Source organism: Jaculus jaculus, chromosome 5, assembly GCF_020740685.1.
Source record: "Jaculus jaculus isolate mJacJac1 chromosome 5, mJacJac1.mat.Y.cur, whole genome shotgun sequence".
Lineage (NCBI taxonomy): Eukaryota > Metazoa > Chordata > Mammalia > Rodentia > Dipodidae > Jaculus > Jaculus jaculus.
In genome coordinates, this window is record NC_059106.1 from 11,287,312 (window position 1) to 11,864,027 (window position 576,716).

The 576,716-nt window shown below is 47.9% G+C and overlaps 4 protein-coding genes, 1 non-coding gene and 2 pseudogenes across 9 annotated transcripts; 3 read left to right on the plus strand and 4 right to left on the minus strand.

The window, feature by feature from the left end:
* The first annotated feature begins 6,240 nt into the window (after positions 1-6,240).
* Positions 6,241-263,082, plus strand: Slc35f3 (solute carrier family 35 member F3). Of its 2 annotated transcripts, XM_004659702.2 has the most exons (8): positions 6,241-6,366; positions 6,736-6,965; positions 188,702-189,026; positions 249,200-249,419; positions 256,854-256,979; positions 260,513-260,705; positions 261,387-261,476; positions 262,360-263,082. In XM_004659702.2, exons 1-8 carry the CDS (start codon positions 6,314-6,316, stop codon positions 262,593-262,595), a joined length of 1,473 nt encoding a protein of 490 aa, XP_004659759.2. In that variant the 5' UTR covers positions 6,241-6,313; the 3' UTR covers positions 262,596-263,082. The 2 variants fall into 2 exon arrangements, with proteins under 2 accessions (XP_004659759.2, XP_045006158.1); XM_045150223.1 differs by lacking the exons at positions 6,241-6,366; positions 6,736-6,965 and adding an exon at positions 168,352-168,427.
* Positions 29,727-109,049, minus strand: LOC105944086 (annotated as a pseudogene).
* LOC123461177 lies at positions 205,922-206,026 on the plus strand. Its single transcript, XR_006637489.1, has one exon. It is a non-coding gene; the product is annotated as a U6 spliceosomal RNA (small nuclear RNA).
* A 43,093-nt stretch (positions 263,083-306,175) lies between the features above and the next one.
* On the plus strand, positions 306,176-307,587 carry LOC101613723 (cytochrome c oxidase assembly factor 6 homolog). The gene is made up of 2 exons (XM_004659703.2): positions 306,176-306,444; positions 307,290-307,587. The coding sequence occupies exons 1-2, from the start codon at positions 306,301-306,303 to the stop codon at positions 307,383-307,385; spliced, it is 240 nt and encodes a 79-aa protein (XP_004659760.1). The 5' UTR covers positions 306,176-306,300; the 3' UTR covers positions 307,386-307,587.
* A 2,876-nt stretch (positions 307,588-310,463) lies between these two features.
* On the minus strand, positions 310,464-372,555 carry Tarbp1 (TAR (HIV-1) RNA binding protein 1). Of its 3 annotated transcripts, XM_045150373.1 has the most exons (30): positions 371,697-372,555; positions 366,368-366,465; positions 365,024-365,093; positions 361,822-361,970; positions 360,613-360,665; positions 356,949-357,046; positions 354,147-354,282; positions 352,424-352,520; positions 348,197-348,286; positions 344,540-344,678; positions 343,704-343,800; positions 342,495-342,667; positions 338,370-338,467; positions 335,951-336,112; positions 333,263-333,477; positions 331,721-331,982; positions 331,448-331,636; positions 328,660-328,850; positions 328,428-328,499; positions 327,157-327,277; positions 325,125-325,235; positions 323,153-323,302; positions 321,814-321,900; positions 318,604-318,800; positions 317,635-317,716; positions 314,818-314,989; positions 313,562-313,753; positions 313,355-313,479; positions 312,146-312,282; positions 310,464-310,809 (listed from the first exon to the last, which is right to left on the minus strand). In XM_045150373.1, exons 1-30 carry the CDS (start codon positions 372,553-372,555, stop codon positions 310,641-310,643), a joined length of 4,791 nt encoding a protein of 1,596 aa, XP_045006308.1. In that variant the 3' UTR covers positions 310,464-310,640. The 3 variants fall into 3 exon arrangements, 1 of the variants encoding a protein (XP_045006308.1); XR_006637215.1 differs by lacking the exons at positions 310,464-310,809; positions 312,146-312,282; positions 313,355-313,479; positions 313,562-313,753 and adding an exon at positions 317,340-317,468 and having other exon boundaries at positions 314,855-314,989; XR_006637214.1 differs by lacking the exons at positions 310,464-310,809; positions 312,146-312,282; positions 313,355-313,479; positions 313,562-313,753 and adding an exon at positions 317,340-317,498 and having other exon boundaries at positions 314,855-314,989.
* A 129,919-nt stretch (positions 372,556-502,474) lies between these two features.
* Irf2bp2 (interferon regulatory factor 2 binding protein 2) lies at positions 502,475-507,705 on the minus strand. 2 transcript variants are annotated; one of them, XM_045149643.1, is made up of 2 exons: positions 506,693-507,705; positions 502,475-506,066 (listed from the first exon to the last, which is right to left on the minus strand). In XM_045149643.1, the coding sequence occupies exons 1-2, from the start codon at positions 507,699-507,701 to the stop codon at positions 505,351-505,353; spliced, it is 1,725 nt and encodes a 574-aa protein (XP_045005578.1). In that variant the 5' UTR covers positions 507,702-507,705; the 3' UTR covers positions 502,475-505,350. The 2 variants fall into 2 exon arrangements, with proteins under 2 accessions (XP_045005578.1, XP_012804468.2); XM_012949014.2 differs by having other exon boundaries at positions 506,645-507,705.
* Positions 507,706-520,682: 12,977 nt separating this feature from the next.
* Positions 520,683-522,457, minus strand: LOC123460748 (annotated as a pseudogene).
* Between the last annotated feature and the right edge of the window lie 54,259 nt (positions 522,458-576,716).

Genomic DNA, 576,716 nt, shown 5'->3' on the forward strand with positions numbered 1-576,716 from the left:
TTTTTTTTGCTTTGGAACAAATCTGAGAGCAATGTGAAGATTGAGAATGGCCCTGGTGCCAGACCTGGTGCTCAGATCTGTAATCCCAGCTGCTGGGGAAGTTGAGACAGGAGGATCACAGGTTCAAGGCCTGTCTGGGTTACAGAGTGAGGCCAAGGCCAGCCTGGGAAACTTAGTGACACCCTATTTCAAAATAAAAGTCAAAGGAGAGATGGATGTGTAGCTCAGTGGGAGAGTATTTTCCCAGCATGTGTGAGGCTCTGGGTTTAACGTCTAATACTGCCAATAAAAGGAGAGAAAGGGAGAGAGAGGGAAAAAAAAAAAAGTAAAAACAAGCAGAGCTGGAGAACACAATTGTAAACTAGGAGTACCTAAAGTGTCTCCCCACAGTGTTCTGAGGAGCTCTGGGGTGTGGGGATGGCTGGGGAGCCAGGGTAGAGCTTCCAGAGGCCGAGGCAGTGATGGAGCACAGTCCCACACAAGGGTCGGCCTGAAGCACACCAACACAAGCTCTCAAGTCACATGGCAGTTCTTGAGGCTGTGAGGGCAGGAAGGTGAAGGAGGCTGGGCCATCTCTGCCAAGCCTGGGAGGACCAACTGTGCTGGTAGAGGCCAAATCCAGGAGCTGTAAAGTTTAATTCATTCGTGTGAGACCAGGGTCTCTTCCTGATGGAAAATCATGCCAGATGCATCCACCACCTTGGGTCTGGCTTTAAGTGGGTGCTGGAGAAGTAAACTGGTTAGCAGGCTTTGCAAACAAGCACTTATAACCACTCAACCAGCCCCCCAGCCCCACCAGATACAGTCAAAATCATACAGTACATAGCTTTGTAACCTTGTTTCTTTCACTTAGCAATACACATTTGAATTTCCTCCATGTTGTTTCGCAGATTGACTGTGAATTTTTTTTTTAATTTTTATTTATTTATTTGTTTATTTGAGAGCGACAGACACACAGAGAAAGACAGATAGAGGGAGAGAGAGAGAATGGGCGCGCCAGGGCTTCCAGCCTCTGCAAATGAACTGTAGACGCGTGCGCCCCTTGTGCATCTGGCTAACGTGGGACCTGGGGAACCGAGCCTTGAACCGGGGTCCTTAGGCTTCACAGGCAAGCGCTTAACTGCTAAGCCATCTCTCCAGCCCTGTGGATTTATTTCTGAATTTAATTCAATTTTATATTGTATAATTATATATAATTAATTAAATACATAATATATTTTATGTATTTAAATAATATAATATTTATAAATATCAAACAAGTTAAAATTATGTAATATATATATTATAATATATATAATTATATATTGTGACAGGTTATCCATTCCTACCCACTCTGTGGCTCTTACAATCTTTCCATCCTTTCCACCTCTTCTTCTGCAATGTTCACTGAGCCATGGCAGGCCTGTTGGCAGTCTGATTTAGTGCTGAGCTCACTGCAGCCTCTGAATTTCTACTTTGATGGGTTTTTATTGACCACAGTGTCTGTCACCATCACTCTGGAGGTGGTTGTCAGGCTAGCACTAACAGCAGTATTGATGTCACCACTTCCTATGCAATTTCTCCTAGGCCCCTGCAGATATTGTAGAGGTGGCTAGTCTCATGGTGGGCAGTCAGCTATCTTCTTGTCTTATCAATTGACCTTGTTTCTCCTCTGTTTACTCTGTCTTCTGTAAAACAAAACAGATTCCTCAACCAAGAGTGATAGCAGCTTGGGTTAAAGGGGATATCCAAAGTTATTTGAAAGACTGCTTTGGTGTGCAAGCCCACTCTTGTTCTCCAGAGAGAAGCAGGGGCTTCTCTATGAAGCTTATGAGTTTCCTGACCTTGAGATTCTGACTTGGTTTCCAGTACCAAGTATGAATATGAGTTCTTTCCCATTGAGCTGGCTTCATGTCCAGTCAGAGCACAGTTGGTTAGCCACAGAGGCTGTGTTCCATTGTTGCATGGGTATATACTTCTTGTTGGGCTGGTTGATTTTGTAGTCTGCAGAGTCTCCTGCCTATTCATGCTGTTGGTGACTGTTGTCCTCCAGTGGCTCCCATTGGTTTTCCAGCACTATGACGGCTAGCTATGTGGAAGCTAGTTTCATTTTTGGTTCCAGCATAATAGTCCAATGTCCTGTGACTGAAACATGTGGTGTCTTCAGCAAGAGGGTCATATCTTTTAACTCTATTAGGTAATCAAATATTTTGGCAATGGCCTACATTGTTTTGAGGACCTCATGGGTCTCCCTGCCCAACAGCTCATTGTGGGGCACATCCCCGTTCTGGGCCTGGGATTTACTGGACAGAGGCCATGATTTTAAGGTTAAGCTTTTGTCACCTTCTGTCTAAACTGTGTCCTCTCCTGCTTTATGGGTTGGTTATATCTTGTAGAATGCTAGTTATAATGAGGGTTTCTGTGAAACTGATTCCTGCTGTCTTAATTTTGTGTAATTCCCTGCACACCTTCCCAATCCCAAGACCCCAAGCCCCTCCCACCTGAGAGATTCTGTGCCTCCCCTAACGTGCCTAGAAACTCTAAGGAGCAGGAGTGCTGGGTCTCTGAATGAGAGAGTGGTTCACCGCATCAGCTGTGCTCTTCCACAGTATGGGTGCCAGTCTGCATCCCATCAGCAGTGAGCGAGTGAGAGCGTCCATTGCTCACCTTCTGTTAGGACCTGGCTTCAGAGTTTATCCATTCTCAGAGGTTCATAATGACATGCTTTGGTTTTAATTTGTAATTACCCAGCAGCATGTTTCCCTATGCTTACTTGCCATCTGCAGTGATGACACTGTCAGTGACAGGTGTGTGCAGGTCGCCTTCAGTGACAGGAGTGGGCAGGTCGCCCTCAGTGACAGGAGTGGGCAGGTCGCCCTCAGTGGCAGGTGTGGGCAGGTCGCCCTCAGTGGCAGGAGTGGGCAGGTCGCCCTCAGTGGCAGGAGTGGGCAGGTCGCCCTCAGTGGCAGGAGTGGGCAGGTCGCCCTCAGTGGCAGGAGTGGGCAGGTCGCCCTCAGTGGCAGGAGTGGGCAGGTCGCCCTCAGTGGCAGGAGTGGGCAGGTCGCCCTCAGTGGCAGGAGTGGGCAGGTCGCCCTCAGTGGCAGGAGTGGGCAGGTCGCCCTCAGTGGCAGGAGTGGGCAGGTCGCCCTCAGTGGCAGGAGTGGGCAGGTCGCCCTCACTGGCAGGAGTGGGCAGGTCGCCCTCAGTGGCAGGAGTGGGCAGGTCGCCCTCAGTGGCAGGAGTGGGCAGGTCACCCTCAGTGGCAGGAGTGGGCAGGCCGCCTTCAGTGACAGGCGTGTGTAGATCATTTACAACTTTTTAATTTGAGTTGTTCATTTTCTCATCATTGAGTTGGATGTTTCGTATCTTGGGTAACAGTCCTCTATCAGATATGTTTTTGCAGACATTTTCTGTCAGCTTCTACTTTTTCTTATTTTCTTGCCAATGTCTTTTGTAGGGAATGATTTTTAGTAAAGTTTAATTGTCAGCCCTCTCTTCATGGATCATGCCTTTGATTCTTTTTTTTTTTAATTTTTATTAGCATTGCCTTTGATTCTTAGCTAAAGTGTCATGATGGGTTGAAGGTGTCTAGATTCCTCCCGTTTATTTCTAAGAGTTTCATATTTCACATTTAGGCCTGGCTAACTAGTGGTAAAGCTGCAAGGCTCCACTGCTGATTAAGGCCATTGATGATGTTTCTCCCCCAACAGGCTGCACAGCTCTTTACAGCATTCTGACAGCTCATCAACAGGGAGGAGGCTTCCAGCTCAGCTCAAATTTGATGTCTCAGTGACTTGCAGCCTAAATATGTCAAGTTTTCAGCAATAAGATCATAGAATTTAAGTCCGGTGGACAACTAAGAGCATTGAAAATAACATATTATGTTTTGGGGGCATCAGGAGCCTCTGTGGCCAACAACTTGCTGGAAGGTGTCCCATCCCAGGCACTGAAATTTTTCTAGTAACAATCTATGGCTTCTGGGCACAACATTATCCACCTCCACAGAATAACTCGGTCCAATTTCTGTCTTTTTAAAAACATATTATTAGCTAGCAAAGAAGGTCTCCATATAGCTTAGTCATAAATTTTAAATTTTGAGTAACCCTCCTTCTACTCCTATCCCCTCACCGAAGACCACCCTCTGCCCCCTGCTTCTGCTTACATATCAACTCTCCTCCCCTAAAGCACTCCCTGACCTTCCCTCCCCAGCTTCCTGGTCTCTGCTACTGACTTTTATCTCAACTCACACACAGATCTAAATATTTGAATCTAGGATCCACTTAAGAGAGAACATGTGGCATTTGACTTTCTGAGATAATTGTGTTTATGTCTCTTAATTTTATTTATTTGCAAGGAGAGAGAGAGAAAGAAAAGGGGGGGCAGAGAATGGGTGCTCCAGTGCCTCCAACCACTGAAAATTTACTCCAGACACAAATATGCCATTTTGTGCATCTGGCTTTATTTAGGTACTGGAGAATCAAACCCAGGTTGCTAATCACTGAACTATCTTTCTTGCCCCATTGTAGGTTTTTTTTTAATGAGGGAGAATTGGTGCATGGGGACCTCCAGCCACTGCAGTTGAACCCCAGATGCATGTGCCATCTTGTGTGCTTGTGTGTCTGGCTTACGTGGGACCTGGGAATTTGAACATTGGCTCCTGGGCTTCCCAGGCAAGCGCCTTAACTGCTAAGGCATCTCTCCAGCTTCCCCATTGTGTTTTTAATTTCAAGTTCTAATAATTCGAATTGCCTATGGCTGACTTGAAGGAAAACAATTGATTTTGTCCATTAACCTTGATTCCTTCAACTTTGTTTATAAATTAGAGAAGATTTTAGTTAATTTTTTTTCTATATAAGCAATGATGCCATCTGCTAGCAAAGATGAATTTTATTCCATTTCTTCCTAAGTGGTACACAGTTTATCTCTTTCTTTTGTCTATTTTCCCTGGCTAGGGCTCGCAGTGTGCTGTCAGATAGAAACACTGAGAGCCCATCTTGCATCGCTCCTCATCTTAGCAGTAAAAAACCTGTAGTTTCTCACAACAGCATGATGTTAGACATAAGCTTCTGCAAACCCTTTTTGTCAAGTTGGAGACATCCTCTTATATCTAGGTTTACAGAGAAACAATATACTTTAAGTATATATTTTTATTTATTTATTAGCGAGGAGAGAGAGAATGAATGAATGAGTGTGCCAGGACCTCTTGCCACTGCAGATGAATTCCAAGTGTGTGCATCACTTTGTGCATCTGGCTTTACCTGGGTACTGGGGAATTGAACCTGAGTTAGCATGCTTTGCAAGCGAGTGCATTTAACCGCTGAGCCTTCTCCTCAGTCTACAATACATGTTAACATAAACACGCAGTGCATAAGGTACTGTGTGCAAATTGATTCTGACTGCACAGAGAATGGGTTTTGCATTCAAAAACAGCCCGGGATGGAGTACAGTTATAATTCAAAGTAATAATTTGGGAGCTGGATAAAGATACTTTACCCCCACCCATTTTTCCGTCCTCTCGATCCATCCTTAAAGAATAGTATGAAAGGACATTGAGTGGTCTGGAGAAAATGACTCTGGAGCCAGACACAAACCCGATTCGGAGTTGAATGGAACAGGAGTCTCTGAAGAAAGCAGTGTCCCAAGTTGAGTACCAGGTCTGAAGGAGTCACCCGCACTTCCTCACACCAGGGAACCTGGCGGTGGGGGGGGGGGGTCACCACTAGAAGCCAGGTATTCCTTTGCCATTCTGAGCTAGGGTGGCTTGGTTTTTCTTTTCTTTTTTTCTTTTTGTCTTCCTTCCTGAGAAGAGGGGATGCTCTGTGGTGGTATGAATGTGTTGGGGCGTGTTTGGAGGCGAGGGTGAAATCGAAGTGTAGATCCAGGCGAGGCAGGATTGTGAGCAGTCTGGAGCGAGCGGAGGAGCGCGCTTCCGCCTCGAGGCTGCGGGGCGCACACGGGGCGCAGCGCCCCCGCCTGGGCCGTGCGCTGGGCTCGGGCAGCCGCCTCCCCGCCCGCCAGGTGCCTCGGAGTGCTCCGCGGGGCGCGCTCTCCCGGCTCTGGGCTAGGGGCGCGGGGCGCGGCGCTGCTGCTCCGCGGGCTCGTGCAGCGGGCGCGGGGGACTGGTCTGGGGTCACCGAGCTGAGCCACCCGCCGGCCGGCCGCGCGCCGCCGAAGCGCTGGAGGACCGACCCCGGGCGCGCACGGGCGGCCGCAGCTGGGGACCCTGGGCGGGAGCCGCGTTCCCGCGCGTCCCGGCTAGCGTCTGCGGACAGCTCGGGCCCGCGGCCCCTCCGCCTCAAGTCTGGGAGCTCCGGGCCCCGCTCTGCCGCTGCCTATGGGGATCCGAGAGTTTCCCGGCGGCGCACCCAGGGGCAAGAGCATCGCCATGTGAGCGCGGAGCGGGCGCGGCGGGCGGCGGGAGTCCGGGGCGGCGGGCAGAGGGATGGAGCGGGCGCGGTGGCCCCGTGCCGGGCTCTGGGACTGGGGCTGCCGGGCTCCGGGAGGGGCGGCGCGCGGCCGACGTGCTGGGCAAGTTTAGGGCACCCTCTCCTGGCCGCTCACCCCGGCTCCCACGGCCCGGGTGCCGGGGAGGGCGCGGGAGATGGGACCCGATGCCCGGGCTCTGGAGAGAGGGGTGTGTGTCCTTGACCCCACGGCTGCGTCCTCGCTCCACCCTCACAGAATCCCCTTCTCTCTGCCCTTGACCCGTCCCCGCCCGCCGACCTGCCCGCCGTGCCCGCCCGCCCGCGGCCTCAGTGGCATGAGGAGGTCACCGGACGTCAGCCCCCGGAGACTGTCGGACATCAGCCCCCAGCTCCGGCAGCTCAAGTACTTGGTGGTGGACGAGGCTATCAAGGAGGACCTGAAATGGTCGCGCTCCGTGGAGGACCTCACCAGCGGGCCGGTGGGGCTCACGTCCATCGAAGAGCGGATCTTACGCATCACGGGCTACTACGGCTACCAGCCCTGGGCAACGAGCTACAAAAGTAAGACCCCCCCACCGGTCCCCCAACACCCCCAAGCACTTTCCCTGCCCAACCGCCTTCCGTCTCGCGGCCACTGTCTTTGCGCCTGGGGAGCGATGGTCCAGCGCTCGCTGCTTAAGAGCTGAGCGACAACTTTGATGCATTTGGCCTGAAAACGTTTTTCCAGTCCCAGGGGTGGGGGGCCAGACGGGAGGGGTTACTTTCTAATCGTTGGCCCCGTGTTTCCTGCTCCCACGCAGCCCCCCTCTGCATCGTTATGACCCACTTCCCGAGGGCTTCCGTGCGTGGCAGCCCTTAGGAAATGCTTCAGGGAATCCCTGTGTCCTGAACTGTGTCGCCTTCCTCTGTCCTGGGTGCAGCGAGCACAGGGCCAGCCTTTGGTGGTCTGGATTTTTAACTTGTGTGTCTCTTAAGTCCCTCGGTGGGCGGAGCACAATTCTTTATATATCTTGGTCCCTGTCTTTGTCCCAGGCTTGTGTGGGTTCCTAGTGAAAGGTTCCGAGTACCGTTCTAGATAGATGCCTGTGTGAGTGCTTGGTGCTTGGTGCTTGGTGCTAGGTGGAGTGTTTCAGCCGGTGACCTCGGCACTGGTGTGGTGAATCGCATGGACATCACCTGTGGGGCATGATGAACTTGTGGACATTTCTTTTCTTTACTTTGGAAGTTATCTCTTTCTAGAGCTCTCACCAGATATCTTATCTCGTAACTGGACACAGAAAAACGGTTGTAGCTTACCACTTCAGTGGGTGTAAGGAGTAAGCATGAGTCATTCATTTGTAATAAAAGTCTAGACCAGCAGTCTAGATTTTGAATAATTTTTTAACCTTTTATTACTTGGCATTGCAATATAACTTATTGGTCCTTAGGGGGAAACACCACTGGGCTTTGCTAGCTTAATCATATTCATCAGTAATAGTATGTCTATCTTTAGATTATTTTTAAAACCTCCAGGACCAAGCAAAGGTTAGCTGTATGGTATTAATGAACTCGTTGGTTTCATGTTATTTGCAAAAAAAGACATAGGGTTTGAGTTGCTTAGTTTACATGGCCGATTTGTCTTTAAAGGACTGTAGCTGTTGTCTTTAACTCAAGGCAGACCTTTAAGAGTACACACATGTCCCGTCTTTGACCTTGCTGCTAAGATGGTCACATTGGTTTTCGATTGCAGCTGGGACAACGTACTCTTTCTTACTGAACAACAGCGAGCACAGGTTAACAAGAACTCAAGCCCACCACAGATCAGGTTTCTTACGGCTGTGTAGAGGATCCTTAATTTTACATCTACTGTTTAAATGTCTGTTAGAAGAGTAGAAATTCTCTGCTTTGCATTTCTATTCTCGGCTCTCTTCATAACTAAAGACAATGTGACAAATGACAGGCTTGGTGGAGTCATTTATTTGCCCCTGAAGTCACAATGAGGTTTATCTTGGTAATTCTATTGTGTCTGGCTCAGTGTGCTTTGTGGAAATGATCACTGACTTTGTGACTTCGGGGGCTGGTGCGCAGCTTTCGGGGTAACGATTGTGACTGGGTTTGGTACAAACATTCTTTATCATTAAGACCTGGGAAAGGGCATATGGAAGCCAAGTCAGTTGTGCCATCTGCCGTATTAAATGTCCTCTGTCTGGCCTCTCTGAAGGAGGACACACCAGCAGCCGCCACCTTCCCCTGTGAGGTGCAACCCGAATCCCCTCACTGCACTCCCTCTCTTCCTGGGAGGACTCCTCTTTCTTCCAAGGTATTTCCTTGCTGCTGAAATGCTCTAGGTGACAACTGACATTTTGATGAATTAATTGGGTTTTAGGTTTAAATTTAGAGGATATGATGTTTTATTCATGCCGCAGAAGAGGTTTTAGGGCAGTGCTTCTGCTGTTTGCTATGTCTACCCAGCTCCAAAAATAATAACACAGAGACCCATCCATCTGTGAGCACCCGCTCATCCCTTTGCTTCCTGCTAAATAATTGAACTCCAACAAAATGGAAGAGACAGAAACTGAAACTTTCCTCTCATGGTCTCCAGAGGGGACCTCACAGGAGGCCTCAGACCCCATCCTTCACTTTCCATCACCTTTCAGTCATCTTTCAAAGCAACTTGCGGACACCTGGCTGAGGAGCTGTGCCTCCCGGTCTAGCCTCCACACCGTTGGAGCGTTGTCAGCTGCCTGTGAAGTAGTGGAGACAATCGGAATGACCTAGCGTATTCATGCACATCTTCTGGATTTTGTCTCAGGGGTTAAGACACGTGAGGCAATAGCAAATATTAAAGAAATTATCTTGGCTCACTATTTTTTCATGTGTATGTGTGGTGTGTGTGCATGTACGTATTCGTGGTTGTATGCGTGTGGGTGCACATGTGAGCATGGGCGTGTCTTCCTTGACCGCTGCCCACCTTACTCACTGAGACATCAGAGCTTGCTGGTTGGGCTGGTCTGGCCGGCCAGCTTGTTCCCTGGATCCCCTGTCTCTGCTTCCGGGGCTTGGGGTTACCTGTGGGCTGCCATGTCCTCCAGGCATTGACGTGGGTACCGCATATCTGAACTCAGGTCCTCACACTCTCCCAGCAAGTACTTTACTCACTGAGCCATCTCCCCAGATCTGCTCACTACTCTTTTTTAAAATGTATATATTGGTGTGTGAGAGTGTGTGTATACGTGTGTATGTGGAGGTGAGAGTACAACTTCCTCATCAGTCCTTGCTTTCCTCTTGGTTTTAAGCCAGGGCCACTCATTGCTGTTTGCTTCTCTATTTGGTGAAGTTCTCCCGCCTCCTTCCTCCTCCTCCTCCAAAGAGCGCTGGGATTGCAGGAGCCCACCACAGCTTTGGCTTTTACGGAAGGCCTGGGGATCCCAGCACCGGGCCTCATGCCTGAGCAGCTAGCGTGTTACCCACTGAGCTGTCTTCTCAGCCCAAGAATTCTTCTTTTATTTATAATTATTTTACGCTTCACATGTGCATATAAGTATTTTGATCCTATTCACCCCTCAATTTGCTTTCTTGGCCCCTCCCACTCATGCCGAGCTCTTTCCCAACTCGTTCCTATTTGACTTTCTTGTCTTTTTTAGAACAGAATTCTTTCTTTGGGGGAGGGTGCTATGTGTGTGTGGGGGGGGTGTATGTGAGTGTGATCAGTCATGTGCCATGGTGCACAAGTGGAGGACAGCTTTGGGAAGCTGACCCTTGCCCCTCATCTTGTTTGAGGCGTGTTCTCTCTTGCTTTGTCGCTGCACGCACCGCGCCTGCCCTGCCCCCTAGTTGCCACAGGTGCGTTGGGATTATGTTCACATGTGCCACGTGCATCCGGTTTTGTGTGGGTGCGTTGGGATTATGTTCAATGTGCCACGTGCATCCGGTTTTGTGTGGGTGTTGGGGATCTGAACTCCAGCAGTCAGGCTTTTAATCACTGAGCAACCCAGCTTGTAGGCTAGAATTCTTTTTTTTTTGGAGGTGGGGGTTGAGGTAGGGTCTCACTCTAGCCCAGGCTGACCTGGAACTCGCTATCTAGTCTCAGGGTGGCCTTGAACTCTCAGCAATCCTCCTTCCTACCTCTTCCACCACGCCTGGCTCAGGCCGGAATTCTTTTTATTTGAGAGTGACAGACACAGAGAGAAAGACAGATAGAGGAAGAGAGAGAGAATGGGCGCGCCAGGGCTTCCAGCCTCTGCAAACGAACTCCAGACGCGTGCGCCCCCTTGTGCATCTGGCTAACGTGGGACCTGGGGAACCGAGCCTCGAACCAGGGTCCTTAGGCTTCACAGGCAAGCGCTTAACCGCTAAGCCATCTCTCCAGCCCTTAGGCCAGAATTCTTGATTGGAAGCTTCGCTTTGGCCCAGGGCCTTTGAACCTCAGCAATGCTGATATCTTCTAGCAGATGCATCTCTGTGTGGGGGCTGCCCTATGCAATGTAGGTGTTTGGCAACGTCCCTGGCCTCTGCCTATTGGATGCCAGGGACATGTAATTCCCCCTGCCTAGGATGTGAAAGCCAGAATATCTCCACTTGTTGTGAGACATCCTTTGGGGTGGGGATGCCTGTGGTTGGGAAGTGCTTGCTAGCCTAAACCACAACTGACTGTTCCAATTGCACTTTCCTCTGCTGAGCAGCAGGGCCGGAGGGTCAGGCCCACCTTTTGAAATTTGGCTTTCTCCTCCTCGCCCCTTCCTCATGGGCCACTCCTTGAGTCTTTGTGAGGGTCTGACCAGCATCAACATCACTCTAAGGACTCAATGGGGCGGCTGACTAAGCTGCTGGTGAGTGTCTTCATACTCTCCGTACATGACGGTACCTCATAGCAAGCACAGTAGCCTGAACAGCCATCTGAGTAGCTTCTCTTAAGGCCTTCCCTTCCCTCCTCACCTTGGACCAAGGGCGGGGTAAAGAAGATGATTTTTCTGGTCTCTGGGCCATTTCAGCTGGATGACACACAGGACTGCAGGGGGTGGGGGTTGCTCCCCAGATGTAGCAGTGAGTGGCATGCGGTGTGGTTCTCCCCTTATACAATTTCTGTGTGACCTGCACAATCAGGTCAGCAACTCAGAAATGATGCTCTCTGAGAGATGGCTTCTCAATGTTTATTCAAGAATGGGACTTAGCATATAAAAGAGCGGGAAGATGGTAAGTTTTGAGATCAATAGAAAATAACATTTTCTAATATGTCAGAGAGTGGGTTTGGTTTCTGAGTATGAATGCGTGCTGACACTTCAGGAAATAGTTTTGTGAGGCCTGACAATTAAAACGCAGACTGTGATTGTAGCCATGGAGTCACAAGCACTTTCCATCTGGTGAGGGGATCACTCGCCTCTAAGGAAATGGCATTTTCCAGGCTTTTCCACTGCAAAGTGATATTCAGTTGAGAAGTGTCTCCCAGGTCTCCTTATAATTATTTGGGTCTGAAACAGTACAGCAGGTGTGTTGGGCCTTTCCTTATGTGATTGGAAGCCTGAATCTGGAGACTGGGAGATGGCTCATCCAGGAAGAGCACGTGCTGGGCAAGCGTAGGAACCTGGATTGAATCCCCAGCAAGCCACTGAGTTTGCTGAGCAGATCTCTTGCTAAGCATTGTTGAGGACGACCTCTTGAGTGACGGCTTTGCTTCACTTGTGCGGCTTCTCTTATGCAGCTCAAGGTGGCTTTAATTTATGACATTTAAGGTTGTCGAGAGTGAAGTGCCCCACTCAGGTGATTTGTAGCCCGGAACGCTGCAGGGGTTTTTGGATCCTGAGGCATGGAGCAATTCAGTGTGCCTCCTCAGAGAGTTGTCTAGATTGTACAAATGTTTTTCTATGGCACGCAGCTGTTCCTGGTCAGTCTTCTATGAACCCACCGAGGGCTCTCAACTAGATCTGAATCTGTTAGCAAATTATTAGTATCACCCTTGTCCATCTACTTGTAATAAGGCAGTTTCATAAAAATTTGGGTATGTCCTCAAAGTTTTATTCAAAGGGGTTGTAAGAAAGCTGCTTCCTAGGCTGGAGAGATGGCTCCGAGGGTAAGAGCACTTGCTGCCCATGCATGAAGCCCCAGTGCCGTCCTTAGGACCCACACCAGGAGCTGGTGTGGCCAGCACGCCTTTGACCCCAGACCTGCGGGGAGCGAGAGAAGTGTGAATAGCTGGGGCTCACTGGTCAGCCAGGATAGGAATGGTGGCCACTCCAGTCTGCCAGTGAGAGACTCTGTCTCAAGAAAACAGGGCCAGAAAGATTGCTTAGTGGTTAAGACACTTGCCTGCAAAGCCAACCCGATCCAGGTTTGATTCCCCAAGACCCACACAATTCAGATACACAGGGTGGTGCCTGTGTCTGGAGTTCATTTGCAGTGGGTCTGGAGGCCTTGGCATGCCCATTCTCACTCTCTCTTTCTCTCTCAAGAAATAAACAAAAATAAAATAAAATATTGAAAAAAGAAAAAGAAAACAGTCTGACGTTCTCTGGCCTCCACCCATGTGAGTACAGGGTGACAGCAGGTGCACACACATGCACACACTGTACATGTTATTTATCCACACGCACACACATGCACAGAAAGAACAGTGTTTCCTGAAATGACAACTTTTCTTTCATATTTTTCTTTTAAGAAATAAAGTCAATCCATTTTCAATAAATATGTAAAATGTCTTCTTTCAAAAAGAGGACATAATTATGATCGTAGGTAAGAACTTGTTGGGTTAGGACAGCATTCTGTTTATCCCGTGAATGTGTGGGAGTTTAATAAACATTTTTCATAGTTCAGTACATCATATTGACAGATGATACATTCATAGTCAAGTACATGGCATTGACACATGATTCATTCATATTTAAGTACATTGTATTGCATATGATTCATTCATAGTCAGGTACATTGGATTGACATATGATACAAGGGGGGTTCTGGAAGTACCATCCTCTATTTTTTTCTTTAAAACTGGGCTGAAGAAATACCATGTAAATACTATAAACCAGAATAACAATTTCCAATAGCTTACCATTCCCTTTTACTTTGTGAACATTATTTTTAAAGATTGGGCATAAAAGTCTTATATGGCTTTACCTGATTTTATGCAGTAGGTATGTTTCAAAGTCAGGCACAAATAAAATGCAAACCATTAGAATTTATTTTAACACACAAGGAAACATGGTAAACGGGGATGTATAAATGTTTACACATACTCTGTGTATAACCACCATTTTTTTCAGAAATGTAAACTAGTTTTTATTTGCCCGCACACGTGTGAATGCTCGTGTGCATATGCATTCTTGGGCCCCAGTCACGACAGACAGGACATCAGACGCATGCACCACCTTTGGCACCCAGCTTTATTGGGCTGGTGAAGAACTGGACTTTGGCAGGCCGACTTTGAGGTAAGCTCCTGCAACGGAGGAGCCGTCTTCCGACTCCTGTAGTTAACATCTTGTCTACGGATTCTCTGAAAATCCATCAAGGAGTTTCTGTGCTGTGACAGGAAGGTGGAAACGGGGAACAATTTCTGTGGTGCTGTGAGTCTAAAGGGTCCCCCGAAGGCTCATGGGCTTGGGCGTGTCTGGTGGGACGGTCCAATAGCCTGGTAGGAAGTGTTTGATCCTGAAGATATTTGATCAATGGATTATCCATTCATGAATTTATAATTTGGTAGTATTGCGAAGAGACCATGGAAGCAGAAAATAGACATGATGAGGGAAGTGCATCAAGTGGGAGTTACCACTGAAAGGGATAATTTGTACCAAGATCCTTTGTCTTCTCTGCTTCCTGACCCACAAGTGGTTAGCAGCTTCCTGTCACCGTGCCCTCTTAGTATGATGCTTCTGCCTTGCCAAGAGCCTGAGAAGAAAGGTGCCAACCCACCATGGATTGAAGAATAACTTTCCTCCCTTAAAGTGATTCTCTTGAGCATTTGTCCCCGTGACAGAAAGCTGACATACGCACTCCCTACCTGGGCTCCCCATTACCATTTCCCCTGTGAGAAGCCCATGAACCAGGCAGAAACTCCAGAAAAATCACTGTGTAGAATTCCAGACTGTTCTGGTGGAGGGGTTCATTTGTGAGTCATACCCAAGCACATGAAGCACATGCTGTGAACCCATATTCATTCAGTCAGTCATCTGTCCACCAGCCATTCATCATTCATTCATTATCTGTCCACTATCTGTCATCATTCATTCAGTCAGTCATCAAAAAGCCTGCTGCTTCTAAAAGTCAGCAAATTCATTGACCCCTGTGGTAAACATGTACAACATGTGGTATCACTGCTGTTTCCTAGAAAATTACATAGCAGGGAGCCCAGACCCACTCACATCAACCCATATACCTCATGGGCTCCCGTCCCATTCCTGGTCATTGTGGAGCCATTGCACAAGTGTACTGTGTGTCTGGTTTTGGTCCTTCTCTAAATGTCTTGGAGTATTTTGGAACAACATTGAGCAGCCCTACTTATAGATAATAGTGAGAGATTTTTATTTTTTATTGTAGGGACCATCACAGCTAGCTAGGCCCAGGAGAAGGTATCAAGCCTCAGAGAAGTCCTTTGTCAGTCCCCTTGTGGAAATGTCACTTTTTCACTGCTCGAGTCAGAGTTCTTATTTGTTCGCTGATGCTGCCTGGAAGCTGAAGCATGTTTTCCTCTCACGAAATCCTGCAGAACAAAGCTGCTTGACTGGGTTCACGAGATGAAGCCCCCGTGTCAGCACATTCCCTCCACATGCTTTATGCTGCCGGCATTCTGGTTCTTTCCAGATCCGAAGAAAGACAGCCTGACACAACTCGTTTCTCTAAGAGGGGCCGGGCAGGAGTACCATGGGCCCGTTTCACAGCACCCTCTCCCCTCACCTGTCCTCACTCAGGTTAATGCACACTGTGCATGTACTTTCTCTAATTCCTTCAGGTGAAGACCTCCAGGTTCATAGGTGTGAGCTTCCAAATCTGTTCTCTTACTGTCCCGCCTGTGAGTCACAACATCGCGCAACGTGCGGAGTGTCATTTCGTCAGTGTGTACGTGTTCACAGAAACCTGACATCCTGCTACCTCCGCCACACTGGCAGTGCAGAGGTCTGGAGTTTTGCTCAGCAAATCCTTGCTTTGTTACCTCCTGAGTCACTTCCTACGTGTCAGACAACTGAGATCCAAGGGTGCAGGTGACTGGCACTGCAGCTGAGGATGGGCACAGGAGACCATGGTCTCACAGGTCCTCCTCCACCTCCCCACTTCTCTCCATGCGTTCTCGGGCGCCATCTCTGCCTTGTGCTGAGCACAGCACACGGAAGTCTGAGCAGAGGGAGGACCGTGCACAGGGAATTCCGCTCCTCACTGGCAGTGAGTGGTCTGGGGCCATTTGAATCAGATCCCAGGGTCATGCTCTAGATTCCCCCTGACTTCCAGGCTGACAAGGCTCCTTGATGTAGGGAGAGGTGGCTTGGCCGACATGGTCCCTTGAGCCTGATGAGGAGGTAGGAAGTGATAATAAAGTGGCCATCTTGTACAATCTTGGATCTCTGGTCCACAGGCCTCTGGAGTCCAAGAGCCTGTTCAGTTTCTAGGGGGAGGTGTTTGAGTTGCTTTAGGGGAGCCATAGCTACAAACAAGAAGAAAGGGAGCTGAGCCCCAGCATCTGTCTGTCGCTGCCTCAACTGTGAATACAATAGGACCAGCTGTTTCACTCCTACCGCCATGATTTCCCCACCACGATGGACTGCTTTGAACTGTGAGCCAAAGTAAGCCCGCCCTCCTTAATTTGTACTGCCTTTGCCAGGAATTTTGTCACAGCAACAAGAAAAGTACAGTGGTCCTGCCTACGTGTGACAGGAAACCAGCAACAGTGCTGGCTGGGGGAGGAGGGCTGTCACTGTTCACACACGTCTCCCAGCTTTCTGGCTAAGTGTGGATGTAATAAGCAGACAGTGTGTTTCCCACTCAATCCAGGGTTAGGGTATATCACTGGCTGGAATGGTCTCCAAGAAGTTTTCTCTTGTTGCTGAGCCCTGAAGAAGACAGACTGGTGGTAAGAAAGAAGTCACAAGGGGCTTCCTGCAGTCAGTCCTGCTCGGTGCCCCTACCAGAGTCCATTCAGAATTTCCAGTTTCCCTTTCCAGCCCCAAACCGTCAGTAGTACTTACCTGGTGGTGAGCTGTGTGGAGAAATATGTTTGCTGTTTGTGGGCAGAGAAACAAAGGCGTAGATAGTGAGGACACCATGCCGGGATTCAACTAGAGACAATATTTTGGTCTCAGAGTGGATTGATCAGTTACTGGTTCCCTTTGTTTAAAAGGGTAAGATTCTCAGGGCTGGAGAGATGGCATAATGGCTAAGGGCACTTGTCTGTGAATCCTAAGGACCTAGGTTCAATTCTCCAGATCCCATGCAAGCCAGATGCATGTGGTGGCACATGCCTCTGGAGTTCATTTGCAGTAGCTAGAGATCCTGGTGTGCCCATCTGTCTCTCTCCCTCTATGATAAACAAATAAATTTTTTTGTAGGTTCTTGGGGGCTGATGAGATAGTTAAGTGGGTGAAATACTTGCCATGCAAGCATGAAGACCTAGATTCAACTCCTGGAACACATGTAAGAAGTCAGATATGAGGATCTTGCTCACAATCCCAGCGCTGGGAGGTGGAGACAGGAGCATTCCTGCTGTCTGCTGGCCAGCCAGTCTACTCTAGCTGGAGAATTCCAAGCCAAGGAAAATGGGCATCATCTAAGGATGGCAGGAATGTTGCTCCTCATCCTCCATGTGCACACACAAACACATATGGATGTGCAAGCACACACACAACACATGCCTGCACACACTTGAACACACACATACACCAGAGATACCCCATCTGTTAATGCTCACCCAATGTGATGAAAAGTGGGACTTTTCTTGTGAACAACAAGACATTTGTTGTTTATTTTAGCCTTGGAGTGCTCCCTGGGAATCATGTAACATTTTGAAAGAACAAGTTTGAGATTCTCTCAGGAAGGTAAAGAAGAATCTTTGAAGAGTTTGGAGAGGGGAAATGATGCTCTTGAGTTTTCACTGGAAAATCCACTCTGAAGCAAAGCATTGCCCAGCTCATGTTATAATGTAGGTGAAGAAAATGAATCTTACAGCTAAGGCTGGGCTGGGAAGCAGAAGGTAGGAGATGAAGATGGTGAGGGTGAGGCAAGGGACCCAGAGATGATGGCATGTGGCTAGTGCAGGAGGTGAGAGATCGAGGTAGCTGTATTCACTGACCAGTTTGAAATGGTTTTCAGAATTCAGAAGAGACATCTGATTGACCACAGATATCAAATTATAGGGCACAGGAGGCAGGTGCAGCAAGTCAATGACATTGTGTTGTTGTTGAGTTGAGGCCTTTGATGGCAAGTAACAGACACTCAACCTGCCAATCTTAAGCACACACACACACACACACACACACACACACACACACACAGAGAGAGAGACAGAGAGAGAGAGAGAGAGAGAGAGAGAGAGAGAGAGAAATTTCTAGAAGAACACTAAAGGCTCACAGGAACAATGGGAGACAGACCATGGCTTGGTGCTGGGCCACAGGCACTGGGAGGCCGAGAACACAGGAAAGTTCCTACCACTGAAGAGGGCTGGGACTGACCTGCCTCTACTCAGATTGGTCCCTTTGTCTTCCCACTCCTCGCTCCACATTTGAAAAGATCCTATTGGCTGAATCGGGGTCACGTGAGCATTCTCATTCCAGGAGGTGGAGGGTAGAGGAGCCTTGTGCCCTTGGCACAGGTGGTTGGAAGCTATGCTGAGAGTCAAATCCAACAGTATCCACTGCTGAGCTGTCGAGAGGCAGCACAGTGGGAGTTTCAGGGCTGGAAAACGGGCAGAGCCGTCGTTCCCGAGGCAAGTGTGGTCATTGGCCAGAAACAGAAAGGCTCTGAAGATGAGGGCCTGAGTGTGGATCCGCAGCACCCATGAAAATCGCTGGGTGTGGTGACAGGAGCCTGTGATTCCAGCTCTGTGAAGGCAGAGATGACGGGCTCCTTAGGGCTTGCTGACTAGCTAGTCTAGCCCAGTCAGTGAGAGATCCTGTCTCATAAAGAAATAATAATAAGGTGGAGAGTAACTAAGGAAGATACTTGACATCAATATCTGGCTTCCACACACATGCATGTGCTCACACATGTGCCACTGCACATAAATGAACATGAATACGCACATGCATGCACACCACATGCGTGCAAAAGGCAAAAAAAATGAAAAGGTGGCTGCATCAACACAAATAAGTTCATCTAGGAAAATGAGGGAAAGTGTAATAAAACAGGAAAATTAAATTAAATAATAAAAGTTAAAAATAGGAAAAATTTAAAAAACATTTTATTGATTTATTTGAGAGAGAGAAAGAGGCATGTGTGTGGGGGAATGGGCACGCCAGGGCCTCCAGCCACTGCAAATGAACTCCAGGTGCGTGTGTCCTCTTGTGCATCTGGCTCACGTGGGTCCTGGAGAATCAAACCGGGATCTTTTGGCTTTGCAGGCAAGCATCTTAACCACTAAGCCATCTCTCCAGCCCCCAAGTAGGATTTTATTTTTCTTTCTGTCTTTTTTTTTCTCAATTTTTATTAACATTTTCCATGATTATAAAAGTATCCCATGGTAATACCCTCCCTCCCCTCCCCCCCCCCCACTTTCCCCTTTGAAATTCCATTCTCCAGCATATCCCCTCCCCATCTCAATCAGTCTCTCTTTTATTTTCATGTCATGGTCTTTTCCTCCTCTTATGATGGTCTTGTGTAGGTAGTGTCAGGCACTATGAGGTCATGGATATCCAGGCCATTTTATGTCTGGAGGGAGCACATTGTACAGAGTCCTACCCTTCCTTTGGCTCTTACATTCTTCCCGCCACCTCTTCTGCATTAGACCCTGAGCCTTGGAAGGTGTGATTGAGATGTTACTCAGTACTCCAGCCACTTCTTTCCAGCACTATGATACCTTCTGAGTCATCTCAAGGTCACTGCCATCTGAAAAGAGAAGATTCTCTACCCAAAGTGAGAGTAGCATTAATATAAGGATATAAATATTAAGAGAAGTCCTTACTGGGCAGTTTGATAAGCATACTATATACATTTTTCCAGACATCAGCAAATGTTACACCCCTAGGGCTCATGACTGCCCCTGTTTTAAGTTTTCAGTATCAGGGATGTGTTTCCCCCCATGGAGCGGGCCTCCAGTCCAATTGGAGGGCAGTTGGTTTCCACCATGACAGATGTGCCACTGTTGCACCCATTGGCTCATTTGGCCTGGCTGGCCAATTATAAGGCTTGTAGTGTCCACTGTTGTGTAGCTTCACTGGTACTATTCCTTTCTCCCATTGAACTACATGTAGAATGGCTTCTTTTAGCTTTCTGTCAGCTGGTCTACATGGAGGAGGTTATAAGTTCAGTTCCAGCAGGATTTCTCAGTGACCTTGCAGCCCAAGTATGTGAAGTCTTCAGCAATAGGGTCTTACCATCTATTCCTGGTGGGAAACCAAGGGCCTCGACAATGGCCTATAATGTTTTGGGGGCATCAGGGACCTCCCTGGCCAACGACTCACTGGAGGTATCCAATCCCTGGCACTGAAAATTTTCCAACAATGATGTATGGCTCCTGAGTGTTCCATTGTCCAAAACCAGAGGATTCCATATGATTTATTTGCATACTCTTAGATTTTGATTAGCCCTCCCTCCACCTTTCCTTTACTCAATCTCTTCCCCTGATTTCACTTAACCACTAAGCCATCTCTCCAGCCCCCAAATAGGAAAAATTTCTAAAAGGAAAAGTAAAAGAGACCATGTTGCAGATGAGAGGAACGAAGAGAAACAAGAAAGCAGGATGGGTGACCTCCCAGTGCTGACACTGCCCACCCATGACCCTCATAAGAGGAGGAAAAGATCGTGACGTCAAAATAAAAGAATGACTGATTGAGAGGGGAAGGGGATATGATGGAGAGTGGACTTTCAAAGGGGAAAGTGGGGAGGAGGGAGGACATTACCACAGGATATTGTTTACAGCTATGGACATTATCAATAAACAAATAAAAAGAAAGAAAGAAAGCAGTCTGGGCTGGCACCGTTGAACTCAGACAGCTGCAGAAGGTGAGGGCTGTCAGGCTGCTTGGGATGACTGTCAGGTGGATTGCTGGATGTGAGAGTACCCACTCTCCATTATCCTGAGCAAGTCCACCCTTCTGATCTTTATACTCTTCCAGATTTTCTGGATTCTAGGACTTGCAAGTGATAGTTAGTTCTCAGATCATGAAATTGAGTGAACAGCACTTCATGTCCAAGTAACACAGAACCTGTGTCATTGAATTGAATTCACGCCAGCAGGCTTTGCTAACAAGTGCCTTGAGCCGCTGAGCCATCTCTCCAGCCCCTTTTCTTGGCATTTCTGTGTAGCCCACACTGGCCTAAAACTCAAAATCTTCCTGAGGCTTTTTTAAATGACTTCATTGAGACATAGCATATGCTTAACGTTTACAAGTTGATGAGTTTGGACAGATGCGTGCATCTGTGGAAGGGTCGCCACAATGAGGAAATGGCCATGCTCACAGTCTCCAATAATTTCCTTGTGTCTCTTGTTTTATTGTTCTTGGGTTTTCCATGGTAAAGACTTCAAAATTTTTACATTTTATTTATTTATTTCCAAGGAAAGAAAGAAAGAAAAAGAGAGAGAGAAAGAGAAAGATAAAATGTGCCAGGACCTCTAGTTGTTGCAAATGATCTCCAGATGCATGGGCCACTTTCTGCATTTGACTTTACGTGGGTACTGGGAAATCAAATCTGGGTCATTAGGCTTTTCAGGCAAGCGCCTTAGCCCCTCAACCATCTCTCCAGCCATGTAAAGGCTTTTAATATGAGAACTATCCTCTATGAGTTTTTTTTTTACCCCAGCCTGGCCCTCAACTCATGACAAACCTCCTGCCTCAGACTTCTAAGTGCTGGAATTATAGGTGTCAGTCACCATATCTGGATCCCCCCTTTCCGTATCCCCCCTATTTTTAAAGTCAAATGCAGTATTTTCTCTCATAGGCACCACACTGAACCACAGCTCTGTAGACCAGTCCATCCCATCCCGCATGACTGAAGCCATCTCCCCCCCCCCAGAAAAACCTCTCCCATGTCTCCCTCCTCCAGCCCCAGCCACCAGCGTCTCCTTGCTTCTTCTGTGAGCCCGTCTATTTTTGATGTTCACTTAAGTGGCAGCGGGTTTCTGTGGACTTTTCTGAGCATTATCTGTACTAAGTTTGCATTTCTAACTGTTTCTAACATGAGGTTACATCCCTGATACACAGTGTGGATGCGTAAGGATGTCTGAGTCACCAAAGTGTCTAAAGCAAGGACAGAGAGTGATTGCATCAGTGCTGCATTGAGGACATGTGTGTTGCTGTAGAGACGGTGGAGGGCTCTGGAGCAAGGAAGCCATGGGTCTGCTTGGACTGACTCACAGGTCTCAGCCAGTGTGACAACTGTGAATGAGGAGACGGAAGTGCAGATGAACCTTGAAGAAGTGGTAAAAATTGAATTTGAGGTGACAACTAATTCCTTTACCTCTAGACACAAGTATATTGTGATGAAATTGTATCACATATTGAAGTTTTCAGCCAGGCTTGGTGGCTCATGCCTGTAACATCAGCACTTAAGAGGCTGAGGCAGGACTTTTGCCACAAGTTTGAGGCAAAAAGTTTTAGTCCAGCCCAGACTACAGAATTAGACTTTTCCCAAAAATAAAATCAGGGGATGGAGAGATGGCTCAGTGGTTAAAGGGGCTTACTTGTAAAGCCTGATGGCCTGAGTTCAATTTCCCAGTACACACAAAATGCCAGATACACAAAGTGGTGCATGCATCTAGAATTCATTTGCAGTGGCAGGAGGCCCTGGTGCATCAATACTCACTCTCTGTCTTTCTGTCGGCCTGTTTCTGTCTGTCTCTATTTCTAAAATAAATAAATAAAACTATTTGTAAAAATAAAATAAAATCATTGAAGTTTTGTTAAAATAAAGCTTCAATTTTAATGTTCCCATTCTTTTTTTTTTTTTCTTTAGTGTTTCCTCCACAATCTTTTTTTCCCCCCATGTACTCGAGTTGAATACTTGCTTTATCTATTTCTAAGCTTTACTGGGTTTTATATGGAAGGAAAGCTCTTGGCATCAGCTTAGTTCACTCCAGGCTTTGATGCATGTGACCTGGAACAATGTTCTTAGCTCACACTGTGTGTGTGTGTGTGTGTGTGTGTGTGTGTGTGTGTGTGTGTACGTGCCAGAGTCTCTTGCCACTGCAAACGAATGCCCATCCAGCTTTATGTGGGTTGCTGGGGAATTGAAACCAGGTTGGCAGGCTTTACAAGCCAGCACCTTTAACTGCTGAGCCATCTCCTCAGCCCCGTGGTTTATCTTGACATAATACTGAAGAGTCAGGCACACCCCTGGCTCTGAGGTCAGCATGCAAAGCCCGTGTGTGGCTTGCTGGAAAGCAAAGCTGTGTGGGAAGAGCCCGGGAGCTGCTCAGGGGCGACCCTTTCTATTTCTACCTGGCCAACCTGGAAAGTGGTGTGAGTTTCACAGCGAAGTCTCTCCTAGCCACTGCTACAGGGACTGACAGCCTTGGGTGCACAGACTGCCTGCTGCACGCTCCCCATCTCTACACAGACGTCTTCCCACGTGCTCGCTGTCTGTGGGGATCAATGGAGTCCATTCTGTGTGCTCCTTCTGGGTAGAGACCCCTCCCATGTGCTCCCTGTTCACACACAGTCCTCCCCATGGGGCCCCCATCAAGATGCTCCCTTCTGCGGCATCGGGAGGGCCGCCCTCTGCCAGAGTGAAGAAAGCACTCGCATATTATGGTCTGGGATGTGCCCATGTGCTCTACTCTGCTGCCCCCCCCACCAACCACCCCTTCTCAAGGGCACCATGTTCATTTAGCATTGGTTGTTTGGACTCTCCAATTGTTTGTTTGGTAATTGAACTTTTTAACTCTTTATGTTTCACCAAAAATGGAGTTTCTCTTCTTTGTTTTGCTTTTGGATGGCTTCCAAGAAGATAAGGGAGCTAGGCATGGTGGCACACACCTTTAATCCCAGCACTTGGGAGGCAGAGGTAGGAGGATCCCTGTGAGTTCGAGGCCACCCTGAGACTCCATAGTGAATTCCAGGTCAGCCTGAACTAGAATGAGACCCTACTTTGAAAAACCAAAAAAAAAAAAAAAAAAAAAAAAAAAGAAGATAAGGGAAGAATATTGGCTTTCTGTCACCATCTTTCAAATTGGAGGCTTAGATCCGAATGGATGACTTTGACCTCAGCCTGTGAATGATGGATCACCATGAAGCTGCTTTGACCACTGAAGCAATGTGAAGAAAGAAACTGGAAGTGAATATGGTGATTGTTTGGGGGAAAAAATGAGATCAAAAGCAGGAAATTATCAGAGCCTATGAGATAAGCTGAAAGCCTACAATGATATCCAGATGTGAAAATGACCATAATGGCCTAAAATAAGGTAATGGTGATAGGCCTCAAAGGGAAGACAAGGCATAAGAACTGTAAGAAGCCATGGGGTCGGAGAGGGGGCGCAATCAGCAGAGCGCATCCTAGGAAGTGTGAAGACCTGAGTTTCCATTTTCAACACCCATGCAATAGCAGGCAGCGGTGATGGCCCACTTGCAATCCCACCCACTCAGGAGGCAGAGGCAGGGGGTCACGGGGGCAAGCTGACTATCTAGACTCACCAGATCAGTTAGCTCTGGGTTCAAGCAAGAGGCTGTCTCAATCAAGAAGGTGGGGAGAGACTAAGGAAGACCCCTGATTTCAGTCTCTGGCTTTCACATGCATGGGCAATACACAAGCATGTTCGCCCATGTGCATGCACATGCACACATTGGGGACACACACACACACAACCATGAAAATGAAAGCATCAACACTATTCCAGGTTGTATCAGGTGTGCAAGGGAGGCACCCGATTGGCAGGTAGGCTCAGGAGGCTGTCTCAGAAGGTGCCAGCCCACAGCTACTGAGCCCAAGAAAGGTTGAGGAAGAACCTGGAAGCTGGTGCAGGAGCTGTTGCTGGCGGCCATCTTGGATGAGACTGAATCCGATGGGAGTTCTAGTCCTGCCAGGGAAGGCAGGGTGGCACCCATGTTTCTGTGGGTCAGGCGCTAGCTGACTACTGACCCGAAGAGGCTACCTTGCTCCTATTCTGTGTCGCTAGTCTGGACCCAGCGTGAGATCACCTTGTGATACTCTAGAGGAGAGCTAAAGGTTAGCCCCAAGTCACAAAGTACAAAATAAGAAAAATACAAGCAAATTCCTTCCACTCTGCTCAAGTTGTACTTGACCTTTGAATCCTAAAAAATCATGTGAGCTGCTGCCCCAAACTTACCCTTTTTCCATGGAAGAAAATAGAAAAACATTTCAATCAACTGTTTATATTATTTCCTTTTCTTCTTGAGCTGTGGATATGATTGGGTACCATAGGAAAGAGCAGAATAGTGAGCCAAGCCTTTGATTGCCCAAGGGGAATGATTAACTTTCCACTTGCCTGTTGTCCCCAGAGGCCATCATGAAACAGGACACGTTCTGGTAGCTGACTGAGTGCGTCCTGACGGCATCCCCACGCGTGACTGCCTGTACAGCACGTTCTCATTTTCTCGTCACAGAACTCATCCTTGCGCTGTGCAGTAGGACTGTGTCGTCGGAACTGCTCCCTGGCGCTGGGGAGACGGCCCCAGTGGTACAGCGCCTGCCGCACACATGTGAAGGCCGGAGTTCGGATTCCAGCAGCCATGTAAATGGTGGGTGGGTGTGGCCGCCTCCCACCTCACTTTGCTGGGGAGACAAAGACAGGGAACCCCCAGAGTAAGCTGACGACTAACTAGACTAGCTGAATCAGCAAGCTGAGGGCTCCAGTGAGAAGCCCTGTGAATAAAGTGGAGAGAGACTGATAGAGACATCTGATGTCAGCCTCTGACCTGCACACACACACACACACACACACACACACACACACACACACAAAGAAGTCACCAAGCACTGATTTCTCTCTCTCTCTCTCTGTGTGTGTGTGTGTATATGTGTGTGTGTGTGTGTGTGTTTTAAGAAGGCAGCTTAGTCTTATCTGCAGCTCCAGGAATGAATACTTTGACAGCCAGATATTTCAAAATACTTAATGACTTTTTGCCTTTAACCACAGCTACCACAGAAAGGGAAACAATAAGTATGCAGAATGAAAATCTCTCCCCAGTGGCCTTTTCATTTCCTCCAAGCCCAGGGGAAGAAGGAATAGGGAGGGTTAGCCACCCAGCAATATTAAAGAAGGAAAAAAAAATTTAAATAAGAAGGCACAATGGGAAACAAATGGAATTCTATGATTTGATCCTGGTTGAGTCTTGTGAACATCAGTCAGGTTTTAAGACTGCAAGGGTAGAAGTGGGGACAAGCCTCAGGAGTTTCACTGAGAAATAGAACATTTGTTGCTGCAGGAGATCTTGGACTGAGTCTTTCTCATGTTCAGAGTTGCAGCTGGTTCCCAGAGAGGGTAAAGGACCTCCCCAAGATCGCTTGGTTGATGGAAGCACTGAGGCTTGCACCATGGTACTTAACTCTGGATGCACCTTGACACCACCAGGGAGTTTCAAAATTACCAGTGCCAGTCTCCCTCTAAATATTCTGATTTTAATTGCTGAGATGAGACCTGCATTGAAAAACTCCCATTTCTATGTGTACCTTGTCATGTGTGTTGGTAACATCTTGTCAGAGACAAGATAGAGTCTGTTTCTCTTCAGGGCCTGTGCTTTTCCAGTTTTTTGCCTCCTCAAGTGTCATCACTAGGACTGGGGTCTCAACAGAATTATCAAAATCTAGATCACAGGGCTGGAGAGATGGCTTAGTGGTTAAGGCGCTTCCCTGTGAAGCTTATGGACTCATGTTCGACTCTCCACGTCCCACGTAAGCCAGATGCACAGTAATACAAGTGTGCAAGGTCACAAATGTGCAAAAGGGAGCACTTGCATCTGGAGTTTGATTGCAGTGGCTAGAGGCCCTGGCATGCCAATTCTCTCTCTCTCTCTTTCTCTCTTTCTCTCTCTCTCTCTCTCTCTCACACACACACACACACACACACACACATAAAAAATAAATCTGTTGGGTTTGCCTCAAAAATAATTTAGATCACAATCATGAGCCCCTATGTCTCTGAGTTGCATTTTTGTCTGTGTGACAATTCACCAGGTAGACAGACCTCTCACTGTGCCCTCAGCCCTCTTTCCTTCCACAAAGATGACCTGTCCTTCCATCTTGCAGGAGTATGAGCCCTCTTCAGTCCTTCACCGTGCCAGGAGGTGAGAAAGTGAGAGACTCTCTTTGGCTTTCAACTGAGGCAAATAAATAACCATCTCTATTGTCTGTATTTTCCAGGACAAAGCAGGGCTCCCCGCTCCTAGGCAGATAACTCCCCTGTCACTTAAAAACACAGATTTTGTATTTGAAAAAGACCTCACAGATCATTTGGCCTTAAGCCTGTTAGACAGAAATTCTTCTTCTGATACCCAACAGCTCGTTGATAATGGAGTACACCCCATCCCGCTGCAGCATGTTCAGCTGTCAGGAGATGTCAGCCCTCAGCCTTCTATCTTGGACTAGATCACTTCTTTTATTCACTACTGGGTCTCCTTTATTATAAGTCCCACCCCTGTGTCCTAATTGTTTTTTTTTTTTTTTTTGTATTTTTATGGAAGATAGATTTATAGGAATGCCAAATGTCTTGTTAAGTCGTGTGCTGGAACACCTGGTCTCCAGCTGGCAGTGCTGTTTTGGGAGAACCTTCAGGAGGCAACTGTCCAGCTGAGGAATCAGCCTTCAGACTTACAGCCCCGCCCACTTCCTGTCCCCTCAGGTTGCTGATCCACAGGAGTGTGAACGAGCAGCCTCATCCTTCTGCTGTCATTGTCGGGAGCCACTCTCACCACCATGCTGTTGTGTGGCTTCCTGGGAAGACTAGAACAGACATCTTTTCATCCCAGATAGTACACCCACAACACTCAAAGAAATTATTCTATTCAAGACAAGCTTGGTGAGCTGATGAGTTTACTGAGGTTACTTACAGGAATATGGGCGACTTAAAGGTAGCTGCATTACTGAAAAGTCCATCCCAGTGCAGGTGATAGCTCATGACAGCTGCATCCTTGGCACTGTCTGCACAGCTCATCTGAGTAGAGCCTCCTCCTCTCCCCAGTGTGGTGTACTGCTTAGTTAACCTTGGAGTGGGGCCTTGTGAATCTTGTAACTTTCTGAGCCTCTCTCTCTCTCTCTCTCTCTCTCTCTCTCTCTCTCTCTCTCTCTCTCTCTCTGTCTCTCTCTGTCTCTCCTGGTGGGAGGGGGACTGTTTCCAAGTGATGACTACAGGAGACATGCTTTCCAGGCCGTGATGAACTCCCTTCCTTTATTAGTTACTGAGACAAAATACCTGAAGAAAAAGCAAGATAAGTAACAAAGGGTTTGTTTTGGCTTGCAGTTCCAGAGAGGACAGTCCATCATGGCGAGAAAGACACACTGAAATGACAGGAGCAGAAGGTGCCTGGTCACTTTCAGTCCTCAGCCAGGAAGCAGACAGGGCTGAGTCCTCGGGCTGGGCTCACGTTCTCCTGCGTGTCCAGCCCCGGAACTCAGCCCATGGAGTGCTGCCTTCCACGTGAGGGTGGGTCTTCCCACCTCAGTGAGCCAAGTCTAGAGGCTCACTCACCGGCATGCCCACAGCTTTGTTTCCATCGTGATTCTCAATGCTGTCAAGTTGACAACGAAATTAGCCATGGCACTCCCTTAAACTGCTTCTTGTCATGAATGCGGTCACAGCAAAGAGGAACATAAATAACATAAATCAGTATAGAGCCCCTTTCCCAGTGTTCCCTGGGAGTTGCCAGTGTAAGACACATATGGAAATGGGTTTCACCATGACCTCTAAGCATCACTTGCTTCCTGGCAAGGGTCCCTTGACTGGAGATAATTGGGAGTCTGTGCGCTACCGCGCAGCTGAGGTCTGGCCGAGCCCAGACAGCTTCAAGCAGTGAGCATGCTTTCTCAGGATGGAGTGCATCTGGCAGGTGGCTCAGAAACACGACTGCCTGGATATGGGTTCCCCAGGGCTACTTGTGAGACAAGGATGCTGCCTCAAGACTTCCTTCAGACACCCTGGGACTGTCTGCAGGATGTCTGGTTCTGTCTCAGCCATGGAGGAGGGTACAAAAGGAGGACACAGACTGCCTACAGGGACCCTTCCAACGCCTGCACAGGTGTGGGTCCTGAGAACAGTGAGGAAAAGAGCTTGGCTTGTAAATCCCCTTCCTTCCTTCCTTCTCCACTTTCCAGTTCAGTATTGCTGTCTCTGATGCCACTGTCCTTCCTCAAGCACTTCACACCACCCCAAGGGTCTCCTGTCTTCTCCTCACTCTCCCCAAGATCCAACACCCCACATGCTAGAAAGGCAAAAGCGTGGGGCCCACCCAGGTCTCCCCCACTGGAGGCCCCATTCTAAGGGACTCCTAAGGGGTCAGGCGGGCCTCGCTCTGTAGGTGCGCCACAGTGACTGCCCCGTGACCTCCACTTCTGGCCGGCCGGTCCCCCTCTCAGCGTGTGTGGAGACCCGCTTGGTGTACATGTGTGCAAGCGTCGCTTTCCCGGGACTCTCGGGTGTGCTTGTCTGGATGGAGAAGGCAGTGTCTTCTCTCAGAACAAGGGGGTAAACGGCGGTGACCGGGGGAGGGGTGTTTGGAATGGACTCTGGCAGGTTTCAGTCAAGATGCACAAGGACGAGCCTCAGTAAGTGCACAGATGGGTTAGTTATAAGATTCTCCAGGACCATTCTTTAGCTCATTTGTTCATTCATTCTCTCATTATAAGAGAGGTGATCATTGTAGCAACTTTGTTCAATATAGAAATGAATATGTGAAAATGTTAAAATCATCTATATTTCCACCATACAGAAAGCTGCTGTTATCATTTGATTTTCATGCATTTCCTTACAGTCTTTTTGATATAGCCTATAATTGATATAGTATGGGATCGTACGTTTGCTTAATTTTAACATGATATAAGCAATCTCTGTCCTTAACTCCTTTTCACAAATGTGTATGTGCGTGAGGTATGTGTGCATGTCGGTTTGTATGTATATTGGTGCATGTATGTGAGAGATGTGTATGCACCTGTGTGAACATGCTTATGAGGCCAGGGGTCAGTGACAGGAATCTTCCTAAGTCACCCCCCACCTTACTTGCTTCTTACTTATTTAAAACTGTGACAGTGTTTTATTTCAAATTCTGGTCCTCACCCCATGATTAGAGAAAGGATGAAGCCAGTTTGCTTCCACAGCTTTTGTGCTTCTTTGTAGTTCTCCCATGCTTTCAGCTGGGGGCCAGGAATCATCGCCGTCTTCAGGATGGGCTGCTTAGGGGGTCCCCAGGAGGGCATGATCTTGCCATGCAGTCTCCAGTCCCCATATGGGCTTGTCAGGTGTTTTACAACCACAACATACTCCAGGACACCCTTGGGTATGTCTTCCTGTCCGTACATCAACCAGCCAAAGTGATCATAACTGGCCAAGTCTGAATCAGCTGCGTGTGCAGGCGGACAGAGATCTGGCCATACAGGTTGCCCTGGTTTACAAGACTTGAGCAGCGAACCCGAACCCCGTGGGCAGGCTCTAGAGAGTCTGTGAAGCTCCAGCAGACAGTCTTCTATTTGAGACCCCAGGCCATGTCCGGAAAACAATGTTCAGTTACCAAGGTATGAAGCCGGCCATGATCCGAGTTGTTTAGACAAATGTGAGCTTCAATATCCTTAGCTTCTTCAGGGAAGTCTTATTTTAAAATTAGTGTCACATTCTTTCATCTTTCTAATTGATAACTGCGATGCTACATTCCTCATTAATCACTCAGTTCTCTGGGCCAGTCCTTCCTTTGAAAGGGATGACATTCCAGCATCACTTTCAGGAGGAACATGGGCATCAAATGTGCCAGCTGTACAGGCCAGATGTATGGAGCATTCCACACGTTTCTGAGGAACAACCAACTCAGCTTCCCAGGCATATGCCATAAACTCCTTCCATGTTCTGTGTTTGGGTTCATGAGAAGGGATGTGAAACTTTTTTTTTTTTTTTTTTTTTTTTTTGGTTGTTACTGCAAATATTGCTGTGGGCTGAGTCACCGAGACTGGCTGCAAAGACCACCATCCTGAAGCCCTGGGTCAGCAAGACAACCCTGAGACATGGGGGCTGCCTTTTTGTCCCCGCAAAGGCTGTTAGGAGTGCACCTAGAACTCACAGTTTTAGCTGGATGAGCCTGACTGGCCAAGGATCCTTTGTCTCCATTTCCCCAGCACTAAGGTTACAGGTACATGTTGCCGCTCCTGGCTGGCGTGAGTGCTGGGGATCTGAACCCCGACTCCTCTGCTTGCCCAGCAAGCACGTTAGTCATTGTCATATTGCCAGTCCCCAATACGGTTTTAGATGTTTGACTTATAGATGCTTGTACCGCAGTAAACTGATCTATGCCCTTATTGCTGGAAATGTAGTGGTTTTATTTCCAGTTGTTCTCCTGTAAATAATGTTGCAATAAACATTGGTTTTCTGGAACTTCTGTGTACAGAGTTAACATTAACTGGACTTTTCTGTGCCTTGTGCTAGTTTGCTACACCTGCAAAATGCAGTCCAGTGGGACCTTTGTTGTTGTTGTTGTTGATTTTTGAGAGGTTCCAGTGCAGTCAGCTCTTTGTGAAATGGATCCGGCTTTTGGGTGGGCCTTCGCAGAAGGCCAGATAGCGAGCTAGTGTTTTGCCCTACGCATTTTTTTCTGTGTGTGTTCTGCCTGGAGGCATGGCTTCATCCAGCATGTATAGCTGACATACTTCTCAGTTGCTAAGGTGATGATACAGATGATAATCACTGAGCTGGGGGGATTTTCCAAGGTAGCATGTGTGTTTTTGAGGTGAGCCTGGCCCTGCCCTGTGCACCATCCGTAGACATGAGCCTTGCCCTAAGAAAGGCCAGCCCAGGAATGTTGTATCTGGGGCTCCGTGGTGATGAATTCATGCCAGCATCCTGTGCAGACCTGGAAATGAGGCACATGCAGTTGTGATGTCCACAGCAAATGGCTTGGTGTTTTGGAAGAGCCACAGTGGATTGTGTGCCGGGCTGCACTCTCTCCAACTGTGATGTGACATGGTCCATGACCCTGAGCCCCAGAGTCCTGTCAGAGCTGGGAGGGCAAAGCCCATGATAAGGCTCCTTCTAGCCAGAGCAACATTTTACTGTTACCCACTGGGACTTCTTCCTCTGTGTGTATGTGTGTGTGTGTGTTGTGTGTTTATTTACAGGTGTGTAGGTGCGTGTGCCCCACGATCACATGTATAGAGACCAGAGGAAGGTATCAGGTATCCTCTTCTATCAAGACACTTTATTCCCCTGGTGTAGTCTCCCACTGGACCTGAAGCAATCTTTTCTTTTAGTTAGACTGGCTCACCAGGTACCTCCAGCAATCCTCATGTCTCCACCCTTCTGACATTCATGGCTATGCCTGGCTTTTTTTGCATGGGTACTGGGGATCAAACTAAGATTCTCAGGCTTGCATAGCAGACACTCTTAGCTGCTGAGCCATCTTCCCAGTTCCTATTTTTTGGTGTCTTAAGTGGTGGGCCACTCCTCAGTGCCCTGCTGCTGCCCACGCATACACGAATCCCGTCCCAGGGTCTCTCCACTGTGGGGAGCTTCATGGAGGGCAGGGGCTGCTGATTAGTTCCTATGAGGGGCCACATAAGAACATAGACAATGTTCCAGAGGCAAATACAGGAGATTGGGAGTTAACTCAAATTACCACCAAGCTTGGGCAGCTGAAGGTCACAGTTCCCCTCATGCTAGAGAGTAGCCAAAACTGGCACTGGACCGGGCTCAAGCCTGTTTCTGCCTGCAGAGGTAAAAGCCTTCCCCAGGAGGTCCTTGGCAGCTCGGAAGACCAGTTCTAGGGCATGGGGAGCAGCAAGAGAATGAACAGGGAAAGAGAACTGAGGAAAGAACAGAGGACAGGGAGGGAGAGGTTTTTAGTAAGAAGAGACAGATCTTGGCAAGTTGCCTTATGACCCGATAGGGACAGGGGACAGCTTTGTACTGCCTCTTCCTGGCCTACTCACCTCAAGAATGCTCACTCCTAGAATTTCTTCCTGTGTATGCATGTGTGCATGCATGCTCATATGTACATGTATGCACAAACATTTGCCAGTGTATGAGCAACCGTGCACGTGTGCATGTGAAGGCCAGAGGGTGAAAGCAGGTGTATTCCTCTCCTTCCCTCTCTCTCTCTCTCTCTCTTTCTCTCTCTCTCTCTCTATCTGTCAGTTATGGGGTTCTAAACTCTGGTCGTTGGGTTTGTACAGCAATCACTTTTAATAACTGGGATGTCTCCCCAACCCTCTCACCCGAGCATTTTTGTTGTTCTGAGACAGTCTCATGTAACCAAGGCTGCCCTCAAATTCCCTATGTAGCCAAGGCTGGCTTCCAATTTCTGATCTTCCTTCCTGCACCCCTCAAGATCTGGGCTCACAGGCTTGTGTTGCTGTGACTAGTATGACCTTGCTTTTCAAGAAGCACCACAACAATTCAGCAAACAGCAATCCAGACATTGGGTATATCTGCACTTTAGATCAACAACAGATAATCTCTTAGTATAATGATGTGTCAGACATGGCATGGGTCACACTTATTTTAGAAAGATTTTAACTGGGATTGGAGAGAGAGTGTCCTGTGCAAGCCTGAGAGCCTATGGGGGACTGAGGTGCCTGAGTTTTCTTCTCCAGAGCCCAAGTCAATAGGTGAGCATGGCAATGCAGTCTGTAGCCCTGTCCTATAGGGAGCAGAGCCCAGGGAATCACTGGGACCTGTGAACTGGAATCAGCAAGAGACTCCTCAAGGAAACATGCAGATGAGCAATGAGGAGGAACACCTGAGGTTCTCCTGTGACCTCTGCTTGTAGGAAACATGCAGATGAGCAATGAGGAGGAACACCTGAGGTTCTCCTGTGACTTCTGCTTGTAGGAAACATGCAGATGAGCAATGAGGAGGAACACCTGAGGTTCTCCTGTGACCTCTGCTTGTACGTGCATAGGTGCAAACATCTGCATGCAAACACACACACACCACATACTACACATACAACACAACACACATAATGCACAATATTTAATGTTGATTTCATTACAAATCCTGTATTTTTAAAAAATTTTGTTTAGTTTTATTTATTTATTTATTTGACAGGGACAGACAGAGAGAGAAACAGGCAGAGAGAGAGAGAGAGAGAGAGAAAATGGGCACACCAGGGCCTCGGCCACTGAAAATGAACTCCAGACGCGTGCACCACCTTGTGCACCTGGTTTACGTGGGTCTTGAGGAATTGAACCTCGAACCAGGGTCCTTAGGCTTCACAGGAAAGCGCTTAACTGCTAAACCATCTCTCCAGCCCCACGAATCCTGTATTTTTTATCACACAGCTCCATTATAGAGATATCTCAATTGAAAACTTGAGGCTGTACCTCAGGGGAGTGTTTTAAGCTTTTTAAGGAAATTGTTCTACTTTAACAGCTATAAAGAAGACAACTGGGCTGAGTATATAGCTCAGTGGGTTGAGTACCTTCCTCAGTTCAATCCCCAGTACCAAATAAACAAGGCACGGTGACACACACCTGTCATCCCAGTACTCAGGAGATGGAAGCAGGAGGATCAAAAGTTCCAGGTCAGGCTGGAAAGATGGCTTAGCGGTTAAGGCACTTGTGTCTGTGAAGCCTAAGAACTCATGTTCATATCTGCAGGTCCCACATAAGCCAGACGCACAGTGACATAAGCATGCAATGTTGTGCCTGTACACAAGGGGGTGCAAACCTCTAGAGTCCATTTGCAGCAGCTGAAGGCCCTGGTGCATCCATCCTCCCTCCCTCCCTCCTTCCCTCCTTCCCTCTCTCAAATAAAAAAGTTCCAGGTCATCCTCAGCTACATAGCAAAATGAAGGCCAGCCTGGGCTACATTTACATCTCAAAAATTTTTAAAAAGAAAATTAGAGATCAATGGTAAAGAATCTTTTGCTTCCATTTGTAGTTTTAATTTTATCGTGTTATATTAAAACTATTTGTCGAGATTTTACCTCCTCCTGCCTTCTCATTGGCAGGAGCTCTTCATACTACTGCCTCTTTCCTTCTCTCTATCTAGCAAAGGCTCTCTAAACTTTATCCTCTGGCCCGTGGATTTCAGTTATTTGAATTTGTACGACAAGAATCTGGGGACACCCCAAAATTCTTGGTATTGCATTGAAGTGTTGGAGCATATTGGTGCGTTGACAGAGGAACACCAATTTCCACATTACATTGGTGGTTTTGGTGAGGAACCTAAAAATTCCAGATTCAGGTGCATTCCAGGCTGGCGAGGGGCACAGCATCTTTGGGGCATGTGAGCTCCAGGAAACAGCAAGAACGGAGTCAGAACAACCAAAATGACAATAAGAGATAGCTGATTCCCTGGCAGGAGAATAACCACCCTTAGCACAGCAGCTAAGGCCCACGTGAAACCACAGAGGAGCTGGCCAGATGAGCAAGAGCGCTGCTTCCATGGCGAGCGTGACCACCTGAGCCAGGGGGAAGGAGCCGGACACAGGACACTCAAAATGCACCAGAGCGTAAACCCAGAAGCTGCTGAGAGCTCAACACTAAAGTGGACTCAAAGCACACACACCATGGCTCAGGGAAATTTGTGGAAGAGGGGTGAAAAGATTGAAAGAGCCACAGGGTGGAAGGAAAAATCCAAGCCATTATTCCCCCACAATGACGGACTGCTGCTGTCATAACTCATAATCCACAACCCCATGGTGAATACCAGCAATTACCCCGAGGGGGCCCTCAGTGCAGTGGGGGCAGGGAGGAGGGAAATGATGGTACCACCACGTGATGTATGCTTGCAAAGTTTCTACTTGATAAATAATAATACTAAGTTCTGGTTTCATCTTGGTGCCTTGGATGGGGTAACAGGAAGTAAGGGCTCCTCACATCTGCACTACTCCCAATTCTCTGTCTTCTCTTCAACTTCCTTCTGCTTGGGAACTGGGAACATTTAAAACCTGGTACAGGGGGCTGGAGAGATGGCTTGGTGGTTAAGGCGTCTGCCTGCAAAACCAAAGGATCCCAGTTTGATTCTCCAAGACCCATGTAAGCCAGATGCACAAGGAGTCACATGCATCTGGAGTTTGTTTGCAGTGGCTGGAGCCCCTAGTGTGTCCATTCTCCCCCCCCCCCCCAATGCCCCTTTCTCTCTCTCTCTCTCAAATAAATAAATAAAATATATTTTAAAAAAAACTTGGTGGAAGGTAAGTGGTAGATTTGGGAAACTATTTTTGAGAGGCATGTATTAAAACTTTCTGGGGCTGGAGGGATGGCTTAATGGTTAAGGCATTTGCCTGCAAAACCATAACTCCCTAGGACCCATATTAGCCAGATTCACAAGGGGACACACATGTCTGGAGTTCATTTGCAGTAGCTGGAGGCCCTGGCATGCCCATTCTCTCTCTCTCTCCTTCTTTCTTTGTGAAATAAATAAATAAGTAAATAAAAATTTAAAAAAGAAACTTTCTGTTTTCTCTTTCTTCCTGCTTACAAAGCCAATAGCAAAATATAAATGCTGGGTGTAGAACGTTGGCTGAGTTTTTTTCAGGATGTAAAACTATTTGTAGATGGATCAAAGAAATACAATAAAGGTACAGTTGGGTCTCATACCTGTGTAATGAAGTAGAAATGTGTATTGTTTGACATTAAACTTCATTGTATGCAATGCTGTTCACACAGTTACTTAGTATGGTGACCTTGGTATATAGACTTTGCTTATGGAATCCAGTTAATACAATGGTATTTTATGGGTTGAGACCAATAGAGAAGCCACAAAGCAGACACTTTATATCAGAAACTACAAGTGAGCTGACTTGTCATTGAAAGAATCTTAATCAGTAGATTTAATTTAGTCTGGGAAATAGCAGTTCATGTTTCAGTAAGCTTTTCCAGTCTTCAGTGTAGAAAGGCATATATTTATCTGGAGTCTTAAGACAGGTTTAATTGCTTTTGAAAAAGAAATACATTCGTTCATGTTTTCATTATAAACTGTCCTTTTTATAATCCTAAAAGGAAGCAATACCTCTGAAATGAAACTACAGATTTACCACTGAGTAGAAAGTTTTAGGAATATAAGGTGTATTATTTTTTCTGAGGCTGCTATAAACCGAATGACATAAATAGGGTGTATTGGAATAAAATGTTCTGTACATATGGAAGCTAGAGGGATAAACCTACTTCCTTCTGAGACTGAGAGAGTGTGAAGCTTTGAATCTGAGATGGTCCCCCCTTCCCCAGGTCATATTTTGAGCACTTGTTCTCCAGCTAGGCGATAGTTTCAGAGACTGTGGAGACTCTAAGAAGTGGGGCCTGGCTGCTGGGAATGGGTCACTAGAAATGGAAATTAGAAGGTTGTAGCAGGTTTCTTACCAATGCTGGGACCAAACACCCATCCAAAAGCATCCTACAAAGGAAAGAATTTTTCAGTTTTTTTTTTTTTTTTTTTTTTTTGGTTTTTCGAGGTAGGGTCTCACTCTGGTTCAGGCTGACCTGGAATTCACTATGTAGTCTCAGGGTGGCCTCGAACTCTCGGCGATCCTCCTACCTCTGCCTCCCAAGTGCTGGGATTAAAGGAAGAATTTTTCAGTTTTGAAGGGTTGTTTCATCATGGTGAAGGGATGAATCTGGGCATTGCTCCTGCCACTGCAGCTAGGAGGTAGCAGCAAGCATGAGCTAGCTGTCACTGGCAAGTTGTTCTAATAAGCCTCAAGGTTCATTCCAGCGACACACCTCATCCAGCAAGGCTCCCTCTTCCATCCTGCCGCCACAAATCACATGTACATGAGTCTATGGGGGAACATCTCACATTCAAACTATTGTGTTCCACCTCTGGCCCCCATAGACTCACGGCCATCTTGTAAGGCAAAATGCATTTGGTCCAACTTTAAAAGTCCATGGTGTCTACCAAACACTGTTCACAAGCTCAAAGTCTATCTGAGACCCAAAACAGCCTCTCTACTGTGAGCCCTGTAAGATTAAGACACAGTTAGATCATTAAATGCTTCCAACACACAACGGCATGGAGTAAACATCCCTTTGCAAAAAGAAGGCATAACAAGCAGAGACCAGACCAATGCAAGATTGAGGACAAGCCTCAAATTCTGCAGCTCCATGTTGAGCATCTGGGAAGAACAACAAAATCTGTGGGCTCCAAATTCCACCCCTCCAGCTTGGCTGCTTGCACTCAGGGTGGATCCACCGGAGTCGGAGCATCTCTAGTGTGCAGGGGAAATTTCGTCAAGGCAGGGAAAGACCAGATGGCACAAGCCTGAGCTGCTCGCATTGTCTAGACAGAAGTAGTCTAAGTGCCAGGCTAATAGCCCTCGTGGTCCAGAGACATACCTCCTCCAACAAAGCTCTGCCTCCCAAAGGCCCTTCCACGTGGGGTTGAGTCAGAGGCCATCTCGAACGCATGAGGCCAGGGGGAAACTTTACATGAGAACCACCACAGCTCAAAATATTAATATACATGGTTTTAAATAAGCCTGAACGTAATTTCAAGAATGTTTCTGTTATAGAAGTAAGATTTGTACATGTGTATGCATACATGTGCATGCACACAGTTTGTTTTTTTCAATTTTTACTTATTTGCAATCAGAGAGAGAGAGAGCAGAGAGAGACAGAAAGAGAGGGAGGGGGGAGAGCAAGAAAAAAAGTGGGTGTTCCAGGGCCTCTAGCGACTATAAACAGACTCCAGATGCATGCACAACTCCATGCATCTGGCTTTACATTGGGTACTGGGAAATTGAACCTGGGTCATTAGGCTTTGTAGGCAAGTGCCTTAGCCACTGAATAATCTCTCCAACCCCACACAAAGTTTTAATAAAAATAGCCACCGGATAGCTTCCAGTGAGTTCTCTGTCAAGTGCCACAATTCAGGCTATTGCCACTGGTCATGGCTGCCCACCAGAACCAGATGCCGAAGACACGCATGCTTCATTGGAAGGACACTGAGAAATCAAGCTGGAACTGAGCTGGAAGCTTCTTCCCCTCTTGCTAGGTTTCATAGTGCTGGAAAGTTCTATTCATGCTACTGGAACGGAAAAGTCACCGACATCCAGGTGTGGTGGTGCACGCCTTTGATCCCAGCACTTGGGAGGCAGAAATAGGAGGACCATTGTGAGTTTGAGGTCACCCTGAGACTACATCATCAGCCTGGGCTACAGTAAAACCCTACCTCAAAAAAAAAGAAAAGAAAAGAAGAGAAAAGAGAAAGTCACCGATAGTCTTACCCAGAGGTGGACTCTGCATGGCACATAACCAACCATCTAGGTAGTACGTGCCCACTGGTGCAGTAGGGGCATGATGTTATGAGGTCAGCCAAATGTTGAGTGGACTTGAGGCCCATTCCTTAACTCACCAACATTTATCTAGCTTCATTCTACTAAAAGCTGTCTTTTGTCCTCCTTCAGTCTTTGGGAAGTTTCTCTAGAGGAGGAACACTAACTGGATGCCACCTTGCCTGAGAATGGACGTACTTTCCATGTCTCCCATAGCAGATGCTCAACACCATGAATCACTAAGAGATGCAGTTTAAATCCGAAGAGACTTAATTTGCCTGAGGTTAAAATTTTGATGAGTTCAGTTAGAATGTGAGTGGTGTGATCTTCCATTTCCTATCCATGAGATTTGGCCGCAGTCAGATAGAAAACTGAGAAGTGGGCTGGAGAGATGGCTTAGCGGTTAAGCGCTTGCCTGTGAAGCCTAAGGACCCCGGTTCGAGGCTCGGTTCCTCAGGTCCCACGTTAGCCAGATGCACAAGGGGGCGCACGCATCTAGAGTTCGTTTGCAGAGGCTGGAAGCCCTGGCGCGCCCATTCTCTCTCTCTCTCCCTCTGTCTGCCTTTCTCTCTGTGTCTGTCACTCTCAAATAAAAAAAATAAGTAAATAAAAATAAAAAAATTAAAAAAAAAAAAAAGAAAACTGAGAAGTACCTTGGGTGACGTGAAGAAACTAACTGGTCATATTTTGCTGGGAAAAAAAATAAAATTGGATACTTTTGATACAGTGTACCAGTTTTATAGACTGCTACCTATAAACAGGCAGCATGGAGTGTAGAAGAGTGATGTGCAGTCCTCTAACAGCTCGTGGTACTGCTTGCATAGACCAGACCTTTGCTGCGTGTTCATCTCATTATAGATTTTATGAATACTCCTATGTTAGAGGGCTTAGCGGTGAATGGTGAATTAACTTAATAGCAATTTATAAGGTGTCATACTGAACCGGTTGTAAATACTGCCACCAGCTTTCTGCTCATGCTATGTGCCTCCTACTGTGGAGTCAGCACTTGAGCTTCCTGGGAGCAGAGAGGCCAGGGCCAGCTTAGAGATGGCGGTGGAAGGAATTGGCCCGAGAAGTCCCATGTGCATGATGATGGCACTGTTTGCCTCCATACCATTACCAGAGGAACATTGCGTGTCAACCCCCAAGCTGAGGTTTCTTCCTTCCGCTTACCTCGCCATTCTTGGAAAACTTAGCCATCTTTATGAAAATCACCATGGTTTATACATCTTCAATAGAATGAAGCCCTCTGGATTCTGACCACCACTCTGTTCAACGTGACAGTGGGGTGAGGGTGCACAGTCTTATGCCCAGGGTCGTCAGAGAGCTCTCCACATTGTCGCATGTCACTCATCTTTGTACCCTGGGAGAGGACTACTGCCCTCCTTCACACACAAGGGCTTGCGGCTGCAGTGGGACTCATGGGCCACATGTGCTGCGTCCCTACGAGGGCCATTGGCCACGTATACGGCAGCGTCCTCCCACTGTCTGGATTCCTTAAACCCCTCTTGGCATTTGCCACTTCTCTCTCAAGCCAGGGCCCTTCCTCACCCTTTTTACACTGAAATATTTCTGAAACTTTAAGCCAAAGTAAGCCTTTCCTCCATTAAGTTGGTTCTGTCAGGTATTTTGTCATGGTGAGAAGTAACTAACATGTGAGGGATCTGTTCTAGGCCATTTGCGTGGCTTTTGCTGGTGGCCAGCCGCCCTCAGTATCTTTTGCTTGCAGATTCATTGCTCCAAGCTTGGCCAAGGTCTTTACACCTTCCCACTGCACTCCCTGGGTCTATCCCGATTGTCTCCTCATGGGATCAGTCATTCAGGCTGGAGAGATCGCTTAGTGGTTAAAGCATTTGCCTGAAAGGCCAAAGGGCCTCTGTTCAAATCCCCAGGACCCACATAAGCACACAGGGTGCTGCATGCATCTGGAGTTCGTTTGCAGTGGCTAGAGGCCCTGGTGTGCCCATTCTCTCTCTGTCTCTGTCTCTCTCTCTCTGCCTCTCTGTCTCTCTGTGTGTCTTCTCTACAGTGACCACTTCCAAAGGTCACACTGATGGTACTGGGGGTTAGGACTTCAGTATATTCTGGGTGGGGAGCATAATTCACCCTGAAACCTAAGGTATGCACATTGCAGCTAAGCAGAACTTACAAAAGGTGGTCTAAATTTCCTCTTTGCCCTGTGTGTGGTTGTACCGGGCCTGCTTTGGTGTGTTTCTCACAGAATGCTAACCCTCCTGTGAAAGCTACCGTAGGGATGGTTGTTCAGCGGGTCCCTCCTTGCTACCCTGGGGCAGAGCATTAAACATAGTGGCCACTGTGCCCTCATCATGGTGCCGTCCCTAGAGCAGTGGTATTACCCCCGGGCTGCGGCACCGGAGCCTCTGAACCATTCTGACGATGCCGTGGCCTTCTGCTTCCCTTCCTGCTCCTCGGAGGGAGCCCTGCCCGCCTGCCTGTGGCCACCTCCTGCCTCTCGCCCGGTGCCCCGCACCTGATTTAACAGCAAGAGGAAGAGTCGCTGTGTGAAGTCTTCCTCCTCTGCAGCTCCCCGGCCTCTTCAAAGAGAAGTAGTCACAAAAATGCCACCAATAATTAAGTGGCGAAGCTAGAATGCTGCGTGGGGTTGGGGCCTCCTGCTAGGAAGGATGGGTCTCCTTAATGACTCTGCCAGCACAGGCATGGAATAGAAATCACATAGACGGACCGCAAGAGTCTGTTTCTATCTCACTTAAGGGGACGTCTTGCCATGCACCCTTGAGGGTAGTCATGTGCCTCTGTGCTTCTGGAATCTGGGTGTGTCCGTCCTCCAGATAGGAGGCATGAGCTGGGGAGGGAAGTACTCTCCCATCCCTGAAGTGGACTGTGGAGACTGTGGTGGGGAGCCCTGCCCAGTGACTTCTGTTCTACGCTTGACTGAACAAGCGTAGCTTGGAAACTTGGAAACCGCCCTTGCAGTACCATTTGCTACCTGTCAGCAGCACAGTGGGCCTGTCAGCCAAGAAATAGGATGGCAGGCAGACACTGGTGACCTATGCCTCAGTCCTGCTTAGCCTTGCGGAGACACCTTGGCCAGCTGGGGCACTGCCTCTCCTGTGACCCCTGCTAGTAATGTAAACCATTGGCAGCCAGTCGCTCTCCAGGAGTCTAAGGGAGGACAGTATTTGGAAAGTCTAGCTTGCTCTGTGGAGGCAGAATGAGACTTCTACCACACTCGTGTCTGAAGCATACAGCTTGTGCATGAGATTGGCCATGGACTTGATGTAGTGAGGACTTACAGTGAGATGAGTATACATACATACTATATGTATATATGGAGAGAGAGACAGAGAAAGCAAAGAAATGTACTACAGCTCTCCAAATTCATATGTCAAAGTTCTAATACCCCACACCTTTGAATGTGACTGAATTTGGTGACAAGGATTTTAAAGAAGTAATTAAGGCGAAGGAGCTCAGAGTGAGCCAGCGGAACCTGGCTGTGGTCAGATGAGAGGAGGAGATGCGGTTAAGTGCTTGCCCCACAAGTGAGAACCTGAGTTCCGATCCCAAGAACCCACCTAAACACCAGGTGTGGAGGTGTATGCCTGTAATCCCAGCACTGGGGAGGCGGAGACAGGCAGACCCAGGGGCTCACTGAATAGCTCGCTTAGCTGACTCAGTAAGCTCTGAGTTAGGGAGAGACTCCATCTCATCTCAAAGAATAAAGTGAGGAGAATGATTGAGGAAGACATCTGAAGTAGGTGGCCTCCTCACACAGCCTAACACATGTGCACACATCCACACACACAAGTGACCCAGACACACGTAGAGGCAAAAATGTTGGAATGGAGACTGCGACACAGAGCAGAGGGAAGACCAGGAAGGGCATAGGGAGGAGGCAGCCATACAGCTGCAGGAGGGTCTCCAGGGAGACCAATGAGCCACTGCCGGGCCTCAGACTCTAGTCTCCAGGACACTAAGAAAGACAATTCGTCTGCTGGAGTCACTTGGCCTGTGGTGGTTTGTTATGACAGCTCAAACAGACCATTAAAGACATGGATACTATTAAGTGTCCAAGCCCACAGGTTCATCCTACCTGGGCTTTCTCGACAGCTTTGCCAAGGAGAGAGCTTCTGCTTGTATCCTTTTGATTGTGTGTGTGTTTGCAGTTTATGCATGTGTGTATATTGGCAGGTATGTGGGAGTGTTGTGTGTATGTGTGCATGTGTATATGTGTGTTTGTATGCTCCCTGAGATGGAAGGGTCCTGGCAGCTAGCCACTGTCACTGCAGGGCTGGCCCTGGCTTCTCTGGGACGTTGTTTGGCAGTAGCTGCTGACTCAGGAAGTGGAGGTGGTGCAGTGATAAGCCAGTGACCTTTGGTGCTATCTTTCTGGACTTTCAATCCTACCTCAGTTTCCCTGGGTCAATATCTGCATCAAAGACTCATCCGCTCATTAAGCAGCGCTGTGGCTCGGTGTGTGCTCCTGGGAGCTGTGGCGTTATCCACGCTCTGCAAATGAGAGCGCGTCCACATGTGAGAGTGCCTCCCGTTTCCAAGGTGAAAGGAGAAAGTGAAGGTTAACCACCCCTACCCCCCAGTCTGCAGCTTTGAGATCCAATCCATGCCTCAGTTTCCTCACGTTATCTTCCTTAAAGATGTAGATAGAGCTGATGACCACCTCGTACAATCACTTTGAGGAGTAAGTAGGTCAAACCAGACACAGCATTTAGGACAGAGCCTGGCACATGTGGCCCAACAACAACAAAAAAAAGGTGACCATCATCATTACAATTATTACAGCATGCTCAGGGCCAGGGTCAGCATGGACAATGGAGGCGTTGGTTTCCTGTTTCTCGATTAAGGCACATTACTTGAGCGAGCAGGTAATAGAACGAGGCTGCATAGTGAATACATGCATTATGTAATCGTGTTACAATCAAGTCTGATGGCTGGCTGTTAGTGCCTCGTTTTAGAGATGCAGAAAGTAGGATTCAGGCAATGGGGCTATTTAGCCATTTTCTAAGTGGCAGAATTGAACATTGCCTAAAGAAAGCCCTAACTCAGCCACCCGCTCCCCCTTGCCACCCACCCCACTGTGCCTGTGCTCTGTGCCCTCATCCTGCTACCTTCCTTGCATGTGGCAATGACTTCTCTTTAAGACAAGGAAACATTGTCACTTACATGTTACATTTGTCATCAGGTACAAGTGGCTCACTCTCCTGTCCCCTGCACAGTACAGAATAATAATATGACTTGATGGTGCTGTTTACAGTCTGTGAGACTCATGGCCTGGGACTTGACTTCTCCCTGGCTGGCAGAAGGTGCCATGGAGAATTGAGCCGCTCTGAGGAGAGGTGGTAGGGACCCAGGAAACCAGGTTTGTGCGTGAGAGGTGGCCCAGTAAGCCTGAAATCGTGGGCATGGCTGCATCAAACCTGACACATCAGCAGAGTGTCACCCAACAGTGACCTTGGAGGCAGAGCAGCTTTCAGACACGCCCAGGCACTCGCCTGTCCACCGCACCCGACTGGGGGCGTCAGGGTTACCCCGTCTTGCAATGTGTGGTTCTTGCTGTCAGGAACCTTGTGGAGCGGAAAGGAGACCTACAGCTGCCAACGGGGTTTGGCACAGACGGGGTGCTGGAGCATACGTGCGTAGCCGGTGAATGGGGTCAAGGTCGGCACTGCTCCTCACTGACGTGGGGTGGATGGTGCAGCTGGACAGTGGGGAAAGTTTCGTCTTTTTTCTGTTGTATTTTGCACCAGTGTGCACCGCCCTTTTATTGCATGACTGGCCCGGAACGCTTCAGAATCTGGCTGCAGACTTGCCTGGACCATCGACAGTGGAGGGATAGTTTCACAGATTTAACACTTCGTCCTGGTTTTCCACGTGTCTGTTCAAGACTCTGGCTCTATGGAGGTGCTTTGTGGCGTGTCTTCTTGGCTTTCCTCACTGCTGTGTTCCTTTTCTCTGAATCTATTCTCTTTCCAGGAACAAGCCAACCTTTCTCATGGGCAGGTGGCAGTAACTTTGCAAAGCAGGTTTCTGTTGGGTCTCTAGTAGCCGGCTTAACTCTCTTAGTTACTTTCTCATAGTCAGGACAAAACGCCTGACCAGAAGAAGCTTGGAGAAGGAAAGTGTTCATTTCAATTTACAGTTCCAGAGGGTGGAGGAGTTCATCATGGCCGGGTCAGAAAGCCAGTGTCACATCATCACAGCAACAGGGAGGAAGGAAAGAGACACAGAGAACAAACAAGTGGGGCTGGACTCTAAAACCTCAAGGGTGGGCTGGAGAGATGGCTTAGCGGTTAAGCGCTTGCCTGTGAAGCCTAAGGACCCCGGTTCGAGGCTCAGTTCCCCAGGTCCCACGTTAGCCAGATGCACAAGGGGGCGCACGCGTCTGGAGTTCGTTTGCAGAGGCTGGAAGCCCTGGCACGCACATTCTCTCTCTCTCCCTCTATCTGTCTTTCTCTCTGTGTCTGTCGCTCTCAAATAAATAAATAAAAAATTAAAAAAAAAAACTTCAAGGGACACACTTCCTCCAGCAGGCTTCTCTTAGCATGTTGACTTTCTAGCCATCAACAAGCTAGCCCCACTCATGGGCAGGTAGCTGTGATTTTCCATAGCAGATTTCTGTTTGGTTCCAAGTGAAGCCAACTCGAGTGCTTGTCCTATGAACCAAGTTGGATTTTCCTTGAACAAAATCAAGGTGCATCTCTTTTCATTATAATTTGCTTTCTATTTTCACTCACTTTAACCCCATAGGAGTGCACGCAGTAGTGTTAGCTGTGTAACTTCATATATGTGTGTGCAGCAGTACTAGCTGTCTAATCCCACGTGTCTAATCACATATGTGTGCATGCAACAGTGTTACATGTCTAATCTCATACATGTGCACACTGCAGAGTTAGCTGTGTAATCCCATATGTGTGCATCAGCACTGTGAGCTGTGTAATTCCATACGTGAGCACACAGCAGTACTAGCTGCCTAATCCCACATGTGTGCACGCATCAGTGTTACGTGTCTAATCTCATACATGTGCACGCAACAGCGTTAGCTGTTGAATCTCATAGGTGTGCATCAGCAGTGTCAGCTGTGTATTCTCATATGTGTGCACACAGCAGCTGTCTAATCTCATACGTGTGCATGCAGCAGTGTTAGCTGTCTAATCCCATACGTGTGCATGCAGCATTGTTAGCTGTGTATTCTCACATGTGGGTGGATTTTAGGGTCCAGCCCAGAGCTGTGGGAGTGGATTGGACTTCTAAAGACATGCAAGTTCAGAAGCTTTGCTTGGAGTCTATAAAGTGCACTTACTAACTTGTGGTGGCTTGTGGCTTCCTGCTCTCTGCTTGAGCCTGTGAAAGTGGGCCAGCTTCTTCTGCCATCATAGAACTTGCCCTCCATTGTCAATACATCCCTTCCTCCATAACTGTGCCTGGTCTGGAAGTTCATCCCAGCAACATGGGGCTGGCTACGACAGGAAGGGATGGAGGGAGGGAGAAGAGAGGCAGAGAGAGAGGTAGAAAGGGAGAATGGGCACACCAGGGCTTCCTGCCACTACAAATGAACTCCAGATGCATGCGCCACTTTGTGCATATCTGGCTTTACCTGGGAACTGGGTAATTGAACCCTTTGCAAGCAAGTGCCTTTAACCACTGAGCAATCCCTCCACCCCAAGTATGTATTTTGGTGTGTGTATGCGTGCAGGTGCATCCCACAGTGCTCCTGTACCACTCTGCATAGCTCCCTTCACCAGGCTCGCTTGCCTGAGGACGTCTAGGTTTCCCCTGACCCCGGCTCCCTGCTCGCCATAGGCGCCCTGGGTTTAGACACCTGCTGCACTGTCTGGCTTTGCATGGGTGTTGGGGATCTAAACCGAGGTGTTCACACATGTGGGTCAAGCGCCTTACCCCAGCCCCACGTTGCTGCTTTATGCAGATTCAGCAATGAGAAGAGGCAGCAAGCAACCCTGAGGTCTCTCTCTGTGCCTTGCCATTGGCTGTCCTTAAGGGTGTCCGTATGTTTAGTGTAGGGTGAGCTGCACTCTGGGGAAGTTGATTGTGGTGGCTAGGATGAACAGGACAATGGTCTGATGTAGGAAGGAAGGGGAAGAGGAGAAGGGAGTAGGACGGAGCAGAGGGCGTGGGCTCCCATGGGTCAGTAGCGCAAGTTTCCAGCATGCCCAAATGCTATTGGTCTGCCTGCTTCCTGTCCTGCAGAGGTTGCTGGAGACGCTGACTTTGTGGCATCAGTACAGCTGCACTGGTTTCGAATTCTGCGAGGAGACCTTCATACAGACACGTGATGTGGCAGCTTTCAGGGGCAGCTTATGCAGAGACTGCACATCAGATAGATGTGCCTCTCGGGTTGTTTCCTAAAGCTGTCCCTGACTCTGAGGCTAGAGCATGGACGACGGCCCTGCCAACAACCGGGTTCCCTTCACCAAACCTCCACGATGCTCGGCCGCAGCCGGGCCCCTGCCTGTGAGCGGGTCTCCTGCACGTGTGCATTGCGCCTGTGAGTGATTGTTGATGGTGTTCGCTGGCAGTCACCTCTGTTTACTCCATCCAGGAAGCAGGGGAAAGAAAACTGACCTGTTTTGTGTGGTTATAGAGAAATAAATGCAGTGGATGGTGCCATTCAGGGCAGAGGCCACACAGAAAGTGGTAGATGGAGAGCTGGGTCAGTCCCTTTGTTTCTGGAAGATTCCCAGCCTCTTGGCTTTAGTTTCTTCTCTTGTAAAGGGAAGAATTGGTTCTGTATGGTTTCCTTTCACGTTTTCAGGATTTAACTGGTGTGGGTGTCCATGTGTAAGTGCCGGCGTGTGCGTGCATTGTGCGGCACGTTGTGGAGGTCACAGGGAAATAGCTGGTGTCTGTCTTTTTTCCACTTTGGAGCAGGGGCTCTGGCTCACCACTGTGTATGCCAGGCCATCTGACCTTCACGCTCTGGGATTACAGACAGATCTAGGTTTATGTCAGTTCTGGGGATCCAAAGTCAGGTCCTCATGCTTGGGTGGCAAGCCCTTGATCCATTGAGCCATCTCCTCAGACCCCTCCACTTGGAGATCTTTCACTCCCTTGCCCTGACGATCAGAAGCACAATCTGAGTTTCAAAGCCCACAGGAATAACAAAAGCAAGCAGATGGCAAATCGTTGAGGCCACACAGAAACAAGCCATTGGACAGCATATGAGTTAAAGAGAAAGGACGCCTCGTCCTTATGGCTGGCAGAGCCTTTGTCTCCTGGTTTGACAGATAGCAGCAGGCTCATTCATCTCGCAGGGACCTCCCCCAGTGGACCGATGTTAAATAGACTGTGCTCTGTGGCTGGGTATCTCATCTCACCTTCAGGCAAGCCAGGTGAAGGGACAACAGGTGGAAAAGCCCGCAGCTCTCTCTGCTGGAGGGATGGCACTCTGGATCCGCGGCTGTGGAAGGCAGTAGTCACGGGTCTTACAATCTACCGTGCAGAGCCCCGCTGGGAGCATGGAGACCCTCCCGCAGAGCGCTGGCTCATTGTTCTACCATGTGTCAGGTGAGGGAGCTGGTGGCATCGTTCATCACTATCAACTGCAGGAGACTTGGCGAGGATGGGGTGGGTTGGGGGACCTGAGAGAAGACAAAGCTATCCCCTCCCCACCTGGCACTCCCCAGGTGTCCCGTTTTCCAAAGTTACTAAGCTTCCTGGCTGACGGGGTGGGGGAAGGAGGCCAGTGTGTTTGCATTCCTGACACACGGCAGCTCTGTCTTGTCACTCATTTCCCTGACTCAGTAGCTGTGCACCTCTGTGATAGTTGGGAGCAATGTGGGGTGCTGTGTTGCTTTTCCTAGGGCGTCATTAGCAAATGTCTACTCACCCCAGGCAGCTCACGGTCAGCAGACCAGGTAAATCGTTCCACCCAGGTCTACCTTGGTTGGACCCATAAGCTAATTGGGGTTACCTTCAGCAACATGAGTGAGGGGTGACTTAAAGAAGGTAGGTGACTCACTGAAAACCCCATGGATGATGACCATATAAGTGAAGACCCTCCCCCCCCCCCACGAGAACATTTCCCCTCCTTTACTCCAGCACCTCTTGGAACCAGTGCAGCTGGGCAAACTACGTGCAGCTGGGGAGGAGGCTGGAGGTGGCCAGAGGCTTCATCTCATGTGAGGGTGTGCCCATCCCCCACTCCCACCCCGCCACCTCTTAGAAGGGATGTTAATCCTGTGAGGTTCTTACAAGTACAGGGAATCCCAGTCGCTCTGGTTTCATAATGGCAGTGCCCATGGCATGCACAGAGGAGAGGTCCACAGCAGGGGGAGTGCAGTTCCCCCATCCAGCAGATGTGTTTTGGCTCTTGATAGTTGGCAGATGCTGAGATGGCATCTGCACTTCCACAGGGAAGAGCCTGGCTCTCACATCCTCCTGGGACAATGGGGACAAAGGCTGCCAGGACTGAACCCAGGGCCACGGGGCCTCGGCCCTGCTGTGTCTTCACCACATCCCTCCATCCACAGTTCCCATCGTCGAGGCCTGCAGTTCCCTCACCCTCACTGCTTGTGGGCTCTTGGTGTGCTGGGATTTCCTGTTCCCCAGAAGCCCAAAGTGCCAGAACTGGTTCTCCTTTCGTTCCTCCCAGGTGAAGGTGAGACACGGAACTGAAGGCTGAGGACATGCAAGCACTCTCAGCTTGAATTGAGCTGGGTGTCGTGGCTCACATCTATAGTCTTAGGGTGCAGGGATCTGAGGCAGGAGCATTGCTGTGAGTTCTAGGCCAGCCTGGGCTACAGAGTGAGACCTTATCTCAAAAACCAAAACAGGCCGAGGAGATATCTCAGCCAATAAAGTGTTTGCCTCACAAGCATGAGGACCCGAGCTCAGTTCCCACACCCGCATGGAAGCTGGGCCCAGCAGCACACACTGTAATCCCGGGGCTGGTGAGGTGGAAACAGGAAGAGCCCGAGGGCTTTCTGGACCGCTAGTCTAGCTAAATCAGTGAGCTCGGGTACATAAAAAGACCCTTTCTCAAAAAAATCAAGTGCAGGGTAACTGAGATAGACCCCTAACATGAACCTCTGACCTTCATACATGTGTATGAGCATCTGCACACACATGCCCACACACATATAAACATGCAATCACACACACACCATATACACAGGCAAAAAAGCCAAGAGTTTCCAAATGGAGTAAGTTGTGTTTACATCTTCACATTTATGTGAAATCAGATTTTGTTTATGGCTGTGATTTATGTAATAGACTGAAACAAGTGGGAGAGCCAAGCTCATTTCACATTGTGCTGTTGACAGTAACAATGGCCATGGTGGTTATTGTAATGAAATGACAGTAGGCCATATTCTTTGGACACTTGGTTTGGACCAAGCATTTTCTTACCATTTATGAAGAATTATCAAATTTAATCCTTATGACAAATCTACTAAATAATACCTTTCCTTTCCTCATATTGAAAGAGAGGAAACTAAAACATGGATTAGATTACATTTCCCTTCCTTACTTCCATAGCTGGAAAATGTTAGGTCTGAACACAGTGAGTTTACTGAGACCAGCTGTGTAGCCTTTTGCTAATCAACATCCTTTTAGATCTGGCAGGAGACAAATTCAAGAATGTCTCACCTCACTCACTTACTGAAAACAACAAAAGTAAGTCAAGGAAAATATTCATGCACAGGTGATATCCTAAAATAAAAATATTTTTTATTCACATTTTAAAGCATGCCCCTTAAAACAATGCAAAATTGCTAATTCTCTTTTTGTTGGAAAGGACTTTAATTCAGAGTTTATGTTTTTTGGTTTTTTGAGGTAGGGTCTCACTCTAACTCAGGCTGACCTGGAATTCAGTCTGTAGTCTCAGGGCGGCCTCAATCTAACAGCGATCCTTCTCCCTCTGCCTCCTGAGTGCTGGGATTAAAGGCTTGTACCACCATGGCCAGCAGAGTTTATGTTTTTCCTTTCGTGCATTTTTTTTTTGGAGTTAATGTTTCTCCTTTTATCAATAGTAGTCACTGTGGGGAGTCACCTGCTCTACCTGCACCTCATGGCAGTTAGAAGGAAAGATCAAGGAGACCTGGGTTCAGATTTCCGCTTCAAAGACACGCCACTAATGACCTAATTTCCTTCCACGGGGCCACAGCTACTAAAAGTTCCACCACCTCCCCATACACCACTGGCTGGTGACCACCCCTTCGACACATTAGTCATAGTGGGTGAATTTTCTATCCAAACGTTGACGGGAGGGGAGAGCTTGACAGTGGCCTATACTGTCCATGGGTTTAGCTATGTGAAGAGAGCCATAAGGGAGAGCTTGCGGTGGCATGAGAGCAGACAGGAACAAGAAGACTGGATCTGGCTGGGGATGCTGGGAATCCTGGAGCTGAGCCATGATCTAGAACAGGAGATGACCTGGAACAGGCATGTGGGCAGGGACTTCAGGGCATGCTGTACCGTCCAGCACTTGCTGTGTGCTCATATGCAGAGCCTGGTGAGGAAATGTACAGAAAGCAGCAACAGCCCCCTTGTGAACTCTTCTCTCGGATCAAATACCAGCAACGACAGCCCTCAGAACTGCGTGAACACTTCTCTGAGATCAAATGCCAGCACTCCCTGTGTTGCTCAACAATCCAAAAATACACTGTAAATTTTTTGCAGGAGCTGGAGACATGGTTTGGTGGGCAAAGCACTTGCTTCCACCTGCCGTACCCACATGAAGTGGGGGGAGTGTGAGCCTGTGGTCCCAGCACTGGGGAGGCTGAGACAGCAAGGTCCTTGAGCATGCTGGCTAGCCAGTTGTAGTCAGGTACTCATTGCTGGCAGAAATCACCCGACCAAGAGCAGCTTTTAGGAAAAAAAAAGGGGGGGGTTATTTTGGCTTATATGCTTGAGGAGAAGCTCCATGATGGCAGGGAAATAATGGCACGAGCAGAAGGTGGACATCACTCCCTGGCCAACATAAGGTGGACAACAGCAACAGGAGAGTGTGCTAAACACTGATTTGGGAAACTGGCTATAACACCCATAAGGTCATCCCCAACAATACACTGCCTCCTGAAGACTAATTTCCACTTGCCATTCAGAAGACCTAATTTTATGAGGGACACTTGGATCAAACCACCACATTCTGCCCCTGGCCCCCATAAACTGGTAACCATACATGATTTAAAATGCAATGCATTCATCCAACTTTAAAAGTCACCATAGTTTTTATCAATCACTATGATGTTCAAACATCCCCATAGTCCAAGATCTTTAAACTGAGCCATAATACCAAAAAATCCCCCCAAATCCCATAATGGCACAGAATAAACATTCATACTACAAAAGATGCTGTTGGGCATAGCAAAGAAATATTCAACCAATACAAGGTTTAAAACAACCAGGGCAAACATCAAACTCTGTAGCTTCAAGTCCAACAACTCTAGCCAGTGACAAATTTCCAAGTCCAATAATTCTAACTAACAACATCTCTGGAGTCCCAATTCCACCCCTCCAACTAGGCTACTCACAGTCCTGGAAAACTATCTGGGGCCAGAAGCTTTCCTTAGCAGCCATCTTGTGGTCCCATTATCTCCACTGGGTCTCAACGGCAATCCACAGTCCACCCTCACAGCTCCACTGGGTCTCCATGCAGGCAATCCTGCTTCACACTGTCCATGGCCATTTACAAACCACAAAACCATGTTGAAAACTCAATGAACCTCTCTTTCTTGTATTTCTCCCCCCCCACCCTGTATTTCTTCTACACTGTAATACAAGGTAGCATGCCAGTCTGTTACTCCAGGAGGGAATAAAGCAGACTTTGAAGAACAGGACACTTCTTCAGCATTCAGCCCCCTTCAAAAGAGTCTGCATTCTTTCTTTTTTCCCAATGCAGGTCAGCTGGCCCAGTCTGAAGGGTTGTAATCTCTCAATTGCAGTGAACAAGCAGCAGTTTTGGCCTAAAGATTTCTTTCTGTGCCATAACCCTCTGCTCATCATGCATTTCTACACAATGCAACCCTGCACAAGTTCTCGGGAAATGGGCACAACAGCAGGCCTCTCACACAAACTGTTTCTAACCCAGTCCAGTCACAGCTTTTTTCATGTTCACAAGCCAAACCTCACAGTCCATAGTTCTTACTGCATTCAGGTCTTTCAGCTCTGACCAGAACAGTCCATCAAGCTGTACTTACAGCACTGCAAGGCATCTATTAGGCCAAGGTTTAAAATCCTTCCACATTCCTCTTGTAAATCTACTCCAAAAGGCCAAAGCAACACAGTCAGGTGTCTATCAGCAACCCCACTCTCAGTACCAACTTTACTGTTGCAGTCAGGTTCGCATTGCTGGTAGAAATCACCTAACCAAGAGCAGCTTTGGGGAAAAAAAATGGTTTATTTTGGCTTATAGGCTTGAGAGGAAGCTCCACGATGGCAGGGGGAAATGATAGCATGATCAGAGGGTGAACATCACCCCCTGGCCAACATAAGGTAGACAATAGCAACAGGAGAGTGTGCCAAACATTGGCATGGGGAAAGTGGCTATATCACCCATAAGCCTGCCCTCAACAACACACTGCCTCCAGGGGCCTTTAATTTCCAATTGCTGTCAGCTGGGGAGACTAGCATTAAGAAGACCTAAGTTTATGAAGGGACACCTGAATCAAACCACCACTCCAGTATAGCCCAGTTGGTGACTTCCAGATCAACTAGTGATCAAAGTGGGAATGATGCCCAAAGCTGTTCTCTGGCCTTTACACACATGAGCACCTGTGCACGTGCATTTTTACACACACACATGTGCCCACATATATACAACCATGCATACAAACATGTACAAACATGCACAAGAAAACTTTTTGCAATCATGAAACCTGTTACATGATGATGTAGAAAAAAGCTTAACAAAAGTCAGAGCAAACAGAGTGTGCCCGTTCTTCCTTTGCATAGCCCTTGATTGATCTGGCACTAGAACAAGCATGCCATTATGGAGGAAAGCAGGACTTCATTTAGAACAGAATTGGATTCATAAATAATACCCTTCATACAAACCTAATTTTGAAAACACAGAGTAATTTCACAAAACATCTATAACTGTTGCATTTGTTCAATATTTCTATGGAAACTTAGCCAGCCTCAGGGCTACGAACTTGAGAAGCCATGTCTACAACCTACTCTCCCTTAACTTTGATCCTTCCTCTTACTGACAGAGTAGAGTTGCTCCAAGAATTCCTCCCTCATCTAACTCTGAACTTCCATGAGAAGTTCAAGGTCACTTTGCTAGCATCTATGCCCTTACCACCCTGAACTTGTCTCATCTTAGGAGCTAAGCTGGGTAGAGTCTGGTTAATACTCGATGGGAGAAGTTCAAGGTCACTGACCTCCTGTCTCTAGCAATCATTGCCACCTGGATTTTTTAGTGACCACTTCATCCAGACAGTAAGAGGGCCAGTGTTCAACATTCCTCCAAGTTAAAACAAAACTCCGCAGTTTCCCTCACTTTAAAAGCTATGCAGAACCCCCAGTTCTCTCGGCTGAATTATAGAAGGAAATAAAAGGCTCCACCCACGAGCCTGAACCACAGCCTGTGAGATTTTCTTCTAACCCTGGTAACAACATGCCGTGAACAGTAGGAATGACACGTGTTCTGTCACCAAGATCTTTTATTATAATTGAGACTATGCAGAAAGTTCTGGGAATGCAATTTCCACCTCCAGGGTACTGACTTGCCACTCTCTGTGACCCCAAAAGCTTCCTGCTTGTCCCCTCCTCTCTGACTTCCTCAGGCTCGTTGCCCCTCTTCCCCCAGTGCTATCACCCTAAGAACTGAGTTGAAACTTTAATCTATAGGGGTGTGATGCAGGCTTGACAAGCTGCGTGGCCCTCCCGCGTTCTCCCAAGCTCATGGCATCGTGAGCAGTCCTACCTGAGCTGCTATCCTGAAAGAGGAGCATGCATTATGAGAGAGCGACATGTCACATAGAAGACTGTTACTAAGGCCAGGTGATCCTTTGGGAATCCCATTCAATCACACAAAGAAATAGGTTTCATTATGGCAGTTTTGTACATATGCGCCATTATGCTTTGTTCTTATACACCCCTCTACTGCCCTTCCTAGTCCCCTCTGCCCTTCTGGTTCCCTTTGGGCCCCACTCTGCTTTCATGTCAAATTATTCCATCACCACCTCGTTTTCCCCTTAAGGTGTCTTCCTCCCTTTGGCTTTTTCTTTCTTTGCATATGTGTGTGGGCATGTGCGCACACACACGTGCATGTGTGTGTATGGTGTGTGTGGGTGTGGTGTCCCACATACTCTCCTTCAGAGCAAGGGGGTAGGCTCCCTTGTAGTGGCCAGAGCGGAAGGAACCTTAGGTGTCCTGCTCCATTGCTCTTCTGCCCTGTCTTGTTTTAAGCCAGAGTCTGTTTACTGATTCCAGGGCGTGTGGGACTCTGAGGTCTGGAGTCTTTGCTCTCGTGCAGGACTGCGGTTACAGGTGAACATGGCCAAACCCACTGCTTATGTGGGTCGCGGAGCTTCCAACTGTGGCAGCCTCAGGCCCCAGAGCCCTCATGCTTGCACAGAGGGTGCACTTAACCCTGAGCCATCTCACTAGTCCTCAGGGTCTGCTTTCTATTTCCACGACACACACACATACACACGTAAATACAGATTCTCAGGATAGAAAGCATGCAGTATTGACCTCATAGCTTCAGACTTCATGCAAATCCCCCTCTGAGAAGACGGTATTTTCACTCAACAGCTCACAGCAGTTCAAGGAGAACCCACACGGCAGGAGTCTTTCATGTGTCTCTTATTTTCTCTCCAGGTGGATCCTCTTGTAATCTGAGTTAAATATACTTAAATTATGCAGCCAGCGCTTCTTCTCTCTTATCATGTTTTCTTTGACTTTGTATCAACTGATTCCACATTTAGAGACTGGGAAGATGGAATTAAATCTTTATTTTCTTAAATCCAGTGTAGGTGTGTGGTCTATTTAAAATGATAGCAAATACCACTCTGGGGCTGGGGCAGTGGCTCAGTCAGTAAAGTGCTTGCATCATAAGCATGAGGTCCTGAGTTCAGTACTCAGCACCCATGTAAATGCCTGGCATGGTGGCATGTGCCTAAAACACAACAGGGGGGTTGGAGTCAGGAGGATCCCTGTGGCTCGCTAGCCAGCAAGTCCAGCCTCAGTGGTGAGCTTCCAGCCAGTGACAGGCCCCATCTCATAAAGGGGCTGTCCTCTGGCTTCTGCATGTTCATGTGTACGAGCATGTGCACACTCATGAATGTGTATGTGTACACACACACACACATACACATACACACATTAAAAAATGATCCCAAGCCAATGAAATGAACAGCTGACAAAAGAAGAGGCACAAATGGCCAACAAACATTTTTGGAAAGCGTTCAACAGCCTTAGTCATCAGGGAAATGCAAATTAAAAGTACTTTCAGTTTTCATCTCACCACAGTCACAATGGCTACCAGCAAGAGAAAACTAATGACAACAAATGCTGGCAAGGGTGTGGGGAGAGGGAACCCTTATTTGCTCTTGAGTGGGAGTGTAAACTGACACAGCCACTATGGAAATCAGTGTGGAGGTTTCTCAGAAAACTAAAAATAGATCTATATGACCCAGATATGGCACTCCTGGGCATATACCCGAAGGACTCTGTACTTTACTGTAGCGATACTTGCATATCCATGTTTATTGCTGCTCTATTCACAACAACTAGGAAAGGGAAGCAGCTTAGATGTCCACCACCTTATTAATAAATAGTGAAGATACAGTACATATCCACAATGGACTTTTACTCAGCTATAAAGAAAAACAAATCTTGAAATTGGCAGAAAGATGAATGGAATTGACCAAGATTATTCTAAGTTAGGTAACCCAGGCCCAGAAGGATAAAAATCTCATATGCGGAACCTAACTTTTTTAAAGCTTGTATCGAAGGGGATGTGAGAATAAGCTCAGAGGAGGACTCAGGAGAGCAGGAGGTGGAGAAGATGACGAGAAGGGTGGAGGAAGAGGGAGAGACAGCATGAACATGGACAGGAGGCTGAGTGGGAGAAGCCCAAGAGGGCAGGGAAGAGATGAAGCACAACATTTGTCTGAAATACAACCATAATGAAATCTAATTCTTTGCATGATAATAAAAATAAATTAATTTTTAAAAAATCTCACTTTGATTTGGGGACACCCCTGAGCCCATGTGTTTCTTTCTCGTCCCAGTTCTAATTACCTCACTGGTACAGTCAGCTAGTTAGAGCGCGTTTTCAGCACTGCCTGTCAGCAAGCTGCTGTTGTTTAGGCATAGTGGGGTGCATTGTGGAAACGTTTTAATGGCCATGTCGGATAATTCTTTCCGCTAAGATAATGCATAGACACGTAAGGCAGAGAGCCCTGGGACTGAGCTGCCTGCCCTCTATGTGGGGCTCAGCCTCAGAGCAGCTCCAGGGAGGCTGTGCCTGCAGGAACTCTCACCAAGGAATGTTTTAGGATTTGTGTAAATGGTTTCCTTTTAAGAACAGCAGAGATGTTGAAGTAGTGCTTTAGACCTCTGTTGCTGCTGCTTCCAGCTGTGCCACCTTGGGCAGCTTACTTAGGTCTCTAAGGCTTTAGAAAGTCTAAAAAACAGGCATTATAGTAATGGCAGCCACTTCCCAAGATTATTAGAACAGAAAATGAGTTAATGCATGTAAAGTGGACCAAATAATGTTAGCTATTATTCTTTCAACCTGCCCTTAATGCTCCTTTTCTTTTCATCTTTATTTTTATCACAATAATGTTTGTTTCTTAAAAAAAAAAATAAAACCTCATAGTTCGTTAAGGTTCTTGCTGTTTAACCCACGATCTTTCACCTCTGGGTTGCTCTTCATGAAAGCCTGCCGCACTGATCTCCTTCTGTCTCTCTACTTCATTTTCCTTCTCCCTGTCTCCCTCCCCCTCTCCTCCTTTCTCCCTCCCTCATCCCTCTCCTTTCATGAAAGCTTAATCTGAATATCTTCCAGTGTTGCAGATGATGGTTTAGTTCCCAAATATGACTAATACGATGAGCTTCATGTCTCCATATCACCTTGATAGTAAATCACTTTCTAGATGTTTATTAGCTTGGCTCCATAAAAGACTCTTATAGCAAGCTTAAAAATATGAGCCTGTGTAAATCATTTGTTTTCATATTATGTGTGTATTTCTTTTTATATTATAAGTGAATTTCTTTTCTGTTTATGGCACCTGACATTCTGAATGAGATGATTTTCAACATTTGCTTATTTTTCAAACGCATATTGAATCTAGCCTACACCCCCAACAGATGAGATGCAAATCTTCCCCAGATATACCACCTGAGGGAGTCCCTGCCATGGGCTCTGCTCCAGTTTGAATTATCTCTCTCCAGACCTGGACCAGAGCTTCATTCATCTCTGGAGAACCCTTTAGCTCTCTTTTCTAATGGCTTCTCTGTTTCCTGATCTCATTTCTCTTTCTCTCTCTCTCTTTTCTTTTCTTCTTCATCTTGTTGAACTTCATCCCTCAGTAGTTACCTGGGAAATGATACAAGATCAGGATGGTAATTGCAAAACAGTGCTAACCTGTTCGCAACAGGAGACTTACTAGAGTACAGCATAGAGCTCTGTGGAGAAAACCACCTTCTCTCCAGCTTTGGAAGGCACACCTGCCCGCGCTAAGTAAGACCATACTATTTCCATGGAGAAGACAGAGGGAAGCTTTCTGAACTCCCTATCTTGTGTAGTTTAAAAAATATATCATTTATTTATTTGAGAAAGAGAAAGGCACGTAAGAAAGAGAGAGAGAGAGAGAGAGAGAGAGAGAGAGAGAGAGAGAGAGAGAAAGAGAGAGAGAGAGAGAGAGGGAGAGAATGGGCACACTATGATCACCAGCCACTGCAAATGAACTCCAGATGCATGCACCACCTTGTGCAACTGGCGTACGTGGGTCCTAGGGAATTGAACTTGGGTCCTTTTGCTTTGCAGGCAAGTGCCTTAACTGCTTAGCCATCTCTCTAGCCCATGGTTTTTATTTTTGACTATTAATTTAGTATGCTTAAAGTATACTGATCTCTGATAATTTACAACAATATCACTTGAATTTGTAATTCTTTTTTAAGGTTAATTTTACTGGGTATAGGTGGATCATTATCTATACACTCATTTCATTCAGATAATAAATATATTGTTACTATGTTTTTGATAATTTCTCCCCTCCCCAATGTTTACCTCTTTTCTTCTTTTGGCCCACCTATTACTCAGACCTCCTGGAATAATCTGCAGATGAACTCCAAATGGATGTGCCACTGGCTTTACATGGATACTGGGGAATAGAACCTGGGCTGTCAGGCTTTGTAAGCAAGTGCCTTTAACTGCTGAGCCACCTCCCCAGCCATCAAACTTATTTTGTAACCCTTCTGAATTGGTGACATTTTTGGTTCTGTGACAAAATACCTGACAGAAACAACTTAAGGGAGAAAAGATTTATTTTGATCTCATGATGTTACAGATTTGAGTCCATGATCCTTGGCTCTGTGGTCTAGGGCAAGAGGTAAAGTAAAATGTGGTGGCTACTTACTTCATAGCCAGACAAGAAACAGAGAAAGAGAGACTCCAGGAAGGAGCTAGGTTAAGGTATGGCCCCAAGGACACATCCCCAGTAAGTTATTTCCTCTCGTGAGGTCCCACTGTCTGGGGTGTCCAGTCAGCTGGGAAACAAGCGCTGAACACACGACCTTCTGGGCCTGTATGGTCACACCATGGCTCCTCCCACTCATTGCTCTCCTGACATAATGTTTAATTCCGAAGAGCTCTTTTATGTTGTGGTGGTGGTTTTTATCATCTTCACAGTCCCAAAGTTTATAAATTATAGGAATTCTGACTTTTTAAGGCTTTCTTCTGCTGCACATTGGTGATTGGATCATTCTTTGATTTGCTCTCTTACATGTGAGAACACGTCTTCTAAGGTCTGGTGAGGGTGATGTCCATCCCCACTGCAGACGGGCACAGGGAGCCTGGGCACGGGCCTCCAGACGCTGCCCGTGTCAATGGACTTGGGCTCTTCAGGGACAAACATCCCCCCTGAAAGATCCCCAGCAGCACCTGACACCCTTTCTTCTTGGTTGGCTCATGTCTCCTCCCCAGAATAATCGTTGACTTCTGGCCTGACAGGTCTTAGAAATTTAGCTCAAAGGACTTCTCACGGGGCTCTCCCCTCTGAAGCTCTCATTTCACAAATAAGGAAGTTATGGAGACCAGGGCCACTCAGGGACAGGTCAAAGGAGTCAGGACTAGAGCTGCCCCTTGAAGTTCAGTGACATCTTTGTCCTCAGTCCCAAAGGGGCCTCTAAGAGCTTCAGAGTCTGCATCTATGCCCAACTCAGCTGATACCTGGGGAACAATTGCCACAGCCTCTAATTGTGCCTTTCAGGAAGTACAGATGACTCAGCTGTCCGACCTGCCACACGCTGACATGAATCAGAGTGAGGCATTAGGAGTGTGTTCATTGCTATGGAAAGGCTGTCAGTTGCCTAGTTACCAAAGTGAGAAAAAAAACCCAAAACATAAAGTTATTGCGCTTCTGAATGGCCACAGAGGAGGAGGACCTAATTGTCCCTCACAAAATCTGAGAAGTGGATTCAAAGGCCAAGTTCTTGAAAGATGTGAAACATCTGTAATTTTCAGTGGGTTTGTCTTAGTGCCTGTTCATGCCATGTGGATGGGTGTCTTCTCCAGTAGCAATGAGATTAATAAGATAAATGAACTTCCATGAGCCTTTGCTGTTCGGTGTGTGGTCTTTGAATCTCTACTGGAACCGTTTGGGGTGCCATTTTATAGATGAAGATGCTGAGACTGATACAGTATATCCAAGATGGCAGACCTCACAGGGGAGCCCAGGAGATTTTATACTCAGTCCATAGAATAATGGAGTGTGGGCTGTTGATACAATGCTACCCAGGTCCCCTGAAGGTAATGTGGATGTGGTTTCTACCAATCCATGCTCATGTGCAAATGCTGGTCCATGTTCCAAAGCAGCAGGGCGCTGGGTATGTGCTGATCAGCATACGGACGCTCAGGACCTCTGCGTCAAGATTCCACGAAGCCCTGATGATTCATAAGGTTTCTTCACACTTCCCCTTTCACGGAGTGTCAAATACTATGTCTAGAGAGGGTGGTACAAACCATTCTTATTTGGGGCGGAACGTCTTTTGGGGGGAAGTTTTTTGAGTCAAGTTGTTATATATCCCATGCTGATCTCAAACTCACTGTGCTGCCCAAGTTAGCATTGAACCCTGATCCCTCTGGTCCACCTCCAGAGTCCAGGGATTTCAGGGGTGCATCCGTGTGGCACCAGGCTGGTGCAAGTAAAAAGTGTTTAAGGGAAAGTAAGCAGTTGGGTTGGATCTGAGGCGCACTATACTCCCAGGTGACTGGAATCGGTGATTCTGTGGCCTTGGTTTCCTTTCCTCAGAAGCAGAAGATTTAGGGGGACTTAGTTTTGCTGATAGTCATGTTTTGGTGGTGGTGGGGCCCTTTGTGCTGTCTTGCACACACTAGGCAGGTGCCTTACCACTGAGCCTAAATACCCCCAGACTAAAGTGGGAGATATTTTTTCTTTTCCTTTTTTAAAAATTTTTATTAGCATTTTCCATGATTATAAAAAAAATCCCATGTTAATTCCCTCCCTCCTCCCGCACACTTTCCCCTTTGAAATTCCATTCTCCATCTTATTACCTTGGGAGATATTTTTTAACTGCTTGTATATGTGTGTGTACCTTCATGTGTCTGCAAGTGTGCGTGCGCGCGCGTGTGTGTGTTATACATGTGTATGTGGCACCCCATGCACTCACCTGTGGCAGAGTGTACTCACTTGGAGTTGCCAGAGTGGAACCTGGTTGGGTGTTCCCCCACCATCTTCTTCGGCTCATTTTGACCTGAGCTGGAGTCTCCTACTGATCCCAGAGATTGCTGCTTTTGCCTGAGCCCCAGGGTTCTCCAGACTCGGCTCCCACAGGACTGGGGCTAAAGATGAGTGTGGACATTCTCAGCTGTCTATGTGGGCGCTGGAGGCTGAACTAGAGGGGTTTGGTCTCCGGCTTCTGGTGCCCTCATGATTGCACAGGAAGTGCTCTTCGCTGCTGAGCCATCTTTCCAGCCCCTTTCCCAGCTTTCTTTCTTTCTTAGCCTTTAGCTTTGTTTAAGAGAGAGAGAATGGGCAGGCTAGAGCTCACTGCCTCTGTAACTGAACTCCAGATACACTCGTCTCTTTGTGTGCCTGGCTCTACATGGCTACTGGGGAACCAAACCCAGGCTGTTAAGCTGTGCGAGCAAGTGTCTTTATCCATTGAGCCATCGCTTCAGCCCCTTTCCCAGCTTTTCCACATGGGTCCTGGGAGTCAAACTTTGATCCTCAGGCTTGTGAGGCAAACACTTTATAAATTTACTGACTGAGCTATCTCCTCAGCCTAACTGCTTTACTTTTAAATGGATGTATGTTAATTGTACCCAGTATTGGGTTTCATAAGGTCATTTTATGTAAGTATATAATGTATTTTGACCACATTTCCCCCACTCCCTTTTCCTTCTCTTTCCCTCCCCTCCCAGATATTTGAATATGTCATTCCTTGCTCTGAAAAATACCATGCCCCCCAAACTTCAATATTACAATTGCATTCTAGCCTAGCAGGAAGACCGTAGGTTCTGGAGGCAATCTGCCTTGGTTTGGATCCTGCACGTTCACTTCCCGTGTAGATTTCATTAAGTTAATCTCCATAAGCCTCAGATTTCACAAGTGTGAAAATAGCAGGATCTGCCTCATGGAGTTCTTGGGAGGATTAAACAAGCTAGTGTGCGTGCAGATGTCATCCACAGGCGAACGCCATGCGTGATAGCTACCATTGATAATGAGAGACATGGATGAAAAGGCTCTAAAACAGTGTTAATAAACCTAAAAATACTCATAATCAAAAATATTTGTATATGCATTGTTCCATGGGACAGGTTTGCTCAGAGGTCTGGAGTTACTGGGGGATTAGCTTTTGTACTTCTAGGTGAGAGGGAGAACGGTTGTGGGGAAGAGACAGATAGCAAGAAGCAGCCTGGTGGTGGGGATAGGAGGTGACTCCCCTCCCTGCTGGAGAGCCCCGGCCTGGCTAGAGTCTGCCGTGCTGGTTTCCAATGATGTCCTGAACTCTGTTTGATAAACTGATTTCTGATCTTTGAGGGGGAGACTGGAGTCCACCAGGCAGTCATCATCAAAATTGCCTTTAAATACTTTTTTGCATGTACGTGTATGTTGTGTGTATATTGGTGCGTGTGTACAGGTAGACCAGAGGACAACCTTGGTGTCATTCCTCAAGAATATTGTCCTTCTTTTAAAAGACAGTGTCTCTCACTGGTCTGAAACTCCCCTTCCTAGGCTGGACTGACTGGCCAGAGATCACCCTCGTCAGTTCTAGGACTCTAGGTGTGCTCCACCATGCTCATCAGTTTTTGACGTCGGTTCTAGAAATTGGACTCCAGCCCTTTAGTTTGCACGGCAAGCATTTTACCAGCTTAGCTATCTCCCCCATTCCCCTTTAAATACTTGCTGATGTCCTGAGAATGGGGGCTTTGCTGGAACAAGTCCCTGTGCCAATAACTAAAGAGAATAGGAATGTCAGTGTCCGTGCTTATTCATGGTAAACTGCTAACAAGTCAGCAGCCTGGAAAAATCCATAAGTGGCAACTCCCACCCCCACCCTTGCAACAAGGCAGCGGGCGGTAGCAAGGTCTTCTGAGTGCTGGCAGCCCCTTGTTGTATCATCATTCCAACACATTTCTCTAGCATTCTTCCCAGGGACCTTGGGGAAAGAAAGGAAAAAAAAGAAATTTAGTTTGTCTTATCTGTACTCAATTCTGAATGGCAAATGGAGGTATCAATTAAACTAAGATGAATTTCCCTGACTTGTGGGCAGGCTTTGGGTATCTTTGAGCAGATGAGCTTTGTATCACATGGTGTTTGTATAGGTATATATACATGTGCATATATATGTGTATGTGTGTGTGTCTATGTATAGATACATATTCATGTATATACCTACATCTACAGAGACATGGGAGGTAGAGGACATCGATGTATCTGGGAGAAGAAGGCTGAAGGCCACTGCACAGCTTGCACTCTCTTTTTTGTCCAGTCTAGGATCCCCATGGCATGGTGCCACCCATCATTAAGGCTTGTTTCCTAGGTGATTCTTGGACCAGTTACATTGGCAATCAACATAAGCCAGCCCACTACCCCTTAATAGTGCGTGTCACTTTCTGTCACTACACAGTACATGTCTTGTACCATCAACGCTGTCCCACAATTTACTTTTTCCCTTGGGATCTCAATTTTGCTTCTTTCCCACACAGTTCCACATTGACTGTGTAAATGTCTCCGGTTAGTAAAGCTGCTCCTCTGGTTTTCTGTCTCACGAATACACTGCCACCTAAACCTGCTGCATGGATGGGTCCCCTTGCCTTGTGTGTCTGGAACAATGGACAGATAGGATGTTGTCTAATTGTAGCTCCTGAATTTCTTCTTGCCTGCTAGGCTGTGAAGTCCCCTGGAAGGTGGATCATACCGGCCTTTATCCTGGAGTCCAAGGCCTCAGGGGTTTCACAGATGATGTTGCTCACATACATGTCAACCATTTGTCAAGATGTGATGTGGCTGGGGAGGAATATGGCTGACCCTTTAGAGAAAACTGCCTCATGTGGCCAGTAATTCTGCACTTAGGAGAAATCAGGAAATCAGGTTGGATTCTAATACGGCCCTGTCAGAGGACTTTGTGCAGCAATGGACACCTCCTCAGCCTGCCCCTCTCAGCTCAGCAGACGTGGCTGCTCATTGCTTAATCATGGTTGGCTTTATGGAGAAGCTGAATCTCACCTTTTATTTCATTTCTAGCTAATTTAAAAAGCCACATGTGGCCTGTAGCTGCTATGACGGTTACAGAGGCAAGGTTTAAAGAAACAACCAATATCTTCTGATGGTAGAAAATGGTGATATGACTCTTTTTGTATGAAAAACATACTCACTGTACAACTGATGGATTTCATGATGACATTTTCTATGTGTATCAGGTACCCCACTTCTATTCATCCTGCTTCCCTCGCTTGACCCCTCCTCCCATAGGTCCCCTTCTTCTTCCAAATAGTGCAAACTGTACTGTCTCCCCAGTTCCGGAACCATCTCCCCAGCATTCAGTAACTTCCAAATGTCCATTCATGGCAGTGATTCTAAGCTTTCTTTAAAAAAATACTTATTTTCACGTGTCTGTGGAGTGAGTGTGCACATTTGTGTGTGTGCACACACACATTATGCCTCCTGCCACTGAAAATGAACACCAGATGTCTGCATCACTTTTTGCATCTTGGGTGAGTGGCTTGGAAATCTAGTGTGGGCCTGCAGGCTTTGCAAGCTAAGCCAGCTTCCTGGTCCTGGAGCCTGTCAGACTCCATTACTCCTTCTTGGTTTTCTTTTGCAAGGATTTCAGGATCTGTTGCCCTCATCCGGTCTCTCAACTGCCTCCAGCAACTCAGGAGGTCCCAAGAACAGTTTCCTCACAGCTCAACTAGGGTCACATTGCTTTCCAATGCTGCCATCAGAGAGTGCTTTCTTTCTTAGAGCTCAAAGCCTTCTTCCCTGTCGTCCCGTTCTTCTCTAACGCTGTGTCAAGCTTTGTCTCTGCTGTCCCTTCAGGTGTCCTGGCTCGGCAGCACACCGCAGCTCTCCTGTGTGAGGTCCTCTGTTCTGCTTCCCGTTTGCAGTGTCTCCAACTCACTCCTTCCACCCTGCTCTGCCAGTCTCCTCCCTCAGCTGTCCTGTCCTCAGGGCCCTATCCACATCTGTCACCACAGGCTGCTCTGCCTCGCCGGTGCCTATTTGTACCTGCAGTAGTTTCTTTTTTAAATAAAATATTTTATTTTTATTTATTTGACAGAGAAAGAGGGAGAGAGACAGAGAGAGAGGAAGGATAGGTGCACCAGGGCCTCTAGCCACTGCAAACAAACTCCAGACATGTGCGCCCCCTTGTGCATCTGGCCAATGTGGGTCCTGGGGAATTGAACCTGGGTCCTTTAGCTTTGCAGGCAAATGCCTTAACCTCTAAGCCATCCCTCCAGCCCTGCAGTAGTTTCTTTACAAGTAAGTGCCTTTAGCCATGGAACCATCTCCCAAGGCCCTATATAAGTTTCCTTGCTGGTCACTATGGCAAAACATCTGACAGAAACAACTTAATAGGCGGAGGGTTCATTTTGGCTCTGAGTTCAGGGAATACAGTGCATCATGGTGGGAAGGGGGTCATGGGACTGGAAGGTGGCTGGGAAGTATAGCAATGCTTCTCACTGGGTGACTGAAAGCAGGGCTGGGCTGTGACCCCCAGCTAGGCCCCCTTCTCCTACGGGTTCCTCAAGTGCCACCAGCTGGAGACAAAATGTTCCAACATATCCCATTCAAACCACAGTGCTGTGTCTGTTTGTATGGCCTCTTGAGAGGTTTGTCACAGGCATTTCCAGTGTAGGCTCTAAAATCCATGGAGTGAAGCATGGTGTCCCCATCTCAGTATCTCTCACAGAATCACCAAGCCAAACACAATGGACATGAAGGAAAGACTTGTTTAAACAAGAGAAGAAATGTTCCCGAGCCCTCAGCATGTGGGACCTGAGCCCCTTTCAGAGCAGACAGTGATCCCTAACCCCAGGCTCAGTCATGTCCTAGCGGAGCCTTTTGTCTCTGACATCACAATGTAGCCAGTGGCTTACAGAGAGCAGCGTTTTAATTCGGCACAGACTCCATGTTTATTTAAGGCTGGAAGACTGGCCGCTTCTCACGTCATCCGTGGAAAGCAGCTTCCTGGTCCTGTAAGCACAGAGCGGCAGCTGAGGGTGAACTTAGACATCTCACCTTTCTCTTGGATTTTGCTTCAGATGTAGGTTTGTGTTGACATATGAAGATAACCAGCTTTTGTGTGCAAGTGTGTGTGCACATGTGTATGGGTGTATACGTGCACACACATATGTGCATGGGAGCATGCGTATGCACACGTGTAGGGGTGCATACGTGCATGCACTTATGTGTATGGGTGCATGTGTAAGCCAGAGGACATCCTCAGATGTCATCCTCAAGCACCCTGTCCAACAACTCTGAGACAGAGTCTCTTAGCTGTTCAGCCACGAGGCTGGTAGACAGGCTGACAGAGTCTCGGGGTTCACCTATCTCCACCTCCCCAGCTCCGGGACTACAGGTGAATGCCATCACATCCAGCACTGTTACATGGATCTGAGGGAAGTAAACACTCTATCAGCTGAGCTTGCTCCCCCATACCCCCTATTTTGATGTAGCATTTCATTCTAGCCCAGCTGACCTGGAACTCACTGTGTAACCCAGCCTGGCCTAGAACTCATGATGTTACTCCCTTAGCCTCCCAAACGTAAGGGTTAAGTGCATGAATCCTGGTTTTGTGTGTACGTGTGTATGTGTGTGTGTGAGAGAGAGAGAGAGAGAGAGAGAGATGGGGTCTTGTTATATATTCCTACATGGACCTGGGACTCACTGTAGCCTAGTCTAACTAATCTTGAATTTATAGTGAGGCCCTGTCTCAGCGTCCCATGTGCTGGGCTTGCAGGCATATCGTCTGATTTTAGCAATGGTAGGGGTTAGATTGCATATGTTGCCAGGGGTGATCCAGCCCTAGGTGCCAGAGGATTATTAGGAAAGACATGCTGACATTCCTCGCATCAGAGCAGTGGCTGTATAAGCCGAGCTGTGTACAAGGAACGCTATTGATTTCTGGATCAAACCACAAAAGCAATTGCTGAGGGCCCCTGTGTGACCAAAAATGGTAACGGAGCAGAAGCCAGGCAAGGAAGGTCTTAGTGCATTGTGATGGAAATGTTAGATCCAGCTGTTTCTCAGTTCTGTAGTAGAAATGTGAATTATCACATTATCAAGCTTATGAGTAAGACTGTGTGGTTTGGTCTTTGTCAAGAGCTCGCGGGGGACAGGCCAGAGTGGGTGTGGAGTTGTTGGCAAGGCTGATTTCTTATTCACGTGGAGCTCGGCTGCCTTTGGCTATTTTTGCTGAGGTGGGCATTAAGGGACTATGACTGCAACTGCTTGACCAGGGCCATGACAGTCCCCCGGGACTCATGCTTTAATTTATGAAGACAAGGAGAAGGAACATGTCTTCGGTTAGGCGGTAGGAGTCGAAAGAGAACTCAAGGCCTGTAGACATTTGAGTCTTAAAAAGTGTTGTGAGGTTTTTCAGGCAAATGCTTTAATTGCTAAGCCATCCAAAGCCAAAAGACCCAGGTTCTATTCCCCAAGATCTACGTTAGCCAGATGCACAAGGGGGCACACACATCTGGAGTGCGTTTGCAGTAGCTGGAGGCCCTGGCATGCCCATTCCCTCCCTCTCTCCCTCCCTTCCCCCCCTCCTTCTTTCTCTGTCAAATAAATAAATAAAAATTTTAAGATGGGTGTGGTGGCTCACGCCTTTAATCCTAGCACTCAGGGGGTAGAGGTAGGAGGATAACCATGAGCTTGAGGCCACCCTGAGACTACATAGTGAATTCTGGGTCAGCCTGGACTAGAATGAGACCCTACCTAGAAAAAAATTTTTTTTTAAGTGTTGTGGAGGCTGGGGAAATAACTCACTGGATAAAGTGTATGCTGGGCCTGAGTTTGGAAGCATAGAAGCTATGTAAAGACAGACATGGGTGAAGGTTCCCTGACATTATGAGCCAAAATAAACCTTTCCTTCATTATAGTATTTATCTCAAGTGTTTTTTAACATTTTTGAAAAGTATTTTTTAATACTTTGATTTATTTATGAGAGAAAGAAAGAGAAGGAGAGAGAATGGACACACCAGGGCCTCTAGGGACTGCAAATGAACTCCAGATGCATGTGCCACGCTGTGCATCTGGCTTACATGGGTACTGGGGAGTTGTACCTTGGTCCTTAGGCTTCACAGGCAAGTGCCTTAACCACTATGCCATCTCTCCAGCCCATATCTCCAGTATTTTGTCATCACACTAACAGAAAGTAGCTAACAGAAAGAAAGATAGGTTGGACCAGAGAGTTGGATCATGGTTTCTATGACCACATGACATGCCCACGGTAAACTCTTTTTTTCTGGGGGATGGTGGCTAGAATTGGCCACTGGGCCAAGATGAGGTACAAGGAAATGGTTAGCATGCCGCCAAGCGCTTGCCCACTCTCTTTTATCATGTCTTGTGACCTTCAATCAGCATGTGGACAAAGTCCACACGTGTCACTTGGCAAACGAGCAATATTTACTGAATCCTGGAAAGTGTGAATGAGGCTATAAGTACCCGTGGTTCATCTCTTCATGTGACAAATGCTGCAAATTGGATTTCCAATACTGCATGAATGGCCATTGTCACCCTTGCTGCAGGTCTTGCTGATGGATGTTTTCGTTTATATTGGGTTTTATAAGACTCCAGGTATTTTGCCTAAATTTCCCTTGGAACTTCATAATAACCCTGGCAGGTAGACGGAGGAAGGGTCACTCTCATTTTACACTGGAGAAAAGTGAGACTCAGAAATTCTCAAGGATGTGAGCCCTGTGTTGGAGAAATCCTTAGTAGGAGCAAATTCCTTCTAGGTCCCAATGCCTAGGAACACTCCCCCCACCCCCACCTTAGTGCAAAAGGAAAGAGCTTAGCAAGAAAAGTGGTAGGTCTGAGGGTCAGTTGTACGGCTATGTCCATTTCTAATTTCCTGAGAGGCTCTCCAGTCCCTCCATCTTCGGTGCAGTGGCTTTAGTGATTGATTTCCCATGTCACTATATCCATCCTCTCGGCTGACTGTCATTGCTCACTGTCCTAAGATTTGGAAAGCTTGGTGACAGCACTGAAAGAGTTCCCGGCTTACGCAACCGTGTTTTCCCCAGTTGTTGGAAAGCACTCACCGGCTCTCCATCTGCCTGGGGCGACCTGTGCTCCTGGCCTGTGGGACTTGAGCCCAGTGCTCTGTGATTGTTGGCACGAAGAGAGAGTTGCATCTCTCTGTTTCCTGATATGCATGTTTTGTTTTTTACAGGTCTTTTTGTTTGTTTGTTTTTGTTTTTCATGGTAGGGTCTCGCTCTGGCCCAGGCTGACCTGGAATTCACTATGCAGTCTCAGGGTGGCCTTGAACTCAGAGCAATCCTCCTACCTCTCCCTCCCAAGTTCTGGGATTAAAGGTGTGTGCCACCATAACTGGCTTTTTTACAGGACTTTTGACTTACAGGTATTTTTGTGAAAATATGAGCTTTCTGGTCCAATATCTAATATATCTATATCTAATATATGGTTCCCCTATTACTAATCTCATAAGTAACATATGGTCTATTTATCACCACTGATGAGTCAGATTTGAAACAGTGCTCACAGAAGTCCACACTTCCCTCGAGGGTCTGAGTTGTTGCTTAAAGTCCTTGTGTGCCCCAGGGTCTTACCCAGAACCTCACTGCATCCAGCTCCACCCGAGTTCTCATACTTCTCTGAGTCATGACAATTTCTCAGCAGCATGATCTGGACAGTTTTAGGGTGCTGGCCAGGCACTTTGTAGACTGTCCCTTGACTTGGTTGTATCTGATTTTTTTTCCTTATGATTAGGCTTGTGTGAGGGTTTGGGGATAAAGATTATAAAGATTGTTTTAATGATGTCATGTCTCAGGTTACAGGCTATCCACATGACTTGTGCTGTTGATGTTAACGGACCTTGGTCATGTGGCCCGAATTGGAGTTTAAAGAAAAAAATTCTAGATAGGTTTAAATTTAATTGAGTTTGAGCAAAATCCACATGGTTCGGGCCTCCCTGGGAACCAGAAGAGGTTCTGAGAGGTGCAGTCAATAACATGTCAAGCATGTTTGTACAGGACAGAAGTAAGGTACAGAGACAACTTAGATAGTGGATTTACAGGTGACAAGAGTCGCCCATGACTAACGAAGCTTGACCTGCACGCTAGTTTGGTCTTTCACACCTAGCACACGGCTGCAGTGTGGTCAGAGTCTGCGCGCAGCTTTCATTCCCCCTCCTTCCGTACCAACACGTGGCGAGGATGTGGCTCTGTCCTTCTACCCTCAAGGAGCCGCGAGCTAACCCCACCACTGTGGATATGGAATGCCTTTATAAAATATTCAGATTTCTTCCAGAAGGGAGAATGACTTCTCATACCTACTCATTCATTTATGCCAGAGGGGGATAGAACACATTTTGGTGTCCTCTGCTTGCGGCCCAGCACCGCTGCTGGTCTTGCTCCGGTGTCCCGGCTCTGCCCACCGGAGCTCTGGGCGGGCTGCTGAGCTCCTTCGCGCATCCATCACTGCGTGCACCTTGCTCCCGAGGACTCCCTTACTCAGAGCACTGCGGAGCACTCTGAGCACGTGGTGTGTTTCTATCCTAATCCCAGGAGCATCCGCTTCTCCCAGGAGACTGGCTTACTTTTATTGGAGAAAGGGACAGAAAACAAGACCTGGTTAAATCTTTCCATTGTTGACAATGAAATGCTTCCAGAGAGTGGAAAAGAAACAGGTGAAATGTGGGACATTTTTCTTTAAATGTGTTTAGACTTTCAGGGACCATGGAGAGTAGTTATGTCCAGTGGCTCTGTTTTAGAGCCTCGGCGTGGAGAAGTCACGCAAGTGCTACAAAGACAGTAAGAAAGGAGGTGGATGGCGTTGGTTTCTGTTACCAGATAAAGCAATTACTTGGGAAGCTGAGACAGGTGAATAGCAGGTTCAAGCAGTATCTGGACAACAGAAGTTCAAGGCCAGCCCAAGAAGCTTAAGGTGATTCTATTTTAAAATTTAAAAAAGGAGCTGGAGAGATGAATCAGTGGTTAAGGCACTTGCCTGCAAAGCCTAACGACCTGGGTTGGATTCCTCAGTACCCATGTAAAGCCAGATGCAGAAAGTAAAGCATGCATGTGGAGTTTGTTTGCAGTAGCTAGAGGCCCTGGCATGCCCCCCCACACCAGCTTGCAAATTAATTAATTAATTAATTAAAATGAAACAAAGAAAAGGGGTGGAGCTATGGCTCAGTGGTAGGGCAATTGTCTACATGGGTGAAGCCATGGGTTCAATTCACAGTAGTTTTTTAAAAAAATTGATCAGCTCACCTAATGGGTGAGTCTTCATATAGCCCTTAATAGACACAACACACACACACACACAGAAATATTGTTTAATAAATATAATAACATCAAGATTTTAAACTTCTATAAGACAAAAGACGACATGAGACCAAGCCAAGGCTAGAAGCATCTCTATTTATCCCAGACAATAATAAAAAGCAAATCCAAGGATGGAAAAGGGAGACATGACATGCTCAGAAGGAAAGCCCAGCCTAGACAGTCAAGGAAAAGCTCCCACCTCACCAGTAAGCAGAGGCCTGCACGTGGTCTCACCCCAATCAGCCTGCCACCCGCCAGATCATGTAGTAGCTGACCTTGTGCAGCGATCCAAGCCTAAGGAGAGCAGTGATCCCCCATGGCTGGGGACTAAGAGGACAAGGTCATGGGAACTTCGGGATGGCACCTAATGACACTATGACCATGTTGGCTCCATGAACTAGGGACTTAGCTTGCAAATATCTCTTCCCTGAGACACACAGTCATCTGGTGGCTTGAGTGTAAATGCCCCCCACAGCCTCAGGTATTTGTGATTAAGCCTCCTACTTGGCTCTCAGCTGGTGGAGCCTGAACCTTCTGGGGGAGATGTGTTGCTGGGAGTGGACTTGGGGTCCAAGCTGCTGCGTGTTGGGAGCCAGCTTGCTCACGCTGAGCTCTCTGTGCTGTGGACATGTGAAGTTGCGAGCTGGTGGTCAGCTTGGCCCGTCACAATGAAGATTCCCCTCAATACTGTAAGCCTAGGCTAAAGGCACCTGTTTGCAAAGACTGATGGCCTGGGTTCGATTGCCCTGTACCCATGTAAAGCCAGAAGCACAAAGTGGTGCATGAATCTGGAGTTCATTTGAAGTGGCTGGAAGTCCTGGTGGGCCCATTCCCTCTTCTATCTCATTCTCTCTCTCCCCTTGCAAGTAAATAAAAAGAAATCAATAGAAACTGTAAGCTGGAAATAAATTCTTACCTCTCAGTAGCTACTTCTGGTCAGGAGTCCTCTCAGCCATGAGCAGGGGTGGCCATACCTGGACACGTGCTAACGTTCTCTCTGCCACCAGAGCAGCAAAGACATAGAGACAACCTCATGCTCGCGATAAAGAAAATAAGCAAAAAGTAAAAGATGCTTGTGATGACTAAATAACGTTCAAAAGGAATTAATAAAATCTGCTTCTATTCTATTGTCTGTCTGCTTTAAAATGTATATGTCCCCAAAATATTTCTGTCAAAAAGCAAGTCCAAGCCGGGCATGGTGGCACACCCCCTTAATCCTAGCATTAGGAAGGCAGAGGTAGGAGGATCACCATGAGTTTGAGGCCACCCTGAGATGGCATAGTAAATTCCAGGTCAGCCTGAGCTAGAGTGAGACCCTACCTCAAAAAAAAAAAAAAAAAAAGCAAGTCACATAATGAGACACAATACTATGTATTAATGAAAATGGTGAATGAAATACAAAATACCATAACATAATTAGAAGTAACGGAAGCAAAAGGATTGTAAATGTGGGACAAAATATCTTGTGACAGTCTGATTTTTGCACACATGTTCAGGAGTGTGTGTGCTGAGGCCTGAGATTGATGTCAGGTGTCTTCCTCAGTCATTCCCAACCTTATTTTTTTCCATTACTTTGATATTTAGTTTTTTAAATTCTTTTTTATAGGGGCAGGGGAGATGGTTCAGTGATTTAAGGTGTTTGCTTGCAAAACCACTTGCTCTGGATTTCATTACCCAGTGCCCACATAGAGCCAGATGCACAATGTGGTACATGTGTCTGGAGTTCGTTTGCAGTGGCAAGAGGTCCTGGCATGCCTATACTCACACATTCTCTCTCTCTCTCTCTCTCTCAAATAACTAACAACAAAAAACTAAAAACAATTTCTTACATGTACATAAGTATTGTATTTTTTTAAATTTTTTGTTTATTTTTATTTATTTATTTGAGAGTGACAGAGAGAGAGAGGCAGTTAGAGAAAGAGAGAGAATGGGCGTGCCAGGGCCTCCAGCCACTGCAAACGAACTCCAGACGCATGCACCCCCTTGTGCATCTGGCTAACGTGGGTCTTGGGGAATCGAGCCTCGAACCAGGGTCCTTAGGCTTCACAGGCAAGTGCTTAACCGCTAAGCCATCTCTCCAGCACAAGTATGGTATTTTTTTATTTAAATTTTTTTTTGTTCATTCTTATTTATTTATTTGAGAGTGACAGAGAGAGAAAGAGAGAGAGAGAATGGCGCGCCAGGGCCTACAGCCACTGCAAATGAACTCCAGACGCATGCACCCTCTTGTGCATCTGGCTAACGTGGTCCTGGGGAACTGAGCCTCGAACCGGGATCCTTAGGCTTCACAGGCAAGCGCTTAACCGCTAAGCCATCTCTCCAGCCCCCAAGTATTGTATTTTTTGAGACAGGGTCACGCACTGAACCTGGAGCTTCCCAATTTTACTAGATGGGCTGGCCAGGCAGCCCTGGGAATGTTCCTGTCTCCACTTCCCCAGTGCTGGGATTACAGACCTGCACCACTGCACATTTTTTTTGCACATGGGTTGTTTTTATTACATGGGTTCTGGGTATTGAAATCAGGTCCTCATGCTTGTAAAGCAAGCACTTTGCCAACTGAACTGTGTCCCCAGACCAGATCTAATTTTTCATAAGGAGGATATGTTCCTGTATTCACGGTAAATTAAAATTAATTTTGAAAAAATAAAATATTTTATAGTGAAGGAAAACGTAGCTCTTAATGAAGGTAAATTGTTTTTCTAGTGATATCTGCCAAAGTTCCAAGAGCTACCATTTATTACTAAGTGAAAGGCGCTTTCTTCGAAGTCAGGTAATTTTCTGATAAGTGAACCTTTCATGCCCTTAGTACATGAGTCACTGTAATTTTCATTTCTTGTTTATTTCCAAATGGCTTTTCTCCCTTAGAGTTCCTGAATCATCCTCTCACTTGCAAATTTTCAATTTGTTCAAATGCTTTAAGATGGAAATTCATTAATCACAAAGCAGTAATCTTTAGATAAGAGAGACTTACTGAAGAGCACTCCAAGGGAAAATATGAGACGCAAGAAATCAGAATGTTCTTAGTCTTGATTCAAAGGATCAAAGGCAAAGTAAAAATCCTGAAGGTCTTCGAACAGAGCCTGAAAGGCAAGTTTACACTACTGGTTGCTTCCTCCAAGCAAGCCTACAGTAGGACCACAACAAGTGACCACTTCTCTTAGAAGCCAGTCCCAAGGGAGGGGATGCAGCCCAGTGGCAAAGGGCTTGTCTAGAATGTCCCAGACCCTGGCTTCAATCCCCAGGACTGCTAATGGCGGGGTGGGGAGGTGGCAGTGACAGAAACAACTCAACAGGCAAGTGACTTTTTTTTTTTTCAAGGTAGAGTCTCACTACAGGTCCTGGCTGACCTGGAATTCACTTTGTATTCTCAGGGTGACCTTGAACTCACAGCAATCCTCCTACCTCTGTCTCCCAAGTGCTGGGTTTAAAGGCGTGCACCACCACACCCGGCTTAAGTGACATGTTTTTTATAGGTCTCAGGGAGTAAAATTTAGGTCATCAGCAAGTTATAAAACTACCAGGACTAAGGATTAAGACCTAGTTTTTTATCCTTTATTTCTAAACTTTATGGAAGAACCATTTTTTTTTTCTGAATGTGGTCTCCTATGATGACCTGTCTATGGTGGGTCATGAAGGGACCAAAAATACTCACAACCTCTCTCTGCTCCTTCTGGTCATTGGTCAGCACTATGCCCAAAATATTGTGTTCCTGCCTCCTACAAACCTAATTCTTTTTATTTATTTATTTGCAGAAAGAAAAGAGAGAGAGACAGAATGGGCATGCCAGGGCCTCCAGCTGCTGCAAACAAACTCCAGTTGCACGCGCCTCTTTGTGCATCTGGGTTTATGTGGGTACTGAGGAATCAAACTCAGGTTGTCAGGCTTTGCGGGCGAGCACCTTAACTGCTGAGTCATTTCTCCAGCCCTAATTCTCATTCGCTCTTTGTGAAATGAAAATACGCCTTGGAAGCTGAGAAGATGGCTCAATGGGTTAAAAGCCTTTTCCTGCACAAGCATGAGGAAATAAAGGCTGGGGTGGCTGTGCTTGGTGCACGCACCCTGCAACCCCAGCACTGAGCGGGAGGGAGGCAGGAGGATGGCCGGGGCTTGCTGGTCAGCCAATCAAACAAAAAACCCAGAGCTCCCGGTTCAGTGAGAGGTTCCGTCTCAGGGAAGCAAGGCAGAAGGAGATAGAGGAGGACACTTTATGACCTCCCCTGGCCTTCACATGTGTGCACATGGGCCAGGGTATCTGTCCACTCATATGCGTTCACTACACACATGCACCCCCCCCCCAAAAAAAAAATCCTCTAGCTGCAATTGTTGGTACTTCTGTGATGGCAATGTTTGTGACAGGTTGGCAACAGTGCCAACCATAGCAATGGTAACGTGGAACAGACAGGATCGTATTTAAAGATTCCTCCTGTGATTCATTGGCAATGCATACAATCGTCTCTAAATGCATAATAACCTGGATGTAAATCTAAGCTGTCATCAAATGCTACAAGCTCTATGGGCTTCTGCTCTGATTCTTGAAGTGGGAGTTGCATGAATTGCTCTTCCCAGCTCAGAATCTCTGAGCCAGAAACCAGGGTTTGAGACAAAGCCTGCCGAGGGAAGTGCCTTGAGTGACTCGTGTGCAAAGACCAACCAACGTCGAGGCAGAGAGCCGGCCAGTGAGGCAGCGGGCAGGACACTGGTGCTGATTCTGCCGCCAGCCCCAGGTCTCAGCTGAGGGCACACTGCTCAGCGGCGCCTGCACTCTGCAAGGTGTGTTCACTGGTCCCATAATGCTTGTGGTCCTTGCTGAGGCCTCAAGGTCCCAGAACAGCGCCGTGACTCTGTCCTGAAGGGGCGTTCTCAGGTCTCCCTCATTCTTCCTATTGGTTCAAGACAGGGAAGCCTTCCTCGGTTTGCAGCCTGGAGCCAGGGACAGACTTTTTCTGGAGAATCTTCCCCTTAGAAAACATTTTCTGTGTTTGGAGAGATGGCTTAGCAGTTAAGGCACTTGCCTGCAAAGCCTAAGGACCCAGGTTCGATTCCCCAGGACCCGTGTAAGCCAGATGCACAAGGTGGCACATGGATCTAGAGCTCCTTTGCAGTGGCTGGAGGCCCTGGTGCGCCTATTCTCCATCTCTCTCTCTCTTTCTCTCATGAATAAAACAAACAAACAAAAATAAAACATTTTCTGTGGACCAAACCACTGAAACTTCTAGTTTTTCTCTACTTACGGAAACATTGCGTTTCAGATTCTTCTGGAAGGCACAGGAGATGATTGGTATGGCTCTGCCAGTGAAACAGTCACCAATTACAGTCCTCACTAACCTACAGATGTGGCTCCTCATGTCTATGCTTCGTGGACTTGAAAAATGTTCAGCTCCGTGTGTGTGTGTAGGCCAGAGAACAACTTTAGGTGCCCTTCCTCAGGTTCCATCCACCTTTTTTTTGAATTTTGAGGTAGGGTCTCACTCTAGCTCAGGCTGACCTGGAATTCACTATGTAGTCTCATGGTGGCCTCAAACTCACAGCAATCCTCCTACCTTTGCTTCCCAAGTGCTGGGATTAAAGGTGTGCGCCACCATGCCCAGCTTCCATCCACCTTTTATGAGCAGGATCTCTCACTGGCCTATAAGTCACCTAGTTAGGCTAGACTGGCTGGCCGGAGAGATCTGCCCCAGGACCTTCTTGTCTCCGCCTCTGTAGTGCTGGAATTACAATGCACACCACCAGGCCTAGCTTTTCTTTGCTCGTATGTTTGTAATGGGGCCTGCATGTGCACACGTATGAGTCTGTGCAGCACCCCGTACATTCGCCTGTGGTGGCATGAGCCAAATGCAGGTGTCCCGCTCCATCGCTCTTCCACGCGTTCTTACTCAAGCCCGAGTTCCATCCTGACACCGGAGCTTGCTGTTTGTTGTGGGCCCCGGTGAATCCCAGCTCCCCTGTGTGGGACTGGGGTTCTAGGAGCGCACGGCCACACTTAGCTGTTTGCTTCAGGTCCAGAGATTCAAACGCAGGCTGTTTCAGGCCCCCTTGGGCCCTCAAGCCGGCACAAGAAGCACACAATCTCGGAATCATCTCTTCAGCTCCGCCCCCACCCTTTCCTAAACGTGTTCCAGGGATCGAACTCAGGTCCTCATGCTTGCAATACAGACACTTGGCTTACTGAGCTGTCTCCCCAGCCCTTCTGATTCTTTCGTGGGGAAATTGTCATTAATACCCTGTATCTTCTCAGGCAGTGTGGACTCACTAGGACCTCATGGCTCGTGCACAGAGCTTTCTGGGCTCTGTAGGGGATCCAGCCTGTGGGGTGGCGAGTCACATTTCCTTACTTTTCTCTACTACTGCCATAAAGGGAGTCCCCTGCTGCCTTACAGGCACCCACTCTTTCCCTCTAAAGAAATTCATTCAACACTTAGGATATACCAGTGAGCAGACTGGTTTCCTGTCCTTCCAGAACTCACATACTAGACCAGGGCGTGGCAAGCCTTCTGCAAAGGGCCAGAGGATAGTACTGTGAGCTTTGCGAGCCATGCGGCCTCCGGCATCGAGCACGGCGCTGCCGTCGTTACTCCAAAGTGACCGAAGACGCTGAGGCCGAGGAGAATGAGCCGAGGCAGCACGGCGGCCGGACATGGGAGAGTGGAAGGCCAGATTTGGCTAGAGAGCCATCCCATGTGAGAAAATGGTCAGCGAAATGGAAGCATTTTATGTTGTTAGAAGATCTGTGCTATGGAAAAATGAAATATTTAGCCAGGGCAGTGGTGGGGCGTGCTGAGCAGCGAGCAGGGTTACTTCAAGCAACTGAGAAGACTCGCTTAAGCTGAGTCTTGAAGGGGAGCCCCCCCCCCCAATGGAAGGGAGCTGCCTAGGCAGGGTGGGGTCAAGGCCCTCCTGAGAACAAGCTCCTGACAGGTCACCTTCGGACACTGCTTCTTCAACCACCCCTGGCTGTTCTCACCCGCTTTCGTCTCCTTTGTTCTCAATCACCTCCAAACTGTAGCCTTGGAGTCCTTGATCCTGCCTATTGATTTCTGTTTCTGGTTTGTGATGGACAAGGAAGGACGGAAAAGAAATCACCTTCATTCAGTTCTCAGACTGCTTCCAAGGCCCTGCCTCCAGACCCTTTGAAGGCAAAAGATAAAACCACAAATCACTTTCATCGTATACATAAAGTTTTTGAAACATATTTTCATTTATTTATTTGCAAACAGAGAGAGAAAGAGAAGGAATAGGCGCACCAGGGCCTCCTGCCTCTGCAAACCAAATCCGGACACATGTGCCACTTTGTGCTCTGGCTTCACGTGTGTACTGAAGAATTGAACCTGAGCCATGATGCTCAGCAAGCAAGTGCCTGTAACCACTGAACCATCTCTCCAGCCCCGATAAGATATTTTGATCGGTTTTTACTTATGATGCTTGGTGTACTAAAAATCTACTGAAATCACTGAATTTATATTTCCCCCAAATTCCTGTCTATTCATCCAAAGCAGGGCATGCTATCCATGTGCATGTGTGTGCATGCATGTGTATGCGTGTGCATGTGTGTGCATGTATGTGTATGTGTGTGTGTTTTACTAAAGGCACTTGAGCAGAAAATAGAGATAAGCTTTTCTTTTCTACCTTTTTGGTATATTTCACAAAGTACTGCAGAGTTTGATGCTATGTGCATAAAATTTAATTTTCTTTTTTCATAAATTTAATTTTCTTTTTTTTAAAATAAATTTGATGTTCTTAAGACATTAGCAATTTATTTCCTGTTCAAGTTGGGTCAAGTGCAGTTCTTCTAGAGTGTATGGCTGTTCACATGCTGGCTAGAAGGATGAGAAGGACGGTTGCTTTCAATCAGAACTTTCTTTAATCTGCTTATTCCAGTCTAGGATTGTTCGCTGCTGTTGATCAGAGCAAACAAGTGTGAGAGCTCAGTCCCTGCCCTCCGCCCCGGGGAGTGTGTACACTGCACACCCGGCTGCCCCGCTCGACTTTGCTTAATAGCAGTACCCAGGTGACCATTAGTGCTGTGCTGCTGGAGTTGAGATACATGAAGAATCCGTGACAGTCGTTGAGGGTTATATTTACCATCAGTCCAAAACAACCACTAGTTTCTTAAAGTGTCCATCCTTATCCCAGACAAAGGAGCCCAATAGAGCTATCAGTGGCTGTCCCCCTCCCCAAGCAGGAACCCAGGAGGCTATCATATAACAAATTAAGAGTGCTGAGGGTGAAAAAATAAATCTGCAGTCTATGAATGCGCTACCCAGCAAAGCTACCCTTCAGAAATGAAGAAGAAATAAAACCTTTCTCATGCACACAAAATCTAAGCTCATCACCAAGCTCTCAGTACATGAGGCTTTGGGGGGTAGTTTGTTATCCAAACCATAACAATAAACCTTGTTTATGTGTCTGCGTGTGAACAAGCACCATATTTAATAATGTGTCTTCTCTCTATATAACACAACACAGCCTTCTGGCAAGTGAGAGTGTCAGGTATTAATAGTAGGATGTGTGAAGGGTGATTTGAACAGCAAAGGACTCCCAAGTCACCCAAATGTGAAAACCGTGAGAATTCATGTAAAACCTGAAACAGGAGCACAGGGGCGCCACACGGTGTCTGCTGGGAACGTGCCTCTCGGGAGCTCTCTCCCTGCATACCTACAAGCGTGGCTTCTGACTTGTGGTTACAAATGAATTCTCCCTCTTGCATGGCCCTCTGACAGCGTTTCATGTAGCCCAGGCTAGCCTCAAACCTAGTCTGTAGTAGAGGATGACCTTGAACTCCAGGTCCTCCTACCTCCACCTCCTGAGTTCTAGGATTACAGGCGTGGGGTTACAGGCATGTGCCATTACCTCTGGTTTATGCATTGTCAGACTCGAACCCAGGGCTTCATGCATGTGAGGTAAGCTCTCTGGCGACTGATGACAATCCCTCCCACGTCCTTCTATACAGTCTCTTCCTTCTTTGCTATTTTTTAAAGAAAATATTTTATTTTTTTAAAAAAATGTTTATTTACTTAAGAGAGAGAGAAAGAGGCAGATGGAGGGGGCAGAGAATGGGCACACCAGGGCCTCTAGCCACTCTAATGTTGTGCATCTAAGTTTACATGGGCACTGGGGAATTGAACCTGGGTCCTTAGGACCTCATGCATGCAGACAAGTGCCTTAACCAGAGACATCACTCCAGCCTCCCCTCTTTGCTTTTATTCTTACCCTCTTTACTGTGTGCAAGGGCGTGGCTTAGTGTACACAAAACCCAAGGTATTTCCTCTCCCTTCCAGGGACTACAGCCTTGGGTGCTGACATATACTACATGTTTACCAGAGAGGACAGTGCTGAGTCCAGCTAGAGATGGCTGGACACATCCTGACAACCTGCCTGTCTGTGCTTGGCGGTAGAACCCACTTAGGAGCAGCAAGAAATCAAGCGCTTCGGCCCTCTCTAGACGCAGACCACGTCTTGACAATGGCGTCTAGCATTTCAACCTGGTCCCAACCTGGCTCCTGCCCCACCCCTGTGCGTTGCTCAGCAAAGTCCAGAGGGCACGAGTGTGGATCTACCTGAACCCCATCAGAAATAGCAAGGCATGTTCTGTTCCAGCCACAGCGCGTGGGAAACTCACTGAAAGCCCCAGTGCCCTCAGGGGCAGGCGACTCCCTGTCACTAGTGTGGTCTTAATCACTACAACAGGTCAGGTCAGGAAGGTGGATCTCCTGGAGGTGAGGTACAGGGCCAAGGAGGGCGCTGGAGCTGTCCCCTCTTTAGTCAGGGCTCCCAAGAAAGCAGGACCAAAGACAACAGAGTGGGAGTCAAGGGCAAGAGAGCGGGGCTGGACAGCTTCCTTGGTAAGGCGCTTCCTTGCGAGCTTGAGGACCTGGGTGCAATCCCCACAGCCCACGTAGTAAAAAGCCAGGCATAGTGGCTCGTCATCCCAGCAAAGCAGCTGTGGACACAGGCAGATCCCTGGGGCTTGCTGCCCAGCCTGTCACCTACTTGATGAACTACAGGCCAGTGGAGACCCTGTCTCAAAACTAAGTGGGCAGTGTTCCTAGGGATAACTCCTGACCTTGCCTTTTGCCTTCCACATGCGTGTGTGTGTGCACCCATGCAGCCACACACGTATGTGCAGCCACACACATGAGCACACAAATAGAAAGAGAGAGAGAGAGATCTTAAGGAAATGCCTAATGCATTGCGAAGCTTAGCAAGTGCGCACTCCACACAGCAGGCTGGAGAGCCTAGGAAGAGCCTTCACTGAGCTGGAGGCCAAAGACCAGCCGAGGTTCTAGCAGTACCTCACTCGTGCCCTCTGGGCTGAACTGAGCCAGCCCACCGGGGCTGGAGGAAGGGGTCACGGTGGGACATACTCTAACCAAAGGTAGTTTACCAAGGGCAGAATTCCCTCTTTCCTCGGGGACCCTAGTATTTTTCTTATGGCCTTTAATTAATGGGATGAAAGTCACCCCAATTACTGACAGCAATCTGCTTTACTAAGAGTCTGTGAATTTAAATGTGAGCCACATCTAAAAAGTACCTCCACAGCATCTTTGAGTAAATACCTGGGCTCCATGGCCCAACAAGGTGGGCAGTGAGAACCAGCCATCACACTCCCTTCCTCCCTAGCTATCAGACCCAGCACTATGGATCAACATGTACTTAGAAACCAAGTCTCAGAAGAACACACACTCCCTTGATGCTCAGCCCTCAAAGCTATCAATGTACGAACTGGCTTAAGTTACAAACGTGAAATGCATGATTCCCCAGAAATGAATCTACTGACTCATTCTCTGATCCGCTCAAGGGCATGTGGAGTCGCAAGGCTGTCTGTGTAATACGCTGCTACAGGAAACTCCCCAGCAAGAATGCACATGCGGGCTGGAGAGATGTTTTAGTGGTTAAGCACTTGCCTGTGAAGCCTAAGGACCCCGGTTCGAGGCTCGGTTCCCCAGGACCCACGTTAGCCAGATGCACAAGGGGGCACATGCGTCTGGAGTTCATGTGCAGTGGCTGGAGGCCCTGGCACGCCCATTCTCTCTCTATCTATCTATCTGCCTCTTTCTCTCTCTATCACTCTCAAATAAATAAATAAAAATGAACGAAAAAATTTTTTAAAAAAGAATACACACGCTTACTGTGTTGAGCCTGGCAAAAAGCTAAGGACGAGATGTGGCACAATGGTCATCAAAAAGACACACAGCCACATGGGAAAGCTCTTACACACGAGTCCTCTGATGCAAGGGAAAGGAGGCGTCCCAGCTTTCATAGGGGGTCCCCCTCATTGTTACCTTGGACGGCTTCATCTTGATGTGAGCTTAGTCTCCACCTACTTTTCACATTTTCACCCACCAGAGTTCGTGATCTTCAGAAGTTCTTGTTTATTTACCCTGGGATGAATTTCCTAGCAGGATGTAGTTCCATTTCCACAACTACAAAATTGCTTTTGTACTTAGATAAACCGGGCTGGGGAATGGCTTGGTGGCTAAAAAGCACTTGCAAACCTGATGACCTGGGTTCATTTTCCTAGTACTCACGGAAAGGCAGATGCACAAAGGGATGCACACATCTGGATTTTATTTGCAGTGACAAAAGGCCAATGTATGCTCTCTCTCCAAATAAATGAATAAAAATATTTAAAAAAATGAATCTAAAATAAACAAGACTTGTTTCAAAAAAACTAGATCTAGATTAACCATGGCACACATGAGCTATTCTTATCAAGTCCTTGTGCTTAGTGAGATTAAAGGGCTGATGCTCCCTGGAGACGATGCACTTCTTCTCTCCTCTTTTCTCTTTTCCCACTGGACTCTCCTTCCAGCTCTCCATTCCTTGTCTTTCCTCCTTCCCTTTCTCGTTTTTCTTTTTTTAATTGCTGCACTTTTCTGGACTCTAACTGGCAGTTGGAGGATTAACTGACTGAAAGTTTGCTTGAATCTCAGCCCTGTTTTGAAGTTTTCTTTCTTAGTGAAAGAGCTTAGGCGGATTGTAATTAGCAACGATTCTTTTGCTGCTGCAGAACATTTTTTATTAAAAGTGAATTGTTCTCTTTCTTTTTACTAGAAAGAGAGCTGGGAAAGGGCTTCGGAAGCTGTGGGGTGTTGGGCAGCAGTCCTCCACCCATTCGCCTCGTGTTGTCCTTACCCCAGACAAAGGCATTTCACCCTCCATTCTTTAAAGGCACCATTTAGCACATGGCTACGGAGCACTGAGCCATGGCATCTGGATTCCAGAAATACAAGATTGAAAGAGTAAATGAAGGCTGGATTTTGCAATGCTGTGCAGAGGCGTAGCCATGGAGATTTCAGAGCTGTGTGTGCAAGGATGGCACTGAGCAGAGGGGAGTTCCTGCGCAGAGTGGTGAGGCCCCCAAGCCTACCAGGCAGATGGTTCTTCAAACAAAGCTCTGATGCTGAGACAGCTGGTGACCTCAGGGGACATTGCTCTGCTCACAGTACCTCAGAAGTCTGTACATCAGGCTGCCCATCAACGCTGGCAGCCACAGCAGCGTGGGGCTCTGGGAGGATGTGCTCCTGGGCTAGGTGAGCTAGCAGCTGAGGCAAAGAAACAGATGCTGTCGCTGGATCCTAAACTAGTCTGCCATCTCTGAACACACACACCCACCTGGGCAGTCACCTTCTCACTGCTGGGACAAAACACCTGGGCAAATGCAGCATATGAAAGGAAAGAGTTAGGGTTAGGGTTTCAGCCGACAGTCTTGAGAGAGTTTCATCATGGTGGGGCAGGCATGGAAAAGCAGAGGCTGGGAGTCACATCGTGTCACACCAGCTGGGAGGTGGCAGCAAAAGTGAGCTTGCCAGTGAATACCCAGTGGGGCTGAACCATTAAACCTCAAGGTCCACTCCCAGTGACACACCTCCTGCAGCAAGGCTCCACTCCACCTCCCCACCAGCCACCAGCTGGGGAGTGAGTATAAGGCTTCAACATTCAAGCCACCACATCTACCATTACTAATACAAAGACCCCGGCCAACACCCTGTTGTCCATTCTGTGAACTAGAAACATCCATCAGATTTCCCAAGGGCTTGGCTGACTGGATTTATTGAGTAGTTAATACCTGCCTTGTTGTTCATTCATCAAAGCCACATGTTACACACAACTGTCAGTCAGCATGATCAGGCCAGCCTACAGGAGTGATATCCCCCACCAAGGAGCTGGGGAGTCGGCTCAGTGGATAAAGCAGTGGCTGTGATCCCCAGAGGACACACAAATGCTGGCTGGGCATATCCTTTAAAATCAGGACTGAGACAAAGATACTCACTCTTGCCACTTCTCTTCAATACTATTCTCAAGGTCCTAGTAGAGCAGTAAGTCAAGAAGAAGACAGAAGATGAATAAAAATAGGAAAGGAAAATAATCAAATTATCCATATTATCAGATGACATAATGAGCTAATATATCCTACAGAATCTACCGTAAATCTCCTAGATCAGATAAACACTTTCATTTAAGTTGCAGGAAACAAAAACAATAGCTTTCAGCCAGGCATGGTGGCGCATGCCTTTAATCCCAGCACACAGGAGGCAGAAGTAAGAGGATCACTGCGAGTTCGAGGCCACCCTGAAACTACATAGTGAATAGTGAATTCCAGGTCAACCTGAGCTAGAGTGAGACCCTACTTCGAAAAAAAAAAAAACAATAGCTTTCATATATGCAAGTAACAAATTCACAGAGAAGAAGATCAAGAAAACATCCCATTTAAAATTACCTATAAAAAATTAAGTAGCTAGGAATAAACCTAAAGATTGCCATCATAAAAATTTAAGCATGTTAAAAAAAATTCACAGAAATCAGAGGAGTCTAGATGATGGAAGGGCCTTTCATACTCCTGGATTACAGAATTAATATTGTGAAATAGCTATATTATCAAAAGTAATCTGCAGATTCAAAAAAATCCCCATCAAAATTCTAATGATATTTCTCACTGACCTGAATTTACGTGGAAACACCAGAGGCCCCAGCAGTCCCAAGGAGAGAGAACACGCTGGGGGCGGGGGGGTTACGACACCTGACCTCAAACTGTACTACAGCAACAGTGACAAAGATGGGGTACTGGCACTAAGACAGACACATACAGCAATAGGAAAGAATAGAAGACCCCCAAATAAACGCACACTGCTTTGTCAACCTAATCCATGACAACTCAAAAACATGCAGTGGGATAAACGACAGCCTGTTCAATTAATGGTGCTGCAAGACTGTCTATCCACCTGCAGAAGGATGACATGTGATCTGTGTCTTCCACCCTGTGCAGGTGTCAGTCCACAGTGGACCATATACCCTAATTCAAAACCTGAGATGCTGAAACTTCCAGAGGGGGGAAATGGGGAATGTGCTTCAGGATGTAAGCATAGGCAAAACTTCCCAAGCAGGCCTTTAATACGCAGGAAATAGTCCCAAGAATTAACATATAAGATTGCATGAAATTCAAAAGTTTCTGCACAGACAAAAAAAGCCATCAGCAGAGCAAACCGCCTGCGGAGTCAGAGAAAATATTTGCCAGTTACACTTCAACTGGGGCAGATAACCAGAATTTATAAAGAACGGTAAAAGTGAATACCAACAAAAGCTGCCAGTCACCAAATGAGCTAATAACATGGACAGACTGTTCTTAAAAGAAGAAATACAAATGGCCAATAAGTATTTTAAACTGCTCCGCATCCCTAGCCATCAAGGAAATGCAAATTGAAACCACTTTGAGATAACATCCTGCCACAGTTAGAAATTATCACCAAGAAAAGAAAAAGAAAGAAAGAGCTCAACCTTCTTAGCCATCAAGGAAATGCACTTTGAGATACCATCCACCCTCCAGAATTAGAAAGACTATCACACACACAAAAGAACCTTCAGCAGATGCTGGTGAGGGTGAGGAAAATGCTATTCATGACTGATGGAAGTGAAAACTAATATAACCAATATGGAAATCTGTAAGGACGTTTCTCAAAAAATAAGAAATAGAAGCTGCAAGTGATCTAGCTATGCCACTCCCAGGCAGGTACCCTAAGAAGTCCTCACGCGGCTGCAGAGGGGTTGCACATCCATCTCTATTGCTGCTGCATTTGCAATAGCTGAGAAATGGAATCAGCCTAGATGCTCACCAACAAGAATGAAAATGTGGTACACGTACACAGTAGGTATGTAACAGCATAGGAAAATGAAATTATGAAATTTGCAGGAAAATGCCTGGACCTGGAAGAAAAAAAATTATACTAAGTGAAGTGACTGAAACTCAGGGTTCCTGGTAGAGTCACTGATCTGCAGTCCACATCAGAAGGTTGATGAAGCTGGGCTCAGTGTCGGAGAAGGACAGCAGAATAGGGTCGATGCAAGTAGCATAGGCAGCCAGGCAAAAGGCCCTTGCTGTCTTGGAGCCTTTCTCTCTCTTTCTTCTTCTTCTCCTCCTTCTCCTTCTTCTTCTCTCTTCCCCACCCTCTCTCTCTACTTGGGTAAGATCTTCACTCCATCAATCCCTACTGAAAATGATGTTGCAGACCCACCCAAAGGCATCTCTCTTATGTGATGCCTAATCTGATGAAGTTGACAATAGCATGTACTAGTCACAACGAAGGATGTATTTTGCTCCAATTAAATAGTTCCCATGGGCTGGAGGGATGGCTTAGAGGTTAAGGCACTCGCCGGCAAAGCCAAAGGACCCAGGCTTCTCAGAACCTATTTAAGCCAGATGCACCTGGTGGTGAATGCATCCTCGTTTGCAGTGACTGGAAGCACTGGCGCACCCATTCTCTCCCTCCCTTCCCCCCCCTCTCTCTGCCTCTTTCTCTCATTCAAGTAAATAAAAAAATATTTTTTAAAGTTCCCATCATGGTAGGAGAGGAGGGAGGGAAGGAAGGAGAGAGGGAGACAGAGAGTGAGAGAAAGGTCTGCCCTGCAGAGTTTCTCCTTTTCCTCTCTTACTTCATCTTGACCCTTAGGCTAATCTGAGACTCACGGACTGACCCAGAGGTGAGCTTTGCTGATCTCCTTAGTGCTGCTCAAGTGAATGGAGCTGATAAAAAGAACCAACCATTTTGTTGCCAGCATTTCACTCCAGCCCTGAGAGTGTTGATGCGCATCACCTCCACCCAGCTCCTTTATCAGAGAGCAGGTCCAAGTGCAAAGGCTTGGGTCAGGAAGAGAAAACAGTACTTGAGAGCTTGCGCCCACTACATCTTGACCCTATCTGTTTGTCTTATTCAGTATCTATTATCTATAGCTATCTGCCATCTATCCATCATCTTTCTATCATCTATCCATCCACATATGTCAGATTTAAAAGAGAGTAGCAGGGCTGGAGAGATGGCTTAGCAGTTAAGCACTTGCCTGTGAAGCCTAAGGACCCCGGTTCGAGGCTCGATTCCCCAGGACCCACATTAGCCATATGCACAAAGGGGTGCATGTATCTGGAGTTCATTTCCAGTGGCTGGAGGCTCTGGTGCACCCATTCTCTCTCTCTCTCTCTCTCTCTCTTCCTCCGTCCCTCTCTCTCTCTCTCTCCCTCTGCCTCTTTCTATCTCTACCTGTCGCTCTAAAATAAATAAATAAAAAATAAAACAAAAGAATTTAAAAAAATTCATTTAAGGCTAGAGCAGCTTCTGGTTCAGAGTTCTCAGGTCTTCGCCACAAGCCACTGAGCATCTTCCCATCTCTGAGCAGACATCAGCCTGGAAAATAAAACATCTGCAGAAATTAACCTGTGTGTCACTGGAAACAACACTACTCAGTCTTCCATGCAGGGTGTGCTCCAGCAGAATGGAGATGGAGTCCCCAGTCCCATTCCTGTAGGGGCAAAGAAGTGCCTCGAGAGTGAAGGGGAAGGAGGACTGTGCGGGAACGTATGGCGAAGGAGGCTGGCCTGGCATCCAGATTTGAAAAAGGAACTCCGTGTGCCATGAACTCTTCTGAGGATCCACCTCTGACAGGATGTGAGCCTCATGGTTCTGATCTGGAGACTGATTTGGACCTTGAGTTGTACCCAGGGGAGGATGATTCATATGTATGAAGGAAATTGGGACCGACACGTGCTGAAGGCCCCCTTGGATCACTTGAATTGTGCCTCCGTCCCCTGAAGAGTTGACTAAGGCATTTGCTTTCTGAAAAAAAACAACTCAGGTAACCAAGAAGCAAAGGAAAGAACTGGACAAGAGGTGGGCAGAATGGCCCATGCCTGTAAGCCGAGCTTCCAGGAAGACTGAGGTGGAAGTGTCGCTTGCCTCCAGGGGTTTGAGTCAAACCTATCTTGAAGAACTAACTCTGTTTTATAAAGGCAAAGAGCAATAAATTCTTAAATGTAAAAAAAAAAAATCATTAAAAAAATTTTTTAAAACCAAAAGAGAATAGCATAAGTGTTGTTTTACAGCTGTGCTTACAAATAATCAAGTGCTATATTCATTTTATAATGAAGCCTATTTCCAAATGGAAGTGTGCTACAGCTCATGGGAAGGTCAGCGGGTCAGTGCGATTGCATCTGTTTTACCTGATGTTCCCGTGAAGCTCGGCTTCCATTACAAGTGCGCACACGGAGTAAAAGTGCATCGTTGGTCCTCTGTAGGAACTCCCATCCATCATACTGATGAGTGTGTCCTTCGATTGGTGGGTGACAAGAGGACAGGTGAAGTCACAAGTGGCTCTCATGGCTGTTAATGACATTCTCTGTAGGCAGATTTTAACTTAGTCCCTTCTCTTTTTAAAAGAATTTTGTGTATTGTGTGTTGTGTGTTGTGTGCATGTGTGTGTATGCGTGTTTGTATGAGTGGGGTCACGTGGGTGCATATGTACATTGGTACATGTGGGAATGAAGGCCAGAAGTTTACATCAAGTGTCTTCCTCGATTGCTGTACACTTTAATTTTAAAGTATTTTATATATATATTTGCAAACAGAGAGAAAGACAAAGAAAATAAGCATGCCAGGGACTCAAGCCACTACAAACAAACTCCAGATGCATGTGCCACTTTGTGCTTCTGGCTTTGTGTGGGTGGTAGGGAATCGCAGGATCTCTCACTGACCTCAGAGCTCACGAATTAGGCTAGGTTGGTGCGTCAGCAAGCCCCAGAGTTTGTCTTCTCCGCCACCCCAGTGCTGGGGTTGAAGGTATGCCCTGCCACAGCTGGCATTTTGTGTGGGTTCTGGGATCCACACTCAGGTTCACATGGCTCTGTGACCAGCACTGGACCATCACCTCCTTTTCCCTTCCTTACTTGCAACAACAAGTAGGTGGATGAATGTCTTTAGCACTTCATAATGAGTTGAATAGTGAACTCCCAAATTTATGTTCTCCTTGAACTCTAAAATATGGCCTTTTTTTGTATTATGGTCTTTGCAGATGTGAGTCATTAAGTGTCTTAAATAAAATATCCCAGAGTAAGGTTATACCCCAAATCCAATGATGAGGGTCCTTACAAAAGAGGAGGGCTGGGGAGATAGGTCAGTGGATAAATAGCTAGCCACTGGAGCTTGAATAACCAACTTCAGATCCCCAGACCCCATGTAAGAGCTGGAAGCTGGGGAAGGTTTCTGTAATGCAACATGCTGATGGCCAGATGGGAGGTGAGACAGCAGAGTGTCCCTGACACCCACCCACCTGCCAGCCTGGCCAGTGTGGCAGAGAAGAAGCAGTGTGTGAGACCCTGCCTCAGGCAAGGTAGGAATCCAGGACTGGCACCAGAAGCTGACCTCTGACCTCTGCATGTGTGCTGTGAGATGCACACGTACGCGAACACACACGCACATGCACCACATACACAGATACACAAACCAAAAAAAAAAAAGAAGAACAAGAAAGAAAAGAAAAAGAAGACACAGTGAGATACAGAGAGCTATGAATACAGGTTAATTAAGTATTTCAGCCACAGACCAAAGAAGGCCAAGGAATGTCAAGGAGGGGAGCCATGGAGGGGCCTGGGCTCCACCCCTCCCTGAGAGCCTCCAGGAGGAGCCTTCCCTGCAGACACCTGGACTTTGAATCCCTTCTCTTTGAACTGTTTTAAGCCCTCGACCACTCACTAAAACATTTACTTTTTCCTCAGTCATTCTCTGTTCCTGAGTCTCTGTCAAAACTTCTTTCTTTTTTCAACCTAACCTACCTGCAGCACAAAACTATTCCTTCAATTTTACCCAAATAAAACCACAGGCTTCTGGGAAACTGCTAGCTGGTATCATTTCCTGGAAGCCATTCCTGACAGGATTTGTAGCTACTCAAAATGAAACAGGATCCTCCTAGAAGGAGAGCTGGGCAGTGCCCTCTGAACTCAGCTGCTGTGGAAGTGGTCCACCTGGATGGTAGAGTGCCAGCCTAACTTACATGAGGCCATAGGTTCAATTCCCAGTTCTGCAAAGAGAAAAAAAAAAAATCAACAACATAAAAGAATGAAAGATAGAGAGAATCCCTCGAGGAACTAGTAGGGTTTCCACATCCTGGCAACAGGACACCCACTTTGTATCTTCAGTGAAGTTCAAAAGCCAAATTCTTGCAAGGCAAGGGTGCTGCCACTAGAGCAAGCATGAGGGTCTGAGTGTGAGCCCCAGAACTCATGTGGTAACAGCCCGCATGGTGTTGCACACTTGTAATCCCAGAGCTGGAGAGGCAGCGGCAGGAGGCTCGCTGGAGCTCACTGGGCAGCCAGTCTAGCCTGCTGGGCAAGCTCCAGGCCGAAAAGAGATCCTGTCTCAAAAATAATGCATGGTGCCCGAGGAAGGACCCTTGAGACCGACTTCCAGCCTCCACACACACACATGCACATGTACACACACACACACACACACACACACAACTTAAAGAATCTGTGATCATGCACATAGAGACTCCAAGGTGAAAAAGTTAGCAGATCCCAACATGAAAAGAATTAAAAGAACCCAAAGGACAACTCCAAGTAACGTCTTTCCTCGGAAAAAAAAAAAAGAAAAGAAAAGATTTTTTGACACACTGGTATTTTTGAAAATAACTTCTGCGTCGTGGAGCAGTGCAGACGCAACTCTGAGTGTGTGTGGATAGAGAACAAGAAGGAAGTGTGGCCCCAGCCTCCGACTCCGCTGCTTTTTCTTCTTCCCTCCCCGCTCCAGCTTTCAGCCTCACTGTATATTCTACATAGTTCACATAATTTTTCCCCTTTTTTGTTATTTACTCTTGATCAAGATTCTATTTCTGTGGCGGCGCCGTGGGCGTACCTAGTAACAAGGGACACGGTACAGACGACCCTGCCATGAAGAGCTGTCGTCTTCCACCCCCTCTCGCCCACCTCCAGTCTCACACTCCATTGGAAACGTCCCAGCTATTTTGGTTGTTATCTTGAGTGATCGCCTCCATAGCTCTAAATGATATCCTTGCAGCTATTTATTTGCATGATGTGTTACTGTCAATATATCAAATTTAAAAAATACAATGTGAGCATGCAGCTGCCAATATTCTGCTGTTTGGTCTTTATTTTTTAATAAAAATGTTGTATATGAATTGTGCTCACCCCCACTCCTCAACTCAGATCCTGCCCTACCTCCCCAGAGTGATTTTCATGCACCTTCATTTTTCCTGTGTGTACTCCTACAAAAGAAGTTCCCAAACATTTTGATCTCAGAATTGTTCCCTTCACATCTTTAAAAATTATTGAATGTCCCAAAACAATTGTCTGAATTATGGCTCAGTCTTTACAGTGTTTGAAACAGTGACTGAGTCTACCACCATACCACCTTGAACACACCCCGCCTCATCTGAAATAATAACAGAGATATTTTATTTCAATTTTTTTTTATTTGAGAGAGTGAGAGAATGGACACTCCAGGGCTTCCAACTACTGCAAACAAAGTCCAGACGCATGTGCCACCTTGTGCAACTGGCTTACATGGGTCCTGGGGAATCAAACTTGGGTCCTTTAGCTTTCCAGGCAAGCACCAATAAACCACTCCTCCAGCCCTGGTGGAGATATTTTAGAGTTATTTATTTTAAATTATATTGAACTCATTGCACATTGGCTTACATATTGCTATGAAACGTTAATGCATCTTCTAAAATAAGAGTGCCACTGTTTTAACATTTAGAATATTGCCTTAATGCCTGTCTTGCTAAAATCCTGCTGGGTTCCCAGATCTGCTTCTCAATCCAGCTGTTGTGACCTTGCATGCCATGTGGCCTGTGCCATTTACTCACGAGGGAATGAGAGAGGAAAACTTAGCATTATTATCATGTTAGTTACTTGTTATCGCTGTGACCAAAATATCTGACAGAACTTCCTGGAAGAAAGACCTATTTGGGCTCATGGTTTCAGAGGATGATAATCCATTCCAGAGGGGAAGGCAGGGTGGAGTGGCTCAGTCCTTACGTGTAGGAGCACATGATGGAAACCATTCCTAACATGTCAGAAAGTGAGGCCAGAACCATGGACAGAGATGCCATTCTGGGCCCACCCCTCCTGACCCACTTCCTCCAGCCAGGCCCCGCCTCCTAGAAGTTAAACAACACCCCAGTACCATCTAGGAACAAGCATTCAAAACATGAACCTGTGGGGATGTGGCCTCACGAAGCCTCAGAAAGGTTTCAGAGGCTGTTGTGGTTTGCATCTAAGGTGTCCCCCAAAGGAACATTCACATGAATGCTTAGTCCCCCGCTGGTGGCTCTGTTTGGGAATGTTATGGGGCTGTTCAGAGGTAGAGGAAGTGAGCCACTGGGGGTGGAGCTTGACATTCAATACTGGGGTCTGATTTCCTGACCATGGTATAATGAGGTCAGCAAATCCTACCCCTGGTTCCATGCCTCCCCTCAATCCTGTAACATATCCCCTGAAACTATAAGCCAGGAAAACAAAAACAAAGCCTTTCTTCAGCTGCTTCCTGCCAGGTCATTTATCACGACAACGAGAGTGTCTAACACAGGGACACTTAAAGAACTGCTACTTCATGGCATAAATAGATGCATTTAATGTACCAGTAGATATAATTTTAAATTATTAAAATTACTTTGTGTCTGGGTGTGGTGATACATGCCTTTAATCCCAGCACTCAGGAGGCAGAAGTAGGTGGATCATTGTGAGTTTCAGGCCAGCCTAGGATTTCAGAATGAGTGCTAGGTCAGACCAAGGCGAGAGTGAGACCCTACCTTGAAAAAACTACTTAGCATGTTTCAAATCATATTTACTCTGAGTGGTTCTGTAGATGCCATTACAACATGTGTTTTATCTTATCAGTATTTTTTTTAATTTTTATGAACTTGCAACATGGTTTCAAGTTACTTTTATTATATGGTACTTAATTGTTTCAGTATGTGATATACTTCTTGAGCTTTCTCTAATAGACAGTGAGATGTTTTTAGTTTTTCCCTGTTACTAAAAAGGCTAAAAAGAAAAAATCAGAGAGCTGAGGAGATGTCTCAGTGGGTCAGGTACTTGCTGTGACAACACACGGACCTTAGTGTCAATGCCCAGCACCACCTAAAGCTGATGTGATGACACGCGCCTGAAAGCCCAGTGCTGGGGAGGCAGAGGCAGGAGGATCTCTAAGGTTTATGGGCTAGCTGCACAGCCAACTCAGTGAGCTCTAGGTTCAGTGAGAACCAGGTCCAGGCTATAACTACAAGGCCTGACCCACTTCCTCCAAGTAGATCCTACAAGAGTTCCACAGCTTTCTCAAATGACCCCTCACAGCTACAGACTGAGTGCTCGAACACATACAGAGGGCATTGTACATTTAAGCCATCGTACCTGCAAATGCCCCGCAGTGCTACAGCCAGGGCCGGGGGGAGGAAGCCCGGTGAAAGCGAGGCATCGCCTCCCGAGCGATCGGCTGCCACCCGCGTGGCCGCCGCGCTGAGCAGCCACTCTGCCGAGGGCTGCGTGCCGTGGGGCTGGAATACTTCCAACCTCCTTCGTCATCCCAGTCTCTTGTTTTCCTGGGGTCCCAGGGTCACATTTGAGAAAGGACCAGATAGATAGGTCCCATGGATTTTGTTTTCTGTGTCAGACATTTCTCTGGGAAACTGGTTGTTGAACTTTCAGTCCCCAAATGTCATGTTAAGGTCTTCATTCCAGCGTAATCTAATATTCTACAAGCAGGATAAAATGGCTTCATGTTTGGATTTTCATCCATTTGGCAGCGTTGTGGAAAACCCTCTAAGGTCTTTTGTGGCGCGTGTTTCACAGCTCAGCGAAGCCACCACAACTCTGTTCCAGGATTAGAAGCGAATCCTAGACGCTCTCCTTCTACAAGTCCTCACTGTGTCAGAACAGCACTGGCTGGATACTGCTCCCAGGGCTTGTGGCCCCCAGCACACCCCAGAACATGTTGCGTTTTCCTGTGTGTGCACTCATAAGTGTGAGTGTGTGTGCACACATCCCATGACGTGGGTCCTCCCCTGTCCACCTCACTTGGGCAGGCTTTCTCTTTCTCACACTACTGCCGCGCTCACCACGAGCTTTCATGGAAAAGCTCCCATCTCCACCTCCCATCGTAGCGTCAGTGTGCCGGGATGTAGCGCGCTGGCTCCCAGCTTCTTATGTGGCGTCTGGGGGTTGAGTGTGGGTACTCCAGCTTGAGCAGTGAGCAAGTTATCCATTGAGCCATCTCCACAGCCCTTTATATATGACATTTTAGTGTGCAACATATTATATCAGTGTAAGACATAGTAATTGCTTAACTTCCTTAGACACCAGGTCCAAACTGATTCGTACAATAAGTCATGTATATTTCAAGGTATTCTGGCTTCTGGGGATGTGGATTACTTGTTAGGAAAGTTGTTTCTCCAACAGTTACTTGTCCCAAGAAAGGGTCCTCATGAATTTATAGCTTCCAGTTTAGGAGATAGACATAGAAGCTAATGTAGAATATTAGAAGACTTAGAAACATATATATGTATGTGTATGTATGTGTATATATATTCTTTTATTTTAAAAATAGCTGAAAAAGGTGGTGAAATATAGTGCTCAGTTGCCTCTAGTCACCTCAACGTAACAAGGCATGGAGAACATCTATGAAGGGAGAAAGGATGATGGCAGAGTCGGTGTGTGTCTTGGGAAGAGCTTATCAAATAATCACAGTGTTCAGTATCATGGGTATAGAACGGGAGACTACTAAAAGAGATGTCATATCCCCCCCACATACACACAAAGTAATTTTTTTAAATAAAATTGGCTTCTGGCTTGACATTTACATTCTCAGGAGTAAGAAGATGTAAGACCTGGGAATGGAAAATTGACTTTGCTAGACTTTTCCTTTCATGGTTGTTTTGAGAATGAAGTTTCTGTCTGATAATACATGAGTCTGCTCTGAGGGCTGGGAGCAAGATCAGTCATGTCCTCCTTCAATAGGTATTCAATATCAATAGCACATGTGACCTTTTGCAAATGAGACATTTCTGGTTGCTGGTTTGAACACACCTTGACAACAGTCATTCCTTATAGCTCCAACTGCACAAAATATTCATTCAAAACAGTGTCTATTTCTCTAGAAGAATGAGTTTAGATGAGGGAACTTCCATTCAAGAAAAGACAGTAGATAAAGATTAAATCAGTAAATCAATACAGTTAGCCAGCTCTCAGTAACAGGTCCAGGAATCTCAATTGTATGAAAGATAGGGTGCTGTTGAGATCTGTGAAGGGGAAGTCCCTTTAAGTCCAGCAATAGAGCCAACTCTATCCATTGTCACTTCAAACTGGCTCCACCTGCTGGCCTCATTCTGCTCTGGTAAAAGCATCACTTGGGCTGAGTTGGAGGCTGAAGGGAAGAAAGGTATTAATAACTCCAAAGGATGGGAGCTACCACACTTTTTTTTAAGGACTGAAGATGAGAGAACCTGTGAGTTGCTGGGGAAGTGGTTTTGTGTCTTCCTATCTGTTCCCCCAACCTTTATGAAACAGGACTTGACTTTGAGAGTTCAAACGCAAACCCCAAACCTAAGCTCGCATCTGCTTTACTAAAGAATGGAAATCAAACAAGACTGAGAAGGGTTGTTGTTGTGAACCATTACATTTTACACTGCCCAAGAACCAAATGGTGGGGAGTGGACATATATGTGGTCTAAGGCCCCATGCAAAAGTCAAGTGGGAGCTTGAGAGGGGTTTAGCAGTTAAGGTGTTCGCCTGAAAAGCCCAAGGATGCATGCTTGACTCTCCAGATCCCACATAAGCCAGACGCACAGAAGTGAGGCAAGCTCAAGGTCGTACATGCCCACTAGGTGGTACAAGCATCTGGAGTTCGATTGCAACGGCTGAGGCCCTGGCATGCCAGTTCTCTCTCTCTCTCTCTCTCTCTCTCTCTCTCTCTCTCTCTCTCTCCCTCTCTCATAAAAAACAAAGGCCAGTCCATTGGTTTTGCCTCAAAAAAAAAAAAAAAAGTCCAATGGGCCTAGTAAAAAATGTGAAAAAATATAAAAGTGAGGTTTTAAAAATAAGACAACAAACATTGCCTCCGCCCGCCCCCATTAACTGACTGCTGCCCCACAGTGCATGATTCACAATCACCATGGGGTTGACCTGCATCCCCAGTGAGGAGGGTAAGGTACAGGGATGAGGGAAAGAATGGCACCAACATGTGTTGTTTACATACTAAGTATGTCCATATCTAATAAAAATAAATAAATAGAAGACAACACATCATCCCTTCCCACCCTAGCAGAAGGTAAGCAAGGTGGGAAGATAAGACCTCACGGGTGGCTCAAACCTCCAGCTCTGGGAGGTGAACAGCCTAGGAGCTGAGGGAAACTTCACAAAAACCTCAGAAGCATCCAGACTTTTGATCCTGGGCTCGGGGCTGAGCCCAGAAGAAGTCAGCGCACCCGGGTGCAGCTCTGGAAGGGGCCGGGCCGAGCTCCATGTGCACCCCAGTCACTCCAGCTCTGCAGCCATGGCTGCAGGGAGCAGGTGACTGTGTGACTGAAGCAGCGGCCCTTGGTTTCATCTCTACTTGGCGGACGGAATAAAGATCCACAGTTCTTCTGTAAGCCTTCCTGGCCTACTGCCTCTCCCCAGTGCTACTGAGCTCCCTCTCATTTCCTCCCTGCAGAAGTCAGGTGAGGGCCCTCAGATCTGCTCTTCCCACCCCATGCCTCTCTCCTTCCTTACGGTCCCACCATAATGCCTGCTTGTATGTCTCAATCCCACAGACTGGGCTCATCTCTGGGTTGCAGCACATCTAGGAATCTGTGTTTCCTGGGCAGTCTATGGAGGAATGCAGAGATTTCCCCATGGTTTTTACATGAGTTGAATCTGGAAAGTCTCCTGGAGGCTTAGCTGTTAAGGGCTTTTCAGAGGTGATTGGATCGTGAGGGTTCTAAGTTCATCAGTGGGTCAGGAAAGCTGAATGCACTCTTTGCAGATGGGGTCTGGGTAGAAAAAGTAGGCCACTGAGGCTGTGCCCATGGAGGGTAGATATTATATTATCCCTGGACCCTTCTCTCCTCTCCTCTTTCCTTCCTTTCCCTTCCTCTTCCATGCTCCCCTTCCCTGCTCTCTGTCTCTTTTTCTCTCTCTCTTGCCTGCCATGAAGCGACCAGCTCAGCTCCTTATGCTCTGTCACCCACGATGGCCTGTCTCAGTAGAGGCCAGGAAGAATAGGGTCAGCCTGCCATGAACTGAACCCTTTGAAATTGAAACCAAAGTACGCCTTTCCTCCCTGGAGTTGATTTGCTCAGCAATAAAAGCTGGCTACCGTGCCATGTGGGGAATGGGGGCAAGTCCATTCCACATTGGGTCTCGAGAACTGCATTCAAGTGACTGATTATCCGGAAATAGGTGCTGTGTGGTAGTTACTATTGTGTAGCTGTGACCGAAATACCTGGAAGAATGACTTAAAGGAGGAAAGATTCATCTTGACATGGTTTCAGGGGCCCATGTGTGTGAGCAGAAGAGGAGAGCCTTCACCACGTGGTGAATTGGAAGTAAGGTGCCCTGGGACAGGATGCATGCCCAGGAGATGCCCCAGTGACCTGCTCCCTCCAGCTAGGCTCTACTCTAAAACACAGGGCTATCAGCTGAGGAGCGAGTGTTCAAACACATGAGCCTGGAGGGGACACTTCATATTGAAGTCAGAGCAGGTGTGGCCTCAGCCATGTAACTCACACACAGGGCTGGGTTCAGTGCAAGACCTTCGCCACACCTGTATGCCACTGGGTTTTGTTTGCTCTCAGATCGGGCTTAGTGTCACATCACTGGCGGCCCTCTAATTAGGTGGCATTGATTCACGTTAGCAGATTCTCCAGGATTTTCTGGAGAAATGAAGCACGGTAAGGATAACTAACAACCTGTGAGACTGGAAGTGAGGCAGATGAGAGAACGGGCGGCGGCAGGCTCGGCCCGCGGAGGCTAACGCAAGGAGGCCACTTTGAATGCATAGGGAAGATGTGTGAAGAGGGGACACCCTGTGGAACATCCTGAGAATGACACGCACTTAGAAGTGACAGCCGCCCTTGTGTTCCTGCCTGTGAGTGCAGTTCCCTCTCCCGATCTGCCTGGGGGATAAGGCCCAGGCAGGGGTTTCCGCACTCAAGGGGGAGCCACCGGGAAGACTGAAGACATGGCACCTTCCCAATCCCAGCTGCCCTGCCAGACTGAAACTCACCGGCTGCAGAGATTCCTTAGAGGAAAGTGGTGGGTGCGGCACCTCGGAACTGGGGCGATGGGACCAGCTTATGGGATAAATAAGACAAAGATGAGATCAGATTTTGTAGAGAAAGACCTGTAACCTTTAGGGAAAGACGTCCACAGCCCACCTACAACATGTCCTTCCCTTTGTTTTGTCAGCTAAGACGTGGAAGAAAGATGAGCGTGCCCAGCCGTGCGCCTGTGAGCCAGCTTTCTGATGAAAACTAAGCACGAACCACAACATTCCCGTCTACTATTGCAGCCTCACAGACATGCGTCCCGCGGCTTAAGCCTGTCCTTACAGTGTGCCCGCCATCTCTTCTTTTTGAATGACCCGAGCATCCCAGGAATGAGCCCCACCCCTAGAGTTGATTCTTATGTGACTATAAACAGGCTCTGCTCCCCAAACTTCCCATATTTCCTTTGTTTTAGAGGTTTGCTTTAGAAACAACTCAACTGTTCTCCTTACCCGCTGCAGGTAATAAGTCTCTGTCTTGTTGCTCATGCCTTGTTTTTGGTTGTGCCCTCAACAAGCCAAGAGCCCAGCTGGTTATAGAACTGCTTCTGTAGGGATTCCCTCAGACTTGAGGGGGAATGCTGGGATATAGTGGAGGCCAGTGGATGTAGTGGGATGGGACTCGGGGTCACATACATGGCCCGTTGCCACCCACTATGTGTTCACACTCAGCTCCTCCCAGACCAACTTAAAAAACTTTATGGAGCCCAAGAGGGTTTTAGCTTCCAGACAGTACCCTAGAATCCTAATGGGTGGCAGAAAGGGCAGGGTAGGCACCAGATGAAGCACAGCCACCTAGTGTAACAGCAATACCCGGGCAGAGCAGGGGCACTGTTCTTTTGCAGACTGGCCTAGAAGATTCTGTTGCCTCAGCCTCCTGAGTTCTGGGTTACAAGTATACCCTAGCACAGCTGGCTTAAACTGTCCTTAAACCCAGGCTCCTCCCAAATTTGTCATTTCTTTCACTGCTAGTAAGATGGGCACATTCGTGGAGCACAGAACCAACCAGTTTGTTAGCCTCCCACTGTGAGAGCAGCAATAAATAATATTTGGGGGGGGATTTAATAAACATTTCATATTATGCTGGCCTATGAATACAGATTTTCAGGAAGCGAGGCCTTGAGAGGGAAAAGGCAAGGTGATTTAAACGGTTTAGTTTCTGTATAAAATACCCCCTGGCAGTTCTTCTGAACACTATACCGCCTACTAGCCATCCTGGCTGATGGCGAGTTAGTGGCTGCGGACCACTCCCAAGAGTATTGGCTAACTGTGTTTATGGGACTTACAAGACCGTCTCCATAGCACATTACTGTGTTCTACAGGACGTGGTTTATGGGACTCCGTAGATAAAGATATCGGAGCCCAACGAGAGAGCAGAGGCTTGAACTGTGAGTGAGGAACCCACAGGGCCCCTCTCTGGGAAGAATTCTTCATAGTGTCAGATTTGTGCGCCTGGCGGGGACACTGATTCAACTCCAGTGACGTGGCGACAGCCTGGCAGCTCTGTTTGCTGTCACCACTTTAAGGGTGTCTAGACAAATAGGACAGTCTTAATAGAGATCTTTTGTTTTGCATTTGTCCTGTCAGGCCTAAATAGCTGCTCATTTATTTATGTCCAGAGAAGGTCACTGTTCATACGGCCTGCTGTGGCTAAATACTTCTTCCTGACTTGACTCGGATCAAAACAACAGCAATGCCTATACTGTCATTGGGGTGACAAAGTCACTGAGCAGACATCTGAGCACTCAGGAGATGTGGACGGAGGCAATGCAGTGAGTATGGATAGAGGGGACTGGCACTGCACAAACATGCGGCCAACTGGGCAATATGCCAGGCCGAGAAAGAGACGTTCAGGGGCTAATCTGGTGCTGCATTGCTGGGACTGACCAGCACTTGGCTGGGTGTTTATTTTATTTAAGAGAGAGAGAGAGATCTATGGTGTGCCAGGGCCTCAAACATTGCAGTCGAACTGCAGATGCTTGTACCGCCTAGTGCACATGATCAACCTTGTGGTTGCATCACCTTTGTGTGTCTGGCTTATGTGGAATCAGGACAAAGATGAAATATGGGCCCTTAGGCTTTACAAGCAAGTGCCTTAACTGCTAAGCCAACTCTCCAGTCAGGCTGGGTGTTTTTATAAAGGCTGAAGCTTACTTGTATCATAGTCATTGAGGCTGGGGAATCAGAGAGGGAGGAAGGAAGGAAGGAAGGAAGGAAGGAAGGAAGGAAGGAAGGAAGGAAGGAAGGAAGGAAGGAAGGAAGGGGAGAGGGAGGAAGGGAGGGAGGGAGAGAGAGAGAAGGAAAGGGAAGATAGCTCAGGCTGCTATCAGATTTTCAACCATTTCTCATGACGGCTAAGTGAGAGTTTGACTTCTTCCCAGGAATTTCTCATTCATGTTAGAGAGTGTTCCCGGCCCTATGTTCTTGCCACCAGAAAAGCTGTGTGTTCCGAGCTTCCTACAGATGTACCATCTTGAGTGGGAACACCACCATGAGGCCAGAGAAAGTGAAGTAGCTTCCTAGTGTGAACAACTTTCAAAGTACATGTTTATCACCACACTGAGGCATTTCCTATAATTATTGGCCATAGGTGGTGACAGGGAGTAGCTGCAAAGTATGAATGTGTGGGAGGCAGAGAGAGCGGATTGTTCACAAATCATTTTGTCTTGGAGACATGATATATGCCTGGGTGGGAGGGTTAACTGGTACATTTCATTTAATTGTGTACAGGTTACAAGAAAATATGAGGCTGAAAACCCCAAGTGCAGTGGACATATTCAAAAGTTCAGGTTTCTCTGGGCAAAAAGAAAGCTTTCCAAGCATGGAGCCCACTAACTTTTTCAGCCTAAGGTATAAGACCTGTCTGGAGCATCTAATATCCAGACTCCAGAATATTCATCTTCAGAAGTTTGTTTTTGTGTGCACATATATATGTGGTGAGTGAGCATGTGTGTGTGTGTGTGTGTGTGTGTGTGTGTGTGTGTGGTGTGGTGTTCACTTGTGTAGTATGCATTATGTATGTGTTGTGTGCATGTATGGTATTCATGTGTGTATGCATGTGCACGTGTGTGGGTACCCATTTGTGTGTAGGTGTGTGTGCACACACGTATGTCTCCTGAGACCAGAGAACAACCTTGAGTGCCATCATTAGGAATAACCATATATCTCTTTGTGAGACAAGCTCTCTTCTTGGCCTGGAGCTAAACAAATTAGGCTGATCACAGTGAGCTCCAGGAATTGTCCTGTCTGGGCCTCCCCAGACCTTGGATTCTAATGCGTGCAGCCATACCTAGCTTTTTGTTTGTTTGTTTGTTTTGGGTGTTTCAAGGTAGAGCCCAGGCTGGCCTGGAATTCACTATGGAGTCTCAGGATGTCCTTGAACTCATGATGATCCTCCTATCTCTACCTCCCAAGTGCTGGGATTAAAGGCATGAGCCACCTCTCCTGACATACCTAACATTTCATATGGGTGTCAGGGGTCAGAGTCAGACCCTCATGCTTGCAAGGTGACCACTTAACCACGGCATCATCTCGGGAACCAGCTGACCTTGACTTTGAGTTAGCTATTAGGCCGAGTTCTACCTACATTCCACGATACCCAGACCTCAGTGTGTCCACCCTTTAGGAGCTTGTTTTGACTTCAGGGATAGAAAGATCACAAACCTAAGCCCATCAAGGACATCCCTTGCAGTCTGGGCCTCTCTCTGCTCTCCTACATCTCAGGACCCTGGGTGCTTATGTTACTAACAAAATCCAGGCTGATGTTATCACGACACATGGGTCCTGTGGGGAGGTCATCTATGCTGCAGGACTCACCATACACCCGTTTTCATGCTCTTTTGGGGGGAATTCAGGGGCTATGTGATTCTCAGCAAGGGCAAGAACAATTTCGGGTCCTCTGTGGAGAAATCATTGGGAGGTAGTTGGTGTTTGGCATAGCTATTTGGATGATTGTCACAGTTAATCTCCGCCGTCAGCTTGATAGGATCTGGAATCACCACAGAAACAAATCTCTGGGCCTGTCTGTGAGGGAGTTTCTAGATTTGGGTTTTTTGGTAAAGTTTTATTTATTTATTTGAGAGAATCAGAGAGAGAAGGAGGCAGACAGACAGAGAGGATGGGCGTGCCACGCCTCCAGCAAACGAACTCGACACATGCGCCACCTTATGCATCTGGCTTACATGGGTACTGGGGAAGCGAACCTGGGTTCTTTGGCTTTGCAGGCAAACGTCTTAACCACTAAGCCATCCTCCCAGCCCTTAGATTAGGGTTGTTTGTTGGTTGGTTGGTTTTTTTTTTTGTTTTTTTTTTTGTTTTTTTTGAGGTAGGGTCTCACTCTAGCTCAGGATGACCTGAAATTCACTATGTAGTCTCAGGGAAGCCTTGAACTCATGGCAATCCTCCTACCTCTGCCTCCCAAATGCTGGGATTAAAGGTGTGTGCCACCACAACTGGCTAGATTAGATTAGGGGCTTTTGGAGGTGAAAATCCCATCCTAAATGGGGACACGGCCATTCCACGGGCTAGAGTCCTGGACTGAACTAAAAGGAGAAAGCTAGCAGATCATAAGTGTTCACCACTCCCTGTTTCCTGAGTATGACACAGCGTGAACAGTTCTTGCTTCCTGCCCTGGTGGCACTGCCTTCCCTGCTCTGATGACTGCCCTTCCTTAATGTGATGTTGCCAGGGATTTGTCACAGCAGAGACTAATGAAAATAACTGACGCAGTGACAATATGCTAACCATAGTCTTGCCAGCCACAAACAGTCAAATGGCACCTTGGAGGTTTGAATTAGGTGTCCCCATGCACTCATGCCCTCCCATGCAACCTCCATCTCCTTTCTCCTTAACATGGGATGTTGACCCTCCATTATTGTTATAGTTTGGCTCATGTATGTGCTGAAGGTTTTGTCTCCAGCTGGGGATGTCATTGCAAGGTGAATGGACCCATAGATTAATCCATTTAAAAAGCTGAATTGGCCATGAGGAGGTGAGCCTAGTTGGAGAGAGTAGGTGGCACAACTCTAAAGGGTGTATCTCTTGTCCCCAGCCCTTCCTGGTGCCCTTCTCTGTTTCCTGGCTCCCATGAAATGACCATCTTCAATCCCCACATGCTTCCCACCATGATGTTCTGCCTCACGACAGCCTGCAAGCCATGGGGCCAGCCAACGACTGAAACCTGTGAGACAGTGAGCAGAAATAGATCTTTCCTCCTTTAAGTGGTTTTTCTCAGGCATTTTGTCACACTGACAAACAGTGGCTAAAACAATCATGCGTGTGCTGTGCTTTGAAAATGGCTATCCTTGTAGTACAAGCAACGGTGTGTTCTGACGACTGGTGAGAAATAACTCAAGGACTCATATCTGGGGTCAGAGTAGAGAGGGACTTTAGTGTCCTGCCCAGGAGCTGGGGACTTACTCCATAGTCAACCAGGAGTTTTGAAGCAAAAAAAAAAAAAAAAAAAAACCAGCTATATATTGAGAATTTTACAAGAGAGAAGTTTTATTTTCAGAGAAAAAGAAAGTTCATTAAGAAGAAAGACAGAAAAGGAATGGAAAAGATCCCCAAAGGGAGGGATATCTATATTCTTTTAGGAAGGAAAACTACATTTATTCTTCCTTTGATGGACAGAAAAGAGAGGTGCATTCATCTCTGGATAAAAGGAAAATTTGTGTGTATTCAGTCCTACAAAATCATCCAGGTAACACAGTGGGAGCTTGATTACCCATGATTAGTAATTACACATTGCCTGATTGCAGTGGTGTCTTGGCTGGAGTGTATTTATAGGGAAGAGAACAGAATATCCATGTGGCTGCAAACACCTGACGGAGATAAAGCCTGTTTAGCTTTATGCGGCTGCAAAGCCTTCCACACATGCCGTGGCCGCCAAGCTGGATGACGACAGAGGGGGAGGGTCCATGCCGAGGAACGTGAGGCTGTGTGGAGGACAGGAGGGGCCACGCCAGGGCCCAGCAATACCCACTTAGCAGTCCTACCTTGCAGCAAGAAAGTGTGGCTCACTGTCACCACCCTGTCAGGATAGAAGAGATTGCTAACTGGCATTGTCACTCAGATCTCGGCAGGTGTGATGAATGGCTTCTTGTTGTGTTGTGTTTTTCCATTTTACAAGCAGCATGTTTGGGGGCTCTTAGAGTCTGGTCTGTGACCCTGATATGGCAGGTTGGAACTTGGCAAGCAGGTGTTTGACACGGACACAGGCAGGAAGAAGTTTCTTTCCTTTTCCACCTAGCTTTTCGGCTACCTCTCTCCCCACTGCTGGCTCTAGACCTCAGGGGGGCCTTGCCCGCCTGAATGTGAGAGGGAACCCCACTTCTAAGTCAGTCATATGAAATGAAGATTTCTTGCCCATTTTTGGAGCTTTCCTAGTCTAGCATGCCATGTGCTGTCCATCCATTGGTGACAAGGATCAAGCCCTGCCGCTGCTGAGGCACCGCTCCATTTCCAGAGTCTCTGCCTCGGAGCAGGAACTTCCTGATGGTCAGTGATTTGGAGCGGGACGGTCCTACTCAGAGGACATCACGAGGCAGCTCAGCATGAAGTACCTGCTGGCGTCTCTGAGCTCGTCGGTGAACCTGCCGGGCCTGGACCCAGTGATTCCCGGGATTCTTGGCCTCAGTGCAGAGTTCTTCCATGCTAGCATGCTCTTTTGTGTTTTTCATTTTTTCCCATGTTATTTCTCAGACAACAGACTTTCAAATATCAAAGAACTTGCATCACTTTTCCATTTGAAAGCTTTCAATGACTTCTCGACCCTCCCCAAAGCAATCCCACAGTCCTTATCTGGGAGGCGACACGTATCAGGCCGCATCCTCCGTTCTCTCCCCTCACTGTCACAGCTCGGGGCTTTCTTGACAATGAAACATGCTGGCTGGGTCATTCCCACCTGAGGGCCTTTGTACCCATGTCTTCCTGTGTGGACTGTCCCTTTTGTGGGCTACGTGGCCTTTCTTTATTCATTGTTCAGGATTGTTCCCTTGTTCCACCCCCTGGAATGTCTCTTCCACATCCACCCCAGCTCTAATCTCATGCTGTGATATTCCATATTTTGCATTTTCTTATGTTTTCCTTCCTGCCACTGGTAGGATTAGCTCTTCGCATGCAAGGACTTTACCTGTTCTCTACCGTGATGCTTCCAGCACTAGAAAGTACCGTGCCAAGTGGTGGAAATATTTCATTTCGTTTAGAGACAGGATATCACTAAATTTCCTAGGTTGGCCTTGGAGTCACTCTGTAGCTCAGGCAGGCCTTGAATTTGCAGTTCTCTTGAGTCAGCCTGCCAGGTGCCTGGGATGACAACCCAACACAGCTGGTCAGTAAGTGTGTGTGTGTGTGTGTGTGTGTGTGTGTGTGTGTGTGATGTGATATGTGATATGTGTGATGTGTGTGTGTGTGGTGTGTGCATATGTGTGTGAGATGTGTCTGTGTGTGATGTGTATGCATGTGCTCATGTGTGAGTACCAATGCATGCATGTGCACATGTGGAAATCAGAGGACAACTTTGGCTGTCAGTCCTCACCTCTCGCCTTGGTGGAGATAGGGTCCCCTGACGCCCGCCGCTGTGTTTGCCAGGCTAGCTGGCCTCTAAGCCTCTCCTGTGTCCACTCCCACCTCGCCGTGGCAGCACTGAGGTGACAGGAACTCACGCTGCATCGAGCTTTACCTGGGTTCTTGGAATCCAAACGTAGGTCCTCACACTTACGCAGCAAAGACTTTATCCACCAAATCATCTCACGAGCCCCAGTAAGTGGTTTGAATCAGCAAATAACTGGATTTATTTTAAGACTTCATCAAAATTGACTACAATTTGCTTGCTTTGTGGAACCTGATTTACAGCTTCCACAGAGACTTACCTTGTACTCTTCTGAACAAGGACTCTGTGCTTTGCAGTATTTGTGCAGTGGAGGCATCAACACAGCACTGAGGGCCAGAGTCTGCACCCATGAGGAACTGACGCACCCTGGAAGGAACATTGTGCGAGACAAGGTTCCAGGTCATTTGTTACGGAGAATTGATTGGTATTCTAGAAGAGTATGGCTATGAAAGCCCCCCCCGAGCATGCATGAAAGCCCCCCCCCCGGCATGCACTTTCACACATGCCATTGCCCCAGCTCCTGATAAGTGTGGAGTACCCTATCACTTCGCTGGGGTGGTGGTTTGAATATCAAATGTCTCCCATAGCCTCGCGTGTCTGTGATTGAGCCTCGTACTTCATCCCAGCTGGTGGACCCTTGGGAGGCAGAGCCTTGTTGGTGGAGGTGTGCTGCTGGGGGGGGGTCTCGGGTGTTGCCGTCCAGCCCCACTTGCTGACCCTCCCTGCTCCCCTCTGCTGCTGTGGAGCTGTGACTCCTGGCTGTGGGCTCGGCCACGCTTCCCCACCACGATGAAACTGCCTCAGAACTGTGAGCCTGAACTCAGCCCTCCCCACCCACAAGCTTCTAGTTGGTGCTTTTGTGCCGGCAGTGACAAGGTGACTGTCACGGCGAGAAACGTTACACAAATGGGCCTGAAGAGCAAGCGGACGTGCCTCGCCTTGAAGGTCAGCATGGGCTGTGAGAGTGTGAGAAGATTAAGTCACTGTGGATAGGGGTGATGAGGGGGAACCCCGGGCGGGTGTGGGGGAAAGAGACCTGCCGGTGAGTGACGGCCACGCTGGCCAGCCCGGCCGCCAGGCGGTGGGCACTAAGTGCGGATGGGATGGGGAAGCGGGTGCAGCCTGTGGTGGCCTCGTCTTCCTCCCCGCAGGGAACGAGGGAGTGGGCAGCTGAGCAAGGGTCCTCTGCAGGGCAGAAAGCAAGCAGGAAGAGAGGTCAGCTGTGCTTAACCTAGGTTGGTCAGTCTTATCACAAAGACATAGGCCCGAAAGGCACACTGGATCGTGGCAGCGGCCAGTTGTCCCTGAACAAGATGGCCGGCAGCAGGTAGCCAGAGGTGGCACAGACAGTGGAAGCAGAGGAAGGGAAAAGAGACGTGCTGACTGACAAGAGCTGATCGGAAGGCAGGAGAGAGAAAAGCTGTGCCAGAGCTGACCAGCCTTCATGCTTGAGCTTCCAGTACGAGAGAGCTCCCTTTGAAGCGTGGCCTTGCTTTGTAGATCCTATGTATTTTTAAGCACGGAGAAAGGACGGGCTCTGTGAAGTTGGGTTTGAAGAGCCCTCGACGCAGAGCAGCGAGTGCATCACAGAGCCCCCAGGCGGGCACAGAGGGCCTCCAGGGCAGGCCAGCATTGCTTCACTTCAAGTACCCACTCGGCATCAGCAGCGCTTCCAAACACCGTGCCCAGAGCTGGGAGCAAAACGGCAAGACCGCTTGCCCGCCACTCACCCATGGCTCGGCAGATGCCAGCCTGCCTAGTGTGGGTGGACCTGCGAGGGGGCTGCGCAGCATGGTGCACGGGAGCTGCACCATGCCAGCACTGCACCCAGGAGACGCTTTCTTTCACACGTTCCTGACGACACTGAGTTATCCAAGCACCCAAAGTTCAGTACCCAGAAGCAATTATGGCTTCATCTTATAGCCGTGTTTCTCTCTCCTTCCTGCCCCTCTCTCTCCCTCCCTCCCTCCTCTCTCTGTCTCTCATTTGAAGTGCTGGGGATGGAGCCGGTGGCCTTGGGATGCCAGACAAGTGCCCTTCTGCTGAGCTGCACTCTGATCCTATTTCATTCCACTATTTTTTTTTTTTTTTTGGTTTGTTTTTCGAGGTAGGGTCTCACTCTGGCTCGGGCTGACCTGAAATTCACTATGGAGTACCAGGGTGGCCTCAAACTCTCAGTGATTCTCCTACTTCTGCCTCCTTCCCGAGTGCTGGGATTAAAGGTGTGTGCCACCACGCCCAGCTCATTCCACATTTTAATTGCACAAGTAAAATGTAAACATGTGCACTTCATAAAAGATTCACTGAAAACAAATACATATAAAATAAATAGCAAAAGTCCCCTTGATCCCACTAATCAAACTCTACTCCTTCTCAAAACAAAATAAAATAATCATGACGATTAGTCCTGGTGGTGTAGGTTGGGCACTGCAGGCACTCAGGAGGCAGAAGCAGATTGTAAGCTTAAGGGCTTCCTGGAATACTGAGAATGTTAACAACAAGCTTGGGCAACTTAACAAGGCGTTGTCTCAAAAACGAAAAGGGAAAGGGGCCGGGGGTGTGGCTTAGTGGTGGAGCACTGACCTTGCCTGTTTGCGGCCCTTGGTTCAATCCAAACTACTGCAAAAACAAGCAAGCAAAACACCCACACATTGCATGACCTTTGTCTATCCAGACAATGTGGATTCCTGGGTGTGTTCATATTCCAGTGAAATTCTTCCCTCGACCTGACATGGCAAATTGCTTATGTCACTCCTGTCTTATGTTCCCGAATCTGTGTCTGTCGGAAAGTGGCGTTTGCACCCCGTAGGGTGCCAGGGCCATGCGTGGTCTATCCTGCCTCTCTGGGTACTGCTCATTTATGATGGGTGGGCCACAGTTTCCTGATTTGTGAAAACTTTGCCAGGCTTGCATGTGAACTTACCATGAGCTAATGTATTTGTCAGCCCCTGTGACCTGGAAGAGCCAAGCCCCACGGTTTTCAGAGACACGAAAGACATTGGATTATGATTCTCCACAGCCTGACTCCCCTCACCATCTCTATGCTGGCACATAAATCAGAGAGTACCAGGCTTTCTCTGATTTTGTTTTGAGCTTATCTATTTGCAAACAACTATCCTGAAAAAATATATACACATATATCCTGCACAAATACAGAGAGAGAGAGAGGGAGAAAGAGACTTATTGGCCAGGTGTGGTAGCACAGGTCTATAATCCCAGCTGACTGGGAGGCTAAAGCCTGCCTGGGATGTAGAGTGAGTTCAGGGTCAACATGGGCATCTTAGTGAAGTCCTGTCTGAAAATAAAAACTAAAAGAGAGCTGAGGATGTGGCTTAGTGGCAGAGTACTTGCTTAGCAGGTTCAAGACCCTGAGTTCAGGGTTGGAGAGATGGCTTAGCAGTTAAGCGCTGCCTGTGAAGCCTAAGGACCCCAGTTCGAGGCTGGATTTCCCAGGACCCACGTTAGCCAGATGCACAAGGGGCGCACGCCTCTGGAGTTCATTCGCAGTGGCTGGAGGCCCTGGCGCGCCCATTCTCTACCTCTCTCTCTCTGCCTCTTTCTCTCTCTGCCTGTTGCTCTCAAATAAATAAATAAAAACAAACAAACAAACAAAAGACCCTGAGTTCAATCCCCTGCACACTAACAGAACAAAGGGAAACCCCACTACAATGAGATGTTGGAACTATGAAAAACACTCTGCATATGGAGAAGTGTACAGAACGCCAGCCAGAGAGCCCAACCGCATTGTTTTGTGCCCTGATGTCTCTACTTTGGAGCTGTACCTCTGCACCAATGCTCTCTGCTTACTGTCGGGCATTTCATGGGCAGAGGCAAGCCCTGTTGTTTCTTAGAAGCTGGGCCTGATGGTACAGATCTGTAATCCCAGCTAGGGCAACCTGGACTCTAGTCCTAGTTCAAAGCTGTGACCACATACCTGTGAAAAAGCAGTTTAGGGTTGGAGAGATAGCTTTGTGGTTAAGGCACTTGCCTGAGAAGCCTAAGGACCCAGGTTTGATTCTCCATGTCCCACATAAGCCAGATGCATATGGTGGCCATGCATCTGGAGTTTGTTTGCGGTGGCTAGAGGCCCTGGTGCTCCCATTCTCTCTCTCTGTCTCTGAAAAATAAGTAAAATAAAATAATAAATCTTTTAAAAAAAGAAGCAGTTTAAGGAAGTGTTTATTTTGGTTTATAGTCCCAGGAAACGGAGCTCATCCTGACGGGGAAGGCATGGTGGTAGAAGCTGGAGGTAACTGGTCACGTGGCACCCACAGTCAGGAAGCAGGAATTGAACAGGAAGTGCGACCGTCTATAAAACCTCAAGCCCACCCCCAGTGACACCCTTCCTCCAGTAAGGACCCACTGTCCTACAGTCCCATAACTTTACCAAACAGCACCTCCAGCTGGGGGTCAGGGGGGCGTTTTACATTCAAACCACAACAGCCAGCCTGGGCACCTTTTTGAGACCCTACCTCAAAATGAAAAGGGAAAAGAGGCCTGGGCATGTAGCTCAGCACGCGCAAGATGCCCTGGCCTCAATACCTAGGACCGCTCCTCCTGGCCAAAGCACTTAAAGTCCCATCATTTATGCAGAGCCAGCTCTTTCCTGGGACCAGATCCTTGGGAGGGTCGCCTGGAGAAGCTGGTGTCTGCTGAGATGACTGGGAGGTCTGTCTTCCCCTCTGTCCCCTTCCCAGCCCAGCATCCTCCACCCAGCTCAAAGTGACAAGTGGTCCAGCAGAGGCAGATGGGAAACATTAGCATCTTAACAGGCTCTGGGCAGAAACAAAGAGACCAGTCACTCTCTACATCTTGTCCTGTGCACATGGTGACAAATTGATCGAAATGGGCTGGGGCATGTACAAAATGCTGAAGCCATGCTGCAGGGGAGGGACATCTGCAGCTGTGGAGGGTTTTGACCAGACATAGACACGCTGGCCAAGGACTGTTCTTACTCCTTGTCTACGACTGGACCACCCAGGAGGCTGGCTGGCTCTCAGAGCTCCTGGGAACCATGACCTGCAACTGCTGTGCACACAGGAGTCGGGGCAGACTTCCTGGGCACTCGTGCAAAGTGGAAACCTTCGTCGCGAGAACTGGTTCACTGGCAGAGAGAGCCCACGGTGACCTCTGGGCCATTGTGGACTTTCTCTGTTTCCAGGAGTCGCTTCAATTTCAAGAGACTCCGAGAAGCCTGCTATCCTGCAGACAGCTATGGTATCCATTCGACTGCTCCACCTCCATTCCTGAAGGGAGACCTGCCGAAGGACATTCGGCCTCCCTGTCCAGCTGCAACCGAGGAAATGGATTGGCTTTTTCAATCCTCTGACTCGCACACGCCACACAGTGAATTACTTGAAGCCGGCTTCAGTTGGCAAGCGCACCCTCGGGCGCACAGCAGTTTCTAAAGCGGGCCAGAGAAGCCATCTTGGAGACCCCAGGCAGTTCCCACATGACACCTGGTTGTTTCTGTAAATGGCACACAGTTAGTGGTTTCCATAGAAACAGTATGTGATTGATGGTTCATTTCCTGGCTGGAGGCTATGTGGTAGTGGTCAAACGACCTTGGTTTCCAAACCCCCATGCCTTATCTGAATTGCACAGCATTATCAGAGCCAAAAGACGGATGGGTGTCAAAAAAGCTTGCTGGCTGTATCGGTTACTTTCGTTATTGCTGTGACCTGACCAGAATCAACTTAAGGAAGGGAGGGAATACAGTCCATTGGGGTGGAGAAGACATGGAGGTGGCCGCATAAGGCAGCTGGTCAGGCAGCGTCCAGTCAGCAAGCAAAGACGGAAGAGCGCTGATGCTCAGCTCACTTTCTCCTTTGTTCCTTTTCGTTCGGCTTGAGACTCCGGCCATGGGGTGGTGCCCTCTGCACTCAGGGTGTGCCCTCCCTAAACCTCTCTGGAAATGCCCGCACACACATGCCCAGAGGTGTGTCACCTAGGAGATGTCAGATCCACTCAGGTTGTCTATCAAGATGAACCACCATGTCATCGGGGTTGGAATGGCGCCCAGGACAATGACAGAAGAAAAATTTGTCTCAAGAGGGCCGGGATGCAGGCAATGGCTTGAAATGGCGAGAGAGACCTCAGGTTCCCACACTTACTGTGTCTATCCTTGTTGACCTGCATTGACACACCTGCACATCTGTGCATATATGTGTGCATCGTTCCACACACACACACGCTCTGTGGACAGGAAAGCAAAAAGAAGGGATATGATGGAGAGTGGAATCTCAAAGCAGAAAGTGGGGGAGGGAGGGAATTATCATGGGTTATTGTCTATAATTATGGAAGTTGTCAATTAAAAAATTAAAAAAAGGAAGAAAGAAAGAAAGAAAGAAAGAAAGAAAGAAAGAAAGAAAGAAAGAAAGAGAGAGAAGAAAGAACCTGCTGAGCTGCCACAGTCCTCATTGTGTGACTGGTCACAACACTGTGGTTGTTTGTCACTTTGTCACTACACTTAGCACTTTGCACCCAACCTTCCCCGGTGTGAACTTCTCCTGGCTGACTCCAGCCTTCGTTCCTAATGGGTTTGAATCCTTGATGTCTTTTAGGTTGCAATTGTTGTACCATTAATTTTCTTTTCTTTTCTGTTTTTTTTTTTTTTTTTGCATGTGCCTATGTATGTGTGGTCTGTGTGGGTAAGCCTGTTCATATGTGTGCAGGTGCACATGTGTGGGGGCAGGTGTGCACGTGTGTGTACACGCATGTGGAGGCCAGAGGGCGATCTTGGATGTAGATTCTCAGGAACGTCGTCCACCACCTTCGAGACAAGGTCTTTCTTTGGCCTGGAGTTCACCAAATAGGCTAGGCTGGCCGGGCAACGAACCCCAGGGGTTCTCCTGTCCTTCCCTTCCTAGGGCTGGGGTTACAGGCACACACACACCACATGTGTCATTTTAAATTTTACTACTTGACATGAAATTACTCCCATCAAGTCTCAGCCAGCACGACTGATGGTCACCAAGGTCACCAAAGAGCAGGGCTTGCCTAAAACCAGCTAGTGTGGCTGTGTGAGGGGAGTTGAACTTCAAAAGATTTAGGAGTTTGTCAGGTGGGAAAAAGAGAGCCATGGGGTTGGGATAGATCAAAGAACGTATTTACGTATTTACGGTGATGAGCTGTGAGCACCACAGTGAGCGAGGAGGGAAAGCTGTGTGAAAGGGGCAGGAATGTGAGTAAGCGCCCAGCGAGGGACCCTCAGTGGAGAGGAGTGATGTGAGTCCCCGTGTTACACTCCCGCAGATTGCTCGGGTTAGTGTGTCACGTCAGTACAGGTGAGGACCTCTTATCTGGGTTTCTGGAACTAGAGGTGTTTTGGACTTCAGACTTTAGCTAGAGCGTTTTGGAATATTTGAAGATGCATAATAAGTGAGGTATTTTGATTTTAAGTCAAAATAAAAGCTTCATGTATGTTTCGCACACACCTTATATACCAAGGCTGAATGTAACTTGATGCAGTATTTTAGTGCATGTTGGGGGGAGGGTTGCAGGTGTATGTGCATATATAGGGTGCATGTGTGGGTGTACTGGCCATATATATGAGGATGCACATGTGTATGAAGTCTGCACATGTGAAAGCCAGAAGTCAATATCGGGGTCATCCTGGGTCACTCTCCACCTTATTCTTTGAAAAAGGTTCTCTCTGAACCTAGAACTCACCATTTAGCTAGACCAGCTAGCCAGCAAACCCTAGGGATCTTCCTGTCTGTATCTCCCCAGCACTGGGATTATAAACTCATGGTGCCGCAACTGGCATTTCACATGAGCACTGGAGATTTAAACCCGGATCCTCATGCTTGCACGGCAAACCCTTTACCCCCTGAGCCTCTCCCCAGCCCATGCACCTTGTTTGGACTACAGCCTGTCACATGGGTCTGAACTCGATTACACGCTAAAGTAATATGTCAACTTAAGAAACATGCGTGTTTCTATGCTCTGAGTGCATATGTCTTCTCTGTGAGGACTGAATATGCACTTAGCATGGTTCCTGTCACACGGGAACGCAGAACATAAATTCTGGTCATTTTCCTGCCCCCAGGAGAATACTTGTAACACCTCTCTGGAGCTCTCTGTCTGGGGTTTGTTTTGGTTTTTAAGATAGGGCCTACCTTTATCCCTGGCTGACATGGCACTCACACTGTAGTCCAGGCTGACTTGGAACTCGTGGTGATCCTTCCACCTCAGCCTGCTGAGCACGGGGGTTAGAGGCGTGCAGCACCATGCCCAGCTTTCCTCTGAATCCTTCTGTGCCTTAGAATTCCTACATGTTATGGCTGGGGTTGGAAGCACTGGGGAAAAAACTAGCAAGCAGGTCATGACACATTCTCCTCCCACATCATCAAGACATGAGGCATGCTAGGAGGCTCCTAGGTCAGATAAGAGCTGGAAGGAAAATGAAAAATGCATTAACCGTGGGAAAAACATTTGATTTTTGCTATAGCAATACCCAGATAAATTAAAAATAGTCAAATGGATTTTCTGACTCAGATTCAAAGGAGCTTGAAGTCTGGGTTGAGGACCCTGTTGTGCCCACAGAGAGGAAAGACACTGACTGTCACTCATAGCCCAATGCCTTTAAGAGGAGCAGGTGGCAGCTGTGCCCCCCATGATGCTGTGAGAGCTCCCGGAGGCGGCCCTAGACCACTGTCAGTTGTCACATAGGACAAACTTACTTTCCCACCATTCACATGGTAGGAAAAGCAAAACCTCCAATTCTGTTCTCTGGAGCTCTCCCGGAAGGGATGCTCTGCCCTGATGGACATTGGATTGCAAAGCCAAGTCTGCCTTTGCACACTGAGGGTGTGAGAACAAGGCCCCACTCTGTGTGTGAAGTGGGTGCCTGGCTCCTCCGTCTGAAGAAACCAAAAACAAAACTGGGAAATACTCCCTGAACTATCTGAGTGAGAAAGAGATGGAAAGTTGTTACCACAGGACCCAGCCTTGTACTATCTGAGCCTCTTAGTCTGTGACGGGTTGGCAGTGTTTCCTGCACAGGGGAGAGCACTGAAGGGGGCCGAGCTGGGCTTTGTCCCAGTGTCCCAGTGTCCCAGAAGTGAGGGTCAAACTGGGGTGACCCAGGCTGTGCCTCCTGCCTGCACAGTCACAGCTCCAGTCTCTGTGTCCCCGTCACTGTCCTTCTGCACTGACGGGACCCTACCCAGCAACAGAGTCCAGCTGCCAGGCAGCTGCCGACGCTCCACAGGAAGACGCCAAACCACAGCGGCTGAAGTCAGAACCTCTGGAGCGCATTTGGCCAGAATCCCGCACAGATGGCCAATCAAGCTCATTTATCGACTTGTCACTTAAACAGAGGACCCCCAAGGCACACAGAGGAAAAGTGAACAGAGCAGACCGTGGGAAAGTGCTCTGACGCCAGCACCCTCCGCCTATCACAGTGATTGACGCCGTGAAGTTCAGTGCTGCTCTTCACGTATGTCCAAATGCATTGTGGGAAGAGCCGCCACATACACGTGTAAGATTAGGCTCACTAAAAGTAGATAGATGTTGGTGAGGCAGGCAAATGTGATAAACGTAGAACTGCAGGCAAAACTTAGGATCTATCTAGTCTTCTGGTCCATCTGTGCGAGACAGCAGAAAGGGGAAAGGCTGTCCCTGGCCCTCTGGTCTACCTGTGAGAGAGACCTGTCCCTCAGTGGGTGACAAATAAAGGAGCAGGCTTTGTCACTCTATGTGCCCCACTCTTAGCCCCTCCCAATGCCTCGCCAGTGTGGCCCTGGCAATTCTCGTTCATTATTATTCATCAGAAAAAAAAAAATCTGAGCATCTGCCTTCAACCACAGCTACATCTGACCTTGAGGCCACCCTTTGGAGGCCATGAGTCCTGGAGTGGGTGGATAGGGGTGATGTGGCCTGGCCCTGTAGGACTATGCATGAACTTGAGTCCTGAGGCCTCCCGTCTGGGTGGGGGTAACAGGGAAGCTATTGACACACTGGGTTACTATGGTATTAGCCTTTCCTGAGGAGACACGAGTCTTGCAACCCAGAGAGGGCATCGATGGCACACAGATGGCAAACTAAAATAATGGTTGCACCAAAGTCCACCTTGGACAGCCGATGCATTTGTCGGGGTTATTTACAAAAGGATGGTGAAGTGTTTCTTGCAGGAACACGGGTGTCTTAAAAGCATATGCTTCCCCACAGAGCCCTTCCTGGCATGGGAGATGCCAACACAAAGCCGTGTCCTGGTGCCCCGGGCGCAACTTGTAGGCAGCTCCACTTACTGGGCCGTCTCCTCTTGCGCAGTCGTGGTGACTGCTGATAATTTCCAGGAGGAGGAGGGGCTGGTGAAGCCTGTGCGTTTCAGGAGCTTCCTGAAACCTGAAAGTCTTTCACTTCCTGGGCCTTAAGGAGCCTCCTCCAGGATGGAATGTTTCACTTTGGAGGAGCTCACTTTACATCAGTCACAAACATGGGGTGGCACCGCACTAGCTCTGTAGTGCCACGGTAGCAAACGACACCTCGTGTGGGAAGTTTGGGATGGCTCTCTCGGTGGCTCAGATCCGAGGTGGAAGAGTTGGATCAGGTTTCTGAGGAAGCCTCTCGTTCTCCGGACAGAGTGCTGGCCCTGCCCTTCCGCCGCATCCCCTCCTTGTTCACGACGAACCCTGCCAAAGCCAGCCCGGGTGACCCTACCTGAACGTCCCTCTTTAGGGACTAGACTTCTGAGTACCGGCCAGGCAAGACCGCCACCAGCCAGGCTGTAGAACGTTCCACCGCGAGCAGGAACCATGTCTGGGGTAACTGCAGGCCACCAAGAAGAAAGGTGCTTTACATGCTATTGCCAAGTGACATTCATGCGCTGCACGTGAGGATATCCAGAAATGCCAGTTACTGGGTTGTTTTTTTTTTCTTTTCAGAAAGGGGGAGAAAAATTAGTGAGGTCCCTGGCTACTCTTTTGATACCCCCTCTTTTAATCTCTACAGGTCTGCCTCCCTACCACCCAAGCATAAATCTCTACAAATAGTTGCTGTCAGCATGGCCAGCTGTGCGGACAGTTGCTCTGGTCACTTTGGGCTTAACTGCAGGTGGTGCTGGACTGGCAAGCCTTTTGCCCCAGAAAAGTTTGGGGTGCCTATTAGACACATCAGGGGGCACTAGAGCCCACTTTAAAAAGTCCTTCTGCCCTGCCCACCCTGCTGGGCAGCCCCCCACAGCAAGGCCATGTGCCGGGCAGAGGGGAGCTGCTGGGAGCAATCTCCTTCCTGGGAAAGTTGCTGGCTGCTGGCAGGAGGCTCTTGGCTGGGGGCCGCACTGAGGAATCCTTACTTTGCCTTGATTAGTAACAGACAGACTCTAACACTCCTTAACAAGGGTGGTTTTTATCCTGAGCCTTATGCCAAAAGGCATTTTAGAGAACAGCTAGCAGCAGAATCAAGGGGTGTACCTGAATGTTTGCTGTCAAGCCCTGAAGCCAGACCTCACTGAAAGGCCCTAGCGCAGAGAAGAGGCCCGTGTCGTGTCGCAGCGGGCACTTCCACTGCCCAGCCCCTCTCCAGGGGGTTGAGCTCCTGGAGAGTTCCCGGCACCAGCGCGTCCCTTCCCGTCTTTCTTCGCCATTTCTCTGTGCAGTGGGACTTCCCTGGGCCACTTGGAGCATTTTATCTGTATTGCCAGGTGGCAGGACGCAAAATGGACAAGTTACAGTGGAATTCTCAGAGAAGGCGCCAAGACAGGGAAGGCACGGGGAGCGGCTCTCTGGAGCATACCCAGGGAATACCACCCGGGCTCTGAGCCCCGGCCATCTGCCGCATAAGACCAGGGGCAGCATCTTAGAAGGAGGTGTTTGGGGCTAGAGGTGGCTCCGTGGGTACTTGCCTTGCAAGCATGAGGTCCTGATTTTAATGGCCAAGCTCAGGCACGGTGGCATGCACTCGTAACCCCAGCACTGGGGAGGCAGAGACAGGTAGATCCCTGGGGCTTGTCGGACAGCCAGTCTAGCCTACTTGGTGAGTTCCAGATCAGTGAGAGACCCTGACTCAGAGGAGGCGGCTAGCCTTTAAAGATCGACATAGCATTGTCCTCTGGCTTCCACATATGTGCACATATAGTACTCACACACAAACACGCGCGCATACACACACATACATACAAAATAAAGGAGGACTCTGAACAGGGCTTTGACGGTGAGTGTGGGCTGGTGGGGAGCGCTGTGGAGAGATGGACTGCCTGGAGCTCACCTCCTAGAAAACATGGCACCTTCCTAGAGAATGACTTGAGCCCAGGCGAGCGGCATGTGGCTCTCCTGAGTGTAAAGTGAATAAGCTAGGAGCAGCACATGGTGGGAACTGAGGAGGAGGAGGAGAAAGGGGTGGTTTCTGAAAAAAGGAAGATAGAATGTTCCAGCACCTGGATATAAATTCTATTACTGACTAGTAGGAAGAACCCTGTAGATCCTGTAACCCTACCCAGAGCTCTTGGGAGTCTGGACAAGCATCGGTAGCTCTAGAGATAAGGACAGCGCTCTCAGAGGCACTGCCAAGGCGAATCTCATACGAGGTGGGGCTTGACTGGAGAGGACAATAGCCACGCTGAGTTTTCACGTTGGCTGACGGAAGGACTGACAGCCTGACAGAGGAGAGGTGGGAGGAGGTGCTGCTTGGAGGCTGAGGGAGGCCGCTGAGATGTTCCGTTTGGGATCTTGTTACGTTTTAGGATAGTGTCATATACACAGCAAGTGCTCAATAAATGCTTATTGAATTGATAGGCATATCTGTGGTCTTGGATGTATGATTACTGCATAAAGAAAACAAACTCGGGCTGCAGAGATGGTTTAGCAGTTAAGCACTTGCCTGTGAAGCCTAAGGACCCTGGTTCGAGGCTCGATTCCCCAGGTCCCACGGTATCCAGATGCACAATGGGGCACATGCGTTTGGAGTTTGTTAGCAGTGGCTGGAAGCCCTGGCGTGCCCATTCTCTCTCTCTCTCTCTCTGTCTCTTTCTCTCTCTGTCACACTCAAAAATAAATAAATAAAAATGAACAAAAAAATTAAACAAAAAGAAAACAAACTCAAGCTTTCTAGTCATTAAAAACCGCAAAGCAAGATTGCCAGCCATCATTTATTTATTCATTTTTAATACTTAATTTTTTATTGATAACTTCCATGGTTGTAAACAATATCCCATGGTAATTTCCACCCTCCCCTCACTTTCCCCTCTAAAACTCCAGTCTCCATCATCTCCCCTCCCCCTCTCAACCAGCCTCTCTTTGATTTTGATGTCATGATCTTTTCCTCCTATTACACCATCATCTGTTACATATGTATCGTGTGGGCACATGAGTGTGTAGGTGTGCATGCCAGTGTGGTGCGTATGTGAGTGGGCGCACATGTATGTGTATGTTGCATGCGTGTTGTATGTGTACGCATGTTCATGTGCATACAGGCACACTAAAGTATAGGTGTTCACGTGTGTGTATTTGAAGGCAAGAGATTGACGTCAGTTGACTTCCTCAGCCCACCTTATCTTTCGAAACAGGGCGTCTCACTGAACCCAGAGCTCAGTTTGGCTAGATTAACAGTCCAGCTAGCTCTGGGGACCCACCTGTCTCGGCCTCCTGAGCACCAGGAGGAGAGGGGCACACAGCACACTGGACTAGTGAGGACACTTGAGTGGCAAGGGCATTGCCCAGCCCTCATCTGCCTTTTTGACACCACTCTGATTAAAAATCTGACTAGGGTCTGGCTAGGATACTGTGAAATGTGATCACACCCACAGCCGATGGGAATGTGAACGGGAAGTGCTTTAAGCCATATGTACCGTACACCTTTAAACGCAGTATTTTAGTTCTCCTTGTCCTGGGAAAATAATACCAACTACAGGAAAGTCCCTGGCTACCACAATACAGAATTTAAACAATCTAGGTAGGATCCCTGTCAGGCCCACGATGGTCTATTCAAGTAACAGGCTTGTGTGGCTCCTTAAAACAAAGTTTGCTCACACAGGGAGACTCTAACTATGTGTCAAATCTAGACTAAGCACACAGTTATGTAACCTTTGCAACGCTGTTTCTGGGAACTTAAGAAGAAGAAAGTTCAAGGAAGAAATAAGTTGCTTGCATGCTTTATAATCAGAAGCAAATCGTGTTTGTTTTTAGAGGGTATAAATGCGACTTCTGAGATTTAGCTCCTGTTTCTGAACTTGATGGAGAGAGCCTCTCCCACTTCTGACTGCTCTTGCCCATGCAGAGGCCACAGCGCGAGGCTTGTGCGCCCTCTGCTGGCCGCAGAAGGCGGTAACAAGCCTGTCCCTCTACATCTGAGACCAGGGTTCTAGCAAGTGTCTTGGGTCCAGCCAACCCAGACCAAAAGTCTGAGAGCCAAGACAAAGGGAAATCTGAAAATTACTTTAAAGAAGGAAAGAAGATTCATTGTGACTTGTGGCTCAGTAAGACAGAGAAAATTTAAACCGGTCTCTCCTTTTTTGGCAACCCCTTGTAAAGATCAGCAGAAGGCACTTCACTCTCTGTGGCACTTGGATCGTTCCCACGTTCCTTCCATGGCTGCCCTGGGTTGATCTGCACTGAGCGCTGCTCCCTGTACTTCAAACACGGCCTTCCTGTGCCCTCCTCCCGTATTACTCAAATGTCAGCATTCAGCCTCCATCCCCAGGCTCCTACAGGAATCCCAAACCCCAGCTCCAGGGGGTTCCAGGAGCCCATGATGACCCCCAAATGTGTCCCCTCTTCCCAACCGCAGCTTGCTGGTCAGCCATTAAAATAAGCCTTTGGCTTGGGGGCTAGGACACATAAGAGGTGGGGTGGAGTCGGGCTGTGGGGGTCCATCTCAGAATACTTCTTGCTTGCCTCTTGAGGAAATCTGTTGTGCCGGGGAGCTCCGAAGACCCTCACTGCCCACCAAGCTCCAGGAGCTTCTCACTGAGGAGCTAACTTACTAAAATGACATAGCAATGTGTCACTGGGTCAGGCGTGGTGGCGCACGCATTTAATCCCAGCACTTGGGAGGCAGAGGTAGGAGGATCATGAGTTTGAGGCCACCCTGAGACTACATAGGGAATTCCAGGTCAGCCTGGGATAGAGTGAGACCCTACCTCAAAAAAAAAAAAAAAAAAAAAACCCAAATAGGAAATTTTCCTTTCTGTCTGAGTTGAGGGGGGTGGTTGGGAAGAGGGATTTTCTAGATTGACGAGGGTCGAGAAGAGGAATTTTTGATGCACTGATGTTCAGACACAAGCTGCTACTAAGAGTCTTTTAAGGGCTGGAGAGATGGCTTTGCAGTTAAGGCATTTGCCTGGGAAACCTAAGGACTCATGTTCAACTCCAGATCCCCAGACATACACGGTGACACAAGCGTGCAGAGTCACACATGCACACAAGGGGGCGCACGCATCTGGAGTTTGATTATAGTGGTTGGAGGCCCTGGTGTGCCACTTCTCTCTCCCTCCCTCTTTCTTCTTTCCTCTCTCTTGCTCTCACTCTCTCATGTAAAAAAAAAAAAGGCTGGTATGTTGGGCTTGCCAAATAATCATCATCATCATCTTTTAAGCCAGCTTCTAGGGCTGCTACGCAGTATTTAGAAATGGGACATTTTGAAGTGTGATGTGCATGTTGGTGGGGCTTTTGTTTTTAGTTGCTATTATTTATAAAAGAAAAGTGTGGGCTGAAGAGATGGCTTAGCGGTTAAGCACTTGCCTGTGAAGCCTAAGGACCCCGGTTCAAGGCTCGATTCTCCAGGACCCACTTTAGCCAGATGCACAAGGGGCCGCATGTGTCTGGAGTTCGTTTGCAGTGGCTGGAAGCCCTGGCGCGCCCATTCTCTCTCTCTCTCTCCCTTTCCCTTTCCCTCTCCCTCCCTCCTTCCCTCCCTCCCTCCCTCCCCCCCCCCTCTCTCTCTCTCTCTCTCTGTCTCTCTGCCTCTTTCTCTCTCTGTCACTCTCAAATAAATAAATAAAAATGAATAAAAGTTAAAAAAAAAAAAGAAAAATGTGAGCTAGGGAGATGCCCAGTGGGTAAAGCCCTTACTGCACACACAAGCGTGAGTACCTGAGTTCTGATCCTCAGATCCCACGTAAACCCAGACATGAAACACTGGTGTCTACTACCCAGTGTACCTAGGGCAGGAAGGGAAGAGATGGGAGAACCTCCCAAAAGCTCGAGGTCCAGCTACCTGGGGCGGAGCACTGATGACCATTAACACTAAAACGGAAGAGCGGCCCCTCCCCTGAGGGACTCTGGACACTGCAAACAAACTCCAGAGCATGCACTACCTTGTGTATCTGGCTTATGTGGATACCAGCGAATCAAATCTGGATCCTCAGGCTTTGCAGGCAAATGCCTTAGCTACTGAGCCATCTCTCCAGTCCCTACCCCCCACACAAAAAGTATAGTTGCTTTTTTTGACGTAGGATGTTACTCTAGCCCAACCTGAGCTGGAATTCACTATGTCGTCTCAGGCTGACCTCGAACTCACAGTGATCCTCCTAACTCAGCCTCCCAGGTGCTGAGATTCAAGGCGTGCACCACACACCCAGCAAAAATGCACCATTTTTTTTCTGACTTCTGAACATTTTATTTTCATCAATTATGAGGATTTTACAATTCTTTCTTGGTGAACAACACGCTCAAAATATTTTGGGGGTGCTGGGGAGATGTTTCAGTGGGTAAGTACTTGGACAAGCATGAGGACCTGAGTTTGGACCCTAACACCCAAGTACAGTGCAGGACATGGTGGGGCACCTACAACCTCAGCACTGGAGAGGTGGAGCTCGCTGGCTGGCTTGTCTAGCCAAGTCAGTGAGTCCCAAGAACAGTAAGAGATGAAGAAGCAATAGAGAAAGATGCCCGTGCAGACCTCCAGCCTCCACACCTGCTTGCACACATATGTGCCTACACACATATAAATACACATGAACATGCAAAAACAAATATTGGTGGAGTAACCTGTGCATGTCGGGTGCTCAGTAACACTCGATAGCAATGAAGTGTTAATTATCAAAACAGTTTAATGTTAATGGTAACTTTGTTCCTACAGTGAATAAGTTTTACAGTTATCTGAAAGCATTAATAGATTCTAGTGATCCATCCAGGGACCAATGTGCATGATAATGTGTCTTTGTTTGTAAGCCTATATGCCATGCTCACTGGAGATGAAAGGTAATTGCAGGCACACAGGTAAACGGCTGTATGCGCACCTCAGTGACTATGGAAAGTGGGGCTTCGGGACCACTGTTCCCCCTGCTTGGACTGAATTGTGATTATTTCCGATCTCGTCTTTCAGACTCGGGGATCTCTAGTCCAGCTACTCCCTGCCCTTGACGGCTTCTCTTCCCGCTCCTCACACACGCAGCCCATCCTCATCCTTTGAAGCCCTTCTTGTGGTGGGGCGTGCTGGCCCGAGCCTATGATGCCAGTGCTTGGGAGGCTGATGCAGCCGCATTGCAAGTTCGTGACCAGCCTGGGCTACGTAGTGAGAACTTGTCTGAGAGAAACAAAAGTAAAGCCCTACTAAGTTTTGTTTTGTTTTAAGTGAAATAGTTATTTAAATGGCTTTGAGGCCTGGGGAGATGACTCAGATGGTAAAGCACTTGTCTCACAGGTGCCCAGCGCCCACATAAATGCCAGGAGGGCATGGCAGCTGTCTGAATTCTCTGCCTACTCCCATCAGTTGGAGAAGTTTTGTTTTTGTTTTACAGAAATACCTTCTCCACACACTCTGTTTAGTCCCCTCCCCCCCCCCGTGGTGACATCATGCAGAAGTACAGTTTGGGGTCACAACCAGGAGATGGACATCAGAACGGTCCACTAATGGTTTTTGCATGTCTATGTGGTGTGCATGCATAATTGCATGTGTGATTATATATATGGGGCACATGTATGTATACATGTATGTATGTGTGGAGGCTAGAGATCAGTTTGGGATGTCCTTGTCAATTGCTCCCCACCTTATTTTTTAAGACAGGGTCTTTCATTGAACCCAGAGATCACCGACTCAATTAGACAAGCTAGCCAGCAAGTTGGGCCAGGCCCTGTCTGGCCCCCCCAGCGCAGGGATGACAGGCGCTAACTGCTGGGCCCGGCAACGCACGTGGCTGCTGGAGAGCTGAGCACGTCGCCCACCGAGCCGCTCCGAGGCCCCGTCCACCCCCCTTATTCAGCTCTCCTGTTTTACATGTGTGATGCGCTCGCGTCTGCTCCTGTGTCCATCCCCACAGCCAGGCCCCCGGGCATGAGCGGGGCCTGAGCGCAGCTCCCCACCTCTCAGAAGTGCATCCCACCAACTCTGCACAGCCAGGAAGCCTCAAATGTCTCCTTCATTTCTGTAATTTCATCACTTCAAGAATGCCATAGGAACGAGGAATTATCCCGTGCAGCCTCCTGGGACTGGCTGTTCCCTTGCGTGTGATCTCTGGACGTCTTCCCACCTGTGCGTGTCAAGCACTCCCTTCGCTGCTTGCCAGTTAAAGTCCTCAGACGCCCCAATGGGAAGGACTCACTCCCTTTTCAGGGCTTACCTACCAATCTTGACTAATTCTGATTAACCGTGCTTGTTATGGCATATCTCTTCAGAACTTGCCAGGCACTCCCGTGTGGATTATTTCAGCTCATCTCATGTAGCTGTCTCTGCACACGTGCTGAAAACCAGAGAAGTGTGCCTCACCCTGGTGCCCAGGCCTTGAGTTCACTGTCTCTCACACATTGTGCCCTGAGCAGCTGTTGAATGGGGGAGACCCTTTGGGATGCATTTCATGCAGGAGGTTAGTGGGGATGGCTAAGCCACTGGATAATACCATCTATCAGGTGCTGAGGGGCCGATATTCCTGGGTCTACAAAAAAAGAAAAACTGCAGAACAATGAGACCCTTTTTGGTAAGACAGTATTGCAATGGATGGACTTATTGGAGGATAATAGCTTAAGTATTTCAAAAAAAAATTATTACCATGAAAAAGATCAGAATATTAACAGTATGCCATTGGTTTTCCTTGAAAAGAATACATTGTGTGCAGTTGGCATCAGAAAAGATACACAGCTTGATATTGTCCTTTATAACATAACTTTAGGAAGATAATTTGGACCTAAGAATGAACTAGGAATGCCAAAGAACATATGACTCAAATATCACGTGTACATACACAAACACACATGTCTAGTGGCCGAATCCAGACATGAATCAGCCACATGTTGTCATCAAGAGGTATTCAAGATCCCACACCACTGCTCCCTGTAGGCCTGACATTGGCCCCCTCTCCTTCTCCAGCCCCAACGCCTCATCTTCATAGAGTGCACACTCACACCGACTGAGTAACTCGAGCCTGGGTCCAAAGCAAGGAGGATTAAAACTAAGGTCAAAGGAGGCCAGGGACTGGGAAGATGGCCTGATTGGTAAATTGTTTCCCTCCCTAGCATCAGTATCTGAGCTCGATCCTCAGTATCAACATAAAAATGCCAAGCATAGTGATTTGTGCTTATAATCCCCTCATTGGGGAGGTAGAGGCAGGAGACTCTGTGGAGCTCATTTGTCAGACTGTCCATCCGATGGTGCACTCCAGGCCAAGGAGAGACTTTATCTCAAAAAGAAGTAAATGGCGTTCCTGAGGATCACACTTGAAGCTGTCTTCTGGTCTCCACATGCATACCCTTCCACATGCAATACACCCACAAACCTACAAACATGTGTGCATGCACATGTGCACGTGCACACACACAAACACGCACACTTAAGAAAGTAAACCAGAGCCGGGTGTGGTGGCACACACCTTTAATCCCAGCACTCGGGAGGCAGAGGTAGGAGGATCGCCATGGGTTCAAGGCCACCCTGAGATGACAGAGTTAATTCCAGGTCAGCCTGGACCAAAGTGAGACCCTACCTCGAGAAACCAAAAAAAAAAAAAAAAGTAAACCAGGTCCATCCATTTTCCTGTACATGTCATGATTTATTTTTCTATACTGCTGAGTATATGTGCCACGTTTTCATTGTGCATTCATCCGTCAGTGGACATCTAGGCTGATTCCAGTCCTTGGCTACTATAAATATAGCACCAATAAACATGGATGTGTGAGAACCTCTGTATTAAATGACATTGCCAAACTCACAAAGGCCAAAACTGTATGTTCTCTCTGGGCCTACCTTGTAATATTTATAAATATGGGTATATAGAAGAACAAATGTGGGTAAAGCCTATAAAGATAGACTGGCAACCAAGAGCGAGTGTGAAGCGATGGGCTGGCAGAGGGGACAGGGAAGGGCGGGAGGACGCATGCGCGGAGTGGACAGAAGGGAGGAGAACCCTGGGAGACGGGAGAGGGGAGAGGCAGGGGAAGGGAATCAGGAGGGAAGAGCAAGAATTAGCTGAAAAACATTGTTTTTGAAAATGCCAGAATGAATGGTACACAGATCTCTGTTATGCCAACTAATTTAAATAAATAAACCAGTGATAATCCTCACATAGGAGGGACCAGGATGCTCAGAGGGAGGAAGAAAAGAAGGGACCCAGCATCTCTCTCAGCGTTGATGTTAAGGACACATCATAAAAGAAAGCTAGAGTCTATCACATCCAAGGATATCTGATTGGGGTGAGACATTTTCAGGGGTCTTGTTTTTAATGGACCCCAAGACAGAAAGCCTTTGGTGGCCTGCTGTGTGCATGGGAAGCAGGCACTCATTAGGCAGCTGAAGTTACCGTAGATCGCTCATCTCTTTTTGTAAAGAGCTGTTGGTGCTCAGCAAATAAGTGATAATAGCATGGTTCCCTTGTGAAAACAGGGTTTCTGTGTATTGTAGACTCTGCCTGCAGACACACCGGCAGTGTGGGCTGGAAGGGAGCCGGCGTTGTCCTTTCCCCTCGCAGCTGGGCTGGGAAGCGCAACAGGGTGGGCGGGAATGACAAGAGGGGGCTGGGAGGCTGGGACACAGCCCGCCTCACTTAGCAAGGGGGAAGTCAGGATGCAGGAATAATTAGATTCTCCTGCTGTCTCCTCTGTTCCTCCCCTCCCCCAGCTCCTCTTCCTCCCCCTCCTCTTCCTCCTTCATCCCTCTTTCTCCTGTACTCTCCTCCATTCCTTCTCTTCTTGCTTTCTCTCTTTTTCCCTGGTCCCCCTTCCTCTCTCTACCTTTATCCCTAACCGCCCCCCCCAAAAAAATCCTGTTTATTTATCAAAAACGATTTCATACTCAGAAGAGAAAATGTCAATAGGAAAGACAGACAAACAGACATAATGCTCATACCGCCTCCTGATTTAGAGGCAGACACTATTTTTTCAGTATTTCTTATTTATAAATGCTTGGTTTCATTTTGTTTGTTTAAAAAAAAAATAAAGTAAAGGACTGGAGGGATGGCTTAGCGGTTAAGGCGTTCGCCTGCAAAGCCAAAGGGCCCAGGTTTGATTCCCCAGGACCCACATTAGCCAGATGCACAAGGGGGCGCATGTACCTGGAGTTTGTTTGCAGGGGCTGGAGGCCCTGGTGCGCCCATTCCCCCCCCCCCTGCCAAATAAATAAATAAATAAAAATTTAAAAAAATAACAAAGTAAAAAGCTTGATGCAATACTGTCTGCTGATTGTCTTTGGCACTGAAAACAGGGCTTTGAACATTTCTCCCTTCATCACTGTGTTGTGGCTCCTTGTCGTGTTACTTTCCTCGTTGTTGTAACAAAACCTGGCAAGAAGCAGCTGAAGGGAGGAAAGGTTCCCTTCGGCCCAGGTTGAGATACAGGGCATCGTGCTGGGGAAGGCGTGGCGGCAGGAACCTGAGGCAGCTGGTCATGTACCCACAGTCAGGAAGGAGAGAGAAGTGAAGGCTGGCTTGGCTCACTTTCTAGGGCCCCAGCCCATGGGATAGTGCCACCTATCTCAGGCTTACAGGGAAAGGAGGGGTGGTGTGTTGGTTTGACTCAGGTGTCCGCCATAAACTTAGGTGTCCTGGATGCTGAGTTCCCCAGCTAATGGCAATTGGAAGTTAAAGCCTCCTGGAGGCGGTGTATTGTTGGGGGCGGGTTTATGGGTGTTATAGCCAGTGTCCCCTTGCCAGTGTTTGGCACACTCTCCTGTTCCTGTTGTCCTCCTTATGTGAGCCGGGGCGGGGAGGGGTTGTCCACCCTCTGCTCATGCCATTGTTTCCCCCTGCCATCGTGGAGCTTCCCCTCGAGCCTGTAAGCTGAAATAACCCTCTTTTTCTCACAAGCTGCTCTTAGTAGGGTGGTTTCTGCCAGCAACGTGAACCGGACTGCAGCAGTGAAATTGAGTGCTAGTAGACTTCTTTCTTTTCTCTTTCATTCCACCCCAGCCCGGGATGATCGACGGGCTCCAGATTCTCGTGCCACGTCTCCTGAGTGCTGGAAGTGCAGGGCTGGCCCACCATACCTGCTTCCAGTGTATTTCATAATTTTGGCCAAATTTTTCTATAGTCATCTATTGAGATTTCATCCCAGCCTTCTCATTACATGTGTATCTCTTTTTTCTTCTAATCTTTTTGTATTGTTTTAAGTGAGCCTCTTATGGAGAGTTTATACTTAGATCTCTTTTTTCCCCTTTTACACTTGATCTTAGCCAAAAGACTGAGAAGTGATTTTCCCCCTTTTAATCTGTCTAGTAGTTTCTGTCATCTTCTTAATGCAACCATTTGAATTAATTTTCTCATATTTTCCAATCAGTGATGTAGGAGTTTAAAAGTATTTTCCACCATTGACTCAGGCGTTAAAATTACAATTGTACTGTGGATCTCCAGCTGCCTGGCTGGAAGAGGTGTCACTGGGGGTGGATCCTGGGGTCCAACACAAAGGTGTACTTGGGGGCGGATCTAATTTCCAGCCCTAAGGTGTGCAGGGAGGTGTGAGCTCTGGGGGTCCTGCTTGCTGTGGGCTTGTACTCGCTGCCTTGGGGGGGTCCCTGGCTGGTTTTCTCTCTGCGAGGATGGATGGAGGCAGCTTCTTCCACCATTGATGGAGCCTCCCTGGATCTGTGAGCCTGAAATAAACCCTTCCTCCCACAAACTGATTTGGGTGTTCATCTAGCAATGTGCAGTGGACTATGGCAAATGGATTTTCGCTTTTTCTTAATTCTGTGGCATTAACTGAGTCATCTTCTTGTTCTTCTGAACCAATATGTTCACCTACAATTAGTCCTCAGCTGAGGACTAGAGGGTATTTGGACAATGCTAACATGGGCCAAACATCTGACCCCTGGCAGCATGTCTCTATCGGTTACTTTCTGATTGCTGAGGAGAGACACCAGCCAGAAGTACCTGATGGAAGGAAAGGGGTTCAACTCGGCTTGCAGCTCCAGAGGGTCGAGCCCTTCGTGACAGGGAAGGCACGGCAGGCCTGAGCAGGAAGCCAGTGCCCATCGCCACATCGCCAGACAGCAAGCAGAAGCTATAACACTCCAAGGACCACCTCTCAGTGACACGCTTCCTCCAGCAAGGCCCTGCTTCCTAAAGGTTGCACAAGCTTCCAGAGCAGGGCCACCAGCTGGAGGTCAAGTATTCAAACACAGGAGCATATGAGGAGTGCTTTACAGTCAAACCAGCACAACGGCTGTCATCAAGAAAACAGAAAGCAGTGTATACTGGAAGCCTTCGACCCTAGACCCAGCCACCACAGGAATCAATGCAGAAGTTCCGCAAAAAAACTAAGAATAGAACTACCACATGACCTGGGTATGCACCCAAAAGAAACACATTTAGTAAACAGTAGAGACACCTGCACACCCGCGTTTATTGTGTTACTATCGGCAATAGTTGACACATGGAACCGAACCAGTCTAGATACCCATCCACGGAGCAGTGGTAGCGAAGAGGCGGTGCATGTATGCGATAGAGCAGTATTCAGTTATAAGGAACTGGAGATTATCATGTTAAGGGAAATTAGCCCGACTCAGAGAGACAAGCACCGCATGTTTCCAGACATATGGGGGATCTATGGGTGGGAGCACAAAGGACGTGAAAATGAAAATGGCATTATTGTGGATGGGAGGGGGAGGGGACCCAGAAGGATAAAGGAGGTTGAATGAGATCAAAATACATTACACTGGGCTGGAGAGGTGGCTTAGCAGTTAAGGCACTTGCCTGCAAAGCCTAAGGACTCAGGTTCAATTCCCTAGTACCCATGAAAGCCAGATACACAAGGTTGTGCATGTTTCTGGATTTCATTTGCAGTGGCTGGAGGCCCTGGCATGCACATTCTCTTTATATGCCTCATTTCTCTCTCTCTCTCTGTCTCCTTGTCTCTCAAGTAAATAAATAAATAAAATATTTTTAAGATACATTATATAAATATATGGAAATGTGATAAAGCTTTTTACTTTGTATAACATATGCTAATAAGTGTGGAGGTGTGAATGGGAATGTGCAAGTGGAAATGTGTTAATGTGTTCAGTAGTCATGGTGATGGTAGTGCAGTTGTTATTTGGAGGTCATTGCCCATGTCACATAATACAAACCAAAGGCATCACTATGGTACAATGTATTTAATTGTCTTATCCCTCTTGTCTCAAGCCCATGTTCACTGTGCATAAAAACAAAGATCAGGTATGACAAGGAAGTGAAGTAAACCCCAAAAGTCTTAGACACGTGCAGTAGACTACTACAGATGGATAGGATAGCAAACATATAGCATGTGTGTCCATCTGTCATCTGCAGGCAGGTGACCGTGACCTTTACTCATTCTCATTACTTGAGACCAGATCTGATTGGAGAAAGTTGACTCCAGAGCAATTTAAGAAGTGTTCGACATGAGCCCAGGGCTTCACAGTACTGGAGAATGGGGAATCCATTAGAGACCGCTGGGGTTGTGTGGGGCTACCAGAAGCAAATTTAGGGGAACAAATTTGATGCTTGACTTTCACCTTCCCTCAAAAGTTGTAGGGATCACTATTAACACTGTAAAACTCAGACCTTTTCTCTCAGAATTCATCCAATAGTAAAGCAGTACATTTTACATATAAGGATGGGTGTGCCAGCATCATCTTCTGAGTGCTTACAAATTTCTAAAGGTCTAGAACCTGCCTCCCCAGTCTGGAAGAGCGCCTGCTTGGTGTGTTGACAGATGAGATCCACTAGATGGCAAAATAAGCAAGTGCCAGTGGTGCACGGAGAGCCCAGCTTCCCTGCTGTTTTACTGGTGTTAAGAACGTTATTTGAGGCAGAAGTATTACTTCAGGACAGACTGTGATAACAGCTCCTCTGGGAAGAGGTTCTTACTCCATTCTTTTTTTTTGTTTTTTGTTTTTTTCGAGGTAGGGTCTCACTCTAGCCCAGGCTGACCTGGAATTTACTACGCAATCTCAGGGTGGCCTCAAACTCACGGAGATCCTCCTACCCCTGCCTCCCAAGTGCTGGGATTAAAGGCGTTTACCACCATGCCTGGCTTTTGCTCCATTCTTTTATAGATTCATGATAAACTTTCCTGCCTCTGAAAGTGAAAACGACTATTCAGCATAGCATGGTGGCCACACCGCGTTCCAGCTCTGGGAGGCTTGGGCAGGTGGATTGTGAGTTCAAGTACAGCCTTAGCCACATAGTGAGAGCCTATCTTTAAAGATTTGAAGGAAAGGGGCTGGGGAGATGCTGTCAGTAAAGCACTTGCCTCATAAGCATGGGGACCTCAGTTCAAATCCCTAACGTTACATAAAAGTCAGGCCTGCTTCAAGCAAGGTGGAAGACATGGATGGACACCCAAAAGTCGTCCTCTGGTTTCCATATGTTTGCTATGCATGCACCTGTACTCACACACATGAACACACACACACACACACACACACACACACACACACACACATACACAGACATATATACACACCAAAAAAATATGGAAATGTCACTGGTGTGATAAACTGTCCCGTCGTTTCATCCTTACCCCATCTTGGAGAGACCGACTACAGCAGAGACCCTCTCGTTGTGGGGCCAAAACACCTGGCCAGAGCAGCTTGTAGAAGGAGCGGGTGTATCTCAGTTTACAGTCCCAAAGGCAAGTTCCACTGTGCCAGGGAAAGCATGACCCGAGCCAACAGCCAGGTGGGCGTCAATCTCCACCGCAGCAGGAAGGACATTGTCCGAGTCTTGGGCTTGAAGCTGGGTTATGTTACCCCAAGGCTCAGTCCTGGTAACACACCTCCTCCCGCAAGGTACCTCCCAATAAACCCACAAACTTTCCCAAATTTTCTGCCTGCTGGGGTGGGGTCCAAGTATCCGAAATACCTGAGCCTGTGGGGGACATTTCACTTAAGCCAGCACACAGATAGGGCGCTTGGGCACAATAGATGTAATTTGCTCAGGGTTCTCTAAAGTGGCCAGGCTGCCTTCCAACTCAAGTTCTCTCCCTTCCTTCACATAATGGCCTTCTGCTGGAGGGGGCAGAGGTGTTTTACTGGAGTCATGTGGCCCTTGTTATCGCTCCTTAGCTTGGCAGTGCCATCAAAGTACAAAAGCAGCCATGGTGACATTTCAGCAAATAGATGCACCTGTGTGTGGCCGAAACTCTCCTCACTGGAGCCAATGGTGGACAGACTGGACGTGAATCAGCATTCAGTAGCCCCATGTGTTCCTAAAGGTCACACATCTCTGAAGTGACTGGCTGAGGTGTGCTGGAAGTGTGCAGCCATAGGACCCTCCCTGACTGCACCTTAAGGACAGAGTGTGACTCTCGGATGACCTCTGGAAGTCTGTGATGACTAGAAACGCTCCCCCTAGGGCTTGATGAACCTGATGACACCCAGATCCCTGCTGAGCAGGCACGCTACCCTGTGGAGCCCAGCAGTTTGCGACACTTGTCCCTTGATCCCCAAAGCCTTTCTCTTACATCCCATAATGAGTTACATGGATAAGCAGGTGCTCAGATTGCCTCATGAGGGACCATGTCATCCTGTCATCTCACAGTACACAGCCCTACAGGGGAGCCATCCCAGGCTGGGCAGGACAAGGTGGCTTACCAGACAGTCACCACCGTTTGCAGCAGTGACTGTTAATGGCTCTTGCCATGTGGAGCCCCATGTCTATGACAAACCCCGTGTCTGTGACTCTGCTATTGTCCTGTCCGCCTGCCAGGAAGTGCAGGGTTGCCTGCAGTCACCATGACTCTCTAGGACAATAAGATTGAGCAGAGGCAAGAGGGCCTCTGGGCCAGAAAGGGATGTCTTGATCTCAAAATCAAATTAAGGAGAGCAGAACCATTCACGAGGACCCCCCTGGGCTGGAGGGAGCAGAGGCAGCACAGGGAGTCGCCCCGCTGCCTCCCCAAGTTAAGAAGCAAGCTTGTCATAGAAAGGGCAAGCAAGGCCAGGAGAGGTGCGTCTCCGTGGTTAAACGCGCCTGCTTGCAGAGCCTAATGGGCAAGGTTTGACTCCCTAGTACCCATGTAAAGCCAGAGGCACAAAGTGGTGCATGCATCTGCGGTTGGTTTGCAGCAGCAAAGGCCCTGTCATGTTTATTCTCATTCGTTCTCTGTCTCCCTCCCTCCCTCTCTCTCCTTGCCAATAAATAAATAATAATTTTAAAAGTATAAGCACATCCATTAGTCTGCCCTGTGTCTCAGGTGAAGGGCTCATGGACGGTACCTATACTAACAGTGCACAGGACCTACCTGGCCCTGGGTTCCAGATGCCTTGCACATACATACCGGAAACTCTACTACAATGAGGACTTGGGATTTTGCATGGTAGCCATCCATGGCATTTTTGGTTGTTTGTTTGTTTGTTTTTATGTGGTAGGGTCTCACTCAAGCTCAGGCTGACCTGGAATTCACTATGTAGTCTCAGGATGGCCTCGAACTCATGGTGATCCTCCTACCTCTGCCTCCCAAATACTGGGATTGAAGGTGTGCACCACCATCCTAGCTTATCCATAGAATTTATTTTCATTTTTATTTTTGAGAGAGAGAGAATGGGCATGCCAGGGTCTTCAGCAGCTCCAGATGAACTGCAGACACATGCGCCCCCTTGTGGTGCAGTGCAACATTGCGTGCCTGCATCACTGTGCATCTGGTTACAGGAGACCTGGAGATTCAAACATGAGTTATTAGACTTTGCAGGCAAGCACCTTAACCACTAAGCCATCTCTCCAGCCCTCATCCATGGAATTTTTAACATCCAGTCCAAGGAGGGAGGAGGCAGGACCATGAACTGTACAGAGATGTGAAGATTAATCTCTGCTGTCAACTTGATTAGATCGAGAATCACATAGGAGACAAATTTCTGGGCATGTCAGTGAGAAATTTTCTAGATTGGGTTAACTGAGGAGGAAAGACATGCTCTGAATACAGAGGCACCATCCCATGGGCTGGCGTCCTGGGAGTAAAAAGGAGAGAGCAAGTTGAGCTCCAGCATTCGTCTCTCTCTCTCTGCTTCCTGGGTGCAGATTTAGCGCTCCTGCCTTCCATGCCCCAGTGGACTGTACTCCCTCAGACCCTAAACCCAAATCAACCCTTCCTCTCCTAAGTTGTTTAATTTTATCACAGAAACAAGGAAAGTAACTAGTATAATGGCCTGCAGATTGAGTGAGGATAGCCTCCCCACAGCCTGGCCACAAAGAACCTGAAATGTGCAAGTCACGCCAGTGGTCCAGTTCTGAGGGTTGGAGGGCAGGCTGGTTGGGCCTGGGTGGACAGCGATTCCAGATAGTAGTCACCAGCTGGAGCTAATGGGGACCTGTGAGGCCCTGGGAGGGAGGCCTCCTCCAGCGAGTACGGTTGACACAGGCAGGTCCTCACTTGTTCGAGCTGTGTATGCAATAGTCAGGATGTAGAGCAGACTCAACAGACTGTCACACATACATGGTGGGAAACTGGTTTATGTGGTTACAGAGGCTGAGGTGTCCCAGAATCTGCTGTCTGTAAGGTGGAGAGTCAAGAAAGCTGGCAATATAATTCACTTTGAAAGCAAAGACCACAGATCAAAGGAAGCCAATGGTGTAACTCCCCCAGTCCAAGTACAAAGACACAAGAGCCTGGAGCTCTGGTTGTTCAAGGGCAGAAGATACCTCTGCTCAACCAGAGAGAGGAAACTTACTTTCCTTTACTGATTCATCAATGGATTGGGTGGTGCTTCTCACACTGTTTCTGCTCAGCCTATTTCCCTCAAAACTCCCCCACAGTACACATTGAAAAGTCGTGTGCCACCAGAGTGATGGGCATCCCAGAGCTCAGTGAAGTTAATGTGAAAGTAGCCATCAGTGTGGGAAGTACAGATGAGAACCTGGACCTCAGTCCTCAGCCCAGCTCCATAGATAGTTAATGACCTAACTGACCACCGGGTCTCCTGGGCATGGACATTCTGTGGTTCTACCACTGGGAAAGCAGAGGGACATTTCTCTTTGCTTAGAAATGTTTTTAGGTCCCTGGGGGTCCTGGCTGTGGATGCCATATGTTCATGTCTGGTCAGGGCATTGAGCCAGTCATGGAGACCTACTTAACCATGTTTCCCACAGTGCTACTGCAGAAGGCAGCCAAGTGTCCATCCCACAAGGAGCCCAGATTCAGTGCCTGCTGGGCACACCCTGAGCAGCAGACAGATGCAGAGACCCCAGAAGCCCAGGAATGATGGTGAGCATGTGTCTTCCCTGGATGGACACATTAGGCCTGGATGGACTGTCCTGGCCTTCCCGTCTTATACCGGTGGAAAGGATAGTCCCATAGCAGTGGCCATCCACGGAGTGGCATGAATTGTTCATTTAGTCCTCACAGGAGCCTTCCATAGTGGGCAGGTGGGCAGCCCCTGGGACTGAGGCTCAGAGAGGCTGGGAGGACAAGCAGCTTGCCCTTGTTTGTTTTTATGTGGCAGGATGTCATCTCAAGTACACAGATGATGCAGCTGATGCCCAAAGCAAAGCTCTATTCCCTGCCATGAAGCCTCCTGAGCACAGAGGCAGGAACATATCACCCCAGCATGCTTTTGGCCACTTCCTAAAAGGGAGGGATGAGAGGGATATAGTGGCCATTCCAAACTAAAGCAATCCCCAAGTGACCAGTGCTACCCCTCTCAGAATCCACCACTTCCAGACATAAAAGAGAGTCTCTGTCCCTCTGCTCTCCACTTGCCTCTAACCTCAGGCCTGAGCATGTCCTGGCTCCTGGGAACCATACGCCACCTGCCCAGACTTCAATCTTACAGGCACATGTTTCAGGGAACATGCAGACCTGAGGCTGCCCCATGCCTGCACAGGGCTACAAATCCTTTCCAGACAGTTACCCCTGTCAACTCGATGGAACTTAGAGTCATCACGGAAACAAATCTCTGGGCATTTCTGTGACAATTTCTTCATGAAGTTACTTGAGACCCACCCTAAAAGATGGGCAGCACCACCCTACAGGCTGAGGTTCCAGACTGAATAGAAAGGAGAAAGCAAGCTGGGCACCAGCCTTCACCTCTGCTTCCTGACGGTGGATGTGATGTGACTTGATGCCCTGCCTTCCCACCTTGATGGACTGTAGCTCAAACTGTGAGCCACAATGAATCCTTCCTTCCTTCCTTCCTTAACTTGTTGTCAGGTACTTTGTCAGAGTGATGAGAAAAGCAACTACTATGGTCCCAACACAGCAGAAGAGGGGAGCGGGTTGCCTGGCCCACTCTCTGAGGGATGTCACAGCCAGCACATGTATTCCCAGCACTTACAGTGACAGCGAGGCAATCGCCTTTCCTCCCAGGTCACGTTGACATGGCTCTGCCACTCTCAGGATCTCTGCAAGCCACGTCATCTTGCTGGGTGATGCCAAGAGTTCAATTAAGAAATCTAATTTGCAAACTCACCATTGCTCACTTAGGGGATGACTCTGCACATCCTGTAAAGCATAAGTAGGTCACGGGGCTCACAGCCAGAAGACTGGGTTCTGTCCGTTCCTCTTGGTCCTCTCTGCCCCAGCCAGGGATCCTAAGAGTATGAACTTGTTGCCTGGGATCTCAGTCTAGACCGGGTGTTTCCAAGTTCTTGGCATCTTATGCAAGATGTTTTATTTAAAGAGATGGTAACAGCATGCTCTGCAAGGGAGCAGGGGGCTATCTGAGCTAGAGTGTCCAAGAGCACGGGTCTTATTTTATGGCTCCAGGAGAAGACAGAGTTGGTTGCTAAGGGACATACATAGTGTGGGTGGTTCTATTATGATTGACAGGCTTGGGTTAGCTAAACTTTTTCTATGCTGTGCAAGTCCTTCCCATGATGCATCTGATTTTAATCATATGCATGGCCAATCATGCATAGGCATAATATGGAAAATAGGGGAGTTTCATTAAAACTTCACACAGAGGACACAGGTTGCCTTAATGCTAATGCACCCAAAATTGATTCAGGCTTGATTGGTCCCTGACTCCCGTTCCTGCATAGGTTTCAGTATATGTTTGAATAGAAACAGTTCACTGATATTCCCAGAGATTTGTCTCCTAGGTGAATCTAGATCCAATTCAGTGGAAATCAGTGTTAACCATCACAACCACCAAGATCCCAGGGTGCCCAGCATTTAGCAACCTGCTCTGTGAACATCTGCTATCTCATGGAATGGGTTAACTGTTCCCCCAACTCACCCAGGTTAGAGGACCCCAGGGGAGATCAGTAAGCCTGAATTTTAGGATTGATATCCAAGCCCTTTTACTACTCTGCTCAGTCGTGGTGTGTGTGTGTGAGTGGATATACCAAGGCTAGACCATGGGTGGGTGGATATTCCAAGTGTAGGCCTTTGGGGATGCTCACAGAACAGCACGGCTCAGTCCTAGCTTGCTGGCCAGGCTCACCCTGAGAAGCTGAGTCTCAAAGCATCTAGCTGCCCTGAGGTTAGACCCATTCTCATTCATAGACTACACAACGTGGTTATTTGGTTTTCTGGAGTTTCAGTAACAAAGTGCCACACTTCACATGGTGTAACACAATATAAAAATTCTCCCTCCCCACTCTGAAGGCAGAAAGCCAAGTCACTGCGGGGTGCCACTGTCTCTGAAGAGACTTCTGCCCCTTTCTTGGCTTTCATATTCCTTAGCATGAGGTAGCAGGGCATCCAAGGAAACGGCGGCAGAAATGTGACCTTACCTGTGTCTGCCTGGGATCGAGGCGCCATCACATCACAGGAGTGAATGGATGCTGGCCTGCACTAAAACGGGAACCATTTCTTTTGGTAGATCCTGCCGTCACTGGCTTTAGTGAGCCTGAGGTTGCTGTGCTTTCCACTTTTCCACTTCCTGAGAAGTGTGCAAACATCTTGTCAAGCCCAAGGGTGCTGCCAACCACAGCCCATGTCCCATTCCTGCCCCAAGGGAGTCAGGTCTGTGGGTCAGGTAGACTTGGTTTCATGGTGTTTGGAGGCCAGCGCTGACAGCCCTTGAGGTTGTCCTGTGCAGCGTGGGCAGGCCTCCCTGTCTGTCTCTCTCTGCTAAAGACAAAACCTTCCTCTTAGCCACCAGCATGACAACTCACCACTGAATGGATGAAGGCCAGCTTTGTGCCTGCCCAGTGAAGACATCTCTCTAGAAGTCCTCTCCTCCCTGGAGAGGAAACTTCAGGGCCACATAGGTAGGGCAGTGGCTCTCCTACACAAGAACCTGCCGCCTTGTGAAACACAGATTGCTACGTGTGTCACTCTCTCCCTAGGACTCCCAGACTTAGGATTCCAGCTGGGGCCTGAGGAGTGTCATTTCCATTAGGTTCCCAAATGCTGCTCCTGCTATTGTCTGGAGGCCACATCGAGATAACCTCAGCTTTCCAGCATGGTTTTCAGCTCTCTAGTGTTGAGAAGTACCTGGATGGTTGCTAGCTGTGAGGTCCGACTTTCCAGAGTCCAGTAGTCCATTGTGTCCACATTGCCTCAGGTGACACCCTCAGAGACTTGGGATGTGATCCTCAAGGGGAGGATGGGACAGGGGAGAGCACCTCTCTAAGGAACATTTGACAATATCCGGGGATAATTTTAGTTGTCACAACTTGTCACAACTAAAGTTATAACTGGTCTCCATGGGTGGAGGTCAGATGTTACAAAATATTTTTTCAATACCCAGAACTCTCCTCCACCACAGGATGGCCAAGAGTGCTGATTGATGTTCAGAAGGCTGGGGGATGTCCTCCTTAACACTCTCCATCCACGCACCTTTGCTCCCCCCTCACCTCTGTCCCCTCACATCCTGGCCCACTGTGCTCTGGCCACAGTGTCTGCTCGCACCCATCTCAGGACCTAGATGCTTGTGGTGGTTTGAATCAGATGATCCCCATAAACTCATGCATTTTGAATGCTTGGTCCCCAGATGGTGGCAATTTGGGAGGTGGAGCCTTGTTAGAGGAGGTGTGTTGCTGGCTGTGGACCTTGAGGTTTATTAGGCCCTAGCTTTCCCATGTTGGTTTGACTCTCTTGCTGCTGTTGTCCACCTGCTGTGGCATGGGGGTGGGGTCAGCCTCTGCTTATGCTGTGTGTATTACTCATGGCTCTCTAGAGAAACAGAACTGCTGGAATGAATCATATTAAAAAGGGAATTTATGGGATTAACTTACTATAGTCCAATAGCAGTTGCAGGCCCGAGAATCACGGAACCTGGTAGCTGCTCAGTCCACATGGCCAGATGCGTCAGCAGTCCTAATCCAACACTGAAGGCCTGGAGGCTTCCTGAGGAGCCACTGATTTTCAATCCACGTGGGTCTTCAGTCCACACTGGTCTTCAGTCCACCCTGGTCTTCAATCCACGCTGGAAGGCAGCGAGCAGCTGCTGCAGCCAAGTGGGAAGAAGGGTGGGGCTCTTTTCACCCAGAGCTTCCTTATATGAAGTCCCCCTCTGAGAGGGGTGCCCACTTTGGGGGAAGAGCTCACTCTGGGGAAGGGACTTCCTCCTTCAGTTAATCCTTCTTGGAAGCAACCTCAGAGACCCACTGGAAAGGGGTTTCTGTGGATTACTAAATAGATCAAGTTGACAACGCTTTAACCATCACAATATGCTTTCCCCTATCAGCATGGAGCTTCTCCTAGAGATTTTAAGTCAAACTAAATAACTTCCTTCCCATTAGTTGTTTCTGGCCGGGAAGTACTCTCTGTGGGTTTGCTCCTCTCCCGGGAGGGTCCCTGGAGTTGGCTTTCTTGTTTCTTGATCTCAGTGTGGGAGTCACCTTTGCAGTAGAGCCTTCCTAACCTCCCAGCCTGATACCTGAAGCATCTCTGAGTCACAGTGTGGGGTGTATGTGTGTGTGTGTGTGTGTGTGTGTGTATGCTTTAATATGTGTGTGCATGCATGTAGGTGTGTATGCACCTGTGTATGGCACATATGCATGTGTATATGAATGTATGTGTAAGTGTGTATGTTCATGCATGTATATATGTGTATAGATGTATGTGTGTTTGTGCATGTGTGACTATATTTGGGTACATGTGCATATTTGTATGCTTGTGTATGTGCATGATTGTATGCATATGTATACCTGTGTACACATGGAAGTGTGTATGCATGTGTATGTGACAGAGCCCCTTCTACAAAGTGCAGCTGTGTGACAGCAGAACCTGGGCTTGTCTCTTTCCTGCCTGGTGCCACCAAGGACATTGTCCCAGAGTAAGGGAAGGAGGGCTGTGACCTATGTCCCACACAGGGTTTAATCCTAATGGTCACTAGCAGGGACTTCACAGAAGGTGTGGGTCAGGGTATGACACCCTCAGTCATCTTGTAGTTTCTTTTTTTTTTTTAATTTTTTATTTATTTATTTGAGAGCGTCAGACACAGAGAGAAAGACAGATAGAGGGAGAGAGAGAGAATGGGCGCGCCAGGGCTTCCAGCCTCTGCAAACGAACTCCAGACACGTGCGCCCCCTTGTGCATCTGGTTAACGTGGGACCTGGGGAACCGAGCCTCGAACCAGGGTCCTTAGGCTTCACAGGCAAGCGCTTAACCGCTAAGCCATCTCTCCAGCCCATCTTGTAGTTTTTTTAAGGGTCTTTCATGAGTTCCAGTATTTCCTTTGCCTCTGTTTCGTGTCTGGAGTGGGGCATCACCATAGTTATCCCATCCAATAAACTTTGTCATCGGAACACTCCTCACTTCGGTGCACCGTTGTGCCCCAGTCTCTGCCTCATCAAGCATCAAGGACACTCTGGAGGCTGTCTGGAAGCACCCTCTTCATTTGATTCCAGGAAAACTATTTCCTTTCTGTGTTCAGAAGCAGGGGAACCATTAATTCATCATTTTTTTCTTTCTTAAAAGCAGAACTATTTCTTCATCCTTTGGTTTGGACAAGGGAACTGAGGCAGGAGGAAACGGTTAGCTAGAACCACCATTAAGAAATAGTCAACCTACCCCTGTCCTGGAAGAAATGGTGGCACCCTCCTCCCGCAGGCTGGAGGAAAAACCCAGCTGAGCCACTGATAAGCAAGGCTGTCCAGAGTGTCCAGACAGCCAGGAGCCTCAGCCAAGAACCTGGCTGTTTGCAGACAGATCCAGAACCAGGTAGCTAGTGGCAGCCACTCTCAGCATAGCCAGGGGATCCAGGACAGCCAAGCCAGGGTGAAGGAGATCGGGGTCCAGGGATATGGGGATCAGACCAGGGCATGCCACATCCTCCTCCCCTTCCCACAACGTCCCTGGCTGACTTTGACACTGCTTCCTTCCTTCTTCAAACTTCCATGTGGCCTCCAGACTCAGCAAAATCTTTTCTCAAGCATAGCTCTGAGCTCAACCTTTACTACAAAGGTCCCCTGGTGTCAAAAGTGATGTGACACGGGGCTGATGAAATGGATCAGTGCAGATCCTCAACAATCACATTTTTAAAAATGGCATGGTGGACTCACTTATAATCCCAGGCTTGGGTGGCAGAGACAGAAGGATGTCTGAGACTCATTGCCAACCAGTCTAGCCAAATCAGTGAGTCCCAGAGAGACCCTGCCTCAAAAAAATAAAGAGTTGGAGCCAGGTGTGGTGGTGCATGCCCTTAATCCCAGCATTCGGGAGGCAGAGGTAGGAGGATAGCTATCCATGAGTTCAAGGCCAGCCTGAGACTACATAGTGAATTTCAGGTCATCCTGAGCTAGAGTGAGACCCTACCTCAAAAAATAAAAAATAAATAAGTAAATTAAAAAATTAAAACAAAATAAAGTGTTGGGCTGGGCATGCTGTAACACATGGGATGGTGGGTAGAAGATCCTATGGGGTTTAGTGGGATAGTGGGTAGAAGATCCCGTGGGGTTTATTGAGATGTTGGGTAGAAGATCCTGTGGGTTCCAGGCCTGGCAGCATTCTTTGTCCTTGGGTGCATGCCTTTGATAGGCATAGGGTGCAATCGTTTTGTATCTGTTCTTTGGAGGTCGACTTCAAGCTCTAACTCCTTTTGCACACAAAAGTTTTGCAAGTGAAAACAGTCTGGCAGCCAGAGAGAGGAACAGAGTGTCTGTCTTTAGAACATGTCCTCTGTCCACACAGGGCTCCAGCTCATTCTCCCTCAGGGCTCTCTCTTACAGCGCCCACTCCACTCCATCATCACTGCTTCCACCTTTGGGTGTTTGGTGTGTGAGTGACCAGCAGGGACATAGTGACAGACCAGTCGCTTTGAATTAGTGTCCCTGACTTGCTTTAAAGCAAAGCTCAGGCAACCAGCAGGTCCCCAGTGCTGAGTCATCCCTGGAGGATGTTGGTCACATGCTCCTGGGTTGTCAAGTCCAAGTGCACTTGGACAACAGGCCAGCTCTATTTGGCTTTGGTGCTAGGATGGAACCTAGGGCCTGGCACATGCAAGTGTGCTCTGCCACTAATTCACCTCCCAGCAGCTGTGTGTGTGCATGTGTGTGTGTGTGTGTGTGTGTGTGCATGTGTGTATTGGACAGTGTAAGCATGCATGTGTACCTCTCCAGTGTCTCAGGCACACTAGCATTTCCTCTGCTCTCTTGTGTGTCCAGACCTTATGGTCTCAAGGTTCCAAGGGAATTGGGCCTAAGTAGCATAGCAAATCCCATCAGGAAGGAACAAAGTGGTGATAAGATCTTGTCATTGTTGTCACCTTCCACCAGAACATTTATACAGCGCCAGTGGCTGCCTGCCACCTAGAGGCTGTGTGAGAACATGGCGCTGTCCACCACAGTCGGTTTGCACACCAGACTGCACTTCCTGGGCAAAGGGAAACCTACGATATTCCTTACTTTTCTCATCACTGGAGCAAAACACCTGACAGAAATATTTTAAAGGGAGAATGATGTCTTTGGCTTGTGGTTTGAGAGTGCATGGACTAGCATGGCGGAGAGGTAAGGAGATACGCATTCTGTGGAGGAGGAGCTTGTAGCCCAGTTCTTCACCTCCTCGCAGATTTGGAGAAGCAGAGAGCAAGGTCTATTTCCAGTGATCTACTTCTACCAGCCAGGCCTGGCCTCTTAATGGTTCCATGATTTCCCAAAGCAGTGCCACTAACTAGGAGCCAGGTGTTTAGACATATGAGCCCATGGAGGACAGTCCCCATTTAAGCCTTAACACTCCCCGCTCTCTCCCATACAATTGCTATGTGGTCTAGAAATGACCCAAGGCTGGGAAAATGGCACAGTGATTAAAGGCACTTGTCTCAAAGCCTGCTGGGATTGATTCCCCAGGATCTATGCAAAGCCAGGTGCACAATGTGGTGCATGTGTGAGGAGTTTGTTTGCAGAAGCAAGACTCTCGTATTCCCATACTCTTGGTCTCTCCTAGCAAATCAGTGAATCAAAAAAAAAATTTTTTTTGAAATAAAGAAAATATTTTTGAAATAAAAGAACTGACTTGACAGAAAGTGAGGAGAAGAGCAGCTGCTGAGCGTTCCGAGAGGCAGAGAGACCCCGGGGGCTCCGGAGAGATGCGAACGGCCCTCCAGAACCTCTGTGCAGCTGCTTGCCTGCAGCCTACGCTAGTCTTGGAATGTTCCAGTTCTGGTCATTTGTAACTCGTTTTCTGTTTCCTGAATTGTTAGCCCACACGACACCAAGCTCTCCCAAGGAGACAGATGACAGGTTTCTATGTGTTTGGAAGGATCTGTACGCTGAGAGCCACTTGAGGCCACCAGACTTTCCTCGCCCTCCCTGCCAGCCACAGATATGGTGGCGGCTCACCAAACTGCCTCTGCCACTACGTGCTGGCTTGGAGAGGAAAAGAGGCTCCAGCATGGCACAGAAAGCAGATGCCTGTGGGGAGAGTCTGTGACGCCTCCAGCTCCTTGCCCACTGCCTTGCAGCCAGGCGTCTACACAGAATCTTCATTCAGTCACCAAGTAGCCTCGCTGCCCTCATGGCCAGAGGACAGTTGTGAGTCCTATATCACCTTCATTTGTGCCCCATTCCCATCTAGTTCCAACAATACCATTTCTCCATTCAAACTCTACCTTATTCGCCCAGTTTTGCACTTCTGGCTCCCATGCATGACCCTGGAGACATACAGAAGGAATAAAAGAAAAATATTATTAAGAATCCAGACTGACCAAGCCTTCCATGCTGTATCTGGTGAGTTCCCACCAGCTTCCCACAGGTGTGGGCTCACCTCGCTGCATATCAGTGTCCCTGTCCTTACTCCTCACTCTTTTCTGAGTCTTGGTGTGTGGGCGTGGAAGTGTGTGTGTGTGTGTGTGTGTGTGTGTGTGTGTGTACATGCATGTGGAGGCCAGAGGACAGTGTGGAGTGTGGTTCCTCTCTGGCACTGTCCACATTTCTGTTTTTGACATAGGGCTTCCATCTGGCCTGGAACTCACCTAACTAGGGTAGACTGGCTGGCTAGTGAGCTCCAGGGACCTGCCTGTCTCCACGTTCCCAACACTGGGACTACAGGCACCCACCACCATGCCCAGCTTTTTAAAGTGTGGTTTCTGGAGATGGCACTCAGGTCTTCATGCTTGCAGGGTGAGCTCCTTACTGACTGAGCCAGCTCCCGGGCCTCTTCCCCGAGTCTCTACAGGGTCTGCTGAGCTTCAGGTCAAGTGTGAGCTCTCACAGAGACCCAACGAGACACAGACCCAACCTCCATCCCAAGCCTGGCACGTCACCCACTTCCTTCCACTCAGCCCCTGCATGTCTCCCCGTGAACGTAAACCCTGGGTGGACACTGGGGTCAGCACCGTCTTACTCTTCCCTGTCAGCTCTGAGCAAAACGACTTGGCAGTGTGGTGGACACAGGCTCTGTTGAGAACTTCTGACCGGGGAAAGAGCTAGCCTGCGTGTGCAGGGGAGACGAGCGTGCTGACAGGAGAGAGTGGTCATGGGGAGGGAGTGTGAGATGTTCAGAGTCAGGGACGTGAGAAGTACCCCCAAACCGGAAAAGGAATCAACTTGTGAGAAAGCCATCTGCAGGTTTGCACACCAGCGTGTGTCAGAGTCAGAGTCCTGCCCTCCGCGGCAGTTGCGGGGCAGCAGGCTGCGGTGGCCGTCGAGCTGCCGGGACAAAACCTGCAGCCGAAAGCAGCTGCTGGGAGGGAAAGGCTTGTCTCCCCTCACCGTCATGAGAAAGTAGAGGCTGCGCACCACATCTCACCCCAGCAGCCGGCAGAAAGCAACAGTGAGCTGAGCCCTGACAAGGGGAGGCTGGCCCATACCACTCCAAAGCCTGTCCCCCAAAGCACTTCCCTCCTCTAGCAAGGCTCCACTTTCCAGACTGCCGCCAGCTGAGGACAAGCGTTCAGAACGCATGAGGCTGTGGGGAGACATCGCATTCAAACAACCACACAGGAGCTCTTCTGACTTCAACAAATGGCAGCTTTGGGGGGCAGCCTTGGCTTTTCTCTCGGGCAGGCCCGTCAAGGGGACCTGGCCATCCTGAGCATGTGTGTGCGTGTGCAGGCCAGGCATTGATGTTGGATGTCTTCCTCAACTGCTTTCCACATTATGTATGGAGACGGGTCTCACACTTGAACCCGCAGCTTGTCGGTTCAGCTAGTCCAGCTCGCCCGCCTGCCCGAGGCTCTCCCGTCCCTGCCCGGGGATTGCAGCTGGCACCAAGGGCCTGCGTGGCATTTACTTGGTGGAGGGGGAGTTCTGAACTCAAGTCTTATACTTGCGCACCGAGCACTTACCTGTCTGAACCACGTCTCCAGCCCACATCGTTCAGATCTCTATAAGGCAAAGGTGAGGCCCAGTGAAGGTGAGGCCATGCTGGGCTTTAGTTGAGGAGAAAGCTGGTTAGCTCCACCTCAGAGCCTGACACAGAGGAAGTGCTCACAGGTATTCGTTGGGTTGGGGAGCGAAGGAGTGACTGGTGATGAGGCCTGCTGTGTGGAGGGGTGAGCAGGGTGCTGGGAGAGATGAAGGGGAACACGCTCATAGCCTCAAGGAGCCCAGGATAGCCTGGCCTGATGACACAGGACTGCGTCCCAAATACTTGGGCTACAGAGTGAGCTCAAGGCTAGCCTGGGCAACTTGGTGATACCCTGTCTCAAAATTAAAAGAAAAAGTATAGGGGCTGGAGAGGTGGCTTAGCAGTTAAGCAGTTGCCTGTGAAGCCTAAGGACCCCAGTTCAAGACTCGTTTCCACAGAACCCACATTAGCCAGATGCACAAGAGGGCGCATGCATCTGGAGTTTGTTTGCAGTGGCTGATGGCCCTGGTGTGCCCGTTCTCTCTGTATCTCTCTCTGCCTCTTTCTCTCTGTCTGGCGCTCTCAAATAAATAAATAAAAAAAAAAAAAAAAAGTATAAAGAGACCTGGGGGTGTAGCTCAGTGGTAGCATGCTTGTTTAGCCTGTGTGAGGCCCTGTGATTAAAATCTAGCAACACATACATGCACACACTTACACACACACACACACACACACACACACACACACACACACAGCCCAGGCCCGGGATGAAGTCAGACGCCTACAAACTGCAATCCTGGAGTCACAGCCAGGCTGTCCAGGCCTATGATCTGCACTGGGGGACACAGCAGAGCCCTGCCTCAGAGCCGTCACTGACCTTGACGGGGAATCATGACTTGAGGGAACAGAACTTTGCAAAGCACCAGCCTTGGGTCACCACGTAGACGTGTTTGCAGCGGTAACGCGTGTGGCACTGACAGACCAGCCAGCGAAACAGAAGCAGCTGAAGCCACCCACGGTCTTCATCTTGGTGAGGCGGTGGCTTCCTCCTCTGTCAGCAGCGCTGCGTGGCCAGTCTTGGCTGTGAGAGCCCCAGCGGCCCTGCGTCGCCTGCCATGTGCTGTGAAAGCCACAATGGGACGGTCTCTTCCTGTCCCGTGCCAGGGCTCAGCCCTCCCTCCCCCCACCCCCAGGCAACTGAGGGGGCTCAGCTGGGCCGAGTGGTGCCCGGGCATCAGTGTCAGAGATGACGCCAGGAGCAACCTGCAGATGGGGGGAGCAGTGGCGTTCAAGTGATCCCATGACCTGCATCCTCCTTCCTGAATCCCTTCCCTGAGGCCTTGGCTGATTAAAAAACAAGCAGATATTTCTCAAAAGAAAACATACAAGTAACCAAAATGAAATGCATTTTTGAAAAATGCAGTAATTATCAGAGAAATGTGAATTAAAACCACAGTGAGGGCTGAGGGGATGGCTCAGTCTGTTAAGTGTTTGTTGTGCAAGCATGAAGCTGTGAGTTTGAATCCCTCAGCACACGTGTAAGAGTTCAGCACAGCTAGGGACCTGTACCTGTATAATCCCAGGGCTGGGGAGTCAGAGACAGGAGAATCCTGCTGGTGAACCCTAGGTTCAGTGAGAGACCCTGCCTCAAAAAGTAAGGCTGAGCCAGGCGTGGTGGCGCACACCTTTAATCCCAGCACTCAGGAGGCAGAGGTAGGAGGATCATCATGAGTTCGAGGCCACCCTGAGACTCCATCGTGAATTCCATGTCAGCCTGATCTAGAGTGAGACCCTACCTTGAAAAACAAAAGCAAAACAAACAAAAAATAATAAGGCTGAGAGCAATTGAAGAAGGAGACATATGACATTGACCTCTGGCCTGTGTAAACCTACATATGAGCATGCATACACACATGTGTATACACACATGCATGCACATTGCACATACATGTAAGAGAAAACAGAATGATATATTACCCCACACTCATTAGAGTAACTATTATCAAAAATATAAAAGATGGAGCTAGAGAGGTGGCTCAGTGGTTAAAGGAGTTTTTTCAAAGCCTGATGGCCCAGGTTCAATTCCCCAGGACCCATGTGCAGCCAGATACACAAAGTGATGCATGTACCCAGAATTCATCTGTATTGGCTGGAGGCTCTGGCATTCTCTGTCTTTGTCTCCCTCTTCCTGTCAAATAAATAAAGATATTTAAAAATATATAAAAGATAATAAATGATGAGGCTGTGGAGGAAAAGAAGCCCTGTGAAAATGTAGCTTAGGGTACCTGCCTGAGAAAATATGAAGCTTCCTTAGAAACTTACAAAGGAGAATCGCTGTGCCGTTCTGGGTATATATTCGAAGGATACATGCAAGGTCTGTGTGGCAAACCCCCAGGCTGTTTTTGGACACTGGTATACTTCCTTGTGAAAATGATCCTTTTAGATTCTTTGTGCACTGGCATTGAGTTACCCGTCTTGTAATGACTGGGTTGTAAAAGTTCTTTACATATTCCAGATACACGTTCATCACCATAGACATATTTGCAGACCGGCCCTCCACTTCCTGAGCTGTCTCCCTCTCTGGGTTTGCTCTGGGTCTTTTGCCTCGTTTTCTGACCAACGTTCTTATAACCCTGACTGCTGCCCTCATATGCTTGCCTGCATCTTTAGGAAGCTTCCACCACGTGCTGAGAGACACTAACAAGCGTGTTTGTGTATTTATTTGTCTGTTTGTTTTTGAGACAGGTTCCCACTATGTAGCCCAGGCTTACTCAGCCTTCCAAGTTCTGGAATTTCACTCTGCCTGGGAGCTTTGGATTTTTTGTGACTGGTTCATCTCGGTTGTCAGAAGCCCCATGGAAACAAATCTCTGGTTATGTCTGTGAGGGATTTTTCTAAATTAGGCTCTTTGAGTAAGAAGACGCACCATAAGTGTGGGCAGTGCCGTTCCCTGGGCTGGGAGTCATGGGCTGTAGAAACAGGAGAACGGGGCTGAGCACCAGCCCCCATCTCCCTGTTTCCTGATGGTGGATGCCTCACACTCTCTAAGGACTTCTCCAGAGTGATGTATTTTTAAAATTATTTTTAATTTTATTTATTTATTTGAGAGCAAGAGAGGAGGAGGAGGAGGCAGAGAGAGAGAGAGGAAGACAGAACGGGGGCACCAGGGCCTCTAGCCACTGCAAACAAACTCCAGTGGCGTGCGCCACCCTTTGCATCTGGCTTATGTGGGTCCTGGAGAATCGAACTTGGGCCCTTAGGAGTCACAGGCAAGTGCCTTAACCACTAAGCCATCTCTCCAACACCAGAATGATGTATTTTTATCTCCTTGAACTGCAAGCTGAAATCAACCCTTCCTCCTTAAGTTGCTTTTATCAAGAATGTTGCCATAACATCGAGGAAAGTGGCAGGTGATTTCTTAAGTCCAAGTTTTTGTTTTTGTTTTCCTAGAGGTACAGTTCCCTCTCCTGAAAATACAGTCATTTTAATGGCACCATCAACTTCCTGGCTCTTGTCTAAGGTTTAGAACTGGAGCCTAAGAAGCAGTGGCTCCTTTGGCCCCGGGAGGATCCTCTGGGAAGCAGCAGGTCCCACTGACCCCGGAGGCTGGGGCAGCTGCGGCAGCCTGGCCGTTTTGGCTGGGTGTGCGCTTCTGGAAGTATATTTAGTTTGCTCCAATTTAGCGCTCCCAGAATAGCCACCGTTTTTTGTTTCTCAATCACCCTCTTAGTTTTGTTCCTTCCTGCCCCAGTTGAGGGTGACATACTAGATGATGATCAGGAGCCTCTCCAACTCCGGAGTCTCTGCCCTCAACCAACAAAGTCCGGGCCTCTTGGGTCTGAGCAGAGCGTGGCCTGTGGCAATGCCCAGGCCCTGCCACCAGAATGCCAAGGAGCCTTGACTGTGAACTGGAAGGCACAGGTATACTTACTCCAGAGCCCAGCATGATTCAATTACCATGACTAAGTTCGGAGAGAAATTTCTTGTGAACTAGCCACACGCTGCAATGGAAACAAATGTGTCATTTCCGGCACAGTTGCTGATGAGTATTTGCAATGGCAGAGACCCTTGATTCCAGGGGCATGAACAATGTAGGTTTGCCCCAGTGGGAGCCATCCTTAAGGATGGTTGAGTTGAATCTCCTGAGGCCCATTTTGCCCTTGCTATGAGCAAAAAGAACACACAGTGAACCTTAGGGCCCCAGATACCTCTACTGAAGGCAGTCTTCAAGCAGCAGAAATCCTTCCCATCTTAGACGTCTCGTCTTACTTCTTACTAATCCCAACCTAGACTTCTCTGTCAATGCTGGCTCTGAATAACAAGTCAAGGTTAAACTTTTGCTGTGGGGACATGAGACCCGAATGGCTGAGTTCTTGCTCATTTTCTGCGGGGGTGGGGGAGGGAGAGCAGGGACAACCTTGAGTGTCATTCCTCAGGCACAATCCATCTCTTTTTGACATAGCAGCTTTCACTGGCCTAGAACTTACCAAGTGCACTAGCCTGGCTATACGGTGAGCCCAGGGATCGGCCTGTCTCTGCTTCCACAGTGATGGGATTACAAAAACATACCACCATGCTTTTTGTGTTTACCACCATGCTGTTTTTAAACATGAGTCCTTCAAGACTAGAGAGATTGCTCAGTGGTTAAAGGAGCATGTATGCAAAGTCTGATGGTCCAGGTTCAAGTCCCCAGTACCCACATAATGCCAGATGAACAAAATGGCTCATGGGTCTGAAGTTCACTTGCAGTGGCAGGAAGTCCTAGTGTACTATTGTGCTTCTCTCTCTCTCTCTCTCTCTCTCTCTCCTTCTCTCTCTTACTCTCTGTCTCTCTGTCTCCTTGTAAGTAAATAAGTAAAAATATTTTCAACTATTTTAAAAACAAATAAGCATGGGTTCTTGAGACCTAACTCAGTCCCTTGTGCTTGAAAGGTAAGCACTTTACTGCCTGGGTATCTTCCCAGCTCCTGTTAGCATTTGTTTGATGCAAGAGTTGGTTTAATGAAAAAGGTATGTGAATGGAAAGGACTTTTTTTTTCTTTTTTCTTTTTTTCTAGGTAGGGTCTCACTAGCTCAGGCTGACCTGGAATTTACTATGTAGTCTCAGGGTAGCCTTGAACTCACGGCAGTCCTCCTACCCCTGCCCCCCAAATGTTGGATTTAAAGGTGTGTGCCACCACACCTGGTAAAGGACATATTTTTTATGGTGGCAGAGAGTTGGACAGAAGGGTGAATACTGAGCTATATCATAAGGGTTTTGCTTTCTCTTCATTTGGGTTTTTACATACCAGGCTTATTAATAAATCCTCTCTTGGAAGGCTTTATGTGAATGATGAGACATATTCCATATGAGAAGGGAAGACGGGATTGAGCTTCAGAGCTCTCTACTGCCCATCCTTCCTCTCCCCCTGCCACTTGGCCAAGACTCGGCTGGGGATCTAGTGCCTATCTCCTCCCCTGAGCATTGGTGCACAAGCCCCTCTCCTGTGGGGTATGTCACCAAGCCCAAGGACATGGCCTGGAAAATCCAGGTGCCATTGCTGCATTCTCCTCTGGCTTCTTTTTCTCTTGATCTATATCATCTGCTTTCTTTCTAGATGTGGACCTTTTTTCTCTCTCCTCACCCCTTCTCCCTCCCTTCTTTTCTTGGCTCACACCCAGCTCCCCTCCCCTTGCTAACTCAGCTCACACTATAGCTTCTGGACTGCCCTTGCCTAAAACTTCTCCTCCTCTGAGCCATTCATAAACTCCCTATTCCCAAAAGTGTGGTCTCAGTGCCTCTGCCTTTGAACCTCTATCAGGAATATACACAGGTCATATTGGATATAAAATACATTCTATGTCTTTCCCTCTGAATATTTTCCTATGTTGTTGGATAATTTATTTTATTGTCTATATGACATTATTTTTTGCAAATACACCACTCTTTCTTTTCCACTTTATGATTGGTGGACATTTAGGTTATTTACAAGTTGTCACCAGAACTGGAATAAATATTGTTGTAAGATGTCTGTATGTACATTAGATTACTTCTTTGGGAAAAAAAATTCTTAAAATGGAAATAGAAGATGATAGTGAGTTACAAATTCTTAAATGTTTGAGAATTTTGGTCTGTGTGCATATTGTCTGCTTTCAGACAGGGTACCAAACTTTACTGTCAGCAGTAGTACATGATATTTCTAAGGATGATCTTTTGTGTGTGTGTGTGTGTGTGTGTGTGTGTGTGCATGCGCGCCCTGTGCATGCATGTGCATATGTGCGTGTTACTGGAGTTAAGATCAGAGCCTATGGCCTGGAAGCCCTAACATACCAGTTTAGGCCAATTGTGCTCAAAGTGTCAATTTAAAAAGTTAAATTAGTAGTGAAAGTAGAAAAGGGAAATTTATTCAATATGACACATTGAGAAGAGGAGAAAGCCATCCACTCTCAAGTCATCTTCAGGTCCTGACTTGAGGTTTAGGCTTAAGTAGAGGACCAGAGTCCGCATAGCCAGGCAACGCTAGTGAGCTGTGGTCCTGGTATCACTGCCTGGATGCCGTGTCCCCTCCTCCCTCAGTGTGACCTAAACAAACCACCAGCAGTGACGTCCTCAAGCACCAGGCTCAGGCCTTTGCTTTCTCACAGTGTGAGATTCCTGGGGAAATTCCATTATCTTGGGGTTCAGTAGTCAGGTAGATCAAATGAAGGGCACAAGTGTGTCTTTAGAATTCCTTCCTTCCTAACATGCTGGGTATGCATATGGTGCACATGTATGTGGGTGTATGAGCACATATGTGTGCATGTGGAGGCCAGAGGTTGCTATCAAGTATCTTTCACAGTTGCCCTCCATGCTATTTTTCTAAGGCAGGGTCTGTCACTTGAGCCCAGAGCTCACTGATTCAGCCAGGCTGGCTAGCAAGCTTGTCTCAGAATCCTGTTCTGCCGCCCATGGGCTTACAGAGGTTGCCATACCCGCCAGCTTCTGCGTGTGCGCTGTGTGTGGAACGCCAGTCACGCTCACGTTGCAAGTGCTTTCCAGATGGAGCCGTCTCCCCAGGCCAGCACGCTCATCTCCGAATGAAAATAGACTTCAGAAAACTCCAGGGCAGATTTGCATCCACACTGGTACTTTTATGAAAGAGGATGCCGCTAAGTAGCCCTGACTGGTGTTGAACTCATCATCCTCCTGCCTTGAGTACATGCCTGTCATATACTAGATAAACTCAAAAGGTTCCCACAAAACAACCTGCTTCTGTTGTGGCCACAAGCTGTGACCTTTACCAGCTTGCACTCTGGCTTCCCTAAATGTCTCTGGCAGCACAATAGTCACAGGACAAAATGCACAGCCTAGGCTGTGTCCTGAGGTGTGACAAACCCTCTACAGGCTGTTCCCCAGGGGCAAGCTGCTGAGGACCCTGGGAGGAGGAGTGTGTGAGGCAGGAGAGGAGCTGCTAAGGACTGTGGGGTTAGGCGGGAGTATTTGAAGGTGGTGATACTGGGAACGCCCCCATGGATGAGTGGTAAAGTGTTATTTAGAGATTGGATTCTGGCTTTGGGGGCCACCAGAAATGTTGTGGGTATTTTAAGGCTCCTCTTTGAGGGCTCTGTATCATGCATACGTGAGGAGCAGTGCCCAGTGCCCATGACCCTGCAGCTGGTGACAGAGACCAGGGGCAAGGCAGTCTCTTGTGGTCAGTTAGGGACACAGCCCCAGGAGAACACAGACGTCAGCCTGTCCTGGTGAGACTAGAATTTCAGTCTGGGGCTGGAGGGATGGCTTAGCGGTTAAGGTGCATGCCCGCAAAGCCAAAGGACCTTGGTTCGATTCCCCAGGACCTATGTGAGCCAGCTGCACAAGGTGTCACATGTGTCTGGAGTTCATTCGCAGTGGCTGGAGGCCCTGGTGCGCCCATTCTTCCCCAACCCCCTTTCTCTCTCTGCCTCTTTATCTCTCACACATAAATAAATAAATCCAAATATTTTTTTAAAAAAGAATTTCAGGGCTGGAATTTAGCAGTTAAGGTGCTTGACTGCAAAGCCAATGGATCCTGGTTCGACTCTCCAGGGGCACATGCATCTGGAGTTTGTTTGCAGTGGCTAGAGTCCCTGGCACACCCATTTTCTCACTCTCTCTCTCTCCCCCTCCCTCCCTCCCTCTTTCTTTCTCTCAAATAAATAAACAAAAATATTTTTAAAAAAAGGAATTCCAGTCTGAGTCTAAACTGATGCATCCAGATGGTGAAGCGGCCAACCTGAGGTTTTAGTCCCTGGTTCTTCCTCTTTCTAGGAATTTTCCACGGTCTTTCCCCGCTCACCAGTGAGCTCCCTCTGCGTCTACGCTATTCTCCCTGGCCCACCACCTAATCAAGGCTCTCTGTACATATGTAACTTAGCCAGGAAAGCTCACTGCAACCCGATGCCTGATTTACATCCCCAAGGTTACAGAAAACCCATGAAAGTCACCATCCGGCCATCTGCTCAGGACTCCCCCCCATCTGGAACGTGTCTGCCCTACTTTCATTTTTTTTTCTTATAATAAACCTTTGTTTGACTACCCTTCTATGGTGTCTGCACTTGTCAATTCTTTGCAGGTCACAAGACTTGAACCTAGAGCCACTGGCTTGAGGCTCTGTTGCTCTCAAAACCATTGAGGGTGTCTGTTCTCGTGATGATGGCAGGGCAGAGCTGACTCACACGTTCGGTGGGCTCTTCCTCCACCTTCTGACCTAAGAGCGAGTCAAGGAGGGAGCCATGTTCCCACAGGAAAAAACTAATCGAGCTGGGCCACACGGGACCATGTGGGACAGTGTGCAGGGCACGGTGCCACATCCAACATGCCAAGTGGGTCTCACTCTGCCGAGCTTCTCTGAGGACAGCTGGGGACTTCCCGGGCTTCTGAGAGCCTTTTTGGTCTGGTTCAGGTGCTGCCCCTGATAGCACCTGCCTCTGCAGACCTGCTGGCCGGGACCTCTCTCAGGTCCGGCCTCCATCCGCCCTCCTGACTAAATCTTTTCCTTCATCCAGCAGGGGTCACTGAGCGCCCCTCAACAAAGTCCTGGGCCAGGAAGAAGGGAGCCTCTGCATTCCTAGAGAAGGGACAGATATGACAGGTGCCCGAGCTGAGCACTTCCGAGACTCCACAGCCCAGCTTTTACCCCAGTGCCTGACACCAGTGCCTGGCATCACCTTTGGGTTCTGGCCAGGCCCCCACTGGAGTAGGTAGAGGTGCCGCAGCAGATTGTGGCTCTAGTAGTGCCCCCTGATTTGCCCTTGTTAGCCAACAGCAGCTGAGGAGTGGGCCCTGATGCGATGTGGGTCAATGTGCTGGTTGCTGCACACAGGAGACAGAGCTGAGGAATCCGAGCGGAGGCCAGCTGTGGTCGATGAGTCACCCAGACAGGCAGCGGCTATTTCTGAACTCAATGGCATCAGACCTCTCTCCTCACCTTGAGTCCAGTGTCTTGACTCCAGAGATCCTTCCCCTGAGATCAAGGCAGGGAGGCCAAAGAGACAAGGTGAAGCAGAAGGGGGTCAGCCACCACAGTTTTCCCGCCTGTGCACCATGCAGGACAGGGCAAGGAAGGAAGCAGATAATTCCTGAAAATTCTAGAATCTTGGGTTGAGGGAATATCCTACATACCTCCCTCCCTTCCTCCATTTCTTTTCACTTTTTTCTGTCTTCTTTACTTTTCTGCTTCTTCCAAACATCTGCTGTAGAGGCCATACACCGTGTTAAGGTGTGACAGCTCAGAGGTGACTCTCCCATGATGGCGCCCAGTGGGAGGGAATGAAAACAATGAAATGGGGTGGCAGCGGTGTGCCAGGCTTACTATTTGCCAGGCACTCCTGTGGGCCCTCCACCACTATTCACTTCTTTAATCTTTTCTAAAAATCTTTTTATTTATTTAATGATTTATTTGAAAGAGAAAGAGGCAGAGAGAGAGATAGAGAGAATGGGTACATTGGGGCCTCCAGCTACTGCAAAAAAACATCCGCCCCTTGCGCATTTGCCTTACGTGGGTCCTAGAGAATCAAACCGGGATCCTTTGGCTTTGCAGACAAATGCCTTAACCGTTAAGCCATCTCTCCAGCCCCACACTCCTTTAATCTTTACAATAGCTCCATACTCCATATGGTGGGCAGCATTCTTAATCCCATTTTAAAGACGAAAGAAGTCACGTGCTGCAGGGGTGTGGTTTGCATGGGTGCCCTTCTCCATGGAGTTTGTGGGAGGTGGCATGTCTCTTTCGCTATGCGGGAAGGAGATATCATTTTAGGGGGATGTTCTGCATGCAAGATGATGTGTCAGTCCTTCTTACTCTGTTCTCTGTGCTGCTCCAAACCACATTTCTCACAGGACCAAGGAAAGTGAGTTCCAGCCTCACCAGGAGCCCATTTCTGGAGACCTTCTCATTTCTGGGCATTTTTAAAATTATCAGTGCTGGAGATTGAATCTAGATTTTCATGTATGTTGTGAAAACACTCTACCACTGCACTATAACCCCAGCCTTTGGATGTTCTGAGGCAGGGCCTCCTTATATAGCTCAGGATGGCCTTAAACTTATGATCCTCCCACCTCAGCATCCCCAGTAGCTAAACTCACAGGCCTGATCCCCCAGGCCCAGCTCCCAGCAGCTTCTCTTCTTGGCTCCCACACATGTGGCTCTGCCCTTAAGAGAACCACCACCTGGTGTGGCCCCTGAGCAGACTGGGCCCCTGGCTGGGACTCACAAAGGAAGCCTGCAGACCCCCAGCTCCTGTCTCCATGTCTTTGCTTTGGCCCATCATGGCGGCCGGGGGGGGGGGGGAGTGTTGTTTTTAGCTCCAGCTCAACCCCAAGGCCAGGTGATGTCTGATAACCATGAAGCAGCCACAGGGCATCCGGAGGAGCAGGGGATCTACTTGGAAGCCCAGTGAGGACATTCTGTGGTCCCACCTCTCAGTGGCTTTTTCTTCCAGCTAGAGTCCTTCCACCTGGGTGTTTGTCCCTAGAGAAAGAGAAGGAAGTGTAATGTGACTCCATAAGCGTATCTATTCACGCTGACTTGGTGGTTGCCTGGAAAAAAGGAAAAGGTGTGTACGGGCAAGGGCAGGTCACTGAATGTTCGGCATGGCGGCTCTTGTTTCCTTTCCTGCCCTTGAATTTGGAATTTTTGGAAAGAGTATTCATATCCATGCCAGAGGAGGTAATGACTGCCCAGTGATGACATGCCCATCTCTGTCACCCGCAGGAGTCACCCTCAGAGACTCTGAAAGTCTGTGAATGATGTGCGCTAGTTGATCTGGTTCCTGGAGTCTCTTTAAGTGACTTTTTAAGTACTGGTAACCACCATAATATTTTGTTTTTCTTGCTGTTTAATACTGTGGAGGTCATGAGACTGTTTATATTTCACAGTGAATTATTTCAAGTGGTCTATCTCCCCACTAGTCAAAATCTTACTGGATTTAAAACTTTGTATGTTTTTGAACATATTAAGTAAAAGTCTTCACATGACTTGCCATGAATATAACTTTTTCTTTTCTTTTTCTTTCAATGTGAGAGAGCATGTAAGAAAGAGAGGTAGGGAGAGAGAGAATAAAAAATTGTCATGCCAAGGCCTCCAGCTACTGCAATCAAACTCCAGATGCATGTGCCACCTTGTGCACATGTGTGACCTTGCAATATGTTTGTTACCTAATACATCTGGCATCTGGCTTATGTGGGATCTGGGGAGTCAAACATGGGTCCTTAGGCTTTGTAGGTGTGTGCCTTAATGGCTGAGCCATCTCTGCAACCCTTGAATACAACTATTAACAATATCTCTCATGCCTCATGGGCTTTGATCTCCAAGTACACCAGAAAAAGCCCAGTTCATTGACTGCAGTCAGCCTTTGTTTTGCAGTGAGCAAGTAGAAAAAAATAGGATGGACAGTCTGGAATAGAATAATGTGGAAAGGGTGATATTGCATCAACTATTATATATATGTTTTGTGCATGCATGCACACTGTATGCGCACCTACACATGTGACATTATCTATGTGCCTATATGTATATGCATGCACATTTGTATGTAAGGGTTGTGATATCAAACTATTTTTCTCAATTTTTCAAATCTATAGCTGATTCATAAATGGAAAACCTCAGTGCATAATTATGTGGGAGGGGGCATCATGGATGATACCCAAGACCTCACTCATCATGGGCAAGGCCTCTATATTCCTGGTCTTCATTTTACCTTTTAATTTATTTTATTATTTATTTGCAAACAGAGAAGGCGGGCACACCAGGGCCATTTACTGCTGCAAATGAATAACAGGCTCATGTGCCACTCTGTGCATCTGGCCTTATGTGGGTACTAGGGAATTGAATCTGGGTCTTCAGATTTTGTAAGCAAATGTTTTAGCTACTGAGCCATCTCTCCAGTCCCCCTTTTTACTTTTTATTTTGAGAGAGAGTCTTATTGAATTGCCTAAACTGATCTTGAACTTACTCTATCCCAGGCTGACCTAATAGACCCTAGGATCCTTCTGCCTCAGCCTCCTGAGTGGTGGGAATTGTAGATCTGAGCACTGGGCCTAGCTAATAGAATTTTTGATAAATTTCAAATGCTTTTCTGAGTATGTAAAAGAAACAGTGAGATAAACACTTGAAACAAGCATTTCGTACATATCCCAAATTCTGGTTTGAGATCTTTTGAAGCTGTGACAATTGTCTCCTCTAGAGGGACAACTGCATGCATGTCAGATTTTAAGGTTTAATAGGATCTGGTACATTATTTAGCTTATGGTTTACTAAACTCCCTTTGGCTTCTGCTACCTCTTAAAAACCAAATCTTCCATAGAGCCCAATAGCTGAAAATGACCTGCCACTGGGGCCATAACTCAGTGGCAGAGTGCTTGCCTAGCAGGCACTAGGAACTGGGCTTCACCCCAGCACCAGAAAAGCTGAGTTGCTGTGCAGAGAGTAAGAAACGTGGTATAGCTGCCCATGGAGTCTGACCCTCTCAGGCCCAGGACAGAAACCTGAGCCAGAGTGATGGAGATTTCGGTTCCAAGTGGCCACTTCCAGTTGGTAAAGTCGGAGCTCATGCTAAGCTGCTGGCTGTTGCTTAAGGATTTTTCAGTTCTGTGTTGGTCTCTGTGGAGTTTGAATGCATGTTCCCCATAGAGTCGGGTGTTTTATTAAAGCTTGTAACTTGGGTCTGCAGCCACCTGGCTGGAGGAGGTGTCACTGAGGGGGTGGGTCCTGGGATCTAGCCCAAAGATGTTTGGGGGATGGATCTGAATTCCAGCCCAAAGGAGAGGTCTGAGTTCTAGGGATCCTGCTTACTGCTGGTTTGTGCTTGCTGCTTTTGGGTGTTGTTGACAGCTGGGTGGTTTCTCTCTCTACTTGGATTATAAATGGGGAGCCAGCTTCTTCTGCCATGAATGGAACCTCCCTGGATCTGTAAACTTGAAATTAATCCTGTTGCTCCCATTAAACCATGTTTGGTCGGCTGTTCATCCCAGCTTCCTACAGCTTGTCTATAACAGTATCAGGGGAATCACAAGAACCACTTCAACCCCAGCAAGCAGAATCCTCAGGTGGAACTGCAAGCATTTTCATACTTCTGTATTGGATCAAGAATGGACCTGTAGGGCTGGAGAGATGGCTTAGCGGTTAAGCACTTGCCTGTGAAGCCTAAGGACCCCGGTTCGAGGCTCAGTTCCCCAGGTCCCAAGTTAGCCAGATGCACAAGGGGGCGCATGCGTCTGGAGTTCGTTTGCAGAGGCTGGAAGCCCTGGCACGCCCATTCTCTCTCTCTCCCTCTATCTGTCTTTCTCTCTGTGTCTGTCACTCTCAAGTAAATAAATTAATTAATTAATTAATTTAAAAAAATATTTAAAAAAAAAAAGAATGGACCTGTAGAGCTGGAGAGATGGCTTAGTGGTTAAGGCACCTGCCTGCCAAGCCTAAGGTCCTAGGTTCGATTCCCTAGTACCTACGTAAGCCAAATGCACAAGGTAGTGAATGCGTCTGGAGTTTGCAGTGGCTAGAGGCCCTGGTGTGCCTATTCTCTCTCTCTCCTAAATAAATATACAAATAAATATTTTGAAAAAAAAAAAACACAATGGACCTGTGGTTCCTATGGATGGTGAAACTGTACAAAAGCCCCAACAGACTGCTCTGGTACCGTGGGTACCCAGATAGGGTCTGATGAAGGAACATGGCTGTGCCTTCTCTTTGTAGGGTACAACTTGCTTCACTGTCACTCTTCTTCTTCCTTTCTTGTCCTACAGGGCACGAGAGAGGCAGGGAGCAGAATTCATGCAGCTGGCATGTTAGTGCTGCAGAGGATGTATGCTGAGCTCTGTTGTGCTCAGAAATTTCAGTGTTCAGGTAGAAGTGCTGAGAACACAGACCCAGGACTCTGCTGTGTAACAGGCAAGACCACTGCAAATTGTCATTAGAGATTGTGGTGGTTTGAATCAGATGTCCCCCCATAAACTCATGTGTTCTGAATTCTTGGTCCCCAGCTGGTGGCGGTTTGGGAGCCTTGCTGGAGGAGGTATGTTGCTGGGCACAGGCTTGGGGTGTTATAACCAGCTCCTCCTTGCTAGAGTTTGGCTCACACTCCTGCTGCTCTTTTCCACCTGCTGAGGCAGAGGTGATGTCTAGCCTCTGTTCATGCCACACTTTTCCCTGCCATCATTAAGCTTCCCCTCGAGACCGTGAACCAAAATAAAAGGCTTTCCTCCCATTAACTGCTTTTGGTTGGGTGTTTTGTCCCAGCAATGAGCAGGTGACTGCAACAGAGGTCCTGCCCCTTCCTCAACCACCTCAATGAAAAGATAAAGGAGAAAAGGGGCTGAAGACAAAGTCTCCTAAAGCGAAGGAGAGAAAGCAGACGTTCCCTCATCCCAAGTACAGCGAGACCAGTGCTGGGCTCTGAGGAGCCAAGCGTGGCACTGTGCATTTGTAGGTCACAAGAAAAAACTACTTAATGGATATTAACTGCACAGTCACCCCAGTTTCATTTTCAGATAAACATCCAATAATACAGGGGCTGGGAAGATGGCTCAGTTGGTAAAGTTCTTGCGGTGTAAGCATGGGTACCTCAGTGTAGATTTGCCAGCACTATATCTAATAACGCCGGGCATGATGGTGCACACCTGTACTCCCAGCACTGGAGAGTTGGAGACAGGAATCCGGGTCTTGCTGACTACCTAGTCTAGCCGAAAAAAGTGAGTTCTGGGTTCAGTGAGAGATCCTGTGTCAAAACCAGGTAGAGAGCAATTGAGGAAGACCCCTGGTATTGGCTCCAGCCTTCACATGCACTTGCACACTCATGCCTGTATACTTGCACACATGTGTGTACCCATATGAGCATGATAAATAACACACACACACACACAGATTTGTAATGCTAAATTTAACAGATAGGCATTCAGTCCTACCTTTCAGATGCTAGTACCTTCCATAGAGGAGTGAGAGCTGAAGTCAACTGACCCATCCTCTGATGTGGATGCTGCTTGGTGCAGTGTTGTTTCTGTTGATGACTTGGGAATCTCAGGGGAGTGGTTATTGTTGCCGTTGTTGACAAGGTCTCATGTATCCCAGGCTAGCCTCTGATTCATTATGTAGCTGAGGATGACCCTGAGCTCCTTGTCCTGCTATCTCCACCGCCTGAGCACTGCGACCCGAGGTGTGTGCGTCACCATCCTGGCCTTTGAGAGATGGACTTTTTATGTGGGGAACTTGACAACTTTTCTAGGTATTCCCAAGTTAGGCTATCATACCTTAAGTCAAGGATGAAGTTTTTTTTAATTTTTTTTTGTTCATTTTTATTTATTTATTGAGAGCGACAGAGAGAGAAAGAGACAGAGAAAGAGGGAGAGAGAGGGAGGGAGGGAGGGAGGGAGAGAATGGGTGCACCAGGGCCTCCAGCCACTGCAAACGAACTCCAGACGCATGCGCCCCCTTGTGCATCTGGCTAACGTGGGTCCTGGGGAATCAAGCCTCGAACCGGGGTCCTTAGGCTTCACAGGCAAGCACTTAACTGCTAAGCCATCTCTCCAGCCCAAGGATGAAGTTTTAACTTATTGTAATTGTCAAAATACAATGTGTATTCATGCATCAATACAGTGCTAATCTCCAAGATAATTTCATAAGAGCTTTTTATTTATTTTAATGAGAGAGAGAGAAAGAGAAAGAACAACAGAGAGAGAGAGAGAGAGAGAGAGAGAGAGAGAGAGAGAGAGAGAGAGAGAATTGGCGTGCCAGAGCCTCCAGCCACTGCAATAGGACTCGGGATGTATGCACCACCTTGTGTGTATGTGTGACCTTGTGCATGAATCACCTGTGCATCTGGCTTAAGGGGGATCTGGGGAGTCAAACACGGGTCCTTAGACTTTTCAGGCAAGCACCTTTACCAGTAAGCCATCTCTCCAACCCCTTGAGAGCTTTTATATGTAGGTCTGTTACAGTTCAATTCTAAAATGTTCCCAACAGGCTCGTGTTTTGAACACTTGTTTCCAGGCTGGTGGTGCTGTTTGGGGAGGCTGTGAAGCCTTTGGGAAGTGAAGACTGGCTGGCAGACATGGGTCTTTAAAGGTAGGCCTTGGACAGTTACGCCGTCCCCTGGTTCCTGTGGTCCCTACTTCTTCCTGGGATGCCGCCATTGGACAGTCCCCGCCTCACACCCCACCACCACAGAGCCACTCAGCCCTGCCTTCCCCAGTGTAATGGACTCAGACCCTCTGAAACCATGAGCCAAAACAAGCCTTTCCTCCCTTTAACTGTTGCTGTCATGTGTTTTGGTCACTGTAATACAAAAGCCACTGACACAAGGTCCTCATCAGATGGCACAGGTGTCCCCACCCTCAGAGAGTGCCAGGCAGGCAGAGCACCAGTTGTGGGAAGAAGCTTCATGGGACTTTGAGGTGGGAGGGTCATGGGTGACGTGTGTTGTTATAACATGAGGTAAAAGAGGGCACAAGGATGCCAGAGGTGAGCCCAGCAGGTGCAAGACTGAAAAGGCTCCCCGGGCCTTTGGTTAAGGGGAAGAGGTTGAGATGACAGCCGTCAACAGAATTTTGACAGAAGATCACAGATGGGAGGAAGTGATGACTTCCCAGGTACCAAAAGTTTCTTCAGATCAAAAAGGCTTATAATTATTTAATGAGTGAAGTTAGCTATAGGGCAGTTAACAACATCTTAAACTGTTTGACTTAAACCAAACATTGTAAGAAATAGGAGGTACATTTTTAAAGCAGGAAAGTATTTATTGAACACTTTTTGTTATGACTTGCCCAATAGAACAAGTATTCAGAGGCCAACATGAAGTCTGAAGGCAGCCAGGATATGCGCAAGCGCCAGCCAGGCTCTCCAGGAGGGATGAGGACCATGAACTCTATCTAAACCACATGTGAGGTTGTGAGTTACAGATTACCTGACATACATCTCTCATTGACTTAGAACGGTTCGGGTTTTTTTTTTTTTTCACTTTAAACTTACAACATATAAAAGAATAACATAGTGGTTATTAGTGCAGGCCTTTGACTTTTTAAATTTAAATTTTGCCACTTCAGTTACTGGATAATCTAGGGTATTATCTTTCATCTCTTTTAGCCTCATTTCCCCCACCTATAAAGTGTGGTAGCATGGCCTTACAGAGATTTGGAAAGTAAAAAATGAAATGCTTCATGAAAAACACTTAACACAGTTTCTAATACATTGCAAGTGCTTGAAATGGGTAATGTGATTGTGGGCTGCTTTAATTACCATTACCATATCTATAAAAACATGTATTGATGAGATTTGTGAAGCACATGCAGGTATTATTTTGCAACAGAAAAGATCCTTTTAAAAGGGGGCCAGGGGAGATGACTCAGTGGATAAGGTGCTTGCCATGCAAGCCTTGGTACCTAAGGTCAGATTCCACATAAAGACAGATGCTACCATGAGGATACGTAATTCGATTATGCCTATTGCAAGAAAGGAGGCAGAGACAGGAGGATCTTTCCAGAAGCTCATGGGCCAGATAGCCTGGTGAACTCTGGTAAACAAGGAGAGAGCCTGACTCAAACAAGATGGGAGGCAAGGACTGGTATCCAAGTTGTCCTTTGAGCTTCTCAAGTGCACTGCTGTGGCACACACAACACATGTGCACACACCAAAAGTGCCTCTTTCAAAAATACAGGCAGGGATGCCACCTGTTGTCGAGAGAGGACACACAGAGCACCGTCCCTGGTCTGCTCTGAGGACCAGACTTCATGAACTCTTCCTAGGGAGAGTTACCGCTGCATGGCCAAGTCAACCCCGAGCATGGAGAGCTGATGCCTGGCCAGGGAGAGTGCCCATCCCCTGCTGGAGGCTGGATTTCAGAAGAGCTTGGCTGATCCACTAGTGCTGCTCAGGGCTGGAGGCACACCTGTTGTGGTGGTTTGATCAGGTATCCTCCATAAACTTAGGTGTTCTGAATGCTAGGTTCCCAGCTGATGGAGATTTGGGAATTGATGCCTCCAGGAGGGAGTGTATTGTTGGGGGCAGGCTTATGGTTGTTATAGCCTGTTTCCAAATGCCATTATTTGGTATACTCTCCTGTTGCTATGGTCCACCTTACGTTGTCCAGGGGGTGATGTCCACCCTCTGCTCATGTCATCGTTTTCCCTGCCATCATGGAGCTTCCCCTTGAGCCTGTAAGCCAAAATAAACCTCTTTTTCTCCCACAAAAAAAAAAAATACAGGCAGGGAGTGGTGGTGCACTTCTTTAATCCCAGCACTTGGGAGGCACAGGTAGGAATATCGCCATGAGTTCAAGGCCACCCTGAGACTACATAGTGAATTCCAGGTCAGCCTGGGCTAGAGTGAGACCCTACCTTGAAAAAAAAGATAAAAAAGAAGAAAACATGGCATTTGAGGGCTGAAGAGGTGGCTTAGTGATCAAGGTGCTTGCCTGTGAAGCCTAAGGACTTTGGTACAATTCCCCAGTACCCATGTAAACCAGATGAACAAGGTGGCACATGTGTCTGGAAGCCCTGGTGCGCTCATTCTGCCCCCCTCTCTCTCTCTCTCTCTCTCTCTCTCTCTCTCTCTCTCTCTCTCTATATATATATATATATATATATATATATATATATATATACATATATATTATATATATATAATATATATATATATATATAATAAGTAAGTAAATAAAACATGGTGTTCAATTATCTTTGCTTTAAGCTTATATCCAAAGAAGGAAATGGCTTTCTTGTAGCTTGTTCACATTTGTGGCTTGGGTACAAGTTTTCTGGGAGAGGTGCAGAGCGCAGGAGCTGCCACTAGAGGGCTCTGCGGGGCCCAGGAACCTCCCATGCAGTGGGGGGTGTCACCCTTGAGAAGCCTCGGCCTCTTGGAGACTTGGCCTTTCTCTTCATCATGACTGTTCAAGAGGACAAGTAAAGAACCTTAGGAGAGATATTTATAGGAGCCACTTCCTCCAGACACCTGGGGCTATGCAGGTGAATGTCACCAGAAATCACTGTTCGGTGGCTAGCCACAGGAATCCTAATGTGTCAGGGTACCGACCGGGTCACCTGTACATGGGATGAGAATGACATCATACATGATACATGAGACATCATACATGAGTTTGAGACAGGCTCAGGAACTCTGAGAAAGCAATGAATGGTCAGAAAACCCACCTTGACCCAGGGAGATGGCTCAGCGGGTGGTGCTTGCTGAGCAATTGTACCTTAGTTCACGGCTCTGGAACCCGCAAGAAGCTGAACACGGCACGGGTGTCTGTAATCCCTACACAGGATGGGAAGCTGAAATAGGAGTATGCCACAGAAGCCCCCGGGCCAGCTGTCCTGGCAAACACGCAGTGAACCAAGAAAGACTCAGCCTGAAGGTAGGTGAGGACCAACCACCCCAGAGGTTGTCCTCTGTCCTTCATAAGTGTGCTGTGGCATGCACACACACACACACACACACACACACACACACTCACAACCCCACCTTAAGTCAGATTCCCCAATGGACCAAGGACACGACCTGAGGTTTGGGCAAGAGTGCATGAGAGCCCATTAGTTGGAGCCGGTCAGTTCTAGGGCTGCAGGAGCCCTGTGAGTCCCACCTGCAAGCTGGTGGAGCAGGCACTCCTGATGATGGACTGTAAGGGCCCAACAGAAAACGGCAAGCACCCTCTCTAGACTCAGTGGTCGCTGAAGGGCGTACCCCGCTGCTTTTGGAAAATGTCCATTTATTTGCGATAAGCGGGAAGGAATACATGGGCACACCAGGGTCTCTCGCCACTGCACACACATGAGCCACTTTGTGCATCTTGGCCTTGCGTGGGCACCGGGGACTCAAACCTGGCTCAGTGGGCTTTGCAAGCACATGCCTCTAAGGGCTGAGCCATCTCCCCAGCCCCTTCCTGCGCTGCCTTTCAACAAACACCATTGGCCAGTAGCGCATAGTCCTGAGGAGCGAGCGGGGCCCAGTGAGGCTGGTGTCTCCAGAAACAAACGTCCAAAGAGGCAGATGTAGTAGGAGCCTGGGACTTGGTCTCACTTCCCAGGAGTTTGGCCTCCGCAGACTGCATCCTTGTTTCCTGGTGGTCGCTTGGCTACTGCGAGTTTTGGGTTTTATTCCTCGCCTCCCCCCGCCCCCAAACCGAGCTGCCCTGGGTCCAGAGACAGTGATCTGCCTGTAAGCCCCTAAGAAGCCACTGCCAGTACTGGAGATCCCTTTCCGTATTTCTCACTCCTGTGTGCCACTCCTGGTCCTCCCAGGGCCAGACGGAGAGCCAAGCACCTGCCTGGCTCAGCTGGTTAAAAACTTGGGGACTTTCCGCCGAGGGTCTCCCCGCAATGCTCGGCGAAGGGGCTGGTGGGGTGAGGTGGGGGGGGCGCTGAGGCTGCAGTCGGGGCCGGGCCGGAGCCCCGGGGAGGGCCGAGCGCAGGGCAGGGCCGGGCGGGCCCGCGGGGCGGAGCAGGTGAGGCGGGCGTGGGAGCGCACTTGGCCGTGACGTTGGAGTTGCAGCGCGCGGAGCCGGAGGCGGCGCGGCCGGGGGATGCGCGCGGCGGGGCGGCCGCCGCAGTGAGCCGAGCCGCGGCCACCGCAGCCGGGGAGGGCGCGGGAGGAGCGCGGGGCGGCGCGGGAGGCCGAGGGCCTGGGCGGGCGGGCGGGCGGGCGCGCAGCCCCGGCCCCACCATGTAGCGAGCGGCGGCGGCGCTCGTGCAGGCGGCCGGCTCACCATGAAGAAGCACTCGGCCCGGGTGGCCCCGCTCAGCGCCTGCAACAGCCCCGTGCTGACCCTCACCAAAGTGGAAGGTAACGGCGGCCCGACGCCCCCGGAGGTGCCTGGGCGGGGGCGGGGCGGGGGCGGCCGCTGGGGACGCGAGCCGCAGTGCGGGGATCCGGGAGGACCTGGAGGCTCTGCACCCTCGCCACCTTCCCTGCCAGTGCCCAGGCTCATGCCCGCAGCAGAGAGGGCGACCAGGGGCTAACCAGTGCGCTCCTCTCAAGCTCTCTCTCTCTCTCTCTCTCTCTCTCTCTCTCTCGATGGGAAACAAGCCTCTTGCATGTTTCTCTCCGTGTCTTTCTGCACCTCTCTCTACCTCTCTGTGTCTCTATGTGTCACTCTCCCTCTCTCTCTCTCTCTCTCTGTCCTCTGCTAGGGTGAGGAATATGTCTCTTGCACCCCACCCCCGGAGGCACCCAGACATGCTGCCCACGGGTGGTGGAAGCTTGGACAAGGGACACCATTACCAGCTCCGAAGCCAGCCCTGACCCCTGTCCAGCGCCATGGGGATGGGCGGGGTTGGCAGGTGAGGGCACTCCCCCCTACACACACACCTATAAACATGTTCTTTCTCAGGGTGATGGAGGAGAGGGCGTCTGTGGGCGCCCCCAGAAAGTATCCTCACCTTGCATGTCCTCCGTCCCTTCAGCATGGAACTGCAGGGATGAGAGAGAACGAGAGGGGGTGGTAATGCCTTATTGAGACGTTGCCATTCTGCTGTCCTGAAAGGGACCTCACTTTTCAATAGGAAGGGGTCAGTGAATTAAGCTCGGTGCTTAATTCGTCCTCTAGGGGACAGCTGCGGAAGGGCTAACTCCCTAGAGCTGACCAACCTGGCCAGCAGGAAGAAGTAGCCCCCAGTTCTCGGCTCAGCAACCCCCATCCAAATCCTCGTTGACTAAGGCAGCTGTGTATCCAAAAGACTGTGGTTTGTACGTGGGGCCTCTGCTGGCCGATGAGGTCCCTCCAGCTCACCTGTGAGTCTCTGTTGCTTTAAGTCCAAGGACCAGTTGGGGTGAGACAGGCTGCCAGGCTAGCTGCTCCCAGTTTGGTGTCTCCCCAGAGGCCTGCCTTTGCCCTTCTAGTATCTGCACGTGAGGACCAGAGGGGCAGGCAGACGGGTCCAAGGTCTCCAGCCAGCAGCTGTGACGTGGGAATGGGATCCTGAATCCTCGGGTCTCAGAATGTCTGTGTGCCACTGTTTTCATCATTTTCTGTCTTTCCGTGGCCGTCTCCTCCCTTGCAGTCCTAGTCTCAGGAAAGGCTTGGCACTGGTCGTCTGCACCAGAAGTTAACAGAAAGATCTTCTCAGGGGTGGTAGAGTTTCTAGGTCTCCTGTGCACACGTGGAGTTGGGGAGGGGAGGACTGGCTAGTTATGTTCCTTGGGGAAGCTGGGAGTGTCCACTCATTCAAGATATCACCTCCGCCTTGGAGTAAGGCAGGCTGGCTCTTCTGTACAGCACCAGGGCAGCCTCCTGGCCACCCTTAGCCCACTTTGGGCAGGACAGGTCCGAGCTCACTGGGAGAGGTGCTGCATGAGCTGAGTGAGATAGCCTCTGAAGTGAGTGGTAGAGCAGGCACAGGTGGTCCCCACGACCACCCCTGGAAGTTTGAAAATGAAGACACCCCTTCCCATTACCGGGCTGCTTCGGGGTGAGCTCAGGTCCCCTTTCACACGGACACAGGCGACTCCTTCTTCATGGGCATTTCCGTATACGTGTCTGTGAATGGTGGCAAAGTGTGTTGAATGAAGATTGGCCATCAAGACTGTCCATTATACAGTAAGGCTTGTGGACATCATGAACAGTGGACCTCAGTTTCCTTGGCCGTAAAGGAGGAAAGACACAACCTCCCTCAGCAGACTGTTGGGGAATGGAATGAGGCAAAGGAGAGTGAGAAGACCTGGCGCTTACCTGTATACCTGGCTCATCCTCCAGTGGCCGATTGGCTTATTGGACAAGCTTCTTGCTGCTCTGCATGTGTGGCACGGGGTAGAGAAATACCTACTGAATTGCTGACTTGCTCCCAGGTTCCTTCTTTGCTGGGAGACCTGCATGGATCTCAGTCCAAGCCTGCAGGCCAGGGCCTGACAAATCTAGTCTTTCCTATGCCTAAGCTCATATAGAGTGACCCCCCCCCCCCCAAATCTGGATCTTTTCCTTGGTGTTTTTGTTCAGCTTAAGTTTTGATCTGTTTTTCCAAAACCATTTGCATCCTGTGTGCATTTCTCGGAAGTGTTGAATCATTGTTTTGCCATCTATGCACAGGGCAAGGTGGTCTCCACACCGGGGCTGTTTGTACGTGAGTGGCAGACAGGCAACAGGATGGAATGCAGCCGGCAAGGAATATTTATTAGCTTGTGGAGTGTGTCATCTAAGGGGAGGCAACAGCCATGTGGTACATATAAAACCAAAATAGAAAATGCAGTGCTTCGTTGAACTCAAACACCGGAATATGGGCAAGCTGACTTCATTTACTCAACACATACTCTATCCATCTGTACCTTTTTTCCTGTGATAGTTGAGCAAGGCCCTGAGAATGCAGAAATGAACAATGTCAGCTTCATTATCTTGAAATTTCAGTCAGAAAGAGATAGTCAGATAGAGAAATGATTGAATAAAAGGTAGAAAGTTCTGGTATAGCACTAAGAACAAAATGTCACAGTAAAACCAAAAATTGAGCAATCTGAGGAGGTGTTACTGAGGAGGAAGGTTTCTAAGAAGTAGGCCTTCTGGGAAGGAAAGTTTTAAAGAGGGGGGAGTCTTCCAGAGGAAGAAGCATTTCAAAGGAAGCATCTTAAAAATATTTTATTTGTATTTATTTATTTGAGAGAGACAGAGAGTGAATGAGCACGCCAGGGCCTCCAGCCACTACAAACAAACTCCAGATGCATGTGCCACCTTGTGCATCTGGCTTATGTGAGTAATGGGGAATCGAACCAGGATTCTTAGGCTTCACAGGCAAGCGCCTTAACCACTAAGCCATCTCTCCAGCCCTGAAAGGAAGCCTTTCTGAGAAGTCCTTCTGAGGAGAAAGACATTCTGAGGAAAAGTCCTGAAGAGATCTTTCTGGGAGGAAGCCTTTTTCATAAAACCTTCTCAGGAGAAATTCTGAGGAGGAAGTCTTTCAGTGCAGAGGCCTTTTTAAAATTTTTTTTTGTTTATTTTTATTTATTTATTGGAGAGCAACAGACAGAGAAAGAGGCCGAGAGAGAGAGAAAGAATGGGTGCACCGGGGCCTCCAGCCACTGCAGATGAATTCCAGACGCATGCGCCCCCTTGTGCATCTGGCTAACATGGGTCCTGGGGAATCGAGCCTTCAACCGGGGTCCTTAGGCTTCACAGGCAAGCGCTTAACCACTAAGCCATCTCTCTCTATCCCAGTGCAGTGGCCTTTTAAAGAGCCTTTTTGTAAAGCTCTTTTAAGGAGGCCTTCCTAAAGAGAAGTCCTTCTGAGGATGCCTATTTTTTTTTTTTTGAAGCAAGCCCAACAGACTGGCCATTTTTAATGATTTTTCATGAGAGAGAGAGAGAATTGATGCACCAGGGCCTCCAACTACTGCAGTCAAACTCCAGATGCGTGCGCCCCCTTGCGTGCACGTGCGACCCTGCACGCTTGTGTCACTTTGCGCGTCTGGCTTACATGGGACCTGGAGAGTCAAACATGGGTCTGTAGGCTTCACAGGCAAGTGCCTTAACCACTTAGCCATCTCTCCAGCCCTGAGTAGGCATTTTTGACAGAAGGTCTTAAAAGCCTTTTAAGGGAGGCATTTCTGAGGAGGAGTCCTTTTGAAGAGGAGGACTTTCTGAGGAAGAGGCTCCTGTGAGGAAGAAGACTTCTTGAGGAGAAAGGAACTTCTGAGAAACAGATCATTTGAGAAGAGGACTTTCTCAAGAGGCAGCCGTCCTGAGGAGGTGTTACCACAGAGGCTGGGGGATGTGAGAAAACGTGTCAGGCACAGAGGGAAGACGCTACTTCAGTCAGAAAGAACAGCGTGTACACAGGCTTGGCCAGGAAAAGCCAGGAGAGTGGGGCTGGTTTCTGGTAGGAGTTGAGGCTTAAGAAGTGGCTTTTGGCCAGGCTGAGGCTTCTGTCATCTCTAATAACATCTCTTGTTTTCATATTCTTTTCCTGGCTTTCCTAACAGAAGATGCTGAATATTGATCAGTAGCACATCTCCATCAGAACAGCAATTACTACAATCATCTATACTCACAATCAGCTAATTTATGTTCAATGAAATTGTGTTCAATGGGAATTAATAGTTGAAAGCAGTACAGTGAAGTCCCCTGAGAGTTTACAGACAGTGCGGTGGGAACAGGGAAGGCTTTAGAAGGCTGGTTTAGTGGCAACCCTCACATGGTGATTTTGCCTAGTGATTAAAGCTCTCTGGAATCATTTTTCTTGTGTAAAGTTGGGGTGACGTTACAATAGGAATAATAGTTTTTGTTGTGGTTGTGGGGCTTTGTTATTGTGATTCTTGTTTGGTTTGATGAGAAGCTGGTGGTGGTGGTTATGGTGGTTGTTTTTTTTTTTTTTTGTGGCAGGGGCAGGAGTTGAAGTAGGGTCTCACTCTAGCTCAGCCTGACCTGGAATTCACTCTGCCGCCTCAGGCTGGCCTTGAACTCACAGCAGTCCTCCTGCCTCTGGCCCCTGAGTGCTGGGATTAAAGGTGTGCACCACCCTGCCCAGCGTGGTTAGTTGGTTTTTTGAGGCCTGGTCTCGCTGTGTAGCCCAGGCTAGCCTTTAATGCATGGTCTTCCCACCTCAGCTTCCTGAGAGCCGGGATTACAGGTGTGCACCATCATGCTGGGCCTAGAATAATAGTTTTGTTAAGGAATGCCTACCATGCTGTTTTGTGGAATCTTTTCCCATTGCCTTTGCGCCCCTCAAGGCAAGGCTAAGCATCGTTATTGACTTTACAGGTTAGGACTGTTTACACAAGGTCAGGGGTGTGGGAAGCGAGGGGCCTGTCTGCCGGTGCAGGTGACCTTCCCACTTCCACATTTCACCTGAGGAAGAATGAGAGCTGCATCAGCCTGAGGCACCGAGTAGCTACTCAGTGAGCTCGGTGTGTTCCTGGGTGTGACACCGCAGCCCGGGTTCTCAGGACCTGTGTCTCCTGGCCACGTACCCAGTGACTCTGACGTGAAGTCACCTGGCTCACTCATCTCTGCCTCTCGGTGTGATAGTTACTTTTGCTTTGCTGTGACCAGAAGCAGCTTATGTGGGAGGAGGGGCTTACATAGGTTTGTGATTTCAGGGGGTTCAGCCTATGGATGTTTGGCCCATGCACCCCAGCAGGAGGATGTCATTGTGTAAGACAGCTGTTCCCATCACTGTTCACGGGAAGCAGAGTGGGAGTTGGGAAGTAGCCAGAAATGCTACGCCACTTCCTTTAGCGAGGTCCCACCTCCCAAGGTTTCCAGAACCTCCCAAAATAGTGCCACCGACTGGGACCAAGCATTCATGAGCCCACAGGAACGTTTTCTGTTCAAACCACAACGCTAAGGTCTTGCTCATACTGAAAAATGTTAGTTATCATACCATTTGTAGATCCAGCGCTATTGACCCAATCTGAATGGATTCTTGAGAAATGAATTGACAAGAGTGTCCCTGTAGCCAAAGATACAAATCTTGGCTAATCCTAGGCCAGAACTTTCAGAGACAAAAGTCAATTATGTATTGGCCAAATCTATCTATAATATGTGCAAGCAACTGAAACAAATGTTTTTGAGGATTCTAAGAGGCACAAAAAACAACCCTGCTCCAAACTTAGTCTCCAGACAAGTGGGAAATGTCGGAAACGCACACAGGTAAAGAATACCTGTTGAATTGTTTTTTTACTTCCATGAATGTATAAAATAATGAGGCACTTCAGCAAGGCTCTGCTCTCACTACCGTTACCTTCCTCTTGACGAGATGACACAATACGACAGGACTCTTTCCTACAAAGCCCAGATGTGGCCACAGGCCTTTCTTTTCTTAAGAAAGTTACTTTTTATTTTTATTCTTTGAAATATTTTTATATTTATTTGCAAGCAGAGAGAGAGAGTAGGGACTTGCTGGAGCTTCTAGCCACTACAAACTAACTCCAGATGCATGTGCCACCTTGTGCATCTGGCTTTACACAGGTACTGGAGAACGAACTGAACCCTGGGCCAGCAGGCTTGGCAACCAAGTGCCTTTAACTGCTGGGCCATCTCCCCAGCCCAAAAACCTTCCCCAGGTTCCTCTCACCAGGTGAAGGTGATCAGTATCTAGGCACTTGGATTGCCTTTCCTGGGAGTGTGGTCATGGAAAGCGCTGTGGCCTTGGCCCCTGGCCATCATACTTGGGAGCGAGGAAGACAACATTCCAATACAGAGAGCCTCATCGCCTAGGAGAGCTGGGAGAAGGTGGAATGGCCCAGGCTGCTGGGACCACAGCGCGGGTTCAGTAAAGAAGCAGGGCGAGAGAGAGGTTGAGGCAGACACTGATGCACCCTGATTGCTGTGCTTCACTGGGAGAGAAGATTGAAGCAGGGAGCCAAGACAAGAAGAAAGGCAACATCTGCATCTGAGAAAGTGACAGGTGACCTCAGCTCAGACTGAATGTGAACTCTGCTCCATCAGCCACAAATGCTCCTCGACAAAGTGTTTAGGGGAATTAATACTGCAAACCAGTGTAATAAGGGTCAGTTGATATAAGATCCTTTTGTTTTAGTTCAGAGTGCGTGTGTGTGTGTGTGTGTGTGTGTGTGTCCAAGCACACATGTGTATCATTTTGAGGCTACAGTGAAATATGTTTGGGGGGCTGGGGAGATGGCTCCGTGGGTAAAGTGCCTGCCATGTAAGCTTGAGGATCTTATTTCAGATCCCCAGTGCCCACATAAAATGCCACGTGCACCTGTAATCCTGTAGTCCCGCTGCTGTGAAGGCAGAGCAGGACAGTCCCCGGGACTTGCTGGCTAGCTGGTCTAGTCCAGTCAGTGAGATTTGAGTTTAATGAGACCCTGTCTTGGAAAGTAACATGGAACGTGATCAAGTAAGACACCCAACCTTGACTTCTGTCCTCCACACATGTGCCCATACATGTGCATGGGTACTCACACACGTGCATACCCACACACACATGAACATGCGTACATACACAAGTTTGCCAATTTGAATCTAGAGGAGACAAAAAGGAAGCTACTATGGCCGTTGAGGCCCAGGCTAAAGGCTTAGGTCAGAATTGACATGGTTTCCTGCTTGCCATGATCCCTTGACCCAGGCTGCCTGGTTCGGCACTCACAGCGTCCCTTGCGTAGTTCCCACTGTGCACGTGGACACGGAATCCTGCTGTCCACCTCGTATGTGAGATACTGGAGGAAGAAAAGAAATCTGAAAACTGGGCCAAAGAACCAGATAATAATGGCGCCATGGAAACCATGGGCAGAAAATGAAGGAAGAGGGCGAGTGATGTGTCAGCTGCTTGCCAGAAGAGGGAAATTTACAGAAAGTTTTAAGTGGGTGCCAGCCAGCCAGCCAGCCAGATGGCAAGGGTGAGTTGTCTAACTTGGAGAGAGAAGGCAGGTGCTGGCCGGACATTGTAAGGGGCTCAGCTGTGAGCAGCGTGGGAAATTGGGCCACGTTAGGGGGAAGGGCATGGGGGTGGCTCCAGAACACTGGGCAGTTGCCACTGGAGCCAGGTGACAACTGGCATGGCAGAGAAGGGCTCGGGAGGAACGCGCCAGGAGACAGGAGGGCCGCTGAGGCTTGGCGCAGCAGGGGCGGTGGCGGGCAGAGGTGGAAGCCAGGGGCCCTGCGCCGGAGCCTGGTCTTTGTGACGTGGGAAGTGAAGTCTGCTGAAGGTGATGGATGGGGACTGGAGGCTTGAAGAGGTGGGAACCAGTTCAGAATAGCTCTGTGGAGAGAGCCAAGAAGAGATTTAATTCTTAAAAGCCTTTTTGGCGAGAGACTTTCCCACTGGTTAACGCATCTCACAGCTCTGGGGAAGGGTCCAGAAGAAGGAACACGAGTCTTCCTTTCCTGTTCTCCCACTTGCTAATTCATGTATCAGACAGGTTGCCTCTCCTCTCGGGGCCTGGCCTCCTCTCTCCTCCTGTATTAAGTCTTCCATCGGCTCTTTGATCAGCAACGTGCCGCGAGTGCGTTAAGCTCACTCATTAGCAGAGGTGGGCAAATCTGATTAAAGCCCTCCACTGGCCATAGCTGAAGAGTGAGCTTTGAGGGACTGAGGCGGGGATCATAGGGGACTGAGAGCATGTGCAAGCATGTGTCCGTGTGTATCTGTGCATATGTCCATGTGTGTGTACTTCGGGGGATGGTTGTGATCATTGAGCATGGAGTAGAAAGACCTGCTGTGTGAGTCAAACCAATTCCATGAATCTTGAGCAGCAGGCTCAGAGAAATTTGAATCATCTCAAAGAGAAGCTGAGAAGCAAGTAAGCTATGTCTGGGATAGCCGGTCATTTTTGTTTGTTTGTTTGTGTTTTGTTTCTTGAGGTAGAGTCTCACTCTAGCCCAGACTGACCTGGAATTCACTATCTAGTCTCAGGGTGACCTCAAACTCACAGTGATCTTCCCAGCTCTGCCTCCCAAATGCTGAGATTAAAGGCGTACACCATCACACCAGGCTTAATTTCTTTTAATGCTAAAATCTTAGTGCTGGGCTGAGGAGACAGCTCAGTCAGTAAACTCATTGCCTTTCAAACATGAGGGTTTGAAATCATTCTCCAGAACCCATGTAAGATAAGCCAGACATGGTGGTACGTGCTTGGAATCCCAGAACTGCAGAGGTGGAGACAGGCCCCTGGAGCTCACCGGCCAGCCATTCTACACTACTTGGCTAGTTCCAGGGCAATGAGAGACCATGCTCAGTAAAAATGGGACCGCCCCTGAGTTGTCCCAGAGCCTCTGCACGTGCACGCACGCACACACACACACACACACACACACACACACACACACACACGGGAAAAAGCACACTTGGGTGCTAAAGGTAAACTCAGTTGTGTTACCTCCACTAATGCACAACACTCACCTGTAGGTAGGAGATTAAGCATGGAAGGTCATGTTCAAGGCTATAAGGCCAACTTGATTCTGATCCTTTACAGAGCAGGTTCAGTCTTGCCCTTTTGATGCCAAGGACTGCTGAGAACAGGCAGGAAGTTTGAGAAAACAACATTTTCAGTTCATGATAAAATGTGAAGTGCCCCATGCCACCAGTTATAATTGCGCTTTATTCGTCATTCATTTTCATCTGATAGTCCCTCCAGCCAAAATGAGAGGATGAGTTACCTTGCCTGGAATGAAGCCAACACAGCCATGTCCAGTATGATCGGCCAGGTCCCCCTTCCTGAAGGGCCTATACACTGCAAGGAGCAGGCTCTTCCTGGGGCAGGGGGCAGTCCTTCATATGATCTGCCCACTTGTCAAACCAAAGTTGCCCTGAGAGTTTCAACAACCCGGATGCCATCTCCCTGAAGAAGTCAAAGGGTCCAGAAATGCTGAGTGTCTAACAAGGAAAGAGGAAGGAGCAAGTCTGTGTGAGTGTGTGTGTCCAGACCAGCTCTGCTCTCCAGCCACGAGCAGTGAAGGGATGTAACCAGATGCAGCCATTGTTGCCAGGTCTGCAGAGGCATGCAGGGCACAGCAAGGCTGGCAGAGGCTGGGCAGGCTGTGGCTAGCAGGGCATGTGGATTAGCACTGATCTCCACGGGCTCACATGCTCGGGCCAAGCGCCGCAACACACTCCTTTCTGAGCGCAGACGCGGACTCTTCCCCAGGCAGAGACAGCCCGGCTTCCAGCCGCTCACACCAGTCAGCCTCTCACAAGTCGGAATTGGCCACGAGCCGTGTCCTCACAGGGCTGTCCTAAGCCCAGTGCCTGAGGTGATCTCACTGCACCATTTGAGAGTTATCCAGAGACCTCTGAGGAAATGGAGGCGACGTGGACCTGCCAGCAAGGAGTCTGCTCATCGGAGGGTGGTTGTATTCATTATTTCTCTGGTCACTGTGAGAGACTATGTGATGAACAATTTAAAGCAAGAGCAATTTACTTTGGCTCGTGGTCTTGGGGTTTGGTCCACGGTCCTTGGTTCCATTGATTCTGGGACTGAGTGGGACAGAACATCATGGCCGTGGGGGCGTGTGGGGCGCACTGCTTGTCCCGTAGAGGACAGGAAGTAGGAGGGGACAGTAACAGGAAAGGGCCAGGGCAGATACGGCTCCCAGGAATACACACCTGGTAAACTGTGACCTTGGTCCAGAGCCACCTCTTGCCGTTCCACCACCTCCAGAGAGTCCATCCAAAGTATAGATCAGTCAGTGGATAAAACGGCATATTGAACAGGCTCGTCATGATCTGGTGGTCTCTGGAGACACCCTCACAGGCCACCCAGAGGTGGGCCTTAGGGCTGTCCCTGGAGTCTCTCAGCTCAGTCAAGTTGGCAGTTGGAATTAACGAGAGCAGGAATAAGAGCTGGAGGGAGGCGGCTAACTCCAGGTCTCACACTGTTTTAGGTAGAATGGCCACGGGGGCCCAGATCAGTACCCACAACCCCTGCTGCCCTTTGCCCTCAAGGCAGCCTTCAGTCAGTGCCCAGCTGTTCCTTGCCAGGGATACGTTTCCAGTGCAAAATGTTAATAAAATTGGTAAAAACCTAAAAAATGTATTCATTGAAGCCTTTCTGTACACACTGCCTCCAAGAATCACCTCACAGTAATTTCTGAACAGTTCACAAGAGGGAAAACAGCTGTGTCATAGTCTCTACTATTTCTGACCCAGTGTGGTCATTTCTCCTCCTTGTAGGTCATCAAAATGAATGCTGTGCCCCGTGGGGCTTGTCACCCCCAGAGCAACGTGGTGGTTCTGGGTCCATGTCTCACACCTCCGTGAACACAGCGCGGGCTCTGCTGTGAGCCCCTTCTGCCACAGACGGGAAAGCTAAACGCAGTTTCTGTTCTCTCACAGCTCTGCAGGCTGGAGGCACGCAGTGCAGTGCTCACACAGTTCTGATGAGGGCTCTCTCCCTGGCTTGCAGACGGCCGGCTGCCTTCTTACTCCGTCCTCACCCGGCCTCTTTTCTGTATGTGTGCGTGTGAAGAGAGAGAGAGTGGGTGAGTTTTCTGGGGTTTCTTCCTGTAAGAACATCCACTAATCCCGGGGCTGGGTAGAGAGTTCAGTGGGTAAGGTGGTGGCCTTGCAAGCATGAAGACCTGAGTTCAATCCCAGTGCCCACTTAAAGTGCCAGGTGTGGCTGGGCACCTGCCTTTGATCTCTACACCCAGGAGGCATGAGTGGGATGGCTGTGAGTTGGAGGCCAGTATGAGAGTGAATTCCAGGTCAGCCCAGGCAGAGCAAGACCCTACCTTGAAGAAACAAAATAAAAAGCCAGGTGCGGTGCCATACACTGATAACCCCAGGGCTGGAAGGCGGAGACAGGAAAATCCCTGGAGCTAGCCAGTTTAGCCTATGTGGTAAATAGGCCAATGAGATATTCTGCTTTGAAAAGAGGCTGGTGGCATTCCTGAGGCACGGCACATGAGGTTGTCCTCTGCCCTCCACATCACATGCACACGTACATAACACACGTACACACGCACACACACACGCACGAAGAGAAAGGGGTAAGGAGATGGTTCTGAGGGTCAAGTTCTTGCTGCACAAGCATGAGGACCGGAGTTCGGACCCCCAGAACCCACACAAAGCCAGATGCAGTAGTGTGCGGGTACAGTCCGGTGCTCCCATGGTGAGATGAGAGACAGAGACGAGAGGATCCACAGAAGCCCACAGGCCAGTTAGCCTGATGAGCACAGCAGTAAGAGGAGACTGGAGACCCTGCCTCAAACAAGGTGGAAGGCAAAGGCTGACACCATAGTCATCCTCTGACCTCCAAATACACACCTCGCACATGCATACCTACACACACACACACACAAAACACTAATCCTACCAGATGATCCTTATGATCTCCTTTAACCATATTTACTTCTGCAAGACCCCATCTTCAGTGACAATAGGCTTCAGCCTACGAAGTTGAGGGTAGCACCATCGATCTGTCATACCCAAGACAGAAATCTTAGCCAAGCGCCCCACACACCCTCAAGCTCTTCCGTCCTTGGTGAAACCTGGAGTCCTTCTTCAGTGATGAAGGCTCGGACTGGCGTGTTCAACACCAAGGCCTGGCTCAAGCTGAAACCACGAGAGGTGGTCAAGCTCTTCATTCTCGCAGGGGCTTTGGCATTGGACACACCAGGGCTGGCACTACATCCCAGGAACTCCCTGACTTGTGATTTTGAAGGAGTGGCTTCCAGAGCCTCAACTGTCCAGTGTGCAGAGGAATGAACATTCACTGCCACCAGCATAAGGGGAAACAGATCCGGGGTGTCCCTGGGAGAGCTTGCTGTGCTCGCTAGTTTATCTCCCTCCCCGTCTTTGCCAAGGGTTAGTGTCCCACTTCAACTGCCCATGGTTCTCAATCCCTTCCTGGGGCCAGGGCCAGGAATATGCCAGGACCTTTGGACCCGAATAACAGTGGGAGGAGTTTTTGACCTAAAATCCGGGAATCCACATGGATGGTCCTGCACCGTGATGTGGGTATGATGGGCTGGGAGAAATGAAATGAGGCTTGCTGTGGAACACGCAGGCCATGCAGTGACCTGATACAGGTGCCAGGCTCTTCTCCGGCTCTCCTTTTATTTCTTACACACTCTTGCTTGATGAAAGGTCAGATCATCACAGATCTGAGTGTGTGATGTTCTTAATGAATAGATGAGATGAAGCTCCAAGTGCATCTGTGGGGGATTGGTTACATTTGCAAACATGAAAGAAAGTGTTTCTCCAAGGTCTTCCTTTCAGAAGAGTCCTTTAGTTTGCTGGCCTGGTCTTGGGCTAGTGTGTCCAACAATGGTCAATAAATGGTGAATTATGCATCACCCTTTCCTTGGGAATTCAAAGGAAAATGACAGGCAGTTCAAGCCCTCTAAGCAGCTCTCCACTGTGTCCTAGCAGAACGGAACCAGAGGCACTTTTCTTGGAAGGTGTGGACACTGTAAATGCTGCCATTTGCAGGAAGCCAAGCTCTAGTAAAGAGTTATGCCTGCCTTGTGCCCAAAAGTAGGTTGATGAGTATCACAAAGTTAACTAGTCTACCCAAAAGAAGTATCAAGATACAGTCACACCGACTGAGATGGGAATGTTGTAACATTTTCCATGCAGGTCCTAAACTGAAAGAAGTTCATGTGCCCATCAGTAGACGAGGAGATAACAGACGCGGTAGAGCTATTGAGTGGAGTACTATTCACCCATAAAACAGCGAGCTGCTGGCACCTGCTAGGACATGAATGCACTGCAAAGCAGTCTACAAAAGCCCAGAATGTGCAAATTGTAGACAGAAAACAAATTCATGATTAGCTGTGGTTGAGGATGAGAACAGAGAGTGATTCCAAGTGAATATTGGATTTGTTTTGATGTGATGGAGACAGTCTAAATCTATGTGATGATAATGGGATCAGAATTCTGTAAGTTTTCTAAAAATGAGCTGAGTTGGGCATGGTGGCACACACCTTCAGTGCCAACTCCCAGAAGGCTAAGGTAAGGGGATTGCCATGAATTTGAGGCCAGTCCAGGCTCCAGAGTGAGTTTCATGTCAGCCTGGGCAAGAATTCTCAAAACCCTGTTTCAAAAGAATGTCTTCACTGTATACCTCATGTGGGTGAATTCATGCTATGAAACTATTCCTCAGTAAGGCTGTAAGAAGTGAATATATAGGTCAGTGTAGCTGTCAGCTGGGTGGCCTCTGCTCCCAGTCCCCGCATAGCGACGCCTGCTTTGTTTGTGGGTGGTATGGGCCGTACCAGCAGGGCCTTGGGTCCCTTCCTCTGAGGAGACGACTGTCCCCAGAGGAGCTTCCTGGGAAGGTATTTGCAAAGGTTCACCTGCTCTTGGGAAGTTTGTCAAAAAAAAAAAAAAAGAAAGAAAAAGTTGTATTCTTTTGGAAATGTAAAAAGATCCATGTTATGGACGTTTTCAGAAGAGAACAACTGTTCTACCAATCTTGCATTATCATGCACCAAGCCCAGTGTCTTCCCAGGGGAGCCAGCTCGCAGGGTGAAGGACTCGCCTTGGCGCCCTGAGGGCTGAGCTGGTCACGCTGCACCTCTAGGAATGGGTTGCGCTTGACCAGAATGAACGCGTTCTCTCTAAGTCCCTCATAGCAGATAGCTGCAGGAGGCGACCCTGCTAGAGGTGCCGTGGGCATCAGGAGCTGCCTGGCACCCTCAGGACCCTGACACGGAGCTTAGCATGACCCTCGGCACCGCTGTAGTTCACTCTCACCGTGCATGCTCCCCTGCACACGTGCGCATGTGTGTGCACACACCCACCCAGGTGCACGCCCTCATCTCAACAGGCTGAGCGGAAGCCAATGAGCATCAGCGCTGGGAAGCCCACTGCCGTCTCGCAGCAGTTCTGGATGGGTTAAATAGCAAGGTAGCATCTACAGGCAGTGAGACCACAGGCACACCTGCCGGCCCGGCGCTGGGCTGGGGTTCGTGACCCACTCTGCATCGCTCCCTGAAACGCTGGTGCTGGTACAAGAGTAGCGTCTAGGCTCGCTTTTGGTTAGAGAAGCTTCACTTTTCAGACGGCTGTGGCCACTGAGGTGACACAAAACTCACATAGTGCTGAGAAGAAGTGACAGTGGAGTGTTGAGCACTAAGCGAGGCATCTCTGTCACACCCTCCATGGCTCGGGGACAATGAATGTCAAGCTGAAGGGGAGGAGTACGTGCAATGCTGTCATCCAAGTACAAAGTGGGCACGGTGGCTGACATTACCTACGTGAGACCTACGTCATAGGAGGGGAAAATGATGGCTGGAAATAGAAGAGAGACTAGTTAGAAATGAGAAGGGATTCAGTGGGGCTAGAGAGATGGCTTACCAGTGAAGGAGCTTGCCTGCAAAGCCTAAGAACTCCTATTGAAATCTCCAGGTCCCACATAGCCAGACGCAGTGACGCAAGTGCAGAGTCACACATGTGCCACAAGGGGGCGCATGCACCTGGAGTTCTTGCTCAGCGGCTGAAGTCCCTAGTGTGTCCATTCACTCTCTCACCCCCCACACACCTCCCTCTCTCTCCCTCCCTCCCTCCCTCTCTCCCTCCCTCCCTCTCTCTCTCTCTCTCTCTCTCTCTCTCTCTCTCTCTCTCTCTCTCTCAAAAAGAGATTCAGTGGAGAGGGGCTAGTGAGGGTAAGGCTAGGGTAGTGAGAGCAGATTGTGATCATGTTGTATTGCCTATATTCATGGAAGTTGTCAATAAGTAGTTTTTAAAAGAGTACCATCTAGAGTGCAGGATCGTAAACACAGGGTCTGCTAGCTGAGAGCTGGTGAAGTAACCTGAACAGTGCTTCTAGTCACGTTCTAATAGTCCAAGGGGCTGGGTGGGAAACTGCGGGACACTGATTTGCTATTGATTTCTTTGGTCTTCTGCCTCTTTCAACTCTAATAAAAGAGCAAAATGCAATACATGCATTTCTTACCCTGCACTTTACAGCAGGGGCCGTCCACAGAGAGCTTCCTGGGCTTAGGTTTGAAAGGCTTCCGAGAGCAGTGCCGCTCTTGTCTACCTAATTCCTGTCTGAAACCAGTTTGCGCCTAAATTGAACAGCCCCTGAAAATGGCCTGGACATGGGACCCAGCGTGGGGTGCATGTCCTATAACCCAGACCGTAGAGATCAAACACGGCTGCTGAGCAAGTTCAGTGTGCCGCTCTGGGTTTGTTCTCCACTGGGCTTGTCCCTTGTGTGCACTTCCTTAGGATCATAGGCTAGGCTGACTTCTGAGTTCACTCCAGCCCCGCCGGCAAGTGGACAGGAGCGTCCCGGGGTGAGAGCATACAGATCTTGCTCTGTGACGCGGGGCGGAGCATAACTATGCCTGACTCATGACTGTGTTTTCCTGCTGCCAGAAGCCTTCCCGTCCTGTAAGACTCAGGCCAAGCCTCTGATCCCCCAGCATACGCTTCTCACAGTGCTCAAGAGTTCCTGCTGGAGGGGCTGGATGACGCCTCAGGCAGTGAAGCACTTCCCTGCAGAACAGACGCTGAAAGCCCAGCACCCATGTGGCCCCAGAGCCCACCTGTGACCCCAGTGCTCAGCAGGCTGATGTGGAGGGTTCCCGGGCACGCTGACGCTTAGCTAGATGAGCGGAATCAGTGAGCTCCGGGTTCAAGTGAGAGATCTGTCTCAAAACATGATTGAGGAACATACATAATAGCAACTTCTGGCCTGTGCATGCACACACACACACACACACATTCACACATGCACATGCATGCACATGTGCACACACAAACATACAGCCATGCACACAAGCACAGACTTGCACCACACACTCATAAATTCCTACTGGATTTACAGTCAGATTCTCCCATTCGGCATATGAGTGTTTCACGGTCCTTTGTGCAGTGCCCAGCATTCCTGAAGTACAGAAATCATGCCTTACGCCTGGTCACAGGCACCCAAAGCTCTGGACTCAGGGTAGACACTTCACAGTGATCCTCTGCGTGGTTGGAATGCTCCCGAGGTGCTGCCCACAGCCCTGTGAGCCTTAGAAAGCCCATGCTGTGACGTTTTAGGTCAAGTTAGTGTGGATGAAAATATGGTTCAATCCTGGTGTTGCTATGGGAGAATGGGGGGGTGGGGGGGTCTGTGTGTGGCAGGGGCACAGAAAAGCCTGCAAGAAATGGAGCAACGCTGTATCAGCGCTGAGAGCTGGGGCATTAACATGTTTGTAGACCACTTTTCCTTTTTGCTAGTCAGTACTTTCATAAGGTACTAACAGAGATTTTTTTCATTGTTGTGTGGTAGGTATAAAGTACTAATGAAGTAATGAAATCATTAGGATCATTATTATAAGGTTCAATGTAATGGAAGGCAAAGTTTGAAGCGAATTGGGTATGGTTGTCTGTTGCTGGCTATGGGCCCATGCCCACACTTCCCAGTGTGTGTTTTAGGACACACTAGACCCTACCACGGGCACCACAATTAAATGACATGAGAAGCATGCCGTCCATGGCAGTCTCCCAGACACTCGTCATGTCCACTAGCCCTGACTGTGCCTACGGCAGAGGAGCCCATCAGCCATCTGCACTGTCTTCCAAACTCACTTGGCTGTGGAACCCTTTTCAGTTATAGTGCCTTGGACTTGCACTGGACTTTGGAAAACAAAGGTCTAGTTCATTTGCTGTTGTTTTAAAAATAAAAGCATGTTGCTTGCTGGGCATGGTGGTGCATGCCTTTAATCCAAGCACTCGGGAGACAGAGGTGGGAGGATCACTGTGAGTTCAAGGCCACCATGAGAATATTGAGTGAATTCCAGGTCAACCTGGGCTACAGTGAGACCCTACCTTGAAAAACCAAAAAGTAATAAATTAAAAAAATAAAAGCAGGCTGAGTTTAGGGCTGCGTGTCTTTATTTTGTTTTTGCACTGTTAATATTCCCTGGGTTAGAGGGTGTGGAGAGATGACAAAGCTGGAGAAGAAGCAAACCCAAATCCACAGAAGGAGTCCACTGGTGTCGACACGGCGTGGTGCAGTGGCATTCTCCATTGTCATCAAAGCTATGTGAGGGCTAGGAGATGGCTCAGTGGCTAAAAGCACTTGCTTGCAAAGCCTACTGACCTGAGTTTGATTCCCCAGTAGGCACATAAAGCCAGGTGCCCAAAGCGCTGCAGGCATCTGAAGCTTGTTTGCGGTGGGGGAGGCCCTGGTGTGTTCGTGTTCTCTCTCTGTCTCCCTCTTTGTCTCTGAGTCTCTCGCAGGCACACAAGTAAGCACAAGCGACGTTGTGAGGCATCGGTGCACAGTTCCCCATGTTGTGACGTCCGCCTTGCTCTGTTAGTTACCTTTCCCAAACCTGTGACCTGACACTCAGCAACTTAAGAAAGGAAGGGTTAATTTGGACTAGACAGCTGGCCATGGTGGGCAAGGCAAGGCTGCAAGAGACAGACTCCTGGCTTACATCTGGGAGGATCAGGAGACAGAAGGAAACCCCATGCCCAGCTTGCCTTCTTTCCCCCATATTAATCCCACAGGCTGGGGCCACCTCCGTTCAGGGCAGGTCTCCGCCCTCAGTTAACCCTCACTGGGAATGCCCTCACAAAGTGGCACACCCCGAGGTGTGCCTCATTAATGCCATGAGTGTTTCTTAATCCAATCAAGTGTGACAGCGTGATGATCACACTAGCCATCGTGAAAACCCTAATGGAAGAAGGGAAGATGTTGAGGGCCTGAGCGCAGGCAGCCTCTGCCAGGGTCCACCGTCACGCTGGAAGCTCTTTGTGAACCCACATTCTATTCCTGCGCAGACGTTGCCTTCACTCCACAGTCATGTTCTCACGTGAGCTCATGCAGTGATGAGGATGCTGAGAAACCTCCCTGACACTCCCTCCCCACGCACACACATATACAAGATTATTCCTATAAGGAAGGACTGCAGAGAGGAAGCAAAACTGACAGGTAATCGGTATGGAAATTGAATCCATCCTGCTTCTGTCCAACAGTGAATTTACCGTAAGTGCTGAGGGTTTACTGTGCGCAACGTCAGAAAGCCCTAGTTGAGGGGTGGGGCATGAAGCCAGAGGCTGGGGCTCAGTCTTCCTTTGTCCTCTTGGGCTTCTTCCCACCCTGCAGCCCTGCAGAGACACTCAGAAGCTCCGGAGAGTCATAGCCTTGGTTTTCCAGCTTCCTTCCAACATGGGCAGTCACATACCTGACAATTAAGAGGAGGGAGGGTATGTACACATACATGCATTCGTTTTTTGAGACGGTCCAATATTGCCCAGGCTGGTTTTGATCGTACGTAGCTGAGGATGACTTTGAACCCTGGTCCTTTACCCTTCCACCTTCTGAGAGCTATGATTACAGCTCTGTGCTAGAGCACCCAGTTTATGCAGCACTGGGGGTCAACCGTGGGCTTCCAGCCTGCAAGACACTCCGACTGCTGAATTATTACATATCATGAAGCACACACACGTGGTTTTACCATCATGCCGAGCAGTGTAACACTCAGATTGATCTTCCGCTAAAGCAGACGCAACCCAAACTGGCTTCGTAATGGGAATAGCTGGTGCCCATGTGAAAGTTAATTAATTAACAATTAATTAATTAATAGATAGTTAATTAATAATTAAATAGATAACTAATGGAATAGAGAGAGGCGTAGACAGAGGTGATTGACCCCAGTGTGTTTGATGCTCACTTCCTGTGCCCCTGTCATGGCGAAGGCCCCTTGGCAACTGTGCCCTCTCATTCAGCTAAGGCAGGTGGAGCCCGTGAAAGGCAAGTTCACAGAAAGGCAGGTTCTGGAAATCTGCATCATCTATGGTTTCGGTGGACAGCAGCTCCAGGCCTGTGTACATTCCCAGCAGCTGGCACACGCAGTCGCTAATGAACAGCAAACAGTGGCAGATGCGGCCTTCCCCGTTCCCGAGGTCTGCAGGGACACCACGTGGCCCAGCCCTGCTAGGGGTTGCCGTCTGGTTTCCTGAAGCAACATAACTTTCTAACGGAGTGGCCGCGCCTGGGCCTGTCACACAACAGCGGTCAGAGGGGGAGGCTTTCAGGTACGGCTTCAGAGTAGGGCTGGACGCTGTCTGCAGGAAGCCAGTACCTACCTAAAGCCAGATGCACAGCGGCGTATGCATCTGCAGTTTGTGCTGGCCTGAGGCCCTGGCATGCCTATTTTCTCTTTCTCTCTGTCTGTCTCTCTTCTCTATCTCTTTCTGCTTGCAAATAAAATCGTGGTGGTGCACGCCTTTAATACCAGTACTCGGGAGGCAGAGGTAGGAGGATCACCATGAGTTTGAGGCCACCCTGAGACTACAGAATGAATTCCAGGTCAGCCTGGGCTAGAGCAAGACCCTACCTTGAAAGACCAAAAAATAAAAGAAAATTAAAAAAAAATGCATAGGAGTGATAGTATTTCAGTCTATATGTGTTCTAGAGATGTATTTTCTAAACCGACCCGTGCAGATCATCTGTTGAAATCATGCTCTGACTAAAAGGCCTGTTGACATTTCACTTCCTAGAAGCTCCCAGGGCAGGCTGGGAGGGTGTTGACACACCTGAGCAAGGGATACACCCAGAGGACCAAGGTTCCCAAGGTCTGAAACCCCACAAAGGCATTTCACTACGGTTTTGTGTGGCCGGGGCATTTCACAATAGCCCCCCCACACTTCTTGCCTTAGGTGGCAGGCAGATTACAGGGATCAGTGAGACTCTGCAGTCCCAGCTAACATCCCTTCTCTTCTCCAGGGGAGGAGCACCCCCGGGAGCCCCCGGGCCCAGCGGAGGCCCAGGCGCCAGCCGGGGCAGAGACCGGAGGGCGGTCAAGTCGGCATCCCTGGACGTGTTCGCAAGCACGGCTCAAGAAGGTCTTCTGGGGCGTGGCGGTCGTGGTGTGCGTGTGCGCCTCCTGGGCCGGCTCCACCCAGCTCGCCAAGCAAACCTTCAAGAAGTTCGATGCGCCCTTCACCCTGACATGGTTTGCCACCAACTGGAACTTTCTCTTCTTCCCGCTGTACTACGCTGGGCATGTGTGCAAGTCCACAGAGAAGCAGTCTGTGAAGCAGAGGTACAGGTAGGGACTCCTGCACCGCTGAGCACCCTGGGGCCACTCCCAGAGGGGCTGGTGGACAGTGGCGGGTGGGGGGAGAAGCGAGGGGGACACAGTGAAAGCGCCTGCTGTCTTGTGGGGTCACGATCAGAATTCTCTCTGCCTCGCTAGTGATCAGCGCCTGCCTCCGTCTCCACCCTAGGAGCTCGTTTCTATAAGGCAGGGAGCAGACAGGATTTCCAGAGATGACCACCCAGCAGGTCCCTGAAGGGTAGAAACGGGAGGAGAGCTTGAGCCCAGGCGCGGACCCTCGTGGCTTGGTGACTTCCTGCAGCTCACATCTCTCACTTGCTTCCTACCTGATTTCTGAACCCATTCCTTCTCTTGTGTGTATGATGCCCTGGGTTTAGTACCCGATGGCATCATCACAGTGCAGTGTGTAGACTTTGTGGACTGTACAGCCTACTGGAATGTTGTCTGTTTTCAAAATGGGTCCACAAACCCTGACTGCAGACCCCAGTGTGCCTCCCAGGGACTCACCTTGTTGATATGGCCCATGATGCTCTTTATCCCGACAGCGCGCATCCTAGTTTCTCTGTGTGAAAAGCTCACACGGGCTGCACCAGGGGCCACACCAGATCTATCTTACCCGAAATGCCCCAAGTGAGACTGTTGGTCAAAGGACACCATAGGCCCTAGAAACTTGTCTTTTATGAGCCCTAGAAGTCGAAGGCTAGAATTGAAGATGTTCTGCTTCTTTCTCGCTGCCTTGCCCCCCACCCATCCCACACATGTCCCCATAAAGTTGCTGAGTCCCACTGACTACTGGCTGCAAACCGCAGCACTATAGCACAAGACGTTGCACTTAGAAGCCACGAGATCACGAGGAATAGCAGTGGGGCTGTGGATGGAAGAAGTCTGGGCATAGAAATCTAGATTCGGGCCAGAATGTCTCTTGGGAGTCTGCCACTGTGGCCCCGTAGAGCTGGGGTTGGAGATTCTGGCCGGTGTGCTCTGTCTGGAGAAGACATACCTGACTCCTTCATGCCTCAACCTGTAAAGCGAGTGCAGGCTCTACAGGACAGGGCTCTGGTGGCTCTCTCACTGCTGGCCAGCCTCTCATCTTCTCTCAAGTTTGGGGACAAGGCATGTAGGAAAGGAAGCCCACTTCCCTCCTTGCCGACTTAAGCCAGTGGCTCCTGAGCCAAGGGGAAGTGGCTGGGGATTCAGTTAATGCATCGTTTCTGACAGCAGCCAAGACAGGAAGTAAATAGACTTAGGAACAAAGATAGGGCCCAAGATATCCCCAAAGGCCAGAGGGAGATAATGGTCTGCTCAAAGTCATAAAGAAAAGCAAACACTTTGGTAAAAGATGCATGTGACAGTTAAGTGGCTCTGGGCACATTTGGTCATAATTTGGAGAGGTGACAAGTGTCCCTTCCTGCCACCATCACCCATGAATGGTACAAGAGCCTCCTCTACCACAAAAGTACCATGGTGCTGTCCTAAGTCTGGGTCATGGCCACTGCCCACTTTCGGACAGAGTTGCCCCATCTGGACATCCAGGACAGCCCAGCACCACCTACATTGTTAGGCTGAAAACCATGGCTGAGGAGTCAAGCTCAGTGGTGACCACAAGGCAAGCTGGAGGGATGCTAAAGGGAATTAGTTATGCACAGAGGAGCACCGAGGCCCAGCTTTTAGTGTACCATCTTCCTAGGAAGAGCATCGAAAAGCCAAGAACAGCGTCCGCTGACTGCTGCGCTATCTGGAGAGCAAAGGAGAGGGAGGGCCGCTCTAACTTGATTATAGAGCAGTTAAAGACTTGCCTGATTCCTGTCTCAAAGCTCAGCCCAGCTTTTAAGGCAGTCCTTTCTAAGCGTAAGCCGCATTAGCCCTGTGGCTTGGCAAGGTCACTCATTTGCCAATCAGTCTGTGGGTCCTCAGTAAAGCGGTGGTGGGCGACACAGAAGGCCGGAGGGTGGCTGTCCTTCCGCAGCAGGTCTCCTGCAACATCAGACCTCCCTTAGGAAGTCACGACTCCATCACAGCTCACATGGGAGCGATTCGCAGAGCGGAGAAAAACCTCTATCACATCTTTCATCTTGGTGCTTTCATCAAAATGGATGCCAGAAAGATTTTCGGTTAGCTGAGAACATTAGCAAGGAGTTGAGGAGCAGGAGGCAAGCAGGGACCTGTGTCCCCAGGAGGGAGGCTAAGCAGATGCCATGGCTTCTGTGGTTCTCTGGGAGAAAGAGCTGAGGAGAGGGAGGGCAGCAGGCTGACTCAATGAGAGGCAGCTAGGAAGATTGATTGCGCCTCCTGGATTCCAGTTTTATCACAGGAGTTGTAGCACTGGACCACGGTGGCATGGCAGGGTCTGGAGAGAGAGAGAAGAAGAAGGGAGGGAGAGAGACAGAGACACCAGAAATCTAAAGAACAAATAGCTGGTCCTTCTTTTGAGCTGCCGGGAAAAGGGATGTGTCTGGACACAGACTACAGAAGTCGCAGAGGCAATAGAGGAGGGAGTGAGAGGCAAAGAAGGCCTCTGGTCCTTCAAGGTCTCAAAGGAGGAGGCCTGTTCTATTCCTGCTTGTGACAGTGACGAGAGTTGTGGAGAAGGAGGAGGATGTATATACAATAGAGTAAGGTTATAGTTCAAGGGTGCCTTAGCTCAGTCACCAGAGGGACTCTTAAAGTCACCACATCTGTGGTCTGACACGAAGGTTATCAGGAAACATACGGAAGCTTCCTTTCCCTGAGACTTCCCTCTGAGCTGTTCTGTCTCCCAGCAAGGCTGTGGAGGCCACCAAAGCAGGAAGAGCAGTGCATATGGCACCTAGCATAGAACCAAGGCGCTGGGGTCTTGACCCAGGCCATCTGATTGGGTGCGTCTGGGTGACGTGAGAGCTGCTGTCCAGGGAGTCAGGTGCTGCTGGCTTGCAGATGCATGCTGATTGCGAAGGTCCTGGGATTGTTGAGTCTCAGCCTGAGGCTTTTTCTTTTTGGTCATTTTATTATTATTGTTGTTGTTGTTAACATATGGATACATCGTGTGTGGGTACCCTCTTTTCCTTCATCTCTGCCCCCATTCCATTGGGACCTTCTTCAGTGGGGTTGAAGGTATTCCCTATGGGGTTGTGGGAGCATCAGGCTTTTAAAAATGCTGCTGATGGGACTGGAGAGATGGCTTAGTGGCTAAGGCACTTGCCTGCAAAACCTAAGGACCCATGTTCGATTACCCAGGACCCACGTAAGCCAGATGCACAAGGTGGCACATGCATCTGGAGTTCCTTCCAGTGGCTGGAGGCCCTGGTGCACCCATTCTTTCTTTATATCTGTCTTTCTCTCCCCACCGCCTTCAGTAAGTAAATAAATATTTTTTTTAAATGCTGCTGGTCTAACCAAATGTAGGATCCAGGATCCAGCTGGCCATGTAGAGCCGATGAGTGTCGTAGTGGCAAAGCCTTGGTGGCTCCGTGTCACTTGCAAGGGCATGGGGTGCTTCCACGGGCATGCCATTGAAACCTCAGGCCTGGGTGCACATTTGTAAATGGATGTCTCACGGACTATGTTGCTGGCGCCATGTATGAGAACTCCCTGTAGTCTGCAGTGCACGACATGAATGAAATATTCTGCACTGGGGGCTCCTCGGTGGGCTCCATAGAGTGACGTGGCCATTCTTTGTCGTGGACTATTGAAACCACAGGAGAGATGACCGCCACAGGACTGTGGGAGATGGTCTTGGGGAAATCAGTTCATAGGTTGCATAGGCTATTCGAGAACACTGGCCAACCTTCTCACACAGGACTGGGAACTAGAAGCTAAGTTGGCCAGTCTTAGCTTGACCAGCCTGGGATTTCTGATCTGACCTTGGAGTCTTCCCAGCTGCAGTACCATGAGCCCTTCCCTCCCCCAAATGATGAGTACCCCACTTGCATCTTTCCTGTTTCCCTCTGACAGCTGCAATGCCCCAGCAGTTGGGGTCCCTGAAGAAGGAAGCCATAGTGACCAGACTCACGGAGAGCTCTGCTCAGTGAGAAGCTGGGGTGTTGATGGACAGCTGTGTACTGGGGAAGTACTGGGTGGAGCAGGAGTTGGAAACACTGTTGAGGGAGGTGTGACACAGAGGCCGCCCCCACCCCAAGCCCTGTGACTCTGGGACAGGAAGAGAGCGTCTCAGAGCTGAAAGGCTGCCACCATCAGCAGAAACTAACCCGGAGCAGATGAGCTGTTTGCAGCCTCGCAGCAGAACTTCCAGGAATTTCTAGCACTAGTGACCTGCTTTCAGAAGCGAGAGCAGAGACCTTCTGCGCTCATGCAGCTGGCAGAACAAACAAGCAAAGAGGCAGATGGACAGACAGATAGCTAAAAAAAATGCTAGAGGCGACAGATGTTTTCTTCTGCCTTTTATAGCTCCAGGCTTCTGAAGCTGGGCATGGATTCTGCTGGGGCACTTGGAAGTGCTTCCAGAGGCCAGGGCAGGTAGGCATCTTCAATCCACAGGGCTGAGTGCGTGGACCTGGTTCCACAGGTTGCCACAGGAGTGGTTTGGGGTTTTGAAGCAACAACACTCGTCAGCTGAAGACTTAGGGAGATGGCTCCATCAGTAAAGTGCTTGTCATACAAGTCTAAGGACCTGAGTTCAAATCCAGAGCATCTATGGCAACACCATAGAGGTGGCAAGGTGGTGACATGGGACTGGCTAGCGTACTAGTTTCACTTTCGCTCAACTGGTAAGCTCCAGTGTCAGTGAGAGACCCAGACCTTAATAAACAAACAGCAAGCAAATGAATGAATGAGGCAGAGAGCTATTGAGGAAAAGATCTGACGTCAGTCTCTGGCCTCCATGTGTACTCTCAAAACACGTATGTACCAGCACACACATAAGCATGCATCCATACATGCAGACAACTACACATGCATATTCATGCAAAGAAAAAAAATACATTTGCAGAGTGTTGCAGCTTGGGGGGGTGGTTTATTCTGGAAATGGTTACTGTGTGTCTTCTCAAAGCAAGATGCCAGGGAAGCAGTGATCCATGTCTATAAACGCCAAGCTGGTCAGGGAACAAACTGGAAGCCGGTGATGGGAGCAGGGTGGCCCCGGGGTACATGTTCTGGGGCAGCAGGGAAAGATTTCTAAGAGGAGGTGAGCCTAGACCAGGAGATGGCTGGCTGAGTGCTGAGGAAAGTTAAGAACATTCTGGGCAGATGGGGAGCCTGGAGCCCAGGCAGTGCTTTCTGGAGCCCAGGCGGCATGTGGGTGAGGTGAGAGCAGACCCTCAAGGAGCTGTGCCGAGGGTGGCCTGTTCTGGTGTGACTCGCAGGAGCCACCACAGTGGCAACCTGATTGGATCTGCAGCTCTGTGGAGGATGTGATGGAGCCGGCTGCTGGCCAGGTTAGGTCCCCAAATGCCTCCTCCGTGTCTGCCTGCCCAGGGCATGTAGGCAGGCATGGGTGACACAGATGCCGTCCTGATCCTAAGGAGCTCCACAGAGTGGGAGAAAGGCCCGCAGGAAGCCAGAGGAGAATGTAAGGAGGTGGGCGGCAGCTGGGCTCGCTGGCTTGGCTGCATCTTGGCTGTGAGAAAGGGGCAGGATGAATTTAAGGGTTTTGCGGTCAGCAAGTGGGACAGAGGGGAAGCGTGTTACCTTCCGGGTCAAGAAGCTGAGGTTTCATCCTCCAAGCGACCAGGAGCTGGGCAATTTTAAGTAGACTGATACCGTCAGAACTTCTTTCGACTGTAGCGTTTGCGGGACTTATTATGTAACCAGTTATGGAGTATGCTCCCTTTCCACATTAGAGGTGAGATGATCATCAGGTGTCTGGTGGGGGGGGGGTGTGCTTAGTTCCTAAACATTAGCAAGAAAAATGAGTGCAAATCTTGACATATTGAAGATCCAGGTCTCAGGCTTTAAATCAAGTTCCTCTTCAGTCTACAGCAAACTGTCTGTCATGTTGGTGAAAAGCACTTCTGTTGTCAAGTTAACTGAATTCCAGTCTTCTAGGGAAGGGGACATGTCTTCTTTCTAGGAGGTGATGGTGCAAATGTTCCAAGCACTGTGAATGCTCAGGCATACGAGGACAGCAGAAATTAGCATTCCCCGCATCCCCTCCGTTCCCTGCCTTTCCTCATCCTGAGTCCCTGTCCCATTCTGCCTGCTGTCCCCTCAGCAGATCATCAGTCCATCATCTGCTGGGCCTCCCGACTCCCCCTCACTCCCAAAAACTAGTCAGCAGGGCCTCCCGTACCAGGGTGATGGGGAGCCTGTCACTTCACCAACAGTTGAGTGAGTGCCTTCTATAGGCCAAGTACTATGTCTCTGGCACTAGGGTCCAAGAAATGCATACAGTATTTGGAGAAACCAGTTTGTGATTTCACTCACAGCAATCCCTGCCCTCAAGGAGCTTACTTCCTCAAAGGAGATGAGGGATGAGCACATGGAACAGCATGTCACAAGGACTTACGTGCTATAGAGAAAGATGGAGACAGGGCTGGGAGGTGGCCTAGTGGTTAAGGCACTTGCCTGCAAAGCCAAAGGGCCTAGGTTCAATTCCCCAGGAGCCACGTAAGCCAGGTGCACAAGGGTGGGGGGCATACGTCAGGAATTTGTTTGCAGTGGCTGGAGGCCCTGGCGCAACCATTCTTTCTTTTTCTTCTCTCAAATAAAAATTAAAAATTAAATTTAAAAAATTGAGCAGGGAAAGACAGTGACAGAAGTGCACATTGGGAGTGTTCCTCCTCCGCCTGGGACCTGTCTTTGTGTGACCTGCCTTTGTGTCTGTGTGTACCGGCCCCATCGTGGTTTTTTGTTGTTGTTGTTGGTTGGTTTGGTTTGGTTTGGTTTTGGTCTTTTGAAGTAGGGCCTTGCTCTAGCCCAGGCTGGAATTCACTATGTAGTCTCAGGCTAGCCTCAAACCCTTCCTTCTTTATTCATACATCTAACCCTCATTGATGGCCCACTCTGACCCTGCACTGTGGGCACAGAAAGTTCCAGACAACCTGGAACCCAATGGGGGAAGCTGCAGGAGTCTGGGGACGGGGAGGCCCATTCCACTTGGCTTCTAGTTGGATCCAAGAGTTCTAGTCTAACCACCAGTTCAGAGAGCCTGGGCATGGAAGAAGGACAAAATACCACATGTTGAGACGGCCCCTTCACCCAGCTCAGAGCAGTCTCCTTCCCATCTTGTTTCCAAGAGCCAGGGACCCAGAAAGCAGTGCCCTCTGCTGTGTATTGCAGGTGATGTCTTCATTGCTGTTGGCTATAGCTGGGTTCGGAGAAATGGCTGCTGCCTGGGGAGGGCAGTCTGTGACTCGGCCCGTGTCCATAGCTTAGTGTACATAACAGGAATTATGCATGGCTGCCCTCTGCCAGGAAGCTTCCTTCGGGCCTGGTGCTAAAGAAATCACCACCGCCATTAACACACACACACACGTGTGCATGCACGTGCACATGCACTCCATTTGGGCAGCGGAGGTTTGGCCACGGGAGATCACATGGCCAATATGCCAAGTCCAAATAAGAGGTTGGAATGGACCCAGATGTCAGCAAGGGAATGAGGGACGTGGAGGAGGCTGCATAGGTTCACATTGCCTCTACCTGTTTTAAGGCAGTACTCCAACTATTCAAGGATTTGGGCTGAGGAAATGGATCAGAAGTTAGAGGAGCTTGCTTTCAAAGCCCTCTGACCTGGGTTCAGTCCCAAGCCAGAGGCACAAAGTGGCACATGTCTGGAGTTTGCAGTAGCAAGAGGTCTTGGTGCCTCACTCCCACCCCTCCCCACAAGTGCAAATAACTGAACACAGGTATTTTTTTTTTAATTTTTAATTTAGTTATTTGAGAGAGCAAGAAAGGGAAAGAGGGAGAGAGAGAGAGAGAATGGGCACGACAGGGCCTGCAGCCACTGCAAACAAACTCCAGAAGCATGCGCCATCTTATGCATCTGGCTTACATGGGTCCTGGGGAATCGAACCGAGGCCCTTTGGCTTTGCAGGCAAACACCTTTACACTAAGCCATCTCGCCAGACCAATACATGTATTTTTAAAAGCACATATCAATGTAGAAACAAAAACCAGAGCACTGTCCATGTGCCCTGTCACCCAGGTACATCTGTCTCACCGTTTTGAGCTTGTCTCCTTGGCTCTGGCACTAACTCCTAGCCTCCTTTATTCTCAACACTCAAGCTGCCCCTCCCCCCATGCATTTCATGTCTCTGACAATCCTTGAACAGACACCAGGAGTTTTCCTTCAGAGTTCAGCCATTTATGAACGTGATCCAAGGGAGCCTTGTATCTGAGAGCCTGCGTAACTTGGCTCTGGTGATGTTATTTCTGTTGCACTGAGATTTTGGAAAGGTCAGCTCCAGTGTTACACTTTTGTTGAAAACTTGGGTTTAAAGAATGGAAGCCAGGCTGGAGAGATGGCTTAGCGGTTAAGCGCTTGCTGGTGAAGCCTAAGGACCCCCGTTCGAAGCTTGATTCCCCAGGACCCACGTTAGCCAGATGCACAAGGGGGCGCATGCGTCTGGAGTTTGTCTGCAGTGGCTAGAAGCCCTGGTGCGCCCACTCTCCTCTCTCTCTCTCTGCCTCTTTCTCTCTGTCTGTCGCTCTCAAATAAAAAAAAATAAACAAAAATTTAAAAAAAAAAAAAAAGAATGGAAGCCGGTTAGATATATGCCGCATCACTGTAAGTTAGACTTGCAAAGAGGTCAAGATACCAAAAGCTGAGAGTGGGGACACCGTGTCTCCAGTGTTGCAGCCACCGGCAAGTTTCCCACGGTAAACACCTCCACATCCACGCTCATGCAAGCAACCCTGATTAAGCTGCATCACACAAAAAAGACGTGAACGTCAAAGTAGGGCTACTTGGAAGAAGGGATTCAGCCAGAAGGGGAAGGGACAAGAGAAGATAGCGGGGTGAATGTCATCAAAGACATTGTAGACATGTATAAAATTGTCAAGAAAAAAACAGTAAATTCTCCCGGGATGGAATTATTAAGATACTAGGTGATGTTTTAGCACGAAGTGTCAAGGTCCACATGAGTATTTGCAAAGCCGGTGTAGGAGTTTATAAGTTGGAGAGCAAGGAAGGGCGGCTCCCCAGAGGAGGGGCCCGTCGGCTGTGGGTCTTGAGGCACCATCAGCATTTGGTAGTGAGGGCTCACATGTGTAGCCTACAAAAGGTTAAGAGACCCCACGCATGTATGTATAGGTTTATAAGCAGAAAGTCTGAGGCTTCATCCAATCCATTCCATCTGGGTACTGTTGAGCCATTCCCTACGTTCCCTGTAATATTGACTCAAAGCTAGTGAGGCAGCTGGTAGACACACTGAACCTTGAAACTCTCACCACATCTACCAAGGGTCATCTGAGTAGAGACCTAGAAGGCTCAGAAAGGGACTTGGGAGGTGCTAGATCGAATCATCCATAATACAGAGCTGTTACAGATCCTCAGAGCAGGAGCATGAGGCCCATTGCCTGCGACCTGAGCTCTCTCCACGCATGCTACAAGAAGGAGGTGGGCGTCTTTCCTCATGGGAAGAACCCTGGAGGCTGTGCCTGGGACGGATGAACAGCTCCTAGCCCACGTTCCAGACACTGTGACACACGGCAAGAACATGGCTTGTAGGTCACTTGGGACGGAAAACAGCTCCATTTTTATTTGATTGTGTGTTATAGTTATATCAACTAAAAGCTTTAAGCCTTGGCTCTTACCTGACAAATGGAGACTGTAGACTGGGCATGCAGGCGCACGCCTTTCATCCCAGCACTTGGGAGGCAGAGGTAGGAGAATCACTGTGAGCTCAAGGCCACCCTGAGACTACATAGTAAATTCCAGGTCAGCCTGGGCTAGAGTGAGACACTACCTCGAAAAAAAAAAAAAAATGGTGGGCTGGAGCAATGGCTTAAGCGGTTAAGCACTTGCCTGCAAAGCCTAAGGACCCCAGTTCGAGGCTCGATTCCCCAGGACCCACGTAAGCCAGATGCACAAGGGGACGCACGCGTCTGGAGTTCGTTTGCAGTGGCTGGAGGCCCTGGCGCGCCCATTCTCTATCTATCTGCCTCTTTCTGTCTCTGTCTGTCTGTCACTCTCAAATAAATTTTTAAAAAAATAAAATGGAGTCTCTGCTACCTGCGCCTGGAATAGCTGATAGGATGGAGTGTCCCTGTTGTGAGGACCACAATTCCTGAGGGTCATGTATTTGAGTAGAACAAAATTAAGCTTTTAGTGCCCCAGCCTCTGCTTGTTCCAGAGGCAGCCACTCATCTGCGGAACTTCAAATGTGAAGTCCCGCTGTAGTCTTTGTTTTCTCCCGGTTGTAAGATGTTGGGGTGGGGACAGTGATAATGAAGATGATGGTAGAAATGAGATCACTGGTAATGAGGGTGGCGATGGTGGGGGTGGTATTGAGGATGATGATGAGAATGACCGTGGCAGTGAGAGTGCTGGTCAAGATGACATTGGTGGCGATGTTGGTGATGGTAGCTTTAGTAACAATAATGGTGCTGCTGCTGCTGCTGCTGCTGCTGCTGCTGATGGTGTTGGTGGCAGTGATGATGATAGTGGTAACAGCAATGGTGCTGATATAAAACTGCGGCGGGGGGGCTGGAGAAACGGCTTAGCAGTTATAGCATTTGCCTGCAAAGACCAAGGACCCGGGTTCAACTCCCCCGGGCCCATGTAAGCCAGATGCTCAAGGGGGCACATGTGTCTGGAGTTTGATTGCAGTGGCTGGAGGCCCTGGCGTGCCCATTCTGTCCTTCTCTCCATCTGTCTCTTCCTCTCTCATAAATAAACAAATGAATAAAATATTTTTAAAAAAAACTTCTCCTCATAAGGATTCAGTTGTTCAGGAAAGCCACATAGCTGACGTGGAGCCCAAGGCAGGGAGGCCACACTGTCCCTGTTGTTATCCACGCCGTTGCGGGCGCCGAGCATTTCTTGGCAAAGACGGGCTTTGAGACAAGTTTTGACGTGGAAAGGGAAGAGAAGCGACGTGTCATGTCTTCCTAGAACATGAGCCAAGAGAGATGGACATACCAGTGATTCATTTGTCTAGAAAACAAGGTCCTTTCAAGCTCTTGACATGCTTTTTGATTTTTCAAAAGCTGAAACACAAAAAGGGGGAAATGTGCTTTCCCAGACAGCGCCTCGGCCTTGACTCTGCTCGTCCCTGGATGGGCTGCAGCAGCCCCCGCCCCTCCTAGGACCCCTCCTCTCACAGTGGCATCTCAGAGCGCTCCCCGTCTTTCTCTTCCATAAGTATTGGACATTTCAAGTGTTTTGCTTGCCGCAGGCCCCGGGGATACAGAAAAAAGGGACCATGCACAGAAGACGGAGCCCCCGGGCTTTGAGTCAGGTGGGTTCAAGTTCTCAGAGAGACCACATGCAGACTGCGCGAATGTGAATAAGATAGCTCTGTGCTCTGTAGCTTCACTTTTCTCATATGGATTACAGGGTGGGGTGAGGCGACGGCTCAGATGACCATGAGGACCTGATCCCCGGCACCCATACAAAACCAGGCGTGACAGAATGTACCTAGAGCCCCAGAGCTTGGGAGACAGAGGCAAGAGGGTCCCTAGGGCTCGCTGGCTAAGCTACTCTAGCTGAATCAGTGAGCTCTAGGTTCAGTGAGAGACCCTGTCTTGAAGGTGGAGCCTGGTGTGGAGGCACACGCCTTTAATCCCAGCACTCGGGAGGCAGAGGCAGGAGGATCACCATGAGTTTGAGGCCACCCTAAGACTACATCATGAATTCCAGGTCAGCCTGGGCTGGAGTGAGACACTACCTTGAAACCCCCCCCAAAAAAAATAATAATAAGGTGGAGAGCAGCTGAGGTAGACACCCATGCACCCATATATATATATATACATGTAAACACAGCAAACACATAAAAACACACACACAAAAGAAATGAAAGAAAATATAAAGCCTGGAGAGATGGCTCGGTGGTTAAGGCGCTTGCCTACAAAGCCTGACGATCCGAGTTTCACTCTGCAGGACCCAGATGCACAAAGCGGTGCATGCACCTGGAGTTTGCATACAGCAGCTAGAGCCCAGGTGCACCCCTTCACTCGTACGCTTTCTCTGTACCCCAATAATAAAGAAATAAATATACATTAAAAAGAAAAGAAAATGGGGACAAGAATACCCAACTCAAGGTTTGGAATGCAAATCACCTCACCTAGAACCTAACCTCTGGACAGCATTAGATAGACAGTGGCCACTGACCCCTGCTACTGGACAGTGTGTCCTTCGGTGGTAGGTGCAGGTTGGTGGCGGTTACTCCTGTCAAGGCCATGGTGCGCATACTCCACTTCTTTGGTTTATTTCATTCCAGTGGAGCCACGGAACAAGGGGAGTTGTTCCCACGTGCTCTCCTGTGACCTCATTCTGCTGTCTCCACGTAGGAAGGCAGCTGTGCTGACCACTGTACCACGGTGCCTCACACGTAGGCTTGCCTCGGCAAAGGGAAAAGGAGTTCGTGGAATCGGTCAGTGGGAACGGAGTCAGTGACATCACTGTGATTCGCCTTGCAAGTGAGGTCCAACCCTGTCCTATCGTCCAGCCAGTGTCCAGGCTGGGTGCTTGGTAACTCGTTCCTTCCTCCCAGAGCACAATGCGTCTATCTCAAGACACCAGAGCAGATGAGGCCACTCGCCCAGGCCTCTCAAGATGGTCCTCCCTCTACCTACACCCCAGCCCACTACAGATATGTCCCTGAAATTATGGGGGAAAGGGCTACAGCTGAGGGTCACTGGAAACTCTCCATACGTTTTCCACCCTGGTCCATCAAGTTCTAAGAGAGAGCCCCCCTTTCAGAGAATTCCTTGTGACAGAGCCCATGAACTTGCCCTTGAAAAACTCTTACAGTAGATATTGTCATGGCCACACTCCACAGTGTCTAGTTGAGTCAACACAAAAGACAGCCTGACTGGCCAGAAAAGGCCATCTTTGCTGATGTTTGTATAAATTCTGTTCTCAGGCTTCCTGGACTTTTAGAATAGAATTATAGTAATTACATTTACCCGGTCAGTTGCTTCTGATCTTACGTAGAGAAAACAAGTCTGAATTATGTACTTAATGTAACATTTAGGATCCTGTAACATCAGAATCATTTCACACAGCTCCTTCCTAAGTGCCTTACGTTTAATGAGTTACTCTCAATCATGCATACATTATTAATTTATAACATAAAATAAATTAAAAGCAGTGGAAAAACGAAAGCTCCCTTGTTGCAGGAATGCATCATTAGGACATTACACAGCATCATTTCTCTACACACTTCAAGAAGAAAGAATGGGAGAGGATTCTTTTTTTTTTTTTTCAAAGAAAGGTTTTAAGTACTTTACCAACAAAACAGGAATAGGCAGATTAATATTTTATCAGGAGTAAGTGTGGAGGTATATCTCTCAAATGCTAACTGGCTGTTTTCTAAGCCTTTGGTTTTCATTAAAGGTGGATGGAAGTTGGTGTGTTTAAACCCCATTTTGGGGGCTGGAGAAATGGCTCGGCACCTAAGAACCCATGTTCAATTCCCCAGAACCCATGTAAGCCAGATGCACAGGTCTCAGGTCATACATGTGAACAAGGGGGTGCACACTTCTGGAGTTCAGTTGTTAGAGGCCCTGACACACTAATTCTCTCTCTCTCTCTCATAAAATAAATAAACAAATCTCACTTAGGGAGTGTCATGTGTCAAGGAAAAGATGTTTCCTCCTATGTCTTCAACGAGGGGATTGACAAGGTGAAATGACTGAAGAAGTCGTGTGTGCGCATGCCCTGCCACGTCCTCGTTGTTGAGGAAGGCAGAATAGCTCTACCCTAGAGAGGAGAGAGGGAGCCATCTCAGTTACCTGGCCCAGCCTCCAGGAATCCTGAGTAAGATGCAACTGTCCCGCTTACTTTGCCAGCGTGGGGCAGGTCACTTGGGTAGGAATGGGGCACTTGGCAGCCAAGGTCTCTGTTGCCCCGCTGCAGTGGAGTTGGCCTCAGGAAGGGAGAACCTGGCCAAAGACTCCTCCTCCCAGGCTCCTTCGCCCTCACTTGGGACAAGAGATTTCTCTTTAGAGGAAAGAATGTAAGAGCCACACGATGGGAAGGCTTAGCTGAGGCACTGTCCTCTCCACTGGGACTGGGGCATTCATGATCCCACAGCAAGTACTGATGACCTCGCTAACAAGGGCCCTCAGTGGAATGGGGGTGAGAGAGAAGGGACATAAGAGGGTAATATGATGGGAATATGATCAATAAGCAATATGTCATGCAATAAAGTCCTCAATAAAACTTGGCAACAAAGAGTTCCGTACACCAGCTGAGCACTTGGCCTCCAGCTGATGGTGCTGTTTTGGGAGGTTGGGGGATTCTTTATGACATGGGAACCTACTAGAAGTGGGTTGCTGGGGAAGTGAGCTTGAAGATTACACTTACTTCTGGATCTAGTCTGATTTCTCTGCTCCCTGATCGGCCAAGATGTGAGGAGCCAGCCCCAGATTCAACCTCGACGCAAAAGGGAGTCGGGGATTGGGAACACGGCTGCCACCGTCTTTGAACAAACCGTCTGCCACAGCATGAGGCATGCTGGGACAGAGACATTCCTGAGCTGTAATGTGGTGACCCACCTAGAAGCCGCAGGTCCCTGAGGGGCCCTCCTGAAGCCTGACCTGACATGGGTGTGGAGACTGCCATCTTCCGGTACAGTGGCCATCAGCCACCCTCGGCCTGTTGGGGCCAGATGTCCGCCCCAGCTGCCCTGCATTTCAGCTTTAGCCTCAGACGCCTCTGCTGTCTGAGAAACCAAGACCTTGTCAGTGAAGCAGAATGATGCCTGTGTAGATAGAGAAGACTCATAAAGGTGCTGATGAATTATTCAGAGGGTGGAAGAGCGCTCCGGAACTGGCGAGCGAGAGCAGGGTGTATTTTTGCTGGCCGCTGTCTCCTGCATCCCCTCCTGCATGATGATTTTCTCAATAGGAGAAGCACTCTGTACAAATAGTGTCCAAAAACGAGAAGCTACAGGCCACTGATGACACGGCTGTTCCTAACCCAAGTCACGTCGTCTGGTGCTCTGAGCTGCTGTAGGACCAGCACTAGTGACGGTTCGTGGAAGACAGGCGGCGGCAGGCGAGGGGAGGCGGCCGCGCACAGCACGTCGCTGGCATGCGTGTGGGCAGCAACGCAGAGAGGACGCTCTGGGAATTGGGGATCCTGTTGACGAAGGAAGTCCTAGTCAAGTGATGAGGGGCGCGGCAGTCAGGCCCGGCCGTGACACTGTTCTGGGAGCGCAGGCAGGGACAGGAAGCAACAGACATCACGGGCACTCCCAGTTTCTAGGGCTGGACACCAAGGTGTGAGACCACCTGGGGTGGAATGGGACACAGGACTAATGGTTTCACTAGCTCCAGGGCCACGTCACATGGGCAGCCTGGGTTCTAAACACATGAAAGAAATACGAAAGAAAGGAGGGGGGAGGAGGAGGGAACAGAGGGCAGAGAACAGATTGAGTGCATACGTCTTGTGTGAGAGAGAGAAGGAGAGGAAGGGGGAGAGAGAACAGTGCTCAAAAGTTACCCGGGCAGAGAGGGGGGCGGAAATGGGATGATAGCTCTGTAAAGAATTTTGCTTGCGAAGCCCAAGGGCCCAGCTTCAATTCCCAAGCCACTCATGTAAGCCCAAACACGAAATATGGCATATGTATCTGGTGTTCGTTTGCAGCGGCAAGAAGCCCTGTTGCACATATGTGCGTGCGTGCACACAAATAATTTTTTTAAAATAAAGGTTATTTGACATAGTTTGGTCAATTGATTTATTGGTTGAGTGGTTGACTAGTTTTTGCTTTAAGCAATGTTTACCAGAGAAACACATTCTTCTAATTAAATACCCACACACACACGCGTGCGCGCACACACACGCGTGCGCACGCAGAGGAAATGGGCATAGGAAAGAGGAAACAATAGTTAGGTTATACTCCAAAGGTTCCCATCTTTCTGCCTGCTGTAATCAGAGACGGTGGCGCCATGCAAGTCCCTGCCAAAAGCCGCGCGTACGACATGGTCCATGCACCAAGCCTTGCTGCTTCAAGGAGGCAAGTCACATGCCCGCACCCTGCCTGTCCCGCATGGCAGGCCCTCTCAGCAGGGTGGCCACGCACAGCCCAGCCATGGCATGTGAAGGTCACAGCCCAAGCTCCTTCTACTGCAGGCTCTGTGCATGTGATAGATCAGTGAGTCTCAAGGCACCCGTCCCAGGAGGCACACAGCCATTTGTGGGTATGTCACAGCCTGTAGGGAATTGTTGACCAACAAAAAGCTGGAAGTGTCAGTGCCAGGCCTGTGTGGTGGGGACCAAATCTCTTTCTTGTTTCTACCTTCTTCCTTAGACCTTTTCCCTCTGTTCCACAATGAAGTACTTGTGAGAGGAAGGGGAATTCCTCGTGCCCTCCTCTGCTGCAGCAGGGAGCCAGCTTGTCTGTGCCAGCAGCTCTGGAGGGAGGGAGAAGGGTGGGCATTGCAACATCTTGCCCATTACTGGGTGCTACAATACACTCAGCTTTACCCTGTGATAAATTTTTGACCTCTTTTAGGATAAGTTCATTGCTCAAGAGATGAAGGGAGGTGCTGGGAAAAGGTGGATAACGTTCCTGCTGTGTGAATGTGATGACCTGAATCCAGTTAAAAGCCAGATGCTGGGCTGGAGAGAGTGCTCAGTGGTTAAGGCATTTACCTGCAAAGCCTAAAGGCCCAGGTTCCATTCTCCAGTGCCCACATAAAGCCAGATGCACAGTGACGCATGCATTTGGGCTTAATTTGCAGTGACTGGAGGTCCTGGCATGCCCATTCTCTCTCTGTGTCTCTCTTCTCTCTCTCTCTGCTTGCAAATAAATAAATAAAAATATTTTTTTAAGTCAGATGTGTGCTTGCTTCAGCAGCAATATGCTAAAATGGTAACAATACAGAGAAGATTAGCATGACCCCTACACACAGATGACATGCAAATTCCTGAAGCATTCCATTAAGAAGCATCAGGTACTGTAGCAGACACCCGTAATCCCAGCCTCTGCCTCAGACAAGGGAAAAGGTGAGGACTGACATCGAGGCTTTGCTCAGACTTCTACGTGCACCTCATGCATGTGTGTGCGCGTGCGCACACCCCCCCACACACGCACAGGTGAAGCAAATGAAATGATGAGCAGAGGTATTATCTGAACAAGGAAAACTGTGAGCGAAGGTAGTGGGGACAAAAGATAGCAGGTGCGCTGCCCTGTCGCCCGTGGACAGGAAGTGGCGAGTGGACACGCAGGACTTGTAACTAAGGAACTGTGTTGTTATTTTTCTCACAGTGAAAAAACACCTGGCAAAGAAACTTAGGGAGAAAAGGTTTATTTGCGTTCCTGATTTAGGGGGCACGGCCTGTCATGGCAGAAGACATGGTGATGGGACGGCGCATTGGCAGGACCTTGCTTGCAACTGGGCAGAGCAGGAAGCAGAAATGGAACAGGAAGTGGGGGTGACCTGTAACCCTCAAAGCCCACTGTCCCAGTCACCCACTTCCTCAAGCTAGGACCCCCTTCCCAAAGTTTCACATCCTCCCAAAACAGCATGACCAGCTGAGATCATTGTTCAAACACAAGAGCCTGTGGGGATGTTTCATCTTCAGACCACAAGGGTGACTCCTTGACCCACAGCCATTCTGGGAACAACGAGTAGGTGGAAACGATGGGAGAAAAGGGCACATTTAGAAGTGCCACAGGACAGCTTAAAGCCCTGTGAAAACCTAGTGAAAACTTGCAGGACTGCTTATGAAGAAAATGACAATTTCTCGAGACTCAACAACATTACAGTGTGACCCCCTCCCTAGGTTCATTTATGTATAATGCTGTCCCAATTAAGAGGCCAAAGGTTTGGTTTTTAACACATGGACAGCAAAACCCTGAGAAGGAAGAGAGATTGGCTGATGTGGAGGTAAAAGTAACCCCAGAAACCCCAGTATTGAAGCAGCCTGACCAGGCAATACCCAGACAGAATACCATGGAAAACCAAGGGCAGTTACATGCACAGACATGGCTGCGGAGATGGCTCGTTGGTAAGGCTCTTGCCTTGCAGCCCCATGGGCCTCATTTCAATCCCCCAAGCCCATGATTGTTTGTTGGGATGAAGACAGGTGGTTCTCAGGCTCACTGGCAAGCTAGTCTATCCTAGTTGGTGAATTCTAGACCAGTGAGAGACCCTATCTCAAAAAAAAAAAGTGGATGGTATCTGATGAATGTTACCTGAGGCTGGCCTGCACATACATGTGTGCATACATGTGTACATACATGTGTACCCTACACACACATGGATATGTACATACACCAATAAAATAGATACATGGAGAGCTCTGGTGTGCAATTGGCAACACACACATCACTGAAGGAAAGACAAACTAGTAAAGAATGAAAAAGTGTCAGGCATGGTGGCACATGCCTTTAATCCCAGCACCAGGGAAGCAGAGGGAAGAGGATGACAGTAAGTTCAAGGCCAGCCTGGAACAACAGAGTGAGTTCAAGGCCAGCCTGGAACAACAGAGTGAGTTCCGGGTCAGCCTGGCCTAGAATGAGACCCTACCTCAAAAAAACCAAAGCAAAAGAAATGAAAAACACCAAGAAAAATAAATTTTAGGTATACATCCTACTTAGGTGATTCTCGAAGAAATTACAAACGGGGGCAGTAGAAATGGCTTAGTGGTTAAGGCGCATGCCTACGAAGCTTAAGGACCCAAGTTTGATTCCCCAGAACCCACGTAAGCCAGGTTCACATGGTGGCACATGCGTCTGGACATTGTTGTCAGTGGCTAGAGGCCATAGTACACCCTTTCTCTCTCTACTAAATATACAAATAAAATGTTTTTTTACAAATTACAAGTGGAATGTAGGTGTTAAACATGAAATTGTATGAATGCTTTATACCTTCACATCTAGGAATTCACATTCACGGATGTACTGCCAAGTTTGGAGCCCCTAAGTTTGAACAAGATTTCATTGCACTTTATAATTAGCTAAGGATACAAGTAATCTAAAATATTCACCTGTAAAAGACACTGTATTGGGGGCAGAGACAATGTTTTCACCCAGGATGTAACCACTGGTAACTTGTACATGCCTGGTAAATAAGCTCCCACCCATGTTGAAGCAAGCAACCCTAATTAAAAACTCACTGGAATCCATACACGGATACACACATATACACGGGCACACACAGAGAGACACAAAGACATCAAGCAGGAGAGGGGCAAGTTGGTAAGAGTAGGGGGTTCAATGAGAGAGGGAGAAAAGAGAAGATAACAGGAGGCGATTAGAATTGAAATACATTGTATACAAGTATAAAAATCGTCAATAGGTGAAAAATGACGTGAGGCCTGGGGAGTTGACTCATCACTTGCAAAGTGCACTAGTCCAGGGTTCGATTCCCCAGCACCCATGTAAAGCCAGGTACACAAAGTGGCACATATGTCTGGAGTTCATTCACAGTGGCAAGAGGCCCTAGCACACTTATATGTATTCTCTCTGTCTAGTAAATAAATAAAAACTTGTTCAAAGACCTTTCAAAAACAATGCTAGGTGTGGAGAGACGGCTTAGCAGTTAAGGTGCTTACCTGCTAAGCCTAAGGACCCAGGTTTGATCTCTTTCTAGATCCTACACAAGCCAGATGCACAAAGGTGAGGCAAGCACAAGGTCTCACATGCCCACTAGGTGGCGCAAGCATCTGGAGTTCAGCTGCACTGGCTGAAGCCCTGGTGCACCAATTCTCTCTCTCTCTAAAATATAAATAAATGCTGTGTAAGCTCATTGTCAGTCATAATTAAAAGCTGTGTGTTTATGTGAAGATAAATAGGAATTCCAGAAAAAGCAGACAAGACAAGGCACACTGCCACTTATATTTAAAACAATTTGCTGGATGCGGTGGTGCACGCCTTTAATCCCAGCACTCGGGAGGCAGAGGTAGGAGGATCGCTGTGAGTTCGAGGCCACCCTGAGAATACAGAGTTAATTTCAAGTCAGCTAGAGCTAGAATGAAACCCTACCTTGAAAAAACAACAACAAAAATAAAAATAAAAACATGCACAAGAGTTAGGAATGTAGCTGAGTGGCAGAGTGTTTGCTTAACATATGCAATACCCTGGGTTCCATTCCCAGCTCTGAGAAAAAAATTAAAAGTAAAGACTAGAAGAGCAAGGAATAGGGATTGGATGGCTGTATTGCTTAAATATACATTTACAAATAAGAAACTAAAAACCCATTTGCCTGGTAGTGGAGAAATGAAACAGGTGTCCGGATGCATTCAGCTCTCCAAACAGGGTACGTGATTTTACAGTCACACAACTAAAAGGAGTGAAGGGCGTCTCTTCAGAGTTTGGCATACAGTCTCCAGGGAAAGCTTCCTGATGGTGGGAAAGAAGCATGGTGGAGCAGAGGACGGACATCACCTCCGTCCCAGCAGGTGGACAACAGCAGCAGGAGAGTGAGCCTAACTCTAGCTAGTGGGAGCTGGCTACCACACCCCAACGCCCATCCCACAGTAACACGCCTCTTCCAGCAAGGCTCCAACTCCCAAATTTCCACCAACCGAGGACTAAGCACTCAGAGCGAGCACGCAAGCCTATGGGGGACAACTGAGTCAAATCGCCCCTAGAGAAAGAAGAGCCAAGCACAGCAGTGGCACCTCCCCAGGTGCTCTCTGATGAGCCCTTTGAAAAAATCATGTGCAGGAATGGAAGGGAAGGCCCCTGGCCCAGGCTGGATGCAGCCAAGGCAAGAAAGATCCCCGGAGTGATGCCCCCCAGGACGAGCTGTATCTTGGGAGATGTCGCAGACAAGGACTTTGCGCCGTTCTTCCTTCGACACGTGTGTGTGCATGTGCATGTGTGTGTGGAGGCCAGAGGTTGACGTTGGCCGTCTTCCTTGGTCACTCTCCTCTTTATTTTACTGAAGCAGGCCTCTCATTTGAGCCCAGAGCTCACCAGTTCCGCTAGTCTAACCAGCCAGCTTCCCTCAGAGATGCATGCGTGCCTCCCAGTCACTGGGATTACAGGCAACAGCCGTGCCCATCTGGCACTAATGTGAGCACTTGGGATCTAAATTGTTGGTCCTCATGCTTGCATACCAAGTATTTTACCAACTGAGCTAGCTCCCGGACCCCAACCATTTTCGTTTTGTTATTTTATTTTCAGACAAGTTGGCCTTGAATTCACTGTGTAGCCAGAGTTGACCTTGAACTTCTCTCAAGCTTTCAGGCTCGAGTTAATTCTACTCCACACTACTGAAGAAGCTTGTAAACATAATTGTGAAAGGTACTATGACGAAAAGGAAATATTTTGATAGATCACCTCCCAGTTTCTTAAATCATTGGAAGAAAGGCTCTGAACCCAACAGACATAGCGTTGACTCACTGTAAAACTCATGAATGACTCAGTACTCAGTTAGTAAATACTTAATAAGGAAAGATGTCAAGGAGAAGTGAGTATGGCTTATTTATTAAAACATGTCAAATCAGCTGAGAAAGCTTTGGCCACATGTTTCGGTTTGTCACCAACATGGAGGGAGCCATCCAGCCACACTATCAAACTTGCTGTTTGATTTTAGCCTGTTGTTCCCTTTTCTTAGGCAGGGTTTCGATTCTCCTATGACAGTTTATTCTCTATACTGTACCTTAGGATATCATTTATAACTTGAAATTTCTGCCCTGTGAAAGACATTGTTAGGAGAATGAAGAGACAGCCGTAGTGTGAGACAAAATGTCTGTGATGAACTGTATCCGTATTGTACAAAGAACACTTGAACTTCAGGCAAGCCCAGTTTCAAGGTGGGCAGATGAGAGGAGACACCTCCACAGAGAAGGACGATGAGCAGACGCTCGTCCTCCTGGGTCATCAGGGACTTACAGAGCGACGAGAGATGGCTCAGCGAGTGCACTGCTCGCCACGCAAGCATGAAGACCTCGGTTCAATCCTCAGAACCCATATACATAATCCAGATGTGTGGCAATGCCCGCTTGTAGTCCCGGCACTGGGGCAGTGGAGACAGGCAACAGGATCTCCGGGGCTCGCTGGCCATCTACTCTAGTCTAATTGGTGAGTTTCGGTCTGAGAGACTATCTGGAAAAGAAAGAGTGGACGGTGTCCCTAAGGAATGACGCCTGAGATTGTCCTCCGGCCTCCACACGCACGTGTATACCTGTGGACAGGCTTACGCAATAGCCACAAATAAACAGCAGAGCAACACCACCGTCTACCTACTGTAATGGCTAAAATCCAAAGGCCTGACGGCGCCACGTGCTGCTGAGAATGTGGGGCCGCGGGGTGTCTTGTTCATTGCTGGCTCAGAAGACAGGCACGCCACCACCAGGAAAGAGCCCCAGAAGGCCAAACAACCCGAGTGGTTGTCAACTCCACAGGGTTTAGAGTCACCATGGGAACAAATCCTGGGCATGTCTGTGAGAGACTGGCTGGATTAGGCTAATTGAGGTTGGGAGACCCGGGCTTCCTGGGAGCGGCACCATCCCATGGGCAGGGGCCCAGCGCGGAGCCAGGGCCAAGCGGGCTGCCAGCAGCGTCCGTGGTTCCCGGTTCCTGGCTGCGGACTGCGCGCGAGCAGCTGCTGCGGCTGCTGATGCCACGTCTTTCCACCAGCACGGACGTGCCCCTTGCATCATACCCGAAACAAACCCTTCCCTTCCTCCCTAAGTCGCCTGCTTCGGGTATTTTGTTGCAGCAATGAGAGTTTAACTAGTGCCCAGCCATTACTAAGTGATCCAGTGCTTGTCTTCAGATGAACTGGACACACGCCCACCAGAAACCTGGCCTGCCGATGTTCATAACCCCAAGTGACTTGTAACTGCCAGACACGAGAGGCGTCCTTGCAGGGCCTAGAGGAACCGGGAGTGCTGCGGGCGACCTTGTGTGGTGAATCAGTTTCACTCCTCCCAGACGAAAGAAGTGATGCCTAAGAAGCCGGTGAGTTTATCAGGGTCACCTATGGAAGCTTGAGTGACTCGGGCAGCAGCGTCACCAATAAAAGCCCACTCCAGCATGAGCGACTGCTCGTGAGACCTGTACCCCTGGCATGTCCCACTCCAGACAACCTCTTGCCCAGCACCATGCAAGACCACGGGCAGTGGGGCAGCATCATAGGCAGCAGTAGCCATGTGCCTGCACCATACAGTTCCACTGCAACGCATCCCGCGGCTAAACGGAGGGAGGCGGTCTGAAAACGTTGTGTGCACACTCTGATTCCAACCCTGAGGCATTCTGGAAAAACTCTTTGCAGGACCATAGAGGCAGTAAAAGGTGATGCTTCCCACGGCCTCACAAGGCTTGGGGTCATGGGGCACAGGAAGGTGAAACTAGGAAGGCAATGGGAATGCGCCATGTGATACTGTAACCCAGAGTGATGCTTAATTAGCATGTGGATAAAAGATAAGAGATGGCTTCACAGTTAAGGTGCTTGCCTGCAAAGCCACAGGATCCAGGTTCAATTCCCCAGGACCCACATAAGCCAAATGCACAAGGAGGTGCGTGCATCTGGAGTTTGTCTGCAGTGGCTGGAAGCCCTGGTGCACCCATTCTCTCTCTCTTTCTCTCTCTCCCTCCCTCTCAAATAAATAAATAAACAAAGGGTTAAAATGATTTTTAAAATGATGTTAATTAATAATGCTAAGGGGGGAGACATGTGAGTTCAGTCCTTTCAGTTCAACATTTCTATAAACCTAAAATGGCTCTAAAAGTCTATTAATGTCTAAGACCATAGTATATAGGAGTAGGAATGTATTTTATTAGAGTTCTTGAAGATAAAACCGAACATTGTGAAAATAAGCAGTGATGAATTCTTGAATAAAAACTGAGCAAGGACTGGGGAGATGGCTCAGTGGTTAAAAGTGCTTGTCTGCCCCAAGTTTGATTCCCCAGCACCCACACAATGCCAGGTGCACAAAGTGGTGCATGCATCTGGAATTAGCAACAGCAGGAGGCCCTGGCACACACATTCTGTGTGTGTCTCTCTCCTTAAACAAACAAACAAACAAACATTTTAAAAAGTGAGCCAACTTGTGGAGATGGTGGGAGGACACTGTGTCATAGTGTCATGCTTGTGACAATCTGCCACAGCTCACGGATACCACTCAAAACAGGCACATTTTGTTACCAGTATATGACACATGATGAAGTTAATTTTAAGTGAACTGAATGATGTGAGGAGCTCATTTTTAAGCTGAAATTATGATTCCCATAATATACTATTCTTCATTTTATGTTTGCCTTTTATTTCATGAGCCTAGAGAGAATTATTTTTGTCCAAATATCTGTCGGCCAGATTTCCCAAAATCTCATCTAAACTCTTAAACACTCAAAGCATTCTCTTATGTTTTCTTTGAAGGCACCCCCTTGTTGAGTATCTCTGCTTTGGCTGTTAACTCTATTAGTTCTGCTGCTCATGACTGGCCAGTGGCTCTGCACTCTCAAAGCCACTGCCATAGATTACTGGTGTGGTGTGGTGCGGTTGAGCTGGGTTTGGATTTGATTGTTTGTTTGCTTGCAGGATCTGCCATTCACTTCACAACAAATGGGCACTCAGTCAAAGAAACCACCCAACAAGAATGCTGAGGTTTTCAAAGATTACAGCCAATGCTGGTGTTGAAAGAAGAAAGATAATTGAATAGGAAATACCACTTGTTTGATTTTTCTCCACGGTGTTGGGGTCAAGCCTGCCTGTATGTGCGAGGCACATGTGCTACCGCTGAGCAACAACCCCGGCCTGGAGGTTTCTCTGTATTGCGTCGTAGACAATTTGCTAGACAGGAAGTTCAGTTGGGATGACATTTGCTCTCCCAGACAACTTTGTAAGTACAGAAACTACAGTAACAACAGTGTGGGGATTCCTAAGAGAATGAGGGTGCATCTTTTTAAATTAAAAAGAAAACTAAAGAACACCAATGTTAGGTAATTACTAACAGTGTGAGTCAGCTGCCAGGGTTTAATAGGGACTCTCTTTAAATGGTTGGCCTGAACCAGGAAAGGAAGAATTAGTAAGCATTCTCTTCATAGGCAATTGTGTTTAATGGGTATGCAATACCTATTGAAGTTAAAAGTGCCAATTACAGATGTGCAGGGAAGCTTGGACCTAAAGAACAATAATGATGCTAACACGTTAGCATCATGCTTATGGGGTAAACTAAGGGACAGAATTCTGAAGGGTTCTGTACCCATGGGCCATGCAGCAGTGACACAGCCCGTCCTGAGCTCTTACAAGAATGTGAGTAACCGTGCGTCCAGAGGAAGGTGTGTGGGGATGCCTGGGGAGAGAATGACTAGAAAGCCACTCTATGTGAAGAAATGGTGCAGCAGAGCCAGAGACATAGCTCAGTGGTTAAAAGTGCTTGCTTGCAAAGCCTGTCCACCCAGGTTCAATCCCTCAATACCCGTGTAAAGCCAGATGCACAACGTGGCCCATGCATCTGGAGTTTGTTTGCAGTGGCCAGAGATCCTGACACACCCATGCTATCTCCCTCTGTATCTCTTCTATTCTCGTCTGTCTCCTCTCCTCTATTTCTCTCACAAATAAATAAAAGTAATTTTTGAAAAGGAATGGTGCAGCCAATCCTAGAGGAAGCAAGACTCCAAAAGTCTCGTTTCTGTTATTTTTCTCATTGCTGTGTCAAAGTATCTGATTGAAGCCACCTTTAAAGGGAGAAGAATTTATTTTGGCTCACAGTTTAGCGGTCCATGCTGGTGGGGAAGGTGTGGCAGTGGGAATAGGAGGCTGCCTGCTCACATCTCACTGGAGCAGGAAGCAAAGAAGAGGGGCAGTTAGTGCTCAGCTGGCTTTTCTCCTTTTATTCAGTCTGGGAACCCTGGCTCAGTTAACCCCCTCTGAAAATTCTCTCACAAGTCTGATGCTTATCTTCAGGCTTTCAAAATTAAAAAAAAAAAAAAAAGAATTTTATTATCTGTCCAAGATGACCTCTGAGTGTCCTTCCCCCTGGAAAATGATTTCCCTTTGTGTTCAATCTCCACTTCAATAGGCATCTGACTCACACCCTTTCTGCTTCTTCCTCAGACCTCCAGAGACTTAAACAAAAGCCTATCTCTGACATTCAGCAGCAATCTAATGACTTCCCACCTCCCATTAGCTAATTGAAACCCACAACAAGACAGAGTGAAGAGGGCTTTTATACCATCCAAGCTGCCTCACAGTGACTGAGCAGCAGCAACTCAGAAGTCCTCCAGGCTGGCAATGTGTGGTGCTCTGCTCCTGGGAGCCCAGGCGCGCGACTGTGAGAAAGCCGTCCCCATGTACAGGGACACCATTGTCCAGGCTGGGCTGGGACAGTGTCTCTGATGGACTATTTTTGTCCTCTGGTAGTTGTGTCTTGATTAGTCAGACTGCTATATTTGGGTGATCTCTTTCTCTGGATACTAATGCCTTTAAGCAGTGAAATTGCAGCTCCAATGTCACATACTCAGCTTGATTCAGACTGCTTTCGTGGAGTGTTGATTTTGACATTGAGTTCAGTATCCTGAGCTGCTCCTGAAAAAAAATATTGACTAAGGAAATGGATAGTGTATGAAAGATTTGGAGTGGGTATGTGTCCTCTAATTAAAAAAAAATACAAGTTTTTGGCTGGGCATGCTGGTAGGAGGATCACCGTGAGTTCAAGGCCACCCTGAGACTACATAGTGAATTGCAGGTCAGCCTGAGCTAGAGTGGGACCCTACCTCGAAACCCCCCCCCCCCAATACAAGTTTTTTAATGATTCGGAAGCATTTGTTTACTTAAAATTAGTTGGTATGATTATGGAACGTTCTATCTATCAGGCACTGAGATCATGTCTAACAGTTCTAAGTGGTGTGTGTGTGTGTGTGTGTGTGTGTGTGTGTTTTCCAGGTGTTAGAAATGAGGCTGGGGCCAAGAGTGATCACACAATGCAGATTACCCGCAAGGTGATGCCCACTTCTACAGAATCACACACAGCATCTAAAGAGTCAGACAGAAGCCAGCAAGAAGTCTGCTGAGGTTTTGACCCTAAGGAGAAGGCCCTGTGCCTCACTCTGATTAGTCAGAGTTCAGCTTCATCCCCTTATGTGATTGGCCAAGCTTTGGATTTAAGGACTGTTGACTGAGGAGGGCCTTCCCACCCAGTGATGTTCTCTAGAAATGAGTTTCCCTGTATTGTCTACTAACCCTTTGATAGAAAAGACAGAAGGGGGCTGGAGCAATGGCTTAGCAGTGAAGGTTTTTGCCTGAGAAGCCCAAGAACACACGTTCAGAGCTCCAGGTCCCACATAGCCAGACATAGTGACGCAAGCATACAGTGTTGCGGACGCCCACATCTGGACTTTGTTCACAGCTGCTGAAAGGCCCTGGCATATTCATTCTTTCCCCCTCTCTCCCTCCCTCCCTCCCTCCCTCCCTCCCTCCCTCCCTCCCTCCCTCCCTCCCTCCCTCTCTCTCTCTCTCTCTCTCTCTCTCTCTCTCTCTCTCTCTGCTTTTCTCTCTAAAAATAATAATCATAAAAGACAGCATATCTTTCATACTTCTCATGCTGTGGAGGTTGAATCTTCCCGGTGTTCTAATGTGACCCCTCTCTGTGGTTCCTCAGCTCTCTGTTTAGTTGGTCTTGGTGCTGATTCTGCTTTCTGAAGACATGAGGTTTGTATCTACATCTTGTTGCTTTGGTATCAGCAGACCCAGGCACGCACTGAGTTGCTTCATAGTCTGTAAATGTCCACTCTAGACCTGATTTATTCAGCCCAGAGTAGTCTCAGAGTTTTCACTTAAGCCAATGCCCCAGGGGAGTCTGTGAAGGGCTCCGACAGACTCACAAGGGAACACTCTCATCCTCCTCTTCATTATACACTCATGGAACGTAGTCTGCCACTGTAAGCCAAGGGTGAGGCTTTGTGTTGTAATGGAGAAAAAAAAAATTGATGATGGCCAGAAGATATTCTGGGAGTCTGAGGTTTGGCCTGAGTGAATACTGCTCAAACTACAGTGTGCTCTGGAGGGAGATTCCGTATGGCTCCAGTGTGCTCTTTGTTTGAGTTTTGAAAGATCAGGCCAAGTCCAGGCTGAGGAATAAACTCGGGGCATGGGACATGGAATGCAAATTGCTGGGTATCAACAGCAATCTGCATAAATTTCTGGAGCTTCATCTTTCCACTCATAGAAGAGAGATGATCATTAAAATGTCTCATTGACAACATAGTCATGATACACGTTTATTGGACATAGGTGATGTTTTATTGATTTATTTATTGGCAAGCAGAGACAGAGAGAAAGAGAAAGAATGAACACACCAGGGCCTCCACTCACTGCAAATGAACTCCAGATGCAAGCACTACTTTGCGTATTTGGCTTTACATGGGTACCAAGGAATCAAACCCAGGTCATTAGGCTTTGGAGGCAAGCACCTTACTTACGCTGAGCCATGTCTCCAGCCCCATAGATGGTATTTTGATTCATGTATTCATTGTGTAGTGATTGAAGTAATCAACAGCCCTGTGGCCATAAATGATGATCATTTCTTTATGGTGAATTTATCTAATCTCCTTTTCCATGTTGAGCTATGCAGTGCTTTATTATTAACTCTATTTACACCACTGCTCCATAGAACACCAGCGCTCACTCCTCCTGTGAAGAGATAACCAAGCCACATGTTGACCAGTGTCTCCACAGCCCCTGCCCTTGCCAGCCTCTAGTAACTACTATCCCTCTCTCAACTTCTATGCCATTTGTTTGCCTCCAATATGAAAAGTGTTGTGGTTTGACTATGAAATGTCCCACACAGGCTCCCGTGGTTGAACGCTGGTGGTACTGTTCAGGAAGGTTGTGGAAACTTCAGGAGGTAAGGCCTTGCTGGAGGAAGTAGGTCATTGTGGGTGGGGCTTGAGGGTTTATAGCCCAGCCTCACTTCCTGTTTGCCTCACTTCCTATTTGTGCTCTCACTTCCTGCCTCTGGCTCAAATATGACCAGCTGGCCTGTCTTACATCTCTTTCCCCCTACCCCCAATGGACTGTATCCCTTTGAAATGTAAGCCAAAATAAACCCTTTCCTTCCTTAACTTGTTTCTGGGCAGTTATTTGTTCATAGCCATGAGGAAGTGACTGATACAAACTGCATAATTCAGTGTTGATCCCTCTGTTACAGGCTTATTTCACTTAACATATTGTCCCAAGTAACAAGGTTTCATATTTATTCACCGGCAGATAGCAGTCATTGTGTCTGTATACCATATTTGATCCATTCATCGGCTGGTGGACATCTAGGCTGCTTCCCTGTCTTGTCTAATGTGAATATTTTTCCACTGAAAGTGATAGGAGTACAGACTTACTGACTTCATTTTCCTTGACTATATACCCAGTAGTGGGATTGCTGGATTTTATGGTAATTTTAATGGGTTAGTTTTTGTGAGAAGCCTTCATGCATTGCTACCAAGAGTGGGTAAGGTCTTGCCTCATCAGCATTTGTCATTTTCTATCTTTCTAATAACAGCCATCCTCACTGAAGTGAGAGATATCTCATTATGGTTTTGATTTGCATTTTCTTTTTATTAATTGTTAAAATATTTTTATTTATTTATTTATTCCGAGGTAGGGTCTCACTCTAGCTCAGGCTGACCTGGAATTCACTATGTAGTCTCAGGGTGGCCTCGAACTTACGGTGATCCTCCTACCTCTGCCTCCCGAGTGCTGGCATTAAAGGCATGTGTCACCATGCCCAGCCCATTGTTTTTTATTTAGTTGAAAGAGAGAGAGATAGAAAGAGAGAGAGAAAATGGTCACACCAGGGCCTTCAGCTGCTGCAAAGGAACTCCACATGCATATGCCACCTTATGCATTTGGCTTACATGGGTCCTGGGGAATCAAACTTGTATCCTCTAGTTTTGCAGGCAAGTGCCTTAACCACTGAATTAACTTTCTAGCCCATACATTTTCTTAATGATAAGTGATTTTGAACATTTTTTCATAGGTCTGTTTGCTACTTGAATGTCTTTTATAGACAGGTATCTCTTTGGGTCTTTACCCTATTTGGGGTGAAGGAATTTGTCTGTCTGTCTTCAAAGTGGCTCTCACACTAGCCCAGGCTGACTGGGAACTCACTCTGTAGCCCCAGGCTGGCCTCAAACTCATGGTGCTGGTGATCCTCCTGCCTCATCCTCCCTGATGATGGCTTTTGTTGGTGTTGGTGGTGTTGTCATTTGTTTTTTAAATTAGATTATTTTGGGTCTTTTGGTATTAAGTTCTTTGAGTTCATCACAAATTCTGTATATTAACCCCCTTATCAAATACATGACTTGTAAACATTTTTTCCTGCTTGAATGTTGTCTCTTTGCTCTGTAGGTTGTTTTCTTAGCTATGCAGAGCTCTGTAAGTTTGGCTTGTGTGGTCTGGATCTTTTGAATAAGAGACCATGTAGCCAAAGAAAACAGGTTTGCAAAGCCAAAACAGCACAGCCAAGAAATAAGAGGAGAGAAATGTTGGTTGTAGGTAAAAAGAATTATGTCTAAAGCCACACTCTGCTCTAGCAAAGGAAGCACGAGGATTTTATTCCAGGGGGTCTATGTGTATTAACATAGGAAAGTACTGCAGGGGAGGGCATATCCTTGAGCATGCTCAGTTAAGAAGTATATTCCTGAGCATGCTCAGGTTAAAGTCATATTTGAAGTAGGAAAGGTGGTGGACACATTCTGTGGCATGCTGAGCTACAACACACTGGGATTGCATGACGGTCAAGCACCCTTGGGCACGCTTATCTTGCATCATACAGATGGGACCAGAACATCTCTGCACATGGTCAGCTTTCTCCAAAACGCTTAGCTAAAAACAAAAAAGAATACTGTGACGGTGGATACATACAGGAGTTTGCCCATGAAGGTTCTTGCCCCATCTGAGAGCTAACAATAGGAGTCTGTTTCGTTCTTTTCCCTGCACCATTTATTGAAGAGAGTCATTTTCCCATTGTATATTCTTGGCGCCTTTGCTTAAAAAAAAAAAAATCAGTTGGCTGTAAATTTATGTGGTTCTTTTTGGGCCCTCTTTAGCATTGGTCTGAATGTCTGCTTTTATGCCAGAATCATGAGGTTTTGGTTGTCATACAGCTTTCCAGCATTTTTCAAACTCAAGCAGTGTGATACTCCCAACTTTTTTCTTCTCACCCAAGATTGCTTTGGCGACTCAGAGTCTTTGTGGTTCCATACAAATGTTATGAGTGTTTTCCTCATTTTGTGAAGAATGATAAATAACAAATATGTAGGCTGGATGAGATCTTTTGTGAATGAGCACATAGCTCATTGGAGAAATACCACATACATGAGCCCCTCCCTTCCCCCCATGTCTCTCCATCATACTCACCCAAGAGCCAGAGCAAGCCAGTGCACTGACTTCTCTGCGCTTGCTTGCCTCTTGTAGCTTTGGGGTAGATATAACAAGGGGATATTTGAGGTAAATAGTTAGAAATCAAAACATCAATATGGGCCACATTTCATGAACATCAATATGGGCAATTTTTCATGAACATATCATGAATAACAGAAATTCATTTTCTCTGAAAAATGAAAACAATTTTAAATACAGTTTGGGCTAACACAGTGCCAAAGGGTATGGGCTGCTGGAGAGCGCTGCAAGCTGCCTCCCGGGCGCGGCTGTGGGCCTGTGGAAGGGGGTCTTGGTGTTCCCATAATGGCCCGCTAGCAGGATGACATGTTCTTGTTTGAGGACACCACTGCTCCCCCAAAGGCACGCATAGATAAGGACGCCTCGAGAACGAAAGGGAGGATTTTGGAGGCACGCAGTGGGTAATGCCCACACGTGGGCATGAGGACCTGAGTTGTGAGTCCCCCGTGCCCACGTGAAAGCCTCGTGTGGTAGCCCGGTGTTGGGAAGGCAAAAACAAGAGGATTCCTGAAGTTCACTGGATGACCACCCAATGGTGAGTTCTAGGTTCAGGATGAGACCCTGTCTCAAAAAGTATGATGAAAGCTCGGTGTGTTGGCACACGCCTTTAATCCCAACACTTGGGAGGTAGAGGTATGAGGATCGCCATGAGTTCCAGGCCAGCCTGAGACTGTATAGTGAGTTTCAGGTCAACCTGGGCTAGAGTGAGACCCTACCTAGAAAAAAAAAAAAAAAACATGATGGAGATTGACTAAGGAAGACACCAGAATTCAACCTCTGTCTTCCACATGTACCCCACCCATGCACACTTACCACACTGCACACATGTACACATGCAAAACAAAAAAAAGAACAAAAAAAGGATGAAAGGATTTCTCTATTACCCAGTGTCAAGCCACCAACAGGCAAGGACTCAAACCTGGGTTTGGAGACATGAACTCCACTCCCCTCCATCCCCACACAACAGGCTGACACCCCTACAACCTCTTTGGCTCCAACTCAGACTGTTAGCTGGCTGGGTGATAAGCTGGTCCTTGTGTTCATGTCAGCAAATACTGACTTAGCATGACCTCTGTGCAGAGTTCTTTGTTAAATGGTGGAGTCACAAAGCCTCGACCGTCGAGACACCCCATCATGGGAGTCACTTGAAGGGGGGAATGAGGCATTGCGCTGGACATTATTGGTAAGAAGTGTAGGCAGGCTTAGCAGGGGACAGCCTCGGGTGGCCCTGACTCGCTGGATGCATACCTGGGCAAAATATTTGCTTCTCTGAGCTTTGGTTTTTCTCACTTATAACGTGGGATTAATAAAACTGACTTCGTAGATCTTTTTTGCTATGATTGAAGCAGTTTGAGGATAGAAACACTTATGAAAAGGACAATATACAGTGTCAGGGAGATAGCTCAGCTGGCAAAACACTTGAGGACCTGAGCCAAGCAGTCCGCAGAACCCGTGTGTAGAAAAGGCACTTGTGATCTTAGCAGTAGGTATACAGAGACAGACAGACAGGCAGATCCCTGACATGTGCTAAACAACACTTACAATCCTCCTGTGGCCTACACATGCTCAAACACACACATCAAGGACTTACAAGAGCCCCGGCCACTGCCCAGCTTGTGCCGACACTCAGGAGTGGCGGTGGCATTCCGGAAGTGATGGGCACCAGCGCGTCCCCAGGTCTGCCTCTTCTTGAAAGAGAACCAGCTCCATTTCCTTCTTATCCTATCTTCATTAGCCCCTGGTCCTTGGGTGGACCTCTGGCACTTGATTTTAGCAGAATCAGCACCCAAGTGGGCCAGGTAGCCTTTCTGTGTCCCTGTCACCCCTGCACTGTGGGTAAGCTGTGACCCATGGGAGCCTCGGGCACTGCGCCCAGAATCAAGTTCTGCTGTGACCTCAGCCTGTGAGACCCTCTGCACTGCCGAGCTGTGACCCCTCCTCCCACGTTTCCTCCACAAAGCCTGAGATAGGGATTGTGAGAATTTGTTGTGCATTAGGGAAATGGGACTGTGTGTATTCTAACATTCAGCTGAGCTTACATCAAGCAAGCAGCCCTTGGCCTAATGACTTTGGCCTCAGGACAAGAACTGACAGTGAACCTTCCTGGGTTACCACTGTGCCAGGCTGCAGTTAGATCCGGAGCAGGTGCACCTGTGTATGCACAAGGCTTTGCTTTGGGTATTTGCACACATGCACGTGCACATGCACGTGTGCACGCACAAAAAATATTTCTGGTAAAGGAAGAGTTATGTGCAATAACAAAAGCAACAGATCCTGCTAACCTTGAATCCAAGTGCTACATTCAAGGACAAGACTAAGAGCCTCTGTTGGAGGACAGAAAGCCGTGAGGGGATGTGTGGTATCAGGTCTAGACACTAAAGCATATGCAGGTTCTGCTGAAGGGGACCTTAAAAGAGAAGAGTTTCAAGAGGAGAATTTTCTAGAAATCAGGACAGAAATGTCTAATGAGAACTTTAATCTTATTAAAATTATGGGTTTGTGTGCAAAGTAACCCTCAGTATCAACACATTTCATACCAAGACAGCTCAAGAAAAAGCAGAATGCCCATGACACAGAGCAGCGTGTGGTGGGCAGAGCAGTAGCCTGCTTCCCAACCCACGCAGTGTGTCACGTTCCACAGCAAAGGGGACTTTGCAGCTACGAGACCATGAGGTGGGGAAAACATACCAGAAATACCAGTGGGTCCAGCCTAGTCACAAGGCTCCTTAACATAGGATGAGGTGGACAAGGACTGAGTCAGTGATCCAGAGACAGAGAAAGGCACTAAAGAGTCTCAAGGGGAGAGGACTTGACCTTTCCTAGAAAGCTTTGGGGATGGAGGGGAGACACACTCAGGAGTGTGGGCAGCACTTGGGACACGCCTCAACCTCTCTCATGCAGATTGTAACTCTGATTTCTAGATGTCTGTATGTAAGTTGAAGTAAAAGTCAGTAGAGGCCAGGAAGCCAAAAAGGAACTATAAAGGGGCTGGGGGGAGGGCTTGAGGAGAGGGGATAGTAGATATGTAAGTATAAGGTGGAATACTGTGGGGGAAAGGGTTTAACTGTAGTCAGGGGTGAGGTATGGAGGAGAAAAGGAGCGGAAGAGTGTTAACCAAACCTGAAGACCTGAAAATGCCATAGGATACCTGCCTCTTTGTTAGACAGTTAAAAAATAAGATAGCTAGAGTGAGACCCTACCTCGAAAAACACACAAAAAATAATAATAATCATATAGCCAGGCGTGGTGGCGCACACCTTTAATCCCAACACTCAGGAGGCAGAGGTAGGAGGATCGCTGTGAGTTCGAGGCCACCCTGAGACTGCATAGTGAATTCCAGGTCAGCCTGTGCTAGAGAGAGACCCTACATCGAAAAAAGAAAAAAAAAAAAAGCCAATCTAGCCAGGTATGGTGGCACATGCCTTTAATCCCAGCACTTGGGAGGCAGAGGTAGGAGGATCAGCATGAGTTTGAGGCCACCCAGAGACTACATAGTGAATTCCAGGTCAGCCTGGGCTAGAGTGAGACTCTACCTCGAAAAAACAAAATAATAATGATGATGATGATGATGATGAAGAAGAAAAACCGAGAGGGCGTGTAAGCAGAAATACCCTCTGGGGTGGACACTGCTGCTCCCAGTGCCATAGATTGGCATAGGAAAATCCCAGTGCCCGGGGTGGGAACTCCCCAGTGAGTGGTTGATCAGAGAGGATCCTGAGGCTCCCAAGACAATGCAGGTTATTGCCAGTGCTCTTGGTTACCCACCAGAACTAGGTGGTAAGTCTCTTTTGGTGGTTTAAATATGAATGCATGCCCTGCATAGCCTGAGGTATTTTTGATTAAACTTGCAACTTCAGTCTCCAGCCACCTGCGAGAGGAGGTGTCACTGGAGGTGGATCCTAAGTCCAGCCCTAAGGTGTGTTCAGAACAGGTTTGAGTCTGGCTGTTGGTCGGGTCTCTCTGCTATGGGTCTGTGGACTCTGTAAGCCTGAAATAAACCCTTTTGTCTCATAAGTTGCTTCTGGTCAGGTGTTTGTCCCAGCAACAAGAAAGCAACTGCAACATTCCTGTTGCTGGAAACACCATGTTCTTTGGTTGCAGGACTCTGAGAAATCAAGCTGGAAGCCTTCCTGCTGGCTAGCTGTCATATTGCTGGAAAGTGTTATACTAGTTGCTAGGGGAGAAAAGCCATCAATACTCTTAGCCAGCAGTAGATCCACCATGTACCTTATACAACCGACCAGCCAGACATAAAGTGACTACTGGTATAATAGTGGAATGACTGTTATGGGGATAGCTAACTAGTCTCTGATTGGATTGGAGACCCATTCCACAGGAGGCAACTCATGCCTGGTGCTGAAAACCTAGTCAAAAATCTATGTCCAGGAAGATCATAGACCCTAGAAGACATGCTTGGCTAACTGTATGTATTGTTCCCATCAAATTGCTCTCTAAATATTTATGTTTATTCTCACCTTTTGACAGAGAGGCTTTTTGCAGGTGGTGGTAATTACTGGGAGACTCAAAGCTAGTCAGAGTTCTGAGCATAAGTGGCTGTTGAGTGTTGAGTAAGACGTGTCTACCACGTTCTGCAAGGTTCTGGGAACATTGAAGGAGAGGGGACAGAAGGAACGTAAGAGGTAAAGGATGCTTCGGAGTGGCATCTTATGGCCATAAGGTGGTTGTCGCATTTATGACCCCTCAGCAGGCCTCTCTACTGCACAATGTTGGACCCATGAGCATTTGAACATGAATGATAAAGGAGGGACAAAAGAAAGACATCAAATTAGAGAGGGACCAATCAGGAAGAATGAGTTCAATGAGGAGGACAGTAGTATGGAGACAGCAGAAGGTAATGGGAGGGGATTCTGATTAAAATACATTGTATGGGGCTGGAGAGATGGCTTAGCGGTTAAGCGCTTGCCTGTGAAGCCTAAGGACCCCGGTTCGAGGCTCGGTTCTCCAGGTCCCACGTTAGCCAGATGCACAAGGGGGCGCACGCGTCTGGAGTTCGTTTGCAGAGGCTGGAAGCCCTGGCGCGTCCATTCTCTCTCTCCCTCTATCTGTCTTTCTCTCTGTGTCTGTCACTCTCAAATAAATAAATAAATAAAATTTTAACAAAAAAAAAAATACATTGTATGCATGCTTGAAAGTTATCAATAAAAAGTTAAACTAGGGGAGGGAGGGAATTACCATGGGATATTTTTTATAATCATGGAAAATGCTAATAAAAATTTAAAAAAAATAAAAGTTAAACAAAAATAGACTCAGGGGCTGGAGGAATGGCTCAGCAGTTAAGGCTCTTTCCTGCAAAGCCTAATAACCTGAGTTTGATTGTCCAGTTTACATGTAAATCCATATACATACAGTGGTACATATGTGTCTGGAGTCCATTTGCAGGGGCTGGAGGCCATGTTGCGCCCATTCTGTCTGTCTGTCTCTCTTCCATCACTCTCTGATTGCAAATAGATAAATAAATACATTTTTGAAAAATAGATTCAGGCTGGAGACACTTGAGACACTTACTTGCAAAGCCAAAGGACCCAGGTTCAATTCCCAAGTACCCACGTAAGCCAGATGTACAAGGGAGTGCATGCATCGAGTTCATTTGCAATGGCTGAAGGCCCTAGTGTGCCCTCTCTCTCTCTCTCCCTCTCTCTCTCTCTCTGTCTCCCTCCCTGCATCTCTCTCAAATAAATAAATAAATAATTTAGTAAAAAGAAAAAGAAGTGAGAGCGACATCTCCATCCCAGTCACCCAGCCCCTCCCCCCACCAAGCAGGATAATTTCTTTTAAGCAACATCTTAAATGTGCACTTCTTGGAATTTAAAAATGGGTACTGTTCAAATAGCAGGCTTCCTAAGGTAGTAGCAGGGACAAACTGTGGACGCAGAGCTGTAGGGAGGACAGGCGTTGGGGTCAGGGCCATCTGTCCAGTGGTCCCGTCACCACTCCTCCAAGGCTAGCTCTGCCCTAGGAAGAGGGTCGAGGCAGGAGTGGGGACTGAGCAGAGGCGCTGTTGGCTTGTCTGCCCAGGGGGATATCTGCAGTCTGATGAGTCATTTTCCATTATTTTCAGATAGTTAACATGTGTTGGAAGTACTTGTTGCTGAAACCTTGTGGCAATTACTAACACAGACACTGAAAATATCACCAAGCCCAGGATTAGCTTCCAGGATTCCTAGTAAATGTCTGACCTTCGGCAGTTCAAAGTTGTTTCTTTTTGCAAAATACAAGTAATGGTCCTCCTTTTAGCTTTTGGGGCATGCATGTTTGTTGCTGCTGAGGTATTTTGTCATGGAAATGCAAAATATGCTATAAACTTGAAAATGGTATTTTTTAATATATTTTATTTAGTTAGTTAAGCAAAAGAGAAAGAGGCAAATAGAGAAAGAGAATGGCTGCTCCAGGGCCTCCAGCCGCTGCAAATGAGCTCTATCCCCATACGCCACCTTGTATATCTGGCTTTACGTGGGTCCTTAGGAATTGAAGCCGGGTCCTTTGGCTTTGCAGCCAAATGCCTTAACCACTAAGCCATCTCTCCAACCCTAAAAATGGTATTTTATCATAGGATCATTTAAAAGTAAACAGTTGTTTACTGTTTACTGAGTGCTGGGGAGATAGCTCAGTTGGAAAGTGGGGTTGTTGTGCAAGCGTGAGGTTTTGAGTTTGGAACCTCGGAACCATGTAAAACACCAGGTGTTGTGGCATGCGCCTGTAATCCCAGTGCTGGGATGCAGAGGCAGGTGCGCCCTCAGGTCTTACTGACTAGCCAGTATGGGTTCATTGAGAGATTCTGTTTCATAACGTAAGACAGAAAGGCACTGAGTGACATACTAAGATTCTTCCCAGGGCTTAGTTGGATTCTCCCGTCAGCCTGGGCTGCCAGGACAGACTACTGCAGACCGGAAGGGTCAGGCAGCGAATTTTAATGCTTCACAGGAGCAGAGGTCAGCAGATCTGGATTCTGGTGAGATTTACCCCCCCGGTTTTAAGAACTAGTTACTTTGCCACTTTCATGAGCAAGAGAGAGAAAAATTTTCTGAATTTTAAAGACTTATTGTTTGTTTATTTATTTATTTATTTGAGACTATGGCCATGGCAGGGCCTCCTGCTGCTGAAAACAAACTCCTGACTCATGCACCACTTTGTGTGCCGGGTTTTACATGGGTACCAGGGAATGGAACCCATGCCAGCAGGCTTTGCAAATAAACACCTCAGAGCCATCTCCCTAGCTATCTCTGACTTCTCCCTTAATGGCACTATGTTAATTGCTTTTGCAGTACTGTGACAAAATACCTAAAAGGAATAGCTGAGGAGGAGGATCTGCCTTGCCGGTGGTGTCAGAGGGTCGGGTCGCTGGCCACTTACCCTCATGCTCTTGGGCAGAACATCATGGGAGTAGAAACGTGGCTGAGAAGGTCCCTCGCCTTGGGGCAGACAGGAATCAGAGTGAGGGAGATAGAAAGGGGGCTGAGGTAATACAGGAGCTCCCAAGCATACCCCACATATCCCTGTTTCCTCCTCCAGCTAGATCATTACCTCCCACGTTGTGTACAGCTTTCCAGAATGTCACCACAAAATGGGAAGCAGCACTAGATGGCAGCCAACTCTTCTACCCATGAGCATTTGGGAGACACTTCATAATCAAACCAAGCACACCATGAGGTGCCCACCTTCGTGACCTGGCCACCTTCCAAAGGGGAATTCTGGGGCTCTTGCCGCCGTGTCTTGCCACCAGGGTGGACTGTGTTCCTTTCAGCCATGAGCCAAAGTAACCCCTTCCTCCCTTCCTTGAGTATTCTAGTCAGTACTTGATGACAGCAATGAGAAAGAAACAGGACACACCATGAAGGAATGATCCTGCTTGACAGTGATTTGTAATACTCAATGATCCTGCTTGACAGTGCCTTGTAATACACAACGATTCTGCTTGGCAGTGACTTGTAATATACACAGTGAATGAATGATTCTGCTTGACAGTGACTTGTAATGCACAAAATGAATGAAGGATTTTGCTTGACTGTGACTTGTAATACACACAGTGAATGAAGGAGTTTGCTTGACGGTGACTTGTAAGTGGCATGGGGTTCAGAAAATGGCTTGTGTCAGGCCAGGGGAGGGTGAGAGATGGTTCAAAAGAGACACAGAGTATACTGACTTCTTCAGGCAAAAGGTTTATTAACACGGACAGAATGACAGGGTTTGCAGTTAGCTTCAGCCTACCTGGGGAGAACAAAGTGTGTTCTTTTAAGGTCCCTTAGGAGGAGCTGTGGAAGGCAGGTGTTGAACCCAAGGAAGCTGTTAGAAATCTTCTGACATTTCCAAACTAGGTTAGAAGACACTGTGAGCTCTGTGGTTTGGGCTGGAAGCAGGTACCTGGGAAAAAAATCTAGAACACATTATTCAGTAAATAGAGACTTTCACAGAACACTAGGCCTGGTTAATATGTGACCCACGAGGCATGACATGTAGACCTGGTTGGCGTGTGAGCTGTGAGACATGACAGTAGTGAGGCAGCCTCTGTCCCCAGTTCCCAGCAAGAAGCTGGGTGTGCTCTTGTCTGGCTTGCAAACCTCTCTGTTAGGGCCTGGTTAGTCTCTATCAGGATTAGGGTCCTCTCTGTGTGATGTGAAAACTTGTTTTCTGGATGGAGAAGCTCCACCCCTCTGGGGCCCTTGGTTTGATTATAGAGCCATGTAGAGCCCTCAGTTGCCCTCAGGAGCCATCTGAACATTGCAGAAGACTCCTCATTAGCTCCCTTCGTGTGCTCTACGGGGGAAGATCCCACTGCCTTCTCCGGTCCTGGCTCACCCACAGGAGGATGCCCACACCGCTGCTTGCAGCCCATGTGCCTCCTCTCCAACTCCCTGCCCCGTCTTCATCTTCGCCCTGCTGCCCGTGACTTCCGGTTGCCAAGCACGTTAGCAGAACAAAGGGCCTGTCATCAGAGCAGCCAGTGACTGCCACAACGATGGTCGTGTTGTCACCTTTCTGCCGAGATTCATCACTGGATGAACCCACTCCCACATGGAAGCAAGCTTTGCCATTGAGTTTACCGGGAGCCAAGGGAGAGAGACCAGCAGGGAGGCCTGGTGAGGAGCAAGTCACTGCGGAGATCTCCGGGAGCGTGGTGGCTTTTCAAGTGAAGCAAGACGATGGTCGGGACGGGGACAGTCACAGTGCACCGCAGTGAAGTACGTGAGCTGAGGTCACCCCGCTGTGCCATCAGCTCTACAACCAATTCCTCCCACCTGACTGTGTTTTTGTTCCCAATAACTGACCTTGTTTCCCTGTTTGGAAATTTACTCAGATTTGATCATTACATACCATGCACGTGTTGAAAAATCACACTGGACACCCATATGCGTGTATGATTATCACACATCAATTACAGATGAATGATGCAGCTGGAGAGATGGCTCAACAATTAAGAACAATTCCCATGCAAGCTCTAGGGCCTGAGGGTGCCCCAAACTGTTGGAATTGAGTTGCCAGAATACAAGAAAACAGCTGGGTATAGCCATGCACACCTATAACCTCAGCCCCACGAAAGGGATCAGGGAACTACCCAGGCTCCCCCAAACTAGCAAGCTCTGCTGGACTGACTTAAAGAAAAGAACAGGCTGAAGAGCAGCAGAGCAGACACCCGACATTCTGCTGCGGCCACTGCAGCCAGCCCCTCCCCCTCCAGCAGGCAAGCTCGTGGGTGTTGCAAGGGCACATTAATGTGCATGCACCACATAGTACGTCACCACACACATAAACCACCTTGCACGCGCATACATACGAGCAAAAAATACAAGAAGAAATAAACGTCAGATTTCAAAATGAATTAAACTTTGAAAGAAAAACAAGGTTAAAATGTGTGTCTGTGTACTGACGGCCTCTTCTTCTGAGGCCACCGGTCAGAATGGATTGGGCCTCACGCTGGTGGCCTCGATTTTCTTTTCTGTCCTGATGGAACCCAGGACCTTGTGTGTGTTACAGTCTTGCCACTGAGCTGCATTTTTATGTGTGTGTTGTACATACATGTATGTATGCAAGTGCATGCGCATGTGTGTGTGGAGGCTAGCAGACAGCCTTGGACATTACTCCTCAGGTGCCATCCACCTTTTGTGAGGCAGGAGCTCGCCAGTTTGGCTAAGCTGGCTGGCTATCAAGCCCCAGAGACCTGCCTGTCCCGGCCTCCTCCGGGCTGGGACTGTAGGCTCTTAGCACCGTACCTACCTTTCTCTATGGGCTCTGGGGATTGAACGGAGGTCCTCATGCCTACACTGGAAACACCATGTAGAGTGAGCTGTCTCCCCAGCCTGTCTAGCCCACATTTCAACGTAGTTATTTATTTCTCTACAGGCAGTGTCTCCCAGTGCAGTCAATGTGCATTACTGAGGGTGAGGCAGATGAACCAGGAGCATAATATAAAGATCCAGTCACTCAGCAGGGCGTGGTGGTGCATGGCTTTAATCCCAGCACTCGGGAGGCAGAGGTAGGAGGATCGCCGTGAGTTCGAAGCCACCCTGAGACTCCATAGTGAATTCCAGGTCAGCCTGAACTAGAGCAAGACCCTACCTCCAAAAATAAAAATAAAAAAATAAAAAGCAAGATCCAGTCACTTGGGAAAGCACTGTGCCTTCCCTGTCACCTACTCACATGGGTCCTGAAAGGACGCTGCACTCCACATAAATAACGCCCGTGGTCTACGGTACTTCTAAAGCCCAGCAATCCTAGCTGGTGCAGGCTGAAGTTGTGGCCTCCTCGCTGCCTGCGGTGTGGGTGGTGAAGTGGGTAAGCCAGGCTGGATCTGCAGTCATGCTAGGGTTTAGATCTTGCCTATGAAAAAGCAGGGTGACTGGGCCCCTGAGCTAGGATATTCCTCCCCGTGTCAGTGTGACCTCTGCTAAGTGTGAGCAGCTACAGCCCAGATTGGCGCTGTCCTGAGCACATGTGCGCATGTTCTCTCCACTGCATAGCCATAGCGGGAGGTTGAATGCCATTGCCTGCTTGCTGGGGACAGAAGCCCAGTGAGATTGGACAACTTGTCAGTTATCATAGGCACGATCTAAACCCAAGCACGACTTCAGACCCCGCCTGACTTGCCCACTTCACCATCCCCACCACAATGACAGAGGAGCCACGACTTCAACCTACACCAGCTGTCAGGGTTTAGAGATGACATGACACAGGAGTCCAAGACACTGTTTCCTCTGCAGCACCTCATGGCGGGGGAGGGGGCCCGTGGATCCAAATCAATCTGCCCCAGGGATGGGCCGTGAGGAAGCATGGGTCCTCAGCAGGGAACAACACTGCAACCAAAGAGCTGGTCCTTCACGGGGCATCCTCAGGTGGACATCATGGAATCCACACATGCAAACAGACTACACAGCTCAGTGTCATTTCTTGAGCTGGGACGGGGTCCCTGATAACATGGTAAAATATCTCATGACTCCAAAGGTGACCTTTCTCACGTGGAAAGAAAGCTTGCTGTTGTCAGATTCCATGAATCAGTCCCATGAGATGGGTGTGAAGACTTCTGTGTACTTTGTCTCGGGATTATGGCGCATTGTGCAAAACCAGCCAAGCCCTCTCCCTTCCCTTATGCATCATGTCAAGTTACCGTCACAACTCAGGCCTGGCTGGGGTACAGGGAGAATATCTTGGCTGTGAAGTTGTGGCTCTGGCTGTTTTCTCTCTCTCTTTCTTTGTATGCCACAGCACCCTGTGGAGCAGGCTTTAGTCCTGTGGAGCAACCTGCCTGGCAGAGCAAAGGCCCTTTGATGCCCTTGTGCCCAGATCTACACAGCCCTGCCCATCACTGCAGAGCAGACCAACAGCCCTACGTCCCTCACCAGCCACTGCTGTGCTCCACTTGGATCAACATCAGTGAACCTTTCACCAACCCACCAGCCTGACATCCTGTATCTGCGTGCAGCTGGACGGGGGCCCGCAGTGCTTATCTGTGCTGCAAGCTGATGGCAGGCCAGGTGAGCTCCGGGCCTGTCCACACCTTCACCTGTGCATGCAGGCAGAGTGGACCTGAACCTGGGGTCTCACCCCCTCCGCTCTTGGCACCACGGCCTTACAGGAAGGCCCTGCATTGTCGAGAGTACAGATGGCCTCCTGCCCGGCTCTCGGGCTGCTGTTGCCAGGATCCCAGACGGACACCTATCTGCCTTGCTGGGGAGCGTCCAGTCCACACGAAGACTCCCCCTCACCCAGGCTTAACACTTACAATGAGCTGCAGGGCCAACGGGCAGACAGGAAGAAAGCAGCTCCTGTGAGGTTAGCCTGCTCGAATCTCGGGGAACCTTCAGGTGCTCCACCCCAAGCCTCACTTGGCCCTTGGCCCAGCTCCACACCGTCCTCCCTTGGCCTGAGGGGCCAGAGCTGCTCCCAGCTAAAGGTGCTGGTGTGCGTGGCGTTCCTCCGCCCTCTCTCCCCAGGCACTCAGCCATGGTGCTAGAAGCAGAGGTGGTGATGGTGAGCCTGGGGAACAAGTGGCCAAAGACGGTTACAAAAGCTGTCTCCTGCAGCTCTGTGCAGATGGAGAGACAGGACGAGCTCCCAGAGAACCTGGGAACACAGCAGGCCATGATATGCTGTTTCTCTTTCTCTCCCTCTCAGCCCACAGCCTCACACATGTAAAACAAGCACTCAGCCACTGAACTGCATCCCTAACCCTCATTTCACTTGTCAATTTGAGACAGGATCCTACTGACTTTCCCAGGCCTACCTTGAACTCACTCCGTACCCCAGGCAGAGCTTGAACCTCCAGTCCTCCTCCCTCCATCTCCCCAATGGCTGGGAAAACAGGCTTGTGTGCCACCAGGCCCAGCTGTAGTTCTTTCTTTAAACAAAGCTTCCTGATGCCCAGACACAGCCTTTGATGTTCAGGGGGTGTCATGTGGGTGATTGGTGAAAACACCACACTTGTGTCACCAAGCAGATATAGCAAGGCAGTACCCGGCCACATCCCACCCAGGACCCTCATGCACACTCTTCCTGAGGGATCACTGATCCTGTGGCCCATAGTCATCATCCTGGGCCAAGCCAGCCTGCACTGATGGGGAGTCAAGCATTGATTTTGCAGGAACGATGAAAACCCACCATCCCTGCTGGTGCGTTACCCGGAGCGTGCTCAGAACACACGAGGGTGCATACTTTCCGATCGCCACCGTCACTGTCCACGGATGACTGAGATGATGCTAATGAGAAGCATGGGTTAGAGTCATTTGGACGCTCTGTGCAGGGTGTTGGACAATGCAGAGCAGCGCTATGGACTGAGGGAGCACTGGATGGGCCCAGTAACAGTGAGCTGTGCGGCTTCTGTGATGCTGGGCCTACTGAAGACAGCTGGACTCGGCAATCCTCAGGAGGGTAAGAAGAAGGAGGATCCAACCTGCCAAAGACCACAGGCCTTGCATAACCGTGATGGCTAATCTTGACTGTTAACTTGACAGGACCTAGGATCACCAAGGAGACCAACCTCGGGCATGCCTGTGAGGGAGAGTGTATATTAGGTAACTGTAGGCAGCACTGTCCCGTGCCCTGGGGTCCTGGACTGAGGAAGGAGACACGGTGAGCTGAGCACCAGCATGCACGACTTTCTGCTTCCTGACCACAGATGCAAGGTGACCAGCTGCCTCGCGCCCCTGCGCCAAGCTTTCCCACCACGTTAGACCACGTCCTCAAACCGTGAGCCACAGCACACCTTCCTGTCCTTACATTGCTCTTGCTCTTGTCCGGTGTTGTGTTGCAACAGGGAGAAAAGTAATACAAGACCGGCCGTCAAGGCTGTTATCCCAAGTCAAGCAGCACTCCTTCTGCCGTCTGCCCTTTGATCTTCCACCTTGTATAGACTCGATCTTGAGATTAGTGGAGTCTTTGAATCTTTACAGCCAGCGCAGGGGGCGCCCAAGACCTCAGGAAAGGGTCTGATGCCCCCCCCCAGAACCTTCCTGAGGGGCACATTGACAGGCTCAATCCCGAGAATCTCCTTCGAGAAGTCCCAGCTACTTCTGATAAAGATGGCAATAGTCTTTTTCACAGGTCAGCATCACACAGCAAATATTTAAACACCAGGGCTGGAAAGATTTCTCATTAGCTAAAAGCTCTTGCTTGGAAGGTCTCATGGGCTGGACTCAATTCCCTAGTATTCACATAAAGACAGACAGAGTGGTGTATGTGTGGAGTTTTATTGCAGTGGTAGGATTCTGGTCATCTCGTGCCTATTTCCCGCCTTCTCTGCAAATAAATAATCAATAAAAATACATAAAAAGTTTTTTAACTATTTTTTAATTTATTTCCCTGAGAGCAACAGACAGAGAGAGAGACAGAGAGAGGCAGAGAGAGAGAGAGAGAGCATGGGTGCACCAGGGCCTCCAGCCACTGCAAACAAACTCCAGATGCGTGTGCCCCCTTGTGCATCTGGCTAACATGGGTCCTGGGGAACAGAGCCTCGAACCGGGGTCCTCAGGCTTCACAGGCAAGTGCTTAACCGCTAAGCCATCTCTCCAGGCCAACATAAAAAGTTTTTTAAATACTAGCCAAATAGCATTCTTTCTCGTATCTCTTTGATTATCCCACAATAAATAATCGTGTAAGGGACAACTGACACCCACGTTAGACATAAAGAAAGAGACTGCGCAGGTACTTGCCCCTTCTCTCCGGGCACCGGAGCGGGGCTGCTACAATGCAGTGAAAGCCTTGCGCCAGAGCCTTTCTCAAAACCATTAGTGTGGCGTCTGGGCTTGCACTTCGGGCTCCTTCCCTCAAACTGACCTCGGGCTGAAAGAAAGCTGCTTCCTTCTTGGGGTTCAGTACTGAAAATCTTGAGGACACCAAAATATTTAAGTGCAAAGTCTGTAGTGTTGGCCTCACTCCCTTTTCCCCAAGCCAAGAATAATGAACCTGTGAACACCAAGAAGTCAAGAAAACGCGAAAAGCTCAGTCACCAGAGACACGCAGCTGACGGATTTCTGCATATAAGGCAGCTTTGGATTTGAGGCAGGATCTGTAGCCCAGGCTGACCTGCCATGCACTGTGTAGCCTGGGCTGGAATAGAACTCACAATGGTCCTCCTCTCTCAGCGTCCCGAGTGCTGGGATCAAAGGCGTGCACCGCCACGCCAGGCTGTTAGATCAAAGACTCCTGAGGCGGGGCTCGGGGAGGCAGGCAGTGAAGTGCTCCCCGCAGGAAGGAGACTGGAATTCAGTCCCTAGAACCCACGTAACAGTAGCCGGGCATGGCGGCGTACAATGGGGAGGCAGGTAAGAGGACCCCTGGGGCTCGCTGGCCAGCCAGTCTAGCCTACGTTGGGTGTTCCAGGCCAAGAGACACTGTCTCGAAATAAAAGTGGATGATGATGCTTCAGGAACGACAGGTAAACCACATACGCATGCACTTGAAGACACATGAACCACATGCACACGGACCACACAAATTCACAACACAGAGTCAGATACACAGGAGTCTCCCAGGGGTTGGATGATCTGTCTGTCTGTCTATCTATCTATCTATCTATCTATCTATCTATCTATCTATCACCTATCTATGTATATATCATCTATCATCTATTTATCATCTATCTATCTATCTGTGTATCATCTATCTGTCTATCATCTATTTATCTATCAACTATCTGTCTATCATCTATCTATCATCTATCTATCACCTATCTATCTATCATCTATCTCTCTCTAGCTGTCCTGTGGCACAGCAGTTTAATCCCAGCACTGTGAGTTTAAGACTACATAGTGAATTCCAGAGTTAGAGTGAGACCCTACCTGAAAAAAACAAAACAAAAAAATAAAGTGCACTCTGGGGAAAGGGAAGGTGGCTCAGTGGGTAAAGCATTTGCTGCGCCAGCATGATGACCTGGATTTGAGCCGCAGAATCCACGTAAAAATGTTGGGTGGGACGGGCTGGGGAAACGAATTGTTGAGAGTTCTTGGGTGCTGACGTGTGAGGACCTCTTGGGCCAGAGTTCACCAAGTTCTGCTGCCTGGAACCCACATAAAAAGCTAGGTGTGTGGGGGGAGCTGGAGAGATGGCTTAGTGGTTAAGGCACTTGCCTGCAAAGCCAAAGGACCCAGATTCAATTCCCCAGGACCCACGTAAGCCAGATGCATAAGGTGGCACATGTGCCTGGAGTTCGTTTGTAATGGCTGGAACCCTGGTGTTCCCATATCCATATCCCCCCCTCTCTTTTTTTCTCCCTCCTAAATAAATAAATTAAGTACAAAAAAAGCTAGGTGTGGGGACTGGAGAGATGGCTCAGCAGTTAAGGTGCTTGCTTGCAAAATCTGACAGACTGGGTTGGAGTCCCCAGTACCCACGTAAAGCCAGATGCACAAAATGGTGCATGCATCTGGAGTTGTTTGCAGTGTCAAGAGGCCCTGGCATGCCCATTTATGTTCATATTCATTCCCCCCGCCCTCCTTTCAAATAAGTAAGTTAAAATTTAAAAGAAATAGAGCTGGGTGGCTTGCACCTTTAATCCCAGCACATGGGAGGCAGAGGTAGGAGGATCACTGTGAGTTTGAGGCTAGCCTGGAGCTAAAGAGTTTCAGGTCATCCTGGGCTAGAGTGAGACCCTCCCTCAAAAAAAAAAAAAAAAAAAAAAGACCTAGGTGTGCCCATACGTGTCTGTAACCCCAGTCTATGGTGGAAGTGGAGATTGGAGTACCACCGGGGCTCACTGATGGACAGAAACTCCAGACTGAGGTAGAGACCCTGTCTCAAGTAATGTGCAGATGAGCGATAAGAGAGCTCCAGGCATTCTCCTCTGGCCTTCACATGCACAAGCCTGGGGCACGCACATCTGCTCACACACGTGCATACTACACATCACACACACCACACCACACATATATTCTACCATGTGAATGCTTTCACAAATAAAATAAAATAAAATAAAATAAAAAACTAATTGTGGTGACACACATCTGTAATCCAGCACTAGGGAGGCAGAGACAGGTAGATCCCCAGCGCTTATGGGCTGGCTAGTCTAGACAACACAGTAAGCTCAAGGCCCAGTGAAAGACTTTGTCTCAAAAACTAAGGTGGAGGGCTGGAGAGATGGCTTAGTTGTTAAGGTGCATGCCTGCAAAGCCTAAGGACCCAGGTTTGATTCTCCAGGTCCCACATAAAAGCAGGAGGAGTGGGTCCCAGTGGAGCAGGTCCAACCTAGTCCAGACTCTGAGAGTAGAAGCAGGTTCAGGCCCCCAAAGCAGCTCTGGCCCTGTGGTCAGTCAGTCTTGAGCAGCTCTGGCTGCTGGGAGCAAGACAGGATAGGTCTTTTCCCTATGCACACATCTTTCAAGTCTGGCAACAAGAGATTGTGCCCAGGCACTTGTATAGACCTAAGTGGATGTTCATTGGTTGAATGCATGCAAATGAAGTGAAGAGCACTGAACCAATCAGGAGAGCTGGCCAACCTGGGAAGGGAAAGTAAAAGCCTGCTGAAAGATGGGCTCTATTTCCCTTGTTGACATGGCAACAACATGGAAGCAATAATGGACTGTCAAAAAGTATGACAAAACTCTACCACATCAGCCCGGTTTCAGGAGAACTTGCAGAGGAAGCAGCAAGATGAATACTGCTCTTACTGCTAACCTGATAACCAGCTCCAGGGCAATGGTGACAGACACAGTGATCAGTCAAAACCCATCAAAGCAGAAATCCAGAGGCCACACTAAATCAGACTGTCAACAGCCCTGCCATGGCTCCATGAACATTGAGAAAGAGGAGGCAGAAATACTCTAAGAGCAACAGATAAGTAGGAATACTCTGAGGCATGGTTTCCCCTCCCCATACTCCACAGGGACTGGCTGAGGCCTTCATGACCCCACAGTGAATACCATAACCCCTCTTAGGAGGGCCCCAGGGAAACAGGAGCAGGGACGAGAGGATAAAAGAGTATAACCTGTTATAATATATATCAAATAAAATTAAGTTTTTTTTAAAGAAATGTGGCAAATCCCTGCCCACCAGTTCTGATCACAGCCAGGGACCCCTCCTTCCCCCTCAGTGGCACTTGAGTCCACTTATATAAATGGAAGGTGCGGGTCACTTCTGTCTAGGCTGCTTCCATTTTCATAAAAGATTTTTAAAAAATTTAAAAAAAAAAGAAACGTGCAGCTTATAAGATGTATGTTTTAGGGCTGGAGGGATGGCTTAGCAGTTAAGGAACTTGCCTACAAAGCCAAAGGTCCCTCATTCCATCCCCAGGACCCACATTAGCCACATGCACAAGGGGGCACACATGTCTGGAGTTCGTTTGCAGTGGCTGGAGGCCCTGGTGTGCCCATTCTCTCTCTGTCTCTCTTTCTCTGTTAAATAAATAAATAAGATGTATATTGTATTACAATAACTACATTATAATTTTGCAGCCCTAAATGAAACAAGGACACCCTGTCATTTGGGACACCATAGTTGGAATTGTAGGACACTGTGCGGCGTGGAATAAACCAGGCACACGAGGAAGGGCAGATAGTACATGATCGCAGTTACATGGGGAATCTAGAGTAGTCAAACACCGAAGCAGAAAGTGGAACGGTTACTGCCAGGACCTGCGTGGCAGGGGTTGAGAGTAGAAAGAAAAGTTGAACAAAAGGGTGTGAGTTTCAGTTATACAAGGTAAGTCCTCAAGATCAACCATTCAGTAGAGTAACAAACAGTACTACATTGCATATTTCAGACTACCTGTGGTGGTTTGATTCAGTTGTCCCTTATTATAAACTTAGGTGTTCTGAATGCTAGGTTCCCAGCTGATGGAGATTTGGGAATTACCGCCTACTGGAGGCAGTGTATTGTTGGGGGTGTACTTATGGGTGTTATATCCAGTTTCCCCATGCCAGTGTTTGGCACACTGTCTTGTTCCTGTTGTCCACTTATGCAGGCCAGGGGGAGATGTCCACCCTCTCCTCATGCCATCATTTTCCCCTGACATCGTGGAGCCTCCCCTCGAGCCTGTAAGCCAAAATAAACCTCTTTTTCTCAAAAGCTGCTCTTAGTTCGGTGATTTCTACCAGCAATGTGAACCTGACTGCAACACTTCCTTTATTCTATTTATTTATTTATTTATAAACAGAGAGAGAGAAAAAGAATGAGTATGACAGGACCTTTGGCCACTGCAAACAAATCCCAGATGCATGTGCCACTTTGTGTACCCGGCTTTACATAGGTGGCTAGGGACTGAAACCGGAACTGCCAGGCTTTGCAAGCACCTTCAGCCACTGAGCTGTCTGTCCAGCCCCTCTGTTGCAGTCAGGCTTGCAGTGCTGCCAGAAACTACCTGGCCAAGAGCAGCTTTTGGGCTACAGACACGAAGGGAAGCTCCATGATGACAGGGGAAATGATGGCAGAGCAGAGGGTGGACATCACCCCCTGGCCCACATAAGGTGGACAACCGAACAGAAGAATGTGCCAAACACTGGCAAGGGAAAACTGTCTATAATACCCACAAGCCCTCCCCCAACAATACACCGCCTCCAGGAGGTGTTAATTCCCAAATCTCTATCAGCTGGGAGCCTAGCATTCAGAACACCTGTTTATGGGGAAACACCTGAACCAAACCACCACACCCTCAATTTTTCTTAAGAAGATATGTCTCATATATATATATCCCTAGTATGTTTATATGCATAATATAAATCCATATATATTGAACCCAGGGTCTCACACGCTGGACAAACACCTTACCACTGAGTTGTATCTTAGCTTTTTGTTTTATCTTTTTCTAAATTATGAGACAAAAAGTATTAATAAGTTGCCCAGAAAGCCAAGCGCCACATGTTCACTCTCATATGTGGATCCTAGCTATAGATGACTGGGCTTCTGCGTGAGAATGAAAATACTTAGTAGCAGAGGCCAGTAAGTTACAAAGGAGACATAAAGGGAAGAGAAAGGAAGGGAGGAGGATACTTAATAGGTTGATATTGTATATATTTAAGTACAATGATTGAGATGGGGAGGTAATATGATGAGGAATGGAACTTCAAAAGGGAAAGTGTGGTGGGGGGAGGGAGGGAATTACCATGGGAATTTTTTTATAATCATGGAAAATGCTAATAAAAATTTTTAAAAAGTATTAATAAGTTGACCAATCTGCTCTTGAGTTTATGATTGATCCTCCTGCCTCAGCCTCAGTAGCCGGAATTGCAGACCTGCTGTTCCTAGCAATAAAAACCAAGAGGCAACCCTTGGAGGTGATAGATGTGTTTATTAAACTGATTGTGGCATTGGTTTCATGGATGTGTACTTACATCCACAGCCAGCCTTTTGTGTGTCAGTCATAGTCAAGTGGATAACGTATATTAACATCTCGGGGGGTGACTGTGCCTGTGACGGAGAAATGAGGCGGGGAGCATGCTGGCAGTGACCAAGGCAGCAGACTTGCCTCTGTATAGCAGATGTCTGGGTAGGTCTCTTCAGCATTTGAGCAGAATCCTGAGGGCTGAGGGAGAGGGTTGTTTGTGAATCTTCCTGAAAATTTACACCTTTTTTTAAAGGCATGGGCCACCATGCCCAGCATTTTTTTTTTTTATTTGAGAGAGAGAGAGAGAGAGAGGAAGAGAGAGAGAATGGGTGAACTAGGGCATCCAGCCATTCTAACGAACTCCAGATTCATATGCCACCTTGTGCATCTAACTTACATGGGCCCTGAGGAATCAAACCTGGGTCCTTTGGTTTTTCAGGCAAATGCCTTAGCTGCTAATCTATCTCTCCAGCCCGAATTTACACAGTTTTACTCAGAATAACACATTTGGTTAATTAAAGTTTTTGAGAAGAAGCAAAAACATGGGTAATAGTAATCTTGGGATGACATTGTCATTGGAAAGACATGACATTGGCTTAGACCAAGTGTTTATGGGTGCCCTATATACTCTCTAACACATGTAGAGGAAGATCCAGAGAACTTGCTCCCAAGCCCAGAACTGCTCCAGCACCCATTAGAATCTCCTGAACCCTGTTTCAAATAGGTCAGTGCCTGTGCTGCGTCCTAGGCTGGCTGAGATGGAATCTCTGGATCGGGGCCCTAGAGCCATGTCCTTACCAATCTTCCAGGCTGTCTGTTATAACCCAACCAAGCTACTTCCCAGTTTTCTCAGTTGGGATCCCAGGAGTAGAGGGGGAATAATAAATTGGCAAAGAATTTCCCTGAACTGATGAAAGACATCAAGAAGGTCTACAGGAGCTGGGTGGTGGTAGCACACACCTTTAGTCCAGCTCTCAGGAGGCCAAGGAGGGAGGATCTCTGTAGGTTTGAGACCAGCCTAGGCTTCAGAGTGAGTTCCAGGTCAGCCTGGGCTAGAGTGAAACCCTTCCTTGAAAAATGGGGGGGGGGGGGTGAGTCTATAAATCCCATGCTGTTTGCCAAGTATTTTTAGCAAATTTAAAGTCCTTAAAAATGTGAGCCACTTCCATGGTGCTGTGACAATCGGTCAGAGTCACCCTCCTGAGAAGAATTATAAAAATCGGAAATGGTTTTACCAGAAGATTATTTGAGAGCACCAAAGAAGTAATGAGCCACGGAGAGCCAATGGTACTCGTTGAAACGGGAAGCCAGACCAGCAATTCAGAGCTGTCAGAACCAAGTCACAATCTCAGAGAGCAAGGACAGAGTGAGCCCAACTCCCACTTGCAGTTACCCTACATAGCGTCGACAGGCTCCTAAGCCATGGATATTTGGGGTCAGATACAGACACCAAGCAGGAAGACAGCCACTGAGGCAACGACCTTACTCATCTTTTGCTGCTGACAAGGAAAGCTGGAGTTCAGGCTCACCAAGCGGGAGCAGCCCTGGTCGGAAACCATTACTTTCAGTCGAGCCCAGTGGAAGAGTAAGAACAAAGAGTAAGGAAGGAGGGCAAACAGGAGTTGATAAGCACCAACTAGTCAAGGTGGTCTTCAGGCCAAAAATACACACACACACACACACACACACACACACACACACACACACACACCACTGCTAGAGGAAGTTGGAATCACCTGAGCCCTACAGTGGTTCATACTTAGCTTTTCATCAATAAAACATGCTTCCAAGAGAACAGGACCAGATGCTCCAAAAACAAATAAAAATAAAAGGAACTAGAACCTGATCCAGAGATGCCCTATATTTTAGAGTTATCATATAAAGACTGCAAAATAATGGTGAGTGGGCTGGAGAGATGTCTTAGTGGTTAAGCGCTTGCCTGTGAAGCCTAAGAATCCCTGTTCGAGGCTCGGTTCCCCAGGACCCACGTTAGCCAGATGCACAAGGGGGCGCACACATCTGGAGTTCGTTTGCAGTGGCTGGAGGCCCTGGCGCGCCCATTCTCTCTCTCTCTTTATCTACCTCTTTCTCTCTCTCTCTGTTGCTCTCAAATAAATAAATAAAAATAAACAAAAAATTAAAAAATAATGGTGAATAATATATCCAAGAGCACCCATGAGCATATGAAGGATTTCAACATAAAACTGAACTCTAAAACAATTAGCAAAGGATGTCCTGGGAATGGAAAGCACAATGACAGAAATTTAGAATCTGTAGATGAGCTGAACAGCAGGTTAGACACAACAAGACAGAGATTTAAAATTGGAAAGTAGCCCGGCATGGTGGCACACGCCTTTAATCCCAGCACTCAGGATGCAGAGGTAGGAGGATCTCTGTGAGTTCAAAGCCACCTGGAGATTACACAGTGAATTCCAGGTCAGCCTGGGCTAGAGTGAGACCCTACCTCAGAAAAAGAAAAAGATAAGGGGAAAAATTATAAAAAGAAACATCACATAATACTTAGAGGGCACACAGAGGAAAGGCCTGATCTCTATATAATTAAAAACCCAGCAGTAGAGGGGGGAGAATATATTGACCAAAAGTTTTCCAAAGTTCATTGAAGACATCAAGCCTTAGATTGCTATGCTGTGGGGAAATAAAAAGAGTGCCTAAGCACATCATAGTAAATATGCTGAAACAAGCACACAATAGGTTAAAAAGAAACCATACTTACCTGTGACCCAGTCCCACAGGGGAGCAGAACACCAGAATCATGCCAGCCATGCAGGCTTCAAGATCAGTGAAGAGACCATGTCCTAAAGGAGACCAGGTGGAAGAGCGATGGTTCAGGACACCTGAGGACCGTCGGAGCCCGGCTGTAGACTGTGTTCTAAATGAAACCAGGGGGAAGAGCGATGAGACCCAGTGTTCTGCTCTGGCCACTGTAGGCAAGCCCCCCACCACAGTACAGTATGCACACTTGCATGTATCATACACATAAAGGAAAAAATTAAGAAATAATGGAGAGAGAAAAGGAGAGAAACATTCAGAGAATGAGAATAAATCTTTGGACACAATCTTGGCTGCACATGAGAAATATGTGAAAAAAATTTAAATATAGTGCAGTTATATCTTAATGTATTTTTTTAGCAACGACTATATGTGTGACTAATATTTCTTTTGAGCAGAAAATTTCAAACTGTGTGACTCCTCCAAGACTTTGAAAGTTAAACAGCACCATAATATCGTTCTGTGGATGGGAATGCCAGGTGATCCTGTGAACATTTGGGTACAACAGAAACACAGAGCTGCTGAGGGAAGGCTGTCAGGACTTACTTTGAACTTGGGAATGTTGTCAGAAATGAATCTCTCATATAAACTATCTGGTGAAGTGCCTGGGTTTACACAGAAAACAAAGTCGATCTTCATCTGCTTGGTCTGGAATAAAGTAATCTGCCAGGTACAGCATACTTGGTTATAAATGGAAGACTTGATTAACTCCAGGGGAAGTAGCACGTGAGAGGGGACACAGAAATGGGCCCGAGGAGTGGCCTTTGGGATGAAATATTTAGGAAACGTAATCTGCAGGTCTAGGTGGTGACGTTAATGTGAAGAGGAAAAAGGAGAAGTAAAGAATTATTCCCCAGGGGTCTTGTTTGAACAGAAACATAGAGTATGGTACTGTAGAGGGATGGAGGACTAAGGTCTGGAGTTCTTTGGTACCATGGAGAGATGTAGGATTGCAGTTAAGGGCATACAAAAAGCAGGCAACCGTGGCTTAGTGACTGGCCCTTGGTCTTAAAACAGCACAAGGCTCACTAGCCCAGCAGGGGTCACTTGGCTTGGTGTCATTAGAAGCAAGGTTCACCAAGCTAAGCTCTAGCTCCCTGCCCACAAGTTCTCAGAGTCGAACAGAACTGTGCCAGGTCCACAGCTCATGCCTTTTCAAAATGTCTCCCGCATCAGAAACCCACTTCTTGGGCTGGAGGGATGGCTTAGTAGTTAAGGCACTTGCCTTCAAAGCCAGAGGGCCCAGGTTCAATTCCCCAGGACCCACGTTAGCCAGATGTACAAGGGGACACACACATCTGGAGTTTGTTTGCAATAGCTAGCTAGAAGCTCTGGCACACCCATTCTCCCTCTCTCTCTCTCTCTCTCTCTCTCTCTCACCCTAATAAATAAATAAATAGAAAAACATATTTTAAAAAGAAAAGAAAGCCACTTCTCTCCACATTTCCAGCAACTTGATGGTCAGTTCCAAACCATGTCTGTGTCCTGCCTCCCACTGCTTCGCCTTTTACACAACTGTCAGGCTTGGAGAAGTCAAACACAGATCCATAAAGAGGATGATAGCTGTCCTGTTGCCTTGAGATGGCCCATGCCACATCATAAACTGTTTGTGGTGGTTTGATTCAGGTGTCCCCCTTAAATTTAGGTGTTCTGAATGCTAGGTTCCCAGCTGATGGATATTTGGGAATTAATGCCTCCTGGAGGGAGTGTATTGTTGGGGGTGGGCTTATGGGCTTTATAGCCAGTTTCCCCATGCCAATGTTTGGCACACCCTCCTGTTGCTGTGGTCCATCTTATGTTGGGCAGGGGGTGACGTCCACCCTCTGCTCATGCCATAGTTTTCCCCTGCCATCGTGGAGCTTCCCCTCAAGCCTGTAAGCCAAAATAAATCTCCTTTTCCCAGAAGCTTCTCTTGGTTGGGTGATTTCTAACGCAATGCAAACCGGACTGCAACACCGTTCTATTTCATTTCATTTGATATCAGCAAGACAGGTGTGATACCAGCATTGTGTATAGGTTACTTACAGACTGTTGCAGTGAGGTTCGCATTGCTGGCAGAAATTTTGACCAAGAGCAGCTTTGGGGGAGGGAGGTATTTTGGTTTACAGACTCACAATGGTAGGGAGAATTATGGCATGAACAGAGGGTAGACATCGACCCCTGGCCAACGTAAAGTGGACGACAGAAACCGGAGAGTGTGTCAAACACACTCCTTAAGCACTCAGGTCCCTTCAAAAGAGTCTACATTCTTCCTGTTGCCCCAGTGCAGCTCAGCTGGCCCAATCTCAAAGGTTGTAATCTCTCAATTGCAGCTGAATGGGCAGCAGTTTTGGCCCATAGATTTCATTTCTGTGCCATATCCCTCTGCTCACATCAGTCCATTTCTATGTAAAGCAACCCTGCACAACATCTCAGAACATGGTCATAACATCAGCCTTCTCACACAAACTGGTTCTATCCCAGTCCAAGCAAAGCTCTTTCTCACCCTCATAAGCCAAACCTCACAGTCCATAGTTCTTACTGCTTTCAGGTCTTTCAACTCTGACCAGAATAGCCCATCAAGCTGTAGGTACAGCACTGCAAGGCATCTCTTAGGCCAAGGTTTCAAATCCTCCCACATTCCTCTTGAAAATCAGCTCCAAAAGGCCAAAGCCACACAGTCAAGTGTCTAGCAGAAACCCCACTCTCATACCAAGATTACTGTTGCAGTCAGGTTCACATTGCTGGCAGAAATCACCCAACCAAGATCAGCTTTAGGGGAAAAAATGTTTATTTTGGATTACAGACTTGAGGGGACACTCCACAATGGCAGGGAAAATGATGGCATGAGCAGAGAGTGGACATCATCCCCTGGCCAACATAAGGTGGACAATAGCAACAGGAAGAGTGTGCCAAACACTGACAAGGAGTCACTGGCTGTAACACCCATAAGTCCACCCCCAACAATATCTGCCTCCAGGAGATGTTAACTCCCAAATCTCCATCAGCTGGGAACCTAGTAGTCAGAACACCTAAGTTTATGGAGCACACCTGAGTCAAACCACCACACGGACCATGGTGACCACACCACCTGATAGAAACCATTTAAGGAGAAAATAGTTATTTTTGCTCGCAGAATTATAAGGTTTCTGCTCATCATGGCAGGGAAGGCATGATAGCAACTGAGTGAGGAGGCTATTTACATTTTCAAATACCACGAGGCAGAAGCGAGGCACGACCGGGTATAACCTTCAAAGACCCACCACTAGTGACCTGCGTACATCACCTAGTACCCACCACTTCTAGGCTCCACAGCCTCCTACAGTAGCAATACCAGCCGGGGAACATGTGTCCAAAACATAAGACTGTGGGGGACCATTCAGATTCAAGCCATAACACTTGGTGACCCCTTGTGAAAGGAAAACTGTTAAGTATAGTTGAAATCGGTTACTACTTTAATTTAATTTAATTAGTTGCAAGCAGAGAGAGACAGACAGAGAACAGGCACACCAAGGCCTCCAGCCATTGCAAACAAACTCCAGATGCATGTATCACTGTGCATCTAGCTTTGCGTGGACACCGGGGAATCAAACCTGGGTCCTTAGGCTTTGTAGGCAAGCGCCTTAACCTCTGAGCAATCTCTCCAGCCCCTGAAATCAGTTACTAATAATGCCTAGAAAGGACTTCTCTTACCTTATGATTGCACTCAGGGAACTGCCAGCCCTTTGCAGTGCCCGTAATGACAATCACAAAGGAAGCTACCTTCCTGGACACTGGTCCCTGGGGCTATGCAGACCTACTCCCCCCCCACACACACACAGAGAGAGAGAGAGAGAATGCAGTATTAATGCTCTGAAAACATCTCTTAGCAAACAGCAACATCAGCCTGTCTGTTAGAGGGCTGTGGAGGCAATTCCATGGAACCAGTTTCATGGCAAACTTAGTGACTCAAACATTCTACCTGGAGCTGGTTGGTTGAGAAGCAGACAGGACTCTGAGCTCAGCGCAGGTAGAAAAACTGTCCCATGATTTATCAAACGATAAGTGTCCCTCTCTTCCCATCTCCCTGCCCTCACTCTTCTCTAATGAGTTTCCTGTTTCTTATGTAATACGCTGTACTCAGCTAACAATACAGATTGAATTTTAGATTGTAGGAACAATGACAAAATTAAATTTAAAGTATTACCAACTCTCTTTTGACTCTTCTTTTTAATTTTCTGTCTGTATTGTATTGTATCCACCACTCTAGGCAGAAAAATTCCTATTTTAATGTAGTTGGTTAGAGTTGGTGGTGTCTTTTCCTTAGCTTTATTTAAGTCAATGTCTAAATCACTGGCCACTGTTGCTCACCTTGTCTGTAAACTGCACCATGTCTGTGCATCTGGACAGAGACCCACTGGAGACAACATCTCCTTACTCAGCTCCCAAGGTCCCACCAGAGTGATGTCTTCACTCCAGACAGCCAAGGGAGCAGGCAGCTCACAGCGGACCAAGTCCCTCTCCATGGGAAGTCCCCATGTTTTTCATCCCTAAGGCCCTGTCTCTCCTGCTTGCTTCTTCCGTGTGCAGAAGGCTGGCTTTACGTTCCTTAAACACATCTTACGATACCCGGTGGTCTTACCTTGGATCATCCAAAGGGCTGGAAAGGCTTTTTCCTGCAGTGTTTCCTGGTCTAACTGCATTTTATCAGAGTCTGATGTTCTGGGCTGGCTTGCTGGTTCTGTTCAGGTGGGCTTCTGGAGGACGGAAGAGACCATTCAGTAAGATGTATAGATGGGATGCGGCAGTTAGATGTCCTTGCTTCATAGCCAGGATGAATGAACGTGCTCAAAAAGTGCCTGCCCATGCCTGACCGCAATTCCAGCTGGGGGAAAATTTTAACAAGTGTCCTTTCTTCTCTACCACCCTCGCGTCTCCAAGAAGGGGATGTCTAACCTTCTGTCATTGCAACACAATGTTGTCATTTATGAAGTCCAGGTTAGAGAACCATGCAACCAAGCTTAAAAAATTATACTAAAATAAGCCGGGTGTGGTGGCACACACCTTTAATCCCAGCGCTCAGGAGGCAGAGGTAGGAGGATTGCCATGAGTTTGAGGCCATGCTGAGACTACATAGTGAATTCCAGGTCAGCCTGGGCTAGAGTGAGACCCCACCTGAAAAAGAAAAGTTGTAGATCAACTGAATAAGACCCCTGACACATGCATGCTGCCCACATACATATGAATATATATCTATATGTATGTGTGTGTGTGTACATGTACACATATCACACACCTATACATGCAAAAAATGCCGTGTGCATCAAGTGAATTTACCGTTTCATGTTGGGAGACATTCATGGCTATCCTCAGCTGCAGGTGGCCCAGGCCACAAGTTGGACACTCTTGGCTGCAGTGACTTCCTCCTCTTACTCAACAAGTGACAGAACACTGCAGTCACCCACCGTGGGCCGGGGGTCTCCAGGTCAGATCATCCCAACTTCCATGTAAAGCCCTCAGCTCCAAACAGGGTGTAGGCAGAAAGAATGATCTGCCATGTCAAGACCTTTCAGTGGACTAAAGGAACGATCCAGACGCTTGAACAGAAAGTGTTTATTCAAGATGATAGTAAGTTCTTTAAAAGACCCTACCCCTTCCTCTAGTTTCTCTTAAGAAAGTAAATCTTACCAGGGTCTAGGAAAAGTCATGGTCAACATCAGCCGGAAATGATAATAACACTGCCTCTCTCTCCTTGTTTTAGGGAATGCTGTCGATTTTTTGGAGACAATGGCTTGACTTTGAAGGTGTTTTTTACCAAGGCAGCCCCTTTCGGTGTTCTTTGGACACTCACAAACTACCTGTACTTATACGCAATAAAGAAAATAAACACCACGGATGTCTCCGTGTTGTTCTGCTGCAACAAAGCTTTTGTGTTCTTGCTCTCGTGGACCGTTCTCAGGGACAGGTTCATGGGAGTGAGGGTAAGTTCTTTATTCTCTCTTCCTCACTCACTCAGTCATGCCAGCCAGATCCTGCCCATTGGCTTGCTTAGCTCCGTGTGCCACGCCGCTGAGTGCTGACCCTTCTGACCTGCGGCAGAAAAAGCCCGGGCTCTGTTCTTGGCGCGTCTCGCCGGCCTTCTTGCTTGCAAACCATTCTAGACAAGCGCTCATGAAAGCACCTTTCATTTCAAGCATTCCAACAAGCCTTCTCTAAAGTGTGTGCCAGCCAAGTGGAGTGACAGCCAGAGAGTGACAGTGTGCTCCTTTTCCTGTGTGCCCACCCCTACCCCGTGGCGATGTTCCAGGCTTCAGCATGTGGCATGCCCTGCCCTGTGGCCTGGGGCTTTCTGCCACTCCTGCTTTCTGGTGAGGAGCTGTACAAAACTCTGAGGACACGTGGGTGTGAGGCTCTCGAGGCTTGGCCTGAACCATGTGGTCAGACACACTCATGCCAAGTCCAAACTGTGTGTGTGGTAGTGTTGGGGTTGGGGGTAGTGAGTGGGGTTCACACCATAGATAGAGAGGATGCAGTGAAATCCCTCGGATGGCCTTGAGTTTTATAGGCAAGTCTTAGTAAATTCATAGCTCATCGGATTTCATAATAGTTGTATGGTAAATATGCTTACTAAAACCCAGCTGGCAGTGAAGGACAGAATTCTAGTGGCTTCTACCTGGCTCCCTCTGGTGGCCAGGGGCTTCCTCTGCCTGTCAGCACTTTACAAACAGGGCAGAAAAGTATTGGCCACTTTTCTGGCTCTCTTGTGGCCACAGCCCATCGCGTACCACTTCCTGCCTGGAAGCTCAGTGCCCACTGTTAGGCAGCTCCACTTAAGCTAGTTGTGATGACCCCAACAGGGGCGAGCTTCAGGTCTTCCACTTCTGTCCTTGCCTCATGGTCCTGGGAACAGTGACATCACCCTAAGAGTGGGCTCACGCCCACCTGAGTTATTCAAACAGCAGTGGGGACATGAGTCAACTGCTGGCTTGTATTTTTAGTCTGAAGCTGGGGGTGAATTTGTTTTGAGGCTCAGTGTTAATTTTGGAATGAAAACTCACACCCTGGGCTGCCACCCAGAAAAGCCTTCAGCAAATAAATGATCTAATACATCTCTTCAAGGGCTGCAGGTGTTTCCCTCGGTCACTGGCCACAGGCTTGCATGACTTGAGGCTAAAGACTTAGATAGAAGTCCTGGAGCCACTGCCCCTTCTCTTGCCTTTCCAGACTTCATTTAGGGGCAGTCAAGAGACTTCATGGAAATGTGGGCCATGATTCAGATGCCCCAAGCTAATTCTTGTTACTAGAAAGAAAAGTTTCAAGGTCAATGATGGAGCTTCAGAGAGGACAAAAAGAATTGTCAGGAGGTTGAGAGAAGCAGGTGTGAACAAACTTGAACCACTCTCTCATAGATTCCAAGAGCAGGATGGCCCTTTGAGACTTGTGGGTCTGTATCTGGTTGTCGTTCATGGATAGGAGGGAGGCCTCCCAATACCTTGGAACTGTGACACGGCCTGGCCATGTGGCCTCTGAGCCATGCACTCTGCTGACCACCACTTCCTGCAGTTTTATGCTGACGGCTTGCAGCACGTGGCCGGTGCTGGAGTGAAAGGCTACAGACCAGCCTGGGTGGGTGATAGGGTGTTGTGATTTGCAAGCACTGTGCAGGCGTGGTTTCTTCCTAATGCCATGGCTAGCCTTGGAAGAACTTCTCCCTGAAGACTGCAGGGACTGCCCTGTCTCATCTTGCAGAGCTCAGAGAGTTTGCAGCCTCTATAAGACTGGACGTTTCCCTGCATAGATGGCTGGAGGGTGAGGTCCAAGGTCAGATCTCAACTGTGCACACCACTCAGCCTCTATACTATCTCCTGAGTCAGGCAGCTCCTTCCACTGGGGAATCCCAAAAGACTCTAGGGAGCTAATGTGGCTCTGTTCCGGGCACTGAATGACCAGTGCCCACTGCGTGGTGTGAAGGATGTGGCCAATGGTCAGCTTCATTGCATAAGAGACTGGTGCAGTTAAGATAGTTCTTAGATCTTGGGATCATTGCTCCTGGGGAGAGCCGGCAGATCCAGATCAGAAGAATGGTTGCTTTCTCATTGTTGGGACAAAACACCCGACCGGAAGCAGCTTAAGGAAGGGAAGGGTTTATGTTCAGCTTGCAGTTTAAGGGGAAGTGTCCACTGTGGCAGGGAAAGCATGGCTGGCCAGAGCAGGAAGTCTGTGTCACATCTTCACATCAGCATGGAGGAAGAAGAGAAAGTGGTTAGGGCTGGGCCGTGACACCTCAGCCCCCAGTGACACACTTCCTCGGGCAAGGCTCCATATCCTAAAGGTTCTACAGTTTTCCCAAATAGCGCCACCAACTGGGGGCTAAGTATTCAAACACATAAGTCTACAGGGGCACATTTTACGTTCAAACCACCACAGAGGGGATGTGTCTCAGTGCGAGGAAGACCCCGGCCACTCCTGGTGTCTGGGTGCTGCTGAGATGATGTGTCTGTACGAATGGAGCCCAGGATGCCCTCGCCTCTTTGCTTAAGGGTGCTTTTCATGTGTGTCCTGGGCCAGAAGTTCTTGAATGGTGACAGGGTGCCGAGGCTGGGATCAAGTGACGAGGCTGTGGTTCTTTGCTCCACTCATAAGTTGTGGGACCTTGAGTAGAATGCCAATAGCTCTGTGTCTTAGTTGCCTAAAGTGGGCAGATTATGACTGTTCATTGGCAACTGTGAGAATCATGTAGGCTGGTGTGTCTCCAGCTCCTGGGCCTTGGTCAGTGCTACCGTTTCTTGATGTTAATATTTTTGTTTCTTGCAGAGTAGGCGGGTGAATCAGGTCAGTTCTTGTGACAGTGTCAGAGACTGGAAACACTTAAAGAGTCAGTTTTGTGTGACAGGTGACAGAAGTCTGTGGTGTGAAGTACCAGTGATAGTGCCTACCAGCTGAGGTAACTCAGCCTTCCTGGTACGGCCGTGGAAAGCGTAAAGTTTCTGATTGTACATGACATTCATGACCTGACAACGCATTGTGGTAAGGGCTTCAAACCAGGAAGGATGGGGCTGGCTCCCATGTCAACCAATTCTAAATGATGTTTTCAGTAACCAAAATGTACAAGTGCTTCCAGGGGGACATGGGTGCTAACTTGGGCCTAATCTTGACCTTTAGTGAGGGACGAGGGGTGGGGGCTGTGACCTGAATCCAGTGTGGAGAACATTGAGGGTGGGGCGTGAGGAGACTCTAGAGAGCCACACAGCTGCCCACAAGCCCTGATAGTCCTTGAATGGATGAAGCAGACCAGGAACCAGGAGGGCGAATGTTGGGAGATGTGCATTTTAAAATTGGGGTTGGGTGCTGGGAGATGAGTCAGTAAAGTGCTTGCCTCTCAAGCATGAGGAGGACCTGAGTTTGGACCCCAGACCCATGTAAAAATTGGGCATAGCAGTACATACATACTTGTAATTTCAGTGCTGGGGAGTCAGGAAACAGGAGGCTCCTTTGGGTTTACCTGGCTGGCTGACTTAGTTGATTGGTGAGCCACAGTTTCGGCCAGAGACCCTGTCTCAAAAACTAAGGTGGAGAGCAGCTAGGAAAGACACCCAAAGTTGACCTCTGACCTCAAAATGCATACTCACACATGTGTGTCTGCACCTGCACACAGAGAAACATGCATAGACACCCACACACCTCTCTTACACACACATATGCAAAAAATAAAGATAGCAAAAATTAGGCCTTTATTTCACTCTTGTATTATTGTCCAAAACTAAGCAAAATCTAAAAAGCATCCAGAGAGTTCTCTCTGGTAGAAAACATACACCACTCTGTTTTTAGCAAGGCTGGGGAGAAGCCCTAGTCTGAGGGTGACTGGACCTCATTTTAGACAGCAAGCCCGTGTCTCCAGTCTCCTTAAGGCTTTAAGTTCCCTTTCAGCTCAGCCTGTAGCAGAGCCAGTTGCTAACACCAAGTTAATGGGATGTGGGACACAGCCCAGGAGCCTGAGGTCTCTCAGTGTGGTTGCATAGAAGAGACCAGCAGGCAATGGGAGGGACAGTCCGTGGTGGGAGGGACAGTCAGTCAGTGGTGAGAAAGAGACAGTCAGTGGTGGGAGGGACAGTCAGTGGTGAGAGAGACAGTCAGTGGAGAGAGAGACAGTCAGTGGTGGGAGAGACAATCAGTGGAGAGAGAGAGAGACAGTCAGTGGTGGGAGGAACAGTCAGTGGGAAGAGAGACAATCAGTGAAGAGAGAGACAGTCAGTGGTGGGAGGAACAGTCAGTGGGAAGAGAGACAGTCAGTGGCAGCTTTCCAGCCTGTGCATCTTCTCTGTTCCCCAGAAGTAGAAGTGATGGCTGTCACCAGAGGCCACTCTCACCTTCAGTCCCTGTGTCAAGATAGTCCTGAGAGAACCAGAAGGCGTGAGAAAGGAGAGGCATAGGGTAAGGGGAAGCTCTCTTGTTCCACATGCCCATGTATGTCCTCTGAGGGGATCCCTGATGGAGGGGTATGCTCTCATGAATCCATGGGACCAATTTGACCAGCCTTGTGCAGCATTCCTTCAGCACAGGACTAGGCAAGGGACAGCTTCACGTGAGAACCGGGAGACTGCAAGGCGCGAGGGTGTTGTTACGGGGACAGAATATCTGACAGTCAGTTTAAGGGAGGAAGGGATTGCTTCCGCGTGTGGCTCAAGGTTACAACCGGTCATGGTGGGGAAGGCACGGCGGCAAGAGCTGGTCACGTTCAGCCCTCAGTGAGGAAGCGGAGGGATGCATGCTGACTCCTCAGGTAGCTGTCTCCTTTTTATACAGTATGGGACCCCCCCCACACTGCCATCAAAGGAACAACACTGCCCATAGTTCAGGTGGGTCTTCCCACCTCAACTTACCCGGTGAACATCCCTCACAGGCTAAAATAACCCAGATTGTCCCTCACAGGTGGTTTGAGGTCAAGTTGACAGGCAAGATAAACCATCACAGGCGTGAAACAACAGACACATCCATCCTACACACCCAGAATCTTAGAGAGGAGCGTGGGTTGAGGAAGGACCTGGGTTCTGACCTTCTGACTGATGGTCCTAGAGTGAGACCAGCACTTCCTATTCGCCATCTGACTTTCATCCCAGCTAGTCTGCTGTAGCCCGGAAAGCTAGTGTCCCACAGCCAGGTTCAGAGACCCTGTGATTTGTGCTGGGACCCCAGAAGGTCACCACTATTTGTGGTGTCATCTGTGGAAATGAGCCCGTGGGGCGCTGTGGCTGTGGGATATCAGTTTCCTCAGCTGAGGGGAGCAGAGTGGCCACCATCCCTCTCTTCTGACCCCTGCAGCCTCTCCCTGACTCTCTTGCCCACCCTGAAGCTCCTAGCAGCTTGTTGTTTAATAGACAGTGATGAGGGCAGAAGAGTCTAGAATCTGCCTCACAAGTCTTCGACAAAAGTAAATTAATTAATAACAACCTGTTCTCCTTCACCTCTTCAAACTTCAGAAGTACGATTATAAGATGTACATTTGGAGATAAACCACCGCATCAGACATTTGGCTCTTTTTCTTTCCCTTCCCCTTCCTTCCAACTTCCTTTCCGACTCCTCCTTGGGGGCCCCTCTGATGCCCACCTGTGTCCTGGGGGCCGCAGCAGCCCGGCGTCCCTTCCGCATAGTCACGGCCCCTTTCTTGTCCACTTGTTCTTGGGTACTTGCTATCTTGCAGTGTCTGTTTCTTCCTGACACTGAGCAGCTATTCCCAGACCACGCAGCATTTAGAGATTAAACGTGGGTGTTTGGGATGCAGTGAAGCCACTGACAGCAAGAGAACTTCTAAGCCAGTGAGGGCAGAGAGCAAGGCTGGGCAGATGGCTCAGTGGATAAAGTGTTGGTCATGCAAACATGAGGACATGAGTTCAGTCCTGAGCACCCACATCAAAGTGACAGGCATGATAGCGCACATTTGTGATCTCAGTTCTGGGGATGCAGAAACAGGAGGACCCCTGGGGCTCACTGACCAGCAAGTCTAGCCTAAAAGGCCAATGAGAGACCCTGTCTCAAAACAGAAATATGGCATTTCCAAGGAACGACACCAGGAATAACACCCAAGGTTGTCCTCTGGCCTACACACACACCCCCACACACCCCCACACGTAGACAAAGGTCTGGCTCCTCTGGGACGCAGCAGTCACCAGGGCTACCAGGATGTCTGGGTTTTTTTGTTTGTTTGTTTGTTTTTTGTGTGTGTGTGTGTGTGTGGACACATGTTCGGTGGAATGTATGTGGAGATAAGAGAAAATTCTCAACAGGACCTCCTGGTTTTTGTTTGGTTTTGTTTTTGTTTATTTGTATGTGTATCTGGGTGGTGCATTGGGGGGACACATGTGTCATAGTATACATGTTGAAATCAGAGAACAACCTCAGTATGACCTCTATTTTCTGGGCCAATGTAGCATTATATGAAAATGTTGCGGAAATTGTGTTCTAGAAATGTGTGGCTCAGATATACTATGAAAGTCAGCCCTGTGACCTCACACTAACCTAAAAATGTCTGTAGAACGCACCCGAGAAGCCCAGATTCCACGTAAAGTCATGGTTGGCCATTAACGGACATTATGCCAGCTTTGCCATCAAGCAGACTCGTCATTTGTCTGACCTTTTGCCCTGCGACCTGAGGCAGATCCACTAGCCTCTCCTAGATCACTTGTTAGGGCTACAAAAAGAGGTGGATGGCCATTTGTCTGCATTAAGGATGAAATGACAAAAAGCATAGCAAAAACTCGCCCCAGGGCTATTCGGTAACTCAGCCAGCCGATGGCAGTGCGGCCCCTCCCCCAGCTCCTCCGGCTGCCTCCTGCTGTCCTTGCACGCGTCCCTGGGCTGCGCATGTTCTCCCTGGAAACGTGGTCCCGCGTGTCCCAGTTCAGGAATCTTCTGTATAGCCCGGAAGTCCTGAGGTCAGCGGGAAGGGGAGCTGCCAGGAGGACACTGCTACAGATCGGGCTGCTCAGCGAGGTCGGGGTGCGGTGAGCAGCCCCCGCTGGTCCATGGCGAGCTAAGAAAACACAAAAGCCAGGTCACACGAAGTACCTTGGGAAAGTGAAGTGAGAACTCAGCTGGTTCCGGGTACTCACCATGGACTACCCATGAGGCTTTGTCTTGACCACACAGTGAGTGTCCATGGCTGGAAAAGCCACACCACCATCCCAGCTGCCATGTGCCTCGGGCTTTCAGTCATGCCAAGCTTGGCTAGGTGCCCTTGTGAGCAGCAACACCTCTGCCTATTCTCCCCAGGAGGCTTTGAATAAAGGTATCGTGAACCCCATCACACACACACACACACCCATAGCAAAATCCCCAAAACGGAACATTCGAGCCGCCTGGCCCTCACACCGCACCTCTGACTCCCTCGCACCGTCTAACTGTTTTCCTCCCCCCTGCAGATTGTGGCCGCCATCCTCGCCATTGCCGGCATCGTGATGATGACGTATGCCGACGGCTTCCACAGCCACTCAGTCATCGGCATAGCCCTGGTGGTGGGCTCCGCGTCCACGTCGGCTCTCTACAAGGTACGAGCAAATGGGAGCCAGCTTCCTGACTGGGCATGCGTCCCTCAGCGGGGCACTGGTCCTTCACTGTGGAGATCCCTGGGTGGTGCTGGGATTTTTTTTTTAAAAAACATATTCTTTTTTTTTTTAAATTTTTTATTTATTTATTTGAGAGCGACAGACACAGAGAGAAAGACAGACAGAGGGAGAGAGAGAGAATGGGCACGCCAGGGCTTCCAGCCTCTGCAAACGAACTCCAGACGCGTGCGCCCCCTTGTGCATCTGGCTAACGTGGGACCTGGGGAACCGAGCCTCGAACCGGGGTCCTTAGGCTTCACAGGCAAGCGCTTAACCGCTAAGCCATCTCTCCAGCCCAAAAACATATTCTTATTTATTATCTGCAAGCAGAGAAAGAGAGAGAGAGAATGGGCACCCAAGGTCTCCAGCCACTGAAAAATGAACTCCAGATACATGCACCGCTGTGCACCTGGCTTTACATGGGTACCAGGGAAGTGAACTCGGGTCGTTAGATTTTGCAGGCAAACATGTTAGCCACTGAGCCATCTCTCCAGCCCTGGTGCTGGGCTTTTGAGAAGAGCAAGTGTTTTCATTGTACCAGGCAAGTGGAAAGCACCACGGGGGTACAGCTGAGCAGGTTGGGAGCCTCTGAGGTTGCCCGGTTCCTGCCCAGTGGCGGAAATGTCAGCAGTGACTTTGCCATGTAAGTCCTTGGGCACAGTTTTTGTGGCCACCAGCCAAGATGAATCCATTCAAGGTTCGTGTTGGGGCTAAATATACAACAACATAACTGCTGTAATATGGGAATTAAAATTACTTTTATCAAAAGTCCAGGGCTGGAGAGATGGCTTAGTGGTTAAGCGCTTGCCTGTGCAGCCTGAGGACCCTGGTTCGAGGCTCGGTTCCCCAGGTCCCACGTTAGCCAGATGCACAAGGGGGCGCATGTGTCTGGAGTTCGTTTGCAATGGCTGGAGGCTCTGATGCACACATTCTCTCTTTGTCTGTCCCCAGCATGGTCATCCCAGTGCTAAGTAGGGAAGCTGAGGCAGGAGGATTGCTGTGAGTTTGATGTAAGCCTGGGCTACATAGTGAGATCTATCTCGAAAAAAAAATGGCACCATGTTGACAGCTGTTGAAAAATACTTCCCAATGTGGGTCTGGAGACTGTCAGTGCTGATTGCACACCAGAGCCCCTAGTTGTCCCTGCCCCGACTCCCCTCTTCCCACTCCTCTGCTCTGGCTCCCTTCTCTCCCCTCTCCCTCCATTTTTAGGTGTCCAGGCTGGGAAATCCTGAAGGACTAAATGAAGACAGTGAGACTGTGGATTTCAGCCTTCATGGACCTCGTCAGGAAGGCTGGGGAACTTCCATGCTGCACAAAGGCATAAGGAAGCCCCCCCCCCCAATCCCATGAGTACCCTCTGTCAGTGGTTTTTAGAAAGTGAATGAATTTTGCCTCCTACCCTTGGCTGGCATCCTATCATGCCCACAGATAGACACACATCTCATGACAGGGCCCTGACAGTCCAGCACCGCTCTGTGACTTCAAAGCTGCTCTCCAGAAAACATGAATGGCCACACAGTGCTGTAGCAGAGTCTCTGAGCTAAAGAGTAGCAGGGATCTTCCAAGGCTCGGGGCCCAGTGCAGAAGAGGTGGCAGAAAGAATGTAAGAGCCTAGCTGGGTGTGGTGGCACACGCCTTTAATCCCAGCACTCGGGAGGCAGAGGTAGGAGGATCACCATGAGTTCAAGGCCACCCTGAGACTACATAGTGAATTCCAGGTCAACCTGGACTAGAGTGAGACCCTACCTCGAAAAACCAACAAAAAAAAAAAAAAAGGAAAGAAAGAAAGAAGGAAAGAATGTAAGAGCCAAAGGAAGGGTAGGACTCCTTACTCCTTACAACATGTTCCTCCAGACACAAAATGGCCTGGATCTCCATGACCTCACAGTGCCTGACACTACCTATACAAGACCATCATAATGGGAGGAAAAGATCGTGACGTCAAAATAAAGAGAGACTGACTGAGAGGGGAAGGGGATGGGATAGAAAGTGGAATTTCAAAGGAGAAAGTGGGGCAGGGCAGTACCATGGGTTATCATCTACAATTATGGAAGTTGTCAATTAAAAAAAAAAGAAATTAAGAAAAAAGAGTAGCAAGGAGCGCATAGAAACAGTCCCCTGGGGGCACAGCATCTAGACTCAGCTCCTGTCTCCGTCTCCATTGCTGCCTGAATCCTGTCCTGAGGGACTGACGGGTGGACAGCTGGAAGCCATTTCCTGCCCTTTGTGCATTCTACATGTGCACAGCCACAAGCAGTGTTGGGCAAGGGGACAAAAGGATGGCCGAGGGACAGTCGTATTCACCAAGCAGGATGAGGCCCATGGCATGTCCGAGTCCAGCCTCTTGCTACTGTCCCTCTCCTCCTGGCCTTTTAAACACCCAAAGTGATGTACAAGCAAGAACAGATTCAGGGAACAAAGTTCAGAGCACTCCACCAAATTCCATGCCATTTCCAGTTAGGAGAGAGCAAAATCCCTCCACATTTGGCTCAGAGAAAACATCTTTGCAAGCAAAGTTCTCTTTTTCATATTTTTTAAAAATATTTTATTTAAGGGAAAGAGAGAGAGAGAGAGAGCACATGCCAGGACCTTTAGCCACTGCAAATGAACTCCAGATTTATGTGCCACTTTACAGCATCTGGCTTTATGTGGGTCCTGGGGAATCGAACGTAGGTCTTTAGGCTTTATAGGCAAGTGCCTTAACCACTGAGCCATCTCTCTGGCCCTCTGTTTTTCATTGACAAATTTCAAAAATGTATATAATACATTTTGAATTCCTTCCCATTACTTTCTCTTGTCTCCCTGCCCTCTTCCACTGAACTCCAAAGGTCTTTCTTGTGGCCCTGACTACGAAAACTGTACTGTCCAGTGTCCGAGATCAGTTTTGCAGGGTCTTGAGAGAATGGATGACCACGACAGATATTTCCAATAGATATGATGTTGTAAACATGACACAGGGCACTCATACCTTCGTATGCAGACCTGTGTCTCATGAAGATGTGCTCCGTGGAAACAGGCAGTTAAGCTCCCTTCCCCGTTAAAAGAGACGCTAGCATGTGGACCACAGAGCCCAGGAGCTCTGCTGTCCTTCAGTAGTGGCCAGGTGAGGTCAAAGTCAGCACAGGGCCTATGTGCAGCCTGGGCTTTTTATTTTAACTTTATTTTTGTTTTTTAATTATTTGAGAGAGAGAGAGAGAAAAAGAAGCAGAGAGTGAGAGAGAGAGAATGGGCGCACCAGGGCCTCCAGCCACTGCAAACAAACTCCAGACGTATGTGCCCCCTTGTGCATCTGGCTTATGTGGGTCCTGGGGAATCGAAATGAGGTCCTTTGGCTTTGCAGGCAAACACCTTAACCTCTAAGCCATCCCTCCAGCCCCAGCCTGGGCTTTTTTTTTTTTTTTTAATCAAGTACCCATGCTATGCTCACACCCAGGTGAGTACGAGGTGTCCTCACTGCCGCCTTCCTCCTGCAGGTTCTGTTCAAGCTTCTACTGGGCAGCGCCAAGTTCGGAGAAGCAGCCTTATTTCTGTCCATCCTGGGTGTGTTCAACATCCTCTTCATCACCTGCATCCCCGTCGTCCTCTACTTCACCAAAGTGGAATACTGGAACTCCTTCGATGACATTCCATGGGGAAACCTTTGTGGATTTTCAGTTCTTTTATTGAGTAAGTAACACCCGCCACCCCGTCCCCTAGCAAACAGTGACGGGCGCGCGCCCCTGGAAGCCCTTGTTCTGGAGGAGAAAAGCAGGCTCCCTGCTGCCCCCAAGTTCTTGCTGCTGTCCTACGTCTTCCCCGAGTCACAGTCAGTGCAGCGGTGACGGTGTCATGACGACTCTGAGCAAGCTGACAGCTCAGCGTCTCGGGTGTTACCCACAGATCACGCTAGGCTAATGCAAGAAGCCCCCCAGCACACTATCAAAGTGTCACCAGTCAGGAGATAGGGATCGTCATCCTCATGTTATCCCCACTGTCACCGTTGCTAGGTGATGGCTACTGCTGGGCAGGAAAGTGACCAGGGTGGGGCTCTCAGTCTCCTCTGCAAACCCACCTCCAAAGCTACTGCCCAGAGCAGCCAGGGGCGAGGCAAGGGGAGGAAGACATGCGCTCACACTCCCTGGCCCACCTCCTTGCACCTGCCCCTTGGTCACCTTTGCTCCCCTGCATAGCACAGGGAAGCCAGTGACTGACTCACCCCAATCCTAGACAAAGCCTGAGTTCACGGAGCATCAGCAAAAGACTCTGGGAACTCCCACCTCCCAGAGAAGTGGGTTCAGACAGGCCAGCGTGGTGGCCAAGGATGGGGAAGTCAGGAGTAACTCATGTTTCTTAAATTCTTTATTGCAGCATTCAATATTGTATTAAATTTTGGAATAGCTGTTACATATCCCACACTGATGTCTCTCGGAATTGTCCTCAGTGTACCTGTGAACGCAGGTAACCCTATTCTGATGGATTTGTTCTCTTTTTTACATGTGTGTGCGTATGTGTGCATGTTAGTATGTGTGTGGCACGAGTGTGTATAATGGTGACCAATGAGGGTTCACATGTGTGTGCACATGTGAGGAGACCAGAGAACATCCTTACGTGTCACTCCTCAGACACCTTTTATTGAGAGAGCATCTCTCATTGGCCTAGACCTGCAAAGTAAGCCTGGCCTAACTGGTCAGTGAGGGCCCAGGGAATCTTCCTGTCCCCACCTCCCCAGTGCTGGTAATACAGATGTATACCATCATGCCCAGCTCTCTTCTTAGAAAAAACATTTTATTTATTTATTTGAGGGGGGACAGATACATAGAGAGAGAGAGAGAGGGAGAATGGGTGCACCAGGGCCTCCAGCCACTGCAAACAAAATCCCATGCATCACCTGGTGCATCTGGTTTTACATGGGTACTTTTCATCGGGCAAGCACCTTAACTGTTGAGCCATCTCTCCAGCCCCTATGCTCAGCTTTTTGATGTGGGTTCTGGGGATTGAACTCAGGTCCCATGCCTGCAAGGCAAGCACTTTATCACCTGGGTCATCTCCCCAGCCCAAGGACAATACGTCAAAGTACAGAAGGTTCCGGAGCTCTAGACGCATGGCCAACAGTGGTCTAGATTCGTGAGGCTTCTGGAAGGTGCCTTTGCTACATCCTTTCATCCACCCTTTGCTTCTTTACCTAATACTTGCGCAGGCTAGGCCAAAAGGAATGTTCCAAGTAAATGTGACATAGAAACATATCTGGCCTATCTGTAGCCCAGTGGTAACAAGGCAAGTCCATGCCCTAGCACCTCACAGGGTCCTCAGCCCCAGTAACCAGTTCTCTCTCTCCCCCCAGTGGTCGATCACTACACCAGTCAGATAGTCTTCAACGGGGTCCGGGTCATTGCTATCATCATCATCGGCCTGGGCTTCCTCCTCTTGCTCCTGCCCGAGGAGTGGGATGTCTGGTTGATCAAGTTGCTCACCCGCCTCAAAGTGAGGAAGAAGGAGGAGGCAGCGGAGGGTGGAGCAGACCTCGGCTCTGGTCCCCAGGGCAGGAGCAGAAGAGCCCGCCCATCCTTCGCACGCTGAGGTCATTCCTCTGGGACTCTGAGGTGCCCCTGCAGTAATGTCTGTGAGGTCCACTCCTGGTGGAGGACCCTCAGTTGGGTGAGGTGTACATACCTGTACAGTTTTGGTAATCTGCAGTAAGTTCTATGGTATTTATTGGCATGTCCAATTTGCTTGCACTTTTCCACATCAGACCTTCCACTTAAGGGAACCAATTCAAAAGCAGAAGAGGAAAGAATCTCTCAGCGCTTCTTTGATGAATGTAGAGTGGGGTACAGTGAGCCTCGCATCGGTTGTTTCAGGGGACAGGCGAGCTGGACAAGCCATGGCAACTGCTCTGCCTTTCAGCGACCAGAAATGACATTGTACACTGTGATTACTTTTCAGCTATAGTAGGTCACATTTTGTTTCATACAAGAGCTGTACTCTTAATTTTAAGGAGTTTCAATGAACCAAAAGATAAATTGTCAGGCAATCTTGATGGATGAACGGGTCAATCAATGTGTGTGGGTGAATGTGGGTGGGTGGATAGATGGATGGATGGTTGTGTGGGTGGGTGGGTGGATGGATTGGATGGATGGATGGTTGTGTGGGTGGGTGGGTGGATGATTGTGTGGGTGGCTGGGTGGGTGGATGGATGGATGGATGGATGGATGGATGGTTGTGTGGGTGGGTGGGTGGGTGGATAGATTGGATGGATGCATGGATGGATAGATGAATGGATGGAGGGATGGCTGTGTGGATGGATGGACAAACAGGTGGATGGGATGTGAAGAGATGAATAAGAAAAGGATATTGGACATGAAGACCATTGGGTGACAGGTCTTTGCTGGGTCACAGGAAGGGAAAGGGGAGTCCAACCCAGTTGGCCTGCTCTCTCATGTCTTCATGGGATCATGCAAGAGAATTCACAGTGCCTTCTCCAGAATCTTCGTCTTTACCTATGTGAAGCGAGGTGACATTATAAGTCACTGGCGCCGTCTTATAATTTAGATGTAGAAATCTTTAGAAACAAATACAACTATATGTGTGTGTGTATATATATTAAAAAATGACAAAGCTAGTGACCAATGTATTTGGGACGTGGTTGGAGGTATATAGCACGTATATCAGGAAGAGTGTGGGGGATGGAAACTGCTTTTAGCTTTTACTTCCAGACCAAGACTGAAAAATTATTTACTGACTCTGTAAACCTTTTTATGAAACTTTTAAGCACTGGGCTGTTTACTTACACAATTTAGGTCTGCCATAAAAATTTCTATCTGTGATAGATCTGTAAAGAGGGACTAGGGTTAGAGTTTACTATTTTTGAAGTTTACATTGTTACATATGAAAAAGGAAACATTATTTTGAGATGTTGTCATAACCCAATGGTGCATTCTGTAGCCATGGAATCTTTTGTTTCCTGGGGGAAAGGGGCATTCATGACCTGAACTTTTTAGCAACTTATTATTCTCAGTTTCCATTACCTGTTTGGCCAAACAGATTAATAAAATATTTGAAAAAGAAGGACTGAGTGCTGTCTTGGTGGCCACATTGTTGCTTCTACTACAAGAGCCCTAATGCAGCCTGTTGCTCAGTCACCCAGCATCTTTCAAGCAGGTAAGCCTGCCCAGCTACTACAAGAGAGGGCAACTCTTTTGTAAAAAATTAATTAAGTGTGTGTGTGTGCGTGTGTGTGTGTCTGTCTGTCTTTCTGTCTGTCTGTCTGCATGTTCCAGCAGACTCACAGGTGCTGCAGCGTGCATGTAGAGGCCAGAGGACAACTTCAAGTCGGTCCTCACCTTCCATCTTATATTGAACAGGGTCTCCCGTCCTTCACCACTCCCTTCACAGTCTTTTGGGAAATGCTCCTGTCTCCACCTCACTTCTCACTGTAAGTGCACTGGGATTGCAGAAGCCAGCCATAATCTCTGGCTTTTACATGGAAATTGGGAATCTGAAATCAGGTGCTAAGAATTGTGTGACAAGCACATCACCCACTGAGCCATGGCCTCTGCCCCAGCAATTCTTTAAAAAAAAATTATTCATTTACTTTCAGGCAGAGAGACAGAGAGAATAGAGTCAGAGAATGGGCATGCCAGGGCCTCCAGCCACTGCAGATGAGCCCCAGATGCTCAAGCTGGAGTGCAGGCATTGGGCTCGACGTAGGAACTGGGGAACTGCACTTGGATCATTAAGTGCCTTGCCTGCTAAGCCATCTCTCCAGCCCAATAACTCTTATTGTAAGGTCAGACGACACACAGGACAATCATGGTCCCCACAGAAATTGCTAAGTGTCAAAGCAGCCAGTTGCTCCTTGCTCCCTCCGGGCATCTGTCCTCTGTTCAGCTTGGCATGTCCCCTCTCCTCCTTCCTGTTGGGTGGCTCCTCAGCTCAGCTCGCAAGGACCTCCCATCACTACCTCAAGGACATTCACTGTTCCGAGATCTGCAGTCTTCCAGTTCGGCCTTCACAGATAGGTGTCCACTGGCCCTGTCAATCTAACCTAACTGAGGAGCACACGGCCAGCCTCTGTCCTGACGAGCACAAGGAACAGAGCCGGGGCGATGAGTGCGTCAGAACAGGTGGAAGCGGGCTGGGCCCTGTGGGGACTGTCCCTGGGCGCCACTGCTCACATGATTACTTAATGGACTTGAAGTAGGCTGCTTTCCAGAGAGACATGTGACCAGATCAATCCAACAACCACCACCACCAACAGCAAGGGATCAATAGCCAGGCCCTCTGCAGTCCCTGCTGGGGTCTGTCAGAGAGAGATCGGTGTGAATTTCTGATGAAAAGCCAGCAAGCAGAAAAGCCATGCTAAAAATAGAAATTATTTTCACTTTTATGGGAATTCAGAAATGTCCATGCTATGGGTGGTTTTATTAACATTATAATTAATAATAGATGTTTGCAGGAAGCCTTACACATTTCCAAACAACTTAACTACAGGGAATCGTAACAGTCTTGAAAGCTGTGGGCAGGCTAGTTTTTTACATCACTTGAAATGAAGAAATCAATCCTAAAACTTCTGTGGACATGAAGGGGAGCTCAGTGCACCTCCTTTCTATCCATGTCACTATCATGGATGAGGCTCAGGATTCTCCTACATATTTATCACCCAAAACTAAAATGACTGCTTTATCATTCTTTTTTCAATTTATATAATTTTACATAGTTTCCAGTCTTGTATCCCTTCACCCTCGGCCTCCATGTCCCTGAGGGATCTCCTCAGTAGGATCCTTGTTGTTCAGCATGGGGCAATTAGGACCTCCATCGGTCTCTGGTGGCGGGAAGTTGCCTCAACATATTTCTACCCTCCCTGTGGCTCTTACACTCATTCCCCTCTTCCGCAACAGTCCCTGAGCCTTGGTGGGAGTGTTAGCAGTTTGATTTTAACACTGAGTTCTCTGTAAACCCTGCCTTTCTGTTATGATGTGTTTCAGTTCTCCACCATGTTTGTTGCTGTTTCCCTGGAGGCAGCTGTCAGGCTAGCAGTGGGAGCAGTACTCTTCACTGCTTCCTCTGCAGATTCTCCTGGGCCCTGACGAGTGTGGCGCAGGTGGCACATCTCATGGTGGGCACCCTGCTGTCTTTTCTTGTTAACTTGATGAATCTTGGATCTTTCTAGTATTTTCTTCCATCTGTAAAATAAAACAGATCCTCCACCCATGAGTGAGAGCAGAAGTTGTCCAGAGAACAATGGGGGCTTCTCTCCGGTGGTTGTGAGCTTCCTGCCCATGAGGCACTAACTTGGTTCCAAGCACCAGTTAAGAGTTCTCTCTTGGTGAACGGGCCTAATGTCCAGTCGGAGGGCAGTTGGTTCCACACGGAGGCTGTGTGGCACCTACTGCCCAGTGTGCAGTTCTTGTCCAGCAGGAGGCTTGCGGTGCCTCCCGCTCGTTCATGCTCTCGGTGGCCGTTGTCACCCTGTGCCATGAGGGTCTGGCAGGAGAATCGTTTGCTATAATTCACTACTTTAGAGGTTCTGCTAATAGAATAAGAAATTGTGCCATTGTGACTCCACTGGCTTTCCATTTCTGTCCCCATGATGCCAGACCTCTGAACCGCCTGCTGAGTATGGGGACAGACGAGAGTCCTTAGCATTGCTTTGGGTACATGCCTACACCTGACCACTTCCTATTTTGCTCTCTAGAAAGTCTTCATAGGGACTAGGGCAATGGCTCAGTGGTTAAAGTCATTTGCTTGCATAGCCTGCCAGCTTGGGATCAGCTCTCCAGTACCTATGTTAAGCCAGATACACAAAGTAGTACATGCAAATGGAGTTCATGTTAGGTCTGAAGTTTGTTTTCAGAAGGTCCTGGCACACATGTTCATTCATTCTCTCTCTCTCTTCTCTTTTCTAAAATATTTTATTTATTTAAGAGATGGGGGAGGGGCAAGAAAGAGAGACAGAGGAAGAAACAGATAGAGAGAGAATGGGCACACCAAGGACTCCAGAACTCATGCACCACCTTGTGCATCTGGTTTACATGGGTATTGTGGAATCAAACCTGAGTCCTTAGGCTTTTTAGGCAAGCACCTTAACCACTAAGCTGTCTCTCCAGCCCTCTCTATCCTCTCTTTATTTACTCTTTCGTCTTTCAAATAAATAAAATATTTTAAAAGATTTACTCTATTAAAGTTTCCTTTTCAAAACAATTATTTAGAGTGAGTTTGGGGGTATGAATGGACAGTGTACTAACTAAACTGCATCTTCAGTCACTAGGATGTTTCTGTAAAATAAATTGTTCCCTCATACACTTGGCTTTCAAGACCCTTGGTAGAGTTAAGAATCCCAGAAATGTAGCTACTACCTTGATCCCTCTTCGAAATGTCAAAGTCATGTATCCACTGACCTCATATCCCCACCTGATATGGATCTTTTGTTAACTTTTTTATTGACAGCTCCATGATTATAGACAACAAAACATGATAATGCCCTCCCCATCATAGGTTTTCAGTACCAGACATGTATTCCCTCCGATGGAATGGGCCTCCAGTCCAATTAGTGAGCACTTCATTTCCCCCATAACATACATGACACTATTGCACCTGTTGGATCATTTGGCCTTATTGGCCAAACTTAAGGCTTGCAGTATCCAATATTGTTTATCTCCACTGAGGACTTCTTTCTCCCATAGGGCTGCATGCAATGTAGCTTTCTGTCAGCTGGTCTAAAGGGAAGATGTTTTCAGCTCAGCTTCAGCTTGATTTCTCAGTGACCTGCAGCCCAAGCATGTGGAGTCTTCAGAAATAGAGTCTTACCATCTACTCCTGGTGGAAAACCAAAAGCCTTGGTAATGGCCTGTGATGTTTGTTTTGGGTGCACCAGGGCCTCCCTGGCCAACAATTGTCTGGAAAGTATCTCATCCCTGGCACTGAAATTTTTCTAGTAACAATCTATGGCTTCTGGGAGTCCCATTGTCCAAAAAAAGTAATTTTCCATATGGCTTATTCATACGCTTTTAAATTTTAATTAACCCTCCCTGTCCTTCGACTACTCAATCTACTGTCCTGACCTCATGTAGGCCTTTCCACCCTGGTAATCTGTCCGTCTACACATGTATATACAAAAACAGCCCCTGAGTCTTCCTCTCTCCTTCCTCCCTTACAGCCCCTTTCTAGCTCACTGGCCTCTGCTACCAATTTTACTCCAACTTACATACAAGTCTAAACATTTGTAACTAGGACCCACATATGAAAAAGAATGTGTGGTATTTGGCTTTCTGGGCCTGGGTTACCTCACTTAGTATAATCCTTTCCAGATCCATCCATTTCCCTGCAAATTTCATTGTCATTTTTCTTTACCGCTGAATAGAACTCCTTTGTACCACATCTTCATTATCCACTCATCAGCTGAGGGACATCTAGGCTGGTTCCACTTCATAGCTAATGTGAATAGAGCAGCAATAAACATGGTGAGCAGGTATCTCTGAGGCAGTGAAAAGAGTCTTTAGGACATATTCTTAGGAGAGCTATAGCTGGGTTGTATGATAACACTATTTTTAGCTATCTCAGGAACCTCCACACTGATTTCCACAATTATTGTACTAATTTACATTCCCACTAACAGTGTAGAACAGTTCCTCTTTTTCAGCATCCTCACCAGCACTTACTGTCATTTGTTTTCTTGATGATAGCCCTTCTGACAGGAGTGAGATGGAATCTCAAAGTAGTTTTAATTTGCATTTCCCCGATGGCTAAGATCATTTTTTAAATGCTTATATGCCATGTGTATTTTTCTCTGTTGAGAACTCTCTACTTAGTTCCATAGCCCAGTTATAATTTTTTGAGTTCTTTGTATTGCCTGGATATTAATCCTCTGTCAGATGGGTAGCTGGCAAAGATTTTCTCCCATTCTGTAGGTTGCCTTTTTGCTCTATTCAGTGTCCTTTGCTGCACAAAAGCTTTGTAATTGCATGAGGTCACAGTGGTTGATTAGTGATTTTATTTCCTGAGCAGCTGGGGTTATATTCAGAAAATTGTTGCCTATGCCAATGTGTCAAAGTGTTTCCCCTGCTTTTTCCTCTAGCAGTTTCAGTGTTTTGGGTCTGATATTAAGGTATTTGATCCATTTGGACTTGATTCTTTCAGAGATAAGGATTTATTTTCATTCTTCTACATATAGATATCCAGTTTTCCTAGCATCGTTTCTTAAAGAGGCTGTCTTTTCTCCATTGAATATTTTTGCAATTTCTGTTGAAAATCAGGTGGCTGTAGCTTCTAGTACTCAAATCTGAGTCCTCTATTCTGATCCATTGATACTCAAGTCTGTTTTGGTGTACCATGCTATTTTTGTTACTATGGCTCTGTAAAATAGGTTAAAATCATGTATGGTGATATCACCAGCCTTATTTTTGTTGCTCAGAATTGTTTTGGCTATCCAAGATTTTTGTGCTTCCAAATGAAATTTAGGATCTTTTATCTATTTCTGTCACTAATGGCATTGGAATTTTAATGGGGCTTACATTAAATATGTAGATTGCTCTTGGTAAAATTGGTATTTTCTCAATATTGATTCTTTCAACCCAACAACATGGGATGTCTTTCTATTTTCTAATCTCTTCTGCAATTTTCTCTTGAGTGTTTTAAAGTTTTCATTATAAACTGGGTGTGGTGGCACACACCTTTAATCCCCGCACTTGGGAGGCAGAGGTAGGTAGATCATCGTGAATTCAAGGCCACCCTGAGACTACATAGTGAATTTCAGGTCAGCCTGGACTAGTGTGAGACCCTACCTTGAAAAACCAAAAAAAAAAAGTTTTCATTATAGAGATCCTTCACTTCCTTGGTTAGGTTTGTTACAAGGTACTTTTTTTTAAAGCAATTGTGAATGGGAGTGATTCCCAGATTTCATCCTCAGCATGTTTGTTGTTAGCATATAGGAAAGCTACTGAGTTCTGTGTGTTTATTTTGTATCCTGCTACATGGTATAGGTGTTTATCAGCTCTAACAGTTTGCTAATAGAGTCTTTAGGGTCCTTTGTGTATAGAATCATATCATCTGCAAATAATGATAACTTGATCTCTTCCTTTCCAATTTGTATCCCTTTTATGGGTGTCTCTTGCCTTATTGCTATAGCTAAGAGTTCCAGTTCTATATTAAATAAAAGTGGGGACATTGGACACCCTTGTCTTGATCCCTATTTTAGTGGAAAAGCTTCAAGTTTTGCCCCATTTAGTATTATGTTGGCTGTAGGTTTGTCATGAATAGCCTTTATTATGTTAAGATATGTTCCTTCTCTTCCCAGTTTCTTTTTTTTAATATTATTTTGTTGTTGTTGTTGTTGTTGTTGTTGTTTTTGTTTTATAAGGTAGGGTCTCACTGTAGCCCAACTAACATGGAATTCAGTATGTAGCCTCAGGGTGGCCTTGAACTCACAGTGATCTCCTACCTCTGCCTCCCAAGTGCTAGGATTAAAGGCGTGCACTATCACACCTGGCATCCCCAGGTTCTTTTAAGACTTACCATGAAGGGATGTTGGATTTTGTCCAGTGCCTTTTCTGCATCTATTGAAATGATCATGTTAATTTTGTCCTTCAGTCCATTTATATGGCGTATTACATTTCTCAATTTGCCTATGTGGAACCATCCCTGTATGTCTGGGATAAAGCCTATTTGGTTGGGGGTGAATGATCTTTTTCATATATTCTTTTATTCTTTTTGCCAGCATTTTTTTTGAGAACTTTGCATCTATGTTCATGATGGAGATTGGTGTGTAATTTTCTTTTTTTTTTTTTCTGTCTTTGTCTGGTTTGGATATTCGGTGGGGGGGTCTGGCTTCATAGAAGGAGTTTGATAGTATTCCTCTTTTTCTATTTTATGTAAAAGTTTGAGAAGTATTGGTGTTAGTTTTTCCATGAAGATCTGGTAAAGCTCACCTGTGAATCCATCTGGGCCTGCACTTTTTGTAGTTGGGGGTTTTTTTTTTTAATATATAACTATTTGGATCTCTGTGTGTTATAGGTCTGTTCAAATGGTATATCTCATCTTGATTTAATTTTTTGTTAGGTCATATAAATCAAGGAAATCATCCATTTATTTCAGATTTTCAAACTTAGTGGAGTATATGTTCTTAAAGAAAGTCCTCATGATTTTATGAATTTCATGGATATCTATTGTAAAGGTTTTTTTTTTTTCATCTCTTATGTAATAGATTTGTGTCTCTTCTCTCTTTCTTTTGGTCAGATTTGCATAGCATTTGTATGGAATGTTCTGTAGATATCTGTTAGGTCCATCTCTTCTATGACCTCGTTTAATCCAGATGCTTCTGTTTATTTTTTTGCTGGGATGATCTGTCAGTTGATAAGAGTTGGATATAAAAATCACCCACTACAATTGTGTTTGGCGTTATCTGTGACCTTATGTCTAATAGTGTTTCCTTGATGAAATTGGGAGCCCCCATGTTCAGTGCATATATGTATAGGATTGTAATGTCCTCCTGTTGGAGCATTCCTTTAATCAAAATAAAGTGACCTTCTTTATCTTTCCTAACTAATGTTGGTTTGAAGTCTACCTTATCAGATATTAGGATAGCAACACCTGCTTGTTTGTAGGCCGATTTGCTTGAAATACTGTTCTCCATCCTTTACCCTAAGACAGTGTCTGTCTTTTATGAAAAGTTGAGTTTCTTGAAGGCAACAAATAGAAGGATCCTGCATTTAACCCAGTGTGCAAGCCTGTGTCTTTTGGTTGTGGTATTATGGCCATTGATACTAAGAGTTATTATTGAAAGGTATCATTTATTCTTGCCATTCTTCTTGTTTTGTAGTGCTTCCTGTTTTTCCTTTACTCTCTTTATTAACTATTATTTGAGTATGGTTTATTTTTTCCCTTCAAGTATTTTCTGTAGAGTTGGTTTCGTCTTCAAATATTCCTTTAGCCTGGTTTTGTTGTAGAATGTCATATCTCCGTCAGTTTGGATGGATAGCTTTGCTGGTTAAAGTAATCTTGGTTAACAGTTGTTGCCTTCCAGGACTTGGAATACAGCATTCCAAGCCCTTCTGGCTTTTAAAGTTTGTGTTGAGTAATGTGCTGTAGTCCTGATAGGTCTTTGTATGTGATTTTTCTCTCTAACTGCTTTCTATATATATTTGGTTTGTATGTTTAGTAGTTTAATTATAATATGGTGGTGAGAGGTTCTTTCCTGATTTTGGCATTCTGTTTGGCATTCTAAAGGCTTCCTGTATCTGCACTGGCATCTCTTTCCCTATTTGGGGGAATTCTTCTATGATTTTGTTGAAAATACTACTCTGCCTTTGGAGTAAAATTCTCTTTCTACAGTATCCTGAATTCTTATGTTTGATCTCTTCTTACGGTCCCGAATGTCTTGAAATCCCCATTCATACCTTCCTATTAGTTTGTCTTTCTCTTGGTTGGACTGTATTAGATCTGTCAGCTGGTTTCTAATTTAGATATTCTGTCTTCTCCTTGATACATTCTACTGGTGAGACTTTCTACAGAGTTTTCTATTTGACTTACTTTGTTTTTCATTTCTGGTATTTCTGATTGGTATTTTTCATTATTTCTATTTCCTTACTCATATCTTGTATTGACCTCCTTATTTCACTAAGTTGCTTTCCTGTGTTTTCTTGGGATTCCCTCAGGAGTTTGTTTTCTTCTTTGAACATAGATATAATCATTTTTTAAATCTTTATCAGGCATTTCATCTAAATCAGTCTCACTGGAGGTTATTTCTGATGGATTTATAATTTTTGTGGTATTGTATTGTCTTGTTTTTTGTGTTTCTTTTATTATAATGTAGATTTTTTTGTATCTTGTATTAATTTGATGCTTGTGTTTTCTAATTATCTGCAGTGTTCTTAGACACGTAAATCCAACTTTATGTACCTTCAGGGCAGGAGCTGAAGGCGCCAAGTGTGGCTTTTATGTTACTCCCAGCGTATCAGAAAAAGTGACCCTAGGTGTCGAGCTTGCCTGCTATGCAAGTATTCTAGTAGGCTGGGGGGGGCAAGTTACTGGCAAATTCTGAACCTCACCTGAGCAATGCACACATTCAGTCAAAACCAGCATGGAGTATCTATGCAAGAGTGAGGATTCAAACAAGCAGATAATCTAATAAAGGCAAATTCCCCAAGGGTGTGTGTTACCTCAACCCCTAATCCTGTCAGCTAGGAGTCTGAGATTCCTGATCTAAAATGGTTCAAGCCGGGCGTGGTGGCGCACGCCTTTAATCCCAGCACTCGGGAGGCAGAGGTAGGAGGATCGCTGTGAGTTCGAGGCCACCCTGAGACTCCATAGTGAATTCCAGGTCAGCCTGGGCTAGAGTGAGACCCTACCTCGAAAAACAAACAAAAAAAAAATGGGTTTTTTCAGCCTGGAGCCAAGTGAAACCCTGCCTCTAATAACTACAGAAGAAAAAGATAAAGGCCCTATAAATCAGGAAACATAAAAGACAACAATAGTCAACCCCAAAATACAGCTTGGAATGGTAAGGCCAACCAAGAATATATTAATCAAATCTAACACATAATCTGCCCTGGCATGGAAGGTGAGATTATCACTTCCAGTGCAGGCCTATGTACCTGGCTTTGTGTGAGCAGGCCCTGTTACCTTTTAGGATGGCTTCCAATCTCACCAATGCTGAGTGCCCACCTCGCTCCCTATCTGTCGCACTGTGGACTCAGGCTGCTTGGGTCACTGGAGCTGGCATTCAGATAGGCTGTACTGGGGACTGTGTGGCTCAGGTGTGGGTCTGGCGCTGGCGGTTGGGGACGTGCGGCTGCAGGGTGCCTGGACGTGTTCCAGCGCTGCTCAGCTGGCCCTGGCTGTCCTCCTCAGGTCTCTTGACTGCGAGGAGACTGGTGTGAGTGCAAAATCCCTCCACCTCGTTCCTCCCTTGGCTCAGGCAGAGCTGGGGGGCCCCTGGGCCCTTGCCATGGCAGGAGCCAATTCTGGCTGGTTGCCTACTTGCTAGAAGCTCTGGGTCTCTTGCTGTTCCGCTGAGGTCGGTAATTCTTTATACACCTTCACTTTTCAGTACAAGAGTGTCTTTTGCTGTTTTTCTGCTTATTCCCCGACACCCCCTCTGCCAGGCTGCTTCAGCCTAGCTACTACCCAGAAGTCTCCCTGATACAGATCTTAAACAAATGCACACAAAATCCCATCTTCCTCATCCCATTCTCAACTTCCTCCTAAAGCTAGTAGTCCTGTTTCTTCTGCTCGTAGAAAACGTAAATGCTAATGCATCTCTCCAGCCCCAAAGCATTATCTACAGGTAGCAAACAGGTTTTCAGAAAGTTTAGTTTCCTGAAAATTCAGATAGCAAGGTGTTTCTGAGCATGACTGGGCAGAGAAGTTTCCTCTGCTAAAGAGATTCCTTTGAAAATAGAAGAGGGGTGGAGGGAGAAAAGGAAGAACCGAATGTCCTCTGTGCACCTGGTAGAGACAAGCTGCAAGTGAAGAAGAGCCGGTTAGGTGTCCTTCCGCCAGTGACAGCTTTGGGTGCCGACAGCAAAGCTGATGTGCAGTGGGGTGTGTGGGGTGTGAAACCCTCCCAAAGAGGCCCCCGTTGGGAAACTCACAGCAGGAGAGGAACTAGCAGACCTTACATACAAACTCAGGGAATTGAACTCGGCCGTACAGACACCAGTGGTGATTAAATGCTCAGTTCTAACTGCCCGCATACCTGTAAGTAGGTCCGACAGCTTGCCCCAACTTTCATCATAGCAATAATCACTAGTCTTTGGTGACTGTTGTTTCTACATTTGAGCATAAATGACACTATCTTCCTAAAAGACGTGATTAACCACAGCTTCTAATACCAGGGCAAATATACACTGTTCATGAACCATGGTATTGTTCTAACGTGTTTATAGAAAGCAAAAGAGAGAAGGCTAGGGTCTGTTAACAATCTGTGAGTACTTTGCAGTGTTCTCCAGTTTAGAGAGCACATTTCTTTTTCAATTCATTCACTCATTCCTTTGCAAGGAGAGAAAAGACAAGAGTGAGAGTGAATGACACACAAGGGTTTCTTGTCACTGCAAACAATCTCCAGACGCATGCACCACTTTGTGCCCTGGCTTTATGTGGGTACCCATGCCATCAGGCTTTGCAAGCAAGTGCCTTTAACCACCAAGCCACCCCTCCAGCCTGTATAGAGCATGTTTCCACACATATCACCTCATTTAGGCCACACACAGTTTTGTAGGATGCTATCTTCCTTGATGAGCTCCAGACAGATTAACTTGTATGGTCAAGGTCACAAAGATGGAGCCCAGTTGAGCCAAGAGGTGAGTCCTGGTGGTTGACGCTGGGTGTGCTCCCCACAAATGGGAAGAGACACCTGGCCAGACAACTTTCTTCCAAGGAAGCCCAAGATAATTTTCTTCCTCAAAAGTAAAGTCAAGCTGGATTTAAGTCAAGGTACTCTATAGAACTTGTATAAAATCAGTATGTAAGTTCAATGTTACTTTTCTTGCTCAGTGGTTGTTGCAGTCCGGTTCGCATTGCTGGTAGAAATCACCCAACCAAGAGAAGCTTCTGGGAAAAAGAGACTTATTTTGGCTTACAGGCTCGAGGGGAAGCTCCACGATGGCAGGGGAAAACGATGGCATGAGCAGAGGGTGGACATCACCCTCTGGCCAACATAAGATGGACCACAGCAACAGGAAGGTGTGCCAAACACTGGCATGGGGAAACTGGCTATAAAGCCCATAAGCCTGCCCCCAAAAATACACTCCCTCCAGGAGGCAATAATTCCCAAATATCCATCAGCTGGGAACCTAGCATTCAGAACACCTAAGTTTATGGGGGACACCTGAATCAAACCACCACAGTGGTTTTAAAGAAATTGAATAGTTCTAGTGTGATTTCCCCCTGCCCTTTTCTAAACTGCATTACTGTGATCACATACAGGCATGCCTCTATGTATTGGCTATGAAATATTTTGAAAAGAGATATTTCTTTAATTATGTACAACCCAAAATGTTGGTGTTTTGTATGGATCACAAGTGCAGCATTCTTAAATTCTTTCTGCTGTTTGTCGCAATTGTTATTAAAAAAAAAAACAACAAGTGTTTATTGCATGAAAACATTAAATAAGCTCCAAGGTTAAAAAAAAAAAAGTAAAGTCAAGCAAAATAGTAAATGGCAAGCAGCTGCGCTTTTCCCTTCTTAGTGGAACTTTGAAGATAAAAGAGCAGGAAGAGCCCGCGGGAGGCACACAGCGCAGCTGGACTGCGGGAGGGAGTGGACTCTGGGCCGCTTCCGTGTGGCAGCTGCGATTTACAGTATGGTGAAACCCACAGGTGCACGGGTCATTAACCTCTGTGCTGTGTTCCCAACGCAGGAGGTAGGTCTTGTTCCTGTCCTGGGAGCCTCACCCCTAGCAAAGGCAAGAAGCTAAGAGGATTTGTCACACTGCTAAAATAACTCTTATCTTGGCTCTGTGGTTAAAGGTGCTGCTTCTAAAACCTGCTCACCTGGGTTCAACTCCCCAGTACACACATAAAGCCAGAGGCACAAAGTGGTGCCTGTCTCTGGAGTTTGTTTGCAGTAGCAAGAAGCCCTGGTGTGCCCGTGTCCTCTGTCTCTCTGGAGCACAAAGAAATAAATAAAAATAACTCTTCTTTAAGCTCCCTGCAAAGTTCAGTTACTCTTTACACTTCCTATCAACTGTGGTCTAATTCAAGATAGATGTTTATCTCTAGCTGCGTCTTGAATCCTTCATGTCCTTAAGGTGAAGGCCCCATGCTGGATGAGTTACTTTTCTCACTGCTGTGACCAAAGACCCGACAAAAGCAACTTAAGCAAGGATGGGAGGTTGTGAATTCGAGGCCAGCTTAGGACTACAGAGTGAGTTCCAGGTCAGCCTAAGCTAGAATGGGACCCTAAGTTGACAAAACAAAACAAAAAGTATGCATCTAGTGATAAAACCCTATTGCTGAATGCTCCACATATTTGGGCTGCAGGTCACTAAGAAATCGAGCTGGAGCTGAGCTGGAAGCCTCCTCCCTGTTGACTAGCTGTCAGGATGCTGAAAGAGCAAAGTAGCTTGCTGGGGGAAGAGACTACATCAGTAGTGTTAACCGTCAGAAGACCCTGTAAGCTTTACATCTGGCCAACCAGGACAAATGTACCAACTGATGCAATGATAGTATGTCTGCTGTGGGGGAAGCCAGCTGCTTTCTGATTGGTCTAGAGGCCTGCCTGCTCTACAGTAGGAGATTCACATGCTTGTTACTGAAAACCTAGTCAAAAGGCTATAGCTGGGGAAGTCATAAGCCCTAGTGGGGAAACTACCATTGTTGTCTGGATAAATGGACATATTACACTCAATGTGTGTGTTCTGAACGCTTTTGTTTGTGCCCATGTATTAATGCTACTCTCACTTTTAGATAGAGACGCTTCTCTTTTCAGATGGCGGTGATCACTAGGGTGAGTCAAAGCCCAACACAGTGATGATAGAAAGTAACAGTGGGGTGTTCAGCACTAAGAGAGACCTCTCTATCACACCTCCCAAGGCTCGGGAGCCATTGTACAAGAGGTGGTGGAGAGAATGTAAGAGCCAAAGGAAGGGGAGGGGTGTTTGCAATGCTGTCTTCCAGACACAAAGTGGCCTTGGTATTTATGACCTCACAGTGGCTGACACTACCTATACAAGACCCGCAAAATAGGAGGGAAAAATAATAACATCAAAATAGAAAAGAGAATAATTGGAAAAAAAGAAGGGATTCGGCAGAGGGAGTACTGAGGAGGGGATTGTGTTTATGGTATATTGTTTATATTTATGGAAGCTGCCAATAAAAAGTTTAGAAAACTGCACCTAAGTGGTAGTGAGTGCACGGGAGATGCAAAACTGGTCAAAGTGATGAGAAGTGACAGTTGAGGACTCAGTACTTAGTGAGACATCTCTTCTACCCTCTCCAGTGGCTCAGGGACTCCAGTGGAATAGGTGACAGAAAGACTATAAGAGCAATGTGGTGGGAAGTAGTGCTTTGGAACACCACCTTCCAGACACAAAGTGGTTGTTGTGTTCATGACCTCACAGCAGCTGCATAATATTTGACCACCAACAATTTGTCATTGGTGGTGGCAGAAGCCAAAAATAAAAGACAACAGTAGGGAAGATGAATTAGTACGATAAAAGTGGGGGTTCACTGGAGGGGGTAGAGGAGGGAGAACAAAAGAGGATGGTGGGAGGGACTAATAAATTTTAATAGAGATTATCACTTTATAAAAAAAATAGGTCTGGGGATAGTGGTTAATGGTTAAGGCACTTGCCTGAAAAGCCAAAAGACCCAGGTTTGATTCTCCAGTATCCACAAAAGCCAGATGCATAAGGTGGCACATGCATCTGGAGTTTGTTTGCAGTGGCTAGAGGCCCTGGTGTGCCCATTCCCTTTCTCTTTCTCTCTCTCAAATAAGTAAGTAATACAAACATTGAAAAAATAGAGAAAAACCTTGTATCTGGGATTTTGAGCGGCAGACTGTCCTAGCTCTCTGGCACACTTCTGTTCTCAGAAGTGTCTTCCTGTTTCTTAACAAATGGTCTCTATTTCTAGCAGTAAAAAATTTTGCATCTGTACAGGCTTTTATGGATGGTCATGTTTTCCTAAGCAATGCATACAGTAACTATGTACAGTGTTAATGTTGTGCCATGCATTACAAATAGCCTAGAGGTAACTGAAATGTTGGGAGGTGATGTGTGTATAATATATGCAAATTCATTTCATAGAAAGGACCTGAACATCCTTGGATTTTGATACCCAAGGGGACTGGGATCAGTGTCTATAGATACCTGAGAATAACTGGACACATACATGCATAATCAAGCTTCAAGTCACATGTTGCATTACTTTCATGAGCATTGTAATGATAAGTAATTCAGGGAACTGTCAGCTATGACTCAGCTCCTGACCTACCCAGACTGCTAGACTCGGGCTTCCCAGACTTGAAAGTGATTTTATTGCATAGAGGAGGAGGAGGGATTGGAGTATCAAATGAGTTAACTTGAATGAAGCTGGGAGCAGAGATCTGGTCAGGAAGAAAGTAAGATTCCATAAACAGGGTGATGCCTGAGTGGTGTTCTTCCAGAAAACACACACACACACACACACACACACACATACTGCTGCCCTTCCGCAGTCACACACTGTCGCTGCAGTCTGGAATTTACCACTCTCTCCACAAGACACATGTCCTCCTATCTCCTCCCCTGGTTTGCCCTGGTCCCCCACACAGACTCCTCACACCTACAGACAGCACCCCTCACTCTCTGGCCCAGCACCCTGCTTATTCCTCTCCAGTTAGTGCCACGTGGTAATAGATATTAATATGCTGGTTTTGTTTTTGTTTGCCTCCCTCAGTCCCAGTAGACTCTAAGGCCATAGGACAGGGGACCTGGTCTGGGTCACTGCCCTGTGCCAGCACCTTGGACAGCGCCTGGCATAGAGCCCCGGATTGGATTCACTGCTTTCCTGGAGAAGTTGCATTAGGGAGCATGTGGACGGGGTTGGGTAACAATCCACTTGATCCTGCTGCCCTCCGCCCCTTCTCCAGCGCAGAGCCCGTGAGGCCCGTGTTGAGTGTGGGTTCCCGCTCTGCTCCTGTGTTGGGAAAGACTGGAAGATGACAATGCAGACGACCCTTCAGGGGCTCCAGAGAAGAGGGTTTGGGGAAGTGATATGTGGGGTGCCTCAAAAAATGTGCTGCTCCTTGTTGATTTCACAAGAAAATACTATAGTTTAGCAAGCTTAATGCAAAGGTCTGTCACAATTAGGAGACATACACCTTTGATTTCTCGACAGTAAAGGCCAAAATACACCTGGGAATTGAAAACTCTACGGTGTGTGGAGGAGGAAAGGAGACAGACTGTTAACCACTGCCTGCATTTGAACACCTAAGGGTAGTGACAGCCTGTCAGAACGGCCACTCTTTCACGGATACAGACGCAGCCATTAGCCATCCTGACTGACTGGGGGACACAGCTCGCAGCCTTGGCACTCTCTAGACATTACTCTTTCCTGCCATTAAAAAATCATGGTATTTCTTTGATACAGACCCACGTGTTTCCATGGAAACCTGTCCTATTGCCTAGGAGATGAAGGGTTTGTGCTGGCATGGTTAGATGATTATTTAAAATTTTCAGAACATTTAGGTTTATATAAACAATAAAAGGCACACTTCTTGGCTATATTAAAGCTCTACTTCAGGGGCTGCAGAGATGTACTGGAGTTCATTTGCAGTGGCTAGATGCCCTGGTGTGCCCATTCTACCTGTCATCTGTCTATCTGTCATCTATCTGTCTGTCTATCTGCCTCTTTCTCTCTAAAATACATTCATAAAATTAAATCCATATATATAAACTAATTCAGGCTGGGGAAATGGCTCAGTGGTTAAATGCACCTTCTTGCTTGGAAAGCCTACAGACCATAGGTTCAAGTCCCAATATCCACTTAAGGTCAAGATGCACAAAATGTTGGATGCATCTGCATTTTGTGTTTGCCCATTCTCTCTCCCTCACACATTACTTTTATTTGATTGTTTGCAAGAAGAGAGTGCATGTGGGTGCATCAGGGCCACTTTCTTCTGCACACTATTTCCAGACACATGAGCCAAATTGTGCATTTGGTTTTACCTGGGTACTGGGGAATCAAACCTGAATTGGCAGGCTTCCCAAGAAAGTGCCTTTAACCACTCAGAAATCTCCTTAGCCCCAATAAAAATATTTTTAGGGATGGAGAGGTGGTTCAGTGGTTAAGCTGATTGCCTGCAAAGCCTAAGGACCCAGGTTCGATTCCCTGTATCCACATAAGCTAGATGTACAAGGTGGCCTGCACATCTGGAGTTCTTTTGCAGTAGCTGAGGCCCTGGTGTACCCATTGTCTCTCTCTACCTACCTCTCTTTCTCTCATAAATAAATAAAATTATACATCACATCTAAAATATTCTTTTTTTAATTAATTTATTTATTTGAAAGCGACAGACACAGAGAGAAAGACAGATAGAGGGAGAGAGAGAGAATGGGCGCGCCAGGGCTTCCAGCCTCTGCAAACGAACTCCAGACGTGTGCACCCCCTTGTGCATCTGGCTAACGTGGGACCTGGGGAACCGAGCCTCGAACCGGGGTCCTTAGGCTTCACAGGCAAGTGCTTAACCGCTAAGCCATCTCTCCAGCCCACATCTAAAATATTCTTATGTCTTGTGGGTATGTATGTAGGTATGTATGTGTGTGTGTGTGTGTGTGTGTGTGTGTGTGTATATACATATATATATATATATGTGTATGTATGTATATATGTATGTATGTATTTATATGTATGTATGTATTTATATGTATGTATGTGTGTGTGTATATATATATATATATATATATATATATATATATATATATATATGTTTTTTGAAGTAGTGTCTCACTCTAGCCTAGGCTGACCTGGAATTCACTGTTGAGTCTCAGTGTGGCCTCAAACTCTCAGCAATCCTCCAACCTCTGCCTCCCGAGTGCTGGGATTAAATGCACGTGTCACCACACTCAGCGACTAAAAATATGTATTTAAAAAAATATCTCACTTCAGGGACTAGAGAGATTGCTTAGTGGTTAGGGCTCTTGCCTGCAAAGCCTAACAATACGAGTTCCATACCCCAGTGCTCAGGTAAAGCCAGAGGCACAAAGTGAAATATACATCTGGAGTCTGTAGCAGCTGGAGGCCCTGTCACACCCATTCTCTCTGTAGTTGGGTGCATGGTGATGCACGCCTTTAATCCCAGCACTTGGGTGGCAGTGGTAGGAGGATCTCCGTAAGTTCAAGGCCACTCTGAGACTACAGAGTGAATTCCAGGTTAGCCTGAGCTTGACCCTATCTCAAAAAAAAAAAAAAAAACTTTACTTCATTATTCCCCATGTTACATTTAAAACTTTTCATTGTTAGCTGAGCCTAGTAATAGACACCTTTAATCCCAGCACTTGGGAGGTAGAGATAGGAGGATCACTATGAGTTTGAGGCCAGTCTGGGACTACAGAGTGAATTCCAGGTTGGCCTGGGCTAGAGTGGGACCCTACCTCAAAAAGAAAAAAAAAAACTTTTAAAAAACATTTTTATTTATTTGAGAGAGAGAGAATGAGAGAGTGGGTGTGCCAGAGCCTCCAGCCACTGCAAACAAACTCCAGATACTATGTGCATGTGGCATGGGATCTGGGGAATCAAACCTGGGTCCTTGGGCTTCTAAAGCAATTGTCTTAACCAGTAAGCCATCTCTCCAGGCCCAAATAACTTTTCACTGTTACCTAATGAAAGCAAGCAAAAGAGAAGTCTCAGATCTTATAAATTCTACAACCTGTTTATATTAACTAGACTGGTTTTATGTATGGGTATGTGTGGTGCGTGTGTGTGTATGAACGCATATTTATATGTGTGTAGGTACACATACATACATATCACATGCATGTGGAGGTCAGAGGTCAATGTCAGTGTCTTCCTCAGTTGCTTTCTTCCTTTTTTTTTTTTGAGGTAAGGTCTTACTCTAGCTCAGGCTGACCTTGAACTCTCAGTGATCCTTCTACCTCTGCCTCCCAAGTGCTGGGATTAAAGGTGTGCACCCTCATACCCGGCAGCTTTCTTCCTTATTCTTTGAGACATAATCTCCCCCTGTATCTGGAGCTTGCTGATTTGTCCTAATGAGCTAACCCAAGGATTTCCTGTCTGCCTCCCCAGTGCTGGGATTGCAGGCACAAGACACCACAGTCCAACATTTTACACAGGTCCTGGGGAATCCTAACTCGAACTCAGATTCGGATGCCTGCATGTCAAACACTTTGCCCACTAAGCCATCTCCCCAGAACCTCTAGGATAACATTAAAACAGTAATACTTGCTTAAACACTTAATGAAGGATCTATTTGATACACTTTTCTCTGGTTTTCAATCACCTTCAGTGGATGAATGGAGATTCACATGTCTGGGACAGGAAAAGCATTGCAGCTGAAGGGGGTCAGGAACCATCAGAGGCCTCATTTCACAGGCCTGGTGAAAGGTTTGAATAAGATAGTGAGTGTAGGTCGTATGCACCGACTACCTCATAAGTAACCAGTTATCTCTGCCATCATTGCCATGGACTAGATGCGTTACAGGTGGGTACTGTAACTGGATAAGCATAACCGGAATATTTTCAATAATCATCAAAAGGAAAGAAGGTCATTTTCAAGGTTATGGCCAGGGCTGACTTTTGCATACATTTTCATAGCCAAGTTTCAAAAGATGTTCCTCTGGAGCTAGAGAAGAGCTTGGAGTCTCGACACAGACCCGCGATCAAAGGCGCCTCAATAGGCTGTGATGACGGGTCAGGACAAGCTAACAGTCACACTCTGGCAATCCTGGTAGCTTTCCTCTGCTGTCCTGACGTGTCACCAGGGCATTGCCTCCCTCCTACATTGGAGCCTCGCCTACTTTTTTTCTAAATGGTGCTGGAGGTTGAACCCAAGAGCTTATTCATGATAGGCAATGCTCTACCATTGAACCACACACATATGTCTCCAGGACTGTTTTTTAGTCTCTCCTCCTGACATATCCACCTCATCTAAGCTATTTGCAGTTCCATTCTGTCCCTGCTAGCTACAAACTGGACATTTGTCTTCCCCACTACCAGCACACTCAGAAGTTGTGCTGAACTCCCATAGGAGTGTACATGGATGTGATTAATTTATGAGAGTACAACCCCCACTAAAGAATCAGTACCTTTATGGACATCCCAGAAAACCTCCTTGCTTCACCCACATAATGAGATGCACAGAGAGACATTGCCTATGAACTAGGTAGTGGGCCTTCTCTAGAATCCACATCTGCCCTTGGCCTTGTGCTTTAGGGTCTCTAAAAATGTCAGAAATAAAACTTTGCTGGTGATCTGGAGGAGCTGCTCAGTGGTTAAAGACTCTTGCCAGCCCAGAGTTCAATTCCCCAGTGCCCACATAAAGCCAGATGCACAAAGTGCTGTGTGTGTCTGAAGTTCGTTCACAACAGCAAGAGGCCCTGGTGCATTTATCCCATTCTGTCTCATTGTTTTTATTTCTTTTCTTTCTCTCTCTATTTTTTTTCTGAGGTAGGGTCTTACTACCTAGCTCAGGCTGACCTGGAATTCACTCTGTAGTCTCAGGGTGGCCTTGAACTCACTGTGATCCACCTACCTCTGCCTCCCGAGTGCTGGGATTAAAGGTGTGCGCCACCACCATGCCTGGCTTCTTTTTTAAATATTTTATTTGTTTACTTGAGAGAAAGAGGCAGATATGTGTGTGTGTGTGTGTGTGTGTGTGTGTGTGTGTGTATACATATATATATCGTAATAGAGATAATAGGTGCTCAGGGCCTTTAGCCTCTGAAAACAAACACCAGAGGCATGTGCTACCTTGTGCATCTGGCTTTATGTGGGTACTGGGGAATCGAACCTGGGTCCTTTGGCTTTGTTGGCAAGTACCTTAGCTGCTAGGCCATCTCTCCAGCCTCTTTCTCTCTCTTTCCTCACAATAAATGAAGAAAAAATATCTTAAGCTTTGCTACTTATGAGCCTCCAATATGTGGTGTTTTCATCATAGCAGCCCTAGCAGACAAAGCCACCTGCTGCTTCTGTCTGAGCTGCCTGTCCCTCACCTGCTCTGGAAAATTCCATTCATTCTGTTAGGCTCAACTCAAGCATTGTATATATTTTTTTAAATTTATTTATTTGAGAGTGACAGACACAGAGAGAAAGACAGATAGAGGGAGAGAGAGAGAATGGGTGTGCCAGGGCTTCCAGCCTCTGCAAACGAACTCCAGACGTGTGCGCCCCCTTGTGCATCTGGCTAACGTGGGACCTGGGGAACCGAGCCTCGAACCGGGGTCCTTAGGCTTCACAGGCAAGCACTTAACCGCTAAGCCATCTCTCCAGCCCAGCATTGTATATTTTTTAAAATAAAAGTCATCCATTCTGCAATTTCTCTCTTGAGTGTTTTTTAAGGTTTTCATTGTAGAATTCTTCACTTGCTTGGTTAGGTTTATTCCAAGGTACCATTTTTTTTTAGGAAATTGTGAATGGGAATGATTCCCTCATTTCATCATCAGCATGTTTGTTGTTAGTATATAGGAAGGCCACTGATAAGTTGAAGAAGATACTGAAAATGGAAAGACATCCAATGTTCCTGGATTGGAAGAATCAATATTGTGAAAATATCAATCTTACCAAAAGCAATCTACACATTGAATGCAATCCCCATCAAAATTCCAATGGCCTTCTTCACAAAAATAGAAAAAACAACCCTAAAATTCAATTGGAAACACAGAAAACCTCAGATATCCAAAATAATTTTGAGCAACAAAAATAAAGCTTGTGGTATCACCATACATGATTTTAAGCTATATTATAGAGCCATAGTAACAAAAACAGCATGGCAGTGGCACAAAAAAGATACATAGATCAATGGAACAAAACAGAGGACCCAGATGTAAGTCCAGGAAGCTACAGTCATCTGATTTTCAGCAAAAAGCATTCATTGGATAAAAGACAGCCTCTTTAACAAATGGTGCTGGGGAAACTGTGTATATATATGTAGAAGAATGAAAATAGATCCTTATCTCTCTCTATGCATAAGAATCAAGTTCAAATGAATTAAAGACCTTGATATCAGACCTGAAACTCTGAAATTGCTAGAGAAAAAATGTACAGGAGACACTTCCACATATTGGCATAGGCACTTACTCTTTTTTAAAAATTTATCCTTTATTGACAACTTCCATAATTGTAAACAATAACCCATAGTACTTCTCTCCCTTGCCCCTCTTTCCCCTTTAAAACTCCACTTTCCATCATATCCCCATCCCCTCTCAATCACTCTCCCTTTTATTTTTTTATTTTGATGTCATGATCTTTTCTTCCTATTATGATGGTCTTGTGTAGGTAGTACCAGGCACTGCAAGGTCATGGTATCCAGGCCATTTTATGTCTGTAAGACCGTATTGTAAGCAGTCCTACACTTCTTTTGGCTCTTATATTCTTCCTACCACATCTTCTGCAATGGACCCTGAGCCTTAGAAGGTGTAATAGAGATATTTCAGTGCTGAGCACTCCTCTGTGACTTCTTCTCAGCACCATGGTGCCTTCTGAGTCATCCCAAGGCTACTTCTATCTGAGAAGAGAAGCTTTTCTAACAAAAAGGCAGTTTGGTGAGCATAGTATATACATTTAGCCCAATACTAGCAGGTGTTACACCTCTAGGGCTCATGACTACCCCTGTTTTTAGTATCATGGATGTATTATTCCCTCCCATGGAGTGAGCCTCCAGTCCAATTAGAGAGCAGTTGGTTTCCCTCAGCAACAATTTTCTGAATATAGCCCCAGTAGCTCAGGAAATAAAACCACTAATTAACCACTGGGACCTCATGAAATTACAAAGCTTTTGTACAGTAAAGGATGCTGTGACTAGAGCAAAGAGGCAACCTATAGAATGGGAGAAAATCTTTGCCAGCTATAGATCTGACAGAGGATAAATATCCAGGATATATAAAGAACTAAAAAAAAAATAATAAATCAAACAACCCAATTAAAAAATGGGCTATGGCCATATAGACCAGCTGACAGAAAGCTGAAAGAAGCCATTCTGCATGCAATTCAATGGGAGAGAGAGAAATCACCAGTGAAGATACTCAGTATCTGGACACTGCAAGTCTTAAATTTTGCCAGCTAGTCCAAATGAGCCAATGGGTGCAATAGTGGCACGTCTGTCATGGTGGAAACCAATTGCCCTCTCCATGGGAGGGAATACATCCCTGATCTGAACACTTAAAGCAGGGGTAGTCATGAGCCGTAGGGGTATAACGTCTGCTACTGTCTGGCTAAATGTATATACTATGCTTATCAAACTGCTCAGTAAACACTTCTCTTAATGTTCATACACATATATTAATGCTACTCTCACTTTTTGTAGAAAACTTTCTCTTTTCAGACAGCACTGACCTTGGGATGACTTAGAAGGCATCATGGTGCTGGAAAGAAGTGACAGGAGTGCTCAGCACTGAAATATCTCTATCACACCTTCCAAGACTCAGGGTCTATTGTGGAAGAGGTGGCAGAAAGAATGTAAGAGCCAAAAAAAGGGTAGGACTCCTTACAACATGCTCCCCCCAGACACAAAACGGCCTGGATATCCATGACCTCACAGTGCCTGACACTATCTACACAAGACCATCATAAAAGGAGGAAAAGATCATGACATCAAAATAAAAGAGGGGAGACTCTTGGCTCGAGCCGCAGGACAAGCCAGGTGCGGGAATTTCCCCTCACACCGCGCTCTCCGCAACTCGGGAAACGTGAGGGGAGAGTGGCAGTGAGCAACGGAGGGAGGAGCAGACCGCGAGGTAAAAGCACACGATACAACCAGAACAGCCGCGGCTCCCTCCCCTCCCCTGCCGCCTGAACCCAGCTCCAGCGAACACAGCAGCGGCCCGGGACCCGGCCACGCCAACTTGGGCTGACGGCGGGACCCAAGCAGGAGCAGAATTTGGCAGCAACTTCAGCGGCTCCAGCACCGGTACCAGTGGCCCCAGCAGCAGCGGACCCAGGAGAGCAGCGGCTTCGGGGTGAGCAGCAGCGGTGGACACGACAACGGCAGCTTCAGCAGTGGTGGGGGCTCCGGCGGTGACATCTACAACAGCTGCAGAGGCGGCGGCAGCGACTCAGTTTGCCCCGTAGGAAAAGCAAGTGCCCAGCTCCAGAAATCAGAACAGCAACCCGACGACCCAGGCAGCAACTTGACTGAGACCACAATCACCCAAGGTAACTGGGATTGCACCAGGGAAGGGTCTCACCTGGTCACAAGCTGACTTGGATACCTCAACAGACCAGAAATCTAAACCTCTTTGTTGATAGAGGATCTGGTCATTATAATAACTACTCTTGCATACATACTCGGGGCTGTTTTTGATGGAATGGGTACAGTGTTTAGCTAAATTTTAGAATCTACCAGTATATTATTCCACTCAGCCTGCTTGAATACTCCTATAGCAGGGAAACTCAACCCCTAAGAACATCTTTGTAGATACTCTGAGAGTCTTAAGAGCCACACCTAATACCTTAAGGTCCTACCCTGAAAATATTTTACACCAAATCAATTGATACAGCTAAGAATACACAGCTAGCTAGAAAATCCAAGCATTAACTTAATCCAAGATGCAAAAATATATACATTATAACACAAGAAACACTAAAAAGCAAGACGATATAAATCTACCTAAAAGTATTAATGCATCAGAAATGTCCTCCAGTGAGAAAGAGTTAGAGGAAATGCCTGAGAAAGAGTTCAAAAGAATAATTATAAATATGTTCAAAGAGGTCAAAGAACACATGAAAACAATCAAAGAAGAAATCAAAGAGGAAATCAAAGAGGAAATCAAAGGAATCAAAGAAGAGGCAGGACACCAATTTAATGAAATAAAGAAGGCAATACAAGACATAAATAGAGAAATAGAAATAATAAAGAAAAACCAGTCAGAATTACTAGCAATGAAGAACACAGTTAATGAAATAAAAAACTCTGTAGAAAATCTCACCAGTAGGATGGATGAGGGAGAGGACAGAATATCTAAGCTAGAAGATCAGGTGGCAGACCTAATGCAGTCCAACAAAGAGAAAAACAAACTTATAGAAAAGTATGAGTGGGAATTTCAAGATATTCGGGACACTATGAAAAGATCCAATATAAGAATTCAGGGCATAGTAGAAGGAGAAGAATTCCACTCCAGAGGCATAGTAGGCATCTTCAACAAAATCATAGAGGAAAATTTTCCCCAAATTGGGAAAGAGGTGCCAATACAGATACAGGAAGCCTTTAGAACCCCAGCCAGACAAAACCCAGAAAGAAACTCTCCTCGCCACATTATACTCAAACTTCCAAACACACAAACCAAAGAAAAAATATTGAAAGCAGTTAGAGAGAAAAATCAAGTTACCTACAAAAGCAAGCCCATCAGGATTACAGCAGATTATTCAACACAAACTTTTAAAGCCAGAAGGGCCTGGAGTGATATATTCCAAGTTCTGAAAGATAACAACTGTCAACCAAGGTTACTTTATCCTGCAAAGTTATCCATCCAAATAGATGGAGAAATAAAGACATTCCATGACAAAAGCAGGTTAAAGGAATATCTGAAGACAAAACCAGCTCTACAGAAAATACTTGATAGAATCCTCCATGCTGAACAAAAGGAAAAGCACACATATAAGGAACCTAGAAAAAACCAGCCATACTCAAATACCAGTTAACAGAAGAGAGCACAGGTAGAACCAGTAACACACACACACACACACAAAAATGGCAAACATAAATACACACATTTCAATAATATCTCTTAATATCAACGGTCTCAATGCCCCAACGAAAAGACATAGATTTGCAGACTGGGTTAAAAAGCAGGATCCTACAATTTGTTGTCTTCAAGAAACTCACCTTTCTACAAAGGATAGACATTATCTTAGGGTGAAAGGTTGGAAGACGGTGTTTCAAGCAAATGGGCCTAGAAAACAAGCAGGGGTTGCTATCCTAATATCAGACAGGGTGGACTTTAGTCCGAAGTTAGTCAAAAAAGATAAGGAAGGTCACTTTATATTGATTAAGGGCACACTCCAACAGGAGGACATTACAATCCTAAACATATATGCACCTAACATGGGGGCTCCCAAATTCGTCAAACAAACACTATTAGAACTAAGGTCACAGATAACACCAAACACGGTGGTGGTGGGTGACTTTAACACCCCACTCTCATCAATTGACAGGTCATCCAGGGAAAGAATAAACAGAGAGGCATCTGGACTAAATGAGGTCATAGAAGATATGGACCTAACAGATATATACAGGACATTTCATCCAAAGGCTGCAGAATATACATTCTTTTCAGCAGCACATGGAACATTCTCTAAAATAGACCATATATTAGGACACAAAGCAAATCTTAACAAATTCAGGAAAATTGAAATAATTCCTTGCATTCTATCTGACCACAATGGAATTAAACTACAAATCAGTAGCAAGAAAGGCTATAGAGCATACACAAAATCATGGAAGCTAAACAATACACTACTAAATGATGAGTGGGTCAATGAAGAAATCAAAAAGGAAATCAAAAAATTTATAGAGTCAAATGATAATGAGAACACAACATACCAAAATCTCTGGGACACAATGAAGGCAGTTCTAAGAGGTAAATTTATAGCCTTAAGTGCCTATATTAAGAAATTAGAAAGGTCGCAAGTAAACGACCTAATGCTTCGTCTTAAAGCCTTGGAAAAAGAAGAACAAGGCAAACCAAAAAGTAGTAGACGGGAAGAAATAATAAAGATTAGGGCAGAAATTAATGAAATAGAAACAAAAAGAACAATCCAAAGAATTAATGAAACAAAGAGTTGGTTCTTTGAAAGGATAAACAAGATTGATAAACCCTTAGCAAATCTGACCAAAAGAAAGAGAGAAGAGACACAAATTAATAAAATCAGAGATGAACAAGGTAACATCACAACAGATTCCAGAGAAATTCAAAAAATTATAGGGACATACTATAAAAGCATATACTCCACCAAGTATGAAAATCTGAAAGAAATGGATGATTTCCTTGATCTATATGACCTACCTAAATTAAATCAAAATGAGATTAATCACTTAAATAGACCTATAACAAACATGGAGATCCGAGCAGTTATCAATAATCTCCCAACTAAAAAAAGCCCAGGCCCGGATGGATTCACTGCTGAATTTTACCAGACTTTTAAGGAAGAGCTAACACCATTGCTTCTTAAGCTTTTCCAGGAAATAGAAAAAGAAGGAATCCTACCAAACTCCTTCTATGAGGCCAGCATCACCCTGATACCAAAACCAGGCAAAGATAGAACAAAAAAAGAAAATTACAGACCAATCTCCCTCATGAACATAGATGCAAAAATTCTCAACAAAATATTGGCAAACAGAATACAAGAGTATATCAAAAAGATCATTCACCCTGACCAAGTAGGCTTTATCCCAGAGATGCAGGGATGGTTCAACATACGCAAATCTATAAATGTAATACATTACATAAATGGGTTGAAGGACAAAAATCACATGATCATCTCATTAGATGCAGAGAAAGCATTTGACAAAATCCAACATCCCTTCATGATAAAAGTCCTACAGAGACTGGGAATAGAAGGAACATATCTCAATATAATAAAGGCTATTTATGACAAGCCTACAGCCAACATATTACTAAATGGGGAAAAACTGGAAGCTTTTCCACTAAAATCAGGAACAACACAAGGGTGTCCACTGTCTCCACTTCTATTTAATATAGTTTTGGAAGTCTTAGCCATAGCAATAAGGCAAGAGACACACATAAAAGGGATACAAATTGGAAAGGAAGAAATCAAGCTATCATTATTTGCAGATGACATGATTCTATACATAAAGGACCCTAAAGACTCTACTAGCAAGCTGTTAGAGCTAATCAAAACCTACAGCAATGTAGCAGGATACAAAATAAATACACAGAAATCAGTAGCCTTCATATATGCTAACAACAAACACACAGAGGATGAAATCAGAGAATCACTCCCATTCACAATTGCATCAAAAAAAATAAAATACCTTGGAATAAACCTAACTAAGGAAGTAAAGAATCTATACAATGAGAACTTTAAGACACTCAAGCGAGAAATTGCAGAAGACACTAGAAAGTGGAGAAACATCCCTTGTTCCTGGCTTGGAAGAATCAATATAGTGAAAATGGCAATCTTACCTAAAGCAATCTACACATTTAATGCAATCCCTATCAAAATTCCAAAGGCTTTCTTCATGGAAATAGAAAAAACAATCCAAAAATTCATTTGGAATCATAAAAAACCTCGAATATCTAAAATAATACTGAGCAACAAAAAAGAGGCTGGTGGTATCACCATACCTGATTTTAACCTATACTACAGAGCCATAGTAACAAAAACAGCATGGTACTGGCACAAAAACAGACATGTAGATCAGTGGAACAGAATAGAGGACCCAGATGTAAGCCCAAGTAGCTATAGCCACCTGATATTCGATAAAAATGCCAAAAATACTCATTGGAGAAGAGACAGCCTCTTCAGCAAATGGTGTTTTGAAAACTGGATAAATATCTGCAGAAGGATGAAAATAGATTCTTCTCTCTCGCCATGCACAAGAATTAAGTCCAAATGGATTAAAGACCTTAATATCAGACCGGAAACTTTGAAACTGCTAGAGGAAAAAGTTGGGGAAACCCTCCAACATATTGGTCTTGGCAAAGACTTTCTAAATACAACCCCAATTGCTCAGGCAATAAAACCACAGATTAACCACTGGGACCTAATGAAATTACAAAGATTTTGCACCGCAAAGGACACAGTGAAAAAAGCAAAGAGGCAACCTACAGAATGGGAAAAAATCTTCGCCAGCTATACATCTGATAAAGGATTAATATCTAGGATATACAAAGAACTCAAAAAGATATCTAATAAGGAATCAAACAGGCCAATCAAAAAATGGGCTAAGGAGCTAAATAGAGAGTTCTCAAAGGAAGAAATACGAATGGCATATAAGCACCTAAAAAAATGTTCTACGTCACTAGTCATCAGGGAAATGCAGATTAAAACTACATTGAGATTCCATCTCACTCCTGTCAGATTGGCCACCATCATGAAAACAAATGATCATAAATGTTGGCGGGGATGTGGAAAAAAAGGAACCCTTCTGCACTGCTGGTGGGAATGCAATCTGGTCCAGCCATTGTGGAAAACAGTGTGGAGGTTCCTAAAGCAGCTAGAGATTGATCTACCATATGACCCAGCTATAGCACTCCTAGGCATATATCCAAAGGATTCATCTCATTTCCTTAGAAGTACATGCTCAACCATGTTTATTGCTGCTCAATTTATAATAGCTGGGAAATGGAACCAGCCTAGATGTCCCTCAACAGATGAGTGGATAATGAAGATGTGGTACATTTATACAATGGAGTTCTACTCAGCGGTAAAGAAAAATGAAGTTATGAAATTTGCAGAAAAATGGATGGACCTGGAAAGTATTATACTAAGTCAGGTAACCCAGGCCCAGAAAGCCAAGCGCCACATGTTCTCCCTCATATGGGGATCCTAGCTACAGATGACTGGGCTTCTGTGTGAGAATGAAAATACTTAGTAGCAGAGGCCAGTAAGTTGAAAAGGAGACATAAAGGGTGGAGAAAGGAAGGGAGGAGGATACTTAATAGGTTGATATTGTATATATGTAATTACAATGATTGTAATGGGTAGGTAATATGATTGAGAATGGAATTTCAAACGGAAAAGTGTGGGGGTGGGGAGGGAGGGAATTACCATGGGATATATTTTATAATCATGGAAAATGTTAATAAAAATTAAAAAAAATAAAAAATAAAAAAAAAATAAAAGAGGGGAGGAAGGGATATGATGGAGAATAGAATTTCAAAGGGGAAAGTGGGGGGAGGGAGGGCATTACCTTGGGATATTGTTTACAATCATAGAAGTTGTTAATAAAAAACATAAAAATTAAAAAATGGGCTATTGGACTAAATAGAAAGTTCTCAAAAAGAAGTAATGCAATAGACATCTATAAAATGTTCTACATCCTTAGCCATCAAGGCAATGCAGATTAAAACTACTTTGAGATCCCATCTCACTCCTGTCAGAATGGCTATCATCAATAAAATAAAAGACAATAAATGCTGGTGAGGATGTGGAAAAGGATGAACCCTTTTATACTGTTGGTGGGAATATAAGCTGGTACAGCCATTGTGGAAATCAGTATGGAGGTTTCTGAGACAGCTAAAAATAGATTTACCATATGACTCAGCCATACCACTCCTAGACATATATCCTAAGGACTCATCTCACTACCTTAAAGATACTTGCACATCCATGTTTATTGCTGCCCTAGGATGAAACCAGCCTAGTTGTCCCCTAACTGATGACTGGATAATGAAGATGTGATACATTTATACAATGGAGCTCTATTCAGCAGCAAAGAAAAATGAAATTTACAGGGAAATGGATAGATCTAGAAAGGATTATAGTACATGAGGTAACTCAGGCCAGAAAGCCAAATGCCACATGTTCTCTCTCATAGGTGGATACTAGCTACAAATGTTTAGACTTGTGTGTGAATTGGAGTAAAAATTGGTAGCAAAGGCCAGTGAGCTATAAAGGGGCTATAAGGGAGGGAGGAGGGGATGACTTAAGAGGATGGTATTGGAGATATGTAAGTTGATGAACAGATTACTGTGGGTGGAAAGGCCTAAGGGAGGTCGGGGAAGAGACTGAGTAAATGAAGGGTATAGGGAGGGTTAATCAAAATCTAAGAGGATATGAATAAGCCACATGGAAACCTACTTTTTGGATAATGGCATACCCAGAAGCCATAGATTGTTACTAGAAAAATTCCAGTGCCAGGGATAGGATACCTTCCAGTGAGTTGTTGGCCAGGGAGGTCTCAGATGCTCCCAAAATATTACAGGCCATTGCCAAGGCTCTTGATTTCCCACCAGGAATAGATGGTAAGACCCTGTTGCTGAAGACTCCATATGCTTGGGCTGCAAGATCACTGAGAAATCAAGATGGAGCTGAGCTGAATACCTCCTCCCAAGACACCAGCTGACAGAAAGCTTGGAAAAGCTATTGTGCATTAAGCCCTATGGGAGAGAGAGAAGTCATCAGTGCAAATAAACAGCACTGGACACTGCAAGCCCTAAGTTTGGCCAGCCAGGCCAAATGAGCCAATGGGCACAAGAGTGGCATGGCTGTGATGAGGAAAACTAACCACTCTCTAATTGGACTGGAGGCCCATTCCACAGGAGGGAATACATGCCTGGTACTGAAAACCTAGCCAAAAGCCTATGATGGGGGAGGTCATGAGCCCTAGGGGTGTAACACCTGTTGGTGTCTGGCTAAATGCATGTACTATGCTCACCAAACTGCCCTGTAAGCACTTTTCTTAGTGTTCATACCCATATATTAATGCTACTCTCACTTTTGGTTAGAGAACCTTCTCTTTTCAGTTGGTGGTGACCTCTGAGATGATTCAAAAGGCAACATAGTGCTGAGAAGGGACAGAGGACTGTTCAGGACCGAAACATCTCTATCACACTCTCAGGGCCCATTGCAGAAGAGGTGGCAGAAAGAATGTAAGAGCCAAAGGAAAGGTAGGACTCCTTACAATGCACTCTTCCAGACACAAAATGACCTGGATATTCATGACCTTGTAGTGCCTGGCACTATCTACACAAGACCCTCATAATAGGAGGAAATAAAATGATGACATCATAATAAAAGAGAGACTAATTGAGAGGGAGAGGAGATATGATGGAGAGTAGAGTTGTGAAGGGGAAAGTGGGGGAGAGGAGGGAATTATCATGGTTTAATTATCTATGATTATGGAAGTTGTCAATAGAAAAAGTTTTTAAAAAGTTATCCATTGGGGCTGTAGATGTAACTCAGATGGTATAGTGCTTACTTAACTTATACCACACTCTAAGTTTGTCCCCAGTATTACATAAACTGGGCATAGTTGTGCACACCTGTAACCAGCTCTCAGGATGTAGAAACAGAAGGTTCAGGAGTTCAAGGTCACCCTCACCTAAATAGAGAGTTTGAAGCCAATATGATATACATGAGATCCTGTCTCAAAAAAAAAAAAAAGTTACTTGTCTTTTTAGTCTACCTGAGTTCCATCGTTTGTGTTTTCTGTATTAGAATGTTTTGACAACCTTGCTCAGTCTCTGATTCAACTCAGGTATCTAAAGGCAGGAGCTTTTCAGTTATGCAGATTCCATTTTTTCAAGTATTTATGGAACAAATAAATGCTGTGTTTGAAATCCTCTATGTCCAAAACAAAATAATTTGAGAAAAACAAGTTGGGACAAAGACCTAAGTCTTAGAGTGTGATTGACAATGAACATACTAAGTGCAGATGTGGTGGGAGCTGAGCACTGACGTAGACATGGGCCTCGCCGCCCGGAGAGAACAATGGTCTGGTTCCCAGTGTTTAAATCACACAGCTGTCCCCTCAAGGGGGATAAGAGGGAAATGATTCTGGTGCCAAATATGAATGATCATGACCTAAGAATGCAGATTTAGGCTACCCAAAATTCTATGTTTTGACATGTTACCAATTTTTTATAGTTACAGAACAAAAGAAAGCAACAAACCAAGGCACTTGTCAAATACACTGGCTGACCAGCAGGTAGGTGGGTTACAGCAAAGCAGTGACATTTCTGCCATAGCCTTCAGATGCTATCTTGACATTCTTAGTCCTTGGGTTGGTGAAAGCTGGGGATCTGTTCTTATATTCCAAAAAGGTTGTACCTGATCATCTGATAATCTCCAGGATGTTTGGTCAGACACAAAGGTGGGAAATAATGGCTATTGAGGGGCTAAAGGTAGCCCAAGTTTCTGATCCTGCATCATTTCATCGCTCCATGATCACAGGAGATCTGATGTAGATGCAGTGCTTTCTGGGAAATTTAAGTCACACCAGCCATTTGGTCATGGCCACTCCTTTGGTTATCGAAGGCTGAATAATGACTGTGATGTGGGCTCTAGCAGGAGGGTGAGACTTGGCACTCACTGTCCTCACACCGAGGGCAACTGTCACTCATTCTCACATCTGAAGGGACAAGAAACATGAATTCTATGTGTCTTGTGGCTGTAAAGGGGTCAAACTTGCCAAGAAGGAATATCTACATTGTAGGTTGTGCTGTTGCGTTTACCTTCTCATCACAGCCACAGAGCACTCGGCCAAGAGCAGCTTGTGGGAGGACAGGGATTTTTGGCTTACAGACTCGAGGGACGCTCCATGGAAAGGATGGCATGAGCAGAGGCTGGACAATGCCTCTGCCACGGCAGGTAGAAAACCGCAGCCTAAGAGTGAGCTGAACACTGGCTAGGGGAGCTGGCAACAACACACCTCCTCCAGCAAGGCTCCACCTCCCAAGTTGTCATCAGCTCGGAACCAAGCATTCAAAACAGAACGAGCTTATGGGGGACACCTAATTCAAACCACCAGAAGTGTAAGGCACTAATACTGTGCTGGCTGCTCAGAGGGACAAGCTAGGAGCTACCACAGAGTGACCATAAGAGAGGGGCAGAGTGGCCAGTGTGAGCCGGCAGAGGGTCGCTGTTGCTGAGGGTCAAGGGGTCACTGTGAGCAGCAGTGACGCAGGGCAGCTGTGTTTTCTGACAGCATCTCTGTGTTTTGGAAAGTCAGGAAGGAGATCAGATCATGACAGCAGATTAAGTACTTTACTTCCTCTTCCATCCCAAATTGTGAAAATCTAGGGCCTGAAATGCCAAGGGATTTTTTTTTCTTTTTTTTAAATTTTTTATTTATTTATTTGAGAGTGACAGAGAGAAAGAGGCAGAGAGAGAGAGAGAGAATGGGCGCGCCAGGGCTTCCAGCCTCTGCAAACGACTTCCAGACGCGTGCGCCCCCTTGTGCATCTGGCTAACGTGGAACATGGGGAACCGAGCCTCAAACCGGGGTCCTTAGGCTTCACAGGGAAGCGCTTAACCGCTAAGCTATCTCTCCAGCCCTGCCAAGGGATTTTTGAGGGTAGGAGAGTTGGAATTTTGTTTGTGGAAAGAAAGCAGAGCAAATAAAAATTAAGGAATAAATTGTACGGAGGTGATGTGGGCAAGCGTTGGAACCACCCCCCAACGTGGCTACAGAGAGGCTTGAGGCTCACATGAGGGCATCAAGTAGCCCTGTCAGGCCATGTTGACCCATCCCTGAGGTAGCTCCTCTGCCTAAAGCTAGGTAGTGGGAGGTTTGTGTTCCCATGTTTAAATGCGAGGGCACTTGCTCTCCAAATCCAAAGGGGCTAACCCGCCCAGGAACCTGTTCAGACACGGGGAAGGCACAGGTAATGTGAGGTGGCTCTGGCCCTCAGCATAAGAGAGCTGAAAATGGAAAGGAAAGGCCGGAGCCAAATCCGGCTCTGTGGTCATGGCCTGAGGAGGGAATTCTAACACACAACATTAAGTGGTTCTCCAGAAAAGGCCCCACACAGGAGGCCAGCATCCTCACATCTCACTCAGCTGTAACTCCTGACCTTTGTCCTTCAAACAAGACACGGGGAACTAAGCCAGGCATGTTATGTGAGGGACACACGAAATCCCAGCACTTGGGAGAATTGGGCAGGAGGACCAAGACCCGCCAGAACTACAGTGTGAGAGCCTGATATATTAAATGAGGAAGAAAACAAGTTATATTGTGAAATATATAACTTATGTACCTAACAAGGCAGCTGTGATCTATTATAACTGTGTCTTTCCCTTTACTGTTGTTGAAACAAAATACTTGAGACTGGGTATTATACTGCAAAATCATCCAAACTGAAATAGTTCCTCATGGGGGTGAGCCTCAGGAAATCTAAAGTGGAAGACCTGAAATACAGAAGGCCACACAAGCATTCCCTCAGATTACAGGAGCAGTAAACACTACTGAGGGACAGACTGTGACCAATGTTGACTGAGCTATTCTCTGAGAACAACTATTGCCAACTTTATCAAAAGTGACTGGGCCGGGCGTGGTGGCGCACACCTTTAATCCCAGCACTTAGGAGGCAGAGGTAGGAGGATCGCTATGAGTTCGAGGCCACCCTGAGACTGCATAGTGAATTCCAGGTCAGCCTGGGCCAGAGTGAGACTCTACCTTGAAAAACCAAAAAAAAAAAAAAAGTGACTGGGACTATTCATGAAAGACTGTCGAGATTGGGCCTGCTGCCATTTCCCCTAGAAGGCAGGCCGTGGGGAGGGTGTCGCCTCACCTGGGGTCACAGGTGCCCCCGCTGCCTGCTGTATGTAATGACGCGGGAGGTCTTCAGGGCAGATGACGAGGGTAGAAGGTCAAGGACAGGTGGCTCCATCTAAGCAGCTGTGAGGAGGTCGTCATCCATGTGACATGAGGCTTCTCCATGCTCCAGCTGCTTTGGGGTCTCCACGCTCTTGTAATGGTCCCCAGCCATGTTTTATAAGTAACCCTAATAAACTCATTGGCTCACCACAACTGGTTTGGTGCAATCCTGCTTTGGTCTGTCCTCTGTGTTCTCTCTGGGGTTAACATAAGCGGTTTTGCATCTCCCTAGGGCAGAACCTTCACACAACACTGAGTGATGTGTAAGGAAAGGGGCTGATGTAGCCGGTGGTGTTAGAGGCTGAAGATCTAAATAAGGAGGTGCCTGCTGTGGCAATGACTCCTCCATGCCATCTCATCACAGCAGACGTGCCATGGTGGGAGAGGGGAAGATCATGTGGTGAGAAATGAAGCTAGATAGTGACTGGGGAGGAATGAGCTTGCTTGCATTTATCAGCCTGCTCACAAAGACTAACAGGAAACTCCTGAGAACAGCCTTACCTCTTACAAGAATGATGTACGAAGTGACGCCCCACCAGGCCCACATCCTGAAGGTCCCACCACTTCTCACATCACATGGACACCCATACTGTATCCAATCTGTAGCAACAATTGCTAGACAGAAACATATCAGGGCTGGAGAGATTGCTCAGTGGTTAAAGGCACTTGCTTACAAAGCCTGATGATCCAGGTTTAATTCCCCAGTACCCACCTAAAGAAAGTGGCACGTGCACCAGGAGTTCTTTCCTTTTCTCTCTGTCCTTCTTTCTTCTTTCTTTCCTTCTCTCTCTTTTCTTCTCTCAAGTAAATAAACAAATCAATTTTTTGGAGGGGTTTTTGAAGTAGGGTCTCACTGTGGCCCAGGCTGTCCCATAATTTACTATGTATTCTCAGGGTGGCCTCATACTTATGGCAATCCTCCTACCTAACAACCCGGGTTCGATTTCCCAGTACCCATGGAAAGTCAGATGCACAAAGTGGTGCATGCATCTGAAATTCGTTTGCAGTGGCTGGAGGCCCTGGTGAGCCCGTTCTCTCTGTATCACCTCTCTCTCTCTGCTTGCAAACAAATAAAAATATACATTTAAAAACAAACATTAGAGGGAGCATGGAAGAATTAGCTGAGCCAGGACCAGAAGTGGGGACCACTGTGGGCAGGCCAAACAATCATATAGTTCACTTGTTCTTGCCACTTGTCAAGTGTAGGGAAGGACGGACACTGGGAGGGACCCTCAGTAAGCAGTTACTGGATGTGAGGCCAGTTCTGCCCTCACACCGGCCACTGGTATGACTTCCCACTCTACCCAGAGGGAAGAGCACTACTTAGCTGAATTTCCATCGTTCGCCATGACAAGTATCAGAAAAACTACTGGAAAGATTCATTCTGGCTCATGGTTTCAGTCTGTGTGACTCCACCGCCATGGACCAGCATTGAGCCAGAGTGTCGCAGAGGTGGGGATGTGACAAAGCAGAGCCCCCAATGACCCTTACAGCGAGCCACCTCCTCCGGCTAGGACCCACCAGCCAGTTTTCCTGCACCATCCAGAACAGGAGCAGAGCTGGGGCCGGAACTTGCTGCCCAGGAGCCGAGGGGCCGTTCACTTTCCATCCAGAGCAGAGGTGATGCATCCAAACAGACCCGAGGGCTGTGGCTTCAAGTGCAAAGGGCTTAAGAATGTCCCAACCTCTGCTATTCTTTTCCTTCTTGCATAACTGCATGCTAAAGTATATCCAAACATGTTTAGTATATTTAAAACAGAAGTCCTAGGTAATAAGGATTGTGCAGTACTTGACAATACTTTTTCCTTTGTGACATATAAAAGAGTGATATTACCATCAATGCATCTTGAATTCAAAAAAACCTAACATCGTATACAGGACTTTTGTTTCATGCACAAGATGGAGTGATGCTATCTTTTGACAAATATTATTCTCTCCTTGCTGGGCCACACATTTTACAAGGGCAGGGGTTATATCTAATTGTTTTTCTGATATCTCCCAACCCCTTAACACATTGCCTGGAACACAAGTGCTCAATCAATACACACTCAATGAATGAATGAATGAATGAATGAAAACCTTCTATGTACAACACTGTTCTGTTTTGCATAGGTGATCTCACTTTACCAAGAAACTGAAAGTCAGGGCTGGGAGATGACTCAGCAGTTAAAGCCCCTTGATTGCAAAGCCTACTGGTCCAAGTATGATTTCCCAGTACCCATGAAAGACCAGATGCACCAGGTGCATACATCTAGTTTGTTTGCAGTGGCAAGCAGCCCTGGTGTGCCCATACATTTTCCTCACAAGTAAATAAAAATAAACAAAAGCTAACTCTGTACAGAATTAGAATAAGAAAAACCTAAGTCATTGTCTGCACTGGAAGAGGACTCTGGTGGGGGACTCACCACTATATTTGCCACTTCCAATACTGCCAGGACTTGTCCCTTTGCACTAGGCAGTGTCTTTCATACCACCTTTCCACAGAAGGTGAAGGGGTCCACCTGTACCCTTACTCATCTTTTCCCTCGAAGCCTAGCACAGTGGTTGGCACGTTCAGGTGCTTAAGGCCTGTGACGTAAAGTAGCCCTGTTGACAGAAACCAGTGCATGCAGGAGCAATGAAGTGCTCTGACAAGAACTGATGAAAAGGAGCCTCTTAAAAACAAGTGTGAGCCGGGCGTGGTGGCGCAAGCCTTTAATCCCAGCACTCGGGAGGCAGAGGTAGGAGGATTGCCATGAGTTCGAGGCCACCCTGAGACTCCATAGTGAATTCCAGGTCAGCCTGGGCTAGAGTGAGACACTACCTCGAAAAATCAAAAAACAACAACAACAACAAAAAAAAACCAAGTGTGCTGGGCTGGAGAGATGGCTCAGTGGTTAAGCACTTGCCTGTGAAACCTTAGGACCGCCGTTCAAGGCTCGACTCCCCAGGACCCACGTTAGCCAGATGCACAAGGGGGCACACGCGTCTGGAGTTCGTTTGCAGTGGCTGGAGGCCCTAGCGCATCCATTCTCCCCCTCTCTCTCTTTCTCTCTGTCACTAAATAAATAAAAATTAAAAAATTTTAAAAACCAGGTGTGTTGTGCTGTGCTGGAGAGGGGACACCATGCACCCCAACTTGGTAAGGATGGAAAAGCCAACAAGTACAAGTGACCACTAGAGACTTAAGAAAAAAAAAAAAACTGGTTCAAAATTTAAGGACCAAAACCTCGCCTTGCATGTTTTTGTTACTAGTAACTGAAGCTGAACATGGACCACTCACCAAGAGAAATAGAAGGGAGGGAGAATTTTGAAACACACCTCTAGTTGATATGCAGCGGGGGACAAGGACCTGCAAGACATTCACAGAGGACTTGTCAGCAACCCTGCAGTGAAAGGAACCTTCCCGTCTGTGTCCCTGAGTAGGAGTCTGAGAATTGCTTTGAAAAACAGCTTATAAATAAGTCTGTGGGCAGCAACAGAAAAGCATGTTCATTTTCAGCACCCCTGAGTCTGTCTGGTCCTGCCCACCAGAGGCTTAGGTATCCACTTAGTTCAGATTGGAGGACTCCCACACTTTCCTCTGGAAGGCAACAGCCGGCACTGTATGCCTTGTACGCCTTCATGCCAACCTCACCTCCGCTCCACATCCAGCACATGCAGGGAGACGACCCCGCATCCAGACAGCACATCTGGCATTGTCTCGTGGCACCCACATTCTTTTATTGGCCCACAGACTTCATTTCATGTTACTTTTGATCATATTCTTCAACACCTAAGTTCCAGAGGTCGATGTTTCAGAAGTCTGAGGATCTTTGTAATTAGTACTAGTTATGGTAGCAAGATTGCAAAAACTGACTTGGTCCAAATTTAAGACCAACCTGGTAGAGATAGGTACTTGGAATTTGTCTGTAGGGAGATTCAATACTGATTTAAATGTTTTCATAGTTTAGGGAAGTTTATTCCTATCCATTTTTCTTGAAATGTATATTTCTCTAAATATTACTTGCATATAGTTGAAATCTTTCTTCATGACTATAGATCTAATTTTCATTACTGTTACTCAATGTGTTTTGCTCAATATCATCAGATGTTTGTCCACTTTATTCCTTTTCTTAAAAAAAAAAAATCAACTTTTGCCAGGCGTGGTGGCGCACGCCTTTAATCCCAGCACTCGGGAGGCAGAGGTAGGAGGATTGCCATGAGTTCAAGGTCACCCTGAGACTCCATAGTGAATTCCAGGTCAACCTGGGCTAGTGAGACCCTACCTAGAAACACCAAAAAAAAAAAAAAAAAAAAAAAAAAAAAATCAACTTTTGAGTTCTATCAGTTAATGCAGTGCTGCTCAGTGAACTGGTTCCAAACATAACAGAAGCAAAACTCTGGCTCATTTCCACGGCATAGTGTTGCCATCACAGAGGATTTCAGTACCAGCGCAACTTGATTGTTGACTTGAAAAGTGACGCACACAGTTGACTCTCCAAAGTAGGGCCATAGCTGGCTCCACAAGCCACTATTTGTTGTTTCCCATTTCATTAATTTCTGCTCTTAACATTATCTTTGGGCTTCTCCTTTTAGTCTTATTTTGTTCGCCTTACTCTTTTAAAACAGGGATCTTAAGATTTTAAGTTCTTGCACTTGCCGATGGCTATACGTGTCCCTGTGTTGCTTTAGTTTGTTCCACATATTTAGTTTATTACTGTTGGATTTATTTCATTCAAAATATTTTCTCAGGCTAGAAGGCTCAGTGAGGCTGTTCTCCCAGAGTTACTTCCCAGCATCCATGTAAACAGCTGGGTGTGGCCACAAATACCTGTAACCCCGCCCCCTATAAAGGCAGAGACCAAAGAATCACCAGGGTTTTCTGATCAGCTAGTGTGACCAAATCATAGGCAACTCCTGGGAGACTCTGTCTCAAAAAACAAGCACATGAGCAAGAGAGAAAGTCCCATGTTCTACTCTGGCCTCCACACGCATGTACATGGGGTTCATGAATCTGCACATACACATGCATACACCACACACATACCAAACACTTTCTCATTTCTGTTGAGTCAATGGATTCCATGGGTTTGTTTGCACACTTTGATTTTTTAAATATATTTTATTTATATGAAATATAGAAAGAGGGAGAGGGAGAAGGGGGAAGAGAGAGAGAGAGAGAGAGAATGGGTGCATCAGGGCCTCCAGCAACTGCAATCGAACTTCAGATGCCTGCACCCCCTTGTGCATCTGGTTTATGTGGGTTCTGGAGATGCAAACCGGGATCCAGACCCACACACTTTGATTTTTAAGAAAACTACGTTGTAGGATTGGGGAGATGGTTCCATGGTTAAAAAGCACTTGCTTGCAAAGTCTCCCAGCCTGAGGCTCAATTCCCAGTACCCACCTAAAGCTAGATGCAAAAAGTAGCATTTACATCTAGAATTCATTTTCAGTCACAAAAAAGAGGGGCTATTGTGCCCAAACGCTCTCCTTGTTAAAATATATATATATATATATAGCTAGATTGCAATAAAATCTCAACATACTGAAAGATCACAATCTTTTTGCTGATAGAGGGGCTGGAGCATGGCTCACTGATAGAGTGCTTGCTTAAGTGTTCACAAGGTCCCAAGACAACTCCATAAAACCAGCACTATGTCAGCCGGGCATGGTGGCGCACGCCTTTAGTCCCAGCACTTGGGAGGCAGAGGTAGGAGGGTCAACATGAGTTTGGGTCCACCCTGAGAGACTACATAGTGAATTCCAGGCCAGCCTAGGTTAGGGCAAGACCCTACCTTGAAAAGCCAATATATATATAGATAGACAGTCATTTGATAATTATGCAAAGTTTGGTGATATGCCATCTTTGCCTTAAAAATGTATATTCTGGGCTGGAGAGATGGTTTAATGGTTAAGGTGCTTGCCTGAAGAGCCAAAGGACCCAGGTTCAATTCCCCAGTATCCACGTAAAGCCAAATGCACAAGGTGGCATATGTGTCTGGAGTTCATTTGCAGTGGTTGGAGGCCCTGGCATGCCCATTCTCTCCAAATAAATAAAAATATTTTTTAAAATGTATATTGTGAGTTTGATTGTGTTCTGTATATACTCATTAGGTCATTTTTTAAGTCATGTTATTTTATCTATATCCTTATTGATCTTACTTGGCAATTTCTGAGACAGAGCTGTTTAAATCATCCAGTATGGCCATGTATTTTCTCTTCCTAACTCCAGCAAGTTTTACTGTGTTTCAGTCATGCCACTCTTCACTGTTTACCGGGGACACGTTCCGAGAAATGCATTTGGAACCTGGATCACTGTGAACATCATGGGGAGAGCTTACACTAGCAGAGCGACAGCATTATGCCACTTGGTGATGCAATCTTCGAGGACCACAATCTTGTATGCACTGGAAATGTAAGGTGGCACACAACTACATATATTTATTTTGGTTGCAAAGCTTCTTTCCCTTTTGTGGATCTTGTCATTTTCTCCTGTCATTAAGTAAAACTCTTCCCTTTCTTCCAGTTTAAAAAAAAAAGATATATTTCTCTTTCAACTCAGGTGTCATCTAAAACTGCTGTATCAACCCTTTTATGTGCATCAATCTTATCTTTATGTGAACTGCCCTTGATAAAACAGTGTGGGCATGCGGGCTGCCCTGGCAAACGGAAAGCCACTCCTTGTTAAGAGTCCACATGCAGAAACAGGTCCCCTGCCCCGTGTCTGCGGGTGCGCAGCTTTGCCCGGCCACCCGCCGTGAGCACAGGGACCGTGGTAAGGGTTCACAGGAGCCCTGGCCAGGGCTGCCGAGAGGCCCTGGAGGAGGCGGCCCTCGGGTACTGACAGGGACCCGACTCGACGCTGTGACCGCTCTTCCCCGGGAAGGTGCTCCGCAGACGTGGGCACGGAGACTGGGAGGTTAAAGGCACTCTCGCAAAACCTGGTGGCCGGGGTCCAGTCCACGGGACGCCCACACAGCGCCACGCGGAGAGAGGAACGCGTACGTGCGAGTTCGTCAGCGCCAAGGGGACCGACCCCGAACCCGAAGACCGTCGGCCCGCACGGCGCACTCCCGGCGTAACTCCTCGCCCAGTCCTCTGCCCCTCCGCCGGGTGGGCAGCGGAATCCCCGAGTGACCCGGAAGCCGCGCTGTAGCCCCGCCCCCAGGCCGGAAGTCACCGCTAGGTAAAAAGCAGGACAGGAAGTCCCGCCCTCCCCGCTCTGGTAACGGTGGCCCTGAAGGCCCAATGCAAGACCGGCAGTGTGGTAGGTGACCGTACCGCGACACCGGAACCGGCGTCGCGCGCCATCGGCCTCGGAGTGCTGGGAGCCGGGAGCGGGCGGGCGGGCGTTCGGTCGCACGCCCCGTGAGCGCGGCTGCCCGCAGCCATGGCGGCCCCGTCCATGAAGGAGAGGCGGGTGTGCTGGGGCGCCCGCGACCTGTACTGGCAGTGTCTGGACGAGCACGAGGAGGACGCGGCGCGGTGCGGGCAGCTGCGGAGCTCGTTCGAGGCGAGCTGTCCTCAGCAGTGGGTGAGCCGGCGGGAGGGCTCGGGAAGGGCGGGAGCCGGCGTCCCGGGGCTGGGGGCGCGACTCCTCGGGTCGGCCGTTTGCTGCGGGTCGCCGGGTGCTGCCACCTTGCCCCAGCCCAGCCCCGGGCTCAGAGGAGGAGCCAGCGGTGTGGGGAGAGGAGACGGCGTCGCGGGAGTAGGTTTTGCGCGAGACGCTTGGTTTCATCGGCAGCGATTGCCATTTGATCTGGGAAGATCTCCTATCCAGGTTTATCGAGGTTTTTTCGAGGTAGGGTGTAGGGTTTCACTTTTAACCCCAAGCTGGCCTGGAATCTCCTTTGTAGTCTTAGGCTGGCCTCGCACTCATGGCGATCCTCCGGCCTCTGCCTCCCGAGTGCTGTGATTAAAGGTGTGCGCCACCATGCCAGGCAGACAAGTCTATTTTTAAAGCAAATTCTTGGAGACTGAAAAGATGCTTTAGTGTTAAAAGCGCTTGCTGTGAGACCTAAGGTCCCAGGTTCGATTCCCCAGTACCCACGTAAGAAGCACAAGGTGGCGCGTGCATCGACGTCGTTTGCAGTGGCTGGAGGCCCTGGTGCACCTATCCTCTATCTGTCTCTGTCTCTCTAGGAAGGAGGGAGGGAGAAAGGGAAGGATTGATTTTTGGACATCTGAACATTAATGGTGAGAAGAGGACTGCCCATCTGTAGACTTCTCAGACTCCACTCCCCATATCCCTTCTCAGGATTCTAGAGTGCAAGTCATTATTGTTTCTGTGCTGCTTATGCAGAATAATTCGTACATTGAAATCTGTGGTGTTGTCAGATGCATAACTTGCTGTAATGTCAAAACCTTTTGTCTCAACAGATAAAATATTTCGATAAAAGAAGAGACTATTTAAAATTCAAGGAAAAGTTTGAAGCAGGACAGTTTCAGCCTTCAAAATCAACTGAAAACTCCTAGGCTCTTCCTAAACTTCTTCCAGAGGCAGAACGTATTCTTCTGAACTTTCGAAAGTGCATTGATGATTCTGGGACAACAGCAGTTTGAATTATGGTACACCCGTCAGTACTTCCTCCTGTGTGTGACATTTAACTAAAAAGGCTAGGGAGCAGAAGACCCCGCAATTCAAATGATGAACTGAAATAAAACGTTATCAAGTAGAGTTACCTTTAATTTATTAAGAAATTTATTTTAAGAAAAAGCAAGAAATTAAAGGCCATTATTAAAAGTTCTTTTTTTTTTAAACTTTTGTCTTGGAGTAGAAACTGCGTAGTAGATAAGTATTAGTCACAGGAGATACAGATAAAAAACCAAGTTAGCCAGGCGTGGTGGCACATGTCTTTAATCCCAGTACTTGGGAGGCAGAAGTAGGATAATTGCTGTGAGTTCAAGGTCAGCCTGGACTGGATGACACTACCTCAGAAAACAAACAAACAACCCACCCACCTGTGGCAGCGGAGAGGACTGGGACAGGTGTATGGCGAAGCACATGAAGGGAAAATTGAGGGCTGGAGACACAGCTTAGGGTTAAGGTGCTTTCCTGTAAAGCCTAAGGGCCCATGTTCGATCTCTTTCCAGATCCCACATACACCACAAAGGTGACAAATGTGAGCGTGCATATGCACACTAGGTGCAAGTGTCTGGAGACCCTGGGGGGCCGATTCTTTCTCAAAAAAAAAAAAAAAAATGAACCTGTGTTTCACATATGAAACTTGAATGCATTTTGCTCCCTGAAGCCAGACCCCAAAGGCTACCTATGTGCTTCTGTTGATGGGATTCTGGAAGAGGAAGAACTAAAGGATGAAAAAAGCATCAGTGGTTGGGGGTGTGGAGGATGGTTGCCCATGAAGGTTTTACCCAAAGGCTTTGGCATTGTGATGGTCGGCCAAAGACACACTTCTCTCGACTTGGACTATGCTGTAGAGAGCAACTTGGCATACTAGAATCAACCTCCATGCTGAGGAAGTTCAGACACAGAGTGTGATCAATGAGCCATATTGCAAATATTTGACGTGTCACTGGAAGAAATTGGTTAAAAAAAATAAAAGGCACTGACCTAAAGCCTAAATAACTTACGCCTTCACTTGATACTCTAGCAGTAAAAAAGTTTATGCTGAGTCTCTAAGTCCAGCAACTGTATGTTACTTTCAGACTTAGAGATCCTGAAGTCACATGCATAAAAGAGCTGAACACATTTACAAATGAGAGATTTTTATATCAAAAAGCAGTTAAACTGGGTGTGGTGGCACACGTCTTTAATCCCAGCACTCTGGAGGCCAAGGTAGAGGGATCACCATGAGTTTGAGGCCACCCTGAGACTCCATAGTGAATTCCAGGTCAGCCTGGACCAGAGTGAGACCCTACGTCAAGAAACCAAAAAAAAAGAAAAGCAGTTAACAGTGACGGGAATGTTAGACACATCCTGTGGGCCTGGATGGGGTTCACAAGCTAGTTATCTCTGCTAGTAAACAGACCATAAAGCATGTTTATGATTTGGTACACATGAGGGTTCCCTGTCCAAGCGTGTAGTGGCTCCAGGGACAGCAAACACATTTAGCTCCCAGATCTTGGTTTCCATCACTTGTCCAGTAAGTGGGACCAAGGCTTCCTGAAGAAATGCCTGATTCTAGAGTAAGGTAGGAACTGCAAGGTGAACCTAGAGCATACTATCAAAGTGCTTAAAGAAAAACACCAGGAGCTTGTCAAAAGGACTCCGTGCTGGGGCTCCTGGAGATAGCTCAGAGGTTAAAGGCATTTGTTTACAAAGCCTAACAGCCTGGGTTTGATTTCCCAGTACTTACATAAAGTCAGATGCACTAAGTGGTACATGCATCTAGAGTTTGTTTACAGTAGCAGAAGGCCCTGACACACCCATATTCACAGTCTGCCTCATTCTGTCTCAATTTTTTTTGGGGGGGACACAGTTTGAGGTAAATTCTCACTCTAGCTTAGGCTGACCTGGAATTCACTATGTAGTCTCAGGATGGACTCGAACTCATGGTGGTCCTCCTACCTCTGCCTCCTGAGTGCTGAGATTGAAATCATAAGCCACCACACCCGGCTTTCAAATAAAGGACACTGCAGGGCTGGAGAGATGGCTTAGTGGTTAAGGCCTTAGAACTCATGTAGCCATACAAAAGTGCACAGTGCTGCATGTGCGCCTCAAGGGGGCGCAGATGTCAAGCTTATTCACAGCAGGCTGAAGGTGCTAGTGCATCCAGTCTCAAAAAATAAAAGAGGGACTTCCAGTCAAGATGGCGTCCACCTAACCACACCTCACCTCCCAGGGAAGGAAAGATGGATGCAGAACCTGAGGAGAGAGTCAGCCCATCACGTCTCACTGGGGCCCCAGCTGAAACCAGAGTGAATGGTGAAGTGAGCAAGAGTGCTGCTTTCTTGGTGAACCTGGTACCAGCACAAGGGTGAAGGAGATAGACACTGAGGAAGGTCAGCCGAGGCTACAGTGAGACCCTGATGGCCTCTCTAATATGACTTATTGAAAGGGACCCAAACATAGTGAATTTCCTTGGTAGATGGCTCTAAGTGGTTACCATTGAATAATGAAGTCATTTAATATTTTTAAAAATCAAGAATGCAGTAAAACACACTTGAGTTTCTTTCTCCCTCAGTAAGAATTTAAGGAATCACTCAACTTCTGGGTTCATGTTTACAGTCCTTTGAAACAGTCTAGCCATTATTGGATGTTTGCGAACATATAACAACATGCATGGTTATGGCCCACGACGTGGCTTTAAGCCTATGACCTGCAGTAAGGAACTTTACGGTGGTACTGACTCACCTCGCCAAACCTGTCTCCGCAGCAGAAATACAGAGGCGGCGGCAAGCAGCAGGGGAGCGGGGCCGCCTCCACAGAGCCTCCCGCAGCCTCTCCAGCTTCCCAGGACACAGAGCCAGAGGCTCCACTACCAGCTGCTTCCCTTCTATTAGCACTGCCCGCCCCGACAACACTGGTTTCTAGGAAAGCATTACCATTTTAACGCTTTATTTCCACAACTGCTCAAAATATTTTAAGAGGCATTACAACTTAAAAAGTTTATTAAAGGAGTTATCTTTTAAGGCACATGAAAAAGTTTTGGTATTACCTCACAAGGAAGGAGAAATACAAGTCATCCTGGTGCATCTCAGAATCTATTTCATCAGTCCATAAAGTATGGAAGATGGGGTTTCCGCAGCAGCCCGTGGGTGAGGTGGACTTTAGACGGCAGGCTCCGCACGCCCAAGCAGCTGCTGCCGCGTATACTCCCAGATCAGCAGGGCCCCGCTCACGTGCACGTTCAGAGAACGGATGATGCCCTGCTGGGGAATCTCCACACATACGTCCAAGTGTTGGATCAGGTTGGCTGGGATTCCCTCCCGCTCATTTCTGCACAGGAGAGATGGGAAGACGTGTTAGCTTCCCTATCATACACTGGGGGTAGAAATGGAGCCCAACCTCGCTAGGTGTGTTGAGAGCCTGCTGGAGCTGGCTGTGCGTGTGCGTGTGGGTCCTGACCGGTCCCTCTGCTATGGAAGCATGGTGGAGTGAGCCCGCCCCTCCACCACAGTGAGGCTTCCCTGGCATCTGAAGTAAGTAACCCTGTCTGTCCACGAGGCGCTGCGGTCGGTGTTTGTCCCAGCGGTGAGAAGGTAGCATCCACAGCCAAACACATTCCCAACGGAGCGACATCCCAGGCCACGTTACAGGTTACAAAGTAAACTAGAGGGAGGCAGGGTGCCTAGCATACCCAAGGCCCTCAGCTGATCTCTAGCAAAAACAAAAAACTTGACGGGTTGGTGAAATGGCTTGGTGGGTTAAAACCTTGCCCCTCAAGCATGAAGACCAGAGTTCAGATCCCCAGCTCTCACATAAAGGCTGGGTGGGCGCGGAAGCACCTGTAACCCACGGAGTAGAGTGGGGGAGGGCAGTCCCGAGGGCAGGCTGGGTAGCCAGATGAGCCACACGTGAGCGCTGGGTTCAAGTGAGAGAGTACTTCAGTGAAAAGTGGCGAACAATGGAGGAAGACACGACATCAACCCTGGCCCACACATGCCCACACATATGAACATGTGCCTATGCAAAATAAGAAAACCAACCACAACACAGATGAAATTTTAATAGATATTTAGAAAAGGGAACTCTCTTTTTCATAGATGTCCTGAACATTGTGGGAGACAGATTAATAGATGAAATAAATCCATGGTTCTAGGAAATAAATAAGACATATGGTCAAGAGACCATAACTGCATGGTCACAGCTGGGGAGCTAGCTCAGTTGGTAAAGTATGAGGTCCTGAGCTCAATCCCGCACCCACATAAAGATGCCAGCTGTGATGCGGCCTGTAACCCAGCGCTGGGAGGCAGAGGCGGCGGCTCCCAGGCACTCGCTGACCAGCCAGCCCACCTTGACGGGTGGGCACCAGGCCAAAAAAGAGACCTTGCCACAGAAAGAAAGTGGACCACATTCCTGAGTGTGACACCCAAAGCTGTCTGCACACATGTATCTGTATGTGCACACACATGCAAGCAAACAGGAAAACATCTTCAGGCTAATTCTTGGTTTCCCTCACTGCCTTGGCCAGGTGAGATAGAAGAACCAAGGGGTTCCCATGAGTACACATCAACAGGAAGGCATGGGCGTGACCACAGAAGTCTAGTTAGGTTGTAAAATGTTAGCATCTTCTAAATTGGGGCTCAGAGAACCGAGCAGAGCATCCTCTCACCCCAACAGCAGCAGCGACTTCTCAGGAAAGCGGAACTGGGCCAGGTCTGAGCTTTGGGCCGTCTGCTCCACTCCAATGACTGTGTAGCCATCTGCTTTTCGCTGCTGCAGATAATCCACCAACTGAGCTGGTTTCACCTAAATATTCATGTAAAAAAAGAGCAGATCATCAGGGATAGCTCTAAAATCAGTTAAATAACTTACTTCAGCAGCTCCACTGAGAGCCTTAGGACACAGAAGCAAGGTGGCAGTAAAATAGCCAGGGCGGCCGAGTTACCACAATGAGGAGAAAGCCCGGGGCTCAGCCCTGATCAGTCATCTCTGCCACAGCCACTAGGGCTCCCGGAATACTGCAAGGACTGAGCCTGTGGTGGTTTGATCAGGTGTCCCCCAAAAACTTAGAGGTGTTCTGAATGCTAGGTTCCCAGCTGATGAAGATTTGGGAATTAACGCCTCCTGGAGGCAGTGTGTTGTTGGGGGTGGGCTGATGGGTGTTACAGCAAGTTTCCCCTTGCCAGTATCTGGCACACACTCCTGTTGCTATTGTCCACCTTATGTTGGCCAGGAGGTGATGTCCACCCTCTGCTCATGCCATCATTTTTCCCTTCTATCTTGGAGCTTCCCCTCAAGCTTATAAGCCAAAATAAACCTCTTTTTCCCAGAAGCTTCTCTTGGTTGGGTGATTTCTACCAGCAATGTGAACCTGACTGCAACAGTAAAGTGGTACTGAGAAGTGGGATTGCTGCTAGACACCTGACTGTGTGGCTCTGGCCTCTTGGAGCTGATTTTCAAGAGGAAAGTGGAAGAATTTGAAACCTTGGCCTAAGAGATGCCTTGCTGTAAGTACTGCATGCTCATATAAATGTATATAAATATAAATGTATAAATAAATCAAAAGAAAAGTGGAATACATGATTCTGAAAAGGGTGCTGCCCCACTGAAGATTTCTATCAAGGAAACTGAAATAGACAGGGCTACATTGTACTTTGAAGTATTATTATTTTTTAATTTTCTTTTTCTGTGGGGGAGGAGGGTTGAGGTAGGGTTTCTTCTCTAGCTCAGGCTGACTTGGAATTCATTATGTTGTCTGAGGGTGACCTTGAATTCTCGGCTATCCTCCTACCTCTGCCTCCCAAGTGCTGGGATTAAAGGTGTGTGCCACCCCGCCCAGCCCTGAAGTATTATTTTTAATAAGCTACTTTCCACCTACCTCCACCAGAGGAAGCCACTGTTCTGCTGAGACACTGAGATGTTGAAACTGTTTGTCACCAACACACTGGAGATTGCCCAAAACAAGCACCGAGGCTCCGAACACCTCACAGGTCCGGCACAGCCCTGCACAGAGCAGTCGGGATTACCAAGTACCCCACCCCCTGCGCCATTTTTAAGGGAGCTAGCAGGAAGGCAACGGCTTTACCTCCTAAATTGGTTGGCTTGTCAATGAGCGAGGCCACCACTATCAGCCCACCAGTGGACTTTCCCAGCCTGGAGGCTCGCTCCTGACATGGCAGCTCCAGGTCGGCCTCGGGAGCAGCGGCTCGCCAGGGGATGATCTTCCTCTGGACATCGGCCCACTCAGGCCGGCTGTCTGCTTCACCGGGGGCGGAGCCTGTGCGGGAAGACCAAAGCCGCCGCGTCCGTGAACAGTGTCAACTCTGCCTTCTCATGCGAGGCTGGGACCCAACACTGGACCAGAAGCAGCGGAGGGGAATTTCCGAGTTTCTAAAAGCACTTTCTTGGCTGGTTTCCGTCAAAGAAAGAGGACCGGTGGAAGAGGAGCTTCGGAAGAGGGCCAGGGCTCTGAAGAGAGCAAGGGAGGCTTGGCTGGGCAGAGCTGGACCTGCCCGGATGTGGGTAGAGGGCCACCTGACAGCACCCAGAAGGACCAAAGCGAAGAGCTTTGCATTATCGCGCATGGGGCAGGGACAGACAGTTCAGAGTTTGGTCCTTTTGAAAACGCGTGCCTTTCCAGAAATAGTCACGGAAGAGCCATGAAAACCAACTCATGATTTAAAAGGAAAGAGAAGTCTTCCACTTTATACAGGGTTATGGCAAAATGAACTTTTAATAACAGTCCTGGTCAAGGGTCCTGGAGCAACAGGCACTAACACACTAACACGTGCTGTGCAAGTGTGAGGACCTGAGTCAGCTCTCCACACCGTGACAACAGCACACGTGGCCGCGTGCACCTCTACTCCCCACGGCAAGCTGGCTAGCTGTCTAGCTGCACCAGTGAGCTCTGCGGTGAAGAAGACCCGATCGCACAAAATAGGATGGAGCACAATTAAGGAAGACACCTGGTATCAACCTCTGGCTTCTACACACACGGCATACATACACTCATGTACACCTTCACACATAACACACATACACGTACACCTTCACACATAACACACACACATGTACACCTTCACACATAACACATACACACATATACCTTCACACATAACACACACACACACACATACGCATGCAAACCTTCAAACATAAGAACACACACTTACATGCACATACATGTACTCCACACATACAATCTACCCTTCCCTTTCTTTTCTTTTCTCAAAGCAAAGAGGCCCCAGGTCATTGGAAAAGCAACATTCTCAACTACTTGTTCAAGGACTAACATCAGCCAATCTCAGCTAGTGAGCCAAAGATAGTGAAGGTGCCCTTTACCTCTGTCCTGCTGGGCCCAGTCCCCTGGACTCAGCTCACAAAGTGCGGTCCTAGAGAGGTACCACTGGGACTGGGTGTCACAGGGGATTTCGGTGAAGCTGGCAAATTTGCTGAGGGCAATCCACTCCTCTTCAGAGACTCCCGAGAGCCGCGGGAGGCTATAGAATATGGTCTGTAAGAAAATCACAGAGTCTAAGTATTTTCCTTCAAAAACAGCAAAGAAATATGTGGCAGGTTAATAGTGCTACTTAATTGTTATCACTGGTGTTTCTTCATGCCCGTATCAACTTTATCATACACTTTCACATCCTGTAGACGTCACATCTGCTTTAAGATACGCAGGGGAGCCAGGCGTGGTGACACACACCTTTAATCCAGCACTCAGGAGGCAGAGATAGGAGGATCGCAGTGACTTCGAGGCCACCCTGAGACTACATAGTGAATTCCAAGTCAGTCTGGGCTAGAGTGAGACCCTACCTCACAAAACCAAAAAAAAAAAAAAAAAAAAAAGCAGGGGTTTGTGGGTTCCTGGATTCTTGTTCTGGGGGGAGCCCAAAGGCATCCAGGCAAGGGGGGGTGCATGAGGAGAGAAACACTCCCAGGAGAAAGTTGAACAGCTCTCTTAGTTTATTGTCAGTGAAATGGGTTTATAAGCATCTGAGGGTGGGGGGAGGACCATAAGGGGACTGGACATACCAAGTTCATTTCTAATGTCTAATTAGCATATGGGGACATTCATTCCAGCACGTAGGCAATGGCAGGGGGGTCAGGTGGTCTAGGGTCTCCAGAGGATGGGCTGTGTGAAGGCTGAGGAGTTTCCTAGGCAACTGGCCAAAGGTCACAGGGTTATGGGCAGAGCCTAAATTCAGGAGTGCGGGGCTTGGAGAGGAAGTGGCCTCCTGTAGCCTGGGGGTCCTAAGCCATGCCTGGCAGCTCAGGCCCCTCTCCTGAAGGCTCCAGCCTGTGCCTGGCAGTGCCCGAGAAGGTTTCATTTAGAGAATCCCTGAGAAGAGACACTGGTATGAAAGCAACTTCCTAACAGCCAGACAACTCCACGAGCAAGGAAGCACGGCTGACAGCCTGTCTCTTACTCAACGGCACTGCAGAGCCAGAACCTGGGCTCCGGCAGACAGCGCAGCCCGCGGCCTTTCTCAGCTTCAGCTCTCTCCCACGCGCGAGGAGGATGAGCCGAGATCGGGCTGAAACGGCAGGGGCTGAGGCTGAGATGGCGGCTCTGTGTGGACTGGCTTCAGCTCCACAATGCCATGCACAAAGTGGGGCACGCATCTGGGGTTCATCAGCAGTGACAAGAGGCCTTGACGCGCCCATACTCTCTCACAAATATACTAATAAAAACACACGGGGAGGGCCAGGGTCCACAACCTGCAGAAACACCATGCAGCTCCGCAGCCCGCCTTTCTGTTCTTCCCTCAAGAGCAGCCAGCGTGGACAGGGATGTGAGGGTGAAGCCCGGGAAACACGCAATGCTTAACTCAGAATAGCACACACGTCTTGACGGACGGCTTTAGGCATATGTGGTTTTCTTCATGCTAGCCACACGTGTGCAAACCTCAAGTGGCGTAATGATGGCAATGAGTTTATTAGATGGGTGCTAAGCACAGCCCAGATGCAAAGGCGCAGCACAGCGAGTGACAGTCTGTGACAGCGAACTCCTTCACCACTGCATGCGCACTGCCTGACTCAAGTATGGAACAGGTGAGAGTGAGGCAGGAGGGGCCACGGTGAGGGAAAGAGGCAGTGAGGGACTCGCTGCCCAGGAACTAAAGAGCCACAGAGCTCTCCAGCAAGGCATCAAACAGCTCACTCTGGGGGCCAAGGAACACAGCAGAGCTAAAGTATCTGCAGACCCCTAAGATGTCTTGTCCTGACAGAAACCACACTGGTGGTGTATCAGAAACAAACCTACACCGAGGTCCTGTGGTGCATGCCCACAGCACGCAGCTGCTTTCTCAAGACAACTTAGTCCACGATGAAAACTACAGTGTGCGTGCGGTGGCTATGGCAACCCACTCCTTCAAGATCCTCAGAGGAGAAGCCCTAGGCAGATTGCTTTCATTCAAAGGCAGAACATAGTTTCTGAGTAGAATTGAAAAAAATGGCTGGGCGTGATGGCACGCGCCTTTAATCCCAGCACTGGGGAGGCAGAGATAGGAGGATCTGTGAGAGTTCGAGGCCACCCTGAGACTACACAGTAAATTCCAGGTCAGCCTGGGCTAGAGTGAGACCCTACCTCAAAAAAAAAAAAAAAAAAAAAAGAAGAAAGCTTCATGATCAACTTAATTTTAATAATTTACATATCAGCAATTTATATCAACTATAGAAAGTAGGTTTATGGTTCATAAAATCATATTAGTACAAACCAAGAACCATTTACCATACAATTTTTATTTCCCAGAACCTAAAAACCAGAGACAACCCCCCCCCCCCCGAAAAAAGCTATTAACAAGACTAGACCTTTTTGTTTTTCATCAATAAGGGGCTTCAGGACAATAAAATCTCACCTGCACACATGTTCCCACTTCCTTTTAGAAATCTGTTCTGAATTCTGTTTAGAGTTAATTATTCCCTTCCAAGGTTTACAAGCCAGACGCTGCCAGAGATGGAAAGTGAGAATGACTAGCCAGTTGTCACTGCCAAAGAGAGAAACGCAAGCAAGCCATCTGCGTGAAGTGACAAAATCAGAGAACTTTGCTGAGTCAAGGGGACAACTGTAAACAGGAAGGGAGTGAGCCTCATTCTGAACCCCTCACAGCCAGCACGGCCTCGGTGGCCTGTACCGACGAGGCTGCCGCTTACCTCCAGACAAAGATCCTGCAGCGGGTGAAATGTGGCAAAGAAGAAATGCTCCTGGACGCGCTGCCAGTTCCTCCGGGCGTTCCTGCAGAAGAGCGGGCAGTGAGCCTCCAACCTCAGCAAAGCAGCACTGGTGATCTTCAAGGGGGTCTGCCCAATTTAGGGAGTGGGTAAGCGGGTGACTTTTACCCTAGCTTTGCACATCCAGGTCTCCAACATCAACGCACTGTTTGTTGTTTGTGTGGTGTGGAGGGCTGAACCCAGCCTTGCGTATGCTGAGTTCACTACCACTCCCCAAGCAGCTTAGACTGGCTGGCCACCGGCCTCTAGGAGTCCATCTATCTCCACCTCCACATCAATGGGATGATAGACCCCAGGGACCTAACTCAGGTGCCGTGCATGGGAGACACTTTACCCAGTGAACCTTCTGAGACAAGGTCCCACTTGGCCCAGGCTGGCCTGGAACTCACTATGTTGCTCAAGTTGGCCTTGAACTCCTCCTGATTTTCTTGTCTCCACTTCCCAAGTGCTGGGATTACAAGCCTAGGACAGCCCCCCCCCCCATGTTTAATCCCAGCATTCAGAGGGCTGAGGCAGGAGGACTGCCAGGTGTACTTAACAGTCCAGGTCATCCTTGGTTACATAGAAAGTTCAAGGCCAGCCTGGGATAAATGAACCCTTGTTTCAAATAAAAAGACAAGGGTTTGAACTGGGCATAGTGTCATGTGAAAAAATACATAAATAAAAATAAAATAAAGGATGGAAGCTGAAGAGTAGGAAATGCCACTCTGGAATAATCATTAAGCGATACAGCAAAGTGTTACCTGTGGCCCTAGGCCTGACTAAGCGCTCTCTGCCCAGCATGGTGGGACAGTGATGCCCAAAAGAGCCATGAGCTCAGTCCCCCAACAACTCCCCCTCCCGGGACCTCCAGGCTCTGCTGGAGGGACAGAAGCCACAAGATGTCCTCACCCTGCACCGTGCATGCTCTCCACCTGGCCGAGACTGCCCTCGATGATGGCCGTCCACGTGTCACAGTCTTCAACGTGCAAGGCTTTACACAGGTGCCAGGCTTTCTTGAGGGCCACCAGGGCGTAGAGCCGCACACTGAAGTTGTGGCTGACACACCACTGCAGGGCAACGGTGACGGCCTGCTTCAGCGGCGGCCTCTGCAAAGGCAAGGAGACGCGGCTTGCGGGGGCGGACAGCGGCTCGGGCTTACTTCATGGAGGAATGGTAAATGAGGAGAAGGCCCATCTCACTGGCACAGCCGTGGGCTTCCTCTCCCTTCCTGGGCCAGTCAGCTCAGTAGAACCTCCAACAGTCCCAGGGAAACGATTCCCCAGACTCCTGGTTTTTATTACTGTTCTAGGCAGGCTTGGGTGACGTCATCTGTTAGGCTAACCTGACACATCTACAAGGTTCTTATGACATGACTGAGGCTAAAATACCTGCCAGGGCCCCGCTGCTGGTGAAGTGCCCACCCTCCTCCTCCTCTTAGTGCTAGGCTCCTGACCTCCCCACTGGTGACCTTGGGCCACACAGCACTGAGCAATGACCACAAAACAAGTAAGTGGGGAGAAGAGAGGCCTGGGGAAGTGGCCTAGTGGTCAAGGACTTGCTGGGGTTGACTCCATCCCCAGCACCGTGTGCCTGAGATCCCAGTGCTGGGGTGGTAGAGACAGGAGCCGCTCTGGGACTTGCTCACAAGCTAGTCTAGCCCACTTGCTGAGCTCCGGGTTCAGTAAGAGATCCAGTCTCAAGACATAAGGTAGAAAGTGATGGAGGATGACCCTTGAGGTTGACTTTGCATCTCCACACATGTGCACCCATACACACATGACTCTCTTACATACATGTGCATGCAAACATAAGAAATGAATTTAATTAAATTTTTAAAAGTAGAGGGAAAGCCGGGCATGGTGGCGCACGCCTTTAATCCCAGCACTCAGGAGGCAAAGGTAGGAGGATCGCCGTGAATTCGAGGCCACCCTGAGACTACAGAATGAATTCCAGGTCATCCTAGACCAGAATGAGACTCTACCTCAAAACAAAAAAACAAAAAAAAAAAAAAAATGTAGAGGGAAGCCGGGCATGATAGAGCACAACTTTAATTGCAGCTCTTGGGAGACAGAAGTAGGAGGATCACTTTGAGTTTAAGGCCACCTGGAAACTACAAAGTGAATTCCAGTTCAGCATGGGCCAGAGTGAGACCCTACCTCGGAAAAAAAAAAAAAAAAAAAAGTACAGGGAATAAGGCCAAGCACATACCTGTCAACCAGCACATGGGAGGAGGCAGCAACCAGCCTCAGCAACATAGTGAGTTTGAGGCTAACCTGAGTTACTTTAGAGCTTGTCCCCAAAAAGTGCTGTAACTCACCACTTGGGGGGTGGAGGCAGGAAGGTCATCCTGGGCTACATGGCACCTCTGAAAATAGCCTGGATCCACTACAAGACCTTGCCTTAAAAAGCAAAAATCAATGGACATGGTGGCACCAACCTTTAACCCCAGCACTTGGGAAGCTGAGGTAGGAGGATCACTGTGTGTCTGAGGTCAGCCTGAGACTACGTAGTGGATTCCAATCCAGCCTGGGCTACAAGTGAGACCCTACCTCAAAAAACCAAAACAAACAAACAAGAGCAACAATCAAGAAGCATAATAATAGTAAACTGCTCTGTGGTCTTGTCCTGTGAACCTGTCCTCTGAAATCACACAGCTCAGCAAGAACAATGCTGCAGGCCTGTAATCCCAGCACACGGGACTGAGGCAGCGACAGGGGGCTACAAAGTAAGACCCTGCCTCAAAAATAATTAAATTAAAATAACAGATCAATAGGTATTAAAATAATGTAGCTCAGCAGATATGAAAGGTCACAGAAGACACACACTGATGTGGAAACCAGGGAGACCAAACTTATTTATTTCAGCTTTTAAATACACAGTTCCTTTTTTCTCTTTTGCTTGTGTGAATGTAGCGTGTGTGGCGAGTGCACGTGCACGTGCCCCGCAGTGCCCCATGTGCTCGCCTGCAGCGGCCGTAGGGTCAGGTCAGGTGTCCACCCGTCACCCTCCTGCCCGCTCATGTGGATCAGGGTCTCCTGCTGACACTGGGGCCTGCTGGTTTTCACAAGCCCCCATCTCCGCTCCCGCCTAGGGCACGGAGGTTAGGGGTGCGTGCAGCCACACCCAGCTCTTTTACGTGGCATCTGGAGATTCAAACTCAGGCCCCACAAGGCCCCATGCTTGCTGTGCAGGAAGCACACTTAGCCACTGAGCCATCTCCCCACCATGACGGCTTTTTAAATGTGTGTATGTGTGCAAGACTGTGCGTGCAGATGTGCACGGACATCTGTGTGTGTGCAGCTGACAGCACTCCATGGCCGCACCGTTGAGAGCCTCCCAGTTAGCTTCTAGTGACTGACAGCAGCCATGTGCACAGCGTGATCATGCCAACAGCACATGGAACTCTCCGGAAGGGTAGAGCACAGACAAAAGCAAGCCTTTCTTCCATGCCTTCACTCGACATGTCACCAACACCCATCCATGGCCCGTCTTGCCACTACTGAGCTGTTGGAGACACCATGTGCAGGCACACGACCCACCGCAGTTACACCACGTGCACAGTCCAGCCTCGCGGCAGGTGAAGTCAGGGCCCATCCAGGGAGGTGGAGGCGGGGTGCGGCCGGGGATGGAGCATGAGTCTCCAGCTCTCAAGAAGGGAGGGAAGCAGAAAAGAGCCAGGACATGTGGAGCTCTAGGTGACCCTCCCGTAAGTTTGTCTGCATGGTTGCTGATTAAATAACTCTATTCAGGCAGGGAATACACTCGGGAGGATGAGGTAGGAGGATCACAGTGAGTCTGAGGCCAGCCTGGGACTACAGAGTGAGTTCTAGGTCAGCCTGGGCTACAGTGAGACCCTGCCTCCAAAAAAAGTAAAAGTTAAAACCATTTACACCAACATGAGTCACACTCTGATGCACCATGGGTTGGGGGGTACTTAGTGTCTGTAAGGAGGGACCCCACACTATGTTTGACTCTGACACGGTGCAGGCAGGGAGAAAAAGGGGGAAAGTGTAAAGTGTACAAGAAAGAGCACTCTACATTGTAAAGCCTGGCACACAGATTTATTCCTTTTCAGAAATCAACGTCCATAAACTCTTCTTGCAAATTAATTGAACTCACCTTTTCTGGAATATTCTGAATAATGATGTCCAAATGTGCTAAAACAGATAAAAACGTGCAAATGCTTGTTTTAACTTTCTCTTCACCCTGGGAGAGGACGAGACACAGGCATGTTCATTCTGGGTTTATGAGGACGGGAGACAGGAGACAGCCTCCTCCCCACAGGAGCCTGGTCCAGGCCGTGTGAGGCACAGGGCTGGATGCCCGAAAGGAGAGGAGCTCTCTGCAGCCAAAGGTGACTAGGGTGAGTGACCCCTCGTATACTGAAGTGCAACGGAGGGAGAACCCAGGACCTCTCTCTTTATTGGAATGTGACAATATTCAAATAAAAATCACAACCTAGTCAAGATGAACTGCAAGAATTTGTCTCCTAATTAACTCAGAGACCTGTGGCTGAAAATCTGATAACATTTAACTGAAAGGCGAAAATAAGCACCAACAGAAAACCACCTCCTACTGCAGGTGAAACCATTTCCTGGTCTCAAACAGCATTAAGAAGAAAACGTCCGGGCGGGGGCGGGCGAAGGCTCGGCAGACAAAGCCCTCGCAGCCCGAGCTGGAATAACCAGTGTGACCTCCAGGCCCCTTGGAAAAGCTGCACGCCATGGCGGGCTTCTCTCACCCCAGCATGTTGATGCTGACGCTATGAGATGAGGTGGAGGCAGGAGAATTTTCCAAAAGCTCACGGTGAGCACAGCAAAAAATAGCAGACAAGAATCCAGAGAATCTGAGCACCTGAGAGGCTGAGGCAGGAGGATTACCGTGAGTTCATGGCCAGCCTGAGCTACAGAGTGAGTTCCAGGTCAACCTGGACTAGAGTGAGACACTACCCTCAAAATACCAATAAATAAATAAATAAAATAAAAATAAAGCCAGCTGGTATGCACTTTTAATCCCAGCACTAGAGAGGCAGAGGTAGGAGGATCACTGTGAGTTCGAGGCCACCATGAGACTACATAGTGAATTCCAGGTCAGCCTGGACCAGAGAGACCCTACCTCCAAAAACCAAACAATAAAACAAAATAAAATAAGATAGAAAAGAGATTACTTGGAAAGAAGGCACTGAGTGGAGGAGGGATTTGGGAGGGGGAAGAAGGGGTGTTTGGAGGGGACTGTGATCATGATGCATTGTCTAAATTTATGAAAGTTTCACTAAAAAGATAAAAATAAGAAAGACAATGAAAAGAAAGAAAGAGAAGGAGGAAAGAAAAAGAAACCGTGCCTCAAACGACGTGGACAGATGAGGAGAACGATAAGTTGTTCCCTGGCCGTGGCATGCGTGTACCTGTCTTCACAAATATACACAAACATGTGAAATAAGAAAATCTCCTTTACTTACGTAAGAAAAACAGTCCCAGAACTTTGGAAGAAACTGAGGGAATTTATGAAGCATCAATATGATAATCCATTCTATGAAATACTTTACGGAAGCTTGATTGTTAGTGAAACCAGCCTGGAAAATCCTGTCAATAATTCCACTCAAGAAGTTCTGAGGAGAAAAATTCACAAATTATTAATATGCTATTACTTTTGAATTTTAAAAAAAGTCCCAATTTTAAAAAGGGTTAGTTTTACCTGAGGTAATTTATTAATCTACCCTGTTCATTCACAGACCTGAGGTAGTGCAGCCTGACAGAGGATGCATCCTGACTACCATGTGCTTTGACATCAGTCTGTGAGGGAGGTTTTTATCTTCTGTGTTTTTATGAGGAAAGAGAAAGATACAGAGAAGTCGAATCATTTTTTCCCAGAGCTATATACTCATTCATTAGCGAGATCTGTATGCATGTCTTATGAAACCTTTGGAACCTGGGCCACTGGGACGCAGAGGTCTGGAAGGGAAAGAAACTGCCTTTCCAGCCGGTGCACACAGCTGCCCGATCTCAGCCTCACAGCCTCCTGCTGCTCCCTGACCACACCTTCCCTGCTCACCCACATTTCTCTTCGCAATTGGACTTCTGCCTGAGTGAGGAAGCATATGTAAGAAGTGGGTAAAAAACGTTATATAAGCGTATTTTTAAAATAGTACCTTTTATATTTCTTTACTTTAAAGAAAAAATGAGTCTTAAAGGAGCCTCTTGGTAGAACATGAGCATAGGAGCTCTCTTTTTTTGGTGCCTATGAGGTGTGCACATGCATCTTGTGTTTGTGGTCGTGCGTGTGTGTGTGTGGTGTGTGTGTGTGTAGGCTGGAAGGCACTCTTGGGAGTCTCCTCTTCCTCAGTTAATCTTCACCTGATTCTTTAAGATAAGCTCTCTCACTGAACCTAGAGCTCACTGATTAGGCTAGAAGGGCTGGCCAGCGAGTCCCAGGGATCCTCCTGTCTCTGCCTCCCCAGCACAGGGACTATAGGCACACACCATCAAACCAGGCTTTCATTTGGGTACTGTGGATCCAAATGCAGGTCCTCCTGCTTGTGTGGCAAGCCCTTTAGCTAATGAACCACCTGCTGGCCTTCAAAGAGGCTTATTTTAATCCCTGAACTGTTCCAAAACTCTGCAGTTACATTTTCTAATCAAATAGCATATAATATTTTAACACTTAAAATATTGGAGGGTCTGGGCTGGAGAGATGGCTTAGCGGTTAAGCGCTTGCCTGTGAAGCCTAAGGACCCTGGTTCGAGGCTCAATTCCCCAGTACCCACGCTAGCCAGATGCACAAGGGGTGCATGCGTCTGGAGTTCATTTGCAGTGGCTGGAAGCCCTGGCGTGCCCATTATCTCTCTCTGCTTCTCTCTCTCTCTCTCTCTCTCTCTCTCTCTGTCACTCTCAAATAAATAAATAAAAATTTAAAAAAATGAAAAAATATTGGCGGATCTAAGAACACTTGCTGCACAAGATGAGAATCCACGTTTTATCCCCAGCACCTGTGCAGAGAGCTGGGCATGGCTGTGCAAGCCTATAACCTCAGTACTGATGGGGTGGAGACAGGAGAATCACTAGGACCCACTGGTCAATCAGTCCAACCGAAGAAGAGGAAGATCCACTCTGCCTCAGGAAAAAATAAGATGGAACAGCTATAAAGGAGGATACCCAATGTCTTCTCTTAGCTTCCACACACATGTGCACAGGCCATACACACACATACATGTGCATACACCACACATACTACATTCACAACAACAACAAAAAAATCCATGGAGAAAAACATCGAGTGCAGTAATACCTCTCCGTAACTCTCACTTTATGCACTAGAGTGAAATTTTAAGATTAACTTCCAACTTAAAAAAATGCACCCATTTGTACAGAAGAGCTCATGCCCGTGAAGGGCTCTGCTCACGCGGAGGGAGCGGGTCGGAGCAGCAGCAGTACCTGGTCAAAGGTGGGGAAGAGGACGAGCAGAGTCTGCCATGCCCGGTTCTTCACGCGGTGCTGCACGGAGTTCTCGTGGTAGCGAGTCCTGGTCTTGGACACCGCCTCTTCCTGCAGGGGGAGGTGGGAATCGCGTTGGCCCCCACTGCTCTGCTGAGCAACGGGAACAGAAGTGGCGACAACTCCAACGCAGGCACCGGGGACTCAAGGCCTCTCTGGTCTACTGGGGCCAAGAATGCTGGCTGGTGCCGTGCCTTCTCTAGACACAAGGGGGCACCACTAAGCCCTTCATCATTAGCAGACAGCTCTTCCGGCTTTTAAAGGCTTGTGTTGCCTAGAACCAGACAACCAGCCTTTTTTCTTTTTGGAGAGAGAGAGAAAGAAAAAACGGACATGCCAGGGTCTCTTGTGGCTGCAAATGAACTGCAGACTCTGTATGTGACTTTATGTGGGGCCTGGGAATGGAAAACAGACACATTTGACCACTGCGCCACCTCTCCAGTTTTTTTCTTCAAACTTTTCACTGACAACCTCTATACATATTCACAAAGTACCCTGATCATAATCCCGTCCCATCATCCCCTTTCCAAACAGTCCTTCTACTTTGAAGCCTTTAGTTTTAAGCACATCTTCATGCTTTATTTTAATAAGAGATACTTAGAAAAAAAAATTTTTTTTAGAGAGAAAGGGAGGGTGAAAGAACTGGCAACCAAGGCCTCAGCCACTGCAATCGAACTCTACATGCTTGCGCCACCTACTGGGCATGTGCGTCCTTGCACTTGCCTCACCTTTGTGTGTCTGGCTTACATAGGATCTGGAGAGAGATGGAACACAGGTCCTTAGGCTTCATAGGCAAGTGCCTTAACCTCTAAGCCATCTCTCCAACCCTATTTAGAAAAATATTATGTCACAACATGATGTGGTAACACAGAAACACTGGACAGACTCAAAACTCACCAAAACAGAAAATAAGAAGAGAGCTCAATACCAAAGGAGATCTCTAACACACCCTGCAAGGCTCAGGGAAGAGGGGGCAGAAAGAATGTAAGAGCCACGGGCTGAGAAGGCCTACTGTGGGGTACTGCCTTCTGACATGGACAGACTGACTGGTGCATTCATGACCCCACAGTGGTTACAGATTTCCCCCACAAGACCAGCACTGTTCTGAACCCATAAATACTTTGAAGGAAAAATCCTCCACTTCTGGGGATTCTATAGTTACCTTAGAAATGAAGAAAAGTGCACAGGGCCAGGGTTCTGAGAATCCAGAAACCCTGCAGCCAGCTAGAGGCAGTTACAGACGACTCCTCTCCAACAGCTCCGGGTAGCTCACCTTGTTCTTTACTGAGAACTCTCAATAAACAATCAACCAGCCCAGGGCCCTCTCAGTTATAGGGTTAGATGGCCCCAACATAACCACCATCCTGAATTCAGCCTTCTAATGAGTTAGTTTCCCATTTTCAGGGTACCTTTGCGTGTTGATGCTTTCTTGCTTATAGTAAAAGTTGCTATTTCTGTCTTTGCTCTCTGAATACTGTTTAATAAAGCTTATTATATACACTCCGCATACCAGCCTTGTGGATTGTCTTGTGGCCTGGAAATAATGAATTCCTTCCCACAGAGCTCCCCGAGAGCAGAACAGTACGCTCTCCCATCTCAGCCGTAATACAGAGGACAGAAGGAGAAAAGGAATAAGACAACAGAGGGAAGACCACCTTGAATGAGGAGGGCCCTTGGTAGAATGGTGGCAGGGGAGAGGGGACAAAAGAAGACAGCCTGATGGGAATATAACCAAATTACAGTATGTTCATATATTAAAGATTAAAGTTCCAAATGAAAAAATGTTTCAGAGATGAGGAGATGGCTCAGGGTTAAAGACACTTGCTTTCAGGGCCTGCAGGGCCTGGGTTCAATTTCTCAGTACCCACATAAGGCCAAATGCACAAAGAGGTGCATACATCTGAAGTTCATTTGCAGTGGTGAGAGACCCTGGAATGCCACAATTTTTTCCAAAGTAAAAGAAAGTACTTACCTTATCTAATAGCTTGACTGCTAGATCTTCTATAAATAACTTGTGGGAGGTATCTGAGCCATCCAACAAACACAGGAATTTGACAGCACAAATTCTCACATAACATTCTTCTCTTTTAGCACTGGAAAATATAAAATGATAATCTAGGCTAAAATGTTTTATTTGTTTTGAGGTAAGGTCTCACTGTAGCCCAGGCTGAACTGGAACTCAATGTGTAGCGCCCCAGGCTGGTCTACTCCCAATGATTCTCCTAACTCAAACTCCTAAGTGCTGGGATTAAAGGTATGCACACCCCGCTCACTAACATGTTTTGAAAAATTTTTTAAAGTTATTGTTATTTCCAAAATGCTATCACAAATGTCAAGTCCTCCCAGAGATGAAGCAGGTCCATGCTTCATGCAATCCTTTTTGTTTAGGGTCGACAGCAACAGAAAACACGTGAAGGAGACCATGGGCAGGGTGCGCACAAGCTCACCCAGAGCTGAGGGCGAGGTGCCCCACTGCTCCTGTCTGCGAGGCTTCCTCTGGGGAGGGCAGACGCCAGCTAGGGAAAGGACCAGGAAGCTCTGCTCATTCTCTACCATATGGCCCGGGGCACTCGGATGGGCAGGATCCTGTGTTCCACATCTGCCCCAGAGCCCGTTTTCTCAGCATTTCCAAATGGTTGTCTTTCCACATTTCATTTTAACTGTTAAAAATGTTAAAATGTCACTGTAGTGCAACACTAAAGAATGTATCCAGTGGAAAACAGTGCTTGGCAACCATGCACTGGAAAATTTCACTTTTATTGCTCTGCTATTTCAGCCAAGAAAACAAAAATTAAAAACAATTAATGATGGCACTAATGGACAGAATCAAAGAAAAGTGACAGAAGTTTCTGCACCTATCACAGCCAACACTGTCATATCCATTCCCAATAACCACTTGCACAGGCACAGCTCTGTTATCTTTAGACACACACTCATGGGGGAAGGGGACTTCAGGGGACAGCCCTGCCCTGCTTCTGGTGTCTCTGCTTCCTGGTCCTCTAAGGTGAGAAGTCACACTCAGCCTTCTGCTACCATGGCATGAGCAGGGCCCGCTGCATGACGGGCTGTGTGGCCTCAATCTGGAGCCAAAATATGGCCCTCATCCCTTCTCATCAGGCACTCAATCAGTGAAAGACAGTAACTAAGACAGTGGATTAGAGGTCACTAACAAACACACCAAATCTGGGATATAATGTTAAATATGGACATCTCACGGCAAAACAGAAAACCAACCACACTCACTTTTCCATAATGACATTGGCTGCACAGCTGTGTCCAAGATTTTCTATGAAGGTCTGAACATCCTGGATGAGTCTTTCCGGGAAGAAATATGAAAAAGAAAAAATAAATTAAATAGATGGGAAAAAATGAAAGGTCCAAAGTTAACTGATCCTTTCCAGCCACCTCAGTGAAGGCCTCAAAGCAAAGACCAATTCTACCGGCACGTGACAAGGTGACACACTGGCATTTTTACCTCTGATCACGCCTAAACACAGTTCCAAACACACAAGCCTCCAGGACAAGTTCACTGTAATCCTTGGCACTCGATAAAGACCCCTGAGAGACACTGGATGCAGCCACCGTCCAAGACTGGCAGCAGTGACTGATCAGAACATTGAAGACCCCTGTTCTCACAGTGGACATTTCAACCATCTTGAACATAATCTGAAATGACACACAACAGACTGGTTACTCTCTGGACAATTTCATTTTAAAAAATTTGTTACTGGGCTGGAGAGATGGCTTAGCAGTTAAGTGCTTGCCTGTGAAACCTAAGGACCCCAGTTCGAGGCTCGGTTCCCCAGGTACCACGTTAGCCAGATGCACATGGGGGCGCACGCGTCTGGAGTTCGTTTGCAGAGGCTGGAAGCCCTGGCGCGCCCATTCTCTCTCTCTCCCTCTATCTGTCTTTCTCTCTGTGTCATAGCTCTCAAATAAATAAATAAAAAATGAACAAAAAAATATTAAAAAAAAAATTGTTACTAACCCCATGCCTTGAATGTTCTCAAATTCTGGTTTCTAAAGAATAAACCCTCACAGTCTGAGACAGTTAATCCTCATGGTCAACTTAACTGGATTCAGAATCCCCTAAGAGATGCACCCTGGGTGTGTCCTGTGAGAGTGTGCTCAGAGGTTCTGCTCAGGAGAGAAGACCTACCCTGGACATGAGCAGGACCACCCCAGGACGAAGAACCAGCCGAATGCAAGGAGAGCGTCTGAGTACCAGCACCCATCTGCTCCTGACTGCAAACAAAACGGGAGTGGCCGCCACATGCTCCTCCTCCATGCCCTTCCACCTCGAGGAACTGTATCCCTTTGCAAACCTCGAGGCAAAGAAGCCCTCCCTCCCTTGGGGTGCTTTCGTCACAGCAACAAGAAGTGACTGACACATAGCCTATCTGCAAAAATACCAAATCTGCATACACACAGCCACTCATATCAATCACGCTTCCATCAAAGGGCTTCAGAACATAAACACAAAAAACCTCAGGGCCTTGAAGAGTAACTCTACTTTTGTGTATAACTTATTTCCTTGTTAAAATGGTGAATGGGAATTCTATGATAATGATTATAGTCTAAAAAATCTGAAATGCTCTTGTGGAAATAATTTTACAAGAACAGACAGCTAATTCCTCATCTCTCAACTGTCTGCACAAACACAATGTCACTGGCATGACTACTCATTCTGAATGCTCCAGGACAGAGGAGTGCCCGCAGATACAGAATGAAAAGGAATTAGTGTCTCGGTGTACTGTGTTCTCTCCTCTTTGCCAGGGGCCATCCTCAGCCCGAGGAAGCCAGAACCAGACGGAGGCCTTTAGCTGTGGGCAGACCAGGTCCTGAGGGGCAGCACAGGCCAGGAAAAAAATCAGAACCAACCTCCCATTGTCCCTCAGACTGGAAGGCACCCAGGTTCTCAGGCAAGATGGAACCCCACTGGGTTGTACTCAAGACAACCCTGGGTGGCAAAACCCAGTGCCAAAGACCCTGTTCATGTCACATGACATGTCATTTTCACGAAACCTTCACACATGCACATCCTGGCTGCTTTAAAGCATCCTCAGGTCACAACTTTCCAATACAGTATCTATGAGTTCTTGTCATGTAGGGAGTATTGACAAGACAGCCAATTTGCACGTTGAGAAAAGATGCAAATCTTTGTCAAATGTACTTTTTAATGCATATGTATGTATGTTTTTGTGTGAGTACATGTGGAGGACAGAGGACAACTGTGCATGTCATTTCTCAGGTGCTGTCCACTTTTATTGGGCACAGGGCTTGTCTATTAGGCTAGACTGGCTGGCCCAAGAGCCTCAGGGATCCTTCTGTTTCTGCCTCCACAGTGCTGGGATTACTGGCATGCACCACCATGCCGCACCTGACATGGGTTCGGAGATCACACTCAGGTCCTCATGCTTGCAAGGAATGCACTTTACATAGACTGAGATACCTTCCAGGCCCCCAACTCTCAAGTTGCCATGTGACTCGAGATTGCTTTATTTTTTATTTATTTAACAGAGAGAGAGAGAATGGGCAGGCAGGGCCTTGTGTCACTGAGAACAAACTCTGGGTGCACATGCTACTTCGTGCATCTGGCTTTAGGTGGGTGCTATGGAATGGAACCGGGACCGCCGGGTTTTACAAGCCATAGTATTTAACAGCTGAGCCATCTCTCCAGCCCTCATGACTCTAAGATCTTAAACACTGTATCAACATGATAGGAGTGTGCTGTGACTTGTATCAGGAAAGTCCCTCACAGGCTCACGAATCTGAGCAGATGATCCCTAGCTGCTGGCACTGTCTTGGCAAGTGAAACCTTCAGGACATGAGACGTCACTGGCAGACACAGGCCACCAGGGGCAGGCCCCGGGAGTTACAGCATGGCCTTGCCTTGGTCTATCCAACAGGATGTAAGGACCCGCTGCCTCAAGCTCCTGCAACTCTGGACACAGCTGCCTTCCTCACAGCAACAGGCTGCATCACCTAAGACCCTGAGCCAAAATCAAACTCTTCTCCCTCAAACTGCTTCCATCAAGTGTTTGGTTACAGTTGTGTGACCAAACTAACACATCGGGCAGGTGGGAATTCGGTACCAGTCCCGTGTCTCCTGTTCTATGACAGTTAAATTTCCTTGTTCCCAGGCATGACAGTCATGTGTAAGAACATGTGCTGGCTGGGAAAAGGAATGCAATACCTACTTATAAATGTAACGCTTTTTCTGCCTGCTAAGGGTCACGCACATTATGAAAAAGACAACTTACCTCTTTAATTTTGAAATATGCCTGGCCCTTGATTTTTGCGGCACTGGTAAGTACTTTGTTATTAAAAACAAATTCCACAAAAGCTTTTAAATTCGGCCAGAATGTCAGCTGGGTGTTGCTTGAAGAAGATACCGTTTTCCATGCCACGTCAAAACACTCTATGCAGAGCGGCTCCGAGGAGGTCAGCAGCTGGTAAAGGGAAAAGAAATACACAGCTGCCAACTTCCGAAGCGCGGCCATTCATCCTTCGCTCAAGCCACCTCTCCCCCTCACCTTGGGAACCAGCACCTCCATGCAGCGGAACACAGGTGAGACACAGTCGGAAGGAAGAAGGCCAAGGGCGTCCAGTGCGGACCGCAGGGTCTGTGCTGGCATCTGAAGGGCAGGCAGGAAGCACTCGGGAAGGTCACTCTCTGTGGCTGGAATAAGGTTGTGGTACGTTCTCAGCAGGAAGGAGAGGCAGACCCACTGATCATGGATATAGCCTGCAACTATTTTCCCCCATCCTTGGGAAGAGGAACATTCTTCATAAAAACTAGAAGAAAAAAAAAAAGAAAAAGAAAAGATTACTAGGCCATACTTTTCTTATCTTATTATTTAGAGAGAGTTGATGCAGCAGGGCCTCAGCCACTGAAATTGAACTCCAGACACTTGCGCCACCTAGTGGGTATGTGTGACCTTGCATTAGCCTCACCTTTGTGTGCCTGGCTGCCATGGGATCTGGAGAATCAAACATGGGTCCTTAGGCTTCATAGGCAAGTCCCTTAACCGCTAAGCCATCTCTCCAGCCCAAAGACATACTTTTCTAAATCTGCTGTTTCTTTACAGAGGGGGTGTGGTTTAAATGTGGTCTGTCTTGAGCAAAGTCCCTGGGCGATGCTGGGAGGTGGGGCTGGTGGAGGTAGGCTCCCGGGACGAGGCCTTAGGAACTGGTCAGTGAGCTCACTCACTGTCCTGTAGTGAGTTCTGGCCCTGGAGGACAGGCCTCAAAACCCCTACAGCGGACTGCCACAGACAGGGCACAGCCACCCAGGTTCTTTCTAATCTACTCCTTGAATTCCAAGTTTTCTGCCTGTATGGTCCAGGCGGCTGCCACGCTTTTAGGCTTTTCAGTGTTCTGAACTATATATGCTCAAACTTCCTTCCTTTATTAAGTTACCCACTTTTAGGAATTTCATTATAGTAACATAACATTGAACAAGACAACAGATAGAAAGTCACTGTCAAGTATCCTATTTGCCAAAACCAAAGCAACCTCACAAACTCCAATTTTCCAACTTCCTACAGGCAAGTGTTTGTGCATGTGAACTGAAAACCGTGGGCAGGAGAGACAGCAGACGTGCTTGCCTCAGTAGCACAAATGCTTACACTGGGAATCAGGTTTCCGACAAGAGAGATGAAGAACACGATGACACCTTTTCATCTGAGACAGAGCCTCATCTTCTGAACCTGGAGCACCATGAACACTGCCAGGAGCCCCCAATGCCACGACCACACAATTATGTGTGTGGTGGGGTGCGTGTGCATGTGCTATCTTCTTCAATCCCTCTCCACCTTATTTCTCGAGATAGGTTCTCTCACTTGAACCCAGAGCTATATGACTTGGCTAAGATACTAGCCAGATAGCTAGCTCTTGGAACCCACTTGTGTCTCCTGGGTGCTGGTTACAGGGGTGTGCCAGCACACATACATGGTGTGAGCACTGAACTCTGGTCTTCATGCTCACACAGTGAGATCTTGATCCACTGAGCCATCTCCCCAGATCCCACAATCAGATTTCTAGCCCTCAGAAACAAAGACGTCTCTCTTGTGTACCTGCCGTTCTCCCAGGGGCGCCTGCACCCATTCTGCTCCTCCGAGCAGGGCTTCTGCAGTGTCTGGTTCAGTGGAAGGGTGGAAAGAAACCGCTCGGCGGGCCCGGCGATGACGGCATCTGGCTGCGGCACCAGGTGCAGGTCCGCGGCCTTGCACAGGGTAGCCAGGGCAGCCATGCTAACCGCCCTCTGGATCTGCCGCCCCAGGGTCGGCTCCTGCAGGGACACAGAGCAGCCTTCAGGTGACAGAAGTAAGTCTCAGCCCATGGGGACCAGGGTCACCAGGCTACAACATTTCATGCTCTCTCCTTTTTTTTTGGGCAGGGGGAGATTTCAAGGTAGGGTCTCACTCTAGCACAGGCTTGACCTAGAACTCACTCTGTAGTCCCAGGCTGGCTTTGAACTCACAGTGATCTTTCTACCTCTGCCTCCCAAGTGCTGGGATCAAAGGCGAGCACCACCAGGCTGCTCTCCTTTTGTTCCTACTTAAATAAAAGGAAATGCAACAGACAGACCTTATTCAGTTTTTTGTCTTCTCCAGATTGGTAATGAATGTGAGGTGGTAATAACTCAACATTTTCTTCCTATGTGTATGTGTGCTCACGTGTATGTGGGTGCACATTTGAGTGTGCATGTGTGTGCACGTGGGGGCTAAAGGGCACCTTTTCCACTTTTGAAACAGACTCTCTCAGTGGCCTAGACCTCAGCAATGAGCTCAGACTGGAGTTGCAGGGGTCCCCCTGTCTCCACCGCCCAGCACTGGGTTTACGGGTGAGCACCACCACGCCCAGCACTGCGATGTGTGTGCTGGGAACTGAAGTCAGGTCCTTGTATCTACGAGGCATGCACTTTCCCAAATGAGCCATCCCCCAAGAACTCAGCATGTAAGAGGAAAACCCAATGTCTCTACTTACCTGAGGGTACATGAGGGACTAGCTGCATGTGAGAAACTGGGTCCCACCTCTCCCTGCACACACATTCCCGGGGTGGAGGTCACGCCTCTCCCTGCACGCACATTCCCAGGGTGGAGGTCACGCCTCTCCCTACACACACATTCCCGGGGGAGGTTACTTCACTGTACATTGAGGCACACTTTTAAGAAAGGCTCCATTAGTGGGGCATGGTGTGGTGGCACATGCCTTTAATACCAGTACTTGGCAGGCAGAGGCAGGACTGCTGTGAGTTCAAGACCACCCTGAGCTAGAGTGAGACCCTATCTTGAAAAATCAAAAGGAAGGAAGGAAGCAAGAAAGGCTCCAGATTGCCTGATACATCTTGGATCACATTATAGAGACTATTGTCATGTTATGAATTGCAGTGTTTTTACTTACATACAGTTTTCTGACCTTATAGAAATATAATGGTTTGGGGCTAGGAAGATGGCTCAGTAGTTAAAGGTACTTGCTTGCAAAGCCTTCTGGCCCAGGTTCAATTCCCCAGGACCCACACAAAGCCAGATGCACAAAGTCTATCATGTGTCTGGAGTTTGTTTACAACAGAAGGAGGATCCAGAATACCAATTCTCTTCCTCTTTCGTAAATGAATAAACATATTTTTTAATAAAAGAAATATTGAGCTGGGCATGGTGGTGCACTCCTTTAATCCTAGCACTTGGGAGGCAGAGGACTCCATAGGAGTACTGCCATGAGTTCAAGGCCAGCCTGAGACTACACAGTGACTTCTAGATCAGCCTGGGCTAAATGAAACCCTTCCTCAAAAAGAGAAACATCATGGTTTAATTAAAACAAATACTTAATATTTTCCTACCAACACTCCCCAGGTAACATCACATTAGGGTCTCTTTGGATTGTATAATGTTACACAAACAAGTACACCTAATTAATATATAAATTTGCTTTTGTGGGTTGGAGGGATGGCTTAGCGGTTAAGGCGTTTGTTTGCCTGCAAAGCCAAAGGACCCAGGTTTGATTCCCCAGGACCTACATTAGCCAGATGCACAAAGGGGCACGTGCCTCTGGAGTTTGTTTGCAGTGGATGGAGACCCTGACGCACCCACTCATTCTCTTTCTGTCTCCCTCATCTCCCTCTTTCTGTGTGAAATAAATAATAATTTTTTTAAAAATTGCTTTTGTAATTCCATTCTCCCAAGTGTGGGGGTGGGGAGGGAGGGAATTACCATGGGATTTTTTTATAATCATGGAAAATGTTAATAAAAATTTAAAATTAAAAAAAATTGCTTTTGTATTTAATAGGAAGAGAGGAAAGGAGGGAGGGAAGAAGGGAGGAAGGGAAAGAAGAATGAAGTCACCACATTTCCCCACAAGGGACATTCAATACCATGACAGGGGCAACACTATTCTCAGAGTAAGGTCAATTGTGGACACTACTTTAACCATTCATGTCAGCAAAAATTTTTTAACATGTAACATTAATTTTAATATTAATTCAGAATAAATGTTCATAAGAGTTTGGAAAACAAGTTCTATTTAGATTATTACAAAGTCAAATATTAATCCATTTCATAGTTATTTTATGAAAAAGATTGAAATTATACTTTGACACCAACTTCATATACAAAAATACTGCAAATTGGTCATGTCCAGTTATGGTCCAACTATGTCCCCTCTCCCCTACCTCCAAGTACATACTTGTTATTGTTGCAAAATATCATCAAGCAACCAAGTATGCCACTTGACAAAACCATTCAAGGTCAGTCCAGGAGAATTACCTGTCCGCTGTCAGCCTCCAGAAGATGGTGAATGCATGCGCTTTGCAGAGGAGATATGACTCTGCCAACAGGGTTGCCTGCCCTCCATCCCAGCTTCCCGGGGATGCCCACAAGCTCAGTCAGCACCTTCAGGTACAAGTGGCAACGGTCCATGTCAGCCACCTGTAACACACATGAGATGGACAGGGCACAAGGGGCTGTGACTCTCCATCACACAACCCAACCAGGAGAGCTCTGTTAGGAAGTGATCGTGCATTGAAAAGAACCAACAACAGGGCTGGAGAAATGACTTAGCGGTTAAGGTGCTTGCCTGAGAAGCCAAAGGACCCAGCTTTGATTCTCCAGGGCCCACATAAGCCAGATGCACATGGTGGCTCATGTGTCTGGAGTTCATTTGCAGTGGCTAGGGGCCCTGGCATGCCCATTCTACTCTCTCCCTCTCTTCTTCCCACCCCCTCTCTGTCTCTAATAAATAAATAAAAATAAATCTTAAAAAAAGAAAAAGAAAGCCGGGCGTGGTGGCGCATGCCTTTAATCCCAGCACTAGGGAGGCAGAGGTAGGAGGATCACCATGAGTTCAAGGCCACCCTGAGACTACAGAGTTAATTCCAGGTCAGCCTGGACCACAGTGAGACCCTACCTCGATAAAACAACAACAACAAACAAAAAACAAAAAAAAAAAAAAAAAAGAAAGAAAGAAAAAGAACAGGGCTGGAGAGATGGCTTTGTGGTCAAGGTATATGCCTACAAAGCCTAAGGACACAGGTGCGATTTTCCATGTCCCACATAAGCCAGATGCACAAGGTGGTGCATGCATCTAGAGTTCGTTTGCAGTGGCTAGAGGCCCTGGCATGCCCATTCTCTCTCTCTCTCCCCCCCCCCAATAAATAAGTAAAAATAAATCTACAAGAAAAAAAAAAAAAGGACCAACAAGACATCGGTGAAGCTGGATTCATCCCACCCAGCTGCGCCTAGGGACACCCTTCTCTGCGCTCACAGCCACACAGTTGAACATCAGGTATCCTCGGGAGGCAGAAACTACACCGTCATGTTAGAACAAGTAATGCTGACTCGGCCTTGCCAGCAAGATTTCTATCCTACTCTGGAAATAAGAAAACTAAGCTCTGACCAAGCATGGTAGCTCATGCCTTTCATCCCAGCACTTGGGAGGCAGAGGCAGGAGGATCACCGTGAGACTACATAGTGAATTCCAGGTCAGCCTGGACTACAGTAACACCCTACCTCAAAAAACAAAAAACAAACAAAAAAAAAAGAAATCTAAGCTTTGCCCTAGGGAGATGGCTCAGTGGATAAAGAGCTTGCTGTGTAAGCATAAGGACCCAAGTTCAGATCCCCAGCACCCACATAAAACCAAACACAGCAGCATGTGTCTGTAACCCCAGTGTGTCTGCAGTGAGATGGGAGTCAGACCCTGGAGGATCTCCAGGAAGCTCACAGGCAAGTAACCTGGTGAAGCCAGCAGGGGACGGTGAGGGACGGTGCATCAAAAAAGGTGGGAGAGCGGACCATCACCCAAAGCTGCCCCCGGACACACACACACACACACACACACACACACACACACACACACACACACAAAAGAAATGTAAATTCTGGGCTGGAGAGATGGCTTAGCGGTTAAGTGCTTGCCTGTGAAGCCTAAGGACCCCGGTTCGAGGCTCGGTTCCCCAGGTCCCATGTTAGCCAGATGCACAAGGGGGCGCACGCGTCTGGAGTTCGTTTGCAGAGGCTGGAAGCCCTGGCGCGCCCATTCTCTCTCTCTCCCTCTATCTGTCTTTCTCTCTGTGTCTGTCGCTCTCAAATAAATAAATTTAAAAAAAAAAAAAAGAAATGTAAATTCTAAGGAGGGTCAACAATTTCTTCTAACATCCTCCGAGGTAACGGGTTGGAAAAATATGATTAAATACAAGCCTTTTTGACTCCTAAATCCAGGAGAAGTGGGATCTACCATTTACTATTTCCATTCCATCTTCTTCCCAGGCCTCTAATTCCCTAGCCATACAAGGGGGATTATCTCTCCATCACAAGGCTTTTGAAAGAAAGAGAAAGCACAATGACTGGGTTCGTTAGTGTATGGTGGCCTTGATGATCATTTCAGTAATGACAGGTGATCACTGAGCCATAGACTGGAGAGAGTAACCCATCTGTTACTGTGAGCACCCGCAGAATCTGTGCAGAACCACACCATACCACACACGCACCAGACTGCACACAGCATGAGGGGGGATGAGGAGCACCCCAACTTTTGGCTTGGAAGGTAGAACACTCCCTGCAAGGACCCCCTGGAGAAGGAATGAGGGGCCCATTGTTTAACAGAATCACACTGAGCACCTGTGCCTGGCTCAGGACCAGCACTATGGAGTGGAGACAGACTAGCGAGCCCCCAGCGCAGACTTACACTCCGAAGTTCATTCATTGTGAGTCTTCTGAGGACAAACTGAGAGATGCTCTCTGCAGCAGACATGACGTAGGTCTGGAGAAGCATGGATACCTCATCTGCAGGAGAAAGTGTCCGCTAAAACAACAGAAATGGGGTCTTTGGTGCAAATACCCCTGAAGTTCTGGTACAATCATTAGAAACAACAGTGAATGACGTACTGAAAATGAATTATAATATAATCACCATTCACTATAGCTAACCTTAAAAATCGTAAAAGGGACTAGGGAGATGGTCCAGTTAGTAAAGTGCTTGCCTTGCAAGTATGAGGACCCGAGTTCAAGCTTCACCACTCACGTAAAGGCTGAGTGAGCATGGCGGCGTGAGCCCACAATCCCGGTGCTAGGGAGGCAGAGACAAGTGGAGCTCACTGGCCAGCTCGTCTAGCCTACTCAGTGAGCTCCCGGCCAATGAAAGACCCTGCCTGTCTCAAAAGGTGGACAGTGGGGGCTGGAGAGATGGCTTAGCAGTTAAGCGCTTGCCTGTGAAGCCTAAGGACCCCGGTTTGAGGCTCGATTCCCCAGGACCCACGTTAGCCAGATATACAAGGGGGCGCACGCGTCTGGAGTTCGTTTGCAGTGGCTGGAGGCCCTGACGCGCCCATTCTCTCTCTCTCTATCTGCCTCTCTCTCTCTCTCTCTGTCATTCTCAAATAAATAAATAAAAATGAACAAAAAAAAATTTTTTTAAAGGTGGACAGTGACTGAGGAAGACACCTAATACTGCCTTTGGCCTGCACATATACCTACAAACACATAAGCATATATGCATGCACATACAGAAAACTAAAACACCAGCAATGCATCATTAAACAATATCCAAATAGGGCTGGAGATGGCTCAGCAGGTAGGACATTTACCTGCAAAGCCTAAGCACCTGGGCTCAATATCCCAGTATACACGCAAAGCCAGATGTACAAGATGCATATGTCTGGAGTTCATTTGCAGTGACTAGAGGCCCTAGCATGCCAATTCTTTCTCTATCTCTCTCAAATAAATTAAAAAAATTTTTTTTGAGGCTTTAAGGTCTTGCTGTCGCCCAGGCTGACCTAGAATTCACTATGTAGTCTCAGGCTGGCCTTGAACTCACAGCAATCTTCCTAACTCTGCCTCCCAAGCGCTAGGATTAAAGGAATATGCTACCATGCCTGGCTCTAAAATATATATACATATTTATTTAAGGGTATCTATACATGTGGCAAAATCTCTTTTCTAACATGTATGGAGATGTAAAAGGTAAAAGTCAAAATGGGGCTGGAGAGATGACTTAGCAGTTAAGGTACTTGCCTTCGAAGCCTAAGGTCCTAGGTTCAATTCTCCAGGTCCCATATAAGCCAGATACACATGGTGGCACACGTGTTTGGAGTTTGTTTGCAATAGCTAGAGGGCCCAGCATGCCCATTCTCTCTCTCTCTCTGTCTATAATAAATAAATAAAAATAGACTTTTAAAATAAAAGTCAAAATGGGGCTGGAAAAATGGCTTAGTACTTGCCTGTCAAGCCTAAGGACCCCGGTTCAAGGCTCAATTCCCCAGGACCCACGTTTGCCAGATGCACAAGGGGCGCACGTATCTGGATGTCCTTTGCAGTGGCTAAAGGCCCTGGTGTACCCATTCTCTATCTATCTATCTATCGGCCTCTTTCTCTCTCTGTCTGTTGCTCTCAAATAAATAAATAAATAAGTCAAAATGAAGGGCGATGAAGGGCTCTAGTGAGGAACAAACAAGTTCCTATGTGGCCTGAACACTGTTCCCAGGGATTTAGCAATTTTGTGTCATAACACAGATAACCATCACAATGCTTTGGTTTGTACCAAACATTACAACAAAATTTCAAGGACACAGGTGACTCCCAAAGCACTGAGCATAGGGGTCAAATGCACCCATATTAATGTCCTTGGGTAGCTGCAAAGTCTCACAAGTTACTGTTGTGTTCACTGTGGCGATTTACTGTAACATGAAACTTGGGAAACAAGATTTAATATTCCATAAGCATACCTTACTATCTAACCTTATCAGTAGCAGCTTCAAATTTGGCTTAATATCAATGCTGCCCAGCATTTTAAAATACAGCAAATTTCCAAAACTGCAAATGAGGTTGGTCAGGAAGGTCCAAGAGCTCCAGTTCACACTTGGGCGTGCTCGGCTCCATCAGAGTTCTCGACTCCGACGCTCGGCTCTTTCTGCCCCTGCTCTACACACGTCAGGTTTAAGGAGAGAAGGTCAAGCTTGCGGCTGCTTCCTCCATCGCTGCTTCCTGTTTAAGGTGTTTACTACCCCAAAGATGCTCATACATGAACACAGATAAAAATAAGCATGAAGTTACTGCTATTCTCACACTTTACACAAAAAAAATTTATCTATTTGGGAAAGAGAAGCAGATAAAAAATGGACATGCTGGTCACTGCAAACGAAATCCAGACGCATGTGCCACCCTGTGCATCTGGCCTTTCGTGGGTACTGGGGAATCAAGCTCGGGTCCATAGGCTTTGTAGGAAAGTGCCTTAACCATCGAGCCACCTCTCTTTCCCTCATTCTCACTCTTTAATGTCAACATACTGACAGCGATTAGGAGTAGGTAGCTTGCATTAAAGGCAAGTTAGTCAGGGTCACAGTCCCTCAAGAAGAGATAAAAATCCTTGTGCCCTAATGTCCTGGCAGTTCCAGTCCAGAGGCTGAAATTCTGAGAGGACTACTCAGCAAACGGACAGCAGCTGACCAGCTGCCTCAGCCCACTGTTCTCCCCACATCCTGACTTCCTTGGAATTTTGGTGGGCACCCCTTAAGCCTGCACAACCCCACCTTACCTCTCCACCAATCAGAGACCCTGGGTATGCTTATGCTGACGTGTCGTGACCTGAGCCTGTCTGATGCCCAATTCCACACGAGTCACCACTGGGTGGTATTCCAAACCTATCAGAGCCATTGTAATCCCAAGTGTCTGTTGACAACTCTTTTTTAAAATAATATTTATTTATTTATTTTGAGAGAATGGGTACATCAGAGCCTCTAGTTGCTGCAAATGAGCTCCAGATGCATGCACCACTTTGTGCATTTGGCTTTACATGGTTATTGAGGAATACAACTTGGGTCCTTAGGCTTTGCAGACAAGTGCCTTAACCACTAAGCCATTTTTCAAGCCTGGCAACTCTTTTTGGGAGCAGTTCTACCAGAGCTTTGTTCTGCTGCTTTCAGGTATATATGTAATTGCTTTATTTGAGGGAGAGGGTCTGTTGCTTTCCAATAAACCTTGCTCCCACGCCCTTCTGTGCGGCTCCCCGTCTGTCCTCACTCACCGCATCCTATGGGTGGGAGACAAAGAACTCAGGAGCCTCGGCTTAGGGAGTTTTAGTTATGGTTAAATGTGTGGTGCTCTAACCCCCGAGCTTCATCTGAACACCCAGAGCCTGCAGCAAGACTACTCTTCCCACAAGGCACTGCAGGGTGCAGGCAGAAGCAAATGCTGCTTACAGACGGAAAAGAGAGACCCTCCCCAGTGGCCTAGATGTCACTCTGTGACTATCAACCTGACACGAGCTACAGCCGCCCAGAAGACTGTCTCTGGGTATGTCCATGTCCATGTGTAGAGGGAACGTCTAGGTTGGGTTAGTCGAGGGACAGAGACCCACACTAACTGGGTGGCTGGGACCCTGAGCTGAATGCAAAGGAGAAGACGAGCTAAGCAAGTGTTCATCTCTCTGCTTGTCGACTACAGATGCTATGTGACCAGAGCCTCACGCTTCTGTCACCAGGCCTTCCCACCATGACAGACTATCACTTGAACTAAGACAAAGTAAACCCTTCCTCCCTTTAAGTGGTTTCCTGCTATGTATTTTGTCACACCAACAAGAAAACAACTAACACAATGAACAAGCATAGCGTTTTTTAAAAACAAATGAAATCCCACTCTAAAACTGATGGTAACTGACGGCATCAGATCAGTACTTCCACCAGGTCCCCAGCACCTCAGGAGACACTCGGGAAAATGCTGAATGAACAGCCTCCTGGTGGACGAGTCCAGGGTCCCCGTCACTCCAAACAGCAGCAGCACACCCAGCCAGGCACCCCCACCCTTGACGCATCCTCACCGTCTTGGGGACTGGCACCTCCCAATGCGCAAGTGTGCAGCAACTTCACTAGCAGCTGAAGGCACCTGTCAGTCCTCAGCAAGGGCATGTAGGCATTTGTGCCAAGCTTCGCCAGGGCATCCAGCAGGGGATCTAAGAAGATCCTCAACATATTCTCCATCCTCTGCTTTTCACTGGATAGTAAAAGATATGCCCATCAACTACCTCAGAAGCGGCAAGAAGCAATGCCTCATCCATCCTCAGGGCAAGCGGGAGTTCTGGCTCCTCTCTGGACAGTTGATACCCAGCACCTATGAGGACGTTCGAGCCAGGGCTTTCTGCTGAGGAAGGGTTCGGCAGTGAAGCAAGGAAGTGGTGAACCACCAGCTTCCACTCCAATACCTTGGGAGGCAAAGCCTGTGCCCACTTTGCACACAAGATCAACTGTAAAGGCCTAGACTTCTTGATATAGGATAGAAAAACTAAATGTACACTAGTCAACAAAGTAGAGTATTTTTTTTAAAAAGCCTAAAGATATAAAACTGTTATAACCAATGTCCACAGTACAGTTTCCCCATGAATTTTCCTTTTTTTTTTTTTTGAGGTAGGGTCTCACTCTAGCCCAAGCTGACCTGGAATTCATGTATATTTATATATGTAGTCTCAGGCTGGCCTTGAACTCACAGTGATCCTACTTCTGCCTCCCAAATGCTAGGATTAAAGGTGTTCACTGCCATGCCTAGCTGCTACCATTTTATAATCCATTCTTCTAATACTGATAAGAAAAACTGTGATCATTATATCTTTCTCTCATTTCACATTAAATTGTTAATCTCTTTTTGTTCATTTGATTTTTATCTTGTTTTGTTTTTTTCCTAGGCAGGGTCTCACTCTATCCTAGGCTGACTTGGAACTCATTCCGTAGCCCCAGGCTGACCTGGAACTCACAGAGATCCTCCTACCTCAGCTTCCGGAGTGCTGGGAATAAAGGCATGGGCCACCAAGTCTGGCTTTAAACTATTAAGTTTAATATTTAAACTTACCGACCTGAAAGCACTGACACGTCCTGCTCCCGTTTACCGGCTGTTGGTATTAAACGCTGCTTCAGTGTATTAACAGTGCCCTAGCTCAGCCTTTGTCATTATTCTACCAATCACTGACACGTCTGAACACATACGGATGGACACATCTGACGAGCCTCTCTCTCTTTTGCACTCAACCAAAAGTTACCTGAATGGCGTCTTCATCCCTTCCACGTCCACAGCCAGCAGGACCATCAGCGCAGTCAGCCTGGCTTCTAGCCAGTCGGGCAGGAAGCTGCTTTCCTCTGCTCAAGTAACAAAAGTGAAGGTTTGAAAAGCACTCACAAAACCCTTCAAAAAATGAGACTCTGAAATCAAAATTATTAAATAATATTCTTTTAAAAAAAGTTTTATTTTACATGTTTATGTGCAAAGAGAGAGGGAGAAAGAAGAAATGGGCAGGCCAGGGCCTCTTGCCACTACGTATGAACTGCAGATGCATTTAGCACCTTGCGCGTGTGGCTTTATGTGGGTACTGGTAAAATGAATCCAGGCCAGAAGGCTTTGCAACAAGTGCTTTAATCGCTGAGCCCCAATTACGTAACATTCTTTTTACCGCGTCACGTTATTAGAAGAACAGCTGAAACACAGAAAGACTCGTTACTGAGCCCTGTTGGATAGCCACTGTGTGTGGTGCTCTGGCCTGCATGCCACACACAGACCCTGCGCTCACGAAATCCCAGTGTAGTGCCCGAGAGCGAGTGGACAGGGAGCCGGCGCGGCGGGCAAAGCGCCTGCTGCACAAGCAGGAGGACTCGGGGGCAGACCTTCTCCAGCATCCACGCCAATCCCGGGCCCGCTGTGCACAGCTGAAACCCCAGCACCCGGGAGACAGAGAACGGAGGTCCACAGGGCCAGCTGGCCAGCAACACCGGTGAGCTCTGCCTTCAAGAGAGCCTGTCTCAGTAAGAAAGACAGAGAGCCTGCACCTCAGCCTGAAATCTCTGTGGCTCTCTCAATCCCTGAAGACCATGTCACACATACTTTCCCAGCCAGGTGACTTCACATAATCTTGAACGAGTTTCTTCACGTAAGCAGTCAAAGATGTCTCATGGAGCTCATCAGAGTCACAAATAGAAGACTGCCTGAAGTATCTTTCATTGACATGCAACCAGTCACAGAGCTAGAGAAGAAAAACACAACAGGGCTACTTTATTTACAAAACCTAATGGGAGCCAGGCATGGTGGCACACACCTTTAATCCCAGCATCCCAGCACTTGGGAGGCAAAGGTAAGAGCATCGCCGAGAGTTCAAGGCCACCCTGAGACTACACAGTGAATTCCAGGTCAGCCTGGACTAGAGTGAGACCTTACCTCAAAACACCAAAAAAAAAAAAAAAAAAAAAAAAATCCTAACTGAGGGCTGGAGGGATGGCTCAGCAGTTAATGTGTTTGCCTGCAAAGCCAAAGGATCCAGGTTTGATTCCCCAGGACCCTCGTTAGCCAGATGCACAAGGGGGTGCATGCATCTGGAGTGCACTGGCAGTGGCTGGAGGCTCTGGCATACCCATTCTCTCTCTCTCTCTCCCTACCTCTCTCACTCACTCTTTCTCTGTCAAATAAGTAAAAATAAAATAAAACAGAGAGTTTCTAGTTTCCTAAGCCAATCATCTTTCTTCCACAGTAAACTGAATTTAAATCATTAATAACAAAATCACTAGCAACAATAGCTCGGTTATATAATCTTATGAGATGGTCATTAACAAAAAGTTAGTAACACATGACTAAACATATATCTGTTTTTCCCTACAATGTTTGTGAACTTCATGATAAAAGTATTATTATTTAGCTATAGTTTCTAAAGTTCCCATACAAAATTTAATAATAATAATAAGAAGAAGAAGAAGAAGAGGATCAACAAGAGTTCAAGGCCACTCTGACACTACAGAGTGAATTCCAGGTCAGCCTGGGTGACAGAGAGACCCCCACCTCAAAAAACAAAACAGGGCTGGAGAGATGCCTTAGTACTAAGGTTAAGGCACTTGCCTGTGAAGCCTAAGGACCCAGACTCAATTCCCCAGAACCCATGTAAGCCAGACGCACATGGTGGTGCATGTGTCTGGAGTTTGTTTGCAGTGGCTGGAGGCCCTGGCACACCCATTCTCTCTCTCCCTTTCTAATAAATAAATAAATAATAAACAATTTTTTAAACTCTAAAATAGTTAAGCAACTGGTGTGATATATCTAGGGTAGTTAGCAACATGATAACAGATATGAACATAAAAAAGAAAATTCTCTTTCTCCCTCTGCTTGCAAATAAATCAAAGGATTTCTAAGGGGGGAGGGGAGGGGAGGGGAGGGGAGGACTGGGGACAAATCTAAAATATAGGTTTAAGTTGACAGTGGGCTTGACAGGTGATTGTTTTCTTGATTAGACACTTTCATATTCCAATTCTGTGTAACTAAGAAGCTGTGGTCACGAAAGGAGAGTGAAATTCTACCTTTCACAGCTCCCAATTTGCCTCCTTCATTTCTCCAGCAGTGCTCTGGTCTATGCTCTCGTCAGTTGTTAGCCAGGAGAGCACTGAGCACTTCAGGGCTTTGCACGTCATCCTGGCGTACAGGCCAGGCTCGCCTCCACATCACTTTAATCTTACCCTGAGTGCTGCTGAAGTGAGCTCAGCTCCCATTATAGGCTGACTTCTCTCATTTCTCTCCTGTATGGCAGTCAGAACTGTATTCTTTTTCAAAAAAAAAAAAAACCTTGGGGCTGGAGAAATGGCTTAGTGGTTAAGGTGCTTGCCGATCAAGCCAAAAGACCCAGGTACAATTCCCTAGTACCCATGTCCGCCAGGTGCACAAAGTGGCACATGCTTCTGGAGTTTATCCGTCTGCAGTGGCAGGAGGCCCTGGCACACCTGTGTTCTCTCTCCAATAAATAAATAAAATATTTTTTTTTAAAAATCCCTTGCCCAGTAACCTCGGGATGACTCAGAAGGTATCATAGTGCTGGAAAGAAGTGACTGGAGTACTGAGTAACATCTTCCAAGGCTCAGGGTCTAATGAGGAAGAGGAGGCGGAAAGAATATAAGAGCCAAAGGAAGGATAGGACTCCTTACAACGTGCTCCCTCCAGACATAAAATGGCCTGGATATCCATGACCTCATAGTGCCTGACACTACCTACACAAGACCATCATAAGAAGAGGAAAAGATCATGACATCAAAATAAAAGAGAGACTGATTGAGATGGGGAGGGAATATGATGGAGAATGGAATTTCAAAGGGAAAAGTGGGGGTAGGAGGGTATTACCATGGGATTTTTTTTTATAATCATGGAAGATGTTAATAAAAATTGAGAAAAATTAACAAACAAAAAAAAATCCCTTGCCTAGCCAGGCATGATGGTACATGCTTTTAATCCCAGCACTGGGGAGGCAGAAGTAGGAGGATCACCTACTCAAGATCAAAAAAAAAAAAAAGTCCCTTGCCTTAGTGGTCTTGTATATACAAGAGGCAAGAGAAATTTTAATCTATGGCTTCTGTCTTCAAAAGTTGTATTAGGGCTGGAGAGATGGCTTAGCAGTTAAGGCACATGCCTGCAAAGCCTAAGGATCCTGGTTCAATCCTACAGGTCCTATGTAAGAAGATGCACATGGCAGAGCCTGCGTCTGGAGTTCGTATGCAGCAGCTGGAGGCCCTGGCGCACCCAGTGTCACTATTGCTCTCCCTCTCTCTTGTCTCTAACAAATAAATAAAAATAAATGCTGTATTAATTGGGACGATGCAGATTAGAACCCAGCCAAGCATATGTGAATAAGAGATACAATCAGAAGCATGCACAAGGCCCTGGGTTCCAGCCCCAGCAGCCCATAACCAGGCGTGGTGGGGCATGCCTGCAGGCCAGCACCCTAGAGGTAGAAGCAGAGGGTCAGTACTTCAAGGCCATCCTGGGCCATGGGTGACAGAGAGACTACTTCTGGGCCAGCCTCGGGTAATGAGACCCTGCCTCAAGAAGAGGGATGGGGTGGGCAGGTACATGAATGAGGCCTCAGGGCCATTGGTCAAGGACTGGTTCTCATGGGAGGAGGCTTCTGGGATACAGCCTGTCGGGCATGCTGGAAGCAAAGCAAACAGGCCAGCTTGGGACTGGGGTGCGAGATGGGGGTTGATGATAACGCAGAATCCTAAAAGGCAGGAGGAACTAAGAATTACCAAATGTCAGAGCAGTAACTGACAGAAAAAGGAAAAAGAGGAGGCTTGTGTTCCTGATGTTTTGTGTCTGACATGTCCCATCCAGAACTGAGATGTGCCCGTACTGCCTGCCCCCTGGCCCCTCTCTACAGCACCATCCCCCCACTGTGAACGCCCCCCACTCCCTGACCCCCGGTCACCTGGTGAAACTCAGCAGCATGACTTAGGGTAACACTGCGGGAAAAGCAACTGGTAGAGTTTGCATAATTGGTCAGGAATGAGTTCAACTTGAAAATTAATTATTATTTTTTGTTTTTTTGAGATAGGGTCTCACTGTAGCCCAGGCTGACCTGGAATTCACTATAGAGTCTCAGGGTAGCCTTGAACTCATGGCAATCCTCCTACCTTTGCCTCCTGAGTGCTGGGATTAAAGGCATGAACCACCACAACCGGCCAAAAGTGATGTTTTTAAATATAAAGCTTTCAAAGAACTTATTTGCAATCTCACCTCTGTCCACAGCATGGTCCCCCGTCCTAAGCACTCCTCTTGTCTCAGAGAGGTGAGGAACGTAGAAACATCAGAAAGTGACACTTTCTCCTACACAGAGAGTTTTTAAAAAGAACTCAGTTTTAGGAGCTGGGGAGATGGCTCAGAGATTAAAGGTACTTGCTCATAAAGCCTGATGGCCTGGGTTCAGTTTGCCAGTCCCAGGATGGCCTCAACTCATACCAATCCTCCTACCTCTGCCTCCTGAGTGCTGGGATTCAAGGCATGTGCCACCATGCCTAGCAAATTTTTTTTAATTATTTTTATTCGCAAGCAGAGAGACAGAGAGAGAGAGAGAAATGAACTCTAGATACATGCACCACTTTGTCCACTTGGCTTTACAAGGGTACTGGGGAATCAAACCTGGGCCATTAGGCTTTATAAACAAGCACCTTAACTGCTGAGCCATCTTTCCAGCCCCTCTTTATTTTTTGAGGCAGGATCTCACTCTAGCCCAGGCTGGCCTCGAACTCAAGAATCTTTTTGTTGTTGCTTTTTTTGCTTTCTGAAGGTAGGGTCTCACTCTAGCTCAAGCTAACCTGGAACTCAGCTCTGTAGTCCTAGGCTGGCCTTGAACTCACAGCAATCCTCTTATCTCTGCCTCCAAAGTACTGGGATGAAAGGACTGTTGGAATTAAAGGTGTGCCCCACCACACCTGAAAGAGTTACATTTTAAAAGGAATTGGTTGGGGCTGGAGAGATGCTTAGTGGTTAAGGCATTTGCTTGCAAAGCCAAAGGACCTCAGTTCGATTCCCCAGGACCCATGTAAGCCACATGCACAAGGTGACACATGCATCTGGTGTTCGTTTGCAGTGGCTAGAAGCCCTGGTAAGCCCATTCTTTATCTCTCTCTCTCTGCCTCCCTCTTTCTCTTTCTCTCATGATCTCTCAAATAAATAAAATAAAAAGGAATTAGTCTGTTGTTTAAAAAAAAAAAAAAAAAAGGAACGTGGGCTGAAGAGACGGCCCAGTGGTCAAGGCACTTGCCTGTAAAACCTAATAACAACCAGGGTTCAGTTCCCTAGCACCCGGATGCACGAAGTAGTGCATGCATCTGGAGTTCATGTGCACTGGCTGGAGGCCCTGGCAGGCCCATGCTCTCTCTGTTTTTTTTTTCTCTCTCTGCTTGCAAATAAATAAATAAAATATTTTTAAAAAATACATTTTCTAGTTGGGTTTAGTGGTGCACATCTTTATAATGCCTTTAATCCCAGCAATTGGGAGGCAGAGGTAGGAGGATCACTATGAGTTCAAGGCCAGCCTAACACTACATAATGAATTCCAGGTCAGCCTGAGCTACAGTGAGAAACCCACCTCAAAGAAAAAAGTGACTTAATTCTTGTGCATGGCGAGAGAGAAAAATCTATTTTCATCCTTCTGCAGATATATATCCAGTTTTCAAAACACCATTTGCTAAAGAGGCTGTCTCTTCTCCAATGAGTATTTTTGGCATTTTTATCGAATATCAGGTGGCTATAGCTACTTGGGCTTACATCTGGGTCCTCTATTCTGTTCCACTGATCTACATGTCTGTTTTTGTGCCAGTACCATGCTGTTTTTGTTACTATGGCTCTGTAGTATAGGTTAAAATCAGGTATGGTGATACCACCAGCCTCTTTTTTGTTGCTCAGTATTATTTTAGATATTCGAGGTTTTTTGTGATTCCAAATGAAGTTTTGGATTGTTTTTTCTATTTCCAAGAAGAAAGCCTTTGGAATTTTGGTAGGGATTGCATTAAATGTGTAGATTGCTTTAGGTAAGATTGCCATTTTCACGATATTGATTCTTCCAATCCAGGAACAAGGGATGTTTCTCCACTTTCTAGTGTCTTCTGCAATTTCTCGCTTGAGTGTTTTAAAGTTCTCATTGTATAGATTCTTTACTTCCTTGGTTAGGTTTATTCCAAGGTATTTTATTTTTTTTGATGCAATTGTGAATGGGAGTGATCCTCTGATTTCATCCTCTGTGTTTGTTGTTAGCATATATGAAGGCTACTGGTTTCTGTGTATTTATTTTGTATCCTGCTACATTGCTGTAGGTTTTGATCAGCTCTAACAGCTTGCTAGTAGAGTCTTTAGGGTCCTTTATGTATAGAATCATGTCATCTGCAAATAATGATAACTTGATTTCTTCCTTTCCAATTTGTATCCCTTTTATGTGTGTCTCTTGCCTTATTGCTATGGCTAAGACTTCCAAAACTATATTAAATAAAAGTGGGGACAGTGGACACCCTTGTCTTGTTCCTGATTTTAGTGGAAAAGCTTCTAGTTTTTCCCCATTTAGTAATATGTTGGCTGTAGGCTTGTCATAAATAGCCTTTATTATATTGAGATATGTTCCTTCTATTCCCAGTCTCTGTAGGACTTTTATCATGAAGGGATGTTGGATTTTGTCAAATGCTTTCTCTGCGTCTTCTTCTCTCTCACCATGCACAAGAATTAAGTCCAAATGGATTAAAGACCTTAACATCAGACCGGAAACTCTGAAACTGCTAGAGGAAAAAGTAGGGGAAACCCTTCAACATACTGGTCTTGGCAAGGACTTTCTGAATACAACCCCAAATTGCTCAGGCAATAAAACCACAGATTAACCACTGGGACCTAATGAAATTACAAAGATTTTGCACCGCAAAGGACACAGTGAAAAAAGCAAAGAGGCAACCTACAGAATGGGAAAAAATCTTCGCCAGCTATATATCTGATAGAGGATTAATATCTAGGATATACAAAGAACTCAAAAAGTTAAATAATAAGGAATCAAACAAGCCAATCAAAAAATGGGCTATGGGGCTGGAGAGATGGCTTAGTGGTTAAGCGCTTGCCTGTGAAGCCTAAGGACCCCAGTTCGAGGCTCGGTTCCCCAGGTCCCACGTTAGCCAGATGCACAAGGGGGCGCACGCATCTGGAGTTCGTTTGCAGAGGCTGGAAGCCCTGGCGCGCCCATTCTCTCTCTCTCCCTCTATCTGTCTTTCTCTCTGTGTCTGTCGCTCTCAAATAAATAAATAAATAAAAATACTTAAAAAAAAAAAGGGCTATGGAGCTAAATAGAGAGTTCTCAAAGGAAGAAATACGAATGGCATATAAGCATCTAAAAAAATGTTCTACGTCACTAGTCATCAGGGAAATGCAGATTAAAACTACATTGAGATTCCATCTCACTCCTGTCAGATTGGCCACCATCATGAAAACAAATGATCATAAATGTTGGTGGGGATGTGGAAAAAAAGGAACCCTTCTGCACTGCTGGTGGGAATGCAATCTGGTCCAGCCATTGTGGAAAACAGTGTGGAGGTTCCTAAAACAGCTAGAGATTGATCTACCATATGACCCAGCTATAGCACTCCTAGGCATATATCCAAAGGACTCATCTCATTTCCTTAGAAGTACATGCTCAACCATGTTTATTGCTGCTCAATTTATAATAGCTGGGAAATGGAACCAGCCTAGATGTCCCTCAACAGATGAGTGGATAATGAAGATGTGGCACATTTATACAATGGAGTTCTACTCAGCAGTAAAGAAAAATGAAGTTATGAAATTTGCAGAAAAATGGATGGACCTGGAAAGTATTATACTAAGTCAGGTAACCCAGGCCCAGAAAGCCAAGCGCCACACGTTCTCTCTCATATGTGGACCCTAGCTACAGATGACTGGGCTTCTGAGTGAGAATGAAAATACTTAGTAGCAGAGGCCAGTAAGTTAAAAAGGAGACATAAAGGGTAGAGAAAGGAAGGGAGGAGGATACTTAATAGGTTGATATTGTACATATGTAATTACAATGAAGGTAATGGGGAGGTAATATGATGGAGAATGGAATTTCAAATGGGAAAGTGTGGGGGTGGGGAGGGAGGGAATTACCATGGGATATATTTTATAATCATGGAAAATGTTAATAAAAATAAAAATTAAAATTAAAAAAAAACAAAAAAAGAAAAAAGTGACTATTTTCAAAGCAACAAATATGACCCCCCCATGCCTAAAGAAAAACCCTGGGGGGGGGGGCTGAGAAGACTCAGTGGATTAGAGTGCCTGCTGCACAATCACAGGGCTTGAGAGAGTCTGAACCACTCAGATTTCACCCTAGCACCCATGGAAACAGCTGCATGAAGTCACACCACCAGTGACCCCAGTCCTGTGGCAAGTGGAGAACCACTGAGGGACACTGGACACACACACAAATGCACTTACCACGTCCACCAAGTTCATGGCCGTCTGGAGAAGGTAGCACTGCGCGGCCCCTCGGAGGAGGATCTGGTGCGTGATCATGGTGCACTGGATGACATCCCTGACATGGACACATAAAAATGCTTTGGCAGGTTCCCAGGGACGATTACCGAATTACACCATCTATGACTTCCGATGCACTAAAGGACTGTCCCCACAACTGCAAAGCCACTGTTTCCCATGGTGTCCCTAAACATTGGTCAATTTTCTTAGTTCTTTCTTTTTTTTTCTTTTTTTTTCAAGGTAGGGTTTCACTCTAGCCCAGGCTGACCTGGAATTCACTATGGAGTCTCAGGGTAGCCTCGAACTCATGGTGATCCTCCTACCTCTGCCTCCCGAGTGCTGGGATTAAAGGTGTGCACCACCACGCCTGGCCCTTAATTCTTCTTTTGAGAAAAGGTCTTGCTATGTAACCCAAGCTCACCCCAGCACTACAGTCCAGGCTGGCCTCAAACTTGTGGTCTTCCTACCTCGGCCTCCTGAATGCCAATAGAAAGGTATGTCGCCATTTCTGCCTAGAGTGCAATTTCTTTATTCCTTCCTTTTTTTCTTTTTCTTTCCTTAAGACAAAGATTTACTCTAGCCCAGGAAGACCTGGAACTTACTCTGTAGTCCCAGGCTAGCCTTGAACTCACAGCAAGCTCCTACTTCTGTTTTCTGAGTACTGAGATCAAAGGCATGAACCACCATGCCCAGCAAGAGTTTAATTTCAACATGAAACCAATCTGGAGAGATGGCTTAACAGTTAAGGCACTTGCCTGCTAAGTCAAAGTATCCAGGTTCAATCCCCCAAGACCCATGTGAGTCAGATGCACAAAGTGGCACATGAATCTGGAATTCGTTTGCAGCACCCAAAGGCCCTAGTACTCTCATTCTCGCTCCCTCCCACACAATATGCCCTTTTTTTCTCTGAAATAAATAAACAAAAATAAAATATTTTAAAAACTAGGACTATAAACTGGGCATGGCTCCTCATGCCTGTAGTTTCAGCACTCAAAAGGTTGAAGCAGGAAGACTGCTGTAAGTTCAAGGGCAGCCCGAGCCCCATGGGTTATCGAGTAAAACCCTGTCTCAAAAAGCACTTGGGGGCTGGAGAAATGGCTTAGCAGTTAAGCGCTTGCCTGTGAAGCCTAAGGACCCCGGTTCGAGGCTTGGTTCCCCAGGTCCCACGTTAGCCAGATGCACAAGGGGAGCACGCATCTGGAGTTCGTTTGCAGAGGCTGGAAGCCCTGGCACGCCCATTCTCTCTCTCCCTCTATCTGTCTTTCTCTCTGTGTCTGTCGCTCTCAAATTAAATAAATAAAAAATTTTTTAAAAAAGCACTTGGATGCTTTGCCTTTATCAATATAAAAAGGAAAAACAACCCAGCCTTAAAGTAATCAAAACCCCAACAACATGAAGTCATGTCAATATGAATTACATATTAAATTAACCATTCATAAAACACGCTCAATCACATAAATAAAAAGATTTCAATTTTTTATTACACAAAATTATACGGCCAGGCATGGTGGTGCACACCTTTAATCCTATCACTTGGGAGGCAGAGGTAGGAGGTTATGAGTTTGGGGCCAGCCTGAGACTACACAGTGAATTCCAGGCAGCCTGGGCTAGGCAGTGAGACCCTACCTGAAAAACAACAAACAACAAAAAAGTCAAAGCAAATAACCACGTGGGAGGGAACTACCTGAGAGCAAGAAGGCCTTCCACAGCCAGGGCCTTACACCTCGGGATGCCGGCCAGCGCCTTCGAGAGAAACAGGACTGGCACGGCACACCAGGGCCTGCTTGTCATCTTCTGAAGGAACTTCAGCAGGAAGCTACCTGAGCAGAAAGTGAGGAAATGGCGTCAGTACCCACGAGCGCATCAAGAGGGACCCCCACGAGACGGCACTGCACGCCCACCATGATGCCGTGAGCAAAGGGCCAGCGGCCTGTCGGGATGGAGGGAGGAACCGGAACGCTCACAGATGGGAATGTGACCGGAGCAGCCAGCTCAGCAGGCAGGATGGAAATGAGCCCACGACGGGAATGAGCATGCAACCCAGCGATTCCACTTGCAGGCATACGCCCAAGAGAACTGAACACAGGTATCCATTCAAAACTATGTACATGAATATTTGAAACAGTGAAAAGAGGGGAGAGTACAAAAGCCTGCCAAGTGATGCCATGACATGCCGACCCTGTGGAGTATGGCTGAGCCACAGGATGAAATGCCGACTTAGACCAAGACCATGACATGGACAAACCTGGGGGACGGCGCTGGGTAAAGAAGCCATGTACTGGTCAGTCCATGTGTATGGATGCTTAGAACACAGAAATCTAGGGAGACAGAGAGTGGGTCAGAGGCTGGCTGCGGCTGGGGATGGTCACCGCTCACAGCAACAGGAGCCGAGAAGCCAGACAGCAGTGCTGGATGACCAACCCGTGCTAGCAAAGCCCCTGGGGCAGTTTAAAGAGAGACTTTTACAGAATGGGAACTAAATTTCAATAAAGCCTAATAAGAAATCAATGACGTTTCAATTGTATTTCTACTTAGCAAAATAAGTATCCCAGGGTGTTGTAGACATCCTAATAATGGGAGGGGGAATGACTGTCAAGAGCTCAAACTAAACGAGGCATCTCAATCACACCCCCCCAAGGTTCGGGGAGCGCGGGGAGAGGAGGTGAAGAGTGAGTGTGGAGAGGAGTACTTCGGGGCGCTGTCCTCCAGACACGAACTGACTGGTGTACTCATGTCCTCACAGGAGAGGTTGTTACCCCAAGACCTGCGCCGTTCTGAGCCCGTTAACATATTGACATGGAATATGGAGGAGGACAAAAGTAATGAGATATCAAAACAGAAGATGGAGGCTCGAGAGATTCCTGCCTGCAAACCCTGAAGGCCCAGGTTCGATTCCCCAGTACCTACGTAAAGGCAGATGCACAAAGTTGTGCATGCATCTTGTTTGCAGTGGCAGGAGACCCTGTTGCCCCCATTCTCTCTCTCCGTAAGTAAGTAAGTAAATAAATAAATAAATAATTTAAAAACCAATCGAAGATGGTCATGGTGGCACATGCCTTTAATCCCAGCACTCGGGAGGCAGAGGTAGGAGGATTGCCATGAGTTTGAGGCCACCCTGAGACTCCATAGTGAATTTCAGGTCAGCCTAGGCTAGAGTGAGACCCCACCTCGAAAAACCACAAAAAAAAAAAAAAAAAAAAAGAAAAAGAAATGGCATAAAGAATCTATGAGCCAGGGCTGGAGAGATGGCGTAGCGGTTAAGCGCTTGCCTGTGAAGCCTAAGGACCCCGGTTCGAGGCTCGGTTCCCCAGGTCCCACGTTAGCCAGATGCACAAGGGGGCGCACGCGTCTGGAGTTCGTTTGCAGAGGCTGGAAGCCCTGGCGCGCCCATTCTCTCTCTCTTCCTCTATCTGTCTTTCTCTCTGTGTCTGTCGCTCTCAAATAAATACATAAAAAATTTAAAAAAAATTATAAAAAAAATAAAATAAAATAAAAAAAAAGAATCTATGAGCCAAATGATGGAGGGGAGGAATGCTTTCAATATTGTCTTTCAGACACAAAGTGAACGTGGTATTCATGACCTCACAGTGGTTGAGGCTACCTATGCAAGACCTGCATGGTCAGAGGGGAAAAATAACATCAAAAAAGGAGACTAGCCAGGTGTGGGGCACACACCTTTAATCCCAGCACTCGGGAGGCAGAGGTAGGAGGATTGTCATGAGTTCAAGGCCATCCTGAGACTACATAGTGAATTCAGGTCAGCCTGGACTAGAGTGAGGACCTATCTTGGAAAAAAAAAAAAAAAGAGGAGACGAGCTGGAAGAAAGGAAGGGCTTCAGTGGAGGGAGCAGGAGGGTGGGGGGAGTGAATTATGATCATGGTATATGGTTTAGACATTAGAAGGTTGTCAATACAAAGCTTAAAAAAAAGCCAGGAAGATACATATTCCACACCCAGGGCCACTAAGTCCCAGAGGCAAGAGTGGCAAGGGGCCCGGGAAGCGAGCACGTCCCGTGCGGCACAGCAAGCACTACCTCCCCGCCTGGGCTCCACTTCCAGCCTCGGCGCCGCGCAGGGAAACAGCCCAACCGGGAGAATTTCCAGGGTGCAGGTCTGACAGAAAACAAGGCTGTATTTCTTATCTAAGCATCTGCCCAAAACAACAATCCCACAATGGGTATTTTTACCACTTCTTCCTTAAATCAGGCCCTTTGTTCAACCAATGTAGTGGAACTGAAAAGCAGACAATGGCGGGGCTGTGGCTCCTCCCTCCCCACCCCCACCAGGCCACTGAGGCGCAGCGGCACAGGGGACAGGGCTGCGCACGACGGGGGGCAAGGGCGGCCCTGCCACACCCCTGCACCAGGCTGACGGACTGGGCAGGTCTTTGTCAAATGCTTATCGTGTCACAGAAAGGCGCTTATACCAACAGATGCTAAGTGTTTTAAATAACAGTAAATTAGAAAACCTCTTTTCTGATACATACTCTTGAGTTCTTCAGGAAGAGAAGAAATGTAAGTGACTAAAAACTTCTGTAACTTTAATCCCAGTGGAGAACCACTTCCTACCTGCTGGCCTGGGGACCTACAGACACACAGAGAGAAAAAAGTGGTTTAAAATCTATTTACAAATGCATATGCTGAAACTAGTCTAATATACCATGGCTCCAGTATTTTAGTAATAAAATGGCTAGACAATATTATTTCCCAGAATGTGCATTTTATTTTTTTAATAAAGTCCTTTGGTTATAGGAAATAGGACATTGTATAGGGGACTCTGACCTGCCGTCCCGAGGCATGGCACCTCTGATGGCACTTTTGCCCCATGCACATACCAATCTTGATCAACAGTATCATGAAGACATAACAGTGTGAAATCATCACTTTGAACTATATTTTATTGTCTCCATAATATAATTCAATGGTTTTAAATCTTTAGGTCTGAAATAAAAGGACATTCAGAATAAAGACATGTACTAGTAATAAATTACTTTAGCAAAAACATTTAAATGTTAACATTGACTCTCAAGTCAGGTCTTTCTGCTCTGTGCTTCTTCCAGAAATATTATCTGCTAACCGAATGTATTATAGTGTTAGAAACACCAGTGTTTCATGACAAACGTGTAGACCAACTCTTCTGAAAGCACGGAGGCTTCTCACACACGGTATGCCATCCACTGTCTCACAGATGTGGACCACTATTCAAAAATGGCAACTCATTTGGAGACTAAAGATTCCCTGGCAAATCAAACTCAGTATTTATTAGACAGACATTAGAAATTAATAGAGTTACATAACTTAGCTCAGGCATCATGAAGCAGTTTTAAAGAAATTGGGGTGGGGAGACTTTTTTTCTTTTTGTTCATTTTTATTTATTTAGTTGAGAGCGTCAGAGAGAGAAAGAGGCAGATAGATAGAGAGAGAATGGGCGCGTCAGGGCCTCCAGCCACTGCAAACAAACTCCAGACACATGTGCCCCCTTGTGCATCTGGCTAACGTGGGCCCTGGGCAATCAAGCCTTGAACTGGGGTCCTTAGGCTTTATAGGAAAATGCTTAGCCACTAAGCCATCTCTCCAGCCCAGATTTTTCTTTTTAGAAGCACCCCAAATAGAAAATTACTTATAGTTATAAATTGAATTACTCACTATTAGAGATGATATAATTTTAAAAGCAAGAGAAGTTTGAAAGGATAATTTAAGGGTATAGATATTTCTCAAAATAAGACCGTGAGGGCTGTAGGGATGGCTTAGCAGTTAAGGCGCTTGCCTACAAAGTCAAAGGACTCAGGTTCAATTCCCCAGGACCCACATAAAGCCAAATAGTGCATGCTTCTGGAGTTCCTTTCAGTGGCTAAAGATCCTGGCACGTCCATTCTTCCCCCACCCCCACCTCTTTCTCTGTATCTCAAATAAATAAATAGAGCCAGTGTGGTGGCATTCGCCTTTAATCCCAGCACTCGGAAGGCAGAGGTGGGAGAAGCGCCATGAGTTTGCAAACACTATGAGACGACATAGTGAATTCCAGGTCAGCCTGAGCTAGAGTGAGACCGTACCTTGAAAAACCAAAAATAAATAAATAAGACTATGGCACAGAACTAACAAACTTCTAACTGCTAAACTTCTCCAAAGGTGAAAATGGTGAATAAGCGGACATTAATGAATCATGGCAGCCACTGTCAAATACAGAAAGGAAAAGGTTAAGGTGGACCACAAGGAACTGGACTGAAACTGGAGTGAACTTGCAGTTCTTAGGATGGATGGAGGGAAGGGGGGAAGGAAGGCGAGAGGGAGGGAGGGAGGGATGGGCAGATGGACAAACACCAAAATGCACAGGTAGGTAAGTCTACCTAGGAAACAGAGCTACCCACACTCAAAGAGGCAAAAACTAAACAAATGTGAACTTGCAGTTCTTAGGATGGATGGAGGGAAGGGGGGAAGGAAGGCGAGAGGGAGGGAGGGAGGGATGGGCAGATGGACAAACACCAAAATGCACAGGTAGGTAAGTCTACCTAGGAAACAGAGCTACCCACACTCAAAGAGGCAAAAACTAAACAAATGTGGTAAAACATTAACATTTGATGACTACAGAGGAAAGATATTTGGGAATCCTTTATGTTAGTCCCAGAACTTTCCTAGAATTCATAGAAAGCTAAGTCAAAATCAAACATTAAAACAAAAATAAGTGATGGTTCCAGGCGGTGGTGGTGCATGCCTTTAAACCCAGCACTTGGGAGGCAGAGGTAGGAGGACTGCTGTGAGTTCAAGGCCACCCTGAGATTACACAGTGAATTCCAGGTCAGCCTGGGCTAAAGCAAAACCCTCAAAAAAAAAAAAAAAAAAGTGATGGTGGTGGTACATGCCTGTAACCCTAGCACTCAGGAGCAGAGGTAGAAGGCCTGGGAGTTTGAGGCCAGCCTGGGCTACAGTTAGACCCAGTCATAAAGACAAGGGAGGAATAGGAGGAAGGGAGAAAAGGGATGGAGGGAGGAAAGAAGAGAAGGAAGGAAAGAGATAGGCAGAGAGGGGGAAATAACATGAAAAAAAAAAGTCCAAAGTATTATGCAAAGTCACCCCAAAGGGAAAGAAAACAAGCCATATAAGATACTGTTTCCAAGAAGACCCCTGGTATCTCCAACCCATCACAAGCTACTGAGAAGGCTCTTGGATACCCACCAGAACTAGATGATAAAAACTTATTGCTAAAGATTCCATATGTCTGGGTTGAAGGTCACTGAGAAATCAAGCCAGAACTGAGCTGGAAGCCTCCTTTCTGTTGACTAACTGTCAGGATTCTAGAAAGACCTATGCAGCTCTTTGGGGGGAGAAAAGTCATCAGTGGTATTAACCAGCAGAGGACCCTGCAAGCTTTACAGCTGGCCAGCCAAGCCAAACGTACCAAATGATGCAAAGGTGGCATGTGTGTTATGGGGAAAACCAAATGCTCTCTGAACTTGAGGCCCACTCCACAGGAGCAATTCCTTGTACTGAAAGCCTATGGCACACACCTTTAATCCCAGCACTTGAGAGGCAGAGGTAGGAGGATTGCTGAGAGTTCAAGGCCACCCTAAGACTACATAGTGAATTCCAGGTCAGCCTGAGTGAGACCCAACCTCGGGGGGGGGGGGTATCTTGGGCTGGGGAAATGGCTTAGCAGTTAAGGCATTTGCCTGTGAAGCCTAAGGACCCCAGTTCGATTCCCCAGGATGCATGTGAGCACAAGAGGGTGCATGCATCTGGAGTTCGTTTGCAGGGCTGGAGGCCCTGGTGCGCTCATTCTTTCTTTCTCTCTGCCTCTTCCTCTCTCTCTCTCAAAGAAATGAAGAAATAAAATATTTTTTTAAAAAATGGCAGGTGAGGTCACAAGCCCTGGGGAGGAAACTAGTACTGTTGTCTGGCTAAAATGGATATATTATGCCCATCAAACGGCCCTCTTAATACTTGTGCTTATGCCCGTACATTAATGCTACTCTCACTTTTGGTTGGAGAAGCTTCTCTTTTCAGGAGCCAGTGACCACTGGGGGGACTCAAAACTCACCAAAGTGGGACGGTGGATATAAGGCCGTGGAACAGCATTTACCAAACATGCACAAGACCCTCAATTTGATTCCTATAACCTGAACAACAGCAAAATAAAAGAGAACATTTGCTTACCTAACATACAGAAAGCTCTCTGAAAGTGCATCCATTAGTGGTCCAATAACAAACTAAAAACAAAACAAAACAAAAAGGCAGGTAATAGATATGAATGCAACTGTGAAAAATGAGCTTGCTCTTAATCCAGTGGGCTTCCTGGTGGGGGCATTAGGTTAACCAGAATGACTAAGTGAAGAGACCATGTTCCTACCTGCTGAGCGCCGTACAGGACAGTAAGAGAGCCACGGGAGTCAGCAAAGGAGAAAGGAGCCCAGAGAAGTAGCAGTGGGAGCAAAGGGTGACGGGAAAACAAAAAGACCCTCCCGAGAAGACTCAAGCCCCTCTAACCAGGAGAGAAAAGGGAAATTTACATTCCAAAGGTTTCTTGATACTGGTTAAAAAAAAAAAAAAAACACTAAAGTTTGGGGCTGGGAGCTAGCTCAGTTGATCAAGCCCTTTGAAACCTTGCAAGCCTGAGGATCTGAGTCTGATCCCCAGAACACACATGGAAATGTCAGGTGTGCTGACGTGCGCTTGTAATCCCAGTGCTGGGGAGGTGGAGACAGGAAGGCTTGCTTGCCAGCCAGTCTAGCTTAACTGGTGAGATCTGGGCCAATGAAAGACCCTGTCCCAAAACAGTGTGGATGGCATTCCTGAGGATGAGACTCCAGGTTTCCCTCTGGCCTCCATGTACACACAGGAGCAAAGCAAAACCAAGCTTCTACAGAGGTGCAGGAAGGACGGACCTGGGCAGAGTGCTCAGTGCTATCATGTGTGGCCCATCAGAAAGCTGACACGGGCCACCCTTAAACGCAAGGTGGGTTACTGAACCAAAAGAAAGGGTCTATGAATCACAGAGCATGACAACATAAACCCAAACTCCCAGTCTCTTCTCCTTGTGTGGGTTCCAACAAATGAAGCTCAGACAGGCGACGGTAACAAGACAGACAGACAGACTCCCTAAACAAAGCACAGTGACCCAGGGCTCCAGGAACCGCATCACTTGTGGCTTCCACACCAGGCTAGACGAGGGTGTTCTGGAGCCGGGCGGCTGGGAACTGATTCTAAGGATGGGCCTGAAGCAGACAAGGCCAGGTTTGGAGAGAGAGGCCTTGCCATGAGCAGATGGGTATGATGTCACCTGCTGACACAGCGTGCCTTCATGAAGATCTCAGAGAATAGGTTAACCTCTTAGGGAACAAGGGGTGTAGGGACAGAATGCATTACCTCAGAGAGTTCTGGTGCAAATGGGAGCGATTTTGCTTCATACAGCTCCAAAAAGTGGGTAACACCTTCTTTGGTTAAGATTTTGTTCTCACTTTCAAACATTCCTTTGTAAATACACATGAGCCAGGAGGGGTGAAGGAGCCAACAGCCTGTGGAAACAATGGCGAATGTTGACATTCAAGTCTCACTTTCTGTCACTGCTTGTAGATTACATACTTACACAGACCCATTCATTTCCTTACAATTCAAAAGCATGAGTTTGCTTTCTAATCACAGCCAAGGGTGTTTACTGAACCAAAATCACTGGGTTCTCAGTATTTGTATTCGTCAGTTTCCTTTATGAAGTCTGCAAACGACTACCATGCCCTCCACGGTCTGCAGAAAGGAAGCACTACCAGAATTTTAGATCTAGGATGGCATTAGCCAAGTCTTCCCTTACCCCCACTTTATGCTATTTTTCATACAGAAATCTTAAAACTCAGCCAGGTGTGGTGGCACATGACTTTAATGGACGATTTGGGAGGTAGAGATAGGAGGATTGCTGCGCCTGGAACTACAGAGTGAATTCCAGGTCAGTGTGGGCTAGAGTGAGCTAGGAGATAAGTAAACAAAAAAAGAAATCTCAAACTCACTCCAGCAGCTCCACTTAAACCTCTGGATGGCTTCCTGCCCGTCACTCTGAAAGTGTGAATGGGACATGGCTGATGCCAGCCGCTCCAGCTTATGCCCCTCTGCATGCCTGCTTCGCGGCACCCTGTCCTATCTGCCTCACACAGCAACTACCATCTCATGCCCTGTTGGCTCTGGGATCTGAGCCTGGTGGATATCATCCCCTAATTAGCCAAACCATCCCCTCAACATACACCCCATTTTGGTCCCTTCCTGTTCCGTTCATAGACCTGATAGCCACAATGATTTCTTAGTGAAAAACAGACGAAACTCAAGTAGAAAAATGCTGCCTATAGCTCACAGCTCTGTCCACGAGACTTTAGTGTAACCAAGTATCATGTAAACGTCTGTGAAGTGAGTACATAACTGAATCTACAAATAAAAGGTAGAATGGTACAATAGATGTGTTTCTTAGCAACATTTTGTTTTGTTTGTCAAGGTAGGGTCTCACTCTAGCCCAGGCTGACCTCAAATTTACTATGTAGTCTCAGGCTGGCCTCGAACTCACGGTGATCTTCCTACCTCTGTCTCCAAAGTGCTGAGAAAAGGCATATTTTTTAGATCTTTAAGGTAATCTTTAATTCTACTAGGAAAAAAAATCACCATTTTTAACTTATCCTATAAATAAGTGGGGCCATTATTTGTGATTTACCTCAACATGTGTTTTCAACTCTTTGGTTGTGGTAATTTTTCAAAACTGCTATTTGATTTGGTTTACTAACAGCTGTGGGCAAAATATGGTGAAAAAAGTGTCACTTTAATAATAAGTACACAAGTGAAGTCACCACAGGATTCAATTAAATGCTGGCCCCAAGGGAATCAGAGATGTTTAAGGTCTGTGCAAACTCCCAGAGTGTCAGAGAACAGCTACTGCCACCAGCAAAATAAAGCTCAATTCCTAAGAAGTCAAATTATTCAAGTGGTAATTATCTAGTGCAGGCACCAAAACCCATTTATCTCACTTAATCCCCAGTGTAAACACAGTCATACAGCATTTGATCATTCCTATGAATATTAAAGTGTGGGCCTGTATTACTGATTTAAGCCTAATTTCACAGAGTGATTTTAGGAAGTTCAGCTTTCTTGATTTTCTCATTGAACACACTCCTAATTCAGCTATGATCAAGACCTAAAAGTTATACTTAAGGCTCTAGAGAGACGGCTCAGAGATTAAGGCACTTGCTTGCAAAGCACGCCAGGCCAGGCCAGGCTTGATTTGCCAGTACCCACATAAGGCCAGATTCACAAAGTGGTTCATGTGTCTGGAGTTTGTAGCAGGAGGCCCTGGTACATTCATACTCACTCTCTCTCTCTCAAGCAAATAAATTAATTAAAATATATATTTTATATACATAGTCACACACTTAAAATTATATCCTGGAATGTTCTCTTTCTAAGTTCAAGACATGTAACAACTGATCCCCAGCCAGCAAATGTAAAAGTGACATAACGATGTCAGAACTGGTGAGCCCTTGGTTCAGTGAGAGATGTTTTCTCAGAGAATAAGGAGAGCAACAGAGGAAGACATGTGACATCAAGCTCTGGTCTCTCCTCACACATGCATGTACACACACACATGCACACATGCAGGTAGATGACAAAAACCACACAACAGTTAAGTCGTGTATACATATATTCACATCAACAAGCTGCTGTGAAAAACACAGTATTTACCATCATAAGAGAATCAGCAAAGGGTCTGTGTCCTTTAAGTACACACACTGGCCCTAGCAGAGGAAATGGCAGTGTGATCACCACTGTGGAGGGAGAAGCGGAGGCTGTATGTGGCAGGTAAGGGGTCACTGTGTATACCTTTCCATTTCCTAAATATGTCCAAAATTCTTAAGGTAAACTGTTTTTAAAAAAATGAATGTGGGCTGGAGAGATGGCTTAGCGGTTAAGTGCTTGCCTGTGAAGCCTAAGGACCCCGGTTCGAGGCTCCGTTCCCCAGGTCCCACGTTAGCCAGATGCACAAGGGGGCGCACGCGTCTGGAGTTCATTTGCAGAGGCTGGAAGCCCTGGTGCGCCCATTCTCTCTCTCTCCCTCTATCTGTCTTTCTGTCTGTGTCTGTCGCTCTCAAATAAAAAAAAAAAATTTTTTTTAAAAAGTTATGTTCTGGAAGACTTATTCAAGGAGATATAAATGATGTGGTATGGACACTGCTCAGCATGATGCATGTATGGGCAGTATGACCAGATGGGACACAGGAGATGGACAGGTGACATGGCATAGACACACCATTAGGCGTGATGCATGTATGGGCAGTATGACCAGATGGGACACAGGAGATGGACAGGTGACATGGCATAGACACACTGTTAGGTGGGATGCATGTATGGGCAGTGTAATCAGACGGGGCACATCTACAATGGTGAATGCAGTACCACTTGGCAGCAGCAATACAGAGTGAGCCATTTTCCTCTTTATCATGTGATTTTTTCCAAAACCTTTATGATGAACAAGGATTAGTTATGAGATTGGAGGGAAAACTAATGTTATTAAAACAAAAACAAAAAAAAAAGTAATCATTACCATTTTCCTCTGACACTGCACATTCAAACAGACTGTTTAGCTTTGGTAAGACTGGCTTTATAACATGTATCTAAAAACAAGAGCAAAGAATCATGACATGAAAACGCACCTTTACAACCTAGGGAGCGTTTGTGTATATACAACCGTAGCCTTCTGTTTTCACACTGTCAAGAAACAGGCACAAGGAGCCTGATTCTTCCATCCCTAGTCACGGCGTGATTCAGGTTGGCAAGAGGAAGCACGGTGAAGCCAGAGAGCACAGCTAGAGCCTGGCTTGGGAGCGCGTGCGTTCACAGCGAGACCCAAAGCGTGTCCCGGACCATGAAAACAGGAAGAAACACCGAAGCATTTCCCCAGTTCCCAGAGTTGTTCGGAGCCACACAACAGGAAAGAGAGCTGACCTAGTGTTCAGTTCCTCGTGTACCTGAGCATGCTGGAAGCAGCCATGTGAGGTGTGACTCGGCTGAAATGTGAAATCCTGCATCTCTACCTGCTGAGCAATGAGCAGCGTCCTTCAACCCTCAGCAGCGCTTGGTACTTCCGTGGACTGACACCTCAAAGTGACTGCACAGAGCTGGTCCCGTGGTGGTCTGCAGCTAGTAGACTAGCATCCTTACAGATGGGAACCCCTAAAAACTGGGACCTTCCAGATGGGGAACCTTATAGATAGGAAATCTTACAGAATAGGGACTTTACACCCTAGGGAACTTCACAGACTCGGGAACTTCAGACTGGGGAGCCACAATGAAGAGATGCTGTGCAGATGGAGAACCTTACAGACAGGGACCCTTATACATGGGAACTCTTACAAACTAGAGAATCTTACAGGCCCGGGACCCTCACAGACTGGGGCCCTTATTGAAGGGGGACTTTACAGACAGGAAACCTTGAAGAGAGGAACCCTTATACATGGGATCCTTACAGACCAGGGAACTTTGTAAGTAGGAAACCTCTACGCCAGGGGGCAGCAGCACGGACACCTCTGTCTGCTCACACTATCAGGCCTCATCCCCAATGTAACTGAATTCAGAAGTGTGGGACGGTGCCCAACAGTTCATAACAACTTACATTCTATGTTAAATTATACTGATACGATGAAGAGAAGATTCTATCGTGTCATATATAAGCTGACTTTTATGTACTGCTTTCCATGCATGTCTGAAAAAGAAAACTCCTAACTGCTACAGGATTTGCTACAACAGGGCCTGGAGAGATGGCTCAGCAGTTAAAAGTACTTGACTGCAAGGCCTGATGGCCTGGGTTCAATTCCCCACTACCCACATAAAGCCAGATGCACAAAAGCAGCGCATGTGTCTGGATTTGCTTTAACAGGGACATGCTTACCTGATTTCCTTCTAGAGTTTCCATAATTAAAATATAATTCTCCCAAAACTTTAGAAGCTCGTCTTTTTTCTTCTCAGACCACCAGAAAAGACTTGGGCCTAATAGGAGTTTAAAGGAGAATGTTAGTTCATCCAATGGCAATTTCACTGCTTTCTTAATAGCAGTTCTTAAAAATCACACTAGTGTCACCAAATAAGATATTCTCTAGCGATGGGGGAAGCATGGGGGAGCCTATGTGGAAAGCTTGGGGGAAACTCAAGAGGAAATTTTGTTTCTTTTTTTTCTTTTGGTTGGCTTGGCTGGTTGGAGCTTGTTTGTTTGGTCCTGGCTTTGCAGTGGGGTCTTATGTAACCCTCCTCCTCCTCCTCTACTTCTTAGTATCGGGACTGCACGTGTGTGCCACGCATCTGGCATTGGTGAGGGTTTTTTAACATTTTATTTATTATTTGAGAGAGAGAGAGGCAGATACATACAGAAAGAATAGGCACACCAGGGCCTCCAGCCACTGAAAACAAACTCCAGACACATGTGCCACCTTGTGCATCTATGTCACACGGGTTCTGGGGAGTTGAATCTGGGCTCCTCGGCTTCACAGGCAAGCACCTTAAGCGCTAAACCATCTCTTCAACCCAATTTTCTTTTTTAATTTAGATTATCGTTGTGGAATTTTGTTTAAGAATGACAGGTCTGTACAAATAAACTGCATTCTCTCCCCAAGAGTCTAGCATGAAAGGACTTTTCAAAGGTAAAATTCCCAAAAAATGGGAAAAACTGAGAAGCACACAACAACATTCAAATGTAGAATTTGAAAATCGGAAGAGAACCAGACAGACACAGGAAGAAGGAATTTTCAGTCATCAAAGAGAAAGCCAAGGAACTGGGGTGGTGGCTCACTGGCTAAAGGAGTTTGCTTGCAAAGCCTGCTGACCCAGGCTCAGTTCCCCAGGACCCACATAAAGCCAGATGCACAAAGTGGTGAATGCATCTGGAGTCCATTTGCATTGGCAAGAGGCCCTAGTACACCCATATTCTCTCTCCCTCATAAATAAATATCTTAGGGCTATAGAGATAGCTCAGAGTTGTAAAGGCACTTGTTTGCAAACCGTGACAGACAGGCTTCAGCTCCCCAGCAACTATGTAAAGCCAGATGCACAAAGTGATGCGTGTATCTGGAGTTTGTGTGCAGTGGTAAGACCCTGGTGTGCCTATTTTCTCTCTTCTCTCTCTTCCCCCACTCCTGGCTTGCAAATAAAAAATAAAATAAAGACCACAACTAAAAAATATTATTTTTGGTTTTTTGAGGTAGGGTCTCGCTCTAGCACAGGCTGACCTGGAATTCACTATGTAGTCTCAGGGAGGGCTCAAACTCACAGTGATCCTCCTTTCTCTACCTCTTGAATGCTAGGATTAAAGATACAGGTCACCACTACCAGCTGAAAGCTAGGAGTTGATGGCAGAAACAAGCAACTCAAAGAAAAAAACTAGAAGTAAAAGACAACCAGGGGTTGGAGAAAAAGACAAAATCATCCACTGGAGAGAAAAAAAAAATGCTTTGAAGATGAGTCTAAGACGTTTAGTATCCCAGAAAACGAGAGAGAATGGAAGAAATCACCAATGAAATAACTCAAGAAAACCACCCAGGAGCAAAGCATGGATTTCCAGACTGAGCGGGTACGCCGAATATCTGGCACACTGGGGAAATCGGGTGGAATTTCCAGATACTGTGCCTCAGATCAGAGAACCCAGACGGAAAAGGCACACACTGTCTGTCAACACAACGCAGACCGCCTCCACTTCCCCAGCAGCGGCACCGCATGCTCAAGCAGTAGATCAATCTATCCATCATCTATCTGCAGATGCCTCTAAAACTTAGGGTGGAAATGTTTTCTCAGCTAGAAGTTGGCCTCCAACCAAACCACTGATCAATAGTGAAAACAAAATCAAGTCATTTTGATATTCATGGCTTCAGCTTCCATCTAGAGAGCAGAAAGCCCCAAGAGGAAAGGCTGGCTAGCCCACAGATTCCTCAACACTGAGTTATCTACCCATCAGAGACAGGATTTCTAAAGCGGAAAGTCTCTCCAAGAATAGAAAGAGCGCCCAAGCCATTCCACAACTGGCCAAGCTCAGGATGCGTTCTGCTCCTACCGCAACAAAAAGTGGTTCTAAAAGCACATTTGGGGCTGCAGAGATAGTGCAGGTGATAAAGTGGTTGTCTCACAAGCAGGAGAACCTGAGTCTGATCCCCGATATTTACATAAAAATGGAAGGCTTAGTGGCCCACCTATAAATGCTGGGGAGGCAGAGACAGGAGGATCACTGGAGCTCACTGGCCACAGAGTCTGGCCTAATTGGTGAGCTCCAGACCAGTGAGAAATCCTGTCTTTCAAAGGAGGTGGATGGCGTTCCCGAGGATGACATCTGAGGTTGTATTCTGGCCTCTACATGTGTATGAGCACATACTCATATATTCCCCGCCACCACACACACACACACACACTAAAAACAACAGCATTTTATTAAGTGTTTAGGAACCCTTCTAAGCTGGCTGGACAGCTTACAAGTTCTACAAACCCTAAGAAGGTGTTTTCTTGGCCTTTCAGATGCTCCTGAGGACCTGGGCAGGCAGGAGACCCTGGAGGCGCAAGCCTCAGGGTAACCTTAGCTTGAGAGGCAGCAGGACTCACTGGTGGGGGGCATCCATGTGTAACAACACACAAGCTAGTGAGCAGTGGCCCACCGCTGCACGCCTCTGGTCCTGCCACTCACAAGAAGCCAATACTCGCTCCCTTGTCCCCACCTGATGCCAGGCAGAGGTTGGCTGCCTCAATTGCCACAGAAACTCATAGGAAACTGTCTGCTGGTGTAGGAAAGGAAGGAAGCCCGCTCCTGCTGGTGTCCTGTGCCGAGACGAAGCCTGTCCAGGCGGCACGGAACACCGGTGCTCAGGATCTCTCTCAATGGCACCACATGCAGTGCGCACAAAAGAACATGCAGACAGACGCTCAGAGCCCTTCGCTAGGGGCCGAGGGAAAGGCTTGTCTGCCTGGAGCGGAAGCAGAGCTGGCAGAAAACACTGAAGTCCCAAAGCTCAGGCCCAGGTGCCTGGGACATCGTGGGAGAAGAAGCATGGAGAAGCCCCTGGCTCTCTCAAATCACCACCAAGCAACAGGAGCCAATCACTGAGGCACAGCCAGTGAGCATCGGAGGCTGGGAAAAAGCCTTTCCATTCCCCTGACTCCTTGCTAAGCTCAAGGTGGCCAGAACTGCTCCAGGAAGAACGATGACAGGCAGGCGCTGAAGTACAGCAACAACGAACCCAATGAGGGCCTGAGAGGGTCCTAGCTCTCCGGCATGTATGTCTGTGGCCCTAGCCATGGAAAGGGCAGCGAGTGTAGAGACTAGAGAGAGTCGCTAGGGCTGCTACTGAAAAGACTGCCAAGATGACAGCTCTGCTCAGAGAGCCCCTGCCTGAAGAAGCAAGGGGATGAGTGAAAAGAAGTGGGTACCCGAAGTTCTCCTCTGGCCCCCACACCTGTGTGCACATCAACACACGCACGTGCACACTACACACATCACATCACATACCACACACAGGTTCCGCATCACATTTTGAAAAAAGACTTAATGGCTCAAAGATAAAATAGAAGTAAAGTCCAGCCTAGATGTCCAGGTATCAGATGTGAAATAACTGTCAAAGGACGTAACAGAAAAACTAAGCAACATAAATAAGCAGGTGAACAGAAAGGGCTATTTCAGAAAACGGAATGCATTTCTTTTTTTTTAAGTATAAACGGAGCTGGGCATGCTGGCGCATACCTTTAATCCCAGCACTTGGGGAATTGTTCAAATATTTCACATTGGCTTTTATTTGTTTGTTGGAGGTACTGTCTCCCTCTAGCTCAGGCTGACCTGGAACTCATTCGGCAGTCCAAGGTTGGTCTTGAACTCATGGGATCCTCCTACCTCACCCTCCCAGGTGCTGGGATTTTAAAGGTGCAGGTCACCAGGCCTGGCTCACAACGTTTTAAAATGGGGGCTGGGGAGATGGCTCAGGAGGTCAACGATGCTTGTCTGCAAAGCCTGTTGCCCAGTCTGATTCCCCAGAACCCACCTCAAGCCAGGTGGTGTGCCCAGCCCCTCTCAAAAAATAAAAATAAATAGGGCTGAAGAGATGGCTTAGCGGTTAAGGCACTTGCCTGCAAAGCCAAATGACCCAGGTTCGATTCTCCAGTACCCACATAAGCCAGATGCACAGGGTGGTACATGCACCTGGAGTTCCTAGAGGCCCTGGCGCACCCATTCTCTCTTTCTTTCTCTAGGTGTATCAAATAAACAAAAATTTTCAAATAATAAAAATAAACCTAGCATGAGCAAAACGGAAGTGCTTCATATAGAATAAATGAATAGCTAGCTACAATTGGGAAAGTTGAGGTGCCCCATCTATTGAAACAATTTCAAGTCAATTTCTTTAAGAAGGAAGCCAGGTAACTGAAGGGTATGTTCATGCATGGAGCGGGAGAAACCACTCAGCAGTAATACACCTAATCAAAGGTAGTCCCTGCTAACCACCTGTGCACAGAACAAGGCAAAGCACAGTTTAAGAGCTTTAAGTCAAGTGGTTAAGCGCTTGCCTGTGAAGCCAAACCACCCCGGTTCGAGGCTCGATTTCCCAAGACCCACGTTAGCCAGATGCACAAAGGGACAAACGCGCATGGAGTTCGTTTGCAGTGGCTGGAGGCCCTGGTGCGCCCATTCTCTCTCTCTCTCTCTCTGTGCCTCTTTCTCTGTCTGTCGCTCTCAAATAAATAAAAATACCCCCCCCAAAAAAAAGATTAAAAAGTTTAAGTCAACCTCGCTCTATGACCAAAGGAAAAAAAAAAAGCCCTCTAAGTTTAAAAAAAAAAAAAGTTGATTTAAAACGTGCCCAGCGGGATGGTGGCACACGCCTTTGATCCCAACAACTTGGGAGGCTGAGGTTGGAAGACTGCTGTGAGCTCAAAGTCAGCCTGGGCTAGAGTTTGAGTGTCATGCCTTGGGGAAAAAGAAAAAGACATGTCTACCAAATATTAGTACATCCTGCTCCTGAGAATTCCTAGGGGACATTGCTAAAGACTGACAGGCAAGCCTCACCGTGTACCGGAATGCAGGTACAGCCCTTTACTGTGAAGGATGCCAGCCAGCCCTTCCCAGACCTACACGCGCAGAGCGAGACCCTTGCTGCGGCCACGTCCCCAGGACGTCCCCGGGGCTGCCACGTGCGCTAGCCGAGGCGTCCCGGGTCGTGGCCCCGAGGAGCTGGTTTTCGGAAGCTGGGGTTGGGAAGTACCGGTGCCGTCGCGGGTGCCGCAGGTACAGTCGCTGCCCAGCTCCGCGGACACCTGCACGGCCCTCTGCAGCAGGTAGCGGCCGCGCTTGCGCGTCAGCGCGTCCTGGGCGCGTCCGAGCCCCGCCTGCACCGTCGTCCAGAAGCGGCCACAGCGCCGCGCGTCGGGACCCGCGGGGCTCGCGCCCGGCTCGGGCAGCAGCTTCTCGGCCAGCGCGCTCAGCACCAGCAGCTCCGCCGCCACGCCGCTGGGCTCCGCGGGCGTCCGCAGGGCGGCCAGGGCGTCCCACACGGCCCGCAGCGCCGCCTCGCCGCCCCGGCCCAGCGCGGGCAGGAGCCGCGAGGCCACCAGCGCCGCCGCGTCCCCGCCCGCCGCGTCCCCGCGCAGCGCCCGCGCCACGGCCGCCCGCGCCACGCGCTCCAGCAGCGGCCCGTCCTCGCGGGGCCGCAGGCAGGCTCCGACGGCCGCTAGCACCTCCACGGCCGCCGCGAAGTCGCCGTCGGCCGATCGCGGGCAGCCCAGGTCCCGCAGCGCCGCCTCGGCCAGCTCCGGGGCCAGCGCCGGGGACCCCGCCAGCCGCGCGCACGAGCGCAGCGCCGCGCCGGCCGCCCGCAGCACGCGCCCGCGGGGCCCCGGGTTCGAGCCTCTCGCATGCTCGCGGAGCAACGGCAGCAGGTAGCCGGTGGCCACTTCGCGCGCCGCCCCCGGGAGCGCGCCCGCGTCCCGCTCCTCCAGCCGCTGCAGGACGAAGCGCAGCGTCTCCACGCGCTCCGCCGACGGCTCCCCGCGGCACAGCGCCCCGAGCAGGGCCCGAGGATCGCGGCCGTCCTCCAGCAAAGCCTCCGCGAGCACCAGCTCCATGGGCCAAGCGCGCCGCCGCCGCCACCGGCCTCCGGGAAGGCGGGCCCGCGTGCGAGGAGGCGTGCGCGTGCGCCGGCGGCGAGGGCGTGCGCGTGCGCAGACAGCGGGTTCCCCGTCCCCTCCCCTGGGCTACAGGATGCTCGCTCTGCAAGACCCCAGCCCCTGCCACTGGTCTACCTCGGGACTGCAGAAAGGTCCTACCCAAGGTCCTTAATCAGCCTGGACAGAGGTTCGCGTACACGTACATCACAGTCACCTAGGTGCATGCTGGGCGACACCCACAATGACACAGGGGATCCGAAATGGACTCTGGATATATGCATTAAACTTACGTAAGAAGCCAGGCAGAACAGCCTAGGTCAGTCATTCCAACTAGCAGGAGTCAGAGGCAGCCTGGGCAACTTAGTGAGGTCGTGGTCACGGAGTAAGTAAAGAGACACCGGTGGTGGCGCACGCCTGGGAGGCAGAGGTTGGAGGATTGCTGTGAGTTCAAGACCAGCCTGGGACTACAGAGTGTATTCCGTGTAAACCTGGGCTTGAGTGAAAGCCTAGGGCTCACGCATCCTCCCACATAACGCGTGGGTTGGCTCCCATGTGCCGTTCAAAACTAGGCTTTGTTTGTGTATGTGTTCTCGGTTTTGCTTTATTTTTTGTTTTGCTTTGTTGTGACTTTTTAAAATATTTATTTATTTATTTATTTATTTGAGAGAGTGAAAATGGGTGACAGGGCCTCCTGCCTTTGCAAACAAGTTCCAGACACAACTGAGTTTACATGGACCCTGGGGAATTGAACCCAGGGTCTTCAGGCTTTGTAAGCAAGCACCTTTAACTGCTGAGCCATCTCTCCATCCATATACATATACCCATATGCATTTTATATATATATGTTTTTTGAAGTAGTGTCTTGCCCTAGTCCAGGCTGACCTGGAATTCACTACGTATTCTCTCAGGGTGGCCTCGGACTCACAGTGATCTTCCTGCCTCGGGCCTCCAAAGTGCTGGGACTAAAGGCATGCACCACCACACCCAGCCCCTTTTTATTTTCATTTGTTTATTTTGGTTTTTCGAGGTAGGGTTTCACTCTAGTCCAGGCTGACCTGGAACTCACTATGTAGTCTTAGGGTGACCTTGAACTCAATTTGATCCTCCTACCTCCTCTGGAATGCTGAGACTTTTAAGTGTGTGCCACCACATCTGGCTCTTGTTTGTTTGTTTTTGAGGCAGGGTCTTATTCCAGTTCAGGTTGACCTGAAGCTCACTTTGGAGCCCAAGTTGGCCTCAAACTCACAGTGATCCTAGTACCTCAGTCTCTGGAGTGATGGGATTAAGGGTGTGCCCCACCATACATGACTGCTTTCAGTATTTCTAACATCTACTGCCAATGAAGAAGCAAAAACTAAAAACTTCATGTCAGTATCTCTTGCCACTGCAAGTGAATGTCAGATGCTTGCATTACTTTCTGTGTCTGGCCTTATGTCAGTGCTGAGGAATCGAACCCCAGGCCGACAGTCTTTATAAGCAAGTGCTTTTAACTTCGGAGCCATCTCCTTTGTCTTTCTAACCATAAATTCTGCTTCTTAGTCAGTGAACAAAATGCAGCCTCATCTCCCCAATATCTTGATGTATAATACATGGATAGGTTTTTAAAAATAAAGTTATTTAAACTTAAGAGATAACTAACACTACAGATGCAGGATTTTTTCCATAGTTCATTCACCCCACTTGCCATGGGTGGAAAGCACAACTTACTCCAGTGTAGAAGTGTAGTTAGTACCCCTTGCCTTCCACATAGGACGCGATTGTAGCCGATACTTCCCTGTACACAATAACTTTATTCAGCATAAATGGGCAAAATTTTTGAGCAGAAACTTAACAAATAAAGATATGCAAAAAAAAAAAAAAACAAACTTACAAATAGCTTTTCACACTCCTGAAAATAGCGAAGGTTTTGAAAGATTCAAAGCAAAGTGACAGAGACTGAGGGTGAAGGCCCAGAGCTCTCCACTGCTGGACACCCAGGTGGGACAATTGCTTTGGAAGTGTGCTCATGCATTTACAATATGCCTGGGGTTTGGCAAGTTCACCCCTAGTTGTTTGTCTGAAATAAATGCAAACATACATGCGTAAATGCAAACAGTCTTGTGGAAGGTCATTTCGACATTAGTTACTACAATCCAAAGCTTAGGACAAACAATGCCCATCAGTTGAAGAATGGGTACACAGATTGTTACCTACGTAATCATGCCATCAGCAAAAAGAGAGGGTGAGTCACTAGTCCGCGCAGTAACATGGATAAACCTCAGGAAGCATAGCAATATTGATGTCCTCATAATCTCATTTGCATGAAACTCAGGAATGGAGATCAGAGCTGTAGTCCATGGCCACCCTGAACGCGCCAACGGGCCTGGTTGGTATTTGAATGGGAGATAGAGATTGTCCATAGGGAATGGCGGTGGAGTAGAACCAGGCTGCAGGCAAGCTTCTGAGATAATGGGAAATTTAACTGGATCAGGGCGTTGGCTACATAGTTTCACATTCGTCAAATTGCCTTGAACCCTTGGTATTTGTTCATTTTAGTCTTTGTAATTTTGTTGTTTTTGTTTTCTTTTTTGGTTTTTCAAGGTGGTGTCTCACTGTAGCCCAGGCTGACCTGGACTTCACTCTGTATTCTCAGGGTGGCCTGAAACTCACGGGGATCCTTCTACCTCTGCCTCCTGAGTGCTGGGATTAAAGGCGTGCACCACCATGCCTGGCTCTTTCTGTGTAAACTTTATCATGATTTTCTGGTGCATGTATATGTGAGTGTATGTTCGTGAGCATGTTCGTATGTATGTATGTGCGTGGGATAGAGGACAACCCCAGGTGTCATCCTCAGGAACATTGTCCACCTCCTTAGAGTCACTGGCCAGGGAGCCCCAGGGATCTTGCTGTCTCCACCTCCCCAGTCCTGGATTACAGGCACACTCCACCACGCCTGGCACTTCTATGTGAGTTTCAGGGATTGAACTCACAGCCTCATGCCTGGAAAGCAACACTTTATATTTCCCCAGCTATATCTTATTTAAAAAAAAAAATATTTGAGAGAGAGAAAGAAAGAGTATGGGTGCTCCAGGGCTTCTTGCCACTGCAAATAAACTCCAAACACAACTTTGTGTGTCTGGTTTTACATGGGTACTAGGGAATCCAACCCAAGCCAGCGGGCTTTACAAGCAAGTGACTTTAACTGCTGAGCCATTTCCCCAGCTCTTAATTTTTGAAATGACTTAAACAAAAAGAAAAATAGTGAATTGTCCTATATGCTTGTTCTCTTTTGCCCATAGAATTAAGCCCCATGAGGAGCATGGTATTAAGGCTGCCTCAGAACCAGAGCCCTGCTGAGCGCTGTATAGAACACATACGGAACTCTCCAGGCTCTCTGTGCTCAGGGACAGCTCATGGCAGCTGTTCTCTCTGTTGTGGACGTGTGATGAAGTGAGCCAACTGCCTCTGCCATGATGAGCCTTCCCCTGGAAACTAAGCCTGAAATAAACCCCTACCTCCCATGGGGGGTGGGGAAGAGGGCTGGAGAGATGGTTCAGCAACTAAGGTGCTTGCTCACAAAGCCTAACAGCCTGGGTTTGATTCTCCAGTACCCAGGTAAAGCCAGATGCACCCATTTCTGTCTCTCCCCCTCCCTATGTCTCTCTCTCTCCTTGCAAATAAATAAATAAAATTTGAGAAAAAGAAAGAAACTCTTTTCTCACATACCTGCAGGAAGATTGCCATATCCACCGCTCTGCCAACTCCTCAAGATAAGCAATCATCCGAATATTTCATTTATTTATTTGCAAGCAGAAAGGTACAGACACGGAGAGAAACAGAAACAGAGAGTGTATGGGCGCACACCACTTTGTACATCTGGCTGTATGTGAGTCCTGGGGAATTGAACCCAGTTGTTAGGCTCTGCAGACCTAACTGCTGAGCCAGCTGGGCAGGCCCAGATGGTGATGACCTAATTGCTGCTGTTCTGTTCGTTCCCACCTAACCAGACACTCGAGTAGTTTCTTTGCTCTCTTCCTCTGGAGTTTCTCTTTGTCTCCTCTTTTTCTCTTCCCTGCTTCCCCAGCTGTAGCCTTTATTATTATTATTATTATTATTATTATTATTATTATTATTATTATTTTATTATTTTGTTGAGAGAGGGGGAGAGAATGGGCATGCCAGGGCCTCTTGTCACTGCAGACAGAACTCCAGATGCATACACCACTTTGTGCATCTGGCTTTGCATGGGTAACAGCCATGGGTACTGGGGAATTGAATCCAGGCCAGCAGGCCTTGCTAACAAGGCTCTTAACCACTTAGCCATCTCCCCAGCCATTCTTATTGTTTTTTAAAATATTTTACTTTTTATTTATTTATTTGACAGGGAAAGAGGGGGAGAGAGAGAGAATGGGAGCAGCAGGGTCTCCAGCCACTGAAAATGAACTCCAGACATGTGCGCCCCCTTGTGCATCTGGATAACTCGGGTCATGGGGAATTGAACCTGGGTCCTTTGGCTTTGCAGGCAAATGCCTTGACCACTAAGCCATCCCTCCGGCCTACTTCTTGTTTTTTGTTTTTGTTTGGTTTTGTCTTTCAAGGTAGGGTCTCGCTCTAGCCGAGGCTGACCTGGAACTCACTATATAGTCTCAGGGTGGCCTTGAACTCACAGTGATCCTCTTTGCCTCCCGAGTGCTGGGATTAAAGGCATGTGTGCGGTGGTGCAAAAAGAAAAAAGAAAACAGGGGGAGGGCAGTAAGAGAAAAAGCAAAACAAGAAAGTCAAAAGGAGTTTTCCCAGGCTGGAGAGGTTGTTCAGTGGTTAAGGCATATGCCTGCAAAGCCTAAGGTTCCAGGTTCGATTCTCCAGGTCCCACATAAGCCATATGCACATGGTGACTCATGCATCTGGAGCTTGTTTGCAGTGTCCATTCTCCCTCTCTCTGTCTCAAATAAATAACTAGCCAGGCGTGGTGGCACAAGCCTTTAATCCCAGCACTCGGGAGGCAGAGGTAGGAGGATCGCAGTGAGTTCAAGGCCACCTCGAGACTACATAGTGAATTCCAGGTCAGCCTGGGCCAGCGTGAGGCCCTACCTCGAAAAACAAAAATGAATAAATAAATAAAATAAATTTTTAAAAGTAAATAAATTATTAAAATTTAAAAAGGTTTTCCCCATTCCTGGCTTGGCTGGGACCAGACACATCTCCCCCACATAGTGAAGTCTCTCTGTGAGGATGAAGCCGCTAAAGGGGGAGGGGCGGAGCTCACACGTGCGCTTTAGGCCCTGTACATGAATCAGGCATCCAGTGAGAGTGAGCCTCTCTCGGGTGTGTGGGGAGGGACCCGATTGGGCTGGCTATGCCTTCTCTAGCTCCACTCTGGTCTGTTCATGTCGATGTTTCCAGAACTCCAGCTTCAGTCCTCTGTTCTCTCTCACTCTAGAAATTTCTCTTGAATAGCTTTGTTAAACCTCTGGACTATAGATGTAGAGAGCTGGGGTGTGGGGTGGCTCAGAGAACAAAGTTCTCCTCATGCCAATGTGAGGATGGAGCTTGGACCACCTGCACTTATGTGAAAGCCAGGTGGCCGTGACAGCCCATCTGTAATGCCAGCCCCTGGGAGGGAAAGGCAAGGGTTCCTTGGGCAAGCCGGCCAGCTTTGGGTTTAAGAAACCGCGCACCAGTAAATATGGTGGAAAGTGATCAACTCTGGTCTCCACATGTCAGCTGGGTCCTTCAGGCCCGCGGCTCCTTCCTTTCAGGGTTGGTCAGAACTGAACTCAGTCTCTTGGTTACCAAGGATGCAGTGCGCACTGCGATGCTGTGAACGCTGCAAGACTAAATACCAATCGAGAAAATGTGAGAATGCTGGCCTTAGAGGAAAACAGGCAGGCCTGGAAGGTTCTGGAAAGGTGCTTTGCACACACATACATTGGAGGTGCACTTGTGTTCTGGAGTGCTTTGGCAGGAAAAACAAGGCCGTATTTAGGTGCTGGTTTTCCTCTGGGCAGAAGATGGTGCTGTGCGTCGCCAAGGAAGCCTGCTTTGCTGTCCTTCCAACCCAATGCTTCAAGGAGAGAGAGAAAGAAAATGGCAATTACACCAGAAGCCTTTTGCCAGAGGCGTCGGGCACCTTCTAGACACTGGAAAGGGCAGGGCTGCTGGAAGGTTCTGCTGAAAGTTTGCCTTGTGAAGTCTCAGGGAAAGGAGTTGTGGGAAAAATGCTGCAATTTTCATAATGGGTTTATTTTTAAAGGTAACATTTAGAAAATTCCAAGTCCCACTCCCCCCACCGTGTGTGTGTGTGTGTGTGTGTGTGTGTGTGTGTGTGTGTGTGCGCACGCGCGCGCGCGCGTGCATGCGTCAGCCTCATGCAGGCATGTTGTTCACCTGAGACAAGACCTGTCACTGTCCTGGAGCTCACCAGGAAGACAAGACTGGCTGACCACCAGGCCCAGAGCTCTGCATGTTTTTGCCTCCCCAGTGCAGGGATTATAAGTACATACCACCTAGCCTTACTCTTTTAAATTTTATTTTAGAGAAAGGGAAAGATGGAGAGAGAGAATGGGCACACCAGGGCCTCCAGCCATTGCAAGTGAACTCCAGACGCATGTGCCCCCTTGTACAACTGGCTTACACGGTCCTGGGGAAATGAACCGAGGTCCTTTGGTTTTGCAGGCAAACACCTTAACCGCTAAGCCATCTCTCCAGCCCCAGCCCCAGCCCCTGATTTTTTAAAACAATATATTGTATTACTAGCAAGCAGACACGGAGGTGGGAAATGGGTACACCAGGGCCTCCTGCCACTGCAGATGAACTCCAAATGCATGGGTCACTGTGCATCTGGCTTTACTTGGGAAGTGGGGGAACAACTGGCTATGAGGCTTTGCAAGCACCTTCAACTGCTGAGCCATCTCTCCGGCCCCACACCTAATGTTCTCACTTAGTTCTAGGAATGGAATTCAGGTTCTCGAGCCGGCACTGCAAGTACTTTACCAACTAAGCCAGCTCCCCAGCCCCTCAAAGGACCACTTATGATGCAGAAGACATAAAGGGCTGGCGAAGAGCTTCGTGTACAGTCAGAGTTGAAGGGACACTGAGGCCAGTTGTTGGTCAAGACCACGAGACTTATTTAATCCCGGGCTAGAGAATATCAGGAGAGAAGGACGCTTTGGCTGCCCAGAAAAGAAAGGTGCTGTTTTATGGCTTCTTGGGGAGAAGGGGAGAAAAGGACCCTGTTAATTTTGATGCAGGCGATCTGAGGAGTGTGGCGGTGGGGCGCTGGACAGCCTTGGCTCAGGCGCCCATGACCCTTGGCCATTTAGGGTTTGGTTCCCTGGGGAGCCTGCTAAATTCCTGTGGGGAAGTGAGAATTACAGAATCACATTAGGATGCTAGTCCGTTTCCTTTACCAGTGCGGATGGCAGAGTCACAGTACGGTGCCTGTCACAGCTGTGGAAAGAGGAAGAGAAAGACTGCTAGCCTAAGATCGAACCTTTGGCTGACAGCATCAGTTACTCACTTAACCCCCAACCTCCCTTTAAGCTTGCTGACAAGCCTTGGTTTTGCTCAGGACAGAAATGTGCCAACCCCAAGCCCCAGGACATTCTGGTTCCTGTCGCACGGTCATCCTCATAGGTGGGGAATGGGAACAGGCTGCAGAAATCCGCCGTGTGTCTGGAAAAGCGTTCTCTTTCTGAAGAGAGGCCCTCTGCAAGGCCACAGCGCTTCTCCATTTCTTCCTGTCTGAACACGGAGCTCTCCACCCCTCACAACCACTGGATGCCAGCGTGAGGTGACACACTGCCCTGCAGGTGGCAAGGGGAAAGTGTAGAAAATGGACCCATGCTGGCACTCATTTCTGCACTTCCTGTTACAGGAGGAAAGCTCCACCCTGCTTGGGCAAGCTTCTGCCCCTGGGTTTTCTGCACTTGCCGCCACAAGCCTTTCTACCTGGTGCACGAGCCCGCCCACTGGTCTATCATGCAGTCATAGTAGCTCAGTCACTTCTGAAGGCATCGCTCTTTGCAGAATAAGTGGCCTCAGCCTGACCCTCACCAGCATCATATCTGCCTCCACACCCTCCGCTAGGTTTTTTTACTCATTGCTGTGACCAAATACCCAACAAGAAGCAACTTAAAGGAAACAGGGCTTACTAGGGCTCACAGTTTCGTGGTGAGAGGGGCATGGTGGCTGGGACTCTGGGTCAAAGCCAGAAGCTGTTCTCACATAAGCCGGTGTGGCTCAGGGGTCCCTAGCTCAAGACCAGGCCGGAAAGGCACTAGCAGAGGTGGGTGAATTTCTCAACAGCTGCATCTAGAGGTCATCTTGGAATTGACCTCTTCCCCAAACTCGAGACCACCCACATCCCTGCACCCCACTCCACTCCAGTTCTGTTCCTTTTCGCCAATTTAGACGAAACCAGGAAGGGTCTGAGTGTCTCTGTTAGTTACCTTTCTCGTTGCCTCAACAAAATGCCTGACAAAAAGCAACTTGGCACAGTTTGAGGTTACAGCCCATCATGGTGGGCAAGGTGTGGCGGCAGGAGCTGGAGGCAGCTGCGGACAACGTGTCTGCGCTCAGGAAGCAGAGAGATGCAGGCTGGAGCCAGGACCCCAGCCTGTGAACCGTGCTGCCCATGTGTAGAGTGGGCCTTCCCGCCTCAGTTACTTAATCTAGAAAATCCCTCACAGATGTGCACAGACATTTGTTTCCATGGTGATCCTAGTGGCTAGTTGAGATTAATGACCACAGCATCTTTGCAGCAGGAGACTCTGGGAGAGGTAGAGTTAGGGGGGGCTTGAGTGAACAAAAGTGTTCCAGGGCCAAGCAGTGCTCGTGAGTTGTAATGTGCCCGGTCAGATCTCTGTCATACACAGTGAACTGTGATCATAATCCCTTCCCACCACCTTCCGTTCCCCCTCCTCCACCCCTCTCTGCTGAATCTCTTCTGTTTTCAATCTAGTTCCTATTCTATCTTGATATCATTTTCCCCTTTGTCTTATGAAGGTCTTGTATAGGTAGTGACAGCCACTGTGAAGTCATTAGTGTCACAGCCACTCTGTTTCTGGAGGACATTATTGAAAAGCACTCCTCCTCTTCTGTGGGGTCTTGTATTTCCACTTCTGAAATGGTCCTGAGCCTCAGAGGGTGTGGTAGAGAGGTCTCAGTGCTGAACACTCCACTGTCACTTCTTCCCAACACTTCGATGAGTTTAGTTAGAGTCTCCTTAGTGGTCACTGCCATCTAAAAAGAGAAGCATCTCTCACCAAAAGCGAGAGTAGCATTAATATGTGGGCATAAACAGAAGTATTTAAAGGACAGTTGGGTGAACATAATATATCTATTTAGCCAGACAGCAGTAGTAGTTTTCCCCTGGGGCTTATGACCTCCCCAGCCAAAGACTTTTGGGGTGGTTTAAATTAGGTGTCCCCATAAACTCAGGTGCTCTGAATGCTGAATCTCCAGCTGGTGGCAATTTGGGTATTGGAGCCTTGCTGGAGCATTGTTGGGGGTTGGGGATATGGGTGTTATAGCCAGCTTCCCCTTGCCAGTGTCTGCCTGCTATGGCAGAGGTGACCCAGCCTCTGCTCATGCCACACCATTCTTAGTGCCATCACGGAGCTTCTCCTTCAGCCTGAAAGCCAAAATACAAACCTTTCTTCCCACAAGCTGCTTCTGCTCGGGTGCTTTGTGTCAGCAACTAGAAGGTAAGTGCAGTAACTTTTGGTTAGGTTTTTCAGTACCCGGCAGGAATTCCCTCCTGTGGAGCAGGCCTCAAAGCCAATCAGAGAGCAGTTGGTTTCCCTCTTAACAGACATGCCACCATTGTAGGAGTTGGTACATTGGGCCTGGCTGGCCAGCTGTAGAACTTTCAGGGTCCACTGCTGGTTAAGACAGTTGATGACTTTTCTCCCCCAACAGGCTGCATAGCTCTTTCCAGCATCCTGACAGCTCGTCAGCAGGGAGGAGGCTTCCAGCTCAGCTCCAGCTTGATGTCTCAGTGTCTTAAGCTCCAGCGTGTGGTGTCTTCATGTCTTCAGCAATAGATCGAGTTCTGGTGGGCAACCAAGAGCCTTGGCAATAGCTTGTAAGTGCCAATCAGATCTTCAGATATGTTTTTATTTTTTCAAGGTAGGGTCTCACTCTAGCTCAGGCTGACCTGGAATTTACTACATAGTTATGTAGTAGTCTCAGGGTGGTCTCGAACTCCTACCTCTGCCTCTCCAGGGCTGGGATTAAAGGTATGCCACCACACCCAGTTTAGATCTTTGTTTGCTTGTTTGTGTGTTTTTGAGGTAGGATCTCAATCCTCCTGCCTCTGCTTCCTTCCCAAGTGCTGAGATTAAAGGCATGCACCATGACACCTGGCCTGGGGATCAAAGTGTTGAGGGAACCTGGGAAAGAGGCCAAGCACTATCTCCACACCATTTGCTTTCAGTGAAGATGTGTGTGTTGGTAAAGCACGTTTGTATTCTGTAGACAATTTCTTTCTATGTCTCGAGCTGACAGCACAGGAAATATCCACATCCGTGTGAGTGAGCAGGACCAGGCTGTTCAGCACCTGCCCACAGCTCTCTAAATAGTGAGACTCATCAGCAGGGCCCATGACTATTTTTTGCAGATCAAAGCCCCTTCTTCCTAGCTCCAAACACTGCCACTCTCTTACAGGGCATTAAATACAACCTTGAGCCCCCAAAATTGTCTGTCTAGGTTTTCTGTTGCAAACCCTGAAGCTGACAGTATCTCAGCCTATGAATTTAGAAGAAACCTAAACATCATGTCTCTGGCCCAGCCCAGGTTAGTTTTCACACATTGAAAGCTCAGACGTAGTCACTTTGGCTGGTCTGGATGAGAGAGCTACAGGGTTTGGGTTCCAGGGAGAGACTAAATTCCATAAGGTGCAGGAGATCCCAGGCCCGTGGACCCCAACTTTGGAGTCCTTGCCCAAGTTAGCACAGAAACAAAAACATGGACTCAGCAGGGATAAAGCATGAATTCTAAGGTTTGAGGAGAGTTAGGATCTAGAGGGAAGGGCCAACAGAAAGCCCAAGGCAAAAGAAGTTCTCCCCATTCCAGCCTGGCTGAGCAGAGGGAGAAGAGCGACAGACCCCATTCACACTGGGAGAGGGCTTACCACTGGAGCCGAGAAGCTAGGGCCCCGAGCAAGAACAGCCAGGCCACAGTCTGGTTTCGGGACTGTGTGCTGTAACCCTGCCTTCTGTGTGCTTAGCCTCTGTGGAGGTGGGATGGGGTCGTTGTCCCTTCTTCTAGGGGGTCCTTGGCTCAGGGACATCCGCCTGCTCCATTGCTGTTTCCTTGTCACCAAAGGAAGGGTGCTGGAGGGCTCTGTCCACGCCCAGGGCCCTGGGCTGTTTGCTGTAGCATCTTAGCCTGAAGTAGTCTCCAGGTGGGAACTCCCTCCCACTGGGCAACCAAGACGCCTCCGGGCGAGTCAGTCCCTTCCACTATTTTTAGACCCTGTAAAACTTCATTTTTCTTTTGCTTCCCTCAGGCAGAAAGTTTCACTCCTAACCCTTCATGCTAAATGACATAGGCTGTTCCCTCAGGGCTGCTACAATGCACGCTGCATGTGCTGTGGGATCCAAACCACACATCCCAGCGCTCCTGGTGGTCATACTGTGATTCCCGAGGCCCCCAACTGTAGGAAGACTACACTGGACTATATAGATCAAGGTGTGTAAAGTGGCAGTGACAGAGAGCCCCAAAGCCCAGTTCCACACAACAAATGCCTTACCAAACTTGAACTTCAGAATCCTCTAAGCTGATCTCAAACTCAGGGTTCATCTCAAGTGAGTCACTTCTTTCAAGTGCATTCTAAAGGATTTTGAGAAATCTAACTTGAAGAAAGTTCCATTTTAGCATCGTATTTACTTGGCACCACTAAGAACTTGAAGAGGAAGATATGTCGGTAAAGAACTTGCATGAAGCTCTGGTTTCGATCCAGCACCACACAAAACTGGGCATGGGGGCTGGGGAGATGGCTCAGCAGTTAGGTACAAGTGTGAGCGCCTGAGGGGGGCTTGGGTGGGACGGCGTGAATTCAGGTCCCATGCAATATGGCTGGCCATGGACTGGTACCTATAACCCCAGTCCCACAGGAGAGCAGAAACCCCAGAATCAATGGACCCCCACAAATCTGGAAACAGGAAAAACAAGAGACTCTGGCTCCAAAACAAGACCTGGAGGAAAAGTGATGGAGTGGGGCCTCCCAAGTTCCATTCTGACCACCACAGGCAAGTGACCCCGGCAGCCGGTGAGTGTACGGAATGCAATACATGCACAGGCAAAACAAAACAAACAAAAATTCCAGATTCTAAAAGGGAAGCTCGGAATGTAGCTCCGGGTAGCAACATGAGACCTTGGTGCTTGATCCCCAGAATCACAAAACAAATAAAAAAAATCTGCAAGAGGAAAAAAAAATTGAAAAGCTGGGCATGGTGGCGCACACGTGAAAAACAAAAACAAAACAACAACAACAAAAAAGTCTGCAAGAGAAACTGAATCCATTGACATCAGAGATACTAATAATATTCCCTTTTAATGCGATGCACGCTACAGAGTCAGACAGCTGATGACCTTCTGCAACAGCCCCTCTCAGGAGTATCTGAGCAGAGCTTGGTTGGGAGTATGGCATACCTTGTTACCTTATTTTTATTTTTATTTATTTATTTTGTTTTATTTTTGGTTTTTCGAGGTAGGGTCTCACTCTGGTCCAGGCTGACCTGGAATTCACTATGTAGCTTCAGGGTGGCCTCGAACTCATGTTTATCCTCCTACCTCTGCCTCCCGAGTGCTAGGATTAAAGATGTACGCCACCACGCCCGGCTGTTCCCTTTTGTTATTTGAAAATTGCCAAGCCTACAGAAATCTGGAGTGAATAGTCCACCATGCAAAGACACGTCACGACCTCCACGTGGGCTTGTTAGTTGTTCATGTGCACTGTGTTTTTTCTCTCTCTCCATGTGTGTGTGTATGCGGGAACACGCGTTAAGCCATTTGAAAGTAAGCTATCGACATCATGACCTGAAGGGATTGGAATGTAAGTTCCAAGGTCAAAAAACACTGTTCTTGGGCTGGAGGGATGGCTTAGCAGTTAAGTGCTTGCCTGCAAAGCCAAAGGACCCAGGTTTGATTCCCCAGGACCCATGTTAGCCAGATGCACAATGGGGTGCTTGCATCTGGAGTTCATCTGCAGTGGCTGGAGGCCCTGGCACACCCATTATCTTTTTCTCTCCCTTTCTCTGTCAAATAAATAAATAAAGAAAAATAAAATATTTTTTTAAAAAAACCCTTCCATGTCAACCTTTAAAACAAACAAACAGCTGGGCATGGTGGCGCATGCCTTTAAGCCCAGCATTCAGAAGGCAGAGGTAGGAGGATTGCCGTGAGTTTGAGGCCACCCTGAGACTCCATAGTGAATTCCAGGTCAGCCTGAGCTAGAGTGAGACCCTACCTCGAAAAACCAAAAACTAAAAACCAAAACCAAAACCAAACAAACAAAAAGAACACACACAGGGCTGGAGAGATGGCTTAGTGGTTAAGGTGTTTGCCCGAAAAGCCAAAGGACCCAGTTTGATTCCTCAGGACCCACGTTAGCCAGATGCACAAGGGGCGCACGCATCTGGAGTTCATTTGCAGTGGCTGGAGGCCCTGGCGTGCCCATTCTCTCTCTCTGCCTTTTTCTCTCTCTGTCTGTCACTCTCAAATAAATAAATATAAATAAACAAAAACAACAACAACAAAAAGAAACACACACACAAGCCACTGTTCTTCATGATCCCAAGCCACTGTTACACTCAGGAGGTATAACGTTAGCATGTTAAAGAGTAGCCAGCAAAGCAAGGTAGAAATATGATTGTCAGACGCGTAACATAAACACTCATGATTAGTGAGGGAATGATAAGATATTATAAAATGGAGCTCAAAGAAGAGTTCAACGAAGGATCATATCATAAACAACCCATGGGCTGGGGAGACGGCCCAGCAGTGAGAGGCCCTTGCTTGAAATTGCCTCCTGTCATTTGATTCCCCAGAACCAACATGAAAGCAGCCGCACGAGGCGGTGCCCGCACCTGAAGGGCCTTCGCAGTGTCGCGTGTCCGTTATGTCTCCCTCTCTCTCTCAATCTCAAGTAAATATTAAATAAATAAATTTTTTTTAAAAAAAATAGCTAGGCAAGATAGTGCTGAGAAGAAGGGATGGAGGAGTGTCCTCCAAGGCTCAGGGTCCATTGCGGAAGAGGTGGTGGAAAGAACCTAAGGGCCAAAGGAAGGGTAGCACTCCTTACATGCAACTGTCCAGACAGAATTTGGCCTCGATGTCCATGGCCTCGCAGTGCCCAGCAGTACCTACACAAGACCCTCGTAACAGGAGAAAAAGACGATGACATCACATTAAAAGACTGATGGAGAGAGGGAGGGGATCTGACGGAGAGCGGAGTTATGAAGGGGAAAGTGGGGAAGGGGAGGGAATATCATGGTTTGCTGTCTGTAAGTATTGAAGTTCAATAAAATATATATATTAAAAATAAATAAATAAGGATTGCTGAGGTTATTGAATGAAATAAGAAAACTGCCTTTTTATTTTCCCTTCTCTCCTCTCTCCCTTCCACTCCAAAAATACAAAAATGATACATTGTTATGGGCCAAATAGTGTCCCCTCATATTCAGTTTTTACTTTATTATTATTATTTTATTTACTTGTGAGAGAGAGAGAGAAAGAGGACATGAGTGCACAAGGTCCTCCTGCCACTGCAACGACCTCCAGATGCGTGCGTCCCCTGTGCATCTGGCTTTACAGAGACACTGGGGAACCAAACCTGGGCCTTCTTGCTTTACAATCAAGCACTTTGAAGGGCTGAGCCATCTCTCCAGCCCCCTCTCAGATTCTTTTCTTTAAAAAATATATTTTATGTATTTATTTGAGAGAGAAAGGGGTAGAGAGGGACAGAATGAGAGAATGGACATGCCAGGGCCTCCAGCCACTGCAAATGAACTCCAGATGCACGTGCCCGCTTGTGCTTCTGGCTTACGTGGGTCCTGGAGAATTGAACCAGGGTCCTTTGGCTTTGCAGGCAAATGCCTTAACCACTAAGCCATCTCTCCAGCTCCCCCTCTCACATTCTTATGTGGAAGTATCAAGCCTCAGAGGGTAGGGCCCTGTAAAAGAGGGATTAAGATAACAGAGGTCAGGAGGATGAACTCTAGCCCACTATGATGGATATTCCGTTTTTTAAAATTTTTTTGTTTATTTTTATTTATTTATTTGAGAGCAACAGACAAACACAGAGAGAAAGATGCAGAGAGAGAGAGAATGGGCATGTCAGGGTCTTCAGCCACTGCAAACAAACTCCAGATGCATGTGGCCCCTTGTGCATCTGTCTTATGTGGGTTCTGAAGAATGGAGCCTCGAACCAGGGTCCTTAAGATTCACAGGCAAGTACTTAACCACTAGGCCATCTCTCCAGCCCCAATGATGGATATTCTTATGAGAAGTGGAGAACTGAGCACAAAGGAAAGATCAGTGAGGACCCAAGGGCAGGGCAGCCAGCCAGGGGCCAAAAGGACTGCAACCCAGAGGACACCTTGACCTTGAACTTCCAGTGTCTAGAACTGTGAGAAAAGTAATTCTTTTTAAAAAATTAATTTTTTTTTCATTTATTTATTTGAAAGAGAGAGTGAGAGAAGGAGAGAGAAAGAGGCAGATAGAGAATGGGCATGTCAGGGCTTCCAGCCACTGCAAACGAACTCCTGACGCATGCACGTTCTTGTGCATTTGTCTAATGTGGGTCCTGGGGAATTGAACCTGGGTCCTTTGGCCTTGCACACAAAAGCCTTAGCCACTAAGCCATCCCTCCAGCCTGAGAAAAGTAATTCTTGTGGTTTAAGACTCCATGACCCCAAAGTTGTTTTATCAAGTTCAATGTGTTCAGTGTGATTTACAGGCAGAGGTTCAATGTCAAACCTGTTTCTTTGCTTCTTAGACACCCTACTGCCTCCTCAGGGACTCTTGAGAGGCCCTGCAGTCAGGTCTGTCAGTCAGGTTTAACAATAAGATGGGTGTTCTGAGGACGCCAAGGTTCCCATGGAGGGTGTGGTTGTTTGATTCAGGTGTCTCCCATTAAACTCAGGCGTTCTGAATGCTAGGTTCCCAGCTGATGGGGATTTGGGAATTAACGCCTCCTGGAGGTGGTTTATTTTGGGGGGCAGGCTTATGGGTGTTATAGCCAGTTTCCCCTTGCCAGTGTTTGGCATACTCTCCTGTTGCTATTGTTAATCTTATGTGGGCCAGGGGACTTTTAAAGTTGGACTGAATGTCTTGTGTGGTACATCGTGTATGGATATCAGTTTATGGGAGCCAGGGGCAGAAGGTGAGGGAGTTGGCAAGCATAGAGCTCAGCAGGCTGGAGCAGAAAGCATTCCAATGCAGCAGTGGGCCCTACAAACCTTACGGCTGGCCAGCCAGGCCCGATATGTCAACAGGTGCAATGGTGGCATGTCTGTCATGGGGGAAACCAGCTGCTCTCTGATGGGACTTGAGGACTGCTCCAGGGAAGGGAATTCCTGCCTGGTACTGAAAGCCTAACGAAAGGCCAATGTTTGGGCTGGAGAGATGGCTTAATGGTTAAAGGCACTTGCTTGCAAAGCCTGACAGTCCCGGTTTGATTTCCCAGGACCCATCTAAAGTCAGGTGCACCAAAAGGCCCTGGTGTGCCCGTTTTCTTTTTCTCTCTCTCCCATAAAATGAATAAAAATATGTTAAATACTTATGTTTGTGCCTGTATGTAAATGCTACTTTTACTTTTGGCTAGAGAAGCTTCTCTTTTCAGATGGCAATGACCACTGGGAAGACTCAAAACCCATCCAAGTGTCAGAAGAGGAGACAGTGGAGAGTTCAGCATGGAGACATTTCTACCCCGCCGGGACGAGGTGGTGGAATGAATGTGAGAGCCGAAGGAAGAAGAGGAGTGCTTACAAGGCTGTCTTCCAGACACAAAGTGCCCTTGATATACATGACCTCTCAGTGCCTGACACTACCTACTCACGGACCTGCATAACTGGAAGAAAAAAAAATGATGTCATCAAAATAGAAAAGAATTTGGTTGGAAGGAAGGGATTCAGTGGAGGGGTGATTTGGAAGGGGAAAAAGGGAAGGTCGTGGGAAGGGATTACCATCATAGTGTATTGGTTACATTTCAATAAAAACTTCTTAAGAATTTGGAAAATATATCTATGTTCCAGGCACAGGTGAGACCAGACTCCTGTGTTCAAGCGCTGGGTCATAACCAGGAAAGCAGGAGGCGCTTACTGCCATACAAAAGCTGAGGCTGAAGCACCCTTCCCTCCGTTTTGAGCCCTTGAGGTACTGAGTATCCAGATGTAGAATTCCGAGCGTCTGGCCCGCAGGGTCTTCTTTTGAGGTCTCCTGATGCCTTGGAACAGAATTTGGAAGGCCAGCCTGGGCCCTCCCTGGAATTCTTCAGTACGGGGCCAGGGCGGAGGTGGGGGGCGGGGGGGAGCCCAGCGTGTGCTTGCAATGTCGGGCAGCGGCCACCAGATGGCGCGCGGAGCCCGCCGTGCGGACGCGCGGTCCGAGCCCGGGAGCCGCGTGGCCGCGCCGTGGCCCCAGGCGCCCGGGCTTGGGAGGGAGCTCGCCGCGGGAGGCGCCTCCCCGCCTAGCCGGGCTCGGCCGCCGTCCCTTCCCCCGGCTCGTGTTCCCTGTTCCGGGTCCTCCCCGGGCTCCGGGCTTCCATCTTGAAACCTGCTCTCGCGGCGTGGCTCCACCCGGTTGCTGGCAGGAGCTCAGCCTTGCCCACAGCGACCAGCATCCCGGGGAAAGCTCACCCTGGGGTGCAAGACTTTGACGTAACCCCGAACCCCAGCCCTGCACAGCTAATGAGCTGGCCGGGCCCCTGGGCCGTGAAAGAAAGACCTGCGTGTCGGGGTGGGTGGTTGCTGCTTGCCCGGAGGGGAGGGGAGAAGGGGGGGGATCCTGGCAGGAGCCCTGGACTGGAGGCCAAGGGACTCAGCCCACCCAGGCAGTGAGATAATCCCCCACAAATGCAGGGCAGGCGCGAACAGAGCGCGGCCACTGCGGGCATCCTCTGCCGCTCAGGATGACGGTGGTCAGTGCAGTTTACAGGCCCCCCAGCTCGGCAAGCTTGAGGCTCCGGGGCATCGCACAGGTGCCAGCAAGAAGCCGGTCTACTCCTTCCCAGCTACGGCTCGTGGGCAGGGAGCCCTGGGTTATTTTCAGTCCCAGAGCAATGAATTATTAAAAATGAGTTCTTGAATGGACCAATGCCGCTTTCAAGACGGTTTGTGACGGTCCCTGTTTAAAGTGACGGAAGTAAGGACAGAAGCAACAGTAAATTTATTATGGCCTTGTGTGTGTGACTGCGCAGCCTTGTGTGAACAGCCAACAGCTGGAATTGATATTTGCCCTGGCGCCTACTGTGTGCCAGGCACTCCTGGTTATTTTTTTGTATTCTTATTTATTTATTTGTTTGTTTGTTTGTTTGTTTATTTATTTATTTATTTATGAGAGAAGCAGATAGACAGAGAGGACTGGAAGGATGGCTTACTGGTTAAGGTGCTTGCCTGCAAAGCCAACGGACCCACATAAGGCAGATCTATAAGGTGGCACATGAGTCTGGAATTTATTTGCAGGGGTTCGAGGCCCTGGCACGCCCATTTTGTTCTCGTTCTGCCTCTTTCTTTCTCTCAAATAAGTAAAAAAAAAAAAAAAAAAACGCACGCGCACACACACACACACACACACACACACACACATATACATGGCTTTGTTTTCTGAGGTAGGGTCTCACTCTAGCTCAGGCTGACTTGGAATTCGCTATGTAGTCTCAGAATGGTCTAGAACTCACAGCCAGCCTCCTACCTCTGCCTCCCCAGTGCTGGGATTAAAGGTGTGCTCCACCACACCCAGCTAAAAGTAAAAAAAAAAAAATTAAAAGAGAGAGAGAGAGAGAGACTGGGGATGGATGCACCAGAGCCACAGCCACTGCAAACAGACTCCAGAACATGTGCGACCCAGGGCATCTGGCTTAGGTGGGTCTTAGAGAATTGAACCCGAGTCCTTTCCCTTAACTGTTAAGCCATCTCTCCAATCCCACTCCCGTGTCTTTGTTTTTTTGTTTTTCAAGGTAGGGTCTCAGTCTAGCTCAGGCTAACCTGGAATTCACTATGCAGTCTCAGGCTGACCTCAAACTCACAGCAATCTTCCTACCTCTGCCTCCGAGTGCTGAGATTAAAGGTGTGCTCCACCACGCCGGACACTCCTATGTCTTATATAAATAGTTTCTCATTCTGTATGGATGGCAATGACTTGGGAGTTGACACTGAATCCTGGTTTTCACAGGCTCAGGGAGGTTTAGTAGTTTGCCCAAAGCCACACAGCTAGTAAATATGAGGGCTAGGAGTTGGAGGCAGGTATGTCTGACTTTAAAGCTGAAACTCATGGAATCAGTGAGGAAGGATCTGGGCCAGTGCTTACACGAACCTGCAGATAACACGTGATCAAACCTAGGCTCTGCAGAGCTCGTGGATAATATGGTACCTATGGTGAATATTATTGTATATCTGGAATTTGTTTAGGGATATCTTTTGATTCTTGTTTTCTCTCTTTCTCTTCTTCTTCCTCTTCTCCTCCTCCTCCTCCTTCTTTTTTTCCTTCTCCTTCTCCTTCTTTTGAGGTAGGGTCTCACTCTAGCCCAGGCTGAACTGGAATTTACTCTCTAGTCACAGGATGGCCTCATGGTGACCCTCCTGCCTCTGCCTCTTGAGTGCTGGGATTAAAGGCATGTGCCACTATGCTAGTGGGATGCCTTTTTAAAAAAATAGTTTTATTTATTTATTTGTGGAAAGAGAGAGAGTATGGGTATGCAAGGGCCTTTTTGCCACTGCCAGTGAACTCCAGACACATATGCCACTTTGTGCATTTGGCTTTGTGTAGTATCTGGGGAATCAAACCTTGGCCAACAGGCTTTGCAAGGATGTGCCTACTAACTGCCGAGCTATCTCTGCAGCCCCTGCTTAGGAAAATGTTAAGTGTCCTTCCCATACAAACACTATGTTTAGGTAATATATTAGGTACTTTTTTCATTGCTGTGATGAAAGTATACCCAACAAAAGCAACGTAAGGAGTGTGGTGGTTTGATTCAGGTGTCCCCCCATAAGTTTAGGTGTTCTAAAATGTTAGGTTCCCAGCTGATGGAGATTTGGGAACTAATGCCTCCTGGAGGGAGTGTATTGTTGGGGGCAGGTTTATGGGTGTTATAGGAAGTTTCCCCATGCCAGTGTTTGGCACACTCTCTTGTTGCTATTGTCCACCTGATGTTAGCCAGGGAGTGATGTCCACCCTCTGCTTATGACAGTGTTTTCCCCTGACATAGTGGAGCTTCCCCTCGAGCCTGTAAGCCAAAATAAACCACTTTTCCCCACAAGCTGCTCTTGGTTGAGTTATTTCTACCAGCAATGTGAACCTGACCGCAACAGTAAAGTGGTACCAGGAGTGGGGATGCTGTTAGACACCTAACTGTGTGGCTTTGGCCTTTTGGAGCTGATTTTCAAGAGGAATGTGGAAGGATTTGAAACCTTTGCCTAAGAGACACCTTTCAGTGCTGTAAGTACAGCTTGATGGACTATTCTGGTCAGAGTTGAAAGGCCTGAATGCAGTAAGAACTATGGACTGTGAGATTTGGTTTATGAGGGTGAGAAAGAGCTTTGCCTGGACTGGGCTAGAAGCAGTTTGTGTGAAAAGCTTGCTGTAATGCCCATGTCCTGAGAAGTTGTGCAGGGTTGCTTTGTGTAGAAATACATTGTGTGAGCAGAGGGCTATGGCACAGAAAGAAAAATCTCTGGGTGAACTGCTGTCCGTCCAATTGCAATTAAGAGATTACAACATTTGAGATTGGGCTATCTGAGCTGCACTGTGGCAACAGGAAGAATGTCGACTCTTTTGAAGGGGCCTGAGTGCTCAAGGAGTGTCCTGTTCTTCAAAGTCTGCTTTATTCTTCCCTGGATTAACAAATTAGCACCCTACCTGGTATTGTGGAGTATAATAAATGCAGGAAAGAGAGGATCATTGAGTTTTCAACATGGTCTTGTGTTTTGGAAATGGCCATGGGCAGTGTGAAGCAAGTTTGCTGGATGCCTTCATGGAGACCCTATAGGGCCTTGAGGATGAACCGTGGGTTGCAGTTGAGATCCAGTGGAGATGCCAGGACCATGAGATGGCTGCCAAGGAGAGCTGCTGGCCTGGATGAAGTTTTCCAGTATTGTGAGTAGCCTAGCTGGAGGGAATTGGAATGCCAGAGACTAGTTGCTGGTTAGAATTATCAGACTTGGAGATTTGTCACTAACTAGAGTTGTTGGACTTGGAGCTACAGAGTTTGATGTTTGCCCTGGTTGTTTTAAATCATGTATTGCTTAAGTATTTCTTTACTATGCCCAATGCCATCTTTTGTAGTGTGAATGTTTATTCTGTGCCATTATGGTTTTTGACGTTATTTTTTAGTATTATGGCTCACTTAAAAGATCTTGGACTATGGGGATGTTTGAACATCATTGGGATTGATAAAAACTATGGAGACTTTTAAAGTTGGACTGAATGCATTGCATTTTACATCATGTATGGATATCAGTTTATGGGGGCAAGGGGCGGAATGTAGTGGTTTGATTCAGGTACCCTCATAAACTTAGGGGTTCTGAATGCTAGGTTCCCAGCTGATGGAGATTTGGGAATAATGCCTCCTGGAGGTGGTGTATTGTTGGGGGAAGGCTTATGGGTGTTATAGCCAGTTTCCCCATGCCAGTGTTTGGCACACTCTCCTGCTGCTGTTGTCCACCTGATGTTGATCAGGGGATGATGTCCACCCTCTGCTCATGCCATTGTTTCCCCCTGCCATTGTGGAGCTTCCTCTTGAGCCTGTAAGCCAATAAACCTCTTTCCCCCACAAACTGCTCTTTGCTGGGTGATTTCTACCAGCAATGCGAACCTGACCGCAACAAGGAGGAAGAGTTTATTTCGGCTTACAGCTTGGGGGGTACAGTTCATCAGAATGGCAGGACTGTGGGGTGGCTGGTGACTTTGCATCTGCAGTCAGGAAACAGAGAGGTGGGTGCCTGCGTTCAGCTGGCTTTATCCTTTTTCATCCAGCCTGGGACCCCAGCTCCCTGGATGGTGCCACCCTCAGTTAGCATGGGGCTTTCCGTGTCAATTAACGGAATCTAGAAACTCCCTGACAGACATGTCCAGAGGGAGGTTTGTCTCTTGGATGATTCTGGAACCTGTCAAGTTACAGTCAGTATTGGCCACCACCTATGAAAAGGAGTGAGTGGATGACAAAGCTCTGTTCCTGTTCTAGCGCCCTCATGTGCTGAGAGCTAAATAGACACGAAAGCACCTCAAGCTCAAGGCTAAAATTGAAAAGGAAGAGCAGGACTTTGGAATTCCCAAGGACCTTAAGCAAATGAGACACTTTTATTTCGATTTCCTCTGAGCTGGGCTCTCTGCATTCTCTTAAGCCCGTGGACAGCCTCAGAGGAACTGAGAAAATGATGTGTTCAGCCCGGGCTGTGGATAACAGCTAAAGGACAAGGACCAGGAAAACATCCAGGACCCCCTGTCCAAACGTGTCACTCGCTGTACCCCAGCAACATGGTGTGGCAAAGGGCTCCCAAAACCTGCTCAAGGATCCACAGTGGATTGAGGATAGGCCATGAACCTTGGACCACACAGTGCGCAGATGTCTGAGCCAGAAACGGGGAGAACAAGTATGCTTCAGATACATTTGGATGCCACTCATTCTTGTCACCTATGGGATTCTTGTCGTGATGGTCTCTGTATAAGTTTAACTTAGTGGGCATGTGTGACCTTGCTCTTGCCTCACCTTTGTGCACTGGCTTATGTGGAATCTGGAGAGTGGAACATGGGTTTTACCCCTCTCCACCTTCTTTTTTTGTTGTTGTTTTTTTGAGGTAGGGTCTCACTCTAGCTCAGGCCGACCTGGAATTCACTATGGAGTCTCAGGGTGGCCTCGAACTCACGGTGATCCTCCTACCTCTGCCTCCTGAGTGCTGGGATTAAAGGCGTGCGCCACTACGCCCGGCTTGTCACCTTCTTAAAATATATATATTCTTATTTTCTGGGCTAGAGAGATGGCTTAGCAGTTAAGACTCTTGCCTGCAAAGCCTAAGGACCCAAGTTCGATTCCCTAGAACCAACATAAGCCAGATGCACAAGGTGGCACATGTGTCTGAAGTTTGTTTGCAGTGACTGAAAGCCTTGGTGTGTCCATTCTCTTTCTATATCTGGCTCTTTCTCACTGTCTCTCCCCCCCAATAAATAAATATTCTTTTTTTTTTTTTTGGTTTTTTGAGGTAGGGTCTCACTCCAGCCCAGGCTGACCTGGAATTCACTATGGAGTCTCAGGATGGCCTCGAACTCACGGCAATCCTCCTACCTCTGCCTCCCGAGTGCTGGGATTAAAGGCGTGCGCCACCACACCCAGCTAATAAATAAATATTCTTAAAAAAAAAAAAGCTGGGTGAGGTGATGCATGCCTTTAATCCCAGCACTCAGGAGGCAGAGGTAGGGGGATCACCATGATTCTGAGGCCATCCTGAGACTACATACTGAATTCCAGGTCAGCCTAGGCTAGAGTGAGACCCTACCTCAAATTTTTATTTATTTATTAATTTGCAAGCAGAGAGAGATAGAGAGACAGAGAGAAGAGAGAGAGACAGCGAGAATGGATGTGCCAGGGCCCCTACCCACTGCAAACAAACTCCAGAGGCATGTACCTCTTTGTGCATCTGGCTTTATGTGGAAACTGGGGAAACTGGGGAAACTGGGGAAACTGAAGGCAGACTGTTAGGTTTTTACAGGCAAGTGCCTTTACTGCTAAGTCATCTCTCTAGCCACAAGGCTGACCTTTTAAAGGTCCTACCACCTTCCCAAACAGTCAGGGTATGCCACCATTTGGGGACCAAATGTTCAAACACTTGAGTCTATGGGGCACATTAAAAATATTTTATTATTACTTATTTATTTGACAGGGAAAGAGGGGGAGAGAGAGAGAGAGAGAATGGGCCTGCTAGGGCCTCCAGCCACTGCAAATGAACTCCAGATGCATGCGTCCCCTTGTGCATCTGGCTAACGTGGGTTCCGGGGAATCGAAGCTGGGGACATTTTACATTCAAACTACAACAGTGGTGAGTTGTTATTGGCACTTAATCCTGAACGTAAGCACATATATAGGCTTTCTGGAGCATCTGCACTGTGTCCCATAAAAATGGTATAGACCCTCTGGGCCAGGTGATTGGACAGTCCACCATCATTGAATGGACTTTTCCCCTTCCTCTTGTTTCCTTGAGACCAAAGTTGCCATGGAGACCTCGAGGGCAGTGGGCACCTTACCAGGGACAGTCATTAGAACAGGAAGTGTCCTTTGGAGACGAGAGCTTGCTGTTGCTTCTAGGGATGGGTGGAGCTGTCATATTATGTTTGGCCTGATTACTATAGACCACGTCCTTCCTCCTTCCATGGCTTGGCTAAACCTGGCTCTACTAAGAGGATGGTCATTTAAAAAAATTTACTACCTGTGTCTAAGATGAAGGTGCAGGCCAGAAGTCTTGGTTCTTGTAACAGTCTGGACAATAAAGTTCTCTTTTAGCATCATCCAAAGACAGAACAGGCGGCAGGAGGAAGACATGTCGGGCAGACACTGGAAGGCAAGCAGACATTTATAATGGCGAGTGCCCGCTGGAAGCTTCCAGGTCAGTGCCGCTGTGCTTCCTTGGTGACTGGATGAGCCGATGCCATTACACTCATCGCTCTGGGTTGCTTGCAACCTTCTCTTTTCCCCTTCATCTCTTGCTCTCACTGACCTTTGGGCTCATCAAGGGTTTAAATATCTACTTTTTGGGCTGGAGGGATGGCTTGGAGGTTAAGGCACTTGACCACCAAGCCAAAGGACTCAGGTTCAATTCCCTAGGACCCATGTAAGTCAGATGCACAAGGTGGTGCATGTGTCTGGAGTTTGTTTGCAGCAGGTGGAGGCCCTGGTGCACCCACTCTCTCTCTCATACATAAATATATAAATATCTACTTTTGCTATTTCCTCTCAAATAAGTGTTATATTCTGTTACATTCATGTTCATTGGTCACACCCTAACATGCAAAAGAGATGAGGGAGTGAGAATGAGAGGAGAGAGAGAAGAAGAAAAGGAAGAAGAGGAGAGAGGAGCCGGTGTGGTAGCACATGCATATAATCCTAGCACTTGGAAAGTTGAGGTAGGAGGATTACTGTGAGTTCCAGGTCATCCTGGGTTACAGAGTGAGTTCCAGGTCAGCCTGGGTTAAAATGTGAGGCCCTGCTTCAAAAAAAAAATCAAACTAAAGAGAGGGAAAGAGAGAGAGAAGAAGAAGAAGGAGAAGGAGAAGGAGAAAGAGGAGGAGAAGAGAGGGGAGAGGAAGGGAGGGAAAAGTGAGAGAAGAAAGAGAGGAGATGGAAGACAGAGAAAGTAAGGAAGAAAAGAAGAAAGCAAGCAAGAAGAAATGACAGCCTAGCGCTAGCTCCTTCCTGACTCAGCCCGGTTGAGACTCGACCAGGTCTTTCATCACATTTTCTGTAGAGACAGCTCTGCGTTGACTTGAACTGTGACTCATGAGGAAAACTCCCGGAGACCCAATCCAAGTTTCTGTGAGACTGACATATTTGGACAGAGGATCTCTATATATGCCATTAGGAACACCTATGGCTGTCGTGCTGGAGCAGGAAGGGACCCAACCCTGTGTGACTGTGTCTCTATGAAAGGAGAATAGACGCTGAGGCAGATACAGGTGGGGAGAAGGCTCCGGTGATAGGGAGACACTGAGCTCCCGCAGCTACAAGGTGAGAATGGCTGGCGACACCAGAGGCTGCAAGATGCAGAGGGATTGTTCCTGTAGAGTTCCCAAGCAGGTGGCCCTGGTGGCCTCTTGCTCTTCGCTCCCTGCCTCCAGAACCACAGGGCATCATTTGCTGTTATTCAAAGCTTCATGGTTTGTGGCACCTGAGTTACTGGCCCCCTGGGGAAATGAATGTGGGGTACCACTGGGCAGAGGTGAAGACCAAAGCCTTGAAATCGGGTCCACATTGGAGCAGGGGATGTGGACTCCACCATTGATAATTTGTGGCAACTTTCCCAGCGAGCCTCATTCCTCTCCTGAAACCCAAGTGGCCGTGAAAGGAGAAGAAGGAGAGGAAGCTCGCGAGACACGTGCAAGGGCGAAATGGAGTAGGCCCGTACACTCCTCCAGAGTGCTTGTGCCGAAAGGAACAAGGACCTGGCGTGGCAAGGCCCAGTGGGAATGGGACTTGGGTGTGAGATTGGTGGAATGTTGTCTCATAGCTCGCAGTTGCACGAAGGCAGCTTGGCCCCTCCATGCCATGGCTGCCCGCCATGTCCACCTGGGCACCAGCTCCTGCCTCATTCCCTCCTTTCCATCCCTTTAGTGCCTCCACCTTCCACTACCAGACCTCACAGCTTCAGTGTCCAGGAAGGAATGAGGACAAATTGTCCTAGATTTCCACAACCAGAAGCCAGGGGAAAGCCATCTTAGGTCGCTATCCTAGGTCACCAGACTATAGGCACGTTCTGCTGGCCTCGTTTTCCTATCTGTCTGCCTAGCCAAGGAAACTGTCTAGCCCTTAAGTGTCCCAAGGGGTCAGGGAAGTAAATGCCTAAATATGTTAAGAAAGAGATGGGGTGGTTGTGAGAGGGAGTCAAGTAGCCTTGTTAGGTAGTTTAGGTTGACTGGACCCCAAAAGTAAAAAGCAGAAATGTCTGCCAGTCTGCCCTTGCAATCTCTACTAGAGATCAGAGGGGGTTTAAGGACTTTTGAACCTCTGTAACCCCATTGCAGTTGACCATCAGGGGACACAACTTGCAAAGCCACTTGGAGAGCTGGTTTCAAAGCAATGCGGCATTAGATGTCACACACACCCTAGTGGGTCGCTGTCCTCAGTCTGTTGTCCTCCCAGCGCCCCGCAAGTCCCTATTCTTCACGTGCCAGGTCTTCCTGTGTTTTTGGTTTTTTGTTTTTCGAGGTAGGGTCTCACTCAAGCCCAGGCTGACCTGGAATTCACTATGGAGTCTCAGGGTGGCCTCAAACTCACAGCGATCCTCCTACCTCTGCCTCCCAAGTGCTGGGATTAAAGGCTTGCACCACCACACCCAGCTTTCTTCCTTCTTATACTTAAGTACTTATTTAATTTATTTGGAGAGAAGGAGTGAAAAAGAGAAAGAGAGAGAGAAAGAGAGAGAGAGAGAGAGAGAGAGGGCAAGCACTGGTGCACCAGGGTCTCCTGCCATTGTAAATGAACTCCAGATGCATGCACCACTTTGTGCATCTGGCTTTACATGATGGGTGAATTGAACCCAGAGTGTCAGGCTTTGCAAGCAAGCACCTTTATCCAGCGAGTCATTATTCCAGCCCTCCTCCTCCTTCTAACTCCTGTGACCTTTTTGGTTGTTTGCATGGTTGCATGTGGTTTTACTCCTTGTATGAGTTACCTGTGTGACCAATGGGAGCAATACACTGGACAGACAATCTAAATGAGGAAGGATTTCTTTTTTCTTTTAAATTTGTTTTTTTTATTGACGTCCATAATTACAGACAATAACCCCTGGTAATTCTCTCCCTCCCCCCACTTTCCCCTTTGTGACTCCACTCTCCATCGTACCCCTTCCCCCCTCAGTCAGCGTCTTATATTTTGATGTTTACTCTGTCCTGAGGCGACTAGCACACCTTATGGTGGTGGAGGTATGGGACGGAGGAAGCCTCACTCCACGGTGTCTGGAACTTGAGAGAGGGAGAGATTTATTCTGGGCATATGATATAACCCCAAGGACACACCACTGACCTACTTCCGCCAAGCAGGACGACAAGCTTATAACCCACCAGTGAGGTGTGTGGACTGTCCCCCCACAGGCTCAAGTGCAGTCCCAGCAAGGATGGGTCCAGGTGCCACAGGTGTCCCAGAACACCTGCAAAACCACAGCCGCTCACTACATGCCCCGGGAGAGAACGAGAAGTCCCAGGTGTCCCGAAGACCCGCATGGCGTTCCGCTCTCTACCTCCATAACAAGGATTGAAGAATTACGAACCTCGTTAAAAATGCACAGGCTTCACTGGATGCACATCGTGACTTGAGCACCCCCACAGGCTGGCATTGAAGACTTGGCTGCCAATGCCTGGTACAGCGGTGGCGCCGTGGGAAGCCCCTGGCTCACCAGAGTGTAGCAGGGACTCGTCGGTGCCCAGCACACCGATGTCTTCCCCACTGACTGCCGTTCTGCGGGGACTGGGTCACTGTCTGTGCAAGGTCGGGCCTGACTGGGGAGATGGGTCACTGGAGGCTGTTTTAAAGGGTCTGTCTTGTCCCTGGCCTCTTCCTTTCTCTCTCTCTTTGGCTACCAAGAGAAGAGTCCCTCCTCTGTCACAGACTCCAGCCACCCTGATGCCCGGCTTCACCACAGGCCGTCATCATGGAGCCAGCTGCCCATCCACGGACCTCAGAAGCCACGAGCCAGCACAAGCCTTTCCTTGGTGATGCTGCCATCCTTGGGCACCTCGTTGCCACCACAAAACTTGACTGCCGCATTGCACACGCAGTGCACGGGATAGGCAGGGCGGGGGAGAGTTGTATGGACCCCAGGAAACACAACTAGGTCCTCAAGCTGCATAAACCTTTACTGCATTCATCCAACTTCTCAAACTCCAGTGAATGTTCCGAGAGGTAGGTTGAGGAGGGGGAGGGGATGGACAGGGCTCTAAAAATATGCCAAGCCAGGGACGAAGCTCTGGATCTGCTTGTAGATTAGTGTTCCCCATTAAATCAAACAAAATTAGTATAATGTGCAGTGGAATGTAATTTTGCTGTGAAGTTTTAAGATGAAATAAAGTGTTTTACTTCTGGGTAGAGTCACATCTTGTGGTGTCAGAGCTCGTTGGTGGCGGAGAAAAGGCCAAAGCAGCACATTTCATCTCAGAAAGCAGAGACTCCCCTCTTGCTGCAATTGAGTTCTCTCAGGGGAGCAGAGAGAGGCTCTGGTAGAACTGAGGTCAGGGTCAAGGTCAAGCTGGGGGAGGAAGACAAGCGGTAGTCCCGAGCCTCCTCCTCGCTGTGGCCCACGGTCTGAGTTCTTGAGTTTGGGGTCCAGCTGGGAGGGAAGGCAGATCACTGGGAAAGAAGGAGACGGAGGTGGGGGCACCAGAAGGGACAGGCTGTACCCCCAGAGTGGTGAAGGGCTCCCTGTGACGCTCTGGGCAGAGCACTGGACGTGCGCCTTCCTCAGAGCCTGCGCGCACACCTGCACAGCCACCGTCCGCGTCATGGCACGGGGCAGCGAGAACTACCCCAGCCCAGGCCTCTGCTCTTACTGCTGGAAACGGAAGCTCACATCATCAAAGTGCCTGGCAGGAGGTCTTACACCTAATTAGTGCTGGCTGGCGCCACCATTTTAATATTAACAAGAATATCGGGATTATATAATCAAGCTGCAATATGTGTCAATCAGCATGATGTTAGAGCGAGAAACCATTATTCTGCCGAAGTAAAACACTGAATGATAATTACTGAAAGGAGCAAATTAAAGAGACTGCTGGGGAGATGGCTAAGCAGTTCAAAACGCTTGCTTGCAAAGCCTGCCGGCCAGGGTTCAATTCCCAAGTACCCATAAGAGCCAGATGCACAACATAACCAGTGGGTCTGGAGTTCATTTGGAGCAGTGTGAGGCTCTGACATGTCCATTCTCTCTCTCTTTCTCTCTTCCTCCCTCTCTCCTTGGGAATAAGTAAAAATATTTTTTTTTACAAAACGAAACTGAAGAGATTCTACTAATTACTCTTCTCATCACTGTGACCGGGTTTGCTTTGGCTCACGGTTTGAGGGGACGCAGTCCATGATGGTGGAGAGAGTGTGGCAGCAGGTGGCCCTGTCAACAGAGCAGGCAGCAGAGGGGCAGAAGCAAGGCTGGGCACTGACCCTCAATGCCCACCTCCCAGCAACCGACTTCCTTTGTCTAGGCCCCCTACTCCGAGGTTCCATGATGTCCCCAAACGGCACCACCAGGTGAGGGCCAAGCATTCAACGTGAACCGGTGGCGAACAGTGTACATTCGAACCACAACAGAGACACAATGAGGGAGAGAGGGCTGGTTTACCAGGCTGGTCAGTGTAGGTGACAAGCAATCCGCCTATTTTCCCAGATTGGTTTTCAGGGTCCAAGGCCATTTAATGTAGTATATAAATTAACATAGTATATATATATGTAGTATATAAATAAAACAAACATGATTTAGGATTCCTGGGATAATCTGTGGAAACGTTTTGACATCATTTGATGGAAAAAGCAAAAGCAGAAATAACCTCACGTCACTTGAATTTGCACTGCCTGGTTTATTTGCATACAAGCTGGAAATTTCTCCTCATCACCAAGCTGTGAGCCAGAGCTGTAAGGTGCCAAACCCAGATGCCCATCAAGCGTTTCTGCAGAGGCGGCTCTCCCAGCAGGGCTCCTCTGGAAGGTGACCAGCAGCTCTTCTCCGATGCTTGGAGCTGGAGAAGACTGACACTTGTCACTCACAAAGTCACACGCCATGTTCTAACCAAGATCAGCTTTGCAGTCGCCCTAAGGCACCTTCGTTTCTATCATAAACCCTCCAGTGGGGCTGAAGAAATGGCTCAGTGGTTAAAGGCACTTGGCTGCAAAGCCTGATGACCCTGGTTCAAGTCCCCAGATTCCATGTCAAGCCAGATGCATAAGGTAGTGCATGCATCTGGGCTTTGTTTGTAGTGGCAGGAGGCCCTGACACACCCATATTTACTCTCTCAAACAAATTAAAAAATTTTTTTTTAATCCTTCAGTAGTAAAAAAAAAATGGTGCTGTGATTGAACAGTGAGAAAACTAAAAGTTTGTGTTCTGAAACTGTCTGCTAATTAGTTCAGGGACATTCTCTTCCTGCCAATCTTTTATTAATTATCCAGGGGAAGTGATTCCATAAAGCAGTGGGCGGCATGGGATGACTCATCTGCAGAGGCTTTCTTCATTCTCCATCAGCTGAAGTGGTTCTAGGAGCCTTGATGACAACTCACGCAGGGAGCAAAGTGAACCGAATGGCCCCAGACAGCACTGGGTCCCGGGCTAAATCACAGGAGAAAGCGAGCTGAGCTCCAGCGTTCATCTCTCTGCTTCCTGACTCCAAGCGCAGCATGACCGGCCGCCTCTCACTCCTGCCACCGTGCCGCCCCCGCCACGAGGAACTGTACCCTGAAACTGCGAGCCAAAATAAACCTTTCCTCCCTTAAGTTGCTTTTGACAGGCATTTTGTCACAGCAAACAAGTGAAACAAAGTAACTGACACACTCACTGTTTGTAACAGTTTGTTTAAAAAGATTTCTGTCTCACATTCTTTTTTTTTTTTTTTTTTTTTTTTTTTTTTTTTTTTTTTTTGGTTTTCTGAAGTAGGGTCTCACTGTATCCCAGGCTGACCTGGAATTTACTATGGAGTCTCAGGGTGGCCTCGAACTCACAGCAATCCTCCTACCTCTGCCTCCCGAGTGCTGGGATTAAAGGCGTGCGCCACCACGCCCGGCTGTCTCACATTCTTTAAAGGTGTGCATACATTCATCTACCAGTGCATTTCTCTTTCACTTATTTACTTTAATCAGACGAACAGCTAAGACAGAGACATAAGGCAGCCAAAACATTCTTTTGAATGCACAGGCTGGTGAGACCGGAGAGACGGCTCAGGTGGTAAAGTGTTTGCTGCACAAGAATGAAGGCCTGCGCTGGGGTCTCTGGGACCCAAGTAAAAGCCATGCATGAGGTTGCTCACCTGTGATCCCAGCACTAGGGAGGTAGATCCCTAGGACCTGCTGGCCAGGTAACCTGGCTGAATTGCTGAACTCCAGGTTGTTAGACCCTCTCTCAAAAAAGTCAGGTAGAGAGCAATCAAGGAAAATACGTGAGGCTTTCCTCTGGCTTCAGTACACACGTGCATGCGTGCATGCGCGCACATACACCCACACACAGAAACATGAATGCTCACATGCATGCACACCATAACCACATATACATACAATAAACAAGTAAGTAAATGCAGTGGCTGTACTCGAGGGGAGACAGTGGGGAGTGACTGTGGATCAGCACTGACACTTCCAGGCTAGAACCGCCACCCGCTACGTTACCCGGGACCTTGTGGTATGTGGAGTTTCAGGAGCCTTTAAAAAAGAGTTCATCAGGCATTCAAAAGCATGGATTTTAAATGCAATTACTGTGAGCAATTAGCTCTTTCATCTTCGGTGTCAGTGAACTTGAAGTTTAATGTCTGATTGCACAAGAGAGGACTACCCAGCTCACTGCATAGTCAGGCTGGCGAGCTGTGCCCTGGTGGCTGAATAAAGTAGATTTCTCCCTGAAAACCACCACATTAGACAAAGGCTGGAGAAAAAAGGGTAGAGGCAAAGATGAAGACTGGCTTGCTAGAGCCTTATATGTCTTCAGACTTAGTTGGAGCCATGAGCCATCTCCTCCCCAAAATGCCCTCTCACCTTGCTCCTGGTGGGTGGAGCTGGCACACGCCTCAAGCCTGGCAGCTGAAGCACATCACACAGCAGCCACATGATTGCCCCCATGCCTGTGCTTCCTCTGGGGCTGCGAGCCTCCCGTGGCCCAGGCTGGGCTGCGCTTTGTGCTCCCACACAGAGCAAGTGCCTGGATGGTCAGTGTGCCATGGATGGATAGACGGGTGAATGAACCAAGTCAAATCAGGGAGGGGCCAGGCTTGCAAAAATAAGTGTGTGCTCTCTATGTCTGTAGAAAGAAATTCGTATCTGCATTGTACACACTTCACATCTAGGCTGGCAGTGCTCTTCCAGTACATAGTCAGGAGAAGACAGCTCAGAGCCCCAGATCTGCTATGACCCAAGTCCCAACACAGGCTGCGCTGGACAATTAACTGAGAATAACAAAGGCTGGTTAAGGTAGGAGACGAGCCTGGGTCATTCTGAAAATCAATTCTTACATCCAAGTCACCAAGTGCTTTCCTTGATGCCGTGTGTGTGTGTGTGTGTGTGTGTGTGCGCGCGCACGCGCGCGTGTGTAGGCCAAAGGACAACCTTGGTGTCACTCCTTAGGTGCCATCTACCTTCTTCTTCTTTTTTTTTTTTTTAATAATTTTATTTATTTACTTGAGAGTGACAGACACAGAGAAAAAGACAGATAGAGGGAGAGAGAGAATGGGCGCGCCAGGGCTTCCAGCCTCTGCAAACGAACTCCAGACGCGTGCGCCCCCTTGTGCATCTGGCTAACGTGGGACCGAGCCTCGAACCCGGGTCCTTAGGCTTCACAGGCAAGCACTTAACCGCTAAGCCATCTCTCCAGCCCTCCATCTACCTTCTTATTTTTGTTTTTAAATTATTTATTTGAGGGCTGGAGAGATGGCTTAGCCTGTGAAGCCTAAGGACCCCAGTTTGAGGCTTGATTTCCTAGGACCCACATTAGCCAGATGCACAAGGGGGCGCACGTGTCTGGAGTTCGTTTGCAGTGGCTGGAGGCCCTGGCGCGCCCATTCTCTCTCTCTGCCTCTTTCTCTCTCTGTTAGTCACTCTCAAATAAATAAATAAATAAACAAAAAATTTAAAAAAATCATTAAAAATTATTTATTTGAGAGAGATAAAGAGGCAGAGAGAGAGAGAGACAAAGAGAAAGAGAGAAAGAATGAGTGCACTAGGGCCTTCAGCCACTGCAAACGCCAGATACATGTGCCCCCTTGTGTGCATGGGTGACATTGCATGCTTGCATCACTGTGCATCTGGCTACATGGGACTTGGAGATTTGAACATGAGTTCTTAGGCTTTGCAGTAAGCATGAATATATGCATGCAGGATGAACCTGCATGCAGCTTGTGTGGGCACATGCTTTCCCCTCTCTAGAGTGAGCAGAATGGCAACAAACAAAAACCCATGTGGAGACTGGGGAGATGGCTCAGTGGTTAAAGGTTCTTGCCTGCAAAACCAGCTGGCCCAGATTCTATTCCCCAGGACCCACATAAAGCCAGATAAATAAAATGGCATATGTATATGGAGTTCATCTTCAATGGCAAGAGGCATTGGCAACCAATTCCCTCTTCCTGTCTTTTTCTCTCTCTCTGCTCACAATATATAAATAAAATATTTTTTAAAAACTGATGCGGTTTCTAAACACTGGGGCTCCTGTAGGTGGCAGGAAGGGCTTGGGACTGCCACATGGAGCTGTCTGCCAAGTGACTCGTCCCACAACTTGCAAGGGAAAGGTCGATTCCATATCAGCCCATGGTCAGTGGTCGTGATGGCAAAAGAGACGTTGGGAAACATGAAGGGGCATGTTCCAGTTTTTCCTGTGCCAGGGCCCTTTACCCCAGTCCCTTTGGGGAAATGAGAGCTCTGGGTACTGTGGGTGTAGTCATCTGACCTCAGGGCTGTGCCAAGCTTAGCTGAGCTCAGCAGTCACTGGGACACACTGAAGTAGAGAAAGAGGGCTAAACCCCACACTGGCCGGCACACACACCTCAGTCCTACTTATGCCCATTTGTTATGCTTTCTGTGTGCACTGTGCTTGTGTGTATATGTGTGTGTGTACACAGGCAGGTGTTTCTACACGTGCATGTGTGCAGAAGCACATGTGTCCATTCTTTCTGTATGTGCGCCCCACTGTTTGCATAGGGTTGTAGTCCAGTGTGTACCTTATGCGTGCACATGTAGGCACATGCTTTTGTGAGTCCATATGTGCCTGGTTGCATTGTGGACGTTGAAGGAGGAAGAGTTCCAGGGAGTAGAGGAGAGTCCCAACAATCATTGTCTCCTTAGTCCCAGACATATCTTTCAGCTTAAGAGTTGGTTTGTCACCTGAGAAAGGTGACGGTGAAACACATCACATTTGCCCCTTTCCAGAGACCAGTGGTGCCCTCCCTGAGTGGCCATGGCCACAAATATGCTGACCATTGTCACACTGGTGCTACTTTTCTCTTTCTACTACAGCCAGGTATCGCAGGGAGAGCTGCCGCATTGACCATGGCCTTCGGTGCTCCCTGGCAAGCCAGCTGCTCAGAGCTGGGCCTGGGAGAGGTGTTTTCGTGCAGCTCTGCTGGGGTCGGGTGATCTGTGCTCTTCCCCCACCCTATGAGCTTCATCATTCTTACTTACTATGTATACTCTCACGTCAGCTCCCCAAACACACTGGAGCTTGTAACTGTCTCTAAGAAATACTCCAGGAGGGCTGGAGAGATGGTTTAGTGGTTAATCGCTTGCTTGTGAAGCCTAAGGACCCAGTTTGAAGCTCGATTATGGAAGACCCATGTAAGTCACATGCACAAGGTGGCGCACATGTCTGGAGTTCATTTGTAATGGCTGGAGGCCCTGGCATGCCCATTCTTTCTCTCTCTCTCTTTCTCTCTCTGCCTGTCACTCTCAAATAAATAAATTTAAAAAAATAAACAAAAGGAAAAAAAGAAAAGCCCCAGGAGTTCTCTGTAATGACCATCCCAGAGATGACCACAGCATGCTTGGTCACTGCTATGCCAAATGCTCTGACAGGCACCCTAAAGACTTTATCCCACTTTATCTTTATGCCATGTCTTAAAATAGAATCTTCTCTGTGTCACAGGTGAGGAAACTGAAGCTTGGAAAGGATGGCGCCTCACTGGGTGATGCAGCGATGGAACGACACTCATGCGGTCTGCCCCGCACGCTCACTGGCCTGCATCTTCATGGCCAGGTGCTGGCAGCGGGCGACATACTGGTTGGGGGTGGGGGAAGGAGTAAAGTAAGAAAGAACCAAACTAGATTCGCAGAGGCCTTTTTCTGTGTCCCTGTTTGAATTGGGTTGTTTTGGGTTGTCTTGCTCCTAGCCACGGCCCCCAGCTGCCTCCGGCTGCATCTCTAAGTCCTCTGGTGGACGAGTTACCTTGCTGCATGGACACAGAGAAGAAAGCTCCCTGGGGATCGTGATGGCAAAAAGACACTGGGGAACACGAAGGGAGGTGTCACCTGCGCTTGCTGCTCACCTCTACGCTTCGCAGTCTCTGGTGCAGGGCCCGCTTCACTGGTCAGGGTCCATGTGGGAACAAAGCCACTGACACTGGAGGTGAGAGGCCACTGTCCTCAGAAGGGCCAAGGCCAGTGTGGAAATGCGGGTCCCGGCCCCAAGCCAAGCCCACTCAGTCTCTCCCACAAAACCGCAGAACTTCCCTGGACTTGGGCGTCTCGAGCTTATGATGAAACATGAAACGTCATCTCTAAAGACGCTTTCCACTAGGCATGACGACCCACTCCTGCCGTCCCAGAACCCAGGAGACTAAAGCAGATGGATCTTGAACTGGAGGCCAGCTTGGGCTACATAGCAAGACCGTGTCTCAAATAACAGCACCATAGTATAGTCCCAGCCTGCAGAAGGTTGAGGTAGGAGGAACTCTGGGACCAGCCTGGGGCTATAGAGTGAGTTCCAGGTCAGCCTGGGCTAGAGGGAGACCCTACCTCAACACAAACAAACAAAAATAATAAATAAAATAAAATAAAATAAAATAAAATAAAAAATCCCTAGTGAGGGCTGGGGAGATGGCTTCTTTGGTAAAGTACTTGCCTTTCAAATATGAGGTGCTGAGTTTGATCCCTGGAACCCACATAAAAATGCTAGGCGTGGTGGCATGTGCCCGTGATCCCAGGGCTGGGGAGATAATGGCAAGCAGATCCAGGGCTTGCTAGCTAGCCAGGCTAACAGTAGGTGAGCTCCAGGCTGGTGTGGGATCCTGTCTCAAAAGCAGGCAGATAGCACCTGGAGAATGACATCTGAGGTTGTCATCTGGCCTCCACGTGTGGCCACACACGCACATGCACACGCACACGCACATGCAGAGCAGGAAGCCCAGTGCACTGAGCTGTCTTCGCTCCACCTCCATCCTCCTGGCTCCATTGGCCGGAACCTTCTTTCGTGTGCTGGACGTGGAGCTTCCAGGGACCAGGCTCCGCGGGAGATGGGAACTGGAGACAGAGCTGCCGTGGCAGCTGGAGGAGCAAGGAAGCCATGCTGTATAAGCTATGAGGGCCACAGCCACAGAGCACCGTGGAATCTTGGAGGGGGTTGCAGTCAGGTCCGCCTCCTTGGCATAGATCACCTGACCAAGAGCAGCTTTTGGAAAAAAGTGTTTATTTTGGCTTATAGGCTTGAGGGGAAGCTCCATGATGGCAGGGGAAAGCAATGGCATGAGCAGAGTGTGGACATCACCCCCTGGCCAACATAAGGTGGACAACAAGAACAGAAGATGTGCCAAACACTGGTAAGGGGAAAGTGGCTATAACACCCATAAGCCCGCCCCCAACAACACACTGCCTCCAGGACGTGTTAATTCCCAAATCTCCATCAGCTGGAAACCTAGAATTCAGAACACCTAAATTTATGGGGGACACCTGAATCAAAACTCCACATAGAATTTCCTAAGGATAGGAGCTGAGATCATACCCACAATGTGTCATGATGTCCCTCAGGCTGGTGTCCACTGCCAAGCACACTTTGGGACCACCATTCTTTGCTTAGTCTCAAATCATGGTCATTCACAATGAAAAGAACTTCAAAACGCTAGGCATGGTGGTACACGTCTGGAGTACCAGCTCTGAGGCAGCAGAGGCTGGTGGACCTCCAGATCTCTGATCATCCCACCTACTTGATGAACTCCTGGCCAATGAGAGACCCTGTTTCAAAAAAAAAAAAAAGTGGACTGTGTATCTGAGGATGGCACCCAAGGTTTTCTTCTAGCCTCCACACACACATGAATATGCACACACACATGCATACTTCATACACATACATACCGTACACACATGCCTCCCATAGATCCCTACAAGACAAAAAGACCTTTGGCATACCCTAATCACTCCAAGCCAAAGTCCTCTTCTCCACTTTAAGTCACTTAGATAATTGTCACTAACAGGGGTGGCAACTGCCTGACCACCTGGGGCTCTGCACGGGGCAGGAGGCTCAGCTAGGACGAGCTCCAGGCTTATGAGGACATGGCTTTCTTCTGAACTTCCTGGAGGACAATATGGCATGACGACAGCAGAGGTCCATGGAAACATCGCGCGGGAAGATGGGGGAGGAGGCTTCGCAGGGGCGATGCCCACCACATGGCATCTGCGGCTCTTAGGGAGCCGGGGCAGATGTGCTGGAGCAGGTCAGGGCACTGCTCATGAATGGGGCACGTTCCAGTGGGTCTCCTGTGATTTCACACTGTAATGGGATAACTGGAGGTTTGGGGAAACTGCTGAGGGAATAAGGACATTTGCTACAGAAGATGAAAGCCGAGAAGCAGCTTTCAGCTCGGAGCCTTGTTGCTGCAAAAATAAAAATAGGTCCTCCAGAACGGAGGAGCAGAAATCTAAGTCCTTAGAGCCCCTCACATGTTTGGAATAGAACAAACACCAATTTCATAAAAGAAATACATTTTCAAAGATCACAGCAGCAGGACCCATACTAGCTGCTTGGTCACCTAAGTGTCTTTATTTTTTTTTTTGAAAAAGAAAAAGAGCTATTCAGCATTAAAGATTCAGGAATGTCCGTCGACATATTAAGAAAACAACCTCAGGGGACAGCTGACAAGGCTCCAAGAAGCATCACCAAGGGAACAGTGACGCAAATGTGTTCTGTGTTTTACAGGCTGGCATGTTGCCAGACTCCCTGCCTGATGGCTGATGTAACTCCGGTCCCTATGTGGGTTAGTATTGTTTAGATATCAGCTCAGCAGCTCTGGCAGCCTCAATCAACAGTGGGGCCCTTTTATAGAAGACAGTAAAGTGGGATGGACATATATACATATATACATACATATGTGAGATCAATAGATCCATCTAGCTCCATATTCTGGTATTCTGAATACTGTGCTCTGTGCAAAAAAAAGGGGGGGGTAGAGGAAAAGGAAATGTGTCTAATATCATCTAAAGTCTCCCCTAACACCCCGCTCAGGTGTGTACACATAAAGGCAGGCCAACTGCCCGCTAAGGACGTTGCTAGTTCACACCACCAGGTGCTAAGGTTTCTAAGCACAGTTAGGGAATATGTATAATTCCCGGCTAAGCTCAGTAACAGTGGAGGAAAACAGAAGACATTAGTTGGAATGTGAAAATAATGGTCTTTTTCATTATTGGCTAAATGGGCTGGTTCCTTTTAAGTTTGTGCAGAAAGTATTGCTTTTAAAAGCGTTCTTCTTCAAGACCACTGCTTTTCAGTTATTGTAGTATAAATCACAAGAATTTTGACTGTACACGGTGAGCTGTCGTGGGCTGGTCTGGTGTGAAGCGTCTTACCAGTGTGCTGAGGGACCACTGTGAATTTTCTTTCTCAGGCACAGACATTTTCGCTGTCCAAGGAAGAAGATCTGTTATTAAAACCCACCTCTCTTCTACCCAGCCTCATGTATTTTCTACTTTGTGATTGCACGTAGGAAGGGCCTTTGTGGTCCGACAGAAGACTGGTAGCAAATACAGATTTACTTTCAATGTGTTTTGAGGGCAGATAATCAAAATCCCAAGTGATGGAGTGTGAACCCCAGTAGGAATAGCAGAGCTAGTTTAATAACAAAATGAGGGCAAGGGCTGGAGAGATGGCTCAGCAGTTAAGGCACTGTCCTGCAAAGTCTAAGGACCTGAGTTCAACCCCCCAGCACCCATCTAAAGCCAGATGCACAAGGTGGCACATGTGTCTGGAGTTTGTTTGCAGTGGCCAGAGGCCTTAGCATGCCCATTCTCTCTCTGTCTCTCTCCCTCCCTATTTCTTTCTCTCTCTCAAATAAATGAATAAACAATTTTTTTTTTGTTTTTTTCAGGTAGGGTCTCACTGTAGCCCAGGCTGACCTGGAATTCACGATGGAGTCTCAGGATGGCCTCGAACTCATGGCAATCCTCCTACCTCTGCCTCCCGAGTGCTGGGATTAAAGGCGTGCACCACCACGCCCGGCTCAACAAAATATTTTTTAATACCAGGGTGATGGCGATGACACGGGACTAAGACCAGAGGCATAGTAGAAATTACACATTATTAATCATTTAATATTTATGATGTATTTCCTTTTCCTTCTTTAAATATTTTTATGTATTTATTTGAAAGAGAGAGAAAGAGGCAGGTATATATATATATAAATATACATGGAGAGAGAGAGATAGGGAGAATGTGTGCCCCAGGGCCTCCAGCCACTGCAAACAAACTCCACACACATGTACCATCTTGTGCATCTGGCTTATATGGGTCCTAGGAAACCAAACCTAGGTCCTATGGCTTTGCAGTAAGCACCTTAACTGCTAAGCTAAGCTGTCTCTCCAGCCCTTTGTTTTGTTTTGTTTGAGAGAGGGTCTTGCTATATAGCTCAGACTGGCCTTGAACTCATGGTGATCCTCCTACCTCTGCCTCCCAAATTCTGGGATTAAAAGTGTACACAACCACACCCAGCTTATATATGTATTTTTATGAAAGGACTCCTAGGTTTGACTACTTCTCAAAGGTGTCTGAGAGGCCACACACCAAGGTTAAAACTGAAAAATTCTATTTGGGATAGTGGGTTCTGTTTGTAATTCCAGTACCCAAGAGTATGAGGCAGAAGGATTGCCATGAGTGTAAAATCTTCTTGAGTTACAGAGTGACTTGCCATGAGAGCCTAAGGACCTCAGTTCAGATCCCCAGAAGCCCCATAAAATCTTAGGTGTGATGGTGCATGCCTCTAATCCAAATGATGGGGAGGTGGAGACAGGAGGGTCACCAGGGTTTGCTGGCTAGCTTGTGTAGCCAAATTGATGGGTTCTAGGATGAATGAGAGACCCTGTCTTCTAAAAATAAGGTAGAGAAGCAATAGAGGAAAACACCCGATATTGACCTCTGGTCTCCATACACATGTGTTTTTGTACCTCACACACATGTGCACCAAAATGCATTTAAAATACATACACACATACATGCACACCACTTGCACATAAACATGCAAAACCAGCAACAACAAAAATACTGACAAATTCTAAGGAGTTAAAATTTTCTCAGCTGGAGAGATGGCTCAGTGGTTAAGGGTACTTGCTTTCAAAGCCTGATGGCTTGGATTCGATTCCCCAGGGCCTAGATGCATCTGCAGTTTGTTTGCAGTGGCAAGAACCCCTGGCATGCCATTCTTTCTCTCCTCTCTGCTTCTCAATAAAAAAATTAAAAATGAAACAGTAAAATGATATTTTTCATTGTAAAAAATTGGGGGATAAAGATTAAAAAGGAGAGGAAGAAAATCATGATTCTGTCTTTTATTGATACGTGCATGTACATGAACGCTTCACTGAAGCCTATTGAAGAGAAGGTGTGACTGCAAGTTTCACCAGGCAGGCCAAACAAGCCAATGGGTGCAATAATGGCATGTCTGTTATGGGGGAGACCAACTGTTCTCTAATTGGACTGGAGGCCTTCTCCATGGGTGGGGGGAATACAGGCCTGATGCTGAAAGCCTATGACAGGAAGTCATGAGCCCTAGGGGTGTAATGTCTGCTGCTGTCTGGCTAAATGCATATATTATGCTCACCAAACTGCCCAGTAAGAACTTTTTAAAATGTTCATACCCATGTATTAATGCTACTCTCACTTTTGGTTAGTGAACCTTCTCTTTTCAGATGGCAGTGACCTTGGGATGACTCAGAAGGCGCTATAGGGCTTAGACGAAGTGACAGAGGAGTGTTCAGCACTGAAACATCTCTATCACACCTTCCAAGGCTCAGGGTCCATTGCACAAGAGGTGGCGGAAAGGATGTAAGAGCCAAAGGAAGGTAGGACTCCTTACCACGTGCTCCTCCACACACAAAATGGTCTAGCTATCTATGTCCTCACAGTGCCTGACACTACCTACACAAGACCATCATAATGGGAGGAAAATACGATGACATCAAAATAGATGCGAGACTGACAGGGGAAAGGGGTGTGATGGAGAGTGGCGTTGCAAAGGGGAAAGTGGGGGGAGGGAGGGAATTACCATGGTTTATTGTCTATAATTGTGGAAGTTGTCAATAAAAAAACTTTAAAAAAGAAAAATATGTGTGAATAATTCTAATTAAACTAAAGCCCCTGATCTTGGCTTTGACTCTTATGAACTACGCATCTCCTGACCCGACCGGAGCTCTACTGTGAGTAAGCAAATTTAGCATTGCCAGTTTCACATTGGGAAACTTCCTGCCTGCTTTCCCCCATAAATGACATCTCTGCCCATCTCAAAATGCAGATCGATTCTGATGCTTCATTTGGCATCACTTCCATCAGCACACAGCATGCCAGGGGAAATGGAGTAACCCATTCAGAGCTGCTTTACATATGACAGTGACATGACACGTCCCCGAAATTCACATCTATCTTAGAATTTTTTTTTTTTTACAAAACTTTTGTTTCCATTCTGCCAATCCTTTCCTAAAATGCTTAGAAAATAGATTTTACAAAACATTGGACACGAATGTCATTTGTTGTGTGTAAATTTGCTAAGAAGTAGGGTTATTGCAGCTGTTATTTTATCCACATATCCTGCTCAATCTGTCATGTATTTACTGTGTTTTATAAATATGGGACATATTTGGAAATACATTGTTCATGCATCTTGCCGGTTTCCCATTCAAAGCAGGCTAAAAATACGGTATCTGTCAGCGTGCCTTTCAAAAATGAGATACCATCGTGTGAACATCCCAAGAATGTCCACAGTTCAGGCCAAGTGGCTGAAATACTTCCTGTTTCTTTTTTTGCCCTGCTGGGTACACATCTGTCTCATGTGTAATTTGTTCTACAAGTATCCCAGATATAAAAATATTGGGGGCTGGAGAGATGGCTCGGCTGTTAAAGGCACTTGCTTACAAAGCCTGACAGCCTAGGTTCCATTCCCCAGTACCCATGTAAAGCCAGATTCACTAAGTGGCACATGTGTCTGGAGTCCGTCTGCAGTGGCATGAAGTCCTGCCACGCCCACACGCTCTCCACCTCTTTCTCTCTGTCTCTCTCTCTCAAGTAAGTAGTAAATAAAAATTTTAAAATATTGGACATGTGAACCAAAAGCAAGACATTTGTTCAAGGGCTGGAGGGATGCTCAGAGGTTAAGTGTGCTTCCTGCACGGGCATGAGAGCGCAAGAGGTCCGAGACTTCCAGAGATTGAGTCTTCTGGTCCCATAGAACAGCTGGATGTGGCCACACCCACCTGAGGAGACCCTGCAAGCTCTGCAACCAGCGGAGATTCCCGTTCAAAACAAGTCGAGGCAGAAGAGCAAGGAAGCAGGACCCGGCCACCAGAGGCAAGCAAACACCCCCAATGCAGGAGAGCATGTTGGATATCACGCCACCCCAAATTGCATGTGTGTGTGTACACACACACACACACACACATACATGATAAAAAGGTGCTCACTTAAATTTCTCATATTCTAGAATGCATGTTTGGTTACTTTGTTTGTTTTGTTTCTTCTAGGTAGGGTCTCACTCTATCCCAGACTACTTGGAGTTCACTATGTAGTCTCAGGGTGGCCTCAAACTCGCAGCAATCTTCCTACCTCTGTATGGTGGTTTGATTCATGTAACTCTATAAACTTAGGTGGTCTGAATGCTAGGCTCCCTAGCTGATGGCAATTGGGAATTAACGCCTCTGGGAAGCAGTGTATTGTTGGGGGTGGGCTTGCGGGTATTATAGCCAGTGTCCCCTTGCCAGTGTTTGGCACTCTTTCCTGTTCCTGTTGTCCACCTGACATTGGCCAGGGGGTGATGTCCAGCTTCTGCTCATGCCATCGCTTTCCCTGCCATTGTAGAGTGTCCCCTCTAGCCTACAAGCCAAAATAAATCCTTTTTTCCCCCACAAGCTACTCATGGTTGAGTGATTTCTGCCAGTAATGTAAACTTGACTGCAACACCCTGCCTCCTGAGTGCTGGGAATAAAGATGTGCACTACCATGCCGGGATAATACTGTTCTTTCTCTCTTTCTCTTAGAAAGAGATAGAAAGAATTGGTGCACCAGGACCTCGGCCACTGAAATTGAACTCCAAACATTTGTGCCACCTAGTGTGCGTGTTCAACCTTGCACTTGTCTCACCTTGTGCATCTGGCTTATGTGGGATCTGGAGAGTAGAACATGGGTCTTTAGGCTTCAAAAGCTGGCACTGCTGAGCCCTCTCTCCAGCCCGTACTTTTCTCATCATCGCAACCAAGTACCCAACAAGAAGCAACTTAAGGGAGGCAGAATTTATTCTGCCGGAGAGGACATAGCAGCATGTGACTCCTTGTAGCAGGAGTATGAGACAGTGGCTGGCCATGGGTTACGACAGGAGCCGTCTGTAACCCTCTAGCAGTCCCTCCCCTGTGGTCCTACCTCTGCCAACTATGCCTTATGTCCAAAAGGTCACGACCTCCCAAAGCAGTGTCATCAGCTAGGACCAATGATTACATACATGAGCCCACTGAGGTCATTTCACATGTGTTTATTTATCTTTAAATATTTTTATTTAGTTATTTATTTGCAAGAGAGACAGATAGAAAAAGAGAGCAAGTATGGCCACGTGAGGGTCTCCTGCTATTGCAAATCAACTCCAGTCACATCTGGCTTCATGTGGGTGCTGGGAAATCAAACCCAGGATGTTAGGCTTTGCAAGCAAGTGCCTGTAAGTGCCGAACCACCTCTCCATCCCCGTCACACATTTATTTCTGATGTAGGAAGGCAAGAGAAAGAATTGAGGCTGTGTTATAAGCTCAGGTTATTCTGCCAGGTCAGCGACATCATACAACACATGTTGATGGCTGTGCCCATTAGCTGAAAGCTTTGACATGTGCCAACAGTAAGCCAATCTGGCAGGCAAAATGTTAAAAATGCTTGTTTTCTTTTCAAGGAAACAGCACAGCTATGGACTGACGTGGCTAGTGAGTAGCGTAGCTCCTGGAGAATGTGGAACCCAGGCAGAGGCTCATCATCATCAGTACCGGGGAGAACTGAGGAGAGCGTGGAAGATGTGGCTAGAAGATAATGTTGTTTTTTAAAAAGCTGGGATGGAGAGATCGCTCATAGGGTACAAGAGTCCGCTGTACAAGTACCATGAGCTGAGCCTGTTTCCCACCTAAACCAGGCATGGCTGAGCTTACCCGTGATCCCAGAGTGCCTGCAACACGCTGAGAGGCAGAGGTGAGAGAACCGGGGAAGCTTCAGGACCAGCTAGTCTGGCGTGCTCAGTGGCAAAACAACAACAACAACAAAAAATAAAAACCTTGTGGGCTGACAGAGTTGTCCTCTGACCTCTACAACACACAGTGGCATGCACACAACACAATTACACGCATAGACAAATGACAAATAAATTAACTAAAATTCAAAACAGTCACTTGACCGTTTAGGTCAAAACAGTGACACGATGGTTGAACCAGGCAGTTCTCTGCAATCCTTCCATCATTAAATTGTCCTCATTCTGCCGGCCGTGGGGGCGCTCCCTTTAATCCCAGCACTCTGGAGGCAGAGGCAGGAGGATCGCCATGAGTTTGAGACCCACCTGAAACTCATGGTGAGTCCAGGTCAGCCTGGGCTAGAGTGAGACCCTACCTAAAAAATTAAAAAAAAAAAAAAAAACCTTCATTTTTATAAAGCATGTTTGTTTAAGTAAGGGCAAAATTATCCTAAGAAATTCATAGTGTAGACTTCATATTTTCAACAGAAATAATCATTTCAATGAAAGCACTGCTATTACAGGAGCATTATTGGTTGTATGTTTATTTCTTCCATCAATCTGAGCTTAACAGCATCATCTCCCCTCGCAGGAAGGAGGCGGCCCTGCAGGGGCTCTGTCTGCAGAACCGGGTCCCCGCCTGGCTCGGCAGGGACTGCTTTCCAGGTCTGCTGCTCACGAAGGGGACGATCACATGGTCCTGGGCCACCTCACTCCCTCTGTGTGCCTGGCAGACACGCCGGGAACAAAGGAAGAGGGCTCTGGAAGTTCTCAGGAGATAGAGGAGAGGTTGATACGTAGATAGATGATAGATTGGTGATAGGTGGGTGTGTGGGGTGGGTGTGGGTGTTCATGTGGGGGTCGGAAGACAGCCTCGGGGTTTTCCTTCGCCTTCTAGTGCACTGCAGGCAGGGTCTCTTGTTCACTCACTGGCCTGAGAGCTTCTGGGCCTTTCTCGTCTCCACCTTCCTTCTCACCATAAAGGGCCACCAGGACTTCTGACGGCAGCACAACCTCACGTGATTCTGAAGTCAGGTCCTCACTCCTGCACGGCAAGTGACTTAGCCACTGGGCCATCTCCCCAGCCTCTTGGGAGAGTGTTGACCTACAATTTTAGGCTAAAACTTGAACATTTCTACTTAACTGTGTGTGCGCATGCACACACACACACTCACACACACACACTCACACCACACACACTGTAATTTCCCCTTTTACAAGAAGACTCAGGCTGTCCCTTGAGAAGGCTTGCTTGCTTCACTGGTGATGAGAAAACAATAAAGACACCTCTTGGGCTGGGTAACCACATGGACCTTTTGCCATAGCAGTGTAGCATTAACCATGTGCTCCTTGGTCACCTGCATGGGGACGATCAGAACTTTGGGCCCGTGGCTTGTTCTTTCCAACACCCCCCGCCAGCCAGGCCATCACATTATTCTGCCTGCTCGGCAGTCCTTTGAGGAAGGCGGGACTCTGCCCATCTGGCTATGGGGAAAGGCTTCCCAGCTATGGTAGGAGCTACTGGGTGTTGAACTTGGGTGTCCAAGCTCATCTTACTTCCTTTCAGGTGCCTGCTCTTATTTTCCTCTCAGGACTCTTTACCGGGGTGCAGGCAAAGCGCTAGAAATGCCATGTTAGAAATACTGACTCCTGGATCAGTGGGTGTGGCTCATTGGGCAGAATGCTTGCTTAGCACGCATGAAGGTCCGGGTTTGATTCCCTTGCACTGCACACCAGCGGGCGTGGTGCACGCCTGTAATCTCAGCTGCACAGACCGACCTACTACACCTGCCTGCCTTTCCCAACACAATGGGCTGAGTCCCCTGGAGTGACAACCCTGATTTGCTTCTTTTATTTTTTGCATGTGTGTACACTTTCACATGGGTATGAGTGCACATGTGTGTGCATGCATGTGGAGGTCATAGGACAACCTCAGGTTTCGTTCTCAGGAATGCCATTTACCTTTTTTATTTACTCACTTTATTTTTATTTTATTATTTATGAGAGAGAGAGAAAGAGAGAGAGGGAGAGAAAGGGCACGCCAGGGCCTCTAGCCAGTACAGACAAACTCCAGATGCATGTGCCACCATGTGCTTATGTGGGATCTGGAGAATCGAACCTGGGTCCTTAGGCTTCACAAGCAAGCACCTTAACCGCTAAGCCATCTCTCCAGCCCGGTCTACCTCTTTGTAAGGTAGAGTCCTCACTGAGCTGGAGCTCACCAAGTAGGCATGACTAGCTGACCAACAAGCTTCAGATTCCCTGGTTCTACCTCCCAGGACTGGGACCACAAGCTCACACCATCACACCTGGCATTTACATGGGCACGGAGAATCAAACTCAGGTCCACATGCTTGCAAGGCAAGCCCTTTACCCACTGATCTATCTCCTCAATTTTCTTTCTTTTTTTAAAATTTCTTTCTTTTTTATTTTTAAATTTTTATTAGCATTTTCCATGATCAATTTTCTTCTAACCAATGGAATATAGTGAAGGTCAGGAGCTGTCAGTCGAGCTGTCTCAATGCCCCTGCCTCTGCCTCTGCCTCCTGAGTTCTGAACCACAGGAGTGCACCAACCATACCCAGCTTGAGCCACTTAGCTTGTGGGAGCTTGTTACATAGCACTTAGGAGCTGTTGTTCAACCTATTTTTAAGAGACTGACACACTACCTACTGTGCTAATGAGGCACCTTCGACCTATTTTTAAAGCCAAGTGTCTGTACAATCAAAGATTCATAAAAGAAAGTTACTTTTTTTTTTAATGAGTAAGACGTAAAGGTGACATTAACACAAATAATTATTCCACGAGAGTTACACCATACTTGCCATTCACTGATCATAGTGACAGCTGTATTTCCCCTTCATCTCCTTGTCTCCTGATTGGAGGTCCTGTTGAGGCACTCACTCAGGCACCCACTGGCTCTTTCAATAGAAGTTTAAAATTTTTTTATTTACTTATTTATTTTATTGGAGGGGGGAGCAAAAGAGGTAGACACAGGGAGAGAGTATGGGTGCACCAGGGCTTTCCTGACACTGCAAACAAACTCCAGATGCTTGTGTCATTTACTGCATCTGGCTTCATGTGGGCAATGGAGAATTGAACTTGGGTCTTTAGGCTTTGCAGGCAAGCACCTTAACGACTGAGCCATCTCTCCAGTCCCTTAATAAGGCATTTTAAAATTTTTTTAAATTTATTTGTGAGAAAGAGGCAGAGGGAGGGAGGGAGGGAGAGAGAGGGAGAGGGAGAGATGCACCAGGGCATCTAGCCACTGCAAACAAACTCCAGACACACATGCTACCTTGTGCATCTTGTTTATGTTGGTCTTGGGGAATCAAACCTGGGTCCTTTAGTTTTGCAGGCAAGTGCTTTAACCATTACGCCATCTCTCTAGCCCAATAATAAGGCATTTTTAATGTCACCACAGCCAGTATGTCACAAAGAGGAATCACTTGCTCTAGATCTTGGGCCGTCAATAGTGGTTCATGCTCTCTCAGCACGTGGGTATTCCACAGTACGGCCTCAGGTGGTTGACACTCGCAGAGACAGCAAACACATTGCAGGAACTCAGCAAGATGGAATATGCGCACATGCTCTGGTTCTTAGAGCATTCTTTGCAATGTCAAAGAAGGGCTGGGGAGGTGCTCTGTCAGTGAGGTGCTTGCTGCGCACCCCTGAGGACCCGAGTTTGGATCCCTTCAGTGAGGTGTTTGCTGCGCATCCCTGAGGACCCGAGTTTGGACCCTGGCACTTGTGTAAAATGCCATGGTATGTGCCTGTAATCCCAGAGTTGGGGAGGCGGAGACAGGAGGGTTCCCTAGAGTTTGCTGAAATGGTGAGTTCTAGATCCAGTGAGAAAGCCTGTCTCAAAAAAAGTAAGGAAATGAACCCTCAAGCTGCCCTAACCTGTGATCTAAGCCCAACAGCTGTCTTCTGGACCCCCTTTGTTTGCGGCCCTGGAAGTGAGTAAGTTCCTCATCTGTCCCCACAGCCTGGCAGCAAGGATATCAGAGGGGCCCAGCTCATGGCCAGTGCTGTCTGTCTCCAAGCCAAAGAGAGGCGAGTGCGTGTCCCTCCAGAAGACGGACATAAAGGACCACTGGGCAGTGTAGAAGGAGAAGAGGCTTGTGGTGGGGTGGAACCCCAGCCCACCAGGGCCTTCGAGGGGCAGAACTGCCTCCCTGGCCACTCCCCTGACTCTTAGCTTCCTCCAGCAGCAGGAGGAAAGGAAGCCAGGGAAAATGTGTCCTGTGACCCCAAAGCCAGCCAAGAATAGGGAGGACAATAGGAGCAAATAGGAAGAGGCCAAGAATTCTTTCAGCTTGTTTAACTGTTTGGTAAGAACTCTAGTTCTGAGACAGTTCTGGAAAAGAAAGGAAATTTAATTAGCCTCCATTCTTAGGGCAATCTAGTCAACCATACATTGACAGCAATTGCTATCCATGGATTTATGAAAGAAGGGAACGTAAGGGAGAGGAGGAGAAGGAGGAAGGGAGGCAGAGTGGGCTAGAGGAGAAAGTGGGCAATATTATTTAACTAACAAATATGCTGACAGGCTGGGGAGCTGGATCCGCAGGTAAAGTGCTTCCAGTGCAAGTGTCAGGACCTGAGTTCAGAGTTCCAGCACTCAAGTCAAAGACAGATGTGGTGACGAGCACCTGTCACCCCAGTCCTTGAGAGGCAGAGGTAGGAAGATTCCTGGAACTGGCTGACTAGCTAGCCTAGCCAATCCAGTGAGCTCCAGGTTCAGCGAGAGCTGCTGTCTCAAGAAATAAGGCCAGCAGGGTGTGGTCGCACTCTGGAGGCTGAGGTAGGAGGATCACTGTGAGTTGGAGGGCAGCCTGGGCTACAGAGTGAATTCCAGGTCAACCTGGGCTACAGTGAGACCCTACCTCAAAGCAAACAAAAACAACAAAATCCAGTGGAGAGTGAATGAGGAAAAGCCTGATGTTGACCTCTGGCCTCTGCATGCATGCACACTTACACATATGCATGCACACATGCACACCCCCCCACACCCAAAAAAGAGAAGATGAAATTTAAAAAGCACTTATGCCAAAATCTTATCATGTATCAGCTCCAGAAACTATCAAGACCTCCGATTGCCCCCAATAATAAATCTATAGACACACATGTCTGCCATCCCAGAACGTGGGAGGCAGAGCAGGAGAAATCAGACACTCAAGGTCATCCCCAGCTACATAGCAAGTCTGAGGCCATTGTGGGCTACCTGAGACCCATAAAACTAAACAAGCAAATAAATAGTAACTGTGAAAAATCCAGTTCCCATTCTGCATGTATGCCCACCGGTCTGCCACACACTCCACTGTATTCACGGTTATTTTGGTGGTGAGATTTCTACAGCCAGAGCTTGGAAGGTCAGACATTGCTTATCTCACAGCCTGCAAAGCCATGACATCATCGTCATTATTCTCGTGCTGCAAGTGTGGTGTTTCTGCCCTCACTGCAGATGCAGAGGTGAGGCTTAGAGTTACAGTGTGATGTCAAGCTCCGTGATGTCTCCCCTGAGCCCTGGGCCTCCGCACACCTGGGAAAATGGTAATGTGCAGACACAGCTTTTGCCCACTGGAGAGGGGAAACGGAAGCTGGCGTGGTGGCTCAACTGAGATCAAGTTTTAGGACTTTCAGTTCAACAAGATTCCTTAAGCTAACCAGGCCCCGTAGAAAGCACAGGAGGAAGCGCCTTGGGGGCGGGGGGCAAATGCGTCCAGACTGCATGGGGGGGGCTAGCGGGGCCTCACAGCTCGGTGTCTCATCGTGTGGTAATACGATTATCTCATGTTGGCTATTATCCGCCTGCTATGAATAATGCCAGGGCTTCTACTGAAGAGGTGTGGAGCTCGGGGCCCTGGAGAACAGCCCTCGGGCAAAGTCTGAGAGAGCCAGCAAGGCTGAATCACAAGAGAAAACCAGGCTCAGTTTGGAATCCAATGCATGATGCAGACATCGCTGAGCCCTGGAAGGGGCGCGCAGAGGCAGAGCCTCCTGCCTGGATGCCTGGCAGTGCTCTCTCGCCTCCTCTCCCTGTGACCGGCTTGGCACACTTTCCTGGGCCCATCCTCTGCTTCGGAAACTCCCTGTGCGGTACTTTTGCAGTCTGTGAGCCTGTGAACTGGACCCCAAGACTTCCTGTTTCCTGCGCCTTGAGCCAGGCTTCCATCTCAGGTCCATGGAGGCAAGCTCCCTCAGCTAGACTCAAACCTGTAATGGCTGGGCATGCCGAGTGCGGGGTCTGCAATGGGTCCCCTGCCACCCTCTTTGGCTGTATTTTACTGTTTTTCCTATCCAGATGTGAGACTTCCTCTCTAGAATTTCCAGGAAGCACGGCGGCCTCCCACACATCAGGCTTAATGTGATCCAAACCAAATTGGGAAGGCATTTCTACCAATTCAAGAAAAGTTGTGAGCTTGGCAAACTCAATGGAAAAAGACACACACACACACACACACAATGTGGTAGTGGATTTGGGGGATGTATTTCTCCTTGGGGTTGGATGTGTCTTTCATAAAGCACATTAAAAAACTGAGCTCAGAAGCAACTGCGAGGAGAGATAGAAACTCTCGTAACTCACGTTGTACATAATGGATCTGGCAGGCCCGAGCACAGAAATTTCCAGAAGTGTTTTCGTGGCAGCAGTTCCTAGCCAATTCACATTTTTTAGCTGTCCTGGCCAGCTGCCCGGCCTGCAGAAAAAGTCTTGTATCTCCACAGCTTGGCTGGCCTTGCTGTGGAGTTTCCAAACTGCATGGCATCTTTGGACGAGCTTGTTTTCCAGTGCCAAGAAAACTCCTGCTACTTCCATTGTTACTAAATACCAGATGTGCTTCGTGCAGAGCAAGCAGAGCCAAACCCGGGGTAACCAAATAACCTGTCATTAACGTTTTCTAAAAACGAACAGAATGCAGTTGGAACACCAGATTACTGTTTTTCTTTGTTTGCCTCACGCCCTATTACTGGAACCCCAAGGGTGATAGGAGGGGGCATGGGGCGGGGCCGGGCGACGGGCTCCGGAGATGCTGTTTACAGTCACACCCGCGGCATCCGAGCCGTGAGGGACCAAGCCCGACGCACCCAGCTCCTCACTCCCTCTGCCTCCCGCCCCCCCCACTCCAGGGCCCTGTGGGCTGTCTCTAGCCTGTGCCCCAAAGGCTGAGGTGCCCTGGAACTTGACCTTGAAGCACAGAACTGCAGCAGGAGGCCGGAGGGTGGCTTGTGGACTTGGCAAATTAGAGAGTATGTAAGAATTGGGAGCTACCCTGTTGCCAGGAAAAGGCAGAGAAGTTCTCAGAGCCTTGAAAAAGCAGCAGCACTTCAGCCTCCGTCAGAGGCCCCTGCCGGGCTTCAGCTTTGAGTTTGAGTCTGGTGTGTGTGTGTGTGTGTGTGTGTGTGTGTGTGTGTGTGTGTGTGTGTGCGCTATTGGGGTTAGGACTCAGGGCCAGTCAAGCACTCTACCACTGAGCAGTGTCCCCAGCCCTCTTCTTCTTTTAATATATTTTAAAATATATATATTTTAATTTTTTTGTTGTTTATTTATTTGAGAATGACCGACTGAGAGAGAAAGAGGCAGAGAGAGAGAGAGAATGGGCGCGCCAGGGCCTCCAGCCACTGCAAATGAACTCCAGACACATGCGCCCCCTTGTGCATCTGGCTAACGTGGGTCCTGGGGAATCAAGCCTCAAACTGGGTTCCTCAGGCTTCACAGGAAAGCCCTTAACCGCTAAGCTATCTCTCCAGCCCTTAACATATTTTCTTAAAGGTAGGGTCTTGCTCTAGACCAGGCTGACCTGGAATTCACCATATAGCCTCAGTGTGGCCTTGAACTCACAGGGATCCTTCCTACCTCTGTCTGCCAAGTGCTGCAATTAAAGACATGCACCTTTAATATTTTTTATTTATTTATTTGAGAGAGCAAGAGAATGAGTATGGGCACGCCAGGGCCTCCAGCTGCTGCAAAAGAACTCCAGATGCATGTGCCATTTTGTACATCTGCCTTTATGTGGGTACTGGGGAATTGAACCTGGGCTAGCAGGCTTTGCAAGCAAGCACCTTTAATTGCTGAGCCATCTCCCAAATTCCCTTCTTTTAAAATTAAAAAAAAAATTTATTTATTTGCAAGGAGAGAGAGAGAGAGAGAGAGAGACAGAGACAGAGAGAGAGACAGAGACAGAGAGAGAGAGAGAGAGAGAAGAGAGAGACTGGGTGCACCAGAGCCTCCAGCTGTTTCAAAGGAATTCTAAGTACATATACCACTGCCACTTTGTGCATCTGGCTTTATGTGTGCCCTGGAGAATGGAACCCAGGTTGTCAGGAATTGCAGGCAAGCACCTTTACTGCTAAGCCATCTCTCCAGGCATCTCTAGTTCCCTTCTTTTAACTTTTGTCTCTCCCTACTCCTTTCTTCCATGCCTTTGTCTCTCCCTATTCCTCTCTTCCCGAGGCCAGTTCTGAGAGATGAAAGGTACAGCCAAGGTTGGTGGGTGTGGTGGCTTGAATCAGATGTCCCCAGTGAACTCATGTTTTCATTACGTGGTCTCTAGCTGGTGGCAGCTTGGCATATGGAGCCTTGCTGGAGGTGGTGTATTTCTAGGGGTGGCCTACCCCTTGTTAGAGCTTAGCTCACTCTTTTTTAAAAAAAATATTAAGTTATTATATTTATTGAGGGAATATGGAGCCAAGAAGGGCAGCCACATAGCTAGAGATCCCATGTGGAGGGCCTGGGGGTAAAAGCGTGCAAAGAAAAGAGAAAATAAAGTTCAAGGAGCCATGTGGGGATACAGGAGCCCATGTGGAGAGTAAGGGTCAGGGGCCCTCCTGAGCCAGCTTAGGCCCAGCCAAGGGAGAAACTCACCCACATCAGCTCACTCTTTTACTGCTTTCTGCCAACTGCTGTGGCAAGAGATGATGTCCAGCCTCGACTCCACCACCCTTTCCCTGCCATGATGTGACTTCTCCTCCAGACTGAAAACTGAAAAAAAAAACCTTTCTCCCCATCAGCTGAGTTTGGTCAGATGTTTTTTCCCAGCGACACGAAGGTAACTACAACAATGGTGACCATGGAATATAGTGAGTGAGCATATTGGGCATGATTCCAGAGAGAAATGGGATATTGCAAAATGAACTTTTATAAATAGAGATGGAATTTTTTCAGTAATAAATTCTAGATTTAACTTCTGAAAATATTTGTTCTGTTTAAGACAACCACATAAATAAAGGGGGGGAAAGTGCTCCAATCCTTAGAGAATTCATCATTAAAAATGTACTGGAGAGATGGCTTAGTGGTTAAGGCACTTGCCCGCAAAGCCAAAGAAAACAGGTGTGATTCCCCAGGACGCGGGTAAGTCAGCTGCACAAGGTGGCACATGCGTCTGGAGTTTGCCTGCAGCGGCTGGAGGCCCTGCGGCCACATTCTTTCTGTCTCTCTCTCTCTGTCTCAAATAAATAAATAAGCTGAAGAATGTACTCTATCACAACCCCGCGAGAGTAGAGGACTGGGCTCAGCCGGCAGAACACTACCCGGCATGCACCAGCCCTGGGTTTGGTTCCCAGCACTGAACAAAGGAGGTTTGGTGGCCCATGCTTGCAATCCCAGCACCCCAGGAGCTAGAGGCAGGAGGATCCGAAGCTCAACCCTCAGGGGCATACAAGTTTGAGGCCAGCAAGGGCTACGTGAGACTGTGCCCCTCCCCAAGCAACGATGCCTTGGCTGTCCTGTGATAAGCACAAGCTACCCTGAAGTACACGGTGTCTGTCTGTTGGAGAAGGCATCAGAGGACAAGCCAGGCGCTGGTCTATTTAAATGCAAGGCTTTGAAAATGTTGACTTGGGGCTGGAGAGATGGCTTAGTGGTTAAGGTACTTGCCTGCCAAGGCCAAGGACCCAAGTTCGATTCCCCAGGACCCACATAAGCCAGATGCACTAGAGTTTGTTTGTAGTGGCTGGAGGTCCTGGCACATTCCCATTCTTTCTCTCTCTCTGCCACTTTCTCCCTCTCTCATAATAAATAAATAAATAAAATATCTTTAACAAAAGAAAACGTTGAGTGGAAGCTGATGTTCCATTAGTGTCCAGTGCAGCTGATCCCACTGGTCTTTATTAAACTTCACACCTTGTGACTCAGACACATTTTCCACATCAGACACTGCAGGCAATGAAAAGTTGTATTTGCAATATCTTAGAGATCTTCTAACTGGAGGCTCAGAGAAAGCTGATCCCACCCTTGATTGGCTTGGACTGGTTGGGGCCGACAGGTTATCGATAACATCAGTGTCCTTCACTTTCCCCGCCCACGCGAGGCTGGCCTCGGGAAAGGTCAAGGCAGGCCTGCTTTGTTCTCCAGCGGCAGAGCAGAGGAGGCCAGTGGACACCACCCAGGCGACGTCTGCAAGGACAAGTCCAAAACAAGAGCTGGGGAGCCCATCTCCTTGGAGCTGTTTACGTTACATAACTCAAATAAACCCGGCAGCGTGGCAGCCGTTCCTCTGTTCCTCGGCAGGACCAGACAAAGGGCGTCTCCCCAGCCACCGGGCCAGAACCGGATCCTTCCAAACAACAGTCATTCTTGGAGACACAGCAGTACACTTCGGCAGGATATCCTGAATGCACTGTAGAGCCATCACTTTGCTCGAGACCTTCTTTTCTCTGACACGAGTCCTCGGAGCTGGGGAGATAGCTCAGAGGCTAAAGGTGCCTGTTGTGCAAGGCTGCTGACCTTGAGTTCAGATCCCCAGGACCCACGCAAAGCCTGACACTCATCTGTAATCCCAGCACACTTATGGCAATGGGAGACACTCCAGGACAATCTAGTCTGACCTTCCTGCTACAACCAGTGAAAAGAGAGACCTTGCCTCAAAAAGGTGGGAGGAAAGGACTGACGCTCTGAGGTTGTCCTTTGACCTCTGCATATGCTTCATGGCACACATGTGGCCATTACGGACAAGAAAGAGAGAGAGAGAGAGGGAGGGAGAAAGGAAGGAAAGAAGGAAGGAGAGTCGTGATCAGAAAACCAGTGAGAAGCAGGGGGTGAGTCGCAGAATGACGGCAGGGAAGCCATTCTGATGCCTTGTCCCTGCCATGAAGGCCTGCACAGGTGTCTGGGAACACAGTGGCAGTAGCTGATTTTCTAAGATTTCAGTTCTTCCCAGCCTGAGGAATGGGGCCTTGCCTCCAGAAACACTGGGCAGTTGGTAGGGAGCTTGTGTGAAGAAGCCAGGCCTGGTGACCCAGGCGTGTCATCTGAGCACATCGTTAGGCTAAGGCAGGAGGAGCAGAGTTCAAGCTGGGCTGGGGAGGTGGCTGAGTTAGGAAAGTGCTCACCGCATGAAGACTTGAGTTCAAGCCCCAACCAGTGGGGCATGCCTGTAATCCCAGCAAGGTGGAGACAGAGACGAGTGGATTTTTATATTTGATAACTAAGCTGTCCAGCCAAAGCACTGAGTTGTAGGTTCGGTGAGATACCCTGTCTCAAAAATAAATAAATAAATAAATAAAAAAGGGGAAAAAAAGAAAAAAGTGGAAAATGATTGAGGAAGACACCTGATATCAGTCCCTGGTCTGCATACACACGTGATCTCACATGCATATGAGTCTTCATACAACCACATGCACATTGCACACACATATACACTTGCAACAAAATAATTCAAGGCTTGGGCTAAAGAGATGACTTGGCAGTTAGGGTGCTTGCCTATGATGCTTAAGGACCCAGGTTCCATTCCCCAGAACCCATGTAAACCAGAAGCACATGGTGGCGTATGTGTCTGGAGTTCATTTGCAGTGGTTAGAGGCCCTGGTGCACGCATTCTCTCTCCCTCTCTCTAATAAATAAATAAAAATAAAATTTAAATACTCAAGGCTTATCTGGACTACAGAGTGAGTTCAAAGCCATCCTAGGTAACGTCTCAAAACAGAATTATATTTTAATATTTTATTTTTATTTATTTATTTATTTGACAGAGAAAGAGGGAGAGAGAGAGAGAGAGAGAGAGAGAGAGAGAGAATGGGTACGCCAGGGCCTCCAGCCACTGTAGACAAACTCCAGACGTGTTTGCCCCCTTGTGCATCTGGCTAACGTGGGTCCTGGGGAATCGAACCTGGATCTCCAGCCCATCAAAACAGAATTATATATATATTTTAACTCATTTATTTATTTATTTGAGAGTGACAGACAGAGAGAAAGAGGCAGAGAGAAAGAGAGAATGGGTGCGCCAGGGCTTCCAGCCACTGCAACCGAACTCCAGACACATGCGCCCCCTTGTGCATCTGGCTAATGTGGGTCCTGGGGAATCGAGCCTCGAACTGGGGTCCTTAGGCTTCACAGGCAAGTGCTTAGCTGCTAAGCCATCACTCCAGCCCCAGAATTATATTTTTTTTTATAAAAGGTGCTGGGGATATTGCACACAAGCAGAGCACTTGTCTAGCATGCACAAAGCCCTATGATCAATCCCCAGAACTACAAAAAAAAGAAAAAGAAAACAATGTTTCCAATTGATAAGTGAGCCCAGACCCTCGGGCCTAAAGCCTGCAAAGTCAGTCCTGAGACTGAGAACCCAGCAGAGCCCCAGAGATGGTTTTCATCAACACCCCGCGATCTCCAGGGCCAGCAGCCCCGTCGTGGCTGGGGACAAGAATAGAATACCAATTGAGAACACAGCCTCGCGCAGGCGGTGGTACCTGCTGCCAATGCTTGCCCGTTAGTAGGCTATGGGGACAAGTAGGGAACGTTTTCTCTTCAAGGCTGGTGTTTAAAAATACATCTTTCTTCAAAGCCGGTCCAAGAAATGGAGGGAAGGTCGGACGTCTGTTCCGTGATTCGCTGCAGTGTGCCCAGCCCACCTGAGCCTGGTTGGGCTGCGTGTGAATGGTTGAGACCCCGTGTCTCGAGTTCATGTTTCAGGAACCAGGTATGTCCAACCTTTTGACACCGTGACATGATGTCATCTCTCCTTTTCTACAAAGTTCATGCTGCAGGCATGTTATGGGGTTTCCTCCAGGCTCTGACACCCCCTCGTGTCCCCGAAGACATTGCTCTTGCACTTCTTCATTCTCCAATGTAGAGTAATTCCTACCCACTCCTGCGGTGGTTAGGAGCCACATTATCAGAGGTTACTTAAAAGAGCCGGGTCATCAGTGTCAAGTTCAAGTGCTGAGTGATCTGCTCTCACCCTGGCCTGCCCAAGGCCAGGCCCTGGCGTACTCTGAATGTGCTGACAGATGGCCCTGCAGGGTGCGAAGCAGCTCTGCCCAAGAGACGTCTCAGGCACCTCCAAAGACGCTGGCTGTGCAGGAACCTCTGAAATCTGTGCAAGTTCAAACGCATGTTCTGAGTAGAAAACAACAGGTGATGAGCTGTCAGGTCGAGAGGTTGCCAGGATCCACCCATGGGCACCCACAGCTTGGCACCCCTTCCCAGGGGGAGCCAAAAGCGAGCAGATCAACATGGCAGGGTCAAGTTCAAGTCTGTCTCAATGAAACTCTGGGGACTGCCTTCTTGAAAAACAACTGGGACATTGTGACAGCCGTTTAAGGATGCCAAAGAAAAGGGTCCCCAGGGAAGCCTCCCCGGGGTGCTCTGCTTGCTGGAGTCTGCTGTGAGTGACAGCCAGCCAGAGTGGGGGAGGCAGCCCCAGGTGAGTGCATGGATTAACCAGGGATCACAAACACTGACTGAGGGACTGGAGCTCTGGGAGGAAGCGTCATGCAGCCCTATTGTAGGCAATGAGGCCAGTAGAGCAAGGGATTGCCCTTGGACTGTGGCCTGGTGAGAATGGTTACTGTGAAAAGTTGACCAGGTGCGGTTCTGTTCTTTCATTTTGGGGTACACTCATAAACAGTGCACAGATCTGGTTTCATGGTGACCAGAGAGAAAAGCCCGGCTCTGTTAAAATCTGGCCCATTGGGCTAGAGATACAACTTGGTGGGAGAGCCCTTGCCTAACCCAGGGGAGGCCCTGGGGTTCATCCCCGCACTGATGATAGAAAAGAAAAACAAAAGCAACCCTGCTCTCTCCTGGAGCCATTGGCGGCTAAAGGTTTCTTTAGTGATGCAGCAACTGGTACCTACCAGCCCGTGGCCCAGTAGCTGAGCCTCGCCCATGGCCATGCGAGCATCCCTAAGTAAACTCAATGGTTCAGAAATGAAAATAAACCCCTGAAAGTAAGAAAGGGTTAGTTGAGAAGAAGAATGAGCTTAGAGGGCATGGGGGTGGGTAAGAGAGTAATCGGGGTAAATATAACCAAAATACGTTATATACATGTATGAAATTACAAAAATTATTATTATATCATTATTTAGTTATTGCGGGACAATAACAAGAAAGCTGGAGATAAAATTCTCCATTTGTGAAGGCTCAGTGGTTAAAGGCACTTGCTTGCAAAGTCTGATGGCCTGGGTTCCATCCTGCAGTATTCCTATAAAGCCAGACTCAGAAAGTACGGTGCATGCATCTGGAGTTCATCTGCAGTGGCAGGAGGTCTTGGGAAGTCCCTCTTTTCATTCTCTCTCTCAAATATGTAAATCAATAATTAAAAAAAATCTCCATTTGGACATATGAAAGCAGACCCCTTCTACACAAAAGCTCCTGCCTCTGGGATGGACTAGGAAATTTCTTTTGCCACTGGACTTAGATGTCAAAACCTGGCTATGGCTCCTGGAGGGGTCACTTCCTACAGGCCTCTATCCCCTCATGCCTGGCTTGTTCGTTCCCTTGTTTATTTCCATTCCCTCACCCACCAGCTGGAGCCCAGGATGTCCACCTCTTTGTGTGTGTGTGTGTGTGTGTGTGTGTGTCAGGGGGTCCCTGCCCAGATCATGGAGCATTATAGCCTTGAAACTAAGGGGCTGAAGTTGCATGTCGCTGTGGCCTCCTCCCTCTGAGAGCATTCATCCTCTCCTTGAACACCAGGGGCAGAGGCGCAGGGCTAAGGAGCCAACCCTCCTCCTGAGAGCTTATCCCAGATGTTGTCAGGGGCCTGTTTCCTGAATCCACAGCACCTGCCACCCGGCTCAGAGGTTTCTTCCCTAGTTGACAGCTCTGCCTCCATTTTCTCCTGGGTTCACAGGGCTCTTCCTTCCAAGGAAGAACCTCTTTGCTGTGGTAAGGTTCTCCCCTGGGGTATCCTGGAGGTGTAGGGAGAGATCGAGGGGACAGATAAGGGGGCCAGGGAGAAAGTGAATGTTCCTTCTATTCTTTCTGGATGAATCTCCAAGTCGCAGCAGCCCTAGGCGGGTCCCAGGCCTGCAGCAAGCGTGTCTGCCAGTGGGGCTGTCTGAACATGCTGTTTGGAAAGCCACGTTTGCCATGTAAACTTTCTTCTCCCTTCCCTCTGCCGGAATCCACAGATCCGGTTCGGTTCCAGGCGACCTCTCCTCTGCAAGCCTCTTTGGACACACCACCCCCATGGGAACCCGAGGCTTGGCCGTGGCGGGGGTGTGACGGGTGCAGTGGGGCGCTCACAAGCATGCTGAGGCTTACATTTCTCGGTGTGGCACTATTTTTGGCAGATTTTTCTTTTCGTCATCTTTACTTTTTGTCACGAGCCCGTCGGGCAAATGACAGCGGAATTGCAAACTTGAACGGGCTTGTTTGACAAGCCGGCCTTCGCCCTGTGAGCAGTGGCTGACTTACAAAGGAATGTGGCAAGAAGGACGATCATCTCCCACTGATTCCTTGCCGCGGTTTGCTTTTGAGTCTCCATGTCTCTGGCTGTGAGGTGTGAGAGCGAAGACTGAGCAGGCATGTAATCACTGTGTTTGTATTAGCCGTGGGCCGCGTCCAGCCCCACCCTTTGGGCACCCATGGCCATTTCAAGGGGCTCTCAGGTTCAGAAAGTGCGCTGAAATGAGCTGTTGGTTAATACATTTCCAGCTATGGACATGAACCTCACATTCGCCCTCCACACCATTCAAACACTTCTTGGGATATTATTCTACAGGCTGCATCAAGCAGAGGTGGGGTGGATTAAACAACCTTCAGAGTAAGAGGGTCTAAGGCAGGGGCGATGGTGCATGAGGAAGGTTGAGGAAAGAGATCATAGATGCCAAGCCAGCCTGGCTCCATGGTGAGACCTTGTCTCAGAAAACAGACAGGGATGGGGGGATGGTTCAGCAGTTGAAAGTACTTGCTTGCAAAGCCTGACAAACCTGGGTCCGATACTGGGTTCCCAGTAGCCACGTAAAGCCAGATGCACAAAGTGGTGCATGCATCTGGAGTGTGTTTGCAGTGGCAAGAGGCCCTGATATACCCGTCCTCTCTTTCTCTCTCTCTGTCCTTGCAAATAATTTTAAAAAAATTATTTTTAGGAAAACCAATCAAACACAAAAATCACAGGAGGATCTGAAACCCTGGGAAGATCAAGGAGACAGATTAAGTCCCTCTGAGGAAGGTGAAAGTCAGTTTGCAGGATGGAGAGCTTAGCAAATCCTAGCTAAAAGCTAAGCAGGGGAGAGTGGGCGTGGCCCTGTTTTTCCTTTATAAGAAAAAAGACAGAGCTCAGAGAGGGGAGGGCAGTGCCAGGAGCAGCAGCAGGAAGCAAAGATTACTGTCAATTCATAAATCTGCCCAGGGAGGCCCTGATCCCAGCCCTTCAGCACTTGCCTTCATACATTCTCCTGTCATCACACTGCCTGACAGACCAGTTCTGATGATCAGAAATCCCTGGAAGGCAGGAACCGAGAACCAGCCTCAAGCTCCTGCCCGGGGCTAAGCAGCTACCAGCAGCTGGTGTCTCAGAGACCTTCCATTCTTTGCTATGGCTTCAGAAGGTCCGAGAGGATCACCCAGGGCCATGCAGGCCCTTCGCTCCCCCAGGGGACCAGGCCTGTGTTCAGTGGTGGGATATCAGGCCCACCCAGACTGGATCCAAATCCCAGATTCCCTGGCTGACTTGGACCCAGTGCTCCAGGGCCTCTGGGCCATTGTAGTCAGTGTCCTTCACCGGGCGGCCCTCGATCCACTCTTCTGTCTGCGTACTTGTCCTTTAAGGTCTAGGTCAGGACTCTTCCTCTCAGCGCTGTCAGCTCGTGGGCACAGTAAGTGACATGTCAGTCTTGGGTCCAGGTGAGGGAGTGTGGGAGGCATGACCGGAGAGGGCAATGACTGTGGACGGAGTTGGGGCTGCTGTACTAGAAAGCGATCCCAGGACCGTGCAAACACTAGCCAAGGGCGCCACCACTGCGCTTCGCCAGCCTGTGACCCAGGCTTCAAGAAACGCAGGCAGCTTCCGCCTTTCTGGCACCAGGTGAAGGTGTGTTTTCCACATCTGGTAGCTCACAGGGAAGGCAGCCCCAGGACCCAGGTGATGTGGGCACAGAATTCCAGGGTTCCTGCTTGAGTCAGAATGGATGCCAGATAGTCATATGACCTGAGGAGCTGGGATATGATGTCTGAAGGGAAATCTTGCCCTGGGGTGGGGGTCCTTAGCTTCATTTTGAGAACTTGTTCCACTTTGGGAGTTTCTGTTTTCCATTTCCACATCACTACAGCAATGTCTTCTTAGATGATTTTTGAACCTCCGAGACAGAATGAGGGATAAGTTTAGAAGAAGGCACCGTTGCCTGGGTCACGTGGGAGGCACGAGTTAGGTGAATGTGATGGCCTGTAGCCTGGCCTTGAATTCTAGCCGGTACCTCTTTGGTCCTAGAGCATACCTCAGCTTCCCGGCTGGTGGAGCGATAATGGCTTTCTAATAGAATCTCTTGGAAAATCGAACAACTCCTCCGCCACCCCTCACCGGCAGGTCGTCTGATCTCCGAGAAGATGAGCCTAGCACTGTGTGCTCACGCCGTGTTAGCTCTTCTCAGGGTCCCCAGCCTACTGGCCTGTCCTGCAGATCTTGGACTCTCCTGTTCCCATAGTCACGTGAGCTGATTCCTTAAAACCAATGTAAAACAGGCGTGGTGGCGCACTTCTGAAATCCCAGCGCTAGGGAGGCTGAGGTAGAAGGATCACTGTGAGTTTGAGGGCAGCTTGAAGCTACAGAGTGAGCTACAAGTCAGTCTGAGCTACAGTGAGACCCTGCTTCAAAAACAAACAAGCAAAACCAAACAGAAGAGCGACTAGTTGGAAAAGAAGGGATTCAGTGGAGGGAAGATATGGGAGGAAAACAAGGGAGAGTGGTGGGAAGGGATTATGATCATGGAATATTGTCTTCATGTATGGAAGTTGTTTATGAAGAGTTAAAAACCTGAAAATAAAAACCCCAATGTGTCTCTCTCCTCTGTGCTTTCCTCTTGCTCTCTCCACACGTGCACTGTGAAGAACCCTCACTCACACACCCATGGGCACCTGCAACCCTCTGATAGCTGTAAGCCACGCACTCTAACAGTCACGGCGAACATAAACTTTGCTATCACACTATCACACAGCTAACTGATCCTGGGCCTGCAGCTCTGTCTCACCCACTCCTTTTCTTTTCTTTCTTTTTTGTTTTGTTTTTTAAGGTAGGGTCTCACTCTAGCCCAGGTTGGCCTGGAATGCACTATGTAGTCTCAGGGTGACCTCGAACTCACGGTGATCCTCCTACCTCTGCCTCCTGAGTGCTGGGATTAAAGGTGTGCGTCACCACGCCCGGCTTGTTCACCCACTCCTTTTCAAGGGAACTGTAGTAAAGGGCCCTGCCCACAGTGCCCACTCCTCTGCCACTCCAGTGCTGTGCTGGGTGGCCCTTCATACCCAAGAGAACTAACTGAGTATGAAGTCCTTACACTTCCTCACTCTCCTGACCTGTGTGTGGTCTTCCTGTTTCTACTCCAAGGAAGTACAGCACAGCTTGTGACTATGACCCAGGGCTGGGACAGCTCTCAGCCAGGCTGCCGCTGGCTCAGTGGGTAATTTGTCTCCGTCACATGGTATTAAGATAGCCCAGGACTATTTATGCGACATCAGATCTGATGGAAGTGGTTCAAAATATCTGGAGCAGGCTGCGTGACAAGAACTGCTCTTAGCCTGGCAGAGTGGCTCCTGCCTTTATCCACAGCACTCGGGAGGCTGAGGTGGGAGACTCGTCATGAGTTTAAAGCCAGCCTGAGCTACAGAATGAGTTCCAGTTAGCCTGGGCTAGAGTGAATCCTGCCTTAAGACAAAAGAATTGCTCATGTAAAACAGAAATCATTGCCACTAGCTCTACAGAGAACTCCAGTAAATGTCCAAAGCAAGAGTATTCTTGGGACTGGGGAGATGATTCAGTGGTTAAAGGCCCTTTATTGCAAAGCCTGATGGACAGGGTTTGATTGCCACCATGTAAAGCCAAATGCACTAAGTGGCATATGCATGTGGAGTGTGTTTGCAGGAGGTCCTGACCCACTCTTTCTCTCAAATAAATGTTTTTAAACATTTATTTATGTATTTTTTTTAGGAAGAGAGAGAATTAGCATGCCAGGGCCTCAGCTACTGCAATTAAACTCAAAACTTGTGCCTCCTAGTGGGCATGCACTTGCCTCCCCTTTGTGAGTCTGGCTTACATGTGATCTAGAGAGGGATCAAACATGGGTCCTTAGGCTTTACAGGCAAGTGCCTTAGCCAGTAAGCTATCTCTCTAGCCCTAAAAATATTTTTTTAAAGAGCATTTTTGGCCCCTTCAGGACCCACACCACTCCCAGGGACCCTGGCTCAGAAAATACACCACCCCCAGAGGACCCTGGCTCAGGCAGAGCTCATACAATCCCCTGAGGGACAGAAGGACAGCTACTTCCTAAAATGTCATGTTCAGAAGCTGAGGGGAGGTCTAACAGGTTGGGTGAGTTCCCCACTCCTCATTTTAAGATAGAAAAAAATCACTTCAATTAAAATACATTTCCACTCATCTGCAGTTCCTCCCATGGTGCCCCAAAGGGATGTTAGAAGACCGGATAGAACAGCTTTTACCTATAAGCGATGGTCACTTTGCATCGAGGCATGCACCCACAACCCACTCATCCACCCATTCATCCACTCATCTTCCCATTCACCCACTCACTTGCCCATCTATTCACCTATCCATCCGTTCACCTATCCTCTCACCATCCACCCATCCATTCACCCATTTGTCTATCCACCCACTTACCCACCCAGTCATTTATGCATGCATGCATCCATCCATCCAATCCATCCATTCATTCATCCATCTACCCACCTTGCCATGTCTCCATCCACCTTGTGGTGGTTTGAATGTTCAGTGTCCCCCCAGATTTGTGTTTTTGACTTCATCCCCAGTGGGTGGCAGGGAGAAGGTTGTGGAACCTTTATGAGGTGGAGCTTTGCTGGAGGAAGTGTGTTGCTGGGGGCGGGCCTTGAATATCACTTCCTGTTTTGTCTCTGGCCATTTCCCCTGCCACTGTGACTCTGCTCCTGCCTCGTGTGCTTTCCTCGTGACACACTTCACACTGGGAGCCAAAAACAAAGTCTTTTCTCCCATAAATTACTTCTGGTTGGGCATTTTGTTCCCAGTAATGAGAAAAGAACAGGCACACATCCATTTACCCATGTACCCACTCTATTCTTTTGTCCATCTGCCCATCCACCCATCCATCCATCCACCTACCCATCCATCCACCCACCCACCCACCCACCCATCCATCCATCCATCCATCCATCCATCCATCCATCCATCCATCCATCCATCCATTTGTCCATTCCCCAGCCCCGGGAGAACCTGAGGCAGCTATACAAACAGCAGACATGGGCTGTCCTTGATGTCTATCTTTCCTTTTGCTTTGTTTCCTCCTTACATCCCAGATGAGGCTGAGCATTCAGGCCTCAGCGCCCAGACCTGCTGGGAAGGAACAGGCACTATCAGGGTTACGGTGTTGTCTTGGAGCTCTCCGTATCTCTGTAAGGCTGTGGTGGGTGTTACCCATGCCAGGCTGCTAAGCTTCGGGTCAATATGGCATGCGTTAGAAGAGGGCTTCCTGATGGTATCCAAGTGATCTAAGGGCAGAACACAGCCTTTCCCTTCTCTTCATAATATGTGACTAGATGACGCTGAGGATAAGGAAAAGTGAGTAACCCACCCTGGGGAGCCAACCCTTCCCTGTTTCCCACGGCCTGCAGGGGGTCACCAAGTGAGCCACATCAGCTGACTGTGAGAGGAGCGGGCCAGCCCATGATCGATAACTCACCTGAGCTAAACTAAGGGTAATTAAACCCTGTGCCCCTGGCATCTAAATGATTCCCCACAGGAGGCCAAAAAATTAATTTAATTCCATACTCACAGCCACACCCAGCCCCTCTAACAACCATGTATGTTGATAAGGGAGGGGGCTAGCAGAGGGAAAGAAGAAAATTGTGTCGCTAACACCAGGTCTTAACCGCCACTCAGATCAGACACTGCCATTTGATAGGTCTCAAGGCTGCGCCAGCATGGCACCACCAGGAGAATCTCGCTGCTTCTCTCTGCTCTTGCTTTATTGCACACAATCTGTGCAGGGGCTGTTTCCACCCGGAATGGCAATCCTGAATCACTGCCTCCTTCCCATGTCTGCCTGAAAACTAGCAGCTCAGAGCAAGCGAGCGCCGTAAATACGGGGCCCTCAAAGCCTGGGCTGTGCGGATTGCCTTTCTGTTGTGGTGTGCGTCTGATTCATGAGCACGCTGGCGCCCTTCCAGGCTGGGGGAGAGGGGAAAGGGCCGAGCATGCTGGCAGCCTCCTTCCACCCTGTGATAGGGAGACTCATTTCCACTTCACAGGCTCCTGAGCTGCACCTCGGAAAGACGGATCCCAGACATGGCAGGCAGGAGGGAGGAGCAGGGAGAGGGGGAAGATGAAAGTGGAAAAGGGCTGCATTTATTAAGCTGTTTTTCTTTTGGTGAGAAGAAGCATTTATCAGTGATTTCATATATCATGTGAGAAGTGGCTTCCTGCCAATTTCCAAGACTCCAAAACAACCCACTGACATCATTTGCTAAATATAGCTCAGCCTTCTCTAGAGGTGAATAAATAGGGCTGAAAGGAGCAGGCTCGCCTCAGTGGCGAGCTAGTTACGGTCAGGATGCCAGGCGTGTGTAGTCAAAAGCGTAACGTCCAGCTCCAAGGAAGGTCAGGGGGGCGCGAGGCACCTTCAGTTTTGGTGGGGAACCAGTTAGAATGGTTCTTACTGCCCTGCCAGGTCACTGGCTGGGCCTGACTGACAGGCGTGGTAGGTGATTCTGCTGTCGTCCTTCGAAGCCCTGATCGGTGTGTCAGCGTGGTGTGTGTGTGTGTGTGTGTGTGTGTGTGTGTGTGAATCTTTCTAAGCAAGATGGCTGACCTCACCAAAGGAAATGCACAGAATAAGGACAGACATGAAAGTTACCATATGGTCAAAAGTTTTCCAGGGGTTGCGGTGGGGAGAGAAGGGTGGGAATTGGAGTCATAGCAGCCAAGGGGATCTCAATGCGTGCTGCAAGCTTCCAGGTAAGGGCACGTGTGGATGGTGGCAAGAGAGCCGGCATCTGCTGCTCTTCAACTTAGGCGCTTGGGCGACCCTCCTTCAGAGCGTCTGTGGCTTGCCCTTCAAGTCTGGCACTCGCACAAAGAACCCTGATGTGCGCACTCTCTGTCTCCCCAGCCACCCCGCAGGATTGCACGCGGGACCTATGAAGCCATCCTGGAGGGCTTTGTAGCTACATAGAAAAAGGCAGCTGTGGCGAACAGAAAAGCCAAGGAAATGAGCACAGGGCGATAAGGAGACTGCATTGAAATAGCTGCTGGAAGGTGTTGGATCCCTAGGAATAATTTCTCTTCGCAGTCAGGGATACAGGAGAGGTGGTTGCTATGGAAACCGTTGTAAAAAGCATCTTGGAGAAAGCTGGGGACTGTCTAGAGAGGGAAGCGTGAAGGCAGGAGCTCCACTGAACCATCAAAGCGGAGCACTACAGCACTTTCCAGCCCCAGCAGGAGAAAGAGAAATCAGAACCCCGCGGGGTGCTGCCACCGCGGAGCAGGTCAGGGGCCCTGAGATCCCCAGAGGCTCTCCCTGGAAACCTGCTCACGCTGACCCTAAGCTCACAGAGAGGACCACCTCCAGCGGCTTGCTTCTACAGGCTGCCTTTCTCTGCTCCTGGGCTCGTGACCTCTGGGGACAGCCTGGGAGACAGCAGGTCGGGTTTTTTTTTTTTTTTTCTATGTCATGATTTCATCAGCTGCCTTCCTCCTGGGCATGACAAAGCACTTTCTCAAGAAAGAACAGCTAGGGGCTGCTCAAGGCCCAAAAAGGACAATGTCCAATGCTCTGCGTGTGGCAGGAAAAAGTATAAACCACTCCAGCCAACACCTCCACAAATCCCAGAGGCCCCAGGGTGGCAAAGGACAAAACCATGGCCACACCCCAACAGCTTCCCTGTGTTTCCGTGCAGGCAGTCCAAGGTGGGGAGAGCTTGCATGATCACTGCCCATGTGCTGACTCACTCACACGGGCAGCTCTGTATGGGAGGCTGTCCACGGAGCTAGCCGTACAGATGAGTTAAAACACCCTTGTAGCCACTTTCAAAGAAACAGATGGAGTAAGCTTTAAGAAAATTTATTTAAGCCAAAACACCCAAAATAGGATCCTCTCGACAGAATCAATATAGACAGTATTCCACTATCTTTTTGTTTTGCAGTGCTAAGGATTGAAGCCAGAGCTTTGTAAATGCTAAGCAAACACTCCACTACTGACCTACTACCACAGCCCAGGCTGACCTGGAATTCACTATGTAGTCTCAGGGTGGCCTCGAACTCACGGCGATCTTCCTACTTCTGCCTGCCAAGTGCTGGGATTAAAGGCATGTGTCACCATGCCCAGATAAGAAATGTTTTAATTTGCATGTGTGTGGGCACGTGAGCATTTGTGTGCACGTGAAGGCCAGGGGACAGCCTCAAGGGTTGCTCCTCAGGAATTCTGTCCACCTTTCTTGATATAGGGTCATTGGTCTGAAACTTGCCATTTGGCTAGACTTGCTGGCCAGTTAGACCTTGGGATTGTCCTGTCTCCTCCTCCCCAGCACTGGGATTGCAAGCGCACACCAACACACCTGCCATTCGGTCGTGGGTTGTGGGCCTGGAAGTCAGGTCCTTGTGCTTGTAAGGCAGGCACTTTACCAACTGAGCCATTTCCCCAGCCTCAATATTGAAATTATTAATGAGATATTTTATATTAAGATACATACTGTGTAATCATACTATGTAATGAGATATTTTATATAAAAATGGCTGTTTTCCAAACCCAGAAGGTACCAAGACTCAACCACTCAGGGAAAAAAAAATCTTTCTTTGGATAAGTAAAGGTTTAGAAATGATAATTAAAATACGTCCCTTTTCCCCTAAAGCCTCACAGGCCAATTCAGTAGTCACCAACTACATGTGGCTATTAAAATTTATGTTAATTAGGGCTGGGGAGATGGCTTAGAGGTTAAGCGCTTGCCTGTGAAGCCTAAGGACCCCAGTTTGAGGCTCGATTCCCCAGGACCCACATAAGCCAGATGCACAAGGGGGCGCATGCATCTGCAGTTCATTTGCAGTGGCTGGAAGCCCTGGCGTGCCCATTCTCTCTCCATCTCTCTCAAATAAATAAAATAAACAAAAGAAATTTTAAAAATTATGTTAATTAAAAGTTAAGGACTGGGCTGGAAAGATGGCTTAGCAGTTAAGCACTTGCCTATGAAGCCTAAGGACCCCGGTTCGAGGCTCAATTCCCCAGGACCCACGTTTGCCAGACGCACAAGGGGGTGCACGCATCTGGAGTTCATTTGCAATGGCTGGAGGCCCTAGAGCGCCCATTCTCTCTCTCTCTCTCTCTCTCTCTCTCTCTCTCTCTCTCTTCCTGCCTCTTTCTCTCTCAGTCTGTTGCTCTCAAATAAATAAATAAAAATAACCAAAAATAAAATAAAATGGCTTAAAAAAAGTTAAGGACTGGGTCCTTTGCCATAAAGGCAAGCACCTGAAGCCTGATAACAGCTCTTTTTTTTTAAGTTGAGAATTCACCAGGTATGGTGGTACACACCTTTACTCCCAGCATTCAAGAGGATCTCAAGTTCAAAGCCATCCTGGGTTACATAGTGAGACACTCTCAAAACACAGCCACCAAAAAACAAGTTAAGTTTGACTTCTCAGGCTAGAGATACAGCTTAGTGGTTAAGATGCTTGCCTGCAAAGCCTAAGAACCTAAGTGTGACCCCCCCAGAACCCACATAAGCCAGAGGCACAAGGTGACGTTTGTGTACATCACACCTGAGCACAAGGTGGAACACGTGTCTGGAGTTCTACTGTAGCGGCTAGAGACCCCGGTGCACCAATTCTCTCTCTCTGTCTCTTTCTCTCATAAAAAAGTTTGGCTTCTCAGCCTCACTGGCCAAGTGTCAGGAACTCAGTGGCCACATGTGGTAAGTGGCTGCAGTCTGGGTGGTGCAGACATAGAACATTCCTGCGCCCAGGAAGACGCTCATGAGATTTAAGTATGAGGAGCTGCATATCAATTGCTTTCAACAGTGCCTAGCAGGAATAACAAATATTAGTTGTTAGCTTCACTTATGTCACACGTCACACTATTTCCAACCATCGGAGAGGGACGGGGTTATTCTGAGAACCAGAGGACCGATCCTCTGCTAACCTATGAGCTTCTTGGGAGAAGGGTCCCTGAGCTGTGGGTTGAAGTGCCCACTAAGCATTTGTCATGTATGTATTGTGTACAAAGCACTGTTGGAGATATAGAGATGCCTGGCAGGACCACCTGTAAGTCCCACTTCAGGATGGGGAGAAAGACGGGGCTGGGGAGGCAGCTCAGTGAGCAAAGTGAGGACCTGAAGTTGGATTTCCACCACTCATAAAAAGCGGGCTGTGTGGCAAGACCTCCAGGGCTGACTGGCCTGCTGGCTAGTGTAGCTGAACAAATGAGCTCTGGGTTCTATGAGAGACTCTATCAGTAAATAAGGTGGAGGGCTGGAGAGATGGCTTAGTGGTTAAGCGCTTGCCTGTGAAACCTAAGGACCCCGGTTCGAGGCTTGACTCCCCAGGACCCATGTTAGCCAGATGCACAAGGGGGCGCATGCGTCTGGAGTTCGTTTACAGTGGCTGGAAAAATAAATAAATAAAAATAAATAAGGTGGAGAGCAATAAGAGAAGACACCTACGTTGACCTTTGGCCTCCACATGCACGTGTGTCCTCCACACATGGGTGCCCTCCCATGCAAAATCAAAAATAGATGGGGAGGTAATATAATGTAGAATGGAATTTCAAAGGGGAAAGTGTCAGGGGGGAGGGAGGGAATTACCATGGGATTTTTTTTATAATCATGGAAAATGTTAATAAAAATTTAAAAATTAAACAACAACAACAACAAAATAGACAATGTTCTTAATCGGTAGTGGACCCTGCAAGTTCTGTGACCGGCCAGCTAGGTCAAGTGTTCTGTTGTAGAAAGTTCCTCATTGCTGAGATAAACATCCAACCAGAAGCAGCTTATGGGAGGGAAGGGTTTATTTGGCTAGTTACAGAATCCAGGGGAACACCATCACTGGCAGAAGCTGGCTCCCTTGCATAGCTCACTCCCAACAGCCAGAAAACACTGGCAGAGCTCCAAACTGCTCTCCACACACCCTAGGACTGCACTTAAGATCCACCCCCAAACACATGCTAGGGCTGAACTACAAGATTGGCCCCAGGACACACTTCTTCCCTAGTGAGGCTCCGCCCAGTGGACACTCATGATTCAAGCCTGGGTCTATGGAGCCACACATTTAAACCACTGCACCTACCAACTGGTGCAATAGTGGCATGTCTACTATGGGGCAAACTGTGGACTCTGTGTGGATTTCAGGTCTGCTCCATGGGAAAGAATTCCTGCCTGGTACTTAGAACCTAATCAACAGCCTATGGCCAGGGATGTCATAAGTCCTTGGTGGGGGGGGGGGGAAACTTGTACTGTTGTCTGGCTCAAGACATATATTATGCCCACTAAACTGTCCTTTAAATACTTATATTTATGCCCATATGTTAATATTACTGCCAGTTTTGGTTAGAGAAGCTTCTGTTTTAGGATGGCAGTGACCACTGGGAAGACTCAAAACTCATCATAGTGTTGAGAAGTGACAGTGGAGTGTTCAGCACTGAGACCTCTCTATGCCACCCTCCAGGGCTCAGGGACCACTGAGGAAGGGGTGGCAGACAGACTATGACAGCCCAAGGACGGGAGGCGTGCTCACAACGCTGCCTTCCAGACACGGAGTGCCCACAGCCTTCATGACTTCACAGTGGCTGGCGCTGTCTACACAAGACCTGCATAACAGTGGGGGAAATGATGATTACACCCAAATAGAAGAGACAAGTTGGAAAGAAGGGATTCAGTGGTAGAGGGGTAAAGAGGGGGCTGAGAGAGGGGATTATGATCCTGGCATATTGTGTATATGTATGGAAGTTGTCAACAAAACATTTAAAAAAACATTTAAAAAAATCAGAAGGGGAGAAAGACCATACTGTGAGCCAACACAATGGTGGACTGATGCTGAGGGCTCGGTGAGCCTGGGGAAGGAGCTGACCCTGTGGGAGGGGAGAGGGTCTAACAAAGCCATGGCAAACGCAGGCAGCCCGAGCAAAGCTAGGACTCAGGAGCGGGCAGTTGACTTAGTGGTGACTCAAATCTCATGTCCCAGTCTCTGGATGAGGAGGACATTTAATCAGCCTCCTATTGATTGACAAGAGTCTCATCGACTCGATCCTCTGCTCCCATGGCAGAGCCAGCCTCGGGTGAGCTCAGCACCCAACCCAGCAATCACCAGCAGCCCTGGGCACCCAGTCTCCACAGCTCACTGTGCAGGGAGAAAACAAGGCCATGGAAGACAGAGGCAGGCTGAGGCAGGAAAGGCGAGGAAGATTTGCCTGTTGTGAATTCGGTCCTTGTAGGTTCTCACAGAGCAGAAATGTTCACATTATCCACATCTCCCCTTCAAAGGCCCAAAAGTGGGCTCCGGAGATACCTTGGTGGGTAAAGTGCTTGGAGGACCTGAACCACATCAAAATGCCTGGCACGGTGGTACATCCCAGCACTGGGAAAGAGGAGACAGGGGCACTCTCTGGGTCTGCTGACTTGTCTTTGCCAAACCAGCGAACTCCAGGTTCAGTGACAGACAGACCCTGTCTCATGAAAATAACATGGAGAGCAACACAGGAAGACACGTGATGTCCCCTCTGGTCTCCACACATGCAAGTGCACCTACACACACATGTGCCCATACACATATGAACAAACATACATGTTGTGCGCAACACACACACACACACACACGCACACACACACACACACACACACACACACTCATAAAGGCCCATCATGTTCCTGTGGAGAAAGTGAGGGTCACGGCCTGCCTCGGAGTCCGACAGGGCCTGATGGGTGGCCGTTTGTCTTGTGGTCTCTGCTGCATGGCTGGGAAGAGGAGCAGGCACCAGAGTCTGTGCACCCCCTCCCTGAACTTTGGGTTCTCAGAGGGACTGTGAGGAGTGCAGAAAGGCATGGTGGGAGAGAAGGAGGGTCATGACCTGACCCATAAATACGTGTGTATTGGTAACTGATCTGTCAACTGGTTTTCTGGGACGGAGGCAGGGTGGGACTCTTAACTGTAGCATGTGTCAATTCTTTTAGTGTAAATGATTATTTTTATATTTTATCTACACACACACACACACGGGGGAGGGGGGAGGGAGAAACAGAAACAGAGTGGGCATGCCAGGGCCTCTTGCCACTGCAAATGAACCGCAGACACATGCACTCACTTTGCATGTCTGGCTTTACGTGTGTTCTGGGAAACTGATCCTAGACTAGCAAGCTTTGTAAGCAAGCACCTTCAACAGCTGAGTCAGCTCTCTAGTCCTTACAAATACTTCTTTATTAGCAATTCTTACATCTCTGTGACAAAAATACCTGGCAGAAGCAACTTAAGAGAGGAAGGATTTTTTTTTTTTCTGACTCAGTACAATTTGTCACAGTGGGGAAGGCATGGTGGGCAGGCCACAGCAACAAGAGTGTGAGGCTTGGGCTGGAGAGATGGCTTAGCGGTTAAGTGCTTGCCTGTGAAGCCTAAGGACCCCGGTTCGAGGCTCGCTTCCCCAGGTCCCACGTTAGCCAGATGCACAAGGGGGCGCACACATCTGGAGTTCGTTTGCAGAGGCTGGAGGCCCTGGCGCGCCCATTCTCTCTCTCCCCCTCTATCTGTCTTTCTCTCTGTGTCTGTCGCTCTCAAATAAATAAATAATTAATTAAAAAAAAAAAAAGAGTGTGAGGCTTCTAATCACGCTGGCAGACAGAATGCAGGGCTCTTTGGTCAGAGAGAGAGCCAAGCTACAGTTCTCAAGCTCTGCTCCCAGTGACACATTCCTCTCCTCCTGCAGCTCCCCAGCTCTGAAAGATTCCACAACCTTCCCCAAACACCACCACCTGCTGGAAGTGCTCAGACACAGGAACCTACTGGGGGGGTTTTATATTCAAACTTAAGCAACTTCCATGGCTGGTTTCCAATTACTGTGGTGATGTCATGAGTCAGGAGAGAGGTGTACAAATGGCTCCCAGGAACCATGGCAGGCTGTGCATTTGGACATAGCATGTACCTGACCATGTGATGTGACCAGACCCTGCCCAGGACACCTGGGATGGTGGCAGCTGCCCTTGCAGGCTGCCCAACAGGACAGGAGCCTGCTTCTTCCCTGGCATCATGGGCATATTAAATGTCATTTCCTTAGATACAGGACATATAAGGGACAGGGGCCAGCTGTGACAAAAGGAATGGGTCTACTTGTGGATGGGTGGAGATGGATTTTGCAAGCTAAGACCACGTTCTCCTGTGGAAATAAATTGAGTGATACTGAATAACTAAATGGAAAGGAAAGCAACGAGGTTTTCTTCCCTACCAGAACACACTATTTATGTGAGTTTAATCTAGAGTCAATTATTAAATGTCCTTATGGATAGATAGAGTGTAACTTGTAAACTTCAAATAGGACTGTTCATTTCATTTAATGATGAATCAAGTGGGGGTTGACCAATTTGATGAAGACAGTAATTCAAGCTTAAAGAGCCTGGCATTTGATGTTACCAAAACTACAAATCTTCTTAAGGAGCCTTTTACATTTAAAATGTGTAGGCTGCAAACAAAATTTAGTAGCAAAAGTAAAATTAAATATTTAATGACATAATTAAGTCTTATTAATGGTATGCTCTTTATTTTGCCGATTAAATATTCACAGCGATTATCATCTCCTTCATCTTTATTACTTAAATGATGTGTTCTTCATAATTATTTGTTAGGTATTTTCATTAACATTTGATGAATATTAATAGTTAAGATAAAAAACGGTTTTTATTTCTGTTATAACGACTTTCTGGTGATAACAATATATAACTACGTGTTTACAATATGCTGTACTGGTAAGTATTTAGATCAGTGGTATTGTCTCCACAGAGTGAAACGTGGGTCTTTATGTGTGACAAATGACAATCATCAGGCTCTTCCATTATTCTGCATTCATTTAATCTACTCCTCTAACAAGGCTTCATGGTGGGAGAAATATGAGTTGCAAAGTTACAACTAAAGCTAATAAGTAGTATTTTAAGCTGAATCCCAGTCTTGGGGGAATAGTGGCCCACACATCTTTTTAGCATTCTCATTTGCTTCTCGTTTTACCTCATCCACCTCATGGCTTGGGTCAACTGGCATTATACCACCCACCACATCACCCCTCTATACCATGTGACGCTTAGGCTGGGGGCTGCCCTGATATGTTCCTTCTGGAGGTTTCCATCACAGACAGAATGATGGGTTGCATGTGGGCCTCCTGATGTTTCAGTTCTGTAGCAACTATAGAGGGCAAACACGGATGGGTCCATCATCATACTCCAGGCGTGTGGAGTACATATGGTTACCATGCCTCCTTGCACCAAGTGTGGGCACCATACTGCTTTCAGAAACATCCTGGAAAGCTGAATCGTCCTGGGCAGTCAGAGGGCAGCACCTTGGCCAGCCCCACAGGGGCTGCTGGCCACCACTGAAGCCTTTCTGCGGCGCTCAGGAGGATGAGGGTGGCTGGCCCAGGGTGGCAGTGAGGCCCGCAGCCACCGTCTCGTCTCGCTCAGTCTTTTGATGAATACTCCGCAGCCTCAGAGTCCAGATGGAGCAGGCTTAATCAGAACAGTGTGCCTTGGCTTCCCAGGAAAGCCTTTCCTTCTGCAGGAGCCATTTGCATTGTTAAAGCCACAGCCTTGGAAAGAGCTTTGAAACAGCAGGGCGGGGCCCATTTCAAGCCAGCAACAACTTAAAGTCATCTCTTTTTCCCACAATGCTCAGAGGACCCCATAACTTTTTTGTGTGTATGTGTGTGTGGTGTGAGTGCATGCGTGTGTCTCCACCACCCCACACTGAGATTATAGGTGTACACAACCACACCTGGCATTTTACATAGGTGCTGGGGATGCAAATTCAGGTCTTTAAAAATATTTAAATTTATTTATGTGATATGTATTTACATTTATATTTAATATAGTACATTAAATATATATTATACATATGCAGAGAGAGAGAGAGAGAAAGGGCATGCCAGGACCTTTTGCTACTGCAAACAGATTCCAGATGCATGTGCTACTTTGTGCTTCTGGCTTTTACGTGAGTGTTGGGGAATTTAGCCCGGATCAACGGGCTTTGTAAGCAAACACCTTTAACCACTGAGCCATCTTCCAGGCCCCATATTTATTTGAGGAGCAGCTACAGTTTATTGAGGGACTTACTGTGTGAGCAATTTCTGAATCTAGCAGCCCCTGTAGAGTGAGCGAGGTCATTCCATGCTACTGAGAGCTTGCTGAAGTGTCAGCTGTCTCTGGGTGAGGCCTCCGCGCAAGGCGCCACTTGATCCCAGGCTGGGTCCCTGTGGCTCGAAGTCCTGTGTGACTCTTATCTTCTTACCATAGCCTGGCATCTTTCTACCTTTATGCCTTCATCTGTGTGATGATATAGGATATGGGCTTTAATTTCGTTGTCATGAAAAGTCGCAAGCCGGGCATAGTGGCCCAGGCCTGTCATCCCAGGTATTTGTAAGGCTGAAGCAGGAGTATGGAAAGTTCAAGATCTGCCTGGGCTACAGAGTTAGTTCAAGGCCAGCCTGGTTAACTTAGCAAGACACTGTGTGAAAATTAAAAGTGAGAAGAGGCCTGAGGATATAGCTTACTGATAGATTACCTGGCTAAGCATGTGTGAGCCCTGACTTCTACCCTAATCCTGCAAAAGTTAATTCACTAGTCAATTAAAATCCTAGTAAATAGGTAGGCATATGAAAACACAAGACAAGTTCCACTTTGTTCATGGCGTCAGCGCTCAAGCCTCTTGGGCAAGATGGTGCCACATGTCCCTGCCCTCCTGCTCTTGCTGTCCATACCAGCTGCCTGGCCCTGGACTGGAAGATCTCAGGTCCCTCTCAGATTTCACGTGCATTTGTCTGTCTGGCCAAGCTGTCCTTGAGTCTTTGCGGAAAGGGGCCAAACTTAGGGGTTTGTGTTCCCCAAGCTGCTACCACAGCTGGCCTGCAACAGCTAAGACTCGGGTTTCAACGGCGTGTGCTTAAACCCCGTGTGCTCGAATCCTTACAGACTTGGCCACGTCACAGCGTCTGCTCCCACTCAACAAGAGCACAGATGCGGGGCGGGGGTGGGGGGGGAGCAGGAGAAGACAGTGAGATGAGGGTCACGCCACATCAGGCTGACATGAGCCTCCTGGGCCAGGGGTGCGTGGCAACCTGGCACACGGGCCTGCTTCCTCCTTCTTCCTTTCGGCTCACGTGGCACAGCCTGGGTCAGCCAGCCTGTTCAGAGGGGGCGCTGCAGACAGCCGGCGGTGGAAAGCGCGAGTGGTGACGTCAGGCCGCCCCGGCTCTCTTCCGTCACAGCTCTCCTGCTCCAGCTGCAAAGAGCCCATCGTTTATTACCTGTGTAACACGAGCACCAGATTTGGCTCTGCACTCAAGATTGATAGATCTTCCTGTCACCAGCCTCTTGCTGGTGGCAGACCTCCAGGCTTCTCTTCATCCCTTCCTTCCCTCCCTCCACCTTCCAGCAGCCGGGGCTCGGAGCAGATCTCTCCAGCATCCGGTGTTTGCAGGCTCTTTTGAGGAGGCTGTTTTCGAGAGGAAGGAAGGGATGATGGATACCTAAAGGCCTCTGCACTCAGGAACTGGTGGGATCCACTCCATCGGGAGAGCTGCTAGCAGCAATGGCTAGTCTTTCTGGAACTATCCTCCTCTCCGCCTGCCTGTCAAGTGACTTCAGAGAAGAGAGGCTGGGTTGGGCTCACAGGCCTGGGAGGAGAAATGCCCCAGATGGAAAGAACAACTATATTGCCTTGTGGGGTAAAAATCTAACTTAAGTGTGTGTGGGGGGCGGGGGGGTGGGGGGTGACGCAGAGCTGGAAACCTTTTCATGATGTGTCCTGAAATGAGTGGCTGGTGACTCTACTTGGAGCTGGACCGATAGAGAGGATGTACTGTGCGGAGAGATGCTAATGTGATGTGCTAAGGAGCTCGCTGCACAAGCATGAGGACCTGAGTTTGAATCCCAGAGCCCATAGCAAAGCCTCGTGTGGTGGCGTGCACCTGAAATCCCAGCACTAAGGAGGCAGACCCGGGCAGAGCCCAGGGCAAACTGGCCAGTGAGTCTAATAGAACTGGTGAGCTCTGTGTTCAGTGTGAGAGAGAACTAGTCTCAGAAAATAAGGTGGAGAGCAAATGAAGAAGATACTGACTTCTAGCCTCTACATACGTGCACACACACACACACACACGGAAAGAAAGGAAGGAAAGAAAGAAGGGAGGGAGGAAGGATGGAAAGAAAAGGACCGTGACTTCCATAGTCTAAATTTGAAAGTCCACAAGGCAAAAGGACAGTGGCCCAGTCACTGGGTCCTTACTCAGTCGCAGCTGAGACCCACGGACTCCTGTCACATGAAAGCCGCTCACGTTGACCAGCCCAGGGAGCTTCTGCTCCATCACATCAGCTGCAGGTGAGACGTTTCAGAGATACACCTGGAGGCTGGGAGCCTAAGGCTGCAGAGGAAGGGGTGACACATTCTGAGCCTATGTGGTAGGCATGCTTGGCACTGTGATGTCCCCAGTGTCCTTGAACATGTGGTCTGAGTCCTGTCTGAGACCCAGGAAGCTCACAGTTCCATAGAAATATGTGGTGAGGGCTGGAGAGATGGCTTAGTGGTTAAGCACTTGCCTGTGAAGCCTAAGGACCCCGGTTCGAGGCTCGGTTCCCCAGGTCCCACGTTAGCCAGATGCACAAGGGGGCGCACGCGTCTGGAGTTCGTTTGCAGAGGCTGGAAGCCCTGGCGTGCCCGTTCTCTCTCTCTCCCTCTATCTGTCTTTCTCTCTGTGTCTGTCGCTCTCAAATAAATAAAAAAAAAAAAAAAAGAAAGAAATATGTGGTGAGTTTTCCTGTGTCAGAAAAACATCAGTTCTCAGATTCTCCAACACCACCTGGGTATCCAATAATTCAATTCTGCTCTGACACTCACCACCCAGAATGAACTACCCCACAGGCTAACAGTCCAGACTAAAAAGATTGCCCACTTCAGATGTTGGCCGCCAACAGGGTCCCCAATGGCTATAGTTTGAATGTCTGTCTTCCCCATACCGTTCATATGTTGGACATGAGGGCCATCTGGCTATGACATCTGTCACCCCCATTAATCACCAGGATTGATTCCATTGATCTGGCTGTCTAGGTGGGTGTCCTTTTCCTCCCTCGCAATTCCATGTGTGTCCCTTCTGAAACTGTGCTCGGTTGAAGAGGACAACCTTCCCAGACAGAGGGGACCCCCTTCTTCCCTCAAGGGCATGTGAGTAGCATGTGACTACTTTCCTGCCAGAACTTCCAAACAAGTCCCGAAGTTCACATGGCAATGCTTAATCTCCAGCAGCAATAGTATTGGGGGCGGGGGTTGTTAGAGCTTCGGGGTGGAACTCTCCTGAATGGGATTAGTGCTGTTATCAAAAAGCCCCAGGCGCTATTTGTCCCTTGGGCTACAAGAGACACATAGCAAGCGTCACCAGTGAGGAAAGGACCCTCTTCAGGCACCAAATTTGTTGATGCCTTCATCTTAGACCTCCTGGCCTCAAGAAGAGTAAGAAAGACTTTTCTACTGTTGATAGCAGACCCAGGGTCTGGGGTTTGGTCGCAGCCTGAACAGACTTGAGACATTATACTACCCACACTTCTGTAGAACCAATGACAAATCTGACTTCCTTTACTTTCCATAATTCACTACAAAACCCCACAGAGAACAGGAAGTACTGCACATGATACTACAATTCACTGTCAAGGGTACAATAAACAGACACAGGAAGAGGTGCACAGAGCAAATACTGGAGAGGCCACCTAATGGGAGTGACCCACTCTCCCAACAGATTATGCACTCACACATCTGGACACTCCCTGAGTCCCAGCACTCAGGATTAAAACACAACACTGTATGTGTGTTCATGTATGTGAGTGGGAACATGTACATGCCACAGTGGGCATGTAGAGACCAAAGGACAACTCCAGATGTCAGTCCTTGCCTTCCACCTTGCGGCAGGGTCTCTTGTTCATTCTGCATTCATCAGGCTACTTGGCCATTAATTTCTGGGGATTTTCCTCCACTCCCATCTCTTCATAGGCATACTGGGATTACAGAGGCATACAGATGTGGATTCTGGGGATGTGGGCTCAATTTGTCATTGGCAAGCACTTTACCCACTGAGACATCTTACTGGCCCCAGGATTGTTTCTATAGAGATGCCATGGAGACTAATAAAGTCACTGGCCAGTGGCGATTGAACTCACTCCCCAGCCCCCTCTCTGAATCCTGGAGAAATGGGAGGACTGAAAGGTTCAACCTATAATTGCTTTCTTGGGGGCTCTGGTAACACCATTCTGAGTCTCTTAGGATCTCCACTGCAGGCTCCAAATGGCTTGTCATGAATAACATGAGGTGCTCCTGTCACTTGGGAAATTGTTAACAGTTTTTAGGAGCTTTGTGCCATGGCTTGGGGACAAAGACATGTGTAAGTGTATGTGGTGGTTTGGATTCGGTATCGCCCATAAATTCATGTGTTCTGAATGGCAACGTGGGAGGTGGGGCCTTCCTGGAGGAGGTGGGCTGAGCAGGGCAGGCTGATGGGCTTATAGCCAGCTCCCCTTTGCTAGAGTCAAGCTCACTCTCCTGCTGCTGTTGTCCCCCTGCTGTGGCAAGGAGGTGGTGTCCAGCCTCCGCTCTGTCATCACAGAGCTTCCCCTTAAGACCGTAAGCCAAGAATACACCCTTTCCTCCCATCAGCGGCTTTGGGCCAGGTGTTTTGTCCCAGAAATGCGAAGGTGACTACAACAGAAAACTGGTACCGAGAAGTAGGATCATTATGCAAGCGACCTGACTATGTGGCTTTTGGGCTTTTGGAACTGATTTGTGGGAGGAATGTGAATGGATTTGAAACCTTTGTCAAAGAGATGGCTTGCAGCGTTGAAAGAAGAATTTGGGGATCCATTCTGGTCAGAGTTGAAAGACCTGAATGCAGTAAAAACTGTGGACTGTGAGTTTTGGCTTATGAGAGGAAGAAAGAACTTTGTCTGGACTGGGCTAGAAGCAGTTTGTGTGAGAGGGTGATGCATTCATTCTTCCTGTGTCCTGAGAACTTGTATAGATTACACTGAGTAGAAATGGACTGGTGTGAGCAGAAGGATATGACATAGAAAGAAAAGAAAGTTTCAGGCTGGACACAGCATCCATTCAGCTGCAATTGTCCATCAAGATTGGACCAGATGTTCTGCATTGGCACAGCAAGAAAAATGTAAACTCTTTTGAAAGTAGGAGTTTTCCTGCTGTTCAAAGTTGGCTTTGTTCCTCCACTGGTTAACAAATTTGGTAGATTACCTACTACTATGGAAATATAACAAATGCAGGAAAGAGAGAGTCATTGGATTCGCAATGTGGTTTGTTTTATGGAAAAGACCACTAGTCAGTTTGAGGCAGGTTTGTTGGAGTCTCTGCATGGAGACCCTGTGGAGTCCTTAGGATGAACCATGATTGCAGTCCCTTATTTGGTGTGACCTGGGTCCCTTTGTACTGAGGATATACCAGGCTCTCCTTATCTCAGCTTCCTCAAAGCCTAGACAGTTTGCCTAGTTGGCTTGGCACAGGACCTAAATCTGGAGGTGCCCCTCATCAGAAAAGGCCCATCTTTGAAACAAAACAAAACCTCCTTGCGTGTAATGAAAGCACGAGCAAGAGGGCCATGTTTTTGTGATGCAGTGCTCCAACTTTTGGTACTATGCCTCCAAATAAGGGACGTGAGAGGGTGGCACTTGGGGACCCAGGATGTCTTAATAGGAGGGCATGCAGGAAGTGCTAGGGCTGGGGGAGGCTGCTGGTGGGGAGGCGCATTGATCTGGGAGGGCTGGAGGGGGGTCTTGGGAGCCTGGCTGCTGGAAGCTCGTGGCTGAGCGCAGCTGAGCCTGGCCGAGGAGAAGGGTTTGCAAAGCGCTTGCTGAGTGAGCCTCTCCTGCCTCCACCAGCACACTTCCGGGGAAGACAGCAGGGAAAGGTGCTGGAAGGCAGACTGTTCTCCACAGTCACAAGCACAAAGACACACATATGTGTGCACATACACATACATGCACATGTGCTTGCACACGCGTACACACACCACACACACCCCTCTGGCCTCTTTCTTTTCCCTCAAAGAAGCACCCAGAGCCCTGTGTGCATTGAAAGCTCAGCTGGGAGCAGGTTTGCTGCTCATTTACAGCATTGGACTCCCTCGTCTGCCTGCTCAGGGCTGGAAGGGCCAAGGAGGCAGCTCCTCGTCCTGCCTTGGTCAACATCATCTTTGAGGCAGACCTGTGTTAAGCTGACTGCTGCTGAGCCGCTGCCCTTCTGGTCTGATGTGAGCCAGAGCCAGAACCCTGGATTCTTTATTCCCTTCCTGAAACCGCTGCTCAGCGAAAGCACAAAAGTCAGACAGCCTGGGACCTCGTGGCTGTGTTTGCCTTCTCCCCCGTCCCACAGCTTGCCTGCCCGGAGACGCACAGGAGGCCTGGGCCGCAGAGAAAACGAAAAGCTCTGTCACGCGCACAGCTGCGGAGACAGTTCATCTCTTCTCCCTTCTGGAATGCCTCAGGAAGCCACAGGCTTGGAGGCTCCCTTTGGGGTTCCGAGGCATGGAAGCCAAAGGTGTGCCACACACCAGCTGGTGCACGATGGAAGAAAGTTCAACCCCACAGGGCAAGTGGTTGGGGGCCTCTGCTGTGCTGGGTGGGCATCAAGGTCTTGGGAAGGTGGATTAACGCAGAAAGAACTGGGAAGTCAGATACGAGGACTTGGCAGGGGTGGGTGGTCAACAAGAGCCACAGGGAAGACTGCGGACGACATCAAGCTGGGATAGGTCAGATCCTTCCGATGCCAGGTATGGGCTGTATGCTAAGGAATAGACACCAAACACAAACCCTTCCAGGGACGGGCACGCTACCCCCATTGGTCCTCAACTGCATTGCAAACAGCTCCATCTGTCAGCATTTAAAGGGCATACTCAAGCCCTGTCCCCAGTCCAGATGCTTTTATTTATTTATTTATTTATATTTTTTGAGAAGTGTCTCACGCAGGCCTTGAAATTGCCTTGTGGTTGAGGATTACCAAGAACATGTGACCCTCCGGCCTCCACTTCCCAAGTGCTGGGCTTTCAAGACAGCACCACCGGGCCTGGCTTAGGAGGCGCTGGGGATGGGGACCAGGCCGGCGCTCCACCAGCTGAACTCCATTCCCAGTCTTCAGAGGCCTCTTAAGCACGCACTGGGGACTGAACTCACTCAGGTCTTCACGCTTGCAAAGTAAGCACTCTACCGACCGAGCTAGCTCCTTAGTCCCCCATTGTGAGATTCTTAATGATTTTGTCTTTGGATTTGTGTGTGGTCAGGATGCGTTTCAATTTCAGTTGCACAGGCCCTGTCACTTGTGGACAGAGCAGGAGACTGGAGCTCCAGAAAGACCAGGTGCTGGTTAGGGTTAGGGTTTAGGCATGAGGTGACCAGAGAGACAAGGGGTGGGGGTGGAGGCTGAATTGCTGAAGCCCTCAAAAACCACTTCTAGGAGTTAAGCTTTGGTCCAAGAAAGGAAAGGATTCGGGAGGAATAGGGAGTTAAGCCTGCATTCCAGTGGATGGCTCTGGCAGCGAATGGAAAGTCCCTTGCACGGGGGACAAGTGCTGGCTAAGAAGTTGTAGGGCCCAGGCTCGGATGCCAATGGGCATCTGGAGGAGGGATGGTCTAGACTTGGAGGTGGGCTTGGAGGAGGGTGAGAAGCCCAGCGCCATTCCTAGATTTCTGGCCTGGTGCCTGTGACAAAATCCACAGAAGCACATTTCCGTTTCCTTCTCCTTAAACCTTTATATGGACAACTTCCATAAATATTAAACAATGTACCATGATCATAATCCCCTCCCGCTGCCTTCCCTTTCCCCCATTTTCATTTTCCTCTATGTGATGTTTATTCGACAAACTTGTTAACACTGTTTATATTTGTCAACGAACGTCTTCCCCTATGAAAACACCTCTTGTCCTTTAAGATGAGTAAAAAGGTGAGAAAAATGAGAGCTAGAGAGACGGCTCAGCAGTTAAGTTGGTTTCCTATGCAAGCATAAGGGCCTGAGGGGGTTTGAAACTGCCAGAGCTCGTCTCCAGAACCCATGCCCGCTTCTGCAGGGCAGGCAGAGGCCAGGGAACCATTGGAGCCCCGCAAACTCTGGACTCACCAGCTCAAAACAGAGACCTGGCGAAGGGCCACAGAGCAGACACCCGGTGTTCACCTCCCACCACCAAGTGTCCCCAACTGCAGGAGCGCCCACGGGGGGGCTTCACCACACAGCACACACCACACACACACACACACACACACACACACCCCACACACACAACGGGGGAGAATGAAATATGGTCCTACACTTATTTGCTCATGATGTATGTAAGGAAAGATGAAATGAGGGCATGAGTGGGTGGAGGACACACACGAGTAGCCCTAGACAGACATATTCAAAACAGTTGTCACACATTCAGCTCTAGCAACAGACCTGGAACTTTGACTTTTATTTTATTTTATTTTATTTTATTTTATTTTATTTTATTTTATTTTATTTTATTTTATTTTATTTTATTTATTTATTTATTTGAGAGTGACAGACACAGAGAGAAAGACAGATAGAGGGAGAGAGAGAATGGGCGCGCCAGGGCTTCCAGCCACTGCAAACGAACTCCAGATGCGTGCGCCCCCTTGTGCATCTGGCTAACGTGGGACCTGAAGAACCGGGCCTCGAACCGGGGTCCTTAGGCTTCACAGGCAAGCGCTTAACCGCTAAGCCATCTCTCCAGCCCGGAACTTTGACTTTTAAAAAAAAAATTTTTTTTGTTTATTTTTATTTATTTATTTGAGAGCGACAGACAGAGAGAAAGAGGCAGAGAGAGAATGGGCGCGCCAGGGCCACCAGTCAGTGCAAACGAACTTCAGATGCGTGTGCCCCCTTGTGCATCTGGTTGATGTGGGTCCTGGGGAAACGAGCCTCAAACCGGGGTCGTTAGGCTTCACAGGCAAGCGCTTAACCGCTAAGCCGTCTCTCCAGCCCAAACTTTGACTTTTTTTTAAAAAAAATATGAATATCAAAGACTTTTTTTCTCTTTTACTAAGCATTTTGTCCTCCCTCACTTTTTTTTTGTTTATGTTTTTGCTCCAACCCAGGCTAACCTGAAATTCACTATATAGTCTCAGGCTGGCCTTGAACTCATGCCAATCCTTCTATCTCTGCCTCCCACATGCTGGAATTAAAGGCATGTGCCACCATGCCCCGCGGAATCTCACTCTTTTTGACAAGTGCACGTTGGTTCTCTTACCAAGCCTGGAAATTCATGCTTCAGATGCAACCTCAAGAAGCCATGGCTGCAGATGCAGCCGAGATGGGCAGGCAGATAACTATGTTGCCAACACTGGGGAGAAAATTGAGGCCAAGTGAAGACACTTACTTGCCCTCCTTTGATCTAGAATCCAGTGGAAGATGCTGTGAGGCCCTGCCTTGGGGATGCTCCGGCCTCCACCAGTCTGACTGCTGTGCTAAATGCTGCCTTCTCTTTGATTCAAGCCTCGAGCTTTGATAACTTTCTGTTGACTGTTACAGACACCCTGAAACAATGAAAGACTTAAAACAGCAAAGGGACTAGATGTAAAGCTAAACCAGCACCAGGGAGTGAGAAACAAGAGCTTCTCACAAGCTCGCCTGACCTGCACGGTAAAGTGAATTTAGCAAAGAAGCAGCCCAGACAGTGAGCTGTCACCGAACGCAGGAGGAAAATGCCATGGTTGGGGCTCAGCAGTTAAAGGTGCTGGCTTGCAAAGCCTGCCGGCCTGTGTTTAACTCTCCAGCCACCCACATAAAGCCAGGTGGCATTTGTATGTAATTACATAAAAATGGTTTTTTTTTGTTGTTGTTGTTCATTATTTATTTATTTATTTGAGAGCGACAGACATAGAGAGAAAGACAGAGGGAGAGAGAGAGAGAATGGGCGCGCTAGGGCTTCCAGCCACAGCAAACGAACTCCAGACGCGTGCGCCCCCTTGTGCATCTGGCTAACGTGGGATCTGGGGAACTGAGCCTCGAACCGGGGTCCTTAGGCTTCACAGGCAAGCACTTAACTGCTAAGCCATCTCTCCAGCCCCATAAAAATGTTTTTAAAGAAAGAAATTATAGTTGTTAACATATGATCTTTCAATGGATTGTGTGCGTGCGTGTGTGTGTGTGTGTGTGTGTGTGGTGTGCATGCGTGTGGAGGGGCACCCATGTGTGCAGGTGCATGTGCATGTGTGCGTTTGTGTGGGTGGAGGCCAGAGCTGATATCAGATGATTTCCTCGATTACTTTCCTCTTTGTTTATACTGAGTCAGGGTCTCTCTTGAACCTGCCGCTCACTGATTCAGCCAGTCTAGCTGGCTAGCTTGCTCCATCGACTGCCCATCTGCTGTCCAAGTGCTGGGATCACAGGTGGCTGCCACACTGCCCAGCTTTCATGTTGGTGCAGGACCCCAACCTGGTCCTCATGCTTGTGAGGCAAGCTCTTTATCTGTGGAGCCAGCTCCTCAGATACAATTCAGGTATATTCTTTTAAAGATTTATTTTTATTTATTTATTGGAGAGAGAGACAGAGGAAGGGAATGGGCACACCAGGGCCTCTAGTCACTGCAAATAAACTCCAGGTGCATCTGCCCCCTTGTGCATCTGGCTTACATGGGATCTGGAGAATTGAACCTGGGTCCTAAGGCTTCACAGGCATGCACCTTAACTGCTAAGCCATCTCTCCAGCCCCAATTTAGGTATTAAATTTTTTTTTCAGGGGCTGGGGAAATGGCTTAGTGGTTAAAGTGTTTGCCTACGAAGCCTAAGGCCCCCGGTTTGATTCTCTAGGACCCACATAAGCCATATACACAAGGGGGCCCATGCATCTGGAGGTCATTTGCAGTGGCTCGAGGCCCTGGCACACCCATTCTCTCTTTCTCTCTGCCTCTTTCTCTCTCTCAAATAAATAAAGAAATAAAATTTAAAAAAATATTTTCATTCATTTCAAAGAGAAGAGAAGGGAAGAGAGAGAGGGGGGGAGGGAGAATGGCTGCGCCAGGGACTCTTGCTATTGCAAATGAACTCCAGACACACCCCACTTTGTAGCCTCTGGCTTTACAAGGGTACTGGGGACTTGAACCTGAACTGGTTTTACAAGTAAGCACCTTCAACAGCTGAGCTCCCCCACCACAGCTTCTACCTACCAGAGATATTTGATGCTATTTTTCCTTTTTATGAAAGCAGTGCATGTAAACTGTGGGGAATTTGAAGCCAGGAAAGCATAAGATAGTCAGGACCTCATCCTTGAGCTGCAGACGCAGAATATCATTAACACTTTGAGGTCTTGCCCAGAGTTGTTTATATGTCTGTGTAGGTAATATTCTTGCCTATGTAGTTCAGGTCTCAAAGGCAGAGATAATTGGAATACCAGATTTGTTTAGTAGCATGCTTTAAAATGACTTTTTTTTTTCCTAATTGAGGAAATGAAGATTTGCAGGATAAAACACAGAAAACCACAAAGCAACAAAAATCACTTGGATTCCAACCAAAGGAATGATGACTAAGGTTTTGGTACATGTCTTTTCATGTACATGTGTATATTTCTATTTATTAAAGATACCAAGCTGGGCGTGGTGGCACATGCCTTTAACCCCAGCATTTAGGAGGCAGAAGTAGGAGGATCCCTGTGAGTTTGAGGCCACCCTGAGATTATAGAATGAATTCCAGGTCAGCCTGGGTTAGAGTGAGACCCTACCTCGAAAAACCAAAAACCAAAACAAAACAAAACAAAAATAATAGTACCAACAACAACCAGAAAAAAAAAACCCACAGTGTATTCTTTGTGCTTTGTTCATTTTTCTTTTCTTTTTTTTAATTTTTATTAACATTTTCCATGATTATAAAATATATCCCATGGTAATTCCCTCCCTCCCCACCCCCACACTTTCCCATTTGAAATTCCATTCTCCATCATATTACCTCCCCATTACAATCATTGTAATTACATATATACAATATCAACCTATTAAGTATCCTCCTCCCTTCCTTTCTCTACCCTTTATGTCTCCTTTTTAACTTACTGGCCTCTGCTACTAAGTATTTTCATTCTCACGCACAAGCCCAGTCATCTGTAGCTAGGATCCACATATGAGAGAGAACATGTGGCGCTTGGCTTTCTGGGCCTCATTTTTCACGTAGCAGTTCAGAAAAAAATATTTTTTTAAATTTATTTTTATGTATTTATTATTACTAGACAGAGTGGGAGAGAGAGAGAGAATGAGAATGAGCACTCTAGGGCCTCCAGCCACTGCAAATGAACTCCAGACGCATGTGCCACCATGTGTATCTGGCTTATGTGGGACCTACAGAATCGAGCCTGGGTCCTTAGGCTTCGCAGGGAAGTGCCTTAACCGCTAAGCCATCTCTCCATCCCCAGAAAAATATTTATTATCAAAATGATTGCTCTCCAATAACTTGATGTTTTGTGTACACAAATGTCTGCAGTATGTAGAGCGTGTGTGGCGTGTGCATGTGTGTACAGGTGTGAAAAGTCCCTTCACATACGTGAAAGATGAGGAAGATGTCAGGTGTCCCCATCACTCACTTTTCTGCCTTCTTTCCCCGAGACAGATTCTCCCACAAGATTCTCCCTTCGCTCATGTGGTCATTTGTTAGACTGGCTGACCAGGGACGCCCCCCAGCAATCCTGCCTTTGCCTCCCCTCCAGCATTGGAGTTACAAGCATTTGTTTTTATGTGGGTGCTTGGATTGAACTCAGGTCTTCAGGCTTATGCAGAAGGTACTCTTACACACGGAGCTATCTCCCCAGCTCCGAGAACATGATTTTTTAGTAGCTTCATAGATAGCATTTCACCATAGAACTGTATCACAACTTACCTACTTTCCCCTTGTGAAATTGGTAGGCTTTTTGTAATTTTTCATATTAGAGCAATGTCATGAGTAATATCCTTTTGTTCAGGTCTGAGGATTGAAGGTAGGGCCTGTCACACACTGGGCAAGTCATCACTGAACTAAACCCCATCATTAAAAAAAAGACTGGTTACATTTTGAAACAGGAGCTTACCATGTTTCCCGGGCTAGTTTGACACGTGCTCACTAGCCCAGGTTGGCTCTCTCCTACTTCTCAAGTATCTGTGATGACTGGCCTGTGCCTCCAGACCTAGCTCATCATTAGCACATCTATGAATGATACCTAATTCAATTCTTCAATTCCTAAATTGCACTAAAGAAAATATAAACAACATAATATAATATCAAATATAAACATGAACATATATTAATGTTATAGTAACACGAAGGTGTCTCCAGAACCATCGTACTTAGACTTCCACTGGTAAAAGCTTCAGAAAACATGATTTAGTGGCAAATGCAATTCTTTCTGTCTTGTCACTTGGGACGGTGAGGTCAGCCTGTCAAGGAGAAGGGTTTCCATCATAAAGTTCATATACTCAGGGGGTGCTATTGAATGTGTGTTACATATGATCTCATTCAATCCTACTCTACAAAAAGCTCCCTTATTCCTCCCTCCAGATAAGGAAGATGGGGCTCAGAAATCCAGTCCTGAGACTCCTGTTCATTATTCCCTGCTGTCTCCATGACAACAGGCTGAGCCAGACTAGCCAGCTGCGACATGGTCAGGGTGCTTATACACAGCGCCAGACAAGGCAAACTGCAGAAATAAATGTGCAATGTCAAGTATGCCGATGGCCTGCAACATTCTCTTTTTCAAGAAACATAGCCTGAAAACTTGATCTTGGATTTATGACTCAGGTAAAAACAGCTCTGTGGTGTGGCCCCCCCTTTTCTTGAGGGCTGGGGGTGAGGGAAGGGGTAAAGTTGGGAATGAGAAACACAGCTTTCTGGGAGGTTTGGGCAAGGTGTAAGGGCACATGTGACGGGCTGGCCTGGCAGGCCTCCCAAGCTGACTCAGAAGCAGGGAATTCTCCCTGGTCTCCTCCCTGGGCTGCCTTGTTGATCCTCCACGGGCTGAGAGAGCATGCCGGGGCAATGGGATTTGGTTGACATGTCACAGTAAGACAAAGGCGGCTACTCGTGGGCTGAGTCACAGCGCTGCTGCAGGTACCGAGTGACACACGTCACAGAAATGCAGAGCTGACTGCCAGGCCACAGGCCTGAGCCAGGAAGAGAGTCAGGTCTGGGGATGACCTAACACGCCCTGATGATCTTGAAATTCACAGACTGTGAGAAGGGAGGATGGGAGACTTCACTGCACATTCCTGTGAAATGAAAGTTCACCCCAAGATGGCACCGAAGTGAGGCACAGGGCGGAGGCCACAGGTCCTTACTAACCTGGGGAAGCTCATCTACATAATGTCGAATTTATGAGCATGTTGGAGGGGTCTGAGTTCTGTTTCTGACTTCCTTTTTAAAATATATATATATATATATATATATATATTATTGACAACGTCTATACTTACATATAATGAACCATGGTATTTCCCTCCCTTCCCCCGCTTTCCCCTTATAACTCTGCTCTCTGTAATATCTCCTTCCTCTCTCCATTAGTCTTTCTTTTAATTTGATGTCATCATCTCTCCTGTGATGAGGGTCTTGTGTAGGCATTGCTAGGCACTGAGAGGTCTTGGACATCGAGGCCAAATTCTGTCCGGACAGTTGTATGTAAGGAGTGGTACCCTTCCTTTGGCTCTTACATTCTTCCCACCACCTCTTCTGCAATGGACCCTGAGCCTTGGAGGGTGTGAGATGTTTCCGTGCTGGACACTCCTCTGTTCCTTCTTTTCTGCACTATGTTGCCTTTTGGGTCATCCCAGTGGTCACTGCCATCTGAAAAGAGAAGCTTCTCTAACCAGAAGTGAGAGTAGCATTAGTATATGAACATTAAGGGTAGTGCTTTCAGGGCAGTTTGGTGAGAATAATATATACATTTATCCAAACAAGAGCAGGCTTTATACCCCTAAAGCTCATGACCTCCCCTGCCTTAGGCTTCTGATTAGGTTTTCAGTAGCAGACATGTATTCCCTCCCATAGAGTGGGCCTTCAGTCCAATTAGAGAGCAGCTGGTTTCCCCCAGAGCAGACATGCCACTGTTGCACCCGTCCAGTCATTTGGCCTGTCTGGCCAAACTTGAGGCTTCCAGTGTCCAATGTTTTCACCTCTGATGACTTCTGTCTCCCATAAGGCTGCAGATTGTGCAGCTTTTTCCAGCTTTCAGTTGGCTGGTCTGTAGGGAGAAGGTTTTCTGCTCAGCACCAGCTCGATTTCTCAGTGACTTTGCCACTCAGGCATGCGAAGTCTTCAGCAATAGGGTCTTACCATCTCTTTCTCATGGGAAATCAAGGGCCTTGGCAATAGCCTATAATGTTTTGGAGGCAACAGGGACCTCCCTGGCCAACAACTAACTCACTGGAAGGTATCCCATCCCTGGCACTGAATTTTTTCTAGTAACAACCTATGGCCTCTGGATATGCCATTATTCATATGTCTTCTTCAGAATATCTTGAATTTTGATTGATCCTCCCCCCACCTTTCTTTTATACAATCTCTTTCCCTGACCTTGCTTTGTCCTTTCTCCTTCCTGTGATCTGTTCTTCTGTTTTCATATGTACAATGCCATCCCCTTAAGACCTTCCCTTGCCTCCCTCCCTTATAGCCCTTTTCTAGCTTATGGTCCTCTGCTACTGATTTTTGGTTCCAGATGTAATGACTTTCTGAATATAACCCCAATTGCTCAGAAAATAAAATCACTAATGAACTACTGGGATCTAATGAAATTACAAAGCTTTTGTACAGCAAAGGACACTGTGGATAGAGCAAAGAGACAACCTACAGAATGGGAGCTATACATGTGACAGAGGATTAATATCCAGAATATACAAAGAACTCAAAAAACAGAACAATAAGAAATCAAACAACCCAATCAAAAAATGGGCTATGGAACTAAATAGAGAATTCTCATCAGAAGAAATGCAGATGGCATATAAATATCTAAAAAAGTGTTCTAGAGCCAGGCGTGGTGGCGCATGCCTTTAATCCCAGCACTTGGGAGGCAGAGGTAGGAGGAGCACCATGAATTCAAGGCCACCTTGAGACTACATAGTGAATTTCAGGTCAGGCTGAACTAGAGTGAGACTCTACCTTGAAAAACAAACAAACAAACAAAAAAAAGTGTTCTACATTCTTAGCCATCAAGGAAATGCAAATTAAAACTACATTGAGATTCCATTTCTCTCTCATCAGAATGGCTACCATCAAGAAAACAAATGACAATAAATGTTGGCGAGGTTTTGGTAAAAGGGGAACACTTCTGTACTTACAGCCATTGTGGAAATCAGTGTGGAGGTTCTTGAGACAGCTAAAAATAGATTTGCCATATGATCCAGCTATAGCACTCCTAGACATATATCCAAATGACTCTTCTCACTACCTTAGAGATACTTGCACAACCATGTTTATTGCTGCTCTACTCACAATAGATAGGGAATGGAACCAGCCCAGATGTCCATCCACAGATGAATGGATAATAAAGATGTGGTACATCTACACAATGGAGTTCTATTCAGCGGTCAAGAAAATGAAATTATGAACTTTGCAGGGAAATGGATGGATCTGGAAAGAATTATACCAAGTGAGGTAACCCAGGCCCAGAAAGCCAAATTTCGCATGTTCTCTCATATGTGGATCCCAGCTACAAGTGTTTCTGCCTTCTTCATTGTCAACTGTTGACATCCATTTAAAACACTGGGGCTGGAGCCATGACTCAGAGGCTCAAGTGCTTGTTAGGCAAGCATGAGGACCTGAGTCTGGATCCCCAGCACCCATGTGGAAATGGTGACATGTGCCTGTAATCCTAGCGGTGGGGAGGTGGAGACAAGAGAGTCCCTGAGGCTTACTGATTAGCTAGTCTAGTCAAGTCAGTGAGTTCAGCAAGAGACTCTGTCTCAAAAAATTAGGTGGAAGCTGGGCATGGTGGCACACGCCTTTAATCCCAGCACTAGGGAGGCAGGGGGAGGACGATCACCGTGAGTTCAAGGCCACCCTGAGACTCCATAGTGAATTCCAGGTCAGCCTGGGCTAGAGTGAGACACTACCTTGGAAAATCAATAAGTAAATAAGGTAGAGTGACTGAGGAAGATGTTCAAAGTCGACCTCTGGTTTCCACATGCATGCCCACACATGTGCACCCTACATACACAGACATGGATATGTATGCACTCATACCACACATACATATGCAAAAACAGAAAAGAAAAAAGCCCAGAAGGCATTTAGTGGAGGGGGGAATTTGAGAGGGGACAAGGAAAAGGGAAGTGGTGGGAGGGGATTATGACCATGGAATAGTTTATGGAAATTGTCAACTTAAAAAAAAGTTGGTTAGGGCTGGAGAGATGGCTTAGCGGTTAAGCGCTTGCCTGTGAAGCCTAAGGACCCCGGTTCGAGGCTTGGTTCCCCAGGTCCCACGTTAGCCAGATGCACAAGGGGGCGCACGCGTCTGGAGTTCGTTTGCAGAGGCTGGAGGCCCTGGCGTGCCCATTCTCTCTCTCTCCCTCTATCTGTCCTTCTCTCTGTCTGTCACTCTCAAATAAATAAATAAAAAATGAACAAAAAATATTTAAAAAAAGAAAGAAAAATTAAAAAAAAAAAAGTTGGTTAAAAAACAACAACTGTCAGTCAAGAGCCTGGTCACCTCCTGGGTAAGTTCAGTGACAAGGGAAGACAACAGAGCTCAGCCTGTCGAGTCAGAGCCCTAAGACCCTGCTTGCTCTTCTGTTAACACACTTGTAAGGCCCTTAAGCAGTGACTCAATCTAGGAGTAGCTGGGTGACCTCACCAGAAAGGTAATCCTTCTGTGCCTCCGGTATAAAACAGGGTTAGTAATAGGAACTTGAGTAATATAGAGGAGGGCCGCTGGCCACGTGATCCACGCAAAGACGCCCCGTGGCCAGACCTGCTTGCTTACTCCGTGTGTTACAGCACCCCTTCCCTGGGTTGTGCTGCGCTGGGGAGAGTTTGGGATGGGCACCGAGTGTATTGCTTCACTGCTGTGTGGTCTGAAAACCAATGGTGGCAGCACCAAGCTCTTAAACCCTTGCATTGCATTTGCATCTTATCTCAATGTGGCATCGCCCCTTCTTATAGATGAAATAAGTGAGGATTAAATAGATTCATTAATTTTCCGAGGATCCCACAGATTATAAGCATGAAGCCAGACTTTTTCACAGAAAGGGCTGGAGAGATGGCTTATCAGTTTAAGGTGCTTGTTTGCAAAGCCTGACGGGCCTGGGTTCAATTCCCCAGTACACATGGAAAGCCAGATGCACAAGGTGGCACACACATCTGAAATTTGTTTGAAACAACAAGAGTTCCTGGCATGTCCATACTCTCTCCCCTCTCTCCTTGCAAAGAAATAAAAAATATTTTTTTGTCAAAAAGAATTCATCCAGGAAAAGGTTTCCAGAATCCACAAGTATCATTTAGTTTATCGTGCATGTATGTGTGTGTGTGTATACGTATGTATGTGTGTGCATGTATGTGTTGTGTATGTGTGTATATGTGCATGCATGTGTGTGGTGTGCGTGTATGTGTGTGTGGTGTGTATTGTGTATGTGTGTGCATGTATGTGTGTGTGGTATTTATTGTCTATGTGCATGTATGTATGTGTGTGTGGTGTGTATGTGTGTGTGGTGTGTATCATGTGTGCGCATGTCACAGTGTTCATGTCAACCAGAAGACAGCCTTGGGTGCTGGGCCTTGCCTTCCATCTTGTCTGAGGTGGGGTCTCTTGTTCCCACTGCACATAGCAGGCATTGCTAGCCTGTGAGTTTCCAGGGATTCTCTTGTCTCCACCTCCCATTTTGCTGTAGAGGTGTGCCTGTCTTTACATGGGTTCTGGGGTGCTGAACACATGACGTCACACTTGCATAGCAAGTGCTTTACCTAGAGCCATTGCCCTAGGGTTGTACTGTCTTATTATTAGCGCCTCTAGAGGGACGCTGTCATTGCTGCTCATCATCCTTTAGATGGGAGAACTGCCCTTCCCTACTCCATGGTTTCTATCAGGGCTGTGGACTTAGGGCCCTTGTTCAGGGTTATCTAACCCTCAGCAACAGGGACTGAATCAACAGGATGAAGGTCAAGTAGAGACCCTTCCCTGGATGGATATATACACATGGAGTCACTTAGTCAGGTCTGTTTGAGCCATTTTCCCCATTGTGGGCACAGGGCTCTTCTTCAGTAGGAAAGCATGGGATTTAAAAGCAAAGGGAGATGCAAAACTAGAAAGAAAACAGGGGTTCAGAATGAGAATGGTGAATCCTTAGTCCAGTATGAGAGGCCCAGGCTCCATTAGCGTCTACTTTGACTCCATGACAGCCAAGGCATGAAGGCTTTCTGCTTCCACACGGAGGACGGGCGGTGTTTTTCTCATTTGTATCCAAGGAAGCCTGACCAATTCCATAGGCATTGCCACAGAGACGGCTTTACAAATGCAGGGTGAGCTGCTTATTAGCAAGCCCAGCGCATTACAGAGACAATGCACTGAAAAGTCATGTCAGTTAGGAAACCATGTCCGACCCACACGTACTCCTTTCTCAGTGTGGCTAGTGAGTCTGCAACCACGAGGTAACTGGTGTGATGTTGGGCAACTGGTTGGGGACGAGTTGAGCTCGGGCAGCCTCACACTTGCCAGTACTGTCCCACCACCCACTTGGCCGACCCAGATAGGGAGGCGGGTGGCCAGAAGGACCATGCTTAGATGAATGCATAGACACGGTCAATAAACACCTATGTGTAGGGCTGGAGAGATGGCTTAGCGGTTAAATGCTTGCCTGTGAAGCCTAAGGACCCCGGTTCGAGGCTCGGTTCCCCAGGTCCCACGTTAGCCAGATGCACAAGGGGGCGCACGCGTCTGGAGTTCATTTGCAGAGGCTGGAAGCCCTGGCACGCCCATTCTCTCTCTTCCTCTATCTGTCTTTCTCTCTATGTCTGTCGCTCTCAAATAAATAAATAAAAATTAAAAAAAAAAACACCTATGTGTAAATGGTACTGAATTACTTTTTCCCCCATTTTTATTTACTTATTAGAGACAGAGAGAGAGAGAGGAAGGATGGGCACACCAGGGCTCTAGACACTGCAAATGAACTCCAGATGCATGCGCCATCATGTGCATCTGGCTTATGTGGGACCTGGAGAATCGAACCTGGGTCCTTAGGCTTCACAGGCATGCCACTTAACCGCTAAGCCATCTCTCCAGCCCCTGAATTACTTTTGTGCAACTTTGGTCATAATGGCTGACAGGAACAAGTTAAGGAAGGAAAGATTTATCGTGGCTGGTGGGTCACATGACCTCAGCCCGCAGTGGTGGGTGGTGGGGAAGGCAGGAGGAATGCGTGGTAGAGTCTGCTCCTGTCATGGCTGAGTGAAAAGCAGAGGGTGCCCCAAAGCAAGGGCTAGCTCTAACTTTCAAAGGCCCACCTCTGCAGAGCCCAACCCCGCCTCCCAATGACCCCACAACATCTTCTAACAGCACCACCAGCTGGGAAACAAGTGTTCAAAACATGAGCTCATTGGGGGGCAAGATGGTTGGCACTCAAACCATCACAGGAACAATCTGTAGCTCAAGCTGTAGACGGACAGAGCGTTACACTGTGCAACTGAGGACGTTAGACACTAGAGGCTGTGCTGAGAGGCTGCACAGGAGACAAATCTAGACTTCTGTTAGGCTAGGCGTGTGGCAGACCTCACGCAGCTGCATTGAGGAGGTGCACGGATGAGCGTGTCTGGTCAACATGTGCTGACGTTGAGCATATTGGATGGCCCCACCTGTGTGTGTCGACCCGCGTGGTGAGCTCTGTGGGGTAAGGACTGTTCTTTACACATCAGCACCGGGGAAAGGAGAGGTATTTTAAGTAGATGAGCACATAGGCTAACATACAAGCACAGTTCTCCAACACAGCTCAGCTTGGCTCATGAACTCCTTGGTTGATAAGAAGTCAAGTTCAAGCATGAATGCCACATGCCAAGAGGAAGCCTGTGATCACCCTGTGACCTGAAAGACATTATTCTAGTAAATCTAAGGACTGGGTTAGTCTCTCTCTCTCTCTCTTTCTTTTTATTATTTTTTTTTTTTTTATTTCGAGACAAGGACTCACTCTGAAGCCCAGGCTGTCCACAAACTCATGAAAATCCTTCTGCCTCAGCCTCCCAGGTGTCAGGAGGACAGGCTTGCGTGAACCACCACGCTGGCTGTGCTCTGGTCTTTGGAACCTTCTCTACTGTGGAACTCAGCTCTTTCTTGTTTCACCAACAGAGTCACATTCCCTGCTGTATTAGTTATTTTTCTTGCTGTGACAAAACACCCGGCAAAAGCTCCATAAGGAAGGAAGGGTTTGTTTTGGCTCACAATTTGAGGGTACAGCCCATCGCGGCAAGGCACAGCCATATTGCATCCCAGTCAGGAAACAGAGGTGAAGGCTGAAGCTCAGCTCTTTTTCCATTTATTTGTTTATTTATTTAGAGAACAAGGCAGAGGAAGAGAGAGAGATACAGAGAGAAAGAGAGAGAAAGAATGTGTGTGTCAGGGCCTCCAACCACTGCAAACGAACTCCAGATGCAAGCGCCACCTTGTGCATCTTGGCTTACATGAGTCCTGGGGAATCAAACAGAGGTCCTTTGGCTTTGCAGGCAAATGCCTTAACCACTAAGCCATCCCTCCAGCCCTCTTTTTCCTTTTTATTCAGTCCAGGGTCCCAGCTCGTGGAATGGTGCCATCCACATGTAGGGTGAATCTCCCCACCTCAGCTAACCTAGACTAGAACCTTCCTCACAGTCGTGCCCAGAGGCTTGTGTTCCAGGTGAACATAGAGCTGACCGAGTTGACAACCAGGACTAACTATCCATCTCTGAAGTGTTCCCACTGTTCAAGACACGGACAGATGGGGGAACAAAGGCATTGATCCCTTCTCCACAATAACTAGAAGTCTGTTCAAGTTGGACTTCAGATTTGAACAAAAACTGAAAATCTTTTCAAACTTTCTGACCATGGGGCAGGGAAATATTTTATTAAAGTAGACCAGGATAAAAGGTACTTTTCAGGCTGGAGGGATGGCTTAGCAGTTGAGGCATTTGCCTGCAAAGCCAAAGGACCCAAGTTCAATTCCATAGGACCCACGTACAGTCAGATGCACAAGGTGGTGCATGCATCTAGAGTTTGTTTACAGTGGCTGGAGGCCCTGTCACACCTATTCTCTCTCTCTGTGTCTGTCTATCTGCCTTTCTCTCTCTCAAATAGATGAAAAAAATACATATTTTAACTATTTTAAAAGGTACTTTTCAAAAAGAAAAATTAAAACATTAATATCCACTAAAAGATAGCATTCTGCCCATCGGAGGGCCCCGCTCACTGACTGCAGAGTTAGGCGGGCAGTAACGTGGGTGGGCGGGTGTCACACCTGGATATTCCACTCCGAAGCCAGCTGTCCACCTGCAGGCTGCTGCTACCCTCAGCCTTGTAACAGTGCAGGCAGCGTCCACTTTGCAGGAGCTTCCTGTTCCTCGCAGGGTCTTAGGGGCTGGCGTGAGTGTAAGCAACCTGCGCCAAGCTTTTGCTACCTGTGGGAGTCCAGCAGACATGCCACGCACACCCGACAGCTGTGAGGGCTGGTTGACTTCTCTCTAGATCCGGAAGACCTTGGGCAAGGTGAGATACCAGATAAGCCTTTCACAGGCGAGGGCAGGGGCCCACCTCTCTCGCTCTCCCACACAGGCCATTTCTCTTTTTTGTTCCCAAGCCTGGGGCTACCCTCTCTAGCCTCAGGCTAGCCACAGCTCTCAGACCACCCCCCAAAGCAAGCCCCCCAGCAGAACACACCTAACTGAGGGGGACAGCATCTTGCCTTTTATAGCTGGTGTAACCTGTCGTCAGAATAGTGAGTGCAACAACCCAGGAGAACAGATGTCTTCATTTTATAGATGAGGAAACGGTAGGTCAGAGAGGTGGTGTGACTTGCGCAAGGCTGTGCAGGTGGCAGGTGACAGGTAGGACACGGAATCCAAAATCAGTAAAACCCAAGGGGAAGGCTTGTTTGAGACGTAAGATACTCAAGGGGATGTGCATGGTGGCATGTGCCTGTAATACTAGCATTTGGGGCAGGAGGAATGTTCTAAGTCCAGTCTGGGTTATAGAGTGAGACCCTGTCTTCAACACAAAATAAAAAGATATTAAAGGAACAACAACAACAACAAAAAAAATGAAGATGGAGACTTTTTGCTTAGAGAAAAAATCAATTTCACTCTTGTTTTGAAAGACAGGTATTGGGAGGGTATTATGATCAAATCACAGTATGCTTAAGTATGAAAATGTCAATTGTGAACAATATAATAAAATGTACATAAAAGGGAAACATGTTAGAGCTTATGAAAATGGGGTAATTTTCTTAATTGTCCTCCCTCTACCCACACACATGACCTTGCACACATGAGCGCATGCACGTACACATTTAAGAAAGAACACATACGGTTAAGGGGAATGTTGTTCCTCTTTTGAGAATTTGTCCAGACCCCTGCTGTGCATGTGCAGCCCTCTGCCTGTGTGTCGGATTGCTCACGTGTTTAGGCTTCTCGGATCAGGATCCAGGCTCCTGGGGTCTGCTCAAGGCCGCTCTCCAAGCTGAGCATGGTGGCTCTTTCCTGTCTTTGTATTACTGTTGAGGGGACGTGTTTGCAGGCCAGACCTCCATCCCATTTGCCCGTCCTACCAGCAAGGATGCCTACGGATGGTGTGCCTGGGAACAGCCTGCTTCCCACCTTCCTGTGGCCCTCCAAGCATGCTGGGCAACAGGCTGCCTCAGATGCAAGTTCATCAAGCCCATAGTAAGGAGAGCCAGGAGGACAGGGTACCCACACAGTCTTGTCAGCGGGGACCCTCCAAGCACAGCCAGTGTCCCAGGCTTGGGGTCTGGTCTGTCTGTCCTGTTAGCTCAGAACTTCATTTTCCCCATGAGATTCTATAGCATGGTGTGTGCCTGTGTGTGTGTGTGTGTGTGTGTGTGTGTGTGTGTGTGTGTGCATGCACATGTGCGTGTATGCATGCTTGAGTATTCAGGTGCATGTGTATGGTGCCAGAGGACGATCTCAGGTGCCCTTCTTTGGGAATGCCCATTTCCCCCGCGTATGTGTGTGATATGCATGTGTGTATGCATGTTTATATGTGTGTGGACTCTCAGGCACATGCTTGCATGTGTGTTGGGGGCAGAGGTTGGTGTTGCTCTCTGCTTTACTTCTTTGTTTACTTTTGGCTTGTGTATTTAGAGTGGCGTGGGGGGTGGCGCTCCACACGCTTGTCTGGTGTGGTGACCACCCGCATTGGTGGCTGGAGCGGAATGTTGGGTGTCCATATTTCTTCTGCCCATTTTTTTGTTTTGAGTTGGAATATCTCTCTCTCACGATTTTTTCTTTTTTCAAGATAGGGCCCCACTCTAGCCCAGGCTGACCTAGAAGGTCTTTTAACTGCTATAATACATAAAAAAAATCCCCCCAAACCCATAATGGTACAGAATACATATTCACATGGCAAAAGATGGCATTGGACATAGCAAAGAAATATTCAATGGATACAAGATTTAAAACAGGAAAAACATCAACCTCTGTAGCTCCAAGTCCAACAACTCTAGTCAATGACAAATCTCCAAGTCGGACAATTCTAACCAGGAACAAGTCTCTGGAGTTCCAATTCTACCCCTCTACCTAGGCTACTCACAGTCCTGGAAAACTTCACCGGGGCAGGCAGCTTTCCTTAGCAGCCATCTCATGGTCCTGGCATCTCCATGTGGGTCTCCTCTGTAAATCACGGTTCATCTTCATAGCCCCATGGGGATTCCATGGAGGCATCAGCACACCTGCTTCACATTGCCCATGGCCATTTCCAAAACACAAGACCATGAGGCAAACTCAATGACCCTCTCTTTTCTGCATTTCTTATTCTCCACAATACCAGGTAGGGTGCCAATTTGTTAATCCGGGGGAATAAAGCAGATTTTGAAGAACAGGACATTCCTTGAACATTCAGGCCTCTTTAAAAGAGACTACATTCTTCCTGTTGCCCCAGGGCAGGTCAACTGGCCCAATCTCAAAGGTTGTAATCTCTCAATTGCAGTTGAATGGGCAGCAGTTCACCCAAAGATTTTTTTGTGTGTGCCATATCCCTCTGCTCACACCAGTTCATTTCTATGCAAAGCAACCCTGCACAACTTCTCAGGTCATGGGCATAACAGCAAGCTTCTCACACAAACTGCTAGCCCAGTCCAAGCAAAGCTCTTTCTCACCCTCATAAGCCGAACCTCACAGTCCATAGTTCTTACTGCATTCAGGTCCTGCAGCTCAGACCAGAATAGTCCATCAAGATGTACTTACAGCACTGCAAGGCATCTCTTAGGCCAAGGTTTCAAATCCTTCCACATTCCTCTTGAAAATCAGCTCCAAAAGGCCAAAGCCACACAATCAGGTGTCTAGCAGCAACCCCACTCTCATACCAAGATTACTGTTGCAGTCAGGTTCGCATTGCTGGTAGAAATCACCCAACCAAGAGCAGCTTGTGGGAAAAAAGAGGTTCATCTTGGCTTATAGGCTCAAGGGGGAAGCTCCATGATGGCAGAGAAAATGACAGCATGAACAGAGGGTGGACATCACCCCCTGGCCAATATCAGGTGGGCAGCAAGAATAGGAGAGTGTGCCAAATACTAGCAAGGGGACACTGGCTATAACACCCTTAAGCCCGCCCCCAACAACACACTCCCTCCAGGAGGCGTTAATTCCCAAATCTCCATCAGCTGGGAACCTAGCATTCAGAACTCCTAAGTTTATGGGGGACACCTGAATCAAACCACCACACATGGCATGGCTATTGAACTCTCAATCCCTCAGCAGATGCAGCTACCAGCACAAGGCCTGTATAAGATTGGTCCTGCTAAAATTCTATCCCACAAAGAGGGACTCAGGAAGCCCTGACCCTCCCTGAAGATTTAAAAGCAATTAACATGTGCTGGGGGAGGGGCTTGCAAGGCTCCACCTCTCCCTAAAGATATATAGGTAGTTAAGGGTTGCAGAGGAAGGAAAAGATAGTTTTTCAGTCGCATAGACATTGGTAACTGCTCGTGTTCCCGAATGCAATCTTTCAGTTATGCCCCTGTAAGGAACCTTAACGAAACCCAATGGGTCACACACACTTCCACACACACACAGAGATGTGAAAGCAGAGGGGGACACTAGTTAGGAAGAGAAGAGGGATCAGCGGGTGTGGGAGGGGACAAGAGAAGATAATGGGAGGTCCTGACCTAAACTTCACACTTTAAAAGGCTCCAGATGATAAAAAATAAATGACATGTGTGTATGAAGATGCCATGATGAAACTCATTATTATGTATAATTAATATATGTTAACAAAAACTTTAAAATAGAAACAATGTAGTGTGGGCAGTGGCAAGTTTATAGACAGCATCTAGAGAAAAGAGCAATGGTGTGGCTGAAAGAATTCAAGTTTAGAACATGAGCTGAGGCCCTGTCACCGCAGCAGGACAGCTGGTCACCTCCCTCTGGATGGTGGCTACCCAGGTCAGGTGGCTCAGGTCGCTGTCTTGCCTTCCATCCAGTGTCCAGAGGCATATCTCTCCAGATAGTGATATCAGTGATGTCACTGAGAAGGTTGCAACATAACTGTCTTGTCCACTTACTTCCTGGGAGCCTTGTCCCCCTGGCAAATGGCTGGACGCAAAGCTCCATTGAGCCTGGGAGATGGCGAAAGGGTAGATTCAGAGGCTGTTACTGACCACGGCAGGTGCTCTGGCTGGCCTTTGGACCCGTGCCTGCTCCTGGAGGCTTTTGCCCTCTGCTCTGTGTCATGTAGTGTTTCTCCTGACGCATCTCTCCGCATAAGCAGCCTTATTTTAGGATTGGTCATTGAGTTCTACCCCCTGGGTAGGGAGGGGGACGAGAAAAGAGGGTCCATTTTCTACTTATTGGAATAAATTGATGTTAAAGCTAACACAGGGCCAATGTTTGAAAGCCAAAAAGGGGTTGAAGAGATGGCTTAGTCAGTAAAGTGTTTTCCTTGCAAGTATGAAGATCTGAGTTGGAGCTCCAAAGCCCAAATAGAATACCAGGCATGGGAGCCTGTAATCCCAAAGTTAGGGAGTTAAAGCCAGGCACGGTGGCGCACGTCTTTAATCCCAGCATTTGGGACGCAGAGGTAGGAGGGTCACCATGAGTTCGAGGCTGCACTGGGACTACATAGTGAATTTCAGGTCAGCCTGGGCTGGAGAAGACTTTGCTTCAAAAAACCAAAAACAGAAACTTAGTGAGGTAGAGACAGGAAGATCCCTGGGCTTGTGGGTCAGTCAGCCAGTTAGCCTACATGGTAAGCCTATGGCAAGTGAGAGACCATTTCAAAACGGATGCATGGCCTTCCATATTTGTCACCCCATCTCCACTTGCACATGGGTGCACATATAACCACTCCCCCAAACACACACGTGCACTCACGCACACACACACACACATGCACACACACACGAAAAAGTACTATTGCTTTCTGAATAAAACCCTGTCTATCACATGTTCCCAAGGAACCACAACTGGCCAGTGGTCTTGTGAGGAAAGGTCCCCTCTGCAGGCCCAGGCCCATGGGTGCAATCTTTGGGGGAGCTCTGGCTTACTCATAGGGGACTGCCCATCGGAAGCAAGCTTCAAAGATCACAAGGTTATGGGGGAATATCTTGGGATGAAGCCCTCTAAAAGGACTGGCCACCAGCCCTGATGGAGGTCAATGTGGAGGACAAAGAAAGAATAACCTACGGAAAAACTTTGGGTCTCCCTTCTCTCCGTACCTCCACAAACCCCCACTTTTAGGGTCTGAAGGTAAAGCACCCTTGTTCATACACTTACATGGTTGAGCGCCTTGTCTCCAGCAGGTGGCGCTGTCTCAGGAGTTTGTGTAGCCTTTGGGCTTGGGAGACATGGCTGGTGAAGATGGGTCATTGGGGGCCAACCTCTGGGTAGTATAGCCCAGCCACATCTCCAGCAAGAACCCTCTGAATCGTCTACCAAGATGCGGATAAGCTATACCACGAGCTCCCATCGCCACAGACAGTGCCACTTCAGTTACCACCATGAATGACGCTGTGACAAAATAAATCTTTCATTCCTCGAGTTGCTTCTGTTGGGTATTTTGTCACAGAGACAAGAAAAGTGACAGACCCATACTTCCTGCACTGTGTGTGGTACTGCAAATGCGTGCTCAAGGTCAGGTCAGACATGGCCTTGGCACTGGAAGACCTTGGAGGCTCCTCTTCCCCAGTGAAGCGTGGTCTCTGGGTCTGAGGCAACAGCTTGTGAGGAATGCAGGTTCTCAGGCTCTGCCCCCTTCTGAGTCAGAATCTAGACTTTTTAATTTAATATTTTAAATTATTTTTCTTTCTGGGTATGTGTGTAATATATGTGAGTGCATTGTGTGTGATATGTGGTGTAAACACATGCATGTGCAGATGCAGGCACCCCGTGTGTGTGTGTGTGTATGTGTGTGTGTGTGTGTGTGTATGTGTGTGTGTGTGTGTCCATGAAGAGGTCACGGGAGAATGTCAGGCATCCTTTTCTCATTGCACACCCATGTATTTCTTTCCTTGAAACAGAGTCTCTCCCTCAACCCACAGCTGCTGTCCCTTAGCCAACCCATCAATTCTCTTGTCTCTCTTCTCCCTCTGCGACTAGGGTTTTAGACATGTGTGGATATGCCTAGATTTTCTTTTAAATATTTATTTATGAGCTGGAGAGATGGCTTAGTGGTTAAGGTGCTTGCCTGCAAAGTCTAAGGACCCATGTTTGCCTCTCAGATCCTTTGTAAGCTAGATGCACAAAGGCGAGGCAAGAGCAAGGCCATACATGACCACTAGATGGCACAAGCATCTGAAATTCAATTGCAGTAGCTGAGACCCTGGCACACCAATTCTTTCTCTCCCCCTCTCTAAAGTAATAAAAAAATTTAGATAAATAATTATTTATGTGGGTATTGGGGAATCAAGCCCAGGCCAGAAGGCTTTGCAAGCAAGTGTCTTTAACCATTGAGAGGTCTCCATAGACCAACACACCTAGCATTTTATGTGGGTTCTGGGAGTATATCTTGGTAGTTTCGGGCCTAAGAGGCCTTCATGATTAAGCAGCAAGCACTCTTAGCTGCCGAGGCATCTCCCCAGCCCTAATTTACTTAATTTTTATTTTTTATACATGTGTACCTTGTGATCATATTTATCCCTCCTTGTCTTCTCTTAACTGCTTCTCCCTCCTGCTAATCCCTTCTTCCCAGCTAGTCTTATTTCTACTTGGATTTTTATTTTTGTGATTAGGGTCACTTGCCTATACATAGGAGTAGGGCTGTTTTCTGGAGCATGGGCACCTTACCAGTGGCTACACCACTAAGAAAAGACCCCTCCCTGCTAACAGCTCCTCAGGAGGGAGCAGGGTCTCATGACCCCTCCACCATCTCAATCAGGGATGTTGTGGAGCCCAGTCTTGTGCAGCTAAGCATAGATTTTTGTGAGTTTGTGAGCGCAGTGGCCATGTCATATCCAGAAGACAGTGTTCCACAGCACTCCTTCCCCTCCAGCTCTTATATCCGCTCTGCTCCTGCTTCTGCAATGTGCCCTGAGCCTTGGAGGAGTGACTTAAATGTCCCTAAGGATGAGCACTCAACATTCACTTATTTTCAGCACCTTGACAAGCTTCAAGTCTTCCCAGTAGTCACCTCCCCCCCCCCAATACTCCTGCAAAAGAAAGCTTCCCTGACCAAAGCTGAGAGCAGCACTAATTTATGGAACAAACACAAATATTTGGAAGGCAAACATCTAGATTTCAATAGGCTCCCCAGACAAGTAAGAGCACATTGCAGGGTGAGACGCCCTGGTTTGGGAGGTTTCACAGGACAAGCCTAATTTCTTGATTGCAGCTATGATCAAGTTCTGGGTTCACATTACCATTTGGCTTTTGTGAACAATTGGAACTTATTACAAACAACACCCAGAAGTATATGTGATCGTCACATGACTCGCAGGCTCCGTCATGAGAACAGCGATTGCCTGAAGGAGTGGAAATTCCCCCGGCTGCCCAGTTACAGCCCGAGAGGCTTTGTGGATGGGGACAATGGGGAGGGACAGGAGTGCAGGAAAGAGTGAGTGGACATGGTCAGAGGAGTGGGCTGCAGGTGGATGAGCATGCCCACAGGACAGTGGCTACAGGGCCCGAGGAAGCAAGTTTGGGAGGAATGTCTTCCTAGTGGCCGCCTCTGTGGCCTGTGTTTTTCTCTTGGGCTTCAAAACCAAAAATAAATAGAGCAAAGAAAAAAAAATTAAACTATTTAAACCAACCTCCACTATGCCAGTGGTTTTAGATAGGAGTTACATCAAAACCCCATGAGCCTCATGTACCATATCCATGTCATGTCCTCATCACACGTCATTTCCATGGAGGTGGAAAAGCAGATGCCTTCTAAAAACACAGTGTCCCTATTCGTTCATCCTAAGCCCCATAATGACTCTTTTAGGGTGTTTTGGGAAATATTTGGCTCTTCTGTAATATATTGTATATTCGTGGCACTACTGAAAATTCTGGAAGGCTGATACAAAGTGTCAGATCTAGGAATGAAGGAGAGATTATACAAAGCATTTTTAAGGGGAAAGGGAGTTACCCACAGTTCTTCAGGCCCCAGTGTCTATTCATACCCTATTTTGATGAGTTAAGTTTATGGCAGAAAAAGACTCATCTAGACTAACACATTTTGGGGCCTTGCACATGGAAAAATACTAGCATGGACAGAGGAGATGGTTAAAGGCACTTGCCTGCAAAGCCTGCTGGCCTAGGTTCAAGTCCCCAGTACTTATGTAAAGCCAGATATACAAAGTGTTGCATGTATCTGGATTTTGCTTACAGCAGCAAGAGGTCCTAGTATGTCCATTCTTTCTCTCTCATAAACAAGTAAACAAATTATTTAACAACAACAACAACAAAAATGATCAAGGTGCTGAATCAGCTAGTAGCAAAGTCTTGGAAACTTTGGCTAAGAATAGGCAATCAGCGCCAGGTGTGGTGGTGCATGCCTTTAATCCCAGCACTCGGGAGGCAGAGGGAGGAGGATCGCTGTGAGTTCGAGGCCACCCTGAGACTCCCTAGTGAATTCCAGGTCAGCCTGGGCTAGAGTGAGACCCTACTTCAAAAAACAAACAAACAAACGAAAGAATAGGCAATCATATATTGCAGCATTCCTCAATAGATGCTGACTTTTAAAATTAATGTGTGTGTGTGTGTGCGTGTGTGCGTGCGCATGTGTGTGTGTGAGCACAGATGCACACACATGCGATGGTGTGCACGTAGAGGTCAGAGGACAACCGCTGGTGTCCACCCACCCCTCCCCCATGCTTGAGGCAGGCTGCTCTGCTGTTCATTGGGTCATGCCGGCCTCGCCCGCCCACAAGCTTCCGGGGCTTCTCCTGCCCCCACCTCCCGTCTCCTGATGGGACCACCCGGATGACCGATGTGCACTACTGTCTCCTGCTTGAGGTGAGTTCTGGGGACTTGAGCATCAGGTGGTCACACTTGCTCAGAAAGTGCTTTTATCCGCAGAGCCACCTTAGCAGCTCCAAATGTTATTTATTTATTTATCTTTACAAATTGGAATTGAGTCTCAATATTTGAAAAACGTTTTAGCCTTCCCATCCCTCACACATAGACTCTTGGGGAAAGTTAACTTGATACCTTAGTTGGCCTTGGTTAGCCCCTAGATACTTTTGAAGATGTACTTGAAGTCCATGACACAGCAGATACCATCTGGCCTCGGAGCCAGGTGTGTGCGTGTGTGTGTGTGTGTGTGTGTGCATGCGTGCATGTGTGCATGCGTGCGTGTGTGCGTGTGCGTGCGTGTGTGTGTGTATGCGTGTGTGTGCATGTGTGTGTGTGTGTGTGTGTAGACCAACTGGAACCAGAGACTGCAGGGTCAGGGTGAGGGAGATGTACTAGACATGGGCACAACTCTGAGGCCACAAGAGCCAGTCACCCTCCTGGTAACATCTTTTTTTTGTTTGTTTGTTTTCCTCTGACATCTTAAACCAGAGTTCTCTTTCCCCAGCTACAGACAGAGCATGAAAATATTCCCAGCTGGCCTCCCCTTCCCCCCCGGGAGACAGTTCACCACCATGGGAATGCTGTCTGTTTCCATTAAGGCGCGTCAGCAGAGGGACAGCTAGGGTTTTACACCCAGGGCATCTGAGTGGGACACCGGGCCAGGTGGCCTTTGGGGATGCCAGAGGGAAATGTCACCATCTCACAGTCCCCGCAGAGGGAAGGCGGGCTGATGGAGGGTGGGGCTCCATATTTCCACCTGTGAGGATGCCAAGGGGCTCAGCCAGCCGGGCAGCTGACGCCAGCACGACATGGGACCCTCTTTTGACAGAGCTCCTCCCGCCCTCCCGCTTCCTGCTGCAGTCTCTGGGGCATCTTGTCCACCCCACAGCCAGTCTTATTTTCAAGCTACCCAAAAATAACAACATTTGATACCAGGGCTTTGGCTGGGGTCGTGTTTCCAAATTCTTGACTCCAGGATTGTAAATGAGAACTCTTTTTCTTTTCTTTCTTTTTTTTTTTTTTTTCCAGTCAGGCTATTTTTCCTCTCTTCTCCCTCTACCCTCCCCAACCCCTCTTGAGATGTTGGGAGAACCCCAACCAAGGGACTAGGGCTTAATGGGTCACAGGGTATAAATAGTGGTGTTGAGACCATAACACAGGGCTCTTTGTCCATGAGCTAGACCTAAAAAAAATTATGCTTGCAAACAGCCAACAGTTAACATGCCAGCAGGCTCTGTGGGGGCGTCCCACACTGCTGGGCACAACACATTCTATATTTGTCCACTCCAGCATTCCACGACACGTATCTATTTACAGCTCTGCGTGTACGTACACAAGATGCCCTATTCATTAAATGTGTGTGGAAAAAATTCATCCCATGCTTGTTTGCATGCTGCTGCTGGCTTTGGACATAAATTAAGCAAAATGGGGGCAACATGGGCCTTAGCTCTGTGCTTAGCAATCTTCCTGATGGTATGTAGCAAGCTCTTTCTTCTCACCCACAAAATGGTAATGAACATACCGTTCACTAAAGACTGGCTCTAAGCGACAGGTCGATGCTTTGAAAATTAAGAGATGTCAGGGGCTGGGGAGATGGCTCACTGGATGGCACCCTTACCATGCACACATGGTGACCTGAGTGTCAATCCCTAACATCCACACCAATGACAGGTGGGTGTGGTGACCCTCCTGTAATACCAACACTCTGGGGGCAGTGGCAGAGACTCCCCAAAGCAAGCTGGCCAGCTAGACTAGCTGAATCAGTAGGCTGTGGGTTCAAGTGAGAGACCTGCCTCAGTAAAGAAGATGGAGAATAATTAAGGAAGACACATGGTGTCAACCTCTGGCCTCCACATACATGCACGCGTACATACATACAAACAAATGCCCCGGCGTACATGTGTGCCCACATGTACACACATGCACACACCACACACACACATATACACACCACAAAGAAAATTAAGAGCTATAGCCTGTGGGCTTCCTTGCTTTGAAGCACTCTTTAAATATGAGCTGTTACCCTAATTAAACTAAATTTGCATTGTGGGGTCAGCTCCTTGATGAAATTAAATGGGATGAGTCAAACTGTGTATTAAGTTGCTACCGGTCATTTGGAGACCCTAAGGGATCCTGAAAGGACATTTACTGTAACAGGGCTGAAAATATTTCTGGGTGATCGTGGGGAGCCTTGGGTAGCGTGGTGAGGGACACCAGGCACATCCATGGACTCTGAGAGAAATACTATGATCCTGGGGGAAGGGCCAGGCTGGAGAGCAAGTGACTTAACAGCTGACAACTGCAGTCGTTCTCAGAATACCGTGGCCCAGAATTTGTGCCGGCTGCTAAGAACTGGGGTTTCAGAAATAGAAAGTTCAGGTTACAAGCCTACTGGGCAGGAACTGGAACTCCGCGTGCTGGCCATGGTCCCTGGGCCCTCGGGGGTGGGCCAAGGTTCTGGCCATTCAGTATTCTATGTTTAAATTCTAGGCCTGTAAGAAAAAAAAAAAAAATTGGAAGGATTCTCTTACCATTTGGAAACTGCAAAATAAATTCCCCATTGGCAGGAAGCCTCTTTCTTCTTGTGGGCTCTCTCCTGAAGGCTCTGTGGGCAGGATCTGCCTCTGGGCTGATGTGCGTACATCCTCAGCAGCTGGCTGTGTGTGGGGGTGGGGGGGGTTAGGGGGTGGGGGGTGGGTAGAGAAGTGCACCTCACTCAAGTTGTTGGGTGGACTAGGGAGTGAGTGAGCAAAGTCACGTGGTACAAGCTGCGCTGTGGCCCGTTCCAGGGTGTGGGACTAGTCTCCTCACTGATGACCCCCACTTAGGAAGGAATGGCTGGCCTTACAGCTGGGGTGCCAGAAGAGAGAAGCAACAAAGGGTGCTGGTAGCACTGGTTGGGCCAAGACCCCACAGGACACGGGGCTATGCGCATGCCTCTTCCTAGCCTGGCTCCCACGCTGAGGTCGGTTGTATAGTCACGGTGACAGAATGCCTACGCAGCTTAAAAGAGGCAACGTGGCTCTTGGGGGGCTCGGTCCCCAGTTGCTTGGTGCCACATGCTTGAGCACAATGTGGCAGGGGGATCTTGGAATCTTCACTTCATGGTGGGTAGGAGGTGAAGAGAGAAGAGGTGGTCAGGGACCAGATAATCACCTTCAGAAGCACACCCCTAGTGACCCACTTCCTCCAGCAAGGCACTGCATCCCGAAGTTTCCACCACATCTCAAAATAGCACCGCCAGCTGGGGATCAGTCACCACATGAGCCTGTGGGGGTCATTTCATATTCAAGCCCTAACAAGGATGAAATGTCACAGTGTCACACAAACCTCAGAACTAACGCTAGAGGAGAGAGGGCTCCACCCTCCTGGCCCCTCTCCAGACTGGTATGTGGCCACGGTCCTGGTGGAGAGGGAGGGGGACATCTGAGCAGGCCGGCTGAGCTCTGGCCTCCTCTGCAAGGGCACGTCTCTGCTCTGAGCAGGCCCTTGCTTGTCTTCGGTTGCTGCGTACCAGCTGCCAGCAGCAGGAGGGCTGCAGGGCTGGCTCTGGGTGGAGCTTGAGGGAGAAGCAGCTGGCATGGAGAGCGCCCTTCAAGAGGGACTCTGTGTTGACTCTCTGGCCTGCTCTCTACCTAGGGCATAAATTGGTGCAAAAACTTGGCAGTTCACGACAATACTATGTACCCACCAAATAGTATTCGGAAGTCTCCTGATGAACGAAGATAAAAAGGGAGCCTGTTTCCTGCTGTTCCGTTTCATCCTTTGATGGAACTAGCCCCTGCTAAGCCGGGGAGAGAGCTCAGCCTGAGAACCTGACTTCAATCCTAGAACCCCGTCTAAGAGTGCCAGGGACGTTGGTGCACACCTGTAACCCCAGCTCTGGGGAGGATCCGTGGAGTTCACTGGCCAGCAGTCGAGTTCAAACAGTGAGTGCCAGGCCAGTGAGAGACACTGCCTCAAAAAGAGGTGGATGGTTCTCCTGAAAATGACACTGAGGTTGTCCTCTGACCTCCACCACATGTTCCCTACTCACATACAAACATGCATGCACACCACACACACACACACACACACACACACACACACTTTTTCTTGTTGTTGTTTTGTTTTGTTTTTCTTGGTTTTTTGAGGTAGGGTTTCACTGTAGCTCAGGCTCTCCTAGAATTCACTATGGAGTCTCAGGGTGGCCTCGAACTCACAGTGATCCTCCTACCTCTGCCTCCCGAGTGCTGGGATTAAAGGCGTGCGCCACCACGCCCGGCTTTGTTGTTGTTGTTTTGAGGCAGGGTCTCACTCTGGCCCAGGCTGACCTGGAATTCACTATGTAGTCTCAGGGTGGCCTCGAACTCATGGTGATCCTCCTACCTCTGCGTCCCGAGTGCTGAGATTAAAGGCATGCGCCACCACATCCGGCACACACTTCTTTTTTTTTTTTCTAATCCAGTCTCTGCTGGGCTTAACCTCCCAGGCCACACCAGCTTTCCTGACAGCTGGCTAACCCTCAGGCTGTCCCAGTGACAGCTCTCGATCCTCCGATATGTTGAACTTTGTGACACAAGTCTGTGGTCTTCTGGGTGCCACCCCTCCCTTGTGCTGTTGCTTCTGGGAATTCCTGGGAAAGAGCTCTGCCGCCTTCCCGCTTTTCAACACCAGTGCCCTTCGGGTCATTTCTGAGAAAACACCCCGAATGGCTGTTGGGGCGGCTCCCTGGCGCTTGGGCTCTGGATGTCTGTGGCCCTATACCTGAGCTGTGGATTCGGAACATCCTGAGGCCCTGGCTCGTATCTTATTTCCTTTGCCCTGGCACCCAGCACAGCACTTGGGACACACGAGTGGTCATGCCATGCAGGTTGAGCAAATGAGTCGGTAAAGGAGGGTGGGCTGGCCTTCTGCCCATGCAGCTAGCCCACCAGAACAGGCTCATGAGCTAAAGGGCTGAAGGCCTCAAGTCACATGTCTCTAGCACAGCGGAAAAGGCCATTTGGCTCCTGACCATCAATTCTAAGTTTGCTTCATTTCTCCTTAATTTTTCAGCCTCCAGTCCAGACCCCTGGTCTCCTTGACCCGGAACTTCTGGCTCAGCCCCATCTGGCCCAAGTCCTGCTGGGTGGTACTTGGCATCTCCCATCCCCATGCCAGCAGAGTCCTGTGGGCTGAGGGCAGGAAGAGGAAGTTCTTGTTTCTGCCCAAGGCATGTCCTGGCATAGCGATGAGGCATTCTTTCACACTTGCCTAGGTGTGTGTGAGATCTCTGCCACTCTCAAAGGTCTATCGTATGGAACCCCAACCACCATCACTGCCTCCTTCCCACCCATGCCCTTAGGCAGGTCAGACTTGGAGCCCTGTCAAGCCCCGCGTGGGAGTGTCTCACCCACTCACGGTTTTTCTACCATCCTCTAGGACCAGGTCCTGAGTCTGAGGTTGGTCTCCTGGCAGCGGTTTAACTCTGCACGCCCCTTGTTTATCCTTTCTCCATACTTCTGCCATGGTGGGTGTCCCGGCACGCAGCTGTCACTGTGACCACCTCTGGGTTTCTGTGCTCCCCCCATGCACCAGTATCTGGGCCCTAGAGAGCCTCACTTTACCCTGTGTTATAGTTACCTTCCTGTTGCTGGGACAGAAACTCCTGACCAAAAGCAGCTGGTGGGAGGAAAGGGTTTATGCTGCCTCACCGTCTCAAGGGGAAGCCTCATGACGGGTAGCACGGCACGAGCAGAGGCCGGATGTCACCTCTGCTACAGCAGGTGGAAAACAGCAGCAGGAGAGGGAGCCGAGCTCTGGCAAGGGGGAGCTGGATGAAACACCCCTAAGGCCACCCCCAATAACACACCTCCTCTAAGAAGGCCCCACCTCCCAAATTACCACTAGCAGGGAACCAAGCATTCAAAACATAGGAGTTCATGGGGGACATCTGATTCAAACCACCCGCCACATTCACACTAGATTTTGCATCACCTTTTATTGGCTTTAAACCTGAACCTAAACCTGTGCTGACCACAGGCCTAAGCAGCAATGCCACATCCTGAACACTGCGTATTCTGGTCTTCCTCCTGGTCCCTAAAATACATGCCAATTTCTGCTTTAGCTGATACTGTCTCCCCCTTGCCCCTCCTTCCTACGTTGGCTTGAGTTTGCCTTCTCCGGGAAACCATCTTTCTGCTCCCCTCTTTGAACTTCCACGCACCCCTGTCTGCATGGGGCCCCCTCACACCTGCTCACATGCTGCCTTTGATCAGATCTATCGTTTAGTGAGCATGTGCTGCAATTTTCAGTAGACTCTTGGTTCTGACTCATATCTTGTCAGAAGAATCACGGAAACGTGCTGCTCTGTGCTCACGATGGGCTGATCGGCTCGGATGGGAACAGGACAAAGTGTCAGGTGAGAATGATCATACACACCTTGCTCGCAATGGCAATTTGGGTTTATGTTGCTAGTGGCTGCTACTTTCAGCTCAGCTTTGTCTTCTCTTTCTCACTCTTGGTTCCTTCATGATTGTCTCATCTGTCACCTTAGTCTCTTTTCTGCAGGTCTTGAGACTGCAAGGTGACAACCACATAAAACGCCTGGGTCGCACATATAGAACACACACAGTGTTTGTTAACTCAGTTAATCCATAAGGGCACCTGGTGTCCAGAAGACTTCACGCCCCAAGTACTTAAGCCCAATACCCACGTCTTCATTCTTTGCTCCTAAACAGCAGCCTGTCTGCGCTCCTGCCTTCCCTCCAAGCAGCACATCCATCACACACCTGTCTTCTCTTCTCTTTCTTCTGTTTGGTGCCTCGTCTTATCTTCTGACAACCCCTTCAAAATTATTATTTGGCTTCCAAAACATCCTCTCTTGAAATAAAGTGCCATGATTATTAATTGCAATTAGTGGACATTATCATATTTGCTATAGTAAGAAGTAATCCACAGAGTTTAGTCAGTGAGAAATGTGTAGTTTGTGAAATAACCTCTACATACTCTAAGGGGAAAAAAATTAACACATTAGTGTAAGAGATGACATTGCTGGTACATTAATTATTAGAATCTCTGAAGGCATTTATAAACATTTCTGGAATTCTCCTTGCCTTCTATACAGCAGCCTCAGAGGCAAGGTGCAGGTGGCCACTGATCCCTCCTAAGCACTCTGCATTGACTTTAAAACCCAACCTGCAGGTATCATGAACATATTAATGGAAGTTGAATAATAATGTCACATGCCAGGACACTGCGTGCTGTGGAATCACACTGTTACATGCCAAATAGAGCCGAGGAACCTCAGGTAAAACCTAACTACACACCAGGAAGAAGAAATGGGAGTATCCCATCGAGACAGGAGACATGGCGACAGGAGGCTGGCTTGTCTAGCAGAATCAGAGGCCTCTGCCTTCAGCAAAAGACTCTGTCCCAAAGAATAAGGTGGAGAGCAATTGAGGAAGAGACCCCATATAGCCCTGTGGCCTTTACATGTATACACACAAGTGCACCTGCATACACATGTGTGCCCATGTGCATACACACACACATGCAGAACACACACACATGGAAAGAGAGAGAGGGGAATATCCCATTGGTTAGTTAGGTCCACACGTAGGTGTTATGTATTTTAAAGCTAGTAATTTATGTTTCCTCTGTGGTAGCCATTCCACATCTGCTTCTGCATAGCAATCATCACAATGGATTCATAAGAGAAAAATTGCCTAATCAATGGACTAGAAACCTAGCTGCTGTGAATATAAATCCTTTCGCCTTCTAATGATCCCAGGCTAATCACGCTGGCTCTTCTGCCTCATTTTCCTGGTTACGCCAGGAGAATAACGGCAACTGCGGTGTGACTCCCCACATCGGCACTCCGTGTATGAGCTAGGACGACAAACCAGTCTGTAAGCCAGAGGGTTGGGGGGCTTTGCAGAATCCACTCCATGACACCTGTTTACTAATATTTCCATCCTTTATACACAAGATAAAGAACCAAAAACAAAAATAAAGTTACTCTCAGACATTGGATAAAAGGAGTCAGAAAAAGATGGGATTCTCGGATTTCCTTGTCTATGTGTTCTGTAAGGCAAAAGAGTGTCTCATGGGATGTTAGAAGGAACCAGTGACCCAAGCAAAGCCACCAAGCTCTGGAATGCTCAAGCATTCTGCTCGCACTTGGGAGAAATTACATTCATGTTGTGGCTTGAGTGTGAAATGTCCCCATAAGCTCATGTGTTGGAACCAGCTGGTGGTCCTGTTTGGGAAGGTTATGGAAACGTTAGGAGATACAGCCTTGCTGAAGGAAATGGGTCATGTGGGGACAGGCCTTGAGGTTTTGTAACCTTGGTCTACTTCCTTCATCCTCTGCTTCCTGTCTACCAATGTGATGAGCCAGTTTTCTGCTCCAGCCACCATGCTTTCCTTATCATGAAATTTCTCCTTGAAACTGCAAGGAGATAGCAAGCCTTTCCCTAAGTTGATTCTGGTTAGTTATGTGTTCACAGCAATGAGAAAGTAACTAATAGAATGCATATTTGTGCAGCAGCACCCCTATTTAATTCCAGCAATACTTGGCTCCAAATGCCTCTCCCCTGTGCCTGGCCTGGTACAATGAGAATTCTTTTCTTTTACACTTCTTGAGGTCTCACATGTTTGCTTAAACAGTGGAGGATCCTGGCCACCCAGTGAACCTGAGTGTACGTGTCAGGACACCAAACCAGCATGTGCCTGCCCTGTGAGAGAAGGCATGTGCAACAGGTATCATGTTCTTTCTGGTGAAGTTGCCCATTCTTCCTCCCTTGGCATTTCCTACGTCCAGTGTATGCAAGAGACTGCTCTAGCAAGGTAGCAAGAAGGAAAGATGGACAGACAGGGAGGGGCAGAGGAGCAATTTCCAGCTTGCTGAAATGCCAGTCCTGCTACCTTCCTTATTATTATTATTTTTTTAAACAAAAAGCAAATTACAGATCAGAATCGCAGGGACAGCGCTCTTCTCTGGGCTGCCCCAACACATCGCCATTCCACGTCCCTCCTTCATTTGTTTGTTCCTGTCGAGACACCCTAATCAGGATGGGTGAGTTACTCTTCTAGTGGCTCCGGCTGGCATCCTTGATCCTACAGCTTCAGAGCCTGCTGCCCTGAGGACAGTACTACTGGGGATCACTCCTGCCCGGGCAGGGTGACAGAAACCCAGCAGTGAGCTCATGTCCCTCAGCCACCAGACTGCGCCCCGGCAGGTCTAACTGCCCAGGTCAAGGAAGCTTTCCAGGCTTCTGTCTTCTCCTGGGATCAGGACTGTGACTGGGACCTCTCAGGCAGGGATTGCTCCACCCCAGCACAGTGTTGACGGCATCCTTGAACTTGGGCAATGCAGCATCTCTGTTTTGGGGCTGACAGAGAGTGCCCCAGTGATCTCCCAGCCCAAAGTTCACCCCTCAGTCTTGGCTCCAGCTACTGATTTGGATGGTAATTATGGAGACCTGTAGCTAGATGCCAGTCAGACAAATCCCATAGCCTTGTCCTGGGATTGGTTAGGGTATGGGTAGACCTAAGCCAATCAGAACACACTATTCTCCTGGTCATAGTGATGACACCAGGACCTAGCCAAACATAGAGAGGGTCCCCCTCTCTTTCCTCATGGATGTGGTCACCCCCAGGAAGTGAGGAGGGACAAAGACATGTACTTGAATATAGCCAACACAGGAGTGGTGTGCTTCTGTCCTCCAGGTGTGACTACTGCCATCTTAAAGCAGAGTTGCTCTGGAGATCTTCAGAAGACCTAAGCCCACAGTTATGACAATGAAATTAGCAGAATAATAGAGTGTTAGCTGTGTCTACTATGGTCATGGTACCAAGGCTGTTAGGATTCCCTGGTGCAAAGGGGAAGATGTATTATTCCAGCCGCCGTGACCCCCCCCCTGCTTTTGCCCAGGGCAGAGGAGTATTCAGTGTCTCTTTCTTTAAGTGCCCAAGACTCTTATAACTTCTCTCCCAGTGGGTGGCCATCTTCCCAGTGTCTCCACAGCGTCATGAATGCATTCACAAGGGGCTCCAGGAAGATGAAACAAGTAGATGGTGTCAGCAGTCTCATGACACCTTCAGCACACATTGAAACGGGACTTTTTTTTTTTTTTTTTTTTTGCATGTGTGTGTTGCAGTCGCTTTCTCATTGCTGGGACAAATCACCTGACTAGAAGCAGCTTATGGAAGGAAAGGGTTTATTTCTGGCTTACTCTTGAGAGAAAAAAAGAATTCATCATGGCAAGAAAAGCATGGCAGGAGCAGACAGCAGGGCATCCCATCTCCACATCAGCAGGTGGAAGCACAGAGTGAGCCAAGTGTGGCAAGCGGACCTGGGTTGTATCACCCCAAGGCCAGTCCTACCAGCTCACCTCCTCCAGCGAGGCTCCACCTCCCAAAGGTTCCGCCAGTTGGGGATTGTGGTGGTTTGATTCAGGTGTCCCCCATAAACTTAGGTGTTCTGAATGTTAGGTTCCCAGCTGATGGATATTTGGGAATTAATGCCTCCTGGAAGGAGTGTATTGTTGGGGGCGGGCTTAAGGGCTTTATAGCCAGTTTCCCCATGCCAGTGTTTGGCACACCCTCCTGTTGCTGTGGTCCACCTTACGTTGGCCAGGGGGTGATGTCCACCCTCTGCTCATGCCATCGTTTTTCCCTGCCATCGTGGAGCTTCCCCTCGAGCCTGTAAGCCAAAATAAATCTCTTTTTCCCAGAAGCTGCTCTTGGTTGGGTGATTTCTACCAGCAATGCGAACCGGACTGCAACAGGGATCAAGTATGAGGCTCCATCACAAACACATGAGGCCGTGGGGGACATTTCACATTCAAACCACCTTGGTGTGTACTCATGTCCTTATATGTGCAGTATATGTGTGTGCGTGTGTACAAGCCAGTGGTTGACATCAGGTGTTTTCCTCAGTTGTTCTCCACCTCTTTTTTTTTTTTTTTTTAAAGGCAGAGAGTCTCACTGAATCCAGAACTCACCAATTCAGCCAAACTACCTAGCCAATGAGCCCTAGGGGTCTCCTGACTCTGCCTCCCCAGTGCGGAGATTGCAGGTGTGACCAGCTTCTACCTGGGTGCGGGGGTCTGAACGCAGGCCTCCATACTTGTGCGGCCCGCATGACTGAGTCCTCTCCCCAGCCCCGGACACTCTTTTTCTTTTTTAAATTTTTAAATTTTTATTAACATTTTCCATGATTATAAAAAATATCCCATGGTTAATCCCTCCCTCCCCCCCCCAGACACTTTCCCCTTTGAAATTCCATTCTCCATCATATTACCTCCCCATCTCAATCACTGTACTTACATATATACAATATCAACCTATTAAGTACCCTCCTCCCATCCTTTCTCTTCCCTTTATATCTATCTCCTTTTTAACTTACTGGCCTCTCCTACTAAGTATTTTCCTTCTCACGCAGAAGCTTTTTTTCCCCATTTTTGTGAAATAGGGTCTCGCTCTAGTCTAGGCTAACCTGGAATTCACTATATAGTCTCAGGGTGGCCTCGAACTCCTGGCGGTCCTACTACCTCTGCCTCCCAAGTGCTGGGATGAAAGGCGCGCACCACCACGCCCCAGCTGGACACCATTTACGTAACTCCCCTGTACTGCACTGTATGGACAGTGTTGTCCGTTGAGTAAGTGCCGAGGAGCCGTCCCTTTTCTCATTCTATATTCAAACTTCGTTGCCTCATGTGGTTTTCCCATAGGGCCGGGAGTGAAGGACAGCGGTTACCCTGGCCGTGCCCCTTCCCGTCAGCCTTGCCATGAGGAAGATGTGCTGTCTGGCCAGATGCCTTGGACCTTGTGGCTCCTGCTGTGGCCCTTATGGCAAAGTATGTCTGCAGGGCAACGCAGAAGTGTGACCTAGTGTCTTACAGCTTTAGTGGAGGCCCAAGAACCAATTTTCAGAAAAAAGCTGCATCTTTGGGAGCACTTAGGCTGTGGTGAGCTAATTAAGAGAATTATCAGAACATTTGTCTCAGTCTAGATGGCATCATAAATGAGGTATAAGTGGAAGTGAGTCCTAGCTTCACTACTAAAGACAAACTTTTTTAAAATTTATTAAGTACAAACTTTGTATGGACCCATCCTATGTTGCTACCATCATTTCTCTCCTCCCTGTCCCCACTCCACTGAGGGCTCTCCTTAGTGGGGTTGCTGGTGTTCACCATGGAGCTGTGGGTTATGAGTCGTGAGAGCAGCAGTCAGTCATTGTGTGTGTGGGGGGGGGGGTAGGGCAATGCCTCTGGATATTCCCTCCCACCCTGTGGCTGAGGTGTGTACATCTTGGCAGACTGGTGGCTTTCAGACAGCAGTGTCCCCTCCTTGCTCACAACACCATTGGCCATTTTCCCCCAGGTAGTGCTTTTGAGTACTATATGGGCTAGCCACCTGGGAATTGGCTTCCTTCAGCCAGATCTCTTGATATTCTGCATTGGCAGCACATGGTGTCTTCAGTAATAGGTCTAGAGACAAACTTTTATGAATGGAAAAATCCCAAGTCAAATAATCAGCCAGCATGTGCATGTTGCTTTCGAGCTTATGGTACACTTTAATGTCTGATCTCTATAATGGAGACATCACTTGTCTCTACATCTGAAGCCTAACGAGGCCAGATTGGGAAGGCTGTCTCATCTTGGCTTTTCAGCCTTCAAAACTGAGCTAAATTAATCTCTTTGCTTCATTTGGAAGCTTCCGTGATATGCTAGACAAGATATGGAGGGACTTTGACATATGGTCGATTCTGCGTAGGTATTTTGTTTGCTTGTTGAGACCAGGTCTCATGTAGCCCAGGCTGGCCTAGAGCTAGCTATGGAGCTGAACATCACCTTGAACTTCTGACCTTCCTCACCTCTATGGGGCATGTGTCATCACAGCTGACTCCTGAACATGTTTTCGAGGTCGAGTCTCAAGGACAGTGGTAATATGAGAAAACCCCAAGTCAGAGACTATCTCAAGGCCTATGGCTCAAATAACTGGAAGATGGACTTGACATTTGAAAAAGTAGGAAAGACAAGAGAAGGCTAGGGAGACTGAGGCTGGAGGCCGGAGCTGGACATGGAGCACTGTGCGCAGTGCCAATCAGACACTCCAGGGAAGGTGTGTGAGCTGAACATACAAGGCTGAGATGGCAGATGGAGGGTAGAGATGCCCCGTGGGAAATCTGGATGCCAACATTTTATTTTAATCCTGATGCTGGAGGAGGTGACCAGGGAGGAAGTGTGGACAGAATGAAGTGAGCTCCGAGCAGGCCAACAGAAAGATGTGAGTAGGAGATAGTGCGGGAGGCTGAGGAGGAGGAAGCCAGACAGGCAGTGGGCTATAGAGCTTTCTGGAAACAAACTGAAGACACTTTTTTTTTTTTTTTTTTTTTTTTTTCTTGAGGCAGCATCTCATCCTAGCCCAGGCTGACCTGAAATTCACTCTGTAGCATACAGGTTGGCTTCCAACTCAAGGAGTTCCTCCTACCTCAGCCTACCTGGTCCTGGGATTGAAGGCATGCACGCACCACCATGCTTGGTGTGTGAATTCTTTTATACCTACCTGATTCAAGCCACAGAGTGATCTCTCAATTTTCCAAGTGTTGAAAGTATGTATGCAGCAGCTAATGTAGAATGTCTATTACTTACCCTGGTTTATTTACCCCCCAACAACCCCACAAAACAAGTACCACCTTAATCCATATTTTTATTTGAGATTTTAAAACTAAACATTAAGGTTAGGTTAGAAAGGAATAGAGGTGGTCTTTAAACTTAAATTAAGCCATGTGGGTGCTGGAGAGGTGGCTCACCCATTAATGGTGCTTGCTTGCATAAGCTTGACTGCCTGAGTTTGATTCCCCAGTACCCACGTAAAGCCAGATACATCAAATGGCACATGCATCTGGAGTTTGCAGTGGCAGGAGGCCCTGGTGTGCCCATACTCACTGTCTCTGTCTGCCTCTTTCTCTCTGTCTGTCTCTCTGTGTCAAGTAAATAAAATATAAACCTAAACCATCTGATTCCAGATCACATTCTTTGTTGTTGTTGTAAAGGGTATCAAGTAGCCCAGGCTGGCCTTGAGCTAGCTAATTAGTTCAGGATGACCCTGAACTCCTGATCCTCTTGTCTCCACCTCACCAGTGTCACTAGGATTACAGTTTATGCCACCATGCTGGTTTATGTGGTGCTTGGAATCAAACCCAGGGCTCCCGGGAAGGTGAGCACTCTACCAACTGGGCCACACCCCAGCTCCCCCAGCCCGCTGTCTTCACCTCGAGATGTGAGTGGAGGGAAGGAGTCAGTAAACCATTGAGTGAAGGAATAAGCGATGCTGACCAGAGGTTGGTCTCCCCATGAAATATTCCTCTCCAGTCGCAGTTCTTACATACACGATGTTCCTTCCTCCTTGAGTGTTCAGGATTTCTATCATTCATGAAGAATCTCAACCTCACTCCAACAATCCCCAACCCCCCAGATGGTACAGGTGACAACCCTGTGGGCTGCTTTGTCACTGAGCCTTTGAATTAAGTTCTTTCCCATGCTGCAAATTTGTTACTGGTCAACTTTTTATGACCTCCAAAGGCTTATTAGGAATCTGTTGGCTCCAGGGCAGAAAAGTATGATTTGTAAGTAAATGAAGGAGATAAGATATAAAACTACTACCTTTGTCAAAAGTGAAATAAGGGGATGGAGAGATGGATCAGCAGTTAAGTACTTACATGTAAAGCCTAAGAACCAGGGCTGGATTCCCCAGTACACACATAACCAGATGCACAAGATGGCACATGCATCTGTAGTTTGCTTGCAGTAGCTGAAGGCCCTGATGTGCCCATTGACTCTCTCTATCTGCCTCTTTATCTCCCTCTTTCAAATAAATAAATATAATAATAATTTTCAAAATAAAATAAAGGGGATAGGGATATTGCTCAGTGGTTAAAGGCACTTGCTTTCAGTGCCTGCTGGCCCAGGTTTGATCAGCCAGCTCCCAAGTAAAGCCACACACAAAAAGAGGCTCATGCATTTGATTTTTTGTTTTGGTTTTTTGAGGTAGGGTCTCACTCTGGCTCAGGATGACCTGGAATTCACTATGTAGTCTCAGGGTGGCCCAAACTCTCGGTGATCCTCCTACCCCTGCCTCCCTGTGCTGGGATTAAAGGCGTGCGCCACCACGCCTGGTCTTTTTTTTTTTTTGGACATTTGAATTTTGTTTGTAGCAGGAAGAGACAGTACATACACACATGCATGCAAATAAGTAATATTTTATTACATTTATTTATTTGTTTGCAAGGAAAGAGAGCAAAAGAGGGTGGAAGAGATAGAAACAGGCAGTCCAGGGCCTCCTGCTGCTGCAAACAAACTCCAGATGCATGTGCTACTTTGTGCATCTGGCTTTACTGGGTACTGGGGGATCAAATTCAGGCTGTCAGGCTTTGCAAGCAAGTGCCTTAACCACTGAGCCATCCAGTCCCTCAATCTTTAAAAGCATAATATATTTTAAAATAGGGTGCATTGGATATATCCTCCAGCTGCCACAGGAATACTATCCTTGCTTCGGAAACCATAGACTGAGGTAAGAGTGTTTTGTTGGCATACAGGGAAGCTGCCTATATATCTAAGCAGACGGTATTTTAAGGAAAATATTCCTTTTTATTTGTGGGCCACTGTCTTAATCGCCTTTGCAACAAAACTATACATCTCAGGAGGCAATGATAACCCGTATATTGCCTGGTATTGTCCCTCAAGGAGCAAGTTCCCTGACCCCAAGTGGAAAGGGCCCTTCAGGACCGAGGAGTGATACCAGCAGGGGGCGCCCTTCTCTCCAGTGTTTCAAGGCAAGCCTCATCTGATGTCAGGGAATCTGTGCTTAGTGTTACCCACACATGGCACCCAACTCCCTAGAGGCACCCTGTTATCACCTACATAGTGCTTTTTCAGATTTTGTGGTGCATGAAAGCTCGCAACCTTTTTTTTTTTTTTTTAATGGAAATGGCTCAGTTTGATTTCTTAGTCCCCTCAGGCACGTGCCTGACACTTTGTTTTGTTCTGTTCTAATAGTCAGGATAACCCCAGATGCCCATACAAGGACTGAGAACATGTGGAAAGTTCCTGGCTTGAATTCTGCCAGTGTGTCCAGAGGTGTCTCCATGGGAACTTGGGCTTGTGCTTCAAGCTGCGTGGGGGAAAGGCCCTCCCCCAGGAATCACACTTGAACCCAGAAATGCTTTCAGCTTCCTCTGGTACGTGTCTGCGCAGTGGACTATTCCCTATTTATGCCCACACAACCAATGAACTGTTAGTGGGAAGGAAAAGTGTGTTCGTGAATGTAAATCTAGGCAGGTTGTGCCTGGGATTCTGGACACGTAAGAGTTTTGAGTGCCTCATCCATCTACTAAAACCGCTGGTTAAATGATGGCTGTTATATATCACTCAGGTCCAAACTTGTGATAACCACCTTCTACTCCAAGACAGCACAGGCATAAATGCCATCATCATGTACCCTCCCTCCTTCCTTCCCGTAGGCTCTCACCATATAGCCCAGGCTAGTCTTGAACTTTCCATCCTCCTCCTTTAGCCCTTCAGTGCAAGGATTACAGGCATCTACCACCATGCCCCTGTATAATGTCATTTTTTAAAAGAAAGCACAGTCCCATGTAGTTAAGTTTTTGAGATGTTGTTGCAGAAGTATTAAAGTGAATACTTCATAAAAATTGTATTAGTTGGGCATCATCTCAATTGCTCAATAGAGATATGATCAGAGAAAAGCATTTCCTTTTACCTTAAATAAGTTTCTCCAACCCTTGCGGGGGGGGGCAGCTGATGACTGTCTTTGACTTGGCCGTTACCCTATGGGCATGGCCTGAGGTTCGGTTCATAAATGCACTTTTAATAACACGGACAGGCTTTCTACCAACGCAGACGCCCCTTAAACATGCGTTCTTATTGCATCAGCTCGCAGCATTTGGCTCATTATAGCTACAGCCTTAAAAACAACAACAACAACAAAAAAAAAAACAACCAAGGTGGCATCATGATTTCCAAAAAAGGAGTGACATCTGGGGAGGCTTTTGTCTCTGACTTCACAAATCCACCAAGCACCGGCTGGCGCGCTAGGGGCTCGCAGGCGGCCTCTGCGGACCGCGCGTGATCTCCGGCCCCCCAGGCGCCCGCGGGTCCCCGCGCCGAGCCGCGCTCATGACTTTATTTGGTGCCGCACGCGCCGGGGTCCGCAGCGCAGCGCCGCTAATGATAGAGCGCAGCCCAGGCGGGCGCGGGGCGTCACGTGGGGTGGGCCGGTGCGTGGGGTGGGCGGGGCGTGCAGCCCGGCACGTGGAACGGGGTGTCGTGCCAGCGTGCCGGGGCGCGGGGCAGGGGAAGGAGGGGGTGCGCGGACCTGGCGGGTTAGGTGGGGGAGTGGGGCTAGACGTGCAAGTCTCCCATTTCCGGTTTCCAGGCTGCCTCCTGGTCTGGGGGGCGGGGGCCCCAGGGTTAGGTGGAGGCTTTGGTGTTCAGAAAGTTCTAGTATGCCGGGCTACCAGAGCCGAGAATTCTGTGGGTTCCTGGTGGGCCTTACGCAGCAGCGGTTGCAGGGCGAGGGCAGCAACGCCTTTCCTTCCGCTACTGTGACTGCAGCTTGCCCCAGCTGCAGATTTGACTCCTCTTAAGCATGCAGTTAAAAAAAAAAAACCAGTGCGCCCCAGCCTATGTGATGTGTCACCTGGGCTCCGCCTTGGTGCGCAGAGGCTGGCACGGTGCAGCCCTTCCGGTGCGAGGCGGCGCACCTTGCATAACTAACTCCACTGGGCAAAAGCACCTGGGACTGGCTTCGTAGTAAGGAGCCAGTGAGTTCTAGGAAAAGTCCATTCTCAGTTGATGATTTAGCCTTAACTCTACTCCCCCAGATTCCTGGAAGAAATCCAGTGGGGGCTAACCTGTCCATGCGTGCCCTTAGCCAGGCAGGGGCCAGTTCTCCCTGTGGCTTTGATCATAACCCAGGAGCGGGCCTGGACTCAGCTGTGCCAGGCCTGCTCAAGAGGTGTCGCGGGATGTTGGCAGGCTCCCACGTGCTGCTTATTAAGAGAACAGCGTTCCAAAACTGCTCTAATGACTGTGACCCTCCTGTGAAATTCCGATTTCAGTTGTATATGGGGCACAATAAATCTTTATCTTTTATCACCCAAAAACCTAATTGAATTGCTGTTTGCAGCACAAGTAACAAAACTGAGTAGCCGGGTGAAGGCCCGGGCAGGCTTTTCCTGTTCTGCACTTCACAGGAGTCCTCTGTAGGGCAGCAAGAAAGTGCTGACTAATAGTACCTCCCGTAGTCTCCACCTATCTACAGATCTCACTGGCATGGCAAGTCGTTTAGAATTGCAGCACAAAAGGTGGTTAAGTAGGGCTTACTTCTAATAAACTCTCCACACATTAAATGACTCTCCCGTAGCTGTTTCTGGGCTTTGCTTTTCTGGGGACATAGCCACATTTATGCACTTCAAAATATTCTATCGAACTGCCACAGAAAAGTGGTTTCTTAATGGCCGAGAAATGTGCAGTGGCCTACATACTGATCTGCTAGGTTTGCCACCTGTCTGCAAGCCAATTCCCCTGATGGACCTCTGAACTTCACCTGATGGTGGAGATTTCTTTTTTTTTTTTTTTTAATTTTTATTAGCATTTCCCATGATTATTAAAAAAACCGTGTTAATTCCCTCCCTCCCCCCCCCCTACACACACTTTCTCCTTTGAAATTCCATTCTGATGGTGGAGATTTCCTTGGGAAATCGCTAAGGATAAGTGGTTAAACGATTATGTAACCGCTCATCCCACCCTCACCCCAAATGTAAACTGTATTTGGAAATATTCAAAAAGTGGCATTGTTACTCTACACAAGGTGTTTTTTATCTCAGCCTCAAGGACTTCTTCAGGTTGCTGGAGGAGGCCCTTGGGATGATGCAATCGGTCTACAGTGCTCTGAGGGAGCCAGCCCCGTGCTCTCGCTCTCGTTCTAACCAGGATGTAGTCTGCTGTCCAGATCTTGTCTGGCCCATGAGGAAAACACCTCCCAGTGGCTTATCGCTGCTCTCCCGTCATAAGGGTTAGTCACACTGGAAGTATGTTCTTCTGAGTGAGTTGTAAAGGGTCAACATTTTTTTTCAGACATACTTAAGGGAGTATAATAGGAGAAACTGTGCCATTGCTAATAGGGTGTTCTGACCAAGTTTTTGATTCAAAATAAAAGGACAGCTTTTAAGATACCATGTCTAAATAACTCAAAAATCATGGTTTGTCTATGGTACTTTCCCCCAACATACCTTTCCTGTGGGCTGCACAGCTGCTCAGCCTCATGTAAAAGCAGTATTGTTTAAAGGGTAACTGCAAAATGAGCAAGTTAGGGCATGCCATCTTAGACCAAGCCACACTGACACGGGCAGGGGCCATACTGGTGGCTGAAAGCAAAGCTCGTTAGATTAGGTCAATTTTTTTTTTCTTCTTTAGTGTTGGGAATTGAACCCAGGGCCTCATGCATGTTAGACCTAAATCCCAGATCCTCAGACTCAATTTCCTTATAGTGATCATTAGGAATAGTGTGGATCTCTATCCCTAGCTGTGACGTTATCTGGAGATTAAGAGAGAAATTCAGGGCTAATTCACAAATCCAGTTGTTTTCCACCTTGCAGCCAGCCTCTTGCACAATTCGTAAACTGTGTCCAGAAGCAATGGGATTGATACCACTGACCGTCTGGATACTTCACTGTACCGTTTACTTAATTCTAGTACTACTGCTATATTAGGTGGTCTCGCTGTGGCACTGAAGGTTAACAACACCCCTTTCCGGGTCTGGAACCCCAGAATACCCATTCATTGTGGAGCTCCTGACCTGGGTCTTTTCTCACTGTTGCCTATGCAAGCCAATTAGGGTGAGTCAGGCTTTCTGGTGGCCACACAAATTCAACATTTTTCTGAATGATTTCACGCACACACTGAGGAATCAGGAAGACAAACATTTTACTCTTCACTGACCAAATAAAACCGTGTATAAATCCTATGCAAAATGACTTTTAGTAACGGAGGACTTAAAAGTCCAGGAACTAAAAGGACTTCCAAACTCTCCTTTTAACTTTTTCCTCCCCTTGGGGAATAAACAAAGACATCTGCCACATCAAGGGTCTGGCTTGCTTTTTTTTTTTTTTAACTGAAAACTGAATATAAACATGAAAATTTACCTTTGGGAGAAGCTTTTGAAATTTTAAAAGTGACTTCTGCAAATTACACTATGTGCTACTAAAAATAAAATCTAGCACTTTGAAAACAGAAATAGTTTATTCTATTTCTTTTTAATTATTAAATGAAAAATCATGTTATATAACATGTAGCTTATTAAGCCTTTTTTTTTTTGGAAAAGTGTCCTAATGAAAAAGTTCTTCAAAAAATATATAATGACGTGCCCCCAAGTCACAGGACCACCCCTAAGGACGATGTACTCAACTATGCATGCACTGCAGACCTCTAACTCAAAGCATACAGCACAAGCCAGGGGAGTCTAGCATTGGACTCTTCTGAATGCCGTAACTTACTTGCACAGAAGCCTAGCATGCCCAGGTCAGCAGAGTAAATCCCGCATAATTCCAGGAGACTCCAGTGCGCCAACAGAGGGCAGATCAAGAGCCCCCAGGCTCCCCAGCACCTTCACCTCCACCGAGCATCAACAAAGCTCCCACGTGGCTCTGGCTCCCACTGGGTTCTGAACTCTGAACCCTTCCTTTCCTAAGCACAGGGGCTTTCTTTCCGTCTTCAGTGGTCTTCCCACGGCCTGGGATGGCCATTTTATTCCAATGCTGTCCAAAGAGCAGCTCAGGTCAGGATTAGGTTTAGTGTCTTCAGGTCTCTTCTTGCAATCCTACCTTGCAAGATGGCCATCTCCACTGCCAGTTAAGACAACAACAACAAAAAAAAAACAACAGCTGGGCATGGTGGTGCACGGTCCCAGCACTTAGGAGGCTGGGGTAGGAGGATACAGAGGATTGCTGTGAGTTTGAGGCCAGCCTGGGCCTAAGTCCAGGTCACCTTGGGCTAAAAAGCAAGACCCTACTTCCAAAAACCAGAGAGAAAGAAAAAAAAAAGGGGGGGAGGGAAGAAAGAAAGAAAAAACCCAGGTGTTTCCCAGCGTCCTCCTTTTGTTCAGGTCTTATCTGTGTCCCCTGTCCAGTGGCCCTTTCCCTAGCATTTCTTTATTCCACCAGTTGCCTTTTTGCTGTCTTATCTTACTTTCCTGCAGTTCCAGTCAAACTCCAACCCGAACCCACACATCCTCAAGTCACACTGCTCGGCCATCCTAACCTCATCTTAAAAACATTTAAAAAGCCTTGGAAAATGTTCAGTGCTCCCAATTTTATTTTTATTTAATACTAAAAGTTTAAAGGGGAAAAAAAAGTACTGTAAATCTGACAAATGACAGAATGCAGGTGATGTTTCCAGAGTGTGATTTTAAAATAGAATAAAGCTGATAGACAGCTAAGCTTACACTTACTTCAGTTCACTGAGTTTCATCCTAGGTAGAAAAAGTATCACCTTCAACTTAAAAAAAAAAAAGACAAGACAGGAAAGATTAAAAGGTGGCACATTCTTAAAAATACTTGGTGGTCAAGGAAAGGTATATAGTGAAAGTTGTAAACCATGTGTACGTTCTCCTAACTTTAAATGTGAGGCCACATGAGAGACCATCTATCTCTCCGTTAAATTCTAGAAACAGTTGAAGCAAATAAAAGGGGGGAGGGGTGGCTTGATATCCCACTCCCTAATATTCTGAGTATGAGACCACAGCTGAGAGTAAGATTTGAAATCTGATGCTGCCCAGGCACAGTAAGTAGCTCTCTGACAAGCTTATCCAAGCTGAGGAGAATCTTCCGCTGTCATCAGGGACAAGAGCTCAACCAAGGTTGAGAGTGGGACAAACACCCAGTTGAACATATTCTGGGTTCAAGCATTATTCCCCAAAGGCCACACAGTGCTGGACAGCTGTGCACAACCTTATTTTCTAATAGTAGCAACTACAGTATACAGCCCTTTAAAGCCCTGAAGTTCTGCCCCCTTGGCCACCAGCAGAGAAACCACAGGTGGCCTTTTCCACAGCTGGGCAGACTTCTCTCCCCCTCAGCAGAATGGTTCTGTGTTCTTTTTTTGGAGAGCTTATCTGCGTTAAGATTTCACGAGATACAGACAACCACCACAAATTAGGTCAAATGACTGATCTAGTTGAAACATCTATGAGGTCAAATTCCAGTTTATCATAAAGTGCTTAGGAACACATTTCTATAACAGCCCATAATAGTCAGCTTCTTCACAACCGTCTTTAGGGGCATGTGAAGTTGACAGCCTTCTCCAAGTACACATTCACTTCAGAGACCAGCCTGACCTGAGTCAGAGACACTCCAATTACAGCAATAGGACAAACTGGTTCACCACGAAAGACTGGAGCACACAGTGATGACAACACAAGTCTACACAGCACCAGGCGGAAAACATCCGAAAATACTGTCTTCGGTGCAGTATGACTCTCAAATTTTAGAAACTTGAGCACTAAAAAACACTTTGAACCATTTTTTAAAGATACATAAGCAAAAAAAGAACCTGAGACGGGTGATCATCTAGATTTTCAAATTAAAACAGAAACTAGGCTGTGACCGGTCTGCACAAATCACAGCACACTCGGAAGCCATGATTCAGCCCTGTAAGGCCAAGTTGTACACATCTAAACATACAAGCGTTTAAAGTCGTGGTCCTGTCAATGTCAACTCCTAACAGCGCAAAAAAAACAAAAAAAAAAAAAACAGCATTACTGAGGGACAACTGCTTCTAGTAACGGATGATTTATTGTTTTTCCTTTTAATAAAAATTCATCCCACCAATGCAAAACAATGATCAAAAGAAATTAGTTTACAAAAGACTTCTAAAAATAGTTGGAGGTGGGGCCCGCCAATTATGTAAAAATCCTTCACTTGAATGTTTTCACTGATTAATCATTTTTTTTTTTTCCCCCAGAACAGTATTATTCACTTTGTATTTCAGATACATGTAAGAAGGAAACTGCAGATCTCCTCCACCCACACTCATTGTCAGTGACACCCTACAGGGCGCCCAGGCAGCGCTCATGACTGTCACTACCATCCTGGGTTTAGCACTGGCTAGAGCAGGGTGTAGGTATGGTGTCAGCTCTAGGAGCTACAGAAGCATGACAGGCAAATGATTAAAAAAAAAAAAAAGAAAGAAAAACACGGAACAGAAAGGAAACCAATCCCACGTGGTCCAAGTTCACCAGGACACAACTTAAGACCCCTGCAACTCTTTCACAGGAAATGACAGCAGTGACAGACAGAGCTCCCGGGTGTTTAGAAAGACAAGATCGAGGAGGCGCTGCTGGAAGATGAGGCCATCTTACACACGCACCGCCCCTTACCACCGCAGGAACAAGGGCACTTCAGGCAACCAACGAGCAAGGCAGCACTGAAACCTTACAACCCGCCACGTGGACAGAGTAAGCCGAGGTCAACTTTGCCTTAACAACAAAATTCTCCCAAACCCCGAACCACACAACCCTGAAAAAAATTCTGACCATCAAGATCCCAAGAACTGAGCAGTAGGAACAAAACAACTTCACACGCTACTTCCCTACCCAGTGGGAAGACTTGTTTGGGGGTCAACGTGGTGAAATTTCTCAGCAGGATGCCCACTCAACAAGTAGCCCCCTTTCACCCACTCTTTCCTTCCTAACGAACTGGCCTGCAGCCTGAGAGACCAGCAGTAAGGAATGACAGTAAGGCCATCTTACAATGTCAGAAAATGTATTTGGCTTTTTTTTTCTCTTTTTAAAATAAGTGCATACAAACACAGCTAGAAGCATTTGTTTGTCAAGTGCTCTCAAAAAAAAACCCCAAACAAACAAACAAACAAAAAACCCAGCCAAGTCACAGCCTAAACAGTAGGGCAACTGTCACCAGACAGTGAAGCAGATGATAGGTTAATAACGGTAACAAAAAGAGGAAATGCCTTTGTAAGTACATACCTTTTGTTGTCAAAAATATAAACACAATGTATTCAAAAAAATCAAAATTATACAGCCATGTTTATGAAGTCTACAATTCCCTTGTCTTGGATATATATATATGTATATATATATATATATATATATGTGGAGATATATATACAGTTCAAGCAGTTTAAGGGTAATCTTGGGCTTTTCTGAAAGCGAAAAGTCATGATTCTCTCTCCTTTTTCACTTTCACATCTCCAGCGAGGATGGTGGCAATCTCCCCCTGCATAAAGGCCCAGGGGACATTGGAGCCCACCAGAGGACATTTCTCCCCACTGGGACAATAGACCTCTCCACTTGCTCCTTGCTGTTTAATGCTCTGTCTGGAGCAAGGAAAGCAGAACTTGTGGGATGGGACCGATGGGCACTGCACGAAGTGGGTGTCTTCCAGTCGCTCGTGGCACAGGGTGCAGCACAGGGGGGCGCTGGTGGCCAGAGAGGAGTCTGGGAGGCTGGTGGGGTGCACAGGCTCCAGTCCTCCTGCGCTGCTGGCCCCCTGGCTCCCCACTTCCCTGGGGCCAAGCCTTCTTTGGTTCATAGCGGATGGAGAGGGTGGACTGTTGCTATTCCTCCTAGTGGTGGAGTGAACCTGGTTGGCATCTTTTGAGGCATGACTGCCTCCCGCATTGTCTGCTACTAAGATCAAGGCTGCCATGGGGGACTGGCCATTCTGGGCCGCTTCAGGCGGTGTGGTCCGGTTGGAATGAGGAGAGGCAGTAGGGGGTGGTGGAGACACAAAAGAGGACGTGGGGGCCATGGGGATCTTGAGCCCTTCTGTGGAAGTGGACAACCAGGGCTGGGTCTCGCCATTGATCTTAGGGGGGCCGACTTCGCCTTCGGGTTCTGGAGAAGGTTTCCTTTTCCTTGCTGTTCTTGCAACTAAGAAAGAGAAAAAGGAGTAATAAGTAAAAATACACCAAAAGGGAACTGTGTCATGCTGGTATTGGTAACGCTTGCTCCAGGACCTCCCCTCTCCAGAAACACCTAAGACAGCTCAAGTCACGTTGGGCACACGGCTTACACCACTTCCACTAGTAGGGAACTCCGAGAAGGCCCGCCAGTTTTCAAAGCACGCTAAGTCACTTCAACTGACCTGGCTCCACTCAAGCCTGCACGCAAGCCCCCTCCCTCCCTCCCGCCTGACTGGTGCATGTGACTGCTACCGTCCCCGACAGGTAGTAAAGATGACTGGCGCTCTCAAGCTCCCATGCAAGAATGTGCCGGGAGAGGAAAACCCAGGTCGGTGTCTAGCGCCGCGCTCTGACTCATCCCTTGTTGTGCTGTTTCAGCACGGGAACACGTTGCCTCTGAGCCCCGGTTCCGCCTCGAGCCGACCAGGAAGTTGGCGGTGGTTTCTGGGCCAGGGCAGGGCCGCGTAAGGAAGCCCCCATCCAGGCCCCTAGCTCGGGTGCCGCTGGCTCCCCGACCGACACCCCTCGCTCCACAGCCGCCCCTACCTGCTTTAGACCCGTGGGCCCCGTTGGCCTCGAACCCCAGCAACCTGCCTGCGGTCAAGGCCGGGTCCTTCTTGAACTTGCTCTCGAAGGGCCCCGAGTGGCCGTGCTGGTGCAGCGCCAGCAGCGTGTCGCGCACCGTCTTGGGCCTGTTGACCCAGTCCTGCTCCGAGGGCCCGCGGCCTTTGCCCGCGCCTTCCGCGGTCAGGTCGGAGGCGCCCGGGGCGCTCGACAGGCCGTCGGCCGGGCCCCGGTGCGCGGACGGCGGCGGCTGCTTCTCCTTGGCGTCGCGGGGCTCGTGCTCGCCCGCGGCCGCGCTACCGGACACGGACGCCGGCCGCTTGTGCGCGCCCAGCTCGGCGGGCTGCGCGGAGCCCAGGCCGGCGGCCGCGGCCCCGGATACGGCGGCCAGCGAGGCGGCGGCGCGGCTCCCGAGACCGAGCGCGGCGGGCAGCGGCGCGGCCGAGCCGTTCATGAGCGGCACGAGCGTGGGGGGCACCGCGTGGCCGCGCCGCGGGTTCGGGCTCTGGCGGTTCAGCTCGGGCGGCTCCTCCAACTTGGAGAAGCCGTTGGGGACCAGGATGCCGTTGACGGGCGGCGGCTGCGTGGAGGGCGGCTGGGCCAGGCCCGCGGCGGCGGCGGCGGCGGCGCGGCCGCTGAAGTCGGAGCCCAGGCGCGGGGGCCGCTCGGCCGCCGAGGCCAGCGGGTATCGCTCCAGCGCTTGCGGGGCGCGCGGCGCGGCCTCGGGGCCCGCGTGGCCCAACTGCTGCTGCTGCTGCTGCAGGAGGAGGTCCTTGGCCGAGAGCGGCGGCGGCTTGGCGGAGGCGGGCGCCGCGGTCCCGGGCGGGGAGCGACCCTCGGAGAAGCAGCCGTGCGCCCGCTTGAGCTGGCGCGCCGTCTCGATGACGAACTCCACGCGGTCGGCGCCCTCGTAGTTGACGCAGCCGCGGCACACGGGCTCCGTGAAGTCCCAGATCATGGCCCAGGGCATGCGGGGCAGGTCACACAGGTAGCACGACTGGCGCCGGGACGCGGCCGCCACCGCCACCGCCGCGGCCATGTCCGAGGAGCCCGCGGCGCCGGAGCAGGAGCTGGAGGAGGGGGCGCCGCCGTCTCCCGCCGGCACCCCGCGCGCCCGCCGGCTCCCCCAACCCCGCGTCTCCGCGACCAGCGGCGGCGGCGGCCGCAGGGGAGGCGGCTTGGGCGGCAGAGCCCGCGAAGGCGCGGCGCCCGCGCGGCGCCCCCGGGGCACGAGGGGCGGCGGGCGCGCGGCGGGGCGCGGCAGCAGGAGGTCCCCGCGGGCGGCGGGGCGGCGAGGCGGCCGCGACGGCGGGGGCTCGGCCGGGGCCGCGGCGGGCCTCCAGACCGGAGCGAAGACGGGCCGCGCGGGCGCCGAGGAGCGGAGCAGGTCGCGGCAGCGGCCGGCGCGGAGACGGGGCTGGGGGGCGGGGAGGCCCGGGGGGCGGGGGGCGCGGGGCGGACGCCGGGGCAGGCTCAGCCCGAGCGGCGGGGCATGCCGCGCGGGGCGGCGTGGAGCTCGGGGCCGGCGCGCGCCGCTCTCTACCGGCTCCGGGCGCGGCCGCTCTGCAGCGCCCAGCCCGCCTCGGATCCGCCGCCGCCGCCGCCGCCGCCGCCTCTACCGCGCCGCCGCCGTGGACCTCGCTCCCGCTGCTGTCGCTGCTGCTGCTGCCGCCGCGGCCGCTCCACTTCTACAGACTTGATTCTTCGACAGCCTCGCACGGCGCCTGCGCGGCCCCCTCCCCTCCCCTCCCCTCGCGCGCGCGCCCGTCCGCCCGCCCTCCCTCGGCGCGCGCCGCCCTCCGTCTCCCCCACCCTGCCCAGCCTGGGCCCGGCGCGCCAACCTGCGGCAGGTGTGCCGGGCACGTCTCCCGGCGCCCCTCCGCCTCGCCACCCGCGCGACCCTACCCACCCGGCAGCAGGGATGTTCTCCCCCGCTCCCGCCCGTGGCCCTTGGGGCCGACTCGTGCTTAAACTGTGGCGACGGGCAGAGCACACTTGGTTAGCGCCAAGCTCCTGCGGGTGGTGATTTTATGACTAGCGGGGCGCACTTGGGACTTTTTCGGGGGGTGGGGGGGTTTTGTTTGTTCTCTGGTCGCGCGCGTGCACACCGTGTCTGGCACGATCCGCGGCCGCGTGGGAGTTTTGCAAACTCGGGAAACGCTGGCCCTCCCGAGCCCGGCCTCGTGCGCGCACGGAAGGACGCCCTGCGCACATCGCGCGCCGCGCCGCCGCCGCCGCCTTATGTAGGTCCGCTCGGCGGGCGCGTGACGTGGGCTGGGGCGCCGCCAGTGCGCACGCTCCGCGCGTACGTGCCCGGCGCCGCGGGCGCTGGGGCCGCGCCGCGAGAGTGCGCATTCCCGGGTCGGCGCGCGGCGTCACGGCGCAGGCCCCGCCCCCAGCTCCCGCCCGCGGGCCGGGCCTCGGGTCGGCGCTCGTGCCCCTGGGCGCCCGGGACGCGCGGACTTGGCCCTCGGGGTTTGGCCGCCCGGCGCAGGTCCGCCCCCCCGGGCCGCGCAGACTCTGCACTGAACACCGAGTTCCACACTTTGGTCGGGAGGGAGGAGGGGCTGTGCGCGCCGGGCGCTCGGGGTTGGGACTCGCACACTTCCGCTCTGTAAAGGGCTCTGGAGCCGCTTTTGTTGGAAAGACAGGCCCACTTCTCTGCCGAGGCTGGAGTGAGCTGGTTAAGTGTGGGAAGAACTGGTTCCTAATTATATTATCTTCCCTACAACTGGATTGGTAGGAGAGGGAAAGCGGGGTGTGTGTGTGGGGGGGATCAAAAAGCCTGCTGACGTTTCCCTCTAGTTGCTGCTGTTGAAAATGCCAGGTTGCTTCAAAGGATAACCGCAAGAGGAAACAAGCCCCGCTAGGAGCTGTGCAGGGAACCGCCAAGAGCACAGGAAGAAACCTGCTCCGAGGTGGCACCGAAAGCGTCGTGCCAGACCCAGATGCATTCACAGGCACACCTTGAATGTCTTCTCTTGAGGCTTCCCAAAGATGGTATACCTGCCGTCCAGGGTTCCCCACTTCCCCCTCCATTTGCAATCCTTCATCCCTTCCAAGCTGGAATGGGGCCCACACGTGAAGGCTTGGGCACCTGTTCCTGGACCTGTTGTCCTCCAGGTCACTCTCTGCTGAGACCCTGTGCCACTCAATCCAGCATGTGACTTCTCCCGTGGAGCCACTGAGCAGAGATGAGCCACCCGCCCCATGCTTGCAGAGACTCATCTTTGCTCTCAAGAGAGCACCCCACTAAATAGAGACTGAGACATTAAAAGAAAACACAACTCACCATGAGAGCAGTGACCTGATTATATTCATTTACCTGCAAGCAGGCCCTAAATATCCTCCGGGGATAGCCTGCCGTTCCATCCCAAAATAGAAATACCGAGATACAATGTCTGCCTTGAGAGAGGCTAGGTGAGGAAAGCCTTTGTAGAGCAGAGCGCTCCTTCTGCCTTTTTACTTCACACTATCAGCTCAATGTCGAAACTCAGCTGTTGGAACTTCCCCCATGAGATGCCTGCTGGAAAAAAAAGGAAGAGCTATTTCAAGATCTGGGCTAGCCTACCATAAAAGGATCCGGGCTCCAGGGGGTTAAGGCTGGCCCTGCATCCAGGGCAACAATCCCTTACATTGTACCAAGAGTCTTTCATGTTGCCTGGCCTTTCATGTAGCTCCGGAGCAGTTTTATCGATGGATGCTAAGTAAACATGGCTGTGTTTTTGTCTTCCACCCACCACCTCCCTCCCTCTGTCCCTCCCTCCCGGCGCAGACTGGAGTTGGATCCCATCCAAAGTGGCTGCTGCTAGAGTTCCAGCCGCCTCCTCCACATACAGGAGCCCGGCTTTCTAGGGTGAGGCAACGCCTCTGCAATTCGAAGAGACAAGGCAGGAATTGTAATTGTAGTTCATCATGTGATGACTTATGAAAGAGGAAGTTGGTATGTTTTAGTCACGTAGACTCTGCCCTCTTGCTTAAGGCGCCAGGTCCTCCCAGAACAGAGTTAGGATCATCTTTGCCCCTCACAGTCAAGGTTATGGGGTTGGCCTAGCGTGTCTGTGTACATTCCTAAGTGGACAGGCAAGCAGATGCAGTGGCAAGGTCAGCTGAGCAGTGGGTGGAGGCTGGCTCTTTATCAGCGCACAGAAACCTTGTGATTTGTTTTAAGAACGAAAGGAAATATTCTACTCAGAGTGGTCCTGCCTAGACTAGATGAAGCAACAGTTTTTAACAGCTGTCTCTTCTAAGATTAAATAAATCACAAAGGTCACAGTTGAGGAGTGAAAGAGCTATGGAGTGTGACATGGTACAGCATAGGGAGTAGCCCCTGAGCTAAGCCAAAGGGAGCAGAACAGATCTGAGATGGGTGTGAGCAGTAACGACTCAACTCTGAATCTACCGCTCCCCTTTCCTTGATGCAGAGGAGGTACCCTGCACACACACACACACACACACACACACACACACACACACACACACGGCCTGTGTCCGTAGCTCACAGCGCAGGGAGAAGATAAGGTTACTACCAGGAACTCTGCCTCCAGGACCTCCAGCAGCTTGTCAGCCATGGCATTCCAAGTACACAGGCGCCACCCTCTATCCAGCGTGGGTTCGTGGCTATCCTATAGAGTATGGCTTTAAATACCAATGATGTTAAAACCTTAGTAAAGCTTTTTCAACTTTGACTTTGGCATGTTTGGAGGAGAAAAGAATGCAGCCAGGTCTCATTTGATTTCTGTCGGCATCATTGCAGATCCCTATACTTGGAGCAAAGGTGTGGTTGAAACTAGAAGAGAAAGTGCAATATTCAAGCCTTTTTCCATTTCAAAAAATATTTTTTAATCTATTTATTTGAGAGTGAGTGAGAGAGAGACAAAGAATGAGCCTCTAGCCACTGTAAATGAACTCCAAGTGCATGCACCACCCTGTGCATCTGGCTTTATGTGGGTATTGGAGAATCAAACCTGGGTCCTTTGGCTTTGCAGGCTAGCACCTTAACCACTAAGCCATCTCTCTAGCCTCTTTTTCCACTTAAAAAAAAAAGCCACAGGGCTGGAGAGATGGCTCAATGGGTGAAGTGTTTGCTGCATAAGCACCAAGACTGACTAGATCCTTAGCACCAACCGAAAAGCTGGGCACAGTGTGTGATCCAAGCACTGAGGCAGCAGAGACAAGAGGACCCAAGACTTCTGGCTAGCTGGTGAGGGAACTCCAGACTCAGCGAGAGACACTTACTCAAAAAAGAACTGTGCCTGCGGAGATCGCTCAGGGTTACGTTGCAAAGTTTGCTGGCCTGGGTTCAGTTCCCCAGGACCCATGTGAAGTCAGATGCACAAACTGGAAAGAGGCCTTGGCATGCTCATACTTTCAGTCTCTGTGTCTTTCCCCTCCTCAAATAAATTTAAAAAACATTTTTTTTTTTTAATGATGGGAAGAGCAACCGAGGAAGATACCCGGCATTGGCCTCCACATTCACACACACACACATGCATGTTCTCCCCCATGCATGTGTGTCCACACATGAGCACACACACCTACATATGTAAAAAGGTCACGTTTGAACCTGTTAGACTGTGAACACCATGAGAGAAATGAATCTTCTGTAACTGGTGTGAGAGCCTTTCTTCTATGCACTGGCATTTTATGGGATGATTTCACTGTTTTTCAAATGGCAAAATGGTTCTTTTTTGGAAGTGATTTCCCTCTGTTTGACCTCTCCCCACAGCCTTCCTCCCCTGTGCACAGAGAACATTTGGTATTATGAAGGGTTTTGCATGTGGAGGGTCTGAGAACCATGCCGAATAAAATCTTAGGAGTTCTTAATCATCCACATATTACATGCAGAAACCGCTACCAGCCCGCATGTCTTTACGCAGGTCCCCGTCTAGAGCAAATTTGGGGTCTTGATGTAGATTAATCACTGAAAAGCCAACAGACAAAGGAGAGATTGAGGTCACACTCTTGCTCAGTCTGCAAGGAAATTTGCAGGAAACCTGGAAGAGATTCAAGAGCCATTTGGTGCCAGAACCCTCCTATTGACTCTTTGGAAAGAGCACGATGGAGTGTTCTCTTCTGGAATAATATCTGGCTGTGGGTCTCACTTAAATGTCAGACACTCACTAGAATCTTTTGAAAGATATCAGTAGGAAAATGCTGACAACATGGTGAGTTACCCTGATGGAGAATGTTTTGAAAGTACTGAAGTGGTGAATACTCTCATGTCAGCGTTCCTGCCTGAGCACCACATTTCCCACGTCCTTGGAAAGCGCTGTCCTCCAAGCACAGCAGCCACTCCACAGAGCAGCTGTGACTCCTCTCAAGAGGTCCTCAAGACCGGGCCTGTTGGCATTACCTCATAGAAGGAGGGCTTTCGGAGAGTTACTGTGGCACCCGTGTGCACACGTACATACACGCATGCCACAAAATGGATTTAAAATAAAGTGTTAAGATATGCTTGTGTCTGTCTATAAAAGAAAAAGGAAATTCTAGTCCAGTTCACAGAACCCTAAATCCAAAGAAAAGTAAGCATTCTCAGCAAATGGAGGTGACAGTGAGGGACAATACAGTTGGCAGATGGTGTTCTGACCTTCGTGCACCTTAGATTAAAGAAAGAAAGAAAGAAAGAAAGAAAGAAGGAAAAAACCTGGTGCTGCTCTTAGGATAAAAGATTCTGGGGTTATTTAGTGGTAAAGTGGTTTTCACATTCACCAAGTCAGAACACGGTTCCCCAAGTCTTTGTGACCTACTTCTTTAAGAGCAGAGAGCGAACCCATGAACCCACTTAGTTCTCATTGTAGGGTTCCAGTCTTGGCTCCTTGGCATCCAGACAGAGACAGTGGACTGAGGGCACTATGAAGGGAAAGCAGGAAACCACGGGTTGCATCAAATTTCATGGCTGTAAAGGAGCTTTGGGATCCAAAATAATGATAACTTATACAGATAAGCTTCCATGGTTATTCTTAGTATTTCTTTTTTTTTTTATTCTTAGTATTTCTTATGAAGTAGAAGTTAACCAATGTGACTAGACTGACTTTCTCTTGACAAGATAAAAACTATTTTTGCAAAAGAATATCATTCCACAGAAATATGTGGCCTCTACCAGTGGAGTTCTGGGGCTCACTTACACTAGTCTAATGTACTTGGCAAAGAAAAACATGGGGAATGCTACTGAGAGCCAATGTTTTGTGTGTAAAGCACATGTTCTAGTATCTTGTACCTCAGCGATGAGCACTTAACAATAAAATTCTTCCTCCAATACTCTTTGCAGAGGGAGGGCAGTGATCAACTTTCGCAAGGCACGGGGAGCTCCCTGCAGAAGAAAACAAAGTTTAAAGAATTGCAGAGGCTGAGGAGATGGCTCCGTTATTATAGGCATTTGCTAGCAAAGCCTGCCAGCCCAAGTTCAATTCCCCAATGCCCACGTGAAGCCAGATGCACAAAGTGAGCATGTATCTAGAGTTCATTTGCAGGATCAAGAGGTCCTGGTGCGCCCATACCCCCTCACAAGTAAATATTAACACGTAAAAAAAAATTGTAGTTCATGACTTGGAGTGAATTTCTGTATACACTAGCTCAATCCCTCTTGTGCCCACATGGTGATACCAAGGTGAATGCGCCCCACTTACCAAAAGAAGATTTGTACCCAACTGAAGCTCACAGGAGGCAGGAGAAGGCATGGGAGCAGACCACCGAGGCTTAGGCCCGGGCAAGAGAACTCTGGTGTTGAGAGTAGTCCCTAAGGTGACAGCCTAGGAGAATGTTTACTAAAAAGCTTGTCGCACACAGCAAAAATGCAAATACGAATGAACTTTGATGGACTTGCTGGCAAGCCTCCCAGCCCTTCCAGCAAATTCCTACTTGAGGAAGTTGGTTTTCAAGCTGATTGGGAAGTCTATACATGTGGGCCGCCTGGCTGCGGTTATCTTGTGTTTCACAGGGAGGTGGATTTTAAACATTTGTTGGGCTGCTTTCATTGTATCTCCCTCTCTATCTATGTCTCTCATCGGACCCATTCATCATTCTCAACAACTATGATCATCAATGACCAGTCCTTGATGAACTTGCAAGCTGAGACACCAAGACAGCAAGGTATTGGCCTAGAAACAAAATATGCAGGGCTGGAGAGATGGCTCACTTGCTTGCACAGCCTGCTGGCCCAGGTTTGATTTCCTCAGTGCCCATGTAAAGCCAGATGCACAAAGTGCTGCATGCATCTGGAGTTTGGTTGCCATGGCAAGAGGCCTTGATGCTTTGCTATTCTCTCTCTCTGCTTGCAAATAAATAATTAAAAGTTTTTAAAAAAGAAAATATATGCTAAACCACAGCTAAAATTCGGGTTTCCCAAGCTGAAGTTCTTTCTTTAGCCCACTGGTAGGCTGCTTCCTATTTATATTTTCTTCCGGGTTCTTTTTTACATAATGTAAACGCACGCACAGGAGTTCTGTGGGGGACCAGATGCTCCGCTCATATACCTGCCATGTGGCCTGACACAGGCCACTTTACACTCCTGCACAGTGTTTTTCTTGAGTGGACAGCGGGTGGGGACAACCAACCACCATGCCATTCTTGCTGTGTGCTCTCATATGGTGGGTGGAGACAATGGGAACATGGGACTTGAGAAACCCAAGCCTGACATTCCTTTTGTTTGTTTGTTTTGTTTTTCGAGGTAGTGTCTCACTGTAGTCTAGGCTGACCTGGAATCACTATGTAGTCTCAGGGTGGCCTTGAACTCATGGCGATCCTCCTACTTCTGCCTCCCGAGTGCTGGGATTAAAGGTGTGCGCCACCACGCTTTTGACCCACAGGGGATCACAGAACAACAAAAAGTCCCTGTGAATGCCTGCCTGTGATTTGGGGGCACTGTGCCATGCAAATAAGGTTGTGAGGTTAGATGGCTCCCAGATCACCACACCCTCGAAGAGCATCTTGTCTGCTAGCTTGGGCGCAGAGCCCAGCTGAAGAGGAACAGGACAACAGGCTACAATGAGTTTAAACTAACCAGGAAAAATACCTAGGTCAGCATCAATTGTCTCTGGCCTTCTTGAAAACATCCAAACATTTCTTTCAACAAGAGACTGGTAATTTACATATATATGTGTTATATGTGTGTGTGTGTGTGCATGTGTGGGCACATATAAACATTGATGGACATAAAATTTTATATAAATACACATATGCACATATAAGTACAAAAATGGAATGCTATCCATCGCTTTTCAGCTTAGACAAGAAGCCTTCAGTCATGGCCAGGACATAGCTCGGTGCTAGACGGCCGTCTAGTCAGAACAAGGCCCCGGGGTTGACCCCCAGCACTGCAAAAGAAAAGTAAAAGAGGCCTTTCTTTCAGTTGAAAAACAACAAACAAAACCAAATCCACACACCTCAACAGTCATTTCACTGACTAGGTCAGCAAGCAGGATGTGGAAACTTGTTTTGAGGTTTATTTGGGCTATTCTCGCCCAAGATTTTTCTGCTTGATATCTGTATGGCCTCTTCCACTGCTATACATCAAACTGATAAAGGACCTTAGGACAGTAAGTTTAAGGACTCTGATGTACTGGAGTTCACTGTGGCTTTGCCAACTTCAGTAAACGACACGTCCATAATTTTGTACATGGGTGTGACTGTGGGAAAACAATAAATTTTTTTAAAGTTCTATTCTTCAAAAATTGGATGAGGGGAAACACTTATGTGTAGAATCTCTTTCATTTCAACTGTTCTCCAGAAACCGGAAAGAGGCAACGTCGCTACTCCTCTTCTGAAGGCCACTGAATATACTTTCCCCAGGAGTGTTCCAGAATCAGGCTTCCACTGTGGAGAAAGGATCCACAGCCTGCAGCTGTAACAAGAGACATTTCTTTTAAAAGTCTGGAATGCTGAAGCCCTCTCAGACTGAAAACATGTCAGGACAAGCCTTTTTGGGACCATGTCAAGTGGTTTGGGCTATAGTCTGCATTCCGCACTTCTGAGGTTTTTTCTGTTGGTGGGTGTTCAGGCCAACCTCTTGGGTTCCAAGAAATCAAGCCCCACTCTGCGAAGTGTCTGCAATTTTGCATAAGATTAGGGGGTCTCTGAGCACTGAGCTTACTGCAGCTTGCTCTGAGTGACTTGTCACAGTCCTAAACGAGACCGAGACCGGGGCACCAGAGCCAGACAGGAATCACTTAGAACACACCACTCCTCAGAGCATGGGCACCATGAAGACAGCTTCCCCGTAAAGGACTTGTCATTCCCCTGGGGAGATTAGGCAGTAATTCCCCATTAATTTCCAATTACTCACCTCAGCTCTTGTTTGGACGAAGGTTGGCAATGGACAAATAAGTGAATGGACAGGTGTCTGGTGTATCTTTCTCCTGCCTCAGAGAGACGCTGCTTCCTTGGGCCTTGGGTTGGTGTGTCTGAATTCCAGCTGCTCAGGGTTCTGAGATAGGAGAATAACAAATTCAAGGCCAGCCTGGGCAACTTAGTGAGACCCTGTCTTTCTCTGTCTTTTTTTTTTTTATTAATTTATTCTTTTTTGAGGTAGGGTCTCACACTAGCCCAGGCTGACCTGGAATTCACTATGCAGTTTCAGGGTGACCTTGAACTCATGCGGTCTTCCCAAGTGCTGGGATTAAAGGCGTGCACCACCACGCCTAGCTGAGACCCTGTCTCTTAATAAAAAGAATGCTGGGGATGTGGCTCAGTGGCTGGGCAATTGCCCAGCATGTGTGATGGATGCCCTATGTCACAAGAAACCTTTTCACTGCGGTGATATGAGCACGCATCTTCTCCCCCAGATTGGTACAGATGACAGGGCAGTCACACCAAAACCAGTTTGGGTGAGCCAGTGAGTTTGCTGAGGTTATTTGGAGGAGCATGGGTGACTGACGGGCAGCTGCCTCTCCACAAAGTGCTCATGGAGGCTGCATCGTGGAGCCCTCTAAGCAGCCTCACGGCCAGGAAGCCTCATCCCACCCTGAATGGAGACCTCACCACTGCTACTTACGTGGCGCTGCCGATGTCACAGTTATTCTCACGGACGCTCTTCCCTCGGCTTCAGGGTGAGGGCTTCCTTATAGAGCAGGGTGACCCCCGAGGCAGCTGCTCCATGAAGTCTCGTCCCATCCTGGATGGAGACCTCAGGGAGCTGCGTCGCGGTGTTCCACTTCTAGCTAAGCTTCTACCTCCTGTATGATCTAGCTTTCACTTGCACTTGTGGGCAGGTGGGAACAACTTCTGTAGCTTGCGGCGAGGGCCTCGTGACCTCCCTTCCTCCATCTACTAGGAGCTGTCAGTAACTGCACTGCCATTCCCATAGACGCTGGATCACTGAGATGTTCTGCTCCAAGTTGCCAATGGCTACTGGACCAACACATTCTTTATCCCAAGACGGCTTCATGTGAGGCCCAGAGGAAAAACGCCATACAACACCCTAGGATCGACTTCAAGTACAGAGGAAGAAAGGAAGGAAGGAAAGGAGAAGGGGAGGGATGGAGGGAGGGCAGGAAGGAAGGAAGAAACTCAGTCCCTTTATTGCCAGGAATGCCCCTAATGCCACTTCAGTTATGGCCTTGGGTCCTATCCAGAGCCTTTCTGACTCCCAGCATGGCAGGGCTCTCTCGCACACAGGCCGGGTTGCGGGCCTGGCAAAGGTAACGGTGCTTCCTTCTTCAGAAGCCAGGCCTTCTGTCTGCTCTCGGTTCTCTGCATGTCCTCCCACGTCGTTGCGACTCCCTTGTTCCTGGGGTTCAGGAGTTCTCCCTCTCTAAGACCTACCATGCAAGAGGCATGAGCTGGATGCCAGCCATGCCACCCATCCTGCAGCTGTTGTTTGGAGTAGCTCTGGTTCACCAGCTGGAGAATTGCTCTAACTAGTGTGCTGCACAGTCCAGACCTAGCTTAATCAAATGCCAGCCCTCTGCACCCACTGCTTCTCTCATTGATCCACGCAGTTCACTTCCCAGGTGCCACCGTCTACGAGGCCCAGACAAAGGTAGTTACGCTTGGCCCTGTCTTAGCCCTGACTACACTGTGTTACTATCGACCATGTTAGTGGATGTTTTGCCATTTCATGCAGACCAGTCAGACTTCCAACATGTCTCCAAACAGAAGCCGGATCTTGGTGATGGTGAAAAAGAAGGGCTCCTCTCATTTAACTTTTGAGAATCATTATATTTTTAAAAAAAACATGTGTGTGCATGCATGTGTGCATGCACATCTGTACATGTTCTTCCATGTGGAGGTCAGGGGACAACCTCAGGTGTCAATCTCAGGTGCCGGCCTCTTTTTCTTTTTTTGTAAGAACTCCAAATCCATGTGCCCCCATGTTCATCTGGCTTACATGGATACTGGGGAATTGAACCTGGGTCCTTCGACTTCACAGGCAAGTGCCTTAACTGCTAAGCCATCTTTCCACCCTGTTCTCTTTTTTTAATGTAGGGTCTCTTACTGGTCTGGAGATCACTAAGTGAATAGACTGGCTGACCAGGGAGCCCCAGGGAGTCTCCTGTATCCACCTCCCCAGTGCAGAGATTACAAGCCTACATCACCATGACTTGTTATTTTATTTATTAACTTCTTTGCACATGTGTGTGCATGCACATGTGTGTGCAACATCAGGGCCTCTTGCCTCTGCAAACACCAGATGCTGTTAGTGCCATTTTTTGTGTTTGTGTCAGATTATGTGGGTGTTGGGGAATTGGATCCAGGCTGGCAGGCTTTGCAAGTAAATACCTTTAATGACCGAGCCATCTCCCCACCCTCCAAGGTTTTTTGTTTTTCTAAGGAAACATGGGTTCTGGGGATGGAACTCAGGTCCTCATGCTTGCAAGGTAAGCACCTCACCAACTGAGCCGTCTTCCCAGCCCTTGTTCTTATTGGTTGGCCAGGGAGGAGAAGGGCTATTTTTGAGACAGAGTTTTACTATGGAACTCAGACCAGTTTCAAACTTACAGCAATCCTCCTGCCTCAGCCTCCCAAGGCATGTGCCACCTTGTCCAGCTGAGTATTATTTTCTGGTTGTTTGCTCTGTTGGGAAATTTCCCAGCATTTATAAACAATGAGAAACTAACCTGGAAGCAGATGAACAGGACAAGCCTAACAGAGATGACGTGGCCTTTAAAACATTTCATTCTGCAGCCCAAGAATACAACTCATGAATCTTTTCTCATGCCTTTATTATAGTACATAAATTATGATATTTTAGTGGAAGCCCAGTAAAGCCAGAAGTCAGTTGCCTTTTAAAAAAATTTTTTTTGTTGTTTTCTATTATAAAAATTTATCAAAAGAATCACTTGAGGTTTTTTATAAGGATTGGCTCAACAAGGTAAGAGTATTAAAACAATTTAAAACTTTAAATTCCATTGAATCCTACCACATAGAACTTAAATTAAGTAAATCCTCCATTACTCTAGGTAAGAGACAGCTTTAGAGACAGAAAAGTTATTTCCAAGCTCTACTCTTACCTACTTTATAACCCCAAAGGGATCTAAGCCTCCCCTGAAAGGCAGCAGGCAGTAAGACACCCCAACAGCCAAGGCAGATTGAGCCAGAAAGATGACATGTAATGTGAGCACACAGCTCAGTGCCCATTCTCTTTCTCTTTTCTTTCTCTCTCTCTCTTTTTGGAGATAGGGCTTCTCCACATAGTGCAGGCTGGCCTTGAACTTTGGATCTTCCTCCATCAGCCTTCTGAGTGCTGACCTCATAGACCTGGGCCACCACACATGGCTTAAACCAGGACCAAAAACCAAAATGAGACCAACCAGGCACAGCGGTGCACACCTCTAGTCCCAGCTACTCAGGAGGCCGAGGAAGAACTGCTTGAGCTCAGGAGTTTAAGGCCAGCGCTGACCACACAGGGCCCCTCTGCCCTCCTAAAAGAGAGGCACACATGCTGGTGCATGCATTAAATCCCAGCACTTGGGAGGCAGAGGTAGGAGGCTCTTCATGAGTTCAAGGCCGTCCTGAGACTACATAGTGAATTCCAGGTCAGCCTGGGCTAGAGTGAGACCCTATCTCGACAACCCCCCCCCCCCAACAAAAAAGAGGCATACAAGCACCCTAGTGGTAAGGCAGTGTGGGGAATTACATCTCCTGGCATGTCCTTCACTTTGAAAGTCAAAAAGCTTGGCTGGCACAAAGCACCCAAGGACCTGTGGCCAGCACCATTTAGGAAGTAAGTCAAGTCAGCAGTCTAAGGATGGGGTCTCCCCAGCCTCTTGTCAAGGGGCTGAACCCAGGGCTTCCTCATGCTAGGAAAGCATCCCACCGCTGAACTGCACTCCCCACCCTAACTCTACATTTTATTTCAAACAGGACCCACTGGCTTTGAACTCATTCTGTGGCCCAAGCAGGCCTTGAACTTGGGACCTCCTACTCAACCACTCCATTATTTAGTATCTGGGATGTAGTCTGTGCCACAGGCTGGCCTAAGGCTTCCCAGTTCCATGGGACATTTAACCAGACAGGAAACGCGATGGCAGAGATGAAACTTCAATGGGTATTACGTCTGAGGTCAGCCTCGCCCCCGGCAAGCCGAGCTCCCGGAGGCTGAAGCTGGCAGGCCTGTGCACTGCTCTGCCACCTCCGTCTCTTAGGGCTGCTTATTTTGGGGAGATTCTGGGCCAGATGCTTCTCCTACTCGACTTCAACCACTTTGTACAGCTCCGTGGTGGCTTGAGCATCTTCCACACAGGAATGACCACTTTTTCCAGCCTGGATGTCCCGGTTCAGCAGCTTCTTGGTGAGATGCTTCAGTGACATGGTGGCGTTCTCTAGGCACTCGGCCTTCTGGTTGAGGAGGGGGATTCGGGAGGTGTCTCGGGTGAGAGACTTGGGGTGGAAGTACTGTAGGGCTTTGAAGTCATTGTGGATGGCATGCCCCACCACTACCTTCCCGGAGAGTATCTTCAAGATCTGGACCCGAGCAGTCTTAAAGGGTGTGGCCTTCACCATGTGACACTTGCGGATGCCACTCTATGTGGTCCGGTAGTCTACGATATGACAGGGGGGCCGGATGTACTCATCGTAAAGCACCTCACCACTGTAGTTGACGATGCTGCACCTAGCCAAAGAACTAACCCGCCCCTTGGGTCCTGTGCCCACCATCTCACAGTCAGTTGCCACCATCTTCCCTGGCAAGTTCTGAGGCGCTTTGGAACGCTTGCTCTCTGAGTGAGTCTGGGTGGCACTCTTCTCAGGGGGCTTCTTTTTGGGGCGGGGTGGGCGGTGCTTCATCTTTGGAAGTGCACTCTGAAACTCGCTCAGCAAATCGATTTTAGCTACAACAGAATCCGCCTTCTGTAAAGGAGCGGGGGGGTCAGCCAAGTCACTGCCGCTTTCTTGGTCACAGACTTCTCCGACCCGCCGGAAGCAGCTGCCTTCTTCTTTGGTGGCTGGGAAGAGGTCTTACAAGTGCCATTCACCTTGGGTGTCTCCACTTTCTTGGAAGGTTCTGAATGCAACTTCGACACCTTGCTAGGGGGCTGGTTCTTCTTATTTAGAAGACCCTTCTGTTCCAGCAATCGTCGTCTCTTGACAAAACGTTGATGCTTGGCATTTCCTTCGAATGTCTTTTTGGGAGGTGCCCCAAAATCCAGGTTCAGAAGTATGGTAGACATGAGGGCGTTGGGTGACAGGACAGCAGTAGAGAAAGTTGAGTTATGAGTGGTAAAAGGCCGAGGGACTCATTCTTTGTGGAATCCCTCAGTCCAACATGTGGAGGTCCGCAGTAAGCCTTGGGGACAAGAGTGATCCTGGCACCTGCACCCATAGGCCTCCGGCTAGGGCCGCGCTATGGTCGCAAGCGTGCGGAGCCGGACGTGGTGAGCGGCGCACGCCGCCGCAGCAGCCGGGGCCGGCGGGACCGCGTCGGGGGTCTCCGCGCGCGCGCCCGGCCTCGGGCAGCGAGGTCAGCCACCCGGGGTGCGACGGCGGCGGCGGGATGCGCTCCCCGGCCCCCCGGGCCCCGTGCAGGTACAACGCGAAGACGGGGATACGCCGCGCCACAGCGGAAGCGTCGCGCACCGGAACCGCGACCCCAACTTCTAAAATTATTTTAAAAAAAATTTTTGTTTATTTGCGGGAGAGGGAGAGAGAATGGACGCTCCAGGGTGGAACTCCAGATGCCTGTGCCACCTTGTGCATCTAGTTTTACATGCATCCTGGGGAATCAAACTCTGGTCCTTAGACTTTACAGGCAAGCCCCTTAACCACTGAGCCATCTCTCCAGCCCCCAGTTACCTTTTTGAAGCTTCCCATAGACAGTTTATTTAAATAATTCTCTGGAGTATCAACACCTTGGGGTAAACACTTTTGTTCATGAAGTAAGAATAGTGCCCCTGAGGTAAGGTGGTATGAGACAATGTTATTAAATACACAGAGTGGGCTGGAGAGATGGCTTAGCGGTTAAGCGCTTGCCTGTGAAGCCTAAGGACCCCGGTTCAAGGCTCGGTTCCCCAGGTCCCACGTTAGCCAGATGCACAAGGGGGCGCACGCGTCTGGAGGTCGTTTGCAGAGGCTGGAAGCCCTGGCGCGCCCATTCTCTCTCTCCTTCTATCTGTCTTTCTCTCTCTGTCTGTCGCTCTCAAATAAATAAAAATTAAAAAAAAAATACACAGAGTAAGTCCGAGGTCATGAGGAACTAAAAACTAACCAGAAATGCACTCTTGCACAGCTGTTTAATGGGTAGCTCACCAGATATGCAACACTGTATTATAAGCATTGAGAGGAATATACATGCACATATGCAGTAAAGCCTTGCTTAGAAACATTGTAATTGTATTCTTGTTTAAGCATTTAGTGAAACTAACAAGCCAGAAAGAAAGTGGAAGCCCGTTGATTTCCTCACAGCATTGCTTTGGGTTAGCCCACTTGGAAAGTGCTCTGTTGACTCACACAGCACATTTTCCTAGCCATCCCTGAATATCCTTGCTCTCTCCTAACTACCACTGTCAAAATTTTGTGTTCTGTGTTAGGAGTGAATTGTATTATGATCTACTCACTTTACAGCGAGCGTCAATTTTGCCGCTGAAGACTTGGCAGTGTGATGGTCTTGAGAAAAGCTTTGAGCACACGCAGTGCAGGCTGAGAAACTGGTGGAGATGGGGGCAGAGCTGGAGGGGATCGTAGGAAGAGTGTGATCTCACCAGCAAGTAGTAGATGGCACTGTTAAAATATGACGTGGGCCGGGGCTAGTGCAAATCAAATATTAGTGGATTTGTGAAGTAGGAGCTTTTGTTTATCTATTTTGGTGTGTGAACATGTATGTGCACATGCAAGCCCCCCATGTGTGCAGACCCGAGGAGGATTTTGGATGTCCTTCTCTTTTGTTCTTCTGCTTTATTTACTTGCGACAGAGTCTGTCATGTGGTTTTCAGTTAGATTGGCTGACCAGGCAACCCCAGTGATCCTCCTGTCTCTGCTGCCATCAGCGTGGGGATTATAGGAATGTGCAATTATGTCTAGCTTTAAAAAAATGTTAAAAATATTTATTTATTTATTTATTCAGGAGAGAGAAAGAAAAATGCAGAGAGAGTATGAGAGAGAGGTCATGCCAGGGCCTCCAGCCTCTGCAAATAAACTCCAGACGTATGTGCCACCTTGTGCATCTGGCTTACGTGGGTCCTGGGAAATCAAACCTGGATCCTTTGGCTTTGCAAGCAAGTGCCTTAACCACTACACCATCCCTCCAGTTCCACGCCTAGCTTCTTATGTGTGTGGGGGGAATGAGCTTGCTTGAGCAGCAAGCACTCTTACCCACTGAGCCATCTCTCCAGTACTAAAGTGGGAGCTTTATACACACACTGCCCAGGTCCTCTTGAGGGTTTCCAGGCACTTTTTTTCCTTGGAAAGTAGCTCCAGTTTCCTTTTTGCAAGCAAGCGCCTTTAACCACTGAGCCATTTCCCCATCCCCAGCTGTGTGTTTGGTTAGGGCTTCTGAGGCTCCCAGATTCACACAAGGGAAAGAAGACCACCAAGTCTTATCCCAGAGAACAAATATCTTGGTTGAGTGAGAAAGTGTAAACTTTGTCCCATAGTCATGTGAGACATATTCAGGAGCAGTGATCCTAGCCATAGTCAGAAAGCCAGAGCCTGGGAAGATGACAGCATGCGCAGAGCCCCAGGCTGACCAGAGCAAGCAAGCTGTGGAGTCCAGGCTTTGGACAAAACTGTTCTTCACGGCACATGCTGTGGCTGGATTCCTTGCTAGCAGATTTGTTGGAGAATTCTACATACAGAAAATGCATGCTTGTGGTAACATTCTCCTTACACACGGTTTCACATATTTAACTATTCTTACTTATTTAAATATCTCCAAGTGGAAGCTGGGCTGATGGCCTAGCGAGTAAAGTGCTTGCCACACATGTGTGAGGGTGTGAGTTTGGATTCCCACGTAAAATGCTGGGAGTGGTGGCATGTGCCTTTAATCCCAGCCTGGGGAGGTGGAGACAGGTGGATCTCTAAGGCTTATTGGCTACATATTCTAACCAAATCAGTGAGTTCTAGGTTCAGTGAGGGACTCTGTCTCAAAAAATGAGATGGAGGGCTGGAGGGATGGCTTAGTGGTTAAGGCACTTGCCTGTGAAGGCTAGGAATGCATGCTTGAATCTCCAGATCCCACATAGCCAGGCACAGGGACGCAAGCATGCAATGTCACACATGCGCACAAGGGGGCGCACGTGTCTGGAGTTTGTTCACAGCTGCTGAAAGGCCCTGGTGTGCCCATCATCTCTCTCTCTCTCTCTCTCTCTCTCTCTCTCTCTCTCAAAAATAAAAAATAAATGAGAAAGAAAGCAGCTAACAATAATTCCCAGCGGCAGTTTCTGGCCTCCACACGCACAGGCACACATGTGCACACACACCTGCACACACATGAGCATTCATAAACACACATACAGTTTCTGGCCTCCACACGCACAGGCACACATGTGCACACACACCTGCACACACATGAGCATTCATCAACCCACATACACCACAAGTGTCTCTGAATGAATAAGGAATCAAATATTTCAAGGCCCAGCCCTCAATCTGTGTGCTTACGTAATGCGATTTCTCACATGATTAAGATATCTGCTGAAACTTCCAGCATCCCTAGCAAAGCTCATGAGATACTCTTGGGCTGACTGAAAGAACTTTCCGGAAAGTGCAAGACTGGTGAGAGTACAGCTGGGTAAACAAAGAGCGCCTTACAAAAATGTCCGCCGGCTCAAGGAATCTGTTCAACCCGAGATCCCACTAAACGTGATGGATGTGTTCCTGCTTCCATGACTGCCCGCACCGCAGCCTTGGGGCCCCGGGGAGCTGTGCACAGAGCAGCTTGACACCAAACAGCATCACAGCACCTCCCAAGTCCAAGGCCAGGATTCCATGGCTGCCGGCTCCCCACTCCCTGCATGGTGAGGGGTCGGTTATTCTTGGAAGACAAGAGAGGACAGTTTACTATGATGTCCAATGTTTGCAAATCACTGTAGACAGTTTTATGGTGCATATGTCAGGCAGGAAACTAATATGGTAAATTCCTTTCTTAACCGCACATGAACTCAGATGGCATTTTTTGAGCTCCACAGTGTCATAGACTGAGCCTAAAGAGCAAAGGAGGGAGGCAGTCTAAGTTCCACGTGCAGGCACCATGAGGAGGTGACATTTTCAGAAAGACACTGCTTAGAGGTTTCCATCAGCTCCTCTCTGCCAGGGGAAGGTCTGAGTTTTCCACGTTTATTCTGCTTTGTAACCACTCCTTTTGTGAAGGACCACTTGGATCTGTAACTGAGAATATGTATGACCAGCTTGAGAACATTCTGTAAGAAGTGCCCCATCCCTTGTGTGGTGGTTTGATTCAGGTGTCCCCCATAAACTCAGGTGTCTGGATGCTAGTCTCCCCAGCTGATGGCAGTTGGAAATTAAAACCTCCTGGAGGCAGTGTATTGTTGGGGACAGGCTTATGGGTGTTATAGCCAGTGTCCCCATGCCAGTGTTTGGCACACTCTGCTGTTGCTGTTGTCCACCTGATGTTGGCCAGGAGGTGGTGTCCACCCTCTGCTCATGCCATCGTTTCCCCCTGCCATTGTGGAGCTTCCCCTCAAGTCTATAAGCCAAAATAAACCTCTTTTCCCCCATAAGCTGCTCTTGGCTGGGTGATTTCTACCAGCAATGCGAACCTGACTACAACACCTTGAAAATAAAATTATCTAGTATATAACTACTTAAATTTCAAATGAACATTTTTTCATGTTTGTGGAAGTAACATCCACCTGTATACTATTAATGTATTTGATTTACTTTTTTTCTTTAAATTAATTAATTTATTTGAAAGAGAGAAAGAGAGAGAGGCAGATAAATACAGAGAATGGGCACATCAGGGCCTTCAGCCACTGCAAACAAACTCCAGACACATGAGCCACCTTGTGCATCTAGATTACATGGGTCCTGGGGAATTGAACCTGGGTCCTTAGGTTTCACAGGCAAGCACTTTAACCACTAAGCCATTTCTCTAGCCCTACTAACTTTTCTTTTGAGATGTCTTTATTTTCATGTGCATGCTTGCATGCACAGCAGGGCCTCTTATTGCAAACAAACAACAGATGCTTGTGTCATTTGGTGTCCAGCTTCTTACATGGGTGGCTTGGGAATTGAACCCAGGCCAGCTTTGCAAGTAAGCACCTTTAATCTCTGAGCCATCTTCCCAGCCAAAACAAACAACCTTTGAGGTAGGTAAAAATTTGCACCTTGGTCAAAGAGCCCTTTTTTCTTTTTTGGATTTTTTAAACTGACAACTTCTATACTAACAGACAACAAACCATGGTATTTTACTCCCCTCCCCTGCTTTCTCCTTTATAACTCTGTTCTCCATCATATCCCCTCCCTCTCTCCATTAGTCTGTCTTTTAATTTGCTGTCATCACCTTTTTCTCCTGCTATGAGGGTCTTGTGTAGGTATTGCTAGGCACTGCGAGGTCATGGATATCAAGGCCAAATTCTGTCTGGTCAGTTGTATGTAAGGAGTGGTGCCCTTCCTTTGGCTCTTACATTCTTCCTGCCACCTCTTCCACAATGGACACCTTGGAGGCATGATAGAGATGTTTCAGTGCTGGACACTCCTCTATCCCTTCTTCTCATCACTATGTTGCCTTTTGGGTCATCCCAGTGGTCATCACCATTTGAAAAGAGAAGCTTTTCTAACCAGAAATGAGAGTAGCATTAATATATGAATATGAGCATTAAGGGTAGTGCTTTCAGGGCAGTTTGATGAGAATAATATATACATTTATCCAGACAAGAGCAGGCTTTATACTCCTAAGGCTCATGACCTCCCTGCCATAGGGTTTTGATTAGGTTTTCAGTACCAGGCATGAATTCCCTCCCATAGAGCAGACTTCCAGTCCAATTATAAAGCAGTTGTTTTCTCCCAGAGCAGACATGTCATTGTTGCACCCGTCCAGTCATTTGGCCTGTCTGGCCAAACTTGAGGCTTCCAGTGTCCACTGTTTTTACTGCTGATGACTTCTGTCTCCCATAGAGCTGCATACAGTACAGCTTTTTCCAGATTTCATCTGGCTGGTCCTTAGGGAGAAGGTTTTCTGCTCAGCACCAGCTTGATTTCTCAGTGACTTTGCTGCCCAGGCATGTGAAATCTTCAGCAATAGGGTCTTACCATGTTTCTCAAGAGAAACCAAGGGCCTTGGCAATAGCTTGTAATGTTTTGGAGGCAACAGGGACCTCCCTGGCCAACAACTCACTGGAAGGTATCCTAGCCCTGGCACTGAAAGTTTTCTAGTAACAATCTATGGCTTCTGGATATGTCATTATTCAAAAAAGTAGGTTTTCATATGTCTTATTCAGAATATCTTGAATTTTAATTGACCCTCCCCACTCCAACCTTCTTTTACACAATCTCTTTCCCTGGCCTCGCTTAGGCCTTTCCCCTCCCTGCAATCTGTTCTTCTACTTACATTTATATAATACCATCCCCTTAAGTCCTTCCCTCTCCTCCCTCCCTTGTATCCTTTTTCTAGCTTACTGGCCTCTGCTACCAATATTTGGTTCCAGCTCACACACAAGTCTAAACATTTGTAGCTAGGATCCACATATGAGAGAGAACATGTGACATATGGCATGCTGGGCCTGTGTTACCTCCCTTAGTATAATCCTTTCCAGATTCATCCATTTCCCTGCAAATTTCATACTTTCATTTTTCTTTACTGCTGAATAGAACTCCATCGTGTAGCAGTACCACATCTTTATTATCCATTCATCTGTGGATGGACATCTAGGCTGGTTCCATTCCCTAGCTACTGTGAATAGAACAGCAGTAAACATGGTTGTGCAAGTATCTCTAAGGTAGTGAGAAGAGTCATTAGGATATATGCCTAGGAGTGCTATAGCTGAATCATATGGCAAATCTATTTTTAGTTGTCTTAAGAACCTCCACACTGATTTCCACAATGGCTGTGCCAGATTACATTCCCACCAACAGTGCAGAAGGGTTCCCCTTTTTCCACATCCTTGCCAACATTTATTATCATTTGTTTTCTTGATGGTAGCTATTCTGACAGGAGAGAGATGGAATCTCAAAGTAGTTTTAATTTGCAATTCCCTGTTGCCTAAGGATGTAGAACACTTTATTAGATGTTTATATGCCACCTGTATTTCTTCCTTTGGGAACTCTCTATTTAGTTTCATAACCCATTTTTTAATTGGGTTGTTTGATTTCTTTTTTTAAATTATTTATTTATTTATTTACTAGAGTCAGAGAGGGAGAGAGAGAGTGAGAATGGGTGCACCAGGGCCTGTAGCCACTGCAAACAAACTCCAGATGCATGCGCCACCAATGTGCATCTGGCTTACGTGGGACCTGGAGAATCGAACTGGGGTCCTTAGGCTTCACAGGCAAATGCCTTAACAGCTAAGCCATCTCTTCATTCCAGGATTGTTTGATTTCTAATTGCTCTGTTCTTTGCGTTCTTTGTATACTATGGATATTAATCCTCCATCAGATGTGTAGCTGGAAAAGATTTTCTCCCATTCTGCAGGTTGTCTATGTGCTCTATCCATAGTATCCTTTGCTGCCAGGCATGGTGGTGCACACCTTTAATCCCAGCACTCAGGAGACAGAGGAAGGAGGATCGCCAAGAGTTGGAGGCCACTCTGAGACGACATAGTGAATTCCAGGTCAGCCTGAGCTAGAGTGGAACCCTACCTTGAAAAACCAAAACCAACCAACCAAACAAACAAACAACAGTGTCCTTTGCTGTACAAATGCTTTGTAATTTCATGAGATCCCATGGTTGATTAGTGGTTTTATTTTCTGAGAAACTGGGGTTATATTCAGAAAGTCACTGCCTATGCCAATATGTTGAAAGATGTTCCCTACCTTTTCCTCTAGCAATTTCAGAGTTTCAGGTCTGATATTAAGGTCCCTGATCCACTTGAACTTGATTCTTGTGCATGAAGAAAGATAAGGATCTATTTTCATCCTTCTACATAAAGATATCTAGTTTTCCCAGCACCACTTGTTGAAAGGGCTATCTTTTCTCCAATGAATATTTTTGGTATTTTTGTCAAAAATCAGATGGCTGTAGCTGCCTGCATTAACATCTGTGTCCTCTATTCTGTTCCACTGAGCTACATGTCTGTCTTTTGCCAATACCATGATGTTTTTGTTACTATGGCTTTGTAATATAGCTTAAATCGGGTATGGTGATACTACCAGCCTTATTTTTGTTGCTCAAAATTATTTTGGTTATTTGAGGGTTTTGTGCTTCCAAATGAATTTTAGGATTGTTTTGTTCTGTTTGTGTGAAGAATGCTATAGGAATTTTAATGGAGATTGCATTAAATGTGTAGATTGCTTTTGGTAAGACTGACAGTTTCACAATTTGATTCTTCCAATCCAAGAACATGGGATGTCTTTCCATTTCCTTGTGTTTTTTGCAATGTCTCATTTGAGTGTTTTAAAGTTCTCATTGTAGAGATCCTTTACTTCCTTGGTTAACTTTATTCCAAGATACTTTATTTATTTATTTATTTTTGAGGCAATTGTGAATGGGAGAGATTCCCTGATTTCATCCTCCACATATTTGTTGTTAGTATATAGGAAAGCTACTGATTACTGTGTGTTTATTTTGTATCCTGCTACATTGCTGAAAGGGTTTATTAGCACTGTTTGCTTGTAGAGTCTTTGGGGTCCTTTAACATTTTTGGTTTTTTTAAAATATTTTTTTTTATTTATTTATTTATTTATTTATTTATTTATTTATTTATTTATTTGACAGAGAAAGGGGGGGGGGGGAGAATGGGTGTGCCAGGGCTTCCAGCCACTGCAAATAAACTCCAGATGCATGTGCCTCCTTGTGCATCTGGATAATGTGGGTCCTGGGAAATTTAACCTGGGTCCTTTGGCTTTTTAGGCAAATGTCTTAACCACTAAGCAATCCCCCAGCCCTTTTTAATTTATTTTTATTTATTTATTTGAGAGCAACAGACAGAGAAATAGGCAGAGAGAGAGAGAAACCAAAAAAAGAAAAAAGAAGCTGGGCATGGTGGCACACACCTTTAATCCCAGCACTCAGGAGGCAGAGGTAGGAGGATCACCGTGAGTTGGAGGCCACCGTGAGACTACATAGTGAATTCCAGGTCAGCCTGAGCTAGAGTGAGATGCTACCTTGAAAAACAAAACAAAACAAAACAAAAGAGAGGGAGAAAGAGAGAGAGAGAGAGAGAGAGAGAAGGAATGGGCACACCAGGTCCTCCAGCCATTGCAAACCAACTTCAGATTCATGGCCCCCTTGTGCATCTGGCTTATGTGGGTCCTGGGGAACCAAGCCTCAAACTGGGGTTCACAGGCTTCAAAGGCAAGCACTTAACCACTAAGGCATCTCTCCAGCCCTAGGGTCCTTTATGTATAGAATCATGTTATCTGCAAATAATGATAACTTGACCTCTTCTTTTCCAATTTGTATGTCTTGCCTTATTGCTATAGCTAACACTTCCAGTACTATATTAAAGTGGAGACAGTGTACACCCTTGTCTTGTTCCTGAATTTAGTGGAAAAACTTCAAGTCTTTTTCCATTTAATATTATGTTGGCTGTAGGTTTGTTATAAGTAGCTTTTATTATGTTGAGATATGTTCCTTCTATTCCCAGTTTCTGTAATTTTTTTATTGTGAAGGGATGTCGGATTTTGTCGAATGCCTTTTCTGCATCTATTGAGATGATCATGTGATTTTTGTCCTTCAGACCATTTATATGATGTATTACATTTATCAGTTTGCATATGTTGAACCATCCCTGGGATAAAACCAACTTGGTTGGGGTGAATAATCTTTCTGAAATATTCTTGTATTCTGTTTGCCAATATTTTGTTCAGAATTTTTGCATCTATGTTCATGAGGGAGATTGGTCTGTAATTTTCCTTTTTTGTTCTGTCTTTGTCTGGTTTTGGGATCAGGACGATGCTGGCTTCAGAGAAGGAGTTCAATAGAATTCCTTCCTTTTCTATTTTATGGAAAAGTTTGAGAAGCAGTGGTGTTACTTCTTCCATGAAGGTCTGGTAAAATTTACCAGTGAATCCATCTGGGCCTGGAATTTTTTTAGTTGGGAGATTTTTATAACTCTTTGGATCCTTGCACTTGTTATAGGTCTACTTAACTTGTTTATCTCATCTTGATTTAATTTTGGTAGGTCATATAAATCAAGGAAATCATCCATATCTTTCAGAATTTCAAACTTAGAGGCATATATATTCTTAAATTATGTCCTATGATTTTCTGAATTGCTTTGGTATCTGTTGTAATGGTCCCCTTTTCATCTCTAATTTTATTGATTTGTGTCTCTTCTCTCTTTTTTGGGGTCAGATTTGCTAAGGGTTTATCAATCTTGTTTATTCTTTCAAAGAACCAACTCTTTGTTTTGTTGATTCTTTAGATTGTTGTTTTGGTTTCTATTTCATTAATTTCTGCACTAATATTTATTATTTCTTCTTGTTTACTGATTTTTGACTTGCCTTGTTCTTCTTTTTCCAAGGTCTTAAGATGCAGCATTAAATTGTTTCATTTCTTAATATAGGCACTTAGAGCTATAAATTTTTCTCTTAAGACTGTCTTTATTGTATTCCAAAGGTTTTGGTATGTTGTGTTCTCATCATCATTTGATTCTATGAACTTATTGATTTTCTTTCTGATTTCTTCAATGATCTATTCATTATTCAATAGTGCACTGCTTAGTCTCCATGAATTTCTGTAGGCTCTGTAGTTTTTCTTGTTGCTGGTTTGCAGTTTACTCCCATTGTGGTCAGATAGAGTACAAAGGATTATTTCAATTTTCTTGTATTTGTTGAACTTTGTTTTGTGTCCTAATATATAGTCTATTTTAGAGAATGTTCCATGTGCTGCTGAGAAAAATGTATATTCTGCAGCATTTGGATGGAATGTTCTGTAGATATCTGTTAGGTCCATTTGTTCCATGGCATCATTTAACCCAGATGTCTCTCTGTTTACTTTTTGCTAGGTGACCTGTCAATTGATGAGAGTGGGGTACTGAAGTCATCCATTATAATTGTGTTTGATGTTATCTGTGATCTTAAGTCTAATAGTGTTTGTTTGATGAAATTGGGAGTCCCCATGTTAGGTGCATATATGTTTAGGATTGTAATGTCCTCCTGTTGGAGTGTTCTTTTAATCAGTATAAAATGACCTTTTGTTTTTTCAAGGTAGAGTCTGTCACTCTAGCTAAAGCTGACCTGGAATTCACAATGTAGTCTCAGGGTGGCCTTGAGCTCATGACAATCCTCCTACCTCTGCCTCCTAAGTGCTGGGATTAAAGGTGTGCACCCCCACACCCAGCTTAAAATGACCTTCTTTATCTTTCCTCACTAATATTGCTTTGAAGTCTATCCTGTCAGATATTAGGATAGTAACCCCTGCTTGTTTCCTAGACCCATTTTCTTGAAATACTATTTTCCATCCTTTCACCCTAAGACAGTGTCTATCTTTTATTGAGAGATGAGTTTCCTGGAGGCAACAAATGGCAGGATCCTGCCTTTTAATCCAGTCTGCAAGCCTGTGTCTTTTGGTTGGGGCATTGAGGCCACTAATATTAAGAGTTATTATAGAAAGGTATGCATTTATTCTCTCCATTCTTTTTATTTTGTAGTGTTTCCCATTTTCCCTTTACTTTCTTGTCTTAACTGTTATTTGAATATGGTTTATTTTTTAAAATTTCCTCTTGTGTGTGTTTTGTTTTCTCTTCAGCATGAAGGATTCCTTTAAGTATTTTCTGTAGAGCTGGCTTAGTTGACATAAATTCCTTTAGCCTGTTTTTGTTGTGGAATGTCCTTTATTCCTCCACCAATTTGGACAGATAGCTTTGCAGAATAAAGTAATCTTGGTTGACAGTTGTTATCTTTAGAACTTGGAATATATCATCCCAAGCCCTTCTGGCTTTAAAGTTTATGTTGAATAATCTGTTGTTATTCTGATGGGCTTACCCTTGTAGGTGACTTGCTTTTGCTCTCTAACTGCTTTCAATATATTTTCTTTGGTTTGCGTGTTTAGTCATTTAATTATAACATGGTGAGGAGAGGTTCTTTCCAGGTTTTGTCTGTTTGGTGTTCTAAAAGCTTCTTGTATCTGCATTGGCATTTCTTTCCCAATTTGGGAAAAAATTTCTTCTATGATTTTGTTGAAAACACCTACTAAGCCTCTGGATTGAAATTCTTTTCCTTCTGTTATACCCTGAATTCTTACATTTGATTTTTTCATAGTGTCCCAGATATCTTGAAATTCCCATCCATACCTTCTTATTAGCTTGTCTTTCTCTGTGTTGGACTGTACTAGACCTTTTACCTGGTCTTGTAGTTTAGATGTTCTGTTCTCTCCTTCATCCATTCTACTGGTGAGACTTTCTACAGAGTTTTTTATTTGACTGACTGTGTTTTTCAGTGCTAGCATTTCAGCCTGGTTTTTCTTCAGAATTTCTATTTCCTTACTCATGACCGCCTTATTTCATTAAGCTGGTTTCCTGTGTTCTCTTTCAGGAGTTTGTTTTCTTCTTTGATTCCTTTGATTTTTTTTGGAGTATCTATACCATTTTTATTTATTTATTTATTTTTTGGAATCTTTGTCAGGCATTTCGTCTAAAACAGTCTCATTGGTGATCATTTCTGATGAACTTATAATTTTTGGTAGGACTGTATTGTCTTGATTCTTTGTGTTTCTTGTGTTATAATGTAGTGACTTTTGCATCCTGAGTTGATTTGATGCTTAGGGTTTCTACTTATCTGTAGTGTTCTTAGACGTGGCAATCCACCTTTCTATACTTTCAGGATATGAGTTTAAGGTGCCAGTGTAGTTCTTGTACCTCAATCCAACCACAGAAGTAATCCTACATGTTGAATTTGCTTGCTAAGCAAGTATTCTAGTGGACTGGGTGGAACAATTTACTGACAAATTCTAAACTTCATCTGAGCAGTATACACATTCAATAAAAATCAATACAAAGTATGCAATTGTGAAGATTAAAACAAACACTTTTTTTTGAGATAGGGTGTCAATCTATCCCAGGCTGACCTGGAATTCACTATGTAGTCTCAGGGTGGCCTTGAACTCATGGAGATCCTCCTATCTCTGCCTCCCAAGTGCAGGGATTAAAGGTGCACACCACCAAGCCCAGCTTCAAACAGATAGTCTTATAAAGCCAAAATCCCTAAAGGTGTGTGTTCTTCTACACCCTTAATCCTGTCAGCTGGAGGTAGAGATTTCTGTTCTGAATTGGGTTCCAGGTCAGCTTGGATCTGAATCAGACCCTGCCCCCAATAATGACAGAAGCAAAAGACAAAGGCCCAATAAATATGAAAGCATCAAAGGCAACAATATTCAAACCCAAAATACAGTTTATTTGAAAATGGTAAAGCCAGCCATGAATATGTAACCCATAACCTGCCGTGACATGGGAAGAGAGATTAGCTCTTCCAATGCAGGCCTATGTACTTTTTTGCTGTTGTTGTTGTTGTTGTAAGTCAGCCTTGATACCTTTTGGGGTGGCTTCCAATCTCACCAGTGCTGAGTGCCCACCTGGATCCCTCCGTGTTGTGCTGTAGCTGGAGCTCTGATAACTGTGCTGGATGCGCTGCCCCTGGGCGCCGAATGCTGGAGGTTCAGGGGTCTGACGGCTGGGGGACGGGAGAGCGCAGAAAGCCTGGAGTTGCTCACACAGTCGCGCCTGCATCCCTTTCAGGAACTCCGCAGTTGATCTCAGCTGCCTTTCCCTCAGATTTATTGACTTTGCAAGGAGGCTGATGAGGTTGGAAAATCCCCTTGTTTGGTCTCTGCTGTTGCCGCCACTTGGCATGCCTGGAGGGTGGTGCTGGGTGGGTGTGCGGATTGCATGGATTGGCTGGCTCCAAGTGCCTCAGTGGTATTCCGGTTGTTTCTCTTCTTTCTGGTGCATCTTGGTCACTCCTGCTTATGTCTAAGAATAACCTATACTCCCTCACTATTCAGAAGAGTGTATTTTGCTGTGGTTTTGCTTAAATCCCTGCCTAGGCTGGTTTGGCATGGCTCCTATGCTGCCATCTTACCCAGAAGTCCCCTATTAACTTTTTTTGGGCGGGGGGGTTGTTTGTTAATTTATTTATTTGAGAGAGACAGAGAGAGAGAGAGAAAGAGGCAGATAGATAGAGAATGGGCACGCTAGGGCCTCCAGCCACTGCAAATGAACTCCAGATGCATGCGCCACCTTGTGCATCTGGCCTATGTGGGTGCTCAATCGAGCCTTGAACCAGGGTCCTTAGGCTTCACAGGCAAGCATTTAGCCACCAAGCTATCTCTCCAGCCCCCCTCCCCAATTTACTTTTCATTAAGGAAGAAGCAGCATTATACAACAGCCCTTATACTTGGACGCAGGCTTCCATGCCTGCCTTTTGTTTTGTTTTGTTTTGCTTTGCTTTTCAATGTAGGGACATGCTCTAGCCCACACTGACCTGAATTCACTTTGTAGTCTCAGAATGACTTTGAACTCACAGTGATCCTCCCACCTCTGCCTCCCAAGTGCTAAGTGCTGCGATTAAAGGCACATGCCACCACACTGGCTTCCTCACGTGATTTTTGAGATTGAGTCACTGGCTCCCGAACTCAATGGGTTGGCTACATTAGCTAGCCAGCCAACCCCAGAGATCTCTTCCCATTTCTGCCTCCCCTGTGCTGGGATTTCAGGCGTGCCGCCACATCAGGCTTTGACATACATGGGAGCTAGAGGTCTGAACTCAGGTCACGCTTGTGGGGCAAGCACTTTATTGACTGAGTCATCTCTCTCGTCCTCTAAAGCAGGCATTTCTGCGACTAACCTGTTATTCTGCCGCTCATGGCCAGACGGCAGGCTCCTGCCTCCACGCCTGCCACTCTGTGGAAGCGGTTATCACCAGCGGCCAGGATTCGCTGGGCACCTCCGAGGGACTCTTCCCGTGATTCCTCTCGGCCACCTGCCACTTTGATGGCCTTCCTGGATTCCTTTCTTTGTCTTGTGTGGAAGGTTTATGGTGAGCACAGGAGCCCTTGCAGAGCTCTAGGGACTGTCGGTGGCTGCGGCGCTTCCCTGTGGAGGCCAGTGGCTGGCGTAGAGCTGTGAGAATCCCACTCCGCTGCTCCTCGGCTTCGTCTCTCTCCGCAGCTTCTGGAGTTTTAAGGCTGCGATGATTCTTGGATCACTGCTCGCTCGGACTGGGCCTCAGGCCTGTGTGGCCGTGCCCGGCTGTTTTCTTGGGATCTGGAGACTTGAACTCTCACAGTCTCAGGCCCCTGCAATGGAGAGGCTTGACCACCTATTTCATCTGTCACTAAACTGATGCATGTCTATACTGTTAATAAAATCCCTCATGAAATTCCTCCAGTTGGAAGAAAGATGACCACTCCTCCCCAGATGATCTCTTATGAGTTGCATTTCATTACCAGAAAATGCAGTTTTCTTCTGCCCGCATGTCCTCCTAAGGTTGTTTTGAGCATGCTCATTTACTTCATAAGCTTGTTCGTCCTTTGTGTCAGGTGGCCTGTCAGTTACCAGGACAGGGAGTGTGGCGCATCTATCTTTGGAGCATCCAAGTGTCACCTGCTGCAAGAGGCTAAGTCACAGTTTCTGAAGAAGTGGGAATTATTTCCTTATCATCTTGTATAGAAATCCCCTTCACCGGGGGGCGGGGGGTGGGGCGGGGAAAGCAGCTCTCTTGGAGCTGTCCTTCCTCAGGCCGACTTTAGCACCTGCTGGGACTGTAATGATTTGACTCTGAAACGTCCCCCACAAGCTTCTGGGGTGAAGGTTGGCTCCCAGCTGTGGTGCTGTTTCAGAAGTTGCTGGTCACTTCAGGAGGTGGGGCACAGCTATGGGAAGGAGGTCACTGGACTTATGTCTTTGGGGACGAGGCTTGCTCTGGCCTGACCTCCTCCTCTTCCTCTTCTGACCACTACAAAGAAAGCATACACACTCTTTCCTGCCTACCACAAAGAGACCTCTCTCACTCTTTCTTTTCCTCCCTCTCTCTCTTTCCTTCCTGTCCACCATGAAAAGCATAACCTCGCTCCATTACATTCTCCTTCCCATGATGCTCTGCTTCACTCAGGTCAAGCAATGGAGTCCGATGATCAAGGACAGAAACCCTGGAGCCATGAGCCAAAATAAACCTTTCCTTCATTGTTTCTGTCAAGCGTTTGGTCAGTGACAAAAAAAGTCCAACTGTCACAGGGACTAACGCCTTGCCTGGAGAAATGCAGTGTGAAGGAGTTTTTGATTTTCCTCAACACAGGGTGTCCTGTGACACTGAACCAGCTCCCTGCATGGAGAAAACCATGTCGAGCAGCAAGTCTGTTGCCGGCCATGCTTGCTTCTACACTGTATGTGCGTGTGTGTGTGTGTGTGCTCTGTGTGTGCGCGTGCGAGTGTGGGCACACGTATGCTGCAGTGCACATGTGGAGTGAGAGGACAACTTCGGGTGCTCATCCTCCCCTTGCACCTCGTTTGAGGCACGTGTCTTGTTTGCCACTGTGTACCCCAGAGCAGCTGGCCCACAGGCTCCCGGGGATTCTGCCGTTCTGCCTCCCTTCTCGCTCTCAGTCTGTCAGGACGACAGACACCAGAGCTGCAGGATCTGGCTTCACATGGAAAACTCGGGCCCGCTTCTGCAGCAAGCACTATCCACTGCGCCACCTGTCCAGCCCCGGGCTGGATTCATGTGGCCAGGGATCCACCAGGGGGGAAATGCTTCACTACAAATGATCGACATGCACTTCATGGCCTTGAAGGAGGTGTTGCTGGGTAGACTGCTCAGACTCAACCAGGAGCAGCAAGTGAAGTCCAGCAAGCCAGTGTCCACGGCCCCTGTTTAGAGGATGGAAGGTGAGTGTCCGTGATGGGGCACGGGACGGCCCTGAGTTACAGCAGGAGCTTGGCACATCCTTTCCTCTTTGCCGCCTCACTGGAACATGGAGGGAACAGTATGAGGATGAAGGCTAATGTGTGACGGTCACATAAAGAAGACAGAGCTGGGGGCACATGAGACATCACTTTCTTGTTGATGCCTGTAAGCTTTAGGCTGTTCTGTCTTCTTCCCTGCAGCCTCTCTCTACTCGGTCTGCCTTGAGCACGGCCATTCGAACCCACAGCCTGCCAGCCAGCGGAAAGAGATTTTAGTGTCTCTGCTGAGAAAGGGCCTGGACGAATCACATCCCTTAGATGGTAGAACTGTGTCTCCCAGGAAGCCCTGTTAATGACCTAGCCCATGGGACCTGTCCAGATGACCTCACTTGGAAATAGGGTCTAATAGATGTAATAAAGTACAGCAGAGGCAGCCTGGGCCAGGTGGGTCTAATCCAACGTGACTCGTGTCCTTATGAGAAGAGACACCTGGAGGACAGGGACCAGTGCAGACAAATTGGAAAGATGTGTCTACAAGTCAGAGTGTCAAAGGCGCTGGGGAGGCTGCTCAGTCAGTAAAACGCCTTGTATGCACAAGGACCAGAGTTGATTCCCAGAACCCGTGGAAAACGTTGGCTATAGTCATCCTGGTGCCTGGGAAGTAGAGGCAGGCAAAGCCAGCCAGTCCCATGGGAGACCCTGCGTTAGTCACCTTCTCATTACTAACACAAAAGACCTGGCCAAAATCAGTCTAAGGAGGAAGGGTGTGATGGTTAAGTTCTGGTGTCAACCTGATCAAATTAGAAATCAAAAGACATGCCTCCTGGGCAGGTCTGTGAGGGTGTTTCCGGGAAGCATTAACTGAGGGAGGAAGTCCTTCCTGCTGAGTGGGCGGTGCTTCCAGCATGGACTACAAATAGAGAAGTTCTGAGGGAACAAAGTCCCCTTTCACCCGGCTGCCTGCACCACTCACTGGTGAGTGCTTTCACCTGGCTGCCCTCACTATGCACACTTCACTCGTGTTTATCTACCCTGTTTCCACTCTCCTTTGTTGACACCAGAACCAAGTTTCTTCAGCCTTCCAGCATGCACTGAAGACCAGCATCTCTGCAGGAAGCCTCCAGGCCTTTAGTGCTGCGTGGGACTGCTGAGGCCTCCGGTCTTGTGGGCTGAGGTGGGGTGGGGTTCCCTGAGGCTCATGCCTGGACATGCTATTTGTGGACTGCCCAGCTTGTATCATGTTCACTGTTCGAGAAATCCTCTTTAATTTTACAAAATAACTTATTTATTTATTTATTTGAGAAAGAGAAAGAGGCAGAGAGAAAGAGAGAATGATGGGGCTGGAGAGATGGCTTAGCAGTTCAGTACTTGCCTGTGAAGCCTGAGGACCCTGGTTCAAAGCTCGATTCCCTAGGACCCACGTAAGCCAGATGCACAAGGTGGCACATGTGTCTGGAGTTTATTTGCAGAGGCTGGAGGCCCTGGCATGCCCATTCTCTCTCTCTTTCTTTTCTTTCTCTCTTCTTATTTTTATTCATTTATTTGAGGGCAACAGACAGACAGAGAGAGAGAGAAAGAGGCACATAGAGAGAATGGGCATGCCAGGGCCTTCAGCCATTGCAAGTGAACTCCAGATGCGTGTGTTCCCTAATGCATCTGGCTAACGTGGGTCCTGGGGAACCGAGCCTCGAACTGAGGTCCTTAGGCTTCATAGGCAAGTCCTTAACTGCTAAGCAATCTCTCCAGCCCTCTCTCTCTTTCTTTCATTCTTCCTCTTTCTCTCCCTGTCTGTCATTCTCAAATAAATAAATAAAAATAAACAAAGAAAGAAAATTAAAAAAGAGAGATAATGAGCATGCCAGGGCCCCCAGCCTCTACAAACAAATTCCAGATGTGTGTGCCCCCTGTGCATCTCGTTTATGTGGGTCCTGGGGAACTGAACCTGAGTCCTTAGGCTTGTCAGGCAAAAGCCTTAACCCTTAAGCCATTTCCTCAGCCCATAAATCCTCTTTTAAACACAAATTTATTCTATCAGTTCTGTTCCTCTAGAGAACCCTGGCTGATCCAAAGTGTTTCTTTCCCTTACAGTTCCAGGTCGCAGTCCATCCTCGCAGGGAAGTCATGTGGCAGGAGCTGGAGGCAGGTGCTCACGTCCAGTCACAGTGAGGAAGCAGAGTGATGAACGCTGATGCTCATCCAGCTCTCTCCCCTGGACACAGGCCAGGACCCCGGCCTGTAGGACAGTGCCACCCACCACTAGGGTGAGTCTTCCTCCTCAACTAACCTAATCTAGAAAAGCTCTCCTGTACATAACCAGATATTTGTTTCCATGGTGATTCTAAATCCTGTCAATTAGACAACCAGAGATTAATCATCACAGACAGACCCTGTCTTAAAAGAGGTGGGGAGCCAGGCATGGTGGCGCACTCCTTTAATCCCAGTACTTGGGAGGCAGAGGTAGGAGGATCGTCGAGAGTTCAAGGCCACCCTGAGACTACACAGTGAATTCCAGGGCAGCCTGAACCAGAGTGAGACCCTACCTCAAAAAAAAAAAAAAAAAAAAAAAAAGAGGTGGGGCTGGAGAGATGGCTTAGCGGTTAGGGAGCTTTCCTGCTAAGCCTAAGGACCCAGGTTTGATTCCCTAGGACCCATATAAGCTAGATGTGCAAGGTGATACATGCATCTGGAGTTGGTTTGCAGTGGCTGGAGGTCCTGGCACATCTGTTCTCTCTCTCAAATAAATAAAAAATAAAATAAATTTTTTTTAAAAAGAGGTAGATAATGCCAGAGAAGAATAAGACCCCCCTGGCTTTCAACATGCACACACACATTGGCACCCACAAGCACAAGAACACACACACACACACGTTTTAAAAGCATTTCGAGCGTTTCTGGCAACCCCAGAAACTAAAGCATGTGGCAGATTCTCCCAAGAGCCTTCAGAGTGTCCATAGCTCTGCCAGTGTCTTGATTTCAGACTTCTGGCCCTCAGAACTGGGCAGACACATTTCTATTATTTTAAGCGCCCAGTTTGTGGTCATTTGTTATGGTATCCATAGGAACTAATACATCTAGCTGAGAAGTCAATGCACGATATTGTCAAACCCACTACCTGGATGAGAAGGTCACCCGAAAGATATCCAAAGAGACACAATGAACAGTGTCAACATCTAGAAGGGAAGTCAGCTCTCCATGAGCCCCTGTAGCTGTGACAGGACAGATCTGCCCAGCACCATGAGTACCCTTTGGGTACCTTAGCAATACCTCATTCTCAATCCTCCCTCCTGCTGTGCTTGAAGACTGAAGTGCTCAGAGAATGTGGAAATCCTGCATGTGTTACTGCGGGAACTGTCTCAGATGAGTGATTAGGTTCTTGTTACGAGGAATCACCTTCCATGTCGAGAACCCAGCAAACATCCGATCCCATACCTTCTTTGCAGAAACCCACCAAGCCTCCAAAAGAAGCAGCCTGAAGCTACTTGTTACATAGTTTTGAGATTTTTAACTGGTCCTTGGAGTCCCAAGTGACCTTGGTAACAGCAGTAACAGGTTCTTGAAAACCTGAAAAATGTGCTGCTAACATTATGGACTTTGCAATAATGTGGCCACGGTTTCTTCACTTTGAGGGCAAAGTGTGTTTGTCTCTGTTTAAAACTGGCCCACCCAAGGTGGTAACCTGCTGCTCCCCGTGTGAGCTCATCTTAAATGCCTGCTGAGACACTGGCTGAACAGTGTCTCCCTCAGCAACGCCAATAAATGAAATAATACTAGGTCTGAAATCAGCCACCTGGGGCTCCTGGGGGGAAGCAGAACATGGGGGTTCATTTGCTGCAAGCAAACGCAGTTGCTTTTAACGTGGAATGTGAGTGCATTTTATAAACTGTAAAGGGCTGTAAAGAAATTGGTTGTTATGTTTATTATTTTTCCTGTTCTGTATCCTTGATTGAATAACAACTTAAAGTTTTTGTAGGTAGCCTTTTGACATCTCTGAGGTGCAATTTTCTTACTCAAACGAGGCATGTTTACTATCCCAAGATGCCAGCTAAATCTATGGCTTTCTTATTTTGACTCTATGATTCTCTCACAGAGTCATCAAACTTTCTGACGTGTAGGATTAGAATTGGTGACTCTATTGTTGTATTGATGTTAAACCTGGGTTAAAAAATATTTTAATCTATTTGCAAGCATAGAGAAAGAGAGTGAGAGGGAGATGGGACAGACAGAGAGAATAGGTACGCTAGGGCCTCCAGTCACTACAGATTACAGAGATGCATGCGCCACTTTGTGCATCTGGCTTTATGGGGGTACTGGGGAATCGAATCTAGGGCATTAGGCTTTGCAGACAAGTGCCTTAACTGCTAAGACCTCTCTCAAGCCCCCTGTATTTTTTTTTTTTTAAATTTTCGAGGTAGGGTTTCACTCTGGCCCATGCTGACCTGGAATTCACTATGTAGTCTTAAGGTGGCCTCGAACTCATGGCGATCCTCCTACCTCTGCCTCCCGAGTGCTGGGATTAAAGGCGTGCGCCACTGCGCCCAGCTCTAACCTGGGTTTTGTTTGTGTGTGTGTTCATGTGTGTGAATGAGGCTGTGTACATGCTCCGGCATGCTCGTGGGGTCAGAAGACAGTTTCTGGGTGCTGATCTGCTCCGTGCATCTCATTTGAAGGCAGGATCTCTTGATGTTTGCTGCTTCATTTGCTAGATGCCCGCTCATGTGCCTTAGGGAGATTCTCCTGGCTCTGCCTCCCATCTCACCACTGGAGTGCTGGGAACAGAAGTCTGCCCAACCTTTTACATGGAGCGTGAGGATCTGAACTCAGGTACTCACATTTGCACAAGTGCTTTATTCACTGAGCCCCAAGCTGTCTTTTAGTGATAAACAACCTTAATTTTTTATTACATTAAATATACACATGAAATAATCTACAGCATTGGGATCTCACTGTGTAGAACTGAACACTACATTTGAACATGGTCGTTATTGTTCTTTTGTTTTGGTTTTAGTCAGCAAGTTTTTCTGTGCCTAACATTCCCCTTGGTGTTCCTGAAATGTGTTAGGATGCTAGGAAGAACTGTGCAGGCAGGCAAAGGGTCACAAGTGCCTTAGGGTTTTTAATCGAATGGAACTGACTTGCTTCCTTTAGACAGTAAGTCTTTGATTGCCATGTGTTTTACCCTTGGAACAGCTCCCTGCAGGACACATAGGTCATGGCTCTGCACGGGGTGTGTCAGGGTGCCCTAGAAGCCTGGACCATGCTCCAGGCATGGGCAGGATAACGGAAGCCTTCCTGGTCCAGTGCTCCTGAGTCCTGAGATGCATAGGCACCCAGGATAAGCAGGTGAATCAGAGCCATAATGGTGACCTTCACCTCCATGGCCCCAGGCTAAGGAGAGGAGGTAACAGGGCTAAACCCCAAATCACCCATGTCACTTCCCACCCTAACTGCCTTTAGATCTTAATCTGATTTAGTTATTTATTTGGAAGCAGAGAGAAAAAGACTGAGGAAGAGAAGGAGAGTGAGCGACACAGCAGAGCCTCCAGCTCCTGTAAAAGATCTCCAAGTGTATGTGCCACGTTGTGCATCTGGCTTTACACGGGTCCTGGTGGGTCAAACCTGGACCATTAGGCTTTGTAAGCCATCACTTTTAACTGCTGAGCCATCTCTCCAGCCCTAGACCTTCATCCTTAAATGCTTTGAAAAGAACTTTAAAGCTGTCTTACAGAGTATGTAACAATAGCCATGAGGTGTTTATATTCTCTTCCCCAAGTAATCCTGTTTTCTGGACATCCATGTTAACAAAATGGTCAGAAGTTGCAGAACGTACCATGAATGAGCATGCTGTGTGAACAGGAAGTGTTGGAAACAAACTCAATGCACACAAATAAGGAAATGGCAACAGAAATCGTGGCTCATCTATATGATGAATTCTGTATGTATATGTAAAGATTGTATTTTAAAGCGTTTTATGCACAATTTTCATGTATGTCACAGCTCCATAATTCCCTTCTGTCCTTTGCTATTCCTCTCTCTTCCCCTTCACTGACTCCCTTCTCCCTGTCAACAAGTCCCTCTTCTGTTTTTATGTCTTTTATACACAACAAAATGTTGATGGGCCCAATATTATGCAGGTCTTGTTGGACTTCATGCCCAGAAGACAGCATTTCAAAGCATTCCTTGCCATCCTTTGGCTCTCACATTCTTTCTTCCCCCTTTCCCACAGTGTTTACTGAATTTTGCAGGATATAATAGAGATGTATCATTTAGTACTGAGCACCTAATACCTAATAGTCACTTATTTTCAGCGCTTTGAAAAATCTTTTTTTTTTTGCTTTTTCGAGGTAAGGTCTCACTCTAGCCCAGGCTGACCTGGAGTTCACTATGGAGTCTCAGGTGGCCTCGAACTCATGGCAATCCTCCTACCTCTGCCACCCGAGTGCTGGGATTAAAGGTGTGCGCCACCACGCCCAGCTTGAAAAATCTTATTTTTTAAAAAATATTTCATTTATTTGCAACCAGAGAGGGAGGGAGGGAGAGAGAGAGGATAGGGCGCACCAGGGCCTCCAGCCTCTACAAATTAGAACTCTAGATGCATGCTCCATTTTGTGCATCTGGCTTTATGTGGGTACTAGGGAATCAAACTCTAGGCTTTGCAGGCAAGTGACCTAACCACTGAGAATTCTCTCCAGTCCCTGAAAAAAAAATTTTTTTTTTTTTTCTAGGTAGGGTCTCACTCTGGTTAGGCTGGCCTGGAATTCACTCTGAATTCTCAGGGTGGCCTCGAACTCACTGTGATCCTCCTACCTCTGCCTCCCGAGTGCTGGGATTAAAGGCGTGCACCACCACACCTGGTTTAAAAATCTTATTGGTAGACATACTTGCTGATCAATTAAAATGACCAATCTGTAGCACTCTGTGAAAAAGGCAGACACACAATAGAATCTATACTTGTAATTTCAAGGATGTATTAACCTGAGTGTTAAGTACAATGCTTTCTAGTTTCTTATAAAGTTCCATTTTTGAAGAAATGAACCTCTATTCCTTTTTTTTTCTTTGAGATAAGATCTTACGTACCCAATGTCTGGCCTCGAATTAACTAAGTAGCCCACGATGACCTTGAACTCCTGATCCTTGTCTTCACCTTTGGAATGCTGGGATTTCAAACATGCCCCATCAAGCCCAGTTTATGTTGTTCTGGGGATTAAACACAGGGCTTCATGCATATTAGGCTAAGCCACACCCCAGCCCACCCGTTGCTTTTACTGTCAGAAGCATCAAGAATTTTCAAAGTAATGCTACCATGTGCACCTCTTTTCTTAAACTGGTTTGCTTTTTGTTTGTGGTGCTGAGGATGACACATGCCAGACGAGCCTGTGTGGTCAAGCACAAGTGACTCATCAATGAGTGATATTTGCAAAGTACATATTTAATCAGTTGGTGCCACTGAACACTGTACGAGGCCAAGTGAACTTGCGCCCAGAGCTAGGGGACCATGGTGAGTGAAGATATTCATTCGGACTGTCCTGGTGCTTGTGATGTTAGGGGACAGGTGTCTCAAAGACTGGAAAGCTCACCCCCCAGGAATAGCACCTTTACCCAAGTGTCCAAGACCTAGATGGTAGCCCGCCAGGGCTGCAAAATGGCAGGTTCGGTCAGGCCTTGTGGTGGCCGGGTCATCTGCCATTTTGCCTCAGGAGGATGTTCTGCTGAGTGGAGCAGCTTGGTCTGTCCTAGAGCTTCGTTCTTCGTGTTCTGTGGAGGGGCTGACAACTCGATATTTAGATCAATAGTTGCTGTATTTCTCCATATGTTAGGCTAACAGGCTGATGAGATCCAAAGTCAATCTCAATCCAGTTTACATGGTTCTATTTTCTAACTGTCTTATCTGTACTCTGTAACACTTCAAAGCCGCGGGACACAGGGACTCTGGGGTCACTTGGTTCAGTCCCTGGAGAGCTGGATTCTACCGAGGGCCACATCCTTACAGAAAGGCAGCCTTTCCTTCCCTCTGTGTGAATGTTGATGGACGGTCTGTGAGAGTGCACTGCGTGCATCCCCGAGACTTGTCTACGGGGCGGCAAAGGTGTGATTAGCTCGTCAATATTGACTTCCTGTTGCAAAGAGCCGTGGGGAACCGAGAAGCTTCCCATCTGATCCGATGGTCCTCTGCTCCGGAGGCCACTTAGGGATAGACTTTCTTCCTCTGGCAGTCCTCAGCCAGCCCCAGTCCCTGATGTTTGGGTGGCATGCAAGTTACACAGGCAGACCAACGGACAGTTAAGGGACATCAGGGTGACCAGCAGTTCTATTCTGCAAAGAGCAGGGTCCGCCATGACTCCAGGCATTGGCATTCAGAGTGGCTATTTTTCTCAACTGCTCTCTGCCCTGGCAAAATTGACTTGAGGGCCACCTACAGGAATAGGAATTTGAACTTCATGGATGATTAGCACATCCCAGGAGTTAGTTATACATGACCTGGCTTCAAATCTCATCTTAGTTTGCAAGCTGTGTGTTTTGTAGGAGTTTGACTCAAATTCCCTGAACCTCAGCTTCCTTATTGGAAAGTGGCCAGGAAGTAACTAAGGCAGTACTGTAGCCCGGGACCTGTGGGAGAGAGGAGAACAACTTCAGTAACTCGTTTTGCACGTGGGGACGTGCACATGTATGTGTGTGCACGCGGAGGCCAGGGGTGTCTTCCTCAGTCGCGTTCCGCCTTACCCTTTGAGATAACTCTCTCACTGAACCTGGAGCTCACCGGTTCATCTAGCCGAGCTTAGCCAGCAAGCCCCGGGGATTCTCCTAGCTCCACTCCCCAGGGCTGGGGTTACATGCATGTCACTGCTTCCAGCCTTTACATGGGTGCTGGGGACCCGAACTCAGGTTGTAACGCTTGCATAGCAAGCACTTTACCCATTAAGCCAGCTCTCAGCTCCTCAAGTAGCTCTTATACATCACTGACAAGAGTGTCCCAGTCTAGAAGGTGTGTATGTGAGTGAGTGTGTGTGTGTGTGTGTGTGTGTGTGTGTGTGTGTGCAGTGTGTCTGTGTTCTGAGGGGGAAGAAGGCAAGATGCCATCAATGAAGCTTCTCCCAAAGCTGCTACAGTTCGACTTTCTTTCCTTGGGAATACTTGGATGTGCTGACATTTCTTATATGTCATCTGGAGAGATGACTTGAGTTTTTCTTGAGCTCTTTGGCACTTGAAATGACACTTTGTGATAATGAGCAGTTTCAGAGGTCTGTGTGAGCTGGGCAAAGAGTAAAAATAAATGAGACAATGACAGTCTTTGCTTCAAGAGCGCCTTCCCCCTTCCTCCCACTTTGATGATGTAATGTTTGCTGACATGGCTCCTTGCGATAGCCTTCAGTGGCCTTTCTCCTCCCAAGTCATAGCGCCTGTGGTCACAGTTCGACTGCTCAAACACATCACTGCCATCGCACATTCTTAAAGGGCACAAGTGAGTTCTAAACACCCAGTGTCATACTCCCCAGCTCTCCTCTGCCCCAGAGAATCACGGGGCCACAGCTCACTTTGACGATTTCACACCTGGTCCTTCAAGGTACTGGAGGGAAGAGGAGAAACATTTTGGGCAGAAAGCTTTCTAAAATGAATTTTGACCCCACCTGCTTTCTTATGAATATGGGAAATTTATCTACCTTATATTCTTGTTTCCTTAGTAGTTTTTCATTATTTTTTAGAAGTTTGTTTATTTTCAAGGAGAGAGAAGGAGAGATAGAGATAGAGAGAGAGAGAGAGAGAGAGAGAGAGAGAATGGGCATGCCAGGGCCTCTAGCCGCAAGTGCCATTTTGTGCATCTGGCTTTACATAGGTACTGGGGAATTAAACTCGGGTTGTGAGGTTTTGCAGGCAAGTGCCTTAACCACTGAGCAATCTCTCTAGCCCTCAATGTTAATTTTGACATGGAGTCTCATGTAGCCCAAGCTGGCCTCAGACTTGCTACATACCTGAGGATGACCTTGAACTCCTGATCCTCCTGTCTCCACCTCCCCAGGGCTGTACTAGGATAGCCATCTGCTCTTTAGTCTTGGGGTCACCACAGTGAGAAGTGTTTTGACTGCTATTGAAGGACATAATTATGGTGAAGGCAACTGAGACCAACAAGGCTGCTTACGTGGACCCAGAGGGTCCCAGTCACTCACGTTTTCAATTTTGTGTGTGGTTTCCGTCTTTTTCTGCTTCTGCTTCCTCAGGCTGCCAGCCATTGCTTCTTGTTAGCTTGTCAGGCAGTGAGAACCCCTCTTCCTGCTCCTATTTCCTGCTTCTAACTTGCTGGGGGCCTGGATGGGAGACACGGGCGCTTCCTGGGGCAGGCAGCATCTGTGACTAGTTATTTATTAGTGTATGGGCTTCTGGGGCTATGGCTACCATTGCAAATGAATTCCAGACTCCTGAGCCACTTTCGTGAGTGGCTTGGGGATTGAACCCAGGCCATCAGGCTTTGCAAGCAAGCACCTTTAATTACTGAGTCATCTCCCTAGCCCCAAGTTTTGAAACTTTTAATAGTCCTGTGGATTGGACTGACACGAGAGGAAATGGTTCTCCTCTTCCTGGGCGATGTTTATGTTCTTAGAGATGTCCTCAATATCTGAAGGGCGACATCTGATCCCAGAGAAAGAGCCTCTTGGAGTTGATCCCGGTGCCTCTCCCTGCTGGCAACACTCCTCTCCTCTCCTCATTGGTGGGTAAGGCTTGTTGTAGATGACTGGCCATTTCTGCCTATGATTCTATTGGTCACTCTGTTATCTGGGCAGTTGCCAGGCCATCCAGGCTTCCTGGCATACTTGGAACTAAAGACTGAAAGAAAATCAGGGGGTTGGGACTCCTCAGTCACCCTCACCTCACGCTCCCCGCATCACGGTCCTGAGTCATCACTGTCCTGTTTACTCAAGAGCCCCGAGACAGAAAGACGACAGAAAGGGAACTCTGAGCAAACGGCAGCTCACCCAGAGACCTCCGGTACAATGGAGCCTGGGCCCTGAGGCACCCCCAACAGCTCCCCGCTAATGCTATTAGCCACCACCTGTGAAACAGTTGTGCTGTGCGCTTTAGTCAGCAAGTTTATCTTGTGTTAAAGTTCTACCAATGTGCCCTGCTCTGTGGCAAGTTCTCTGCAAGTAGGACTCGTGATGCTCTCCAGCATGCATGTGGGCTCTTCCTCCACACTCTCGTGACACCGCATGTGGAGGGCAAGCTAGAGCATCAGTCAGCTGTCCATCACTGTAATGGATGCTGAAAGGATCCACGTATTAAGAGGTGATTGACTGTGTGTTTGTGACTTTTCTCATGACTGTGACTAAAGCAACGGAAGGAAGGAAGGAAGGAAGGGAGGGAGGGAGGGAGGGAGGGAGGGAGGGAGGGAGGGAGGGAGGGAGGGAAGGGAGGGAGGGAGGGAGGAAGGAAGGGAAGGAAAGAAGGAAGGGAAGGAAGGAAGAAAGGGAGGGAGGAAGGGAGGGAAGGAGGGAGGTCTTCTTTGGGCTTGCAGTCTGATCTGTCGTGGTGGAGAAGGCATGGGAGCTGGAGTATAAAGTGTCCACACTCAGGGAGCAGACAGAATTAGATACATACTTTCTCTCTTTTTTTTCTCTCTCTTTAGCCCAAGTCCCCAGTCCAGGCCACCCATCTTCAGGGTGGATCTTCCTTCCTCCATCAGCCCTCTCGGGAAACACAGACATGCCCAGAGGCCTGTTTCCTAAGTGATTCCCAATCCAGTCAAGTTGACAAAATTCACATCACACTGGACTTCACCATACTTCCCTACCACTTCACTCAATGGGAATAATGATCATGTCAGGCCCACTCTGAGAATAATCTTCCGACAACTCTTACCTCACTTTACAGATCTGAAAACTGAGACACAAGGAGCTTAGGTAATTTGCCCAAGGCCTCACTGCTAGTTGGTGAGTTAGAGTTGAGCTCAGACCTGGTGGGTCTGAAGCAGGTTGTGTAATCACGGTGCCCTGCATCTCCCATGGCAATGGAGTGGTAGGGGTCCAGGGAAGCCCTTGAACCCCAACCTCTAGGTTATTTTCTAATTTTAATCAAAAAATTGAATAAAAAAGAAGACTGAGAAGGATAATTATTAGATTATTATATTTATTGAGGGAAGTAGAAAGCCAAAGAAAATCTCCCACGTGGCTAGAGATCCCATGTGGAGGGCCTGGGGAAAAAAGCGTGGAAAGAAAAGAGAAAAGAAAAGTTCAAGGAGCTCCTGGGAGCTGGAGGCAATTAAGGAGCCCATGTGGAGAGTAAGGGCTAGGCCAAGCCAGCCCAGGCCCAGCCGATGGAAAAACTAACCCACAGCTGGAAGTTCAAGTGGTCAGAGAGCCTGCCTTCTCCTTACAAAGATATCTATAACCTTTTAGTGTCTTTCAGCTCAGGTGAACCAGAGGGACAGCTAGTTGGTTAGGTCTAGGGGCTGTGTCTCAAGAAGAGGTTAACCCTGGCACCAAGTTCCAGGGGCTGAACTTGACCAACCACAATGCTTAAATCCTATGAAAGACCTCCTTCCCAGGAGGGTTCCTGATTGTGGAAAACTAGGTCTAGGAGCTGGGCATGATGGCGCATGCCTTTAATCCCAGCACTTGGGAGGCAGAGGTAGGAAGATTGCTGTGAGTTCGAGGCCACCCTGAGACTACATAGTCAATTCCAGGTCATCCTGAGCCAGAGTGAGACCCTACCTCGAAAAGCAAAAAACAAAACAAAACAAAAATTGGTCTAGGGAAGTAGGCAAGAGATAAGTCAGATCATCTTTGATTTCTAGCAAGTGCAGACTTTCCCATGCTTTTCACCCTCAGGGGTCCAGTCACCCTAACTGTACCCCATCTCACCATGTATATGTTGACGCAGATCAGACTGCCTCTTCCCTTTTCCTGCATGTGTGTGTGGCATGCACGTGTGTCTTCATGCACACATGGAGGGCGCAGCTTTCACCATGTTTGAAGACAGAGGCTCTCACTGGAGCACACCAGCTTGGCCAGACTAGTTGTCAGCCAGTCTCAAAAATCCTCCTGTCTCCTGCTCCCCATTACTAGAACTGAAGGTGCAGGCCTCCACGCCAGGCTTTTCTTTATGGGGATGTGAACTCAGGTCCTGACGCTTATGTGGCAAGCACTCTTTATCCACTGAGCCGTCTCCCCAGCCCCTGTCTCTTTTTCTTTTTCAACACACTGAGGCAAGACTAGATTTTAAAATATCTACTGTGTGGCCTGATGAGGAAGAGGAGCTAATGAGATGCACCCCAAGTGCTCTCTCAAGCTGCTTCAAGGCGGCCTGTCTGGGCAGAATTCCCCTCCTTCGGGCGCAACTCCAGCTTCTGCAGATGAGACCCACTCGCTCGATCGCTCTCAGCTTGAGTCTCCACAGGTAGTGATGGAGAATGTCAAATTAAACACATATTCCAAAGAACAACAACACATATCTCACTTAAATTTTCAATACTATGGGGCTGGAGAGATGGCTCAGTGGTTAAGGCGCTTGCCTGCAAAACCTAATGACCTGGGTTCAATTCCCTTGTACCCACATAAAGCCAGATGCAGAAAGTGGCACCTGCATTGGAGTTCTTTTACAGCAACTAGAGGTCCTGGCATGCCCATATTCTCTCTCTCTCAGTTTCTTTTTGCTTGCAGACAACTAAATGAAAATATTTTTAAAAATTCAGTACTATAAGACAACAGTGTAAATTGTTTATTAGTAATTGGTTCAAATCCCTAGAAAAATTTTAGAGATGAAAGAATCTTTACTAGTGAAAGTATTATACTCATTAGCCAAACTGGTTACTACCGACCCTTCCAGTTCCCAGACACTGTTACTCTGTTCCCTCAGTGACCATTTCCAACAGTGACGTTTTGTGTCTCTGTTTGCAGGGAGTTTCATTATCAATGTATAACATATTAACTCTTACCTGGCAAAGGGATCCACTTTGTTATTATTATATTTAACTTTTTATTGATAATTTTAATACAATTATATGCTGTATTTTGATTATGTATATACTCTGTATTGTACCTGTGTCTCGGAATGTGCTGTGTCTCAAGCTATGTGTCAGCTCTGCCACATGGCAAAAATATATAATTTGATTTTTTTGTTGTTGTTTTTAAAATCAAAAGAGAGAAGTCTACCGTATTAGTTTGCTAGGGTCACCAGAGCAAAGTACCATAGACTTGGAGCTTAAAAGACAGAAGCCATTGTCTTATAATCCTGAAGGCCAGGAGTCTGGGTTCAGGGTGTGGACAGAGCTGGCTCCTTCTAAGGCCTCTGCTGGGCTTGGAGATGATGTTTGCCTGCCATGTCTTCATGTGCTTGTGCCTCTGAGCACATTCACGTTCTTTCTTACACGGATGTGAGAAATACTGGACTAGGGCTCATGCTAATGGTTTAATCTTTTTTTTTGCATGTGTACATATGCGTACTATGTTTGAACGTGTGAGCACATGTATGTGGGGTGTATGTGTGTGTGTGTATGCCGGAGGTCAATGCTGAGCATCTTCCTCAGTCACTCTCCACCTTATTCTTTGAGACAGGAGCTCTTGCTGAATCTAGAGTTCACCAATTCAGCTAGGTTAGCTAGCCAGCAAGCCCACGGACCCTCTTGTCTCTGTCCTCCCCATGCTGGGGTGACAGGTGCTCACTGCCGAGGCTGTGGATCTGAGCTCAGGCCCTCATGCCTGCATGGCAAGAGCTCCTTCCACAGAGCCGTCCCCCAGCCCACCAAGGATGCCATCTGAACTCGATGCCCCAGCTCTAGGGGCATAGGTCAGTGGCAGAACACTTGGCTAGCTTGTGTGAGGGTGTGGGTTAAAACACCAGTAAACAAAGAGCCCATGTTTTAAGGTATGGTGGGGTTGAGAGCTGGGTTTATGGGACACAGACTGCCTACATATCTATCTGATGGTCATAATCTGCTGGCCCTTATATAAAATATCAAAATATTCAACCATGCCTTCTTTAGGAAGAAATAGTGTTCAAACAGGACATTTATCTGAGGAGGAAGGCAGTCCAGCTTTTGTTGCTTTGTGGATGGTTGGTATGAAAGTGTCCTTCAATGGAACTGGGTCTCTGTGTGACACTGAGGTAAAGTCTCTCTGTCTCTCTTTCTCTCCCTCCCTCACTGGACTCAGGTGTAGAAAGAAGTCACCTTGTTAGTTAACTGTTTTGGGCAGGTCTCTAGAAAGACTTCATGACAGCTTTCTCATCCTAGAAAGTTTTTTGTTTTTTTTTTTTTTTCTTTTGTTTTTGTTTTTCTAGGTAGGGTCTTGCTCTATCCCAGGCTGACATGGAATTCACTGGGTAGTCTCATGCTGGCCTCAAACTCCCGGCCATCCTACTTCTGCCTCCCAAGTGCTGAGATTAAGGCATGAGCAACCATGTCCAGCTTCTGCAAAGTAGTCTTTTTTTTTCCCCCCCCCCAAGGTAGGGTTTCACTCCAGCCCAGGCTGACCTGGAATTCACTAGGTAATCTCAGGGTGGCCTCGAACTCATGGCAATCCTCTAACCTCTGCCTCCCAAGTGCTGGGATTAAAGGCATGTACCACCATGCCCGGCTTAGAAAGTATTTTTGAGGCAACTGTAGAAAGTGTAGCATATATGAAAGGCAAAGTCCTATGGCAGGAAATTTTAACACTTGATGGTGATGTGGTTGGGATCTGTAACATCCCGCCCACAGGCTTGAATGCTTGGCTGTCCACCCTATGATGGGCTGAGAGCCCCTGAAACCGTGAGCCAAAATCCACCATTCATTCCTTAAGCTGTCGGAATCAAGTGACTTAGACTTGCTGATGCGAAAGGAAATGATACACCTGGGCAGAGGAGAATGAAAACAAGCAGACTAGACAAGCAGTCCTGTGTCAGATGGCAAAGCTCCTGTACAGGCAGGCAAACAATGATCACGCCCACGTTCACGGGCCTGTGGGTTCTCCCTGGCTGCCCTGTGTGCCTCCAGAGAATACCATGGACCAGCCTCAGAGGTGCCAAGACCAGAGGCCAGCCCTACCTGCATCTTCTGAGACTCCCATGACCCGGTCCTTCATCCATACTCTGGGAACCTGCAAGTCCCCGGATGGGACAGGAGTTCCCCCAGGCCCACAGTCAGGTCCTGCTCCTCACCACCCACTCCTCTGGAGGTATGAGAATAGGGAACCAGAGGTTAACATACCAAAGACAGTGACAGCGGTGGGAGAAGACTGAAACCTTACCAACTGCTAGCTGCTCGTACACGACAGAGCATGGGCAGAAAATGGGCATAATATGGAAGTGACTTGTAAGAGGTTACAAGAGTCTGCCTAGCTCTCTTTTGGAGCCTGGACTTGGGTCCAGATGGCCTGTTTCCAAGTTTGTCTTTCCCCTTTAATAAATCATCTCCTGTCCTTTTACTATTGAGGTGTCTGTCCAAATCATTGTTCAGAGATAGAAGAGTCGGGGAACTTCAGCAGGTGCCCCCTGGCCTCAGATCTGACCCTGTAATTCATTGGAAGACACAAGGACACAGATCACCTGAGTCTGTGAGGGCCAAGACAGCCTTGCTGCTCAGCCTGGGCAGGCCCTGGGAGAGAGGGCAGCGTTGGCAGATAAAATCTCAGCCTTCTGGACCTGTGTGTGGCCTAAGGCCTCTAGATCCTCAGATAAGAAGCAGAAACACAGCTACCTCAATTTAAGAACAATTTAAGATATCAGGCTAAATAAAGGGGAATAGATTTAGATCGAGTAGCTGGATAAGACCCAATGTCCAATAGTAAGGACTTCATATAAATGAGAATTTAGTTCCACAATGGGCAGCTGAACAGTTACAAGGTTTTATTTATTTTATTTATTTATTAGAGAGAGAGAAAGAGACAGAGAGAGTGAGAGAGACAGAGAATGAGTGCACCAGGGCATCCAGCCACAGCAAATGACCTCCAGATGCATGCACCACCTTGTGCATCTGGCTTACATGGGTCCTGGGGAATTGAACCAGGTCCTTTGGCTTTGTAGGCAAGTGCCTTAACCTCTAAGCCATCTCTCCAGCCTTAATTAATTTATTTTTAAGGCAGGGGATAGTTCCTGTCATCAGATAGAGCTCCCAGTGTATCAGACAGGGGACGCATGGGTGGCATGTTCATTTCCTAACATCACTAGAATTTGCTTTAAAAGGTTGAATGATGCCTACACTGTGTGTTTGCACGCACGTGTGTGTGTCTGGTGTGTGCACATGTGTAGGTGCCCTTGTGGTCCCCCGTGAGCCTGCCTGCAGTGGCTGGACTAGAATGTTTGGTTTCAGAACCAGGGTGTCTTTTTACTAATTTTGGTGTTTGTGGGGCTCTGATGACTCTCGTCCCTGAAGGACATGCCCAGTTGTTTTATGTGGGAGCTAGAGATTTGAAGTGGGGTGTTCTGAAGCCCCCTCACGTCCTCCCGCCGGCCCAGGAAGAGCACTTAACCGCTGAGCAGTCCTGGGATGCCTGGCTTCATTTAATCAAGTCTGTAAGTAACTTACACCCACAAGACCACCCAGGCCCTAGCCTCAAATTTTCCTAAAGAATTTGGCCTTCTGGTGCCTTTGAAGGCAGAGTTTCATTTTGTAATTATGGGATTCCTGTTTTGTTTTTTTTCAAATGATCTTAAAACGCCCAGCCCAGGGTGTCATCTAGGGAAATCACCTTGTAGCTAACATCAGCAACCTTCACCACGGGGTGGGGGGCTGACAGGTGAAGGGAGACCCAGGCTGTGCAGCTGTCCCATGGAGGGGGCAGGGAACCTGGAAGGTGGCTGGGCAGGTAATAGATTGGGTTTTAGCCTCCCCAGAGTTGCATCCAGCCAGGACTCTGTCTCCATTTGGAGGCAGCAAAGACTATTTTGCAAGAGAACTATGACCCTTTGCATCTTGAAGATGTGACCAAGTGTCCCTGTCCCCTCCCCAGGCAGCCATTAGGGCCTGAGGCTGGCGCCTGTGGGAAGGCATCAGAAGCCACCAGATCCCTAAGGTACCATGTGGAATTTCTCAATCTAACTTTGTTTAGTTTGGGGAAAACATTTATTTTTATTTTTTATGTTCTTGGTCCTGAAAAGAAAATGACTGTGGTTTCTCTCCCACTTTCAACCTCTGTAATCTCCACTTGCAAGAGAGAGTTTCATCATAAAACCAAATGTTCTCATATGCAGGGCAGACAGACAGTGCTCGTTTCTTTTCCTCCATCTCCCCTCTGCTCACTGGCCTTTTCTCTTCCTCAGACTTCCTCCTGCAGCATCTGGTCATCTTAAAGAAGAACAGTGGGCACTACCTGGTCCTGACAGTCTGCAACTTTTGAACCTTTTCCTCAATACATTTCTTTGCTTTACTCCTCATTTTCCATGTGCCTGATTTCTCATGGTCTTGAGACAAAGGACTCGGCAGTATGCAAACCTGCAACACTTCTACCCGTAAAGTGCCAGGAGCTCCTAAGCAACAGGGGTCCTTGCGTCCTCCTGGAAGGCATTCTTATTGTCCCGTAGCAATGTCCCTTCTCCCCATGGGTACATGTACCCCATTTCCATCACCGCTGCTCTTGGGGGCACTTCATTCAACTGCATTGTGCAGACCCCTTATGCACCTGTCCTTTGTTAGTCTGTGGCTGCCTCCTGTGAAGCTGCACAGATTCCTTCCTCAACCAAGATGTGTCAAGGCTTCCTTCAGTGTTCTGGTGACTTCTATGATGTCTAATTATGACTGTCCTGGCAGGAGGAAAGATATTCTGGAGAGATACTTGTGCCCCTCCCTTCAGCTATTAAACTGTTGAAACAAACCCCCAGAAACCAGAATTTCCCCAGGAGTCTCACGCTAGTAGTAGGGAAGGGCTAGGAGCAGCCAGAGGGGGCGCTTGTCCCCCAGGAAGACGGTTCACACAGAAAGGATGGTTGATTCAACAACCATGCAGGACACACTGGAGCAGAGACAAGGGTGGGTCAGTGATGGGTGGGACCCCACCTTGACCAGGACTTGCCTATGCTGCTTGTTTCCCTCCATTTAATCCTCAACATCACATCAGGACCCTGAAGATGGAGCTGGGGTGTGGAAGGATCACTAGACTGTCTGTTCCTCATCGCAATGTGGCCACATTGGATAAATTCCCTTTCTATTACCTGTCTCATTAAGTAGCCTATTGAGGCTGGGTGGCAGGGTTCAAGCGCTGACCTTAACAACTCTGGTAACAATCTCCCTAAGTTTCACGCATACACACTAGCCCCCGCCATTGGCCCTGTCCTTTCTTCCTTCAGCAGGGAGATGACGGAGATGAGCAGCCTGTGAGTCAGGGCTCTGGGTTCCCCAAGAGCTTCTGCTACTGAGTCACTGGGAACCAGGTCAAGTCTCTTCTGTTCCCACTCAACTTCCCCTCCATAGCAGCTCTACATATACCTCACAAGAACCTGTCAAGGAATCCAGAGGTATCCTACACAGAGAACTCACATAGAGTTCACTGTCTGCCTTTCACTCTAAAGAATAACAAGGATGGAGAGATGTCTTTGTGGTTAAGGTGCTTACCTGCAAAACCAAAGGACCCAGGTTCAATTCCTTAACACCCACGTAAGCCAGATGTACAAGGTGGCACATGTGTCTAGAGTTTCGTTTGCAGCAGCTGAAGGTCCTGGTATGCCCATTCTCTTTCTCCATTCTCTCTCACATAAATAAATAGAAATATAACATTTTAAATTTTTTTAAAAAAAAGAGTAACAGAGGTGTTTCCACAGTTCCCTGGGGTAGACCTAAACTGACTGGTCCTTGGTAAATGGGGATATGTGGTTGTTCCATGTTCTGGGATCATTGATAAAGATGGAGGCGTGAGAGCAGACATCCCCCAGCAACCCACTTCCTAGCTCATGAGATGACTAATGCCCTTTGGGCGCAGCCTGGCCTGCTAGGTTTGCTCTGAAGAAGAGAGAAAGAGGCTGTGATTGTCACATGCTCTAACCTGCATGAAAAATAATCAGACACAATCCTCCAGGCCACATGGTGGTCTGAGAAGGTTGGGAGAGGTAGGGCAAAGATGTCCCGGCGACCAACAAGAATTCCTTCTCATTGGAAGCTCCAGCCTCAAACATTCAGCCATCCCCACCTCTCTGAAAGGGGGAGGAGTATCTTCTGTGACTGAGGCTGGTGGTAGTGTTTGTACCTGAAATTTAATTTTCAGGCCTCATGGCTGAATTCCTTCCTCTGGTAGGGCTACTATGCAAAGCATAGAGCAGGTGTGCAGCATGATCCCAGGGTGAGGGTCAGTACCCAGACCAGCGTAGAGCCAGTGTGCAGCGTGATCCCAGGGTGAGGGTCAGTACCCAGACCAGCGTAGAGCCAGTGTGCAGCGTGATCCCAGGGTCAGGGTCAGTACCCAGACCAGCGTAGAGCCAGTGTGCAGCGTGATCCCAGGGTGAGGGTCAGTACCCAGACCAGCATAGAGCCAGTGTGCAGCGTGATCCCAGAGTCAGTGGTCAGTACCCAGACCAGCATAGAGCAGGTGTGCAGCATGATCCCAGGGTGAGGGTCAGTACCCAGACCAGCGTAGAGCCAGTGAGCAGCATGATCCCAAGGTCAGGGGTCAGTACCCAGACCAGCGTAGAGCCAGTGTGCAGCGTGATCCCAGGGTCAGGGGTCAATGCCCAGACACTCATTCAGGACCAGGTGGTGACCTGTCTGTGTGATGGGCCAGTTTCCAGGCAAGCATGGAGGGGTCAGCACATTGTGTATCAGAGCTGGCAGTCGGAGAATACTAGCAAGAGTCACCCATGCCTGGCCGAGAAACCAGATACCAGTACCCGGCAGGAGAAGTTGTTGCTTAAACCTCCAGCGCCTTAGGCTCTTGCCTCTGACACAGGCCAAGCCAAACAGGGGAGGGGTGAGGCTGGGCTGGCCAGCCCGTGTCAGCTCACTCACAGTTGAAGAGAGCTGCAGGGAATTGGGCAGAGCTTGAAGATGCCAGGCAGTGGGCAGAACACACGGCTCTGCAGGGTGCTGAACCCCTGGATGCTGATGGGAAAGAACACACTTTCTGGGGGCCCGTGGGCCAACGATGGTCACTGTTGTTATTCTTGGTCTAATCTTGAACCACCAAGGGCTCAGAAGGAAGTGTGGGAGTTTCATACTTTTCTGAGAAGCGAGGAGCGCTTTGACCACCTCTGTATCCACAGGGCCACGGGGATCAGCCTGTCCTTCCACCCAGGCAGGCTCCCATTGACAGCTTAGAGGGTTCGCCCCATGATCAGAGGGTGTGGGCAGGTGAGGGGGTGTTTCATTATGAGGGGCTTGGGGAGAAGAAGAAACATTGGGTATCTGAGGATACTGACTTTCTTCTGAACTGTGGACTGAGTGGGAAGTGCCCATGGAGCACACGGGTGGGCATTCTTATTATCAGCCCACTGGCTGGGCAGCATGTCTCATCTCTGCCCTGCCGTGCACACTGTCATCCACCACTGCGTGGCCGTGGTGCTCCTGGGTCCATAGCACGTTGGAAGGATGTGGGTGATCGGCTGCTTTTCCTAGTGACCGAAACAGCGGAGAGAGGCTGCTCACGGCTTCCGTCCGTCACGGTGGAGTTTATGGTGGCAGGAGCCAGTGGTAGAGTGCCTTACAGGGCAGCCAGACGGGGAAGCAGAGACCCTCGCCATCTTTCTCTCAGTGATCCATTTCCTGCAGGGAGGCTCCCCTTCTAGAGGCGCCACAACCTCAGTGCCACCAGCTGGGGACCACATGCTGTGTGATTGGCAGCTAGCTTTCAAGTAGAAACCAGTTTTCCTTTCCCCAGGAACCAAGTACAGTAGCCCAGCTCTGAGGAGACAGCCATCAGTCTTGGCTGAAGGGGGCTAGCGCTGCGCTGTCCCCAGGTTAGGGGGTCTCGGAATGCCTTTGCCTCTTTGTGCTCCTGGGGAGACAGGGCTGCCATGGCCAAGCACGATGCACTGTCCACGGTCAGACCAGGCAGTTGACCACTGAGTCCCATGGACTTGTCCTTCTGTCCCAAACGGACACAGCACTCTAAAGGGGATATTTTAAGAAGGTGACAGCTAGCGGTCAGGAGTGGGGTGGGAGGAGGGACCGACAGGAGGAGGAGTCCCCACATCTGGTTTTAAGAGTCCCGGTCTGGTCTTCCTCAGTCCTCTGAGCTCTGTGGCTGTGCAAGCAGACAGGCAGGCTCGGCGTGCACATGGGAAACGGGAGGCCTGGGCTGGCACCGAAGCTTTGCGGCTCCATGAGTAAAAGTGAGTCACCAGCCTGGGCCTCCTTGCTGGATAGATACTGGCCCAGTTCTCTGCCAGCTGAAGGCCTTGCTGGCGGGTTGATGAAGGGTGAGACCCTGCTCTGATCTGCATACAATGGTCACTGCGAGCCCAGCCGCCCGCACTCACCCAGTTTCCTGGGATTCTAAGCTATGTACTACCTCAGCCGCCCACTCCCGACCCTCATGAGTTCCTAGGGTGGTTCTGAGGACCAGGCTGCGGGGTACATTGTTTGCAAAGGCTTGCCCTGGGCTGTTGGGCCTCTGGGCTGTCCACCCATGTCCTCATGGGAAATTAGAAGCAGGCGGGGCTAGTTGAACCTACTGGGCTAAGTTCGGGGTTCTCCCTGCAGGTGCAGCCTGTTTGGGAAATGGATCCCTAGCTTAGTAACCCAAACCACCACTCCCAAGCTAATCACCTCCATGCCAGCTCCTGAGCCTCCGCAGCTTGCCACAGCCTGCAGTACCAGCACCCGTGGCCGGTGACATCGGGTGCTGACCTCAGTCCGATCAGCCAAGGGGACAGGCACTCAAGGAAAGGCTGGAGCAGCAGAGGGTCTTCCGGGACACTGAGAGGGCAGAGGGGGTGCTGAGGAGAGACTGAGGGGCGATAGGGGGAGACTAGCAGGGTGGAAGTGTTCTCTCCTCAGAAGGGCCTGGGCGTAGCTTTAGGCAGGTGGCATGCTGGGCTAGACGTGGAGTCCAAGCCTGAGGTTGGCAGGGAGGAGATGGAGGTAAGAGGTGGATGACGCGTGAGGAGGGAATGCCTGAAGTGGGATGGACATGGGAAAGGCCCACTCGGAGCGCTGAACTTGGCTTGGTGGGGATAAGGCTAGCCAGGTGGGGATTGACAGGGACGAAAGCATGGGAGACACCTGAGGCTCTGGGGGTGCTGGGGAAGCTTGTCTTGCTGGCAACGGGAAAGGCTTGGGAAGGGGTGATCACAGCACAACCAAGCCAACAGATCTGTCCTTTCTTTCTGTCTCATCCAGCAAAGACCTGCACCACCATCACTTTGGAAATGGTTCTGCCAGCTCATTTTTCCAGCACTGATTTTTGTTTGGTTTTCACAAGGCTCTGGTCACACTGTTTATGACTTTGTCTCCTGCTGCTGCGAATGCTCCAGAATGGGTTAAATTTATCCCGGAAATTACAAATGTCCTTAAGGAGCCTCCATGCCTTGTCTTTTCCTTTATAGGAAACTGTGGAAACACTGTTTCCTCTCTCTCCTCTTCTCCTTACCTCTGTCCTTCTCTTGTTTCCTTCCCTCTTGTCTTTCTCTAAGGCTGTCTGGTTTCCTTCTTCCTGCTCACCTCCATTTCTGGGTCATGAAGGGGCTGCTCTTTATTTATTAGTGTGTGTGTTACACATGAATGAGTATGCGTGTGTGTGTGTGTGTGTGTGTAGAGGCCAGAGGTTCATGTCAGGCCTCTTCCCCAGCTGCTGTCCCAAGCTATTTATAGAGACAGGGTCTTTCACTGAACCCAGAGCTCACCGATTCAGCTAGTCTAGCTCACCAGCTTCCTGGGGTGGGGGGTGGAGGTGGGGAGATCCCGTGTCTCCATCTCCCAAGCCCTGGGATTCTAGGAGCATTCCTCCATGCCTGGCATTTACATGGATACTGAGAACTGAACATTTGCAGCAAGCAGTTCACTGACTGAGCCATCTCCCCAGTCCTGGGATGCTGTTTAACATCAGCAAACTCAGCAGCAGGTCACCCATGAGGCTGAAACAGTCCAAAGTCCTGAGGCACCTGCTGGGCAGAGGGTTGGTTTTGGTGTCAGGCTCCCTGGGAGTGGCCAGGGCAGGGTAGGTGAGGAAGGTCCTGGAGTTTTCCAGAACACATTCTGTTTAGAGAGGAAGACAATGAGCAAGCCCTGCACCTCGCTGGAAAGTTTCAGTATTGCAGAACGGTCCCAGAAGTACTTCACGAAAGCCACTAACAGGGAGGTGTACACAGCCCCTCCTCTCTTCTTCCCTCCTTTCCTTTTCCCCTTCCTCTCTCCCTCCATCCCTCCCTCCCCCAGCCTCCCAGTGCAAATCCCAAAGGATCCTTTGTTCAGTCACGACAGCACTCTCTTGTCCATGTCCTGCACGGTCCACACCACATGTGTGCACTTCTCCCAGTGCATCCTCGAGGCAGGTACTATTGTGCGCAGTGAGGATGCCCAAGGATGCCCTCTGTTGTGTTGGCACAGCTGGAGTACCACCCCCTGGTCAGTCCTCCATAAAAGCCATTTCTCTGTGTTCCATTTCTCGCAGTTCATGGGTTTCTCATTGAGAACACCACCTTGGTGGGATTTTCCTGCAGGGACGCATGTGATGTCGGTGATGCAGGGAGGACTGCACACTCCCCAGGGGGGCCCAGGCGTGGACTGGCACCCGAAGCCTCGCGGCTCTGCCCGAGCGCTCCAGACAGTCTGCGCCTTCACCTCAGTCACACCGGGCTTTGGGTTCGGCCGATGTGCATCTCTGAAGCAGGAAAGTGGATTCCTCTGGCCTGACCTGAATTACTCCCCCTCCCCAACCCCAGTGTCCAGCAGCAGAGTAAGGGGTGCAGAGCCAAGAGCTCCAGGGAGCGAGGGACCACCAAGTCTGGGTCAGAAGACCCCTTTGTGTAGCCAGCCAGAGACTTGAGGGACTTTCCCTCAGGGAGGCAGCCCGACCTGGCATCCACCCACGACAGCAGCCACATGCTTCCTGCCTAGAAGTCAAGGTCTCCATTTGACCACGATTTAATGAGCTGCATAAAATTAAAAACAGTTGCATACCACCTTATTTACAGTCATTTTCTACTTTCTGAAGTCATCCCCAAGCTTCCCCTTCACAATGCTGACCGCCAAATAGCACCAGTCACAACGAGATGCCATCATGGCAGCCACCTACCATAGGAAAGGAGCAAAGACAAGGGCTGGCCACCCACTCCTGCCAGTCTGCTTTCCATCACATGCTTGGTGGGCGGCGGGAGGCTGGGGCAGAGGTAAACTTAGTTTCCTTTCCTAAAACAGGGGTCTTTTATTTTTACTTATTTCATTTTTTAAATATTTGTGTTTATTTTCACTTATTTATTTGAGACTGACAGACAGAGAGAAAGAGGGAGGGAGAGAGAGAGAGAGAGAGAATGGGCACGCCAGAGTCTCCAGCCACTGCAAATGAACTCCAGATGCGTGCGCCCCCTTATGCATCTGGCTCACGTGGGTCCTGGGGAATCAAACCTTGAACCGGGGTCTTTAGGCTTCACAGGCAAGTGCTTAACCACTAAGCCATCTCTCTAGCCCACTTATTTTTTTTATTTTAATTATTTGTGTGTGTGTGTGAGAGAGAGAGATAGAGAGACAGAGAGATAGAGAGACAGAGAGAGACAGACGGACAGAGACAGCCATGGCCTCCAGCCACTGCAAACTAACTCCAGACACATGTTCCACCTTGTGCATCTGCTTACCTGGGTCCTGTGGAATCAAACCTGGGACCTTTGGCTTTGCAGGCAAGTGCCTTAACTGCTAAGCCATTTCTCTAGCCCCTTTCTTTTTATTTGTTCATCTGTTTGTTTATTTTGTGTGCAAGTTTGGGTGTACCACAATACGTGTGTGGAAGTCACAGGACAAGCTCGGATCTGGGTTGTCTCCTTCCACTTTTGTTTAAGCTGGGTTTCTCTGGTGTTTGCCACTGTGTGCACCAGGAAAGCTGGCTGGCAAGCTCCTGGGAGTTTCCTATGTCTATTCTTTCCATGTTGCTGTGGTAGAGCATGCTGCTGTTACAGAGCTTGCTTCAGCATATGACTTAAAAATGCATTGTTTGAGTGTGTGTGTGTCCATGCATGCACAACATGATCTCTTGTTGCTGTTGAAAAACAAAAAGCAACTCCAGGTAAATGCACCACCTTGAGTCTGGCCTTCTGTGGGTTCTAGAGAATCCAATCCTGGACAGTAGGCTTTGCAAGCAAATGCCTTTAACCACCAGGCAATCTCCCCAGTTCAGCTTTTTGCCAGAGTTCTGGGAATCTGAATTCTGTTGCTATCCACTGAACTGTCTCCCTAACCTGGGAACACATTAAAATATCTCCAAGTAAGGGTTGGGGAGATGGCTCAGTGGATAATTGATGGTCACATAAGCTCAAAGACCTGAGTTTAGATTGCAGACTGGAGAGATTTCCCAGTGGTTAAGGCACTTGTCTTTAAAACCTAACGACCAGAGTTCTATTCCCCACTACCCACTTAAAGCCAGGCGAACAGTGGCACAGGCATCTGGAGTCGGTTTGCAGCAGCTAGAATCCCTGGAGCACTCATTCTCTCTCCATTTTTCTTTTTCTGTCTTTCTCTTTCTGCTTGCAAATAAATGCAAAGGAGAATAGATTTCTATTCTTTTAATCATTTTTTCAATCGTAGGTACTGTTTTATATAAGCATAGACTAAGACCCATGTACACACATGCCCAACCTCTTTTTGTCCCTCACTCCGTCCCCCAGTTGGTTATTCTCTCAGGGACATTTCTCTTTATTACACTTGTGAGCTACAAATGCTATATACAAGTGCTGTGCCGAGGAATAACGGTCAATGTAAGTCTCTCAACATTTGTTACGTAAGTGAATACATTAGAAAAGTCCAAGCTCTGGTTTTCCTTGAGTTGGGAACTGGTTATTTATACCAAAATCTCTGGCCTTTAGTAAATACCCAGTTATTGATATCTAAGTTAAGTTTGATGAGGGGAGTCATACATTTCAAAAAATTAAATTTGAGGAAGAATCAGACTGATGACCCAGATATTCTCTTCAGAATCTTCACAAAATTATCTGTCACTTAATCCATAGTTGAAACTCTATAACTCTGTTTTTTTTTTGCAGGGGGGCGGTTGAGGTAGGGTCTCACTCTGGCCCAGGCTGACCTGGAATTAACTATGTAGTCTCAGGGTGGCCTTGAACTCAGGGTGATCCTTTTACCTCTGCCTCCCTAGTGCTGGGATTAAAGGCATGTGTCATCACGCCCAGTTTGTAACTCTAAATTTTTTAAAAGCTTACTTCTTCAATATTTTTTGTTTTTTTTAAAGCTACTGTGACTATAAAAAGATTACTCAACTCTACTGATTGGCAATACACAATAATGTGATTGAAACAGATTTACATAGACTAAGAACTTAAGCCTTATCCATTTATAATATCATGTATATGAGAAAAATGGACTCCAAGCTCGAAACAGAATTGCCCACTGCTTTCTGAAAATACAAAGCATTTCATAATTTTGATACTTACTGAATTTTTCTTTTCCTAAAATACGCAGCAGAGCCCCAATTCTCAAAATAGATTATGAGTCTCAAACTTCAGTAGATTTTCCTGACATGTTTGAGTCAAATGGCTTTTTTCCACAAAATTACCTCCCCTGCAGCTGTTGGTTTACACTTGTTGCGTAGAAATTTAATTCTTGTCATGTGCAGTCAGTTCCTGTCTTTTATCAACTCTCATTCCTGGAAAGTTTACGGCACAGTAAATTGACATTAAGTGGATTATAGCTTTACCTTAGGAAGAACGCCATCATTGAGGATTTTATTCTTGCTTTCTCATCAAATAAATTTTAGATATAACCAGAATATGTCACAAAAGCAAGAACAGCTGTTTTAAACCTTTCTAATCAATTTTAAGAGTAAAATAAATGGCCACATGTTATGAGAAAACTTTTCCCTGAAGAGACACGAACACATCCATTCACCCTGGATAGGGCCCATTCGACACACCAAAGCATTACAATTCCGTTTTGGTGAACCAATGAGCGTACTGCTCTCCCTCACGCGCAGCGACTTACCGAGCAGGCTGAGGGTTTGCTTATGGTGTGTGTGACACCCAAAGGCAGCTGCAGCCATCCAAGGCCACCAGCATCGATGACTCCCAGAAGCTACGTCTCTGGAGCTCGCTGCGTGTTGGAGAGACCCCCGCCCCCTACAGTTGTTTGCTGCTTCTATAATCTTGGGGAGGGGTCTTGTGACCTTATAAATTTCAGACTTGTTTACTTCCTAAGTCTCCTGGGCCTCCTTCCCTCCTGGAGGGAATGTTTCCACTGGGAAGCAATCACTACACAACCCCATGCCATTTAAGACGGGGTTCAGTCAATCACACACATTGTGTAGTAGAAGGGCCGTGTGTGTGTGTGTGTGTGTGTGTGTGTGTGTGTGTGTGTGTCAGTATGAGTATAAGACATAAAGTGAGCCTGGGGAGATGGCTTATTCAGTAGCTTGCCTTGCCTGCATGAGAACCTAAATTCAATCCCCAGTAGCCACAATGCAAAGCCAGGCACGGTGGCATGTGCATGTAATCCCAGCTCTGTGGAGGTGGAGACAGGCAGGTCTTTGGGACTTACTGTCCAGGTAGTCTAGCCCAACTGATGGATTCCAAGCCAATGGGAGATTCCTCATCTCTGTTTCTGTCTGTCTCTCTCTCACACATACAGCTCTCTCTTCTCTCTCTCTCTCTCTCTCTCTCTCTCTCTCACGCACGCACGCACACACACACGCATGTGCAGCTGTACATTGCCACAGTTCCTGAGGAATGACACCTGAGATCTTCTGGTTCACACTCATGCATACATACCCCAAAATTCAAAAAATGAAGCAAATGCGTAGCTTCTCTGTCTCCCTGCCTCTTCCCCCACAGTCTGGTGTACACGTTGGCTCTGAGGTCAGTCTCCAAAGCTGCTACTCTGTACTGACACGCCTTAACTCCTGGACCAAGTGGGAGTCCTGAGCTTGGAAATGCCCTTTGCCTACACTCTGCCCCTTACCAGCACTGGCCCACTGCTTGGCAGCTCAAGGGCCTTCACTTGTCCTTGCTCCTGTGCCTTTGTTCCCTCTACCTGACTCCAGCTCGTCCCTCCCCCCAGGCAGACTTCATGACTTTCTAGGCTGTGCTCAGTGCCCCCCTCCAGGCCCTCACATGTCACCCCTCGAGACAAGAGGACTGGCCTGTCCCTGGAGCATGCGGTCATCCTGTGCTGCACTGGGCTGTGCTAACCTGTGCTGGACAGCAGGAGCCACCTGCACTGCATTTCAGTAGAGACCAGGGACAGACACCAAGTATGCCGAGGTCCTACCCCGCCCCAGGCCCTGCATCCACCATGGCCAGCCTTAGGGTTTGGGTAGCAGCAGTTCTGTGGTAACGGCCGAGCATCCCGAGGGCAGGTGCACTAAGTGCCTCAGCGAAGACGTGGTGGAGAGGGAAGATGGCTCATTTGGTAAAGCACTTGTCATGCAGGCATGTGGACCTAAGTTTGAATCTCCAGCACCCATGTAAACGCTGGGCAGGTGTGGCAACAGCCCTGTAATTACCAGCACCTAGGAGGCGGGGGGAACCTAGGACATCTTCCTGGGGCTTGCTGGCTAGCTAGATCAGGCTCGGTAAGCAACCCTGTCCCGGTGAGTAAGGCAGAAAGCAACGGAGGCAGACACCTGACATCCACCCTGGCCTCCACATACATACAAACACATGGACCCTCACGCCTGTGCATACACATATGTGTGCCCACACACATGCAAGCATGCATACACATATGCATGAGCATCACATGCTCATATATAAGAAGAAACAAAGGAGCTGTTGGAGCCTGAATATAACCCCAGGAGGCCCCAGAAAGGATAGGAAACTAAAATCAGGGTACCTCCAGTGCAGCTGACCTCCCCACATCTCCCCGGTTCTCACTAGCAAGGAGGGCTCACGGCAGCCACCTCATGGATGCATGTGCCCAAGGCCCCAGGGCACACTTCCCTATGCTTTAACCGGCTGTGGAAGTCCCTTTCTCGTGGTACCTCGCCCACTCTGGGGCTCCGTGCCTATCATTGCCAGATTCACTTCCATTTCCTCTCTCAATCTCAGGCTGCAATACCTGTGGGTCTCGCCTACTGTGTACATTCCTACCTCTTAAGGGGTCACAAGGACAATCTTATCCCCAACTTCAGCAAAGAAATTATGCTGTGATCTCCTGAGGAGAGAACCACTTCCCAGCCAAGTGTGATGGGATCACCACTTTACCACACATGCACTTGCAAATGTTGCTTAACGTGGCCCAGAAAGCTCTTCCCAGGGTTTTGTAATTCCTCTTGGGTAAGGCCAGCAAGCACCAAGTGCTCATGTGTGAGGCTAGGAGAGACGACAGTGGCTGTGCAGGGTGGCCTCGGGCCTCTTTTCCCCAGGCTGAGCTACCTAGGCAAACAGTACTGGTCTTGGGCCAACACATTCCTTTTCCCAAGAGCGCGGCCGTCTTATGGCACGGCGGTGGTAACAGACTTGTCTTCCCACGTCTCAGTGCTGGCACGTGCGGTGAGGTGTTCCTCAGGTCAGGGACTCTGCAGCTTCCATGGATTTCAGGTTTCCCCCTTCCTTTCCTCCTGTGAATCCTCAAGTCAGCTTGCCTACTTTCATCTTGCAGAAATCCTCCCTCTCTACTTGCCCTGGGGCAACCTGTGCTCCCCTATCTGAGCCTCTATGGTCAGAACTTGAAAATGCCCAAGCCCATAATGCTTGTGAATGCCCTTTCATCTGTGGGGCAAAATTCGATATTTTTCCCCCATTAGAAAAGCTTTCTTTAGTCAAGCGTGGTGGCGCACGCCTTTAATCCCTGCACTCGGGAGGCAGAGGTAGGAGGATCATCGTGAGTTCGAGGACACCCCGAGGTTACATAGTTAATTCCAGGTCAGCCTGAGCTAGAGTGAAACTCTACCTCCCAAAACCAAAAACCAAAACCAAAAACCAAAACAAAAAGGTTTTTTTTTTTTTTTAGGGGCTGAAGAGATGGTTCAGTGATTAAAGATGCTTGCTTTGCGATGTCTGCTGGCCTGCGTTTGATTCCTCAATCCCCACATACAGCCAGATGCACAAAGTGGTGCATGTGTCTGGAGTTTGTTTGCAGCAGCAGGAGGCCCTGACAATCCATTCTTCCTCTCCTCTCTCTCTCTCTGCTTGCAAATAAATAAATAATTAATTAATTAATTAATTAAATTTAAAAGAAAGCTTTTCTGTTATATTTCTTTTTTTTGCCTGTGTATGTGTGTAGTATGCATGTACGCATGTGTGAATGCTTGTTCGTATGTGTGTGGGTGCATATGTGTGCCCACATGAGTGTACACGCAGGGGCCAGAGGGTATCTTCTTGGGTCTCTCTCCGTCTTACTCACTCACTTGAACCCCGTGCGCATCACCCTAGCTGTTCTAGCCAACGAGCCTGCCCCGGGATCCCCGCTCCACCTTCCAAGCCCTAGGATTATAGAGCAGCCACCATGCCTATCTGGCACTCATGTGGGTACTGGGCACCTAGATTCCAGTTCTCATGCTTGTGTGGCAAGTGCCACAGTGAGTCATTTCCCCGGCTCGACTCTTTGCCTGACTTTTGTTTTGTTTTGTTTTTCAGGTAAGGCCTCACTCTAGCCCAGGCCGACCTGGAATTCACTGTGTGGTCTCAGGGTGGCCTTGAACTCTCAGTGATCCTCCTACCTCTGCCTCCCGCATGCGCCACCATGCCTGGCCTGACTTTTTTTCTTTATGTGCCTCAATTGTAGTTTTAATCATTTAGATTGTTTTGTCAGAAACTTACTCTTTTTGGCATATGTGTATGTATGGTATGGACACACATGTGCATGTGTATGTACATGCATGTGCAGGCCAGAGATCAATGTCATTGGGTGTCCTCTCCAGTCAGTCTCCACTGTATTTATTGAGACTCAGTCTCTCACTGAACACGCTGGGCTAGATTATCTAGCTAGTGAACCCTAGGGATCCACCTTCTCCGCCCCCCAGCACTGGTATAACACGTGTATACCATTGTGCCCAGCACTTTTGTGTGGGTTCTGCATGTCTGGACTCAGGTTCACATGCTTAAGTGGCAAGCACCTCACCCCCTGAGCCACCCCCGAGCTCTTGCTGACTCTGGAGCTCAATTTCTACCACAAATGTCTGTGTAAAATCAAAGTTATTTTTAAGGTGGAGGGGTTTGCAGAAATAGCCACCAACAGCATTTTTTGTGCATTTAGTCAGGACCTCCTAGATATGGATTTTATTTCCCCACCACGCACTCCTGCTCTATCCAATCACCCAGTGACACGAACAAAGCCTTCGCCAAACAAATCCATCATGGCATGTAACCCTTTCCCAACTTAGGTCACCACCAGACTCCCACTCTACCTTATTGAACTTGGCATAAGCGTTCATCAGCCCCATTACGTCACCTTTCCTTGTCCATCCACTAACAGACGTCCTGGATGGACAGCAGATGGTGTACCCAGGCCAGTGACTCCTTCCTGACAGAATGGGTGACTGCTCTGCACAGGTTGAGGAGGCCCGATTCCCCTCCTGTGTCCCTCACTGGTCCCTCGGGAGGATAAAGGAGGCCTAGGTCTAGCCACAGCCTTGCCCTTCCTCCTCTCTGGCCCCAGGCACAGTGTCGGCGACCCTTTCACCTGCCACAGTGCCCTGTGTGCCTTGATGCCACCTGACAGTGAGAGTCCAGTCCAGTACCTGCTGGAGCTGTGGCCTGTACCTCCAGTGGGCATGGGTGCGGTTGTCTTGGCTCTGCACATCTTCCCAGGACCCCAGAGTGACGAGGTGGCGGGTCTCTTATAAGACTATTCATGGGTTACTACCAGGTTGGGTGGACAACAGGCTAGATCTAAGGCCACCCTTGCCATGGGTGACACGTGGTCAAGGTCAGTGACAGCCAGTGCTCTTCAGTCAAAGAAGCTCTGCCTGGGCGCTCATGATGGACGTCATTCTTCTGGGTAGTGACCTTGACAAATATTTCACCAAAACCTCCTTTCTGTGTTAACCTTACTGGTTCCTTGTATCTCCAACCTGGACCTCCACCCAAGGGAAAGGGACCGGGTGTCTAGGCTGCTTGGAGGCAGTCTCTTTGGGAAATCATTTGCTTAGTGGACAGAAGAACTGAGCCTGGTGTGAGCCTGGGTGGCAATTAGGTTGTGGGTGACCCCTATACACACGAGCTGCAGCTGGACAGGAAAGAAGTATGCAGGACTGCAGAACAAATACAGAGAAAGAGGACTAAGACTCAGGCTTTCAAAATAGGAGTGTGTGTGAGTGTGTGTGTGTGTGCATGCCCACACGCACATGGGCATGTGTGCCATGGCACACATGTAGAAGTCAGAGGGTGACTTTGAGGTGTCTGTGCACCACCTTCTTTGAGACAGGCTCTCTTGCCATTGCAAATGAACTGCTAGACTGCAAATAAACTTCAGACTCACTGGTCCTGGAGTTTGATTCTCCTGGCTCTGCTTCCCCATGCTGGAACCCCACATTGGGATCACAGATGCATGCTCCGCAGTGCGTCTGGCTTGATGTGGGTGCTGGGGAATTGCACTCAGACTGGAAGGCTTTGCAAGCACATGACTTTTATCTCTGGGGAGTTGAACTCAGACTGGCAGGCTTTACAAGCAGATGACTTTGCCTCTGGGGAACTGTGCTCAGACTTTCAGGCTTTACAAGGAGATGACTTTTACCTTTGGGCCATTTCCCTATTCCCCTGAGATTCAGGCATTTTTTTTCAAACCAATAGATGTTTGCTGATTTTTTTCCCCAGAAGAATAATGGACAACAATAATAGCAATAACAAGGTGATCCATCTATGCTCTACGTGATACACGTTAATGGCTCAAATAAGCTCACTCACTTAACCAGTGTCCTTGTTGCATGAGAAGGGACACACATAAATCCAGCAACGTGGCGAAGGTCACACAGTGAGAAGTGTGGCACCAGGACCGAGATGGAATTCCTTACTGGGTCTGGAGTTCATGAGCTCCTTACCCACATGCATGTGTGTGCATGCCTGAGGCAGGGCACATTTCAAAGACAGAAAGAGAGAGACGGTGGGGAGTACATGGCTTCTATATGTCTTCTCCCATCACCTCATGCAAGACGCTCACCAAGACGTCACCAATTCTTCATAATTCAACAAAGGGCTTCTGTTTGCAGGTGAGAGAACAGAAACCCAGTGTTCAATGTGAGGGAGTTAAAACAATTTAGCATGCCTCCGTGTTTTAAAAAGAAGGCAATCTCAACATATCCTAAAATAGTATTTGGCAAAACGCAACTTTTCTTTTCTGCTGGTTGATCAGATGAAGTGAATGAGGACCATAGGTCCCAGCATGCACCAGGCGAGTGTCGCACTGATCCCAGTCTGCAGGCGCCCGGCCTCACTTTCTTTTTCTCCCTGTAAACACCACGGGCTTGCGGTGCAGGGCGGAGCTCTTGAAGTCCTGGTTCAGGATTGCTGTCTGACTCATGTTCTTTGCTTAAATAAACTCTGCTAACTTTAACTTGTCTAACCCTTCTGTTGCTGTCAGGTTCACATTGCTGGCAGAAAATACCTGACCAAGAGCAGCTTGGGGAAAAAGAGATTTATTTTGGCTTGCGGACTCAAGGGGAAGCTCCGTGATGGCAGGGAAAACAAGCAGAGGGCGGACATCACCTCCTGACCATCATCAGATGGACAACAGCAACAGGAAAGTGTGTCAAACACTGGCAAAGGGAAACTGGCTATAATACCCATAAGCTCACCCCCAACAATACACTGCCCCCAGGAGGCTTTAATTCCTAAATTGCCTTCAGCTGGGGACCTAGCATTCAGAGCACCTAGGTTTATGGGGGATACCTGAATCAAACCACCGCACCTTCTTTCCATACACACATCCTATAAAGCAAGTACTGTTATGATTCCAGTATGCAGATGAAGAAACCGAGACTAAGAGATGGTCGGATCGTTGTCCAGTATGACAGACACATGCATCTGGAGTTCGTTTGCAATGGCTAGAGGCCCTGGCGTGCCCTTTCTCTCTCCCTCTCTCTGTCTCAAATAAATAAAAATAAAATAAAAAGGCTGGGTGTGGTGGCACATGCCTTTAATCCCAACACTCGAGAGGCAGAGGTAGGAGGATCACCATGAGTTCAAGGCCACCCTGAGTCTACTTAGTGAATTCTGGGTCAGTCTGGACTAGAGTGAAACCCTACCTCAAATAATAATAATAATAAATAAATAACAATAAAATAAAATCTTTAAAAAAAACACAGAGAGAACCATAGTGTTGAGAACATAGTGTTGTGGGGAATGGCTGGGCTCTGGGTGGAGCGGGAAGCTGCTGGGAGAGACAAGCCAGAGGCTGAGGCGACGGGCTTAACCGGTGACTCACTGGCAGCTCTAGGTACGGCGGAGGAGGAGGAGGTCGGGCTGGGTCTCTGAGCTGTGCGGGGATGAGACGGGCACTCAGATGACCTTGGAGGTCGGTGGGCATGGTTCTTTCTGGTGGTCAGCACGGAGCTGTGACGATGGAGCGCTGGGGTGGTGGTGGAGCGTTAGTTGACGGGACCTGTCGTGACGCTCTTTCCAGCAACACTTGCAAGACAGCAGTGCCTCTTTCGTGTGTTGACGGGCCGTGAAAGGAACACGTGGCGTAGCACATGGAGCTCTGCTCGGCATCCACCCTGCCAGGAGAGGGGGGCATACCCACGAGTGGCAAACTAAGCTGGATCCTCTTCCCTAGTGGTGGAAGTAGGGCTGATCCCAAAGGCTAAGGCAATGCTGCCTGGCAGAACTATTCAGAAAAAAATTCCAGTGCCTACTGAGAAGCTTCAACTCTGCCCGTTGGGCTAGGTAGACAGCTCGGTGGGTAGAGTACTTGCCACACAAGCACAAGGAACTGAGCGGGCATCCTCAGAACCCAGGTAAGATGCCAGTCATGGTGGTACTCACCTTTAATACCACTGCTGGGGAGGCGAAGAAAGGAGGGTTCCCCAGGCACCCTGGTAGCTAGTCTACCCCAATCCATGAGCTGTAGGTTCCTAAGTGATATTAGCTCAAAGAGTAAAAGCAAAGAACAAGAGGACACCTGACTTTGATCTCTAGTCTCCACCCACGCACATTGGCCCCCACTGCACATACATATGCAAAATAATGCTCCTCTTGTTTATTTCAGTAATTTCTCTTCCAGGAAGTAATGGTAAAGACATAAGGAAAGAAGCAAACATAGACACAAGTGTAGGCGACCTACTGTGACTGTCAATACGCCACAATGGAAAAATTAATTAACAAAGGACTTGTCCACCAAGCTCTGACCATCCATACGTTAGAACAACATAAGCTTTTACAAATTATTTTTACAAGACTAGCAATAACACATAATAGGGAAAAGCAAGGAATAAAAATAACATATGTAGTAAAATTTATCAGAGATGAAATTCATAGAAAACTCTGGAAGGAGTACATTTAAAATTCATCATTGTTTTTTTTTAGCATGGTGGAATTCTAGGTGATTTTTTTTCTCTTTTGTATTTTCTCTGCTTTGTATTTGTCTTGGCAAGAGTCTGTGTATTACTTTTTAATCACAAGAGTAAAGTTTCTTTTTGCAATACTTGATTGGAATTATTCAAATAAATGCACTATTAAAAAATTAAATTGTAAATGCAAAGGTCCATTTCCTCCAGCTCATGCTGCGGTGTGCTAAGAATCACAATGATCCTCTGTCCCGTACTTTGGTTACCAAACCAGAGTCTCAATTCAAGAAGCCAAGAGTCCCTTTCTTGCTTGTCTACTTTGGGAATGGTGCGTCCGGCCCCTGCAGGAGACCACATGTCTAGCCCTGACCCCCCAAGTCTCCCAGTTCCCACTCTGAATAGCTTGCTTCCCCCCAAAAGAATAAAGACTACTTCATGGAAACTATTTAATGTTTGGCAAGACTACACAGACACAGAGGCCAATGAAATATAAATATTTCATACCAGAACTGTCTTTTTGATCCAGACAATTAGAAGTGTCCCACCACAGATCTAAGTGTTCAGATGAAAATGACAGAGCATGCCACGGCTGCCCAGCCAGCTGCCGAGGGGCACTCAGGACAGAAAGCCAGGTCTGAAGGTGTGGACAGACGTCTTCCCGAGAGGCTAGAGGGAACGAGCCATCTGACCTTCCTCCTGAACCTGGAAGGTGAGTGTCTCTTGAGAGGTTATTCTCACCAACACCGGCTTCTTTTTCTTTCCCTAAAACTACAGGCTTCCTTATTTGGAGTTTGAAGCCATTGACTCTGTTCTTTCCAGTTTTCCTTCTCCATCTTCCTCTTCCTCTCCTTCTCCTCTTCCTCCTCCTACATTGGCTTTAGCTGATGGAAGTTTGAAAACAAACTATATTAATATCACTGTGAAAAGACAGACTAAATTTTCGTTGGATTAAGTTGGAATTGGTGTGTTTTCTTTTAATCTCAAATGTGTTTCATGACTATGTCCAAATTCACCAAACTGTAAGATTTAAATGCACGCACTCTTTTGAATATAAACCATCTCAAAGACGAGACATTGACGAAAGAAACTCTATAATCTCTCTCTCTCTCTCTTTTTTTTTTTTGGTTTTTCGAGGTAGGGTCTCACTTTAGCTCAGGCTGACCTGGAATTCTCTATGGAGTCTCAGGGTGG

Excerpts from the sequence above, each read along its gene's own strand:
- Irf2bp2 (XM_012949014.2), bottom strand. The coding sequence starts at position 507,701 with ATGGCCGCGGCGGTGGCGGTGGCGGCCGCGTCCCGGCGCCAGTCGTGC. Across the intron at positions 506,067-506,644 it reads GGCCCACGGGTCTAAAGCAG|TTGCAAGAACAGCAAGGAAA; the intron begins GTAGGGGCGGCT and ends TCTCTTTCTTAG.
- Tarbp1 (XM_045150373.1), bottom strand. The coding sequence starts at position 372,555 with ATGGAGCTGGTGCTCGCGGAGGCTTTGCTGGAGGACGGCCGCGATCCT. Across the intron at positions 317,717-318,603 it reads GAGAGCATGCACGGTGCAGG|GAACGCCCGGAGGAACTGGC; the intron begins GTGAGGACATCT and ends GCTCTTCTGCAG. Across the intron at positions 313,480-313,561 it reads CAAGCCAACCAATTTAGGAG|GGCTGTGCCGGACCTGTGAG; the intron begins GTAAAGCCGTTG and ends TGCTCTGTGCAG.
- LOC101613723 (XM_004659703.2), top strand. The coding sequence starts at position 306,301 with ATGGCGGCCCCGTCCATGAAGGAGAGGCGGGTGTGCTGGGGCGCCCGC. Across the intron at positions 306,445-307,289 it reads CGAGCTGTCCTCAGCAGTGG|ATAAAATATTTCGATAAAAG; the intron begins GTGAGCCGGCGG and ends TTGTCTCAACAG.
- Slc35f3 (XM_004659702.2), top strand. The coding sequence starts at position 6,314 with ATGGGGATCCGAGAGTTTCCCGGCGGCGCACCCAGGGGCAAGAGCATC. Across the intron at positions 249,420-256,853 it reads ACAGGTTCATGGGAGTGAGG|ATTGTGGCCGCCATCCTCGC; the intron begins GTAAGTTCTTTA and ends TCCCCCCTGCAG. Across the intron at positions 256,980-260,512 it reads CCACGTCGGCTCTCTACAAG|GTTCTGTTCAAGCTTCTACT; the intron begins GTACGAGCAAAT and ends TTCCTCCTGCAG.